This window comes from Prionailurus viverrinus, chromosome E3, assembly GCF_022837055.1.
Source record: "Prionailurus viverrinus isolate Anna chromosome E3, UM_Priviv_1.0, whole genome shotgun sequence".
Taxonomy (NCBI): Eukaryota; Metazoa; Chordata; class Mammalia; order Carnivora; family Felidae; genus Prionailurus; species Prionailurus viverrinus.
Window position 1 is genome coordinate 24,673,968 of NC_062576.1, and position 516,033 is coordinate 25,190,000.

General features: G+C 39.3%; 9 protein-coding genes and 2 long non-coding RNA genes across 23 annotated transcripts in view; 6 read left to right on the forward strand and 5 right to left on the reverse strand.

The window, feature by feature from the left end:
* Window positions 1–3,272: 3,272 nt before the first annotated feature.
* Window positions 3,273–18,189, forward strand: PDZD9 (PDZ domain containing 9). Of its 2 annotated transcripts, none has more exons than XM_047838055.1 (5): window positions 3,273–3,426; window positions 5,306–5,485; window positions 9,968–10,157; window positions 15,161–15,872; window positions 18,109–18,189. In XM_047838055.1, exons 1-4 carry the CDS (start codon window positions 3,396–3,398, stop codon window positions 15,552–15,554), a joined length of 795 nt encoding a protein of 264 aa, XP_047694011.1. In that variant the 5' UTR covers window positions 3,273–3,395; the 3' UTR covers window positions 15,555–15,872; window positions 18,109–18,189. The 2 variants fall into 2 exon arrangements, with proteins under 2 accessions (XP_047694011.1, XP_047694012.1); XM_047838056.1 differs by lacking the exon at window positions 3,273–3,426 and adding an exon at window positions 8,768–8,973 and having other exon boundaries at window positions 5,407–5,485.
* LOC125154204 (cytochrome b-c1 complex subunit 2, mitochondrial) lies at window positions 17,140–47,932 on the reverse strand. The gene is made up of 14 exons (XM_047838054.1): window positions 47,775–47,932; window positions 44,522–44,605; window positions 44,275–44,424; window positions 43,832–43,896; window positions 42,271–42,327; window positions 41,919–42,043; window positions 40,002–40,099; window positions 37,374–37,431; window positions 34,744–34,839; window positions 34,217–34,416; window positions 25,376–25,456; window positions 22,839–22,915; window positions 18,703–18,856; window positions 17,140–17,405 (listed from the first exon to the last, which is right to left on the reverse strand). The coding sequence occupies exons 1-14, from the start codon at window positions 47,805–47,807 to the stop codon at window positions 17,322–17,324; spliced, it is 1,362 nt and encodes a 453-aa protein (XP_047694010.1). The 5' UTR covers window positions 47,808–47,932; the 3' UTR covers window positions 17,140–17,321.
* A 48,062-nt stretch (window positions 47,933–95,994) lies between these two features.
* LOC125154209 (uncharacterized) lies at window positions 95,995–126,990 on the reverse strand. Its single transcript, XR_007147718.1, has 3 exons — window positions 126,862–126,990; window positions 96,619–96,695; window positions 95,995–96,067 (listed from the first exon to the last, which is right to left on the reverse strand). It is a non-coding gene; the product is annotated as an uncharacterized LOC125154209 (long non-coding RNA).
* Window positions 126,991–129,065: 2,075 nt separating this feature from the next.
* On the reverse strand, window positions 129,066–433,123 carry LOC125154203 (phospholipid-transporting ATPase ABCA3-like). Of its 4 annotated transcripts, XM_047838052.1 has the most exons (35): window positions 432,914–433,123; window positions 339,065–339,235; window positions 319,953–320,083; window positions 307,058–307,180; window positions 306,320–306,388; window positions 305,706–305,970; window positions 300,724–300,851; window positions 298,782–298,929; window positions 292,737–292,996; window positions 279,736–279,852; window positions 279,039–279,156; window positions 262,253–262,426; window positions 261,381–261,559; window positions 260,477–260,611; window positions 226,872–227,001; window positions 212,959–213,113; window positions 212,564–212,719; window positions 211,992–212,202; window positions 194,114–194,264; window positions 186,801–186,899; window positions 186,133–186,301; window positions 184,836–185,136; window positions 177,657–177,906; window positions 177,299–177,503; window positions 169,616–169,832; window positions 163,585–163,755; window positions 155,998–156,176; window positions 148,464–148,589; window positions 148,039–148,233; window positions 138,598–138,785; window positions 137,765–137,935; window positions 137,197–137,387; window positions 130,682–130,755; window positions 130,170–130,284; window positions 129,066–129,331 (listed from the first exon to the last, which is right to left on the reverse strand). In XM_047838052.1, exons 5-35 carry the CDS (start codon window positions 306,377–306,379, stop codon window positions 129,312–129,314), a joined length of 5,058 nt encoding a protein of 1,685 aa, XP_047694008.1. In that variant the 5' UTR covers window positions 306,380–306,388; window positions 307,058–307,180; window positions 319,953–320,083; window positions 339,065–339,235; window positions 432,914–433,123; the 3' UTR covers window positions 129,066–129,311. The 4 variants fall into 4 exon arrangements, with proteins under 4 accessions (XP_047694008.1, XP_047694006.1, XP_047694005.1 ...); XM_047838050.1 differs by lacking the exons at window positions 319,953–320,083; window positions 339,065–339,235; window positions 432,914–433,123 and adding an exon at window positions 317,467–317,542 and having other exon boundaries at window positions 129,066–129,328; window positions 130,153–130,284; XM_047838049.1 differs by lacking the exons at window positions 319,953–320,083; window positions 339,065–339,235; window positions 432,914–433,123 and adding an exon at window positions 317,030–317,158 and having other exon boundaries at window positions 129,066–129,328; window positions 130,153–130,284.
* LOC125154206 (lysine-rich coiled-coil protein 1-like) lies at window positions 145,450–146,612 on the forward strand. The gene is given in 2 exon segments (XM_047838057.1): window positions 145,450–146,112; window positions 146,115–146,612. Coding segments are annotated over 2 exon segments (774 nt in total). The 5' UTR covers window positions 145,450–145,644; the 3' UTR covers window positions 146,421–146,612.
* LOC125154210 (uncharacterized) lies at window positions 391,889–404,041 on the forward strand. Its single transcript, XR_007147719.1, has 3 exons — window positions 391,889–391,899; window positions 397,712–397,913; window positions 404,032–404,041. It is a non-coding gene; the product is annotated as an uncharacterized LOC125154210 (long non-coding RNA).
* Window positions 397,172–397,477, forward strand: LOC125154207 (non-histone chromosomal protein HMG-14-like). The gene has a single exon (XM_047838058.1). It carries the CDS (start codon window positions 397,172–397,174, stop codon window positions 397,475–397,477), a length of 306 nt encoding a protein of 101 aa, XP_047694014.1.
* A 5,493-nt stretch (window positions 433,124–438,616) lies between the features above and the next one.
* CRYM (crystallin mu) lies at window positions 438,617–454,136 on the forward strand. The gene is made up of 8 exons (XM_047838833.1): window positions 438,617–438,842; window positions 439,330–439,483; window positions 441,429–441,491; window positions 446,080–446,181; window positions 446,663–446,846; window positions 450,253–450,374; window positions 451,288–451,372; window positions 453,793–454,136. Exons 1-8 carry the CDS (start codon window positions 438,673–438,675, stop codon window positions 453,855–453,857), a joined length of 945 nt encoding a protein of 314 aa, XP_047694789.1. The 5' UTR covers window positions 438,617–438,672; the 3' UTR covers window positions 453,858–454,136.
* Window positions 454,137–461,386: 7,250 nt separating this feature from the next.
* Window positions 461,387–484,941, reverse strand: ANKS4B (ankyrin repeat and sterile alpha motif domain containing 4B). Of its 4 annotated transcripts, XM_047838162.1 has the most exons (4): window positions 484,280–484,346; window positions 475,670–476,135; window positions 472,006–472,375; window positions 461,387–463,468 (listed from the first exon to the last, which is right to left on the reverse strand). In XM_047838162.1, exons 3-4 carry the CDS (start codon window positions 472,167–472,169, stop codon window positions 462,379–462,381), a joined length of 1,254 nt encoding a protein of 417 aa, XP_047694118.1. In that variant the 5' UTR covers window positions 472,170–472,375; window positions 475,670–476,135; window positions 484,280–484,346; the 3' UTR covers window positions 461,387–462,378. The 4 variants fall into 4 exon arrangements, with proteins under 4 accessions (XP_047694118.1, XP_047694119.1, XP_047694120.1 ...); XM_047838163.1 differs by lacking the exon at window positions 475,670–476,135 and having other exon boundaries at window positions 484,280–484,941; XM_047838164.1 differs by lacking the exon at window positions 472,006–472,375 and having other exon boundaries at window positions 475,670–475,730; window positions 484,280–484,941.
* Window positions 484,942–486,200: 1,259 nt separating this feature from the next.
* ZP2 (zona pellucida glycoprotein 2) lies at window positions 486,201–498,384 on the forward strand. The gene is made up of 18 exons (XM_047838160.1): window positions 486,201–486,305; window positions 486,399–486,487; window positions 487,431–487,514; window positions 487,901–487,995; window positions 489,521–489,673; window positions 490,473–490,514; window positions 490,668–490,832; window positions 491,582–491,678; window positions 491,780–491,961; window positions 492,775–492,901; window positions 493,568–493,755; window positions 493,839–493,930; window positions 494,033–494,157; window positions 494,534–494,723; window positions 496,328–496,463; window positions 496,538–496,634; window positions 497,235–497,318; window positions 498,213–498,384. The coding sequence occupies exons 1-18, from the start codon at window positions 486,244–486,246 to the stop codon at window positions 498,356–498,358; spliced, it is 2,154 nt and encodes a 717-aa protein (XP_047694116.1). The 5' UTR covers window positions 486,201–486,243; the 3' UTR covers window positions 498,359–498,384.
* A 13,269-nt stretch (window positions 498,385–511,653) lies between these two features.
* Window positions 511,654–516,033, reverse strand: part of LDAF1 (lipid droplet assembly factor 1) — a 19,470-nt gene continuing 15,090 nt past the window's right edge. For all 6 annotated transcript variants that reach the window (XM_047838165.1, XM_047838167.1, XM_047838170.1 and 3 more), the window contains exon 5: window positions 511,654–513,371. In XM_047838165.1, coding sequence (XP_047694121.1) covers window positions 513,290–513,371 — 82 coding nt within the window. In that variant the 3' untranslated portion in view covers window positions 511,654–513,289. The remainder of the gene's footprint in view (window positions 513,372–516,033) is intronic.

Consider the following 516,033-nt stretch of genomic DNA (forward strand, 5'->3'; position numbering starts at 1 on the left):
CCCAGTCTAGATTTTAGTAGAGGCAAACCCTAGGGTTCATGAGAGGTGGTGTGGTGGAGCAAAAAGGATACAGAACTATATTCTAGTCCCCTCCCTTCTACTGACTTGAACTTGGGAAAGTCAGACATTCTGCTTCAGTGGGAGAAGCTCCCCATCTCCTCACTCTCCCTTAAGCAAAGCAACTGGGGCTATTTCATTCAGAGAGATGAGCCACAGGGATCCTTAAGGCAGAAAATCCTTGGGGACCCAGAAGGCCCCCAGAAGGGATCTATGCTGGCAGCCTTAAGCCATAAATAGCCATTCTGCGGCTGTTAAGGGGCTGTGAACACAGTGTGCTTTATCATGATGGATGGTAGGCCTTGGCCCAACAGAGGCTGAATCCAGATGGGACCTTGGTGAAAGCTGTGGAGGGGACTATATAATCACTCTTCTCTTTAAGGAGTATCTTTGGCCTGACAGGATAAAGAACACACTGCTTCCCCAGGGGGTCAAGTTCACCATGAAGGCCAAGAGTTTGGTGGCTGCACCATATACATGCACCTGGGGGTTCTGGGATTAGATAAAACCAAAGAGCTAAATCCAGAGGTTAACACTTTGTGCCTTGGGCTCAAATCTCCTTTTATCTCATGGATTGGGTTCCACTGGAGCTGACTCCAACCAGAGATTATGGATTAGCGTGCGGTCTTTATTAGGGAGTGCACTAAGGAGCAACTCCTTTGGGGGGAGGGAAGGCAGAGGGAGCAGTTTGGCTGTGATTCGGTTATTGGAGGCTTTGGCAGACCCCGTGAGCAACTCTGAAGTTGGGGTGGCCACTCAGAGTTGGGGAAAAGGGGCCAAGCCTTTATATCCCCACATGGACCAGTCATTGGAGTTGAGCTACCTCAGGAATGACCTTGGGTATGGCTGCTCTTCAGCCAAAGACAATTCCTTGAGAGGGCCGACAGCTGAGATCCATGAACCTACAACCTTCCCAGGAGCTGGGGACTAAGTCCTTCAGTCTTCAGGAGGACTGGGTAGCACAGGGCAACATTTGTCACAGTGCACCCATTGCACGCCGATCCACCTGCTTCTTTTCAGTTCTGAGAGCAGGACCCCGGTGAGCATCTTTTCCTGTGGGAATCTTATGAAAGGAAGGTTAGCAGGTCAAACCCCAGCTCCCCGTGTTGCTGCAGCTCATCTCCAGGCATAAGCGACATGCTCATCACCTCCCTCCTCTCCTGCCCATCCTAGATTCCTCTCACCTTTTGCTAGCACCTCTGGTGGTCTAGGTGTCTTATGTGGTGGGGTGGTTCGGACCTCCATCCCTGAGGAGTCTGAGCCACTTGTTGCCATGTATTTCTCAGGCTGTGGCTGCTTTTTTTGTCTGTTCACTGTCAAAATAGGGCAAGGGAGCACTAAGAGATACTCAGGTGGATCATGTGGGTGACAAACTGTTTCAATTTTCTCTGGTGAAAAATGGAACAATCTTAGTGCTTCCCTGTGCCCAAGGTGATGTATACACCTCCTCTACTGGGTATGGGGTCCTCATTATCACCTGGACAGCGGGGTCACCCAGCTCCGAAATTCCATCTTGGCATCTACTCTTGCAGACCATCCCTGGTGCTAGCTGCTGCAGGTTGGGTGGGCTTTCCAGGAAACACTCTTGAGCTGCAAGGAGTTTATTGGGGAGTGCTCTTGGAAGCCACGCCCATGAGGGGGCGAAGGGGAAGCAGCATTAGGCAAAGGGAGAAGTCAGGTGGCAGTGCAGCCACAGAAGGACCTCAGTAGACCCCACAGGAGCTCTGGAGCTGGGATTGCCCTCCAGGGTTGCTCGAGCTGGACTGAGGGAGCCAGATTTTTACCCCACAGTGACCAGTCACTGGATGTTAGCTGCCCTGGGAAGGTGTAATCTTGGGCAGGGAGCTCAGCTGGAAGCAGGGGTGGGGTGGAGGAGCAGGAATAAATCCTTCAGTCCCGAAGGGGGATCTGGGCAGCACAGGATGGCATCCACAACCGTTTGTATCCTGCAGTTCCACCCATTGGTGTGATCTTGGCATCTGCCCTGAAGAGAGTTTTCAGCCTGGGATGGAGGGAAGGCAGATGGACACCCTATGTGCCAGGCGCCGATAGGCTCCCCTCCCTGAACCTCCGATGCTGACATGCTTTAGTTCCACAAACTCTCACTGTCCCCCTACTAATAGGAAAACAGAGGAAAAGGATGCATTTTATGACAGAGTTAATTTGGTGTCTGCATAGACACCTTGCCAGACTGTTTGGAGGAGGAAACTGGTGATTGATCACAAGAAGCCACCTGCTGGAGACTCCTTGAGGTTGAGAGTAAGAAAATGGATGACTGTTCTTTCCCTTTGTCCCAGCCTCTGCAAGGTGGGATTTATTGAATGAAAATCTGCCCTGGTTTACTGTCTGGGTAGAGCCACAGAAACAGCCCGGTAAACTGGGTTTACCATGGAAATCTTTGCACAGTGTCTGACATCTAATAAGTGCTTGATAACTATTGAAGGCATGAATGTAAGGTGCATAGCTTCTCCATTTTATCGGAGTGGGAATGAGGACAGGACCTACCTCATCACATTGCTTTCTGTTTCTTCTAGAATATATTTTTGATAATTTACAGTTTTCTTAAATTATCCACTTGATCTGCTCGTTAAATCTAAGTTCCAAAAGGATAGGGCCCTTGTTTGTCTTGCCGACTGTTGTGTCCCCAGCATCAGCACAAACCACAGAGCGGGCTTCCAGTAAATATTTGTCCTATGAGCGAATGTGTGTGTGGGAGGAAAGAATTATTTTGGAAAAAAGAAGGAAGAATTAATTTCTCTCCTAATCGTGACTCATTTTTTTTTTTTTCCCCAAGCCACCCTTGGCCCCTCTTCTCATGCAAAACATTGATGAAAACAGTGCAGTTCCAAAACAGTTGGGACTATTGATGCAGCAATATTTAAAAATATCATTACTGGGAGTGCAGCAGGGGATTGTGTGATCTTATATGGGCTTCTAGTTAGGGTCTGCCTGGGCCCCACAATTTCACAGCTTTGCCACACCCGCCTCTGTGCTTCCTCCATCCTCCCCACTTCGGTTGTTTTCCAAGAATGGATGATGAACCCACTGTGAGCCAGACACTGTGCTGCTGAACGAGTTTGTTCTCCGCCAAAACTTTCACTCACTCCTTTTTCCAAGTCCGCTGAGGCCTTGTGACCCCACGGATGCCCCACGTCTGCCCCCTGGCGGCCATCCCGAGGGGCAGCGCCGGAAATCTCCTTGCCGCCCGGGGTCCCCCGGTCGCCAGCGGCCAGCCTGCTGTGCACCCCCTCCTCGCGGGTTCGAAACAGTTGGGAGTTGGACCCACTCCAGCTTCGGCTCCAGGAGGCGCCTCCTGAGCGGTCTGCCCTCCTGGGGCCATGGAGAAGGCCGCCCATAAAAGCAAAAAAGGTAACTGGGGAGTGGGGAGAGGGAGACGCCCTGGAGACAAAGCCTTCATTACTTTGCCTCCCCTGTAAAATGGGAACGTCACCCTCTTGGCCTGGGAGTTAGCCCCTCGCCATCATTTGTTTACCAAACTATAATTTACATACAGTAAGAGCCTCCCCCCCCCCCCGCCCATTTTTAGTGTATAGCTCTGAGTTTTGACCAATGAATGAATACCCACATATAACCACCACCACTATCAAGATGTGGAAGTTTCCCTCCCACACACGCTCCCTCCCCCGTCCCCAAATTACTTTGCTCCTCTTTGCCACCAGCCTGCACTTCAGTGGCTGCCACTCCTGATCTGTTTCTATCGTTTTGCCCTTTCCACGGAGAGTGTCATAAAAGTGGAATCGTGTGGTATGGAGTCTTTTGAGTCTGCCTTCTTTCCCTTAACCCTGCTGTCTTTTGAGACTGGGTCTCCTATAGATTATTTTATCCTAAGCACAATGAAGTAGCAAGCTGAGGTTGGAACTCAGACCTTGTCTGAGATGCCACTTCTCTGTATGCTCAGGAGCTAGAGGCTGAAGGAGGGTCTGACCTGCTCCAAATGGCTCCCAGAATCTTGAAAAATCTCCGAATGTGGTACCTTCTTTATACTGGGTTACTTTACTTTCTATAGAGTCTCTGCGGCTTGGGGGAAGGTGAGGTTGGAGACAGCAAGGACACTTGCTTACAGGGAAGGGTCATGAACCTGGGGGTGGGGGGACAAGGGGCACCCCTCCCTCAGCAGGCCTCTTGGGCCCCCCCCCCAAAACACCACAGTCACATGGATTTCGCAAAGGCCTGTCACTTGTCCTTCAGGAAGAGCTGCTGAAAACAAATGTCCCCAGAAACTTCCTGTGTACTGAAAATGAGTCTTCTGAGAAGCTTCCTCTTAGGAAAGTAACTTGTTTTAAATCACTCCATAGTCTTTGAAACTTTTCTTGTGAGAATCAGTTCTGGAGAAAACATACTTCGGCACCCTTCCACCACCACCCATTTTCCCGGATTTTCCTCCCAAATGATCTTTCGCTACCATTTCCACTGACATCGCCATGGCATGCTTGGGTGACTCCAGTAACACTTTGATTTCCCACATCCACTCTGGATCCCGCAGTCTGTGCCCCGCACAGCAGCCAGCCGGGTTCATTTGTTTGCTTTGTGTAAGAAAATACAAATGTTACAGGGTCCCGCTTAAACTGCTCCTAAGCTTTTCCAGTGAGGTAAGCCTGTGAAGCTGCACCAGTCGGCTGTGACTTTGCTCCTCATAAGTGCTCCAGTGCATCTCTGTTCTTTCCTTACAGCCTCAATCCAGTTTGCTCCCTCCCACCCTCCTTTGTCTCAAGATTTCCTGTTGGTCTTTTTGACCTTGATTCAAATTTTGCCTCCTGTATGAAGCCTGAACTGCCTTCCCCGCAGGATACCTTGGCCTCCTGGAAGTCCTCCTCAGAGCTCTCTGTATTTTTCCTTCATAGCATGTGTTACAGTTTGTTATTCAACATCTATTTATGTGACTGATTAGTATCTGTCTCTTCCATTAAGCTGCAGGATCCATAAGGGCAAGAAACTGCTATTTCTTAGCACACTGCCTGCATCAAGAAACATTTGTCAAGTGAATACATAATAACTGACATTAATTAAGCACTCAGCAGGTGCCAGGCACTGAGCAAAGCCCTCTGTCTCATTTATTCTCATAACAAGTCTCCAAGCTAGACACGTACTGTCCTCACTTTACTGATGAGGAAACTGAGAAATAAATAGGTTGAGGAACTGCCCCAGGGATCTGGCTTTAGAACCCCAGTGATACTGTCATGCTGCTGTCCAGGTGAAGGACTAAAAAATCTCCCCCTCTTTATATTAGGCAAAAACGTTGGCTTCAATGTCAAGTCATCCATACACAACTTGAGCAAAACTCAGCAGACCAAACTCACTGTGGGCAACCTGGGCTTAGGCCTGATCATCATCCAGAATGGGCCCTACCTCCAGATCACCCACCTCATCAGGACGGGGGCTGCAGCCACGGATGGAAAACTCCAGCCAGGTGACTGTGGTTCCCCGCCCCCCCCCCCCCCCTCCCATCTGCCTTCGGGGAGACCCTGGTTAATAGGTTTTAGTGTAACCATAATAATGATGATGACATTGTTTGAGAGCTTTTTGTGGGCCAGCCAGTTGCTAGCACTTTAATAACCCTCGCTGTTTTATTTTTTCACTGAATTCTTACAGTAAGTCTCTAGGTAGGAACTATTGTCATCCCCCTTTCACAGGGGAGGAAACTGAGGCACAGAGATTGAGTTCCTTGTCTAGGTTCACCCCGCTCTGGCAAGTGGGATGGTGTCATTCCAGAGTTTATGCCTCTCTGTGGACAAACTTTTCTTCTTCTAGGTAGGCAGTATTAATCATTGTTAATGTTTAGAAGCATGATCTCATTTCATCCTCCTGACAATCCCTGAGGTAGATTCTGCATTAAACCACCGTATAGATAAGGAGTCAGATATTTAGTAAATTGCCCATTGTCACACCAGGGATCAGGGATTTGAACCCTCTCTGTTAGACTTCAGAGCCCAAGGCCTTTGATCAACACTGCCCTGCCTCTCTTGTCTTTGGGAGAATGAATTTTCCATCCAGTTCAAGATGTGTTTTCCAGTGTCTGCTCCAGTTCTAGGGCTGTGCTCAGGAGTCAGGGAGGCACAATGGGATGGTAAGGTGGTGAGAAACAAGAATCATCCGGTTTTAGCTGGGCCTGAATTCAGTCAGGCCCAGGCTCTGTCACTTTCTAGTTCTGTGACCTTGGGCAGTCATTTAACCTTCTAGGCCTCAGTCACCTCATCTCTAAATTGGGATAAGAGCTACCTTCCTCAGACGTTGCTAGGATTTGGAGAGAGAAATTTTATGAAAGTGCTTTGAAAACGACACTTCTATGGAAATACTGGCAATCATTTCTCTTAGGCTGTTCTTAGAGAGTTTCCTGACTTGTGGCTTTTCTTTCTTTTTTTCTTTAAATAAAAAATGATTGTGGTACAGGAGCCCCAGTGGATTAAATTACTGATTTATAATGCTACTTCCTAGAATCGCCTTGGGAGCTTTTAAAACTGAGATGCCTAGGCTCCATCTCCCCAGAGGGTCTGATTCAATTGATAGGGGGCTGGGGACAGGGCAGTTCATGATTTAAAAGCTCCTCAGGTGATTCTAACTGCAGCTTGTGTTAGAAGCAGGGGATTAAAGAAGAAAATAGATAAATGATGCCATTATGAAAGTTTGCCCCCACCTTATAATCCAAAACATTCTCTCCAAATGTCAGTGCTTGGTGCTGGGGAAAAAAAGCACCAGGGAGACAGTTCCAGACCAAAAGAAGTCCAGCACAGGTTCCCATGAGCTTTTCCTCAGTTTCTCTGGGGTCAGGCAACAGAAGCTGATTCATAACCAGAGCACACACTCGCTGGAGTGGGACAGGAGTGTGCTTTTATGCACAGGAAACAGAACCTCATGGTGTGGCTATGGTTAGTGGGCTCCTGGAGGTCAGAGGCAGTCTTGAATTCATCTTTTAAATCCAGGATTTACCTTTAATGCTGGCACATATTATGTCTGTGCATTAGTAAATGAATAATAAATGTTTGTCACTGGCATTGTGCAAGGTGTTTCCACATCTATTATCTAATTTAGTCTTTACAAACTCCTGGAAGGTCGATAACACAATGTAGAGGGTTGGAGATGTAGTAACTTGGTCAATACACGGAGCTAAGTGGGGGGGCAGAGCTGGGACTTGAACCCATGTCTAGAGAGCCCACACTTTTGACTGGAAGTGGGATTTCAGTACCGGAGAGAGTCCAGAGTCCCAAATCTCTTCATGATGGGTCAGTCAGTTCTCTTCAGGCTCTTGGTTTCAAAGACCAGAATTCAGTCCTTTTAACAATGAATGAGATTTTCAGAGGTGATAGTCCCACAGACCTGCTATTTCTTCGACCCTGTTACCTCCCAGCCCCATTATTTCTCATCCACGTGTTTTACATTTTTCTCTTCTGGTGTTTCAAATTGGGTTTCATTTCCTATTGAATTTGCTAGTTTAGTTTAGTGTTTGTTTATTCTGGCTGAATTAAAATTCCTTTTGGCCAATATGGCTTTAAATAGACTGATATCTAGAGTCTTAAGAAATAGTGTAGCTTTGAAGGTAAATACAAGTCATATACTGCTCACATTCATTCAATAAGCGTTTCCTGAATGCCTACTGTGTGCAGGTGTCCTGCTAGGCATGAGGGCATAATGGTAAGCCAAACAGATGTGGTCTCTAGCCACCTGGAGCTTGTGGAACTCAGAGCCTTGTCGGGAGAGATGGATAAAAATAAATAAAAATCTATTTTTCAGTAGTGGCTTGGCTGCTGCAAAGTTGATTTAATATAGGTAATCGAGACAAGGTTTATAATAATGTGGTTCCTACAGCCCATTAAAACAGAAAAAAAAAGTGTAATGGGGTTGGTATTCATAAATACCAGATTGATGTTTCTTTATGAAGGGCAATGTTAATATCTATTGCCAGAGTAATCACACTCATACAATGACACCTTTGGTTTACAGTCAGGATGGTCAGGGAATTAAGCTGTTTATTTTCTGCCCTCTTGATAAAAAACATCCTTCAACAACGTAATTAAGCAGAATGCCAAGCCAGAGCTTTCAGCTATAAACGTTCCTTTTAACATCAGGCACGTAAACTCATCCAGTGAGGTGTTTGGTTTTGTTTTGCCATTGTAATTAACCTCTGTAGGATGAACAGCTGTTTCAGATGGCACACTCTGCAGGTGGCTGGGAGAAGCTTGTTTCATTCTGAAGCTAGCTGCAGATCCTAGGCTGGTTTTATCATCAGCTACTTTGTAAGACCAAAGCAGGTTTTTCTTCACCCTTCCAAGTATTCATTTTCTTCAGTACTTTTAAACTTAAGTTCTTTTTAAACTGAAGTTTCTGATAGGATCTAGCACCATGAAAGTTTGTCCTTGGAGCCTTCCTTTGAGATCAGCATTAATTCCCAACTACAGCACAGTGGGGTGTAGTATCACAGAAGGTACTGCATCCTCTCTCCTCCTTGGAGGTTAGGCTTCTGCTGTCTGGGAATGAAGGTAACTGAGGGGTCCCTAGCTTCTCACGCACAGAGAAATGAACACATCCTTTGGGACTTGATTGGAGTCCCTTTATCCAGTGTTAGTGATAAAGTCTCCATTACCATTTGGCAGGCTGTTAGTTCTAGTAAGATCTGAAGACTAAGATTTTACCTAATGTGAGCCCTTAAGAAGTAATTTCTTTGTATTCCTTCCTCTCTTGCTGAATATCCTTGTAGTAGTCAGGATTCTTCACTGCAAGCAATCGAAAACAGTGCCTGTGAAGGCACTGAACTTAGAACCTTGAGTCTGACAGAACTGCCAGAAAGGCTGGAGAACCAGGCTTGGAAAATGATGACAGAACGCGGGGCCATATATAACTACCCCTGGAAACCGGGTGCTTCCATCACCCAGCTGCATCTCCTGCCCAGGTTCAGTGACCCAGGTGGGAGTGCCCCGTGGCTGGATCTAGTTTACATGTCCATGCCCTAGGTGCTGGCGGCAGGGAGGTGGGCAAAGATATGCACTTAGGGGGTCCAGGGACTTGCTGTCAAGATGTGGTTTTCTTCCCACTTGCCAGGAGATCAGAAGCTCTATGGTTGACCATCACACTTCCCTTCCTGTCCAGCAATGCTCTAAAGTAGGAAGTCTAGCTTTCAAATCCCTTTATCCAACATACTCTCTCTATACACATCTTAAGCTTAAAGCATGCTAAATGTCCATTGTTTCATGCAGAATTACTTGCTCAACTAATACCGCACAAGGCAGAAAATTAAAATGAAGGGCTTTATGTTAAATTTTTTTTAACGTTTATTTATTTTTGAGACAGAGGGAGACAGAGCATGAACAGGGGAGGGTCAGAGGGAGAGGGAGACACAGAATCTGAAACAGGCTCCAGGCTCTGAGCCATCAGCACAGAGCCTGACGCGGGGCTTGAACTCACGAACTGCAAGATCATGACCTGAGCCGAAGTTGGACACTTAACCGACTGAGCCACCCAGGCGCCCCAGAAGGGCTTTATGTTAATAAAGTGGAGGGCACTGGAAATTGCCAGGCAGGTACAATAGCAAGTAGGTCATTTAGTCACTTAGTGTAAGTGGTTTTTTTTAATAATGACTATTCATTTTACTCGAAACAAACATTTTTAGAATCCTAAAGGATGGTTCAGATTATAAACGATTTTTAGCCTCTTTCACACCAAGGACTAAATAAATACCATAAAAACATGATATAATATCTTCTACACCGCTATTAAGAAACATCTTGCATGCATTCATTATGCGAAGGACACTCATGTCACCTAGTTGGTCACTTTTATTAAATAAAGGCTGGAGTCTGGTTGAACTCGTAAAATGGAATACCTCACAGTGCAGCCAGAAGTGGTATGAGCCCAATGACCAATTATCTTAATTTTACTGATAATTTCTTTCCTTCTTCAGGTGATGTTCTGATTAGTGTTGGCCATGCCAATGTGTTAGGATATACTCTTCGAGAATTTTTAAAACTTTTGCAACACATCACCATAGGAACAGTGCTACAAATCAAGATTTACCGAGATTTTATTGACATACCCCAAGAATGGCAAGAAATATATGATTTAATCCCTGAGACCAAATTCCCGGTAACACGGTAAGTCGTTCATTTTAGGAAAACTTTGTTGTGCTACTGTTCCCCAGAGCCTGTGAAGCATGTGGTCTTGGTGAAACCGCTGCAGTAATTTAGTGGGTTTTTAAATCCTTCTGGAGAAGTACAATCTGCAGGACCTAATGTGAGGCAGATTGATAGAGGCAAGAGCCTTGAATCTGGAGCTAAAAAAAAAAGAGAGAGAGAGAGAGAGAGAACCATCTAATGGGAGCTCGGCCTCCAAATCTACCTGCAATGTGTCCCTTTGTCCAGAGTCAGCCTCAAACGTGCTGTGGATCCCACGCCCTCATTTGTCTCCTGCACATTCAGCTTTTCTGTGGATCCTTCTCAATAACATGTAAGGCTTTTGGGGCCTCTGCCTCTTTACAAACCCCACCTCGACTCTGCTGCCCTCTCCCTGCCCCCGGCCACAGTCCTATCCCTTTGGCTCCAAACGTGCGTGACGAGCTGTATCAGATGTGGCCATTTCCCCAGGAGATGATTTCCCAGGCACTCTCCCCCAATCTCAGTCCAGGCTTTGCTGTCTTCACTTGTCCAAGAGGCCTCTTTGCAGGGCCACTCACAGCCCTCAGGTTGATTCCAGTAGACTCTTCTCCTGAGCAACATTCGACACTGTACAACTCCCACCCCCTCTTCTGTTGAAACGTCTTCCCCAGGCTTCAGCCTTGGAGTTCCCCAGCGCTCAATCTTTGGCTTCCTTCTCTCAATTTCCTGGACACCCTCACTGATGCCTGTGGTTTCCGTCCCTCTCCCTACAGGACTGATTTTCAAATTGTACGATCTTCAAACTTGTATATTTAAACCCTTTCTCTCTCCCACTTGGTGGCTTCATTTGGATGTATCACAAACCCCTCACACTCGTTATGCCTAAAGATCAAGAGCCAGCTAACTGCTTATCTCCTTGGGGTGGTCCTATCTTACTGGGGGAGCATTTGCCTAGTTGAACAAGTCAGAGATTTAGAGGCCATGCTAGATTTCTCCATCTCCCTTGTTTCCACCCCATATAATCACAAAACTTGTCATTTTATCTTCCGACTCTCTCTCACATTTGTCCATCTCTCTCTCTGGCCACTATCATCACCCCAGTCAGAGCCACTGTCTACTCTCTTCCCCTATTCATTTGCTACACAGAACAATCCTTTTACAGTGCAAATCTGAATGTGGCGTGTTCCCTGCTGAAAATCTTTTTAGACCTCCTGTTCTCAGGATAAATGCCCAAACCCTTACACTGGTCTATGCTACTGCATGTGGCTGGGGTCTGTATCCTGCAGCCTCACCACATACTGCTGTCCTCTTCCCTCTCTAGTCCACTTTGCCTCTCAGCTTCTTTGTCTTATGTTTCTTTGCCTCAGACTTTACACTTGCCCTTCTCTGTGTACAACATGCCTAGGACTCTGTCATTACTCACCGTTGAAGGCTCATGGTGCAAAATTTTTCCAAGGGGTCTTCAAGTTAGGAAGTGTTAAAACACTGTCTGGTCCATCTGTCATATGCTTTCAGAGAAACCTGTGTATCTCCTTCACAGCATTTATCCTAATTTCAATGAAGTAATCTGTACAATCTATTGTTTACTATGTTGCCCTGGGAGAACGTAAACTGAAGGCAAGGACTAAGTCTGCGTTGTTAGGCTAAATCTACCACAGGACTTTCACATGGCTGAGGGCTCATTTATTCAGAGTGAATGAAAATTAAAATCCAGCTTTGGGGGTGCCAGGGTGGCTCAGTCGGTTAAGCGGCTGACTTCGGCCCAGGTCATGATCTCGTGGGTCCGTGAGTTCAAGCCCCGCATCAGGCTCTGTGCTGACAGCTCAGAGCCTGGAGCCTGTTTCAGATTCTGTGTTTCCCTCTCTCTGACCCTCCCCTATTCATCCTTTGTCTCTCTCTGTCTTGAAAATAAATAAACGTTAAAAAAAAATTTTTTTTTAAAAATCCAGCTTTGAAGCTCAGGCAAATCGCTTAATCTCTGAGAGCTTGTTTATCTGTAACACAGGAGTACCAGAGACTCCTCTGAGGATCAGATATGTGAGGAAGTTCTGTAGAACATGAAGACACGTAGAACATGAGATCCTTCTCCTTCAGTGACAAGTTCAGTGCTCTGATGCAAGAGTGGTCCTTATTAATTTGACAGATTTCTGAGCACTAGTTGTTACAGCTGTGTATCTTTGGTTATTGGGATGGGCTCAGGGAAAGCTGGCTAGGAACTTTACTAAGGACTAAAAAATGGTCCACACTGGATAGACATTACTTCAGATATTCCAACTTTTGGTCCAAGGGACTGATATGGCCAACAGATGTGCTTTGCTAGTCTCCCACAGCATTTTAAAAAGCCGGAATAGCAGTGACTGTAGAGAGAAGGAAGGATACGGAGGGGCTTTTCCAAAGGCTAGCAAAGTGTTTGTAAGTTTTTTCATTTAACTAGGTTTCTTTTTTTCATTTTTCTGTATATTTCAAAATTGTTAAATAAAAAATATTTGCATTAGTTGCCAAATTTACATATCTAAGATTCCATGGAAATTATCTGCATCTCTGGTTTCTCCTAAAAAATTAGAAGATGGGCTTGTGTCCTCACATGGTGACAGTGGACCAGAGCTGGTACCAGCTGTCCCCTTAGATCAGACACAAATTAGGGACAAGTTTTTCCCCCAATAACCAAACCAATCGTGACAGTTAAAAATCATTAATGATAACAGTGAACACTTATTCATTGCTTACTATGTGGTGGACACTGCTTTACAAGTATTTTGCCATTTAATCCTCAGGTTAATTCTTTTTATTATCATGGTTACATAAGAAAACTGAGGCCAAGAGAGGTGTGTGTAAACTTGCCAGTGGTCACAGGACTAAGTGTGACTAGATCTGTCTCTAGAGCAACAATATCCAAGAACTTACTGCAATGGTGTAAATGTTCTTGATCTGTTCTGATGTGGTAGCCACGGTCTACATGTGGCTATTAAGAGCCTCAAATGTGAGGATTTGCAACTGAAGAATTTTAGGTTTTATTCAAGTTTAATCAATTCAAATTTAGCTGCCATACCTAGCTGGTGGGCCCTGTACTGGGGAGTGCAGCTCTCAAGGCTGAGTTCTTAATTACTTATTTATAGAACGACTATGTTGTTCACATTTTAATTGTTCAGAGTTTGAGATACAGAATTTTAAAATCTAAGAATGACAGACCGACCATTCAAAAGTAAGGAGGAAACACAGAAATAGCACAACTCAAGTATGAGACTAAAGCCCACAGGACTTAAGAACAATACCAACCACTTTCTAAATCCCTTTCTTAATTTGAAACAAAGTGCTTATATCTAAGGCACTTTAGTAATTTATGTGGAAAGGACAGAGAAGGAGCACAAAGGGAAAGAAAAGGCATGTTACACAAAGCTGGTATGATCTTTTTCAGGAGTAAATGGTACTGTGTGCCCATTGGAGAATATTCCACATAATGCTCTGGGCAGGTCCAGTGATAGAAAACTGTTTGTAACTAACTCTGACTTCTGCTCGTTTGCGGCTTTATAATCCTACTTCAGTTTAATAAGAATCTGACCCTACTACCTGTCCTTTATAGTTACCTAATACAGAGTTACAAAAGATATTCTTTGCAGTCTGAAGAAAAAAAAAAAAAGTAACCTGGATTTTGTTTTCATTCACATGCTGTTCAGGAAGTCCTAGGCATGTCTGAAGGCAACCTGTTCTAGTCCTGAGGTCTTCTGAACCTCCTTGCACAGCACTAAATCAAGGATGAAGGAAAATCACACAATAAGACTAGTGGCTCAGTTACTAACTGTTTATTTTAAGAGAGAAACTTTCGGAAAAGCTGTTTGCAGTTTTGGGAGCAAGTACAACGGTCACACCTGCAAGAATATTATTAGTGATCATGCAAGCCAAGTCTAAAAGATTGGGGGGTGGCGAAGAAAACAACTTCATATTTCCTATTAGCAGGACAGATGTACCAAAGGTCTATAATCACAAAGATCTTTGTTAAATGAATGTTAAAATCTAAGAACGGATATGCTGGGCAACAGCGCCAGGATGAGGGGGAGCAGGTAACAGCATTTGTTCAGGAAAGTAATGGCAGGCTCAGGTATGCAGACATTAGAAAAGTTCAAGAGAACTGTAGATGACAGCAGGCAAGCATTGGCCAAGTTTCAACAACCAAGAAAGCTAATAGTCGGGGATGTGAGGGTGATCTGGCTGCAACATCTGTCACTCCATTGATCACCAGGTGTCCCCTTCCTCCCTCACCCCTCCACATGCATCCCTTCTGAAGCTGCAAGCTCAGTTGAAGACGACTGGTTCTTCAGTCAAGGGTATATGAGTAGCTGCTTTCCTCTGCTAAAAACTTCCATACAACCTCTCAAGAAAGCTAATAGTTGGGGTAGGTAACAAAAAAAATCTTTAAAAGCTTTTGGACAGCAACAGAGAAGTGGAATAGTGAATGAGACACATCTGGATGTAGAGGGTGTTGTATAAATACACATTTGTAAACCCAAAAGAGAGGCAAATGATGGTTCTCAGGAGAAAAAAAGGCGGCTCAAAAATTTCCCGATGACTAGTGTACTTAGAGGTCCACTAGTTCCTGAATACCTTGGAAATCGGTAAGACACTGTTATTACTGACTCCATGTGACCCATGAGAAGAGTTCTGTGGAGGAGATGGCCAGGTTGACCTGTCATTCTGGAATGAAATTAACCCACACCTTAAAACCTGCTAATATTCTGGTCAGTAGTCTGACTTAAGTTATTTTCAAACTTTTGAAAGTGATGTGAAATAACTTAAGGCAGAATCTGATTTACATTTAGGAGTGGAAACAAATTTAAAGACAGTTTTGGAGAGAAAATCTTCAATAACACAGAAAGTGCTAAAGCTAAATTATATCCTTTCTTTGATGAACCAAAGCAGGTTACAAGACATCTTGTTAGGGGACAGTGAATATGCAGACATGAAGAATACATGTCTTTCACTATTTTTTTTTTTTTTTTCCATTTCAGCACAACAAAGAAAACTGAGCAGGCAAAAGACCCTTTGGCAAGCAGTGATGACAGTGAAGATGTAGTTTCAGATAAAAAACTTAAGTATTATAAATATTCAAGGTCCAGTGGGCATCACTCTGCAAGGAGACCAATGTCTATCTCCAGAGAATGGCATGGCTACAAAAAGAAGAACCGTACTATTAGTGTAGGAAAAGGGATTAATGCTGATGTGGTGATTCACAAAGATCCCAAGAGAGAAGTGAGGCCCCCTTCTCCATACTGGACAATGGTGAAGCGAGACAACCAAAGCTCTTCCTCATCCACAGCCTCCTCTACCTCAGATGCATTTTGGCTAGAAGACTTTGCCCAAGTTGAAAAGGGCAGGGGTCAACCTGTATCAAAAGTTGCTTAGGCAGCAGTCTGCAAACTGGTGATCACATGAGCATCTAATTTTTGTGCATTGCTATGCACAGGTTTGCTATACTTACAGGAGGAATATGTGCAGACTTACCCATTCTTTCACAAGTGCATTCTGATGCCGTCAGAGATATTCTTCAATGTGATAATCCAAAGACTTCCCTGGGGTCAGACAGGTCTCACCACCTTATTCTCAAAATAGCAACATCATTAACACACTCCCTTCTGAGAAGAACATCTCATCTTTTACAAAATGTGGCAGAGGAACCCAGGACCAGAATGTATGAACATAGAGAGAATTTCAATTTTTAAAGTAAGTGCCACATTTTTATTTAGACAGTTAGCTTCTCTTGTTTTGCAAACTTCAAATGCCCTACTTAAAATAAGTAAGAGATATATTTTCTGGCTAGTTGTGCACATAAAGTTCCACCCCCCCTCCCCCCCTTCAGCCCTAAGAAACAGAATGGGAACAGATGAGGAAGAGGGAAAAGATGAGAAACAAAACTCTGTCACACAGTGAAGATAAATCAGACATAAAATGATGCAGTGGGAATATAAGATATGACTAACAGGGAATTTAGATTTTTCAGAAATAACTATACTGCAAGAAAGGCAGTAAAGAAAGGGGGTAAAACTCAGACCATTTAATTGTTTTGACCCAAAAGGACAGATTTTTAAACTGGTTTTATCTTTATTTATTTATTTATTTATTTATTTATTTATTTATTTATTTTCAACGTTTTTATTTATTTTTGGGACAGAGAGAGACAGAGCATAAACGGGGGAGGGGCAGAGAGAGAGGGAGACACAGAATCGGAAACAGGCTCCAGGCTCTGAGCCATCAGCCCAGAGCCTGACTCGGGGCTCGAACTCACGAACCGCGAACTCACGGACCTGGCTGAAGTCGGACGCTTAACCGACTGCGCCACCTAGGCGCCCCTAAACTGGTTTTATCTTTAAAAGCCATCGATAGGGGCGCCTGGGTGGCGCAGTCGGTTAAGCGTCCGACTTCAGCCAGGTCACGATCTCGCGGTTCGCGAGTTCGAGCCCCGCGTCGGGCTCTGGGCTGATGGCTCAGAGCCTGGAGCCTGTTTCCGATCCTGTGTCTCCCTCTCTCTCTGCCCCTTCCCCGTTCATGCTCTGTCTCTCTCTGTCCCAAAAATAAATAAACGTTGAAAAAAAAAATTTAAAAAAAAAAAAATAAAAAAAATAAAAGCCATCGATAAAAGGAGTGCCTGAGTGGCTCAGCCAGTTAGGCGTCTGACTTCAGCTCAGGTCATGATCTCATGGTTCATGAGTTCAAGCCCCGCATCGGGCTCTGGGCTGACAGCTCAGAGCCTGGAGCCCGCTTCAGATTCTGTGTCTCCCTCTGTCTTCCCCTCCGCTGCTTGCACTCGGTCTCTTGCATTGTCTCAAAAATACATAAACACTAAAAAAAAAATTTTTAAAGCCATCGATAATAATCTTACAAGTTTCTGAGCTTCTGCACTTTTAGATTCCTGTTCTCCTTTGCAGCATCTAAAACAAAGACCTCAGCATATAATAAATACTTGATTAACTGATGGCCAAGACATGAGAAAAACATTTCAACAGAATGTTTTATTGACTTTAAGTCAGCTGGGAACAATTTATGTATTTATGCTTTAAGACATTTCACCTTACTGGGGAAAAAAAAAGATATATGTTTTATTAGAGATTTTTGACTTTCACGTGTTTGCTGCTCTGGGCTGAGAAAATGTTCAGCTCTTTCCTGTTTCAGAATTTACAACTCATCAACGAAAGGTGTGTGCCCCAGATTTCCACTTGCTGCCATTGACTTCCGGCCAGAAACAAACTTCTTTGCAGCCTTGAAGTAAACAAACAAATGACAGAAAAAATTAACAGAAATAAGAAAATGTATTATGCAGTAGATAAACTTACCTATTTTGTTATTTTAAGAGTTTATGGACAGGACATCCTGAGCCAGCAATTCTGTACTAGCCTCTTGTGAGATTAACTACAGGAGAGGGCTGGTACGTTATTTTAATTTGTGACAATGTAGGAAGCAAAGCTCTGCTGTCCCTTTGAATGTTCCCTCATTACACGTGACTGAGCAAGTGTGGTGCTCCAGACATGAGGGTAGCTGGTAAAAAGGGGGATAGGGACAACCTCACTGACATTGCAAAATAGGGCAGAGTCGGCCTCAGGCAGGGCAGTACTTTACTGTTTCTGTATTGCTATGGCAAATAGTCTGAGTCGATAAAAATACACCAACTGTCAACATAAAAGTCAAACTTTTATCTGTTTCCTTTATGCCACTATTTGAAGCAAAAAGGCTGGCCAATGAGGTCAGATGTACTACTGTGAGTAGCAGTCCCCCATGCTGTCTCAGGCATAGGGAGATCATGAAGAGGCAGCTGGGCTGGGACTCCCACAACAACAGTATAGTAAAGGAGAGCCATTTGGAAGGGTATGGAATGATGAACTTCGGGGCGAAGTGAAATCAAGTCAAAGTTACGACCTTAAAATACCGTTTCTTTTTTTTCTATCCTCATTGTCCCTACATTAAGGTGGAGCTGTTGGGGAGAAGATGGTGGAGACCTCTACAATGCAAGAGGAGTCGACATTTTTCATGTGGAAAAAATTGGGAAAACCCACTGATTGTGGATTTGTTCTGTAGTTCATATATTTGTTAGGCATAGTAGAGAGTACAAAAAGGTATAAGATACTGTCCTGGCCCTTAAAACAATTCAGTCTCACAATAATATATGTGAAAAAAAAAAAAAAAAAGCAATAGCAGAATGTCTCCTGAGAAGATGAACAAAAATCCTGAGATCCTGGATCGTGCGGGACTGGCACGACAGTTTATTTCTTGGAAGGAGAACAAACACCGAACTCAACTATTAGGTTGAATCACATGAAATTACCAGTAATTCAACTCTTCTTGACCTCTAAGAATTTAAAATGGTTTAACCTATTGGTAATTTAGTTGAATGAGGAAGATACATACACCCCAAGTTGATGAGCCATTTACAGACATGATGGTAATGAGCCCTCCTACCTCCACACCAGGCGGACAGGCACCAAACAGCAGGACAGTGACTTCTGAAATTGGGTCGAGGTCAAATTGTTTGATGTTAAATCATAAGTTTTCATTTGCTTACATTTACAACATCTGTGTCTGCTATGGAGTCAATCTGCTGAAGGACTGTGGCTGGTGGTGTGTATGAACCAGCAACCAGAGCCTGGGACCCGACTTCATCCAGGAACTCCTCAGAAGACTCCACTGACATTAGGTAGCCAGCTTTCAGCTTGTTCCTGTCCAGTAAAAAATATGTAACTAAGCAGAAGCCAGTCTTATAAGAGCGAGACAATTTTAAACTCAAACTCAAACATGTTTTGGTAAGTACACAAATTAACAGCTTTGAAATCTTACAGTGCTAAACAGCTGCGTTCTATTTCTTTAGTTCATCAATTATGTTATTATTTACATTACTATTTAGAAAGCTGTCAATATAAGATTATACTGAAAACCCAACAGACTGCCTTTTGATTTGAGACTAGAGCTTGTATCTCATTAAGACTATTTTATTTCTTTTTTTTTTTTTTTCAACGTTTATTTATTTTTGGGACAGAGAGAGACAGAGCATGAACGGGGGAGGGGCAGAGAGAGAGGGAGACACAGAATCGGAAACAGACTCCAGGCTCCGAGCCATCAGCCCAGAGCCTGACGCGGGGCTCGAACTCACAGACCGCGAGATCGTGACCTGGCTGAAGTCGGACGCTTAACCGACTGCGCCACCCAGGCGCCCCAAGACTATTTTATTTCTTAAAGTAGACTCCATGCCCAATGTAGGGCTGAAACTCATGACCCTGAGATCTGGAGTCGCAGGCTCCACCGAGTGAGCCAGCCAGGCACCCCTCATTAAGACTACTTTATTAAGACTACTTTATTTATTTTTTAAAAGTTTATTTTGAGAGAGAAAGGAGTGCAAGTGGGGGAGGAGCAGAGAGAGAGGGAGACAGAATCCCAAGCAGACTCTGCATGGTCAGTGCAGAGCTCAATGCAGGGTTCAAACTCACCAACCACGAGATCATGACTTGCTGAAGTCAGACACTTAGCTGACTGAGCCACCCGGGTGCCCCAAGACTAATTTTAATGTGAAGTTTTGATTAGTGAAGTAACTCTTGCCTCCTAATACTTTTCTGGTGATGATTTTAGGCACTTCTATTAAGGGAGAATATCTATGTGGGGTCTTAAGACACTGTTCACTTAGCAGAATACTGTGTGCTGATTCTCTATCTGCCCCCGCCCCCCAGGACCATTTCTACACTGAGATTTGTCTCAGTGAGGGTAGGGCATAATTGAGAAGGCAGGTGGGAAAGGTCATTATAGGTCCTACAGTCCTTGCAGCTTAAATATGGGCACAAAGTGTCAATACAAAATAAAACAAAATCCAATTCATAATTCTCTCAAAGAAACTGGTGGTTCAATTAAGACACTTAATTTAACTCTCAAACTATCCTCCTTTGGCACTCTGTACATGACTACCATTTAAACATAATTACAATTTAATTCAGCAGTTTTACCACAATGTCAGCTTAATTAAAGATTTTAACAGGGGTGCCTGGATGGCTCAGTTGGTTAAGTAAGTGTCCAACATTCAGCTCAGGTCATGATCTCATGGTTCACGGGTTCGAGCTCCACGTCGGGCTCTGTGCTGACAGCTCAGAGCCTGGAGCCTGCTTCTGAGTCTGTGTCTCCCTCTCTCTCTCCCCCACTCACACTCTGTCTCTCAAAAATAAACAAACATTAAAAAAAATTAAAAAAAAATGAACAAACTGATGGTTACTGAAGGGGAAGTGGGCAGGGGGATGGGTGAAACAGTTGATGGGGATTAAGGAGGGCACCTGTTGAATCACTAAATTATACTCCCAAAGCTAACATTATACTGCATGTTAACTGGAGTTTAAATAAAAACTTTAAAAAAAATTAGCTACAATAAACTTTACCAAGAGATTATCAGTTTGTCCCTTCAGCAATGCCTTACTTTCTCTCTTTCACTACAGAAAGACTAAGAACCTTACAAGAAAAATATCAACTGTATCAAAATGGCAGAAAACAAACACATTGACATTAAAAACTGAAATTCCATTTTCTACATGTTGCTGTACCTTATAAAAACTGTGGGGCACTTAAGGAAATACATTTTCTGAAATAAATTAGATTTGAAATCAATTTTTCTTCAGTAAATCCAGTGTTTCAGTTTATTCTCATCATATTTTGTTTCTAGTACAATCATGTAGAATTGCATCCTATCAATCAATCCCTGGTTCCATGTTTGTAATATTTAATAAACTGTACTTATTCAAGAGATGCAATTTTTTAGTGTTGTCAGTGTAACAGAAATACTACTACTAATGGGAACAGAAATGACCGAGAAGTTGTTCCCTCCTGGGTTGTAATTTGCCCTGTCATACTTCCTTGGTGGGTCATATTAAATGACCATGAAGACAGTTTGAGTTTTACGAGTCCCATTTTGAACTGTCCTAAATGGGTGGAATCAAATAAATGTTTTAAACTGCTGTATGAAAACACAAGCTGATTGTTCGAGACTCTCCCTGAAGATATTGAGGGGTGTTGCTGGCACTTTCAATGGGAATTTAAAAATCACCAAATAGGAGACAGGTATTTCCATCTTTTAATCAGATCCTCCTTTATCCGTGGGGCATTACTTTCCAAGACCCCCAGTGGATGCCTAAAACCACAGTACCAAACCCTACATATCCTATGCTTTTCTTATACTTACACACGTATATTTTTTATTTTTTTAGAAGGTGTTTTTTTTAAAGTTTGTTTATTTTGAGAGAATGCGAGTAGAGGAGGGGCAGAGAGAGAAGACAATCCCAAGTAGACTCTGTGCTATTAGTGTGGAGCCTGATGTGAGGCTCGAACTCATGAACTGTGAGATCATGACCTGAGCCAAAACCAAGAGTCATACACTTAACCAAATGAGCCACTCAGGTGCCCCTTAATTTATAAATCAGGCACACTGAGGGATTAACAGTAACTACTAATAAAAGAGAACAATTATAACAATATGCTATAATAAAAGTTATGTGAATATGGTCTGTCCCTCTCATTTAAAAATATTTTATTGTCCTGTACTCTCCTTTCTTCTTGTGATGATATGAGATGACAAAATGCCTGTGTGATGGGATGAAGTGAGGTGAGTGCCGTAGGTGTTGTGACATAATGTTCAACTACTTGTGATTTTCTGACAATAAGTCAGGAGGGGGATTATCTGGTTCTAGATGGTGGCTGACTGCAGGTAACTGGAAAGCTAAACCACGGATAAGGGGGCACTATTGTATTTTCTGGTCTATCAAATCAGTAAAGAGGTAAAAAAAAAAAAAAAAGAAATTGCTAATGGTTATGGTAGAATAGGCACTCTCATATACTGATAGTGTGATTATCACTGCTTCTGATTTTGTGTCTCCCTCTCTCTCTGCCCCTCCCCCGTTCATGCTCTGTCTCTCTCTCTGTCCCAAAAATAAATAAAAAACGTTGAAAAAAAAAAAAATTAAAAAAAAAATGTTTCAAACCCAAAGATATCTTTTATAGTTTATAATTTCCAACTGTAGGAAATGTCCAACAAGTATATTTTGATGCCCCAGTTAATACTGTTTGTAACACAGTTTTAGTAATCTGAATGGAAACATTATTTCTTAACATTATAATGTTAAGAAAAGGAGGGGGGGGCCTGGGTGGCTCAGTGGGTTAAGCGTCCGACTTCGGCTCAGTCGATCTCGCAGTTTGTGAGCTAGAGCCCTGCGTCGGGCTCCGTGCTGACAGCTCAGAGCCTGGAGCCTCCTTCGGATTCTGTGTCTCCTCCTCTCTCTGCCTCTGCCATGCTCATGCTCTGTCTCTCTCTGTCTCTCAATAATAAATAAACATTAAAAAAAAATTAAAAAAAAAAGGAGGAATCACTGGTAAAGAATTGAGAGATTGTTTTCAATGTTTTTGTTTCTTATTTTAAAAATTCTACAATAAACATGCTATTATATAAGTATATATACAATAACAACAATTATGTTTAAAAATGTATAAAAATGGGCAAGAAAATAAGCAAAACGTTAATAATTACATCTTTGGGTGGTAGATGTGGGTTGTTTCCCTTTCCTTTTAAATACTTTACCTTTCATTTCTTTTGTGCATGTCACAATATTGTTATAACTCAAAAAAATACAACTTTCAAATAACTGAAACACAAAACACACATTTAATATTGAAACTTACTTGGCAGCTAGGACATCTGTATTGGAAAGGTTTCCTTGGGCAATCATTTTTACTTGGTTATAGGCAGCCTTGATAACCTAGGACAGACAAGAAAAAGCTGGTCATTTTTGATCAGTGCCAAAGTGTCTTGAGCAGTCAAATGTTCCTCTACTGAGGCAGAAACACAAGATGAAACGTTAGTTCCAGGGAACTAGCACAGTGTCTATTTGGAATTCTTGTCACCATGTGATCCTCCTTCTTCTAGTGTTCCATAAAGCAGCTGTTTGTACAATTTATAGTATAGCCAAGTAGCCAAGCTTCTTAAAAAAGTGGCAGAGTGCAGAGGATGCCAGTGTGGTTCAGGAAAAGCAAACACAGAGATTTATAATTGCCTGTAGAGAATAAACACCTTTCAAATATCCCTAGACTCTTATTAAAGTGTCATGCAATTAATACTGCTATTCCTTACTATTCACTAAGAAGAAAGTAGTAATCCATGTACAGCTGATCTGTAAAGCCTGTCCATGCCTGGGATGCTGGAGTCAAGAAGGAATCAAGTTCCAGTGATGTGAGTGCATGTTCGGCAAATATTTGTTGGGTAAGTTCATAAACCTGGCCCATGATTTTCTCCATCCTGACCGTGGCACCATTCTGGGTTACTGACCGATCCCTAATCACCTACACTAGGACCTTCATTTCCCCTGTGTTTTAGCTATCCATTTCTACAGCCACACCCAGCATTTGGACATGACCTAAATTTGCTCTGTGAAATCCCCAGTTACAAGTCCCATGGCCTAAGCCTTTAATCACACTATCCCTTTCTTTCACTTTATCAAGATCTTTAGTTCCCTGATTTGTCCACTTTCAATCTATGAGGTCCTTTTGCTTCACTTCTCTGTCACAGTTACTCTTGCCAGTGTGCCCCACTCTCTTGCCATCTGCCCAGACTTCTAACCTGCCTCCTTTGCAGGCTCCCAATCTTGGATCACCCCTACTACCTGCCTCCTCCATTTCTCCATTAGGAATACTACTGAAGAAAGATTATGAAGTGACTGTAATATGCAACATATGTGTAATAAGGGAAATGCGTGACTACAGTATGAATTTGTGGTCTCCTATCTCAAGGAGCCATCTACACGACCACTGAGGCCCAGTCCATGCATCTAGCCACTCATTTGTCCCAAATCTCATTCTTTTCTTTAAACTCTCCTCCCTTATTCTTTTTAATTTTTTTTTAATGTATGTTTATTTTTGAGAGCGAGCGAGCAGAAAAGGGGCCAGAGGATCCAAAGTGGGCTCTGTGTGGGGTGTCTGGGTGGCTCAGTCAGTTAAGCGGCCAACTTCAGCTCAGGTCATGATCTCATGGTTCATGGGTTTCAGCCCTGCATGAGGCTCTGTCCTGACAGCTCAGAGCCTGGAGCCTGCTTCAGATTCTGTGTCTCCCTCTCTCTCTGCCCCTCTCCTGCCTGTGTGTGCGCTCTCGCGCTCTCTCAAAAATAAACAAACATTAAAAAAAAAATTTTTTTTTTTTTTTTTTTTTTAAAAACAAAGTGGGCTGTGTGCTGAGAGACGTGGGGCTCGAACTCATGAGCCATGAGATCATGACCTGAGCCAAAGTTGGACGCTTAAGTGACTGAGTGCCCAGGCGCCCTCTCCGTTCTTGTAAGACATGATGTCACCTCCTACCTCATCAGGAATGAACTTCTGCATCTTCTTGATATCCTCTTCTCCCAACATCAGTCTTTGTGTCCAAGGCTAAAATGTCCACTTGTACTCTACATCCCATCTGCTCCTGCTTTTTCAGATCCGATCCATTTATAATTTCCTATCTCCTATATATGCTCCAATCTTTCTTTACTTTCAGTGTGTAAACTCTTCCAAAACTACAACCTACTTCCCTGCAAGTCTGAGCTCCACTTGCCTATGCCTCTCATTTATTCTCATTTATTCTTTAACACTATAAATTTTAGCTCACTTCCAACACTCTGGTGAAAACTGATAATACTGCCAAATGATGTCCTAGTTTGCTATAACTACTAGAGCTCCCTGTGGTAACTAAATGGATGTTAACCCACAGTGGATCAAAATTATATTAATCATTCTCTCTTTTCTGGCCTCCAAAAATACCAGGTTCTCTTCTTTTTCTTCCTGTTTTCTTGGCCATTTTCCTTAGTTACTTGGTGGCACTTCCCTGAACTTGAGCTTCAGCTTTCTTTTCCTACAGTCTTTTACACACAACCCTCACTTCAATACAATCTCTATACTGAGGACTCCCAAATGTACATCTTGGCCTTGACCTCACCTGAGTTCTCAATACAGATGTCCAAGAGACAACTCAATGTCATTTGTCCAAACAGAGCCAAGAAAGAGGCACTTCTTCCCTCTTTCCTGCTAGCAAGAGTATACATTTTTAAGTTCCTTCCACTGCAGACACACTTCAATGGTACTACACTATATGGAGCTCTGGTAAGTCATGGCATTCACTCACTCACTATTTTTACTAAAAACATGTTAATGGAGGAGAAAAAAACTTGAGAGTTAGTGAGTCTGCAACTTACATCTCCAGCTGCAGCAGCCTGTGAAATGGTATAAATCCCAAAGAGTCCAGAATCCGAGTAACTGGCATTAAAAGCGGAAACCTGAAATATAGTGAAATTTTACTGTATGTCCTTTTACCAGATAATCAGGGCAAAATTTCCCAAATAGACAAAAACTTGGACCTTCACAGTATAAGCAAAATATATTAATATTTCATGTAACCAGTTCTGTTAATGACTGAAGTGTTTTGTATACAGGTTACTTCTTTCAAAACTATAATGGTTTTAACTTTTTTCACTTAAATCTAAAATGGATTATTCCTTTACTTTTTGCTGGGTACTTTCTAACCTTCTTTTGATGATTAAAGGTTAAACATTCATGTGTGAACATTATTATTACAGATGCGGTATGGCTGAGGGGTACAGACTGTGGGCTCTGGCATTAGACAAACTTGCTTTCTTCCTTCTGCTATTGTGACTTCTTTTTCATCAATTCACTTACACTTCTCCTACAGACTAAAGTCAAAGGACTGGGGGAAAATGTTTGCTTGGTGGATGTTATTTAGCTGTCCAAGGTAGCCAAAAGTTGAGCCTCTAGATAACAGGGGTATTGCTATCTGCACTCTGAGCAGAGGGGTAAGCTCCTTAAGGTGAACAAGAGTGCTTAGTATAGTGTTTCCCAGTGTTTATGCAGACAAATTACATAAGGATCACCTGAGCTGTTATTAAAAATACAGACTTTGAGGATAGAGGAAGACGGCGGCATAGGAGGACACTGGGCTCACCTCGTCCTGCTGATCGCTTAGATTCCACCCACATCTGCCTAAATAACCCAGAAAACCGCCAGAAGACTAGCAGAAGGGACTCTCCGGAGCTAAGTGTAGACAAGTGGCTCACAGAAGAGGGTAGGAAGGGTGGAGAGGCGGTGTGTGCTACACGGACTAGTGGGAGGGAGCTGGGGCGGTGGAGGGGCAGCCCATTGGGCAAGGGAGAGCCCCTGAAGTCTGGCTTGCAAAAGCAGAGGGGCCGGATTCCGTGAGTTCTGACAGCCAGCGAGACTTAACATTTGGAACGTTAAAAGTCAACAGCTCTGCTCTCAGAGAACGGGAATGGCGAGAAGACACTGGGAGGGAGAGTTGTTGAGCCCTGGAAGGACAGAGCTTGGTGGGGGAACAAAGGCTCTGGCAAGCACCATTTCCCTGTTCCATCCCCCAGCCCAAATTCCAAAGGGAACCAGTTCCCATCACCAAACTTGCTTGCACCGCGCAAATACCCAACGCTGTGCTTCTGTGTATCCATCCCTCTGATGGGCCTGCCTCCCTCCTGGTGCTGCAGGGCCCCTCCCGCAGGGGGCCACAGACGGCAGAGCTAAGCCAGCCCCTCCCGCCCCTGTACACCTTGCGGATCCACCCTAATACATCCTTGGCCAGATCCCATCAAAGCAGCACCAGAAGCCTGGCAGTGTGCAAGCAGCCCAGACAGGGACCACACCACTCCACAGAGAGGCCTGCCCCTGGAAGAGGGGAAGATAAGGTACACGCTGATCTGACTGTGGCCCCAGTGGTGGAATGGGGGCAGACATCTGGTCTGACTATGGCCCCGCCACCAACACAAGTTACTCCGGACAGCACAGGGGAAGTGCCCTGCAGTTTGAAGCCACCACAGGGACTACCCAAAATGACAAAACAGAAGAATTCTCCTCAAAAGAAACTCCAGGAAGTAGTGACAGCTAACGAATTGATCAAAAACGATTTAAGCAATATAACGGAACAAGAATTTAGAATAATGGTCATAAAATTAATCGCTGTGCTTGAAAAAAAAGCATACAGGACAGCAGAGAACCTATTGCTACAGAGACCAAGGGACTAAAAAAGAGTTATGAGGAACTAAAAAATGCTATATATGAGGTGCAAAATAAAACAGAGGCGGCCATAGCACGGACTGAGGAGGCAAAGGAGAGCATAGGTGAATTAGAAGATAAAATTATGGAAAAAGAGGAAGCTGAGAAAAAGAGATAAAAAAATCCAGGACTGTGAGGGGAGAATTAGAGAACTAAGTGATGCAATTAAACAGAACAATTATCTGTATCATAGGAATTCCAGAAGAAGAAAAGAGAAAGGGGCTGAAGGTGTACTTGAACAAATCATAGCTGAGAACTTCCCTGATCTGGGGAAGGAAACAGACATTGAAATCCAAGAGGCACAGAGAACTCCCTTCAGACGTAACTTGAATTGATCTTCCGCATGACATATCATAGTGAAACTGGCAAAATACAAGGATAAATAGAGAATTCTGAAAGCAGCTAGGGATACAAAAGCCCTAACTTACAAAGGCAGACACGTAAGGGTAGTATCAGACCTATCTACTGAAACTCGGCAGGTCAGAAAGGAATGGCAGGAAATCTTCAATGTGATGAATAGAAAAAAAATATGCAGCCAAGAATCCTTTATCCAGCAAGTCTGTCATTCGGAATAGAAGGAGAGATAAAGGTTTTCCCAAACAAACAAAAACTGAAGGAATTCATCACCACTAAACCAGCCCTACAAGAGATCCTAAGGGGGATTCTGTGAGTGAAATGTTGCAAGGACCACAAAGTACCAGAGACCTCACTACAAGCATAAAACATACAGACATCACAATGACTCTAAACCCATATCTTTCAATAATAACACTGAATGTAAATGTACTAAATGTGCCAACCAAAAGACACAGGGTATCAGAATGGATAAAAAAACAAGACCCATCTATTTGCTGTCTACAAGAGACTCATTTTAGACTTGAGGACACCTTCAGATTGAAAGTGAGGGGATGGAGAACTATCTGTCATGCTACTGGAAGTCAAAAGAAAGCTGGAGTAGACATACTTATATCAAACAAACTAGATTTTAAATTTAAGGCTGTAACAAGAGATGAAGAATGGCATTATATAATAATTACTGGGTCTTTCCATCAGGAAGAGCTAGAAATGTGTATGCACCGAGTACGGGAGCCCCCAAATATATAAAACAATTAATCACAAACATAAGCAACCTTATTGATAAGAATGTGGTAATTGCAGGGGACTTTAATACCCCACTTACAACAATGGATAGATCATCTAGACACAGGATCAATAAAGAAACAAGGACCCTAAATGATACATTGGATCAGATGAACTTGACAGATATATTTAGAATTCTGCATCCCAAAGCAACAGAATATACTTTCTTCTTGAGTGCACATGGAACACTCTCCAAGACAGATCACATACTGGGTCATAAAACAGCCCTTAAGTATAAAAGACTTGACATCATACCATGCACACTTTCAGACCACAATGCTATGAAACTTGAAGTCAACCACAGGAAAAAGTCTGGAAAACTTCCAAAAGCATGGAGATTAAAGAACACCCTACTAAAGAATCAATGGGTCAACCAGGCAATTAGAGAAGACATTAAAAAATATATGCAAACAAATGAAAATGAAAATACAACAATCCAAACGCTTTGGGATGCAGCAAAGGCAGTCCTGAGAGGAAAATACATTGCAATCCAGGCCTATCTCAAGAAACAAGAAAAATCCCAAATACAAAATCTAACAGCACACCTAAAGGAAATAGAAGCAGAACAGCAAAGATACCCCAAACCCAGCACAAGAAGAGAAATAATAAAGATCAGAGCAGAAATAGATAATACAGAATCTAAAAAAAACTGTAGAGCAGATCAATGAAACCAAGAGTTGGTTTTTTGAAAAAATAAACACAATTGATAAACCTCTAACCAGGCTTCTCAAAAAGAAAAGGGAGATGACCCAAATAGATAAAATCATGAATGAAAAAGGAATTATTACAACCAATCCCTCAGAAATACAAGCAATTATCAGGGAATACTATGAAAAATTATATGCCAACAAATTGGACAACCTGGAAGAAATGGACAAATTCCTAAGCACCCACACACTTCCAAAACTCAAACAGGAATAGAAAACTTGAACAGATCCACAATCAGCGAAGAAATTGAATCAGTTATCAAAAATCTCCCAACAAATAAGAGTCCTGGACCAGATGGCTTCCCTGTGGAATTCTACCAGACATTTAAAGCAGAGATAATACCTATCCTTCTCAAGCTGTTCCAAAAAATAGAAAGGGAAGGAAAACTTCCAGACTCATTCTATGAAGCCAGCAGTACTTTGATTCCCAAACCAGACAGAGACCCAGCAAAAAAAGAGAACTATAGACCAATATCCCTAATGAATATGGATGCAAAGATTCTCAATAAGCTACTAGCAAATCGAATTCAACAGCACATAAAAAGAATTATTCACCATGATCAACTGGGATTCATTCCTGGGATGCAGGGCTGGTTCAACATTGGCAAATCTATGTGATACATCACATTAATAAAAGAAAAGAACCATATGATCCTGTCAATCGATGCAGAAAAAGCATTTGACAAAATTCAGCATCCGTTCTTAATAAAACCCCTTGAGAAAGTTGGGATAGAAGGAACATACTTAAAGATCATAAAAACCATTTATGAAAAGCCCACAGCTAATATCTTCCTCAATGGGGAAAAACTGAGAGCTTTCCCCCTGAGATGAGGAACACGACAGGGATGTCCACTCTCACCATGGTGTTTAACATAGTGTTGGAAGTTCTAGCATCAGCAATCAGATGACAAAAGGAAATCAAAGGCATCAAAATTGGCAAAGATGAAGAAGTCAAGCTTTCTTTCACTTTTTGCAGATGACATGATATTACACATGGAAAACCCGATAGACTCCACCAAAAGTCTGCTAGAACTGACACATGAATTCAGCAAAGTCGCAGGGTACAAAATTAATGTAAAGAAATCAGTTGCATTCTTGTACACTAATAATGGAGCAACAGAAAGACAAATAAAGAAACTGATCCCATTCACAATTGCACCAAGCAGCATAAAATACCTAGGAATAAATCTAACCAAAGATGTAAAAGATCTGTATGTTGAAAAATATAGAAAGCTTATGAAGGAAACTGAAGAAGATACAAAGAAATGGAAAAACATTCCGTGCTCATGGCTTGGAAGAATAAATATTGTTAAAATGTCAATACTACCCAAAGCAATCTACACATTCAATGCAATCCCAATAAAAAATGCACCAGCATTCTTCTCGAAGCTAGAACAAGCAATCCTAAAATTTGTATGGAACCACAAAAGACCCCGAATAGCCAAAGTAATATTGAAGAAGACCAAAGCTGGAGGCATCACAATCCCAGACTTTAGCCTCCACTATAAAGCTGTAATCATCAAATCAGCACGGTATTGGCACAAAAACAGACACACAGACCAATGGAATAGAGACTCCAGAATTGGACCCACAAAAGTATGGCCAACTCATCTTTGACAAAGCAGGAAAGAATATCCAATGGAAAAAAGACAGTCTCTTTAACAAACGGTGCTGGGAGAACTGGACAGCCACATGCAGAAGAGTGAAACTAGACCACTTTCTTACACCATTCACAAAAATAAACTCAAAATGGATGAAGGACCTGAATATGAGACATGAAACCATCAAAACCCTAGAGGAGAAAGCAGGAAAAAACCTTTCTGATCTCAGCTGCAGCAATTTCTTACTTGACACATCCCCAAAGGCAAGGGATTAAAAGGAAAAATGAACTATTGGGACCTCATGAAGATAAAAAGCTTCTGCACAGCAAAGGAAACAATCAACAAAACTAAAACGCAACCAACAGAATGGGAAAAGATATTTGCAAATGACATACTGGACAAAGGGCTAGTAAAATCTGTAAAGAACTCACCAAACTCTACACCCGAAAAACAAATAATCCAGTGAAGAAATGGGCAGAAAACATGAATAGACACTTCTCTAAAGAAGACCTCCAGATGGCCAACAGGCACATGAAAAGATGCTCAATGTCGCTCCTCATCAGGGAAATACAAATCAAAACAACACTGAGATATCACCTCATGCAGTCAGAGTGGCTAAAATGAACAAATCAGGGGACTATAGTTGCTGGTGAGGATGTGGAGAAACAGGAACCCTCTTGCACTGTTGGTGGGAATGCAAACTAGTGCAGCCGCTCTGGAAAATAGTGTGGAGGTTCCTAAAAATAGATCTACCCTATGAGCCAGCAATAGCACTGCTAGGAATTTACCCAAGGGATACAGGAGTGCTGATGCATAGGGGCACTTGTACCCCAATGTTTATAGCAGCACTTTCAACAATAGCCAAATTATGGAAAGAGCCTAAATGTCCATCAACTGATGAATGGATAAAGAAGTTGTGGCTTATAAATACAATGGAATACTACCTGGCAATGAGAAAGAATGAAATATGGCCTTTTGTAGCAATGTGGATGGAATTGGACAGTGTTATGCTAAGTGAAATAAGTCATACAGAGAAAGACAGATACCATATGGTTTCACTCTTATGTGGATCCTGAGAAACTTAACAGAAGACCATGGGGGAGGGGAAGGGGAAAAAAAAAGTTAGGGAGGGAGCCAAACCATAAGAGACTATTAAAAACTGAGAATAAACTGAGGGTTGATGGGGGGTAGGAGGGAGGGGAAAGTGGGTGATGGGCATTGAGGAGGGCATCTGTTGGGATGAGCACTGGGTGTTATATGGAAGCCAATTTGACAATAAATTTCATATTAAAAAAAAAAAAAAAGACTTTCAGGTTTCTACAACAGATTCACTCACCCAGATCCCTGTAGATGCAATCTGGAAAGCCACATTTTAAAAATAATTCCAGATGACTCTTATGTATGTTAAAATTTGAGAACCACTGACTTGGCCAATATAAAGAAGAGATAATTTTTTTTTTTTAATTTAAAGTTTATTTTTGAGAGAGAGAGAGCATGGGTGCAAGTGGGGGAAAGGCAGACAGAGAGGTGGGCAGAGAAAATCCCAAGCAGGCTTCACACACATGGCACAGGCTCAAACACTGGGTTCAAACCCACAAACTGTGAGATCATGACCTGAGCCAAAATCAAGAGTCGGACACCAAAGTACTAAGTCACCCAGGCACCACAAGAAGAAATGCTCTTTAATTACCTGAAGTTTAATTACAATTTTGAGACTCTTATTCATACCCCAAATTTCTGGCCAAATGCTGAAGTAGGAATTTCTGTTAAATTATGTCACTGGATTAGAATTAAACTCCAGCCACCCAAAAGCATCATTAACATTCAATGGTGAAGAGTAAGTATGAAGAAAAAAACCCAGAATAGACCATGAATGAGGAGAGATGACATGTAGAAGAAATTTAAAAAGTAGCAGCTATAATTTAATTTAGAACTAATTTAAGATAATGGTTTTCAAACTGTGCTCCAGGGAACACCAAAGGTTTTGTACAGAAGATTCCAAGGCTTTCAATGTCAAGTGGGCATTCAAAAATTTTTTTTAAAGTGAAAATTTTTGTGTTGGGCATTGCAGTTGGGGAACTATATGGGATTAAAAAAAAAAAAAGGTTTAAAAACTATCATTTAAGAGAGAAAAACGCTCTGAAGGCCTGATATACAGGGAAATCATTTTAGATTTCTTTCTGAGTCAACAGGACTGCATATCATAAACTTTGTTCAAATCAAAAGCGTGGTTTATGGCCCACCACACACGCACTTTATATCTGCTTTGTGAATGAGTAGCCTAAAGGAAAACCATGTTGTCCAGGAGATAACAATCAGTGCTCAGAGTCCTGCGTTTCTTTACAGTAAAATTGTGATTCCTGCCTGAATGAGAATCTATAATCTTTAGAGCTTTCACAGGACGTAAAAAGTATATAACCCTGTAAAAACTGTTCATTCTCTGGAGCACTTTCTTCCCTGTGAAGAGCATGTTTCCTGGGCAGCTGTTGTAACTTGGAGCTCCAATAAAACTCTTTCTTACTTTCGGACTCTAAAAGGTTGGTTCATTTCGTGTTGACACCACTGATTTTAATTCCACTCTTAAGTGTCATATGGCCAAAGATTATCTACTTGTGCCATATACTGTTGTAAAATCACGACCAATATTTAGTCCTAAAATTCAATACATTTACTGCTTTTGTTGAAGGTCATGTGGGGTATTGCACTGGGCAAACAAGGGGTGCTCATTACATAACAGTTTGTTGGCTGACATTTTACATTCTCTTGATTTGAAGTATCATTATTTTGAAAGCTTTAGCACTTTGCTCACTGTTATAAAAGGTGTGTTTGAGAGGAACATGGCTTTTCGTTAAAATTAAATGTCATAATTTTTCTATTTTAATCTCAATCTGGAGCGGTGGGTCCATAAACTGTTTCTTAGTGTATATGTTGTACCTTTGGTTGGAAAGTGCAGTGAAATTCACAAAGTAGCCATAAGAACACAAGGGGACAGAAGAAAATCTAGAAAAAAGACTAATTAGAATCTAGGAAAATGTTTAATATCTAGAACTTCAAAGAACTGGGGCACCGGGGTGGCTCAGTTGGTTAAGCATCAGACTTCATTCAGCTCGGGTCATGAACTCATGGTCTGTGAGTTTGAGTCCCCCATCGGGCTCTGTGCTGACTGCTCAGAGCCTGCAGCCTGCTTCGGATTCTGTGTCTCCCTCTGTCTCTGCCCCTCCCCTGTGCGCTCGCGCTCTCTCTCTCTCTCTCTCTTTCAAAAAATAAACATTAAAAAAAAATAAAGGGAACTGAAGTGTGAATCTCTCACTTTTTAAGCATTTACTTCTTTCCACACTAGAATATAATTGAAAAGACAGTAAGTTTTTAGTTAGATCCTCTAAGGAACTAAACTCAAGCCTGGCTATCTCTTCAACTTTACAAAGATTTTATTTGAAGAGCAGATTAACAGGACTACATCATACACACTGACCCTTTAAAAACAAAAGGAGAGATACTGACTATTCAGACTCACATCAAATGGCTGGTGAACTCCCTTGGCAACGGCCTGGTACAGAGAGCTGGTAGCATTGCTGCCCCTCTTGACGTGTGGTCCAGCACCAAGGACATACTGGAGAACACTAAATGCATTTGCTTCTGCACTTCCTATTGTAGCACTTTCTGCTACAAGGGCAGCATGGACGAGGCTGTCTCCGTTCTGCTCTCGGATTTCACCTGGTGCCATGTAAGGAGAGAGTGACGAAGAAAGGGGCTTGTTTCCCACAGGTTTTATTCTGTATTCTCTACAACACAGTATTAACTCACTGAAATTAAACTTTCCTGTGGCCTGGTGCTCTTAGCATGTCATTCTGCTCTCCCCACAGCGCGCACGCACACATACACAACACGTTTAATACACAACTCCCAACCAATCTATTCCCTTCCTTCCACACGGAGTCTGTTTGGTGGTAAGTAATCAGGCCTATCCCACACCAATATGCTATTCTGATGTGGAACATCCTTCTGATAAATTAGTCCTAACAGAACAAAATGCTTACTTACCTCCACGATATCTGGCCTTTGTACTAGGTAAACCAAGCCCACCCCTCATGTTGAGAAACTGTTCAGCAACTTGCTTTAGAACAGGATGACTCACACCTATTTCAACAGAAACAAAACCAAGATAGAACCATCATTTCTAAAACACAATTGTAAAATACCTCTTTTAAATACATGATTGTACAATTCAAGTTTTTATAGAAAAAAACAGTAAAGAAAACAAGAGTACGCTCCCAAAATGCTACCCTCCCTGAGATGCCACTTATACTTTACTATATACTCATCTAGAACTTTTTACTACACATATATGAATATTATCATTTTCCTTTTTTTTAAATGGTGTTACTCTATTTATATTATTTCTAACTTGTCTTTTGTAATTTAGATCTAAGTGAGTGGTTTACAGCAAACATTTAATGGTTATAAAGAATTCCATTTAATGGATGTACCACCATTTATTTAATCAATCCCTTTTTGATGGACTGTTTCCAATAGTTGGCTATTAAAACAATATTGCAGGGGCGCCTGTGTGGCTCAGTCGGTTGGGCGTCCAACTTCAGCTCAGGTCATGATCTCCTGGCTTGTGAGTTTGAGCCCCATGTTGGGCTCTGTGCTGACAGCTCAGAGCCTGGAGCCTGCTTCTGATTCTGTCTCCCTCTCTCTCTGCTCCTCCCCTGTTCACTTTCTCCCTCTCTCAAAAATGAATAAACATTAAAAAAAAAACTTTTTAAAAACAATATTGCATTGTGCATCAAAGAACACTTTCAAGAGAGTGAAAAGAACCCACAGAATGGGGAAGAATGTTTGCAAATCACATATCTGATAAGGATTTAGTATCCAGAATATACAAAGACTCTTACAACTCAACGATAAAAAAAACCAAACAGCCCAACTAAAAAATGGGCAGAGGACCTGAATATGTATTTCCCCAAAGAAGATATACAAATGGCCCAAAAGCACAAAATCAGATGTTCAATGTGCTTGGTCATTAGGGAGATGCAAAACAAAACCACAATGAGACACCACTTCACACGCACAAGGACGGTCATAATCAAAAAGACAGATAATAATAAGTGTTGGTGAGAAAGTGTAGTTATTGGAACCCTTGTGCACTTGTTGGTGGAAACACTAAAATGGTTCAACTGCCACAGAAAACAGTCTGGCAGTTCCTCAGACGGTTAAACACTTACCATATGTCTTGGCAATTTTACTTCTAATAATATACCCCAAAGAATTAAAAACAGGCATATAACAAAAACTTATACATGAATATTTATATTTACAATAGCCAAAAGGTGAAAACAACTCAAATGTCCAAGTGATGAATGGATGAACAAAAAGTGATAATAGAATATTTTTTAGCTAGAAGAGGGAATGGAACATTGGTACATTGCAATAAGGATGGACTTTGAGAACACTATGTTAACTGAAAAAAAGCCAGCTACAAAAGGCTACATATTATGAGATTTTATTTATATGAAATGTCCAGACAAGTCAATTCTACAGAGACAGGAAGTAGATTAGCAGTTGTCAAAGGCGAGGAAGTAGAACAGGGGAGTGACTGCTAATAAATATAGCCTCTCTTGGGGATAATGACAATGTTCTGAAATTATGCAATGTTAATAGTCATAGTACTCTCTGAATATAATAAACCCCATGGAATCATACGCTTTAAAAAGGTGGATTTTATGGTATGTGAATGATACCTCTATTAAAGTGTTATTTATAAAACAAATGAACAAAAAACCCAATATTGCAAATAATATCCTTGTGCAACTGTTTTGTAAACTTAACCAACTGTTTTTGTATGATAAATGCTTAAAAATAAAATTGTTGGGTCTAAAGCTGTCAACATTTAGAATTTTAATATATTTAAAGAGACCTCCAAAAATGGACCAGTTTATGCTTCCACCAACAATTTTTAAGAGTGCCTATTTCTCCATACCTTGGTTAATACTGGGTGGTGTCAATCTTTTAATTTTTGCCAATGTCATGGGTTAGAAGCTTTTAACTACTAGTGAGGCTATTTTTTTTACAATAATTGGCCATACACACATATATACAAACATTTTCCCCATGACTTGTTTGTTCGTGCCCTTTGCCTATTTTCAATTATATTATACATCTTTAAAAACAAAAACAAAAATACTTTTAAAGCTCTTTGCTCAGAGACATTTGTCCTTTGTCAAAGATTTTTCAAATACTGTAATTTTTTTTACATAAATGTTGAATTCTGCTTTCTAAAACAAAACAACCTGAGAATTAAAATCCCATCACATAGTGCCTGAGGACTGTAAACATAAACAGAGGACTGAGTTATCAAATTTCATTCAATCATGTGCTCACATAATTAGTTACTGTTCTTTTAAAAAAAATTTTTGTTTTAATATTTATTTATTTTTGAGAAAGAGAGACAGAGTGCGAGTGGGGGAGAAATAGAGAGACACAGAATCTGAAGCAGGCTCCAGGGTCCGAGCTATGAGCACAAAGCCCAATGCGGGGCTGGAACTCATGAACCACGAGATCATGACCTGAGCTGAAGTCAGACGCTCAACCGACTGAGCCACCCAGGCGCCCCAATTAGTTACTGTTCTTAAGGAAACAAACTGACCTGCAAGCAATTCCCAACTTACCAAGTCCGATCAAAGCCATTCTCGCACTTGTAAAATGGTTCTGCACATAGTTATGTAACTGAGGAAGTTAAAAACATTTATGAGGTTATATAGGTAGAAATACAAAACACTAACAATTAAAACTGCAGCGCAAGAGAAAATAAAAACTCAGGCTTAAAGGCTGCTGTAGTGAACTAGACTACCTAGTGCTGAATTATACAGATTTAATTTTTTTTTAATATGGATTTAATTTTTAAAACTATTGCTGAAATTCAGAACTAGAACTTAACACGATGATGGTTACAGAACTATGAACATAATGAAAACTACTGAACTGTGCACTTTAAGTAGGTGAACTATACATTACATGAATTATATCTCAATAAATCTGTACTGAAAAAAAGGAATTAAAAAAGGCCTGAAAAAATCAGAGCACACACTGGCTTGAACTTGAAAAAAAATGAGACTAAGTTTATGATTTTTATTATAAGATGATTTTAGCAGATGTGCATCAGATTTCTTTTGTTTCTTTATAGACAGTAATAAGGTACCACTAACATTCTACCGTAGGGCTAACAGTTATATCACCATATCCCTCCTATATCCTTCACACTCATCTTTGAAGGGTTCCTTGTCAGGAGATTACAGTCTATATCAGGGTTTCCAACCTGGATAACAAAATTAGCTGGAGCTTAAAAAACAAAAACAAACACTGTCACTGTCTCTGACCCCCACCCCATTCCTAGGCCCACTCTACAAACTGATATACTAGATTCAATGTGGAATCAGAATCTTGATTTAAAACCAACCAACCATCTGCCCATCCAATGAATCCCCAGGTGATCTGAGATCAGTGAGATTTGCGAATCACTGGTTTATATTATTTAGACCTAACATACAAAAGTAGGGCTAAAACATACTCTCAACAGGCCCACTATTGCTCCCAAGGGACTGAAAATTGGCTCCTGGGGGCAAGAAAAACATTTTACTCCTTTCATATATAGAATACAAATATATATATGTATACATATATAAACACAGAGTGTATCTAGGATATTAAAAATTCTGGGTATAAGAAATTGGCTAAAAAAAGTTCCCTGGGAATGGGTCATAATGTTAAAAATCACTAGGCTAAGGTAATGAGACTGAATCAAGTTACCACAATTTATGCCCTAAAGCCAATGGTGCTTAAATCTCTGGAATCACCCTGGAAAGTCATATATATGTATTTTTTCTACTGAATGCTGCCATTGCTCAAGGTAGTCTACCACCAATTTCTTTAGGATTTCCTTTAAGGACACAATTAAAAATGCTAATAATTTTGAGATAACCATGGTTAACATCTTGCCCAGGAGACAGACAGACAGACACACACACACACACACACACACACACACACACACACACTTTATTTTCTAAAATTGGGACCCTACGGTATATCCTATTTGTAAATTGTCTTTTCTTCACTTGATAATATGCTATGGAATTTTTCCGTATCAATATTTTTGGATGACTGAATAAGTCCATTCTACAGATAACTAAGTGAGTTATTCAGTCCCAGAAAGTTGGGTATTTAACTTGTGTCTCATTTTTCACAATTATAAGCAATCTTACAGTTGACATTCTTGTAGATGTTTTGCTCTATATATTCTTTTAGTTATCTTAATAATATATTTTCACATGGGTGAAATTGATTTCTGAAAAATTTCAAAACTCACTGACGGCCAGTCTTATGAAAAATGCTTAGCATTTAAGTTGGATCATATCAGTTATAATTTTTTTTTAAAGTGCCATATGAATGGGAGGCATTAAACTGTTGATTGATAAGTGGATGGTTTTCTAACCAGGAGAAAAAAGAGTAAAGGGATAGAATATACAATTCAGTTTGCTCTAGTGGCTAACCAGAAATGAAAGAATAAAACCTTAATTTCCAAGTTATATATACTTTGCGAGTAATAGTTCCCAATTCTTCTCTTTCTTTTGCAAATTTTTCTCTTAATATCTTTTGATAAAAAAAATTTGGGGGGGGGGATGGAATAGGAAATTAAGATTATATATGCATATCTACACTTGCAGGTTTGATACTCAAGGTTTCAGTTTCACATTTTAGAAGTGAAGTTTTAGGTTATACATAAGGCTGTGACATGTGGCAAGTCTGTACTGCCAGCAAAGTGAGGCCAGTGTGCTGGAGGAGGCGAATGAGCTAGTAAGCAGGCTAACGAGGGATGGGAAGTGATACGGGTTCATTCCTATCTGCCTATTCAGAGGAGTTAAAGAAGACTTTTGGTCACAAGATTACTAAATTTAACATTTAAATACTGCTTTAAAAAGACACATATAAACAGAGAAAGGTCTAGAGGAAAATATATCTAGGCAGTAACATTCAGTGACTTTAGGTATGTGAAATGTTTTCTTTTTTACTTGTTCTGGATTTTTCTGAAATTCATATATTCCTTTTGTGATTCAAAACTTTAAGTTAAAAGCTGTAAAAATTGTTCAGATAGAATTTTAGTTAAAAAGCCAAGCTGATGGAAAAAAAAAAAGCCAGGAGGTGAATTTTTTAAATTTGAAGATGAAAAGAAAAATTAACAAACCTGAAATGGCAGTGAAAAGCAGCACACTGTAAAAGGTAATGTGTTTTATCAGTACCTCATCTGGTGTCACTTTTCCAATCCTATAATCAGGGCAATACAGGGAATTAGCCAAGGCATTTCGGTAAGCTGCAGCATGCAAATTTTCAATGACACCTGTAAAATAAGTAAAGAAGCACTTGTGGAAATACAATTCAAATAAAGTCAACATTTTCAGAACCTGGAAAGCAATGAGACTACAATTTTGGTCACCTTATGGCATTGAAGTGTTAAGATTAAGGCTTGAATTTTAAAATTCTGCCAGTTGAATGTGCTGAGAAAAGCAAGAAATTACGTGAAAGCAGCTTCTACATCACGGGGTCCACCTGATCACTTCTCTCATCTACCTGGTATCGTCTGGAAACTATAATGGTCTGGGTTTCAGCAAGTCTGAATTGAGTTATAGCTCTGCTACCAACATGCCATGTGATCTTGGATAAGTCATTTACCTGAATTTTACTCCGAGGCTAAGTAATGAGGAGTTGTCAGGTTAAAAAGAGGTATGAAAGTGCCAGTGTTAAGTCATCTTACTAGCTCTCGGAGGTCAAACTGCACTCCTCACTGGTGACTGGCACTGTTCTTACTTTCCTGCTTCAGTCAGGGTCTTTGAGGTATGTCCCTTTCATTTGCTCATTATTTGGGCAATTTCTCTATGCCAGGCACTGTGTTAGGTGCTGGAAATAGAGACATGAGTAAGACACAATGCCTGCCCTCAAAATGTTGAGAGGAAAAACTGTGAAAGCATGATGAAGCTGATGTCAGCAGGATGTGAAAAAAGCAGCAGGGGCACAAGGGAAGGGCAGTGGGAATCAGGAAGGAGCACCAGAAGTAAAATCCAGGATGAGTCTTACATAAAGAGTAGGTGTTTCCCAGGAGAATGATTAGGGAGTGGCATTTCAGGCAGAGAAAACAGACAAAAGCATCCAGTAGGATAACAGATTCAAAGGGGAAATGCAGTTGGGAGGGGAAGAAGATAGAACAAAAAGCGATGGAGGTAGGCAGGGGTCAGATGGTGAAAGTTATCACACATGCTAAGTTGAAGAGTTTGAACTTTATGCAACAGAGACTGAGAAGCCTTTAAACGGTTTTCATGAAGGATCGCTTGATGGCAATGTGGGAGATGGATGAAGATGTAGACCTGGGGGCAGACACCAGCCAGGAGACAGCAATAACTGTTCAGATAGAAAGGATGAAGGCTGGAACCTCACTGCTAACAGCAGGGAAGAAATAGAAAATTGTAGAAAAGATGACTTACAGGCCATCTATTTCTTTGGTGGAGGCCCAGAGTAATGAAGACCATACTCCTTTGTAAAACAGTATCACTAACATAGTATTAGCTAACATAAACCAAGCTCTCATACGTTCCAGACACTGACAGGCCTGCGTTCTAAGTGAAGCGCATCCCATGCTGAGCCCCTGCAGCTGGTCACCTGCTTAGACCCGAGTGGTCCACCTGCATGCTTCTGCTCCTGCCGAACCTGTGTGACTTCCAAGAGTCGGTGCTGCTTGTTTATGTATTTGTTTTGCTAGTCACACTTGTTGACAGTTATCATATAAACACAAAATACGAACACCAAAAAAGTTAAAAAAAAAAAAATCAGTTGCTTCCTTTGGAAACATCTAGTAAAGGTGAGTTGCCTAAGCAATAATAGCAGCACCAATTATGAACCGTTGCTCGGTTTGGTGTAAGCAAACTACTGAAAAAACACTGGATTCTAAATACTAAAACAGGGATTCTATAATTAATTTACATACCATCAAAGATGAAAAATAATCAACATAAATGTTTAGAAACAAAAGAACACAGTTAAGAAACTAGACAAATTTTGGAAAAGTTATTTATAAACTCAAGCAGAAGAAAATTTCAACAGCAATTTTTTTCCTCAAAAACCCAGTATCTTAGAAGCAACTGAATGTGATCTGAAAATATACTTACGAGCCTGTGGATTCTGAAAAGCCACAGCTTTGTCAATCCTTAGCTGAGACTGAAGGTCAGCTACTTCCCAACGACGAAATTCTGGGGCTGTGGTGACATTGAGCAGGAACTCCATTAGAATATCACTATAGAAGACATCAAGGTAAGAGTTTCAGGTCAAAAATTTAAAACCAAAGTCCATTCTACATAAATGTAATGCTCTCTATATTAAGTTTTAGGCCTTGTGGTAAGCATAGCGTTCTATAGTTTGTGACCAAAATCAGAGGTCATAACGCCACATTAAAAAGGACAAGAACTGAGCAGCTTAGGATTTCTTTAAAAGCAGATGGCCTCAGCACATGCAGATACTTACACATCATCTCGCAGACATTCCACAGTGTAGGCCATGTTTTCCCTGGTTGAAGTCACACTGAATCAGAAATAAATTACAATGAATTATCTAAATCAGAAAAATAAGGCTTCCTTATATCTTTGTTAAATCAACAAATTCCTCTGGAAAACTTATTCTGAAGTGTAAAAGCACACATATTCGTCAACTAAAGCTTGAAATATTTTAAAAAGTCTTTAAAGGGAGGAAATCTTGACATGTTACACATGGATGCACCTTGAAGACATTAAACTACGTGAAATCAGAAATCAGAAAGAATATCATGATTCTGCTTTCAGGAGGAACCTAGAGAACTCTAAACCATACAACATAGAATGGTCACTGTAAGGGGTGGCCAAAGACAGAAGGAGAGTTAGTGTTTAATAGCTAGAGAGTTTCAGTTGGGGAACAAAAAAAACATCCTGGAGATGTATAGTAGTGATGGTTTCCTAAAGCCACTTCATGCCAAAGACCTGTACACTTAAAGCAGTAAATTTTATGTATATTTTACCCTAACTAAAAAAAAAAATGGCAATTAAAGTTGAAGATCTCTTTGTACCCTTCTCTGGCTAACTCTTTCACTCCCTCTTTCCCACTCTAGAGACAAACACAATGGTAAGCACTATGTATTGTTTTTAAAACGATACCTTAAATATCTGTTGTTTCTCCACAAAACATTTAACTAGAATAATCTAGTTCATTCCTTAACTGCTGTATACTAGTCCCATATCACCATATACTTTATTTATCCATTTCCCTGAAGATGGCATTTAGATTGTTTCCAGTCTTTGTGCATGTGGATTAAAAACTTAGACTGTAAGGTATCTCATTTTCAGTATTACTAGATATTTGTTGATTCTTTCCTAAGTACTTGTATCAGTTTATTCCACTAACTGTAGAAGAGATTCTCTCTCTTAACACTGCCAACACCTTTTATAAATCTGACAGGTAACGGCATGACACTGTCAATTATAAGTAAAGATCAGTGTTTCTGGCTTCCTACTCTGGGAATAGACTATTCCTATCCTTTGTCCGTCCATTTCCTATTTTGCTTGTCCTCTCCTAATTTGTAGTTCTTTATTTTTCCAAATAATCATTTCCGTGTTTATGTTGCAAATATTTACTGCCAGTTACTTGAATTTTTACTTTAAGTCATAAAGATGTTTTACATTTTGATGTTGTCAAATTGATTAGCCTTCTTCTTGTGTCTTCACAAATCCTTAATCACCTTGATAAGATAGAAAAGTTCTCTTACAGTTGAGTATTTTCTGGTGTTCTCATCATTTCTTACTACTTATTTAAAAAAAAAATTTTTTTTTTTAACGTTTATTTATTTTTGAGACAGAGAGAGACAGAGCATGAACAGGGGAGGGGCAGAGAGAGAGGGAGACACAGAATCTGAAACAGGCTCCAGGCTCTGAGCTGTCAGCACAAAGCCTGACGCGGGGCTCAAACTCATGGACCGTGAGTCATGACCTGAGCCGAAGTCAGACGCTTAACTGACCAAGCCACCAGGTGCCCCTCTTATTACTTATTTTTAACATACCTTAATTTACCACCAACTGCTTCAATTCCACGGGTTATCTTGAAAGATGAAGCTCCTTTTGTAGTCTGGAAAAAGAAACAACAACCGTATTTAGTAATTTTTTACTGCCAAACATCACACTGTATCACAATCTAATGTCTGATTGTCATTAGACTCAAAAAGAACTTTACCTAAATAGCAGATCCTTTTAAAGTCTGCCAAAAGTACACTATAGTGTTTCTTTTCTTTTTTGTTTTACTTATGTATTTTTTTAAGTAGGCTTCACACCTAGCACAGAGCCCAACGTGGGGCTTGAACTCACAACTGAGATGAAGACCTGAGCTGAGATCAAGGGTTGGATGCTTAATCAACTGAGCCACCCAAGTGCTACCACTATACTTCTTTTCTTTAAGACCATGATACTATAGCATTTCTGAACAAAGTGAGGCAGTAAAGACGCTTACCAAACTGGATGCAAGACGAAGCAAATGAGAGGTTCCTAAGTTGTTGGAGTCCTCATATCTACTGCCTGCTTTAATGAACAAACCAATTCTTGATGCAGGAGCATAGTTTTCCAGAGAAGCAATCACTAAGCCATTTGGTAACTTGGTAAACTGTATTTAAAATAAAGTAAGATGTGATCAATGTTTTCATATTACCAAAGACAGTAAGGCATGTATGGGTTTCAATGAGCAACTCAGTGGGACTAACCTCAAGGTCCTGAGGAAGTGGAGGCACTCCTGCAGGGGCAGCTGTGGTCTTCACTTTGGGAGCAACTTTCAGGGAATAAAACCTCTAAACACAAAAAAGACAGGTTACCCAGATTTCTTTCAAGAACAATGTCTTATATTCTGGTGTGCCCAAGGAACAGGTGTCCAGTGATAAAATAACTTCATGGGAAGATTTGGCTGATTAACTTAGTATTACTGTCTCTTAAATCTCTATTTGTGTAGAGCCTGAAGGAATACCTAATTCTACGTGCTCATTTTTTTTAAATAAATTTTTTCACATTTATTTATTTTTGAGAGCGACAGAGCATAAGCAGGGGAGGGGCAGAGATAGAGGGAGACACAGAATCCAAAGCAGGCTCCAGGCTCTGCACTGTCAGCACAGAGCCTGATGCGGGGCTCAAACCCACTAGCTGTGAGATCATGACCGGAGCCGAAGTTGGATGCTTAACTGAATGAGCTACCCAGGCACCCCAATGCTCATTTTTTAAAATGTAAAGAACTACTGTATTTTCTTTTCCCTTTTAGCCATCTTTTTTCTTATAACCATCCTATTAAAGCTTCAGGTGGTTCTTCCTGGCTCTAATGCTTTGGAATTTTTTGAAAAGGTGTGGGACTGCCACATCCATTTTATTGATGTCAGCATTACTGTTTTCCTTATCTGCTCAGAGAATCTCATTTTAGCCTACTTCCCAAGGGAAGTGACTTCATCTCCATGATCATTTTAGTAACCTTTAAAAAAGAGTATACCAAGGAAAATTCCTCCAAGCCCCCGATATTTTCCACAGTATCTTTACTGTCTTGCGTGCTACAGTAGGACCACACAACGAAGGGTTTTATTACTTTGCCTAATATAAATTTTGATCATCCTGCAATTAACAATAGCTTCAGCTACAGCAGATTGTCAGTTTATTATATGCAGCCACTGGAAAGGTAAAAGGGTCCTCTTAAATGCTGGATAATGGATCCAAAATGCATAACTTTATTGTTTGTTTTTTTTTTTTTGTCAAATGATATACACTGCTATAATATTCATCCTTAGGTTCCTGAGGTTATCAGCAGAGATGTTATCCCAAAACCAAATGCACATACTGCTGGAGTTTCCTGAGGACTCCCATCAGAGGCTGCAATGCCCCTCCTCTATGATGTCCTGAAGGGCTGTTATATATTCAACATCAGGGCTGTACTAAGTTGGTTCCTAGTTTTCACTTGTTATTAGTACTTTTTAATTATAAATTACAATGAGCTTTGTTTTACTATCAATTTCGTTTGCTGGGTGTGGTACGTTTAATTCTACTTGTGATTTTGGTTTTCGATTTTCATAGCTGTTCAAGTATGAATAATCTATAGTTCCACTGTTAAGGGAGATTTAGGTGCTTTTCCCTCAAGAAACAGCTTTGTTGATTATGTACCGTCCTTAATTGGTCCCATTCAAATCAGTTGCAAAGAATTATCCTCGTAATTGTCATGCAATTACTAGATTATGTTAATACCCAAATATGTATAAACTTATTCTTCTGTAAAGTAAGTGATATAATTGGGAACATTAATTGTTTTCAAGTTTACTACAATTTGTTTACATTAGTCCTCTCCAGTTCTGTTACCTTTGAGTACTTTCATCTACTGGAAAGTGGGGATGGATGGAATGGAGGAGATTTTGGGGTGTTTTGCTAGTTTAACTAGGCTGCTCTCAGAGTTGTTAATTACTGGTTTGTCTAGGTGTGCCAGGAAGGGTAATTTAGGTGATATTGTAGTCTAAATGGCAGCCCTTTATATATCCACAGTATACCTATTTAAACATTAGGCACAGGGAAACTCCATTCCGTTTTTCTTCACCACTCTCTAGCAGGTTACTAAGTTATCTAGTAACCAGATTCTACCGGCATCTTGGGCTAATTTTTTGTTGTGGGGGAATGTTTTCGCGCACTGTAGGAATTTAGCAGCACTTCTGGCCTCTAGATGCCAGGTACGTTCCCCCAAAGGGTATTATAACCAAAAATGTATGCAGATACTACCAAGTATTCCCTGGCAGCAAACCTTGCCCGCCTGAGGTTTTTTTTTTTTTTTTTTTAAACGTTTATTTATTATTGAGAGACAGAGAGACACAGAGCATGAGCAGGGGAGGGGCCGAGAGATGGAGAGACACAGAATCTGAAGCAGGCTCCAGGCTCTGAGCCGTCAGCACAGAGCCCTACGCGGGGCTCCAACTCACGGACGAGAGATCATGACCTGAGCCAAACTGGGTGCTTAACCGACTGAGCCACCCAGGGGCCCCGCCCACCTGAGATTTTTTTTCTTTTTTTTAAATTTTTTTTAACGTTTATTTATTTTTGAGACAGAGAGAGACAGAGCATGAACGGGGGAGGGGCAGAGAGAGAGGGAGACACAGAATTGGAAGCAGGCTCCAGGCTCTGAGCCATCAGCCCAGAGCCCGACGCGGGGCTCGAACTCACGGACCGCGAGATCGTGACCTGAGCTGAAGTCAGAGGCTTAACCGACTGAGCCACCCAGGCGCCCCTGAGATTTTTAAAAGTGTTCCTCACTTCCCCTGATGATAACCTCCACTCCACAGTGATAGCACGCTGACATTTGAGGAGTCTTCCCCAAGTGACGACTGTTTTGTCTGGGTTGAATGAGAAGTCTTAAGTGGCTCCCGAGGGCTGACCCTGAGCTCCTCCTAGAATTCTCTAACATCAAGAAAAACACGTTATACTGCTGGGGCACCGTAATAAGTTTCAGGCACAGTGATAAGCACTGTACGGCAAATTTGCTTATTTTTTCCTTAACATTTTACTCATAAGCTCAACTTAACCGTTGGGGAAACTGATGCTCCGTGATACACTAAGAAGCAGGGGCCGGGGCTGACAGGGTAAGGGTGGAGGGCTAGGTACTCGCCGGCCTCCTTGCCCCCCAGGACTCGCTGTCTCCTCCCGCACGCCAAGTGCAGCAGTGACCTTCAGAGGTCTCTCCACCGAGTCACTTCACCTCCACTCTCAAGCTCTTTCCCTCTCCTTTTCAGGTTTTCCGGCGTTAGGTCTCTTCTGCTCGTAGCACGAGCTGGGCCTCCAATGCGCGACCCACTCAGCTTGCAGCCCACTTGGCCCGCAGAATTCGGCTGAAGGGCAGACGGAAGCCCAAGGCCCCGAAACTCCAAACCAAGCACCACCGGCCCGTATCACCTGACATGCTGACAAACTGCTCCCCAACCTTTCCCCAAGCCCACCGGCTGTGCTCACCGAAAAAGACCCGGCTCTGCTTAGCAGCTTCATGGCTCAAGATTGCTCTAATCCACGGTCGCAGCCGGTTAAAGGAAAGCAAGATGGTGGCCGACGACGGAGTTTCCCAGCTTCCCCCGCGACACTCTTTTCCCACGCTTTCTACGTAAGAGGACTCTCTATGCGGACAGCACTCTACTGCTCCCCGGAGGAGGTTGGGCCAGTCCAATTACTCTAAGACGCAGGATAGGCAGACGCATAATTTTGTAAGTAAATAATCAGAAGATTACTTATGTTACCACTTTTTGGGTTCTAGTCCTGGCCCAGATATCCACTCTGTAATCCTGTTCTACGTCTACGACATCCCATCACAAACCTCCCCCCCCCCGCACTTTGGATTCTCCCGATCCGGATTGTCCAATGAGAGAGCCCCCTTTCCCGGGATCCCACCCGCGGTCTCTGGATTTACCCTTGCTCTTGCGCTCCCGCACTTTTCTGCTCTCTTTCGGCCGGCTTTCGGAGAGACTTTCGTTATCTATTTGCTTTTTTGCAGAGACGGGCTTCGAGTCCGGACGTGACTGTCTCTTGCTTGGCAAAGTCCTCATTAGATCATTAGCTTTCTGAGAATAGAGGTCTTGTCCAATGAACTTGCTGCTCTAACTCCCAGAACAGGCGGGGGATACAAATGGGCTGAGTCCTGAAACCGAGGCAGTCCTCACAATTAAGGTCTCTGCTTTCATGAAATTTATATTCTAGGCCGAGGCTACGTAGAAAACAAAAATTTAACTACACTTTTCGTATGCGAAAAATTAAAATGTTTTGAATAGCAGGGCTGTGTGTTGGGGGTACTTCTGAGCTGAAACCTGCATACTAGGGAGTCCTGTGACTATCCAGGGGAAGAAAGTTCACCCCTCTTCAATGAGTATTAACTCATGACTCATGAAGTCACCTTCCATGGCTGTGCTAAAGATTGAGACGTGGTCCCCTGTCCTTCAGGAACTTACAGTCTCGTACTGTGCTATCGTAGCACGGTTGGGGGAAAACAACATTAACACCATTTAGAGTTAGAAATGCAGAATCTACATACTGAATCAATCTGCATTTTACAAGAATTGCACATTGAAATTTCAGAAGGGCTGGTGGTGCTTTAGACATTTACAAGGCATAGACGAACTTATGTCTAACTCTTTGGTCTGTAGCTAACTGGCTTCACGCCTACAACTGTCTAACAGGATTTCAGGTGACACCTGGTCATTAAGAATCTGATGCAGGAGTGGAGGGATGCCATGTGGAAGGAACTTTCATCACTCATAGCTTTGTCTTTCCCTGGTTACAGTTATTAATAACCCGTTTATTTGTTCAGAGGTCCAGTTCCTTGTCTGGAGCCCAAGAATGATTTGAGAGAACCTAGGTTATATTTCTGCTCAACTCCAGTTTAACATTAAGAGGTCGAAGAGAGCGAAAAGCATATATGCTGGCATCCAGCTCTTTAAGGATATCAAAAGGGAATTTTCAAGTCATTTTTTGTACAATGTAGCTGTTCAAATTAGCATACAATCATTTTCTTTATAAATAAAAATTTTCAACTTTCAAAAAATTAATCTAAGTCAAGGGTAAATGGGCATCTATTGTACTATTCCCTCAGCTTTTCTTTACATTTGAAATTTTTCAAAAAGTGGAAAATTATTTTTGGAATATTTATGTCAAACATTCTAATTTCTTCTATGTGCAGTGGCAATAAAATTTACTTGGGGACATGGAAAAAAAAAGTATCTGATGCAAACCCAATTTCTGTGCTTTCAGGGGGCACCCCTAACTCAGTCCATACCACACAGGAGAGTGACCCAAAGTGTGGGAGACTTAACACTATAGCGGTGCACGAGATAATTTTAAGTTTATAAATGAATATTGTTCCATTTCAACAGTTGTACATTTATTTTGGAAACTGATTATGGCAAGCAATACTAGTAATGAGTTTCCTCTTTAAATACATTATAAGAGAGTAAAAGTAGGTTTAAACAACATTGAGTAAATTAACTACTGGTAATAGTTATGGCAAAAATCATGAAAGTGCTATACCAATGAGTGAAATTGGGGAAACATTGCTCTGATCAAGTCACCCACCTGTTTAAAATTTTTCAATGATTCCCCATGTTTTTCAAGATAAAGTTCAAATTCATTAACATGGAATATAAACCTCTATTTCCAGTGCTTTTTAAGCATTACCCCCCAAATTAGCTGCACCCCTGAGAGTCCAGTCATTGGAATTTCATTCAACAGTTCAGGTTAGGTGGGACACACACACACACACACACACACACACACACACACACGCATACACACACCTATTTAGAATGTTCCCTTGTAATAAATATCACCCACACCTCAAAATTTAACTGTGACCCAAACAAAAAATTGTTAATATGCGGTAGGAATTGAAATATAATTCATGATATCACCTACATAAATAATATAATTCTAAGTTTATTCATATTTTGTACCACCGCAAATTTCCTATTGTTATACACTACAAAGTAGGACTGCCATCTTGTGGACAGATCTACCACTTCCACATCATATCAGTGTCCTACCCAATTCATTGACTGTTGCTTATGAGGGGAGGAAGGGTGTGTGTAACTGAGATGGGATACCATTGTTAACATGTGTGGTATTGGTAGGTAGTGTACATTTTCCACCTCATGCTTTTCTTCAGCTCCCAACCAGTTGTATAGCTAATTACATAATTATAGTGCTGGGGGAGGCTGGATCCTTGAGCTCCAATTCTCATTTTGCGTTGTCACTCCCTATACCTTTTGAATAATTAATGCTTGGAGGAGTAAGCCCCCCAAATGGAGGGAAGTAGTAAAAGAGTTGAGAATTGAAGACACAGAAAGAGAAAGCGGGTGACCAAGAGGATAAGAAATAAAGGAGAAAAAAGGGAGGGAAGAAGAGTGTTCTTTATCTAGATGAGGCTCCAGATTCCCTACATCTCCTTACTCATTACTTTTTAAATGTATTTTTAAAACCTCTTTTCCTCTTTTATAATGCCCATGGCCCAGACTAGCATAAAAACAAGGGTGTAGGTGACAGAAGACCTTGAAATTTCTCCAGGTTGCCTTACCAGCTCATGTCAGATTTCTGCCACAACTCTCGAATTTTACTGCAGAAGAAAATGAGGTCCTTGAAATTGTTTCTGCATAGGAGACACTGCAAGCCCTGGGAGAGGAAAGGAATAAGAAGATGGAAAACCAGAGGAGTACATTGCTGGAAAGCTTTGTTAGTTTTCTTAATATGGAGTCAAATCTGACCCGTGGAGCCCAACTTCCTGCCTTGAGCTGGAGTTGGGCGGGTGGGGAGGAACATCATAAGGTAGGAGGCTATGGGGAGGCAAAATAGACTCTAGGAACATGGTTTGATCTTGTACTTGGGAACATCATCTTGCCATATTAGAGCCAGAGGCATTAATCATGGCTCCTCCTAATCCATAATTTTGATTGTTGGCATTTCCTTCCCTGTTCCTCTCAGAATCCTACCCAAGCAAATAGCACTATAGCCTGGAGTTTATTCTCCCTTCTGGGAACTTTGCTGCCTTGTATTGATAATTGGTTGTTTATTCATGTTTCATTTTCCTTAACTAGATTAAAGAAAAAAACATTATTGGCATTTTCAGACAAATAGAAGTTAAAGGGATAGCACAATGAACTCCCATTTACCTATTGCCCATTTTCAACCAGAATCAACATTTTACCTTTCTTTGATTTTAAGCTCCTTAATGGAGAGAACTATGACTCATAAATGTTTAAGGTAGCTACCAATCATAACTGGGGAGGGGGATGGTTATGTAAAAAATTTTTAAATATGGAATGCTTCACTAATTTGTAGATCATCCCTAAGCAGGGGCCAAGGGCATGGTTATTTTTGACACCTCACTTTAGTGGTCAAGATCTGAAGTCAAAGCTGCTCTAGGTAATGTTTAATTCTCCCACTTTCTCTTGGATCCATGCATTTTATTAAACAGAAACATACAGCCCTTTTGTCTTAAAAACTCTGCTTTTCACATTTCTCTTAGTTGTATGTGGGATCCATGTAAGTGCTACGCGCCTTCTTGGTTGATGTCAGATGTGAAAGGGAGAATCCAAGGGAGATCACTTGTGTCATAAGATTGCAAAGACAAGGAAGGAAGGAACCTCAGGATTCACACCTTACTGAGAAAGAATATTCTGGAGTCAGCCTAGATGCCAGTGCTGTATTCTTATGATGTCCAGTTTCGACCTCATGATATCAAAAAACGTGAAATTCTGCAAGCAAGGTAGGCTGATCTATCTTCTCTGAAATTATTTTATGACTCAGGTAGCCCAAACTACTTTAGCAAGGAGGCCTTGACACTGGTAAGTTTGGGAAAGGAGAATATGTTTGTCATCTCTTCGGTATGGCTTTAGTGGAAGTCTTATTTGAGTGGTGACATCACTAAAGATATGTTGTTACCTGCTACTAATTCCCAAGAATAAAAATGACTTCTTAGGTGTTAAAATTGCAAGCCTTAACTTGTGAATCCCCTGGAAGCCTGCCCATTTTTTGCCCCAGAGCCAAATACATATCAGAATTAGGTGGAGTACTAGTTAAAATGCAGATTCCTGGGTTCTCCACCACTCTGACTGAATCAGACTCTACAGGGTTTGGAATCTAGGAGTTTTCATTTAAAATTTTTTAAAAAATGTTTTTATTTATTTTTGAGACAGAGAGAGACAGGGCATTAGCAGGGGAGGGGCAGTGAGGGGGAGACACAGAATCTGAAGCTGGCTCCAGGCTCTGAGCTGTCAGCACAGAGCCCAATGTGGGGCTCGAACTCACGAAGTGTGAGATCATGACCTAAGCTGAAGTCAGACGTTTAAACGACTGAGCCATCCAGGGGCCCCAAGGAATCTTCATTTTAAAGAAAAGCCCCCCAGGTGAATCTAGTGCCTAGTCATAAAGTCTGGGAACAGCTGGCTTAGCCTCTCTGCCCCTGTGTAGTAATTAGCATATAGCAGGAGTGCATGCCTTTAATGTTTATTTATTTTTGAAAGAGAGAAAGACAGAGTGTGAGCAGGTGAGGGGCAGAGAGAGAGGGAGACACAGAATCTGAAGCAGGCTCCAGGCTCTGAGCTGTCAGCACAGAGCCCACTGCGGGGCTTGAACCCACGCACTGTGAGATCATGACCTGAGCCAAAGTCAGTTGCTTAACTGACTGACTTACCCAGGTGCTCCAGGAGTATATGCCTTTAAATTTTTACTGTTTACACACAAAACACAAGGAGAGAAAACTTGCTATCACTTAAAAAATTTATTATTATTTTTTACTTTAAAGAGAGAGAGGGCACAAACAGTGGAGAAGGGCAGAGGGAGAGAAAGAGAGAATCTCAAGCAGGCTCCATGCTCAGCACAGCCCATTGTGGGGCTCGTGGGGCTTGATCCCATGACCTGGGATCATGATCTGAGCTGAAATCAAGAGTTGGACGCTCAATCGACTGAGCCACCCACACGCCCCTTGAGGTCATTTTAAACTCAGAAATTACAATCCTTTTGCTTTTACTGAATTCCTAGATTGTTAGATTCTCCTTGTTTAATTGTATTTATCTGTTCTTCCCTACCCATTGCTGTCCTATCTCTTGATGTGGAGATTTCACAGATGTCTGGGGATTCAAGTACCAAACTTAGACCCCTGGTTACTTTCCCTTCCTTTCCTGCCCTCCATCCTTCAACATTTCTGGTTTTTGTGTTTGTTTGATTTTCATTTAGTTTCAAAATATCTCCACATTTAGAAAGCTCTGAGGTAAGAACTAGAGTTACTACCTATGTTTCTATATCAAGCTTATAATTAATGTTACTCTTTCCACCTGTAAAACATTCTGGGCCAGGAGGCAGGACTACATTGATTGCAATACATTCTGGTCTATAAGCTACTATAATTAGGGTTACTACACAAACCGAGATAATTTTGAGAGTAAAAGGGAGAACTATAAATGTTTATATAATTTTGAGAGAGAGAGTGAGCACGTGAGCAGGGGAGGGGCAGAGAGACTGGGAGAGAGAGAATCCCAAGCAGGCTCAGCACTGTCAGCACAGAGCCCGACACAGGGCTTGAACCCACGGACTGAGATCATGAACTGTGCTCAAATCAAGAATCAGACGCTTACTGACTGAGCCACCCAGCTGCCCCAGGAAGAACTATTAGTAAGTAAACCAGGACAAAATAAATCTGGGACCATATGACCAGCAATTTCACTCTTAGACATACACTGAAGACAAATGAAAACATGTCCACAGACAGACTTGTGTGTGAATGTCCACAGCAGCATTAGTCATAATAGCCAAAAAGTGAAAACAACTCAAATATCCTTTAACTGGTGAATGAATAAATACAGGGTATATCCATACACTAGAGCAATAAAAAAATAACAAAATACTGATACTGCATGTATACAACATGGATGAACCTTGTGTAGGTAGAACACTAGTTTCTGGAATCTGAATACATTACATGGCAAAAGTGATTTTACAGATGTGATTAACTTAGGGATCTTGAGATGAGCTTATCATAGTGGACCCAATGCAATCACATGGGTACTTATAACAGGGCAATGGAAGCAAAGGTCAGAGTGAGAGTGGTGCTAAGAACCAAGGAATGCAGGTGGCCTCTACAAGCTGGACACACAAGGAATGGTTTCACCCCCAGAGTGCCCAGAAGGAACACAGCTTTGCTGATACTTGGATTTTAGCCCCACTAAGACTCATTTTGGACTTTTGGCCTCTAGTACTTTAAGATAATTTGCACTGTTTTAAGCCACTAAGTGTGTGGCAATTTGCAGCAATTAGAAACTAGTATAAACCTCAAAAACATACTAAATGAGGGGTGTCTGGGTGGCTCAGTTGGTTAAGCGTCTGCCTCTTGATTTCAGCTCAGGTCATGATCTCACGGTTTGTGAGATCCAGCCCTGTGTCCAGCTCTACGCTGATAGTGCGGAGCCTGCTTGGAATTCTTTCTGTCCCTCTCTCTTTGCCCCTTCCCTGCTTGTGCATTCTCTCTAAATAAATTAAATAGATAAACATTTTAAAAAGCCATACTAAATGAAATAAATCTGGCATACAGGATATTTATATGAAATGTCCAGAGAAGAGAAATCTATAGAGACAGAAAGTCCTAGGGGTTGCCTAGGACTGGGGGTGGGAACAGGGATCTTATCAGTGAGATCTTATTAGTGTGAGGAGAACAGCAAAGTGTTCTAAAACTGGATTGTAGTGATGGCTGAATTGCCTAAGAATCATTAATTAGTACACTTAAAAGAATTAATTATAGGATATGTGAATTACAACTAAAAAGTGGGCAGATAGTCACCCTAACAATAAGACAATGGTTCATCACAATCTCCCAGAAAACCTGTTAAAAAGATGCCTTGGTCCCACTCCTCTAGATGCTTATTCGTTGGGTTTGAGAAGGCCAGGGCACCTGCATGTTTAATAAGATCCCTAGATACAGCCTGACGCATACCATGGAATATTTCTCAACATGTGATTCGTATCATCTGCATCATAATCACCCCAGGTGCTTTGAGAAGCACAGAGGCCTGGTCCCAGTGCGGTTTTACTGAATTGGAATCTTTGGGAGTGGGGTCCATTATCTGCTGTTTTAATGAATTTAGTAACTGGTGCTCTCTGCAGCCAGCAATGTCCTTGTTTTTATCTTGTAGTAAACTTCCAAATGCTGTCCCACATGATAGAGACTTTGCTGATGTATTTGTCCCTCAGAAGTCAGAGGTTTCTTTTTTTTCTCCCTGTTGTATGAGCTGGGATAAAAATTATAGAGATGTTGCTCAATGATCTAAGCTCAAAACATGTGTTTGTCCTGTTAAGTCTCCCATACATCTGAAGGGCTATTTGTACACTGCTGTTCTTGCTTTAGAAGATAACTCATTAGGGAGCTTCTTTAAAAGTGATTATTTAATGTCCAAGGAACACTTTTTAAGAACTTTTTTCTTTCTTTTTAAAAAAATTTTTTTTAATGTTTATTTATTTTTGAGACAGAGAGAGACAGAGCATGAACAGGGGAGGGTAGAGAGAGATAGGGAGACACAGAATCTGAAACAGGCTCCAGGCTCCAAGCACAGAGCCTGACGCGGGGCTCGAACTCACGGACTGCGAGATCATGACCTGAGCCGAAGTCAGACGCTCAACTGACTGAGCCACCCAGGCGCCCCTAAGAACTTTTTTCAATGCTTATTTATTTTTGAGAGAGAGAGAGAGACAACGTGAGCGGGGGAGGGGCAGAGAGAGAGGGAGACACAGAATGTGAAGCAGGCTCCAGGCTCTGAGCTGTCAGCACACACCCCGATGCAGGCTTGACCTCATGAACCCTGAGATCATGACCTGAGCCAAAGTCAGACCCTCAACCGACTCGAGCCACCAGGGTGGCTGCAGATTGGTTGCACAACAATATGAATACACTTAACACTACTGAATTCTACACTTAGGAATGGTTAAGATGGTATATTTATGTTACGTGTTTTTTCTTTTACCACAATGAGGATAACACAATTCTTTTCTTTTTTTTTTTTAATTTTTTTTCTTCAACGTTTATTTATTTTTGGAACAGAGAGAGACAGAGCATGAACGGGGGAGGGGCAGAGAGAGAGGGAGACACAGAATCGGAAACAGGCTCCAGGCTCTGAGCCATCAGCCCAGAGCCTGATGCGGGGCTTGAACTCACGGACCGCGAGATCGTGACCTGGCTGAAGTCGGACACTTAACCGACTGCGCCACCCAGGCGCCCCAACACAATTCTTTTCTAGCACAGTGTTTTTACCATATGCACGTCAAAGCTAAGTTAAAAAAAAAAAAATCCTGGGATCCTTGCATTCTAGAAGGAACAATCCTTGAAAAAAAAATCAGAATTAACTTCTTACTGAAAATATGCACAGAACTCATATTTTTGATTCACAAGGATGAGGTGAGAAACCACTTTATGTTCATTTAAATATTATTTTTTGATTAGTTGTATTTTTAAAATATTTATTTACTTTTAACATTTATTTTTGAGAGAGAGAGAGAGAGAGAGAGAGAGAGAGAGAATCCCAAGCAGGCTCCACAATTTCAGTGCAGAACCTAATGCAGAGCTCAAACTCACGAACCATGAACCATGAGATCATGACCTGAGCCAAAATCAAGAGTTGGACGTTTAACTGACTGAGCCCCCCAGGTGCCCCATTTTTAAAATATTTAAACAAAAACACTTGATCCTTTTAAGTGGAGAAACAGCCTAAGAGAGTGACCCTAAGTGTGAAAGAGTGAAGGCACAGGTGGGGTATTCGTTTGCCAGAAGATTTTAGAGCTAATCAAAGAGAAATATTACTCTGATACAGAGCAAGAGTGGTCAAGAGCAGCCAAAGAGGGTTGAGAATGATTCCCAAGTGGGTGTTGAAATTAGAATTTAGAGAACAACTTAAAGAAATATAATTGTATTGAAATTATTAAGCAAATGTTAACTATTGGAAATTAATATATTTTTAAACATTTTTAAAGTTGATGTATTTTGAGAGAGAGAAAGAGAGAGAGTCGGGAGGGGCAGAAAGAGAGGGAGAGAGAGAGAGAGAATCCCAAGCAGGCTCTGCATTGTCAGCATAGAGCCTGATGTGGGGCTCAAACTCACCAACTGTGAGACCATGACCTGAGCCGAAGTCAGATGCTCAACCCACTGAGCCACCCAGATGCCCTGAAATAAATATTTTCTAAGTTGAAAATAGTTTGGAGATGGATAGTTATGTGTGATACACATTACAAGTGTATGAATTGTACACACATTATGAATGTATTGATACTACTGAATTGTACACTTAAAATGGTTAAGACAGTACATTTTATGATATGTGTATCTTGCCATCATAAAACAACCTGGAAAAAGTATCAGGAGCAGAAAAATTAATTTTGCTTAAAAAATATCCATTAATGGTATACCAACCATGCCTGAAGCAGTATACTATATAATGTGAAGTGTGGAAAGATGAGTAAGACTTTATATTTTAGTGGGACAGACAGAAATAACCAAGAGAATTAGGAGGTTCAAGAGAAGAGAAATTTAACTTTACAGTTTTAATATTTGCCACTTAAATACACCTGGATATTTTGTCATCACTTTAAAGCCAGGGATCTATGAGAAAGAACGAAATATGGCCCTTTGTAGCAACTGGAGAGTGTGATGCTAAGTGAAATAAGCCATACAGAGAAAGACAGATACCATATGTTTTCACTCTTATGTGGATCCTGAGAAACTTAAAAGAGACCCATGGGGGAGGGGAAGAAAAAAAAAAAGAGGTTAGAGTGGGAGAGAGCCAAAGTATAAGAGACTCTTAAAAACTGAGAACAAACTGAGGGTTGATGGGGGGTGGGAGGGAGGGGAGGGTGGGTGATGGGTATTGAGGAGGGCACCTTTTGGGATGAGCACTGGGTGTTGTATGGAAACCAATTTGACAATAAATTTCATATATTAAAAAAAAAAAGAACTTATCAAACTCAACACCCAAAAAGCAAATGATCCAATTAAAAAATGAGCAGAAGACATGAATAGACATTTTCCCAAAGAGGACATCCAGATGGCTAATAGACACGTGAAAAGGTGCTCATCATCACTGATAATCAGGAAAATACAAATCAAAACTACAGTCAGATATCACCTCACACAGGTCAGAATAGCTAAAATGAACAACATAAGAACAGGTGTTGGCAAAGATGTGGAGAAAGGGGAACACTCTTGCACTGTTGTATGGATTGCAAACTAGTTCTGCCTATTTGGAAAATTGTATGGAAGTTTTTCAAAAAGTTAAAAATAGAACTACCCTATGGTCCAGTAACTGCACCACTAGGTATTTACCCAAAGAATACAAAAATACTAATTCAAAGGGGTACATGCACCCCAATGCTTATAGCAGCATTATCTACAATAACCAAATTATGGAAACAGCCCGAATGTCCATCAAATGATGAATTTATAAAAAGGATGTGGTATAGATACAGATGTAGATATAGATACACAAACATACACACACACACTGGAATATTATGCACCACAAAAAAGTGAAATCTTGCCATTTGCAATGACATGGATGGAGCTGGGGGGTCTTATACTAAACAAAATAAGACAAGGAAAACATACTGTGTTATTTCACACATGTGGAATTTAATAAACAAAAATGAGCAAAGGGGAAAAAAGAGGCAAAACAAGAAGCAGACTCAACTATAAAGAACAAACTGAGGGCTACTCGAGGGGAGGTGGATGGGGGATGGGTTAAACAGGTGATGGGGATTAAGGAGTGCTGTGGTGAACACCAGATGTTGTATGGAAGTGGTGAATCACTGTATTGTATACCTAAAACTAATATTACACTGTGTGTTAACTAACTGGATTTTTTTTAAATACATTTTTTCTAAAAAAAAAAAAACAAAAACAAAAACTTGCAGGGCACTTGGGTGGCTCAGTCAGTTAAGCATCTGACTCTTGATTTCGGCTCAGGTCATAATCTCACTGCCATGAGATCAAGCCCTGCCTTGGGCTCCAGGCTGACCATGGAACCTCCTTGAGATTCTCTCCCTCTCCCTCTGATCTTCCCCCAACTTACTCTGTCCCTCTCCTCCCCCCCCCAAAAAAAAAGAAAGAAAGAAAAGAAAAAAATGAAAAAAAGTTGCTATAAAACATAATTTATGAAAAAAATTATTCTGATATCCAGTCATTGACATAAGGCTAAATATGATTATTTTATTCTCTCCTATAAATGTAAGTCATACATACTTTCTCCTTCCTAACATAGTATATTCGGGGGGAGGGGTTCTCGTATTTTTTCTTACTCTTCCTTACCAGAGTGTAATGCATACACTCTGACAGCAAAGATTAAGTTTGAAAACAATGAAGATAAATTAAAGAAGTTCAAAGAATTCATGGCAGCAACTTTCCCAGGTAATGTAGGCAGGGCTGCCTTTTGACGATTGTGTTAAGTTTTAATGTTGTTCTGCTTCATGTCCTCAATAATTAACTTTTTCCTGTGAGTTGTTTTTTATTGAGCTTTTCTATTAAGCTCCTTTTGGAATAATTTCTCTCTGATATTATGCATGATTATGCTAAGAAACTTTCTCAAAATAGCAGAGGCTCTCACCAGTCTATTTTAGGAATCAACCAGTAAGACAAACCTGTTTATATGTATTCATCTAGAATTAAATTATTAAGGTTAAGTCTATTTTTTACCCTTGATAATTTCTTAAGGTTTCCCCTTGACCATGTTTCTTCTGCCTTTCCCTGATCCCTGAGGCAGGCAATGCTTATGAAATGCAAGCTAGAACAGTAAACTCCCTTTATTCCTTTCAAGGAAATAATCTGGATGCATAACACATAAAAATCTATTTGCTTTTGTGGCTAAATTTAGTAAGTGCCTCTCTGTGCTCATGGTACACAGTCATTTACAGCTAGCTCTATTTACTTCTATTCCTACTCCTTTATTCTAATCATTAAGCAGAAACATGATAAAGAATTTTTAGTTCCTTAGTCTCCAGCTTGAGTGATCACTCTATCAACAGTGTGGTGGCCAGATAGTCAGGATACAAGATTAAAAGCATGGAGACTATAATGATGATAAAGCAATAAATAGTATTGGACTGCACTGAGAAAGTCAGTGTAAGAATAGAGAAGAGGGTAGCTCCTGGGTAGCTCAGTCAGTTAAGCCACTGACTCTTGATTTTGGCTGGGGTCATGATCTCGCAGTTCGTGGGTTTCAGCCCCATGGTGGGTTCCATGCTGACAGGGCAAAGCCTGCTTGGGATTCTCTCTCTCCACTGCCCCCCTCTCCCTCTTTATCTGACCCTCCCCACTCACACATGTACACCCTCTCTGTCTCAAAATAAAATTTTTTTTAAATCTTAAAAAAAAAAAAAGAATAGAGAGGAGGACATGATAGGAAATAGATACACACACATGTCTGTGTGTTCGATTAAAGAGGAAAAACCACTATGTGGGAAAGATCATTAGTTCAGGTATATATCAGGTATATATTTTTTTTTTTTTTAAATTTTTTTTTTTTTCAACGTTTATTTATTTTTGGGACAGAGAGAGACAGAGCATGAACGGGGGAGGGGCAGAGAGAGAGGGAGACACAGAATCTGAAACAGGCTCCAGGCTCCGAGCCATCAGCCCAGAGCCCGACGCGGGGCTCGAACTCACGGAGCGCGAGATCGTGACCTGGCTGAAGTCGGATGCTTAACCGACTGCGCCACCCAGGCGCCCCTCAGGTATATTAATTATACCTGGATATTCAGATAAATATGTCTGTTAGGCAGTTGAATATTCATTTAGTCATCATTCATATGATTTATGAACACTTATTGTATGCAGTGTTGAAGATACTGATTTAACCACACATCATATATACTGTTTTTCACATGTTATATTTCTTTCTTTTTTCCTTTTCTGGATATCCAGATTATCCAGAAAAGGAGAAAAGAAAGAAAATAGTTGCTCTTTCTATAGCATGGCAAATTATACTCTCAGAAAGGTTCTTCTATTAAGTAAAAATATATACTGGAAACATTAAGTAAAATTCCTTTTCACTTACTTTCTTAAACTCACAAAGAAAATGAGAACAATTCAAAGAACCAAAACAGAACAGAAAAAAAATCATGAAGCTGAAACTTGATAGAAAAATTTAAAAATGCAAAAGCTGGTTTTCCTGAAGAAAATTCCAATACCAGTATTGAGATAGGATGTGACTTTGGACTCACTTCAATGTTGCATAGATTAACCTAAGATATATCAATTGAAGATATATCAATAAAATCACCAAAGCCAAAAAACAAAGAAAACAAAGACAAAACAAAAACAAACAAAAAACAGAACAGAATATGTGAAGACTGGAGGACAACTACAAAAGGTGCAACATATGCATAATGGGAATACCAGAAGATAAAGAGAGAAAGGAACAGAAGAAATATTTGAAACCATAATGACCGAGGATCTCCCCAAATTAATGTCAACACCAAACCACAAATCAAGGAAGCTCAGAGAACACCAACAGGGTAAGTTCAAAACAACTACACCCAGGCATATCATTTTTCAACTACAGAAAATCACAGAAAAATAAAAAATCTTGAAAGAAATCAGAGGAGAAAGATACCTTACCTAGAGAGGAACAAAGATAACAATCACATCCAACTTCTCAAAAAATCATGCAAGCAAAACAGTGAAATGAAATATTTAAAGTGCTGAGAGAATAAAACCACCAACATAGAATTCTGTACCCTGAGAAATTACCTTTCAATGTGAGGGAGAAAGAAAGACTTTACCAGGCCAAAAAAAAAAAAAAAATATTGAAGTTGTTTTTGTTTTTGTTTTTTTTTACCAGTAGACCTGCCTTGCAAGATACATTAAAAGAAGTTATTTAGAGAGAAGGAAAATGATGCAGGTCAGAAAATCAGATCTACATAAACAAAGGAAGAGCATCAGAGAAGGAATAAGTAAAGATAAAAATGAAAACTTTTATTTTTCTTATTCTTAATTGACCTGAAAGATAAGTTTATTCAGAGTAATAATAGAGTGATGTCAGCAAATGACCAAATAGGAGTTTTCTACAGTCTTCTCCACAAAAAGACATCAATTTGAAAGTCATCCACATGTAAGAGTGGTGGAAGTAGAGTCCAGAAGAGAAGTTCCAGCACATCAGTGAGCAGAGAAGTCCAAGATTGGTCACACTGGTGAGAGTAAGAGAAACAATTTCACTTTACCAACATCACCCTGACTTCAAGGTGGCACACAGCTCAGTGCCAAGAGAAACCTTATTTGCACACATTTTCCCTCATGAGGGAAAGACTGAGTAAGTAAGCACCCGACTTCCCAAGTTTTGAGGAACACTGACAAACCCACCTTGTCTTGCTCCATCCAGGATACTGAGATGCACTGCATGACTGGGGCAGAGACAAGCTGGGAGAACAGGAGCAACTAAGTCTCTCAGAGGTCATCAAAGGGATTCAGATCCTACAAATTTTAATTGGATTATTCACTTGGGGGGGGAGTGGTATTGAGTTTTAAAAGTTCTTTATGTATTTTCGATACTACCCTTTATCAGATATGTCATTTGCAAACACCTTCTCCCATTCCATAGGTTGATTTTTAGTTTTATTATTTCCTTCTCTATGCAGAAGCTTTTTATTTTGATGAAATCCCAATTGTTTTGTTTTGTTGGTTTTTTTGTTTTGTTTTGTGTGTGTGTTTTGTTTGCTTTTGTTTCCCTTGCCTCAGGAGACATATCTATAAGGAAGTTGCTATGGCCAATGTCAAAGAGATTACTGCCTGTGTTCTCCCTTAGGATTTTTATGGTTTCAGGTCTCACATTTACGTATTTAGTCCATTTTGAACTTATTTTTGTGTATAGTATAAGAAAGTGGTTCAGTTTCATTCTTTTGCATGTTACTATCCAGTTTTTCCTAACACCATTTGTTGAAGAGACTGTCGTTTGCCCATTGGACATTCTTCCCTGCTTTATTGAAGATTAATTGAACATATTAGTTGAACATTCATTTCTGGATTTTCTATTCTATTTTCTATTCTATTCTATTGATCTATATGTCTGTTCTTGTTTGTTAAGAAACAAAACAAATGAGCAAAGGGGAAAAAAGAGAGAGAGGCAAACCAAGAAACAGACTCTTAACTATAGAGAACATACATAGTTACCAGAGGGGAGGTGGCTGGGGAGACGGATTAAATCGATGAGAGGGATTAAGGATATACTTGTTATAATGAGCACCGGGTGTTGTATGAAGTGTGGAATCACTATATTGTACACCTGAAATATTAATATTACACTGTATGTTAACTAACTTGAATTTAAAGAAAAACTTAAAAACATATACTAGCAAACGGAATTCAACAGTATATTAAAAGGATCATATATCTGGAATTCTCTCTCTCTCGCTCTCTCTCTCCCTTTCTCTGCCCCTCTCCTGCTCTCTCTTTCTCTCTCTCTCTCAAAATAAATAAATAAAATTTTTAAAAGGGTGGGTATCTTGGGTGGCTTAGTTGGTTAAGTGTCTGACTCTGGATTTCAGCTCATGGTTCATGAGTTCAAGCCCCACATTGGGCTCTGAGCTGACAGTGCAGAGCTTGCTTGGGATTCTCTTTCTTTCTCTCTCTCTCTCTCTCTCCCTCCCTCCCTCCCTCCCTCCCTCTCTCCCTCTCTCCCTCTCTCCCTCTCTCCCTCTCCCTCCCTCTCCTTCTCCCTTTCCTCCTCTCCCTTTCTCTGCCCCTCCCATGATTTCTCTCTCTCTCTCTCTCAAAATAAATAAGTAAACTTAAAAAAAAAAATAAAAGGACCATACATCATGAAGAAGGGGGACTTACTCCTGGGATGCAAGGATGGCTCAACATATGGAATGTGTGATATACCACATTAATAGAATGAAAGATAAAATTATACAATCATCTCAATGCAAAGAAAAGCACGACAAAATTCAACATCCTTTTATGACAAAAAGTCTCAAATTAATTATAGTAAGAATGTACCTCAACATAATAAAGGCCATATATGGTAACCTTAAAACTAATATCATAGTCAACAGTGAAAGGTCAAAAAAATTTCCTCTATAGGACACCTGGGTGGCTCAATCAGGTAAGCATCAAACTTGATTTTGGCTCAGGTCATGATCTCACAGTCGTTAGATTAAGTCCGCATCAGGCTCTGTGCTGGATGTGGAGCCTGCTTGAGGTTCTCTCTCCCTCTGCCCTAACCCCACTCATTTGCAGACACGCACTCTCTCTTAAAAAAAAAAAAAGCTTTTCCTCTATGATCATGGTTAAGACAAGGATGTCCACTCCCATCATCCTATTCAACATAGTACCAGGAGTCCTAGTCAGATAAATTAGGTAAGAAAAAGAAATAAAAGTCATCCAAATTGGAAAGTAAGAAGTAAAATATCCTTGTTCACAGCAACTTATCCTTTGAAAATACAAATAAAGTCCATAAATGTCTAGCCAGGATACATAAGAAAAAAAAAGACACAAATTACTAATATCAGAAATGAAATGGGGACATCACTACAAATCCCATGGACATTAAAAGGATAATCAAGCAATACTATGAATTAGTCTATGTCCATAAATGTGATAATGTAAATGAAATGGACCAATTCCTTGAAAGACACAATCTTCCAAAACGCACACAAAAAGAAATAACCTGAATAGGACTTTATCTATTAAAGAAATTGTCTCAATAATTGAACTTCCCAAACAGAAAGTACTAGACCCAGAGGGATTCTGGTGAATTCTACCAGACATTTAAGGAAGAAATTATACCAATTCTCTACAATCTTTCAGTGAATAGAAGCAAAGGGAATACCTCCTAACTTATTCAGCATTATCTTAATACCAAAGCCAGACAAATATAACACAACCAGTGTGATTTAGTCCATGGATACAAGGCTGATTTCAACAATCAAAAGAGAACAATGTAATCCAATACATAAACAGTCTAAAGAAGAAAAATCACATGATTATGTCAATAGATATATAAAAAGCATATGACAAACTCCAACCCTCATTTGTGGTTTTTTTTTTTTTTTTTTTAAATTTTTTTTTTTCAACGTTTATTTATTTTTGGGACAGAGAGAGATAGAGCATGAACGGGGGAGGGGCAGAGAGAGAGGGAGACACAGAATCGGAAACAGGCTCCAGGCTCTGAGCCATCAGCCCAGAGCCTGACGCGGGGCTCGAACTCCCGGACCGCGAGATCGTGACCTGGCTGAAGTCGGACGCTTAACCGACTGCGCCACCCAGGCGCCCCTCATTTGTGGTTTTTAAAACTTACAATATACTAATAATACAGAGGAAAGTCCTCAATGTGATAAAGAATATCTACAAAAAAACTACAGTTATTATCATACTTAAAATGTGAGAAACTTGAAGATTTCCTACTTAGGCCAGGAATAAGGCAAGGATGCCCTGTCTAACCACTGCTCTTCAACATTGCACTTGAGATCCCAGCTAATGCAAGAAGACAAAAAAAGGACATAAAAAAACAGATTAGAAAGGAAGGAATAAGTGGTGGTTTTTCACAGATGACATGATTGACTCAGAAAATCTGAAAGAACCCAAAACTCTGGGAATTAATAAGTGGTTAAATCATGGATGCAGGATACAAGGTTAATATACAGAAGTCAATGAATTTTCCATATGCTGCCAATGAACATGTAGAAGGTCCTTTTTAATAATTTTTTTAGTTTACTTATTTATTTTGAGAGAGGGAGAGCATGAGTAGTGGAGAAGAGTGAGAGGGAGAGAGAGAATTCCAAGAAGGCTGCATATTGTTAGCTCAGAGCCCAGTGAGAGAATTGATCCCACAACCCTGGGATCATGACCTGAGCCAATCAAGCACTGGGCGCTCAACCAGCTGAGCAAGCCAAGCTCCTTGAACAAGTAGAGTTTTAAATTGAAAACACAATACCATATACATTAGTACCCTCCAAAAAATGGTATGCATAGGTAGAAGGATCTATATGAGGAAAACTGCAAAATTCTGATGAAGGAAGCTGAAGAAAAACTAAATAAATGTAGAGATATGCCATGGTCATAGATAGAATAAGTAATTTTGTGGATATCAATAAATTGATTCTAAAGTTCATATGGAGTGGCAAAAGTTCCAAAATAGCCAACATGATATTGAAAAAAAAAAAGTTGGAGGACTGACAGTACCTGACTTCAAGGCTTAATATAAAGGTACTGAAATCAAGACAGTGTGGTACTGGGGGGGGGGGGGGGGGAGGGTGGGACAGATAAATAGATTAATGGAACAGAATAAAGAGCCCAGAAATATGAAGCCAACTGATCCTTGATAAAGGAGTAAAAACGATTCAATGGAGCAAAGGTAGTCTTTTAAGCAAATGATACTAGAACAACTGGATATCCACATGCAAAAAAAAATGAACCTAGACAAATACCTAACACTCTTAACAAAAATTAACTCAAAATATATTACTGGCCTAAATGTGGAATGTAAAACTATAAAAATCCTACAAAAAAAATTGGAGGAAATATAGATTACCTTGAACATGGCCATAACTTTTTATTTTTTCTTTTTTTTTTATATGAAATTTATTGACAAATTGGTTTCCATACAACACCCAGTGCTCATCCCAAAAGGTGCCCTCCTCAATACCCATCACCCACCCTCCCCTCCCTCCCACCCCCCATCAACCCTCAGTTTGTTCTCAGTTTTTAACAGTCTCTTATGCTTTGGCTCTCTCCCACTCTAACCTCTTTTTTTTTTTTTTTCCTTCCCTTCCCCCATGGGTTTCTGTTAAGTTTCTCAGGATCCACATAAGAGTGAAAACATATGGTATCTGTCTTTCTCTGTATGGCTTATTTCACTTAGCATCACACTCTCCAGTTCCATCCACATTGCTACAAAAGGCCATATTTCATTCTTTTTCATTGCCACATAGTATTCCATTGTGTATATAAACCACAATTTCTTTATCCATTCATCAGTTGATGGACATTTAGGCTCTTTCCATACTTTGGCTATTGTTGAGAGTGCTGCTATGAACATTGGGGTACAAGTGCCCCTATGCATCAGTACTCCTGTATCCCTTGGATAAATTCCTAGCAGTGCTATTGCTGGGTCATAGGGTAGGTCTATTTTTAATTTTCTGAGGAACCTCCACACTGCTTTCCAGAGTGGCTGCACCACTTTGCATTCCCACCAACAGTGCAAGAGGGTTCCCGTTTCTCCACATCCTCTCCAGCATCTATAGTCTCCTAATTTGTTCATTTTGGCCACTCTGACTGACGTGAGGTGATATCTGAGTGTGGTTTTGATTTGTATTTCCCTGATAAGGAGCGATGTTGAACATCTTTTCATGTGCCTATTGGCCATCTGGATGTCTTCTTTAGAGAAGTGTCTTTTCATGTTTTCTGCCCATTTCTTCACTGGGTTATTTGTTTTTCGGGTGTGGAGTTTGGTGAGCTCTTTATAGATTTTGGATACTAGCCCTTTGCCGATATGTCATTTGCAAATATCTTTTCCCATTCCGTTGGTTGCCTTTTAGTTTTGTTGGTTGTTTCCTTTGCTGTGCAGAAGCTTTTTATCTTCATAAGGTCCCAGTAATTCACTTTTGCTTTTAATTCCCTTGCCTTTGGGGATGTGTCGAGTAAGAGATTGCTACGGCTGAGGTCAGAGAGGTCTTTTCCTGCTTTCTCCTCTAAGGTTTTGATGGTTTCCTGTCTCACATTCATGTCCTTTATCCATTTTGAGTTTGTTTTTGTGAATGGTGTGAGAAAGTGGTCTAGTTTCAACCTTCTGCATGTTGCTGTCCACTTCTCCCAGCACCATTTGTTAAAGAGACTGTCTTTTTTCCATTGGATGTTCTTTCCTGCTTTGTCAAAGATGAGTTGGCCATACGTTTGTGGGTCTAGTTCTGGGGTTTCTATTCTATTCCATTGGTCTATGTGTCTATTTTTGTGCCAGAGTTTGATAAGTTCTTTAAAGATTTTGGATACTAAACCTTTATCAAATATGTCAATTGCAAATATCTTCTCCCATTCCATAGGTTGCCTTTTAGTTTTGTTGTTTCCTTTGCTGTGCAGAAGCTTTTTATTTTGATGAAGTCCGAATAGTTTACTCTTGTTTTTGTTTCCCTTGCCTCAGGAGACATATCTAGAAGGAAGTTGCTATGGCCAATATCAAAGAGATTACTGCCTGTATTCTCCCTAGGATTTTTATGGTTTCAGGCTTCATATTTAGGTCTTTAATCCATTTTGTATTTTTGTGTAGGGTGTAAGAAAGTGGTCCAGTTTCATTCTTTTGTGTGTTGCTGTTCATTTGTTGAAGAGACTTTTCTGATTGGATATTCTTTCCTGCTTTGTCAGAAATTAACTGACCATATAGTAGTGGGTTCAGAATAAATAATTTTTTAAATAAAAATATAAATTACCTTACCTATTCTGTGGATTGAACCATGGAAAGAGTGGATCAATAAGTGAAGAAATTGTTAAAAATCTCTCAGGAAAAATATGACAAGTTTAGACAACTTCACAAGCTAAGCTCCATCAAGAATCAAATAATTCCCTTATTACTTAAAAAATTTCAGAGTTCTCATTTTCAAATGGTCAGTGAGCACACACACTTGCATCTTCCCTTTCCTAAAATCCCTTTCAAATGTCATTAAAGATATGGGAAAAAGTATAAATCCATACCAACATGGAGAATGGAAGTGGAGGAAATAATGGGAACCAGATAACTTGAAATTTTCTTGACTTTTTGTAAGAAGGAAAGATGACAGTGGTGGTGGTCCATAAACCCAAGGAAAAAAAAATTGTGGCCCTAAGAGACAAAATCTCAGAGAAGCTTTAAATGAAATGCTGCTGTTGTGGTCTTGTGAAAAGGTATTTAGGATATTTAATAAAAGTGTTGTACAGCTTTATTTCTATCTTATACCACCCATACAAGCCTCCATTCTGTTCTTTAAACACATATGGTCCTTCCCTAATTTGAGGCATTTGTTCTTGCTCTTCCATCAGTCTGAAATATCATTCATCTAGCTCTTCACTGGCTAGTTAATCTCATTCTTTTAGTCATCAGATCCGATACCACTCTGCAGAGATGTCCTCTATATATGTTCTATTGGAAGTGGGCTAAGTTACTCTATCTTATTATCTCATTTATCCTGCTTATTGTTTTATTTCTACATAAAACTACTGTGTTTCATTTTTTCTCACCTGTCCCAGCCCTTAGAATATAAGTCCTTTGAAACCAGGAACCTGTCTTCTTCAGTATTATATCAGTATAGAAAGTACAGCAAGTAGTAAGAGTTCAAGAAGGAGAAAATAGAAGAGATGGAGGAAAAGTGATAAATGAAATGACAGATTATTTTCTAGCACTAAATGAGGACTAGAGACTTTGGGTTGAAATTGCCATCAAGTGAATTAAGGGGTGGGGGAATCCATCCCTGGATAGTTGATGGTAAAATTCCACAACACCAAAAGATAATGATAGAAGGTAGAAGTTTTCAGAGGAATAGACTATTTGCAATGAAAATAAAATCAGATAAACTAATCAGAGTCCTTTTAAGTAATATGGTTTAACATCAGAAAATCAATTAACTTTTATACTATATTAGAAGAATAAAGCACAAAACTTCCATATGATACTCAAAGACACAGAAAAAGCACTTTATCCCATTCATGACAAAAACTCTTGACAAACTAGAAATAGAATGGACCTCCCTCAAACTGATAGAGAATCTATGAAAAACTTACAGCTAGGGGCGCCTGGGTGGCGCAGTCGGTTAAGCGTCCGACTTCAGCCAGGTCACGATCTCGCGGGCCGTGAGTTCGAGCCCCGCGTCAGGCTCTGGGCTGATGGCTCAGAGCCTGGAGCCTGTTTCCGATTCTGTGTCTCCCTCTCTCTCTGCCCCTCCCCCGTTCATGCTCTGTCTCTCGCTGTCCCAAAAATAAATAAACGTTGAAAAAAAAAATTAAAAAAAAAACTTACAGCTAAAAATCATACTTAACGGATTGCCTTCCTCTTAAGACTGGGAACAAGGTGGGGCGCCTGGGTGGCGCAGTCGGTTAAGCGTCCGACTTCAGCCAGGTCACGATCTCGCAGTCTGTGAGTTCGAGCCCCGCATCAGGCTCTGGGCTGATGGCTCAGAGCCTGGAGCCTGTTTCTGATTCTGTGTCTCCCTCTCTCTGCCCCCTCCCCCATTCATGCTCTGTCTCTCTCTGTCCCAAAAATAAATAAACATTGAAAAAAAAAATTAAAAAAAAATAAATAAATGAAAAAAAAAAGACTGGGAACAAGGCAAGGATGTTTACTCCCATCACTACTCTTCAATATTGTACTGGAAGTTCTAGTCAGTAAAATAAAGATATAGAAAATAAAAAATAAAAGAAGGTTTGATTTTGAAAGGATGAAGCAAGGGTATTTACAAACAACATAATCCTCCATATAAATACATCTTAAGGAATACACAAGAAACTCCAGAAGTAATAAATGAGCTAATTAAGTGTACAGGATATAAGACCAAAAAGTCATAGTATTTTGAATATAAACAAAAAATCATTTGGATTTCTATATACTAGCAGGGAGCAGCAGAAAATAAAATTAAGAAAACAATTTCAAGGTTTCTTTGACTATTTGGAGTCTTTGGTGCATCCACACCAATTTTAGGATTGTTCAAGTTCTGTGACAAATGCTGGTGGTATTTTGATAGGGATTGCATTAAATGTGTAGACTGCTTTGGGTAGTATGGACATTTTAATAATATTTGTTCTTCCAATCCATGAGCATGGAATGTCTTTCCATTTCTTTGTGTCATCTTCAACTTCTTTCATCAGTGTTTTATAGCTTTCAGAGCACAGGTCTTTCACCTCTTTGGTTAGGTTTATGCCTAGTTTTCTTATTGTTTTCCTCCCAGTTGTAAATGGGATTGATTCCTTAATTTCTCTTTCTGCTGTTTCATTATTGGTATATAGAAATAAAATAAATTTCTGTATGTTGATTTTGTATCCTGTAACCTTACTGAATTCATATAAAAGTTCTAGAAGTTTTTGGTGGTCTTTTGGGGGTTTTCTATATAGAGTATCATGTCATTTGCAAATAGTGAAAGTTTTACTTCTTTGCAGATTTGGATGCCTTTTATTTCTTTTTGTTATCTGATTGCTGATGCTAGGACTTCTAGTACTATGTTGAATAAAAAAGGTAACAGTGGACATCCTTGTCTTCTTCCTGACCATCCTTCTCTTCTTCCTGATCATATTTTATCTTACAGACTAGAACTTCCAGTTTTTCCACATTGAGAATGATAGTAGCTGTGGGTTTTTTATATATGGCCTTTTTTATGTTGAGGTATATTATCTCTAACCCTACTTTGTTGAGGGTTTTTATCAAGAATGGATGTTGTACTTTGTCCAATGCCTTTTCTGCATCTATTGAAATGATCATATGATTCTTTTCTTTTATTAATGTGATGTATCATGTTGGTTGATTTTTGAATATTGAACCATCCTTACAACCCAGGAATAAATCCTACTCGATCATGGTGAATAATTTTTTCCCCACTTTTGAAAAAAAATGTTTATTTATTCATTTTAAGAGAAAGAGAGAAAGATGGGGGAGGGGCAGAAAGAGAGAGGGAGAGAGAGAATCCCAATCGAGCTCTGTGTTGTCTCTGTAGCACCTGATATGGGGCTCAGTCTCACGAACCATGAGATCATGACCTGAGCAGAAATCAAGATTTGGACACTTAACCAACTGAGCCACCTAAGTGCTCTTCCCTAAGTTTTTATTTAAATTCCAGCTAGTTAACATACAGTGCAATTGCACTACTAGGTATTTACCCAAAGGATACAAAAATACTGATTTGAAGGGATACGTGCACTCCAATGTTTACAGCAACATTATCAACAACAGTCAAATTATGGAAAGAGCCCAAATGTCTGTCGACTGATGAATGGATAAAGATGTGGTATGTATATACAATGGAATATTACTTACCATAAAAAATAATGAAGTCTTGCCATTTGCAGCAACGTGGATAGAGCTAGAGAGTCTTATGTTAAGTGAAATAAGTCAGTCAGTGAAAGACAAATACCATATGATTTCACACATATGTGGAGTTTAAGAAACAAAACAGATGAACATATGGGGGGAACAAAGAGAGAGAAGCAAACCATAAAACAGACTGTTAACTATAGAGAACAAGCTTATGGTTACCAGAGGGGTGAGTGGGGGCATGGATGACATAGGTGATGGGGATTAGGAATGCATTTGTTGTGATGAGCACCAGGTGTTGTATGGAAGTGTTCTCCTCTAGAATTTATTTTTATTTTTTTAAATTTATTTTACTTTAAAGAGAGAGAGCAAGCAGGGGAGAGGGGCGGGGGGGGGAGAGAGGGCGGGAGAATCTCAAGCAGGCTCTACACTGAGAACAAAGCTCAACACAGGGCTCAACTGCACAACCCTGGGATCATGATCTGAGCCAAAAACAAGAGTTGTTCGATCAGCTAACTAAGCCACCCAGGCGCCCCTCCTCTAGGACTTTTATATCTCACATTTAGGTCTTTAATCCATTTTATTTTTTTATTAAAAAAATTTTTTTTTTCAACGTTTATTTATTTTTGGGACAGAGAGAGACAGAGCATGAACGGGGGAGGGGCAGAGAGAGAGGGAGACACAGAATCCGAAACAGGCTCCAGGCTCTGAGCCATCAGCCCAGAGCCCGACGCAGGGCTCGAACTCACAGACCGCGAGATCGTGACCTGGCTGAAGTTGGACGCTTAACCGACTGCGCCACCCAGGCACCCCTAATCCATTTTAAATTTATTCTTGTGTTTGGTGTAAGAAAGTGGTCCAGTTTCATTCTTTTGCATGATGCTGTCCAGTTTCCCCAACACCATTTGTTAAAGAGACTTTTTCCCACGGATAATCTTTCCTGCTTTGTCAAAGTTGTCAAAGTTTCCTGCTTTGTCAAAGTTGTCAAAGTTGTCAAAGATTCATTGACCAGATAGTTGTGGTCCATTTCTGGGTTTTCTATTCTGTTCCACTGATCTATTTTGTGCCACTACCACTGTTTTGATTACGATAGCTTTGCAATATAACCTGAAGTCCAGAATTGTGATGCCTCCAACTTTGCTTTTTCAAGATTGCTTTGGATATTTGGGGTCTTGTGTTATTCCATACAAATTTTAAGATTGTTCTAGCTCTGTGATAAATACTGTTGATATTTTGATAGGGGTTGCATTAAATGGGCAGCCTGCTTTTGGTAGTATAGGTGTTTTAATAATATTTGTTCTTCCAATACATGAATATGGAATGTCTTTCCATTTCTGTGTCGTCAATTTCTTTCACCAGTGTTTTATAGTTTTCAGAGTACAGGTTTTGCACATCTTGGTTATATTTATTCTTAGCCAACTTATTGGTTTTGGTGCAGTCATAAATCTGATTGATTCCTTGATTTCTCTTTCTGCTACTTCATTATTAATGTATAGAAATGCAACAGATTTCTGTACATTGATTTTGTATCCTACAACTTTACTGAATTTGTGCATCAGATCTGTGCAGATTTGTGCAGTTTTCTTGTGGAGTCTTTCAGGTTTTCTATATATAGTATCAAGTCATCTGCCAATAGTGAGAGTTTTACTTCTTCCTTACTGATTTGGTAGCTTTTTATTTCTTTTGTTGTCTGATTGCTGTGGCTAGGACTTCCAGTACTATGTTGAATAAAGGTAGTAAGAGTGGACATCCCTGTCTTGTTCCTGACCATAGAGATAAAGCTTTCCATTTTTAACTATTTAGGATGATGTTAACTGTGAGGTTTTCATAGATGACCTTTATTATTTTGGGGTATGTTCTCTATAACCCTATTTTGTTGTTGTTGTTGTTGTTGTTGTTGTTTTTATCATGAATGATGTTGTACTTTGTCAAATGCTTTTTTTGCATCTACTGAAATGATCATATGGTTCTTATCTTTTTTCTTATTTGTGTGGTGTGTCACGTTGAACCACCTTGGCAACTCTGGAATAAATCTCACCTGATTGTGGTGAATGATTTTTTAAATATATTGTTGGATTCAGTTTGCTAGTATTTTGTTGAGGATTTTTGCATCTATGTTCATCAGGGATATTGGCCTGTAGTTCTCTTTTTTCGTGGTGCCTTCATCCAGTACTGGGTAATGCTGGTCTTATACAATGAGTTTGGAAGTTTTCCTTCCTCTTCTACTTTTTGGAATAGTTTGAGAAGAATGGGTATTAACTCCTCTTTAAATGTTTGGTAGAATTCCCCTGTGAAGCCTTCTGGCCCTGAACTTTTGTTTGTTGGGAATTTTTTGATTACTGATTCAATTTCTTTGTTGTTCACATTTTCCATTTCTTCCTGTTTCAATTTTGGTAATTTATACGTTTGTAGAAATTTATCCATTTCTTCCAGGTTGTCAAATTTGTTGGCATATAGTTTTTCATAATATTCTCTTAAGGTTGCTAGTATTTCTGTAGTTTTGGTTGTTATTTCTCCCCTCCCATTTGTGATTTTATTTATTTGAGTACTTTCTCTTTTTCTTCTTGATAAGTCTGGCTAGGGGTTTATCAATTTCATTAAAAACTTCAAGGAACCAGCTCCTGGTTTCATTGATCTATTCTGTTTTTTTCTTTTAGCTTCTATATAATTTATTTCTGTGCTAATATTTATCATTTCTTTCCTTCTGCTGCTATTAGGCTTGATTTGTCATTTTTTGTCCAGCTCCTTTAGATGTAAGGTTAGGTTGTTTGAGATTTTTCTTACTTCTTGAAGTAGGCCTATATTGCTGTATACTTCCCACTTAGGATTGCTTTTGTTGCATCCCAAAGGTTTTGAACTATCATGTTCTCATTTTCATTTCTTTCCATGCACTTTTTTTTATTTCATCTTTTATCTCCTGGTTGACCCATTCATTGTATAGTAGCAAGTTCTTTAACCTCCATGCATTTGTGGTCTTTCCAGATTTTTTTTTTTTTTGTGGTTGACTTCTAGTTTCATAATGTTGTGGTCAGAAAATATGAATGGTATAATTTCAGTCTTTTTGTATTTGTTGAGACCTGCTGTGACCTAATATGTGATCTATTCCAGAGAATGTTCATGTGCACTCATAAAGATTGTGTATTCTGCTGTTTTAGGATGGAATATTCTGAATATATCTGTTAAGTCCATCTGGTCCAATGTGTCATTAATTTTTTAAAATGTTTTTATTTATTTTTGAGAGAGAGACAGAGACAGAGTGAGAGCAGGGGAGGGGCAGAGAGGGAGACAGATCCGAAGCAGGCTCCAGGCTCTGAGCTGTCAGCACAGAGCCCAACGTGGGGCATGAACCTATGAACTACAAGATCGTGACTTGAGCCAAAGTTGGATGCTCAACCAACTGAGCCACCCAGGTGCCCCTCCAATGTGTCATTCAAAGCCATTGTTTCCTTGTTTATTTTCTGTTTAGATGATATGTCCATTGATATAATCAGGGTGTTATAGTCCCCTACTATTATTGTATTATCAATAAGTTCTTTTGTTATTGTTTTATATATTTGGGTGCTTTCAAATTTGGTACATAAATATTTAGAATTGTTATATCTTCTTGTTGGATTGTTCCCTTTATGATTATATAATGCCCTTTTTTGTCTCTTTTTATAGTTTTTAGTGTTTATTTTTGAGAGAGACAGAGAGAGAGAGAGAGAGAGAGAGCGAGAGCATGAGGGGGGAGACAGCATGAGTGGAGGAGGGGCAGAGAGAGAGGAAGACACAGCACTTGAAGCAGGCTCCAGGCTCTGGACTATCAGTGTTATGCCCAGAATTCGTGATCCCCAAAGACCACCAGGGAGCCTAGTCCGATGCAAAAGCAAAAGAGCCTTTATTCGAGCTAGCTCGAGCTCAATCCCCTACCTGCACTGACGCAGCGGTGAGATACTGGGGAGAGAGAGCGAGTTTCAAAAGGACAAAGGTTTTATTGGGGCCTAGGGGCAGTTGGTGAGGTAAAGGCTATGGCCTCAGCCGATTGGCTGGGGAAGGGTCCTAGTGCTGTTAGGCAGGTGAGGGGGGGGGTTACTCAAGGGGAGGAGGTGTGGTCAAGGTGAAGGACACAGAACAAGATGGAGTCAGCTGGTGTAGGCCCTCCCTTTCATTAGCACAGAGCCTGATGCAGAGTTTGAACTCACAAACTGCGAGATCATGACCTGAGCTGAAGTTGGACGCTTAACGGACTGAGCCACCTAGGCACCCTTAGTCTTTGTTTTAAAGTGTAGTGTATCTGATATAAGTATTGCTTCTCTGGCTTTCCTTTGATGTCCATTTGTGTAATAAATGTTTTTCCACCCCTCACTTTCAATCTGCAGGTGTCTTTAGGTCTAAAATGAGTCTCTTGTAGGCAGCATATAGATGGCTCTTGTTTTCTTTTTTTTTTTCTGTTTTTATTAAAATTTTTTTTAATGTTTATTTATTTTTGAGAGAGAGTGAGACAGGGTGTGAGCAGGGGAGGAACAGAGAGAGAGGGAGACACAGAATCTGAAGCAGGCTCCAGGCTCTGAGCTGTCAGCACAGAGCCCGACGCGGGGTTTAAACTCATGAACTGTGAGATCATGACCTGAGTGGAAGTCAGACACTTAACTGACTGAGCCACCCAGGTGCCCTTGTTATCTTTTTCTTTTTTTTTTAAATCAATTCTGACATCTTATGTCTTTGATTAGAACATTTAGTCCATTTACACTTAAATTACTGATAGATACATATTTATTGTCATTTTATTACTTGTTTTGTCATTGTTTCTGATCCCTTCTTGTCTTTGTCACTTTTGGTCTCTTCACTCCAAGAGTCCCCTTTAATATTTCTCATAGGGCTGGTTGAGTGGTTAAGAGCTCCTTTAGTTTTTGTTTGTCTGGTAAACTCTATGTTTCTCCTTCTATTCTGAATGATAGCCTTGCTAGATAGAGTATCTTGGCCACAGAGTTTTCCCTATCAGCACTTTGAATATATCATGGCACTCCTTCTGGATTGCAAAGTTTTCTGTTGCAAAACTCTTCTGCTAGCCTAATGGGCTTTCCTTTGTAAGTTAATGAGTTCCTTTGTCTTTCTGCTTTTAAGGTTTTTTCTTTATCACTATACTTTGTAAATTTAATTACAACATGTGTTGGTGTGGGTCGGCTTTTGTTGATTTTGTTGGAGTTTTCTGTGCCTCCTGGATCTGGATATCTGTTTCCTTCCCAAGATTACGGAAGTTTTCAGGTATTATTTCCTCTAACAAATTTTCTGCCCTCCTTTCTCTTCCTCTTCTGAGACTCCTATAATGTGAATGCTATTATGTTTGATGGAGTCATTGAGGTCTCTATTCTCATGTTGTATAATTCCCTTTTCTCCTTTTAGTTCAGCTTGATTACTATTACTGTGTCTTCTAGGTCACTAATTTTTCCTCTATTCTTCCATCCTGCTGTTCATTCCATCAAGCATGTTTTTCATTTCATTTCTTGTGCACTTTTTCTCTGCTGTTACTCCGTATCTCTGTGATAAGAGTCTCACTCATGTTTTCCACTCTTTTCTCAAGTCCAGTGAGTATCCTTATGATCACTGCTTTAAATTCTCTTTCAGGCATGTTTGTTATATCTGTTTCCTTTAGATCTGTGGCTGCGGCCTTGTCCTGTTCTTTTATTTGGGATAAATTTCTCTGTCCCTTCATTTTGTTGGCTTCTTGGTGTTTATTTCTCTGTGTTAAGAAAGTCATCTGTGTCTTCTTCTCTTGAAAATAGTCACTTTATGAAGAAGAGGTCCTGGAGTGCCTTGCAGTCCCTCGTTTGCCAGAACCTGGCACTTGATGAGAGTATCCTGTCTTGCTTACACCCTGTTGTATATGAGTCACTTTTCTCTTAGTGCAATTGTCTGCACAGACTCTTTGCATGTTGTGGGCTGTGCTTGCTCTCTGTGGTGTTAGTGGGACCCAGGGAGGCCAGCTGTGAGGGGGTATGCTAGCTGGAGAACTTGAGAGCAAATCAACAGGATTAGCAAAATTTCTGTTGGGCCACTAGTCCTATTCTGGATCCTCTGAAGTGCTGTGGCAGCTGGGGACTGTGTGCCAGGGCTTCCAGGTCAGAGGCTGGGCATGACTGGGCCTGACGTGCTGGCACCTGAGGGTATGTGGCATGTGTCAGTGGCTGGGGGCACATGGCTGGGTGCTGTGGTGGATGTGTGTGAAGTGCTGTGGAAACTGGGCACCCGGCACCTGGTCACATGCATGGCTTTAAAAAATTCTGCCTTGAGCCCAGGGCCTAGGCCAGGAGGCGTGGAGTGGGCTAATCCTCAGAACTTGTGGGCATGGTGCACTGCTAGCAGGTTTGGTAGGAAAAGTCTATGTAGCTCCTGACTCTCTCAGGTGGCTCTGTTTATGCTGGGCTGGAGGGGTAAAAAGAGTGCCTGCCAGATGCTTCATTTTTGAAGTCCTCCGACACCCTCCACAATCAACATTTACTGTCTCCCATTTGCCCCCAGCATTGGATAAACTGACATATTTATGTTGCCTGTTGGCTTTCCATGCAAGCTTCTGTCTTTAAGGACTGCGACTGAACTATCACTCACCATTCTGGCTCACCCAGTGCTTAGTCAACACACTTTTTAAAGTTCCAGGCTCCTGTTTCAGATTCTATGTCTCCCTCTTCCTCCGACCCTCCCCTGTTCATGCTGTCTCTCTCTCTCTCTGTCTCAAAAATAAATAAATATTAAAAAAAAAAAAAAAAGTTCCAGGCTCCAAGTACCACTGGTTTTGTAAACTCATGGAATTCAGCCCCTAGGGTTTTTAAAGCCAGATATTTAAATTAGCCTTTAGACTAGACATTAGATTAGTCTTCCCCATGTGAGGGCCACTTTCTCTGACCTTTCTACTGTTGCAGTTCCCTCCCTGTTGCAGGCAGTTTCCCTCTCCTGTTCTGACCTTCCTAACCTTTCAGATGCAGCTTCTTCTATTTAGTTGTGGAGTTTGTTCTGCCAGTCTTTGGATTGCTCTCTGGTTTGTTGATTTAGATGTGGACAGTGTCTAGTTGAAAATGTGGAACAGAGTCCTACTCCATCTACCTTCCACTTATTTTTCTCTCAGTCATGCTTTTCAACTACAAAATCTCCATTTATTTTTATTTACTAAAAATTTTTTTTAAAAAATCCTTATTTTTGAGAAGAGAGACAGAGTGTGAGCAGGGGATGAGCAGAGAGAGAGGGAGACATAGAATCCAAAGCAGGCTCTAGGCTCTGAGCTGTCAGCACAGAGTCTGACTCAGGGCTTGAACTCACGAACCGTGAGATCATGACCTGAGCCAAAGTCGGATGCTCAACTGACTGAGCCACCCAGGCGCCCCTGAAATCTCCATTTATTTTTTAAAAATTATTTGTTTCTTGGGACGCCTGGATGGCTCAGTTGGTTAAGTGTCTGACTCTTGATTTCAGCTCAGGTCATGATTTCACAATTTGTGAGATTAATCCCCACATTTGCACTGACAGTGTGGAGCCTGCTTGGGATTCTCTCTCCCCCTTCCCCACCCCTCGCTTTCTCCCTCTCTCTCAAAATAAATAAAATAAATAAACTTTAAAAATGATTTGCTTATTTATTAATATTCTCTTTGTGGAGACATAGTTATTATAATTTAATTCTTTAAACATATTTCCTTTAGTACTCTGAAACTATTTGTAATAACTTATTTAAAGTCTTTGTCTACTAAGTTTAATAACTGGCTTTTTTTCTCCCTGTGTATGGGTCATATGATACGTTTCTTCCTGTATTAGTTTTCTGGGGCTGTCATAAGGAAGTACCACAGAATGGGTGGCTTAAATAACACAAAATTTTTCCCCCACAGTTCTAGAGGCTAGAAGTCCAAGTCAAGGTGTCAGCAAGGTTTGTTTCTTCTGAAAGCTTTTTCTCCTTGGTTTGTAGATGGCTGTTTTCTCCCTGTCCTCACATGGTCTTTCCTCTGAGTATGCATGGCTGTGTCCTAATCCCCTTTTCTTTTCTTTTTATTTATTTATTTATTTTTTATTATTTTTTTAAATATATGAAATTTATTGTCAAATTGGTTTCCATACAACACCCAGTGCTCATCCCAAAAGGTGCCCTCCTCAATACCCATCACCCACCCTCCCCTCCCTCCCACCCCCCATTAACCCTCAGTTTGTTCTCAGTTTTTAACAGTCTCTTATGCTTTGGCTCTCTCCCACTCTAACCTCTTTTTTTCTTTTCTTCCCCTCCCCCATGGGTCTCTTTTAAGTTTCTCAGGATCCACATAAGAGTGAAAACATATGGTATCTGTCTTTCTCTGTATGGCTTATTTCACTTAGCATCACACTCTCCAGTTCCATCCACGTTGCTACAAAAGGCCATATTTCATTTTTTCTCATTGCCACGTAGTATTCCATTGTGTATATAAACCACAATTTCTTTATCCATTCATCAGTTGATGGACATTTAGGCTCTTTCCATACTTTGGCTATTGTTGAGAGTGCTGCTATGAACATTGGGGTACAAGTGCCCCTATGCATCAGTACTCCTGTATCCCTTGGATAAATTCCTAGCAGTGCTATTGCTGGGTCATAGGGTAGGCCTATTTTTAATTTTCTGAGGAACCGCCACACTGCTTTCCAGAGCGGCTGCACCAATTTGCATTCCCACCAACAGTGCAAGAGGGTTCCCGTTTCTCCACATCCTCTCCAGCATCTATAGTCTCCTGATTTGTTCATTTTGGGCACACTGACTGGAGTGAGGTGATACCTGAGTGTGGTTTTGATTTGTATTTGCCTGATAAGGAGCGACGCTGAACATCTTTTCATGTGCCTGTTGGCCATCCGGATGTCTTCTTTAGAGAAGTGTCTATTCATGTTTTCTGCCCATTTCTTCACTGGGTTATTTGTTTTTCAGTGTGGAGTTTGGTGAGCTCTTTATAGATTTTGGATACTAGCCCTTTGTCCGGTATGTCATTTGCAAATATCTTTTCCCATTCCGTTGGTTGCCTTTTAGCTTTGTTGGTTGTTTCCTTTGCTGTGCAGAAGCTTTTTATCTTCATAAGGTCCCAGTAATTCACTTTTGCTTTTAATTCCCTTGCCTTTGGGGATGTGTCGAGTAAGAGATTGCTACGGCTGAGGTCAGAGAGGTCTTTTCCTGCTTTTTCGTCTAAGGTTTTGATGGTTTCCTCTCTCACATTCAGGTGCTTCATCCATTTTGAGTTTATTTTTGTGAATGGTGTGAGAAAGTGGTCTAGTTTCAACCTTCTGCATGTTGCTGTCCAGTTCTCCCAGTACCATTTGTTAAAGAGACTGTCTTTTTTCTATTGGATGTTCTTTCCTGCTTTGTCAAAGATGAGTTGGCCATACTTTTGTGGGTCTAGTTCTGGGGTTTCTATTCTATTCCATTGGTCTATGTGTCTGTTTTTGTGCCCATACCATGCTGTCTTGATGATTATAGCTTTGTAGTAGAGGCTAAAGTCTGGGATTGTGATGCCTCCTGCTTTGGTCTTCTTCTTCAAAATTACTTTGGTTATTCGGGGCCTTTTGTGGTTCCATATGAATTTTAGGATTGCTTGTTCTAGTTTCGAGAAGAATGCTGGTGCAATTTTGATTGGGATTGCATTGAATGTGTAGATAGCTTTGGGTAGTATTGACATTTTGACAATATTTATTCTTCCAATCCATGAGCAGGGAATGTCTTTCCATTTCTTTTTTTTTTTTTAAATTTTTTTTTTTCAATGTTTATTTATTTTTGGGACAGAGAGAGACAGAACATGAATGGGGGAGGGGCAGAGAGAGAGGGAGACACAGAATCGGAAACAGGCTCCAGGCTCTGAGCCATCAGCCCAGAGCCTGACGCGGGGCTTGAACTCACAGACCGCGAGATCGTGACCTGGCTGAAGTCGGACGCTTAACCGACTGCGCCACCCAGGCGCCCCAATTTCCATTTCTTTAAATCTTCTTCAATTACCTTCATAAGCTTTCTGTAGCTTTCAGCATACAGATCCTTTACATCTTTGGTTAGATTTACCCCTAGGTATTTTATGCTTCTTGGTGCAATTGTGAACGGGATCAGTTTCTTTATTTGTCTTTCTGTTGCTTCATTGTTAGTGTATAAGAATGCAACTGATTTCTGTACATTGATTTTGTATCCTGCAACTTTGCTGAATTCATGTATCAGTTCTAGCAGACTTTTGGTGGAGTCTATCGGATTTTCCATGTATAATATCATGTCATCTGCAAAAAGCGAAAGCTTGACTTCATCTTTGCCAATTTTGATGCCTTTGATTTCCTTTTGTTGTCTGATTGCTGATGCTAGAACTTCCAGCACTATGTTAAACAACAGCGGTGAGAGTGGGCATCCCTGTCGTGTTCCTGATCTCAGGGAAAAAGCTCTCAGTTTTTCCCCGTTGAGGATGATGTTAGCTGTGGGATTTTCATAAATGGCTTTTATGATCTTTAAGTATGTTCCTTGTATCCCGACTTTCTCAAGGGTTTTTATTAAGAAAGTGTGCTGAATTTTGTCAAAGGCCTTTCTGCATCGATTGACAGGATCAGATGGTTCTTCTCTTTTTTTTTCGTTAATGTGATGTATCACGTTGATTGATTTGTGAATGTTGAACCAGCCCTGCATCCCAGGAATGAATCCCACTTGATCATGGTGAATAATTCTTTTTATATGCCGTTGAATTCGATTTGCTAGTATCTTATTGAGAATTTTTGCATCCATATTCATCAGGGATATTGGCTGGTAGTTCTCTTTTTTTACTGGGTCTCTGTCTGGTTTGGGAATCAAAGTAATACTGGCTTCATAGAATGAGTCTGGAAGTTTTCCTTCCCTTTCTATTTCTTGGAATAGCTTGAGAAGGATAGGTATTATCTCTGCTTTAAACGTCTGGTAGAACTCCCCTGGGAAGCCATCTGGTCCTGGACTCTTATTTGTTGGGAGATTTTTGATAACCGATTCAATTTCTTCGCTGGTTATGGGTCTGTTCAAGCTTTCTATTTCCTCCTGATTGAGTTTTGGAAGAGTGTGGGTGTTCAGGAATTTGTCCATTTCTTCCAGGTTGTCCAATTTGTTGGCATATAATTTTTCATAGTATTCCCTGATAATTGTTTGTATCTCTGAGGGATTGGTTGTAATAATTCCATTTTCATTCATGATTTTATCTATTTGGGACATCTCCCTTTTCTTTTTGAGAAGCCTGGCTAGAGGTTTGTCAATTTTGTTTATTTTTTCAAAAAACCAACTCTTGGTTTCGTTGATCTGCTCTACAGTTTTTTTAGATTCTATATTGTTTATTTCTGCTCTGATCTTTATTATTTCTCTTCTTCTGCTGGGTTTAGGCTGCCTTTGCTGTTCTGCTTCTATTTCCTTTAGGTGTGCTTTAGATTTTGTATTTGGGATTTTTCTTGTTTCTTGAGATAGGCCTGGATTGCAATGTATTTTCCTCTCAGGACTGCCTTCGCTGCGTCCCAAAGCATTTGGATTGTTGTATTTTCATTTTCGTTTGTTTCCATATATTTTTTAATTTCTTCTCTAATTGCCTGGTTGACCCACTCATTCTTTAGTAGGGTGTTCTTTAACCTCCATGCTTTTGGAGGTTTTCCAGACTTTTTCCTGTGGTTGATTTCAAGCTTCATAGCATTGTGGTCTGAAAGTATGCATGGTATGATTTCAATTCTTGTAAACTTATGAAGGGCTGTTTTGTGACCCAGTATATGATCTATCTTGGAGAATGTTCCATGTGCACTCGAGAAGAAAGTATATTCTGTTGCTTTGGGATGCAGAGTTCTAAATATATCTGTCAAGTCCATCTGATCCAATGTCTCATTCAGGGCCCTTGTTTCTTTATTGACCATGTGTCTAGATGATCTATCCATTTCTGTAAGTGGGGTGTTAAAGTCCCCTGCAATTACCACATTCTTCTCAATAAGGTTACTTATGTTTATGAGTAATTGTTTTATATATTTGGGGGCTCCGGTATTCGGCGCATAGACATTTATAATTGTTAGCTCTTCCTGATGGATAGACCCTGTAACTATTATATAATGCCCTTCTTCATCTCTTGTTACAGCCTTTAATTTAAAGTCTATTTTGTCTGATATAAGTATGGCTACTCCAGCTTTCTTTTGGCTTCCAGTAGCATGCTAAATAGTTCTCCATCCCCTCACTCTCAATCTAACGGTGTCCTCAGGTCTAAAATGAGTCTCCTGTAGACAGCAAATAGATGGGTCTTGTTTTTTTATCCATTCTGATACCCTATGTCTTTTGGTTGGCGCATTTAATCCATTTACATTCAGTGTTATTATAGAAAGATATGGGTTTAGAGTCATTGTGATGTCTGTATGTTTTATGCTTGTAGTGATGTCTCTGGTACTTTGTCTCACAGGGTCCCCCGTAGGATCTCTTGTAGGGCTGGTTTAGTGGTGACAAATTCCTTCAGTTTTTGTTTGTTTGGGAAGACCTTTATCTCTCCTTCTATTCTAAATGACAGACTTGCTGGATAAAGGATTCTCGGCTGCATATTTTTTCTGTCTAGCACCCTGAAAATCTCGTGCCAATTCTTTCTTTCTGGCCTGCCAAGTTTCCTTTTTAATGAATTTTTTTTTCAATGTTTATTTATTTTTGGGACAGAGAGAGACACAGAGCATGAGCGGGGGAGGGGCAGAGAGAGAGGGAGACACAGAATTGGAAACAGGCTCCAGGCTCTGAGCCATCAGCCCAGAGCCTGACGCGGGGCTCGAACTCACAGACCGCGAAATCGTGACCTGGCTGAAGTCGGACGCTTAACTGACTGCGCCACCCAGGCGCCCCTGGCCTGCCAAGTTTCAAAAGAGAGATCAGTCACGAGTCTTATGGGTCTCCCTTTATATGTGAGGGCACGTTTACCCCTTGCTGCTTTCAGAATTTTCTCTTTATCCTTGTATTTTGCCAGTTTCACTATGATATGTCGTGCAGAAGATCGATTCAAGTTACGTCTGAAGGGAGTTCTCTGTGCCTCTTGGATTTCAATGCCTTTTTCCTTCCCCAGTTCAGGGAAGTTCTCAGCTATTATTTCTTCAAGTACCCCTTCAGCACCTTTCCCTCTCTCTTCCTCCTCTGGGATACCAATTATGCATATATTATTTCTTTTTAGTGTATCACTTAGTTCTCTAATTTTCCCCTCATACTCCTGGATTTTTTTCTCTCTCTTTTTCTCAGCTTCCTCTTTTTCCATAACTTTAATCTTCTAGTTCACCTATTCTCTCCTCTGCCTCTTCAATCCGAGCCGCTGTGGTTTCCATTTTGTTTTGCATTTCGTTTAAAGCGTTTTTCAGCTCCTCGTGACTGTTCCTTAGTCCCTTGATCTCTGTAGCAAGAGATTCTCTGCTGTCCTGTATACTGTTTTCAAGCCCAGCAATTAATTTTATGACTATTATTCTAAATTCACTTTCTATTATTTAAATCCTTTTTTTTTTCAACGTTTATTTATTTTTGGGACAGAGAGAGACAGAGCATGAACGGGGGAGGGGCAGAGAGAGAGGGAGACACAGAATCAGAAACAGGCTCCAGGCTCTGAGCCATCAGCCCAGAGCCCGACGCGGGGCTCAAACTCCCGGACCGCGAGATCGTGACCTGGCTGAAGTCGGATGCTTAACCGACTGCGCCACCCAGGCGCCCCATTAAATCCTTTTTGATCAGCTCATTAGCTGTTGTTATTTCTTCTGAGGGGAATTCTTCCGCTTGGTCATTTTGGATAGTCCCTGGCGTGGTGAGGACCTGCAGGGCACTTCCCCTGTGCTGTGGTGTATAACTGGAGTTGGTGGGCGGGGCCGCAGTCCGACCTGATGTCTGCCCCCAGCCCACCGCTGGGGCCACAGTCAGACTGGTGTGTGCCTTCTCTTCCCCTCTCCTAGGGACGGGATTCACTGTGGGGTGGCGTGGCCCGTCAGGGCTGCTTGCACCCTGCCAGGCTTGTGATGCTGGGGATCTGGCGAGTTAGCTGGGGTGGGTAGGCAAGGTGCACAGGGGCAGGAGGGGCAGGCTTAGCTCACTTCTCCTTAGGTGATCCACTTCAGGAGGGGCCCTGTGGCAGTGGGAGGGAGTCAGATCCGCTGCCGGAGGTTTGGCTCCGCAGAAGCACAGAGTTGGGTGTTTGCGCGGAGTGAGCAAGTTCCCTGGCAGGAACTGGTTCTCTTTGGGATTTTGGCTAGGGGATGGGCGGGGGAGATGGCGCTCGTGAGCACCTTTGTTCCCCACCAAACTGAGCTCTGTCATCCGGGGGCTCAGCAGCTCTCCCTTCCTTTGTCCTCCAGCCTTCCCGCTTTCCGAGCAGAGCTGTTAACTTATGACCTCCCAGACGCTAAGTCGCGCTTGCTGTCGGAACACAGTCCGTCAGGCCCCTCCACTTTTGCAAGCCAGACTCGGGGGCTCTGCTTGGCCGGTGAGCCACCCCTCCGCCCCGGCTCTCTCCCGCCATTCCGTGGAGCACGCGCTGCCTCGCTGCCCTTCCTACCCTCTTCCGTGGGCCTCTCGTCTGTGCTTGGCTCCGGCGACTCCGTTCTGCTAATCCTCTGGCGGTTTTCTGGGTTATTTAGGCAGGTGTAGGTGGAATCTGAGTGATCAGCAGGACGCGCCGTGAGCCCAGCGTCCTCCTACGCTGCCATCTTCCCCAGGCCTCCCTTCTTTTCTTTTTTAAAGTTTATTTATTTTGAGACACAGAATGTATGGATACATGTGCATGCGTGAATGTGTGAGCAGGGAAGGGACAGAGAAAGGGAGAGAGAGAATCCCAAGCAGGCTCTGTGCTGACAGCACAGCCCCGATGCAGGGCTAGATCATTACGTGAGCTGAAATCATAGAGCTGGACGCTTAACTAACTGAGCCACCCAGGCACCTCCTAATCTTTTCTTATAAAGATACCAGTCATATTAGATTAGGTCCCACCCTAATGACCTAAGTAAGTTTAGCTTAATTACTTCTTTAAAGAACCTACATCCAACTATAGCCACATTCTGAGGCACTGGGGGTAGGCCTTCAATTTATAAATTTTGAAGGGACACAATTCAGCCCATAATTATCTTTCTGTTACTGTTGTTGTTGTGGAAACTAGACATTTAAGATAAATAGTTTAACTGAATTGAATTGGTATCTGAACTCCCCTCCCCATCCCTTGTTTGCTGTTCCTGTCTTTTTTTTTTCCCCCCTAACTTGTTGCTGTTCATTTGGTTAGTGACTTATGTGGACTAATTCTGTAGACTCTGTATCCTCTACCGGGTGCAGCCACTTATTTCTTTGACAGGCTTAAAAATAATCTGGCTTTTATTTTTAAAACTGGTTCTTAGAAGTCATCCCTGGGTCAGTATAATTTAGTAATCAGCTAAAAGAATTTTTTACATGCCTAGAGTCAGTAAGTCTTCCATTCTTTGTCAAAAGGATCTGTGAATGAAGGCACACCTTCAAATTTAAGACCCTTTACAGCCTCAACTTTTAATTTCTTGCTTGACAGGATCTCAACATCAACTAGAGGTTTCTGACTGGAGTCTTCTCTCCTAGGTCATTTCTGGTCATACTCACTACTATTCTGAGCCTTTAATATCCTCAGGAATGTCAGAACTTTTCAAAGTTCACCTTGGTTATCTAGCTTTCTAGGTGTTCCCTTCAAAATTAATTTCTGGCTAGGCTCTTATCTGGCTTAACTGAAATCACAGCCTTAGCCAAATGTAATGATGTTGCCAGCAGACTGCTATTGTTTTTATTAATGCCCTGGCCATAGGGCTTTTTCCAAAAATCGAAGTCCTGATTCAAATTCAATAGCAAAAATTGCCTGGGAATGGAGTTTTTCAGGGACCTGCTATTTTAGTCACGGTATTGACAGTGTCTAGGGATGGGGCTTTTAACACAGCTCTAAATGGATCAGTTCTTTTAATCAACTTCAAGACTTTTATAGCTACCATGAGCTGAGGAGGGAGTGTGATAGGGACAGTTCTAAGTTAAAATGCCACAGACCTTTACTACTGTTTTTATAGAGGTTTGGTACTTTTTTGTTTGTTTGTTTTGGTTTTGTTTTTGTTATTGTTTTTTAATAGACTGTTTTTAAGTTTGTTCTGTGCTTTTGGTTAATTTCCAGTGCTCTTAATTGGCTGATTTTAAAAAGTTGTTTTCCAAGTATTTTTGTTGCTTTTGTGGGAAAAGGAGTTTATTCCATCATACCAAAAAATTAAAATTTTCCATTTACTAACTTTTGGAGTAATGTGCTACATAGGAATAGATAACAAGCTACATAAAAGGGTTGCTTTTACTATTAAGAAAGATAATATAGAGTGTTTATTATGGTTTTTACCAAAGGTAAGCATTAAACAAATTAAGTATAATTATTTATACTACCTTCAAGAAATTAGCTCTGAGGAGCCAGTCTTCTAAATCTTCAGCCACCTGTTTTTAAAAGATGAATTCAGTGGCTTGAAGGATAACCTTCAGATGTTGGAATCAACATTTTACCTTGAGAGTTTAGAGAAACATTTCTGTATTTTGGTCAGAATAAAAATTCAGTGCTAAATTTCACAGGAATATAGTATTTTGGCCTTTTTACTCATCCTCTTAAAGGTATCTGAAAGACAACCTATAGCCAAAATGCCTCCATTAATTATTAACTTTTGTGGCCAGTTGTCTTGAAGCGTACTTTTCTTCGCATCTGATTTAGCTGCCTCTACGATACTGGTGATTAGTAGGGAAAGAAAGAAATGGGTAGCTAAATACCAACTAGTTAAGTCCCTTCTTTATAAATAACACAAATAGGTCTTCATATAGCAGCACTTTTTTTCCTATGGGTCTTACCTCTTACCTATGGTACTTCCCGAAATTCTTGATTCTTACGTTTTAGAAAAATCTTAAGATGATTTATGAGATTCAGAGCCAAATCAGAATTCCCTGAAATTGAGTAAGGCACAATTGTTCGACCATACTGACTCAAATCAAATTCTCTGGTGGGCAGGTCATAATGTGAGTTTGCAGTTATTAATAGATATGTAGTTAAAACCAAAATCACGGATATATGTAACAACATCAACTTCCAATTTTGCCAAGTGAATAGTGCTCTCTTTATAAACATGGAATGAAATTGCTGGTGGTAAAGTGAAAACTAAAGAGAGGAGAGAAACAGAGCATTACAATGGGTGGTAACCCAAGCAGGAAATTCATAGTGAAATCCATTAATACAAATGATTCAAATTTTTATCCCACTAGATATACATATGTAATACAAATGACTCTGTGTCCCTGGAAGCTAGATTCCTATAGGAATCAAGGCTTAGATGTAGAATCGGCTCTTCTTATCATTACTCCCAGAGACCTTCCTGTGGAATTCATACTTTCCATCATCACAATTCCATGCCCTGCTGCATTAAAGGCTTGTTTTCTGGGGTAGGAGAAACACTTAGAACTTTCACTAAGACTCATATGATTACCACCAATAATACTCAGCCGCTCACACCAGTGTACCAGCATATAAACAAGTTATTACATCAGAGTGAGCAGGGCTAGGGTTGCTGTTATACAATGAAAGCAGAGAGAGGTATTTCTGAAATGTGGGGGTTTCACTGGGGCACCTCTTGGTTTGCTTATTTTTCCACTGATAATAGTGAATATGCACTTTGCAACAACCATGGCCTGACAACTGAAGGGATCAAGAAGGGTATGGCTCAACTTAACAATGAAGCAAGGTAGACCATTTGAAGTGTTGGTCAAGAGTGACTAAAATTTAGAATGTAAATGTGTAAATATTTCCTTATATTAAAATCCCTCTGTTGAAATAGCTGCAGTAGGGTCTGTGCCCCCATGCAGATTGTGACTAACAGAAACAGGCACAGATTACAATGAAAGGACAGAAAAGGAAGGGATGGATGTGCAAGCTGAATGAGAGTTTGGATGGGAGTTCCCAGTAGCACTCCTATGGTAGAGGAAATCATATGACCAAAAACCCAGAAGCAAAAAAGTAACATGGTTCATATACAGAACTTCCAGCAGGTACGTAGTGCATACTATACAGTATACAAAGGAGTGGGAGAAATGGGATTGGAGCAATATCTAGGTACCAGGACAGATAGCCATATAAAGCACTCTGGACATGAGCCTAAGGCAATGGGAAGTTGCCAAAGTCTTTTAATTAGAACAGTGACATAATCATATCTGAGGTACAGATGAATCATTGTGGCACTTGTGGATAAATAAAAGATCCTGTCAAGAAAGTCTGCTAAGCTGGGAGAAAGCTAGTAGATACTAGAAGGTTTATGCTATACAAGAAGTCAGCAACAGAGATCAAAAAGTACGTTTAGAAAACCATTAAAACCAGACCAAGGAGCATGTTGTACATTAAATCTCTGGAATCTGTTCATCTTACATATTCTCATCACATACACAAAATGGTTATTTTGTGAGGTGACAAATATGTTAACTAACCTTACTGTGGTAATCATTTTCTAATATATATATGTGTGTTTCAACAGTCACATTGTACGTCTTAAACTTACACAACATTATATGTTAATTATTCCTCAATAAAGCTGGGGAAAAACAGACCAAACATCTAAGAAAATAACTGGGGGAACTTTGGTGCCTGGAATCTAGTACAAATATTTGAGGACACAAGCACAGTCATTTAGTAATGAGAATATAATTTGAAATGGCACTTAACACATGTTGAGCCAATGCGTATTATTGAGCCTAAATCCATTATCAGCATATGGATAATTTTGACTTAGTAAATGGAAGGAAGCTGGTACAGAAGCATGAAGTCATGGAAGGATGGAACATCCTGATTATCCTATCAGTGCATTTATTACTTTTGCCTTCTACTAACACACAACTGCATTCTAAACATAGAATTTGGCTCCATGTCTAGGTATTATAGACCATTTACTTCCATCACCTCCAGCATAGAATGTCTAATAAGATCTGCTAGGTAGACACCAACCTGAAAGCACTGTGTTTCGTTTTCCTTCCCATGGGCTGTACTATAATCAGATCCTTTCTCAGCGCCTGTGGTTGTCCTAGTTCTGATTCAATATGGCTGAACCTTAGAGTTTTTTCTACTGATTTATGAGAGAAATTAAAATCTGTTTCTTTCTTTTTTTTTAATGTTTTTTTTAAATGTTTATTTATTTTTGAGAGACAGATAGAGACAGAGTACAAGCGGGGGAAGGGCAGACAGCGAGGGAGACATAGAGTCCAACGCAGGCTCCAGGCTCTGGGCTGTCAGCACAGAGCCCGGTGTGGGGCTCAAACTCACGAGCCGTGAGATCATGACCTGAGCTGAAGTCGGACGCCCAACCACCTGAGCCACCCAGTGCCCCGTAAAACTCTGTTTCAATCAGAGAAAGAGGATTTTTTTCCCCATGCGTGGTTCCTTGTTAGTGAAAATGTATCTGCTCACCACTCTTTGCAGAACTAGAATGGATGCCTGAGAAGTCAAAATTTCCCATGAATGTGAGGCCTTCTGTGTGTAGTTTTTTCCTTATCATAGTGCAAGAGTTAATTAAGAGCATAGAAATTACTCAGATCTGGATTTATAATCTCGCTCTATTGTATACGGGTAGCTTGATCTTGGGAAAATTGGTTTCTTCATTTATAAAATAGGGTTAGTAATATCAAATCATTATAATCCTAGAAACTGGAAGTACAACTGCTAGAAAACTATGTATTTAGAAAACTCAAAATAAAACAATCTCACCTGAAGTGGCAGAGGATCACTGCTGCTTTTGAAGTTACAGTCGAAAATGATGGCGGCCAGTATTTTATGAGATCCAGAGTCATACTTAACATACTTCTCAAACTCCATTTCTGAAGCAAACCCTCGAAATGTAAAGAGGATAAATTGTTCAGGATAATGGAAATATCTGATAATTCCTCCTGAGGGGATAAAAGCTTATCCCAATATTTTAAATTTAAAAACACGGTTTTTCAAATACTGGTATCACAACTACTTAATAGATACTGGAGGTTCAAAATAATTTTAGGTATTTTATAAACCTTACTCCAATTTTAAATAATCATTATAAAATATATATAAATATAAATCATTAATCATAAGGGAAATGCAAACCAAAATCACAGTGAGATACCACTTCACAACCACTGAGGTAGTTACAACAAAAAAGACATAAGGTAACAAGTGCTGGTGACAGTATGGAAAAACTGGAACCTTCATACACTGCTGACCAGAATAGGAAATGGCATAGCAACTTTAGATAACAGTTTGGTAGCCCCCCAAAAAGTTAAACATAGTTACCACATGACATATTCATTCCACTCTTAGGTATATAGCCAAAAGAAATGAAAACATATGTCTACATAAAACTTAGAGATGAATGTTCACAGCATAATAGCCAAAAGGCAGAAACAACGCAAATGTCCATCAACTGATGAAGGATATACCAAGTGAATGCAGCATATCCATACAATGGGCTATAACCTGACAATGGAAAGGAATGAAGTATTGATACAAACCACAACATAGATGAACCTTGAAAACATTATGCTAAATGAAAAAAGCCAGGCACAATAGCCCACAATATCCATTTATATAAAATTTATACATATAAGATTTCTTTATAAACCATTTATATAAAAGGTTTATAATAGGCAAATCGATAAAGACAGAAAGTAGATTAGTGTTTTCCTAATCCTGGTGGGATAGGCTAAAGGTTACAGGATTTACTTTTGGTGATTACAATGCTCTAGTATTGATTGTGGTAATGGATGCACAACTCTGTGGATCCACTAAAAGCCACTGAATTGTATGTTTTAAATGGGTAAATGTATGGTATATGCCTTATATTTCAAAAAGCTGTGTCACAGTTTTCTTTTTTCTGTTTTTTTTTTTTTTTTTTTTTTTTTTTTTTTTAAGTAGGCTCCATGCCCAATCTGGGGCTTGAATTTACAATCCTGAAATCACGAGTCACGTGCTCTACCAATCCTGAGATCAAGAGTCATAGGCTCTACCAACTGAGCCAGCCAGGAGCCCAAAAAAACCTGTCTCAAAACAAGATAAATCAGGAGATGGAGATCACTTCAAATTGCACTTAAAAATACAACTCATATGATGGCTCAAAAGCTGTAGAGAGATAACAGAGGAAGGAGTCATAAAGACAGATCAGTAGAAATTATCTAATCTGAATGAGAGATGGAAAAAATGGGAAAAAACTTGAATAGATCCTTAATGACCTATGGGACAATACATCTTTGAGAAATAATTATTGAAAACTCTTCAAATTTCATGAAAGATAGAAACTTACAGATTCACAAGGCTCAGTGAACCCCTAACAGAATAAACCAAAAGAAATCCACACTCGGACATATAGTAATAATAGTTTTGACAAATAAAGACAGAAGATATCTTGAAAGCTGCCAGACAGAAATGATACAGTACCTATAAAAAAACAAGGATTCAAATGCAGATTCTTTTCAAAAACCAAGGAAGTCAGAAAAAAGTGGCAAATACCTTTTAAATGTTGAAAAGACTGTCAATCCAAAATTTTATACCAAATGAAAATAATCTTCAGGAATGAAGATTAATTAAAGACATTCTCAGATGAAGGAAAACAAAGAGAATTCAATGCTAGTAGACATGCTCTAAAAAATTGTTAAAGAAATTTCTTCTGAAAGAAGGAAAATGATAGAAGAAGGAAAATTGGAATTTCAAGAATAAAGTTACAAGCAAGAACTATGGTAAATATCTGGTTAAATAGTTTTCTCTTAAGTTTTTTAAAATATGTGTGTAAATTATAACACTTCCTGGTATAGTTTTCAACTTACATAGATGTGAAAACTACAAACTGAAGAGAGAAATATAAAGGGACCTATACACTGGTAAACATTTGCCATTACAATAAAGTAGTAAAATATTCTAAATTGACTGAAAAATTATGTATGCATAATTTTAACCCCAAGAGCAACCACTTATATTATATATTAGAAGTCCAATTTTTCATTTTTTCAGAAATGGTATCATGCCTAAGAATTCTTCAACTAATTCTTTATGAAGTTACAAAGGTTTTCTCCTATGCTCTCTCCTAAGTGTTTTATCATTTTACTTTTAGATCTGTAATCCATTTTGATGTATTTTCTGTTTAAGAGTGAGGTTTCACTGTTTTAGATACTGATGTCCAATTGTTCAGCACCATGTGTTGAAAAGATTATCCTTCCGCTATTGTAAAAAAATATTTTGGCAGATTTTTGGGTTCTCCACAGGTATATCTTGTTTTATTGCACTTTACAGCTACTGTGTTTCTTACAAATTGAAGGTTTGTGGCAACCCTGAGTCGAGCAAGTCTACTGGCACCATTTTTCCAACAGTATTTGCTCATTTCATGTCTATATGTCACATTTTGGTATTTCTTGCAATATTTCAAACTTTTTCATCATTATTTTATTTGTATGGTGATATGTGATCAGTGATTATGACTCGCTGAAAGCTCAGATGATGGTCAGCATTTTTTAGCACTAACAAGTATTTTTTTAAAGCATTTATTAATTTTTGAGAGAGAGACAGAGAGCGAGAGAGAGAGCAAGCACATGAGTGAGGAAGGGACAGAGAGGGAGATACAAAAACTGAAGCAGGCTCCAGGCTTTGAGCTGTCAGCACAGAGCCTGATGCAGGGGTCGAATTCATGAACTGTGAGATCATGACCTGAGCCGAAGTCGGATGCTTAACTGACTGAGCTACCTAGGCACTCCAGTAACAAGTATTTTTTAATTAAGATATGCAATGCTTTCTTAGACATAATGCTACTACACACTTAACAGGCTACAGTAGAGTGTAAACATAACTTTTTATATGTCCTAGGAAACCAAAACATTCATCTAACTAGCTTTACTGTGATATTTGCTTTACTTCAGTGGTTTGAAACTGAAACACAGTATCTCCCTGTGGTAGGCCTGTATTGTTTCATTGATTTATGTGTCTATCCTTCCACCAATACCACATTGTCTTTACAACTACAGTTATACTGCAAGTTTTTTTTTTAAATTTTTTTTTCAATGTTTATTTATTTTTGGGACAGAGAGAGACAGAACATGAACGGGGGAGGGGCAGAGAGAGAGGGAGACACAGAATTGGAAACCGGCTCCAGGCTCCGAGCCATCAGCCCAGAGCCCAACGCGGGGCTCAAACTCACGGACCGCGAGATCGTGACCTGGCTGAAGTCGGACGCTTAACCGACTGCGTCACCCAGGCGCCCCTATACTGCAACTTTTAAAAGAAGTGTGGGGCGCCTGGGTGGCTCAGTTGGTTGAGCATCTGAATCTGGATTTCAGCTTAGGCCATGATCTCATGGTTATGAGATTGAGCCCCGCATTGGGTTCTGCGTTGGGTGTGGAGCCTGCTTCATATTCCCTCCCCCTACCTCTCCTTTTACACTTCCTCCCACAAAATAAAAGAAAAATAGCAAGTGTGATTCCTCTGATTTTATTCTTTTTTTAAAATACAGCTTTATCTCCACTGAAAAGCAATTTAATAAGTTTTACAGAAAATTTTAATTTCTAACCTTTTACACTGATGTTCAGATTCCTCTTCACATTCTCAGCAATGTCGTTTACCAAATTAATATTAGAAGGCACATAAATCAATTCCCAGTCTCCAGGATTTATGAAGAAAGGAGGCAGAGTATTGATGGGCTGAGAAGTAAAATTGTAAGGTCCAACAGCCTTTATATTAATAATTGTACGGAATACCAAAATCTCGTTGGGAACACCAGTACTGATAAGACTTCCAATATTAAATTAAAGAAATGCCTCCTCTAGAAGAGGAACAAAAAGATGGTATTAATTAATCTGAGAATACACATTTAATGCAAATGGATAGCTCTATGATATCGAACGTCTGCCAATTTCACTCTGAAACAGCCAAGTGCTTCCTAGCCTATCTTGTGCTACCCCGTCTTCTCCCCTCCCAACTTTCTTTTTTTAAAAAAAATTTTTTTTTCAACGTTTATTTATTTTTGGGACAGAGAGAGACAGAGCATGAACGGGGGAGGGGCAGAGAGAGAGGCAGACACAGAATCGGAAACAGGCTCCAGGCTCCGAGCCATCAGCCCAGAGCCCGACGCGGGGCTCGAACTCACGGACCGCGAGATCGTGACCTGGCTGAAGTCGGACGCTTAACCGACTGCGCCACCCAGGTGCCCCTCCCCTCCCAACTTTCTAATAGGTCATACTAAACTATTGATTAACCAGTTTTATACATTTAGAAGAGCTTTGGAATTGCTTTTTTCAAAAGAATGTACACACATACCCCTCAACTGCAACAAACGGGAATTTATGAACATTTTATATGGATGCCTTCACCCACCTTTAAAGTGAAATTTTTCCAGAGGAGCACTGCAAATTGGTTGAATGTCAACAAGTCCACTCTTCCACAATTCAACTCTGGGGTTAGAGGAAAGGTTTTATAATGTTAAGTTACCTAATAATGTGGATATCAAGCAAATAATAGAATTACTTCTTTCTCCTAATTTTCCTTTCAATCAGCCTCAAATACTGATAGCAATTATGATTACATATTTGAATTAAAGAAAGTCATACCGTGTCTATTTTTCTATTAGTTTATTTGCCATATAATGAACATAATTAGAGTATAATTAAGATGTGGCTCCATTTCTCCAAATGGTTATATGCCTGTGGATATTAGGGCCAAATCCTAATTCTTCCATAGAATGATGCTGAGAATGGTTTCATGATATATATCCAAATAAAATACCTACATACACACACGCAACAAGGAAAATATCCATGAGTACACTTAATATAACTATTTGTAATACAGAAAACCTAAAAACCACCCCAAAATCAACAGTGGAATGGAAACTGCAATGTATGTGTACAACAGAATATTGCAAATCAATGATAGGTATTAACTGCAATTATGCACAGTCTAAACATCCCAACATAGTACTTACCAATGAAAAGCAAATTTGGGGTGCCCAGGTGGCTCAGTTGATTAAGTGTATGACTCTAGATTTTGGCTCAGGTCATGATCTCAGGGTCATGAGATAGAGCCACATGTCGGGCTCTTCACTAGGAATGGAGCCTGCTTAAGATTCTCTCTTCCTCTTTCCCTACCCCTTCCCCCCACCACCTTAAAAAAAAAAAAAAGAAAAGAAAAAAGAAAAAGAAAGAAAAGAGAAAAGCAAGTCGAAGAAGAATATGTTCATTAACTTCCCATTTAGCTCAAGTTCAAAAGGCAAAACTTCAGCACATAGTGATTAAGAATGTATTCATAGGAATTATACTGCAACAAGGAAAGGATTAATCCAAATTATCAGAATACCTACAGACTAGGTTTGGAGAGAGGTTTATAAGTGGCTCTAAATTCCTGTAAATGTTATTATTGAATACTATAAAAAATAAGTATTTCTTCATTATAGTTTAAATTTCTTATATAATAGTCTTCTCTATGTATTCATGTAGCAACATTAAGCAAACTTGGAAATAATGTTTTTAACCCACTTTCATTCATATTTAGGAACTGAGAGTCACACCTGCTTCCTAAAACAATACTGAAAATACACAACAGACTGTGGGAAATGTAAAGATAGCTCAAAAATATAGAAAGAAGAGCTAATTCATGGTGTCAGCTCTTGGTAGGCTTATCAGAACTGGCAACACTCAGTCAGGAACCAAAAGGATAAATTAGATTTCAACAGACAGAGGAGGGAAAATAATAAGAAGGAAGGTAGGATGGCATAAAACTACAAGGTATGTTCAGAGAATGGCTGAATTTTTTTGGCTTTCTGGTGGAAAAAGTCTCATAAATCACTACAATATACAGCATTTTCCCTCTTGGCTTTTTTTTTCTTCTTCTGGAGAGATGTATAATGCTAGAATATGAATTTTATAAATTGAACAATTATTAAAATAAGGTGCACATAAAGTCCTTGTATGGAATACATATGTAACACTATACCTGAAATTATACATTATGTACAATTTATTTACCTCTGCATGTATATGTAGAATTATACACTTATCATTAGATTTCCTGTATGCTGAAGATATAATCGCCATCTTAAGAACCAGATTGCTCCAGGTGCCTCCCACAGTCCGAGGCTCCCAGTGGGATGGCTCCCATAAACCTACCCTCCCAATCCACTCTGGCACCACCCAGCTCCCATCCAGAAGATTTCCAGTCCATTCTGATGCTAGCCAGCTCCATGGCACCAAGCTCCTGACAGGGTCTCAAAAGCCAGGCTCCTGTCTCACTCCAATGCTTACTAGTTCCATGACTGTGGTGGCTCCTGTGGCTCTAGCCTCCCAATTAGTCCCCATAAACCCAGGTTCCAGATAGGCACCTGTGAACTCAGGCTGCCAGCTAACCCCAGTACCTGATTGCCCTCCATGGACTTAAATTGCATCCTGGCTCCCACACATTCAGGTTTCTGGCTTACCTCACCACCAGACCAGCCGTGGGGACCCACGTTCCCATCCCACCTCAGGACCATATCAGCCCCCACAGATGCAACCTCCATGTTGCATACTGAGGTTATAGGCAGCCTCCTATAGTCCAGGTTCCCAGAAAACCCTAGGGTCAGGCCAGTACCTATGGCTTCAATCTCTAGGCTCACTCCTGTGAAACCAGGCTCCTGACCTGTCCCAGTATCAGACCAGTACCCGTGGACCTGTTGCTGGACCCACCAGGTGTTGCTGGAGCACCAGGTGCTCCAGGGTGCCAGATGGCTCCTGTAGACCTGGCTCTAGTACTACCCACACAGACCCAGGTCCCAAGGTCCATTACCACCACTCAAGTACCACACCTATCCCTATAGACCTAGGCACTAGACTGGCCCCCATGCACCCAAATACCAGGCCTTCACACCTGCTGCTCCAGATACTGGATCAGCCCACCGGCAGTAGCCCATTTGTGGGCAGCACCAGACTGCCCACCCAGAAACTCTGGACTGGCTAACTGGTGAAGGGCTTTTCCTGACAAACCCAGTCTACAAAGACTGGAAGATGTACCTACTTCCTGAAGTGCCAGACACAAGGCCATAAGGATTATGAAGAATCTAAGAAATGTGACCACCACCAAAGGAATATAAAACTCCAATGACTAACCCTTAAAAAATGGAGGTCTACAAAGTGTCTGACAAAGAATTCAGAATAACGCTCTTAAAGGACTTTAGCAAACTACAAGAAGCATGGAGTACAATGCTTTTATTTAGTACAACTAAATAAAAGTAGGAAAACACATCAACAAAATGAAAAGTTACAAAAAAAGTAAAAATTGAGATGAGTTAAGTAATATGGTAGAAGAGTAGGGGGACCCTAAGCTTGCCTGGTCCCTCAAACACAGTTAGATAAATATCAAATCATTCTGAACATTCAAGAAATTGATCTGAGGACTGAGAGCACAAACTGCACATCTACAGATGGAACAATGGCCACCTTTTGGAAGGTAGAAGCTGCAGAGAGTGGATTTGGGGGAGAAAAGAACTGTCGGTGCTGCAGAGGAGAAGGAGACCTGATCATGGAGAGAGGAGTGACACACACACACACACACACACACACACACAGGGAAGAGAAAGAGGGAGAGAGCGCGTGAAAGCACGTGCAGGGAATTACACAAGAAAAACTCATACCCAAAACCAATGACTGCAAATTTTTTTAGGCAGTGGAGCACAAAATCTGAAGTTTTAGAAGTCTGTGGCATTGCCAGGGTTGTGCCTGGTCAGCTTAGTGGCATTCTGGTAGGGAAGAAGGGCAGAGACCCAGGAGCAGGCAGCATGGTCTAAGGATCCCCTGGGTTGCATGGGGAGAAACAGTACCCCTTCTTGGAGTACATTTGGGAGTTTGTCATGGCTTCTCCAGGGACAAAAGAAGCTGTGGCACCAAAGTACTGCTCTGTTCACTAGCATAGGAATGAAGACACAGGCTGAGGGCAGCACCTTGGTGCTGGTTTTTTGCTGTGCTTTACCATAAACTGAACTGCTGCACAGTTGCATGTGCATTTTCTGGGACAAACTAACACTGGCCACAGCACAGAGAGACCCTCCCTCAGAGGAGCAGTGTGGGTATGTGCAACACAGATGCCTGAAATTTGGAGTTTGGAAACCCACTAAGACAAAAGACAGGAGTACTGGGCTGCATGGTAGGCAGACAGCTCAGTCACAGACATAGTGAAGGCAGGGATCTGACAGAAGCCAGGGACACAAAAGGGTGAATGTTTCCTCTTCTGTGAGGGCTTCCTGAAGAGTGGCAGGCACAGGCTCCCTGCTCTGGAGATAAGACAGTGGGGTGATGACACTTCCACCCTCTTTCTCCATCAGCCCTGACCAACTTCAGTGAGCAAAACAATGCCAAAACTGGAGTCCAGGGCCGCTTATACAAAGTCCCACACTCTTGCACCTTGCAGGTGCGTCTCCACTAGGGCAAGTCTGTCTGAGAATCAGTGCAGCAGACCCCTCCCCAGAGGACCAGCACAAACCCCTCCCATGCACTAAATCTATTGATCACAGAGTGCTGCAAAGCTTCAGCTCTAGGGGAAATAGGATCCCTCTAGCAGCTTCTGCTGCTGCTGCTGCTTCTTCTTCCTTTTCCTCTTCCTCTTCTTCTTCTTCTTCTTTTAATGATCTATCTTCCTTTATCAAGCAGACAAAAACACACTTAATTAAAACTTGCAACATAGTGGACAAGGTCCAAATACACCCACCTGCTTCTGAAGGCAAGGAAAAACTCTGCAAAGGACAGACCTGTGGGAAGGAGCAGTGAAAACACAACAGTAGAATGCACACTCCAAACACCTCCTGAAGCAGCAGACCCAAGTCAGTATAGGACTTCTTTTTTGTTTTTGTTTTTGGACCTCTTCTTAATATAGCCATTATCCTCAGGAGTAGGAATATAACAGGCTTTCCTAACAATCACACACAAAACTCAGGAGCAAGAATATAACAGGCTTTCCTAATAATCACACACAAAAAACTGAACTAGACACAATGACAAAATGGAAGAATTCACTCCCAAAAAACAAGTAGCAGCAGCCAGGGATTTCAATAAAGATATAGGTAAGATGTGTGAACCAGAATTTAAAACAATTATAAGGATACTAGCTGGGCTTAAGAAAATCACAGAAGACACTACAGAATCCATTACTGTAGAGATACAAGAACTAAAAACCATTCAGGCTGAAACAAAAAAAGCTATTAACTGAGACACAAAGCCAACTGGTGCAATGACAACAAGGATGGACAAAGCAGAGGACTAAACCAGTGATACAGAAGATAAAGTTATGAAAAATAATGAAGCTGAAAAGAATAGGGAAACAAAGGTATTGGATCATGAAGGCTGACTTAGGGAACTCAGTGATTTATTAAAATGGGATAACATTCATTTCCTAGGAATCCCAGAAGATGAAAAGACAGAAAAGAGGCAGAAGGTTTATGTGAGCAACTTATAGCTGCAAATTTCCCTAATATGGGAAAGGACACAGAAATCATAATCCAAGAAGCACAGGGAACCTGCATTAAATTCAACAAAAGCTGGCCATCGCCAAGACACATCATAGTCAAATTCACAAAACACACAGAAAAGGAAAGAATCATGAAAGCAGCAAGGGAACAAAAAATCCTTAATGTATAAGGAAGACAGATAAGATTCACAGCAGATTTGTCCACAGAAGCTTAGAGAGCCGGAAGGGAGTGGCAGGATATATTCAACACATTGAATGGGAAAAATATGCAGCCAAAAATACTTTATCAAGCAAGGCTGTCATTCAGAATGGAAGGCAAGATAAAAAGTCTCCCAGATAAACAAAAACTAAAGGAGTTCATGACCACTAAACCAGCCTTGCAAAAAATATTAAAGGGGGCTCTCTGAGTGGGGAAGAAAAGACCATAAGCAGCAAAGACTAGACAGGAATAGAGAACACCACCAGAAACACCAACTTTATAGGTAACACAATGGCACTAAACGCATGTCTTTCAGTAATCACTCTGAATGTAAATGAAGTAAATGTTCCAATCAAAAGACACAGGGTATTAGAATGGCTAAAAAAAACAAGACCCATCTTCTATATGCTGCCTACAAGAAACTCATTTTATATCTGAAGACACCTGCAGACTGGAAGTGACGGGATGAAGTACCATCTATCATGATAATGGAGATCAAAAGGAAGTCAGAGTAGCCATACTTCTATCACAAAAACCAGATTTTAAAACAAAGACTGTAACAAGAGATGAAGAAGGGCATTATATCATAATTAAGGGGCCCATGCATCAAGAAGATATAACAAGTATAAATATATATGCCCCCAACTTGATAGCACCCAAATATATAAATAAATTAACAATAAACATAAAGAAACTCACTGAAAATAATAATGGGAGATTTTTAATACCACTCACAGCAATGAATAGATCACCTTAAGCAAAAAATTAACAAGGAAACAATGGCTTGGCATGACACACTGTACTGGATGGACTTCACAGATATATTCAGAACATTTCTTCTAAAGCAGCAGAATACCATTCTTCTCAAGTACACATGGAACATTCTCCAGAATAGATCACATCCTGGGTCACAAATCAGACCTCAACAAGTACAAAAAGATCAACAACATACCATGCATATTTTCAGATCACGACACTATGAAACTTCAAGTCAACCACAAGAAAAAATTTGGAAAGACCACAAATACATAGAGGTTAAAGAACATCCTACAAAAGAATGAATGGGTTAACCAGGAAATTAGAGAAGAAATTTAAACATACATGGAAGCAAATGAAAATGAAAACACAACAATCCAAAACATTTGGGCTGCAGCAAAGGTAGTCCTAAGAGGGAAGGAGCAAGGAAAGTCTCCAAACACACAACCTAAACTTACACCTATAGGAGCTAGAAAAGGAACAGCAAATAAAGCCTAAAGCCAGCAGAATAAGGTAAATAATATACAATATAGCATAAATAAGTGATATAGAAGCAAAAAAAAAAACCCCACAACAAATAAACAAAAATCCCCAAAAACAGTAGAACAAAATGAAACAAAGAGCTGGTTCTTTGAAAGAATTAACAATATTGATAAACCCCTAGCCAGACTTATCAAAAAGAAAAGAGAAAGGACCCAAATAGATAAAGTCACAAATGAAAGAGGAGAAATCACAACCAACACCACAAACTACTATAAGAGATTACTATGAAAAATTATACACCAACAACTGGGCAATCTGGAAGAAATGGACAAATTCCTGGAAACTCACAAACTACCAAAACTAAAACAGGAAGAAATAGAAAATGTGAACAGACCCATAACCAGCAAAGAAACTGAATCTGTAATCAAAAATCTGCCAACAAACATAAGTCCAGGCAGGGCCAGATGGCTTCCCAGGGGAATTCTACCATGTATTTAAGAAGAGTTAATATCTATTCTTTTCAAATTGTTCCAAAAAAATTGAAACAGAAGGAAAACTTCCAAACTCCTATGAGGCCGGTATTACCTTGATTCAAAAACCAGACAAAGACCACACTAAAATGGAGAACTACAGGCCAATATTCCTGATGAAAAGTGATGCAAAAATCCTTAACAAGTTACTAGCAAATTGAAACTACAGTGTACTAAAAGAATTATTTACTATGATCAAGTGGGATATATTTTTGGGCTGCAGGGCTGGTTCAATATTCACAAATCAATCAATGTGATACACCACATTAATAAAAGAAAGGATAAGAAGCATACGATCTTCTTTTTTTAAGAGCTTATTTGTTAATTTTGATAGAGAGAGAAAGCTGGGAAGGGGCCAAGAGAAAGGGAGGGCAAGAGAATCCCAAGCAGGCTCTGCACCCTCAGTGCAGAGCCCAATGTGGGGCTCAGTTTCACAGACCATGAGATCATGACCTGAGCTGAAATTAAGAGTTGGATGCTTAACTGACTGAACCACCCAGGCATCCCATGATCCTCTTACCAGATGCAGAAAAAGCATTTCACAAAACACAGCATCCATTCTTGATAAAAACCCTCAACAAAGTAGGAATACATGGAACATACCTCAACACCATAAAAGCCATATACAAAAGACCCACAGATAATATTATCCTTGCTGAGGAAAAACAGAGCTTTTCCTTTATGGTCAGAACCAAAATGGGAAGTCCATACTCACCAATCCTAATTAACACAATACTGGAAGTCTTAGTCTCAGCAATCAGACAACAAAAGAAATAAAGGCATCCAAATAGGAAAGAAAGAAGTCAAATTTTTACTATCTGCAGACGACATCATACTCTATGCAGAAAACCCAAAAGTTGCCACCAAATATTACTCAAACTGATATATGAATTCATCAAAGTTCCAGATTATAAAATCAATGTACAGAAATCTGTTGCATTTCTATACAGCAGAAAGTGAATGAAGCAGCAGAAAGTGAAATCAAGGAGTCAATCCCACTTACAACTGCACCAAAAATAGTAAGATTCCTAGGAATAAACCTAACCAAAGAGGTAAAGGATCTGTACTTTAAAAACTTTAGAACACTTATGAAAGAAAATGGAAAGGACACAAAGAAATGGGAAAAAATTCCATGCTCATGAATTGGAGGAACAATGTCAAAATGTCTATACTATCCAAAGCAATCTACACATTTAATGCAACCCCTATCAAAATACCACTAGCATTTTCACAGAGTGAGAACAAACAATCCTAAACTATGTATGGAACCACTAAAGAATCTGAACTAGCAAAGCAATCATGAACAAGAAAAGCAAAACTAGAGGCATCGCGATTCCAGACTTCAAGCTATGCTCCAAAGCTGTAGTCATTAAGATAGTATGGTAGTGTCACAAAAACAGACACACAGATCAATGGAATAGAACAGAAAACCCAGAAATGGACTCACAACTATATGGTCAATTCATCTTCGACAAAGCAGGAAAGAATATCCATTGGAAAAAAAGACACTCTCTTCAACAAATGGTGTTGGGAAAACTGAATGGTGAAATGCAGAAAAATTAAACTGAACCACTTTCTATACCATACACAAAAATAAATTCAAAATGGATGAAAGACCTAAATGTGAAACAGAAACTATTAAAATCCTAGAGGAGAACACAGGCAGCAACCTCTTTTGACCTTGGAGGTAGCAACTTCTTACTAGATATGTCTCCAGAGGCAAGGGAACCAAAAACAAAAATGAACTAATGGGACTTCATCAAGAGAAAAAAGTTTCTGCCCAGTGAAGGCAACAACCAACAAAACTAAAAGGCATCCTATGGAATGGGAGAGACATTTCCAAATAACACAGCTGATAAGAGTTAGTATCCAAAATCTATAAAGAACTTACCAAACTCAACACCCAAAAAACAAATAACCCAGTTAAGACATGGAAACAAAGAAGACATGAAGAGGCCCTTTTCCAAAGAAGACATCCAGATGGCTAACACACAGAAAACAATGCTCACTATCACTTATCATTAGGGAAATAAAAATCAAAACCACAATGAGGCACTACCTCACACCTGTCAGAATTACATTAACAACATAAGAAACAACAGGTGTTACTGAAGACGCAGAGAAAGGGGAACCATCTTGCACTGCTGGTGGGAATGAAAACTGGTGTAGCCACTCTGGAGAAGAGTATGGAGGTTCCTCAAAAAACTAAAAATAGAACTACTCTACAATCAATAATTATTTTAAACATAAATGGACTAAATTCTCCAATCAAAAGACAAAGAATGGCTGTTGACTGGATAAAAAAATGAGACACACCTATGTATTGCCTATAAGAGACTCACTTAAGAAGGACAGACAGAATAAGATATTCCATGTTTCTTTGAAACAAAAAGAAAGCTGATGTAGCTCTACTTATAGTAGAGTCAAAACAGACTTTAAGGGTAACTGGCTGGCTCAGTCAGTAGAGCAAGTGACTTGACCTCAGAGTCATGACTTCAAGCCCCACACTGGGTATGGAGCCTATTTAAAAATAAATAATTAGGAGGGGGCCAACATGGTGGAGAAGTAGGGGGTTCCGAACCTCCCACATTTCTCAAACAAAGAAGTGTTGAAGCCAAAGGACTTTGAACCCCAAGAGTCTGGGAGGAAAAGAGACTGAGTTGCTGCCAGGGATACACCGGGACAATCTGATGGGCCAGAGGTGTGTGGCTGCGAACTGGGAGAGATTAAAGGAATGGAGGGGAGGGATCCTCTTCTGTGGACAGACAAAGGGAAGAGAAAGAGCAACTTGGGAAGCATAGGACTGTATCTGGACAAGAGGAAAACCTTGGACTGGGATGGGGAAAGATCCAATCTGTAACTGCTGGGCTTTCTCCAGACTGGGGCCGGCTGCCCTGTTCGTGCACCTGAAGAGGAGGGGAGTCAGCCTTTGGCTCGGTGGCTAGGTCAGGGGTGCAGTCTGCAGTAGGAAAAAGGGATCCCCTCCTGGAATGCTGCAGGACAGGACAAAGCCTGTCCAGGGATCACATATCAGGTGGAGTGGAGCTGCACTTCCCAGTACTGGGGCGTGCCGAGCGGGAGTCTGAATCCCACCCAGCAAGCGCCAGGGTGTGGGAGTTAGCAGAGTGAGACAGACCACCTCATCTGTACCTGTGGCACAATGAGGATGGCTCTAACGAGGTGATTTGAGACACTGGGTCTGTGGAAGGGAGACTGGGGAGGAGGGAGTCACCATTTTTATCCCCACCACCTCAGGGATCAGTCGGGGGCCTCAGGGATCAGTCAGTGGGGCCCACAGTGGAGGTGGAACCCACGTACACCAAACCATGCCCCTCTGTGCTGGGTAACTGGGTATCTACTGGGGTAGGAGAGATGCTGAGGAACCAGATGGCCTCCTCCTCTAGACTAGCACTGCTGCATGGCCTGGATTAATTCTTGGACAATTCTCATTATATAGATATATTCTTCCTTCTTTTTCTTCTTATCTCTTCCCTCTTCTAGTCTGGTTACTCTGGTTGTTGGTTTGTTTAAACAGACATATTTAATCCATTCTCTTGACACATGTTCTACACCTCCTTCTTTCCTTTCACTCTCTCTGGAATAATTAAGCTGTATAGTTTCTCTGTCTGTGAAACTTTATCTTCTTTTCTTTTCCCCCCTGCCTCCTTCTCTCTCTCTCTCTCTCTCTCTCTCTCTCTCTCTCTCTCTCTCTCTCTGGATTAGGCCATTTAGTCTCTCTGTTTGGTCAATGTTTACTTTTTCTTTTTCCCCAGCCCCTGTCCTTTCTCTCTTAGTATGTGCTCTTCCATCAGGACCGTCTCCAACCTGATCTTTACTTCTGGCTGGTGTTTGTGGTTTTTTTCTTTTTTTCTTATTTTTAAATTTGTGTGTTTGTGTGTTTTTGTTTTCTGTTTGTTTGTTTGTTTTCCTTTCCAGGGCTACTTCAAGGAAGAAATCAAAGCACACCTGGTGGAGGGTCCAAACAAATCACTGCCAGTAGGAAAATAAAATAACCAAAGTCACAACAGAGAGCAAGTAACACTCTCCAAAAAACACTGCTTGAAGGGCCAGACCCTGGACAGTGTATGACCGCCCCCCTTTAATACAGCAGTGCTTACAGGTGCAGAGCACATAACAAGCTTTTAAAATGCATAAGGGACAGAAAACTAGCCAAAATGACAAAACGGAAGAATTCTCCACAAAAGAAATTCCAGGAAGAAGTGACAGCTAAAGAACTGATCAAAAGAGATATAAGGAATATAACTGAACAAGAATTTAGAATAATAGTCATAAGATTAATCACTAGGCTTGAGAAAAGCACAGAAGACAGCAGAGAATCTATTGCTGCAGAGATCAAGGAACTAAAAAATAGTCATGATGAATTAAAAAATGCTATAAATGAGGTGCAAAATAAAATGGAGGTGGTCACAGCATGGACTGAAGAGGCAGTGGGGAGAAGAGGTGGATTAGAAAATAAAATTATGGAAAAAGAGGAAGCTGAGAAAAAGAGAGTGAAAAAATTCTGGATCATGAGGGGAGAATTAGAGAACGAAGGGATTCAATGAAACAGAACAATATCCGTATCATAGGAGTTCCAGAAGAAGAAGGAGAGAGAGAAAGGGGCTGAAGATGTACTTGAACAAATCATAGCTGAGAACTTCCCCAATCTGGGGAAAGAAACAGACACTGAAATCCAAGAGGCACAAGGGCGCTTGGGTGGCTCAGTCCATTAAACATCCAACTTCAGCTCAGGCCATGATCTCACAGTTTGTGAGTTCGAGCCCCGTGTTGGACTCTGGGCTGACAGCTCAGAGCCTGGAGCTTGCTTTGGATTCTGTGTCTCCCCTTCTCTCTCTGCCCCTCCCATGTTCATGCTCTGTCTCTTTCTGTTTCTCAATAATAAATGAACGTTAAAAAAAAGAAAAGACCTCCAAGAGGCACAGAGAACTTCCTTCAGATGCAACTTGAATCTATCTGCATACATATCATAGTCAAACTGGCAAAATACAAGGATAAAGAGAGATTTCTGAAAGCAGCTAGGGATAAATGGGCCTTAACATACAAAGGTAGACACATAAGGGTAGTAGCAGACTTATCTACTGAAACTTGGCAGACCAGAAAGGAATGACAGGAAATCTTCAATGTGATGAACAGGAAAAATATTCAGCCAAGAATCCTTTATCCAGCAAGTCTGTCATTCAGAGTAGATGGAGAGATAAAGGTTTTCCTAAGCAAAAACTGAAGGAATTCATCACCATTTAACCAGCCCTACAAGAGATCCTACGGGGGACTCTGTGAGTGAAATGTTGCAAGGACCACAAAGTACCAGAGACCTCACTACAAGCATGAAACCTACAGAGATCACAACGACTCTAAACCCATATCTTTCAATAACACTGAATGTAAATGGACTAAATGTGCCAATCAAAAGACATAGGGTATCAGAATGGATAAAAAACAAGACCCATCTATTTGCTGTCTATGAGAGACTTATTTTAGACCCGAGGACACCTTCAGATTGAAAGTGAGGGGATGGCAAACTATCCATCATGCTATTGGAAGTCAAAAGAAAGCTGGAGTAGCCATACTTATATCAGACAAACTAGACTTTAAATTAAAGGCAGTAACCTCTACTACAAAGCTGTAATAATCAAGACAGCATGGTATTGGCACAAAAACAGACACACAGACCAATGGAATAGAATAGAAACCCCAGAACTAGACCCACAAAAGTATGGCCAACTCATCTTTGACAACGCAGGAAAGAATATCCAATGTCTCTTTGACAAATGGTGCTGGGAGAACTGGACAGCAACATGCAGAAGAATGAAACTAGACCACTTTCTTACACCATTCACAAAAATAAACTCAAAATGGATAAAGGACCTGAATGTGAGACAGGAAACCATCAAAACCCTAGAGGAGAAAGCAGGAAATGACCTCTCTGACCTCAGCCGCAGCAATTTCTTACTTGACACATCCCCAAAGGCAAGGGAATTAAAAGCAAAAATGAACTATTGGGACCTCATGAAGATAAAAAGCTTCTGCACAGCAAAGGAAACAATCAACAAAACTAAAAGGCAACCAATGGAATGGGAAAAGATATTTGCAAATGACATACCGGACAAAGGGCTAGTATCCAAAATCTATAAAGAGCTCACCAAACTCCACACCCAAAAAACAAATAACCCAGTGAAGAAATGGGCAGAAAACATGAATAGACACTTCTCTAAAGAAGACCTCCAGGTGGCCAACAGGCACATGAAAAGATGCTCAACGTCGCTCCTCATCAGGGAAATACAAATCAAAACCACACTCAGATATCACCTCACGCCAGTCAGAGTAGCCAAAATGAACAAATCAGGAGACTATAGATGCTGGAGAGGATGTGGAGAAACAGGAACCCAATTGCACTGTTGGTGGGAATGCAAACTGGTACAGCCGCTCTGGAAAATAGTGTGGAGGTTCCTAAAAATAGACCTACCCTATGACCCAGCAATAGCACTGCTAGGAATTTACCCAAGGGATACAGGAGTACTGATGCATAGGGGCACTTGTACCCCAATGTTTACAGCAGCACTCTCAACAATAGCCAAATTATGGAAAGAGCCTAAATGTCCATCAACTGATAAATGGATAAAGAAATTGTGGTTTATATACACAATGGAGTACTACATGGCAATGAGAAAGAATCAACTATGGCCCTTTGTAGCAACGTGGATGGAACTGGAGAGTGTGATGCTAAGTGAAAGAAGCCATACAGAGAAAGACAGATACCATATGTTTTCACTCTTATCTGGATCCTGAGAACCTTCACAGAAACCCATGGGGGAGGGGAAGGAAAAAAAAAAGAGGTTAGAGTGGGAGAGAGCCAAAGCATAAGAGACTCTTAAAAACTGAGGACAAACTGAGGGTTGATGGGGGGGGGTGGGAGGGAGGGAAGGGTAGGGGGTGGGCATTGAAGAGGGCATCTTTTGGGATGAGCACTGGGTGTTGTATGGAAATCAATTTGACAATAAATTTCATATATTAAAAAAATAAATTAAAGGCTGTAACAAGAGATGAAGAAGGGCATTATATAATAATTATAAGGTCTATCCATCAGGAAGAGCTAACAATTATAAATGTCTATGCACCAAATTCAGCAGCACCCAAATATATAAAACAATTAATCACAAGCATAAGAAATCTTACTGGTAAGAATGTGGTAATTTCAGGGGACTTTAATACTCCACTTACAACAAGGGGCAGATCATCTAGACAGAAAATCATAAAGAAACAATGGTCCTGAATGATACACTAGACCAGATGGACTTGACAGATATATTTAAAACTTTCCACCCTAAAGCAGCAGAATATACTTTCCTCTTGAGTGCACAAGGAACATTCTCCAAGATAGATCACATGCTGGGTCATAAAACAGCCTTCAACAAATATAAAAGAATTAAGATCATACCATGCACACTTTCAGATCACAATGCTATGAAACTTGAAATCAACCATAGGAAAAAGTTTGGAAAATCTCCAAATGTATGGAGGTTAAAGCACACCCTACTAAAGAAGGAATGGGTCAACCAGGCAATTAGAGAAGAAATTAAAAAATATATGGAAACAAATGAAAATGAAAACACAACAATCCAAACCCTTTGGATGGAGCAAAGAGAGTCCTAACAGGAAAATACATTGCAATCCAGGCCTATCTCAGAACAAGAAAAATCCCAAATACAAAATCTAACAGTACACCTAAAGGAACTAGAAGCAGAACAGCAAGGAAGCCCCAAACCCAGCAGAAGAGAAATAACAAAGATCACAGCAGAAATAAACAATTTAGAATCCACCCCCCCCCAAAAAAAAACCCAACAGAACAGATCAATGAAACTAAGAGTTGGTTTTTTGAAAAAAATAAAAAAAATTGATAAACCTCTAGCCAGGATTCTCAAAAAGAAAACAGAGAGGACCCAAATAGATAAAATCACGAATGAAAATGGCTTTATTACAACCAATCACTCAGAAACACAGGCAATTATCAGGGAATATTAGGAAAAATTATATGCCAACAAACTGGACAACTCGGAAGAAATGGACAAATTCCTAAACACCCACACACTGCCAAAACTCAAAAGGAAGAAACAGAAAATTTGAACAGACCCATTAACTAGTGAAGAAATTGAATCTGTTATCAAAAATCTTCCAACAAGTCAGAGTCCTGGACCAGATGGCTTCCCTGGGGAATTCTACCAGACATTTAAAGCAGAGTTAATACCTATCCTTCTCAAGCTTTTCCAAAAAATAGAAAGGGAAGGCAAACTTCTGGACTCATTCTATGAAGTCAGAATTACTTTGATTCCTAAACCAGACAGAGACCCAGCAAAAAAAGAGAACTACAGGCCAATATCCCTGATGAATATGGATGCAAAAATCTCAATAAGACACTAGCAAATCAAATTCAACAGCATATAAAAAGAATTATTCACCATGAACAAGTGGGATTCATTCCTGGGCTGCATAGCTCGTTCAACATTCGCAATTCAATCAATGTGATACATCACATCAGTAATAGAAAAGAACCATATGATCCTGTCAATCGATGCAGAAAAAGCATTTGACAAAATTCAGCATCCTTTCTTAATAAAAACCCTCGAGAAAGTCGGGATAGAAGGAACATACTTAAACATCATAAAAGCCATTTATGAAAAGCCCATGGCTAACATCATCCTCAGTGGGGAAAAACTGAGCTTTTTCCCTGAGATCAGGAACACGACAGGGATGTCCACTCTCACCGCTGCTGTTTGACATAGTGTTGGAAGTGCTAGCATCAGCAATCCGACAACAAAAGGAAATCAAAGGCATCAAAATTGGCAAAGATGATGTCAAGCTTTCACTTTTTGCAGATGACATGATATTATACATGGAAAATCCGATAGACTCCACTGAAAGTCTACTAGAACTGATACATGGATTCAGCAAAGTCGCAGGATACAAAATCCATGTACAGAAATTGGTTGCGTTCTTATACACTAATAATGAAGCAACAGAAAGACAAATAAAGAAACTGATCCCATTCACACTTGCACCAAGAAGCATAAAATACCTAGGAATAAACCTAACTAACCTATGTGTTGGAAACTATAGAAAGCTTATGAAAGAAACTGAAGGAGACACAAAGAAATGAAAAAACATTCGGTGCTCGTGGATTGGAAGAATAAATATTGTTCAAATGTCAAGGGTACCCAAAGCAATCTACACATTCAATGCATTCCCAATCAAAATTGCACCAGCATTCTTCCCAAAGTTAGAACAAGCAATCCTAAAATTTGTATGGAACCACAAGAGACCCTGAATAGCCAAAGTAATAATTAAGAAGACCAAAGTGGGAGGCATCATAATCCCAGACCTTAGCCCCTACTACAAGGCTATAATCAACAAGACAGTTTGGTATTGGCACAAAAACAGACACATAGACCAGCGAAATAGAATAGAGAACCCAGAACTGGGCACACGAATGTATGGCCAACTCATCTTTGACACAGCAGGAAAGAATATGCAATGGAAGAAAGTCTCTTTAACAAATGGTGCTGGGAGGGAAGCTTGGGTGGCTCAGTCAGTTAAGCGTCCGACTTAGGCTCAGGTCATGATCTCACGGTTCATAAGTTCAAGCCCCACATCAGGCTCTGTTCTGACAGTGCAGAGCCTTGCACCTGCTTTGGATTCTGTCTCCCTCTCTCTCTCTGCCACTCCCCTGCTCATGCTCTGTCTCTCTCTCTCAAAAATAAATAAATATTAAAAAAAAATAAAACAAATGGTGCTGGGAGAACTGGACAGCAACATGAAGAAGAATGAAACTAGACCACTTTCTTACACCACATACAAAAATAAACTCAAAATGGATGAAAGACCTGAACGAAGACAGGAAACCATCAAAACCCTAGAGGAGAAAGCAGGCAACAATCTCTTTGACCTTAGCCACAGCAGTTTCTTACTTGACACATCTTCAAAGGCAAGGAAATTAAGAGCCAAAATGAACTATTGGACCTCATGAAGATAAAAAGCTTCTGCACTGCAAAGGAAACAATCAATAAAACTAAAAGGAAACCGATGGAATGGGAAAAGATATCTGCAAATGACATATTGGATAAAGGGCTAGTATCCAAAATCTGCAAAGAACTCACCATACCCCACACCTGAAAAACAAACAATCCAGTGAAGAAATGGGCAGAAGACATGAATAGACACTTTTCCAAAGAAGACATCCAAATGGCCAATAGACACATGAAGCAATGCTCAATGTTACTCCTCAGCAAGGAAATACAAATCAAAGCCACACTGAGATACCACCTCACACAGGTCAGAAAGACTAAAATGAACAAGTCAGGCAACTATAGATGCTGGAGAGGATGTGGAGAAATGGGAACCATCTTGCACTGTTGGTGGGAATGCAAACTGGTGCAGCCACTCTGGAAAACAGTGTGGAGGTTCTTCAAAAAATTAAAAACATAACTACCTTATGACCTAGCAATAGCACTGCTAGGAATTTACCCAAGGGATATATGAGTGCTGATGCATAGGGGCACATGTACCCCAATGTTTATAGAAGCACTTTCAACAATAGCCAAATTATGGAAAGAGCCCAAATGTCCATCAACTGATGAATGGATAAAGAAGATGCGGTTTATATATACAATGGAATACTACTTGGCAATGAGAAAGAAGGAAATCATGCCATTTGTAGCAATGTGGATGGAACTGGAGGGCATTATGCTAAGTGAAATAAGTCATACAAAGACAGATACCATATGTTTTCACTCATATGTGGATCGTGAGAAACTTAGCTGAAGACCACGGGGGAAGGTAAAGGGGAAAAAAAAAGTTACAAACAGGGAGGAAGGGAGACAAACCATAAGAGTCTCTTAAATATAGAGAACAAACTGAGGGTTAAGGGGGGTAGTGGAGAGGGGAATGAGGATGACGTGCATTGAGGAGGGCACTTGTTGGGATGAGCACTGGGTGTTGTATGAAAGCCAATTTGACAATAAATTATATTAAATAAATAAAAATAAAAAATAAATACACAATTAATTAATTTTTAAAACCATGTAAAAAAAGACTTTGAAATGAAAATATAATAAAATACAGAAGGCCACTACATTATGATCAAAGAGTCAATCCAGCAAGGAAATATGACATTTATATATATACACACCCATCAAAGAAGCACCAAAATACATAAAACAAATATTAACAGACCTAAAATGGGAAACTGACAGTAGTATATAGTAGGGGATTTTCACACCCCATGGATAGGTCATCCAGACAGAAAATCCGTAAGGTAACATCAGCCTTAAATAACACATTATACCTGATGGACTTAATATATATATATATATATATATATATGTATATATATATATATATATATTTATATATATGTATATATATGTATATATATATATATATAAAACATTCTATACAAAAGCAGAATATACATTCTTATCAAATGCACACAGAATATTCTCCAGAATTGATCACATATTAAACCAAAAAACTAGTCTCACTAATTCAAGAAAACTGAAATCTTATCAACCTTTTTTTCTAACACAATGATATAAAACTAAAGTCAATTACTAGAAACTAGAAAACTACAAATATGTGGAGATTAAACATGTTACTGATCAGCAACTAGTTCAGAGAAGAAATCAGGGGAGAAATTAAAAAAAAATGCAAACAATTATGATACACCAAAATCTATGATATACAGCAAAAGTGGTTTTAAAGGGAAGGTTTTTTTTGTTTGTTTGTTTTTTTTTTTTAGCAATTTAGCCCTATCTCAAGAAACAAGAGATGTATGAAATAAACAATCTAATTTTACAACTAAAAGAACTTGAAAAGTATAAACATAGACCAAAGTTACTAGAAAAGAAATAATAAGGATTATAATGGAAATAAATTAGGGACTAAAAAACAATAGAAAAGATTAATGAAACTAAGAGCTAGTCCTTTGACACAATAAACAAAACTGATAAAACTTTAGCTAGACTCACCAAGAAAAAGAGAGAGAGGGTGCAGATAGAATCACAAATGAAAGATGAGAATTTACAACTAATACCATAGAAATACAAAGGATCATGAGACCACTATTAAAATTATACATCAACAAACTGAACAACTTAGAAGGTCCTAGAAATTTATAATCTTCCAAGAGTGAAACATGAAGAAATAGGCAATTGTGAATAGACCAATTATTAGTAAAGGGAATGTAACAGTAATAAAAAACCTCCCAAAAAACAAAACTCTAGGAGTAGACAGCTTCACTGGTGAATACTAACAAACTATCAAAGAAGAATTAATACTTAACCTTCTCAAACTCCTTCAAAAAAAATGAAGAGGAGGAAACAATTCCAAACTCAGTTAAAAAGGCTAGCATTACTCTGTATCAAAACCAGACAATCACACCACAAAAAATAAAATCACAGGCCAGTATCCCTGATAAATACAGATGTAAAAATACTCAACAAAATATTAACAAACCAGGGGCGCCTGGGTGGCTCAGTCAGTTAAGTGTCCAACTTTGGCTCAGGTCATGATCTCACAGTTCATGAATTTGAGCCCCACATTGGGCTCTGTGCTGACAGCTCAGAGCCTGGAGCCTGCTTTGGATTCTGTGTCTCCTTCTCTCTCTGCCCCTGCCCAACTTGTGCTCTGTCTCTCTCTCCTTCAAAAATAAATAAAAGTAAAAAAATTTAAATTGTGCATTAAATACTGTTATCCCTTCTTAAAAAAAAATATATTAACAAATCAAATTCAATAATATATTAAAAGGATCAAATACCATGATCAAGTGGGATTTATTCCAGGGATGCAAGGATGGCTCAACATCTGCAAATCAATATGATATAGCATTAACAAAATAAAAGATAAAAATGATATGATCATCCCAACAGATGCAGAAAAGGCATCTGACAAAATTTAGCATCCATTTATGATAAAAATTCTCAACAAAGTAAAAACAGAGGAAACATACCTTAACATAATAAAGTCCATTTATGACTAACCCACAGCTAAAATCATATTAATGGTGAAAAGCTGAAAGCTAAGGTCAGGAACAAAACAAGGCTGTCCACTAGCCCCACTTTTATTCAGCATAGTCTTGCAATTCTTAGCCACAGCAATCAGACAAGAAAAAGAAATAAAAGGTATCCAAATTTGAAAGAAAGAAGTAAAACTGTTTGCCATATATAAAAAATCCTAAAGACCCTACTAAAACAGAATAAAGGAATTCAATAAAGTTGCAGGATACAAAATTAATATACACAAATATATGAATTTCTATACATTGACAATAAACAATAAGAGAAAAATTATGAAAATAATCCCATTTACAGCTGCACCAGAAAAAAATAATAAGATACCTAGGAATAAATTTAACCATGGAGGTGAAAGACCTGCATACTGAACTCTATAATACATTGTTGGAAACAAAATGGAGAAAACACAGATAAATGGAACGATTATTCCATGCTCATGGATTGTTAGAATTAAGAGTTAAAATTTCCATTTTACCAAAAGCAATCTACGGATTCAAAGTAATCCCTATCAAAATTCCAATGACATGTTTTTTATAAAACTAGAATAATTCTAAAATTTATATGGAACCACAAAGACCTTGAATAGCCAAAACAATTTTGAGAAAGAAGAACAAAGCTAACAGGTATCATGCTCTCTGATTTCAAAGTATACTTCCAAGCTATAATAATCAGAACAGTATGGTATTGGCATAAAAACAAAAAAATAAATCAATGGAAAATAATAGCAAGCTCCTTAATAAATCCATGCATACCTGGCAATTAACTTACAACAAAGGAGGTAAGAATATACAATGGCAAAAGGACAGTCTCTTCAGCAAATGATGTTGAGAAAACCGAATAGCTACACGCAAAAAAGTGCAATTGGATCACTATCTTACCCCATATGCAAAACAAACTCAAAATGGATGAAAGATTTGAATGTAAGACCTGCCTGAAACCATAAAACTCCTAGGAGAAAACAGGCAATAAGGCTCCTTCACAATGGTCCTACCAATATTTTTTTTGGATCTGACTCCAAAGGCCAACTGGATGTCTTCTTTGGAGAAATGTCTGTTCATGTATTCTGCACATTGTTTACTTGGGTTATTTGTTGTTTGGTTGTTGAGTTTTGTAAGTTCTTTATATATTTTGTATGCTAGCTCTTTATTGGGTCTGATGTCATTTGCAAGTATCTTCTGTAAAGTTACATACCAAGAATGAACTTGTAAAATATGTAAACTACGGATTTGGACATTTTGATGTGTTAATGGAGGTTGATCAGTTGTAATGATCTGATGAGTAGTAGTATGAGTATCAGTGAAATACAACATTAAACAAAAATAAGATACCTCAATACATACACTAGAATGACTGAGAAGGGACACTGTACAGGAAAGTTAACAAAGGCATGAAACTGAGATCCCTACCAAGGCATTCTTGCAAGAATGGACCCTGGCTAGCATATGAAAACTTGGATCTCAGGAGATTCCTACCCTTCTCCAACTGATAGGTGGCACTCACTGCACCTAAATCGTTTCTGCCCAAACAACGTGGTTTATGTTTGAAGGGTTTCAGAACAAAATATTCTCTGGGGGTTCTCTCCAAAATATTCCCCTTTTGGAGAGGGGTTCTCTCCAAAATATTCTGCTTTGGTATATTTATTATTTTGAATGAGGGAATTTGAGTAACAACAGATGCAAGAAGGGCTTTCTGACCTCCTCCCTTTATATCTAAAAACAGTCATAAAACTTTATATGAAAGTCTGATGAGTGGATTAAGAAGATATGGTATAAACATACAATGGAATATTACTCAGCCATCAAAAGAATGAAATCTTGCCATCTGCAACAATGTGGATGGAGTTAGAGTGTACTATACTCAGTGAAATACGTCAGTCAGAGAAAGATAAATACTGTATGATTTCACTCATATGTGGAATTTAAGAAGTAAAACAAATACACATAGGGGAAAGGAGAAAAATGGGAAACAAACCAAAAGAGAGACTCTTAACTACAGAGGACAAACTGAGGGTTGATGAAGGGGAGGTGGGTGAGGAATAGGTTAAATGGGTGATGGGCATTAGGAGGGCACCTGTTTTGAGCACTGGGTGTTATACTTAAATGATGAATTACTAAATTCTACTCCTGAAACCAATACTACATTATATATGTTAACTAAAATTTAAATAAAAATTTGGGGAAAAAATCTGAGAAATTGGAAAAAAACAAAACAGAACAGAACAAAAAACCAATTTCACATGAAGAAAGCACCCTCTCTGTACCAGAAAAAAAAAGAACATTTGCATGACCAGAACACTGAAGTTCACTCTGAAAAGGACCTGTACAAAAAACCCTACTAAAATAACCTTTACCTTCCATTGCTTCCCCCTATATATTTCTTAGTCACTTTCCCACAATTGACTATCTCTAGCCCAAATCCCTTTGTCTTATCACATTTCCACATATTTATCATTTCTTTGTTAAAAAAGTATATAACCTCTGAGTCCAAACTGATGCTTTAGGTCTTCATTTTCCTTATGAAGACCCCCATATGCATGTAAAAATGTTAAATAAAATGTGCATGCTTTTCTTCTGTTAGTCTGTCTTACATCCGTTTAATTCTCAGGCCTAGCCAAGGACTCTGACTGCAGAAGGAAGTCTTTTCTCTCCGACATGCTGAATACCTGCTTTCCTTCTGGGAGCCTGGAATTTTGGTACATGCGAGGCAAAGGGTACCTATATGATTGCTGTACAATCAAAAACTTGGGGGCTGAGTCTCTGATGGGCTTATATGGGCAGAAACATCACATGTGTCATATCATTCTTGCTGCTAAGGGAAGAGTGAGCTACATGTGTCCCCTCAGGGGGGAGAGTGAGCATAAAGAAAACTGCACATTCCTCTAGACTCCACCTGTGTCTTTTTCATTATGACCCAGCTGTATATCCTTCCTACATCACTGCAATAAATCTTAGCCATGAATATGACTGTATGATTAGTACTGTGAGTACTTCTAGCAAGTCTTTAAATATAGAGGTAGTCTTGGGGACCTCAAACTCAGGCACAAGAGAACTCTATGGGGTGATGGCAGTGTACCATGTTTTGATATGAATTTGTCAAGACAGACTGGATAGTACACTTAATATCTGAGCATTCCACCATATGTAAATTATAGTTCAATAAAATAAAAATGATTAAGAAGGCTAAAAAATTTATAAATGCCAAGTTACAACAGGCAAGTATTACAAGCAAGGAGCAGGCACAGTAGAAATCAGGCCAAAAGGCAAAGAAAAATTTATATTGCTGAAGTCTACAATTTATGAGAAAGAAACAATAATTTTATCTCTGCTCTCAGTAATACATAAAACCCAACTACAAGAAATGCCAAGAAATAAACACAGGCACACTAATGACAGGATAACTTAATAAAACAGTCCAAGAAAAGGCAAGTAGACAAAAAATAAGTGAGGGTATATAAGCCTTAGTAAATAAATCAGAAACTATTTAAACAGTGATGGAAGGAAACAAAGATAACAGGGGCACCTGGGTGGCTCAGTGGGTTGAGCTTCCAACTTCTGCTCAGGTCACCATCTTGCTGTTGGTGAGTCTGAGCCCTGCATTGGGCTCTGTGCTGACAGCTCAGAGCCTGGAACCTGCTTCAGATTCTTTGTCTCCCTCTCTCTGGCCCTCCTCCACTGATGCTCTGTCTCTCTGTGTCTCAAAAATAGATATAAAAAAAATTTTTTTAAAAGACAACATAAATGCTCATGTTAATAAAAAAATAGGTAAATTGAAAAAAACTACAATATTAAAATGGAAAATAGTAGGCTAAAGAAAATAACAAAAATAAGGAAAATTATGGGGTTAAAAAACTGAAGAACTTCAGAATTAAAAAAAAATCAAAATTGGTTCTATGAGGAAAAGGAAAGGAAAAACAACTAGCTAACCTGTTCAAGAAAAGGAGAAAAAAATACTATAAAAAGACAAGGAGGAAAACACATTTAAACAGAGGATTTTTTTTAAATCATAAGAGATTACATGTATAACTTTATGCAAATACATTTTAAAATCTATTTGAATGGAAAATTTCCTAGAAAAATACAATATACCAAAATTTATCCTTTTGGAGATATAAAACAGTCCAATTTTCATCGAAGAAACACAAATAGTATCAAAGAAATGCTCCATCATAGCATAGGGAAATTCTGTCAAACCTTCAAATATCAGACAATTCCAATACTACTTAAAATTTCAAGAGCATATAAAGTAAATGACCAAATTATTTTTAGAAAGCAAACCTATCTAACAAAGACTACTTCCCAAAAAACCCCACTAATTCCACTCACATATCAATGCAAAAATTCTGAATAGAATACTACCAAGCATAATTACATTAAAAAAAATTAACACTCTAAGCAGGTGGCATTTATTCCAGGAACAGAAGGGTGGTTCAATATTAGAAAATCTATCATGTAATTCACCATATTAATATATCTCGGGGGGGGGGGGGCGGAATCTTACAATCACCTCCTTGAAAAGGCCTCTGACAAAATTTAACTTTTGTTCCTGATTAAAACCACTAAAAACGAATAGGAATTCATGAATATGTTCTAACACAGTAAAATGTACACACGAAGAATGATGGCCAGTGTACTCACTACGGTTTCACAATGTATTAAGGATATTAGACAATGAAATCAGACAAGAGAAAACAAGAGTAAAACTATCAAGCAGATATAATTGCTTGACCTAAAAGAATCAGAGTGAAAAGCAAAAAATTAAATCTTCTTAAATTTTAATAGTATATAAAATTTTACTTAATTTGTAGTAATATATAAAATTAATGTAAAAACCAGTAACTTTCACATACACAGTTCTTATAAACAGAAAACTTATTACAAGGCATAAAAGAAGAGAACATTCCAGTTTATAACGGTAACAAAAAGACAAAATACTTAGAAACAAATATAACAACAAATGTGCGATTTTAAATGAGGAAAACTTTAAAACCCTCTTGTAAAACTCAGAAATTTATTTGAACAGTTGGAAAAATATTCCTTGTTCTTAAATAGGATGATATAAAATAAATATATCATTCTTCTCCCAAGTCAGTATGTATTTAATGTTGTCTCACTGAAAATAATAACCAGTAAGTTTCTTTTTCATTCTAAAGTTTATGTGGAAAGGTAAGAAAAAACAGCTAGGAAAACAGTGAAAAATAAGATTAATGAGGTGAAGTTTAGCTCTACCAGATGTTAAAACATTCTATAAAGTCTACTTAAAAATGGGTGGTACTAGTAAAATAATTGAAAGTCAGAAAAATGGAACAGAATAGAAATTCAAGAAATAAACCAAAACACATACAGAAATTCAGGATATGCTGTAAGTGACAATGAATTCACTGGGCAAAAGATGTATTTTTAATAAATGTTGCTAGAACAAAATAATACTCATTTGGAAAAGGTAAAATGTGGAAATGGGAAAAGTCTCCATGAAATCAAAATCCACTAGCAATACAAGTTTCACATTATAATATATATATAAAAAAAAGTAAGTGTTGTGCAGTAAATAGTAACGTGAGCCAAGTTAAAAGACAAATGACAAACTGAGGAAACTAGCAATGCATATGACAGGCAAAGGGCTCATGTCTCTAAAATATAGAGTTCTTCAAATGGAAGGGGGGAAATAAGCACCACAAAAATGGGGGGGGGGGGGGGGGAAGAAACAACCCTGTGTGGTATTGGTGAAGAGATAAAAACTACGATCAACGGCACAGAATAGGATCCAGAAATAGATTCACATAAATATGGTCAATTATTTCCCACAAATTACCAAAGGAATTCAATGGGTAAAGAAAAGACTTCAAACAATGGTGCTGGGACAACTGAATATGTGAATGGGAAAAAAAAAAATGAGCACTGTCCTTACCTCAAAAATGAACGCCAAATATATGACAGATCTAAATTAAAAGTCTAAAAATATAAAACTTTCCAAGGAAACAAGAAAATCCCATTAACCTGGTATATGAAGATTTCTTACTTAGGACACCCAAACTATGAGGCACAAAAGAAAATGTAACTGGATGTAAGCAATATAAAAAACTTTTACTCTTCAAAAGACATTGCTGAAAAAAACCAAAAAGCCAGCCAGAAAAAGGAAATATTCATAATACATGTAGCTGATAAAGATCTTCTATCTAGAATACATAAAAAATTCATATAAAATTTTAGGAACAGAAAACAGATCAGTACTCTAGTTATGGGCGGATGTGACAAAGGGGTACTGGGGAAAAGAGCCAGACACAAATGTACAGCCCACATGATTCCATTAAGATGGTACCCAGAATAGGCAAAATCCTATCAAGGGTTAGGGTGAGCAGGGTGAGTGGTGGTTGAAAACAAAGGGGCAGGAGGATATTTTCTGGTGTGATACAAATAGACTGTGTCTTCACAGAGGTATGCATTTTCAAAACCGATCAAATTGTCACTCAAAATCTGGGCATTCCATCTTATGTAAATTATACTTCAAGCGAAACACATTTTAAAGATCATTGTAGCTCCTATTCATTGAACACAAAGGGTAAAAAACCAAAAAGCAAAAAACCAATCTTTAGCTTTAAGAATGTGACAAGACACCTTCGACAGCCCTATAGTAGGGATAGTGTAATTTTCTTTTGGGTCTCAAACAACATGAAGCCTGGTGCACTGCGCATTATTTATATAAAGATTGCAATTCTCAATATAAGACTAACCTCACTCAAAATGGCCTGGCAGGTGTTCTGTTTATATGGCAATGGCATAACATCAACTTATAATTCATACAACCTTCTAACTCTGCAATAGTGCCATTCTTCAATTTTTCATTAGGAGGGAGGGCTTCACCTCAGGGTAAATATTACTCCTCACTGATTGATAAAAGACACTCAATATATGTCTGCTACATTAATAATAAAGGAGTTTATGCCAATCAAAGTCTTAAAGAGAAAAAAAAAAAACCTACAGAAACAAAGTTCCTAAAGCAAAACCATAGCAAAACAAAGATTCATACCAAAAAAAAAAAAAAAAAAAAAAAAGATCATTCACCAGAACACTGGAAATAGTAAGATAGAATGAAAACAGAATGATTGCATAAATAATGGCAATCCCTTCAGTGAAATTTTATTTCATCTGTTTTAAAGAGGATAAATTTCATGAGAGGATAATATATCATGAAAGGGGGAAAGATGAAAAACATTCTATGTGATATAAATGCTTTTTTTTAAAAAAAAATATATGTTAGTTTATGTATAAAGAAGAAAAATGACAGAATAAACAAATGTGTTGACAGTACTTGTCTCTCAGGCGGTGGAATATAGGAGATTTACACATTCTATAATTTGTTATGCCTTTAAGATTTGAATTCTACAGAATTCACCTGTACTATTGTTCTAATTGCTTCTTCAGATGTTGGGGGTAAAAATCTGTGAAGAAAGAACTACCTGATGTACTAGCTGACCCAAGAACTTTTTTCTCTTGCTCTTATAGTGAATAATATTTTGATATATTAACCATAAGTTTGCACTTTAGTACAATCTTAGTATTGAAGTACTACATTCCCAATTTTTCTTTTTTTTTGTCTCAAAGAAGAGTGAGGAACGCCTAAGCCTAAAAGGACAAAGTCTAATTTTTACCATTTATCCTTTCTAGGGTAACTCATGTGATTTGGAATCATACACAAAGAGGGAGTACAAAGCTTCTTAAAAACCTGTCATTCCACCTCCTTCACTACCTCCAAGACAGATTTGGGAGAACCTTCAGGAAGAAGAGTCTAAAAGAGCCTGGCCAGCAATCAGTTCACCCACAATATCCTGGCCCTAAATACTAATTTCACTACCACTCTTGTCCTCCAAAGCTGGATGTAACACTGGGGTGGGAGGGAAAAGAAGAGGACATAGAAGAGGCACAAACCTAGTATGTCTGAAAGTTTTAGGGCAGTCTATTGATGTGTGGGTTCCAAAAACACAATTAAATGGAGTTACTGAAAATTAAGCTTACATTGCTTACAGTGCTGATTTCTTAAAATGAGATTTTTAGTCACTATACTTACTTCATTTACTTTTCTTAAAAGTACTTAGCTGTTCTTTTTTTTTAATATATATAATGTTTTAAAATTTATTTTTGAGACAGAGAGAGACAGAGCATGAGCAGGGGAGGGACAAGAGAGAGGGAGACACAGAATCCGAAGCAGGCTCCAGACTCTGAGCTGTCAGCACAGAGCCCAACGTGGGGCTTGAACTCACAGACGGCGAGATCATGAACTGAGCCGAAGTTGGACACTCAACCGAGTGAGCCACCCAGGCGCCCCATGAGTTGTCCTGAGCGGAATACAGCAGCTTTCTTAACTCTGCTAATACAGAGGTATCTTTCCTTTTAAATCTTCTGCCTACTTTGCATACAATGAGGTGACCAAGATGGCCTGCCTGTTTACTCTGAGCTGGACCAACCTTTAGAAAGGCTCTTCTGGCTCTAGGTCCTAACCACCCTTTTCTTTGAACATGTGCTTTAGAAAACTTGTAATTATACATCCTTTCTCTGTTTAAAATACAGATAACCCTTTTTTACAAGCCTCTTTCCTGTTTTACAACCCCAAACTGCCTTTCTGAAGGACCTGGGAGTCATCCTTTGACACATAATCCTCAAGGAAAATAACACCCCTATTCCCAGTATCTGTGCGAGGGGAGGAGCTAGCTTTCAACAGGCACCAATCAGCAAACACAGATGGCCTCATCAGAGAACCACGTGGACAAACTCAGGAAGTTACTCAAGGTGTTCTCCTGGTCAACCTTCCCTCCAACTTTTCCAACTTTCCCACTGTCTCACCTCAGTCCACAAACACCTTCCCAACCTTTGTTTCAGCAGAGTTGAGCTCAGACTGAGTTCTGGCCTCTCTTCCCTGCTCTGGTAGCCTCACATAAAGTCTTCCTTGCCTGTTTTACTTCTTCCAGTGCAATTTTTGCTTTGACAGAAGAAAACTAAGACAACGTGAGCTTCCTGCAGCACTTAACTTCCATACCCCTTCTCTATTTATTGAACACTTACTGTGTTCTGTCAGTTGAAATAGTCTAGTCACCCTGAGAGATGGGTACGTGTAATATCCAGGTTCTTTCAGACAAGGAAACCCTGGCCTTGTGAAGTCAAAGTTTACCTTGGGTCATTGCTATAATCTGACTGTCTGGGTCCTCCCCTCCTCCCCAGATTCGTATGTTGAAATCCAAACCCGGATGTGATGGTATCAGGATGAGGGACATTGGGCACGTGATGAGGCCATGAGGATGGAGCCCCGATGAATGGGATTAGTGCCCATATTATAAGACAGGGCCCCAGAGAGCTCCCCTGTTCCCAGAAATCAGGCTCTCACCACACACTGAATCTCACGGACCTCTGAACTGAGACTTCCCGGCCTCCAGAACTGTGAGAAATACATTTGGGTGGCCCAGCCCACGGTAGGTATTCTATTACAGCAGCCCCAGCTGACTGGGACAGTCACACAGCAAGTCAATTCTGGACACCCCAGCCCTAGACCCAAAACACGTGCCTCCAGACCCCTGGCTTTCAAATACTGAAGGCAACCAAAATAAAATTCTGTTTGTTTAATGTGTTCCCATTAGCTTCTCTGTGTGTCTTGGGGTGCAGAGAAGTGTCTCCTACGTCATGTGCTTGTTTTGGCACTTTCTCCTCCCTGGGAAGTCCGGGATGCATTCCCCAGAGCAGGGGCACTTGGAGAGGAAAAGGAAGGGAGTGAGGTCCAGTGAGGGACATGCAAAACTACAGGATGGAGGGTCAACGCTGGGTGTGGCGGCGAGCGGCGAGCGACATTAGACAGCGAGGTACGGGGAATATTATAATATATATGTTACATACAACGGGCTTTGGAGGGGGCAGAAAGGGTTGTGGAGGGTTCCAGTGTATTGGGGCTTTTGGTGTTGGGGGGTTCGCCCTTTCCGGCTCTGCACTCAACAGTGCGGCCAGGGGGTGGGCCTCCGGGGAAGTCCAGGAAGCCCACCCTTCGCCTCCCCGGGGGAATCTGGGGAGAAGACACCACCAGGGCGGGGTGGTCCCGCACTCACCGCTCGGGCCTCGAAACCGCCACTGCTACACCTGCGCCTCCGCCGCTGAGGGACGCGGGTCACCGGGCGCGGCGCCTTCTCCCAACGCCTTCGCCAACCGCCCAGCTGCCTGCCGGCCCCGCGAGGAGGTCAGCGGCCACGGACCCTTCCTCGCACATGCGCGCACACACCTAGTCCCCCAGCCTGCCCCCTCCTCCCTGCAGCCCCGCCACCTGGCCCGCACGCGCCTCCCTGCCCCCTGCGCGCACTGGACCCTCCGCCCGGGACCCCTTAGAGTGTGGGGCCCCACCCAGCACTGCCCGAGGCCCCCAGACCCTGAGGGCCCTACGTCGGGGCCCGTGCGCTTGCCCCCAGGCTCTCTGCGTCTAGACCCCGGTGGACCACCCCACCACCCTCCAAGTCTCGCGGGCTCCCCTCTCCCTCAAGTGTCATGGTCACCTCAGCGGGCCAGTAGCTCGTGGCAGGAAGTTGGGAGAGATTCACTGGCCGCCCTCTAGGGTCTGTGGGCGGCAGCAGAGAACTTGCAGAGGTTCCCCCCACTCGGGGGCCCGCAAGCCTGCTGCAGGGGCCACTCGCAGCCCCCGACGTGGGGCGACTCTGGCGTAAGGCGCGCGGTCCAGCTCCCCAGCGAGTCCAGCTCCCCAGCGAGCGCCGCCCGCGCCTCGACACGTGGGCGCTCTGCGCGTTGTGACTCCCACGGCGTCCTCTCCACGCGCTTCCCCGACCCGCCAGCCACTCAGGGGGCCCCACGTCCCGACCTCTCTCCTGCTCCACAAATTCATCAGTGGTCGCTTCTCTTGGCGGACCCCACCCCAATACCCACCTTCGGTGTAGCTTAAGCGTTGCCAAGCAGGTTCTGAATTCTGCCAGAGGCTAATCTCTTCCCTACCCCGCCAGGGATCGGGGTCTGGCCTCTAGGCAGCAAATGGAATTGGGTTCTTGAGCTGTCAGGTTAAGCTTGGTCAGGAGAGGGTGCTGGCGGGACGCTACAGGACCAAAGGCTGCTGCTCCAGGTGCTGTGTTTTCTCTTGATTGTTGCTCTCCCCTTGCTGTCAGCAGCAGGTGTGGAGGACATTTCTGGGCATTCACCCTGTACCTCCCCCGACCCCCATTAACCGTGGATTCTCAGTGACTCCGGCAGGTGCCCCTGCCTAGCACCAGCCTGCCAACAACCACAGAGAAGAGTTTCCTGCTTGCTAGATCCAGCCACAGTTCCTTGCTGGCTAGCGGAGGCAGCCTGTAACTATGGGGTGTTTCCTGTTTGCTCAGCAGGTTTGGAACAGCCTTGACCCAGGGCCAAGAAACTTCTCCACCATCAAGTGAGCCCCAAGTTCACCTTCTCCAAGAATATCTGAATCCCAGCCTTGGGGAAGGGTCCTCTTCCAAGTTTGTTTCTTCCTTCGATATTTTCCCTCATCCATAGTGTATCCTTTGGAGTTCCCTGTATCTCCTATAGCTAACCCCCTGCTATAATTAATCATTCTTTTAACTTTCCCTGTTCAAATTGCTGTGTGGTTTCCTGACTCCAAGTGGGGATACTGACGAACGCTCCTGCTTACTTGCTGGGTGACCCTGGGTAAATCCCTTAACCCCTCTGCCTCTCCCATGTACAGTGAGGAAAATAGTAGCTGCAATACCTAGCCCAGAGTTTTGTAGTGGGATTAAATAATGCAATGCATGTAAAGTGCTTAGTAGAGGAACTGACATAATTTGTTCGTTTCTTGCTGGAAGGTAAGAGGTGAATTGGATCATAGGGACAGTGAAGAGACCACCACACTCAAGGAATTTTAAAAAGAGTCATTAATTATGCCAACTGTGAGACTAGATGCAAGTAAGACCTTAATAAAATGAGTTCCCCCTCCTCTTTTAAAGTTTGCCAGCCTGCAAATTTTGCGATTACTGAAATCACTGGTGATGTACGGCATGTATGGGAGTGGAACCCACAGAAAGTTATACCTAAAAACAATTAGCTTTTGGGGCGCCTGGGTGGCGCAGTCGGTTAAGCGTCCGACTTCAGCCAGGTCACGATCTCGCGGTCCGTGAGTTCGAGCCCCGCGTCGGGCTCTGGGATGATGGCTCGGAGCCTGGAGCATGTTTCCGATTCTGTGTCTCCCTCTCTCTCTGCCCCTCCCCCGTTCATGCTCTGTCTCTCTCTGTCCCAAAAATAAATAAACGTTGAAAAAAAAATTAAAAAAAAAAAACAATTAGCTTTTGGGCATAATTTTATTACTCACAAATATCCAACTAAGAATATATAAACCTTGAACAAACCATCCTAAAGTAGAGCAGCTTCATGGATTCTTTCTATCTTGCAAATGGACAACAATCATCTCTTGTCTGCTCATCTGCCCGTGAATCTTGAGAGTTACTAGATTTCTCACATGGCTTATGGGGGACTCCATGTGGCCAAACAAGAATCTGAGGAAGAGCTCTGTGTATTATTCTTCACTTCATTTCTTCTTCTTTTCTTCTTAATCAGAGGTGGGACAAGAATAGAAAAGAAAATAGTATTTTTTAAATAATGGTTTTGCTTTCTGTTCTTGGACTCTAAATGTTATGGTACAAAGATTCTCTTGCAAATGAAGAATCTTGGTTTGAGTTTTGGAAATAATAACCCAACACACCCCTACCCCTTAAAATTTGATACTGATTTTAATTAGATCCTTTCTGGTATAAAATTGTGTGTGGGTGCCTAGGTGGCTCAGTGAGTTAAGTCTCTGACTCTTGATTGTGGCTTGGGTCATGATTTCATGGTCGTGAGACTGAGACCCACATCTGATTCCGCACTGGGCATGGAGACTGCTTAAGATTCCCTCTCCCTCTCCCTTTGCCCTCAAAAAATAGTGTGTGTGTGTGTGTATCCATGGGAAAAATGGTTTGATACATGCTTAATGTTCCTCTTAACCACAACTCAAGTACTGAAACAATCCTTTTGCTTTTCAAGCTGTCCCATTTGACAGCACCATTTTTTTTGGATGTTTCTGTTTAAACATTCAGGATGCTCAAGAATATGTCCTTTTCCTACCCTGATTAATGCTGCTCTTTTGTATTTCTAGGAAAACATTTCACCAAATGTCTTTAGATCTGCACATGCTGGATACACAAGCCACCCATGTAAATTTACAGAAGAGTGACATATATATGTTATTCTTTGGAGGATTCTTTATTATGTAAATACATTTATGCCAAGATAAACACACCCATAGTAATGCCCCTCTATGTGTCCAGTAATAGACAGAGTAGTCTAAGGAAGACATAAGGGTCACTGTTTGGGAGTAAATCTCATGGTACCTTTTCTTGATAATCACCTTCTGTGTTCTCTGGGTTAGCAAAGATCAGGAAGACTTGTTCCAGTGTTATCTGACTGATGGAGTAGTCTTCTAAATTGAACTTCTCTTTAGCTTCCTCCAAAATACCAAACACCTTTAGCAACAACAGCAGTAAAAAAGTGCAGTTACCATTGCAGTCGTCCCCTCCAGCCTCCAACCCAGCTGAGCATCTCCTGCCCGTCCTCCAAGTCCTGCCAAGTTCATGTTGGAGGACAAAAGGGGAAGATGAGAAAATGAACAGATAATTGAGAATCTGCAAGGAAGCACTTCTCTGTCCCTATTATCTTGTTAGACATGACAAATAATGGGATTTAAGAAAGAAAAATCAATTAAACTCTAGGGGCCTTTGAAAAATAACATACTTTAGGGAATTTTTTTGCTCCTCATACAATGTCAGCCTCCCATTACATATGCTTGGATATCAGATACTTCCCCCATCAGAAGCACTTTCTTAACATGTAATGTTAGAAGAGCATGGTTTCTACATTCACCTTTCCCCAGCTGTTGTCCTTGCTGGGAATGTAGTAGTTTAGGATCCCTTGATTCTCATGCTTTAATACACTACCTAAGAAATGAAAGCAAGATAGATAATCTTAACAGATACCATTTTTAATTTCCAAAATATTGCTATATCAACTTCATTATACACAATTGTTAATACAAAAAAATGACATGGTCAAATAACCCACTCTCTTTGGTACACATGACATGGTTAATGCCTTTCAGATTTATTCCTGATGAATAGCCTTATTATGTGGAGTTCATAGCAATTACTAAAGGTATGCTTTCAGGTACAGTAAAGTTGTCAGCTCACATGCCGCATGTTCAAAACCTGAGCCTCCTCAAATTCTAATGTTACAACAAGACTTTATTCCTGAACATAGTGCTGAGAATATGATGAGCTGGCTGGATTTTCATTCTGGTTGTGTGGATATGTATGCATGTACAGTGTGCTTGGTGGGGAGGAGAGGAGGACCATGCCTCCTCACTATTCGCATGATCACATGCCCCATGAAAGACAAAATCATGCCTATAGATTACCAAAGTCAGCCTGTATGTTCTGTGTGTTCTTACCCACTGGTGGAATGACAGGGAAAAGGGTGGTATCCATTTCTAATGGGAACAAACATATTTACACTCATCAGTGCACATTTGCAGTTGATGAAAATTGGATTAACTGGGTTTAAAATGTTTTAAAGTAAAAAATACATGTTCATAATGGTGAGATTTTTTAATGCGAATTAAAAAAATTTTTTTAACAGTTTTTTAAAATTTATTTTTGAGACAGAGAGAGACAGAGCATGAATGGGGGAGGGGCAGAGAGAGAAGGAGACCTAGAATCGGAAGCAGGCTCCAGGCTCCGAGCCATCAGCCCAGAGCCCGACGAGGGGCTCGAACTCACGGACCGTGAGATGGTGACCCGAGCCGAAGTCGGACACTCAACCGACTGAGCCACCTAGGTGCCCCTTTAATGCGAATTTTAATGCATGTATTGTCTCCATGGTCATGTGCAGCTCTTTTTTGTGTGTGAAATATTTGAAACATGGAGTTTAATGAATTACTCAAAGCAAACACTGGTGAAATCATCTCATTTAGGCCAAGTAATAGTAACACAGAAACTCCCATGTGCCACTTCTCAGCCTCTTTCCCCCATAAAAAGTCACCAATACCTTCGTTGTTATTGTGGATATTTCCTTTCCTGAGTGTTTTTACCTGTGCATACACCTCTAAAAATTGAGGTAGAGTTTTCCTACCTTTGAAGCTTATGTGAATGGAATCATCTGATATATATTTTTTCTTTCTGCTTCTTTCACTAAATGTGAGATTCATTCATGTGGTTGCATATAGCTATAATTCATTTTCCTCTGTAAATAGTAATCCGGTATATGAATATTCCACAGTTTGTTTTCCATTAGGCTACTGATAGACATACAGGTTGTCTGACTATTGTGAATATTGCCGACTTAAGTATTATTTTACTTATCTCCTTGTTACAGGTGGATGCAAGTATCTAAAGTGTAGCTGTAGGTAGAATTGTTGGGCCATAGCTTTTTTAAAAACTGGAAAGAGTGTCATTCGCACTCTTCTTACAAGAAAGCTGGAAAAATTGCAAATAATGTTTTTTCTTGAACCCATCAGTTTTATGATAGGGCAAACTCAGAGCAACCTGTGTCTGGGGAGAGACAGGCATCTACAGAGAGGATTAGGGCCAGAGCATTTGTTTGTGCAAGGCAGACACTGCCAGATGATAGAAGCTGAATTTAAAAAATGTAATAAGTAGCTAAAGATCAAGTGTGGGACAGCAAGAGAATTAAGAAGCCCACTCTTTCATTTTTAACTTCTCTGATTTAGTTTTTTTTAGTAGTGCTTCTTACACACATTAGAGAACTGGATTTTGCTTATGAGCCAAGCTGAATTTTTTTTTTTCATTTCATGCAGGAGTTAAGTCTATTTATATATGCTGAAAGCAACAGTATGTTTAATTGTGGTCCTCCTATATAATTTTTAAAATTATATATACATATATACAGATAAATGCATAAATATAAATACAAATGTAAATATATAAAATACATGTGTGTATGTACTTCACCTTGTGGTTGGTTCTTTTTATTCTTACTGTTATATGGGTGATATATTTTGTTCTTACGGTTAACTTCATACTAATGTCTTTTCCTAATATCCATAAATAGTCCCTTCTTTTCAAGACAGTGGTATAAACATTCAGTGCTCACCAGTAGTTCCTATGCAGAAACTTCTCCAATCATTCCTTAGTCGATATGAAATTTTTGTTTGTATAGTCTTCAGGGAGAACCACTGGGGACAATATCTCCTGAATACCTATTTGTTTATAACTCTTTTTGAATTTTATTCTTGAAGATCATTTTGGCTGCATGTGAAAACTACAGGTTGTATGTTTCTTAGCATAAAATGTTTTATCACAAAGCCTGAGATCAATCTAATTTTCTTTCCCTTATAAACTTTCCTTCTTTCCCTTATCTTTTTACCTGGAATCCAAAGGTCAACCACCTTTATTATTAAAATACAATAGTTACATTGGAATACTCCTTGGTGTTGATGATATTGAGTCAATTTTTCAGGTTGTCCTTTTAGTAAGCAGGTTTGTCTCATCTTAGGAAATTTTCTTGAATGATAGTTTTTAGTATTTATTCCATTTTATGGCTTTCCTTTTCTTCTTTGTGGACTAATTTCATATTGTGTTGGATGGTCCTTGCCTTGCCTCTCTCTTACTTTCACATGCTTAACTATGTTTCTGTTTGATGGTTTTCTGTTTTTCTCCTTTCCAATACCGTTCCCTTGTGCTTTCTGTGTGGTTTATTTGCTCTTGATAGTTAACTATTTCTGAAATATTTACTTAAAGTATTCTCTCCAGTGAGGTCAGCTGTCTTTATATATCCCCTTGTTGTCTAGCCATCTAATCTTCTTGCCCTTTCAATTCTAATTTAGGATTTTCTTACATACTATCTATTCCCTTCTTAATTCTGTAAGCTCATATTGAAATATTAGATACTAGTTTCATCTACTTTGTAGCCTTACAGCTCTGCTGTTCTTTCAATCTCTGTAGGCTATTTTCTTTTATCCTCTTTTATGATATTTTTCTGTGGGATTCAATTTTAATCTTTTCAATCATTTATATTTAAATGAGGTTAATTTTCTTATAGCTTTAGTAGGTGTTTCCTATGTAGAAGGTAGGGTAGGACAGAATATTTTCTTAGCTTTAGAGTCCTCTTTTGAAGGGTTCCTTCTAAGAGTCTTCTGGGATTTATCAAGTAGACCTTCCTCTGGTACTCTCTGATATCTGCCTCCTGTGGGTCTCTCTCCACTCCAAGCTTAAATTTGAGATCCTTTCCTCCAGAAAGGATATCTGCTTGCTTCTACTTGGAATCAGAGGATGCTACTTTGATGAGGGAGCTTGGGGCAAGCTGAGGGCAAAATGTAGGCTGGCATCCCCTGCCCCCCCCCCCCCAACAAGTGGAATATGTGTGATATTCCTTGGACACTCCTGGTTACCCAAAAACAAAGGAAAGGGGTTTAAGTGCTTGCCACAGTAATATGGGAAACTAAGGTACATGAAAAATTAAGTTCCTTTACTGCTTGTAGCCCATTGACAAGTCCTTGAAACAGAGTGACCTCCTTCTAGGAGCTTAGCTGCCTTGATGATGACAGTTTGCTGGGGCAAAAGAGAACATTAGCTTAACAATATCCCAACCTTAAGGATCCTGAAAGTCTACTTCCTTTATCTCAACTGCCCCAAGATATATGCTGACAATCATACTCCAAGCTTACACCCCCCGATATACTTCTGAAGGGTCTCAAGACTGAGGTTTTGTTAAATGGTAATAAATGATGTTTCCCTAGCAACAGCTGGCCCCTCAAGGTCCTGGAAATTCCAAAATTCTTCCAGAGACTTACTCTATCCCTGACTCCCTCCCAACCTGAGGGTGTATAATGAGTTACCCATCAGGACTCCAGTGCAGCTCTTTCTGCCCATGGGTTCTGTCCCCATGCTTTAATGAAATCACCTTTTTGCACCAAAGATGTCTTCAAGAAGTTTTTCTTGGCCATTGGATCCAGACCCCATGAACCAAAACTTCATCATAACTGACCAACCCACTTGTGGCTGTCTCTGGATGAGCTTCCCAACCCTGACGAGGGTCCAGAGCTTCATCAATGATCCCAGTGCCAAGATGGCACTTGCTTCCACAATTCGCATTTTCTAACTGCTCACTGTTTCTTTTATTTGTTTTCTCCTTTTTTCTTATTTTCTGGTTGTTAAAATTTTTTCCCAATTTTGTTTGTAAGACAATTATTGTATTTAAGATGTATTTGTTTAAATTTTTACCAATTTCTAGGTTATTTCACCAGGAGCACTTTTCAGAATATATAAGCTAACATACTGTAGAAATCATCTTTGCCTTAAAAAAACCACATGGTCGGGGCGCCTGGGTGGCGCAGTCGGTTAAGCGTCCAACTTCAGCCAGGTCACGATCTCGCGGTCCGTGAGCTCGAGCCCCACGTCAGGCTCGGGGCTGACCGCTTGGAGCCTGGAGCCTGTTTCCGATTCTGTGTCTCCCTCTCTCTCTGCCCCTCCCCCGTTCATGCTCTGTCTCTCTCTGTCCCCCAAAAAATAAATAAACGTTGAAAAAAAAAATTAAAAAAAAAAACCAAAAAACCACATGGTCATTTAAATTTACTCAGGATTATGCAGAATCATTTACCCTAGATATCTCATTATTGTGGCAAATCCTCTTTAGAGTATACATTCTAGATGACTTTTGCTTGCAGTATTTATTTCTTCTTTTTAAAAATCAAAATTTAGGTAAAGATGCCATGTCAATTCCTTTTTGATTCTGTCATATTTGAATAGGTATTTGCTCTAGCATAATGTAAGAAAGAACAGGGCAACAACCACCTTACAGTTGAGAAAATGCCTCAAACCCACATTTCCATTAAAGCTCTTGTGTCCACGTCCTTGAAAATAGGTCTTGGGTCAGTGTTTAGTGTCCTTCCTTCAAGAAGAGCTAGGACAGCACACAGTAGTGAGGTTTTCTGGTCACATCTTCTCTCATGGTAATTTATCACATGAAATAGAAGTTTGATAGAATAGTACTCAAAAATATGTGAATGAATGCATTAAGTGAGTATTAAACTTCTTTCTTAATGGACGCATCCATCTGCATGTGTCCTATGCACATCATAATCACTATGGCCAACACTGAGGTAATTACTTTCCCATACATCTATTCTCCACATCTCCATTTCCATTCATTTCTTATCTATTTTATTTTTTTTAAGTTTACTTATTTATTTGGGGGGGGAGGGGCAGAGAGAGGAGGAGAGAGACAGAATGAGAGAGAGAGAGAGAGAGAGAGAGAGAGAGAGAGAGAGAATCCTAAGCAGGCTCCACACTGTCAGCACGGAGCCTGACACAGGCTTTGAATCCAGGAACTGTGAGATCATGACCTGAGCTGAAATCAAGGGTCGGATGCTTAACCGACTGAGCCACCCAGGCACCCTTCTTATCTATTTTCTGATATTTATTCCTACTGTGTAATCAATCATGCTCTTTTCCATTGCCTGAAAGATAAACTTATAACTCCTCAGCCTGACACACAGTGGGAACTTCTCTGATATTTTACTCACCCTCACAAAGTGGAGTAAGATGAAAAACCAGAATTATTAAAATCTTTTCCATGCCTCTGCTTTATGTTTAAGAAAGAGAGGTAAAGGGGCACCTGGATGGCTCAGTCAGTTAAGTGTCCAGCTTCAGCTCAGGTCATGATCTCATCGTTCATGAGTTTGAGCCCCGCATCGGGTTCTGGGCTGACAGCTCAGAGCCTGGAGCCTGCTTCAGATTCTGTGGTCTCCCTCTCTCTCTCTGCCCCTCCCCCATTCATGCTCTGTCTTTCTCTCTCAAAAAATAAATAAACATTAAAAAAAAAAAGAAAGAGAGGTAAAGGACAGAAGGAAATAGTTGCTGTCTCTGGTATTGTACCATATAGGCAGAGAGATGCTTGTTGCATTTAGCAGCAGAAGCAGAACTAATCTTGAGAGAAAAGAAAAACTTAGTGTTTCTTGTTTGCATTTCTATATCACATCCTGGCTGAGATATCAAAAGATTGGGATACATGCTTAGTTAGAATAAAAAGCCTTAAGACTTTGCAAAAGTAATATGTGAAAATGAGCATTGTACTTGAAAATATGACTTTAGTGGTATAATTTATATTGATAGCACAAATCCAAAACTGCCTTATTTCAATGATACAAGAGATTAGTGAGAACCTTTTTATATGTGTGTGAAAAAATATGTATCGTAATGCTAAAGTTATAGAAAGAAGGATCCCAAAAGGAATTCAGTATGGAAGGTCAATAAATAACAATATCCCACAGGAAACACTTACTGAAGACATAAAACATATGGATGATGAAACAATAAAACCATGATTTAACACATCTTTATAAAAGTTAGCCTAACCTAGTTTACCTGGGAATGTCATTGTGATGAAAAATTTTAAATCATTCAGTTTATCCTCTTGTGCATCAATCTTGACCTTGATCTTCAGGACGTAAATGTTGCCAAACTTGCTTTTGAGGTGCTGAGGGCTACCCAGGCACATGAACTTTCCCTCCACCATGATGGCCAGCCTGGTACAGAAGGCGTCACATTCCTCCATTCTAGCAAAACATGATACCATAAAAAGTTCTGGTTTTGGAGGACATTCTGTAGTTCAAACAGAGCCAGGATTTGTGACTCTATTTTCAATGTGAAATGGAATTTGGTAATCATAAAGATTATAGTTGGGAAGTGAAAAATTTTCAAACAATTAGTAGAGTACAAATCCTCAAACACCAGCATCTCTTAAACTTCCTGCTCTTTCCCCACTCTTAATTATTTAACTCAGTGAGTATTTTTGGCCACTCTATTCATTAGGATTAAGGAGTAACTCACATACACTAAAATTTATTGTCAATATTCCTAGCCCCAAATAATTCTTGCTTATAGTCAGTATAGTACTTGCCAACCCTCGTTCAAGCCTCCAAATGAGCCACACCTATGGGAAGTTATAATGATGGCTTTGCCACTTTCACGTGTCCATGTCACAGCATCCCAGAGCAGGCGTCGGGCTCCAGGGTCCATGCCAGTTGATGGCTCATCTAGCAAAATGACTGAGGTATTTCCCATTAGGGCAATAGCAGTACTCAGCCTACGTTTGGTTCCTCCACTTTATGGTCATAGAAGGAAAGAAAATTTAGAAGAAAGGGAGGTTATACAAAGTAGTTATTTATAGGAAATAGCACAAACATGTCAACAAATATTTAACATGAAATTGCGCAATGTTGATTAGTTTTACTTCAATAAGTTAGGTCCAGTACAGGTGTATATATCAAATAATTTTCATTTGAAATGTAGATGAGTGACTTCTATGTAACTGATTTTAGCCACATTATCAGTGACATTTATTTACTTGTGCTTAGGCTACCATGATTTCCCAAGTATATGAATCCCCCATAATTCAAAGGGCCTAGATTTCTTCTTTCTTGGGAGACAAAGAACTATTTGGACACTAGGACGAATAGTATACCTTTGTGATAATAGATAATATATTGAGGAAACATCTCTTTTGAGATTTAGAGGCTATAGTTCAAATTTAACCAGGATTTTAGTTTCATCTCTGCAAAAGAAAGACACGGAACTACACTGATTTATCTTAATTGCTATTATCTGATATTAGCAACTCATGAGATAGTTTCACAATTAGATAATACTGTTACAGAGGGACTTGGGTAGAGCTGTGCACATTTATTTCAAACATCAGAGACATAGGGAGGCATCTCAACATTATAACAGCTGCAACAAAAAGATCCTAATAATGAAATAACTCACCTGTAGGTTATGATAAGCTTGTCAGCATGGAGTTCCAGTTGCATTGAATTCAACCATCTATTCACATACAGCTGAATCTGGGGCTCAGAGATTCCCCATAACCTGGCATACATGATCATTATTTCCCGACCAGTCATGTATTCCAGCAATGCTTCAGACTGAGGACAATAGCCAACTCTCGATTTCACCTGATTAAGAGAATTGCCTTAATAAGGACCCAAGTCATCTATCCCACTGAGTGTCCCTGGATGAGACAGAAGACTACAGTCCTCCAGGCCATGTCTCTAAGAGTCCTACCAAGAATTTTTCTTTTCTAAATGCTACACAATGATGGCCACTGGATCTGTTGTAATAAGTTGGAATAAAAGATTCCTTAGTTCAGTTTTAATGATATTAGCAATGAAAAAGTTAGAAATAAAGTCTCAGAGCCCAGTGAATTTGGAATTTTAGAGTATGAAATACTCCCCTCATTAATAAGAAACTCTAATGGGCATGGCCACCATGGAAGTTTTTGCATTGCACAACCTGCACAGTCATGTCTAGATCTTGTTTCACAGTAAACTGAACCAGAAGCAAAGCCTTATCCCACTCTCACAAACAGAATGCAATGAATGTTCCTTTGCCAATTAACCAATCCTTTTATGGATTTGCATTCAGATGCAAATAGGTATTCAGAGGAAAAGATAATAAAATTTTATTTTATTTATTTTTATAATTGTTTTTTAAAAATATAATTTATTGTCAAATTGTTTTCCATACAACACCCAGTGCTCATCTCAACAAGTGCCCTCCTCAATGCCCATAACCCACTTTCCCCTCTCCCCCACCCCCATCAACCCTCAGTTCTCTGTATTTAAGAGTCTCTTATGGTTTGCCTCCCTCCCTCTCTGTTTGTACCTTCCCCCCCCCCCCCACCATGGTCTTCTGTTAAGTTTCTCAAGATCCACATGTAACATTATTTTATTAAAATTAATTAAAAATTAATTAATATTTAAAACAGTATTTCTAAATAATTAAAATTCATCCCTTTTCCTCTGAGATTTTATTAATTAATTTACAGTAATCCCAGACTATTTGCAGCCCTAGTCTCTTTGCAGAAATCAAAACAAACCCTTTCTTCTATTCTAGGTATAAAATTATTGTCCCATATTATTTTTGAAAGTAAATGATCTGCATACAACATAACCCAGTGAACAAAGAAAAAGATACCATGAATGCCATCAGTAGAAATAATACTTACCAGCAACATATTTTTAATGACTTCAAATATTGGTATTATCAGATCAGATGAGAAAATGATTGTGCTTATTATGTTTAAATTTTTAAAAAAATTAAGAATATATATATTTATTTTTTTTTTAATTTTTTTTTTCAACGTTTATTTATTTTTGGGACAGAGAGAGACAGAGCATGAATGGGGGAGGGGCAGTGAGAGAGGGAGACACAGAATCGGAAACAGACTCCAGGCTCCGAGCCATCAGCCCAGAGCCCGACGCGGGGCTCGAACTCACGGACCGCGAGATCGTGACCTGGTTGAAGTTGGACGCTTAACCGACTGCGCCACCCAGGCGCCCCAAGAATATATTAATGAAAAAAGTGAAGCTGGAGATATTACAATTCAAGATATCAAGTTATACTACAAAGCTATACAAATCAAAACAGTATGGTACTGACACAACAATAGACACATGATCAATGGAACAGGAAAGAAAGTCCAGAAACAAACCCATGATTATATGGACAATTAATCTTCAACAAAAGAGGCAAGAATATGTAATGGAATAAAAACAGTCTTGTCTCTTCAACAATTGATGATGGGAAAACTGGACAGCTACATGAAAAATAACGAAACTGAACTACTTTCTTTCACCATATACACACAAAAAAACTCAAAATGGGTTAAAGACCAAAATGTGAGACATGAAACCATAAAAGTCCTAGAAGAGAATATAGGCAGTAATTTCTCTGATATTCACCACTGAAGCATTTTTCTAGACATGTCTCCCAAGGCAAGGGAAATAAAAGCAAAAATAGACTATTGGGGCCACATCAAAATAGGAAGCTTCTGCATAGTGAAGTAAACAATCAGCAAAACTGAAAGACAACCTACTGAATGGGAGAATATATTTTCAAATGACATACTCAATAAAGGGTTAGTATCCAAAATATATAAAGAATGTATACAACTCAACCCCCCAAAATGAAATAATCCAATTAAAAAGTGGGAATAAGACATGAACAGACATTTCTCCAAAGAAGACATTCAGCTTTCCAACAGCCACATGAAAAGATGCTCAATATCACTTATCATCAAGGAAATGCAAATCAAAACTACATTGCGATATCGCCTCACACCTATCAGAATGGCTAAAACCAACAACCCAAGAAACAACAGGTGATGGTGGGGTGTGGAGGAAGGGAAACCCTCTTGCACTGTTTGTGGAAATGCAAAGTATGGAAAGAGCCCTTCGACTGATGAATGGATAAAGAAGATGTGGTATGTATATATACAATGGAATATTACTTGGCAATCAAAAAGAATGAAATCTTGCCATTTGTAGCAATGTGGATGGAACTAGAGTGTATTATGCTAAGCGAAATAAGTCAGTCAGGGAAAAACAAACGTCATACGATTTCACTCATATGTGGAATTTAAGATACAAAACAGATGAACATAGGGGAAGGGAAGCAAAAATAAGATAAAAACAGAGAGGGAGACAAGCTGTAAGACACTTAAATACAGAGAACTGAGGGTTGCTGGTGTAGTGTTGGGTGTGGAAATAGGCCAAATGGACAATGGGCAGTAGGGGGGCACTTGTGGGAATGGGCATTATATATATAAGTGATGAATAACTAAATTCTATTCTTGAAATCGTTATTACACTACGTGTTAATTAACTTGGATTTAAATAAAAAAAGAAAAAAAATGCTAAAAGCTTGTAGCAAACTAGACATAGAAATGAATTTTCTTAAACTGACAAAGGGTAGCCAAATGTAATATATAGTAGTAGAAATTTAGAAGTATTCCATGCAAAGGCAGGGGCAAAAAAAAGATATTTATTATCATTGCCAGTATTCAACATTGTACTGGTGGTCCCACTTTATGCAATAGCACAATAAATGAAGAATGACAATGGGAAAGGAAGAAAAACTCTCATTATTTTTAGATTATAAACCTACCTACATAGAAAAGCCAAGCTAATCTGTAGATAAACTGAAAACTAATTAGAGAATTAGTTCATATAGGTTTCTGGATAATAATATCAGCATATAAAAATTCAATAGCATTCCTGAATACTAGCAACTTATGTCAGAAAAAAAAGATCCCATAAACAGTATAAATAAAACCCACAATGTACAAATAATAATAAGGTGACAAAGGAGGAGGAGGAGGAGGCGTTGTTATAAGGAAATAAATAAAACTGTAAAGGAGTTTAGGGGTAGAATTACAAAACAATGCTAAAAAGAGTAAATCAGAAAAATGTCCACCTGGGAAGCTCTAAGCCCTTGTTTTCCATGGAAACCTCAAAAAACAATCAGAAACGGACTAAAATATCCTTATAGGAGCTCTGAAAAAACAGTTAAAGCCTACAGCAACCAAGTGAATATTTAATTAAGAAAAAGCCATCTTCAAAATAGTAAGACATTTGGTGGCATTTTTACTCATCCTTGCCCAAACCCTCCCTGCTACAGAACAGTCTTGGTCTGAGGAGGCAGCAGCCCAGTTCCCTATTACTTCTCCCAAATGAGAGGGAGTCGAGTAAATATAACCTGGCTGGGGACTGCCTGAAGATTGGTGTTTGTTTTGCTTGGGCAAAAAACTGGAGGGTACTGTTCATGAAAGCTGCAGGAGGACTATAGACCTGCAGACTCCTGGAAGAATACAAAAAGCCACATGAACAAGCAGACAAGATGCACGCACAGAAAAGACATAGAAAATCTATCATAAGCCTTCACCTAAAGCTGGTATCCAAATTCAGAACACACTCAGCTAAATAGTGAAGGACTGCCTCAGCACAGAGCCAGTCTGCAAAGACTAGGAGAGGTGGCTGCTTTGTCAACAGCCCAATTTTCAAAAAGACATACAAATAAACATGAATATAAGGCCCAAAGAACAGAATAAAATAAATTGGCAGAAACTGCTCCAGAAGTAGCACAGCTATGACTTACTTGATAAAGACTTCAAAATAATTGTCTTCGATATGCTGAAAGAACTAAAGGAAACTAAAGAAAAATTATGAAAATGATAAATGAACAAAAGGAGAATATCAACAAAGAGGAAGAAATAATTTTAAAAAAAGAGAAATTCTGGACCTGAAAAATATAATGAATGAATTTAAAAATTCACTACAAGTGTTCAAGAGGAGTTTGATCAGGAAGAAGAAAGAATCAGTGAACTTGAATATAGGAGACTTGAAATTATTAAGTATGGGTAGCAGAAAGAAAAAAGAAGGGGCTTATTCTACATCATCAAACACAGCAGCATATACACATGGGATTCCCAGGAGAAGAGAGACAGGAATGGGAGGAAAGGTTATTAGAAAAAACTTCTGAAGTTTAACAAAATATATGGATTTACAAATTCAAGACACTTACAGACTTCAAGTAGGAAAACCCTAAGATACCTACAATAAGACACATTTTAATCAAACTGTCAAAAGACTAAAACAAAGACGTAATCTTGAAAGCAGAAAGCAAGAGCAATTTATCATATATAAAGGATTCTCAATATGAACATCAGTAGACTTCTCAGCAGAAACTTCCGAGACTAGAAAGTAGTGGGATGATATATTTAAAGTAAGAAAAAACATCAACCAAGAATTCTATAGCAAGAATTGTGTCCTTCAAAAATAGAAAATAAGAAATTCCCTGATAAATAAAAGATAAGGGGGTTCATTACCAACGGATCTACCCTACAATAAATGCTAAAAACAATCCTTTACATGGACATTAAAGGACACTAGACAGTAAATTAAAGCCATATGAAGAGATAAAGATCTCTGGTAAAGCAAAGTCCTCTGACACATATAAAAACCAGAATTATTATACTTTTGATTTATGACTCAACTATTTATTTTATACAATATTTAAAAGGCAAATGCATAAAATAATTTTTAATGGTATACAAATTATAAAGATGCAATTTTTTACAACAATGACAAGGTGTGGACATGGGAACAGTGGTGTACAGAAATAGAGTTCTGTGTGTGATTGAAATTCAGTTGGTATCAATTCAAAATAGATTGTTACAACTTTACGATATTAGATGAAACCCCAATGGTAACCACAAAGAAAATATCTGTACAATATACACAAAAGTAAATAAGTGTATCAAAACATGTAACTACAAAAAAATCAACTAAACACAATGTAAAGCATTAATGAAGGAAATCAGGGGCAAAAAACATCAATAAGAGATATGGTAAACAACAAATGGAAAAAGTAAGTCTTTCTCTATCAGTAATTTCTCTAAATGTAATTCCCCAATCAAAAGGCATAGATTGGCAAAATGAATTTAAAAAAACAAACATGATCCAAATATATGTTATCTAGTCAGACTCACTTAGGTTTAAGGACACAAATAGGTTGACAGTAAAAGGATAGGAAAAAAAAATTCATGAAAATAGTGCCCAAAACAGCTGAATGGCTATACTATTATTAGAGAAAATAGACAAAGTCAATAACTGCTACAAGAACAAATACAGTATTATATATTGATAAAAGGATCAATTTACCATGAAAATATAGCAATTATACACATATATGCACCAAACATCAGAGCTCTAAAGTATATGAAGATAACAATAATAGATTTGAAGGGAGAAATAAACAAGTGAAAAATATGAGTTGGAGACTTCAGCACCCCACTTTTACTTATTTTCTTTAAATCTTATTATTGAAGTATGTTTGACATACAATATTATATTAGTTTTAGGTGTACAACATAGTGATTAAGTTCTATACATTATGCAGGGCTCACCATATGTATAGTTACCATCTGTCACTAGACAATATTATTATAATATTGTTGACTATATCCCCTATGCTATGTTTATCATCCTCATGACTTATTTATTTTATAACTGGAAGTTTGTACCTCTTAATCCCTTTCATTTATTTTGTCCATCCTTCTACCTGTTTCCCTCTTGAAAACCCCCAGTTTGTTCTCTGTATCTGGAGTCTGTTTCTGTTTCTGTTTGTTCATTTGTTTTTTTAGATTCCACGTATAAGTAAAATCCCATGGTATTTTTCTCTCTCTGTATAACTTATTTCACTTAGAATAATACCATCTATGTCCATCCATGTTGTTGCAAATGGCAAGATAACATTTTTTATGGCTAAGTGATATTCCATTGTATATACATCTTCTTTATCCCTTCATCTATCAATGGACACTTAGGTTACTTCTGTATCTTGACTACTGTAAATAATTCTGCAATAAACATAGGGGTGCATGCATATATCTTTTTGAATTAGTGTTTTTGTGTTCTTTGGGTAAATACTCAGTAGTGAAATTTCCAGATCATATGACATTTCCATTTCTATTTTTTTAAGAACCTCATCACTGCCTGCTGGGAATTTTGAAATCTCTGACCCCAAGGACCACCTGGAAGAACCCACTCACTTCCTTTTATCATGTATCACTTCTTTCTCTATTTCAATTTCTTCCCTTCAAGTGTAAATGTGGTCAAGTTATTTAATGTATAAAATATCTCCTATTTCATTCCCACAACTTTGAGTGAATGTTTCTCAAACTTCTCACAAGTGAACTTTCTTTGCTTCAAAACTGACTTTCTCAGCGCCTGTCCCTGCCTCTCTGCCACCTCCACCCCGGCCTATCCCCCGGCTGGCCAGCGGCGTTGGCGGGGAGGGGGACAGTAGTTGTAGACACCCGCCCCTGCCTCAGAGAAGCTTCCTGGTTGTTGCACAGTCTCACCATTTGGGGAAAGTCCATGCTAGAAAACTGAAGCAATTAATGGGGGAATATGATCAGATTTCTTCACCAAGTTCCCAGCCTGATAAAGAGAACCCCTTGTTGTCAACCTAATGAAGCATTCAAAGAAGACATATGACTCTTTTCAAGATGAACTTGAAGATTATATCAAAGTGCAGAAAGCCAGAGGCTTAGAGCCAAAGACTTGTTTCAGAAAGATGAGAGAGGACTGTTTGGAAACTTGTGGGTACAAAGAAGAGATTGATTACAGACCGAGGCATAGAATGTTTGATCACAGACTCTCATCTGAGACTGTCCGGACCTACCCGACATCATGCTCTATTTCACCCAAGGTGGAAAACCAGTTACCTCAGTGGCTACCAGCTCATGACAGCAGGCTAAGACTAGACTCTCTGAGCTACTGCCAGTTCACCAGGGACTGTTTCTCAGAAAAACCAGGACCCCTGAACCTTAGTCAGCAAGGGTATAACCGTCGCCCATACAGTGTGGAATCTGGAGTTTACAAGCGTCTCTCCTCAGAAAACAGTGCCAGCGCCCATCAAACCAGTCATAAACAGATACAAATCAGCAGGGGAAAAGGCACCCAGAGGAAGCCAGAGAAAAAGCAGAGGAGGAGCGGCCCAAGCATAGGAGGAAAAAAGGTTGTGAGGAAATAGATTTAGACAAACACAAGAACTTCCAAAGAAATGAAACACAAATGGAAACAGTCAGGGTCAGTACAGAAAAGCTTAAGAATTGAAAGGAGAAAAAAGGCCGAGATGTGGCCTCTAAGAAAGAGGAATGTAAGCGTAGAAAAGAGAAAAAGGAACAAGGTAAAGAGAGGACAGAGGAAGAAATTCTTTGGGACCAGTCTATCCTTGGATTTTGAAGATCCTGAGTTGGTTCTCCTGAGGTTAAATTGAAAAAATAGTTGAGGAGCTTGGTTTTATGATGTCCATGTTCATATCGATTTTTTCATGTGAACAGGTACTTTAATTTCTAACAACAGGCCAAGTGAACTGGAAGTATTTAATGTGGTTACTCTCCAGCACGGAAATTACTTTTCCTTATTTCCTGAAAGCATCCCTACATTTTTCTTCTATATAACGTAATTTTCCTTAATGAGAGTGGCACTGCTTTTACTCATCAAATTGCTATGATAGTAGAAGTATTTTTCCCTTGGGAGGTCACTGATTTTAAATTGAAGTATTAACGGGCTTTGCAGAATCTATTTCTTGATTAGGTTTGTTTTAGTTTTGGGTGGGATATTTTTATATTCATTAGTTTTCTCTTTGACACAATTTAGACTGATGTTTTTTTCCTTTGTTAGACCTAACTTGCAGTGTATTTTCTAGACTGCAAAGTGGAAAATGAAATACATTATAATAATAATAAGCTAAGGTTACATATAGTTTTAAAAGTTTCAAAGAGTCTTGATATAAAATCAGTTTATATTCTGGAAATATTTATAATAAAGTGTTCTAATTTCTGAAAAAAAAAACAACTAACTTTCTTCAAAGTATAATCCAAATTCTTAGCTTCACCTCTGTTACTAGAATACTATTCATCCTAGAGCATGCAGACTCCCACAACCCCATCTTCCTGATGTCATAATGACAATGTCCTGTGAACTAAAGAGGAAAGAAATGTACCATTCAGGCTCCCATTACTACCGCCCAACTGACCATAGTACAATAGTTCTTGCTAACTGCATCAGTGAAGTTCTAGTTGCTAAATCCAATATACAGGTGTCTGGGTGGCTCAGTCAGTTAAGTGTCTGCCTCTTGATTTCAGCTCACGGTTTGTGAGTTTGAGCCCCGCATCAGGCTCTGTGCTGACACCATGGAGCCTGCTTAGGATTTTCTATCTCCTCTCTCTGTCTCTCTGTCTCTCTCTCTCTTTCTCTCTCTCAAAATAAGTAAACTTAAAAAAATCCAATATGCACTATTCAGGCTTTACATTGCCTGAGACTTTCTGAAGTTTGAAACCTTTGACCATTTTCTTCTTGAATTTTTCCCCCACTTAGCTTTTCCCCAAGATTATTCACTCTTTCCCAGGTGGCATGTAAACCAATGACTGGCTGATTCAGAGATACAAAAGACAGCTATCTTGCTTTGATTTGGGACCACTTGGAAAGGCCATCCTGTTCCAGAACTCTAATGTGCATGAAGACCTCAATTATAAGTGAAGTGCACTTATATGTGAACTGCATCTTCTGCCCAGTCTTTCCTTCCTTACAGTACCTTGTCTGGCATATATTAGATGTACTATTGATAGAACTTGCCTTTTAATCTAACATTTTCAAAGAACACAAAAGATACTCATGTCTTAGATTCTGCTCTTGTTGCCTATCCTCAAAAATATATTTCTCTCTCCAGAATTTACTGAGCCAAGAGTATCAATATCAATGTCTCTCATGATGGCCATCTATTATCTTTACCATCTGCCCATTACCTGTACCTCAAGTCATCAAACTTCTTATATCTTAGACTGTAATAATGTCTTACGTTTTGGAGCCTTTTAGTGATGGTAAATTGCTCAAGGAACACATCTCCAGAGGTAACAGTCTCCTCTCCAGTCAAAATTTTGAAGGTAGTAGTTTTTCCAGCTCCATTGAATCCAAGCAATCCAAAGCACTCTCCCTTTTGGATTGTAACAGAGATATTTTTCACAGCCAGAATGACTGGATACTTAAAATATATCTAAAAAAAAAGCCAGAAAACACAATATAGTAAAGAATATTTGAAAATCAAATATAATAAATTTATCAGATCTCTATGGACCACTACTTCAGACAGTTTTACAAGAACTTTTCTATTACACTGAGAAAAATACTCATAGATTCTGACAAACCACAGTGTGTCCCAGACACCAATGACATGTTCTTAGGGATAAATGAAGCCAGCATATATTGGCCAGTGAATGATGTTACCTTTGTGAGTTCCTTAATAAGTACTGCAGAATTCAGCAACTCCCTAGGCTGCCCCAGGATTCTCTGTCTTTCATTTTGTACATCTTCATCATCGGATTCTCCAGATAGTTCCTTGGACACTTTTTCCTATATTTTCAAAACAAGAATCATAAAAGTAAATTCTATTTAGGTGTCTGGTCTAGAGTGGGTGGTTTCATGAAAGCTAAACTGGGGATAATCTCAAAGATGTTAACAAAGATTTATTTTAGTAATTCCATGAAGTCTTTGAATATCACCTCAGCATCGTGTACAAGTTGACTGAGTTTTGAATAATAAATAGTTTGTCGGGAGAATGATGGCAGAGATTAGAGAAGGAAAAGTCATCCATATAGTAGAAATATTGTGAATTAACATGCTACAATATGTACTTTAAATCTTTAAAAGAGAGAATTTATTTTTTTAAGTTTTTACTTAAATTCCAGTTAGTTAACATACAACGTAATATTAGTTTCAGGGACACAATATCGTGATTCAATACTTCCATACAGCATCTGGTGCTCATCACAACAAGTGCACACCTAAATCCCCATCACGTTTTTAACCCATCTCCACACTCCCCTCCCCTCTGGTAACCATCGGTTTGTTCTCTATAGTTAAGAGTTTGTTTCTTGGTTTGCCTCTTTCTCTCCCCCCGACCCCACTATGTTCACTTGTTTTGTTTCTTAATTCTACATGTCAATTAAATCATATGCTATTTTTTTAAAAGACAGAATTTCTTTTAAGCATTCAGAGAAGTGATTTTTATAACTTGGATCTTTAAGAAGGAAATCATCCCAAGAGGGATGGAAATTCTAAAAAACAGCCATGAATTCTAAATAATGAATAACTTTTTCCAAAATTAATCAGGAATAGAAGCAAGAAAATCAGCAAGGCTTAACTAGACTTCTCCTAAGAAATGCCTGGACCCTATGACCTATATTTGCAGGATAAATATTACAAGATAACATTGCTCTTTATTATTCTTGACTAGACCAAGTAGCTTTAGGAAACTGATATCAAGATGGTAGAACAGAAATTTGGCATAATTTTATAGACTGTTTTGTCCAATCAATTCAGAACATATTCATTTTTATTTACACAACTTTAAAAAATTAGGATTACATAGCATGTTGTTTTTTCCAGAACTGGACACCTCAGGAAAAAATGCAGCCACAACTGAGATCAATCAAGTGTGATTTATTACAAGTACAGCATGTTCAACAGTGAAAGCCTAAAGAAGAATAACTCTTTCTCTATGAGGGAAAGGAAAAAATCAGTAGGACTTCACCCTGAAATATTTTACAACTAACAGAATGTCAATTTGAGGAGATATGTGGACATGTGCCCTAGTGAAACTGGTGAAAATTATCTAAATAATAGTCATTTAAAGGTTCTGGAAATGATCCTAAGGGCATATAGCAAATTAAGAAAAATTTATTCAATAAATCTACTAAACTTGGTAAGAACAGGGAAATCCTGTGGCATTGGATCATAACCCACTCTCTCCCTCCCTTCCTATTGCTCAGAAAAGAACTTCACTTCAGGCAGGTGCAGCTATGAAAACAAAGCCTCCCCTTCCCTCACCTTTACAATTGAAGGCCAAGTAAATTCTGGGAGACACAGGATATCAGCATTTCTCATTTTGCAGAGGCTATGTTCCGGGTGAGTGTAAATGGGAATTTGGGGTTCCCTTCTCCCACCTATTCTCTACACAGGGAGTGGAGGATCCTCTACGTTGGGTGTAATGTGGACTCTAGTTCATTCTTAGGGCAGAGGCTTCATGCTGGGAGAGGTAAGCCAACAAGACCAGAGACCACTGTTCCCTACTGAGTACCCAGCTCCTGAAACAGTGATCTCACTCAAGAGAAAGAAGCATACCACTGTCTCTGTCTTTAACTTTGGAGCCATGGCTCAGAAATTTTACCCAGGGATAGAGTTAGGTTGTAAAACAGAGAGCTCATATATTCTCCCCCACAGAATTGCCTTCATTCAAAACAGGATAGAGAAGTTCAAGCCTAAAGATACTCTCAAAACAATGGTGGTTTTGTGTAAAGCAATTAAGAAATGACTGGTAGCTTCATTAGATATATAAATTAACCATAGGCTAGCTACTCTACTAGAAAGAAACAGGGAAAGAGACAGCCATGAAAAGCCCTCTTGGGTGAAACAAGTCTTGAATACTGACCTCAAGCTATTTCTGCAAAGAAGCTCAAATTTAATGGATGTATCAATAGAGCAATTTATGTGTTAGGAGAACACATTGTTGAAATAAAAAATCAGCCAGCAATTAGTGGAGCTTAACAGTTGGGTGTGGATATGGAAAGAGACAAAGAGAGACCTTAAAACTACAGTCATTCCAGGGTTACTGCCCCTATGCCCAGGTCTGCATCCTCTGAGGAATAATATCAGATGCTGCACACTACAAGGAAAATAGACTTCACAAAAACATCCCAGCCAGTCACTTAAACAAACTAGCAAATGACAAAAGTTCCCTAGGAAAGAACAATACCTAGAGAACCAATACACATTTAAAATATTCAGGGGTGCCTGGGTGGCTGAGTTGGTTGAGGGTCTGACTCATAATTTCAGCTCACGTCATGATCCCAGGGTTGTGGGATTGAGTCCCACATCAGGCTGCATGCTGAGTGTGGAGCTGTTTAAGATTCTCTCTCTCTCTCTCTCTCTCTCTCTGTCTCTGTCTCTCTCCCTCTTCATTCTCCCCACTCTCTCTCTTTATCTAAAATAAAAAAGACCTCTTTCTAAAATAAATAAGTAAACAAATAAATAAAATATCCAGAGTTCAGCAAAAATTATGAGATAAAAGAAACAGGAAACTGTGTTCCATACACAGGAAAAAGAGCAAGCAATAGGAACTGCCTATGAAAATGAAAATGACCAGATGCAAGATTTAACAGACAAAGACTTTTAAAGACTTTCAAAGTAGCCATTATAAATATTTTCAAAGGAAAGGAAACCATGCTTGAAGAAGTAAAGGGAAGTATTATGACAATGTTTTTTTCAAATCAAGATTAATGATAACAAGATAGAAATTAAAAAAAAGAATCAAGTGGAAGTTCTGGAGTTGAAAATTATAATAACTAAAATGAAAAACTCACTAGAAGGGCTCAATAGCAAATTTGAACTGGTAGAAAAATGAATTAGAAAACTTGTAGATAGACACAAAGAGGCACCTGAAGATGGAGAAAAAACCAATCAAGAAAAATAAACAAAGCCTCAGAGAAATGTGGGATACAATTTAGTGCATCAATATATGCATAATGGGAATGTCAAATGGAAAAGAGAGAAGTAAGAAAAATATTTAAAGAAATGGCTGAAACTCCCCAAATTTCATGGAAAACATTATATACATCCACCGCTTAGTGAATACCAACTACAATAAATACAAATATATCTGTACACAGAAAAATTGCTGAATGCCAAAGGCAAGGAGACAATCTTGAAATCACCAGGAGAAAAACATTTGTCACTTATAAGAGATTCCCAACAAGAGTAACACCTGACTAAAATCAACAGCACAAGAAACAACAGCTGTTGGCAAGCATGTGGATAAAAAGAAACTCTTGTGTACTCTTGGTTGGAATGCACAGTGGTGCAGCCATTGTGGAAAGCAGTATGGCGGTTCCTGAAAATGTTACCAATAGAACTACCCTATGATCCAACAATTGCACTACTGAGTATTTGCCCAAAGAATACAAAAACACTGATTCAAAGGGATACATACACAGCTACATTTATTGTAGCATTATTTACAATAGCCAAAATATGGAGAGATTAACTGAGGAATGGATAAAGAAGTTTTATATATGTTTATATAAAACATATATATTTATATATAAAGCTTTTATATATGTATGAACACACATATATATAATATTTATACATGTGTATATACATATAACTTTTATATATGTACATCTATATGGATAAATGGATAAAGAAGTTTTATATATATATATATATATATATATTACTCAGCTATAAAAAAGAAATGAATCTTGCCATTTGTAAAAATATGAATGAAGCTAGAGAGTATAATGCTAATTGTAATAACTCAGTCAGAAAAAGACAAATACCATATGATTTCACTGATATGTGGAATTTAAGAAACAAAATAAAGAAAGAGAGAAAGAAATGAAGAAGCTGACCAAGAAACTCTTAACTATAGAGAACAAACTGGTGGTTGTCAGAGGGGAGATTGGTGGAGGGTATGAGTGAAACAGGTGAAGGGGATTAAGAGTACACTTATCCTGCTAAAGATGCTTCTTTTTTTTTTAATTTTATTTTTTTAACGTTTATTTATTTTTGAGACAGGGAGAGACAGCATGAACGGGGGAGGGTCAGAGAGAGAGGGAGACACAGAATCCGAAACAGGCTCCAGGCTCTGAGCTGTCAGCACAGAGCCTGACGCAGGGCTCGAACTCACGGACTGCGAGATCATGACCTGAGCCGAAGTCGGAGGCTCAACCGACTGAGCCACCCAGGTGCCCCTAAAGATGCTTCAAGGTAGGGGGGCCTGGGTGGCTCAGTCAGTTAAGTGTCCAACTCTTGATTTCAGCTCAGGTCATGATCTCATAGTTTGTAGGGTTGGGCTCTGCACTCAAAGCGTGGGGACTGCTTGGGATTCTATCTCTCTGCCCCTCCCCACCTGCACACACAATCTTTCTATAAACAAACAAACATTAAAAAAATGTACACTTATGATAAGCACTGAGTAATGCATAGAATTTTTTGAATCACTCTATTGTGCACCTGAAACTAATAACATTTTATGTTAACTATACTGGAATTAAAATTTAAAACTTAGTAAAAATATGGGGCGCCTGGGTGGCTCAGTCGGTGGAGCGTATGACTTCGGCTCACGTCATGATCTCGTGGTCTGTGAGTTCAAGCCACTTGTGGGGCTCTGTGCTGACAGATCAGAGTCTGGAGCCTGCTTTGGATTCTGTGTCTCCCTCTCTGTCTGCTCCTCCCCCACTCATGCTCTGTCTCTCTCTCAAAAATAAATAAACATTAAAAATTTAAAACTTTAATAAACATAAATAAAATATAAACATGTACAGGCAAAATGCAGTAAAATGAATTGCTCGATATTCGTTACTTTGTTTTTTAAACACGGCAATACAACAAACAAGTATTTGGAAAAAAAAGTATCTAATCATGGAAAATGACATTGCCATTCCCTGACTTATCCTAAGTAAATAATTGTGACTAGAGTTATGTTAGAGGATACTCTTTTTAGTGGCATTATGCACAGCTGCTAGTATAGGTTGGAGTGGACAAGTTAAGAAGGGAGATATGCTGCTGTAAGACTGAGTCTAAGTCTGCTTCAATTCTGCCTTCAAAGTCTCATGTGAATCTCCTTTCGTAACAACTCTAAATTGGGATAATACAGGGAAGGGGATTCTGGAAAATAAGGTTCTGGCTTAGCTAAGTTGGCTTTATGCCTTAGTACATAATAGTCAAATTGGTGGAAACCAAAGATAATGAGAAACTCGTAAATAAAACAGCCAAAGAAAAACAGTGCATTACATAAAAGAGAAAGCAGTTTGAATGACTACCTCTTCGTATTTGAAATAAAAGAAACCAGAAGACAGTTAAATGATATTACATATAGAGTGCCCAGAAAAAAAAATGATCAACCCAGACTTCTAATGAAAGCAAAAATATACTCCACAAATAAAGATAAAGATATTTTCAGATAAAAGAAGACATAGCTCTTCTCTAGTTCTTAACTAAAATAAATGCTTAAGTAAGTGTTTGGTCTAAAGGAAAACCATAGCAGAGGGAAACTCATATATTCAGGAAAGAATGAACAGCACCAGAGATGCTAACTGTCTAGGTGAATATAAAATCATTTTTTTCTATTACTTACTTTGAAATACATGCTGTTTTAAGGCAAAATATAGTATTATTTTTCATGGTTAATTATATAATGACATATATAGATGTAAGACATACACCAACTATAGCATTAAAAACAGTGAGGGATAGAAACAGAAATTATGGTTTCACATTTTCTACATTTTACAATATTAACTCTAAACAGACTGTGAAAAAAGAACTATGTATTATTTTCTAAACCCCGCACCAATCATTAAACATAAGTATGGAAGTATAGCTAAAGAGTGAATTGAAAAATTAAAGTGGAATTCTAGATATATTCAAATAATCCAAGGAAAAGCAGAAATGGGAAAGCAGTGAAACAAAAATCTGAAGGGACAAACAGAAAACAAATAATATATGTATGTGGTAGGTGGAAATACAAACTTATCAATGAAGGGCTAAATGCTCATATTGAAAAGGCAGAGATTATCAGAATGGATAAAAAATTAGGATGTAACTATATGTTATTTACAGTCAGAATAAATACAGTGAAAATAAGTGTATGTAAAATGGCATACCATGAGAAAGTAAGTACAAGACTGAAGGTGCCATATTAATGTCATAGGAAATAGACTTTAAGACAAAAAAAAATAGGCTTAAAAAATGGTACCAGAGATATATGTCATTACCAGATATTCTAGAATTTAATTAATCAGAAAGACATAAAATAATAAATGTCTATTGGCTTAATGATAGAGATTCAAAATATACTTTTTAAAATGACTGAATTAAAGGGGAGAAATAAGCCTACAACTGGGATTGGAGATTTTACACTCTTCTTAGCAATTGAAAAATAAATCTGACAAAAATATATCAGCTAGAGACTAGGTATACAGCAATCCTATCAACCATCATAACCTAACTGATATTTACAGAACATTACAACTAACAAATGTACACATTTATTTCACATGTACATGGCACAATACCGATATTGGTCACATGCTGAGCCATATACAGCAATTATCAATGGTTTTTAAAAAAATTCACTACAGAGTATGTTTTTTAACCACAAAGGAATTAAACTAGGGATCAATAACAATATATCTAGAAACTTTCCAAATATTTTTGCATTTATTTACAGACTTTTAAAGTAATCCATGCATCAAAAAAGAAATCGCATAGGAAATTTAAAAAATACTTAAAACATTTGAATGATAACAAAAATGTACAAAATCAAATTTTTTCAGAGTACATCTAAAGGAGTGTTTGCAGGGAAATGTTTTGCTTTAAATGTTTGTGTTATTAAAGGAGAGAGACCTAAAACCTGTAATTTCAGTCTTTCCATAAAGAAGCTAGAAGGAGAGAAGTAAGCCAAAAGCAAGCAGCAGGAAGAAAAATTTTTAAATAAAGACCAAAAATATCAATGAAAGAGAAAATAGTCAACAATAAAGGAAATTAGTAAACACAAAATTTGGTGCTTTGAAACAATAAAAACAAATACAGTTTATTGTAGGTAAATTAAACCTCAATGAGTTTTATTTAAAAAAACATATTTCTGTGAACATAGATTTTCTTTTACCCTGAGATAGTCATATATAGATACATGCTTTTCAGGCTTAATGTTCCCTTTTCTTGGAGTTATTCTTAAGGATCATGCTTAATTACTTACCTTCCTGAATGTCTTATAGATACCAAAGTAAACATATTGACTGAGAAATGTTCTTAGCTTCCACAAAGTAGTGTCCAAAAAGAAAAGCAAGAGAAGGCAAATAAAGCCTGTGATACTCATTACAATCATGTACTTTCCAATCATTTTCTCTTCCAAAGAATAAACATTCTTCGCAGTATCTGAGGATGGTGGGGGTGGGGGGTGGGGTGGGGTGAAGAGAGAGATTAGTACAGAACATTGACACTATGAACAAGGCCTGAGAAAACAATAAATAAGAAATATAGGGTGGAATGAAACATTAGGCTACACTGAGACAAGTAAACTATTTGGAGTGTGAGAAGTGATTATCCTGCTACACTAATATTCAACAATGAATTCTGAAGGCTAATTTCATGAATATAATGTATGGTAATCAAGTAAGCTAAGCAGATGAATATTAATATATTTATTGATATGCTTATTATTACATGCCATGAAAAAATGCTCCAAGTCCTTTCAAAAGTGTGAAATCTTAAACCAATAATTAGAAGCCAGTATTAAAGTGCAAGTACTCTTGCAAAAGGTAACATTTTGCGTTTAAAAGGTAAAAATGACCATTAGTGATACTTCTTGAACTGTCTTGAGAAGTTGAGTAAAAAGTCCAGAATTTGTTATAAGAAAATTATATACTTTCCCTCCTTTAAAAAAAGTAAATCCTTTAGAATGGTTTTGGATTTACAGAAAAATTATAAAGACAATACAGAGAATTTCACACACTCTGCATGTGCTTTCCCTAATTATTAGCAACATACATTAGTATGGTATGTTACAATAATGAATAAATATTATCATTAATAAGTACCAAATATTACCATTAACTAAAGTCTCTGACATTTTCAGGATTCCTTTTTTTTCTAAAGTAGTGTTATTTTTTTTTCTTCTGTGAACCAGTCCAGAATTCTATATTATATTTAGTAGTCATGTTTCCTTTGGTTCCTCTTAGCTGTGACATTTTCTCATATTTTCTTTATTTTTTTTTTATGATATTGACAGTTTTGAGGAGTACTGGTGAGGAATTTTGTAGGACATCCCTCATTTGGGACCTGTTTAATGGTTTCTTTTTTTCTTCTTCGTTATTAGACTGGGATTATGGATTTGGGGGAGGAAACTCACAGAAGTAAAGGGATATTTTTATTGCAACAACAATAAAATGTACACACTACCAGTGTGACTTGTCACTGTTAATGTTGACCTTGATCACGTGGTTGAGATTGTGTTTGTCAGCTTTCTCTGCTGTAAAGTTACTCCTTCTCATCCCTTGTCTGTGCTCTCTATTCTCTGGAGGGAAGTCAAAATGTACATCCCACAAATATGGACTGGGAAGTTATCCTCTACCTCCTAGAGGTTGGAATATCTACATAAATTGATTGAAACTCTATGGAGAATTTTTCTTCTATCCATCATTATTTATTTAGTCATTTATTTATATCAAAACAGATTCATATTATCAATTTATACTTTCAGTTACAAATCCAATACTACCTTATTTTGTTGTTGAAATTGTTCCAGCTTTGCCTTTGAACACTTTTCTAAGTGTTTACGGTTGATGTATAGAAATGCAATTGAATGTTCTGTTTGTATTTATTTTGCAGTAATCAACCACAATATTAGGCTTATAAAGCCTAATAATTTATCAGGGGATCCTTTGAGATTCCTGCTTAGACCATCAAATCTAGTATTATTTTACCTTTTCTATTCCTCATACTTTAGAATTCTAAATAAAAAATACTTGATACATGCATATTATATGCTATATATACAGATTTAAAGCATAATATCATAATGGAATCTATGAACCCAGTCTCCAAATTAAGAGTTTATAAACGATTTTAAAATACTTAGATGCTCCTTCATATATTTCCATCTTCCACAGGTAACCACTATGATGAATTGTATTCTGCATTCCTATTTTATTTAAATACAAGTAGACCATTAAATATATATGAAATATGTAAATATATAAAGTTATATATGTAAGTAAATAAAATTTTGTTTAATTCTCAAATTTGAACTTTATAGAAATAGTATCATGCTCTATGTATTCTACGGGAGTGTCTTTTCCCTCTGTGTTATCATTGAAAAAATTTTTTTCAAACATAAAGTAAAATTGAAATAATAAAATAAAGACCATTCCCTCCACCTAGTATCAACTATGTTGATGTTTAGCCATATTTGCTTCGCTTCCCACATATCACCCCACTATATGTATATTTCTAACTAAGTTAACTCTGTGGCTTTTAAAATTTTATTTTCTAGTATGTGTTATTTTTGTCTTCTAGCCATACTAGCTTTTTATGAATGTTGGGTATCTCTGTTGTGAATTGGGAATTTTCATGAACCATCAAAACAATAATTTTATGGAGTAGTGATGATAAGTTTGGGCTGATTCCTTGGTTGCTTAGTTTATGAAAGGATTTTTGTTGGCAGAGTGAAATGTAATTTCTTTAATAAATGTCCTTCTGCTTGTGGTAGTGGTAGTGTGGTGGTAATGTGGATACAGTTTTCTGATTTCCTGATAACCTTCTGTTTCTGCAGTACTATCCATTATTGCTATATTTTCCTTCTTTTTGCACATCATCAAGCTTCTAAGGGATAATTCTGTCTTCTAGGTTGTTCTTCTCAAAAGTGATATCTTCCCAAGATGAGAATTTTATAAAAGTAATGAGAGATCAACTCACAAGTACAGGAAGTTCAGAAAATACAAACAAGGAAAATACAAACCTCCCAAACCCCACTGCGATCCATCCTTATCATGAAAGGGAGATAGGCTGACAATAAATGATTTAAGAACCCATCTTATGATGTTAGAAAATTAATCCCCCAAAATGGAAAATGTGGAAAATAATAAAGAGCTTAAATTGATAATTTAGGAAATAAACATGCAATAGGAAGAATCAACAAAAGTGAAAATTTGTTTTTTATTTCTTGTTTTGAGAGAGAAAGAGAGCGAGCAGGAGAGGGATAGAGAGGAAGAGAGAGAATCTTAAGCAGGCTTTACACTCAGCACAAAGTCAGGTGTGGGACTTGATCTCATGGCTGTGACATCATGACCTGAGCCGAAATCAAAAGTCAGACACTTAACTGACTGAGCTACCCCAGTGCCCCTGAAACATGTTTTTTGAAAAGACTAAAATAATTGATAAAACTTTGGTAAGATTTATCAAGAAACAATGTGGGTGGAAAAAATTCAGAATATCATAAGTGAAAATGATAAGTTCTATAGAATTCACAGGTGTTAAAAATACCAGAAGATATGGGGTGCCTGGGTGGCTCAGTTGGTTGAGCTCAGGTCATGATCTCGTGGTTCATGAGTTTGACCCCCACGTTGGCCTCTGTGCTGACAGCTCAGAACCTAGAGCCTGCTTCAGATTCTGTGTCTCTCTCTGCCCCTCCCCTGTTCATGTTCTGTCTCTCAAAAATGAATAAACATTAAAAAAAAAACCCAGAAGATATTATAAACAAATTTACTCCAATGATTTTGAAAATTTAGGTAAATGAAAGGATTCTACAAAAACTCTATTAATTCCTCTCCCCAAATTATTAATAGGACACCTAAATAATTCTATCCTTATTAAGGAAACATGATCAATAATCTCCATGTGTAATTATTCAGTCTATTTAATTTTTTATTATTTAACATTAGAAGATCCGTTTATGTAATTCAACAGAATATGTAATTCAGTAAAACAAAGAGAAAAATCATTTGCCCATCTCAACAGAAGCTTAAGAAAAACTGAACAGTTTTTTGTGATTTAAAAAAAAAAAGGTTTACTAAACACAGGATAGAAAAAAACAAAAACAAAAAACGTTTTTAATCCAAAAAGTAGGATCCCTTTGAATCTCAGTTCTGACTCATCAAAGCTGTGTGAAATAGGGCATATAGTCAGTATCAGTGAAGATGCTCTCTCTGAAATTGGAGTGAAACTGGATGTCGGCTATCACCACTTTGATTATATTTAAATTGTATGTCCTTAACAAAGCAGTAAAAGTAGTGTCCTTATTAGCAGCTGCTTTGAGTGTACCCATTGAAAATTAAAAATAATCTACTCATAAATTATTAAAGTTAATAAAATAATTTAGGGAGTTCTCTATACAAAAAATGAGCTCTTTAATTTTATTTCTCTATATCAGCAAAAAACAATGAAAAATGACTCTTCAAAAGTGATACCATTTATAATAACATCAAAAGATATGTAGGAATAAAGCTAACAACATATCTATAATACCTCTAAGCCAATAACAAATAAACAGTATTAAATAAAAATGCAGAAGGCATAAGTAAATAGATGGATGGCTAAAACTAAATAAGCAAAGGAATGTACCAAGTTCACAGACTGTAAAATCAAAATTGTAAAGGTATGAAATCTTTCAAAATTGTTCTATAGAATTAAGGCAATGTCAATAAAAGTCCTACAGATTCTGGGGTGCCTGCAAGTCTCAGTTAGTTAAGTGTCTGACTCTTGATTTCAGCTCAGGTCATGATTCCAGTGTCATGAGATCAAGCCCCATGATGGGCTCCACACTGGGTGTGGAGCCTGCTTAAGATTCCCTCTCTCCCTCTCCCTCTGTTCTTCCTCTGCTCGTGCATGCATCTTGAGTACACACATACTCTCTCTCTCTCTCAAAAAATAAATAAATAAAATAAATAAATAAATAAATAAATAAATAAATAAAATTTGTTTAAATCCTACTAGATTTGTTTTTTGGGTCTTAAAAAAAGGTAATTCTTTTTTTTAAACTTTATTTATTTATTTTCAAATAGAGAGAGAGAGCAAGAGAGAGAGAGTACAAGCAGGGGAGGACCAGAGAGAGAGGGAGAGAATCCCAAGCAGTCTCTGCACTGTCAATGATCATGAGATCATGACCTGAACCAAAATCAAGAGTTGGACACTTAACTGACTGAGCCACCCAGGTGCCTCCCCACCCTCAAAAAAGGTAATTCTTAAATGTATAAGGAATTGCAAAACAAATATCAAGACATAGCCAAGTTCCAATTTCAAAACTTACTACAAAGCTAAAGTCATCAAGATGGGGGTGATACTGAAACAAGGACAGACATACACATCAATGAAATACAATTGAGAGTTTAGAAATAAACCCATGCTTCTGAGGTCAACTGGTTTCAACAAGAGTGCCAAGTTAATTAAATGGGGAAATGAATAGTCTTTTTAACAAATGATGCTGAAACAACTGGATATCCATATGTACAAGAATCAAGTTGGAGCACTGTCTCACACTATATACAGAAATCAACTAAAAAAGGATCAACAACCTGAATGTAACAGCTAAAACTATAAACCTCTTAGGATAAAACATTGAATAAATCTCTGTGACCTCTGATTAAGCAATTGACACCTAAAGTATACAAAAAACAACAAAAAAACAGTGAATAAACTAGACTTCATCAAAATGAAATACTGCTGTGTATCAAAGGACACTAGCAAGAAAGTGAAAAGATAGCCCTCAGAATGGGAGAAAATATTTACAACCCACATATCAAAGAAGGGTCTACTTTACAGAATATATAAAGGCCAATTACCCAATTTCAAATGGGTTGAGAACTTGAATAGGCACTTTTATGAAAAAGATACACAAATGGACAACAGGCACATTAAAAGATGCTCAACATCACTGGTCATTGAATGCAAATTGATACAACAGTGTGATACAACTTCATACCTACTAGAAAGACTATAATAAAAAAAATGGAAAATAACAATTGTTGGAGAGGATATGGAGAAACTGGAACCTTTCTATTTTTCTGTACAAAATACTCCATGCTTCTATGGAGACTCAGTAATACTCGACTTTCCATGTCACTAGATTTTGCATGAAATGTTTCTCTTCCATTTTTTTCCCCCACCTCACCCCATCTGCTAAAGTTTATTGTCATACAGTTACAGTTTACTGATCTTCCCTTTGAGGTCATCAACTACTATTCTAGGTAGGATCTGGTTTGCTACTAAATATTCCTGCCTTTCTCATTCTGCCCACTCTCACCAAAGTAAGATACTTCCAAAATTACCTAATAAATGATACAGTGCCACTGTGGGAATTTCTTTCTTTCTTTCTTTCTTTCTTTCTTTCTTTCTTTCTTTCTTTCCTTCCTTCCTTCCTTCCTTCCTTCCTTCCTTCCTCCTTTCCTTTCCTTTCCTTTCCTTTCCTTTCCTTTCCTTTCCTTTCCTCTCCTCTCCTCTCCTCTCCTCTCCTCTCCTCTCCTCTCCTTCCCTTTCCCTTTCCCCTTCCCTTTCCCTTTCCCTTTCCTTTCCAGTAAGCTCCATGCCCAGCATGGTACCCAGTGCAGGGAGGGCTTGGACTCATGACCCTGAGATCAAGACCTGAGCTAATATGAGGAGCTGGATGCTTAACAAACTGAGCCACCCAGGCACCACCACCATGAGGACTTCTAAATGTTTATTCTTTCTGACAAGTCTGCAGTATTGTTCTCCTTTCTCTTACTCTCTTTTTCTGGCTCTTTTCTCTATCGTACTGCTCTTTATTACTCAAATCACCACATCCTGACCTTTACTTATTTATTTAAAAAAGTTGAGTTCCTCTATGTGCAGATACTATATTAGACACTGGAGAATGGGTTTTATCCATTCCTTCAAATAAGTTGTGGCCAAGTGAGTGTGGGTGCTTATGAGTGATGAAAATGCTGAGAGGTAACAAAAGTAAATATCACACAAATTCTTCCTATGGAGGTTTTTTTTTCTAAAGATGAAATGCATTATGCAATGAGGGAACATAAGCTGTGAATCTCAGTTCTGGACCACAAAAGCTATGTGGCCTAGGGCACAGTTTCCTCAGAATGAGTATAAAAACTGACAACTTGAGGTTGTGAAGATTTAACATAACATAGTTACTATGTGGTTGATTACTAGTAGCTCTTATTTTTATATCTGATGACTACTTGAAACTTAGCTTTGTTTTTGAGGTTTTATTATTACAAAGGCTTTCTCCCACTCTGATAAAATGACTTATGTACTGAATATGTGTCCTGACTCTCTCCTTTGAAATAAGGGCTGATTCCCCACTGTCTCATAGGCTAAGACTGAGACTAATTTTTTAGGCTTGAGGACTCCAAGGATACTGTGAAAATTAAAGGTAAGCCTCACTAAGATGGAGTCAGAAGGCCAACAGGCAGAACTCTCATACCCTGCCACTTGTCAATTACAAGAATTGTCAATTGTACACCCAACAGAAGAATCCTTAAAAAGAATCATTGATTACAGCCCCAACAACAACAAAAAAGCACACTGTATCTCCTGTAAGAAATTGACTACCCCCTGCAGCTCAGTCAATAAAAAACTGTCATCACCCTGAAGCCTTGCTTCTCTCCAATGGAATTTTGTTCAAACAATTCCTCCCAATTTCTCTCCTCCTCCTAAATAATGTTCCTCTCTAAAATAATAATGTTTGTGAGACTTGTCCATGATTTGCTGTAACTTGCTTTTCCTGTATTGCAATTCTCTCCCATTCCCCAATAAACCCATTTTTGCTGGAAAAATTACTGGCAGTCTTATGTTTAAGATTAATGATACTTACTTTCTTTACTACAATTTATGTAGACAGGAGGTTTGTTTCCAGAGCACCATTTCTTTATCTGGTAGAAAGTAAAATAGTCATCGATACACTTCGCAAGGTTGTAATTAGGAAAGAACAGTAATGAATTAAGTATGAAGGCTCTGGTGGCTTTTGACATCTTATGTTGAACTTCTAAAAAGATGATAAAATTAGATTTCATTATAGGAAATGAACTATCCCTAGGACAACAAATCTCCCAAGGATGATCAAAATAAACTTTGGGAATTAAAAACAATTATTACATTTGAAGAATACTAATTACTACCCAATAAGTTTCTTCCAGCCAATATCCAGTGACAGTTTGTGTTGATAATTGCAGAGTTCTGAAAAGTCTCTTTGGTGAAGTGGGTGTCTATGTGATAAGACTTATGGCACCTGATATGGAAAGGAAACCACTACTATTTTTTACATTTCTAATCCTAATTTATCAATTAAGGGAATAAAGTAGGGGTCAGAGATATAGGCTACAATTCAGCAGTGGGGAACAGATGAGGAAATTAAGACATGTTTGAGAGTAGAAAAATCTTCAAGGGAACCAGACTTCTGTCTCTCTAAAGAATGCATTTGATTTGAACAATTAGAGACTAAGTTCCTGGAGATATGAACATGCTTAATTTATGAAGTGACAATATGAAATTTTGATAATGAATTCAGTTTTTTAGAAAGAAGATAAAAGGCCAGTCTAAACAGAAACTTCATATAAGACATTTTGGGCAAAGAGAGATGGCCAAGAAGCAAATCTTCAAGTGCCCAACCCATAGTGATTCTGTCCAGTGTAGATTTTGAGTTGATAGAGACAAATAATTGATTCAGGATATTGGCTAATTGAGCAGATGCCAAAAATGGCACTAATTATATACACCACACTGTCTTTTTATGAATATGGAAGAACTCTATAGCTGCACCAATATACACATGTGGCTACTGAGCACTTGAAATGTGGATAGTGTGGCTATGGAATTAATTTTAAATTGTACTTAATTTCACAAATAAAGGATATAAAATATTATACTATATCCCTAAAAACGTGTGGAGGAGAGGAGAAAGGAATGGGTTCAAACTAAATAGCCATCACTTAAATATAGACTGCTATATGCAGAAGAGTTTATATAAAAACCTAATGGTAACCATATATCAAAAACCACTAATAAATATGCAAAGAATAAATAGAAAGAACTCCAAATATATCACTAAAGAAAATCAGCAAAACATGAGAGAAAGGCAAGAAGAGATCAGAGAAAAACTTGAGAAACAACCACAGAGCAAGTAACAAAATGGCAATAAAAACATATCTTTCAATAATTACTTTGAATGTAAATGGACTAAACATTCTCATCAAAAGACATAGGGTGAAAGAATGGATACGAAAAAGCAAGACCCATCTATATGGGTCCTACAGGAGACCCATTTTACACCTAAATTTAATTTACATCTGTAAATTAAAATAAGAAGGGATGGAGAAACATTTATCATGGAAATGGATGTCAAAAGAAAGCCAGAGTAGCAATACTTACTACCTTAGACTTAAAAACCAAGACACTGGGTGACAGAATGGATAAAAAAAACAATACCCATCTATATGCTGATACTTCTATCTGTTGAGTTCTTAATTTAAATTGTTATTAAATTTCATTTTTCAGGATTCTATTTGGATCTTTTTCAAGTCTACTTGTTCTCTCTCTTTCTCTCTCTCTATTATATGCATGTATAACATACATGTACATAAATAGTATATGCATATATGTTATTTTATTTATTACATATTCTATTATATATATTCCAGTATTTGCTTTTATACCTGAGACTCTATATTACAATTTAAATATATTAAACATACATATTTATGTATGTTAAATGCACATTATACATATTAATCATTTAAACATATATATTTATATTGTATGCCTATATATAACATACATGCATACATGTCCTATTATTTATTACATGTTCTGTTATTTGCTCATATTACTGAGACTCTTACAATTTAAATATTTTAAACATACATATTTTAATCTTTATTTATTTTTGAGAGAGAGACAGAGTGTGAGTAGGGTAGGAGCAGAGAGATAGGGAGACACAGAATCCGAAGTAGGCTCCAGGCTCCAAGCTGGCAGCACAGAACCCAACGTGGGGCCCAAACCCACGAACTGTGAGATCATGACCTGAGCTGAAGTTGGACGCTCAACTGACTGAGCCACCCAGGCACCCTGTAAACATACATATTTTATATCATTCAAAAGTCCCCAAATCTTAATTTTTCAGGTCTGATTGTGATTCTACAATTTGTGATTTCTGCTAGCACTTGCTCTTAAGAGCTTGTATTTTTTTCTCTTTCTTCTCTTTGTGCTTTTAATTTGATCTCAAGTTCTCTAGAAAATTTAACTATGGGAATACTTTGAAGTCTGGGAATTGTGTATACCTTTGCCACTCACCTAGGGCACACACAACCAACTGAGATTTAAATAAATTATCAAGTTATGTTTTTTAGCTTACATAGGTTCTATGACTTCAGGATACAAACCAATATGAACATTTGCATGTGTTTACAAATTGCAAAGGGAAATTGTTATTCCTCATTCCAGTGCAAAATTCAACCCTTACAAATTTCCTTTATGTGTCTTACTGTGGCTTTAGTTTTGTTCACTCTTTTTTAAAGTTTATTTATTTATTTTGAGAGGGAGAGAGAGAGAGAGCAGAGGAGGGGCAGAGAGAGAGAGAATCCCAAGCAGGCTCTGAACTGTCAGTGCAGAGCATGATGCAGGGCTCAATCTTAGGAACTATGAGATCATGACAGAGCCAAGATCAGGAGTCTGATGTTTAATGGACTGAAACACTCAGGTGCCCCTTGTTTACCCTTGAAGTGAGTAGCCCTTTGAACTTCCAATTTTAAATAGGAAGATATTAAACCTTTGTAGTACCTCTATGCTTTTTATTCTGACTTCTCTGATCCTCACTATTTATACAATGGAAAATAAATGTCACCAGATGCTGTCAATAACCTCAAGTCAAACCTACCTTCAATTATTGCTTTCATGTTATTGTTGGCCTCTGCCAATTCCATACTTTCTTTTCAGTTCATTATTTTTGGTACAGTATCATTCAGTGTTTGCTCTGCTGCTCAAAAGTGGAAGTCTCCTGTGACTTTCTAATTGCCAAATCTACTGGCTTCTGTTTTTAATCCCATTCTACTCTGCATTACTCTTTGCAACATATTCTTCCTAAAAAAAGCCTTACAAAACTTTTCTAAAGTAGTGATTTACTCCTATTATTACCCTGTAACAACTATTTCTCTCTAATTCCTTAAATGATCATTTCATTTTAGGTCTCACAAACTCAAATGATTTCAGGTGAGTCTTCCTCACATCACAAAACATGTGTCCAAACACCTGTCTTTGGACAAGTGTGCAAAAATATACAGACATTTGCTTTCCATGATTTGGGTATTCCTTTGTGAGAATGAGTGCTAAGGTATATCTATTAACACGTTCAGGTTTTTTTTTCATCTGCTATGCAGAAGCTTAAGTCTTACACATGTGAACTATTCATTCTCAAAGGAAGTTACAGGCAATTATTTTGTGACCAGTGAAGGACTAAGGGAACAAGACCAGTGTCTGTGGAGCAACAGCAGAGAGGGAGGATGTGGGGGAAGTGCTGAGGTCAGTTGAAATGTACATTAGAGGGTGAATCAACAACTTCATTTTTAACAATAACCATTTTAGTGAATATCTCCCTGAATCTCAAAATCAGAGAAGGAAAATGAGATACAAATTCAAGAATACTATAAAAAGCAGGCCTGGGAGGAAGAAAAACTGGCTTAGGTAATTGTATGTGTGTCAGAGGCGTACAGAGATTTTCTTTGGAAAACCTTGTTAGGGTGCTCACAAGCTTGTACCTTTTCATTGAATTAGGGAAGGACATCCACATGATAAAACCTCCTTCAACAAAACTGTCAGCCTCTCCCAAGAATTCAAGATTCCTCTACACTCTTCCCTCTCTTCACTTCACTACGAACTGCCCTAACATCAAGGAAGAACATTTTTGGGCACAAAAACAGACACTCAAATCAATGGAACAGAATAGAGAACCCAGAAATGGACCCACAAACGTATGGGCAACTAATCTTTGACAAAACAGGAAAGAACATCCAATGGAATAAAGAGAGTCTCTTCAGCAAGTGGTGCTGGGAAAACTGGACAGTGACATGCAGAAGAATGAACCTGGACCACTTTCTTACACCATACACAAAAATAAACTCAACATGGATGAAAGACCTAAATGTAAGACAGGAAGCCATCAAAATCCTTGAGGAGAAATCAGGCAAAAACCTCTTTGATCTTGGCCACAGCAACTTCTTACTCAACACGTCTCTGAGGCAAGGGAAACAAAAGCAAAAATGAACTACTGGGACCTCATCAAAATAAAATATTCTGCACAGAGAAGGAAACAATCAGCAAAACTAAAAGGCAACCAACAGAATGGGAGAAGATATTTGCAAACGACCTATCAGATAAAGGGTTAGTATCCAAAATCTATAAAGAACTTATCAAACTCAACATCCAAAAAGCAAATAATCCAGTGAGGAAATGGGCAAAAAACATGAATAGACACTTCTCCAAAAAAGACATCCAGATGGCCAACCGACACATGAAAAAATGCTCAACATCACTCATCATCAGGGAAATACAAATCAAACCCACAGTGAGATAGCACTTCACACCTATCAGAATGGGTAACATTAACAACTCAGGCAACAACAGATGTTGGCGAGGACACGGAGAAACATGATCTCTTTTGCATTGCTAGTGGGAATGCAAGCTGGTGCGGCCACTCTGGAAAACAGTATGGAGGTTCCTCAAAAAATTAAAAATAGAACTACCCTATGACCCAGCAATTGCACTACTAGGTATTTATCCAAGGGATACAGGTATGCTGTTTCAAAGGGGTACATGCACCCCAATGTTTATAGCAGCACTATCGACAATAGCCAAAGTATGGAAAGAGCCCAAATGTCCATCGATGGATGAATGGATAAAGAAAATGTGGTATATATATACAATGGAGTATTACTCGGCAATCAAAAAGAATGAAATCTTGCCATTTGCAACTACATGGATGGAACTAGAGGGTTCTAGCAAAATTAATCAGTCAGAGAAAGACAAATATCATATGGCTTCACTCATATGAGGACTTTAAGACACAGAACAGATGAACATAAGGGAAGGGAAGCAAAAACAATATAAAAACAGGGAGGGGGACAAAACAGAAGAGACTCAAATATGCAGAACAAACAGAGGGCTACTGGAGGGGTTGTGGGAGGAGGGATGGGCTAAATGGGTAAGGGGCATTAAGGAATCTACTCCTGAAATCATTGTTGCACTATATGATAAATAATTTGGGTGTAAATTGAAAAAATAAAATTAAAAAAAGGAAGAACATTTTTATTTATTTATTTATTTTAATATATGAAATTTATTGTCAAATTGGTTTCCATACAACACCCAGTGCTCATCTTTTTAAAGATAATAATGGCCTCCTATAGTTGAGACAGAATTTATTCCAACTTTCTGAGGCCTCCCCTTCAAAGAAGAAAGCTGCTTTTTTTGTGTTTTCTCTCTCTCTCTCTCTGACAAATGAGTCTCAGGACAAATGCTCCTAAAATTTACCATATCTGTTGCGAAACGGACTTTTTAGGTCATGTGATGGAGTTACTGGAGGTGGGGATAGAGAGGAGGAACACTGTCAAAGACCTGTAGGTCAGGTTCAGTCCTATCACTTCAGCATGAGGATCCCAGCTCTAACACAGTGCCCAGAATATCAGAGGCACTCAAAAATAATTTTATGGACTTAGATAAAGTACAGGATTTTCCCCAAACTGTGAACTTAATTGTCTACTAATGTCTTTAGTAGTAGTCCTATTTATTTATTTATTTATTTATTTATTTACTGCCTTCTGGGGAAAGAGAAATTTTGTGAAGCCCCTTACCCTTACCGAACTGAAGAGTGGCATCTATGAGGACACTGAAAATGCCTGAAAGGTAGTTGAATAGGACAAGCTTGATGTAGGCAGAAGTACTTTTAGTAAACAGAAAGCTCAGCAGGTACATGAGGGGAATGACAGACCAGCCATATAGCATGAAGATCAGCATTGTGTCCAGAAAATGGTAGTCTGTGATGTAAATATCCAGTTGGCAGAATTTGAATGCTCCCTGAAACACAGAAGACACAGAAATAAGGCAAAGTGAAGGGCAACTGCAAAAATAATGCAAGCCAGAATGTTTAGAGAAGGAGATAGCAAATCCCATCACTATTTAGCATGGAAGTATTCATTAATTACATCAGCCTCTAAAAAGGTCATTAGCCTAGGAGCATGAAGTAAGATACTTCTACGTCTGCTTCAGTAGAGGACAGCTCAATGAGCAGAACCAGTATAATTCCCTTTATTTTTTTCTACTTGGAATGATTTTTTAATTAACAAACAAAGTCAGTATACTTTCCCCCAAAAGTAGATTATTTCTCCAGAAAGCCTATTTCTCTAAAGATTGTTTATCTCTGGTTATATATACCTGATTCTATTCTATTCTCCCACTCCTATCACATCCACCCAAGCAACTCTGGGGCCTCTTTCTTCCATTTTTCTAATTGAAATTTAAAAACAGATACTGAAGCACAAAATTAGAGGTACCTAAACTGAATGGAAGATGGTGGTGGAGAGAAACCTGTAGTTGTTAAAGCAAAAAGATTTCTAGAAATCTGTATCTCGTTAGTTAGTAAATGCAGTTTCTCCACAAATGTCAGCATTGTTTCTTTGGGCAGTTACACAATTACATAGCAGGACAACCAAGGAGAAAATAATACAGTTAAGCTAAGAATAGTTATGCAATTGATTACTGATACTCTTGGTGGTGGTAGCAGTAGCAATCGAAAGGATTAGTAGGTTGTTTATTTAAATCCAGTATCTGTAGCTATGGTTGGTTTGTTTCTGAATGAGCATTCTGTAAACTTAAACAGAATAAATACAATGAGGTAGTCAAATAAAAGTTGGGGTGATCTAGAAATCTCTGTGTTTGGAGGCTTAAAATCCTTGAAAGTCACAAATCATAAGTTATCTCAAGGAAAAGTTAAATTCCTACTTGGATATGTAATATATTCTGTTCTTTGACAAGAAGACTGCATACTGTGAATATGTAGATTCTACCCAAATTGATCTATAAATAAACATGCACACAAGGTTTTTAAGTAAATATTTCAATCTCTTTATTATGAAATGTAACACATGCCCAGAATAATGCATAAAACATAAATGAATTATCACATTTTATTATCACAAAACATCGCGGGCAACTACACCATGCCAGTACCCAAAGAAATCAATCATGAACTCCTTCAACTCCTGTAAAAGTAACCACTATTCTGAAATTTATCAATACTTCCTTATATTTCTTAATAGTATGATATGCATGCATTCCTAAATACTAAAATATGTATTAACTGTATTTTGAAATTTTTATGATTGTAATTATACAATATATATTTTTTGAATTTGGATTCTTACACTCAGCATTATGTTTGTGTGATTCATTCATGTGATGAATGCAACCTTAGTTCACTCTTTATCATTGCTATAGAAGATTCCTTTGAGTTTTACTTTTGATCGATAATGGGTTGCTTCCAAAGTTTCATCACTGTAGTAGCTTTGTTAGGGCTGCCGTAACCAGATAATGTGGACTGGTGGCTTAGGCAACAGAAATTCATTTTCTCACAGTTCTAGAGGCTGGAAGTCCAAGATTAAAATGCCAGCAGGGTTAGTTTTTTATTTTATTTTCTCTTTTTTTATTATTTCTGAAAAATTTTATTCAAACATGTTTTTCTAGTTACAGAAACAGAACATGTTCAATGTAGAAAAACTAGAAAACGCACATATGCATAGGAAAATACAAAAATACTCAAAGTTCACAGCTCAAAGAACTTCACTATTAAAATGTGAACATCTATCACTTCAGACTATTTCAACTGCATACACTTATATATTTTTTCTTATAATGGACTAAATTTTTGATTACTTAATGCTTTTCATGAGAAAAATATACTTTTCTAGTAGCTTCTTAGTAGTTCAATATCATTCTTTTATATAAATGTATCACAATTTACTTAGGCAATTTTAAAAAGTTTTTATTTAAATTCCAGTTAACATACAGTGTAATATTTCAGGTGTATGATTTAGTGATTCAACACTTCATACAATACCTGGTGCTCATCACAAGTGCACTCCTTAACCTTCATCACTGATTTCACTCATCCCTCCACCCCCTTCCCCTCTGGTAATCATCGGTTTGTTCTCTATAGTTAAGAGTCTGTTTCTTAGTTTGCCTCTCTCTCTCTTTTTTTCCCCCATGGTCATTTGTTTTGTTTCTTAAATTCCACATATGAGTGAAATCATATGAGTGGTATCACATGTCTTTCTCTGACTTATTTCACTTAGGATAATACCCTCTAGCTCCATCCATGTGTTTGCAAATGGCAATATATCATTCTTTTGATGGCTGAATGATATTCCATAATATTACATTCCAAACACTTGGGCTGTTTCCATTATTTGGCTATTGTAGATAATGCTGCTACAAACACTGGGGTGCATGTACCCCTTTGAATCAGTATTTTTGTATCCTTTGGGTAAATACCTAGTAGTGCAATTGCTGGATTGTGGGGTAGTTCTATTTTTAACTTTTTGAGGAAACTCCATACTGTTTTCCAGAGTGGCTGCACCAATTTGCATCCCCAACAGTGAAGGAGGGTTTCCCTTTCCACACATCTTTGTCAACACCTGTTGTTCCTCATGTTGATTTTAGCCATTCTGACAGGTGTGAGGTGATATTTCATTGTAGTTTTGATTTGTTTCCCTGATATTGAGTGATATTGAACAACTTTGCCTGTATCTGTTGGCCATCTGTATGTTTTCCTTGGGAAATGATGTCTATTTATGTCTTCTGCCCATTTTTAAATTGGATTATTTGTTTTTTGGGTGTTGAGTTTAATACGTTCTTTATAGATTTTGGATACTAACCCTTTATCAGATATGCCATTTGCAAATGTCTTCTCCCATTCCATTGGTTGCCTTTTAGTTTTGTTGTATTGCTATATACTTCCCTCTTAGGACTGCTTTGTTGTACCCCAAAGGTTTTGGACTGTTGTGTTTTCATTTTTATTTGTTTCCATGTATTTCTTTTAATTTTTTCTTTGATTTTCCTGATTTACCCATTTATAGTTCAGTAGCATATTGTTTAACCTCCATGTATTTGTGGTCTTTCCAAATTTAATCTTGTGGTTGACTTCAAGTTTCATAGAGTTATAGTTAGAAAATATACACAGTATGATCTCAACCTTCTTACATTTGTTGAGGCCTGACTTGTGTCCTAGTATGTGATCTATTCTGGAGAATGTTCCATGTGCACTAGAAAAGCATGTGTATTCTGCTGTTTTAGGATAGAATATTCTGATTATATCTATTAGTCCATCTGGTCCAGTGTTATTCAAGGCCATTGTTTCCTTATTGATTTTCTGTTTAGTTCATCTGTCCATTGATGTCAGTGGGGTGTTAATATCCCCTATTATTATTGTCTTATTATCAATGAATTCCTTTATGCTTGTTGTTAATTGTTTTCTATATTTTGGTGCTTCCATGTTGGATGCATAAATATTTACTGTGGGAACAAGAACACCACAATGACCACAGGTGCATATTTGTTCAGGCTCCAAGATCTCTGAGAAAACTTGAGATTGTAAGGTTAAAAATAACCTAAAAGGACTTGAGTGAATTGCCCTTGGGAAATGTGGTCTGTTTTTTAGTACACAGATAGGGATGTTTTGCTTAAAGGAAGCCAGCTGTATATAGCACAGTGCGTTCACTCCCTTCTTTGTCTTCGCTTCTATCCTGAAGATTCTTATCAGAACATATGTATCTGCAAGACTGCTCTTGTATACAAGATAAGTATGATAGCTGAATCAGATGTATATTGTTGACATGCTTTGCTAAGCTTCTGTTGTTAATCATTGCTGATCTGTTTTTCCTGAAAACGTATATAAGATGTACAATAAACCTTGGTACCCCGGGCTGTTGGCTTGGGTCTCCTGTGCCTGGCTCTACTGTTGTCTTTTTTTCTCACTTCCTTCACCACCCCAAGTCCATGGCCTATTGAGGTCGACAATTTACAATTGTTAGATCTTCTTCTTTGTCTCCTTTATTATGATAGAGTGGCCTTCTTCATGTCTTGTTATAGTCTTTGGTTTTGTGTCTAGTTTGTTGGATATAAGTATTGCTACCCCAGCTTTCTTTTAAGATACATTTGCATAATAAGTGTTTCTTGAGCCCTTTACTTTCAATTTGCTGTTGTCTTTAGCTCTAAAATGAGTCTCTTGGGCACCTGGGTGGCTCAGTCATTAAGCATCTGACTTGGGCTCGGGTCACATCTCATGGTTCTTGAGTTTGAGTCCTACATCAGGTGAGCACGAGCCCCAATTCCAGTGAACTCAAGCCCTGCTTTGGCACAAAAAACACGTGCCCCACTTCAGGGGAGCCCCATTTTCTCTCTCTCTCTCTCCTTCTCTCTCTTCCTCCACCTCTCCTGGGATTCTCTCTCTCTCTCTGCCCCTCAATCACTCATTCCCTCTCTCTCTCTTTCTCTCTCTCTCTCTCTCAAAATAAAATAAAGTAAAATAAAATAAAATAAAATAAAATAAAATAGTCTCTGTAGACAGCATATAGATGGGTCTTTTTTTAAAATCCATTATGATATCCTGTATCTTTTGATTGGAGCATTTAGTCCATTTACATTCAGAATAATTATTGATAGATATGTATTTAATGCCATTTTATTATTTGTTCTATTGTTGTTTCTGGAGATTTTGTCCGGTCCTTTCTTGCCTTTGTCATTTTTGGTCTCTCCTTTCCACTTGAAGATTCCCTCTTAATATTTCTTGCAGGACTGGTTTAGTGGTACAAACTCCTTTAGTTTTTGTTTGGAAAACTCCATGTCTCTTTCTATGCTGAATGATAGGCTTCCTGGATAGAGTATCCTTGAATGCAGTTTTTCCTATTCAACATGTTGAATATATCATGCTACTCCCTTCTGTCTTGCCATGATTCTATTGAGAGACCTACAGCTAGCCTTATGGGTCTTCCCTTGTAAGTTAAGGACTTCTTTTGTCTTGATGCATTTAAGATTTTTTCTTTAGCACTTTATTTTGCAAATTTTATTATAATATATCTTGGTGTTGGTCTGCTTTTGTTGGGAATTCTCCGTGCCTCCTGGATTTCGATGTTTCTTTCCTCAGATTAGGGAAATTATTAGCTATTATTTCCTCAAATTTTCTGTACCCTTTTCTCTCTTCTTCTTCTGGGACTCCTATAATACAAATGTTATAACGTTTGATGGAGTCACTGAGTTCCCTAAGTCTATTCTTGTGTTCCATGATTCTTCTCTGTCTCTTTTGTTCAGTTTCATTATTTTCCATTATTTTGTCTTCTATATCACTTATTCATTCCTCTGCCTCTTCCACTCCACTGTTCACTGCATCAAGCTTGTTTCCAATCTCAGTTATTGCATTCTTTATTTCTGACAGATTCTTTTTTAACTTTTTTTATCTCTGTGGTAAGGGCCTCTCTGATGTCTTCCATTCTTTTCACAAGCCCACCAAGTATCCTTATAATTGTTGCTTTGAATTCTCCATCAGGCATGTTACTTATATCCGTTTCACTCAGATCTCTGGCTGTGGCCTTATCTCGTTCTTTCATTTGGGATGAATTCCTCCATCTTGGCATTTTTGTCCAAGTCTCCCCTGCCTTCTCTGTGTTAGAAAAGCCTGTAATGTTTTCTGTTCCTGAGAGTAAGTGGCTCTAGGAAGGAGGGGTCATATAGTGTCCAGAGTCTGGTGCCTTACTGTCTCTGGTGCATGTCGCATACACTCTGCATTGTGTTCTGGCTGCTCTATCCTTCAGACCAGTTGTCTGCAGAGGCTCTCCTTGCCTGCAGTGGGCAGTGTTTAGTCCTTGGCCAGAATGTGTTGAGTTTTAACTAGGTGTGCTCTAGTCTGCTTATTAAATTAGACCATACTACTTCTAGAAGACCTGCAGAACTCTCTGGTCGGGAGACATGGTGTGATGAGGGGTTTCTGCTGGTCTTCTGGGGAAGGGGACCACTGCACTGGGACTGAGTCATGCTTGACTGAGATGGGCCGTCCCGCCAAAGCACAGGGACATGGGACTTGTTGTAAGCAGGTTAGGAATCCTGTGGCAGTGCTGTGCTGCTTCCCTCAGGTGGCTGTGTGTTTATGATGAGGAGCAGGTGAATGAAATGGCACCAGCCAGCTCCTTTGTCCCCAGAGACATGTTTCTGTGAATGTTGCCCCTCAAAAAAGCACTACTGGAAGAGTGAATAAGTTCCCCACTCTGTGTCCCAGGTGTTTTTCAGATCGCTGTTTCCATGCTGTTTGCCTCTGAACTGTTCCTGCCTTCTTTCCAGGGAGCGGCACAGTGTCCTCTGAGCTCTATCCCAGCCAGCCTGCTGACCTTTAAAGTTCCAGGCTTTAGAGACATGGTGTGGGCAGGGGCTTGGCTGGTCTTCAAGGGGAAGGACTCTCTATGCTGTACTGACACAAGCTTGACTGAGAAGAGAAGTCTTGCCAGAGTACAGGGGTGTGGGGTTTGGTATCAGCAAGTTAGTCAGCCTTTGTCAGCACTGCACTTCTTCCAGGTGGCTCTGTATTTAAGCTAAGGGGTAGTGGAAGGAAATGGGGCCAGCCACCTCCTTTGTCCCTGGAGAGGCATCTCCATGAATGCTGCCTCTCAGGGATGCCCTCCAAGAAGAGCAAATAATCGCACCCCTGTGTGTCCCAGGCATTCTTCAGATTGCTTTTTCCACATCATCTGCCCCTAGGTTGTTTGCTGCCCTTCTCTCCAGAAGCAGGATAATGACTTCAGGGATCTAGCCCACCCAAGCCCCCTGACCTTTAAAACTCCAGGATTTAAGCCCTGGTGGTTGCAAGAACTCACAAAAATCATTCCCTCTCATTTTCCCAGCCAATGACCTTGGGGAAATGATTTCCTGTGCACTCCCCTGTGTGCTCTACTCTCTCTCAACCTTCTCCATTACCATGGCTCTCTCCCATCCACAGCACCTGTTATCTTTTTCTCCCCTAAACCATCTCCACACTTCCTACCTTCTATGATGTGGCTTCTTTTCTCCCTTTAGTTGTGGAGTTAGCTTTGTCAGTCTTTAAGTTGACTTCTGGAGTATTTAGAATGATTTGATAGTTATCTAGTTGTGTTCATGGAAGGAGATGAGCCTAGCATCATCCTACTCTGCCGCCATCTTAGGGTTGGTTTTTCTAAGATCTTTCTCCTTGGCTTGCAAGTGGCCACTTATTGGCTGTGTCCTCAATGGTCCCTACTATGTGCATGCACATTCCTTGTATCTCTTTGTATGTTCCAATATCCTCTTCTTATGAAGGATACCAGTCAGATTGGATTAGGACCTACCCTAACTACTTCATTTTAACTTAATCACCTCTTTGAAGGTCCTATCTACAAATACAGTTAAGTTACATAATTAGAGAATAGGAATTTTCCATGGGGTACAGAAGGAAAATGAGCCCTCAAGAAACTGTATCTAATACTTACTAGTAGTAAGCAGCAGGTAATAAAGAATATGATGAAATCCCACAGTAGAGCAGAAAGCCAGTACACAGGGACATAAACCCCACTCAAAAATTGGATGTGCTTTGCCTTAGTGATTTGTTCGGTCACTGTCAGGAGACAAAAGCCACTGATCAAAAGAGCCATGCCAAAATGTATATTTAAGGCCACGTGGAGTCCATTTGACAATCTACAGAATAAGGAACAAAAGTAGATATATCAGAAAATCAATACAGCAGAAACAAATTTCTAGCAATAGGTATTTTTAATTATCTAAATGTAATCATATAGCATAGGAGAGATGCATTTAAAATATCAAATTTTAATAAAAAGGATAACATACGTTGCACTTTGTTTTTTATGCCTAAGGTATGGCTGAGGCTTATTGGAGACTGTTAAAGAAGCATTAGAGCCAGCAATGGTCATGAGAAGAATGTTGTCTAATATCGACAGGGTCAGAGATGGTGAATGATATGCTTGATTGTTGAAGAGACCAGTAAGTATTATTTTATTTGTCTTCACTTCAATGGAAAATGCAACAATGCATAAGTGAATACAATCTTCATTTTCCATTAAGTATTTCAGTAGGTCACCTAGGATGAGGAAACGAAGTTGATCAGTTTATCCACAAAAGAGGTCATCTACAACATATGTTGGGGAAAGGAACAAATAATTTTACTTGGTTCTCATCCCTTTAAATTTTCTCATGATAATTATTTCAAACATTTGCCATTCTCCTCAAGCACTCTATTCCATCATTAAATTCCAAGCTCTCTCACTTCATAGCCTATAACCTAGATTCCTACTTCACTGAGAAAACACAGACACATGGTATAGACTTCCTTATCTATCTCAAAGAGATCCATAAGTATTTCCACTTGTAGATTTTATTGCTTAAGGCAAAAAAACCTTTCCTCTGTGAAAATAAAAGTGTGGATTAAAAAAATAAAAAGTCATCTGTTTGAAACTATAGATATCTAAAAATACAATCAACATTTGGGAACTAAGCCCCTAGAAGGAATATAAATGCATTGAAGCGAGCCAAAAATTCCATACCCTTTTTTCCTTTAAGGCATTTTAGATTTATAAATGACAGAATGCATTGGTAAATCTTCAAGCTTTCAGTGCGGCCCCTGAGGGCTATTCCATAATAGTAAGAGTGAGTAACATTATATCAGTTCTTATAAAAATTTCCACCCAGTCTCAAATTACTTAATTCATTGATTAGATTTAGATCTTCCCTTAACCTCACCATCTTTCAGAAGCTAAATTAAATCTCCTCTGGAGAAGACAATCTCAAGTAGAGTCATATCATTTTCATGTACAATATTTAAATTAAATTCAATTAAAAAATTCAATTAAAAATTCAATTAAAAAATTACTAAGTATAATAAAAAAACAGAACCAAGAAAAAGCACAGATAATAGAACTAGATCCACATATAAACTAAGTATTAGAGACAGAAAATTTATCAGAGAACTGGAGTCCACAGAAAGAATCAAATATTGATGTTAGAATTGAAAAAACACATCAATTAAAATTAAGAATTCAACATATATAGGGGCACCTGGGTGGCTTAGTCAGTTAAGCGTCTAACTTTGGCTCAGGTCTTGATCTTGTGGTTTGAGTTTGAGCCCTGCGTCAAGCTCTGTGCTAACAGCCCAGAGCCTGGGGTCTGCTTCAGACTCTGTGTCTCCATCTCTATCTGCCCCTCCCCCCCCTCAAAAATAAATAAACATTAAAAAGTTAAAAAAAATTCAACATATAACTCATAGCAGGTTGGATACAAATAGTTGACAGGAAACTGGAAGACAGGTTGATTAGAAAATACCCAGCTAAAAGCACAGTGAGAAAGAGAATGGGAAACAAGACATAAATTACCAATATTAGAAATGACACAGGGGAAATCAATACAGATCCTACAGATGTCAAAAGGGTAATAAAGGAATACTGTGAACAACTTTACACACAAAATTTGACAATTTAGATGAAACAGAATACTTCCTCTAAATGGATAAACTACAACAATTCTCCCAATGTGATATAGGTCATTTGAATAATTGTAATTATTAAGGAAATTTAACTCATAAATTAAAAATTCCTCCCAAAAGAAATCTCTAGGTCTAGATGTTTTCACTGGAAATTTCTACCAAATGTTTAAGGACGAATCAACACTAATTATACACAATGTCTTTCAGAAAATATAGGAGAAGGGAGTATTTTTGAATTCTTTTTATCAAGTTAGTATTGCTCTAATAGAAGAAAGACAGCACTAAAAAAAAAAAAAGGAAAATTACAGACAAATATTCTTCACAAATATAATGAAACACCCCTTAACAAAATATTAGCAATAAAATTTAGCATGAAAATAATTGCAACTCTGATCACGTGGGGTCTATTCCAGGGATCCAAGGCTGGTTCAACATTTAAAACTCAGTCAATGTTATCCACCATATTTTAGGCTGAAGAAAAATCATTAATAATCATATCGATCTATGCAGAAAAAACATCTGACAAAACTCAGTAATCAGTCATGAAAATACTCTGAAAAAGAAAGTTATAGAGCTGAACTTCCTCACTTTTATATAGAACATCTAGAAAATCTCTATAGCTAAAATTATACTTTTGATGAAAGACTGCCTACTATCCCCCTAAAACTGGGAACAAAGGAAAGAATGCCCACTCTCACCACTCTGATCCAACACTGTGCTAGAAATTCTACCCAGGGCAGTAAAGCATAAATAGTAAATAAAAGATATGCAGATCATAAAAGAAGAAATAAAACTGCTTTCATTTGCAGGTGACATGATTGTCTATATAGAAAATCCAAAGGAATTCACACACAAAAATTTGAAACTAATGCATGAATTCATCAAGTTTGCAAGATCCAAAATAACATACAAAAATCAATTGTTTTCTATACACTAGAATAAACATATAGACACCAAAATTAAAAATACAATACCATTTATATTTGCTAAAGAAATGAAATGTTTAGGTGTAAATTCAACAAAATACATACAGGACATGTACGATGAAAAGTATGCAACACTGATGAAAGAAAAAAGTTCTTCATGGAATTCTAAATAAATCAGTTATGTTCATGGATGGACTATCCAACACAGTAAAGATGTCACTTCTCCCCAAATTGAGACACAGATTTAATTAAATCTTGTCAAAATTCCAAAAATTTATTTTTGTATTTATAGACAAGCTTATTCTAACATTTAAATGGAGGGGGTTCAGGGTGGCTCTGAAGTCAGCTAAGTGTCTGTCTTCAGCTCAGGTCATGATCTCATGGTTCATGAGTTTGAGCCCTGCATTAGGCTCTGTGCTGACAGCTCAGAGCCTGGACCCTGCTTTAGATTCTGTGTCCTCCTCTCTCTCTGCCCCTCCCCTGCTTGCATTTTGTTTCTCTCTCTCTCAAAATGAACAAACATTAAAAAAATTTAATATTTAAATGGAAACAAGGGAACTAAGAAACTTTAGATAATAAGAAAAAAGTGGGAGGAATCAGCCTACCACATATCAAACGTAATAGTGATGAAGGAAGAGATACACAGGTTAATGGAATAGAAAAGGGAGCCCCCAAATAGGCTCACATGCACCCAAATGATTTTTGATAAATGTGTGAAAAATTAAATGGATATCATAGTTTAACAAATGTTATTGAAGCACTTGGACATCTACAAGTACAAAATTTATCCTTGACCCACATCTCACATGTATTAAGGTCAATGCCAAATGAATCATGACTTTAGATGTAAAGTGTAAAACTAAAAATTTCAGAAAACTATAAACATTTAAGATAAAATTTTCAGGATCTAGGGCTAGGCAATGAGTTTTTAAATTATTTTTTAAACATAATTTATGGCCAAATTGGCTAACATACAGTGTGTAAAGTGTGCTCTTGGTTTTTGGGGTAGATTCCTGTGGTTCATCACTTACATACAATACCCAGTACTCATCCCAACAAGTGCCCTCCTCAGTAGGCAATGAGTTTTAGACTTGACACCAAATACACAATCCATAAGAAAATGAATATGTGGGACTTCATCCAAATAAAAAACTTTTATCCTGCAGAACTCATTAAGATAATGAAAAGATAATAAACAGTACGAGAAAGAATATATAACTAACTCTCAAAACAACAGTAGAAAACAAAACAAAACACTATCCACTTAGAAAATGAGCAAAACACTTGAACACACATTTCACTGAACATGATACACAGATGTCAATAAGCATAAGAAAGGATGTCAAAGGCAAATTAAAACAACAATGAGAATCTTAAGGTTTGCCTCCCTCTCTGTTTTTATCTCATTTTTCTTTCCCTTCCCCTATGTTCATCTGTTTTGTTTCTTAATTTCCACATATGAGTGAAATACGATATCTGTCTTTCTCTGATCGACTTGTATTTCACTAAATGGGTGATGGGAATCAGGGAGGGCACTTGTGATGAGCACTGGGTATTGTATGTAAGTGATGAATTACTAAATTCTACTCCTGAAACCAATACTACACTATATGTTAACTAACCTGAAATAAAAAAACATAATGAAATACCACAACACATCTATCAGAATGGCTAAAATAAACATAAAAATAGTGACAACACAAATGCTGGGGAAGATGAGAGGAACTGGATCATTCATTCATTTTTCGTGGGAATGTAAAAAGATACGGCCATCCTGAAAAACAGTTTTGTAGTTTCTTCAAAAAACAAACATGCAACCATCATGAGTCAACAATTAAAATAAAATCCTAGGCATTTATCCCATAGAACTGAAGATGTAGGTTCACACAAAAATATGTACACAAAGTTTCATAACAGCTTTATTCATAAAAGACAAAAACTGGGGGGGGGGGCGGGGAACGAGGTGTCCTTCAATGGGTGAATGGTTAAACAAACTGTGGTACATCCCCATGATGGAACAGCTCATAGCATATGATGGAATGAACTATGGAGAGACACCACACCAGAGAATTATGCGGAGTGAAATGCCAATCCCAGAAGTTTACATATTATATGATTCCATTTTTATGTCTTGAAATGATTAAGCTATACAAGTGGAGAACAGATTAGTGATTGCCAGGGTAGATAGGGAATGAAGAGAGCAGCAGGAATGATCCTTGTGGTGATGGAATGTTCTGTATCAATGTCAGTATCCTGGTGGGGATATTGTACTATAGTTTTGCAAGATGTTACCCTTGGTACACAGAATCTCTCAGTATTATTTTGCACAACACTAAAATGACAATTATCTCAAAACAAAAAGTTAAAGTATCAAATTCAGTGCTAATGGTTCTTATTCTCCTCCACTTTTAAAGGGAAAACAAAATCTACTTTAGTCCTCTTCAGACATCTTTCAAACCTATCTTTCTTTCTTTCCTTCTTTCACAGCCTTAACCTCTCTTGCCTGGATTATCACAATTATATCCTAGCTGACTTCATTGACATTGGATCCCTCCCCTTTCGAATTATTCCCTCACATTTAATTCAGTTTGATAAGATTATATTTAATTACATGCTCATTATGTGCCAGGAATTGGGTTAGGTTCTAGAGATATAAAAGAAGTTCTGGCCTCTCCACAATTAGTTTCAGAGGCACATGAAAAATGTGCTATTGTAATTCAGTGAGATAAATTCCATAAAAGAGGCATTCACCTAAATTGTGGAAGAAGAGGAAATGTAAACTGTTGTTTGGGAGGGCAGATGGCATTTTTCAGTTATTATAAGCTCATATCCTTTCTAAAGCACATACTCACTTATTTTGTGGTTCTGCTTAAAAAGTTAGCAGTGATTTCCCCAGTGTTAATGTGTATACTATTTGAGAAGAAAGTTAGAGAGGAGAAATTATCTAGAAACAATTTCCTTGTTAGTAAACATTTTCTTATAGTTTGGGGAAAAGAGAGAGCAAGTTCTCGCTCTGTCTTTACCCTAAAATTTTCAGTTAAAAAAGGCATGCAGTTTGGAATAGAGAGAAACCATGTAAAATTAGTAGAGTTCACTTATAAAAGGTTCTGTGTCTAAGCTAATGAGAGTACAAGATAGAAAAGTACATGTAAGGTTCTTAAAAAACAAAGTAGGACTGGCTAAGCCTAAACATTATCTCTCTACGACTTGATAATTTCTAGCTAATGAACTTTAAAATAATAACACTAAATTGAGAATGCTTATCAGTGGGGCTACTGTATTATTCTATTGTATTTTTCAGTCTTATTATCAATATAATACAGCATATTTAGTCATTTTACTTTTTTAATGTAAGCAGTATGTCATAATTTTTTTTTAATTAAAAAAAAATTTTTTTTCAATGTTTATTTATTGGGACAGAGAGAGACAGAGCATGAATGGGGGAGGGTCAGAGAGAGAGGGAGACACAGAACCGGAAACAGGCTCCAGGCTCTGAGCCATCAGCCCAGAGCCTGACGCAGGGCTCGAACTCACGGACCGAGAGATCGTGACCTGGCTGAAGTCGGAGGCTTAACCGACTGCGCCACCCAGGAGCTCCTGTCATAATTTTTTAAAAATAATGATTTTATTCTTTATCCTCTGTCCTTATTGTATGACCTTGGTTAACAAAGGCTTACCTACTATTTGTAGTGGAGGAAGAATAGGGATGATTATTCGTAGTCAGCCAACCTATTACTTGTAGGTTGTAGAATCAGTATCAGTATGATGTTTATAAAGAACAATTAACATTTCTGAAATGCATTTTTACAACAGAACCTCAATGACAGAAAAAAAAAGAACCATACAAGCTTGCCAAAACTTCAGGCTATTTGGTAACTCAAGAACACTGTTCATCAGATCACAGTTAAAAAAAAAAAAAGTGCAGTCTCTGGGAGGAAATGATGACTTAAGAGAACAAACAGACTTTATGGTCAGAGAGGTAATGCAGTGCAGTGAGTGGTTAAGTTTGCAGATGTCATCAGAACAGATTAAAGTCTCTATTTATTACATGCCTGATACGGGGCAAATTACTGCTTCCTTAAATGCCAGTACCCTTCATTTAACTGATGTTATGAATAAAAATATCTACTATAGGGTGCCTGGGTGGCTCAGCTGGTTAAGCGTCTGACTTGAGCTCAGGTCATGATCTCACAGTTCATGGGCTCGAGTCCTGCTTTGGACTCTGTGATGACAGCTCAGAGCCTAGAGCCTGGAGCCTGCTTTGGATTCATTGTCTCCCTCCCTCTCTGCCTCTCCCACAGTCGCACTTTGCCTGTCTGTCTTTCAAAAATAAGTAAACATTAAAAAAACATTAAAAAAATAAATCAGGGTGATTGCTCAGATTAAATAACATGCAGGTAAAGTGCTTAGCTGAGTTCTTGTCAAAACCAAGGGCTCAGTAAATGTAAACTATTATTGCTAGTATCTTAAAAACAAATGTATTCAGAGGAACTAGCCCATTAAGTCTTTAGTTACACTGTAGCCAAATATACCATTAAGACCTTTGCAAATCATACAACCAGATCTTCATCTAAGAGCAGTCTTTTTTTACTTAAAGAGTCTTACCTTGCACTTCCTTAAGTGTGTGTTTGTCAGACTCTAGCATACTCCTAAGATGTTTTAGGAAAATCAGGGTCAAATTAGAATTCCCAGAAATAGATAAAGGCACTATTGTTTGACCATATTGATTCAAATCCATTTGTCTGGTCTTTTCATCATTATTATGTAAAAAATTTTCAGCCTTTGAGAGAAAAGTAAAGGAACCTAGAAGTGCCAGCATCTGTAGCAAAATCAATTTCCAATTCCTCCAACTGAACAGCGCCCTCTTTATGAACATGGCACAGAACTGCTGGTGGTAGAGGGAATACTAAAGAAGGAGGAAAAAAACACCGTGTTACAATATTCATGGACCCAAACAGATCATTCATGATGACATTCATTAAGATGAATGAACACTCTGGAATTTTATAATAGAAGACACATAAAATTTACCTACATAAATACTTGGAATCTAAGCATAGTGTGATACTACCTGAGAGTTTGATCAGTCTTTTCTTTATAAGGCAGGGGTCAACAAACTATGACCTATTTTTGTAAACCAAATTTTCCTGGAACACAGCTATACCCATTCATTTCTGTATTGTCTATGGTTGCTTTTTTGGAGTGACTGCAAGAGAGACCAAGTGGGCAACCTGCCTCAAATATCTATTATCCCTTTCTGCAAGTTTGCTAGCCACTGTTATAAGGTATTAAATATGGTGTTTAAGGTCTGGATTTTCATATAACACACTTAAAATCTCAACAGGATGATTTTCCCCAGACTCCTGACAGTCAAAATACAAACAAACAAACAAACAAACAAACAAACAGGTTCCTTATAGGAGGAAGAGATAATTAGAAGAAGAAGCAAAGAAATTCTGGGCAACTCACTTCCCATGGGAAGGGACTTCCCATGCTGAGGATCGCACTGATTAAGGAAAGATCCCTTATGCAGTATGAATACCCACAGCAAAAACTTAAAACACTGGGCATGCTTGATTACTAAAAACCATGCTCTTTCCAGTTCTCTTTAGCTTCAGTGAACTACCAAATTTCCGGGTTAGCAATTTGAGAGAAAAGAAAAGAATTCTAAGGCAGAAAAAAGAACTAAGGAATAGCAATGGTGAGAGTGACCTTTATCTAGACCTCATCACTTCTGCACTGGGAAATTAATTAGTTCGTGGTACAGACTGCTCCCTAACTGGTGGGGTGCAGTGGCTAAGAATGCCACACCATCTTTGTTCAAGTAGTAAATTACAGAAGATGTACCTCTTGTGCACCAATCAAATAAATATACATAAGGTTTCTTAGCAAAGGTGCTTACCCCAGTATTAAACATAATAGCAGGACTTTCGTTCATGGTGGAATGCTGTGCTCTCTCATTGCTTGACATATTCCTATTCTGGTTCTTAACTGCGACTCCACTCATCACAGAGGGAGGTGGAGTTTGGGTAGCTGGGATATCTACTTGTGAATCTTCCATATTATTGACTCTGCATAAAAATAGAACACAGCATTTAATTTCAATTCTATCCCATGTCTTATTTGAAGAATGTGAGTCACAACATTCAACTCAGAAGCCTCCTTGGTTTGCTTATTGACTTGGCAGGGGGCATTATATGGAGGCAACAGGGTAACTCGGGTAGAGTAGTGGTTCCCAAACACCAGTCACAGGACTGCTGCGAGACATAGTAAATCTAGGAAAACTAGTGCAAGGTATTGAATGCTTCATTAGGTTGAACTGATTCAAGTTAAAGATTAACATCTTAGTCATATTTTGAGTATATCAAAATATCTTCTCCTATTTTGAAATGATGGCAGTATTTTTTCAGTGTTGCTGTAGAACAAATCATGTCAGTTCCTTCCTCCTCGCACCTCTTAAATTTCTAATGTGTGACTCTGAGCCTGGTGAGTGTACAGAAGGGACCAAGATATGGTCCTCCCCCCACCCCCTGGCCATGGTTTTTATTTTCCCTATGTATCCTTGCTCACCTAAAAAATACTTCTTCCATGGTAGTAACAGAGGCACCAAAGCTAGCAATGCCTAACTCATACCGTCTCTTTTCCAGATCAGTAAACAGAGCTTCAAAGCTAGAATAAGAATTACAATAAAAGTAAGAAGGGGAAGGGAAATGGGGAAGGGGAGGAGTAAATGTTAGCACCAAATCAGAAGATTTTCCTACTTATATATTTTTATTTTGAACTGATTTCCCCCCAGCAGTGGGGAAAATGTAGCTCATTCTTCACTTCAATACTTATAATAGAACCCACAGACTGCTGCAGCAAATTGTTTCCCATTCTACTTAATTCTTGAAAACACGTAATTCTGGTGTTCTAAAACTACAAAAAGACTATATATGCTAATGACTCTAGGGCACATGAGTTAATTTATCATGCACATATACAGGCTATGGTTCTTATTCAGTAAGTTTAAAAAAAGGGCGGCGCCTGGGTAGCTCAGTCAGTTGATGTCTGACTCTTGGTTTTGGCTGAGGTCATAATTCCAGGGTTGTGGGATTGAGCCTGGCACCAGGCTCCACACTGACAGCACGGAGCCTCCTTGGGGTTCTCCCTTTCCCTCTCTCTCTGCCCCTTCCTCAATCATGCACTCTCTCACTGGAAATAAACTTAAAAAACAACAACAAAAAAACATATTCCAATTAGCAGGGGAAAAGTCACTCAAAAATAGAAAATGGAGTAGGTATAGTAAAAATTATATGCAGAGAAGAACATACAGTTTCAGTAATTAAGAAAAGCCATGGAAATTGAGCCAGATGCAATGTAGAGACATCAAGAGTGGGTTTAAAAAATTTTTTTAATGTTTATTTTTATTTTTGAGAGACAGGGAGAGAGAAAGGCAGGGGCAGAGAGAGAGAGGGAGACATAGAATCTGAAGCAGGCTCCAGACTCTGAGCTGTTAGCGCAGAGCCCAACATGGGGCTCGAACTCATGAACCTCAAGATCATGACCTAGGCCAAAGTCAGAAGCTCAACTGAGCCACCCAGGTGCCCCAGAGACATCAAGAGTTTTAAAGAATAGTTTTCCTGGGAAGATTTTACAGTACTTCATGTTTAAAAGATGATCTTTTCCAAAACACTCCAGGTCTCAAAACCATGGGATATATTCCCAATGAGGAGCAAGTGAAGTGTTTGCCTCTCTCAGTGTTGGAGGAACTCAAAATTCACTCTTTTGGAAGACAAAAATTTCCTCCATATTTAAACTTAAATTGTTTTCCATTCAATACATCTAGTTTTGCACATTGGTTCTAAACTTACACCCTTAGTTATATAGAACATGTATAATCTACCTACATGACAGCCTTCACATGTTTTAAGTCCATTTCTTCTGGGTGCTTCTTCCTTCCTAGTGCTTGACTTTTCAGCTAGGATTCACACATTTTCTTTTTTTTCTTTAATTTTAGTTAAGAAATTAATATGTATGCATCATAAAATATTTAGAGATGAATTATAAAAATATAAACATCATCACAATACCAGGCCCCAAAGACACCCACTGTTAATACACTATAATTTGGCATATTTATTTGTTTTTGTTTGCTTTGACTTTATACATCACAAAATTAAACTTGTACAATGCTTTAAATGCACAAATATAGCACTAACTGGAGACAAATACCCATTAACAGTTTAACAAATAAATTATGGTATGATATGATACAATAACATCTAAGTAAAATGTAGATTTTTCCTCAGTTATCTTAAAAATAGGAAATCCTAAAAGTCCTACCATAAACAGCTGACCAAAGATTCAGGTAAACAAAACAAGATTCAGAACACTATTACGATAGGGTTTCATTTCTGTAAAACTAATTATTATTATTGTATCTATGTCAGTATATGTATGCAATGTACAATATATTGTATTCATGTCAGTATATGCATGTAATGATCCTGAGAAGTATACACAGAAATCTTACCAGTGATTATGGGAGACATTCACTTTCTATTTCATACACTTCAGAACTAAATAAGCTTTTTGATTCTGTAGCTGAGCAAACTTTAGGCTCCTTAGTGATAATCAGTAAAGAAAAAAGATAATAGGTAAAAAAAATTATTGTATGAGCCAATCATAATGTGAAGAACATGTATTTTTCTCATTATATAAATTTTATTATGTATAATATATAAAATAGTATATATTTAACAAATATAATTATATACATTCTATATATTATACTTGAGATGAATACAAAAAATATAAAAAAGAAATAAAAGTGACCATCTTGAGTATAGCTGTTTTTCTCATATGTCTTGTTATTTATTATATACAATATATAATACATGTTATCTATAATACACATAAATATATATTTAATAAGTATATAGATAAAATTATAAAGATAATATATAGTCTACTTAAGAGGAGAATACAGAAAAATATAAAAACAGAAAAAATGTGACCATCTAGAGTATACTACTGTTGACATTTGATGTATTCTACCCATTACAAAGTTTTTTTCATTACGTATGTTTTTAAATAAAGATGGTTTTTTACTGAGGTATAACAAAGTGTACTACTTATGAACTAATTTTCACATATGTACATACCTGGATAACCACCCAGATAAGATAGAGAACATTTCCAGAACCCCACAGGGGGATTTCCCAATGCCCTTTCTTAATCAATAACTTCCTTCCCTGTGTCTATGTGTGCACACAACACCCCCCCCCCCCCCCCACCGACGTGCGCGCACACACACACCTAGGCATTTTATGGTAATTTTATTATTATTTTTTTAAAAAGATCTTATTTTGGGGGCACTTGGGTGGCTCCATTGGTTAAGCACCTGATTCTTGATAGTGGCTCAGGTCATCATCTTAGGGTTGTGGGGTTGAGCCCTGTATCGGGCTTTGCCTGCTTGGGATTCCCTCCCCTCTCTCTCTGCTCCTACCCGGCTTGTGCCTGCTTTCTCTCTCTCCTTCTCTAAATAAATATTAAAAAAGATTTTATTTTTAAGTCATCTCTACATCCAAGGTAGGGTTCAAACTTACAACCCTAAGATCAAGAGTCATATGGTCCACTGACTGAGCCAGCCAGGCACTCCTCTTATAGAGGTGATTTTAATTCTAGAATTCCATAACTAAAGATTTTTTTTCTTTTCTTGAACTTCATATAAATGGAATCCTACAGCCTATATATTTTTTCCTAATGTTTCCATGTCTGCGAGATTCATTCACATTGTATATACTAATAGTTTTTTCTTTTTATTGCTATATTCTTCCATTTTCCTGCTGACAGACATTTTGGAACTATTATGAATAGTGTCTACAAATATAAACACTCTTCTACGTCTCTTCTCAGGGACAAGTGTTTTTTTAGGTATATATTAGGAATAATTGCTGAGTCGTAGGATAAGCACATATTTAGCTTAGTAAACATAGCAATGTTTACTAAGTTTACATGTTAAGCAGTTTTACCATTTTATACTTCTATCAGCAATGAGATCCATTTACCATGTTTATATGCTATAATCTGCCTTTTTAGTTTTAGCCATTCCTGTGGGTGTGTAGTGGTAATGTACTGGTTGGTCTCTTTATTTTTTGCAGTTTTCTTCATAGTTCTGGGAAGAATTCTTGACACAGTGTTCTCCTTCAGGAGTTCTCTTTTCTGCCACAATTATTTGGTCAGTTTTTTACTAGTCAATCAAGAATTTCATATCATTTTATCCCATTTTCCCTCCTCCAAGTGTTCTCTTTAATTGTTCAAGTGTTCTCTTTAATTTGATTGAGACTATAAAGCAGAGAGTTTCTAAAGTTTTTCATTTTGGGAAATTATTTTCAAAGTAGGCATTTCTTATTATTTCTTAGATTGGTGCTTTTATTTCAAAATGCAGTATCTTTTCTACAGGCATTCTTTCCCTTTTCACCTTTATGAAAGAGATTGATGTTTATCCATCATGTGGAGGAAACATGTGGAGGGAATTCTGTCCAAGACTAAGATGAGTTTTTGCATGATTTAGTGATTTCTTAGTTCTCATTCTAGGTTTTGTTGTGTTTGATTGTTTTCTTTGTGAATCAACCATGGGATCATCAATGTCAATTTTTGAAGTTAAAAATTAGAATTGGATTGGCACATCTCCAGTTTTCTAACACAACAGGTGTCGATGGGAGAACATAAAGTTTGGAGATAAATGGCCTTGTGTTTGAATCCAATTGTATCACCATTTCTTTTTGACTTAATCTCTCTTGATTTACTATTAACTTAATCTTATTATTTGGTATAATCTTTCTAAATGTGAGACATCATATCTCTTATAAAAAGGTAAAATTAAGTACATTTGATTTTCTTCCCTTATTTGTTGCAAAGTTATTCCATCTGAACTAACATTTATTCCTCTGCAGTCACTTCATAGTGGTGTGCCTCATAAGCACTTTATCCTAGCTTGGAGACTTGAAGTTACTTACAGCTGTGAGAAGCACAATGAAAATTTCTCCCTCTTTGTTTGTTCTTATATTTTAAGTTGAAAGATCATTTACTTTGATCAAAAGATTGAATCAAAACAGGAGTTAAAATTTTTTCTTTCCTTGACCCCAGCACTGAAGCTTCTTTTCCTTCTTGATGATATTTTAGACTTTTCTTTTTCTCATTTCCATATCCTAACCTCAAAATCTTATGCCTTTAGGACAAGTTGAAGCCAGACTAGAGGAAGGTTTCAGAACACTTCAAAAGAAGCCTTGCCGAAGCATAACAATTATCTGGAGCTTTCATGTGCACATTTAATTTCCCTTCTATTTTTCCTGGTTAACTTGCTGGACCTTATCGCAAATACTAGCTCTTCTTCTGCTCTACCAAATAGATTCTTGTAACCCTCATATACCTTTCCAACTTTTCTGCTTAGGAGCCAGACTTGCTCAAGACACCCTAAATTAACATGAAATGAACTACTTTTTAAATTACCGTTGAATAACAGATTGGGGTGATAAAATTCCTCATGATATTCTGTAACAACTCTATTATTCTTGTTTATTGAATTTTAGCTGTCAGTCTATTTTCTCTATCTTTGGGATCTGTGGTAAAAATTTCATTTTTGAAGCTTCCAAACAATCTTGAGGTTATGTTACGGAAACTTGCTTTTCTATGTATCTTCCATTATTGGCCTGTGTCTAAAAATACCAGATCCTTCCTTCTTTCCTACCATGAAATTTACCATGATGTTGTACATTTTCCGTGAAATATCTGACTCTTTTTTCCTTCAACCAACATTTTCTTGATTATCAGAATTAGAAATAGAGAGTTAGTTTTTTTTTTATTTCCTCCACTTTTCTAAGACATATTTGTTGGCGACAATCCTCAGAGACCCATCAGGAAATCTGCTTTGAGGTAAATGAAATATTTGTTGCATGACTATCCTTGATTACTCTCTTTATTATGTTGTCCTGCTTAATTAAACCTTATATCAGGAATAACACACTTCCTCCTTTTAACTTGTAGGAGTTTCACAAAATTATACTTGTTTCTTTTTCTTCCTATTATCACCTGCTGGTTTCCCTTTATATTTATAGCCTCTTCAAAAAATTAAAAAAAAATGTTTATTTATTTTTGAGACAGAAAAAAAGAGTAAGAGCAGGACAGTCTCTAACTCATGAACTTTAAGCCTGTAAATATTCCCTGATACGTAGCACTATTATGAGACCCATCTTATGTCTCTGTGCCTTCGGAAGGCTGCATATCACTCCACTGCTACATTCTGAACTTAAGCTTCATTCCAACAAGTCTCAGCACTGTTTTACAGCAAGTTACAACACTGTTGCAAAGTTTCAAGAGTACTTTCCTTATGAGATACATTCAATGAATCAGAATACAAGTATATGCTGTTAACATTCTTTTTCTCTTCCTTATTGTTTATTCAGATTTGTGAATAAATCCGTATTAGAACAATATCTTGCAAACAGTTAGTGCTCAATTATTATTAGCTATGAAAATCTTAGCTGGAATGAAAGATCACTAAGAATTGTAACCATCATTTCTTTTTTTTTTCATATTATACTCTGAAAAAATAGATCCATAGGTATTTTTGTCTTAAAATTGTTTTTCCTATTTCATACTTTAAAACATCTCCCTGTTAGAAAAACACATTCTTCCCTAATTTCATGGCTTTCAGTTTATTCTGTAGTGAGTCCATCATTCTAAATCTGAATTTATTGCCCAGCAATGTATAATTAGTTGTTCACCTTCTGGATCTTCTTTCTTTTTCTGTTCTTGAAGCCCAAATGATTAGTAAGAATATGTGATAAACATCCTTTGCTTCCAAATATGAAGGTATGATAAAATATGGAGAAGATATTATCAATATGAATATGAAGATATGATACAATAAATAAGAATACATTTTATAAATATGAAACAAATACACAGAAAATATCATCTCCTTCAGAATATTTTCATTTCCAGTTTTAGACATTTTTTGAGAATGCCATTTGTGTCCACATGAATAAAGACAGGCAGATAGTGTGATAAGTTTAAAGAAGTGGTTTACCTTTACGTCTCCTTCAAGAGAGACTGTGCATTTCACACGGATCACAAATGTCACAATGGGCCAAAGCACTCATCTGGCTCCCAACTTTACTGAATGAGTCAACCACCATGCATCTTTGAGGTTACATATCTAGAATTTTATTTCTAATTCTCCATGGTATTTCATTCTCTTATTCCAGAATATGAATAGAATTTTAGTTCCATTCTGGTGCCTGATCACACTATACCATTCTGCTGATTCTCAAGAACTTTCAGATTTACTAGAAAAGAGGGCATTAAAGTCCTTCATATTCTTCTTGAATATGACAACTGGCTTTACTTTAGGAAATACTACATCAACTACTTACTTGTATATTACAAGAAGATAAAAATATACTCTGAAAGTCTCTGATAAGTACGCTTAGTTTCCATTTCCCTTTATTAGGATGGTTGTCTTAGGTACAGTTATTATTCTTTGTGATTCCCTTTGATGAAAAACTTGCTTAGCTAGTGTAGTCAAACTGCCTATTTACTCGAAGTTCTTGTCACCTTGACTTCAAGAGCCACCACTAAATTTTTATCTCATTATATTTCCATTCACTTCACTCACCAGACAAGTTTTACTCTACCAATACCATCCATTATAACCAATTAAAACCAGGAATCTATAGCCAAAAGCAGAATCCTTCTTTTCAGTGCAAGTGATAGCAATGACTGGAGTTTTGGTTTGTTAAATAAACTCTATTTGCTATGCCTAAAGAAACCAGAAAGAGCAATAATAACATCCGGTTATCTAAACATCAATCATTTTACATTCTTTGGACTCATACCTGTGTGTATACTCTTTGGGTAGAAGAAAAGATATTTCATTATTAACATTCTTCTCCAAAGTGGCTTCTGGTATATGATACTGAATAAATTTTAAGATTTCTTCAACATTGCAGTGAGCCTCCTTCACCATGACCATGTGGTATCCCACACCTGAGAAAATCCATTTAGAAGAATGAATAAAACAATTTTGTATTTCCAATATTCTTGTGAGACCACACTTGGCTTTCCATGGTTTGGGTGAGGTAGAATATAAGGCATGCTAATCATATGATTACAAGTCTAAGAAATCTAGTAAATACTTCTTTTGTAATTTCATTAATTTTCTTAGGGACTGAGAGAACAGAGATAGGGAAAAATCTCTGTTACATAGTCTCTTATTCTACTGACACTAAAATCTGAGAAAACAAGGTTAATATTCATTAAACAGATATACATTTGGTGCTTATTATATGTAAGGGAGTAAATTAATCAGATACAAGTCCTTTCCTTCAGAGATCTGAGAAACCTTTCCAAAGTAGTCTCCACCTCCACTACCTGCACTGCCTAGGCCCTCAAAGGTGCGGCTGGGGGTTGGGGGAAGGGTAAGGCAGTAAAAACAAACAAACAAACAAACAAACAAATGAACAAAAACGCCTTCAGGGCTCTTCAGAACTTTGTGAAAACATTGCAGTGGTACTCTGATAGCTCAGGACAGGACAAAAAAGCTAAGAAAAATACTTCTGAGGTACATCAGTCCTTTATTACAATGGGCCTTTAAAGGGTAGGAAGAGGGCAGCAGCATAGAGAGAAAACCTTTGAGGTAAAGAAAATAGTTTAGAAATGGAAAGCAAAGAGCATTTGTCAGATCTAAAAGCTGGGAACTGAATTATAGCTTCAAGAGATCCCCATGATCTCATTCATATACAGATCCCATCCTCTGCTAAGAGCAAAATCCTGATCCTATTACTAACACACTTGAAGACAGTGATAAAGAAAATCTAAATAAAGGTGTAATACATCCCAATATTTGCTCAAATACAGGTTATATTAACTCAGTCTTCCATAACAGTGGCCTAAGAGACCAGGGTATACCATTTACTGAGGATAATTATCAATTACTTTAGTCTCCACTATTATTTTATTCACAAATTGAATTATAAAAATGAAAAAAACATGCAAGGAAACTAGAAAATATAACACTAAATGGGATGGAAAAAATCAAGAGAAGCAGACACAGAAATGTTTTCCAATAAGAAAAAATGTATATCCAGAATATGGCTCTATTAAATGGGGATCTATATAACTTACCTGACAGAGAATTTAAAATAACATAATAAAGATGCTCACCAAGGTCAGGATACCAATGCATGAACAAAGTGAGAATTTCAACAAAGAAACAGAAAGCTTAAGCAGTACCGAAAAGAGGCTCCAAGGAGGAGCCAAGATGGCGAAACAGCATGGAAGTTTTTTGTGTGTCTCACATCCATGAAATACAGCCAAACCAATACTAAACCATCCTACACACCTAGGAAACTTATTGGAGGATTAGCACAACAGTCTGCACAACCTGAACTACAGAATTCATCAGGTACATGGCACAGAGAGGTGAATTTGGGGAGCAAGAAGCTGCTGAGGGTAGGGAACTGCTTTTGTGGGCAGAGAGAGGACAGAGACTGGGGAGGGGGGCAGAATATGGGAAAAGTACCCCTCCCCAAAAGCAGCTGGAGAGAAAGTGGAAAATTGGAAACAGCCACAGGGACTAAACTAAAAAGGAGAAAGGAGAAAGGAGAAGGTTTAAATTCCATTAGCACTGTAAACAAAGGGAGTGCAAAGGCTGCAACTCCTCAGCTCGATACCTGGTGGTGCTCTGGTGGGAAGGGCGAATCCCCAGGAAGAGAGTGGGGTCCAGGAAGTTCTCGAGCCACACAGGGAAAAGTGGTTCCACTGCTGGAAGGACATTTGGTAGAGACTGTTGAAGCCACCTGGTCCCAGCAGATCCCAGAAAACAGTCACATTCACTGGTGCTGGAACAAGGTCATTAAGTGTGAAGCCTGGTGCCAGATGTGTGTTTTGATTTTCCATAATCCCTGAAATGCTGCTGCTACACTATCTCGCAAACTTTTTCTGGGGTGGGCTGGCACCTGGCCACAGTCTTGGGACACCAGCAGCAGCAGGGTCCAGCAAGTGTTCCTAGGTGCAGCCGACATTTGGCCATTGCTCATTCGGCCACTGCTCGGTGAGACCCTCCTGCAGAGGGGCGGAACAGGTCAAAGCTGCAGTCCTTCAGAAGTAAGGGGCCGGGGAAAACAGCTGCATCTGAGACAAAACTCAGGAGAGAGGTACTGCCTGGGGCCTGGTCACAGAGAGTGAAAAAGCAGGGAGTGGATGAAAGCTGAAGATAGAGGATGGGTGCATCATTGCTGATCTGGGAAAACAGACTGGGTAGCTGGGTGGCGCCATTTTCACCACTCCTAGGCATGTGCATACGCACCTATGAGCACTGCAACAATCCACCCCAGTAGGCTTGCAGTGCCTTCTAGTGGAGAGCGGAGCTGTTACACTGAGCCCGGGCCAACTTTGCTCTTCAAGAACACAAGTCTATCCACCAGGTTAGTTTATGGACTATAAAGCGCTACAGAGACTGATTTCTAGGGGAAAACAAAGTAATTTCAGCCCTACTTCAATCTGTTAGCAGGTTCATCTATTCAATTTTCTTTCTTTCTTTTTTTCTTTTTCTCTTTTGCACTTCTTTTTCTTGAATACAGAAAGAGAAAAAATTCATTTTTATTTTTAATTTTTATTGAAAATATTTTTAATTTTTATTAAAAATATTTTTCTTAAATTTTTATTACTATATTTTTTACTTTTCTGTAAATTTTTTCAAATTCTATTTTACCCCCATCATCTCATTTTAGTCTACTTCAGTGTATTTTTTTCAAATTCTCAAATTATTTCCTTTTTTTTCTGCTCTGACCTTTTTTCTCTAATCTGTCAAACCACTTTCAACATCCAGACCAAAACACACCAAGGATCTAGCATCATCTATTTTATTTTTGTGTGTGTGTGTGTTTAATTTTTAATTTTAATATTTTTTTATTTCAATTTTTTATTTTCAATTTTTCTACCTCATTAATTCCTTTTCTCCCTTCAAAATGACAAAACAAAGGAATTCACCCCAAAAGAAAGAGCACAAAGAAACGACAGCCAGGGATTTAACCAACACAGACATAAGCAAGATGTGTGAACCAGGATTTAGAATCACGGTAATAAGAATACTAGCTGGAGTCAAAAATAGATTAGAATCCCTTTCTGCAGAGATAAAAGAAGTAAAAAATATCCAGAATGAAATTAAAAATGCTATAACTGAGCGGCAGCCATGGATGGATGCAGCGGCAGCAAGGATGGATGAGGCAGAACAGAGAATAAGTGATATAGAGGACAAACTTATAGAGAATAATGAAACAGAAAAAAAAGAGGGAGATTAAGGCAAAAGAGCATGATTTAAGAATTAGAGAAATCAGTGACTCATTAAAAAGGAACAAAATCAGAATCATAGGGGGTCCCAGAAGAGGAGAGAGAAATAGGGGTAGAAGGGTTATGTAAGCAAATCATAGCAGAAAACTTTCCTAACCTGGGGAAAGACACAGACATCAAAATCCAGGAATCACAGAGAACCCCCATTAGATTCAACAAAAATCAACCATCAACAAGGCATATCATAGTCAAATTCACAAAATACTCAGGCAAGGAGAGAATCGTGAAAGCAGCAAGGGAAAAAAAGTCCCTAACCTACAAGGGAAGACAGATCAGGTTTGTGGCAGACCTATCCACAGAAACTTGGCAGGCCAGAAAGGAGTGGCAGGATATATTCAATGTGCTGAAACAGAAAAATATGCAGCCAAGAATTCTTTATCCAACAAGGCTGTCATTCAAAATAGAAGGAGAGAGAGAAAAAGTTTCTCAGACAAACAAAAACTAAAGGAGTTTGTGACCACTAAACCAGCCCTGCAAGAAATTTTAAGGGGGACTCTCTGAGGGGAGAAAAGATGAAAATATACATATAAAAATAAATAAATACCAAAAGCAACAAAGATTAGAAAGGACCAGAAAACACCACCAGAAACTCCAACTCTACAAGCATCATAATGGCAATAAATTCATATCTTTCATTACTCACTCTAAATGTCAGTGGACTCAAGGCTCCAATCAAAAGACACAGAATAACAGAATGGATAAGAAAACAAGATCCATCTATATGCTGTTTACAAGAGACCCACTTTAGACCTAAAGACACCTTCAGATTGAAAATAAGGGGATGGAGAACCATCTATCATGCTAATGGTCAACAAAAGAAAGCTGGAGTAGCCATACATATATCAAACAATCTAGACTTTAAAATAAAGACTGTATCAAGACAAGCAGAAGGGCATTATATCATAATCATGGGGTCTATCCACCAAGAAGACCTAACAATTGCAAACATTTATGCGCAAAATGTGACAGTACCCAAATATATAAATCAATTAATCACAAACATAAAGAAACTCATCAATAGTAATACCATAATAGTAGGAGACTTCAACACCCCACTCTGAGCAATGGACAGATCATCTAATAAAAAAATCAACAAGGAAACAATGGCTTTGAATGAAACACTGACCAGATGAACTTAACAGATATATTCAGAACATTTCATCTTGAAGCAGCAGAATATACATTCTTCTCCAGTGCACATGGAATGTTCTCCAGAATAGACCATATACTGGGACAAAAATCAGCCCTAAGTAAGTACAAAAAGATCGAGATCATACCATGCATATTTTCAGATCACAATGCTATGAAACTCAAAATCAACCACAAGAAAAAGTTTGGAAAGGTAACAAATACTTGGAGACTGAAGAACACCTACTAAAGAATGAATGGGCTAACCAAGCTGTTAAAGAGCAAATTAAAAAGTATATAGAAGTCAATGAAAATGATAACACCACAACCCAAAACCTCTGGGATGCAGCAAAGGGGGTCGTAAGAGGAAAGTATACAGCAATCCAGGCCTTTCTAAAGAAGAAAGGGGATCTCAGATACACAACCTAACATTACACCATAAGGATCTGGAAAAAGAACAGCAAATAAAACCCCAAACCAGCAGAAGACAGGAAATAATAAAGATTAGAGCATAAATTAATGCTATCAAAACTAAAAACACAGTAGAACATATCAATGAAACCAGAACCTGGTTCTTTGAAAGAATTAACAAAATTGATAAACCAGTAGCCTGTTTGATCAAAAGAAAAAGGAAAGGCTCCAAATAAATAAAATCAAGAATGAAAGAGGAGAGATCACAACCAACACAACAGAAATAAAAACAATAATAAGAGAATATTATGAGCAATTATATGCCAACAAAATGGGCAATCTGGAAGAAATGGACAAATTCCTAGAAACATATACACTACCAAAGTGAAACAGGAAGAAATAGAAAATTTGAACAGACCCATAACCAGTAAGGAAATCGAATTAGTAATAAAAAAATCTGCCAAAAAATGAGTCCAGGGCCAGATGGCTTTCCAACGGAATTCTACCAAACATTTAAGGAAGAGTTAACACCTATTCTCTTGAAGCTGTTCCAAAAAATAGAACGGAAGGAAAACTTCCAAACTCTTTCTATGAAGGCAGCATTACCCTGATTCCAAAACCAGACAGAGACCCCCACTAAAAAGGAGAACTGTAGACAAGCTTCCCCGATGAACATGGACACAAAAATCCTCAACAAGACATTAGCCAACCAGATCCAACAATACATTAAAAAAATTATTCACCACGACCAAGTGGGATTTATAACTGGGATGTAGGGCTGGCTCAATATCCACAAAACAATTAACGTGATTGATCACATCAATAAAAGAAAGGACAAGAACCATATGATCCCCTCAATAGATGCAGAGAAAGCATTTGACAAAATACAGCATCCTTTCCTGATAAAAGTCCTCAAGAAAGTAGGGATAAAAGGGGCATACCTTAAGATCATAAAAGCTATATATGAATGACCCAATGCTAATATCATCCTCAATGGGGAAAAACTGAGAGCTTCCCCCTAAGGTCAGGAACAAGACAGGAATGTCCACTCTCATCACTGTTATTCAACATAGTATTGGAAGTCTTAGCCTCTGCAATGAGACAACACAAAGAAATAAAAGGCATCCAAATCGGCCAGGAGGAGATCAAACTTTCACTCTTCGCAGATGACATGATACTCTCTATGGAAAACCCAAAAGATTCCACCAAAAAACTGCTAGAAATGATCCATGAATTCAGCAAGGTTGCAGGATATCAACACACAGAAATTGATTGCATTCTTATACACCAACAATGAAGCGACAGAGATATCAAGGAATCGATCCCATTCACAGTTGTGCAAAAAACCATAAAATACTTAGGAATAAATCTAACCAAAGAGGTGAAAAAAACTATACAGTGAAAACTATAGAAAGCTTATGAAAGAAATTGAAGAAGACACAAAAAAATGGAAAAATATTCCATGTTTCTGGATAGGAAGAACAAATATTGCTAAAATGTCAATACTACCCAAAGCAATCTACATATTCAATGTAATCCCTATCAAAGTAACACCAGCATTCTTCACAGAGATAGAACAAATAATCCTAAAATTTATTTGTAACCAGAAAAGACCCTGAATAGTCAAAGTGATCTTGAAAAAGAAAACCAAAGCAGGAGGCATCACAATCCCAGACTTCAAGGTATACTACAAAGCTGTAATCATCAAGACAGTAAGGTACTGGCACAAAACAGACACTCATATAAATGGAACAGAATAGGGAACCCAGAAATGGACCCAAAAATGTATGGCTAACTAATCTTTGATGAAGCAGGAAAGAATATCCAATGGAATAAAGATAGTGTCTTCAGCAAGTGGTGCTGGGAAAACTGGACAGTGACATGCAGAAGAATGAACCTGGACCACTTTCTTACACAAGACACAAAAATAAACTCAACATGCATGAAAGACCTAAATGTAAGACAGGAAGCCATCAAAATCCTCGAGGAAAAATCAGGCAAAAACCTCTTTGATCTTGGCCACAGCAACTTCTTACTTAACACGTCTCCAGAGGCAAGGGAAACAAAAGCAAAAATGAACTACTGGGACCTCATCAAAATAAAATATTCTGCACAGCAAAGGAAACAATCAGCAAAACTAAAAGGCAACTGACAGAATGGGAGAAGATATTTGCAAGTGACCTATCAGATAAAGGGTTAGTATCCAAAATCTACAAAGAACTTATCAAACACAACACCCAAAAAACAAATAATCCAGTGACGAAATGGGCAAAAGACATGAATAGACACTTCTCCAAAAAGACATCCAGATGGCCAACCAACACATGAAAAAATGCTCAACATCACTCATCATCAGGGAAATATAAATCAAAACCACCATGAGATACCACCTCAGACCTGTCAGAATCGCTAACGTTAACAATTCAGGCAACAAGAGATGTTGGTGAGGATGCAGAGAAAGAGGATCTCTTTTGCATTGTTGGTGGGAATGCAAGCTGGTGCAGCCACTCTGGAAAACAGTATGGAGGTTCCTCAAAAACTAAAAATAGAACTACCCTACAACCCAGCAATTACACTACTAGGCATTTATCCACGGGAGAGAGGTGTGCTGTGTCGAAGGGACACATGCACCCCCATGCTTATGGTAGCACTATCAACAATAACCAAAGTATGGAAAGAACCCAAATGTCCATCATGGATGAATGCATAAAGATAAATGGTGTGTGTGTGTGTGTGTGTGTGTGTGTGTGTGTGTGTGTGTATATATATATATATATATATATATAATCCATATATATATCCATATAATGGATAGAGATGAATGGTACACACACACACACACACACACACACACACACACACACATAATGGAGTATTACTTGGCAATCAAAAAGAATGAAATCTTGCCAATTGCAACTATGTGGATGGAACTAGAGGGTATTATGCTAAGCAAAATTAGTCAGAGAAAGACAAATATCATATGGCTTCACTCATATGAGATCTTTAAGACAAAGAACAGATGAACATAAGGGAAGGGAAGCAAAAACAATATATAAACAGGGAGGGGGACAAAACATAAGAGACTTTTAAATATGAAGAACAAACAGAGGGCTACTGGAGGGGTTGTGGGAGGGGGGGATTGGCTAAATGGGTAAGGGGCATTAAGGAATCTACTCTTGAAATCACTGTTTCACTATATGCAAACTAATTTGGATGTAAATTAAAAAAAAAAAAGAAGTACGAAAAAGAAGTTGCAGAGCTGAAGAATACAGTAACTAAATTGAAAAATTCATTATACAGGTTCAAAAGTGGACTACATAAAGTGGACAAAAGGATGGCTGATCTCAAAGTCAAGTCATTAATTGTTCAAGTGAATTAATTAGTCAAGTGAATAATTTCACTCAGAGGAACAAAAGAAAACAAAAAAGAATGAAAAAGAGTAAATAAAGCCCAAGAGACTTATGGAATATCACTAAGTAGAGCAATAAATGCAATATAAGAGTCCCATATGGGGAGAAAGTGGGGGGAGTTAGAAAGTTTATTCAAAGAAATAATGGCTGAAAACTTCCGAACCAAGGAAAAGAAATGGACATTCCGGGTCACAAATGCAAAAGATCTATACTAGATGAATCCAAAGATATCTACAATAAAACACATTATAATCCAATAGTAAAAAGTCAAAGACAAAGAGAGGGTTTTGAAAAGCAAGTTGTCACATACAAGGGAACACACATGAGACTATTAGCTGATTTTTCAGCAGAAACCTGAAAAGATGGCTAGAAGGGAATGATGAGATATATTCAAAGTACTCAAAGAAAAAATTACCAAGAATACTATACATGGCAAAGTGTCTTTCAAAAATTAAGGAGCAAGATTTTACTAGACAAACGAAAGCTAAGAGAGTTTACTACCACTATATCGGCATTATAAGAAATGCTAAAGGTAGTTATTCAAATTGAAAAGAAAGGATGATTTAAAGAAAAGGAAAGAAAGGATGGTAAACAGTAATACAAAGTCATATGAAAGTATAAATCACACAGGTAGTGTTAAATATACAGACAAATACAGAATAATTTATATTGTAATGGTGGTGGGTAAATTACTTAAAGAAACTTGTTTTTAATCTTTCTTTATTTTGAGAGAGAGACAGAGTGTGAGCAGGGGTGGAGCTGACGGGAGGGAGACACAATCAGAAGCAGGCTCCAGGCACTGAGCTATCAGCATAGAGCCCAACGCGGGGCTCAAACTCACGAATTGTGAGATGATGACCTGAGCCGAAGTTGGATGCTTAACTGACTGACCCACCCAGGCACCCCTAAATTACTTTTAATTCTACTATAAAAGTTAAAAGATAAAAGCATTAAACACTATAACTAAAAAGTGTTATATTTTTACTAAAAAGTATAACTAAATAATAAGATACACAATATACAACACAAATAGATATAAACCTGATATCAATAACTAAAGTTTTATGAGGGGAGTAAAAAAAAACAGTTTTTTATATGCAATGGATGTTAAGTTGTTATCAGCTTATAATATACTGTTATATTTTATGTACATCCCATAATAACCACAAAGAAAATATGCCTAGAAATTACACAAAAGAAAAAGAAAGAAATCAAAACATATCAATACAAAAATTAGTAAAAAGGAAATGAAGACAGCAAGAGATGAAAAGAAGGACATAAGAACTTCAAGGCAAATGGGACGTGATTAGCCATAGTACTTCCTTATCAAAATCTGTGTTAAATAAAAACTGATTAAACTCTCCAATCAAAATACAGAGTAACTGAATACATAAAAAAAAAGATCCACTCCTACAAGAGAACACTGAGTTAAAAGCCTCTTGACATAGGTCTTGGCAATGATTTTTTTTGGATATGAAGTCAAAAGCACAGGAAACAAAATAAAAGAGTAGTTTGACTACACCAAACTAAAAACATTCTGAGAAGCAAAGGAAACAATCAACAAAATGGAAAGGCTACATACAGAATAAAGGAAAATGTTTGCAAACCAAAAATTTCTAGAAGAAAATACAGGCAGTAATCTGACATTGACTGTAGAAACATTTTTCTAGACAGGTCTCTGACAAGGAAAACAAAAGCAAAATTAAATTATTGAGATTACACCCAAACAAGCTTTTGCACAGGGAAGGAAACCATCAACAAAACAAAAACACAGCACATTGATTGGGAGAAGTTATTTGCAAATGATAACCAATAAGGGGTTAATATCCATGATATATACATATGTATATATATGTATATATACATATGTATATATATAGTTTTTATATATATAAATTATGCAACTCAACTCCAAAAAACAAATAATCCAATTAAAAAACAAATAATCCAATTAAAAACCAGACATTTCCCCAAAGAAGACATACAGAAGGCCAACGGACACATGAAAAGATGCTCAACATCACTTATCATCAGGGAAATGCAAATCAAAACCACAAGGAGAATCACCACATGCCTGTCAGAATGGCTAGAATCAGTAACACAAGAAACAACAGGTGATGGTGAGGATGTGGGAAAAAAAGAATCTGTTAGTGGGAATGGAAACTGGTGCTGCCACTGTGGAAAACAGTATGGAGGTTCCTCAACAAATTAAAAATAGAACTACTATATGATCCAGCAATTCCACTACTGGGTATTTACCCACAGAACACAAAAACAGTAATTCAAAAAGATACATGTACCTGTATGTTTCCTTTAGCATTATTTATCATAGCCAAGATATGGAAGCAACCCAAGTATCCATCCATTGATGAACAGATCAAGAAGATGTGGTAAATATATACAATGGAATATAACTTAGCCATAAAAAAAGGCTAAAAAAAAGCTAGAGAGGGAAGGAACCAAACCAGAAGAGACTCTTAAAAACTGAGGATAAACTGAGGGTTGATGGGGAAGGGGAAAGTGGGTGATGGGCACTGAGGAGGGCACCTGTTGGGATGAGCACTGGATGTTGTATGGAAACCAATTTGACAATAAATCTCATTAAAAAAGTGAAATCTTGCTATTTTTGACAACATGGATAGACCTAGAGAGTGTCATGCTTGGTGAAATAAATCAAAGACAATACCAAATAATTTCCCTTGCATGTAGAATCTACAAAACAAAACAAATAGACAAAACAAAACCAAGAGAGACTCATAAATATAAGAAAGAAACTGTCAGGGGGCGCCTGGGTGGCTCAGTCGGTTGAGCTTCTGACTTGGGCTCAGGTCATGATCTCACAGTGAGTTCGAGCCCCAAGTCAGGCTCTGTCCTGACAGCTCAGAGCCTGGAGCCTGCTTCGGAATCTGTGTCCCTCTCTTTGCCCCTCCCTCACTCATGCTCTGCCTCTCTCGGTCTCAGAAATAAATAAATATTTGGGGATTCTAGGGAAGATAGTGGCGTAGGAGGACGCTGGGCTCACCACGCATCCTGCTGATCACTTAGATTCCACCTACAACTGCCTAAATAACCCAGAAAACCACCAGAAGACTAGCAGAATGGAGTCTGTGGAGCCAAGTGTAGACGAGAGGCCCGCGGAAGAGGGTAGGAAGGGCGGAGAGGCGATGGCGCTGTACGGACTGGCGGGAGGGAGCCGGAGTGGAGGGGCAGTCCACTGGCCAAGCAGAGCCCCTGAGTATGGATTGCAAAAGCGGAGGGGCCAGCCGGAGTGTGTTCCGACAGCAAGTGGGATTTACTATCTGGGAGGTCATAAGTTAACAGCTCTGCTCGGAAAGCGGGAAGGCTGGAGGACAACAAGAGGGAGAGTTGCTGAGCCCCGGGACAACAGAGCTCAGTTTGGCGGGGAGCAAAGGCGCTTGCCAGCGCCATCTCCCTCGCCCATCCCCCAGCCAAAACCCCAAAGGGAACCAGTTCCTGCCAGAGAAATTCCTTGCACCCCGCAAACACCCAGCCCTGTGCTTCTGCAGAGCCACCCCTCCTGCAGCGGGTCTGACTCCCACCCGCTGCCACAGGGCCCCTCCTGAAGCGGATCACCTAAGGAGAAGCGAGCTAAGCCTACCCTTCCTGCCCCCATGCACCTTGCCTACCCACCTTAGCTAATAGGCCAGATGCCCAGCACCACGAGCCTGGTAGTGTGCAAGTAGCCCACATGGGCCATGCCACCCCACAGTGAATCCCGCCCCTAGGAGAGGGGAAGAGAAGGCACACACCAGTCTGACTGTGGCCCCAGCGGTGGGCTGGGGGCAGACATCAGGTCTGACTGCGACCCCGCCCACCAACTCCAGTTATACACCACAGCACAGGGGAAGTGCCCTGCAGGTCCGCACCACTCCAGGGACTATCCAAAATGACCAAACGGAAGAATTCACCTCAAAAGAATCTCCAGGAAATAACAACAGCTAATGAACTGATCAAAAAGGATTTAAATAATATAACACAAAGTGAATTTAGAATAATTGTCATAAAATTAATCGCTGGGCTTGAAAACAGTATAGAGGACAACAGAGAATCTCTTGCTACAGAGATCAAGGGACTAAGGCATAGTCAGGAGGAGATGAAAAATGCTATAACCGAGATGCAAAAAAATGGAAACGACCACAGCTCGGATTGAAGAGGCAGAGGAGAGAATAGGTGAACTAGAGGATAAAATTATGGAAAAAGAGGAAGCTGAGAAAAAGAGAGATAAAAAAATCCAGGAGTATGAGGGGAAAATTAGAGAACTAAGTGATGCACTAAAAAGAAATAATACACGCATAATTTGTATCCCAGAGGAGGAAGAGAGAGGGAAAGGTGCTAAAGTTGTACTTGAAGAAATAATAGCTGAGAACTTCCCTGAACTGGGGAAGGAAAAAGGCATTGAAATCCAAGAGGCACAGAGAACTCCCTTCAGACGTAACTTGAATCGATCTTCTGCATGACATATCATATGAAACTGGCAAAATACAAGGATAAAGAGAAATTCTGAAAGCAGCAAGGGATAAACGTGCCCTGACATATACAGGGACCTTATAAGACTCGTGACCAATCTCTCTTCTGAAACTTGGCAGGCCAGAAGGATTGGTAGAACTTCAATGTGATGAGCAGAAAAAATATGCAGCCGAGAATCCTTTATCCAGCAAGTCTGTCATTTAGAATAGAAGGAGAGATAAAGGTCTTCCCAAACAAACAAAAACTGAAGGAATTCGTCAGCACTAAACCAACCCTACAAGAGATCCTAAGGGGGATCCTGTGAGACAAGGTACCAGAAACATCGCTACAAGCATAAGACATACAGACATCACAATGACTCTAAACCCGTCTCTTTCTATAATAACACTGAATGTAAATGGACTAAATGCGCCAACCAAAAGACATAGGGTATCAGAATGGATAAAAAAAAACAAGACCCATTTATTTGCTGTCTACAAGAGACTCATTTTACACCTGAGGACGCCTTCAGATTGAGAGTGAGGGGATGGAGAACTATTTATCATGCTACTGGAAGCCAAAACAAAGCTGGAGTATCCATACTTATATCAGACAAACTAGACTTTAAATTAAAGGCTGTAACAAGAGATGAAGAAGGGCATTATATAATAATTACAGGGTCTATCCATCAGGAAGAGCTAACAATTAAAAATGTCTATGCACCAAATACGGGAACCCCCAAATATATAAAACAAATACTCATAAACATAAGCAACCTTATTGATAAGAATGTGGTAACCGCAGGGGACTTTAACACCCCACTTACAGAAATGGATAGATCATCTAGACACATGGTCAATAAAGAACAAGGGCCCTGAATGATACACTGGATCAGATGGAACTGACACATATATTTGGAACTCTGCATCCAGAAGCAACAGAATATACTTTCTTCTTGAGTGCACATGGAACATTCTCCAAGATAGATCACATACTGGGTCACAAAACAGCCCTTCATAAGTATACAAGAATTGAAATTATACCGTGCATACTTTCAGACCACAAAACGATGAAGCTTGAAATCAACCACAGGAAAAAGTCTGGAAAACCTCCAAAAGCATGGAGGTTAAAGAACACCCTACTAAAGAATGAGTGGGTCAACCAGGCAATTAGAGAAGACATTAAAAAATATATGGAAACAAACGAAAATGAAAATACAACAATCCAAATGCTTTGGGATGCAGCAAAGGCAGTCCTGAGAGGAAAAGACATTGCAATCCAGGCCTATCTCAAGAAACAAGAAAAATCCCAAATACAAAATCTAACAGCACACCTAAAGGAAATAGAAGCAGAACAGCAAAGGGAGCCTAAACCCAGCAGAAGAAGAGAAATAATAAAGATCAGAGCAGAAATAAACAATATAGAATCTAAAAAACTGTAGAGCAGATCAATGAAACCAAGAGTTGGTTTATGAAAAAAAAAACAAAAACAAAAACAAATTGACAAACCTCTAGCCAGGCTTCTCAAAAAGAAAAGGGAGATGACCCAAAAAGATAAAATCATGAATGAAAATGGAATTATTGCAACCAATCCCTCATAGATAAAAGCAATTATCAGGGAATACTAGGAAAAATTATATGCCAACAAACTGGACAACCTGGAAGAAATGGACAAATTCCTAAACACCCACACGCTTCCCAAACTCAATCAGGAGGAAATACAAAGCTTGAATAGACCCATAACCAGCGAAGAAATTGAATCGGTTATCAAAATCTCCCAACAAATAAGAGTCCAGGACCAGATGGCTTCCCAGGGGGTTCTACCAGACATTTAAAGCAGAGATAATACCTATCCTTCTCAAGCTGTTCCAAGAAATAGAAAGGGAAGGAAAACTTCCAGACTCATTCTATGAAGCCAGTATTACTTTGATTCCTAAACCAGACAGAGACCCAGTAAAAAAAGAGAACTACAGGCCAATATCCCTGATGAATATGGATGCAAAATTCTCAATAAGATACTAGCAAATCAAATTCAACAGCATATAAAAAGAATTATTCACCATGATCAAGTGGGATTCATTCCTGGGATGCAGGGCTGGTTCAACATTCGCAAATCAATCAACGTGATACATCACATTAATAAAAGAAAAGATAAGAACCATATGATCCTGTCAATCGATGCAGAAAGGCCTTTGACAAATTCAGCACCCTTTCTTAATAAAAACCCTTGACAAAGTCGGGATAGAAGGAACATACTTAAAGATCATAAAAGCCATTTATGAAAAGCCCACAGCTAACATCATCCTCAATGGGGAAAAACTGAGAGCTTTTCCCTGAGAGCAGGAACACGACAGGGATGCCCACTCTCACCGCTGTTGTTTAACATAGTGTTGGAAGTGCTAGCATCAGCAATCAGACAACAAAATGAAATCAAAGGCATCAAAATTGGCAAAGATGAAGTCAAGCTTTCACATTTTGCAGATGACATGATACTATACATGGAAAACCTGATAGACTCCACCAAAACTCTGCTAGAACTGATACATGAATTCAGCAAAGTTGCAGGACACAAAACCAATATACAGAAGTCAGTTGCATTCTCATACACTAACAATGAAGCAACAGAAAGACAAATAAAGGAACTTATCCCATTCACAATTGCACCAAGAAGCATAAAATACCTAGGAATAAACCTAACCAAAGATGTAACAGATCTGTATGCTGAAAACTATAGAAAGCTTATGAAGCTAATTGAAGAAGATTTAAAGAAATGGAAAGACATTCCCTGCTCATGGATTGGAAGAATAAATATTGTCATAATGTCAATACTACCCAAAGCTATCTACACATTCAATGCAATCCCAATCCAAATTGCACCAGCATTCTTCTCGAAAAGAACAAGCAATCCTAAAATTCATATGAAACCACAAAAGGCCCCAAATAGCCAAAGTAATTTTGAAGAAGACCAAAGCAGGAGGCATCACAATCCCGGACTTTAGCCTCTACTACAAAGCTGTAATCATCAAGACAGCATGGTATGGGCACAAAAACAGACACATAGACCAATGGAATAGAATAGAAACCCCAGAACTAGACCCACAAAAGTATGGCCAACTCATCTTTGACAAAGCAGGAAAGAACATCCAATGGAAAAAAAGACAGTCTTTTTAACAAATGGTGCTGGGAGAACTGGACAGCACATGCAGAAGGTTGAAACTAGACCACTTTCTCACACCATTCACAAAAATAAACTCAAAATGGATGAAGCACCTGAATGTGAGACAGGAAACCATCAACACCCTAGAGGAGAAAGCAGGAAAAGACCTCTCTGACCTCAGCCGTAGCAATCTCTTACTCGACACATCCCCAAAGGCAAGGCAATTAAAAGCAAAAATGAACTACTGGGACCTTATGAAGATAAAAAGCTTCTGCACAGCAAAGAAAACAACCAACAAAACTAAAAGGCAACCAACGGAATGGGAAAAGATATTTGCAAATGACATATCTGACAAAGGGCTAGTATCCAAAATCTATAAAGAGCTCACCAAACTCCACACCCAAAAAACAAATAATCCAGTGAAGAAATGGGCAGAAAACATGAATAGACACTTCTCTAAAGAAGACATCCGGATGGCCAACAGGCACATGAAAAGATGCTCAGCGTCGCTCCTTATCAGGGAAATACAAATCAAAACCACACTCAGATATCACCTCACGCCAGTCAGAGTGGCCAAGATGAACAAATCAGGAGACTATAGATGCTGGAGAGGATGTGGAGAAATGGGAACCCTCTTGCACTGTTGGTGGGAGTGCAAATTGGTGCAGCCACTCTGGAAAGCAGTGTGGAGGTTCCTCAGAAAATTAAAAATAGGCCTACCCTATGACCCAGCAATAGCAGTGCTAGGAATTTACCCAAGGGATACAGGAGTACTGATGCATAGGGGCACTTGTACCCCAATGTTTATAGCAGCACTCTCAACAATAGCCAAATTATGGAAAGAGCCTAAATGTCCATCAACTGATGAATGGATAAAGAAATTGTGGTTTATATACACAATGGAGTACTACGTGGCAATGAGAAAGAATGAAATATGGCCCTTTGTAGCAACGTGGATGGAACTGGAGAGTGTGATGCTAAGTGAAATAAGCCATACAGAGAAAGACAGATACCATATGTTTTCACTCTTATGTGGATCCTGAGAAACTTAACAGAAACCCATGGGGGAGGGGAAGGATAAAAAAAGAGGTTAGAGTGGGAGAGAGCCAAAGCATAAGAGACTCTTAAAAAGTGAGAACAAACTGAGGGTTGATGGGGGGTGGGAGGGAGGGGAGGGTGGGTGATGGGTATTGAGGAGGGCACCTTTTGGGATGAGCACTGGGTGTCGTATGGAAACCAATTTGACAATAAATTTCATATATTGAAAAAAAGAAAGAAAGAAAGAAATATTTTAAAAATAAAAAAAAAAAAAAGAAACTGTCAGTTACCAGAAGTAGAAGGGGTTGGAAGCCAAACAAATAAGTGAAGGGGATTAAGAGGAATAAACTTCTGGTTACCAAATAAATAGGTAATGAAGATATAATACACAGCATAGAGAATACATTCAATAATATTATAATAACTTTGTATGATTACAGATGGTAACTAGACTTATGGGGATCATTTTGTCATGTATAAAAATACTGAATCCCTATGATGTAAACCTGAAAATAACATGACACTGTATGTCAACTCTACTTCCATATTAACAATATGTAAACTATGACCATTACTTCAAAGAGCTCACTGTAGAGTTCCAAATAAAGGACAAAGGAAATAGAAGTTTTGGGGTGATAGACAAAAAACTAGGGAAATTATACTATAATATTATGAAGAAATCAATATCCATGAAGATTATGTTTGAAGAATATTAACATATCAATATCCAAAGAATAATGAAAGGGAAAGAGACCATATATTTTTTTCAGGAAAACTGAAGAGCCACAGCACCGCAGGGATCCTTTGACCATGATGGCTATGCGGTCACCCAAGATGTCAGCTTCATCCATGTAGTGGGTGGTCAATAAGATGGTATGATCCTCTTTATACTGCTGAAGGACATCCCAGGTGGCCCTCCTTGAGACTGGGTCCATTCCAGATGTTGGCTCATCAAGTATCACAACCTAAAGACCAGAAGAACAATTCCATAACCATTAAATACTATGTACTAGTGTCACTAGGGTCTTACCAATTATGGGGTTTATTCTGGTTTTGCTTTTTTAGTCACTTGTCCAATTAAGCTAAGATAACAAGTTTAGACTAAAACTGAATTACAAATGCTAGGATAATTCCAAACCTGAGACAGTTTGGTTACAAGGTTGACAATATGAATTCCATATGGGATTTCATATGTAAAGTTCCTTTAACAGTCTTAGATCTATATCAGCTCTCAGGTTTCTGTTGGCTGATTTTTTTAGACCAGCTTCAGTGTGGATCCTTTTTTTGTTTATGTGTGTTTTTTGTCATTGTTGTTGTTGTTTTTACCTGGGATCCCCCTATAAGTGCTATGATCACAGAGAGTCTGCGCTTCATTCCTCCACTCAGTGAAAATGAAACTGCATTATGCTTATCTAGCAGGTTAAAAGTAGACAACATATGATCAATTTCCACAAGACGTGTCTTTCGAGGTATTCCTTTTACCTACAAAGAGAAGCGAGACTTTACATGGTACTTCCAACTTTATCCTTAGAAACACCTTACACAAGCTGTTCTCTTATATCATCTGTATAGTGTCTTTTTCCCTTTGTCTGACTTTATGTTTAAAGGAGAATTCATCAAAAATAAGTTTTTGAACTTTCTAAGAATAAGGATATGGATAATTGGTAATGTGCCTGAAGTACACCAATAGAATGGGAAAAAGGAACATATTTTTGGCTTACCAAACAATAAAAATAAAGGTGTTCTGAGACGGTCAAGTAATCAAACAACAAGTTCTGTTGGGGACAGAAGCCCAAGCTTTTCCTGATCTGGACCATCTGCTTTGAGGTGTCATATCCGTTAACATAGGCCTTTCCACTGGTAGCAGGATAGAGACCTAGGATCAAGTAGAAGACATAACAAAACCTTAGCTTTCATGAGGGACATAACAAACTGTTCTTTAATACCTTAAATTTGAAATCTACATATGGAGATTGGAAGATGGCGGCACAGGAGGACACTGGGTTCCCGAGTCCTGCTGATCGCTTAGACTGCTTAGACCATATCTGCCTAAATAACCCAGAAAAGCATCAGAAGACTAGCAGAATGGATTCTCTGGAGCCAAGCATAGATAAGAGAGGTCCACAGAAGAGGGTAGGAAGGGCGGAGAGGCAGTGCATGCTACCTGGACTGGCGGGAGGGAGCCGGGGTGGTGGAGGGGCAGCCGTCCTGGCAAGGCAGAGCCCCTGAAGTCTGGCTTGCATAAGCGGATGGGTCGGACTGCGTGAGTTCTGACAGCCAGTGGGACTTAACATCTGGACTATTGTAAGTCAACAGCTCTGCTCTCAGAGAGCAGGGAGGGCGAGAGGGCACTGGGAGGGAGAGTTGCTGAGCCCCAGAAGAAAAAGCTCAGCTCAGCGGGGAACAAAGGCCATGGCCAGTGCCATATTCCTTTCCCATTCCCCAGCCAAAATCCCAAAGGGAACCAGTTCCCATCACCGAACTTGCTTGCATCGTGCAAACAACCAATGCTGTGCTTCTGTGGCTCCATTCCTCAAATGGGTCAGCCTCCCTCCCAGTGCTGCAGGGCCCCTCCCGCAGGAGACCACCGATGGCAAAGCAAGCTAAGCCTTCCCCTCCCACCCCTGTGCATCTTGCGGGCTACCCCTGCTAATACGCCAGATCCCATCAAAGCAGCACCACAAGCCTGGCGGTGTGCAAATAGCCCAGACAGGGGCCACACCACTACACAGTGAGCCCCGCCCCTAAGAGAGGGGAAGATAAGGTACACATCAGTCTGACTGTGGCCCCAGTGGTGGGCTGGGGACAGACATCAGGTCTGACTGTGGCCCCGCACACCAACACAAGTTACTCCAGACAGCACAGGGAAAGTGCCCTGCAGGTCCGTGCCACCCAGGACTATCCAAAATGATGAACGGAAGAACTTTCCTCAAAAGAAACTCCAGGAAGTAGTGACAGCTAACGAACTGATCAAAAACGATTTAAGCAATATAATGGAACAAGAATTTAGAATAATAGTCATAAAATTAATTGCTGGGCTTGAAAAAAGTATAGAGGACACTAGAAAATCTATTGCTACAGGGATCAAGGAACTAAGAAATATTCGGGAGGAGCTAAAAAATGCTATAAATGAGGTGCAAAATAAAATGGAGGCAACCACAGCTCAGATTGAAGAGGCAGAGGAGAATTAGAAGATAAAATTATGGAAAAAGAGGAAGCTGAGAAAAAGAGAGATAAAAAAAATCCAGGAGTAGGAGGGCAGAATTAGAGAACTAAGTGATGCAATCAAATGCAATGACATATGCATAATTGGGATTCCAGGGGAGGAAGAGAGAGGAAAAGGTGATGAAGGTGTACTTGAAGAAATCATAGCTGAGAACTTCCCTGATCTGGGGAAGGAAAAAGGCACTGAAATCCCAGAGGCACAGAGAACTCCCTTCAGACGTAACTTGGACCAATCTTCCCCACGACATATCATAGTGAAACTGGCAAAATACAAGGACAAAGAGAAAATTCTGAAAGCAGGTAGGGAGAAACAGGCCCTAAAATATAAAGGGAGACCGATAAGAATAGTGACAGACCTATCTACTGAAACGTGGCAGGCCAGAAAGGAATGGCAGGAAATCTTCAATGTGATGAACAGGAAAAATACGCAGCCAAGAATCCTTTACCCAGCAAGTCTGTCGTTTAGAATAGAAGGAGACATAAAGGTCTTCCCAAACAAACAAAAACTGAAGGAACTCATCATCACTAAACCAGCCCTACAGGAGATCCTAAGGGGGATTCTGTGAGTGAAATGTTGCAAGGACCACAAAGTACCAGAGACCTCACTACAAGCATGAAACCTGCAGACATCACAAAGACTCTAAACCCATATCTTTCTTCAATAACACTGAATGTAAATGGACTAAATGCTCCAACCAAAAGACATAGGGTATCAGAATGGATAAAAAAACAAGACCCATCTATTTGCTGTCTACAAGAGACTCATTTTAGACCTGAGGACGCCTTCAGATTGAAAGTGTGGGGATGGAGAATCATCTATAATGCTACTGGAAGTCAAAGAGCTGGAGTAGCCATACTTACACCAGACAAACTAGACTTTAAATTAAAGGCTGTAACAAGAGATGAAGAAGGGCATTATATAATAATTACAGGGTCTATCCATCAGGAAGAGCTAACAATTATACATGTCTATGCACCGAATACGGGAGCCCCCAAATATATAAAACAATTCATCACAAACACAAACAACATTATTGATAAAATGTGGTAATTGCAGGGGACTTTAAATTTCCACTTAGAGCAAGAGACAGATCATCTAGACACAGGATCAATAAAGAAACAAGGGCCCTGAATGATACATTGGATCAGACGGACTTGACACATATATTTAGAACTCTGCGTCCCAAAGCCACAGAATATACTTTCTTCTCGAGTGCACATGGGACATTCTCCAAGATAGATCACATACTGGGTCACAAAACAGCACTTCATAAGTATAAAAGACTTGACATCATACTATGCACACTTTCAGACCACAATGCTATGAAACTTCAAGTCAACCACAGGAAAAAGTCTGGAAAACCTCCAAAAGTATACAGGTTAAAGAACACCCTACTAAAGAATGAGTGGGTCAACCAGGCAATTAGAGAAGACATTAAAAAAATATATGCAAACAAATGAAAATGAAAATACAACAATCCAAATGCTTTGGGATGCAGCGAAGGCAGTCCTGAGAGGAAAAGACATTGCAATCCAGGCCTATCTCAAGAAACAAGAAAAATCCCAAATACAAAATCTAACAGCACACCTAAAGGAAATAGAAGCAGAACAGCAAAGATACCCCAAACCCAGCACAAGAAGAGAAATAATAAAGATCAGAGAAGAAATAGAGAATATAGAATCTAAAAAAAACCTGTAGAGCAAATCTATGAAACCAAGAGTTGGTTTTTTGAAAAAATAAACAAAATTGATAAACCTCTAGCCAGGCTTCTCAAATAGAAAAGGGAGATGACCCAAATAGATAAAATCATGAATGAAAATGGAATTATTACAACCAATCCCTCAGAGATACAAGCAATTATCAGGGAATACTAGGAAAAATTATATGCCAACAAATTGGACAACCTGGAAGAAATGGACAAATTCCTAAACACCCACACACTTCCCAAACTCAAACAGGAAGAAATACAAAACTTGAACAGACCCACAACCAGCGAAGAAATTGAATCAGTCATCAAAAATCTCCCAACAAAAAAGAGTACAGGACAAGATGGCTTCCCAGGGGAATTCTACCAGACATCTAGCAGAGATAAAACCTATCCTTTTCAAGTTTTTCCAAAAAATAGAAAGGGAGGGAAAACTTCCAGACTCATTCTATGAAGCCAGCATTTACTTTGATTCCTAAACCAGACAGACCTAGCAAGAAAAGAGAACTACAGGCCAATATCCCTGATGATTCTGGATGCAAAAATTCTCAATAAGACACTAGCAAATCAAATCACAAACATATAAGAAGAATTATTCACCATGATCAAGTGGGATTCACTCCTGGGCTGCAGGGCTCATTCAATGTGATACATCACATCAATAAAAGAAAAGAAAAGAACCATATGATCCTGTCAATCGATGCAGAAAACGCATTTGAAAAAATTCAGCATCCTTTCTTAATAAAAACCCTCGAGAAAGTCGGGATAGAAGGAACATACTTAAAGATAATAAAAGCCATTTATGAAAAGCCCACAGCTAATATCATCCTCAATGGGGAAACACTGATAGCTTTCCCCCTGAGATGAGGAACACGACAGGGATGTCTACTCTCACTGCTGTTGTTTAACATAATGTTGGAATGCTAGCATCAGCAATCAGACAACAAAAGGAAATCAAAGGCATCAAAATTGGCAAAGATGATGTCAAGCTTTCACTTTCTGAAAATGACATGATATTATATGTGGAAAACCTGATAGACTCCACCAAAAGTCTACTAGAACTGATACATGAATTCAGTAAAGTAGCAGGATACAAAATCAATGTACAGAATTCAGTTGCATTTTTTTCCCAATATATGAAATTTATTGTCAGATTGGTTTCCATACAACACCCAGTGCTCATCCCAAAAGGTGCCCTCCTCAATACCCATCACCCACCCCCCATCAACCCTCAGTTTGTTCTCAGTTTTTAAGAGTCTCTTATGCTTTGGCTCTCTCCAAACTAACCTCTTTTTTTTTCCTTCCCCTCCCCCATGGGTTTCTGTTAAGTTTCTCAGGATCCACATAAGAGTGAAAACATATGGTATCTGTCTTTCTCTGCTTATTTCACTTAGCATCACACTCTCCAGTTCCATCCATGTTGCTACAAAGGGCCATATTTCGTTCTTTCTCATTGCCACGTAGTACTCCATTGTGTATATAAACCACAATTTCTTTATCCATTCATCAGTTGATGGACATTTAGGCTCTTTCCATAATTTGGCTATTGTTGAGAGTGCTGCTATAAACATTGGGGTACAAGTGCCCCTATGCATCAGTACTCCTGTATCCCTTGGGTAAATTCCTAGCACTGCTATTGCTGGGTCATAGGGTAGGTCTATTTTTAATTTTCTGAGGAACCTCTGCACTGTTTTCCAGAGTGGCTGCACCAATTTGCACTCCCACCAACAGTGCAAGAGGGTTCCCATTTCTCCACATCCTCTCCAGCATCTATAGTCTCCTGATTTGTTCATCTTGGCCACTCTGACTGGCGTGAGATGATATCTGAGTGTGGTTTTGATTTGTATTTCCCTGATAAGGAGCGACGTTGAGCATCTTTTCATGTGCCTGTTGGCCATCCGGATATCTTCTTTAGAGAAGTGTCTATTCATGTTTTCTGCCCGTTTCTTCACTGGGTTATTTGTTTTTTGGGTGTGGAGTTTGGTGAGCTCTTTATAGATTTTGGATACTAGCCCTTTGTCTGATATGTCATTTGCAAATATCTTTTCCCATTCGGTTGGTTGCCTTTTAGTTTTGTTGGTTGTTTCCTTTGCTGTGCAGAAGCTTTTTATCTTCATAAGGTCCCAGTAGTTCATTTTTGCTTTTAATTGCCTTGCCTTTGGGGATGTGTCGGGTAAGAGATTGCTATGGCTGAGGTCAGAGAGGTCTTTTCCTGCTTTCTCCTCTAGGGTTTTGATGGTTTCCTGTCTCACATTCAGGTCCTTTATCCATTTTGAGTTTATTTTTGTGAATGGTGTGAGAAAGTGGTCTAGTTTCAACCTTCTGCATGTTGCTGTCCAGTTCTTGCAGCACTTTGTTAAAGAGACTGTCTTTTTTCCATTGGATGTTCTTTCCTGCTTTGTCAAAGATGAGTTGGCCATACTTTTGTGGGTCTAGTTCTGGGGTTTCTATTCTATTCCATTGGTCTATGTGTCTGTTTTCGTGCCCATACCATGCTGTCTTGATGATTACAGCTTTGTAGTAGAGGCTAAAGTCTGGGATTGTGATGCCTCCTGATTTGGTCTTCTTCAAAATTACTTTGGCTATTTGTGGCCTTTTGTGGTTTCATATGAATTTTAGGATCGCTTGTTCTAGTTTCGAGAAGAATGCTGGTGCAATTTTGATTGGGATTGCATTGAATGTGTAGATAGCTTTGGGTAGTATTGACATTTTGACAATATTTGTTCTTCTAATCCATGAGCAGGGAATGTCTTTCCATTTCTTTATATCTTCTTCAATTACCTTCCTAAGCTTTCTAAAGTTTTCAGCATACAGATCTTTTACATGTTTGCTTAGGTTTATCCCTAGGTATTTTATGCTTCTTGGTGCAATTGTGAATGGTATCAGTTTCTTTATTTGTCTTTCTGTTGCTTCATTATTAGTATATGAGAATGCAACTGATTTCTGTACCTTGATTTTGTATCCTGCAACTTTGCTGAATTCATGTATCAGTTCTAGCAGAGTTTTGGTGGAGTCTATCGGATTTTCCATGTATAGTATCATGTCATTTGCAGAAAGTGAAAGCTTGACTTCATCTTTGCCAATTTTGATGATTTGATTTCCTTTTGTTGTCTGATTGCTGGTGCTAGAACTTCCAACAGTATGTTAAACAACAGCGGTGAGAGTGGGCATCCCTGTCGTGTTCTTGATCTCAGGGAAAAGCTCTCAGTTTTTCCCCATTGAGGATGATGTTAGCTGTGGGCTTTTCATAAATGGCTTTTATGATCTTTAAGTATGTTCCTTCTATCCCGACTTTCTCAAGGGTTTTTATTAAGAAAGGGTGCTGAGCTTTGTCAAAGGCCTTTCTGCATCGATTGACAGGATCATATGGTTCTTATCTTTTCTTTTATTAATGTGATGTATCACATTGATTGATTTGCGAATGTTGAACCAGCCCTGCATCCCAGGAATGAGTCCCACTTGATCATGGTGAATAATTCTTTTTATATGCTGTTGAATTCGATTTGCTAGTATCTTATGGAGAATTTTGCATCCGCATTCATCAGGGATTTTGGCCTGTAGTTCTCTTTTTTTTACTGGGTCTCTGTCTGGTTTAGGAACCAAAGTAATACTGGCTTCATAGAATGAGTCTGGAAGTTTTCCTTCCCTTTCTGTTTTTTGGAACAGCTTGAGAAGGATAGGTATTATCTCTGCTTTCAACGTCTGGTAGAACTCCCGTGGGAAGCCATCTGGTCCTGGACTCTTATTTGTTGGGAGATTTTTGATAACTGATTCAATTTCTTCACTGGTTATAGGTCTGTTCAAGCTTTGTATTTCCTGCTGATTTAGTTTGGGAAGGGTGTGGGTGTTTAGGAATTTGTCCATTTCTTCCAGGTTGTCCAATTTGTTGGCATATAATTTTTCCTAGTATTCCCTGATAATTGCTTGTATCTATGAGGGATTGGTTGCAATAATTCCATTTTCATTCATGATTTTATCTATTTGGGTCATCTCCCTTTTCTTTTTGAGAGCCTGGCTAGAGGTTTATCAATTTTGTTTATTTTTTCAAAAAACCAACTGTTGGTTTTGTTGATCTGCTCTACAGTTTTTTAGATTCTATATTGTTTATTTCTTCTCTGATCTTTATTATTTCTCTTCTTCTGCTGGGTTTAGGCTGCCTTTGCTGCTCTGTTTCTATTTCCTTTAGGTGTGCTGTTAGATTTTGTATTTGGGATTTTTCTTGTTTCTTGAGAGAGGCCTGGATTGCAATGTCTTTTCCTCTCAGGACTGCCTTTGCTGCATCCCAAAGCATTTGGATTGTTGTATTTTCATTTTCGTTTGTTTCCATATATTTTTTAATTTCTTCTCTAATTGTGTGGTTGACCATTGGTTCTTTAGTAGGGTGTTCTTTAACCTCCATGCTTTTGGAGGTTTTCCAGACTTTTTCCTGTGGCTGATTTCAAGCTTCATAGCATTGTGGTCTGAAAGTATGCATGGTATAAAATCAATTCTTGTAAACTTATGAAGGACTGTTTTGTGACCCAGTATATAATCTATCTTGGAGAATGTCCCATGTGCACTCGAGAAGAAAGTATATTCTGTTGCTTTGGGATGCAGAGTTCTAAATATATCTGTCAAGTCTATCTGATCCAATGTATCATTCAGGGCCCTTGTGTCTTTATTGACCGTGTGTCTAGATGTTCTATCCATTTCTGTAAGTGGAGTGTTAAAGTCCCCTGCAATTACCACATTTTTATCAATAAGGTTGCTTATGTTTGTGAGTTAATTGTTTTATATATTTGCGGACTCCCATATTTGGTGCATAGACACTTATAATTGTTAGCTCTTCCTGATGGATAGACCCTGTAATTATTTTATAATGCCCATCTTCATCTCTTGTTACAGCCTTTAATTTAAAGTCTAGTTTGTCTGGTGTAAGTATGGCTACTCCAGCTCTTTGGACTTCCAGTAGCATTATAGATGATTCTCCATCCCCACACTTTCAATCTGAAGGTGTCCTCAGGTCTAAAATGAGTCTCTTGTAGACAGCAAATAGATGGATCTTGTTTTTCTATCCATCCTGATACCCTATGTCTTTTGGCGGCGCATTTAGTCCTTTTACATTCAGTGTTATTATAGAAAGAGATGGGTTTAGAGTCATTGTGATGTCTCTATGTTTTATGCTTGTAGCGATGTCTCTGGTACTTTGTCTCACAGGATCCCCCTTAGGATATCTTGTAGGGATGGTTTAGTGGTGACAAATTCCTTCAGTTTTTGTTTGTTTGGGAAGACCTTTATCTTTCCTTCTATTCTAAATGACAGACTTGCTGGATAAGGTTTCTCGGCTACAAATTTTTTCTGTTCAACACATTGAAGATCTCGTGCCAATCCTTTCTGGCCTGCCAAGTTTCAAAAGAGAGATCAGTCACGAGTCTTATAGGTCTCCCTGTATATGTTAGGGCACGTTTATCCCTTGTTGCTTTCAGAATTTTCTCTTTATCCTTGTATTTTGCCAGTTTCACTATGATATGTCGTGCAGAAGATCGATTCAAGTTACATCTGAAGGGAGTTCTCTGTGCCTCTTGGATTTCAATGCCTTTTTCCTTCCCCAGTTCAGGGAAGTTCTCAGCTATGATTTCTTCAAGTACACCTTCAGCACCTTTCCCTCTCTCTTCCTCCTCTGGAATACCAATTATGCGTATATTATTTCTTTTTAGTGTATCACTTAGTTCTCTAATTTTCCCCTCATGCTCCTGGATTTTTTTATCTCTCTTTTTCTCAGCTTCCTCTTTTTCCATAATTTTATCTTCTAGTTCACCTATTCTCTCATCTGCCTCTTCAGTCCGAGCTGTGGTCATTTCCATTTTATTTTGCATCTCGTTTAAAGCGTTTTTCAGCTCCTCCTGACTGTTCCTTAGTCCCTTGATCTCTGTAGCAAGAGATTCTCTGCTGTCCTCTATACTGTTTTCAAGCCCAGCGATTAATTTTATGACTATTATTCTAAATTCACTTTGTGTTATATTATTTAAATCCTTTTTGATCAGTTCATTAGCTGTTGTTATTTCCTGGAGATTCTTTTGAGGTGAATTCTTCCGTTTGGTCATTTTGGATAGTCCCTGGAGTGGTGCGGACCTGCAGGGCACTTCCCCTGTGCTGTGGTGTATAACTGGAGTTGGTGGGCGGGGTCGCAGTCAGACCTGATGTCTGCCCCCAGCCCACCGCTGGGGCCACAGTCAGGCTGGTGTGTGCCTTCTCTTCCCCTCTCCTAGGGGCGGGATTCACTGTGGGGTGGTGTGGCTCGTCTGGGCTACTTGCACCCTGCCAGGCTTGTGATGCTGGGGATCTGGCGTATTAGCTGGGGTGGGTAGGCAAGGTGCACGGGGGCAGGAGGGGCAGGCTTAGCTCGCTTCTCCTTAGGTGATCCACTTCAGGAGGGGCCCCTCTTCCATTGGCCTCTCATCTGCGCTTGGCTCCAGAGACTCCATTCTGCTAGTCTTCTGGCGGTTTTCTGGGTTGTTTAGGCAGGTGTAGGTGGAATCTAAGTGATCAGCAGGACACGTGGTGAGTCCAGCATCCTCCTCTGCTGCCATCTTCTGCCGGTCTCTCTCCAGCACTTTTTGTATATCATCCATTGCCTTCTGGCCTCCACTATTTCTAAAATTTTTTATAGCTTTTTTATTTATTTTGAGATAGACATAGCATGAGCAGTGCAGGGGCAAAGAGAGAGGGGGAGAGAGAGAATCCCAAGCAGGCTCTGCTCTGCCAGCACAGAACCCAAGGTGGACCTTGAACCCATGAAACATGAGATCATGACCTGAGCCAAAACCAAGGGTCACTTAACTGAGTCAACCAGGTCCCCTGTACTCCATTCTTTCTTTTATTTTTTAAAATTTATATCCAAATTAGTGTATAGTGCAACAATGATTTCAGGAGTAGATTCCTTAATGCCCCTTACCCATGTAGCCATCTCCCCTCCCACACCCCCTCCAGTAACCCTCTGTTTTTTCTCCATATTTATGAGTCTCTTATGCTTTGTTCCCCTCCCTGTTTTTATATTATTTTTCTTTCCCTTCCCTTATGTTCATCTGTCTTGTCTCTTAAAGTCCTCATATGAGTAAAATCATATGATATTTGTCTTTCTCTGACTAATTTCACTTAGCATAATATCGTCCAGTTCCATCCATGTAGTTGCAAATGGCAAGATTTCATTCTTTTTGATTGCTGAGCAATACTCCATTGTATATATATACCACATCTTCTTTATCCATTCATCCACCAATGGACATTTGGGCTCTTTCCATACTTTGGTTATTGTTGATAGTGCTGCTATAAACATTGGGGTACATTTGCCCTTATTCATCAGCACACCTGTATCCCATGGGTAAACACCTAGTAGTGAAATGGCTGGGTTGTAGGGTAGTTCTATTTTTAATTTTTTGAGGAAACTCCATACCGTTTTCCAGAGTAGCTGCACCAGCTTGCATTTCCACCAACAATGCAAAAGAGATCCTCTTTCTCTGCATCCTCGCCAACCTCTGTTGTTGCCTGGGTTGCTAATGTTAGCCATTCTGACAGGTGTGAGGTGGTATCTCATAGTGTTTTTGATTTGTATTTCCCTGATGATGAGTGATGTTGAGAATTTTTTCATGTATCGGTTGGCCATCTAGATGTCTTTTTTGCAGAAGTGTCTATTCATGTTTTTTGCCCATTTCGTCACTGGATTACTTGTGTTTTGCGTATTGGGTTTGATAAGTTCTTTATAGATTTTGGATACTAACCCTTTATCTGATATGTCATTTGCAAATATCTTCTCCCATTCTGTCAGTTGCCTTTTGGTTTTGCTGATTGTTTCCTTTGCTGTGCAGAAGCTTTTCATTTTGATGAGGTCCTAGTAGTTCATTTTTGTTTTTGTTTCCGTTGCCTCCAGAGACGTGTTGAGTAAGAAGTTGCTGTGGCCAAGATCAAAGAGGTTTTTGCCTGCTTTCTCCTCGAAGATTTTGATGCCTTCCTGTCTTACATTTAGGTCTTTCATGCATGTTGAGTTTATTTTTGTGTCTGGTGTAAGAAAGTGGTCCAGGTTCACTCTTCTGCATATCGGTGTCCAGTTTTCCCTGCACCACTTGCTGAAGAGACTGTCTTCATTATTTGTAATGAGAACTCAGCTTCTAGTCCTATTGGGGCACCACTTAATGTGACAAATAACTTTTGGCTTGCTGTTTTCAAGATACTCTCTTTCATAATTTTTAGTATAATATTTATGGGTGATTATCTCTTCACATTCATGCTATTTGAAGTTTGTGGAAATTGTGAGATGTGTAGATTAATGTTTTCAGCAAATTTGGCAAGTTTTAACCATTATTTTGTAGACTACTTTTTAGCTTTGTTCTCTTTCTCCTCTCCTACATTCTATTACATGTATTCTGGTGCATTTAAAGATATCACAACTTGATTCTTACAGCTTTGTACTAGAGGCTAAAGTCTGGGATTGTGATGCCTCCTGCTTTGGCATTCTTCAATATCACTTTGGCTGTTCAGGGTCTTTTGTGGTTCCATAAAAAGTGTAGGAGTGCTTGTCAAGACAGCATGGTATTGGCACAAAAAGAGACCCATAGACCAATGGAATAGAATAGAGACTCCAGAATTGGACCCACAAAAGTATGGCCAACTCATCTTTGACAAAGCAGGAAAGAATATCCAGTGGAAAAAAGACAGTCTCTTTAACAAATGGTGCAGGGAGAACTGGACAGCAGCATGCAGAAGAATGAAACTAGAACACTTTCTTACACCATTCAGAAAAACAAACTCAAAATGGATGAAGGACCTGAATGTGAGACAGGAAGCCATCAAAACCCTAGAGGAGAAAGCAGGAAAAAAAGCTCTCTGACCTCAGCCGCAGCAATTTCTTACTTGACACATCCCCAAAGGCAAGGGAATTAAAAGCAAAAATGAACTATTGGGACCTCATTGGGATAAAACCTTCTGCAATGCAAAGGACACAACCAACAAAACTAAAAGGCAACCAACGGAATGGGAAAAGATATTTGCAAATGACATATCGGACAAAGGGCTAGTATCCAAAATCTATAAAGAACTCACCAAACTCCACACCCCAAAAACAAATAATCCAGTGAAGAAATGGGCAGAAAACATGAATAGACACTTCTCTAAAGAAGACCTCCAGATGGCCAGCAGACACATGAAAAGATGTTCAATGTCACTCCTCATTAGGGAAATACAAACCAAAACCACACTCAGATACCACTTCATGCCAGTCAGAGTGGCTAAAATGAACAAATCAGGAGACTATAGATGCTGGAGAGGATGTGGAGAAATGGGAACCCTCTTGCACTGTTGGTGGGAATGCAAACTGGCATAGCCACTCTGGAAAACACTGTGGAAGTTCCTCAAAAAAAAAAAAAAAAAAAAAAAATCTACCCTATGACCCAGCAATAGCAGTGCTAGGAATTTACCCAAGGGATACAAGAGTGCTGATGCATAGGGGCACTTGTACCCCAATGTTTATAGCAGCACTTTCAACAATAGCCAAATTATGGGAAGAGCCTAAATGTCCATCAACTGATGAATGGATAAAGAGGTTGTGGTTTATATATACAATGGAATGCTACTTGGCAATGAGAAAGAATGAAATACGGCCTTTTGTACCAATGTGGGTGAAACTGGACAGTGTTATGCTAAGTGAAATAAGTCATACAGAAAAAGACAGATACCATATGTTTCATTCTTATGTGGATCCTGAGAAACTTAACAGAAGACCATGGGGGAAGAGAAGGAAAAAAAGTTAGAGAGGGAGGCAGGCAAACCTAAAGAGACTCCTAAAAACTGAGAATAAACTGAGGGTTGATGGTGGGTGTGAGGGAGGGGAAAGTGGGTGATGGGTATCAAGGAGGGCACCTGTTAGGATGAGCACTGGGTGTTGTATGGAAACCAATTTGAGAACACATTTCATAATAAAAAAAAAGATAAAGATATCAAAACTTCCTAGGAAACTGTTAATTTTACTCAATTCTTTTTGCTTTGTTGTATTCACATTTTATAATCTCCATCAATCTTTCTTCAAGTTCACTGGTTCTCTCTTGTGACAATTGATTAAATCTACTATTAAGCCCTTTTAATGAATTCTTCACTTTTGTTATTATACTTTTCAACTCCAGAATTCCCAACTGGCTCTTCTTTTCATAATTTCTACCTTTTTACTGATATTTTCTATTTGATCTTGTTTTCATACATTCCATTATTTCTTTAAAAATTATTTTTAATGTTTATTTCTGAGACAGAGAGAGACAGAGCATGAGTGGGGGAGGGGCAGAAAGAGAGGGCGACACAAAATCAGGCTCCAGGCTCTGAGCTGTCAGCACAGAGCCTGACGTGAGGTTCGAACTCACAGACCGCAAGATCATGACCTGAGCCGAACCCGGACTCTCAACCGACTGAGCCACCCAGGCGCCCCTATATTCCATTATTTCTTAAATCATGGTTTCCTTTAGTTCTTTGAACATTTTTTTTTTACAATGGTTACATTGTAAAATATTTGTAAAACCTGATATCTGGTATCTCTCACATGGAATTATTTACAACTTAAAAGAAAGTGAATTACTGAACAATTTTATGTATCATTGAACTGAGTAAATTGTAAACATCAAAGGGATACACAGAAGTCTTGCAAGTTTGATCTACAGTGTCTATGACACTCTGAAGAGACCTACCTGAGAGAATAGACAGAATAGTGGATTTTCCTGCTCCATTGTGTCCTAGAAGAACAGTAATCTGTCCCATATATAAATTCAAAGACAAGTCTTTTACAGCTATTTTGGTAGTATTTTGCATTCGGAATTCCTGTTGGGGAAAATACACAAATATTGACTTCATCTATCACTATCACTTTGAAAGAACAAACACTCAAATCAACTATTTATACAAGAAACCATACCACATAATCAATCTTGTAAGGAAAAAGAAATAAAAATTTAAGAAGGATGAAATTGTGATTGGAACAAATTAATTGGTGCCATAACACGAGTTGTAAAATTTCACAGTAAATATATAAACATCCCTCAGTAATATCCATTCATGCTTTGATTCAATTAACATCTTAAAACTGATAATGCCATAATCTTCTTAAGTTCATGCATTTGTCCTGGTTTGGACAACTGCCAACAGAAAACCTGGATGAAACATCTAAAACATAGATATTTTATAGGCATCTCAAATTTCTTCTTTTGTGTAGGTTAGCAGTGCTTCTGCTTAAGATGCAAAAATATGGAAAGAGCATCACTCTCACTCTAGAAAACAAGAAACTAAATAATCTAAAAAAATCTTAAGTTTTCTTGAACTCATCAGAGGAGTGATATTTCCAGGCAACCAATCAGCCTTAAATTTAAGAAAAGATAGACGCCTTCAAGGAGAGATGATATACAAACATCTGCTTGTCTGGAGAAAACACAGGCACTATGAAGCTAGTAAAAGGATTCTGGTCAATTTTTGATGAAAATAAAGTAAAAACACTTGAAGAAACAATATCTAAATTAAAAAGTTGGGATTCAAGCCCATTTCATTCAGACTTCAAACATCTATTCTTCCAATATAACTAACAGATGGTGAATAAAGCAAAACATCTTGTGTAACAAGAAAAAAAGGCTATTTCTCTTTTATTCCAAATGGCAGTAAAAGTTTTTTCCCTAGGTGTCCACCTTAATACCCATCACCCATTTAGCCCACCCCCCATTCACCTCCCTCCATCAACCCTCAGTTTGTTCTCTATCCTTAAGAGTCTCTTATTGCTTGCTTCCCTCTCTCTTTTTTTACCCCTTGCCATATGTTCATCTGCTGTTTCCTAGATTCCACATGAGTGAAATTATATGCTTTTTGTCTTTCTCTGACATATTTTTCTTAGCATAATACACTCTAGCTCCACCCACATTGTTGCAAATGTCAAGGTTTAATTCTTTTTGATGGCCGAGTAATATTCCAGCGTATGTGTGTTTGTGTGTGTGTGTACACACACACCACATCTTCTTTATCCATTCATCAGTTGATGGACATTTGGGTTCTTTCTATAGTTTGGTTATTACTGTTAATGCTGCTATAAACACCAGGGTGCATATACCCCTTGAAATCTGTATTTTTGTATTTTTTCTTTTATTTTTTTAATGTTTATTTATTTTTGAGAGAGAGACAGAGTGTGAGCTGGGGGAGGGGCAGAGAGAGGGAGACACAGAATCTGAAGGAGGCTCCGTCTCTGAGCTGTCCACACAGAGCCCGACGTGGGGATCGAACCCATGAATCACGAGATCATGACCTGAGCCGAAGTTGGACACCTAACCGACTGAGCCACCCAGGCACCCCTGTGTCTTTTTCAAACTTCAACCAAGCCAACCTCAAATTCTCCCTCAATGTCTTCAATATCCATAAATCTCTCCAACAACCACCCATTGTTCAAGGCACAAAACCAACAGCTACATTAGTGTCCTCCTTTTCCTTCAATTTCACAAGCAACCATTAAGCAAATCTTTTCAGCTCTAACCCCAAATACAGTAAAACATTGGTTTGTGAGTAACTTGTTCTGTGAATGTTCTGCAAGATGAGAAAATATTTCTAATAAATTTTAACTTGATAAATGAGAGATGTCTTGTAATACAAATAGTACATGATGCCAAACATCACATGATCACAACTGACCAATGGTTCTTTTCTCTCTCTCTCTCTCTCTCTCTCTCTCTCGCTTTCTTTCTCTCTGTGGTATTGTGAGTGATCATCTCCTATGCTCACATGCTCGATCTCAGGCCACAGTGTTTGGCAGAAGTCAGTGATTTTTTTCAGAATGTTGGAAGGTGCCCATAATGGGCACTAGTGTATTTTTTGTCACTTCAAAGCATGTATGGACAGTCTTTTGCTTTTTCATACAAGAGTAAGCTTAGGGATGCTTTGCTTCATTCTAGGTCAGGCTGCCTGCAGACATAGACACTTTTTTTCTGCTGCCTTACTGCCAGTTACATTAAATACAGTATATGACAAGAATTTATTAATACTGTATTGTAGTCAACATCTGTGCAAGCATATACAATGGGCCCCGTGCAGAAAAGGGTTGAAAAGAAAGGCAGTGAGAAGGAGATGATTATGGTGGAAGTTAAGAATGAAATCAAGAAGTACAAATGAGGTATGCAAGTGGCTGAAAGTGCAAGATTTTATAAGAAGTCTCTGTCTCTATTCTGTCTATAGAGGAGGAGGAGGACAAAAAGGTGCAGAAATTCCTCACTTCAAGTGAGATTAGGGGGATGTGTAAAATGTGGGAAACACTGCAAAATTTTGTAGAAAATCATCACCCGAATAAGGATGTAGCAGTGTGAAGGATGAATATGTTTAATGACAATGCAAAATCACCTTTACATGAAATCCTGAAAAGAAGGCAAAACCAAGTGTCATTGGATAGGTTCCTTGTTAAAGTTGCACAAAAAGAAAAAGATTCCACTGAGCCAATAGATAGCAGTGATTCCATTAGTGATAGTAAAAATCGTCCTACACAATAACCCTCCACTCTCTTGTCTCCCTCACACCAGCATGAAGGTTTTCAAAGGTAAGTGCAGCTTAATTTATTTTTCTGTATATTTTGTATTTTCCTTATTATTTTGTATTATATTACAGTATTGTAATCATTGTTATATGTGTATTTTTGGGTTGTGGAACGAATCATCTGAGTTTCCATTATTTAAGGGGAAATTCGCTTTGACATACAAGTGCTTTGGATTAAAAACATGTTTCCAAAATGAATTATACTTGCAAATGAATTTACTGTATGTTCTGAATCTCTACACTTCTATCTCCATATGATTTCAGTCATATGTGGAATTTAAGGAACAAATGAATACAGGGAGGAAAAAGAGAGGCAAACCAAGAATCAAACTCTTAAGTGTAGAGAACTGATGATTACAGGAGGGGAGGTAGGTGGGGCGATAGGTTAAATGGGTGATGGGTATTAAGGAGGGCACTTGTGATGAGCACCGGGTGTTGTATGTAAGTGATGAGTCACTAAATTCTATACCTGAAACCAATATTACGCTGTAAGTTAACTAACTGGAACTTAAACAAAAACTTGGAGAAAAAAATAATAAAGGCCTATAATTATTGTCCAACCTTTTAAAAATGGAATCCAAGTTTTATTGTGGCCTTCAAGGTCCCCTACATGATTTGTATTATGAGTATATTGCCAAATTCATTTCATGTCATTTGCTTTCTTCACTCCAACTTTTTTTTTCAATATATGAAATTTATTGTCAAATTGGTTTCCATACAACACCCAGTGCTCATCCCAAAAGGTGCCCTCCTCAATACCCATCACCCACCCTCCCCTCCCTTCCACCCCCCATCAACCCTCAGTTTGTTCTCAGTTTTTAAGAGTCTCTTATGTTTTGGTTTTCTCCCGCTCTAACCTCTTTTTTTTTTTTTTCTTCCCCTCCCCTCCTCCATGGTTCCTGTTAAGTTTCTCAGGATCCACATAAGAGTGAAAACATATGGTATCTGTCTTTCTCTGTATGGCCTACTTCACTTAGCATCACACTCTCCAGTTCCATCCACGTTGCTACAAAGGGCCATATTTCATTCTTTCTCATTGCCACGTAGTACTCCATTGTGTATATAAACCACAATTTCTTTATCCGTTCATCAGTTGATGGACATTTAGGCTTTGTCCATAATTTGGCTATTGTTGAGAGTGCTGCTATCAACATTGGGGTACAAGTGCCCCTATGCATCAGCACTCCTGTATCCCTTGGGTAAATTCCTAGCAGTGCTATTGCTGGGTCATAGGGTAGGTCTATTTTTAATTTTCTGAGGAACCTCCACACTGCTTTCCAGAGTGGCTGCACCAATTTGCATTGCCACCAACAGTGCAAGAGGGTTCCCGTTTCTCCACAACCTTGCCAGCATCTATACTCTCCTGATTTGTTCATTTTGGCCACTCTGACTGGCGTGAGGTGATATCTGAGTGTGGTTTTGATTTGTATTTCCCTGATAAGGAGCGACGTTGAGCATCTTTTCATGTGCCTGTTGACCATCCAGATGTCTTCTTTAGAGAAGTGTCTATTCATGTTTTCTGCCCATTTCTTCACTGGGTTATTTGTTTTTTGGGTGTGGAGTTTGGTGAGCTCTTTATAGATTTTGGATACTAGCCTTTTATCTGATATGTCCTTTGCAAATATCTTTTCCCATTGTGTTGGTTGCCTTTTAGTTTTGTTGGTTGTTTCCTTTGCTGTGCAGAAGCTTTTTATCTTCATAAGGTCCCAGTAATTCATTTTTGCTTTTAATTCCCTTGCCTTTGTGGATGTGTCAAGTAAGAGATTGCTACGGCTGAGGTCAGAGAGGTCTTTTCCTGCTTTCTCCTCTAGTGTTTTGATGGTTTCCTGTCTCACATTCAGGTCCTTAATCCATTTTGAGTTTATTTTTGTGAATGGTGTGAGAAAGTCTTCACTCCAACTTTAATCTCATCTGTGTTCCTCAACAAATGAAGATCTTTTCTATCTCAGGGCTTTGAATTTTCTGTCTGTTTGAATTATCTGTACCTAGTTTTTGTTTGTTTGTTTTTTAACTATCTACCCCATTCTCATCATTCTGATCTCAGCTTTAATGTCACTGTTACATGCTGGGTTCCCAGGAAGCACTCTTGATTGGAAGATTAGAATGTAGGAAGTTTATTAAAGATCAAGACCTGTAGAAGAAAAGGCTGGAAAGAAACTGGGCAGAGGATGAATACAAAATACAGTTAAGCAACTCTATGGCCTCAGAGAAGCTGTTAGGCTAGAATGGCTATTTAAAGTTATCCCAACTTGAGAGATAGGGTCTTCATGCCCTCTCATGGAATAGTCATTGGATTTAGGTTTCTCCAATGCAAGGAACAAGAGCTTAGGTGAGGATAGCTCTCCATTGCCAAAGATAATCCAAACAAGGTGACACTGAGCTGTCAGCTAAGGCTGTCATCTTTTTCACACTCTTTTCCACAGTTGGGAAAAAAGGTCTTTCATTCCAGAGAGTGGCATCTGGGTGTGCAGTATACTCTCCAGTCCACTCCTTGCATTAAATTCTCTTCCTTCATCAAGTTCTGGCAGCAGCTTCTTCAGGACTCTAGTGAAACGTTTCCTGAGGGGAACTTATATGAAAAACGTTAAGTGGGATCCCTGCCACTGGCCTTAACACTGCAGCTGACATTATCTTCATAATTTACTGTCTATTCTAGATTACTCTCATATTTGGCTAGCATTGTTGATAATCTTATGTGGGGTTGATCCAAACATTCTTCCTGAGGTTGCTATGCACTCCTCAGGCCATGACTGCTACATTTTTCCTTTTACTACCAAATTGGGTAGGAGAGTATAAAGACATACAAGGGGATCATGTGAGTGCTAAATATATTCCTCCCTCTTCTATGTAATAGCTATCAACTTTACTTCCTGGTGATTATAATCAATCACTCTTTGCAGAAATGTGATTCCTCTTCTTGTTGGTCTCTTGGCATAAAAGCTTCAAAGTGGCTTGGCAGTAACCAGTTTATAGTTCAAAGGATCTCTTGGTGCATCTTCCTTTTTGGGATCATGATCTCTCAGAGGCCATGGTTGGGATTACAGGAAGCACCAACTGCCCAAGTGGATCACTAGGAGTACTAGTAACTAGGACCACTTCTGCTTCTACCCCTTGGTTTCTAACCATGTCTCTTACCTGTTGGGGACAAAGAACCACATAATGGCTTTTGTTTTAGTGTGACTATTGCATCCTGAAGGATGGTGACTCATTTGTGCAAATTACCATCTTTACATGGTTGCCTCAAATATGCCTTCAGCAGGCTATTTCATCACTTCCTTCAGATGAGAGCTTCTGGATGTACGTATAGACCAGCACATCCCAGGGTTGTGAGCTCACTATGTACTTTCTTTGCTGTGAAGTAAGATTCTTTGATGTGACTGTATGTGGAATCCCATACTGGTGGACCAAACAATCAATAAGCTCTGAGATGTCATCTTGCGTGAGGTTCTACAGGCAAAAAAGTGCTTACAGTAAGTGTTGATTCCTATAAGATGAAATGAAGTGCCTTTCAGTGTGAAAGAGGCCCAAAGTACTCATCTAGACACCAAGCAGATGTCTGATCTCCTTTGGAATGGTCCTCAGAAGTGAGTTTTGTTGAGGACATGCTAGAAATGTGGCAAAAAGAATAGCAAGATTAACTATGGTAAGAGCCCATATTTTAGTTTTTCTTGTACTCCTGCCGCTATAGATTTCTATTCCTGTACCACTAGTATTATCACTGATGGCAGAGGCTACCTAATGTCACCTGAGTCAATTTGTCTACATGGTTATTTAGTACTTTCTTCCATGATATGTAGTCTCTAGTGGTTGTTAACATGCATTACAAATATCTTCCTACATTGTTCTCATTTTTATAGTTCCATCCATGTTCCTCTACCCTAGAATTTCTTGAACCTAATCTTCCAGTATTTCTCACTGTAAGCCCTTAATTTGCCAGATCATTAATCACTGCCCAGTTCAGTAGTCTTGGGCCAATTCAGTGACACAAAGTGGAGGACAAGGTGAAGAGCTGGAAGCTGTCTTTTGGGAGAATTTCCTCTCCTTTCCTCTTCCAAGGTTATTCCCATTAGGGCTCTAGTGCAGCTGCTAATCATTTATGAACCTCACCTATGTACCAAGCTGAACTACCTGTGAAGCCAACTCGGAACTTTTTCCTCCTGTGTGAATTGGTTAAAATGATAATTCTCTATGGCCATATGTGTGAGCTGAGGGAGAAGCACTGAACTGATAATCATGGATGACATGAAGATTTAGATTCCCTGCTCACACAGCTTGCTGATGTCCACTGGTTGTGCTCATGTTCAATCTTTGATATACCACTTTCATCTCATGATGGGGTAGCTGCCTGTCTCTAATGATATGGTGGTTCCAGCTCATGATGGAACCCAGCTCATCATGGCCACTTCTGGACCCAGTTACTTGGTGTCCTGTTATCAGTTACTTCATCTCCCCAACAGTGTGCCAGGAACTGTTGTTGAAAAACACAATTATCTATCAATTGCTGATGGCATGGCTTTGATACAGAACTCTACATGTCTGCACTGTTATTCTCCCATTCAGGTTTACGATAAAATCAACAGGATATACTTTCCCAGCATGACACCACTAATACCATAAAGTCTGATGGACTGGGATCACCAAGCAGCAGAAGTGCTTCTACTACAGCCTGGACCTGCTGTGGTGTCCTTTCCTGCTCTGGACTCTACTCAAAGTTGGCATCTTTTTGTGTCACTTGGTATAGGGGTAAAGACAGTATTCTCAGGTATAGAATATATTGACTTCAAAACCTGAAGTGGCCAGCAGGAACTATTTTCCTTTTTCATGGTGGGAGGTATAAAATATACTAACTTATCCTTTATTTTGGAAAGGAATACTGGCAGATACCAGATCACTAACTCCTAAAAATTTTACTGATGTAGTAAGCCCCTGAGTCTTTTTTAAATTTATTTTTAATATGAAATTTATTGTCAAATTGGTTTCCATACAACACCCAGTGCTCACCCCAACAGGTGCCCTCCTCAATGCCCAGCACCCACTTTCCCCTCCCTCCCACCCCCCATAAACCCTCAGTTTATTCTCAGTTTTTAGGAGTCTCTTATAATTTGCCTCCCTGCCTCTCTAACTTTTTTTCCTTCCCCTCCCCCATGGTCTGCTGTTAAGTTCCTCAGGATCCACATAAGAGTGAAAACATATGGTATCTGTCTTTTTCTGTATGACTTATTTCACTTAGCATAACACTGTCCAGTTCCACCCACGTTGCTACAAAAGGCCAGATTTCATTCTTTCTCATTGCCACGTACTAGTCCACTGTATATGTAAACTGCAACCTCTTTATCCATTCATCAGTTGATGGACATTTAGGCTCTTTCCATAATTTGGCTATTGTTGAAAGTGCTGCTATAAACATTGGGGTACAAGTGCCCCTATGCATCAGCACTCTTGTATCCCTTGGGTAAATTCCTAGCCGTGCTATTGCTGGGTCATAGGAAAGATCTATTTTTAATTTTTGGAGGAAACTACACACTGTTTTCCAGAGTGGCTGTACCAGTTTGCATTCCCACCAACAGTGCAAGAGGGTTCCCATTTCTCCACATCCTCTCCAGCATCTATAGTCTCCTGATTTGTTCATTTTAGCCACTCTTACTGGTGTGAAGTGATATCTGTCTTCATAGGCTTTATCTGTACCCTCCTCACAATACATATGTCTTACCAAGGCCTTCAAAATACTTGCCATTTCCTGCTTGTCTGGTCCAATCATCAATATAGTGGGCCAGAGTGATGCTCTGCAAAATGTATAGCTAATCCAGGTTCCTCCAGATTATATTATGACAGAGAGCTGAGAAGCCCTCCTGGACAAATAAATATATACTATTGTTGTCCATTTCAAATGAATACAAAAATCTCTGATCCCCATTTTGATGGTATTTGAAAAATAAATTTGCCAAATCAGTGGCCCTATATCAAGTTCTTAGGCTGTGTTAATCTCCTACCACAAGTCAAAGTTACCACATCTGACACAAAAGTGGCAAATAGGTGAACTATTTGTTTAAATTTGTGGTGGATTCACTGCCATTTTTCAGGTTTCCAAGGACCAGAGTGGAGAGTTAAATGGGTTTATGGGAACTGCAACTCATGCCTCTTTCATCCCTGCCACCTTTCCCAAGAATGTGATATTGCCTTTGATAACCATCTTATCCAGTGGAGATAGGCCGTTTCTAAGGATAGCTCTGCCCCAGAATCCAAGGAGTGAAGATAAGGGTTACACAAGCTACCAGGTATGTCATTTCTATTTATACATTTGGCAACCATAGAAATTCCCACTAGGTGATTGTGTGGTCCCAGTGTAAGTCATTAAAAGCTAAGATTAAAATTATTACCTAGCCTGCACATAGTCTTGCTCTAACAATAGGACCATGATGGTACTTTGAATCTCCAAGTATGGTTACCCAAGTAAATTGCTAGAAGTCCCTTTGTAGGACTTGGGCAATCATTATCATGTACATTTCCTGTGGTATTGTAGGGCATTTCTTCCTAGCCAATCCAGATCCTCCTTCAGTCAATGAGTGTAAGCTGTGAAAACGGGAAACGGTGGAGGAGACCATGAATTTATATCAGGTGCCTGTCTTAGCTTCTGACAATCCAACTTTTATTTCTTCTGGTAGCATAGGTTGTCAATATCCTCACTGGATGTCCTCCTATCTTGCCTCAAGAGTGTTGCGTTCTGATTACCATCATTTGTGGATCAGGTGTTCCAGACTCCATACTTGCCACTTTATTAGAAAAATTGTTCCTGCCTGTGTCGCCACCTATCCTTTATTATGTTGGAGTCATGTTACTCCATTGCTACCAGTGTGTCCATTTCTGTCAAGATATCTCCTACTGCTAGCCATGATCAGTGATGATCATGTTCCTCTCACTAGTATACTCCTTATTGTTTTGACTAGGCTCACATGCAAAAGCATAGTCATGTAGTAGATTCGTTGGGTGAGGTTGGCGCAGGGTCTTTCTGAGGCTACAATCAAGTAGCAACATGGGCTACAGTCATCTGAAGACTTGGCCAAGACCAGGGTATCCACTTCCAAGCAGGCCTACTCAAGTTTAGAAAGACTCAATTCTCGTCCATATGAGCAACTTGAATGATATGGTGGCTATCTTCAGAGCAAGCAATTTATGACCAAGGCAAAAGCCATGATGACTTCTATGATTCAGTCTTGGAAGTCCCATACTTCACTTGCACAGTATTATACAGGTCACAAGATTAGCCTATTCACTGCAGAAGAGGACTGCACAAAAATGTGAATATTAGTGAGAATTCCTGGGGATTCTCATCCCATGATGAGGTTTCCAACAACCATAGTCCACCCTCTGACTCCAATGATTCATTTTATTCTCTCATAAAGACAGCTTTACCTGCTCTCACTGCTACAAAAGCACCAAACCTTTATAGCATCAGCTCAAAGTCCGGGGTCTTGTCACCTAAATCAGGTCCAGGTGTTGATGAGCCCCTTGTGGTCTAGTTTCTGGAAATTACCTCCTGAGTACAATTATTCTAGATCTGAAGACCTGTGATCCAAAGAGACTTGATATGTATCCTCTTACACTCTCCCCACAAACACAACAAAAACTGGTGAGATATGCATAACTTAACCATTACACATACTCCCAGTGAAGTAAGTGGAAGGCAGGAAGTACAAATCAGTCAAATGAAATTGTGAAACCTACTACTGGGATTATTGGCAGTACTTTGCTTGGGTCTCAAGACCACAGAATGTTTCTCCAAGGCTTTTGGCTCCACTTTCTATTCTCTTGACTTCTCAATCATCCTTTCTTAATCATGAAAAGCATCCTATGGATGCAGTCAAGATTTTTCCAACATGCTATCTTGTTTTTTTATTTTTATAATTTTATTGACTTTTATAGCTTTGAAATATTGTTCCCCCAATGACAATAAATTTCATGAGTAATCATGAGTTGGCAGTACATACTATTAAGTCTTCTTTTTTTTTTTTTTAATTTACATCCAAGTTAGTTATCATATAGTACAACAATGATTTCAGGAACAGATTCCTTAATGCCCCTTACCCATTTAGCCCACCCCCCGTCCCACAACCCCTCCAGTAATCCTCTGTTCTCCATACTTAAGAGTCTATTGTGTTTTGTCTCCCTCCCTGTATTTATATTATCTTTGCTTCCCTTCCCTTATGTTTGTCTGTTTTGTATCTTAAAGTCCTCATATGAGTGAAGTCTTATGATATTTGTCTTTCTCTGACTAATTTCATTTAGCATAATACCCTCCAGTTCCATCCACATAGTTGCAAACGGCAAGATTTCATTCTTTTTGATTGCCAAATAATACTCCATTGTATACAAATACCATATCTTCTTTTTTTTTTTTAATTTTTTTTTCAACGTTTATTTATTTTTGGGACAGAGAGAGACAGAGCATGAACGGGGGAGGGTCAGAGAGAGAGGGAGACACAGAATCGGAAACAGGCTCCAGGCTCTGAGCCATCAGCCCAGAGCCCGACGCGGGGCTCGAACTCACGGACCGTGAGATCGTGACCTGGCTGAAGTTGGACGCTTAACCAACTGCGCCACCCAGGCACCCCAATATCTTCTTTATCCATTCATCCACTGATGGACATTTGGACTTTTCCCATACTTTGGCTATTGTCAATAGCACTGCTATAAACACTGGGGTGCATGTGCCACTTTGAAACAGCATGCCTGTATCCCTTGGATAAATACCTAGGAGTGCAATAGCTGGGTCGTAGGGTAGTTCTATTTTTAATTTTTTGAGGAACCTCCATACTGTTTTCCAGAGTGGCTACACAAGTTTTCATTCCCACTAGGAATGCAAAAGAGATCCTCTTTCTCCATATCCTCACCAACATGTGTTGTTGCCTGAGTTGCTAATGTTAGCCATTCTGACAGGAGTGAGGTAGTATCTCATGGTGGCTTTGACTTGTATTTCCCTGATGATGAGTGATGTTGAGAATTTTTTCATGTGTCGGTTGGCCATCTGGATGTCTTCTTTGGAGAAGTGTCTATTCATGTCTTTTGCCCATTTCGCCACTGGATTATTTGTTTTTTTGGGTGTGGAGTTTGATAAGTTCTTTACAGATTTTGGATACTAACCCTTTATCTGATATGTCACTTGCAAATATCTTCTCCCATTCTGTCGGTTGCCTTTGAGTTTTTCTGATTGTTTCCTTCGCTGTGTGGAAGCTTTTTATTTTGATGAGGTCCCAATAAGTTCATTTGTGCTTCAGTTTCCCTTGCCTTCAGAGACGTGTTGAGTAAGAAGTTGCTGCAGCCAAGGTCAAAGAGGTTTTTGTCTGCTTTCTCCTCAACGATTTTAATGGCTTCCTGTCTTACATTTAGGTCTTTCATCCATTTTATTTTTGTGTATGGTGTAAAAAAGTGGTCCAGGTTCATTCTTCTGCATGCCGCTGTCCAGTTTTCCCAGCACCACTTGCTGAAGAGACTGTCTTTATTCCATTGGATATTCTTTCCTGCTTTGTCAAAGATTAGTTGAACATACATTTGTGGGTCCATTTCTGGGTTCTCTATTCTGTTCCATTGATCTGAGTATCTGTTTTTGTGCCAGTACCGTACTGTCTTGATGATTTTGGCTTTGTAAAACAGCTCGAAGTCTGGAATTGTGATGCTTCCTGCTTTTTCTTTTCCAAGATTGCTTTGGCTGTTTCAGGTCTTTTGTGGTTCCAAACAAATTTTAGGATTGTGTGTTCTACCTCTGTGAAGAATGCTGGTGTTATTTTGATAGGTATTGCATTGACTATGTAGATCGCTTTGGGTAGTATTGACATTTTAACAATATTTGTTCTTCCTATCCAGAAACATGGAATATTTTTCCTTTTTGTGTGTGTCTTCCTCAATTTCTTTCATAAGTTTTCTATAGTTTTCAGTGTATAGATTTTTCACTTCTTTGGCTAGATTTATTCCTAGGTATTTTATGGGTTGGTGCAACTGTAAATGGGATTGATTCCTTGAATTCTTCTTCCATTGCTTCATTATTGGTGTATAGGAATGCAACTGATTTCTGTGCATTGATTTTATATCCTGCAACCTTGATGAATTCATGGATCAGTTCTAGCAGTTTTTTTGTGGAATCCTTTGGGTTTTCCATATAGAGTATCATGTCATCTGTGAAGAGTGAAAGTGTGACCTCCCCTGCCTGATTTGGATGCCTTTTATTTCTTTGTGTTGTCTGATTGCAGAGGCTAAAACTTCCAATACTATGTTGAATAACAGTGGCGAGAGTAGACATCCCTGTCTTGTTCCTGATCTTGGGTGGAAAGCCCTCAGTTTTTCCCCATGAGGATGATATTAGCATTGGGTCTTTCATATATGACCTTTATGATCTCGAGGTATGCTCCTCCTATCCCTACTTTCTTGAGGGCTTTTATCAAGAAAGGATGCTGTATTTTGTCAAATGCTTTCTCTGCATTTATTGAGAGGATCATTTGATTCTTGTCCTTTCTTTTATTGATGTGATGAATCACGTTAATTGTTTTGTGGATATTGAACCAGCCCTGCATCCCAGTTATAAATCCCACTTGGTCGTGGTGAATAATTTTTTTAATGTATTGTTGGATCCAGTTGGCTAATATCTTGTTGAGGATTTTTGCATCCATGTTCATCAGGGAAATTGGTCTATAGTTCTCCTTCTTAGTGGGGTCTCTGATTTTGGAATCAAGGTAATGCTGGCTTCATAAAAAGAGTTTGGGAGTTTTCCTTCCATTTCTATTTTTTGGAACAGCTTCAAGAGAATAGGTGTTAACTCTTCCTTAAATGTTTGGTAGAATTATCCTGGAAAGCCATCTGGCCATGGACTCTTGTTTTTTTGGGGAGATTTTTGATTATTAATTTAATTTCTTTACTGGTTCTGGGTCTGTTCAAATTTTCTATTTTTTCCTGTTTCAGTTTGGTTGTTTATATGTTTCTAGGAATTTGTCCATTTTTTCCAGATTGCCCATTTTATTGGCATATAATTGCTCATAATATTATCTTATTATTGTTTTTATTTCTGGTGTGTTGGTTGTGATCGCCCCTCTTTCATTGTCGATTTTAGTTACTTGGGTCCTTTACTTTTTCCTTTTGATCAAACTGGCTAGTGGTTTATCAATTTTGTGAATTCTTTCAAAGAACTAGCTTCTGGTTTCATTTATCTGTTCTACTGTTTCTTTCTTTTTTTTTTTTTTTTGGTTTTGATAGCATTGATTTCTTCTCTAATCTTTATTTTTTCTTGTCTTCTGCTGGTTTGGGGTTTTAGTTGTTGTTCTTTTTACATGTCTTTAAGGTGTAAGGTTAAGTTGTGTATCTGAGAACTTTCTTCCTTCTTTAGGAAGGCCTGGATTGCTATATGCTTCCCTCTTATAACCACCTTTGCTGAGTCCCAGAGGTTTTGGGCTGTGGTGCTTTCATTTTCATTGGCTTCCATGTACTTTTTAATTTCCTCATTAACTTCTTGGGTAGCCCATTCATTATTTAGTAGGACATTCTTTAGTATCCAAGTATTTGTTATCTTTCCAAATTTTTTCTTCGAGTTGTGGTCTGAAAATATGCACGGTATAATCTCGATCTTTTTGTACTTCTTGAGGGCTGATTTGTGTCCCAGTATGTGATCTATTCTGGAGAAAGTTCCATGTGCACTGGAGAAGAATGTATATTCCACTATTTAGCATGAAATGTTCTGAATATATCTGTTAAGTCCACCTGGTCCATTGTGTCATTCAAAGCCATTGTTTTCTTGTTGATTTTCTGTTTAAATGATCTGTCCATTGCTGTAAGTGGGGTGTGGAAGTCCCCTACTATTATGGTATTACTATCAATAAGTTTATGTTTGTGATTGATTCATATATTTGGTTGCTGCCACATTTGGAGCATTTTATTCCATTTATTGAAAGTCTGATATCTTCCACTTGTGTCTTCAGTACAGTCACTATCTTTATGTTCTATTGATCTTTGTGTCTACTTTTGTGCCAGTACCATACTGTTTTGATCACTACAGCTTTGTAGTATATCTTGAAATCTGGGATTTTGATACCTCCAGCTTTGTTCTTCCTTAGGATTGCTTTGGCTATTCAGGCTCTTTTTTTTAAATATGAAATTTATTGTCAAATTTGTTTCCATATAACACCCAGTGCTCATCCCAACAGGAGCCCTCCCCAACATCAATCACCCGCCCCCCTCCTTACCACCCCCCATAAACCCTCAGATTGTTCTCAGTTTCTGAGAGTCTCTTATGTTTTGGCTCCATCCCTCTCTAACCTTTCTTTTTTTTTTCCTTCCCCTCCCCATGGTCTTCTGTTAAGTTTCTCAGGATCCACATAAGAATGAAAACGTATGGTATCTGTCTTTCTCTGTATGACTTATTTCACTTAGCATAACACTCTCCAGTTCCACCCACGTTGCTACAAAAGGCCAGATTTCATTCTTTCTCATTGCCACGTACTAGTCCATTGTGTATATAAACCACAATTTCTTTATCCATTCATCAGTTGATGGGACATTTAGGCTTTTTCCATAATTTGGCTATTGTTGAGAGTGCTGCTATCAACATTGGGGTACAAGTGCCCCTATGCATCAGCACTCCTGTATCCCTTGGGTAAATTCCTACCAGTGCTATTGCTGGGTCATAGGGTAGGTCTATTTTTAATTTTTTAAGTAACCTACACACTGTTTTCCAGAGTGGTTGCACCAGTTTGCATTCCCACCAACAGTGCAAGAGGGTTCCCATTTCTCCACATCCTCTCCAGCATCTATAGTATCCTGATTTGTTCATTTTGGCCACTCTGACTGGCGGGAGGTGATATCTGAGTGTGCTTTTGATTTGTATTTCCCTGATGAGGAGCGACGTTGAGCATCTTTTCATGTGCCTGTTGGCCATCTGGAGATCTTCTTTAGAGAAGTGTCTATTCATGTTTTCTGCCCATTTCTTCACTGGATTATTTGTTTTTCAGGTGTAGAGTTTGGTGAGTTCTTTACAGATTTTACTAGCCCTTTGTCCAGTATGTCATTTGCAAGTATCTTTTCCCATTGTGTTGGTTGCCTTTTAGTTTTGTTGGTTGTTTCCTTTGCATTGCAGAAGCTTTTTATCTTCATGAGGTCCCAGTAGTCCATTTTTGCTTTTAATTCGCTAGCCTTTGGGGATGTGTTAAGTAAGAAATTGTTGCAGCTGAGGTGAGAGAGGTTTTTCCCTGCTTTCTCCTCTAGGGTTTTGATGGTTTCCTGTCTCACATTCAGGTCCTTCATCCATTTTGACTTTACTTTTGTGAATGGTGTAAGAAAGTGGTCTAGTTTCAACCTTCTGCATGTTGCTGTCCAATTTTCCCAGCATCATTTGTTAAAGAGACTGTCTTTTTTCCATTGGATATTCTTTCCTGCTTTGTCAAAGATGAGTTGGCCATACTTTTGTGGGTCCAATTCTGGAGTCTCTATTCCAATACATTGGTCTATGTGTCTGTTTTTGTGCCAATACCATGCTGTCTTGATGATTACAGCTTTGTAGTAGAGGCTAAAGTCTGGGATTGTGATGCCTCCTGCTTTGGTCTTCTTCAAAATTACTTTGGCTATTCGGGGTCTTTTGTGGTTCCATACAAATTTTAGGATTGCTTGTTCTAGCTTTGAGAAGAATGCTGGTGCAATTTTGATTGGGATTGCATTGAATGTGTAGATAGCTTTGGGTAGTATTGACATTTTGACAATATGTATTCTTCCAATCCATGAGCATGGAATGTTTTTCCATTTCTTTATATCTTCTTCAATTTCCTTCATAAGGTTTCTATAGTTTTCAGCATACAGATCTGTTACATCTTTGGTTAGATTTATCCCTAGGTATTATATGCTTCTTGGTGCAATTGTGAATGGGATCAGTTTCTTTATTTGTCTTTCTGTTGCTTCATTATTAGTGTATAAGAATGCAACCGATTTCTGTGCATTGATTTTGTATCCTGCAACTTTGCAGAATTCATGCATCAGTTCTAGTAGACTTTTGTCGGAGTCTATCAGGTTTTCCATGTATATCATGTCATCTGCAAAAAGTGAAAGCTTGACTTCATCTTTGCCAGTTTTGATGCCTTTGATTTCCTTTTGTTGTCCGATTGCTGATTGTTGTCTGATTTTGCTGTCTGATTGCTGATTCCAACACTATGTCAAACAACAGCGGTGAGAGTGGACATCCCTGTCGTGTTCCTGATCTCAGGGGGAAAGCTCTCAGTGTTTCCCCATTACGGATGATATTAGCTGTGGGCTTTTCATAAATGGCTTTTATGATGTTTAAGTATGTTCCTTCTATCCTGACTTTCTCGAGGGTTTTATTAAGAAAGAATGCTGAATGTTGTCAAAGGCTTTTTTCTGCATTGATTGACAGGATCATATGGTTCTTTTCTTTTATTTTATGATGTGATGTATCACACTGATTGCTTTGTGAATGTTGAACGAGGCCTTCAGCCCAGAAATGAATCCCACTTGATCATGGTGAATAATTCTTTTTATAAGCTGTTGAGTTCAATTTGCCAGTAACTTATTGAGAATTTTTGCATCCATAATCATCAGGGATATTGGCCTGTAGTTCTTTTTTTTTTCTGGGTCTCTATCTGGTTTAGGAATCAAAGTAATACTGGCTTCATAGAATGAGTCTGGAAGTTTTCCTTCCCTTTCTATTTCTTGGAACAGTTTGAGAAGGATAGGTATTATCTCTGCTTTAGATGTCTGGTGGAATTCCCCAGGGAAGCCATCTGGTCCTGGACTTTGATTTTTTGGGAGACTTTTGATAACTGATTCAATTTCTTTGCTGGTTATGGGTCTGTTCAAGTTTTCTTTTTTTTTTTCTGTTTTTTTTTAAATTTTTTTTTCAACATTTATTTATTTTTGGGACAGAGAGAGACAGAGCATGAACGGGGGAGGGGCAGAGAGAGAGGGAGACACAGAATTGGAAACAGGCTCCAGGCTCTGAGCCATCAGCCCAGAGCCTGACGCGGGGCTCGAACTCACGGGCCGCGAGATCGTGACCTGGCTGAAGTCGGACGCTTAACCGACTGCGCCACCCAGGCACCCCTGTTCAAGTTTTCTATTTCTTCCTGTTTGAGTTTTGGAAGTGTGTGGGTGCTTAGGAATTTGTCCATTTCTTCCAGGTTGTCCAATTTGTTGGCATATAATTTTTCCTAGTATTCCCTGATAATTGCTTGTATCTCTGAGGGATTGGTTGTAATAATTCCATTTTCATTCATGATTTTATCATTTGGGTCATCTCCCTTTTCTTTTTGAGAAGCCTGGCTAGAGGTTTATCAATTTTGTTTATTTTTTCAAAAAAACCAACTCTTGGTTCCATTGATCTGCTCTACAGTTTTTTTAGATTCTATATTGTCTATTTCTGCTCTGATATTTATTATTTCTCTTCTTCTGCTGGGTTTACGGTGTCTCTGCTGTTCTGTTTCTATTTCCTTTAGGTGTGCTGTTAGGTTTTGTATTTGGGATTTTTCTTGTTTCTTGAGATAGGCCTGGATTGCAATGTCTTTTCCTCTCAGGACTGCCTTTGCTGCATCCCAAAGCATTTGGATTGTTGTATTTTCATTTTCATTTGTTTCCATATATTTTTTAATGTCTTCTCTAATTGCCTGGTTGACCATTGGTTCTTTAGTAGGGTGTTCTTTAACCTCCATGCTTTTGGAGGTTTTCCAGACTTTTTCCTGTGGTTGACCTCAAGTTTCATAGCATTGTGGTCTGAAAGTGTGCATGGTATGATGTCACATCTTTTATACTTATGAAGGGCTGTTTTGTGACCCAGTATGTGATCTGGAGAAGGTTCCATGTGCACTTGAGAAGAAAGTATATTATGTTGCTTTGGGATGCAGGGTTCTAAATATATCTGTCAAGTCCATCTGATCCAATGTATCATTCAGGGCCCTTGTTTCTTTATTGATCCTGTGTCTAGATGATCTATCCCTTGTTGTAAGTGGAGCATTAAAGTACCCTGCAAGTACCACATTCTTATCAATAAGGTTGCTTATGTTGTGATTGTTTTATATATTTGGGGGCTCCCGTATTCGGCGCATAGACATTTATAATTGTTAGCTCTTCCTGATGGATAGACTCTGTAATTATTATATAATGCCCTTCTTCATCTCTTGTTACAGCCTTTAATTTAAAGTCTAGTTTGTCTGATATAAGTATGGATACTCCAGCTTTCTTTTGACTTCCAATAGCATGATAGATGGTTCTCCATCCCCTTACTTTCAATCTGAAGGTGTCCTCAGGTGTAAAATGAGTCTCTTGTAGACAGCAAATAGATGGGTCTTGTTTTTTTTTTTTTTTATCCATTGTGATACCCTATGTCTTTTGGTTGGAGCACTTAGTCCATTTACATTCAGTGTTATTACTGAAAGATATGGGTTTAGAGTCATTGTGATGTCTGTAGGTTTCATGCTTGTAGTGAGGTCTCTGGTACTTTGTGGTCCTTGCAACATTTCACTCACAGAATCCCCCTTAGGATCTCTTGTAGGGCTGGTTTAGTGGTGATGAATTCCTTCAGTTTTTGTTTGTTTGGGAAGACCGTTATGTCTCCTTCTATTCTGAATGACAGACTTGCTGGGTAAAGTATTCTCAGCTGCATATTTTTTCTGTTCATCACATTGAATATTTCCTGCCATTCCTTTCTGGCTTGCCAAGTTTCAGTAGATAGGTCTGTCACTAGTCTTATAGGTTTCCCTTTATATGTTAGGGCCTGTTTCTCCCTACCTGCTTTCAGAATTTTCTCTTTGTCCTTGTATTTTGCCAGTTTCACTATGATATGTCATGCAGAAGACCGATTCAAGTTACGTCTGAAGGGAGTTTTCTGTGCCTCTTGGATTTCAATGACTTTTTCTTTTCCCAGATGAGTGAAGTTCTCAGCTATGATTTGTTCAAGTACACCTTCAGCCCCTTTCTCTCTTCTTCTTCTGGAATTCCTATGATACAGATATTGTTCTGTTTGATTGCATCACTTAGTTCTCTAATTCTTCCCTCACACTCCTGGATTTTTTTTATCTGTTTCACCGCTTCCTTTTTTCCATAATTTTATCTTCTAATTCACCTATTCTCTCCTCTGCCTCTTCAATCCAAGCTGTGGTTGCCTCCATTTTTATTTTGCAGCTCATTTATAGCATTTTTTAGCTCCTCCCGAATATTTCTTAGTTCCTTGATCCCTGTAGCAATAGATTCTCTGGTGTCCTCTATACTTTTTTCAAGCCCAGCAATTAATTTTATGACCATTATTCTAAATTCACTTTCTGTTATATTGTTTAAATCATTTTTGATCAGTTCTTTAGCTGTTGCTACTTCCTGGAGTTTCTTTTGAGGAGAGTTCTTCTGTTCATCATTTTGGATACTCTCTGGGGTGGCGCAGAACTGCAAGGCACTTCCCCTGTGCTGTCTGGAGTAACTTGTGTTGGTGGGTGGGTCTACAGTCAGACCCGATGTCTGTCCCCAGCCCACCACTGGGGCCAGAGTCAGACTGCTGTGTACCTTATCTTCTCCTCTCTGAGGGGCAGGACTCACTGTGGAGTGGTGTGGCCCCTGTCTGGGCTACTTGCACACTGCCAGGCTTGTGGTGCTGCTTTGATGGGATCTGTTGTGTTGTCCGGGTGGATCCGCAAGGTGAACAGGGGTGGGAGGGGAAGGCTCAGCTTGCTTTGCCATCGGTGGTCCCCTGTGGGAGGGGCCCTGCAGCACTGGGAGGGAGGCTGACCCATCGGAGGGATGGATCCACAGAAGCACAGTGTTGGGTGTTGTCTGGTGCAAGCAGGTTAGGGGAACTTGTTCCCTTTGAGGTTTCAGCTGGCAGATGGGAGAGGGAGATGGTGCTGGCCAGGGTCTTTGTTCCCCGCTGACCTGAGCTTTGTCTTCCGGGGCTCAGCAGCTCTCCCTCCTGGTATCCTCTTGTCCTCCTGCTCTCTGAGCAGAGCTGTTGACATAACATTCCAGATGTTAAGTACTGCTGGCTGTCAGAACTCATGCAGTCCAGCCCCTCCGCTTTTGCAAGCCAGACTCAGGGATTCCACCTTGCCGGGTGGGCTGCCTCTCCACTGCCGTGGTTCCCTCCTGCCAGTCCGTGTAGCATGCACCGCCTCTCTGCCCTTCCTACCCTCTTCTGTTGGCCTCTTGTCTATGCTTGGCTCTGGAGAGTCCCTTCTGCTAGTCTTCTGGTGGTTTTCTGGGTTTTTAGGCAGGTGTGGGTGGAATTCAAGTGATCAGCAGGACGAGGTGAGCCCAGCCTCCTCCTACGCCACCATCTTCCAAAAATTATTCATGCACTTTTATGGTTCCATTCAAATTTCAGTATTATTTGTTATAGTTTTGTGAAAATGCTATTTGCATTTTGACAGGGATTGCATTGAGCCTGTAGATTGCTTTGGGTAATGTGGACATTTTGACAATATTAATTCTTCTAACCCATGAGCATGGAATATCTTTCCATTTGTTTGTGTTATTTTTAATTTCTTTCATCAGTATTTTATTTTTTTCAGAGATATTTACAACTAATATATCCTTTGACTGATCCTGATCCTTTGACTGATCCCTTTATCATTATGTACTGTATTGTTACAGTTTTTGTTTTAAAGTCTATTTTGTCAGACAGTATTGCTAGCCTGGATTTATTTTTCACATTCATTTGCATGGTCAATGTTTTTCCATCCCTTCACTTTCAGTCTGTACGCATTTTTAGATCTGATGTGGGTCTCTTGTAGGAAGCATTATAGATGGGTCTTGGGTTTTTCCCCCCATTTTGATACTCTGTGTCTTTTGAGTGACATGGATTATGAGCATTTAGTCCATTTACATTTAAAGTAATTATTGATAGGTATGTAACTACTGCCATTTAAAATTTTGTTTTCTATTTTTTATTTTTAGTTTTGCTTTGTTCCTTTCTTCTCTTGCTTTTTCTCTGGTCAATGTGTACCTATAGTGTTTTGTTTGGCTCTATTTTTGTGTGTATTTATCACAGGTTTTGGGTTTGTGGTTACCATGAGATTTATATATAACATCATAATACCAGTTCATATTAATTTGATGGTCATTTAAGTTCAAACACATTTAAAAAAAAAGAAAATTGCTTTTCTTTTTCCTTCTTTTCTGTCTTTAGTTTCTTATCCACATTCAAGTATATGTTGTCTTATTTTACATCTTTTTATTCATATTTTTCATATGCATAATTATGGCCACTTTTGGACTTAAAGAAGTCCCTTTAACATTTCTTGTGAGGTTAGTTTAGTGGTGATTAACTCCTTTATCTTTTGTTTGAGAACTCTATTATCTCTCTTTCAAATCTGAATGGTAATCTTGCTGGGTAGAGTATTCTTGGCTGTATGTTTTCTTTCTTTTTGGCACTTTCAATGTATCATACCATTGCCTTCTGGCTTACAAGATTTCTGCTGAAAAATAAGCTAGTAGTCTTATAGGTTTTCCCTTATAGGTAAATTTTTGTTTGTTTTTCTGATTTTAGGACTCTCTATCTTTAACCTTTGAAATTTTAATTATTATGTTCCATGGTGTAGACTTCCTTGTGTCCATCTTGTTTGGGACTCTCTGTACTTCTTGGACTTGGATGTCTATTTTCCTCCCTAGGTTATGGAAGTTTTCAGTTACTATTTCTTCAAATAAGTTTTCTACACTTCCTTCTTCTTCTTCTCCTTTGACCCTAAAATGTTTTTGGGATGCTAATGTTTGTGGGGAAATAGATTCTACTTACATAAATGGGTTAGAAAAAAGCTTAGGGTGGAAAGCCACCACCATAGGACAAAAGTGCCCAAGGATAGCTAGCGAGATACTGTAATGGGATCACAAGTAACTTGTTATATCACCTGCAGGAAATTACTTTCCATCTGATGCCAATATACTATTGTACTTTTATCACAAACTCCACTTGCCCCCAGCCCAGACCGTTTGCTTCCTACACAACTTAATGATTACTGTCTGATTCTTTTCTCCACATTCAACTGTGTAAGATATTATTTTCTTCACATTTACCACGTGGGTAATATCTTGTGGGATCAATAAATACAGAGATGAAACCACTGTTTGGGGCTCTTGTCTCCTCCCAGACATTAGCCTCTCTTGTTTTCATTTCTGCATCTGCTCTCTTGCTGGACAGGAGAGAACTCCAGACTCATAGTCTACAACAAATGTTTGTTTGCTTTATATTGCCCAGGAAATCTCTTAATCTATCCTTATTTTAAAACATTATTTTCTGTTCAGCTTTTGTGCTTTCCATTACTCTGTCTTCCAGATTACTAGTATGTTTTTCTGAATCCTCTAATCTGTTGATTCCCTCTAGTGTTTTTTTTAATTTTAGTTATTGTATTCTTCAGCTTTGATTGGTTATTTTTAATATTTTCTTCTCTTTATTGGAAGTCTGAGTTCTTCCATTGGTATCTTCAGTCCAGTCAGTATCTTTATGGCAATTACTTAAAATTTTTTTGTCACATAGATTGCTTATCTCTATTTCATTTAATTGTTTTACTGAGGTTTTGTCTTGTTCTTTCCTTTGGACGATAGTCCTTTATCTTCCCATTTTGCTTGACATTCTGTGTTTGTTTCTATGGATTAGATGAAATGGCTACTTCTCCTAAAGTTAAAGGAGTGGTCTTGTGTATGCTGACCCCCTATAGACTGTGTGCTTGTTGACTTTTAATGGCTGGTTGGAGCTGTGGCTGTACATGCTAGTTATATTTTGAACTGTGGCTTTTTACAGAGAATAAAGAAAAACTAAATAATTTTAAAAAGAAAAGAGATAAAAGATAAAGAAGATAAGAAAAAAGAGAAAAAAACAAAAAAATAACAAATTTTAGGATTATTTTTTCTAGCTCTGTGAAAAATTCTAGTGGTATTTTGATAGGGATTGTATTGAATGTGTTGCTTTGGGTAGTATAGATGCTTTAACAATTTGTCCTACCAATCCACGAGCATGGAATGTTATTCCATTTCTTTGTGTCTCTTCAGTTTCTTTCATTAGTGTTTTGTAGTTTTCAGAATACAGATCTTTTACCTCTTTGGTTAGGTTTATTCCTAGGTATCTTATGGTTTTTGGTGCAATTATAAATGGAATCGATTCCTTGGTTGCTATTTTTGCTGCTTCATATTTGGTGTAACAGATTGCTGTATGTTGATTTTGTATCATGTGACTTTATCGAATCATCCTATGACTTTGTGTATCAGTTCCAGCAATTTTTTTTAGTAGAATCTTTTGGGTTTTCAATATAGGGTATCATGTCATCTGCAAATAATGGAAGTTTGACTTCTTCCTTGCTGATTTGGATGCCCTTTATTTTTGTTGTCTGTTGAGGCAAGGACTTCCAGTTCTATGTTAAATAACAGTGGTGAGAGGGGACACCTGTCTTATTCCTTAGCTGTGGGTTTTTTTGTAGATAGCCTTTACTATGTTGAGGTATGTTCCCTCTATCCCTCCTTTGTTGAGGGTCTTTATCATGATTGGATGTTGTGCTTTGTCAAAAGCTTCTTTTCTGCATCTATTGAGAAGATCATATGGTTCTTATCAATTCTTTTATTAATGTGGTATATCACATTGATTGATTTGCAAATATTGAACCACCTTTGCAACCCAGGAATAAATCCCACTTGATTGTGATGAATTATTCTTTTAATGTTCTGTTGGATTCAATTTACTAATATTTTATTGAGAATTTCTACATCCATGTTTATCAGGGATATTGGCCTATAGTTCTCTTTTTCAGTGGAATATTTGTGCAGTTTTGGAATCAGGGTAACATTGGACTTCTTACACCATACACAAAAAATGGATGAAAGATCTAACTGTGAGACAGAAAACCACAAAAATCCTGCAGGGGAACACACCTCTTTGACATCGACCTCTTTGACATTGGCCATAGCAACTTCTTACTTGATATGTCTTATGAGGTAAGGGTAACAAAGCAAAAATAAACTTTTCATTGGGACCTCATCAAGATAAAAAGCTTCTGCACAGCGAAGGAAACAATAAACAAAACTAAAAGGCAACCTTCAGAATGATAGAAGATATTTGCAAATGACATATTTGATAAATAGTTAGTATCTAAAATCCATAAAGAACTTAACAAACTCAACACCCAAAAGACAAACAATTCAGGTAAGAAATGAGAAGAAGACTTGAATAGACATTTTTCCAAAGAAGACATCAAGGCAGCTAACAGACACATCAAAAGATGCTGAACATCACTCATCATTGGGAAATGCAAATCAAAACTACAATGAGATATCACCTCACACTAGCCAGACTGGATAAAACTAACAACACATGAAACACCAGGTATTGGAGAGGATGCAGAGAAAGAGGAACCCTCATGCATTGTTAGGAATGCAAACTGGTGCAGCCATTCTGCAAAACAGTATTTAAAAAGTTAAAAATAGAACTACCCTATGAGCCAGCAATTACACTACTATGTATTTACCCAAAGGATAGAAAAATACTCATTTGAAGGGATATATGTACCCCTATGTTTATAGCAGCATTATCAATAGCCAAATTATGGAAAGAGCCCAATGTCCATCGACTGATGAATGTATAAAGAAAGGTGGTGTGTGTATACACACACACACACACACACACACACACACGCAATAGAATATTACTCAGCCATCAAAAAGAATGATATCTTGCCATTTGCATTTAAGTGGATGGAGCTAGAGAGTATTATGCTAAGTGAAGTAAGTCAAAGAAAGACAAATACTACATGATTTCACTCATATGTGGAAATTAAGAAACAAAACACATGAACATAGGGGTGAGAAAAACAAGAGGCAAACCAGGAAACAGAGTTTTAACTATAGAGAACAAACTGAAGGTCCTGGAGGGGAGGTAGGTGGTAATGATGGGTTAATTCAGTGATAGGCATTAAGGAGGGCATTTGTTATGATAAGCACTGGCTGTTGTATATAAGTGATTAATCACTAATTCTATATCTGAAACTAATACTACACTGTATGTTAATGAGCTGGAATTTAAATAAAAACTTGAAAGAAAAAAAGATAAAAAATAAAAAATAAGACAAATTTTAATAAGTATAGAACGAAAATATTAAAAACTAACAACAACAAAACACAAAACTGCAGCTTGTTTTCTGTACCCCGGCACCACAGAACAGCTGGCATGGGCTTGTGGACCCTGGGCTCACTTAGGTTGCAAGCTCACCATGAGCCAAACCTTGCTCTGGTCTGGAGGTGGAGGTGGGTAAGAATGTTCCCAGAGTTCCTCAGCCCTTTTAAACCAAGGCTTTTTTTCCCCTATGCCCAGTGTGACTGGGGCTGGTGTGAGAGTTTCAGGATCCTGATCAGAGGGACTGAGGAGTTTATGTTCTCATCCCACCTTGGAAGCCTGGACCAGAGCAGAGTCGGGATATCATGGCAAGTGGGTTGGTCATCTCAATGTGATCTTGATGTGATGTAGCTCCTCCATTGCTTAGCACAATTCTAGTGTTGCCTCTTTTATAGGTAGTTGCCCTTTTAAACCGTGTGTGTGTGTGTGTGTGTGTGTGTGTGTGTGTGTGTTTTCCTGTGCCCAAGGACAGAAGGATCTATTGTTGGTCTCTCAGAACTATCCCGTCCCAGTGCTGTTCACAGAGTTGAGGGGGGGGGGGTTCCCTTTGTTACCATGTCTCTGCCTCTCTTGCTGTTCTCTTGCCATTCTCCCTGCCTTAGGCTGGGAGCTGTTTAGTAGCTGTTTAGTCAACCCTCAGTACTTCTTCAGGAAGAATTGTTCTATTAATAGGTATAATTGGTGTGTTCTGTGGAGGATGGAGTTTAGAGTCTTCTTATGTTACCATCTTGAACTGGAATTCCTTTATTCAACACTGTGGGTTCAACTTCGGACCATGTTTTTCTGATCTGGATTTTCTCTTTGATTAGATGCCACTTCAATTTCAACATCATCCATCATCAGGAGAGGCTAGGATTTCTCTAAACCAGTATCTGTCTCCTTTAAGTTTCATAATCCTTTCTTCTGTTTCTCTCTCTCCTCTCACATACACTACATTTTACTTAAGGCAACAAGAAGTCAGGCAGCTCCTTCACCAACTCACCTGAAAATATTTCATTTAACCATCTCATTAGTAACAGTTTCTGTTTCCCACATTACTGTTAAGTGATGGTGTTGACAGACTTTGTATCTTAAATAACAAGTACTTCTTTCCTCCCAGTTTTCAGTTAACAGTTCCTCACTTCCCTTTAGGCCTTCAAAGGCAACCATCTCCAAGATCACTAGGTTTCTGCTAACAGTCTACTGTAGGCCCTTTAGACTTCCAGTGTCCCCTCACTTCCCAATCCTAAAACTACTCCCACATTTATTGGTTTTTTGTTATGGCAGCATCCCATTTTCAGGTACCAATATCTATTTATCTATTGCTCAGTAATAAATTTTTTTTTTTATTTTTTTGAGAAGCCTGGCTAGAGGTTTGTCAATTTTGTTTATTTTTTCAAAAAACCAACTCTTGGTTTCGTTGATCTGCTCTACAGTTTTTTTAGTTTCTATATTGTTTATTTCTGCTCTGATCTTTATTATTTCTCTTCTTCTGCTAGGTTTAGGCTGCCTTTGCTGTTCTGCCTCTAGTTCCTTTAGGTGTGCTGTTAGAGTTTGTATTTGGGATTTTTCTTGTTTCTTGAGATAGGACTGGATGGCAATGTATTTTCCTCTCAGGACTGCCTTCGCTGCGTCCCAAAGCGTTTGGATTGTTGTATTTTCATTTTCGTTTGTTTCCATATATTTTTTAATTTCTTCTCTAATTGCCTGGTTGACCCACTCATTCGTTAGTAGGGTGTTCTTTAACCTCCATGCTTTTGGAGGTTTTCCAGACTTTTTTCTGTGGTTGATTTCAAGCTTCATAGCATTGTGGTCTGAAAGTAAGCATGGTATAATTTCAATTCTTGTAAACTTATGAAGGGCTGTTTTGTGACCCAGTATATGATCTATCTTGGAGAATGTTCCATGTGCACTCGAGAAGAAAGTATATTCTGTTGCTTTGGGATGCAGAGTTCTAAATATATCTGTCAAGTCCATCTGATCCAATGTGTCATTCAGGGCCCTTGTTTCTTTATTGACCGTGTGTCTAGATGATCTATCCATTTCTGTAAGTGGGGTGTTAAAGTCCCCTGCAATTACCACATTCTTATCAATAAGGTTGCTTATGTTTATGAGTAATTGTTTTATATATTTGGGGGCTCTGGTGTTCGGCGCATAGACATTTATAATTGTTAGCTCTTCCTGATGGATAGACCCTGTAACTATTATATAATGTCCTTCTTCATCTCTTGTTACAGCCTTTAATTTAAAGTCTAGTTTGTCTGATATAAGTATGGCTACTCCAGCTTTTTTTTGGCTTCCAGTAGCATGATAAATAGTTCTCCATCCCCTCACTCTCAATCTAAAGGTGTCCTCAGGTCTAAAATGAGTCTCTTGTAGACAGCAAATAGATGGGTCTTGTTTTTTTATCCATTCTGATACCCTATGTCTTTTGGTTGGCGCATTTAATCCATTTACATTCAGTGTTATTATAGAAAAATACGGGTTTAGAGTCATTGTGATGTCTGTATGTTTTATGCTTGTAGTGATGTCTCTGGGACTTTGTCTCACAGGGTCCCCCTTAGGATCTCTTGTAGGGCTGGTTTAGTGGTGACAAATTCCTTCAGTTTTTGTTTGTTCGGGAAGACCTTTATCTCTCCTTCTATTCTAAATGACAGACTTGCTGGATAAAGGATTCTCGGCTGCATATTTTTTCTGTCTAGCACCCTGAAAATCTCGTGCCAATTCTTTCTGGCCTGCCAAGTTTCAAAAGAGAGATCAGTCACGAGTCTTATAGGTCTCCCTTTATATGTGAGGGCACGTTTACCCCTTGCTGCTTTCAGAATTTTCTCTTTATCCTTGTATTTTGCCAGTTTCACTATGATATGTCGTGCAGAAGATCGATTCAAGTTACGTCTGAAGGGAGTTCTCTGTGCCTCTTGGATTTCAATGCCTTTTTCCTTCCCCAGTTCAGGGAAGTTCTCAGCTATTATTTCTTCAAGTACCCCTTCAGCACCTTTCCCTCTCTCTTCCTCCTCTGGGATACCAATTATGCGTATATTATTTCTCTTTAGTGCATCACTTAGTTCTCTAATTTTCCCCTCATACTCCTGGATTTTTTTATCTCTCTTTTTCTCAGCTTCCTCTTTTTCCATAACTTTATCTTCTAGTTCACCTATTCTCTCCTCTGCCTCTTCAAGCCGAGCTGTGGTGGTTTCCATTTTGTTATGCATTTCGTTTAAAGCATTTTTCAGCTCCTCGTGACTGTTCCTTAGTCCCTTGATCTCTGTAGCAAGAGATTCTCTGCTGTCCTGTATACTGTTTTCAAGCCCAGCGATTAATTTTATGACTATTATTCTAAATTCACTTTCTGTTATATTATTTAAATCCTTTTTGATCAGCTCATTAGCTGTTGTTATTTCCTGGAGATTCTTCTTTTTTTTTTTTTTTTTTTTTTTTTTTTTATGAAATTTATTGACAAATTGGTTTCCATACAACACCCAGTGCTCATCCCAAAAGGTGCCCTCCTCAATACCCATCACCCACCCTCTCCTCCCTCCCACCCCCCATCAACCCTCAGTTTGTTCTCAGTTTTTAAGTCTCTTATGCTTTGGCTCTCTCCCATTCTAACCTCTTTTTTTTTTTTTTTTTTCCTTCCCCTCCCCCATGGGTTCCTGTGAAGTTTCTCAGGATCCACATAAGAGTGAAACCATATGGTATCTGTCTTTCTCTGTATGGCTTATTTCACTTAGCATCACACTCTCCAGTTCCATCCACGTTGCTACGAAAGGCCATATTTCATTTTTTCTCATTGCCACGTAATATTCCATTGTGTATATAAACCACAATTTCTTTATCCATTCATCAGTTGATGGACATTTAGGCTCTTTCCATAATTTGGCTATTGTTGAGAGTGCTGCTATGAACATTGGGGTACAAGTGCCCCTATGCATCAGTGCTCCTGGAGATTCTTCTGAGGGGAATTCTTCCGCTTGGTCATTTTGGATAGTCCCTGGCGTGGTGAGGACCTGCAGGGCACTTCCCCTGTGCTGTGGTGTATAACTGGAGTTGGTGGGCGGGGCCGCAGTCAGACCTGATGTCTGCCCCCAGCCCACCGCTGGGGCCACAGTCAGGCTGGTGTGTGCCTTGTCTTCCCCTCTCCTAGGGGCGGGATTCACTGTGGGGTGGTGTGGCTCGTCTGGGCTACTTGCACCCTGCCAGGCTTGTGATGCTGGGGATCTGGCGTATTAGCTGGGGTGGGTAGGCAAGGTGCACGGGGGCAGGAGGGGCAGGCTTAGATCGCTTCTCCTTAGGTGATCCACTTCAGGAGGGGCCCTGTGGCATCGGGAGGGAGTCAGATCTGCTGCGGGAGGTTTGGCTCCGCAGAAGCGCAGAGTTGGGTGTTTGCGCGGAGCGAGCAAGTTCCCTGGCAGGAACCGGTTCTCTTTGGGATTTCGGCTGGGGGATGGGCGGGGGAGATGGCGCTGGCGAGCGCCTTTGTTCCCCACCAAACTGAGCTCTGTTGTCAGGGGGCTCAGCAGCTCTCCCTCCCTTTGTCCTCCAGCCTTCCCGCTTTCCGAGCAGAGCTGTTAACTTATGACCTCCCAGACGCTAAGTCGTGCTTGCTGTCGGAACACAGTCCGCCCGGCCCCTCCGCTTTTGCCAGCCAGACTCGGGGGCTCTGCTTGGCCGGCGAGCCGCCCCTCCGCCCCGGCTCCCTCCCGCCAGTCCGTGGAGCGCGCACCGCCTCGCCGCCCTTCCTACCCTCTTCCGCGGGCCTCTCGTCTGCGTTTGGCTCCGGCGACTCCGTTCTGCTAATCCTCTGTTGTTTTCTGGGTTATTTAGGCAGGTGTAGATGGAATCTAAGTGATCAGCAGGACGTGCGGTGAGCCCAGCGTCCTCCTAAGCCGCCATCTTGCCGAAAGTCCCTTTTTTTTTTTTTAATTTTTTTTTTCAACGTTTATTTATTTTTGGGACAGAGAGAGACAGCATGAACGGGGGAGGGGCAGAGAGAGAGGGAGACACAGAATCGGAAACAGGCTCCAGGCTCTGAGCCATCAGCCCAGAGCCTGACGCGGGGCTCGAACTCCCGGACCGCGAGATCGTGACCTGGCTGAAGTCGGACGCTCAACCGACTGCGCCACCCAGGCGCCCCTGCTCAGTAATAAATTACCCAAACTTAGTGACTTAAAACAATATTTATTTTTCCTCACAGTTTCTGGCCTCATAAACTCGGGACCTCTGGCTCAGGGTTTGTCTTGATTTTGCATTCAAAATGTTGACAAGAGCTACAGTCATCTGAAAGGCTCACTGGGAGTGGAAGACCCACTTTAAAAGTGACTCACTCAACTGGCTGGCAAGTTTGTTCTGGTTGTTGGAGGAAGGACTCAGTTAATCCCATGTGGGCCTCTCTTCAGTCATTTAGGCGACTGAGTATACTCACAGCATGGCAGTTGACTTAGCCAGAGTAAACAACCCAAGAGACCAAAGTGAAGCCTCAATGCATTTTATGACTTAGTCTTAGAAAGCAGTCATTTCTCTTCTGCAGTTCTTGACTGCTCATACAGGTCAGGCCTATTCAAAGGCATGAAAATCAGGAGATGTGTGTCACTGAGGATCATCTTTGAGGCTGTCTACTACCTTTTGTGATATAATCTATGTTATTTTCCTAGTGGCTAGAAGGAGTTGTCTTGTGGGGTGGATATTCAAGGAAGAGAGAATGAAATCCAAGCCCTAAACAGGGAGGAGTGAACCATTTCTTCAGGCGAAGGGTTCAGGAGAAAATGGGACTTGAGATTTTTGCATCCTAGATTTCCTATCCTATGTCTCCATAGTCCATTCTCTCCAAATCAATGCCTTAATCCTGGGAGAGTAGACTTTCCTAAATTAAAATTTTAACTTTTTCTAAAGCTTGCTATTCTTATGATTAAGTCTATGGCTTAGTTCTCAGCTTTTCTGCTCTTGGGTGCTGGAAATGAAAATCTCTTCATGTGCTTCCTGGAAGGCTGACTAGATTTCAGTTAGCCTCTGATGGTTAATCATAGACAGCCTTTAATTTTCTGTCTCCAGTCTATCAGTTCCCCCCAAAACAGCCACCCATCCCATGGTACCTATAATTATTTCACCCATATTTTTCACATGCTTGATACATGACACCAACTAATGGATTTCTTTCCCTGGAATACATCCCAGTTCAACCTATGGACACTGCACTGCTACCTTGTATCTCATCATCTGCTTTCTCAGTCCACTCAGGTACCAACTATCCCTAATTAAGTTCCCTGGGAACTTACATTCCCAGTGGGAAGTACACTCTAAGACAGAAGTTAGTATCCAGGAAGTTTACAAAAGATGTAAATTAGCATGGAGGAGTGTTCCTGAGATCAACATCTGAGTGAAGACAAGAAGGTTTGGGAGAGAGAATAGTTGGGCCAACTCCTCAAGGAAATGCATTTGATTCTGTGTGAGGTGACTCTGTTCAGGTGAGGTTATCGTTGGAGAGGGTGGCCAGTATCCACAGTGGCCATGTTTTCGGAGAGTTCAAATGAATAACTTACCCAAAGTGTTTTTCCTCCCCCACTTATTCTTTAATTACTGTATCATCACCCTATTTGTTTTCCCAATGGTATTGACTGTATGCTGTAATTACCCTGTTTGTTCACTTCTCAACCCACTTTCATTCATACTAGAATGTAAGCTCCTTGAGAGCATGGGTCTAATCTGGATTTTTCATCACTTATATCCCCAGTGTCAATAATGAATGAATGAATGAATGAATGGAGTGATACATAGAAGGACCTTGGTTCTTCTGGGCATTTTCATGAGAATCTGAGGGAGTCACATCAGAGTGGCTTCTCAGGGAAAATCTGGTAGGAAAATTATGAAGAGAGAAATAAGGGGGGCCAAGGTAACTACAGCTGGGGAAATTGTCACAGACCATGTGTTCCTTAGGCCAACACCCTCCAGCCCTAATCTATACTGATATCCACAAAAATGTTGGATGTGACTACATTTCCTGAGAAAACCAGGGAAAAGAGTGAGTTTTGCATTTTGGGTTAATGTAACCAAAACAGAGAAAGCATATAGCATACTGGAGGCAAAGGATACGACAAGAGTATACTCATCTCCAAAATTAGCTGAATTAGCATGGAGGGCTTTGGGTTTCCATAGGCTGTGGGGTTAAGAGTTCAAACCAAGCTTAGGTAGACCTTTGAGAGGCAACGGAATGCCAGCCCATACAGGTTACCTGAATACTACATGCCTACAGTTGGTGCAGATAAATTAAGAGATTAAAAGCCCTCCCTTGATGAACTCCTTGACAGGGGAAAGATTACATAATAGATAAATGCAAAGTATTTGTGAACAGAAATTAATGCTTATACACTCAACTCATTCATCTCCAATAGACTCTACTTTTTAAAATGAGAGAATTTGTGGAAGATAACATATAGCTTATAGAAAACCTGACTCTATTCTGGGGGAAGGAGAAAAAGATTTGACTTTTTATTATATACTGAAAAAAATTATTTTTTTTATGTTTCTCAAAGATCAAAAGGATGGCTGTGATCTTTTATTAGCATGTGATCTTTTTCTTGTATTTATAGTAATAATCATTTACAGTGAGCACTAAACTAAATTTCAGTCCTATCAAGAAGAAAAAATTTGAAACAATACCTTGCACAAATGTTTGATTTGGATACCTGCCACCAAATTAGTAGGTTCTGCTTCAAAATACTTGCTTTCATTTGTCTCATAAAATTGCCTTCTTTCCTTTTTTCCCTTAGATGCTTCCCCAAACCAGTAAGAGCGCTAAAAAAAAAAAAAAAAAAAAAAAAAGAGGGGAATGAATGTGACATTACTGCAATGGTATTGAAAAATGATTCATTATAAAATACTCTAGCCTGTTATCTTTTGTACTGAGATGGATTGATGAAATTTTTTTGTGATTAAATTTTGGAGCTAATTGGTTATAATTTGCATTCCCGGGCATAAAAGCAGACTACTCTATGAAAATTATAAGTGTCCAAGAGGGACAAAAGAAAATTACTCCAAAATGAGGTCATGGCAAAAATGATTGTATCATTTTTTTGTCATATCTTCTCTTAGCAGATAAGGAAAGGAATCAAGAAAAAGAATGAGCCATCATGCTATAGTTCTGACTCCAAGAGATCTGTGCTAACCAAGGATAAAAAGCAGTCCCCAGATGGGGGACTTAACTAAACTTCTTTTTTTTTTTTTTTTTACCACCCAAAGACCCATCCTATATTACTTTCTTTATGCCTGAGTTTAATCCTTTATGAAATACTTGCCTGTAAATGTGATGGATTACTCAGAGTTTGTAAAGTTTGAGGTAATAGGCCATGATCTACAGATTATTTATATTTATATATACTGGATGCTTTAAAGTGTAATAGGAAAAGGCCATGAATGGCTGGAGTAAGTAGAATGATTCTTTCACCTGATCTATTGGTTCAAGTATAGACAGTGCAAAATTAACTCATGGTGGCTTTTACAGAAATTACAATACATATTCATAAGGACTGTGGCCTTTCTCAGTAACACAAGCATTAGAACTCACCAGCAAGAAAAAGTTCCATGGCTTGGGCACACCATACTCCCCTGGAAAGACAGCTTCTATATACCAGGCCACAAGGCCATATAAGAAAGCATCAAATAAAAACATTCCCAGTACGTGGGCAAAGCCAAAGTTCTCCATTTGGGGTGGTGAGAAGATGTTGCTCCATTTAATTCCAATTTCTAAGAGACAACAGTTGACATTTAATTTAGGTGCCAACCGACACTAAAACAGTTATCCATCTGCATCATAATTAAAGAGTGAAGAGAAAAGGTGTTAATATTTTCTAGAAATTCCTACTATAGTCACTTTCTAATACCACTAGAATTTAGGATATTTGAGAAAGTAATCATTTAAGATGTTTTCTAGTGTGCCAGGAACAATCAGTTATGAGTGAAACCAAAACAAAATACATATACTAAAAACTCAGGAATATAAGCTTTAAGAAAAATAAGGAAGCCCCTATGGGTTAAGACACTGACTCCTTACTCTCAATCCCTCCTCATGCTAAATGTTCACTGGAAAATATAATTTTGGAAAACATAATCATTGAAAAGCAGAAATAAATGCTATCTACAGAAGAGAAGACTAGAAGAATTTTTGCATAGATATTGCACTGATGAAAAAAGGAAGACTGAAAGGTGCTAAAAGCAGACCTGTGCTGCTTCCTCTCCTAGCATCAAAGAGCAGCCAGGAACTCCAAATGGAGTAGCAGACTTGAATAAATTTATGCAGAGAATGTGGAGGAACTCAGGTGCTACAGGTGTGGTATGAAGTAATATCATTTTTTGAAGGACAGTTTAACAATATTAATCAACTTTAAAACTGTGAATATCTTATGAGAATACGGCCAAATTTACAAGGTAAATACTCACTCTCCATTTCTGCCTCGACTAGGAATTTAGTTCCCAGCCCCATTGCGATATTTGAGCTGAGACAGGAAGCCAGCTTCTGGGTGAATGTCATTTCTGCAAACTTTATAGAGACAGTAACAACTGGAAAGTAGGTAACGAGATAAATGAAACCTCCAACAGAAACGGCAAAATGTACTAGAAATAAAAAGGAAATTATAAGGTCAACTTAAGTAATATGCAAAAGCCTCAACTACAAATATTTTGTAGGATGTATGTAATGAAATAAGCACATTGAGAATAAAAATTTGTTTTGTTCACCATTGCTTCCTCAGCACGTTATATAATACTTGGCACTTCCTAAGTGCTCAAAAGTATTTTTTGAATGAAAAAAAGTCTGAAATTAAACATTTTAGTAACTGATTTTTCTGGAATTTGTCATTCTATATGTAGTACTATAAATATTATAGCTCTTAATAGAAATTTTACATATTTATTATCACTCAGCATAAAAAAATTATAAATGTAAATACTATTATTATGGTATCAGAAAATATCTAGATTCTATTTCCAGACACTATGAGATTCAGTCTATGTCATAATACTGGGGGAAAAGAAGTATACTTGAATAAACAGAAATACAAAGTTGGTCTTAAAAAGCCAGATATGGTTTAGAATATGAAGAGTTCCAAAAAAGTGACTCTGATAAAACACCAAAAAGAAAATCCCTGTTAAGAAACCAATTAACGGGGGCGCCTGGGTGGCGCAGTCGGTTAAGCGTCCGACTTCAGCCAGGTCACGATCTCGCGGTCCGTGAGTTCGAGCCCCGCGTCAGGCTCTGGGCTGATGGCTCAGAGCCTGGAGCCTGTTTCCGATTCTGTGTCTCCCTCTCTCTCTGCCCCTCCCCCGTTCATGCTCTGTCTCTCTCTGTCCCAAAAATAAATAAACGTTGAAAAAAAAAAAAAGAAACCAATTAACGTCATTGGGAAGAAAAATTTAGCATCTAAATAAAAATTGGATATTATGAAACACAACATATTATCCCACTATTAGGAATGGTTCTTGCTTTTCTTCTTTACCTCACTCCACATACCATATTCACCAACTAGAACAATTATGTTTTATGTACTCATCTTTATGTACATGTCTTATGTACTTGTACATCTTATGTACATGTCTGTTATTTTCTAAAATTAAAATTATAAAGAGAATAAGAGGGGACAAATAAGGGATAATAAAGGCAATATATCAGATGCACCTGATAAAAAAGAATCAAAGTATATACGGCAAAAAGTAACAGATTCTAGAATAAATATGCAAATTTACAACCATAGTAGAAATGTTAACCATCTTTCTCCAGATTAACAAACTTGGCCTAAATGAAAATACATGTCAACTACCCCAAACAACCTCATCATATATATTTTTTCAAACAGACTTGGAATATTAATTTAAAAAAACTAGACATTAACTAGGTCATAAAATAAATCCTAACAAATTTTAAAGGATTTAAATTAAATTGGGAATCAATAACCAGAAGATGACTAAAAAATCCAGTATGTTGAGAAATTAAGACACACATCTTTGAATAATTCTCAATTAAAGAAGGAAATTACAAAACATTTTAAAGTAATAGCTCAGGGGTGCCTGGGTGGCTCAGTTGGTTAAGCCTCCAACTGCGGCTCAGGTCATAATCTTGTGAGTTCAAGTTCCACATCAGGCTCTGTGGTGACAGCTCAGAGCCTGGAGCCTGCTTGGGATTCTCTCTTGCCTCTCCCCTTGCCTCTCCTTGCCTCTCCCCTGCTCATTTTCTCTCTCTCAAAAAATAAACACTAAAAAAATATTAAAAAAATAAAGTAACAACCAAAACAAGCTTACTTATCAAAATTTGTGTCATGCAAACCAGTACTAAGAGGGAAATGACTAGCCTTAAATTCATTTATTGAAAGAAATAAGACAAATATTCACTACCAAAAGCTTTAAAAAATGGCAATAAACACAAAGTTTATGGAACGTAAGGGTAAAGATAAAAGCAGAAATTAGAACAAAACTATAGGTAAGACAACCAACAAAGCCAAAAGCTGAATCTCTGTAGAGACTAATAATGCTAACAAACCTGTTATGAAACTGATCAAGAAAAAAGACAGAAGGCACAAATTACCAGTACAAAGAGTAAAAAAGGATATATCATGACAGATACTTACAGACATTAAAAACAGAAGAAACACATATTAAATTAATGATATTGCACCAATAAATTTCAAAACTAAAAGTATAAATTAAAGAAAACAGAACTTACCAAAATTGAAAGAACTAGAAAACCTGAATGTCCTACAGTCATTAAAGAAATTGAACCAATAATTAAAATCCTTCTCAGTGCTTTTTCAACAACTTCTAGCAGATATTCAAAGAGGAAATGATTAGGACACTGCACTGAAATTTCCAGAGAGATAGAGATACAGAAAAAGAGGATATCCTTCCTAAGTACTTTTATAAAACTACCATAACTTGGTATCAAAATCAAACAAAGGCAGTACAAAAAAGGAAATTATAGAGCAATTTCACTACTGAACATATAGGTAAAAATCTTAAACTAAATATTAGCAAAATTAATCCAGCCTGTATACAAAGGAAAACATATCTTGACAAATTTATTCTAAGAATATGAGATTGGTATGGGTATTGAGGAGGGCACCTTTTGGGATGAGCACTGGGTGTTGTATGGAAACCAATTTGACAATAAATTTCATATATTGAAAAAAAAAGAATATGAGATTTGTATAGCATTTAAAAATCAGCTTATATAATGCACATTAAGAAGAAATATATTTTTACCATCTAAATAAATGCAAATTAAAATGTTAAATAAAACTCAATATCCTTAGCTCAGATAAAATTATTAAACAGTAAATGAACAGAATCTTTTTAACCTGATAATTATATATCTATATACTTTAAAAGCTTCCAGTCACCTTATACCCTAAAAACTTGTGGACCCCAATTTTAAAGTGGATGTGTGTGTGGGGGGGGGGGGGTTCCCCATACCACCAAGCAAGTCTCCAGGACATTAGCTGGTGTCACTCAATTTTGACACTATTTATCCCAAGATAGCATCAGATTCCATAGTTTAAGGATTCAGTCCTACAGGGCCATTCCCCCTACCCTGACTTCAGATGCCAGTCACAAGCCCAGATTATTACCTTTGCTTCTGCTGACTGATTATAGATCAGAGGCTCCAAGGACCACTTCCTTAGGCTCAATTAATCTGCTAGAGCAGCTCACACAACTCAGAGAAACATGTTACTTACCAGACCATTAGTTTATTTCAAAACAATGCAACACAGGAACTGCCAGATGGAAAGATGCATAAGATAAGGTATAGCACAAAGGCATGGTGCTTCCTTGTCCTCTCCCATTCCACCACTCTCCCCAAATATTCAGATGTTCACCAAACTGGAAGCAATCCTAATCCATCCTTTTGGATTTTGATGGAGGCTTCACACATTAAATAGGCACAATTGATTAAATCATCAGTTATCAATGGATGACTGATTCAACCTCCAGGCCTTCTCCTGGATGCTGGAGGTCAAGGGAGTGAGACTGAGAGTTCCAATCTTCTAATCACATGGTTGGCTCCTGCAGCAACCATCCCCCATCCTTAGGTGCTTTCCAAAAGCCACCTCAATACGTAACAAAAGACATAAACAGCAGAAGTTTATGTCTCAGAGGTTCTCTGCTGTTCTCAACACTTCAAAAATTTCAAAGATTTTAAAATCTATGTGCCAGAAAAGGGGACCAAGACCAAATATATATATAAATATATAAATATATAAATATATATATATATATATATATATATATATATATATTATAAATCACAATGTCACATATCAAATGGTAAACTGTTAAAATGTTTCTTTTAGGCAGAGAACTCCAAAACTGTATTCTACTAAACAATGAGTAAACTGACAAATATAAGCTTGATTGGTTCAAGCTGTCAGAATCAGCTGATTTTTTAGAGGTCTGGAATGTTATTTTTAACACTTGTAAGCACCAGGGAAATGCTTAAATAAAGAAAAAAAGCTGACAACTTTCAGTAAAACAACATTATGGTGTTTTTTTCTTAACTGCCTACCATAACTGACTCCCCAGCTCAGTGCCAACCATGGGGATGGTGTCTACCTTCCTGATATGGCTTGCTGTTACCAGAGGGTGCAATACAGACTTGACTCTTAAAGAACTGTGCTTGACTCTTCTGATCTGCCTGACGGCTCCTTGAGGGATTCCGGAGGAAGTGGCTCAAGGACTTCACATTGTTTCACACCCCTCTGAACTTTCTCAGAGCAGAGTCAGCCTCCCAATCAGTGTTTTTTGAAAGCATTTAAAGGCAAACACACTTCCCACAGTTGACTGCTGCAAAGGATAACAATGAGAAAAGTAGCAGACACAACAAAAAGCCTGGGGAAAAAAAAGGTGTGAAGAAGAAACACAAGGAAGAATAAGGGCATTAAAAAACTTCCACATATAGTGGAGAATCTAGAAGGCCACTCACATGCTCAGGGTTGGACAATGTTCAAAACTGACCTGAGAAGACCCTACTCTTTAACCTTGAGCTGACCTTTAGGCTCTGCAAAAGTGAGAAGTGAAGACTAATGCTAAACATTGAAAGAGTGCCCAACAGAGAGCCAATCAGAGAGTATACTTTTTTTTTATGCTCTAGTTAAGGAAATCTGTCAAATTGCTGGCTGACTACTAAACCAACAGAGCACAGACTTCAGTGATTACACATCAAAATAATACAGTCTTTGCAAAAATAGTTTAGAAAACTCACTAAGTTAATAACTACAATCCACACAACCAACAATAAACCATGAAGTTGGGGGAGACATTTCTATAATTACCACATTACATTATTAATCAAAGACTTTAAATAGAGTGCTCTAAATATGCACAGATATCTAAAGGAGACTATTAACAAAGAGCTAAAGGAAATAACAAGAATCATATCCCATGAACCAGAAAATATCAATAAAGAGATTTAAATTATAAAAAGACATCAAACAGAAATTTGGGGGCTTAAACAGAAAACTGAAATGAAAATTTGATTAGAGGGGTTCAACAGTATATATGAGTAGGCAGAAGAAAAAAATCAGCAAACTGAAGATAAGACAACTGATATTATGTGATCTGAAGAGCAGAAAAAGAATAAGGAAAGATTAATTGAGCCTAAGAGACCTGTGGGACACCATGAAGGGTACCAGAAAGTGCATAATTGTGGAGTCATAGAAATTAAAGAGGGAGAGAAAGGGTCAGAGAAATTATATGAAGGAATAATGGCTGAAAAATTCCCAAATTTGATGAAAGACATAAATGTACAAATCCAAAAAGCTACACAAACTCCAAGTGGAATAAAATCAAAGGTATCAGCATTAAGACACATTAAAACAAAAATGAGGAAAGCCAAAGACCAAAAAAAAAAAAAAAAGAATCTTGAAAGCAGCAGAGAGAACTGTTTCATAATGTACCAGATTATAAACCAATTTTCCAGAAAGCTGCAGGCCAGAAGGAGGTAGAGTGACATTTTTAAAGCATTAAAAGTAAAAATAAACTGCTACGCAAGAATTCTGCACACACCAAAACTATCATTCAAGAATGAAGTAGATTAAGAAATTTCCAAATCAGGGCACCTGAGTGGCTAGTCGGTTAAGCTTCTGTCTTAATCTCAGGTTATGATCTTATGGTTTGTGGGTTTGAGCCCCGCATTAGTCTCCGTGCTGATAGCTCATACCCTGGAGCCTGCTGTGGTTTCTGTGTCTCCCTCTCTCTCTGCTCCTCCCCACTCATGCTCTGTCTCTCTCTCAAAAAAATGAATAAACATTAAAAAAAAAAAAGAAATTTCCAAATCAACAAAAATTGATGGAGTTTGTTGCTTGTACATGTGCCACAGAAGGATGAACAATCTGAATGAAGGGATACTGGATAGTCACTCAAAGCCATATAAAGAAATAGAAAACTCCAGTGAAGGTAACTGCATCGATAAATATGAAAATCAGAATTATGGTATTTTCTGGTTTATAACACCTCTTTTTTTTCCTATATGACTATAAATAAATTCATGTAAATAACTGTAAATATGTGTTAATAGGTATATAAATATAAAGATGCAGTTTGTGAAAATACCAACATAAAAGGTAGATGGAGACTGACAGGAGCAGAGCTTTTAATACTATTAAAGCTAAATTAGTATTAATTATAATTAAGTTGTTTAAAGTGTTCATTGTACTCTCCAAATTATCCCTTAAGAAAATAACTAGAAAATACATAAAAAAAATGATAAGGGAATCAAAATGGAGGATATAAGGAACAAAAAATGTATGATATATAAAATACAAATACCAAAATGGCAGATATAAGTCCTCCATTATCAGTAATTATTTTCAATATAAATGGATTAAACTCCAATTAAAAAGTGAAGGTAATAGAAGGGATTTTTTAAAAATGATCCAGGGGTGCCTGTGTGGCTCAGTCGTTAAGTGTCTGACTTCCGGCTCAGGTCATGATCTCACAGTTCCAGAGTTCAAGCCCCACCTTGGACTCTGTGCTGACAGCTCAGAGCCTAGAGCCTGCTTCAGATTCTGTGTCTCCTTGTCTCTCTGCCCCTATTAGGGTCATGCTCTGTCTCTGTCTCTCTCTCTCTCTCAAAAATAAATAAAACATAAAAAAATTTTTTAAGATCCAAAGATACAATTTTGTTAAAGTGAAAGAATGGAATAAGATATTTCATGTAAATAGTAACCAAAAGAGAGCTACAGTAACTCAACTAATATAGGATAAAATAGGCTTTAAGTAAAAGATTGTTACAAGACACAATCAGGGATATCATACACTTATGGAAGTGTCAATCAACCAAAAAGATGTAATAATTAAAAACATATATTCATCTAACAAGAGAATTCCAAGAACCAAAAAAAGACAACTGAAGGGAGAAATAGAAAGCTCTCTAATAATACTTAACAACTTCAATACCCAGCTTTCAATGATGGAGAGAACAATTAGACAGATGATCAAGAGAGGACTTAAACAACACAGTAAACTAACTTTACCTAAAAGACATACATAATACTCCATCCAAAAAGAGCAGAATATATATTATTCATTTTTAAAGAATGTTTATTTATTTTGAGACAGAGCGAGTGTGTGAGTGGGGGAGGGGCAGAGAGAGAGAGAGAGAGAGAGAGAGAGAGAGAGAGAGAGTGAGCGAGAGAGAGAATCCCAAGCAGGCTCCATGCTGTCAGTGCAGAGTCCCATAGTGGGCTTGACCTCATGAACCATGAAATCATGACCTGAGCCAAAATCAAGTCAGATGCTTAATAGGCTGAGTCAACCAAGCACCCCAGAATATATATTCTTAAGTGCACATGGAACATTCTCTAGGAAAGACTATATGTTAGACCACAAAACAAGTCTCAATAAATCTTTTAAAAAGGTTTAAATCACACAAACGATATTTTAGGACTGCAATGGAATGAAGCAAGAAATCAGGTGGAAAGTTACAAATGTGTACAAATTAAACCAAAAAATGTGTGAAAATTATAGAAAAAAAATCTCTTAAACAACCAATGTGTCAAAGAAGAAATTCAAGGAAAATTAGAAAATATTTAAGGATAAATGAAACAAAAATACAACATACCAAAACATAGGAGATACAACGAAAGCAGTGCTGTGGAAAATTTATAGCTGTAAAGACCTACATTAAAAAAAAAGAAATATCTCAAATCATAACCTAACTTTCCACCTTAAGGAAAAGGAGAAAGAAGAACAAGCTAAACCTAAAGCTAGCAGAAAAAAGGAAATAATAATGATTAAAGTAGAGACAAATAAAATAGAGAATAGGAAAACAATGAGCCAATTAAGAAAAACAGAAGTTTTTTTTCTTTGAAAAGGTCAACAAAATTAATAAACTTTTACATATACCTCCTAAAAAAGAGAATTACTAAAATCAGAAAGATGTACACTTTCACACCAACTTGAAAGTAATACAAATAAGAAATATTAATAATAACTGCATAGCAACAAACTACACAACCTTGATGCAATGGGCAAAATCTTTGACATGCAGATCCTGCCAATACTGACTCAAGAAGATATAGAAAATCTGAATAGACCTATAACAAGCAAAGATATTAAATTACTATAAAAAACTTTCCAATTGAAAAAACAAAGTACTATATAGCTTCACTGGTGAATTATATGAAAACTTAGAGAATAATTAACACCAATCCCCCTCAAACTTACCAAAATAAATAGAGAAGGAATGCTTCATAACTCACTCTGTGAGGAAAGCATAACCCCAGTAACAAAGTCAGAGAGAGACATCACAAGAAAATAAAATGTGAATAACAGATGCAAAAGTCATCAACAAAATCTAGTAAACTGAATACAGCAACATTTTTTTTAAGGTATATATTTTAATTCCAGTATGGTTAACAGACAGGGTTACATTAGTTTCAGGTTTACAATGCATTGATTCAACAATTTTATTTTATTTTTTTTTAATTTTTTTTTTCAACGTTTATTTTATTTTTGGGACAGAGAGAGACAGAGCATGAACGGGGGAGGGGCAGAGAGAGAGGGAGACACAGAATTGGAAACAAGTTCCAGGCTCCGAGCCATCAGCCCAGAGCCTCACGCGGGGCTCGAAGTCACGGACCGCGAGATCGTGGCCTGGCTGAAGTCGGACGCTTAACCGACTGCGCCACCCAGGCGCCCCGATTCAACAATTTTATACATTACGCAGTGCATCTCCCCTCTGGTGACCATCAGTTAGTTCTCTATAGTTAAGAGTCTGTTTCTGTCTCTGTCTCTGTCTCTCTCTGTCTCTCTTCCTTCCCTCCTCCCTCATTTTTTGTACTTTGTTTTATTTCCTAAATTCCACACGAGTGAAATCATATGGTATTTGTCTTTCTCTGACTGACTTATTTTGCTTAGCAAAATACTCTCTAGCTCCATCCATGTTGTTGCAAGTGGCCAAATTCTTTTTCACGGCCAAATTATATTCCATTGTATATATATGCCACATCTTTATCCATTCATCTATTGAAGGACACTTGGGCTGACTTCATAATTTAGCTATTGTAAATAATGCTACAATGAACACAGGGGTGCATGTGTCCCTGTGAATTCATATTTTTGTATTTTTTGGGTAAATACTTAGTAATGGAATTACTGGATCTTATGGTAGTTCCATTTTTAATTTTTTGAGGAACCTCCATACCATTTCCCACAGTAACTCCACCAGTTTTCATTCTTACCAATAGTACACGAGGATTCTTTTTTCTCCACATCCTTATCAACACTTTTATTCTTTGTGTTTTTTATTTTAGCCATTCTGACAGGTATGAGATGACATCTCATTGTAGTTTTGATTTGTATTTCCCTGATGATCAATGATGACCATCTTTTCATGTGTCTGTTGGCCATCTGGATGTCCTCTTTGTAAACATGTCTATTCATGTCTTCTGCCCATTTTTAATTGAATCATTAGTTTTTGGGGTGTTGAGTTTTTTAAGTTCTTTATATATTTGGGATACTAACCCTTTAACAGATATGTCATATGCCTTTTAGTTCTGTTGATTGTTTCCTTTTCTGTACGGAAGCTTTTTATTTTGATGTAGTCCCAGTAGTTAAATATCTTTGCTTTTATTTCCCTTGACTCAACAGACATATCTAGAAAAATGTTGCTATGGTCAATGTCAAAGAAATTATTGCTCATGCTCTCCTCTAGGATTTTTATGGTTCCAGGTCTCACATTTAGGTATTTAATGCATTTTGAGTTTATTTTTGTGTAGTATAAGAAAGTGGTACAGTTTAATTCTTTTGCATGTAGCTGTCCAGTTTTCCCAGCACCATTTGTTGGAAGATACTGTCTTTTTCCCATCAGATATTCTTTCCTCCTTTGTCAAATATTAACTTACCATATAATGGTGGGTTTATTTCTGAGTTTTCTATTCTGTTCTATGGATCTATGTGTCTATTTTTGTGCCAGTACCATATTGTTTTATTACAGTTTTGTAATATACTTCAAGTCTGGAACTGTGATACCTCCAGTTTTGCTTTTCTTTTACAAGACTGCTTTGGCTAATCATAGTCTGTTATGTTTCCATACAAATTTTAGGATTATTTGTTCTAGTTCTGTGAAAAATGCTGTTGGTATATTGACTGGAATTGCATTAAATCTGTAGATTGCTTTGGGTAGTATAAATATTTTAACAATATTTGTTCTTCCAATCCAAGAACATGGAATGTTTTTCCATTTCTTTGTATCATGTTCAATTTTTTTCATCAATGTTTTATAGTTTTCAGGATACAGGTCCTTCACCTCTGTGGTTAAGTTCATTCCTAGGTATTTTATTTTTGGTGCAATTGCAAATGGGATTATTTTCTTAATTTCTTTTTCTGCTGCTTTATTATTAGTGTATATAAATGCAATAGATATCTGTACATTGATTTTATATCCTGAGACTTTACTGAATTCATTTATCAGTTATAGTAGTTTGGTGGAGTCCTTATGGTTTTCTAAATATAGTACCATGCCATCTGCAAAGAGTGGAAGATTTCCTTCTTCCTTACCAATATAGTTGCATTCTATTTCTTTTTATTGTCTGATTACTATGGCTAGGACTTCCAGTACAATGTTGAATAGAAGTGCAGAGATTGGACATCCTTGTCTTTTTCCTGATCTTAAAGGGGAAAGCTTTCAATTTTCCTCCAGTGAGTATGATGTTGTGTGTTTTTCATCTAAGGCCTTATTATGTTGAGGTATGTTCCCTCCAGACCTACTTTATTGAGGGTTTTTACTATGAATGGATGTTGTACTTTGCCAAATGTACAGCAGCAAATTAAAAGGATTCTACACCATGACTAAGTAGGATTTGTCCCAGGAATGCAAAGATAGTTCAACAGAGAAAAATAAGTCCATGGAAACACACTACATTAATAGAAAGGAGGAAAAAAATCCATATAATCATCTTAAGTTGTGCAGATAACAGATTTGACAAAACTCAACATCATTTCACGAAAAAAACCCTCAAAAATTAGGAAAAGAAGGAAACTTCAACATGATAAACGAGATTATGAAAAATCCACAGCTAAGATCACACTTAATGGTTTAAGAATGAAAATTTTCCCTCAAGACTAGGAAGAAGGTAAGAGTTTCTGTTTTCACCGTATCTTTCTTTTTTTGTTTTTGTTTTTCAATTTAAATTTTAATTAGCTAGGATACAGTGTAATATTGGTTTCAGGGGTAGAATCTAGTGATTCGTCACTTACATACAACACCCAGTGCTCATCAGAACAAGTGCCTTCCTTAATACTCATCACTCATCTAGCCCATTGCCCACCCACATCCCTCCCATCAACCTTCAGTTTGTTCTCTATCATTAAGAGTCTCTTGTGCTTTTTTCCCCTTTATTCTCTCCCTGCCTTCCCATATGTTCATCTGTTTTGTTTCTTAAATTCCACATATGAGTGTTTTCACCATTTCTATTCACATAGCACTAGAAGTCCTAGCCACAGCAATTAGGCAAGAAAAAAAATTAAAGACATCCAAATTGGAGGGGAAGAAGTAAGCTTATTTCTATTTTTTCTATTGCAGATGACATGATCTTATATGCAGAAAGCCCTAAAGAATCTACAAAAAAATCTATTAAAACTAATGAACATATTCAGCAACAATGGAGGGTACAAGTTCAATACACAAAAATCAGCTGAGTTAAAACATTTTTTTAATGTTTTATATTTGAGAGAGAGAGAGAGAGAGAGAGAGAGAGAGAGAGAGAGAATGCAAGCAGGGGAGAGACAGAATCTGAAGCAGGCTCCAGGCTCTGAGCTGTCAGCACAGAGCCCGACACAGGTCTCAAACTCAGGAGCAGTGAGGGGCGCCTGGGTGGCGCAGTTGGTTAAGCGTCCGACTTCAGCCAGGTCACGATCTCACAGTCCGTGAGTTCGAGCCCCGCGTCGGGCTCTGGGCCGATGGTTCAGAGCCTGGAGCCTGTTTCCGATTCTGTGTCTCCCTCTCTCTCTGCCCCTCCGCCGTTCATGCTCTGTCTCTCTCTGTCACAAAAATAAATAAATGTTAAAAAAAAAATTAAAAAAAAAAAAAACAAAACTCAGGAGCAGTGAGATCATAACCTAAGCCAAAGTCGGATGTGTAACTGACTAAGCCACCCAGGCACGCCTCAGCTGAATTTTTAGACACCATCAATGAACAATCTGAAAATAAAATTAAAAAGGAATTCCATGTGTAATAGCAGAAAAAAATAAAATAGTTAGGAATAAATTAAACCAAGGGGTTGCAGAAGTGTACACTGAAAACAATAAAATATTCCTCAATTAAATTAAAGACTACCTAAATACATGGAAAGAAATGTCTTCATGAATTACAAGACAATATAGTTAAGATAAAAATACTCCCCAAAGTGATTTACAGAATGTGATCTTTTAAAAAAATCCCATTTGTCTTTTTTTTTTTTTTTTTTGCAGAAATAGAAAAGCCAAACCTAAAACTCATGTTGAATTGCACAGAACCCTACACAGGCAAAAAAACAAAAACAAAAACAAAATTGAAGGCTCACATTTCCCATTTTCAACACTTACTACAAAACCATAGTAATCTCAAAAGTGTGTTACTGATCTAAGGATAGATATAAACCCAGTGGAATACATCTGAGAATATGGAAATAAAGGACTTATGTCATATGTCATATATACACATGATTCTTGACAATGGTGACAAGAGCATCAATAAGGGAAAGAACAGTCCCTTCAATAAATGGTCCTTTGACAAACAGATAATCTAAATGCAAAAGGTATGAACTTCGACCTGGATTTCATACCATATATAAACACTAAAAGTGGATAAGAGGCATTAATATAACAGCTAAAACTATGAAATTCTCAGAAGAAAATGTACAGGTAAATCTTTATGACCCTAGGTTTAGCAAATGGGTTCTTTGACACACACAAGAGAAAAACAGGTAAAGTGGATTTCATGAAAATTAAGAATTTCTGTGCACCAGAGGATATTATTAAGAGAATCAAAAGGTATTTTGAAGATCATGTACCTGAAAGGGCTTAGTATCCAGAATATATAGAGAACTCTTACAACACACCAACCAAAATACAAGCAATCCAATTAAAAGATAGTCAAAGGACTTGAACACACAGTCTTCCAAAGAAGATATACAAATGACTAGCAAGCACATGAAAAGATGCTCAACACCATTACCGTTTAGGGAAGTGAAAATCAAAATCACAATGAGGTATCACTTTACACTCATTTGGATGGCTATAATAAAAAATGGAATGTATCAAGGAGTGGCAAGGATGTGGAGAAATTGTTACCTTCCTTTATTCTTGGTAGAAATGTAAAGTGTTGCAAAAACTATGGAAAACAGTTTAATGGTTCCTCAACAAAGTTGAGAATTAAATTACCACATGACCAAAAATTCTACTCTGAGGTTTATATTCAAAATAATTGAAAGCACATGCACAAACAATAATTTGTACCCACATGTTCATTGAAGCACTTTGGCTCACAAGAGTCAAAGGAGGAATCAATCCAAATGCCCATGAATGGATGACTAGATGAGCAATATGTTGTACATCCATTCAATGTAATATTACTCAGTCATAACAAGGAGTGAAGTACTGATAAATGCCACACAACAGATGAATCTTGAAAACATTGAGCTAAGTAAAAAAATTCAGACACAAAATGTCACATATTTGTATCATTACATTTATATGAGATATCCAGATAGGCAAATCCATAAAAACAGAAAGCAGATTAGTGGTTGCCAGGGGCTGAGGGGATGGTGGGATGGGAGTACTGCTTAACAGATATGTGGTTTCCATTTCAGGTGATAAAAATGTTTTGAAATTAAATAATAGTGATGGTATATTAGGAATATACTTTATGCTACCACAATGTATACTTATTTAATATAGCTAAAATGGTAAATTTTATGTTGTATGTATTTACTACTAATAAAAAACATTTCCATTTGCGACACCTGGGTGGCTCAGTCGGTTGAGCATCTGACTCTATATATCAGCTCAGGTCATGATTCCAGGGTTGTGGAATTGAGCCCCATGGCAGGCTCCACACTGAGCATGGACCCTGCCTGGAATTCTGTCTCTCCCTCTCCCTTGGTCACTCTCCCCCACTCATGGACGCTCTTTCTAAAATAAAACAACAAACAACAAAACCCCACTTCCATTTAATTTTAGGAAGAAGACAAAGATATCTACATTAATTCCTTTTATTATATATTAGAGAATCTAGCCTGTGCAGTAAGAGGTGAAAGAAAATAAGACAAAATGACTGAGGGAAAAAAAAAACCCACCTTATTTTCACGTTATAGGAATGTGCATATAGAAAATCCAAAGGAATGTATAGTTCTTAGAAATAATTTGAGAGTTTAATAAATTGTAAGGAAAGGCAACATTTAAATATTATCACAAGCAGGTGGATATATAACTTTGATAATATTTCATTTTTAATAATAAAGAATAAAAACACTCAGGAAGACAGTTATTAAATTTTTATAACAAAAATATAAAGCTAGAAAAAAGAATTTTAAAAGACCTAATCCTAATCTTGAAGAGGACGATTCAAAATTATAAAGATGTTAATTCTCCCCAAAATGATCTATAGATTTAATACACTTTGATTGATAATGCAAACAATATTTTTTTATGAAACATAACCTACTTATTCTAAAACGTATACAGAGTAGCAAAGGGCCAGGAATAGTCAAAGACATACTTGAAGAAAAAGAATGGACTGGATGTCTTTCCCTACCAGGTGATAAGATTTATTATGAAGCCATATTGACTAAAATGCTGTGAATATGCTTCAAACATAACGTATCAGTGAAAGGACCACCTCCATACAAATGCACACATGAGGGGGATCTTGACGTATAACAGAATAGGTACTGCAGAGCAGTGAGGAAAGGGTGAACTATTTATCACATGTTGCCAGACAACTGCTTATGCACTTGAGGGAAAAATCAATTTACCATATCATACCACACACAGAAGTATCAATCCCTATATAGAACACAGGAAGATAACTCTGTGCCTTGGAAAATTTTTTTTCACTGAAATATTTAGTATCACAAATTATGAAGAATGAGATTGGTAAAGGAAACCATTGGTTACATTAAAATTGCTATTAAAAGATAACATTAACAAAAAGCTAAAAGTTCCAAACTGGGACAAGTTTTGCAACACATTTGCAACTAACAAAAAGTCGGCAGTAGGAATATATAAATAACTCCTGAAAATCAATAATCATAATAGACAAGCACACACAAACAGATTTTATAGAAAAGGAAACACATGACTCATATTAATAACACTCAGCTTCATCAGTAAGTGGGAAAATGAAGGTTTGAACTGCCATAAGATAGTATTTCATGTCTCTAGTGTGGCACAAATTAAAGTTTGACAGTAAATTCTGGCAAGGATATGAGCAATAGGAATTCTCATATTCCTTTAGTGGGGCTGTAAAGGCACACAACCACTTTGGAAATGTTGGGCATGGGTAGTCATGCTGGGCATTTACAAACCTTGCTATGACCTAGCAATTCCTTTCCTAACTATATACCACAGTGAAAGTCTTATACATATATACCAAAAGACACGTACAAAAACCTTCTAAATATCTAGTCTGCCATAATTCCAGAAACAGAAAACAACAGGATTTGTTTTCTAACTATCTCTTTTTTCTCTTTGGTATATCACATTGTGCCTTATGTTGACACACCACTTTTCTTTACCTCCGGGTTGGCTGGTTTTGTTTTTTAATTTTGGCTGTTTATGGTCATACATACAATCATGTGCCTTGTGAGGAGCCATTAACTAACAATACTCATGATAATGTACTGAGAAAAATAAAAATAAAATGAAATAGAATTATTGGTCATGACTGCTATTGGTATGTGAGCCCTCAAAAAGGAAGGAAACAATTTTCACTTGCCTTTGTATATTAGACACCGTGCCAGCACAAAGATATGAACGATGCTTGCATCCATTGACTTGACTTCCTATTCCAATCTTCTAGTCTTTCAAAAGTGTTTAAAAACTAATCTCTACAGGAAGCATTCTTTGGTTTATCTCAACCTTAATATGAATTCGGAGGATTTCAATTCTTTTTTCGTGTGTATACTATGATCCATTAATTTTCATTGCTCTCTGCATGTCCTGTCAAATCTTTATTTGTGCATATGATATGCATGTCTCCAAGGTCAATGTCAGCTCTATGGGACACTATATTTCAAATTCACATCAAACACACAATAAAAATCTATTAATGAAGTACACAGACCCTTTATTTCAGGAAAGCAATTTTGTTGTTTTCTTCCTCTTCACATACCCCAGGATCATCATCGCATACTGACAGACTTTATTCCCTCTAGTAGAATATACAGAAGCCATCTCAATCATTACCATTCCTGCTGGATGGTTAAACAGATACCACATGTGAAGCCACAGGTAAAGGTTAAGAAGAATCCTCAAACATTATCTTATTTTGGTTCTTATCCTTTTTCACATGTATACTATACTATATTTTCACTACTCCTTTCATTTCTTTTGGAATCATTTCATGTACATATAATACTTGTCTTTTTAGCTAGAATGTAAACAGAAGCTACAGATGAGATGGCAAATGAAAGTCACAGGAGCTTCCAAATATAATCCCCACTGAGTCACTGACAATTTTTCCCAGGAGTTTTTGACTTACCTTTATTGAAGAATGTGCTAACCATAAAGCTGAAGAACATTGTGGCAATAGCAAAACATAGCAAAAAGACGAAGACAAGAGATGGGTCACTGTATTGGATAACTGGCACAGGTTCTATCTAGCAAAACAATCAGGAAACCAGTTGAGTCATACTCTAAATGGTGTCACAGCAAAACAATAGAAGAGAAATGAAACATCTTTAAATATTTTAAAAGTCCCAGTGAAACTAATGAAAAGCCTCAGGGAGATGAGTAAACAATTCATTAACTACAGAAGGTCCACACACCTAGACTTAAAGTTTAGTTTGCTGGAGGGGCGCCTGGGTGGCTCAGTCAGTTGAGCACCCAACTTTGGCTCAGGTCATGGTCTCACGGCTTGTGAGTTCGAGCCTTGTGTCAGGCTCTGTGCTGACAGCTCAGAGCCTAAATCCTGCTTCAGATTCTGTGTCTTCCTGTCTCTCTGCCCCTCCCCTGCTCATGCACTGTCTCTCTGTCTCTCTCTCAAAAATAATAAACATGTTTTTTAAATCTTAAAAAAAAAGTTTAGTTTGCTGAGAGACTAAGCAGCACTTGAATTTCCAGAGCGGAGTCACCAATAGGCACATGTTCACTTCCTGAATCCAACAGGACCACACCATATGTATCCGTTTTTACTCTCAGAGTTTAGCTATAGCCTGGACAGCGAAATAGACACTTGCCTTGGCAAAGAAAATAATGCACATAAAAAGGATGATAACTGAATACAAAGAGAGGAATGTGAAGAAATAGGCAGCCCAGAGCATCCAATTACTGAGTCCTATCATGAGCAGGTACTCCTGTGGGAGAATTAACACAAATCAACATCATGTAAAACAATATAATATACAAAATGCTTTCACAAATATTATCTAAATTTCCACCACAATCAAAATTGGTTAAATTAGAAATATTATCATGCCCAACTTATAGAGGAGATCAATGACTTGACTAAAATTACTCACCGAGTGTGTGGGAGCTCTGTGATGCTTATAAGCCCATAGGTGACCTCACCAATAATTTACATGATATTGTTCAGGCATGAAACACCCTTAATAAAACTATAAACTACTTACATTAATATCCCCTTTCTTTTTATTATGCCTTCTTCTAGTAGGGCATAATATATTTTAATTCAATGTAATATAAATATATTTTTAAAAATTTTTTTTTCAATGTTTATTTATTTTTGGGACAGAGAGAGACAGAGCATGAACGGGCAAGGAGCAGAGAGAGAGGGAGACACAGAATCGGAAACAGGCTCCAGCCTCTGAACCATCAGCCCAGAGCCCGACGCGGGGCTCGAACTCACGGACCGCGAGATCGTGACCTGGCTGAAGTCGGACGCTTAACCAACTGCGCCACCCAGGCGCCCCAATATAAATATATTTTATAAATGTAAACATGTAATGTAAATATATTTTAATTCAACTACAAAATATAAAAGCAAATGGACAAATTTTTGGTCAAATTGGCTAAAAAATGAGAGAAGACTCATATTACTAAAATCCAAATGAAACTGGGGACATTACTTCTGATTTTACAGAAATAAAAACAATCACTTAAAGCATACTATGAACAACTATATGCCAAAAAATTAGATAACCTATATAAAAGGCACAAGTTCCTAAAAACACACAATCTACCAAAAATGAATCATGAAGAAAGAGGAAATCTGAACAGATCAATAATGGGGAATAAGATTAGATCATTAATTAAAAACTTCCAACAAAGTACATCCCTGGAGCAGAAGGTTTTGCTGGTGAATTCTATCAAATGTTTCAAAAAGAATAAACAATAATCCTTCTCAAACTCTTCCAAACACTTGAAGAGGAGGAAACTCATTTTATAAGTCTAGGGGTCAGACAAATACACATGAAAAGAAACTACAGACCAATATCCCTTGTGAATATTGACACAAAATTTTTCAACAAAATAGTATCAAACCAGATTTAGCAGCATGTTGAAAGGATTATACACCATGACCAAGTAGGATTTATTCATGGAATGCAAGGAGAGTTAAACATAGAAAATCAACCAATATAATACGCCACATTAAGAGAAAACACATGATCATTTCAGTTGATGCAGAAATTCAAGACTGATAAAATATTCAACTAGAAATAGACGGGAACTTCCTCAACATAACAAAGGCCATATAAAAAAATGACAGCTAATATCATACTCTTTCACCTAAGATCAAGAGAAAATTAATGATATTAGCTTTCATTCCTATTCAACACAGTATTAGAAGTTCTAACCAGAGCAAATAAATATATAAATATATATATACACACACATATACATATATACATATATATGTATATGTGTGTGTGTGTGTGTGTATCATATGGCATCCAAATTGGAAAGGAAGGAGTACTCTGTTTGCAGATGAGATGATCTTACATGTAAACCCCACAGATTCCACACATTAAAAAAAGTCATAATTAATAAATGACTCATCAAAGTAGGAGAATACAAAGTCAACACACAAAAATCAGTAGAACTTCTATATACTATCAATGAGCAATCTGAAATGGAAATTAGGAAAACAATTCCATTTACAATAGCATCAAAAAGAATAAAACACATAAGAACAAACTTAACCAAGGATGCAAAAGACTTGTACAATCGAAACAATGAAAAGTGAAAGATCTCTACATTTTTGAAGCCAAAACACTCTCATAAAATTGGAAAAAAAATTAGAAAATTAGATAAAATTTGGGCACCTGGGTGACTCAGTCCATTAAGCACCTGACTCTTGATATCGGCTCAGGTCATGATCTCATGGTTGGTGACATCAAGCTCCACATGGAGCCCTGTGCTGACAGCACTGGCATTATCTACTAAAGTTAAATATGCATAATCTAACATTCAGCAAAAAATGTATAAAATATTCATAGTAGAATTACTTATGATACCCAAACTCCAAACACAGAAGGAAAATAGGTAAGTTTTGATAGTCATACTATGGAATCTTAAAACTCCTATAACTCAATGAATATGAATGAACTACAGCTACATATTTAGCTGTAAAGAATCACACAGACACAATATAGTGCATGATTCCATTTATATCAAGTTCAAAACAGACAAAACTAACTCATGATATTAGAAATCAGGTTACTGTATACTTTAGGGAAAATGTTTTGAGGAAAACACAATCAGACTTCTAGAGTGTTGGCAGTGTTTTATTTCTTACAGGATCATGATAATATGGGCATACTTTCTTTATTATAACCCATTCAATTCTACTACAATAGTTTGAATGTTAGTGTTTCCTCAAAATTCTTAAGTTGAAAACCTAGTCCCTTTGTAGACAAGTCAAGTAAGAAATTGCTGCGACTGAGGTCAGAGAAGTTTTTTCCTGCTTTCTCCTCTAGGGTGTTGATGGTTTCCTGTCTCACATTCAGGTCCTTCATCCATTTTGAGTTTATTTTTGTGAATGGTGTAAGAAAGTGGTCTAGTTTCATTCTTCTGTATGTTGCTGTCCAGTTCTCCCAGCACCATTTGTTAAAGAGACTGTCTTTTACAGATACCATATGGTTTCACTCTTATGTGGATCCTGAGAAACTTACCAGGAACCCATGGGTGAGGGGAAGGGAAAAAAAAAAAAAAAAAAAAAAGAGGTTAGAGTGGGAGACAGCCAAAGCATAAGAGACTGTTAAAAACCGAGAACTGAGGGTTGATGGAGGGTGGGAGGGAGGGGAGGGTGGGTGATGGGTATTGAGGAGGGCACCTTTTGGGATGAGCACTGGGTGTTGTATGGAAACCAATTTGTCAATAAATTTCATAAAAAATAAAAAAAAATAAAAAAAAATAAAAAAAATAAAAAAAATAAAAAAAAAAATAAAAAAAAAGACCACAAAAAAAAAAATAATAAAAATAAAGAGACTGTCTTTTTTCCACTGGATATTCTTTCCTGCTTTGTCAAAGATGAGTTGGCTATACTTTCGTGGGTCCAATTCTGGAGTCTCTATTCTATTCCATTGGTCTATGTGTCTGTTTTTGTGCCAATACCATGCTGTCTTGGTGATTACAGCTTTGTAGTAGAGGCTAAAGTCTGGGACTGTGATGTCTCCTGCTTTGGTCTTCTTCTTCAAAATTACTTTGGCAGCTTCTGGGAAGATGGCGGCGTAGGACGACGCTGGGCTCACCGCATCATGAGGATCACTTAGATTCCACCCACACCTACCTAAATAACCCAGAAAATCACCAGAAGACTAGCAGAATGGATTCTCCAGAGCCAAGCGTAGATGAGAGGCCCACGGAAGTGGGCAGGAAGGGCGGAGAGGCAGTGCCCGCTACAAGGACTGGCGGGAGGGAGCTGAGGTGGAGGGGCAGCTCGCCAGCCAAGCAGAGGCCCCGAGTCTGGCTTGCAAAAGTGGAGGGCTGGACGGAGTGTGTTCGGACAGCAAGCAGGACTTAACATCTGGAAGGTTATAAGTTAACAGATCTGCTCGTACAGCAGGAGGGCTGGAAGACAACAGGAGGGAGAGTTGCTGAGCCCCAAACGACAGAGCTCAGCTTGGCGGGGAACAAAGGTGCTTGCCAGCGCCATCTCCCTCGCCCATCCCCCAGCCAAAATCACAAAGGTAACCAGTTCTCATCACGAAACTTGCTTGCACCATGCAGACACCCAACCCAAGGCTGTCCTTCTGTGGATCCATCCCTCCGGCGGGCCTGACTGCCTCCCGGTGCTGCAGGGCCCCTCCTGAAGCAGATCTCCAAAGGAAAAGCAAGCTGAGCCTACCCCTCCCGCCCCTGTGCACCTTGCCTCCCCACCCCAGCTAATACGCCAGATCCCTAGCACCACAAGCCTGGCAGTGTGCAAGTAGCCCAGATGCGTCACACCACCCCACAGTGAATCCTGCCCCTAGGAGAGGGGAGGAGAAGGTACACACCAGTCTGACTGTGGACCCAGAGGTGGGCTGGGGGCAGACATCAGGTGTGAATGCAGTCCTGCCCACCAATGCCAGTTATTCAAGACAGCACAGGGGAAGTGCCCTGCAGTTCCGCACCACTCCAGGGACTATCCAAAAAGACGAAACGGAAGAATTCACCTCAAAAAAACCTCCAGGAAATAATGACAGCTAACGAACTGATCAAAAATGATATAAACAATATAACAGAAAGTGAATTTAGAATAATAGTCATAAAATTAATCGCTGGGCTTGAAAACAGAATAGAGGACAGCAGAGAATCTCTTGCTACAGAGACAAGGGACTAAGGAACAGCCAGGAGGAGGAGCTCAAAAATACTATTAATGAGCTGCACAATAAAATGGAGACAACCACAGCTTGGACAGAAGAGGCAGAGGAGAGAACAGGTGAACTAGAGGATAAAATTATGGAAAAAGAAGAAGCTGAGAAAAAGAGAGATTAAAAAAAACCAGGAGTGCGAGGGGAAAATTAGAGAACTAAGTGATGCACTAAAGAGAAATAATCTATGCATAATTGGTATTCCAAGGGGGAAGAGAGAGGGAAAGGTGATGAAGGTGTACTTGAAGAAATCATAACTGAGAACTTCCCTGATCTGGGGAAGGAAAAAGGCAATGAAATCCAAGAGGCACAGAGAACTCCCTTCAGACATAATTTGAATCGATCTTCTGCACGACATATCATAGTGAAACTGGCAAAATACAAGGATGAAGAGAAAATTCTGAAAGCAGCAAGGGATAAACATGCTCTAACATATAAAGGGAGACCTATAAGACTCGTGACCAATCACTCTATTGAAACTTGGCAGGCCAGAAAGGAATGGCAGGAGATCTTCAATGTGATGAACAGAAAAAAATACGCAGCCGAGAATCCTCTATCCAGCAAATCTGTCATTTAGAATAGAAGGAGAGATAAAGGTCTTCCCAAACAAACAAAAACTGAAGGAATTCGTCACCACTAAACCAGCCCTACAAGAGATCCTAAGGGGGATACTGTGAGACAAAGTAGCGGAGATATCGCTACAAGAATGAAACCTATGGACATCACAATGACTCTAAACCCATATCTTTCTATAATAACACTGAATGTAAATGGACTAAATGCGCCAACCAAAAGACAGGGTATCAGAATGGATAAAAAAAACAAGACCCATCTATTTGCTGTCTACAAGAGACTCATTTTAGTCCTGAGGACACTTTCAGATTGAAAGTGAAGGGATGGAGAACTAATTATCGTGCTACTGGAAGTCAAAAGAGAGCTGGAGTATCCATACTTATATCAGACAAACTAGACTTTAAATTAAAGGCTGTAACAAGAGATGAAGAAGGGCATTATACAATAATTACAGGGTCTATCCATCAAGAAGAACTAACAATTATAAATGTCTATGTGCCAAATAGGGGAGCCCCAAAATATATAAAACAATTCATCACAAACATAAGCAATGTTATTGACAAGAATGTGGTAATTGCAGGAGACTTTAATACCCCACTGACAACAATGGGTAGATCATCTAAACACATGGTCAATAAAGAAACAAGGGCCCTGAATGATACATTGGATCAGATGGACTTGACAGATATATTTAGAACTCTGCATCCCAAAGCAACAGAATATGCTTTCTTCTCGAGTGCACATGGAACATTCTCCAAGATATATCACATACTGGGTCACAAAACAGCCCTTCATAAGTATACAAGAATTGAGATCATACCATGCATACTTTCAGACCACAATGCGATGAAGCTTGAAATCAACCACAGGAAAAAGTCTGGAAAACCTCCAAAAGCGTGGAGGTTAAAGAACACCTTACTAAAGAATCAATGGGCCAACCAGGCAATTAGAGAAGAAATTAAAAAATATATGGAAACAAACGAAAATGAAAATATAACAATCCAAATGCTTTGGGATGCAGCAAAGGCAGTCCTGAGAGGAAAAGGCATTGCAATCCAGGCCTATCTCAAGAAACAAGAAAAATCCCAAATACAAAATCTAACAGCACACCTAAAGGAAATAGAAGCAGAACAGCAAAGGCAGCCTAAACCCAGCAGAAGAAGAGAAATAATAAAGATCAGAGCAGACATACACAATGTAGAATCTAAAAAACTGTAGAGCAGATCAATGAAACCAAGAGTTGGTTTTTTGAAAAAATAAACACAATTGATAAACTTATAGCCAGGCTTGTCATAAAGAAAAGGGAGATTACCCAAATAGATAAAATCAGGAATGAAAATGGAATTAGTACAACCAATCCCTCAGAGATACACGCAATTATCAGGGAATACTAGAAAAAATTATATGCCAACAAACTGGACAACCTGGAAGAAATGGACAAATTCCTAAACACCCACATGCTTCCAAAACTCAAACAGGAGGAAATAAAAAGCTTGAACAGACCCATAGCCAGCGAAGAAATTGAATCAGTTATCAAAAATCTCCCAACAAATAAGAGTCCAGGACAAGATGGCTTCCCAGGGGGGTTCTACCAGATGTTGAAAGCAGAGATAATACCTATCCTTCTCAAGCTATTCCAAAAACAGAAAGAGAAGGAAAACTTCCAGACTCATTCTATGAAGCCAGTATTACTTTGATTCCTAAACCAGACAGAGACCCAGTAAAAAAAGAGAACTACAGGCCAAAATCCCTGATGAATATGGATGTAAAAATTCTCAATATGATACTAGCAAATCGAATTCAACAGCTTATAAAAAGAATTATTCACCATGATCAAGTGTGATTCATCCCTGGGATGCAGGGCTGGTTCAACATTTGCAAATCAATCAACGTGATATATCACATTAATAAAAGAAAAGAAAAGAAAAGAAACATATGATCCTGTCAATCGATGCAGAAAAAGCATTTGACAAATTTCAGCATCCTTTCTTAATAAAAACCCTCGAGAAAGTCAGGATAGAAGGAACATACTGAAACATTATGAAAGCCAATTATAAAAAGCCCACAGCTAATATCATCCTCAATGGGGAAACACTGAGAGCTTCCCCCTGAGATCAGAAACACGACAGGGATGTCCACTCTCACTGCTGCTGTGTAACATAGTGATGGAAGTGCTAGCATCAGCAATCAGACAACAAAAGGAAATCAAAGGCATCAAAATTGGCAAAGATGAAGTCAAGCTTTCACTTTTTGCAAATGACATGATATTATACATGGAGAACCCGAGAGACTCCACCAAAAGTCTGCTCGAACTGATACATGAATTCAGCAAAGTTGCAGGATACAAAATCAATGTACAGAAGTCAGTTGCATTCTTATACACTAACAATGAAGCAACAGAAAGACAAAGAAACTGATCCCATTCAAAATTGCACCAAGAAGCATAAAATACCTAGGGATAAACCTAACGAAAGATGTAAAAGATCTGTATGCTGAAAACTATAGAAAGCTTGGGAAGGAAATTGAAGAAGATATAAAGAAATGGAAAAACATTCCGTGCTCATGGATTGGAAGAATAAATATTGTCAAAATGTCAATACTACCCAAGGCAATCTACACATTCAATGCAATCCCAATCCAAATTGCACCAGCATTCTTCTTGAAGCTAGAACAAGCAATCCTAAAATTCATATGGAACCACAAAAGGCCCCAAATAGCCAAAGTAATTTTGTAGAAGAAGACCAAAGCAGGAGACATCACAATCCCAGACTTTAGCCTCTACTACAAAGCTATAATCATCAAGACAGCATGGTATGGGCACAAAAACAGACACATAGACCAATGGAATAGAATAGAAACCCCAGAACTAGACACACAAACGTATGGCCAACTCATCTTTGACAAAGCAGGAAAGAACATCCAATGGAAAAAAGTCTCTTTAACAAATGGTGCTGGGAGAACTGGACAGCAACATGCAGAAGGTTGAAACTAGACCACTTTCTCACACCATTCACAAAAATAAACTCAAAATTGATAAAGGACCTGAATGTGAGACAGGAAACCATCAAAACCCTAGAGGAGAAAGCAGGAAAAAGCCTCTCTGACCTCAGCTGTAGGAATTTCTTACTTGACACATCCCCAAAGTCAAGGGAATTAAAAGCAAAAATGAACTACTGGGACCTCATGAAGATAAAAAGCTTCTGCACAGCAAAGGAAACAACCAACAAAACTAAAAGGCAACCAACGGAATGGGAAAAGATACTTGCAAATGATATATCAGACAAAGGGCTAGTATTCAAAATCCATAAAGAACTCACCAAACTCCACACCCGAAAAACAAATAATCCAGTGAAGAAATAGGCAGAAAACATGAATAGACACTTCTCTAAAGAAGACATCCGGATGGCCAACAGGCACATGAAAAGATGCTCAACGTCGCTCCTTATCAGGGAAATACAAATCAAAACCACACTCAGATATCACCTCATGCCAGTCAGAGTGGCCAAGATGAACAAATCAGGAGACTATAGATGCTGGAGAGGATGTGGAGAAATGGGAACCCTCTTGCACTGTTGGTGGGAATGGAAATTGGTGCAGCCACTCTGGATAACAGTGTGGAGGTTCCTCAAAAAATTAAAAATAGACCTACCCTATGACCCAGCAATAGCACTGCTAGGAATTTACCCAAGGGATACAGGAGTACTGGTGCATAGGGGCACTTGTACCCCAATGTTGATAGCAGCACTCTCAACAATAGCCAAATTGTGGAAAAAGCCTAAATGTCCATCAACTGATGAATGGATAAAGAAATTGTGGTTTATATACACAATGGAGTACCATGTGGCAATGAGAAAGACTGAAATATGGCCCTTTGTAGCAACGTGGATGGAACTCGAGAATGTGATGCTAAGTGAAATAAGCCATACAGAGAAAGACAGATACCATATGTTTTCACTCTTATGTGGATCCTGAGAACCTTCACAGAAACCCATGGGGTAGGGGAAGGAAAAAAAAATAAGGTTAACGTGGGAGAGAGCCAAAACATGAGACTCTTAAAAGTGAGAACTGAGGGTTGATGGGGGGGTGGGAGGGAAGGAAGGGTAGGTGATGAGTACTGAAGAGGGTATCTTTTGGGATTAGCACTAGGTGTGGCATGGAAACCAATTTGACAATAAATTTCATATATTAAAAAAATTACTTTGGCTATTCAGGGCCTTTTGTGATTCCATACAAATTTTAGGATTGCTTGTTCTAGCTTTGAGAAGAGTGTTGGCGCAATTTTGATTGGGATTCCATTGAATGTGTTAATTTCTTTGGGTACCATTGACATTTTCACAGTATTTATTCTTCCAATCCATGAGCATGGAATGTTTTTCCATTTCTTTGTATCTTCTTCAATTTCCTTCATAAGCTTTCTATAGTTTTCAGCATACAGATATTTTACATCTTTCGTTAGGTTTATTCCTAGGTATTTTATGCTTCTTGGTGCAATTGTGAATGGGATCAGTTTCTTTATTTGTCTTTCTGTTGCTTCATTATTAGTGTACAAGAATGCAACTGCTATCTGTACATTAATTTTGTACCTTGCAACTTTGCTGAATTCATGTATCAGTTCTAGTAGACTTTCGGTGGAGTCTATTGGGTTTTCCATGTATATCATGTCATTTGCAAAAAGTGAAAGCTTGACTTCATCTTTGCCAATTTTGATGCCTTGATTTCCTTTTGTTGTCTGATTGCTGATGCTAGAACTTCTAATACTATGTTAAACAACGTGGTAAGAGTGGACATCCCTGTCGTGTTTCTGATCTCAGGGGAAAGCTCTCAGTTATTCCCCATTGAGGATGATTATTAGCTTTGGGCTTTTCATAAATAGCTTTTATGTTTAAGTATGTTCCTTCTATCCCAACTTTCTCGAGGGTTTTTATTAAGAAAGGATGCTGAATTTTGTCAAATGCTACATCTCCAAAGGCAAGGGAATTAAAAGCAAAAGTGAACTATTGGGACCTCATGAAGATGAAAAGCTTCTGCACTGCAAAGGAAACAATCAACAAAACTAAATGGCAACCAATGGAATAAAAGATATTTGCAAATGACTTATCAGACAAAGGGCTAGTATTCAAAATCCATAAAGAACTCACCAAACTCCACACCCAAAAAACAAATAACCTAGTGAAGAAATGGGCAGAAGACATGAATAGATACTTCTCTAAAGAAGACCTCCAGATGGCCAAGAGGCACATGAAAAGATGCTCAATGTCACTCCTCATCAGGGAAATACAAATCAAAACCACACTCAGGTATCACCTCACACCAGTCAGAGTGGCCAAAATGAACAAATCAGACTATAGATGCTGGCGAGGATGTGGAGAAACGGGAACCCTCTTGCACTGTTGGTGGGAATGCAAACTGATGCAGCCACTCTGGAAAACAGTGTGAAGGTTCCTCAAAACATTAAAAATAGACCTACCGTATGACCCAGCAACAACACTCCTAGGAATTTACCCAAGGGATACAGGAGTGTGAAGAATAAGGGCACTTGTACCCCAATGTTTATAGCAGCACTTTCAAAAATAGCCAAATTATGGAATGAGCCTAAATGTCCATCAACTGATAAATGGAATTAAGAAATTATGGTTTATATACACAATGGAATATACATGACAGTGAGAAAGAATGAAATCTGGCCTTTTGTAGCAACATGGATGGAACTGGAGAGTGTTATGCTAAGTGAAATAAGTCATACAGAGAAAGACAGATACGTTATGTTTTCACTTTAAGGTGGATCCTGAGAAACTTAACAGAGGACCATGGAGGAGGGAAAGGGGAAAAAAAGTTAGAGAGAGGGAAGGAGGCAAACCATAAGAGACTCTTGAAAACTGAGAACAAACTGAGGGTTGATGGGGGGTGGGAGGGATGGGAGGGTGGGTGATGGGTATTGAGGAGGGCACCTTTTGGGATGAGCACTGGGTGTTGTATGGAAACCAATTCGACAATAAATTTCATATTAAAAAAATAAACACACCTACCAATTTTTTTTTCAAAATAAACAAAAAAAGAAACCAGTTTGACAATAAATTTCCTATTAAAAAAAAAAACCAAAACCTAGTCCCCTCTCTAAGGGCACTTTGAGGTGGGGCCATTGAGAAATGATTAGGTGATGAAGGATGAGCCCTCATGCATCAGAATAGTGCCAATATAAAGCAGACCCTGGAGAGCTTGCATTCCTTCTGTCCCAGGAGGAGACAGTGATGAGGTGCCATCTATGAACCAGAACCACAGAGTGGGTTCTCATCAGACATTCTGAATCTGCTGGCACATTGATCTTGGACTTTTCCGGCTCCGGAAACGAGAGAAGTAAATTTCTATTGCTTATAAGGAATAGTGTTTGATATTTTTGTTATAGTAGCCTGAAGGGATTAAAACACATACACTTAGGACTTGTGTATTTTTTTGTTTGTATGTTATACTTCAATGAAAATTTTTAAAAAATGAAATATAAATAAATCACAATGTTGACATTTATGTACCATGTTCTGGGGACTCAAAGAAAAAACTTTAAATTATCACTGAGAATTAAAAAGAGACCATCAACAAGGAGATAGCAGCACAACATTTGGGACAAGTAAGTTAACTGTGTGTACACCAACCAGAAAAGAGGAAAGCATTACAGTCAGAGGAAACATAAGCATAAAGGAAGTTTCAAAAAAGCCATTCGTTTGATGGATGGATAAGGAGATGTGTGACAAGAGCCCTGAGTGAGAAGAGCTGGATGGGGAGAAACAACATGAGCCTGATACATGAAGTGTTGTGGCCACTAAGAAAGGAAAGAGAGAAAATGATATGATTCAAGATTACACAAGGAGATAAGTGACATGGAGATGGCCGATGTGAACAGTCACATCTAACAGCTACTGAGTATTCAACTATGCGCCTGGCAATCTATCAAACACTCAACATGCATTTCCTCCTTTATGCCTCACAACAGCTGGTCCAGGTGACTAGATAGTGATAATTTTTCACACAATATCTAGTTGTATATCATGACAGTCCTGCAAATTAGTTTTAATCAATTTATATCTGAGAAAAAAGGCTAGAAAAGTTATATGACATGTCACAGTTAATAAACAACAGAGATAGGATTTAAATCTATGATTTATCAGTTCCTGAAACAAATTAGGCAATAAATCAACCATATGTGTATGTATATGTGTATGTGTGTGTGTGTGTGTATACATATAAGTTATATAAGTCATCTCACCCTCTATATTTATATTATACATTTATATATATTATATAAAATTATTTTATATTATGTATTTTATATATTTATATATATTATACACATTACTGGCTAAATGACTAGAGTTTGAACTGCAAAGCATGTGGCCATAACACAACATGCTCTCTGACCAAGAAACAGAAATTCTGAAGGGAACTATGAGAGGTCATTTAGAAAAAAAATTCAGATATCAGAAAATGGAAAAACTAATCACACAATCATAGAATCTTGACATTTAATTGTATCCGAATTCATCAAGACAATTCCACAGCCCAGTTGATTATTTCTTTGTAACTCACCTTATTCCAGAGAGATTTAGAGCATTTGGCATTTAAATTCTATCTGTAATTATCTTCTGAAACTAAAACTAAAGATCAATCCAATAATTCCAATAAAAAAAAATTCTAGAAAACTGCGAAGAGAAGTAAGTGTTCACTTTTGGCTGCTACCAAAACATAACCATCCACCAGTGCTGAGTGGTCAGAAATAATCCAACCCTCCACAAAAATTTATGCTACAAACCCAACTTTTTCTACAGAAATTCTATCTACCACAAGAAAAGGAAAGTTACCTTCAATCGGTTTTCCTTTTCCCACACAATAGCCTGAATGAGGGTAAGATGATTCATAGAGAAAATAAATAAGATTACTAAAGGGATGAAAATACCAAAAAAGGTATAGAAGTAATCATGAGAATATGCTGGATATGGAAATCTCTGAACAAATACAGTGACTTCTCGGAATAGCTTTTGTGTAGCCTTGTGATTATAGTATTTCATGATGGCAATATCCACGGCATGCTGCATAGCCAGGAACCCTTCAGTGATGTACCCTAAGTGAGAAAACAAGGATTGCTAAGTACAACAGAACAAGTAACAGCTGAGCTGAACAAAGAAAAAGGTAACTGAAGTATGTCAAAGACAAACAACAAAGTTAATTATTGTAAAGAGGCCCTTGTTATAGTCTTAAATTTCCCAGAGCAGCTATTATGGTTTCCCCACACAAACAGATAATAAATACTTTTTATTATTTAAAAAATACGAATATGGTTGACACACAATGTTACATTGGTTTCAGGTCTACAGCATAGTGATTTGACAAGTTTATACGTTATGCTATGCTTACAAGCGCAGATACCATCTGTCACCATAAAATACTATTACACTACAATTCACTATACTCCTTATATTGTGCCTTTATTCTCATGACCTATTTACTCCTTAAATGGAAGCCTGTATCTCCCATTCCCCTTCACCCATTTTTTCCTATCCCTCCCTCCTCTGGCAACCATCAGTTTGTTCTTTGTATTTATAGGTCTGATTTTGCTTTTTGCTTATTCATTTGTTTAAGATTCTTTTTAAAAGGATCCTGAGGCACCTGGGCGGTTCGATGGGTTAAGCATTCAACTCTTGATTTCGGCTCAGGTCATGATCTCACGTTTGTGGGTTTAAGCCCCATGTTGAGCTCAACGCTGACAGTGTAGAGCCTACTTGGATATTCTCTCTCTCTCTCTCTCTCTCTCTCTCTCTCTCTCTCTCCCCATCTCTCTCTGCCTCTACCCTTCTTGCTCACTCATATGCTCACACACTCTCTCCAAAAAAAAAAAAATTAAAAAATAATAAAAGGATCCTAATTCCCAGCTTCCCAGAAAGTAAATGTATGAAATTACAGAACTGCTTTCTGGAATTTCAATCAACTGAATGAGAATTACTGTATAGGTATAGATTTTAATTCAGTACTCTTGACATTTGAAAAATTAAGTGAAGTTCATACTGTGAGCTGATATCCACTAAGGCAGTAATACTCAGTGTGGTCTTTAGATCTGTGGTAGTATGCAAAAGCTTCTTGCCGTCATATAACTTTAGTATGAAAATAAGCAAACACTTAAAAAACTTATTAAAATTTGGCATTGCTGTGACATCTGAAACTGATTTTTCTATTAATCTATACAAATTCTTTATAGATTTTGAATGTGATTATGTGTAACATTTTCTCCCCTCTGGATCTTTCCTTACTATATATTTTTTTAATGTTCATTTTTTTTTTTTGAGAGAGAGAGAGGGAGAGAGAGAGAGCAGGGGAAGGGCAGAAAGGGGGAGACAGAGAATCTGAAGCAGGCTCTGTGCAGCGAGTGCAGAGCCCAATGCGGGGCTGAACTCACAAACTGTGAGATCATGACCTGAGCCAAAATGAAGAGTTGGACGCTTAACCAATTGAGCCACCCAGGCACCCCTTGCCTTACTATTTTTTTTCTAATGTTTATTTAGTTTTGAGAGAGAGAGTGAGACAGAGTGTGAGCGGGAGAGGGCCAGAGAGAGGGAGACACAGAATCAGAAGCAGGCTGCAGGCTCTGAGCTGTCAGCACAGAGCCCCACACGGGGTTAGAACCACTAACCGTGAGAACATGACCTGAGCTGAAGTCGGACGCCCAACCAACTGAGCCACCCAGGTGCCCCGCCTTACTATTTTTAATAGTGTATTTCACATAAGCAGAAGTATTTAATTTTAATGAAGTCAATTTATCCATTTTTTCCCCTTTTATGGTAATACTTTTTCTGTCTTAATGAATCATTGCTAGCCCCAAATTCATGAAGATATTCTCATAAATTTTGTTGTGGAAGATTTATGATTTTAGCTTTTTGCATTTAGGTTTATGATTATCTCGTTAATTAACTAATTTTGTGTAGATATGAGTTAGTGATCAAGATTCATTCTTTCCATATAAATGCAATGTTATTCCATCACAATTTGTTCAAAAGATTTCATTTCCCCAGTGAATTATATTGGCATCTTTGTGGAAAATCAAATGTCTATTTCCAGATACCTCATTCTTTTTATTAATGTATTTCTTCATCCTTAAACCTATACAGTTTTGTCTTATGTACATTTGTACTAAGTCTTAAATGTTCTTTAACACTGGCATTCCTTTCCAAGATTTTTTTACTAAGCTAGACCCTTTGCATTTCCTTATAAATTTTAGGATAGCTTGCCAATTTTTTCAAAAAAGGCTGCTGGGATTTTGACTGTCACTATATTGCTATCATAGATCAATTTAGGGAGGATCTACATCCTAACAATTTTGAGTCATCCAACCAATGAGATTTAGATATCATTTGTTTAGGTGTTTAAATTATCTCTCAGAAATGTTTTGTTATTTTTGGTGTAGATTTATAATTTATTTTTGTAGACTGGCTTTCTATCTTGGGTATTTGCTAAATTAATACATTGTATGTAATACTTTTTGTGGATATCTTCAGAATTTCCTGCACACGTGATTCTGTCAACTTCAAACAAAGGTAATTTCACTCTTTCCTTTCCAAAATCTATACCTTTTATTTCATTTCCTTTTTCTGATACAAGCTAGGACATCCAGTAATATGCTGAATAGAACTGATGAGAGCAAACAACTTTACTTTATTCCTGATTACTAGGGGAGAAATGTTCAATATTTCACTAGGAAGATAACAAATTTCTCACACATGTACTTGATCAGATTCAGAAACTTCACTGTTTTTGTTTTGTTTTGCTTTGTTTGAGAAAGAGGGAGAGACAGCATGCATGCACATGAGTGCATAAGCAGGGGAGGGGCAGAGGGAGAGAGAAAGAATCTCAAAGCAGGCTCCATGCCCAGCGTGGAGCCCAAAGTGGGGCTCAAAGCAGGGATGGATCTCACCACCATGAGATCATGACCTGAGCCAAAATCAAGAGTTAGATGCTTAACAGAGCCACAACCGGCGGGGGGGTGGGGGGGGGGGGTGGGTGGCGGCCAGAAACTTCACTTGTATTGCTACTTTGGTTTGGAGAGTTTTTAAAATATACCTCTATATTTGGGGAAAAAATGTAGTCTTACAGAAAAGTTGCAAAAATAATAGAGACAGTCCCATATACCATGCATTCTCAACAGAGGGTTATACAACTTCAATTAGACCATAGCACACAGAGCAGATCTGTAGTGTACCTGTAGTATTAAAATTTCATGAGAACACTTAGGGAGAAAATATCCAAAATGATTCTCTAGAAGGGCAATGATGAAAAAAAGATTGAGAAATATTGCTTACACACTGCACCCAGATTCCCAAATATCGTATCTTACTATCATGGTAAATCTGTCATAACTAAGAAATTGACAATGGCACAATACAATTTCTAATTTATACAAACTTTGGATTCATGAGTTTCTCACCAATGTCATTTTTTTTCTGTTGCAGAACCCCCATCCAAGATACTACATTGTATTTAGGTGCCATGTCTCCATAGTCTCCTTTGATCTATGAAACTTTATCATCCTTTCTTGTTTTTTAAAACCTTGAGAGTTTTCAAGAATACTGGGCATGTATTTTGGAGAATTATCTACAATTTGGGTTTGCATGATGTTTTTTTACTAATAGACTAGAATTAAAAGTTTTAGAGAAAGATACCACAGAAGTAAAGTGGCCTCTTCATCAAATTGTATCAGGGAATATTTGCTATCAACATGACATCAAAGTACTCATAAAATTATTTTAAATTCCTTGGCTACTAATTCCAATATCTAGCTTCTCAGTTGACTTATTTATAATGACTCTTTTTTTCTTTTAATTTTAGGTAACATTTTCCTGCTTCTTTGCATGTCCTATAATTTTGGATCTCATGCCAGAAATTGTGATTAAAGGAAGAGTGGACACTAAAGTGTATAATCATTTGTTCTGTTTTCTTAAAGATGCTAGCTCCTTCCTTTGTCATGCAGCTAGAGGAAGGAGCTGACCATTTAAATTCCAAGAGTTCAGCTGAGTTGGGCTGAACCTGGGCCTCAACTTAACTTACAGATTGCCTCCTATTCCTTGCCACTACAACCAGCAGTGCCAGGAACTCTCTATGGATCATTAAAAAGAGTTTCTTAGGGTTTCTACCCAGGAACATATTATTAATTTGGCTACTACTATGGTGTGAATGTTCACGTCTCCCCAAATCCATATGTAGAAATCCTAACCCCTAAGGGTAATGGTATTAGAAGGTGGGATCTGTGAGATGTGTTTTAATCATGACAGTGCAGCCCTCATAAGTGGGATTAGTGCCTTATAAAAGAGGCTCCAGAGATCTCCTTAGTCCTTTCCACCAATTGAGGACATAGTGAGAAAGCACAAGTGAGAAACTTAGGAAGGGGGCCCCTCACCAGAACATGACCATGCTGGAGCCTTCATCTTGAACTTCACAGCCTCCAGAACTGTGAGCAAGAAATTTCTGTTGTTTATAAGCTGCCCAATATGTGGTATGTATTTTGTTACAGCAGCCTAAGTGAGCTAATACAGCTGCCACTGCCAGACCGCTCCCCAGAAGGGCTGTATCAGTTTGTGTGGCCTCCCTTCTGCAGTGCATTTACATACCCCTGGCAACCCTTAGCATTATCCAACTAACCCTTATAAAATCATACCCCAGGCGAAGTTCATAATGCATGCAGTATGTATGGTGGAAAAGACATAAGATTCCTTGTTAAATTTTATGATGGGAAAAAGTTTAAAATATTTATTAAAGAAAATAATAACAAAATAATAAAGAAAATAAAGAAATAAAGAAAATAATAACATGCAAAACAATCCCACCACCTAACAGAGTAAAAGTTTTCATATTTGGAAATTTGTCCCAGCTTTGTGCTGATAAATATGCAGTTTACACAGTTATCATTTCAAAATACAGTTCTGAACTCTGCTTTTTCAGAAGATTTAATGATGGCTATTTTTAATGACTGTACAATGTTCAGTAAAATTAAATTTTATACTTTTGTTATTCATTTACCATATTTAAGATGCAGGTTATTTCAAATTTTTATGAATTATGGTGAATTGGTTATAGCTTGTTTTTCTTGTTGGATAATTTCCTCAAGGTAAATGTGCATTATTGTTAATAAAAACAAAGCCCCACTTAAAGATGTTTTAACGGTAGTTTGTATAATATATTTTAAATTAATAGAACTATATTAGAAACTGTTTATCAACCCAACAGAGTAGCATACAGTTATAATGGATCAGACCGTGTCAGTACCCAGGAACATGTATGTTAAAGTAATTAAAATCCAAATTTCACAAGTGAACCTACATGAAAAAATGAGGATATACAATGACCAGGAAAAGATAAAAATACATTGTTCCAATATATAGAAGTTTTATATAGGTTTTTGGACACTGAAAATTTTAAATAAAGAAATCACCAGTAGAATTTAAGAAACACAACAGATGAACATGGGGGAAGGGAAGGGAGAAAAGATAAAAACAGAGAGGGAGGCTAACTATAAAAGACTCTTAAACGCAGAGAACAAACTGGGTTGCTGGAGGGAAGTAGATGGGGGGGATGGGTTAAATGGGTGATGGGCATTAAGGAGGGCACCTTTAGGAATGACCACTGGGTGCCATATGTAAGAGAGGAATCACAAGATTCTACTCCTGAAACCAAGACTACACTGTATGTTAACTAATTTGAATTTAAATTTAAAAAAAAAAAGAAGAAATCACCAGCACAGTAAGTTAAAAATTAACAATTTTCATCACAAGGTTAAAGAAATACAGGTGTAAACATGTGATGCCTTAAGAGCCTTACTTATATGACTAGGATATAAAAATAAGTATGATTAAAGATCTGCTTACCAGGACTCCCCCCATGGGAACTACGTTCACTTCTGGGTCCCAAAGAAGGAAAAGTTGGAAAGAGAACACCTGTTTCCCAGCCTTCTGTTCGGACAAAACCCATATACTTGTTCCTCTGAAAACTACTAAAACGCAGATAATATTTTACCTACAGGGAACAAAAAGAAATGATACCTGTAAACAAAGGACAATTAAGGAAGAATGAGAAACAAAAGGAAGTTAAAGAAAAATCGCATGTGTGTGATTCTGAGGCAGACTGTTGAGCACTAAGTGGATTCCGAACGTTAGGCAGTGGAGCAGACTTGTCATATGGCTATTGTGGGTTTGCGGTAAACAAACACGGTGGCAACTTGCACACCAGTGCCAATGTCTTTTCCCCAAAATAGACAGCTGGCATGCATACTGAAATGAAACACACCAAAAGATGCTGCTAATTTCTCTTCCCATTACATCAGCCAAGTGTTTTGAGAGGAAAATCCCTTCCTCCCCTAAAAGTGATTGTAACATAAGAAAGAATCCCACATGAGGACAGAGGAGAAATGTGATAAAATATAAATGTGGAATACTGCATAATTTCATTATTAAATGAAAAGATAATACTAATTCTAGAGAACTAAATAAACCTCAAGGTAGAGCATGCTGGGTCTAAGTAGCTTTACAAACAGAAAATGGTCCAGCAGTTGCCTAGAGTCAAGGGTCAGACCAGAGAAATCAGTAACATCAGGAGGAGCAGGCCGATGTCATCAATCTAGGTAAATATTAATATACTCAGTTATCAAGCCGAGAGCTTCAGACACTTACTGCAGGTTCAAGGACTAAGACATAGAACCTATTCCTCAAGGAGCTCAAATTCTAGTTGAGATGACATATATATTTACTTTACAGCAAATTCAATGATAGTAACATGTAAGGAGCATTTATGGGAGTATGGAGGAGGACAGAGGTGGGTGTGGTTAGGAGAGACTGTACAGCAAGTCACAGTAGCAATGTTAAAGGTAAGAGAGTGAGCCAAGTGGCAGGGACAGTGGGGAGATTGTCCAAGGAAAAACAGGTGAAGTTTGAAACTGTACCAAAAACACTCTAACCAGTCTGTATATACACTGATGAGCCTACATCAGCACCAGCTCATACCAAATTAGTAACTTGAGGGAATTTTACATACATGAAAGGAGTGAAAGAGTGAGGGAAAAGAATGAAAACGTACCTCCAACTCTACTTACAACCCAGTGGTTTTCCTTACTTTTTCCTTCCATTGAGAACCAGCAGTTATCTTAAATGCAGAATTATAGCTCCATGCGTACATCTATACTATATTTTGATTATTTCCTTCAACACCAAGGACACCAAGTTCAAAGCACAGTCCTTGTCTCTCCTTCTTGGAGGTTGTTATCAGAATCTTCCTCAGAGTCTGCCTATGTCCTAATTCTGATTCCACTTGGCTAAACCTTGGCACTGTTTTCTAGATTTAGATTCTGGTGAAAAACTATGAGAGTCAAACAAAAGAAAGAGGAACAATTTTCATGCTGTGTTCCATGCTGGTGAAGATGCAGCTGCTTTTAACACCTCAGGTCTTTTGAGCTCAGAAATCTGCATTCACTTCACCATCATGTACAGAGCTGGGAAAGAGCTGTATCAGATACAGTGGGAAAGGTAATATCCTTGGTGGTCAATGTCTCCTATGACTCTGATTTATAAGGAGAAAATCTAGTACATGGTAAATTTAATTCTTTCCCCACCAACATAAATCTCTGGCTAAATAAATGCACATACGCAGAAATTAGTTAGATTTGGATTTAAATCCCTGCTCAACTATGTACAAGCAGTATGATCTTGGGTAAGTTGCAGTCCCCCCACTTAATAAATGAAATAATTATGCCTCTACTTCATTAAACCTCAGAAACTGGAAGCACACTTATGAAGTTTCTACATAAAACCTTCTTACCTTAAGTGGTAGGGGATCATCACTATTTTGGAATTCATGGTCAAAAATAATAGCAACCAACACTTTTTTAGAGTTATTCTCTTGTTTAACATACTGTTCAAAATCTCGTTCTGAAGAAAAGCCTTGAACTGTAGAAAGAAAAATAAATCTAATGTGTGAGTTGCCCACATACAGGCAAATGTATCTGAGTGCCTTTTCTATCTATAAGATGGAAAAATGCTGTACACGGATGAAAGATTATCAACATATAAATTTTAAAACACTGTTGCTCAGGGGTACCTTGGTGGCTCAGTCGGTTAAGAGTCCAACCTCGGCTTAGGTCATGATCTCATGGTTTGTGAGTTCAAGCCCCGCATCGGGCTCTGTGCTGACAGCTCAGAGCCTGGGGCCTACTTCAGGTTCTGTGTCTCCCTCTTTCTCTCTCCCTCCCATACTTGTGCTGTCTCTCAAAAATAAGTAAATATATATTTTTTAAAGTAAATTTAAAACAGTGTTCAAACATCGGCACAACAAACTAATGGGTATTAGGAGTGCATGAAAATCTTTAGGAGTTTTAAAAGTTTGACCACAAGTTTAAAGTATAATTAAAAAAATAAAGTATAATGAATCATTATAATAAACACATACTGAAATAAAGCAAGGAAGAGGGATACTTCCAAAGTGTTTTGAAATTTTCATTTTAGAAGGAAATAACAAAATTGATCCACGAAATCTATTCAAAGTCGTGTACGATGAGAATCTCTAATATCTGAATAAAAACTACTTAGAAGTTGAAGAATGAAACAACCTCACAATTTTAATATTGGAGGTGATTATGTGTGATAATCATTATTTTTGGTAGTTTGGAAATGCCAAGTGTGCATACTTTTCTCAAGGTGGGCACAGCTGGAATATAAATTCCAAAGCTGGAAGCAGGATGTCAGGGACTGGAATCAGGTTTGCACCCACGCGAGGTGACCAGGAGCAGGACAAAACAAAATCCTCAGAGAGTTTAAATGATCAGAGCTGGAAAAACAAAGTCCACCAAATTAAACAAAACAAAATAAAACATAGGAACACAGCTGGAAATTTCAGAATATTATCCTGAAAGTACACTGTGGACAAGGTGAAGTGCGTACAAACAAACAGGTAGTCAGGTACACTTTGGGGCATGTAGCCTCTGCTTCTGCATCTGAACTTAACCACTGTCATCATCTCACCTGTGCATTCTTTACGTCCCAGGGAATCTTCCATCTGCCTTAACCATGGAATGTTGTGGGAATAACCACAATTCTTTGTAACTGCCTGGCCAACGTGGTAAGGGACTGAGGAGGGATCTACCAGTTTGTCAGTCTGTTTTCAATAATTTATCTGGGCTTCAAGGAAGGTGTTACCTGCTCAAGCAGGGGTATGTGAAAAGACTGAGAGAGATAAAGGGAGATAGTGAGAGATTTTTTTAAACGTTTATTTTATTTTTTAGAGAGAGAGAGAGAGCTAGAGAGAGAGAGAGAGAGAGAGCGGGGGAGGGAGAGAGAGAGGGGCAGACACAGAATCCAAAGCAGGCTGCAGGCTCCGAGCTGTCCGCACAGAGCCCCACACTGGGCTCGAAATCACAAACCCCAAGATCAAGACCTGAGCCTCAGGAGTTAACTTACTGAGCCACCCATGTGCCCTGAAAGTGAGAGATTTATGAGTGCTTAATGAGGCTAAAACATGTGTTTGTGTGGATTTCTCAAAAATAGAACTGGAGGGAAATTTATTTATTATTTATTGATTTTCATTTATTATCTGGGGTGGCTTTATTTTTTCCCCAGCTTTATTGAAGTACATGACACATAAAAGCTGTGTATTTAAGCTGTAAAACATGATAATGTGATATATGTATACACTGTGAAATGACTGTAACAATCAAGCTAATTAATATCTCCACCACGACACAGTTACCACTTACTTTATTTAAAAAATTTTCTGCCCAGAGTGATTTAGGTGTTACTGACAAAATAAAATTGTATATATGTAGGTTGTGTAATGTGATTTTAAGGTATAACATTATGTTTTAATATATGCATAGACTGTGAATTGATTACCAAAATCAGGTTAATTAACTCATCTATCACCTTTTGTAGTCACCATCCTCTTTTATGAGAAGAACACTGCAAGATCTACTGCCGGAATAAATTTTATGTACACTATATAGTGTTATTGACTATAGTCACCATGTACGTTAGATTTTCAGGACTTATTCATCTTTATAACTGAAAGTTCATACACCCTGACCAAAATCTCCCCATTTTCCCCACCCACCCCCACTCCAGAAACCATGACTCTACTCTCTGTTTCTGTGAGCTCAGTATTTTTAGATAACACATATAAGTGAGATTATAAAGCATTTGTCTTTCTGTGTCTGGCTTTTTTCACTTAGCATAATGTTCTCCAAACATAATACATATTGTTACAAGACAGGATCTCCTTCTTTTTTTGTGATGGAACAATCACGTTTTCCTTATGCACTGATCTGCTGATGGACACTATGGTTGCTTCTATACCTTGGTTGAATGTAAATAATGCTGCAATGAATAATTATGGACTTACAAACCTTGAAAAAGGGAAATGCATAGGGTGAGTGCCATATTCACCCTGGTACTTTCCCTGAACGCATTTGCAGAAAACTGTAGACTTACTGAGCTGAAGAAAAGAGATGAGAGCTCAGGCTGCCAAAATGGCTGGAACTTGAGAGGTAAACTTGCAAAGAGAGGAGAAGAGCATAGAAGTGAAAATCAGCTTGTAAATTCCTCTGAAGTCAGCAGCCAACTCCTGAACTGAGAATGTATAGGCTAAGACTCTTTGAGACCAAGGAGATAACAGCAGGTGGCAGGCTAAAATGCTGAGCAGGGATTTCATCAGGTACACAGTGCTGATGAAATAGAGGATATTAGCGTTCAAGCCCCACAAAGGTCGAGGAGCCTTCATAAATACTCCAGGCTTCCAGCTGACACCCTAGAAGAGCCATGCCCTAGAACACAGGATATGCTGCAAGAGTAAAGACAAAACTGAAACAGAGCCGCCCTTATGAAGCCTAAAACCAGACTTTGATGGAATCAAGTTACTCTGTCAGTACTCTAACACCAACCAGAAGAAAAGTTAACCCTCAGGAGCCTCTGATGTTTTTTATCCACAACACCTGTCATTTTATAAAAATATACAAAATATGCTATAAAACAGAACTCAATGACTTAAAGAGAAAAAAATATATACAAGTAATCTAGATACCACAATTTTCCAGTTAAGGACTTAAAAAAAATTTTTTTTCAACGTTTATTTATTTTTGGGACAGAGAGAGACAGAGCATGAACGGGGGAGGGGCAGAGAGAGAGGGAGACACAGAATTGGAAACAGGCTCCAGGCTCTGAGCCATCAGCCCAGAGCCCGACGTGGGGCTCGAACTCACGGACCGCGAGATCGTGACCTGGCTGAAGTCGGACGCTTAACCGACTGCGCCACCCAGGCGCCCCTCCAGTTAAGGACTTTAAAAGTAACTACGGTTAATATAGTTAAAAAAAAAGAGAACACTTCTCTGGTTACCTGAAACCTATTAAAAACAGGACAAGCGGAAATTCCAGAACAGAGAAATATTTTTAGAAACAATTCAACAGAGAGATCACATGAGCTAATAGTTTCAAAACATATAAGCATAAAGAAATTTGAACATTGTATATAATGTTAAAGTAGATGTTTTATGTCTATATATTTATATATAAAACACCTATTTCATACTAACAACACCAAGCTGGAAATGTAATACCTCTGTCAATAACTGACAGAATAAGCGTACAAAAACCAGTAAGAATACATATTTGAAAAGCATTATGATTAACTAACTTGACAACTTCGCCTGGGTAGCATTTATAAAACACTACACGCAAAACCCGCAAAACACATGGTCTTTACAAATGTACATGGTACATTTTTCAAAATACACCATAAAGTGGGCATAAACAATTCTCAAAATTTCAAAGAACTGAAATCAAATATATTCTGATTCAAGGAAATTAAAATAGAAATGGAAAAAAAAAACGAGAAAGAGAACAACAAATTCCAAATGTTTTTAAGTAAAGTAATACATTTCTAAGAATCCCATGCATCAAAGATGAAATCAGAATGGAAATCAGGCAATATTCTGGGTAACCCAAAGTAGCTTCTAAGAGACTACGTTTATCGGGATATTTGTATTATATACTTCAAAGCTTATTGGGGATTTTGCATTCTTCTGCTTCACTGATGTTTTAAATAAGATATGTTTTGAGATGGCATCTGGTCTCAAGTTCCCTCAAATCCCTTGAGAGTCAAAAACAGGCTGAAAAAATATACTAGTGAATAAATGTATGTATGTAAAAGGAAGGGGCACTAGAGGTATGCTCACCAAACTTTTGACAGTGTTTCTTTCTGGGGGAAAAGGAGAGAAATTGAGTTGAGAAGGTGGTGTAAGCTTACTGTGGGGCTTTTAAGATAATTCTATGTAGTTTAAGTCTTCTCTAAAGCATCTATATATGACTTGCACATTTTTATATGAACAATGTTTGAAATAACTGACCACAGAGCACGCATCCAGAATGAGGGCTCATGCTTATGCTGTGCCTGTGTGTACCTTTGGTGCACATCATATACCTCCAGGGTTATACTTACCAGGCTTAAGAAGCACAACCAGAAACCAGGACGACTTAGTATCAAAGAATTGGATAATAATCCAAAATAATATAAATTGATCATCTAATTTTTAAATATTACTATGTTTTGGGCTCTAGGAGAAAGTATTTTTTTATGAATTTAACTCTCAAGTTTAACAAAGTCTGTAATATTATATCTAGGAGGGTACTCTCTGGTTATGAGGATATATCCTATAATGCTTTAGCTGGGAGAACAATGCCTGGCTAAAAGATTACATATGTGTCTTTACTGAAACCCAGTTTAATAATATATTTTTTCAAAAAACTTTAATTTCTAACCTGTGAAATTATAGTGTAAATCCCTCTTCACATAGTCAACAATGCTCTTCACCACAACACTTTTGGAAGGCACGAAAGCCAATTCCCATGGACCAGGAAAAAACATGGGCATTCCAAGAAATGCAGGTAACTTATCAATAGGTTGAAGAGAGTAATTGAAAGGCCCATACTTCTTTATAGTCAAAATCTTGCGTGTTAACAGAAGCGTACCAGCAAACAGTAACGTCAAGGTGAATTCTACAAATAACGCCACCAATCGCCGCCTCTAGGAGATGGAAAAAAAAAAAAAGATTATGTTAATGTCCTGTAAGTTCATTACCTCTGCAAATGCCTAATTCTTTTTTATTAAAAGACACTTCTTAAAAGAAGATATATAGATGGCAAAGAAGAACTCTATAGTAGCAATAGTTTCCTGGACTATCTGTTTTCTCCATTCTTCATGTCATTCTGCTATTATTTCACTCTGTGAGGACTCTTCACATTTGGAAGAGATACCCCCAGCTGTAGGACTGCGAAAAATTTAACAGTATAAATTGAAATGTGATCAGGCTGTAAGAATTTTCACACTGTGGTCTCTTAGCTGTTGCAAAACTCCTATAGATAGCTCAACTTACCTTTAAAATAAAATTCTTCCACAGAAGAGCCATAAATTGGTAAACCCATGAGAAATCCATTCTTCAATTCTAAGGAGGGAGTAAAGATTTTTACTTAGATTTTAATTGTTTAATGTTTTAATCAAACTCAAAGGAGGACAATAAGAAACAATAAGCACTTGAAATATTAGAGAAGCTGTTTATCCCTAAATCCCTACTCAGTATCTACCAGGTTTCTAATATGTATAAAACTTCAAGCACAAAACAAAGATCAGTATGTTATTGATGCAAGCTTCCAGGTAAATTTGTCCAGTACCTTTCCCAATGATTACTAAGAAACTATACAAGAGATAATAAATAATCACCATCAGCAAAAAGACAAAATGGTATGTGAAAATCACATCATAGCTATAAGCCCAAAATGCCACTCAACAAGTAACAAGACTGAAAGTACTTCCATTAACAACACTGCTAATAGGAGAAGATTCATTTTTATATTTAATGAATATTTGCTGAACATCTATTACGTGACATATTAAGTCACTTAGGTGTATAATGGGAAACATAACAAAGGTTTTTATTTGTTATTTTATTAATAGGTTATTAATAACCCAGGATCTGAAATCAGACTATCTAGGTTGGTTCTCAGCTCTACCACTATCTGTGTGATCTTGAACACTTGACTTAAATTCTTGGAGCTACCAGAGAGAGAGCTACAATTCAGGGCCAGGAAGGGGAGACATTATTTTAGGACCTCACCTTATAAATAAAGATGAATGTGAAAGAAACTGGCCAGGGCCTGTGCAGGGACTGCACAATTTCAAATAATTTTAATCCTTGATACCAGATGAAGGTATCCTATATTGCAAATGCCTGTGGTACCTAGAACAAAAAAAATAAATAAATCCTCTCTGAAGAAAACTAATATTATCCTGGAGACTCAGCTATTTCTCCAAACAATTTTTCTGAATATAACATCTGGCACTCCTGACATCTGGGGTGGAATTATCAGGAGCAAAATTTAAAATAAGTATGCTTACTATTTTCAAGGCAAAAAACATAGAAGGTTTAGAAATTCCACAAAAGGGCATTAGATTAGGATCTCAAAGGATGGAGGAAGCAGTGGTCCTAGACCTAAGCATAAAGCTAACCTATAAAACTAGTAGAAAACATATAGAAGAATATCTTTGTGGCCTTGTGGATACAGAGATTTCTTAAAGTAAATGAAAAAAACTACAAGCCATAAAAAAGATCTTCAACAAAATCTAAAATTTTTGCTCCTCAAAGAATACCATCATGAAAATAGGAAAGAAAGCCATAAAAGGGGAAAATATTTCTAACATATTTATCTGACAAAAGACATATATAAGCATTGCTATAAGCCAATAATAAAAATATAACAACCCAAATTTTTAAAGTGGGAAATACACTCAAAAAGACATTTAAGCTAGAACAAACAATGTTAAAATTTGTATGGAACCACAAAAGACCCTGGATAGCCAAAGTAATGTTGAAAAAACTGAAGGCATCATAATTCTGGATGTTAGCCTGTTTACAAGGCTGTAATCATCAAGGCAATATGGTATTGGCACAAAAATAGACACACAGACCAATGGAATAGAATACAGAACCCAGAAATGGGCCCACAAATGTATGACCAACTAATCTTTGACAAAGCAGGATAAAGCATCCGATGGACAAAAGACAGTCTCTTTAGCAAATGGTGCCAGAGAACTAGACAACAACATGCAGAAGAATGAAACTGGACCACTTTCTTACACAATACACAAAAATAAATTCAAAATAGATGAAAGACCTAAATGTGAGACAGGAAACCACCAAAATCCTATAAGAGAAAAGAGGCAGCAACCTCTTTGACCAGCCACAGCAACTTCTTACTTGACAGGTCTCTGGAGGCAAGGGAAATAAAAATAAAATTGACTGTTGGGACCTCATCAAGATAAAAAGCTGCACAGTGAAGGAAAAAAAATCAATGAAACTAAAAGACAACCTTCAAAATGAGAGCAGATATTTGCAAAAGAAGATATACTGGATAAAATATCAAAAATCTATAAACATCAAACTCAACATCCAAAAAAAAAAATTCAGTGAAGAAATGGGCAGAAGGCATGAATAAACACTTTTACAAAGATATCCAGATGGCTAACAGACACATGAAAAGACGCTCAACATCACTCATCATTGGAGAAATACAAATGAGATACCACCTTATACTTGTTAGAATGGCTAAATTTAACAACTTGGGAAAATAACAGATGTTGGCCAGGATGTGGAGAAAGGGGAACCCTCTTACACTGTTGGTGGGAATGCAAACTGTGCAGCACTCTGGAAAACAGCATGGAGGTTCCTCAAAAAATTAAAAAAGAACTACCCAATGACCCAACAATTGCAGTAGTAGGTATTTACCAAAAGATACAAAAATTCTGATTTGAAGGGCACAGGCACCCCAATGTTTATAGCAATGCTATCAACAATAGCTAAATTATGGAAAGAGCCCAAATGTCCATTAACTGATGAATGGATAAAGAAAATGTGGCATGTGTATACACACACACAGTATGGAATATTAGTTGGCAATTAAAAAGAATGAAATCTTGCCATTTTCAACAACGTGGATGGACCTACTTTGCTAAGCAAATTAAGTCAGTCAGAGAAAAATTATATGATATCACTCATATGTGGAATTTAAGAAACAAAACATGTAAACATCAGGAAGGGGAGGAAAAATAAAATAAAAGAAAGGAAGGCAAACCATAAGAGACTCTTAAATAGGACAAACTTAGGGCTGCTAGATGGGAGGTTGGTGGGGCAATGGGCCAAATGGGTGATGGGCATTAAGGAGGGCACTCGGACGAACAGTAGGTGTCATATGTAAGTGATAAATCACTAGGTTCTACTCCTGAAAACAATAGTATACTTTATGCTAACTTGAAATAAGTTTTTTAAAAAGAATAAAGCTGCTATAAAGATCTAATTAATGAATAAGAGGTACGGTTTCCGGAGGAAGATGGCAGGGTAGGAGGACGATGGACTCACCGCCTCCTGCTGACCACTTAGATTCCACCCACATCTGCCTAAATAACCCAGAAAACTGCCAGAAGACTGGCAGAATGGACTCTCCAGAGCCAAGCATAGACGAGAGGCCCACAGAAGAGGGTAGGAAGGGCGGAGAGGTGATGCGCACTACATGCACTGGTGGGAGGGAGCCGGGGCGGTGGAGGGGCAGCCTGCCCAGCAAGGCAGAGCCCCTCAGTCTGGCTTGAAAAAGCAGAGGGGCCGGACGGAGTGTGTTCTGACAGCCAACGGGACTTAACATCTGGAATATTATAAGTCAACAGCTCTGCTCTGAGAGCGGGAGGGCTAGAGGACAAAGGGAGGGAAAGCTGTTGAGCCTCGGAGGACAGAGCTCAGCTTGGCGGGGAACAAAGGCTCTTACCAGCGCCATCTCCCTTGCCCACTCCCCAGCCAAAATCCCTAAGGGAACTAGTTCCCGTCAAAGAACTTGCTGGCACCAAGCAAACAACCAATGCTGTGCTTCTGCAGATCCATCCCTCCGACGGGGCCGCCTCCCTCCCAGTGCCGCAGGGCCCCTCCTGAAGCTGACCACCAAAGGCAAAACAAGCTGAGTCTGCTCCTCCCGCCCCTGTGCACCTTCAGGATCCATCCCAGCTAATACGCCAGATCCCATCGAAGCAGCACCAGAAGGCTGGCAGTATGGAAGTAGCCCAGACAGGGGCCATACCACTCCACAGTGAGTCCTGCCCCTGGGAGAGGGTAAGATAAGGTACACACCAGTCTGACTGTGGCCCCAGCGGTGGGCTGGGGGCAGACATCAGGTCTGACTGTGGCCCCACCCACCAATGCAAGTTACTCCAGACAGCACAGAGGAAGAGTCCTGCAGTTCCACGCCACTCCAGGGACTATCCAAAATGACGAAATGGAAGAATTCTCCTCAAAAGAAACTCCAGGAAGTAGCAACAGCTAACAAACTGATCAAAAACGACTTAAGCAATGTTAGAGAAAATGATTTAAAATAATAGTCATAAAATTAATCGCTGGGCTTGAAAAAAGTGTAGAGGACACCAGAGAATCTATTACTACAGAGACTAAGGGACTAAGAAACAGTCAGGAGAGCTAAAAAATGCTATTAATGAGTTGCAAAATAAAATGGAGATGACCACAGCTCGGATTGAAGAGGCAGAGGAGAAAATAGGTGAATTAGAAGATAGAATTATGGAAAGAGAGGAAGCTGAGAAAAAGAGAGATAAAAAAATCCAGGAGTATGAGGGGAGAATTAGAAAACTAAGTGATGCAATCGAATGCAACAACATATGCATAATTGGGATTCCAGGGGAGGAAGAGAGAAAGAAAGGGGATGAAAGTGTACTTGAAGAAATCATAGCTGAGAACTTCCCTGATCTGGGGAAGGAAAAAGGCATTGAAATCCAAGAGGCACAGAGAACTCCCTTCAGACGTAACTTGAATTGATCTTCCTCAGGACATATCATAGTGAAACTGGCAAAATACAAGGATAAAGAGAACATTCTGAAAGCAGCTAGGGATAAACATGCTCTGACATATAAAGGGAGACCAATAAGACTAGTGACAGATTTATCTACTGAAACTTGGCAGCCCAGAAGGGAATGGCAGGAAATCCTCAATGTGATGAACAGAAAAAATATGCAGCCAAAAATCCTCTATCCCGCAAATCTGTCATTCAGAATAGAAGGAGAGATAAAGGTCTTCCCAAACAAACAAAAACTGAAGGAACTTGTCACCACTACACCAGTCCTACGAGAGATCCTAAGGGGGATCCTGTGAGACAAGGTACCAGAGACATCACTACAAGCATGAAACCTACAGACATCACGATGACTCTAAACCCGTATCTTTCAGTAATAACACTGAATGTAAATGGACTAAATGCTCCAACCAAAAGACATAGGGTAAATGATAAAAGAACAAGGGTAAATGGATAACATAGGGTAAATGGATAAAAGAACAAGACCCATCTATTTGCTGTCTACAAGAGACTCATTTTAGACCCGAGCACACCTTCATATTGAAAATGAGGGGATGGAGAACTATTTACCATGCTACTGGAAGTCAAAAGAAAGCTGGAGTAGCCATACTTATGTCAGACAAACTAGACTTTAAATTAAAGGCTGTAACAAGAGATGAAGAAGGGCATTATATAATAATTACAGGGTCTATCCATCAGGAAGAGCTAACAATTATAAAAGTCTATGTGCCGAATACGGGAGCCCCCAAATATACAAAGCAATTAATCACAAACATAAGCAACCTTATTGATAAGAATGTGGTAATTGTGGCGAATTTAATACCTCACTTACAACAATGGATAGATCATCTAGACACACGGTCAATAAAGAAACAAGGGCCCTGAATGATACATTGGACCAGATGGACTTGACAGATATAGTTAGAACTCTGCATCCCAAAGCAACAGAATATACTTTCTTCTCGAGTGTACATGGACATTCTCCAAGATAGATCACATACTGGGTCACAAAACAGCCCTTCATAGTATACAAGAATTCAGATCATACCATGCATACTTTAGGACCACAATGCTGTGAAACTTGAAGTCACCCACAGGAAAAAGTCTGGAAAACCACCAAAAGCATGGAGGTTAAAGAACACCCTACTAAAGAACCAATGGTCAACCAGGCAATTAGAGAAGAAATTTAAAAATATATGGAAACAAATGAAAATGAAAATACAACAATCCAAATGCTTTGGGATGCAGCAAAGGCAGTCCTGAGAGGAAAGTACATTGCAATCCAGGCCTATCTCAAGAAACAAGAAAAATCCCAAATACAAAATCTAACAGCACATCTAAAGGAAATAGAAGCAGAACAGCAAAGGCAGCCTAAACCCAGCAGAAGAAGAGAAATAATAAAGATCAGAGCAGAAATAAACAATGTAGAATCTAAAAAAACTGTAGAACAGATCAACGAAACCAAGAGTTGGTTTTTTGAAAAAATAAACAAAATTGATAAACCTCTAGCCAGGCTTCTCAAAAAGCAAAGGGAGATGACCCAAATAGATAAAATCAGGAATGAAAATGGAATTAGTACAACCAATCCCTCAGAGATACAAGCAATTATCAGGGAATACTATGAAAAATTACATGCCAAAAAACTGGACAACCTGGAAGAAATAGACAAATTCCTAAACACCCACACACTTCCCAAACTCCATCAGGAGGAAACAGAAAGCTTGAACAGACCCATATCCAGTGAAGAAATTGAATCAGTTATCAAAAATCTCCCAACAAGTAAGAGCCCAGGAACAGATAGCTTCCCAGGAGAGTTCTACCAGACGTTGAAAGCAGAGATAATACCAATCCTTCTCAAGCTATTCCAAAAAACAGAAAGGGAAGGAAAACTTCCAGACTCATTCTATGAAGCCAGTATTACTTTGATTCCTAAACCAGACAGAGACCCAGTAAAAAAAGAGAACTACAGGCCAATATCCCTGATGAATATGGATGCAAAAATTCTCAATAAGATACTAGCAAATCGAATTCAACAGCTTATAAAAAGAATTATTCACCATGATCAAGTGGGATTCATTCCTGGGCTGCAGGGCTGGTTCAACATTCGCAAATCAATCAACATGATACACCACATTAACAAAAGAAAAGATAAGAACCATATGATCCTGTCAATCGATGCAGAAAAAGCATTTGACAAATTTCAGCATCCTTTCTTAATAAAAACCCTCGAGAAAGTTGGGATAGAAGGAACATACTTAAACATCATAAAAGCCATTTATGAAAAGCCCACAGCTAATATCATCCTCAATGGGGAAAAACTGAAAGCTTTTTCCCTGAGATCAGGAACACGACAGGGATGTCCACTCTCACCGCTGCTGTGTAACACAGTGTTGGAAATACTAGCATCAGCAATCAGACAACAAAAGGAAATCAAAGGCATCAAAATTGGCAAAGATGAAGTCAAGCTTTCACTTTTTGCAGATGACATGATATTATACATGGAAAATCCGATAGACTCCACCAAAAGTCAGCTACAACTGATACATGAATTCAGCAAAGTCACGGGATACAAAATCAATATATAGAAATCAGCTGCATTCTTATACACTAATAATGAAGCAACAGAAAGACAAATAAAGAAACTGATCCCATTCACAATTGCACCAAGAAGCATAAAATACCTAGGGATAAATCTAAACAAAATGTACAAAATCTGTATGCTGAAAACTATAGAAAGCTTAGGAAGGAAATTGAAGAAGATATAAAGAAATGGAAAAACATTCCATGCTCATGGATTGGAAGAATAAATATTGTCAAAATGTCAATACTACCCAAAGGTATCTACACATTCAATGCAATCCCAATCCAAATTGCACCAGCATTCTTCTAGAAACTAGAACAAGCGATCCTAAAATTCATACGGAACCACAAAAGGCCCCGAATAGCCAAAGTAATTTTGAAGAAGAAGACCAAAGCAGGAGGCATCACAATCCCAGACTTTAGCCTCTACTACAAAGCTGTCATCATCAAGACAGCATGGTATGGGCACAAAAACAGACACATAGATCAGTGGAATAGAATAGAAACCCCAGAACTAGACCCACAAACGTATGGCCAACTCATCTTTGACAAAGCAGGAAAGAATATCCAATGGAAAAAAGACAGTCTCTTTAACAAACGGTACTGGGAGAACTGGACAGCAACATGCAGAAGAGTGAAACTAGACCACTTTCTTACACCATTCACAAAAATAAACTCAAAATGGATAAAGGACCTAAATGTGAGACAGGAAACCATCAAAACCCTAGAGGAGAAAGCAGGAAAAGACCTCTCTGACCTCAGCCGCAGCAATTTCTTACTTGACACATCCCCAAAGTCAAGGGAATTAAAAGCAAAAATGAACTACTGGGACCTCATGAAGATAAAAAACTTCTGCACAGCAAAGAAAACAACCAACAAAACTAAAAGGCAACCAATGGAATGGGAAAAGATATTTGCAAATGACAATATCCGACAAAGGGCTAGTATCCAAAATCTATAAAGAGCTCATCAAACTCCACACCCAAAAAACATATAATCCAGTGAAGAAATGGGCAGAAAACATGAATAGACACTTCTCTAAAGAAGACATCCGGATGGCCAACAGGCACATGAAAAGATGCTCAACATCGCCTCTCATCAGGGAAATACAAATCAAAACCACACTCAGATATCACCTCACGCCAGTCAGAGTGGCCAAAATGAACAAATCAGGAGAGTATAGATGCTGGCAAGGTTGTGGAGAAACGGGAACCCTCTTGCACTGTTGGTGGCAATGCAAATTGGTGCAGCCACTCTGGAAAACAGTGTGTAGGTTCCTCAAAAAATTAAAAATAGACCTACCCTATGACCCAGCAGTAGCACTGCTAGGAATTTACCCAGGGTTACAGGAGTACTGATGCATAGGGGCACTTGTACCCCAATGTTTACAGCAACACTCTCAACAATAGCCAAATTATGGAAAGAGCCTAAATGTCCATCAACTGATGAATGGATAAAGAAATTGTGGTTTATATACACAATGGAGTACTACGTGGCAATGAGAAAGAATGAATTATGGTCCTTTGTAGCAACGTGGATGGAACTGGAGACTGTGATGCTAAGTGAAATAAGCCATACAGAGAAAGACAGATACCATATGTTTTCACTCTTATGTGGATCTTGAGAAACTGAACAGAAGACCATGGGGGAGGGGAAGGAAAAAAAAGTGGTTAGTTTGGAGAGAGCCAAAGCATAAGAGACTCTTAAAAACTGAGAACTGAGGGTTGATGTGGGGTGGGGGGTGGGGGGGTGATGGTATTGAGGAGGGCACCTTTTGGGATCAGCACTGGGTGTTGTATGGAAACCAATTTGACAATAAATTTCATATAAAAAAAAGAAAAAGAGGTACAAATATCCGGTTACCAAAGGAAAAAAAAAAGATCTAATTAATTAATTAAAAACCCAGAGGTTTCCTTCCTTTTATTCTTCTGCTTACTTTGCATACAATGAGGTGACCAAGATGGCCTGCCTGTTACTCAGAGCTGGACCAACCTTTAGAAAGGCTCTTCTGGCTCTAGGTCCTAACCACCCTTTTCTTTGAACATGTGCTTTAGAAAACTTGTAATTACACATCCTTTCTCTGTTTAAAATACAGACAACCCTTTTTTACAAGCCTCTTTCCTGTTTTACACCCCCAAACTGTCTTTCTGAAGGACCTGGGAGTCATCCTTTGACACGTAATCCTCAAGGAAGATAACACCCCTATTCCCAGTCTCTGTGCGAGGTGGGGAGCTAGCTTCCAACAGGCACCAATCAGCAAACACAGATGGCCTCATCAGAGAACCACATGGACAAACTCAGGAAGTTACTCAAGGTGTTCTCCTGGTCAACCTTCCCTCCAACTTTTCCAACTTTCCCACTGTCTCACCTCAGTCCACAAACACCTTCCCAACCTTTGTTTCAGCAGAGTTGAGCTCAGACTGAGTTCTGGCCTCTCTTCCCTGCTCTGGTAGCCTCGAATAAAGTCTTCCTTGCCTGTTTTACTTCTTCCAGTGCAATTTTTGCTTTGACAGAAGAAAACTAAGACAACGTGAGCTTCCTGCAGCACTTAACTTCCATACCCCTTCTCTATTTATTGAACACTTACTGTGTTCTGTCAGTTGAAATAGTCTAGTCACCCTGAGAGATGGGTACGTGTAATATCCAGGTTCTTTCAGACAAGGAAACCCAGGCCTTGTGAAGTCAAAGTTTACCTTGGGTCATTGCTATAATCTGACTGTCTGGGTCCTCCCCTCCTCCCCAGATTCGTATGTTGAAATCCAAACCCGGATGTGATGGTATCAGGATGAGGGACATTGGGCACGAGATGAGGCCATGAGGATGGAGCCCCGATGAATGGGATTAGTGCCCATATTATAAGACAGGGCCCCAGAGAGCTCCCCTGCTCCCAGAAATCAGGCTCTCACCACACACTGAATCTCACGGACCTCTGAGCTGAGACTTCCCGGCCTCCAGAACTGTGAGAAATACATTTGGGTGGCCCAGCCCACGGTAGGTATTCTATTACAGCAGCCCCAGCTGACTGGGACAGTCACACAGCAAGTCAATTCTGGACACCCCAGCCCTAGACCCAAAACACGTGCCTCCAGACCCCTGGCTTTCAAATACTGAAGGCAACCAAAATAAAATTCTGTTTGTTTAATGTGTTCCCATTAGCTTCTCTGTGTGTCTTGGGGTGCAGAGAAGTGTCTCCTACGTCATGTGCTTGTTTTGGCACTTTCTCCTCCCTGGGAAGTCCGGGATGCATTCCCCAGAGCAGGGGCACTTGGAGAGGAAAAGGAAGGGAGTGAGGTCCAGTGAGGGACATGCAAAACTACAGGATGGAGGGTCAACGCTGGGTGTGGCGGCGAGCGACATTAGACAGCGAGGTACGGGGAATATTATAATATATATGTTACATACAACGGGCTTTGGAGGGGGCAGAAAGGGTTGTGGAGGGTTCCAGTGTATTGGGGCTTTTGGTGTTGGGGGGTTCGCCCTTTCCGGCTCTGCACTCAACAGTGCGGCCAGGGGGTGGGCCTCCGGGGAAGTCCAGGAAGCCCACCCTTCGCCTCCCCGGGGGAATCTGGGGAGAAGACACCACCAGGGCGGGGTGGTCCCGCACTCACCGCTTGGGCCTCGAAACCGCCACTGCTATACCTGCGCCTCCGCCGCTGAGGGACGCGGGTCACCGGGCGCGGCGCCTTCTCCCAACGCCTTCGCCAACCGCCCAGCTGCCTGCCGGCCCCGCGAGGAGGTCAGCGGCCACGGACCCTTCCTCGCGCATGCGCGCACGCACCTACTCCCCAGCCTGCCCCCTCCTCCCTGCAGCCCCGCCACCTGGCCCGCACGCGCCTCCCTGCCCCCTGCGCGCACTGGACCCTCCGCCCGGGACCCCTTAGAGTGTGGGGCCCCACCCAGCACTGTCCGAGGCCCCCAGACCCTGAGGGCCCTACGTCGGGGCCCGTGCGCTTGCCCCCAGGCTCTCTGCGTCTAGACCCCGGTGGACCACCCCACCACCCTCCAACTCTCGCGGGCTCCCCTCTCCCTCAAGTGTCATGGTCACCTCAGCGGGCCAGTAGCTCGTGGCAGGAAGTTGGGAGAGATTCACTGGCCGCCCTCTAGGGTCTGTGGGCGGCAGCAGAGAACTTGCAGAGGTTCCCCCCACTCGGGGGCCCGCAAGCCTGCTGCGGGGGCCACTCGCAGCCCCCGACGTGGGGCGACTGTGGCGTAAGGCGCGCGGTCCTCCAGTCCAGCTCCCCAGCGAGCGCCGCCCGCGCCTCGACACGTGGGCGCTCAGCGCGTTGTGACTCCCACGGCGTCCTCTCCACGCGCTTCCCCGACCCGCCAGCCACTCAGGGGGCCCCACGTCCCGACCTCTCTCCTGCTCCACAGATTAGTCAGTGGTCGCTTCTCTTGGCGGACCCCACCCCAATACCCAACCTTCGGTGTAGCTTAAGCGTTGCCAGGCAGGTTCTGAATTCTGCCAGAGGCAAATCTCTTCCCTACCCCGCCAGGGATCGGGGTCTGGCCTCCAGGCAGCAAATGGAATTGGGTTCTTGAACTGTCAGGTTAAGCTTGGTCAGGAGAGGGTGCTGGCGGGACGCTACAGGACCAAAGGCTGCTGCTCCAGGTTCAGGTGTTTTCTCTTGATTGTTGCTCTCCCCTTGCTGCCAGCAGCAGGTGTGGAGGACATTTCTGGGCATTCACCCTGTACCTCCCCCGACCCCCATTAACCGTGGATTCTCAGTGACTCCGGCAGGTGCCCCTGCCTAGCACCAGCCTGCCAACAACCACAGAGAAGAGTTTCCTGCTTGCTAGATCCAGCCACAGTTCCTTGCTGGCTAGCCGAGGCAGCCTGTAACTATGGGGTGTTTCTTGCTTGCTCAGCAGGTGTGGAACAGCCTTGACCCAGGGCCAAGAAACTTCTCCACCATCAAGTAAGCCCCAAGTGCACTTTCTCCAAGACCTGAATCTCAGCCTTGGGGAAGGGTCCTCTCCCATGGTATTTGGGTATTTTCTTCAGCCATAGTCTATTCTTGAGAGTTCTTTGTACCTCCTTACAGCTATCGCCCTATTATAGTTACTAATTCTTTTAACTTTCCCTGTTCAAATTGCTGTGTGGTTTCCTGGCTCCTAATAGGGACACTGACAGGTGTTCCTGCTTGCTTGCTGGGTGACCCTGGGTAAATCCCTTAACCCCTCTGAGGCTCCATGTACAATGAGGATAATAGCAGCAGAGTTTTGTAGTAGTATTAAATGATGTAATACATGTAAAGTGCTTAGTAGAGGAAGTGACACAATTTTTTGTTTGTTTGTTTATTGCTGGAAGATTAAAGGTGGGTTGAGAAATAGGCAGAGTCAGTGAAAAAGACTACCTGACTAAAGGAATTTTTTAAAGGGATCATTAATAAAGACTACTGGGAGATGAGATGCAACTAAGAGCTTAATCAAGTGAGGTTCCTCTCCCTTCTTAAAGATGGCCAGCCTGGGAAACAACTTTTGCAATAACTGAAATCACATGTCAGAGATCTATGGGTGGTATTGGTTGGAAACCACAGAAAGTTATTTTACAACTAAAAACAATAAAACAGAATATCACTTTATTACTCACAGTATCCAAATGAGGATATGAAAACCTTTATCCCCAAACAACCCAAATGAGGACATAAAAACCTTTGTCCGCAAACAACCCCAAAATAGAACAGCTTCAGTGACTCTTTCCATCTTGTAATTTCAGGAGAATCATCCTCCCTTCTGCTCATCTGCCCAAGAATCTAGAGAACTGATTCGCTTTCTCTCTCTCTCCCTCTCTCCCTCTCTCTCTGTTTAAGGGGGACTCCATGTGCCCAAACAAGAATCAGAACTCTGTTTCCTCTACACCTTATTTGTCCTTTGTTCCTCCTTAATCAGAGAGTTGGGCAAGGGTAGGAAAATAAACACACTATTTTTAAAGAATGTTTTTGCTTCCTTTCTTGGACTCTAAATGTTCTTGATGCAAAGATTCTTTTACAAATGTAGACAAATGTGGAATCTTGGTTTGAATTTTGAAAAATAATCCAATCACCATAAACTTTGATACTGATTTTAATTACTCTTTTTGTTATAAAACTGGTGTGTGTGTGTATCTATGGGAAAGATGATTTTTTGACCCAGGCTTTATGATCCTCTTATGTTTAATTCAGCTGCTAAAACATAAAGCTTTTGCTCTTCATGTTGTCCCATGTGGCAGCTCTATCATAATTGGAGGTTTCTGTTCAGACATTCAAAATACTCAGGAATAAGTCCTTGTTCTCACCCTGATAAATGCTGCTCCTTCATGTTTCTAGCATAGAAAACAGTTTTACCAAATGTCTTTAGATATGTATAGGCCATGTAAACCTACAAAAAAAAAAGTGACAAATAGTCTCCTTAGGGGGAATATTTATTACATAAATATATATACACTAAGATGTACACATACAGATATGCCCCTCTATGTATCCAGGCTTAGTAAAGAGTACTACAGAAGACATAGTAAATGTCACTAGTTAGAAGTGAGTCTCATTGTACCTTTTTTTTCAATCAACTCCAATGTTCTCTGAGTTAGCAAAGGTCAGGAAGACGTGTTCCAGCGTTATCTGAGTGAGGGGGTAGTCTTCTAAGTCGAATTTCACTTTAGCTTTCTCCAAAACATCAAACATCTTTATCAACAACAACAAAAAAGTACAGTTAACATTGCAGCCATCCCCTCCAGTGCCCAACCCAGATGAGCCTCTCTATCATTTCTTCCAACTCCTACCAAGTTATTGTTGGAAGACAAAAAGCACAGAAAGGGGAGATGAGAAAGTGACAGAAAAAATAATTGATAATCTGTGAGGAAGCAGTTCCCTGTCCCCATTTTTTTGAGAGGGACAAAAAATGGGATTTAAAGGTAGAAATCTGAAGCAATTAAACTCTAGGAACCACTGAAAAGCAACCTAAGGTCTCTGCTAATTCTATAATATCAGGTTCCCATTCCACATGAGAGTCCCAAATATTTCCCATCATTAGGACTTTCTTAACATGTAATATTAGAAGAACATAGTTTCAACATTCGCCTTTGCCCAGGCATTGTTCTTGCTGGGAATGTAGTAGTTAAGGAGCCCTTGATGTTCGTGTTTTAATTCCCTACCTAGGAAAAGAAAGACAGATAAATAATCTTACAGATTTAATTTTCAAGTTCTAAAATATTGCCACACCAACTTGATTATACACAATAGAGGGATGAATAGAGGTCTCAAATAAAAGAAGGACATAATCCAAAGGCCAACATTTAGTATACGTAACACAGTTAATTATTTCAGCAGGCTTCAGTCACCCAAAAATTATTACTTCATATGTACAATGTAAAACCTGAACCTTCTGAAATTTTTGTTACTACAAACCAAGTTTTGAGAACATGAACTGAAAGGATTTTCATTCTGGTTGTATGAGTATGCATGCATGTACACTATGTTTGCTGAGGAGTGCAGCAGGACAAGGATTTCTATTCTCACATGAAATAGGAAATCACACATATGAATCCCCAAAGTCAGGCCGCGTGTTATTTCTTTTACAGGTGAATAAGAACCCACTGGTGGAATGAGAGGGAAGGTCAGGGGGCATCCATTTCAAATTAAGAACAAATAGATGTGTGTATTCTTAACACTGCATATTTGCAAACTATTACTAATTAAATTCATCGGGCTTAAAATTGTTTTTAAAATATATGTTAAAGTAATTAAAGAAGTCATGAGACTGAGGTGGGTCTAATTCCTTGGTAGGCTACATAAGTAAATCAAAACCCAAGCCAGAGTAAATGCACTCAAATCTAAGAAAATGAAACTCAAGAAAAGATAGCCACAAATAACCAGCTAGTTTTTCTCAAATAAGGCAACTGCTTAATCAAATATTTTCTTGATTATCCACAGGTTTTTTCTGTGTAAACCTCTCCCTTAGCTTCTGTTTGTGGAATCCTCCTCATGACCTTTAGTTTGGAGCTGCCCAATTAGAATTGATATATGTTCTAATGAACTCTTGAAAATCGTAATATGCACCAGTTTATCTTTTAACAGTTCTGGTGATAGAACTGGATCCAAAAGAGCCCCCCAGTGGCCCTGGGAGCAAAGATCAAACAGGCATAGGTACTCACTGAGCCCTTTGCACTCATTTACTTTCACACTGTGCCTGAAAGTCTGTGTATGTTCCTATTGGATATCTGAGCTCCTCAGTATTGTGTCACGAGCTCTCCGACTTCATTTGACCTTTTCTTTTACCAGACTGAGTCTGGAGTTGAACAAGGTCTGACTTAAACATTATTAGTTCTCTGTCTTCAACCAAACTGGGTCCAGGGTTGGACTGGATCCAACTAAAACTGAACTGAGTTCAGTGTGGGGCCTTAGGTAGGTTTAAATTTTGTTTTAAGGAATGGAGAGGAAAAAAATTAGTTCCTCTGAGCCCAAAGAGTCCGGGAGTTCTCCATCTGGGACTCCAAATGTATAAAAATTATGGGTCCATGTTTTTTATCCATTCTGCCAATCTCTTTTGGTTGGATAGTTTAATAAAGTTTAAATCTTTTCTGGCCTTCCTTTCTAGAGGACAGCTCTGCCAGGTGTATTATTCTTGGTTGACAGATATTTTTTTTCCAATATTTTGAATATATAATCTCACTTTCTCTTAGTCTGCAAAGCTTCTTTTAAGGAATCTTATAGGGGATTCCCTTGTGTGACAATCACTTTTGCGTTTTCAAAATTATCTTTTGCTTTTGACATTTGAGAAATGTATTAAAATGTGTTTCTCAACGTTTTTCTAATTCAACTATTTGGGGTCCCTTGGGCCCCAGGAATATGTACATCAATATCCCTCCCCAAGTTTGGAATGTTTTCTGCCATTATTTTTTTAAGTAGACTTTCTATTTCTTTTTCTCTTCTCTTCTGGAATTCCCATAATGCCTATAATTGTTTCTATTACAGTGTCCCCTAAGTCCTGTAGGATTTTTTCCCATTTTTTATCATTCTTTTTTGCATCTCTGACTGGGTAATTTCAAATGACATACCTCATATTTCACTGATTGTTTCTTCTGCTTGGTTGAGTCTGTTGCTGAAGCTCTCTATTGAATTCTCCAGTTCAGTCATTGTATTTTTCAACTCTAGGATTTGTTTGATGGTGTCAATTTCTGTATTTTTCATTTTGTTCATGCAACTAATTTTGCTTAGCTGTCTTTCTGTATGTTTTTGTTGTTCACTAAGCCTCTTTAAAAGGATTATTCTAAATTCTTTGTCAGATATTTCACAGATCTCTCTTTAGGGTCGATTGTTGAAGATTTATTAGTTTCTTTTGGTGGCATCATGTTTACCTGATTCTCTGTGGTCCTTGTGTTTGTACCTGCACATTTGAATGAATAGTCTCCTAGACTTTACAGGTTTACTTTATCAGGGACAGATCTTCATCCATCAACTTGAGGTACTATACTGTTTTTACGTGGTAGCTTCCAAGGGCAGAGAGTGCTTGTTATCAGGGTCTTGGTTTGGTTGGGTTGAACACTTGTGCTCTAAGGTGAGGGGAAGGGCAGTGGCTGTCTGTGTTCCATCGTTTGATTGGCCTGCCCATTGAGCTCTGTGTTCAAGCAGGGCTACTGGGTAGGCTTCCTGATTGGGCAGGACTACTGGCTGTGCTCCACGGTCTAGCAGTGCCATTAACTGGGTTCTGTACCCCTAGAAGGGTGGCGCCACTGTTTGGACTCCACAATTCTTCAGGGCCAGGGACTAAGCCCCATTGCTCTTATCTAGGGGAGGCCTCAGGCTGTGCTCTCTAACAGGTTGATGCTACCATCTGATCTCTGTGTTCTGGTGGAGCCACAAGCAGGGCCTAACAGTCAGATAAGGCCTAGACTGTGCTCTAAAATTATGCAGGGGCATGACTGTTTCCCAAACTTGGGCAAGACTGAAGGCTGGCCTTTATAATCTAGTAAGCTACTGGCTGTGCTTCATTGTTGGGATCCAAATAAGGCAGATGGCCCACTGAGTTCACTGGTCAGATAGGGCCACTGGTTCAGCTTTGCAGCTGGGCAGAGCTACTGGCTGGAATCTCTGATTAGGCACCGATGAAAGTATAGCTGTAGGGTAGTCTCCATGGCTTCCTGGCTTCCTAGTTGGGCAAGACTGGAAGCTATGCTTAGCAGTTGGTCAGGACTTTGCATTTACTTCTCTGGCTAGCAGAGCTGTAGAATGGGCTCCATATCTGGCACAGCTTTTGGCTGGGGACTGAAATCAGGCAGAAGTACCCTCCTGCTCCCAGGCCAGATGTAGTACCAGCTCAGCTCTGCAGACAGGCACAGCCACAGCCACAGAGTGGAATCTCTGCTCCAATGCCAGTACAAGTAGGAATGTGGTCTGCCAAGATCTGGATGCTGCTTGCTTTAAGCACCACCTACCTTCTCTGTTCCTATGCGATCCACAATGGTAAAAGCCCCATAGATTCCTCAGTGATCCTTGGAAGGTGGCACCCAAGTGAGAATTCATTGGCATTAATGATTTGAGGTAAGTTTTTTGGGGGGTGTCTCATTGCCTTTTCAATTAGGTTTTGTTTTAGTTTAGGAAATTTTCCTGAAAATTTTTAGTATTTATTCTATTATGTGACATTTTTTCTTTGTGGACTACTTTTATGATTGTGCTGTATTAATCATACAATTCAATCATTAATTCATTCAAATGTGCACTGTCTCTCAAGTGCTTGTTTATATTTTTGTTTGGTGTTTTCCTCTTTTTCTCCATTCCAATCCCCATTTCCCTTGAACTTCCTACACTATTTGTTCCTGATACCTAATTATTTCTGACATGTTTACTTTTTAAAAATATTTTATTTATTTTTGAGAGAGAGAGGGAGCATGAGCAGGGGAAGGGCAGACAGAGAGGGAGACACAGACTCCGAAGCAGACTCCAGGCTCTGAGCTGTCAGCACAGAGCCTGTTGTGGGGCTTGAACCTGTGAACCATGAGAACATGCCCTAGCTGAAGTTGGACACTTAACCAACTGAGGCACTCAGGCACCCCTGAAATGTTTACTTAAAAAAAAGATGTCAGTTGTCTTTCCATATCTCTTTGTTGTCTAGTCATCTAATTTCTTAGCCCTTCCTAATGTGATTTAATATTTTCTTTCATGGAACCATTTACTCTAAATATTTCTCATTCCTCTGGTAGGCCCATTATAGATGTGAATATTCCAGTGGTGCCTGGTGGCTCAGTTGGTTGAGTATCTGACTTTGGCTCAGGTCATGATCTCATGGATTGTGAGTTCGATCCCCAAGTTTGGCTCTGTGCTGACAGCTCAGAGTCTGGAGCCTGCTTTGGATCTTGTGTCTCCCTCTCTCTCTGCCCCTCCCCCACTCACAATCTGTCTCTGTCTCTGTCTCTCAAAAATGAATAAATGTTTAAAAATTTTTTAAAAAAGAAGTGGATATTCCAGCTGCCTTTGCTTGTAATATTTATTCCAACTTTTTAAAAGTCAATATTTATATAAGGGTTCCATGTCAGTTTCTTTTGGATTATATCATATTTGAATAGCTTTTTGTTCAAAATAATGCGAGGAACAACAGGGCAACAGCCACCTTACAAGTGCCTCAAACAAGAAAGTGCCTCAAACCCATATTCCCATTAAAGTTCTTGTGTCCACATCCTTGGGGATAGGTCTTGTGTCAGTGTTTAGTGTTCCTCCTTCAAGTAGAGCAAGTTTCTAGGACAGCACACAGTAAGGTTTTCTGGTGGCAGCTTTTCTTTGTGGTGATTTAGGGACCACATCAAATAGACCTCTGATACAAGTACTACTCAGAAACATTTACCAAATGAATGCATAAGTGAAAATTGAACTTCTTAATGGACTATGAAGTCCTGACACACAGTGGAAACTTCTGTGATATTTTGTACAGCATAGCGGGGTGAAAACTAAGGTGAAAAATCAGAATTATTAAGTCTTTCTAGGTCCATGCTTTATATTTAGGAAAGAGAAATAAAGGGTAGAAAAAAATAGTTGCTTTCTCTGGTATTGTACCATATAGTCAGAGAGATGTTTATTGAATTTAGCTTGTAGAAGCATGCTACTCTTGAAAGGAGAGAAAGGCTTACTGATTTTTATTTGAATCTCAATTCCATATCCTGGCTCTTACAGAAAGAGACAAGAGTTACATTATTAGTGCAAGGAAAAAACCTTAAAAGATCTTATAGACTGAACTGTATCTTCCCAAATTCATATGCTGAAGTCCTAACCCCGAATGTGATTGTATTTGGACAAAGGGCCTTTATGGAGGTAATTAATACTAATAGAGATTATAAGAATGGGGCCTCAATCCACTCTTAACTAGTGTCCTTATTAGAAGTGGAAGAGACACCAGAGTTAAGGTGCACACAGAGCTAAGGCTGGATGAGGACAAAGGAAGAAGGCAGCCATCAGCAGCCAAAGAAAGAGGCCTCAGAGGAAACCAGACTTGCTAAAACCTTGATATTGGACTTCTAGCCAGAGAACTATGAAAAAATAAATTTCTGTAGTTTAAGTCACACAGTGTATGGTATTTTATTATAGCAGCCCTAGCAGACTTAGATTATATGTGCAAATGATTGACAATTATGCTAAAATATATGATTTTACATATATAAATATATGGACAGCCTATTCTACAACAGACCTACTAGTTAATATACAGAAGGTTGGTGAGTACTATTGACCTTTGAACAATGTGAGGATTAGTGTATAACTTTCAACTCCCCCCAAATTTTACTACTAATAGCCTACTGTTTTTTTCCAGTATATGAAATTTATTGTCAAATTGGTTTCCAGACAACACCCAGTGCTCATCCCAAAAGGTGCCTTCCTCAATACCCATCACCCACCCTCCTCTCCCTCCCACCCCCCATCAATCCTCAGTTCGTTCTCAGTTTTTAAGAGTCTCTTATGCTTTGGCTCTCTCCCAATCTAACCTCTTTTTTTTTCCCTTCACCTCCCCCATGGTTTTCTGTTAAGTTTCTCAGGATCCACATAAGAGTGAAAACATATGGTATCTGTCTTTCTCTGTATGGCTTATTTCACTTAGCATCACACTCTCCTGTTCCATCCACGTTGCTACAAAGGGCCATATTTCATTCTTTCTCATTGCCACGTAGTACTCCGTTGTGTATATAAACCACAATTTCTTTATCCATTCATCAGTTGATGGACATTTAGGCTCTTTCCATAATTTGGCTATTGTTGAGAGTGTTGCTGTAAACATTGGGGTACAAGTGCCCCTATGCATCAGTACTCCTGTATCCGTTGGGTAAATTCCTACCAGTGCTACTGCTGGGTCATAGGGTAGGTCTATTTTTAATTTTTTGAGGAACCTACACACTGTTTTCCAGAGTGGCTGCACCAGTTTGCATTCCCACCAACAGTGCAATAGGATTCCCATTTCTCCACATCCTCTCCAGCATCTATAGTCTCCTGATTTGTTCATTTTGGCCACTCTGACTGGCGTGAGGTGATATCTGAGTGTGGTTTTGATTTGTATTTCCCTGATGAGGAGCGACGTTGAGCATCTTTTCATGTGCCTGTTGGCCATCCGGATGTCTTCTTTAGAGAAGTGTCTATTCATGTTTTCTGCCCATTTCTTCACTGGGTTATTTGTTTTTCGGATATGGAGTTTGGTGAGCTCTTTATAGATTTTGGATACTAGGCCTTTGTCCGATATGTCATTTGCAAATATCTTTTCCCATTCCGTTGGTTGCCTTTTAGTTTTGTTGATTGTTTCCTTTGCAGTGCAGAAGTTTTTTACCTTCACTAGGTCCCAGTAGTTCATTTTTGCTTTTAATTTCCGTGCCTTTGGGGATGTGTCAAGTAAGAAATTGCTATGGCCGAGGTCAGAGAGGTCATTTCCTGCTTTCTCCTCTAGGGTTTTGATGGTTTCCTGTCTCACAGTCAGGACCTTTATCCATTTTGAGTTTATTTCTGTGAATGGTGTGAGAAAGTGGTCTAGTTTCAACCTTCTGCATGTTGCTGTCCAGTTCTCCCAGCACCATTTGTTAAAGAGACTGTCTTTTTTCCATTGGATGTTCTTTCCTGCTTTGTCAAAGATGAGTTGGCCATACGTTTGTGGGTCTAGTTCTGGGGTTTCTATTCTATTCCATTGGTCTATGTGTCTGTTTTTGTGCCCATACCATGCTGTCTTGATGATGACAGCTTTGTAGCAGAGGCTAAAGTCTGGGGTTGTGATGCCTCCTGCTTTGGTCTTCTTCAAAATTACTTTGGCTATTCGGGGCCTTTTGTGGTTCCATATGAATTTTAGGATTGCTTGTTCTAGTTTTGAGAAGAATGCTGGTGCAATTTTGATTGGGATTGTATTGAATGTGTAGATAGCTTTGGGTAGTATTGACATTTTAACAATATTTATTCTCCCAATCCATGAGCATGGAATGTTTTTCCATTTCTTTATATATTCTTCAATTTACTTCCTAAGCTTTCTATAGTTTTCAGCATACAGATTCTGTACATTTTGGTTAGATTTATCCCTAGGTATTTTATGCTTCTTGGTGCAATTGTGAATGGGATCAGTTTCTTTATTTGTCTTTCTGTTGCTTCATTATTAGTGTATAAGAATGCGACTGATTTCTGTACATTGATTTTGTATCCTGCAACTCTGTTGAATTCATGTATCAGTTCTAGCAGACTTTCAGTGGAGTCTATCGGATTTTCCATGTATAATATCATGTCATCTGCAAAAAGTGAAAGCTTGACTTCATCTTTGCCAATTTTGATGCTTTGATTTCCTTTTGTTGTCTGATTGCTGATGCTAGCACGTCCAACACTATGTTAAACAACAGCGGTGAGAGTGGACATCCCTGTCGTGTTCCTGATCTCAGGGAAAAAGCTCTCAGTTTTTCCCCATTGAGGATGATGTTAGCTGTGGGCTTTTCATAAATGGCTTTTATGATGTTTAAGTATGTTCCTTCTATCCCGACGTTCTGAAGGGTTTTTATTAAGAAAGGGTGCTGAGCTTTGTCAAATGCCTTTTCTGCATCGATTGACAGGATCATATGGTTCTTATCTTTTCTTTTATTAATTTGATGTATCACGTTGATTGATTTGCGAATGCTGAACCAACCCTGCAACCCAGGAATGAATCCCATTTGATCGTGGTGAATAATTCTTTTTATAAGCTGTTGAATTCGATTTGCTAGTATCTTATTGAGAATTTTTGCATCCATATTCATCAGGGATATTGGCCTGTAGTTCTCTTTTTTTACTGGGTCTCTGTCTGGTTTAGGAATCAAAGTAATACTGGCTTCATAGAATGAGTCTGGAAGTTTTCCTTCCCTTTCTGTTTTTTTGGAATAGCTTGAGAAGGATAGGTATTATCTCTGCTTTCAACGTCTGGTAGAACTCCCCTGGGAAGCCATCTGGGCCTGGACTCATTTGTTGGGAGATTTTTGATAACTGATTCAATTTCTTCGCTGGTTATGGGTCTGTTCAAGCTTTCTATTTCCTCCTGATTGAGTTTGGGAAGTGTGTGGGTGTTTAGGAATTTGTCCATTTCTTCCAGGTTGTCCAGTTTGTTGGCATGTAATTTTTTTTAGTATTCCCTGATAATTGCTTGTATCTCTGAGGGATTGGTTGTACTAATTCCATTATCATTCCTGATTTTATCTATTTGGGTCATCTCCCTTTGCTTTTTGAGAAGCCTGGCTAGAGGTTTATCAATTTTGTTTATTTTTTCAAAAAACCAACTCTTGGTTTCGTTGATCTGCTCTACAGTTTTTTTAGATTCTACATTGTTTATTTCTGCTCTGATCTTTATTATTTCTCTTCTTCTGCTGGGTTTAGGCTGCCTTTGCTGCTCTGCTTCTGTTTCCTTTAGGTGTGCTGTTAGATTTTGTATTTGGGATTTTTCTTGTTTCTTGAGATAGGCCTGGATTGCAATGTACTTTCCTCTCAGGACTGCCTTTGCTGCATCCCAAAGCATTTGGATTGTTGTATTTTCATTTTCGTTTGTTTCCATATATTTTTTAATTTCTTCTCTAATTGCCTGGTTGACCATTGGTTCTTTAGTAGGGTGTTCTTTAACCTGCATGCTTTTGGTGGTTTTCCAGACTTTTTCCTGTGGGTGACTTCAAGTTTCACAGCATTGTGGTCCTAAAGTATGCATGGTATGATCTGAATTCTTGTATACTTATGAAGGGCTGTTTTGTGACCCAGTATGTGATCTATCTTGGAGAATGTCCATGTACACTCGAAAAGAAAGTATATTCTGTTGCTTTGGGATGCAGAGTTCTAAATATATCTGTCAAGTCCATCTGATCCAATGTCTCATTCAGGGCCCTTGTTTCTTTATTGACCGTGTGTCTAGATGATCTGTCCATTTCTGTAAGTGGAGTGTTAAAGTCCCCTGCAATTACCACATTCTTCTCAATAAGGTTGCTTATGTTTATGAGTAATTGTTTTATATATTTGGGGGCTTTCGTATTCGGGGCATAGACATTTATAATTGTTAGCTCTTCCTGATGGATAGACCCTGTAATTATTTTATAATGCCCTTCTTCATCTCTTGTTACAGCCTTTATTTTTTTTTTTATTTTTTTTTTCTGAAATTTATTGACAAATTGGTTTCCATACAACACCCGGTGCTCATCCCAAAAGGTGCCCTCCTCAATTCCCATCACCCACCCTCTCCTCCCTCCCACCCCCCATCAACCCTCAGTTTGTTCTCAGTTTTTAACAGTCTCTTATGCTTTGTCTCTCTCCCATTCTAACCTCTTTTTTTTTTTCCTTCCCCTCCCCCATGGGTTCCTGTTAAGTTTCTCAGGATCCACATAAGAGTGAAACCATATGGTATCTGTCTTTCTCTGTATGGCTTATTTCACTTAGCATCACACTCTCCAGTTCCATCCACGTTGCTACAAAAGGCCATATTTCATTTTTTCTCATTGCCACGTAATATTCCATTGTGTATATAAACCACAATTTCTTTATCCATTCATCAGTTGATGGACATTTAGGCTCTTTCCATAATTTGGCTATTGTTGAGAGTGCTGCTATGAACATTGGGGTACAAGTGGCCCTATGCATCAGTGCTCCTGTATCCCTTGGATAAATTCCTAGCAGTGCTATTGCTGGGTCATAGGGTAGGTCTATTTTTAATTTTCTGAGGAACCTCCACACTGCTTTCCAGAGCGGCTGCACCAATTTGCATTCCCACCAACAGTGCAAGAGTGTTCCCGTTTCTCCACATCCTCTCCAGCATCTATAGTCTCCTGATTTGTTCATTTTGGCCACTCTGACTGGCGTGAGGTGATACCTGAGTGTGGTTTTGATTTGTATTTCCCTGGTAAGGAGCGACGCTGAACATCTTTTCATGTGCCTGTTGGCCATCCGGATGTCTTCTTTAGAGAAGTGTCTATTCATGTTTTCTGCCCATTTCTTCACTGGGTTATTTGTTTTTTGGGTGTGGAGTTTGGTGAGCTCTTTATAGATTTTGGATACTAGCCCTTTGTCCGATATGTCATTTGCAAATATCTTCTCCCATTCTGTTGGTTGCCTTTTAGTTTTGTTGGTTGTTTCCTTTGCTGTGCAGAAGCTTTTTATCTTCATAAGGTCCCAGTAATTCACTTTTGCTTTTAATTCCTTTGCCTTTGGGGATGTGTCGAGTAAGAGATTGCTACGGCTGAGGTCAGAGAGGTCTTTTCCTGCTTTCTCCTCTAAGGTTTTGATGGTTTCCTGTCTCACATTTAGGTCCTTTATCCATTTTGAGTTTATTTTTGTGAATGGTGTGAGAAAGTGGTCTAGTTTCAACCTTCTGCATGTTGCTGTCCAGTTCTCCCAGCACCATTTGTTAAAGAGGCTGTCTTTTTTCCATTGGATGTTCTTTCCTGCTTTGTCAAAGATGAGTTGGCCATACGTTTGTGGGTCTAGTTCTGGGGTTTCTATTCTATTCCATTGGTCTATGTGTCTGTTTTGGTGCCAATACCATGCTGTCTTGATGATGACAGCTTTGTAGTAGAGGCTAAAGTCTGGGATTGTGATGCCTCCTGCTTTGGTCTTCTTCTTCAAAATTACTTTGGCTATTCGGGGCCTTTTGTGGTTCCATATGAATTTTAGGATTGCTTGTTCTAGTTTTGAGAAGAATGCTGGTGCAATTTTGATTGGGATTGCATTGAATGTGTAGATAGCTTTGGGTAGTATTGACATTTTGACAATATTTATTTTTCCAATCCATGAGCAGGGAATGTCTTTCCATTTCTTTAAATCTTCTTCAATTTCCTTCATAAGCTTTCTATAGTTTTCAGCATACAGATCCTTTACATCTTTGGTTAGATTTATTCCTAGGTATTTTATGCTTCTTGGTGCAATTGTGAATGGGATCAGTTTCTTTATTTGTCTTTCTGTTGCTTCATTGTTAGTGTATAAGAATGCAACTGATTTCTGTACATTGATTTTGTATCCTGCAACTTTGCTGAATTCCTGTATCAGTTCTAGCAGACTTTTGGTGGAGTCTATCGGATTTTCCATGTATAGTATCATGTCATCTGCAAAAAGCGAAAGCTTGACTTCATCTTTGCCAAGTTTGATGCCTTTGATTTCCTTTTGTTGTCTGATTGCTGAGGCTAGAACTTCCAGCACTATGTTAAACAGCAGCGGTGAGTGGGCATCCTTGTCGTGTTCCTGATCTCAGGGAAAAAGCTTTCAGTTTTTCCCCGTTGAGGATGATGTTAGCTGTGGGCTTTTCATAAATGGCTTTTATGATCTTTAAGTATGTTCCTTCTATCCTGACTTTCTCAAGGGTTTTTATTAAGAAAGGGTGCTGGATTTTGTCGAAGGCCTTTTCTGCATCGATTGACAGGATCATATGGTTCTTCTCTCTTTTTTTGTTAATGTGATGTATCACGTTGATTGATTTGCGAATGTTGAACCAGCCCTGCATCCCAGGAATGAATCCCACTTGATCATGGTGAATAATTCTTTTTATATGCAGTTGAATTCGATTTGCTAGTATCTTATTGAGAATTTTTGCATCCATATTCATCAGGGATATTGGCCTGTAGTTCTCTTTTTTTACTGGGTCTCTGTCTGGTTTAGGAATCAAAGTAATACTGGCTTCATAGAATGAGTCTGGAAGTTTTCCTTCCCTTTCTATTTCTTGGAATAGCTTGAGAAGGATAGGTATTATCTCTGCTTTAAACGTCTGGTAGAACTCCCCTGGGAAGCCATCTGGTCCTGGACTCTTATTTGTTGGGAGATTTTTGATAACCGATTCAATTTCTTCGCTGGTTATGGGTCTATTCAAGCTTTCTATTTCCTCCTGATTGAGTTTTGGAAGCGTGTGGGTGTTCAGGAATTTGTCCATTTCTTCCAGGTTGTCCAATTTGTTGGAATATAAGTTTTCATAGTATTCCCTGATAATTGTTTGTATCTCTGAGGGATTGGTTGTAATAATTCCATTTTCATTCATGATTTTATCTATTTGGGTCATCTCCCTTTTCTTTTTGAGAAGCCTGGCTAGAGGTTTGTCAATTTTGTTTATTTTTTCAAAAAACCAACTCTTGGTTTCGTTGATCTGCTCTACAGTTTTTTTAGATTCTACATTGTTCATGTCTGCTCTGATCTTTATTATTTCTCTTCTTCTGCTGGGCTTAGGCTGCCTTTGCTGTTCTGCTTCTAGTTCCTTTAGGTGTGCTGTTAGATTTTGTATTTGGGATTTTTCTTGTTTCTTGAGATAGGCCTGGATTGCAATGTATTTTCCTCTCAGGACTGCCTTTGCTGCGTCCCAAAGCGTTTGGATTGTTGTATTTTCATTTTCGTTTGTTTCCATATATTTTTTAATTTCTTCTCTAATTGCCTGGTTGACCCACTCATTCGTTAGTAGGGTGTTCTTTAACCTCCATGCTTTTGGAAGTTTTCCAGACTTTTTTCTGTGGTTGATTTCAAGCTTCATAGCATTGTGGTCTGAAAGTAAGCATGGTATAATTTCAATTCTTGTAAACTTATGAAGGGCTGTTTTGTGACCCAGTATATGATCTATCTTGGAGAATGTTCCATGTGCACTTGAGAAGAAAGTATATTCTGTTGCTTTGGGATGCAGAGTTCTAAATATATCTGTCAAGTCCATCTGATCCAATGTGTCATTCAGGGCCCTTGTTTCTTTATTGACCGTGTGTCTAGATGATCTATCCATTTCTGTAAGTGGGGTGTTAAAGTCCCCTGCAATTACCACATTCTTATCGATAAGGTTGCTTATGTTTATGAGTAATTGTTTTATATATTTGGGGGCTCCGGTATTCGGCGCATAGACATTTATAATTGTTAGCTCTTCCTGATGGATAGACCCTGTAACTATTATATAATGTCCTTCTTCATCTCTTGTTACAGCCTTTAATTTAAAGTCTAGTTTGTCTGATATAAGTATGGCTACTCCAGCTTTCTTTTGGCTTCCAGTCGCATGATAAATAGTTCTCCATCCCCTCACTCTCAATCTAAAGGTGTCCTCAGGTCTAAAATGAGTCTCTTGTAGACAGCAAATAGATGGGTCTTGTTTTCTTATCCATTCTGATACCCTATGTCTTTTGGTTGGCGCATTTAATCCATTTACATTCAGTGTTATTATAGAAAGATACGGGTTTAGAGTCATTGTGATGTCTGTATGTTTTATGCTTATAGTGATGTCTCTGGGACTTTGTCTCACAGGGTCCCCCTTAGGATCTCTTGTAGGGCTGGTTTAGTGGTGACAAATTCCTTCAGTTTTTGTTTGTTTGGGAAGACCTTTATCTCTCCTTCTATTCTAAATGACAGACTTGCTGGATAAAGGATTCTTGGCTGCATATTTTTTCTGTCTAGCACCCTGAAAATCTCGTGCCAATTCTTTCTGGCCTGCCAAGTTTCAAAAGAGAGATCAGTCACGAGTCTTATAGGTCTCCCTTTATATGTGAGGGCACGTTTACCCCTTGCTGCTTTCAGAATTTTCTCTTTATCCTTGTATTTTGTCAGTTTCACTATGATATGTCGTGCAGAAGATCGATTCAAGTTACGTCTGAAGGGAGTTCTCTGTGCCTCTTGGATTTCAATGCCTTTTTCCTTCCCCAGTTCAGGGAAGTTCTCAGCTATTATTTCTTCAAGTACCCCTTCAGCACCTTTCCCTCTCTCTTCCTCCTCTGGGATACCAATTATGCGTATATTATTTCTTTTTAGTGTATCACTTAGTTCTCTAATTTTCCCCTCATACTCCTGGATTTTTTTATCTCTCTTTTTCTCAGCTTCCTCTTTTTCCATAACTTTATCTTCTAGTTCACCTATTCTTTCTTCTGCCTCTTCAAGCCGGGCTGTGGTGGTTTCCATTTTGTTATGCATTTCATTTAAAGCGTTTTTCAGCTCCTCGTGACTGTTCCTTAGTCCCTTGATCTCTGTAGCAAGAGATTCTCTGCTGTCCTGTATACTGTTTTCAAGCCCAGCGATTAATTTTATGACTATTATTCTAAATTCACTTTCTGTTATATTATTTAAATCCTTTTTGATCAGCTCATTAGCTGTTGTTATTTCCTGGAGATTCTTCTGAGGGGAGTTCTTCCGCTTGGTCATTTTGGATAGTCCCTGGCGTGGTGAGGACCTGCAGGGCACTTCCCCTGTGCTGTGGTGTATAACTGGAGTTGGTGGGCGGGGCCGCAGTCAGACCTGATGTCTGCCCCCAGCCCACCGCTGGGGCCACAGTCAGACTGGTGTGTGCCTTCTCTTCCCCTCTCCTAGGGGTGGGATTCACTGTGAGGTGGTGTGGCTCGTCTGGGCTACTTGCACCCTGCCAGGCTTGTGATGCTGGGGATCTGGCGTATTAGCTGGGGTGGGTAGGCAAGGTGCTCGGGGGCAGGAGGGGCAGGCTTAGATCGCTTCTCCTTAGGTGATCCACTTCAGGAGGGGCCCTGTGGCAGCGGGAGGGAGTCAGATCCGCTGCCGGAGGTTTGGCTCCGCCGAAGCGCAGAGTTGGGTGTTTGCGCGGAGTGAGCAAGTTCCCTGGCAGGAACCGGTTCCCTTTGGGATTTCGGCTGGGGGATGGGCAGGGGAAATGGCGCTGGCGAGCGCCTTTGTTCCCCACCAAACTGAGCTCTGTTGTCAGGGGGCTCAGCAGCTCTCCCTCCCTTTGTCCTCCAGCCTTCCCGCTTTCTGAGCAGAGCTGTTAATTTATGACCTCCCAGACGCTAAGTCGCGCTTGCTGTCGGAACACAGCCCACCCGGCCCCTCCGCTTTTGCAAGCCAGACTCAGGGGCTCTGCTTGGCCTGCGAGCCGCCCCTCCGCCCCGGCTCCCTCCCGCCAGTCCGTGGAGCGCGCACCGCCTCGCCGCCCTTCCTACCCTCTTCCGTGGGCCTCTCGTCTGCATTTGGCTCCGGCGACTCCGTTCTGCTAATCCTCTGGTGGTTTTCTGGGTTATTTAGGCAGGTGTAGATGGAATCTAAGTGATCAGCAGGACGTGCGGTGAGCCCAGCGTCCTCCTAAGCCGCCATCTTGCCGCAATCCTTGTTACAGCCTTTAATTTAAAGTCTAGTTTGTCTGACATAAGTATGGCTACTCCAGCTTTCTTTTGACTTCCAGTGGCATGATAAATAGTTCTCCATCCCCTTGCTCTCACTCTGAAGGTGTTCTCAGGTCTAAAATGAGTCTCTTGTAGACAGCAAATAGATGGGTCTTGTTTTTTTATCCATTCTGATACCCTATGTCTTTTGGTTGGCGCATTTAGTCCATTTACATTCAGTGTTATTATAGAAAGATATGGGTTTAAAGTCATTGTGATGTCTGTAGGTTTTATGGTTGTAGCGATGTCTCTGGTACTTTCTCTCACAGGATCCCCCTTAGGATCTCTTGTAGGGCTGGTTTAGTGGTGACGAATTCCTTCAGTTTTTCTTTGTTTGGGAAGACCTTTATCTCTCCTTCTATTCTAAATGACAGACTTGCTGGATAAAGGATTCTTGGCTGCATATTTTTTCTGTTCATCACATTGAAGATTTCCTGCCATTCCTTTCTGGCCTGCCAACTTTTAGGAGATCAGTCATGAGTCTTATAGGTCTCCCTTTATATGTTAGAGCACGTTTATCCCTTGCTGCTTTCAGAATGTTCTCTTTATCCTTGTATTTTGCCAGTTTCACTATGATATGTCATGCAGAAGATTGATTCAAGTTACATCTGAAGGGAGTTCTCTGTGCCTCTTGGATTTCAATGTCTTTTTCCTTTCCTAGATCAGGGAAGTTCTCAGCTATTATTTCTTCAAGTACACTTTCATCACCTTTCCTTCTCTCTTCCTCCTCTGGAATACCAATTATGCATAGATTATTTCTCTTTAGTGCATCACTTAGTTTTCTAATTCTCCCCTCATACTCCTGGATTTTTTTATCTTTTTCTCAGCTTCCTCTTTTTCCATAATTTTATCTTGTAGTTCACCTATTCTCTCTTCTGCCTTTTCAATCCGAGCCGTGGTTGTCTCCATTTTATTTTGCAGCTTGTTTATACCATTATTTAGCTCCTCCTGACTATTCCTTAGTCCCTTGATCTCTGTAGCAATAGATTCTCTGCTGTCCTCTATACTGTTTTCAAGCCCAGCGATTAATTTTATTACTATTATTCTAAATTCACTTTCTGTTATACTGTTTAAATCCCTTTTGATCAGTTCTTTAGCTGTTGTTATTTCCTGGAGATTCTTTGGGGGTGAATTCTTCCGTTTCATCATTTTGGATAGTCCCAGGAGTAGTGCGGCCCTGCAGGGCACTTCCCCTGTGCTGTCTTGAATAACTGGAGTTGGTGGGTGGGGCCACAGTCAGACCTGATGTCTGCCCCCAGCCCACCACTGGGGCCACAGTCAGACTGGTGTGTGCCTTCTCTTCCCCTCTCCTAGGGGCAGGATTCACTGTGGGTTGGCGGCCCGTCTGGGCTACTTGCACACTGCCGGGCTTGTGGTGCTGGGGATCTGGTGTATTAGCTGAGGTAGATAGGCAAGGTGCATGGGGGCGGGAGGGGCAGGCTCAGCTCGCTTCTCCTTTGGTGATCTGCTTCGGGAAGGGCCCTGTGGCAGCGGGAGGGAGTCAGACCCGCCGCTGGAGGGGTGGATCCGCAGAAGCACAGCGTTGGGTGTTTTCGCGGTGCAATCAAGTTCCCTGGCAGGAACTGGTTCCCTTTGGGATTTTGGTTGAGGCATGGGTGAGGGATATGGCGCTGGCAAGCACCTTTGTTCCCCACCAAACTGAACTCTGTCGTCCCGGGGCTCAGCAACTCTCCCTCCCATTGTCCTCCAGCCCTCCCGTTCTCCAAGCAGAGCTGATAGCTTATAACCTTCCAGACGTTAAGTCCTGCTTGCTGTCAGAACACACTCCATCTGGCTCCTCCGCTTTTGCCAGCCAGATTCGGGGGCTCTGCTTGGCCAGCGGGCTGCCCCTCTGCCCTGGCTCCCTCCCACCAGTCCCTATACCGCACGCCGCTTCTCTGCCCTTCCTACCCTCTTCCGTGGGCCTCTCATCTGCACTTGGCTCCAGAGAGTCCATTCTGCTAGTCTTCTGGCAGTTTTCTGGGTTATTTAGGCAGGTGTAGGTGGAATCTGAGTGATCAGCAGGACGCGGTGAGCCCAGAGTCCTCCTACGCGGCCATCTTCCCCAGGTCCTCCACTAATAGACTACTGTTGACCAGAACCCTTACTGATAACATAGTAAATTAACATATGTTTTGTATGTTATATGTATTATATGTTGTATTATTACAATAAAGTAAGCTAGAGAAAAGAAAATGTTATTAAGAAAACTATAAGCAAGAAAAAATACACTTATAGTACTATACTGTACTTACTGAAAAGAAAATCCATGTATAAGTTGACCCATGCCATTCAAACCCATGTTGTTCAAGGGTCAACTGTACTTCTGTGTTTTTTTTGTGTGTGAAAAGTTCTTAACACAACTGGATACAATAGTTTTATAAGAACAAACATTCAAAAGGATCTCAATGTGGAGTATCAATAAATATCAATCACTCACAAGAAACAGTTATTGGAGACACACACCATATGGATGGTGAGAACAACTAATATGATTTAACACATGTCTAACAAAGTTAGCCTAGCCAACTTAATTTTCCTGGGAAAAATGCTGCAATATATTGTTTAAAATTCTCTAATTTATTCTCATCTGTATCAATCTTGACCTTAGCCTTCAGTATGTAAATACTGCTGCACTTGTTCTTGAGATGCTGAGGGCTGCCCAGGCACATGAATTTTCCCTTCACCATGATGGCCAGCCTGGTACAGAGGGCATCACATTCCTCCATACTAGCAAAACAAGACACCAGAATGATGTAAGGCTGAAAAGATCTCTATTGGAAGCTATCCTGTAGTTCAAATTTTCAGTATTTTGTGACTCTAAAATTGGAAGGTGCATTTCCCATCATTAATATCATGGGAAATGGAGATATTTTCAAGTTCAAGGTAGTTGAGGACTAAATTCTCAAATGGAACAGATCCTAAACTTTCTGCTTTCTCCTCTCAGTGAGAATTCTTGGCCATTCCACTCACTAGGATTCAGGAGGAGCTCATGCTTAGGCAAGTTCACTGTCCAATATTGCAAGCTCCAAATAATGCCCTCCCATAGCCCTGAAAACACTTCTAATCCTTAATCAAGCTTCCTGAAAAAACACACCTGTGAGAGGTAATGAGGATGACTTTGCCACTTTCACGTGTCTTTGTCACTGTGTTCCAAAGCAGATGCCGGGCCTCTGCGTCCATGCTAGTTGATGGCTCATCCAGGAAGATAGCCGAGGGCTTTCCGATTAGGGCAATGGCACTGCTGAGTCTACATTTGTTTCCTCCACTTCATGGTCAAGGAAGGAGACAGAAAGCAGAAGCAGAGATGGCTATACATTATAGTAACTTAATACATAAAACATCTACTTAATACATATCAACATTTACAGAAAATAATTTGCCTATTTCCAAAATGCTGAGTCAGGGAACAAGCAGAGATACTAAAAATACTGATTACATGTGGCTCAACCAAGGCTCCAGACCCAAAACCAGATGATTTGAAATGTAGAAGGGTAACTTTTACTTACAAAATCAATTTAGCCACATTATCAGTGAAATTTGTATTATTATTCTTGAGGTTCATTGGGATTCCTAGATATATAAACTACATAGTGGCCAGGCCAATGCAAAGAATCTTACGCTGTGTTTATTTGAGAGACAAAGAACTATATAGAGAGACAGGTAGAAAAATGGTCTCTTTTGTAATTCAATGGCTACAATTTTAATAGCACCAGGATTTTTAGTTTCATCTCTGCAAAGGGGAGATATGATACTGTCTAGGTCTGCTTTACTGCTGGCATCTAAACACTGCCAGGGCATTAGATCACTTCATAGTCATTGCCTCTGTTTGTCAATGGAACTCTGGTTAAACCGTGGGCACCCATTTCAAAGAGCAGAAACACAGGAGGCTCATCAATATTAGCTGCAATGAGAGCACCAGTACAATACCTCACCTGTAAGTGTAAATAAACTTGTCAGCATAGGGTTCCAGATTCAGTGATTGCAATGATTTATTCACATATGGTTTAATCTTCTTCTCAGGAACCCCCCAACAACATGGCATACATGACCATTATTTCCCGACCAGTCATGTAATCCAGCAAGGCATCAAACTGTGGACAATAGCCAATTTTTTACCTCACCTGCAATAAGAAATAACAATGAACACAACTCAACTATCTTACTGAGCATCTGGTAAATATGGATAATATAGAAGACCTGTAGTTCTCCAGCCCATGTGTCTAAAAAGGTTAGAACCCACAGTTTTTCCAAAGAATTTCTCCAGTGATTATGGAATCATTACATCTAGAGGGTATTGTCACGTGCTGGATCTACAACTGTGCAAAACTATGGATTTTTCTGTCATGATGTTATTTCCCTATAAAGGGCCATAATTAATCTGTTAAACACATGGAAAATAATTACAAAATAGCAGTGTACCGATTTACATAAGTATATTCACCTGAACAAGCTGAATGAGCTAGAAAGTGGTTAGCCTACCATTGGCTCAACCTTTACTCACTGTAAACCTAAAGGAAAATGTGATGACCCTGAAAAGTAAAAGAGATCTAAACCACTAGTTTGATGTACAGTGTTAATAACTGGATGGATATTTTTGAAATTTGGGACTTTATTTTCTCTAATAAGTCTTCATTGGTTTAGTCTCAAGGGATGCTATGATATCATAAGCAAAGACTGTCAAAGAAGGGGGTTTGGACAATAACATCTAGGTTCGGCTCAGTGACATCCTACTTTTTGATAGTGGTAGTAGATAGATGTGCAGTAACTGGGGCCTTCCATAGCTCTATTATATGCAATATGACATTATGACCATCGTTTAAGATGTAGGTGAGTAGAACTGGGATCCTAGTTATTATTGCAGTCATATATTGATGATAAAGATAATGTATTATAAAAATTATCTAATATTCAGACAAAATAGCTGACTAAAACCTAAGTTAAAACCAATAATAAAAATAATGAATATTTTAAAAACTTGTTTATTTTACAAATTTTAAAACTAATCTCTAAGCCTACACTCATAATTCAGGTATTTTAGAGAACCCAATACATCTTGCAAACTATTTTGAACAACAAATACTGTGATGCATTGAGAAGCCCACTAAACAATTAAGAAGTTAACTCAAAACAATATAAAAAGTATACAGATTCAGGGGATTCTGGGAAGATGGCAGAGTAGGAAGCATCAATTTATCTCCCCACCTAGACAACAATTACACAGGCAGAAGCTGTCTAATAGAATATTTTGGAACTCTGGAGTCTACTACAAGCTTGGAAATTCCAGAGGCAGGTATGGACTATAAATTGTAGTTAGTTTTAATTAGCTTTTAGCACACTAGCACCTACCATCCTCTATTCCCAGCACTATGATAGTATCTGAGGACATGTTTCTGGAGCAGCTTGCATAGAGCTAGGTGGAGCAGGGTGGGCAAAAGGGATCCTGTCTTCCAAATATTGGGCACCTTGTACTCTGACTACTTATTTCTGCTCCTGATCAGAGAGATGCAAAAAAACCGGAAAGTAGAGCCCATTCAAAGGAATAAAATAAATCAATAGACACTGTCCCTAAGACCTGATGATAGATCTGTTACACAAAGACTTTAAAATGACTTTCTTTTCCTTCCTCCCTGCCTCCCTCCCTCCCTTCCTTCCCTTTTTTCTTTTCTTTTTTCTTTTCTTTTTCTTTCTTCTCTTTCTTTCTTCTCTTTCTTTCTTTCTTCTCTTACTCCTCTCTCTCTCTCTCTCTTCCTTGTTAGTTAACATATAGTGTAGGTGTGGCTTCAGGAGTAGAACCCAGTGATTCATCACTTAACATATAACACCCAGTGCTCATCCCAATAAGTTCCCTCCTTAATGCCCATCACCAATTTCCCCCACCCCAACAACCCTGTTTGTTCTCTATTTAAGAGTCTCTTACGGCTTGTCTCCCTCTCTGTTTTTACCTTATTTTTCCTTCCTTTCCCCCATGGTCATCTGTTATGTTTCTCACATTCCACATGAGTGAAATCATGTGGAATCTGTCTTTCTCTGACTTAATTCACATAGCATAATATCCTCTAGTTCCATCCACATAGTTGCAAATGGCAAGATTTCATTCTTTTTCATTGCCGAGTAGGATTCCATTGTGCATATAAATCACATCTTCTTAATCTGTTCATTAGTTGATGGAAATTTGGGCTCTTTCCATAATTTGGGTATTGTTGATAGTGCAGCTATAAACATTGTGCACGTGCCCTTCAAATAAGCACTCATATATCCTTTGGATAAATTCCTAGTAGTGCAATTGTGGGGTCATAGGGTAATTCTATTTCTAATTTTTTGAGGAACCTCCACACTGTCTTCCAGAGTAGCTGAACCAGTTTGCATTTCCACCAACAGTGCAAGAGTGTTCCCCTTCCTCCATGTCCTCACCAACATGTATTGTTGCCTGAGTTGTTAATTTTAGCCTCTCTGCCTGGTTTGAGGTGGTATCTCCTTGTGGTTTTGATTTGTATTTCCCTGATAATGAGTGATGTTGAGCATCTTTTCATATGTCTGTTTGCCATCTGGATGTCTTCTTTGGAGAAGTGTCTATTTATGTCTTCTGCCCATTTCTTCACTAGTTTTTTTTTTTCGGATGTTGAGTTTGATAAGTTCATTATAGATTTTGGATACTAACCCTTTATCTGATATGTCATTTGTAAATATCTTCTCCCATTCTGTCAGGTGACTTTTAGTTTCATTGATTGTTTCCTTTGCTGTGGAGAAGATTTTCATCTTGATGACATTCCAATAGTTCATTTTTGCTCTTATTTCCCTTGCCTCCAGAGACATGTCAAGTAAGATGCTACAGCTGAGGTCAAAGAGGTTACTGCCTGTTTTCTCCTGTAGGATTTTGATGGTTTCCTGTCTCACATTTAGGTCTCTCATCCATTTTGAATTTATCTTTGTATGTAGTGTAAGAAAGTGGTCCAGTTTCATTCTTCTGCATGTTGCTGTCAAGTTCTTCCAGAACCATTTGCTAAGGAGACTGTCTTTTTTCAATCGGATACTTTCTCTGGCTTAGTCCAAGATTAGTTGGCCATATATTTGTGGGTCCATTTCTGAGTTCTCTATTCCATTGGTCTATTTGTCTGTTTTTATCCCAATACCATAATGTCTTCATGATTGCAACTTTGTAGTAGAGGCCAAGATTGTGATACTTCCAGCTTTGGTTTTCTTTTTTAACATTACTTTGGATATTCACGGTCTTTGTGGTTCCATACAAGTTTTAGGATTGTTTGTTCTAGCTATGTGAAGAATGCTGGTGGTCTTTTGATTGGGATTACATTGAGTGTGTAGATTCCTTTGGGTAGTATTGACATTTTAACAACATTTGTTTTTCCAATCCATGAGCATGTAATCTTTTTCCATTTCTTTTTGTCTCCTTCAATTTCTTTCATATGATTTCTATAGTTTTCAGTGTACATATCTTTTATCTCTTTGGTTAGGCTTATTCCTAGGTATTTTATGGTTTTTGATTCAATTGTAAATGGGACTGATTCCCTGGTATCTCTTTCTGTTGCTTCATTATTGGGATATAGAAATGCAACTGATTTCTCTACATTGATTTTATATCCCGAGATTTTACTGAATTCCTGTATCAGCTCTAGCGGTTTTTGTTGGTCTTTCAGGTTTTCGATGTGGAGTATCATGTCATCTGCAAAGAATGAAAGTTTGACTTCTTCTTTGCCAATTTGTATGCCTTTTCTTTTTGTTGTCTGATTGCTGAGGCTAGGACTTCCAACACTATGTTAAACAACACTGGTGAGAGTGGATATCCCTGTCATGTTCCTGATCTCAGGGGGAAAGCTCTCAGTTTTTCTCCAATGAGGATGATATTAGCTGTGGGCATTTCATATATGGCTTTTATGATGTTATGTTCCTTCTATCACAAATTTCTTGAGGGTTTTTATTAAGAAATAATGCTGTATTTTGTCAAATGCTTTTCCTGTATCTATTAATAGGATCATGGGGCGCCTGGGTGGCTCAGTCAGTTGAGCATCTGACTTCCGTTCAGGTCATGATCTCGCAGTCTGTGGGTTCGAGCCCCACATCGGGCTCTGTGTTGACAGCTTGGAGCCTGGAGCCTGCTTCGGATTCTGTGTCTCCCTCTCTCTCTGCCCCTAACCCACTCGCATTCTGTCTGTCTCTGTCAAAAATAAATAAACATTAAAAAAAATTTTTTTTAAATCTCTGTCAGACAAGGAGTTTGTATTAACAGGATCATATGGTTCTTATCCTTTCTTTTATTAATGTGATGTATCACATTGATTGATTTGCAAATATTGAACCAGCAGCCCAGGAATGAATCCCACTTGATCACGATGAATAATTCTTCTTATATGCTATTGAATTTGATTTGCTAGTATCTTGTTGAGAATTTTTGCATCCGCGTTCATCAGGGATATTGGCCTGCAGTTCTCTTTTTTTGTTTGGTCTCTGTCTGGTTTGGGAATCAAAGTAATGCTGGCTTCATAGAATGAGTCCAGAAGTTTTCCTTCCATTTCTATTTTTTGGAATAGCTTGAGGAGGATAGGTATTAACTCTGCTTTAAATGTCTGGTAGAATTCTCCAGGGAAGCCATCTGGTTCAGGACTCTGATTTGTTCAGAGATTTTTTATAACAGATTCAATTTCTTCACTAGTTATGGGTCTGTTCAAATTTTCTGTTTCTTCCTTTTGAGGTTTGTAGTGTGTGGGTGTTTAGGAATTTGTCCATTTCTCCCAGGTTGTCCAGTTTGTTGGCATATAATTTTTCCTAGTATTCCCTGATAATTGCTTGTATTTCTGAGGGATTGGTTGTAATAAATCCATTTTCATTCATGATTTTATCTATGTGGGTCGTCTCTTTTCTTTTTGAGAAGCCTGGCTAAAGGTTTATCAATTTTATTTTTTTTTTCAAAAAACCAACTCTTAGTTTCATTGATCTGTTCTGTTTTTTGGATTCTATATCATTTATTTCTGCTCTAATCTTTATTATTTCCCTTCTTTAGCTGTCTTTGGGCTTTATTTGCTGCTGGTTTTCTAATTCCTGTAGTTGTAAGGTTACTTGGGACATTTCTTGCTTCTTCATACAGGCCTGCATTGCAATGCATTTTCCTCTTAGGACTGCCTTTGCTGCTTCCCAAAGGATTTGGACTATTTTGTTTTCATTTTCATTTTCTTCCATATATTTTTAAATTTCTTCTTTAATTTCCTGGTTAACCTGTTCATTCTTTAATAGGATGTTCTTTAACTTCCATGTAGTTGGAGGCTTTCCAAATTTTTACTTGTCATTGATTTTAAGTTTCATAGTGTTGTGAGCTGAAAATATGCATGGTATGATCTCAATCTTTTTATACTTGTTGAAGGCTGTTTTGTGACACATTATGTGATCTATTTTGGAGAATGTTCCATGTGCACTCAAGAAGAATGTGTGTTCGGGGCGCCTGGGTGGCGCAGTCGGTTAAGCGTCCGACTTCAGCCAGGTCACGATCTCGCGGTCCGTGAGTTCGAGCCCCGCGTCAGGCTCTGGGCTGATGGCTCAGAGCCTGGAGCCTGTTTCAGATTCTGTGTCTCCCTCTCTCTCTGCCCCTCCCCCGTTCAGGCTCTGTCTCTCTCTGTCCCAAAAATAAAAATAAAACGTTGAAAAAAAATTAAAAAAAAAAGAAGAATGTGTGTTCTGCTGCTTTAGGATGAAAAGGTCTGAATATATCAGTTAAGTCCATCTATTCCAATGTGTCATTCAGAGTCGTTGTTTCCTCATTCATCTTCTGCTTAGATGATCTGTCCATTGTTGTAAGTGCAGTGTTAAATTCCCCTACAATCACGCTATTATTATCAATAACTTTGGTTATGTTTATTATTAATTGATTTATATATTTGGGTGCTTTCACACTGGGGGCATAAACATTTACAATTGTTAGCTCTTCTTGGTGGACAGACCCCTTTAATTGTGATATAATGCCCTTCTTCATCTCTTGTTACATTCTTTGTTTTAAAATCTAGTTTGTCTGATATAAGTATGGCTACTTTGGCTTCCTTCTGACATCCAGTAGCATGATAGATGTTTCTCCATCCTCTCATTTTCCATCTATAGGTGTCCTCAGGTCTAAAATGAGTCTCTTGTAGGCAGCATAGAGATGGATCTTGGGGTTTTTTTGTGTTTTTTTTTTATCCACTCTGATACCCTATGTCTTTTGATGGGGGCATTTAGTCCACTTACATTCAGAGTGATTACTGAAAGATATGGATTCAATGCCATTGTGTTATCTGTAGGTTTTGTTGTTTGTGGTGATGTCTCAGTCCTTTGCAGTCTTTACTGTTTTCCACTCAGTGTCTCCCATAGAATCTCCTGCAGGGCTGGTTTAGTGATCATGAACTGCTTTAGCTTTTGTTTGGGAAACTCTGCATCTCTCCTACTATATTGAATGACAGCCTTGCTTGATAAAGGATTTTTGGATGCATATTTTTCCTACTCAGCTCATTGAATATTTCCTGCCATTCCTTTCTCACCTGCCAAGTTTCAATCGACAGGTTTGCTACTACCCTCATGTGCCTACCCTTGTAGGATAAGAACCATTTGTCCCTAGCTGCTTTCAGAATTCTCTCCTTATGTTTGTATTTTGCTAGTTTCGCTATGATATGTCATGGTGTTGACCTGTTTTTGTTGATTTTGAAGGGAGTTCTTTGTGCTCTTGGACTTGGATGCCTGTTTCCTTTCACATAATAGGGAAGTTCTCAGCTATAATGTGTTCAAATATAGCCCCTTTCTCTCGCTCTTCTTTTTCTGGAACTCCTATGATATGAACTTTGTTTCATTTTATGGAATCACTTAGCTCTCTAATTCTCCCTTCATGATCTAGCCATTTTCTTTCCCCCCTTTTTTTCAGCTTCATCATTATTTTCTATAATTTTATCTTCTATTTCACCTACTCTTTCTCTGCTTCTTCCACCTTGCTGTCACTGTATCTAGTTTAGTTTGCATCTCATTTATAGCATTTCTTAATTCATTGTGACTATTTCTTAGGTTTTTAATCTTGGCAGTAATAGATTCTCTGCTGTCTTCTATGCTTTTCTCAAGCCCAGCTATTTGTTATGACTGTTATTCTAAATTCTTGTTCAGATATATTGTTTATATTTGTTTTGAGAATTTCTCCGGCTGTGATTTCTTCCTGAATTTTCTTTTGAGGAGAGTTCTTCCATTTCATAATTTTGGCAAGGTTTCTGTCTTTTACATGTTTTAATAGCTCATTATGTCTCCTTCACTTGCAACTACTACTATATTAAAAAGGGGTCATACACTGTTCAGGGCCTGGCACTTCAGAAAAGTGTTTTTGGAGTGTGTTGTGTGCACTCTGTTATTGTGTCTTGGCTCCTCTATCCCATTGGTCAGTCCTCTGCAAGGCTCCTCCTTGCTTGTAGTGATGGAATGTTGGGACTTCAACCCTGGTGCTTTGAATTGTTTGTTGAAGTAACCCCGGAAGAAAAAGGAAAGGGAGGGGGAGTCTGATCCCATACAAAGGGAAAAATGAAAGGGGAGAAAAGAAGACCAGGCAGAGAGCCAAAAGAACTATAAGACTTTATCTAGAGAGAAAGAAAGGAAAATAAAGAATAAAATAGGTAAAATGTATGAAAAGAATAGAGTCAAAATGCCTGATTAAACAAACAAAACAGAAAAAATTGTATGTATAGATTTATATGTATATATATATATACCTATATGTATATCTATATATATAGATATATATGGAGTAAATTAACCAAAAACAAATCAGAAACTATAAGCCTGATTCCAAAAGAAAAGAAGGCAGAAAGAAAAAGAAAAAGGAAAAGAAAGAAAAGAGAAGAACAAACAGACAGACAAATAGACAAAACAAAAAACAGGTGTACTTGAAAAAATCATAGCTGAACACTTCCCCAGTATGGGGAAGGAAACAGACATTGAAATCCAAGAGGCACAGAGAACTTCCTTCATATGTAACTTGAATCACTCGTCTGCATACATATCATAGTGAAACTGGCAAAATACAAGGACAAAGAGAGAATTCTGAAAGGAGCTAGGGATAAATGGGCCTTAACATACAAAGGTAAACACATAAGGGTAGTAGCAGACCTATCTACTGAAAATTGGCAGTCCAGAAAGGAATGGCAGGAAATCTTCAATGTGATGAATAGGAAAAATATGAAGCCAAGAATCCTTTATCCAGCAAGCCTGTAATTCAGAATAGAAGGAGATATAAAGATTTTCCCCAACAAACAAAAAATGAAGGAATTCATCCCCACTAAATCAGCCCTACAAGGGGGATTCTGTGAGTGAAATGTTGCAGGGACCACAGAGTACCAGAGGCATCACCACAACCATGAAACCTACAGACATCATAATGACTCTAAACCCATATATTTCAATAATAACACTGAATGTAAATGGACTAAATGCTCCAACCTTAAGACATAGGATATCAGAATGGATAAAAAAAACAAGAACCATCTATTTGCTGTCTACAAGAGATCCACTACAAGGTGTCTGAGGACACCTTCAGATTGAAAATGAGGGGATAGAGAACTATCTATCATGCTACTGGAAGTCAAAAGAAAGCCGGAGTAGCCATACTTATATCAGACAAACTAGACATTAAATTAAAGGCTGTAACAAGAGATGAAGAAGGGCATTATATAATAATTATGGGGCCTATCTATCAGGAAGAGAAATGGATGTCTATACACTGAATTTGGAAGCACCCAAATATATAAAACAATCACAAACATAAGCAACCTTATTAGTAAGAATGTAGTCATTTTAGGGGACTTTAATACTCCACTTACAACAGTGGATAGATCATCTAGACAGCAAATCAGTAAAGAAACAATGGCCCTGAATGATACACTGGACCAGATGGACTTGAAAGATACTTTTTGAACTGTACATCCTAAAAGCAGCAGAATATACTTTCTTCTCGAGTGCACACAGAACATTCTCCATAATAGATCACATACTGGGTCACAGAACAGCCCTCAGTAAATATAAAAGAATTGAGATCATACCATGCAAACTTTTAGATCACAATGCTATGAAGCTTGAAATCAACCACAGGAAAAAGTCTGGAAAACCTCCAAAAGCGTGGAGGTTAAAGAACATCCTACTAAAAAACAAATGGGTCAACCAGGCAATTAGAGAAGAAATTTAAAAATATATGGAAACAAACAAAAATGAAAATACAACAATTCAAACGCTTTGGGATGCAGTGAAGGCAGTCCCGAGAGGAAAATACATTGCAATCCAGGCCTATCTCAAGAAACAAGAAAAATCCCAAATACAAAATCTAAGAGCACACCTAAAGGAACTAGAAGAACAGAAAAGACACCCAAAACCCAGCAGAAGAGAAATAATAAAGATCAGAGCAGAAACAGACAATATAGAATTTAAAAAGCTGTACAGCAGATCAATGAAACCAAGAGTTGGTTTTTGAAAAAATAAACAAAATTGATAAACTTCTAGCCAGACTTCTCAAAAAGAAAACAGAGACGACCCACATAGATAAAATCATGAATGAAACTGGATTTATTACAGCCAATCCTTCAGAAATACAAACAATTATCAGGGAATACTAGGAAAAATTATATTCCAACAAACTGGACAACCTGGAAAAAATGGACAAATTCCTAAACACCCACATACTACCAAACCTCAAAAGGAAAGAAATAGAAAATTTGAATAGACCTAAAGCTAGTGAAGAAATTGAATCATTTATCAAAAATCTCTGAGCAAATCAGAGTCCTGGACCAGATGGCTTCCCTGGGGAAGTCTACCAGACATTTAAAGCAGAGTTAATACCTATCCTCCTCAAGCTGTTCCAAAAAATAGAAATGCAAGGCAAATTCCAGACTCATTCTATGAAGCCAGCATTCCCTTGATTCCCAAACCAGACAGAGACCAAACAAAAAAAGAGAACACCAGGCCAATATCCCTGACGAATATGGATGCAAAAATTCTCAACAAGATACTAGCAAATCAAATTCAACAGCTTATAAAAAGATTTATTCATCATAATCAGGTGGGATTCATTCCTGGGCTGCAAGGCTAGTTCAATATTTGCAAATCAATCAGTGTGATACATCACATTAATAAAAGAAAGGATAAGAACCATATGATCCTGCCAATAGATGCAGAAAAAGGATTTGACAAAATAAAGCATCCTTTCTTAATAAAAAACTCTCAAGATGGGAATGCAAGCTGGTGGAGCCACTCTGGAAAACAGTATAGAGGTTACTCAAAAAAACTAAAAATAGAACTACCCTACAACCCACCAATTGCACTACTAGGCATTTATCCAAGGGATACAGGTGTGCTGTTTTGAAGGGACACGTGCACCCCCATGTTTATAGCAGCACTATCGACAGTCGCCAAAGTATGTAAAGAGCGCAAATGTCCATCCATGGATGAATGGATAAAGAAGATGTGGTATATATATACAGTGGAGTATTACTCGGCAATCAAAAAGAATGAAATCTTGCCATTTGCAACTACATGGATGGAACTGGAGAGTATTACACTAAGTGAAATTAGTCAGAGAAAGACAAAAATCATATCACCTCACTCATATGAGTACTTGAAGAGACAAAACAGATGAACGTAAGGGAAGGGAAACAAATATAAAAACAGGGAGGGGGACAAAACAGAAGAGACTTATAAATATGGAGAAAAACTGAGGATTTCTGTAGGGGTGGTGGGAGGGGGGATGGGCTAAATGGGTAAGGGACATTAAGGAATCTACTCCTGAAATCATTGTTGCACTCTATGCTAACTAATTTGGAGGTAAATCTTAAAAACAAAAAACAAAAAACAACTCTCAAGAAAGTCGGGACAGAAGGAATATAGTTAAACATCATGAAAGCCATTTATGAAAAGCCCACAAATAATATCTTCCTCAGTAGGGAAACACTGAGAGCTTTCCCCCTGAGATCAGGAACACGACAGAGATGTCCACTCTCACCACTGTTGCTTAACATAGTGTTGGAAGTCCTAGCCTCAGCAATCAGATAACAAAAGGAAATCAAAGGCATCAAAATTGGCCAAGATGAAGTCAAACTTTCAAACTTTTGCAGATGACATGGTATTATACATGGAAAACCCAACAGACTCCACCAAAAGTCTACTAGAACTGATACATGAATTCAGCAAAGTCACAGGGTACAAAATCAGTGTACAGAATTTTGTTGCATTTTTATACACCAATAATGAAGCAACAAAAAGAGAAATAAAGAAACTGATCCCATTTACAAATGCACAAAGAACCATAAAATACCTAGGAATAAACCTAACCAAACAGTAAAAGACCTGTATGCTGAAAACTATAGAAAGCTTATGAAGGAAATTGAAGAAGACACAAGGAAATGGAAAGACATTCCATACTCATGGATTGGAAAAATAAATACTGTAAAAATGTCAGTGGTACCCAAAGCAATGTACACATTCAATGCAATCCTAACCAAAATTGCACCAGCATTCTTCTTAAAGCCAGAACAAACAATCCTAAAATTTGTATGGAACCACAAAAGACCCTGAATAGCCAAAGTAATATTGAAGAAGAAAACCAAGGCAGAAGGCATCACCATCACAGTCCCAGTTTTAGCCCTTACTACAAAGCTGTAATCATCAAGACAGTATGGTATTGTCACAAAAACAGACACATAGACCAATGGAATAGAATAGAGTCTCCATAATTGGACCCACGAAAGTATAGCCAACTCATCTTTGACAAAGCAGGAAAGAATATCCAGTGGAAAAAAGACAGTCTCTTTAACAAATGGTGCTGGGAGAACTGGACAGCAACATACAGAAGAATGAAAGTAGACCACTTTCTTATACCATTCACAAAAATAAACTCAAAATGGATGAAGGACCTGAATGTGAGACAGGAAACCATCAAAACCCTAGAGGACAAAGCAGGCAACAACCTCCCTGATCTCAGCCGCAGCAATTTCTTACTCAACACATCTCCAAAGGAAGGGAATTAAAAGCAAAAATGAACTATTGGAACTTCATCAAGATAAAAAGCCTCTGCACTGCAAAGGAAACAATCAACAAAACTAAAGGGCAACCGGCAGAATGGGAAAAGACATTTACAAATGACATATTGGATAAAGGGCTAGTATCCAAAATCTATAAAGAGCTCACCAAACACCACACCCGAAAAAAAAAATCCAGTGACGAAATGAGGCAGAAGACATGAATAGACACTTTTACAAAGAAGACATCCAGATGGCCAACAGACACATGAAACAATGCTCAATGTCACTCATCATCAGGGAAATACATATCAAAGCTACACTGAGATGTCACCTCATGCCAGTCAGAGTCTAAAATGAACAAATCAGGAGATGCTGGCGAGGATGTGGAGAAATGGGAACCATCTTGCACTGTTGGTGGGAAAGCAAATTGGTGCAGCCGCTCTAGAAAACAGTGTGCATGTTCCTCAAAAAATTAAAAATAGAACTATCCTATGACCCAGCAATAGCACTGCTAGGAATTTACCCAAGGGACACAGGACTGCTGATGCATAGAGGCGCATGTACCCCAATGTTTATAGCAGCACTTTCAACAATAGCCAAATTATGGAAAGAGCCTAAATGTCCATCAACTGACAAACAGATAAAGAAGATGTGGTTTCTATATACAATGGAATACTACTTGGCAATGAGAAAGAATGAAATCTGTCCATTTGTAGCAATGTGGATGGAATTGGAGGGTATTATGCTAAGTGAAATAAGTCAGTCAGAGAAAGACAGATACCATATATTTTCACTCATATGTGGATCTTGAGAAACTTAACAGAAGACCATGGGGGAGGGGAAGGAGGAAAAAAATAAGTTACAAACAGAGAGGGAGGGAGGCAAACCATAAGAGACTCTTAAATACAGAGAACAACCTGAGGGTTGGGGGAGAGGGGAAAGTGGGTGGTGGGCATTGAGAAGGGCACTTGTTGGTATGAGCACTGGGTATTGTATGGAAGCCAATTTGACAATAAATTATATTTTTAAAAATCTTGAAAAAGAAAAAAATAAAAATGTCATTGTATATAAAAAAAAGAAGATGTGGTATATATATACAATGGAGTATTACTCAGCAATCAAAAAGAATGAAATCTTGCCATCTGCAACTATGTGGATGGAACTAGAGGGTATTATGCTAATAAGCAAAATTAGAGAAAGACAAATATGTGACTTCAGTCATATGTGACTTTAAGACACAAAACAGATGAACAGAATGGAAGGGAAGCAAAAATAATATAAAAGCAGGGCAGAGGACAAAAATAAGAGATTCTTAAATACGGAGAACAGAGGGTTACTGGAGGGGTCATGAGAAGAGAGATGTGTTAAATAGGTAAGGGGCATTAAGGAATCTACTCCTGAAATCACTGTTGCACTATATGCTAACTAACTTGGATGTAAATTTAAAAAATAAATTAAATTTAAAAAAAGAAGAAGAAGAGAGTCTTGGGGCACCTGGATGGCTCAGTCAGTTAAGCATCCATCCTTGGGTTAGGTCATGATCTCATGGTTCATGAGTTCAAGCCCTGCGTTGGGCCCTGTGCTGACAGCTAAGAGCCTGGAGCCTGCTTCGGATTTTGGGTCTCCCTCTCTCTCTGCCCCTCCTCCACTCACACTCTGTCTCTCTTTTTCTCAAAAATAAATAAACTTTAAAATCATTGAAAAATTTTTAAAAAAGAGGGTCTTGGCATTGACCAATGAGAACATTGTACTATGAAGAAGTGTGATGCACTTAAAATACAGAAACAAATACTAATTTTTAAACTTTATAATAAATGATTTACACTTTAGGAAGAGCATGAATAAATAAACAACTGTGTATATCACTTAAATAACAATGATGTTAATGTCAAGAGGGTACACAGAAACAGAAGCTTCAGAGCTTCATGCACAGTATCTGTGATCAGGGTGACCCTGAAAACTTACTTGTGAGAACTGATAAGGTGGTAGTCTTTCCTGCCCCATTATGTCCTAGAATAACAGTGATTTGCCCTTCATATACACTGAAGGATAAGTCTTGTACTGCTAAAATGGTAGTGTTGTGCGTTGTGAATTCTTGTGAAAAGAACACAACAAAGTTTGTATCTATTACTATTGCTTATAAAGAACAGGCATATCTATCAATCATCTAGAGAAGAACAAATGAGAGAACATTAATCTGAAAAAGAGGGGAAAAAAGCATAGAAGAGATAAAACTGAAAAAGAAACAATCTTTAAAGGCAATATATGCAGGGACCTTGAAAATAGGTCTACAAAACTCCTACTGAACCATCTCATCTAGTCCTGCTTCATTCCAGTTACTGCCTTGAGGCTGCTCCAGTCAATGTCTTCTCCTAAGTTCCAGAAATTCACACTGGAAACCCATTATACTAGGTTTTCCTTGAGGCACTCCCAACACTACTCATTATCACCTCTGAAAATGTACTCCTTGTGCCACATTCCTTACCTGAGTGAGTTGCACCATTACCCATGTAGATGTACAAAGACAGAAACCTGGGACTGACTTACCTTAGACACTTCCCTCTGCCTTATGTACTAAAACTCATCAGTCACTAGTCACTGATAACCAATCCATTTATTCAATAAATATTTATTGATGGCCTACTATGCAACATACATTGTGTAAAGTACTATGAATACATTTATGAACAAGACCAATGCAGCTCCTGCTCTCATGAGAGAAAAATTCCAGTAGGAGAAACACACAAAAAGCAAAAACTTGTCAGTGATTATCGATTGGAATAAACATTGGTAGATGGTGCTACTTAATATAAGATGGTCAAGTAAAGTTCCTCGAAGTCATAACGTCTTTAAGCTACAATCTGAAATTTAATATGCTCAAGAAACTAATAAAAATAGTCTCTTCAACAGGTAAAGATTTTGGAAATTAAAAGCCTCATTCTCACTATGACAAAAAAAAGCTGAGGAAACAGCAGTAATTCTTAGATCCAGTGGAGTTGAGATCACAGAACAAACCAACACCTCAAAAACTGGGATGCTAGAAAATACACGGAATCACAGCTTACTGGGAGCAGAAGCCAATGGAGCCAGTACTGGTAAGACCACTGACATAGTGATGGACAAATTCCTGGTGGCTAAGTGTGGGCTAGCACGAAAGTTAAAAACTCCCGGAGAACAAGTTTCAAGAGGTCTGCAGACTTTCTTGAGTTTACCTTCTAGCAGCCTCACCATGTTCTCATGGTACAGATTAGAGAAAAACATCCTCAGGTTTCCCAGAAGGGAAAATGGGGGCAAAATAAACAACTTTTCAATATGCCCAACTGTTCTGTTCTTAGCAACAATGGCCTATCCTCAAGGGAAGCTCCTTTATCAGAGCCTTGCAGACTTATGAGAAAGTGAAATACCCAACTTCATAACCTTCCAGTCTCAAATAAGGAGGTGCAGGAGAACTGGGGAACTCTGCGGAAGCTCTGAGACCAGGGGCACAGGCCTACTAAAATACTAACACCTAGTCAGAGGATTATAGAACACTTTTCCTCTCTGTACATCTCACCACCTCAATAGTAGGGCTCATATATAATAATGGGTCTAGAGCAGAAAGAACCACAAGACTCAGACTATTTAAGGAGTCTTTAGGAAAACCCAAAGATAAAGGGGGCAAGAAAAAACAAGGACACTAGAGGAAACTAAAGCCTCTGATGCTTACAAAACTAAAGAGTAAACACAGTCTAATTCCTCGCCAGACAAAAATGAAACCTCACATTAAGGAATAATTACACCAGTTATATTAACCAATCTGCCATGTCTGGCTTTTAGTAAAAAATTTAAAGGCAAGGGAAAACACAGTCTGAATGGACTGAAAGGAATAGACAGATACAGACATTGCACAGATTTTGAAATTATCAGGCTGGTAATATAACTGTTTGGAGCACCTGGGTAGCTCAGTCGGTTAAGCATCCGACTTTGGCTCTGGTCTTGATCTCACGGCTTGTGAGTTCAAGCCCTATGTCAGGCTCTGTGCTGACAGCTCAGAGCCTGGAGCCTTCTTGGATTCTGTGCTCCCTCTCTCCCTGCCTTCCCCCACTCATGCTGTCTCTCTCTTTCCTTAAAAAACAAACATAAAAATAATAATAATTATAATTACATAAATTAATAATAACTATGTTTAATATGCTAAGATCTCAAACAGACAATATGAAGAACAAATGTGTAATGTAAGCAGAGTGATGGACACCCTAACAAAGAATCAAAAGGAAATATTAGAAAGTAAAAACGTCGTGACAAATGAAAAATATTTTTGATGAGCTCACCAATGGACTGGACATGGTTTAGGAAAGAATAAGTAAGCTTGAAGATACATTAATAGAAACATCTTAAACCGAAATAAAAAGAAAAGAGAATGGAAATGACCAGAATAGAATATTCAAGAGCTCTAGGAAAAACACACAAGGTGTAGCAAGCATACATGGAATGCTAGAAGGAGAATAAAAAGAAAAAGGAGCAGAAGAAATACCTGAAGTAATACTGACTGAGAATTTTCCAAACTAATGGTAAACATCAAACTACAGATCTACAGGTAAACTACATCAAACTAGGTAACTCAGAGAACACTAAGCAGAACTAATGTCAGAACTAATGTCAGCAGAACTAATGTCAGAACACTAAGCAGAACCCAGACCTAGACATACCATGTTTAAACTGCAGAAAACCAGGTAACAAAAATCTTGAAAAATAAAAAGATTTTGAAAGTAGCAGTGATTAGGTGGGGAAAAGCTTACCTATTGATGAATATGGATAAAATTACACTAGGCTATTCTTTAGATGGGCAGAAAAAGGGGGGGGGGATAAAACAAGCAACAAAGAACAAATGTAACATATGTAAAACAGTTATAATTCTGTAGATACTTACTGAATTATTGTAATAATTGCTTTACAGATAATGGACTAAATGCACCAATTAAAAGAGACTTGACAAAGTAGATACTTAAAAAAATTTTTAATGTTTATTTATTTTTGAAAGAGAGACAGAACACAAGCAAGGGAGGGGCAGAGAGACGGAGAAACAGAATCCAAAACAGGCTCCAGGCTCTGAGCTGTCAGCACAGAGCCTGGCATGGACCCTGAAGTCAGGAACAGCAAAATCATGACCTGAGCCCAGATTGGACACTTAACCAACTGAGCACCCAGGTGTTCCCAACAAAGTAGATGTTTTTTTTTTTAATTTTTTTTCAACGTTTATTTATTTTTGGGACAGAGAGAGACAGAGCATGAACGGGCGAGGGACAGAGAGAGAGGGAGACACAGAATCGGAAACAGGCTCCAGGCTCTGAGCCATCAGCCCAGAGCCCGACGCGGGGCTCGAACTCACGGACCGCGAGATCGTGACCTGGCTGAAGTCGGACGCTCAACCGACTGCACCACCCAGGCGCCCCAAAAGTAGATGTTTTAAAAGATGCAACTATATATTGCCTACAACAAATCCACTTAAAATACAAAGATACAGATAGATTTAAAGTAAAGGGATGGAAAAAGATATATGATGCTGCACTAATAAAAAAAAAAAAATCTGGAGTAGCTATATTAATTTCAGACAAAACAGACTTCAGAACAAGGAAAATTACCAGGGATAAAAAAAGGCATTATCAGAATGTTGTCAGCAAGATAACAGAATAAAAGGTCCTCAACTCTATCCCCTCACATAAACAGATTTAGCAACTACCCATGAACAAGAATGGCACTGTGAGATTTCTAGAGTCTGGGGGTAAGGTAATAGCACCCAGTGGAGCACAGAAACTGAAAGAAAGAGAAACACACTGCCCACTCACTCTGCCCACAATGCCTCTCCTCCAAGCCAACACAGAAAGGCATAAAGAAGGATCCTTTCATCCTAATTTCTCCAGTGGCATAAAGGGAAAAAGAGGTAGACACCCAACTTCCCAGATTTCTGTCTTTCCAACTTCTGTCTTACCTCACATGGGATGCCAGGGGAACTAATACAGCTAGACCACCAGGCAAGAGCTGGGACCAAAGAGAAGGAGTAAAAGCTCTCAGGTGGCAGTAGTGGTGGATCTCAGTGGAAGCTCTGTGATTCCCATCAGACATCCCTGCCTGGCCACAAAATCTCCACTGGTGGATCCTCCTGAAAATAGAGGCCCACCAGCCAATCCTGTAAAACAACAGAGTCCCACCAGCAATCTTATGGGAATGCAGAGGCCAGGTAGGCCTCCATGACCAAAAAGCCCCATCAGCCAGCCCCAGTAAACTATAGTTCCACTACACTGCAGAGTACTAGCAATGGGCCCTGCCTGACCCTGCAGTTCTCATACAGTGGTACACCCCATGGGCCCCAACAGTAGGTCACATTTGGCCATGGGCCCCACAAGCAGGCCCACCCCAAATTCCAGGCTAGGCTGACTGGCAAATATCTTTTCTTGACAAATGCAGTCCATAAAGAATGCAAGAGGTAACTACTTCTTAAATGTGCAGACACAAATTCAAAGTTACATGGATCATGAAGGTTCAAGGAAGCATGACACTACTAAATGAAACTAATAAAGCTCTAGTAACGAAACCTAAAGAAATAGAGATTATGAATGCCTGACAAAAAACTCAAAATAATCATACTTAAAGAAAGAAGCTCAGTGAACTACAGAACAAGAGAGACAAATGAACAAAAACAATACATAAACAGATGAGAAGTTCAACAAAGAGAGAAGCCATGAAAAAATGAACAAAAATCCTACAGCTGAAGAATACAGTGACTGAATTGAAAAAAAAAAAAATCAATAGACAACTTTAACAGCAGACTCAATCAAGCTGAAGAAAGGCTTAGTGAACTCCAATATAGGTCATTTGAAATTATCCAGTCAAATGAGCAAAAAGAAAAAAAAATGAATGAAAAATAATGAAGAAATACTATAAGACAGATAAGACACCATGAAAAGAAACAACATATTCATTAAGAGAGTCATACAAGTAGAAGGTACAGAGAAAGGGTCAGAAAGCTTCTTTGAAGAAATAGTGGCTGAAAAATTTCCAGATCTGGGGATAGAAATGAACATCCAGATTCATGAAGCTTAAAAATGCCCAAATAGGTTGAACCAAAGAAGTCTACATAAAGACACATTATAATTACATTGTCAAAAGTCAAGTCAAAGACAAACAGAATTTTCAAATCTCCAAAAGAAAACTAACTCATCATATACAAGGGAACCCCCATAAAACTGTCAGTGGATTTCTTACCAGAAATCCTGCAGGCCGAAAGACAGCAGGGAAATATATTCAAAGTACTCAAGGAAAAAAAAACACCCTCCAAACCAACAAATCTCTACCTAGTAAAACTGTCTTTTAAAAATAAAGGCGAGGAGGGGCGCCTGGGTGGCTCAGTCGGTTGGGTGACTGACTTCGGCTGGGGTCATGATCTCACGGTTCGTGGGTTTGAGTCCCACATCGGGCTCTGTGCTGACAGCTCAGAGCCTGGAGCCTGCTTCCAATTCTGTGTCTCCCTCTCTCTGCACCTCCCCTGCTCGTGCTCTGTCTCTTTCTGACTCTGAAAAAATAAATAAATGTTAATTTAAAATTTTTTAAAAAAATAAAGGAGAGGTAAAGATTTTCCCTGTTAAACAAAGTAGCAGGAGCAAATTCATCACCAGTAGACCTGCCTTGCAAGAGGTGATAAAGGAAATTCTTCACATTGAGATGAACTGATGTTAAAGAGCAACACAAAAGCATAAGAAAATAAATCTCACTGGTAAAGGTAAATATATAGACAAACACAGAATATAATAATACTGTAATGGTGGTGCATAATCACTTTTAAATACAGTATAAAAGTACACAAACACAAAAATATTAAGAGTAACTCTAATTGCAAAGTTTGTTAGTGGATAGACAATAGAGAAAGAAGTACACACTGACATTAATAACAAAGTATGAGGAGGGAGTAAAAGTGTAGAACTGTTGGATGTAATTGAGATGAAGATGTTACCAGTTTAAAATAGATGTCATAATAATAAGGCTCAATGCAGCTTCATGGTAAGAACAAACAAGAATTTGTAATAGGCACACAAAAGATAAACAACCAAAGCATATAAAAAAATAAGAAAGATCTCAAATAAACAACTGTGTACCTCAAGAAATGAGAAAAAGAAGAAACAGCACAAAGCAGAAGGAAGGAAATAATAAAGATCAGAGCAGAACTCAAATAAAGAATAGAAAACCAGTGGGTGGCTCAGTCGGTTAGGCATCTGACTTCAGCTCAGGTCATGATCTCACAGTTCGTGAGTTCCAGTCCCACGTTGGCCTCCGTGGTGACAGCTCAGAGCCTGGAACCTGCTTCAGATTCTGTGTCTCCCTCTCTCTCTGCCCCTTCCCTGCTCACCCTCTGTCTCTCTCTCTCTGAAATAAATAAACACTACAAAAGTTTTTTTAAAAAAGAAAAAAAGAAAAAGAAAACCAGTAGAAAAAACAACACTGAGAACTCATTTACACAAAATCAATAAATCCTCAGGTAGACAAAGAAAAAAAGAGAGAAGACTCAAATAAAATCAGAAATGAAAAAGTAAACATTACAACCAATGCAATAGAAATTTTAAAAGATTATAATGTGCTATTATGAATAATTACATCCCCCCAAAAAACTGGATAAATGGATAAATTTCTAGCACCATAAAACCTACTGAGATTGAACCAAGAAATAGAAAAATATAAACAAATAAATATATTGAAACAGTAATCAAAAACTTTCCAAGAAAGAAAAGCCCGGATCTAGATGACTTCACAGGTGAATTCTACCAAACATTCAAAAAAGAATTAAAATGAATCCTTCCAAAACTCTTGCAAAAATACTGAAGTAGAAGGAATATTTCCAAATTCATTTCATGAGGTTAGCATCACTCTAATACCAAAACCAAAGACAACACACACAAAAAAGAAAACTACAGGCCAATATCTCTGATGAACATAAATACAAAAATCCTTAGTAATATACTAGCAAACCTAATTTAACAACACATCAAAAAGATTTCACACCATGACCGAGTGGAATTTATCCAAGTAGAATTTTATACCATGATTAAGTGGATACAAGTTCAGTTCAACATGTGCAACTCAATCAATATGATACATTATATTAACAAAATGAAAGATAAAAAGCACATAATTATCTCACTAGATGCAAAAAAGCATTTAACAAAGCTCAACATCCATTTATGGTAAAAACCTTTTAATAAAACATGTGTAAGAGGAAATCTCAACACAATAAAGTCCACTTATGAAAAACCACAGATAACACCATACTCAAGAGTCAGAAACTAAGAGCTTTTCCTCAAAGATCTGGTACAAGGCAAAGTCACTTCTATTCATGTGGTAGTGAAAGTACCGGCAAGCACCACCAGACAAGAGAAAGAAGTAAAAGGCATCCAAACAGGAAAGGAAGAAGTAAAATTATCTGTTTACAGATGACATGATCCTCCTTAAAAACCCTAAACTCCAGCAAGCAAACAAATAAAACCCTGGTTACAACTAATAAACAAATTCAGTAGAGTTACAGGGTATAATATCAACATACAAAAATCAGTTGTTTCTTTACACCAACAACAATGTAGCTGAAAAGAAAATCAAGAAAACAATCCCACTTATGATGGCATCAGTAAGTACAAAATACTTCAGAATAAGGTTAACAAAGGATGTGAAAGACTTAAACTCTGAAAACTATAAGTGATGAGAGAAATTGAAGAAGATACAGATAAGTGAGAAGATAATCCATGTTCATGGATTGGAAGAATTAATATTTTTAAATATTTATACTACCCAGGGCATCTGGGTGGTTCAGTCAGTTAAGCATCCTACTCTTGGTTTCAATTCAGGTCATGATCTCATGGTTTCCTGGGTTCAAGCCCGATGTTAGGCTCTGTGCTGGCAGTGCAGAGTCTGTTTGGGATTCTCTGTCTCCCTCTCTCTTTGCCCCTCCCCTACTTGTGCTGCCTCTGTCTCTCTCAAAATACATAAATAAACTTAAAAAAAAATCCTTAAGGGGGCGCCTCGGTGACTCAGTTGGTTAAGCGTCAGACTTCGGCTCAGGTCATGATCTCACAGTTTGTGAGTTCGACCCTGCATCGGGCTCTGTGCTGACAGCTCAGAGCCTGGAGCCTGCTTTGGATCCTGTGTCTCCTTCTCTCTCTGCCCCTCCCCCACTTGTGCTCTGTTTCTCTCTGTCTATAAAAAATAAATAAATGTAAAAAATTTTTTTTATCCTTAAAAAAATATTTATACTACCCAAAGCAATATACAGATTCAATGTACCCCTATCAAAATTCCAATGGCATTTTTCACAGAAATAGAAAACAAAATTCTAAAACTCATATGGATCTACAAAAGACCTTGAGGAGCCAAAGCAAACTTGAGAAAAAATAACAGAGTTGAAGGCATAATACTTCTAATTTCAAATTATATTACAAAGATATAGTAATCAAAACAATATGGTACTGGCCTAAAAACATACATAGAATAGAATATGGTACAGAATAGAGAGCCAAGAAATGAACCCATGTATATAATAGCCAACTAATTTTTTTTTTAATTTTTTTTTTCAACATTTATTTATTTTTGGGACAGAGAGAGACAGAGCATGAACGGGGGAGGGGCAGAGAGAGAGGGAGACACAGAATCGGAAACAGGCTCCAGGCTCTGAGCCATCAGCCCAGAGCCTGACGCGGGGCTTGAACTCACGGACCGCGAGATCATGACCTGGCTGAAGTCGGACGCTTAACCGACTGCGCCACCCAGGCGCCCCAATAGCCAACTAATTTTTAACAGAGATGCTAAGAATATACAATGGGGGAAGGATTGTCTCTTCAGTAAATGGTATTCTGATAACTGGATATTCACATGCAAAAAATGACATTGGACCCTTATCTCACACTATATACAAAAGTAAACTCAAAACAGATTAAGAACTTAAATGTAAGACCTGAAATAAAAATACTCCTAGAGGAAAACACAGAGAAAAAGCTTCTTGACATTGGTCTATGCAATGATTTTTTAAAAATATAACACCAAAATCACAAGGAACAAAACAAAAATAAGCAAATGGGAGTGTGTAAAATTTAAAGCCCTCTGCTCAGCAAAGGAAACAATAAAGTGAGAAGACAACCCATGGAAAGGGAGAATATACATGAAAACTACCTATTTGATAAAAGGTTAATTTCCAAAATATGTAAGAAACTCATAGAACTCAATATTATAAACTTTTATTTAAAAATGGGTAAAGGAGAGCCACCTGGGGTGACTCAGTCAGTTAAGTGTCCGACTTCAATTCAGGTCACGATCTCGTAGTCCATGAGTTTGAGTCCCATGTCAGGCTCTGTGCTGACAGCTCAGAGTCCAGACCTGGCTTCAGATTTTGTGTCTCCCTCTCTCTCTGCACCTCCCCCCCAACCTCTCTCTCTCTCTCAAAAGTAAATAAACATTAAAAAAATTTTTTAATGGATAAAGGAACTGAACCCATTTTTCCAAGGAAGATACACAAATAAGCAACAGGTATAAAAAAAGGCACTAAATTTCACTAATCATGAGAGAAATATAAATCAAAACTACAATGACATAAAACCTCACAGCTATTAAAATAGCCATTATCAGAAAGATAAAAGATACATGTCGGCAAAGATGTGGAAAAAAAGGGAATCTTTATACATCACTGACTAGAATGTAAATATGTACAGTCCTTATGGAAAATAGTATGGAGGTTCAAAAATTAATACTAGAACTGCCTTATGATTTAGCAACCTCACTGGATCTATAACCAAAGGAAATGAAATCAGATCTCAATGAGATATTTGCATTCCTGTGTTTATTTCAGGATTATTCAAAAGAGCCAAAATATGGAAATGACCTAAGTGTCCACAGATGAATGGATAAAGAAAATGTGGTGTCCGTATACAATGGAATATTATTCAGCCTTGATAAAGAAGTAAATCCTTCCACTTGTGACCACATGGATGAGCTTGGAGGACATTATGATAAGTGAAATAAGCCAGATGCAGAAAGACAAATAATGTGTGATCTCACTTATATGTGGAATCTAAAACAGTCAAACCTACGGAAACAGAAAACAGAATGACGGTTGCTAGAGTTGGGGGGGAGAAGGAAATTGGGAAACCTTTGCCAAGGGGGTAAAAAGTTTTAGGTATATAAGATGAATAAGTTCTTTAAATTTATGTACAACAATTATGACTATAGTTAACAATATGGCATACTTGAAACTTGATAAGAGTAGATCTTAAGTGTTCTCACCACAATAAAAAAGTTAATGGTAACTATGTGAGGTTATGAAAATGTTAAATAACCTATTACAGTGAAATATTCAGAATGTACACATAAATCACATAATCAAGTTGTACTCCTTAAATATATGTAATCTTAAATTGTCAACTATACCTCAGTAAAGTTGCAGAAAAAAATAAAGTTTATATGAAAAAAAAAAAAGACCCAGAATAGCCAACAAGATACTGAAGAAAAACAGCAAAGTTGGAGGACTAACACTCACATTTCAAGACTTAGTATAAAACTACAGTATTGAAGGGGTGCCTAGGTGGCTCAGTCAATTAAGCATCCAACTTCGGTTCAGGTCATGACATCATGGTTTTTGGGTTCGAGCCCTGCATCAGGCTCTGTGCTGACAGACTGGAACCTGGAGCCTGCTTCAGATTCTGTGTCTCCCTCTCTCTCTGACCCTCCCCTGCTTATGCTCTGTCTCTCTCTGTCTCTCAAAAATAAATAAATTAAAAAAATTTTTTTTAAAAACTACAGTATTTGGAACAGTGTGATATTACAAAAATATAAATATATACATTAATGGAACAGAATACCGAGTCTATAAATAGACCCAGACAAATATAGATGAGTGATAGTTGACAAAGTATGAAAGGCAACTCAATGAAGAATAGCCTTTTACAAATGGTTGCTGGAGCAACTGGACATCCATATGCAAAATAAAAAATCCAGACACAAACGTTACACCTTTCACACACACACACACAAGCAAAAACACACATATTCAAAATGAATTGCAGCCCTAAATGTAAAGCCCACAAAGCTATTCCTAGAAGAAAACGTAAGAGAAAATCTAGATGTCTTTGGAGTTTAGTGGTAAGTTTTAGATACAAACCAAAAACAAGATCCGTCAAATAAAAATTGATAAACTGGACTTTGTTAATATTAAAATATGTTAAGACAATGAAAAGACAAGCCACAGACTGGGAGAAAATAATCCCAAAACACACAGTCGATAAAGAACTTATAACCAAAATATATAAAACATATAGGGAACTCTTAAAACTCAAGATTAAAAAAACAACCCAATTTGAAAATAATCAAAAGATCAGAAAAGATATCTTACCAAAGAACACAGACAGATAGCAAATAGGCATACGAAAAGATACTCAACATTGTCATTAAGAAATCGCAAAATTAAAACAAAAATGGGATATTACCAGAAGCCTATTACAATGACTACAATTTTTTTAAATGTCAACATCAAATGAGGAGGAGGAGGCAGAGCAATATAACTCTTATTCATTGCTGGTCAGAATGCAAAATGGTGCAGCCTCTTGGAAAAGAATCTGGCAGTTTCTTAGAAAGCTAAATATAGTCTTACCACACAAGGCAATAATTGTGTTGTTAGGTATTTCCCAATTGATTTGACAATTTATCACAACCTTCCTGAAAATGTTACAGCAGCTTTGTTCATAATTGCCAAAACTGGAATCATTCAAAAAAAAGGATGTATAAACAAAGTGTGTTACATCCACACAATCAATGACAAAAACAAATGAGGCCATGAAAAGACATGTGGGAACCTTATGTGTATACTGCAAAATAAAAGAAGCGTTTTTGAAAACGTTATATATGTGTATGGTTCCAATTACATAACCTTCTGAAAAAGGTAAAATTATACATACAGTACAAAGATGAGCAGTTGCCAGGGTTTGAGGCAGGAGGGAGAAATCAACTGTGAAGTACAAGGCATTTGGGAGTCAGTAAAACTATACACTGTATGATACTGTAATGGTGAATACATGTCATTATGCACTTGTCAAAAGTGTAATGTTTTCTCCTTTTCTTGATAGGTTTTCTTAGGGTTTATTCATTCTATTGATCTCTCCAAGAGCCAACTTGTAACTTTTTTATTTTTCTCTATTTTCTATCTGCTATTTCTTTGATTCCTATTTTTTTTCTTTATATTGTCTTCCTTCTTTCTTTGGACTTGATTTGCTCTTTTTTTATTTATTGAAATGAAACTTTAATGATTAATGATTTTCTACTATATGCATTTAGATACACGTCTTTATCTAAAATGGTGTGAGCTGGGGCGCCTGGGTGGCGCAGTCGGTTAAGCGTCCGACTTCAGCCAGGTCACGATCTCGCGGTCCGTGAGTTCGAGCCCCGCGTCAGGCTCTGGGCTGATGGCTCAGAGCCTGGAGCCTGTTTCCGATTCTGTGTCTCCCTCTCTCTCTGCCCCTCCCCCGTTCATGCTCTCTCTCTCTCTCTGTCCCAAAAATAAATAAAAGTTGAAAAAAAATTTAAAAAATAAAAAAATAAAAAAATAAAATAAAATGGTGTGAGCTGAAACTTGTAAGTTTTTAGGTGCCATGTTTCACTATTATGCACTTCAAAATACTTTCTAATTTTTATTTTGCTTTCTTCTTTGACCAAACATTGGGGGATTTTCTAATTATTTTTTGCTTATTCTGTCCTAGTTAATTTCCACTTTGGCCAACAACGATACTCTGATTTCAATTTATGTTGAGATGTGCCTTATGGCTGGCATTTGATCTCTTTTTCAAATGTTTCACATGCACTTGGGCATAATTTTTGACACTTACTGAATGAAATGTGTCAACTGGGTCATTTTGGTTAATCGTTTTTCAAATCTTCATATCCTTACTGGTTATTCTATTTCTCTGCTGACATTATCAATATTTTTCTCTTTTTGTCTATATTTTTAATAATCATAGTTCTTTTAAAATCTTTCTCTGCTAACTCCAATACCTAGATCATCTATGTGTCTGCTTCTATAATATATTCTTACTCTTGGTTACCAGTTACTGTTTTATGCCTCTTCACATGCCTAGTAATTTATTTATTTGTACCATGCATTTTGCATAAAAGAACCATCGAGACTCCAACTATCTCCCACTAAAGAGTGACCCCTTTCCTTGATTAAACAGATACAGAAAAGTGGTTTTCACTTCCACCTAATATGGGATTCAGCAGGGTGAAGGAAAGGTTGCAAATTTAGAAAGACTTGGTCCATCCCAGATTATTCCTGTTCTTTGGACATGGTCCTCTTAAGCTTCTGATGGAACATGTTCCAGGTCTATATATTTTCAGTCCAAAGAGACTAAAGGAGATTCTGTTCTGTTTTACATTTAGCTCTTTATCCTCCTGCTTGTTACAAATATGGCAGATGTGTAGGAGGTGAGCCCTTCCTCTAGTGTCACTTTGTTTTCTGAAATTCACATGTTCACTGTGTTCATGCTGCCTTTTAGAATCCTTGATCTAGTTGCGTAGAATCCCACATGAAGTTCTATAAATAAGCAAATGTTCCATATGTAAAGGTGACCATATGTTTGGACTCCCTCAATCTTCTAAAATGTCATGCCAGCTAAATGGGACCATCAAAAAGATTACCTATCTCTTACCTCCAGTGGAGTTTTTGTATGGGGACCTGATTCTCAGCCCATAGTTAGAATCAGCAAATGGCTATAAGGAAGAAAATAGCCAGCATTTCTAAGTTCTGTTTAGAAGGGTTGCTTATCCTTGAGAACTAATAATAACCTAGTCCTCATTGCTTCTACAGCTATCTGATAAGTATAATTTATCCAGCATCTTCTACCTTTTGTAGTTTGAGTGTTGAGATGCCAAGACCTTCTCTATCCAACTTGGAAGCAGAAGTGCCCCTAAGTAATATTTGTTTACATTTCCTTTAAAATAGAGATTTTTCTGCCTGGTTCACAACTATACCCCAATACGATCAGTTCCTAGAACATGATAGATGCTAAGAAACTAGGTTTTGAACTTGAATTAATAAATAAATGGCTTATGGAAGGTCTTTGGCTCTGGTGAACACTCATGAGTCTGCAAATGCTCTACCATTGAGCTATACCCCCTACTCATAAGTCTGGATATGCAAGTATAGGGGAAAGATCTGGGAAGAGGTGAACCACAATACACAGTAGAGAAAACTCTCAAGGACAATCTTAGAGAAAAAGCAAAAACAAGATAGATTAAAAGAGACGTGAGTGAATAAAGGCAGGGATATGGCCACAGCTCAAGCATTCTGCGATATAACCCCATCAAGCTCCAGACTATATTAAAGGTTAAAAACACACACAAAATTGTTGATGTGAGTGGATTTCCTAAGAAAACCAGAGAAAAAGCTGAGTTTTACATCTGGATTGATGTGGTCAAAAAGGAATCAAAATGCAATATGCTGGAGGCAAAGAAAACTAGAAGAGCATAAATAATCCCCCTTTCCAACACATGTAAATAATTAGCAGAAACTGTGAAGAGAAATTTAATTTTCACAAGTTGTGAAAATAGAGGTTCAGGTTAAGCTGAACTATCTCGTTCAGGGGCAAGAGAATGCAGGTAGACATATGAGTTATTCAAATAATACATGCCTGCAATTGGTCCAAAAAACTGATATATCTAGGAACACCTCCTCACCAAATGTTTGGACAAAGGAGAATTCAGCCAAATAGTCTAATGAATAATTGGTAGAACAAGTAAAACCCAACTGTAAAGATAAATTAATATGTACACATCAAATCATCACAGTTCCTACTAGGCGTATAGTGCAAGTACTATAAAAAAAAAAACAAACCACCATTATCATAATACAAACCTGGGTTCTATTCTGAAGAAAGGAGAGAAAGAAACACATGGATTTTTATTTTATTTCCATGTATTTCATTTTTATTTTGTCAAATAATATGCTGAATACAACTTTTATTAACATCTTATGGAGGGGGTGAGGGTAGGGCCATGGCCAGTGAAAATATTTACTATGCACTGTAAATTAACTTTCAGCTGCATCAGGCAAAAGAGACCTATAAAACAGTACCTTGTACAGATATTGGATACTGATACCAGGCACTAAACCAACAGGGTCATCTTCAAAATAAACATTTCTAATTACATCACTAATTTGACTATCTTCTTCCTTCATAATGTTTGAAGCTTTACCAAACCAGTAGGGTTTCTAAGAAAAGACCAAAACCATAATAATCATGATGTCAATGAAACATGAAATGCTATTAACACTTCGGCTCATTTCACTTTGGTTTCAAGATAGGCTGAAGCAGATAAATTGAAACAAAATTTGGAAGCAAACTGCCTAGAATTTGAATTTCTACACAATAAGCACAAAACATGTTACTTAAAAGCTCATTGTTCAAGAAGAGAAACAAAATAAAATGCACTTTAAAATGGCTCAGTGAAAAGCATTCTATCACTCTAAGTCAGATCTCTTTATTCGGCCATGTGGTATCAGACAGATCCCTAGAGATTCTTAACACACTTGCAATGGGTCTGTGAGTTCAAAATTCTTTCTCACAAAAATACTTTAAAAAACACATTATTTGCCTTTTTAATGTGTTGATATTTTCACTGGTGGTGTAAAAGCAATGTTGGGTAAAATGGATGGTGCTTTAACACAAATCAAATTAGTAGCATAGAAGTGTACTAAGCAATCACTATCTTCTTTACCACTAGACACAGTAAGTAAGTTAGTTAGTTAATAAATAAGTCTGTCTCACTTAATTAGGTCTTTGATGAAAAGGTAAAATTAACTTATTAAGTCTCATTCCTTGAATACTATTTTTTAATATTTTGTGTGATGAAATGGGAAATATACATAAAGCAATTCTTTAGTGAATGAAAATATAATAGAAGCCCCGAGAAAAATTACTTGTGTCATTGTTTGAGTTGTGAACTAGTCACTTTTTTCAAGAGGTACCCCTTTTATGTGAAAGAATGAAAGACATGAAAATTACGGTTGCTCAGACTTGGATATCTAGTAGACATTTTCTAGAAAATTATCATTTGATGTTGTATGAAATGATGTTATCTCAAGGAAAAGAGCTGACAGTATCTGTTGCTGATGATAAAATCTGAACTTTCAAGTGAAAATTAGAATTGTGAAAAACTGATATCCACTGTTGTGTGACAGATTTCCAATACTTAAAAACTACTATGTAGACATATTGATATTAATAGATGTGACGCTTTGATAATGTAAGATGAAATATGTCACCCCTTGGAAGATATGTATCAGTGAACCAATATTTTTCAAATAATCAAAATATGAGTTACAAATTTATGAATGGTTAAAGATCTATTCAAATTGCAACATATACCAATGAATATTATTATAAAACATAAGAAATGTTCATTAATGTGTTTTCAGATTCCAAACTTCAACTAACCACTAGAAAATTATCATTAGTCGAGTTTTGGTGAAGTACCAAAGAAGAATACCCAAATTTGTTTAACAGGTTACTAAAATACTCCTTTTTCAACTAGATATCTGCATAAGGCTATATTTTCTCCATATATCTTAAGCAAAACAACTTAATACAAAAGATTAAATGCAGAGCCAGATACACACTCTCCAATGAGAATTATATTTGCTACTAAGCAAATATAAAAGATATATGAAAAAATGTAGGGGCACCTGGGTGGCTTAGTTGGTTAAGCATCTAACTTTAGCTTGGCTCAGGTCATGATCTTGTGGTCTGTGAGTTTGAGCCCCACGTCAGGCTCTGTGCTGACAGCTCAGAGCCTGGAGCCTGCTTCAGATTCTGTGTCTCCCTCTCTCTCCCTGCCCCTCCCCACTTCCTCTCTCAAAAATAAATAAACATTAAAAAATTTAAAAAAGTAAAAATGTAAAACAGGTCACTCTTCTCACTAATGTTTTTAAATTTTGAAAATAGTTATTTTTCACCAAAATGTTGACCTCACCATGTAATAGGTTTACTAGTGATATATTTAAATAAGTTGATAAATGTTTTTTCAATTTCTCAGTTTTAATTTCCAAATAAGGTTAATATTGATAGATAAAACATATTAACCAAGGCTCTTTGGGGTGCTCAATAATTTTTAAGGGTATAAAGGAGTTCTGAGACTAAAGAGTTTGGGAACCACTTGATTTGAATTACAGAATGATAAAGAAGGGGACTGAAAATAGAGGCTAAGATACAGATTCTCCCCACATTTCTATGGCTTTGATACTGAGTAATCTGGACTAACAGTGGAAAAAAGCAGATGCTGATAGACCAAATATGGGACATAATTCATCCCCCTTTCACTAGAATCTAAGAACCCCACCACATTGGGGCGCTTGGGTGGCTTAGTCGGTTAAGCTTCCGACCTCGGCTCAGGTCACGATCTTGTGGTCCGTGAGTTCGAGCCCCGCATTGGGCTCTGTGCTGACTGCTCAGAGCCTGGAGCCTGTTTTAGATTCTGTGTCTCCCTCTCTCGCTGACCCTCCCCCGTTCATGCTCTGTCTCTCTCTGTCTCAAAAATAAATAAACGTTAAAAAAAATTAAAAAAAAAGAACCCCACCACATATTCATTGATGGAGATTTTTTTTTTCTGTAGAAAGCCATCTGATTCTATTATACATGTTACAAAGTTAACTTGTAAAGGCTTTAGTTCAGAAAGGATAAAAACTGTATTAGTACCATAAGACTGGAGCACCTTAGGGAGGGTTTCAAGGTAATAATGTTCACTGTTTGACAAACTAAGTACATAAGAACTTAAGACAAACTAAGAACATAAGAAGCATTAGAACTTACCTGCAAAAAGAAATACCACGGCTTGGGCACACCATACTTCCCTGGAAAGACAGAATCTATATACCAGGCCATAAGCCAAACAAGAGAGCATCAAATAAAAGCATTCCCATAATATGGGCAAAAAGAAAGTCATCACTGGGGACAGGAAGTTATCCCACTTGACACCAAACTCTGAAACATAACAGAAGACAGTTACTTGAGATGCCCAGCTGTGACTAGAACAAAGTTATCCAGCTGCTTCATAATTAAAAAAATGCATTGGTATTCTCTGGAGACAGGTACTATCTATTTGCTATATGCCAATACTTTAAAATTTCGGGCTGTCCAAGAGGATAATGAAATAAGCAATGATACAGTGGGCCTCTTCCTACAGCCAAACTCAACTAAGACTTAGTGACTGAAACAAAAATAAACAATCACAAAAAGTCCATAAAATAAGCTTTAAAGCCATAAACAGGCCTACTGGTTGGGATGGTGGCCCTATTCCTCCATTCTCTTTCATGTGAATCTCCAACGAAATAATCAACCAGATATACAAATTTGGAAATACATTCATAAATATAAAAATAAAGTTTGGCTTCTAGTTTCTGGTCTGGCATGTAAGGAGCTTAGGAATCACCCCCATCCTAACAAAAAGTAAAAGGATGAACTGAAAAATCAACCATTCTTCTTAGATCCATCAGACACGTGAGGTCACAGGGCAAACCTCTGCCTCCACAGCTGGAGGGACAGGCAGATAACAGAATTTAATGAAACAGAAACCCTGAGCAGAAACATCCAAGGGAACCAGAACTGGGGTAGGAAAACCTGAACAGTGATTGATGAATTGCCGAGGCCCAGGGTGGGCCAGGCTGAGAGTTAAAAACTCCAGGGGATCAAGTCATGGAGGGTTCCCCAACTGTGAGTTTCATCTGTAGGAGCCTGCCAGTTCCTCGCAGTTAATTATCAGAGAAAAATCCCCTCATGCTTTTAAGAGGGAGAGGCAAAAAAGGAGCCACTTGGAAATGTGCCTGAGCATTCCTTTTTTTTTTTTTTAAGATTATTTATTTTGAGAGAGAGAGAGAGAGAGAGAGAGAGAGAGAGAGAGAATGAGTGGGAGAGGGGCACAGAGAGAGAGAATCCCAAGCAGGCTCTGACAGCACAGAGCCCAACACAGGACTCGATCCCACTAACCCTAAGATCATGACCTGAGCCAAGACCAAGAGTCTCGGCTAACTGACTGAGCCTCTCAGGCACCAACCCCCCCCCCCCCCCCCCGCCGGAATTCCATTCTTAACCAGGCCTTCCTTCGTGAGAAACGATTTTATCAGAGCCTAACTTGCCTAGGGGAAGGGAAATACCTAACTCTAGCCCCTCTAGCTTTCCTGTCCCATCTAAGCAGGGGAAAAACTATGCACCTGACCTCTACATCAGGAAAGGCCTATTTACTGCGGTTCCTTTTACCCAGTACCTCATATCCACCTTTTAACAAAAACTTACAAGGCATACTGAAGGGCAAAGAACACAGTTTGAAGAGAATGACCAAGCATAGAATCAGACTTCAATTTGACAATGATGTTGGGATTATCAGGCCAGGAATTTTTTAAAAACAGTGATTAACACTGTAAGTGCTTTAATGGAAGAGGCATACCACACATAAGAGCAGATGGATAACCTATGCGGAGAGATGGAAATTCTAAGAAAGAATAAAAAGAAATGCCAGAGTCCTTGGTGAGCTACAGAGGAGGTTGTGGCAGGAACACCGATGGAGAGGAAGGCAGGAGAGGAAGAGCCTGGGAAGCCACAGCTGGCTACAGCCTATGAAGTAACAGAGGAAAGTTCCAGTCATGGTGCTGGGAAATGCCCAGCTGAAGGGAAAGCTGCAGACTTCCAAACAAAGCCTGTACAGACCTCCAAGTCTGGGCATGGGAGTCAGATAACAAAGAAAGAAAGCATTCACCATATTCATCCGACTTGGATCAAGTATGCCCAAACAAAAGAAACTTTCAATTCTTGCTCCAGAGACCCTGTCAGTGGCAGAAGGGATACACCAACATCAGCAGAACCAAACTCCTTCAAGAAAGGATAGCAGGGTTTCCTGATAACCAAAAGCTATGGAAGTGAAATATAAAATCTCTTCTTGGAAAGGTCCATGACCAGGGCACCTGGGTGGCTCAGTCGGTTAAGCGACCGACTTTAGCTCAGGTCATGATCTCACCATTCGTGAGTTCAAGCCCCGCGTCGGGCTCTTTGCTGACAGCTTGGAGCCTGGAGCCTGCTTCGGATTCTGTGTTTCCCTCTCTCTCTGCTCTCCTCTGCTCGTGCTCTGTCTCTCAATAATAAATAAACGTTAAAAAAAAAATTAAAAAAAAAAAAAGGAAAGATCCATGACCAAGATAATTAAAATGACCTGTTATGAAACCAGGGTGTGAGGAGGGTATAAAGTTAAAAGGAGCAGTTTCCTGTGTACAAGACTATCTTTTATCTCTGGGGCCACTTTTTAAAGTTTGAATGCTACACAGATATGTAAGAGTTTTGAAACTAGAGGTGATAAATGTTTTATATACAGATTTCAAGACATTTGCTAATTTTACAGTTTCACATGATTCATTTACAAAGGTTACATATTATAAAGAGAACAGAAATGGTACCTTTTTAAGAATTGTTTTTTGGTTTGTTTTTTTTTTAAGACACAACTACTAGCACACTGAGTGGAAAGCAAAAAGTTACTATTTAAAGTGCAAGCAATTACTCCTTAATGTAACCCCCTCATTACCTAAACTGTCTGGCTCCCAGGAACTACCTTATAAGGAAAGAATACTGTATTGAGAGGAAAATGTTACTGAATTATCGGCTAAGAGTAAATTCGGTAAATTCTGATAATATTAAAATAAAGCTTTTTTTTTTCCTTATGGGCATTTGTTTTCTTTTAAGTCATCATAAACTAGGTATTGCCTTGCTTTAAGTGGCTAGAGATGCTTAGCCCTTTAAAAAATATATTTTAGGGGTGCCTGGGTGGCTTAGTCAGTTAAGCGTCTGACTTTTGCTTTTGGCTCAGGTCAGGATTTCACACTTTGTGAGATCGAGCCCTGTGTCAGGCTCTGCACTCACAGCATGGAGTGCTTGGGATTCTCTTCGTCCTCTCTCTCTGCTCCTCCCCCTGCTCACATGTACTCCCTCCCTCTCTCTAAATAAACACTTTAAAAAATAAACACATAAAATATATGTAAATATATGTGTAAATATGTAAATATATTGTGTAAATTACTGAGTATTTGAAAGAGCTCACTTCATCTTAATGGGTCATGTCTACCTTCATTAGTCTTCAAATAATAACCATTTGCTACCAAAGTAAATCAGTATTTTGAATATGCTTTTCTTGGTTTTAATTAATTATTAGCTAGTAACGCTACTTTATCAGCTAGAAATGTTCTAAGCATTTCTATCAGAACTTAAAGCAAATCATAAGGAAACTGTTTCTTTAAAAATTTTTTTTGAACAAATCAGGAGACTATGGATGCTGGAGAAGATGTGGAGAAACGGGAACCCTCTTGCACTGTTGGTGTAAATGCAAATTGGTGCAGCCACTCTGGAAAACAGTGCAGAGGTTCCTCAGAAAATTAAAAATAGACCTACCCTATGACCCAGCAATAGCACTGCTAGGAATTTACCCAAGGGATACAGGAGTACTGATGCATAGGGGCACTTGTACCCCAATGTTCATAGCAGCACTCTCAACAATAGCCAAATTATGGAAAGAGCCTAAATGTCCATCAACTGATGAACGGATAAAGAAATTGTGGTTTATATACACAATGGAGTACTACGTGGCAATGAGAAAGAATGAAATATGGCCCTTTGTAGCAACGTGGATGGAACTGGAGAGTGTGATGCTAAGTGAAATAAGCCATACAGAGAAAGACAGATACCATATGGTTTCACTCTTATGTGGATCCTGAGAAACTTAACAGAAACCCATGGGGGAGGGGAAGCAAAAAAAAAAAAAAAGAGGTTAGAGTGGGAGAGAGCCAAAGCATAAGAGACTGTTAAAAACTGAGAACAAACTGAGGGTTGATGGTGGGTGGGAGGGAGGGGAGGGGATGATGGGTATTGAGGAGGGCACCTTTTGGGATGAGCACTGGGTGTTGTATGGAAACCAATTTGACAATAAATTTCATATATTAAAAAAAAAAAGAAATTGTGGTTTATATACACAATGGAGTACTACGTGGCAATAAGAAAGAATGAAGTATGGTCCTTTGTAGCAACGTGGATGGAACTGGAGAATGTGATGCTAAGTGAAATAAGCCATACAGAGAAAGACAGATACCATATGTTTTCACTCTTATGTGGATCCTGAGAAACTTAACAGAAACTCATGGGGGAGGGGAAGGGGAAAAAAAAAAAAAAAGGAGGTTAGAGTGGGAGAGAGCCAAAGCACAAGAGACTCTTGAAAACTTAGAACAAACTGAGGGTTGATGGTGGGTGGGAGGGAGGGGAGGATGGGTGATGGGTATTAGGAGGGCACCTTTTGGGATGAGCACTGGGTGTTGTATGGAAACCAATTTGACAATAAACTTCATATATTGAAAAAAAATAAAATAAAAAAATAGGCAAAGGACTCGAATAGATATTTCTTCAAAGACATTGTACAAATGTCCAAGAAGCACATGAAAAGATGCTTAATATCATTAGTCCTTAGAGAACTAAAAACCAAAACAACAATAACATGCCACTTCATACCCACTAGGATGAGAATATGTTTTTTTAGGGGCGTCTGGGTGGCTCAGTTGGTTAAGTGTCCAACTCTTGATCTCAGCTCAGAATATTTTTTTTACAAAAGGAGGAGAAAATACAACTTCAAATGAAGAGAAACATGAATTATTTAAAAAAAAAGAACACACATATGTTATGTAGCAAAGGTGAAGGGTTTTTCATATGTAATTAGGAATCCCTAATCAGTTGACAACAGCATAAAGAAGTGAACTACTGATACAAGGAAGAGCATGGATGAAAAACAGATGCCTTAGGCTAAGTGGAAAAAGCCAGTGTCAAAACTATACAATTCCATTTGCATGATTCCAGAAAAGGCAAAACTACCAAGATGAACAGATCAGTGACTGCTAGGTATAGGGGTTGAAGAGAAGGGGCAACGCAAAGGAATTTTTTTGTTATGAGGAAATGGTTCTGCATCCTGGCTGCCATAGAGATTAAATTAATATATACATGTGTTCAAACACAGAAGTGTACTCCCTCCAGATGGGCAATCTTACTGTAAGAATATTAAATTTAATATTTTAAAGGGCCCAGATAAAAGATAATAAAGGAATATGAAGGATAACTTTATCTCAACAGTTTTGACCACTTACATATAATGGACAAATTCTATAAAAGACACAAGGTACTAAAGCTTACTCACGGAAAATAGATAATCTGAACATTTCCACATCAATTGAAGAATTAAATTTGTAGTCAAAATCCTACTCCAGGCCCACTTCTGATAACTTACCCTTATGCTACATATCCAATAACACAAAAATACATACATATAATTCATTTAAGTTTTACTTTGATTGAAAAATACTGTAAAGGTCCTAAATGCTCATAGATGGAAGATAGGTTGAACAAACTTCCATATCCACACAAGGTATCTTTAAAAACTAATGAAGATGTATCTGTAAGCTCACAGGGAATGATTTCCAAAATATGTTAGCTTAAAAAGCACATTGTAAAGTAGTGTGCAGTACACTAACATTTTTATAAGAAACTAAGGAAAATAATATAGAAAATTGTTAATTTTTTAGAAAATAAAATACAAAAGATAAAACAGAATTAATTAAGATACTACCTACCAGGGTGAGATGGACTGGTAAGAGGAGGGAATCATTCTTTTTTTTTTTTTTTAATGTTTACTTATTTTTGAGAGAGAGAGACAGACAGACAGAATGTAAACAGGCAAGGGGCAGAGAGAGAGGGAGACACAGAAACTGAAGCAGGTTCCAGCCTCCAAGCTGTCAGCCCAGAGCCCAATGTGGGGCTTGAACCCACAGCCTGGAAGATCATGATCTGAGCTGAAGTTGGCCACTTAACCGACTGAGCCACCCAGGCACCCCAGGAGGGAACTATTCTTATCTAACTATGCTTTTTCTATAGTTTGTACACAATTTCTAAAAATAGTGTTAATGTTTTACATACTGAGCAATTTATATTAAATTTACAATGGTGGTGGGATGAAAAATGGGGTATAAAGAAAAACAAATGTTACCTACTTACATTTCAAGAGAATAACTACAGTGAACGTAAAATGAAATACTAACCCAAGTAATTTTTAACACAGTACTTTGACTACAAAGCCTCAGGCTAAATGTAGAATTACAATGACCACACTTAACATGTTTCTTGTTTACAGTGGTATGAATGAGAAATTCTGTCACTATTTTCTGAGTATTGCAAAACTGAACAAATGTGTAATTATATTGATAATGATTGGGGGGGGCACATTTCCCATGGTTGAAAAGGGAGGTAAATATATATAACAGGGGAAAGCTAGGAAGAACTCTTGATATTAGATAGGTATTAGATGCAATAGCATGAACTCATAGATGTTAAAATATGAATATTAACCAGGGTATTTTAATTTTGCCACCACTGACATTTGAGCCTGGGTAATTCTGTTTCAGGGGCTGTCTTGTCCTTTGTAGGATATTTAGTAGCATCTCCGGCTGCTACACACTAGGGATCAGTCACAGTCCTCCATCAGACACGATAATCAAAAACCAAAAATATCTCCAGACATTGCCAATATCCTCTAGGTGGTAAAATTGCCCCCCACATGAGAGCAGAGATATAAAGACACATAGATACGTACATACATACATACGTACGTACATACATATCTGCATGCATATATGTATACATACAGTGTGTGTGTGTGTGCGTGTGTGTGTATGGATGGATAGATAGATAGAGATACCACTTTTATAATAAAAAAATACTACAATCCAGAAAAAATATTTAAGAAACACTACAATATCTCTCACCCACTGTCCCACCCATTCCATTGGCAAACTCAGATCACATGTTTTTCTTCCCGGGAATCAAATCATCGAAGTCAATTTTACTAAAGGAAAGACTCACGTTTCATTTCCATTTTGCATATATATTCAATCCCCAAAGCTACTGCAATATTTGACAAGAGACAGAAAGACAGCTTCTCCGCGAGGCTCAAACGTCGATACATTACAGTCACAAATATATATGGAAAGAAAGTGAGAAAATAGAGGAAACCTCCAATAGAAATAGCCAAGGTAGCTAAAAAGTAAGAAGGAAAATAGAGTTAGCTCACATAAACCACAAAATATTGACACAGAAATATCCTCATTTTATTACAAAAAAGCTCTAAAATGGAAACCCTACAAAAGAAGGGAAACTGTTTTGGTCACCACTGTATCACAGCATCCAGAACAGTGTTCAACACAGACAGGTGCTCAATAAATAGTTTTGCTTGGAAGAATTAATGAATGATATGAGGAATAAACTTTCCCTTCTTATGCTATGATTGCGGGTATTTACTTATCTAAAAAAGGACCTACCCTTATGGTTATAAAAACTTTTTCATTTTTATTCATGAGTACTCAGCCTAACAATCTCTAGATGTACACTACCACTAATCACATCATATGAATACACCTACACTGTTTCCATTTATTTTGGAATTTTGATAGATGAAAACTAAAAACATTGACAGTGGTTTTAGATATACCTCCGGTCGTATTTATGACACTTTGAATACTTATTTATAATATTTTATAATGCAGTTCATTCAAAAGACAGGGAAGAAAGTCAGTGTAATAGAGAAGCATTTGGATTAGGATGTTACGTATCATGGGGACTACATTATTTCAGAACCAACTCTTTTAATGACAAATCTAGACAAATATGTTTATTTATTTGTTTATTTATAAGTATATTTATTAAGAATTACTTTTTAAGTATGTTAAGAAGCTACCGGGAAAGGACAATTTATAGGACCAAAATCAAGGTAAGAAGAGAAGTCAAGAGAGAGAAGTCTAGAATTTGTTGCTAATTTTCACCTTGAAGCAGTTGTAAAATCTGAACTATGGCTTAGAGTCTGAGAAAATGAGCTGAGTTTTTGACAGTGTCAAGGGCTTACAGAAATTAAGACATGCTAAAGAAGAGCCATCATTAATACCTCAAACTTTTACTTAGAGCCCTGAAAGCCTCCATCTAAAGTATAGGTGCACCAGAAACAGATCATTTTCAATCATCTCAAATCCTTAATGGATTATGATCTATCCCCTAATCTAGGGGTGCTAGAGCCCCGAACCTAAATGACTGACAGATTTCAAAGTAAATCCTCTGTGCAGGGAAAAAAAAGTCATGCAAAGACTCAAATAATTTATATAATTTTTATATGCAATGTTTTACATTAAATTAGAAGTTACTAAGAATACCAGTAATTTTCTAAGAGTATTACTTTAGAATAGGCTGAATGGTGTCCACCCACCCTAATTCACATGTTGAAGCCCGTCCGTATGGAAATGCTGAATCACTATATTGCACACCTGAAACTAATAGAACACTGTATGTTAACTGTACTGGAATTTTAAATTTAATTAATTAAATTAAAATTAAATTAAAGGAAAGGGAAAAAAAAGGCCAGGAATGTAGTGAAACAAGAACCCTTATTCACTGTTGGTGGGGCTAAATATAAAATTATATAGCCACACTGGAAAAAATTGGGGGAAATTCTTATATAAACTAAATATAAATTTACCTCACAATCCAACAATTCCATTTCCAGGAGAAGTGAAAACATATATCCACACAAAGACTTGTGTGTAAAGAGCCATAGCAGCGTTATTCACAATGATTAAAAAAAAAAACAAAACCTGTGAACAATTTAAATGTCCATCAACTCTTAGATGGATAAATAAATAAAATGCATATTCATATAAGGAAATAATATTCAGCAATTAACAAAAAGGAAATACTGGTACGTGCTGGAACATGAATGGATTTCAAAATCACTATGTTAAGTAAAAGAAGCTAGCCTACATATCTGAGAAGAAGAAAAGACTACATATTTTATCCATCTACACCAAATGTCTAGATAAGCCAAATTTATGTAGAAAGAAAGCAGAAAAGTTACTGCCTTGTCCCAGAGAGGTAAGAATGAGGACTGAGTGAAAATTAGCTCAAAGGAAATTTTGGGAGTGGTGAAAAATTTCTAAACTGAGATTTGGTTATGGTTGCATAACTTGATAAATATACTAGTGGGTGGGTTTTATGGTATGTATATTATACTTTTATGAAGCTATGGTCAAAAAAAGATGTGGTCAAAAGGTGCAAACAGACACTTTGTAGAGAAAAAACACACATGGTTCATATTAACCTAAAAATTTGATCAGAATCAATAATTACCAGGAAATTACAAATTAAAAGTATTATGAGATACCTTTCACACCTCAAAATACGATACAAATTTTAAAAGCCTGAAACAATAGGAATACTTACCGACTGCTAGAAGGAATGTGAAATTCTACCACTTTGGAAACAGTTTGACATAACCTAGTAAGGTATCACGTTCACCCGAATAAAACAATTCCACTCCTAATTATGCACCCCAGAAAAAATATTGTACATCTCTACCAGCTGACATATATAAGAATGTTCACATCAATATTATTCATAACAATAACTAACTAGAAACAACCCAAATACCTATCAAGTCTAAAACTGATAACTGCACAACAGAACACTGTATAGCAGTAAAAATAAAATAATAACCAGATAAAGCTAAAAGCATAACACCATGCTGTATCAAAATTACACAGTGTAATTTCACTAAGAAAACTAAGCAATACATTAGCCAGTGATAGATACTAAGTGGAAAAGCTGTAAACAAAAGTCAATCAGAATAGTGGTTATTATCAGAAAGGGGTACCTAAAGTATTTCTTAGGTACTAGCAATTTCTGTTTTCAGTCTCTGGGTGAGCACTGGGTGTTCATTTTATTATTATGTACACTGTATATACACTCTTGCATTTATTGTCCACTTCATGCCATGAAAAAAACTTAAAGGACTTACAATTTAAAAAAAGATATGGAAAACCATCTGTGGAAAAATAATAGAATGATACCAATTCATATATAGATCATTTCCTACACAATATGTGTAGTTTCATTTAGTCAAAAAAGGCAACTAAAATAGGAATCACAAAAAAACAAACCACCAAAAAACTTCAGATATGTGGGGTAGATGGCTAGAGGGATAAAGAAGCATTCTAGCCAAAGTATGGAAAGAGCCCAAATGTCCATCGATGGATGAATGGATAAAGAAGATGTGATATCTATATACAATGGAGTACTACTCGGCAATCAAAAAGAACAAAATCTTGCCATTTGCAACTATGTGGATGGAACTGGAGGGTATTATGCTAAGTGAAATTAGTCAGTCAGAGAAAGACAAAAATCATATGACTTCACTCATCTGACGACTTTAAGAGACAAAACAGATGAATATAAGGGAAGGCAAACAAAAATAAAATAATATAAAAACAGGGAGGGGGACAAAACAGAAGAAACTCATAAATATGGAGAACAAACTGAGGGTTATGGGAGGGGTTGTGGGAGGGGGGATGGGCTAATGGGTAAGGGGCACCAAGGAATCTACTCCTGAAATCATTGTTGCACTATATGCTAATTTGGATGTAAATTTAAAAATAAAAATTAAAATAAATTAAAATAAATTTAAAAATCTTTAAAAAAAAAAGCATTCTATAACTTCCAAAATATAAAATTTTACATAATTTACCAATCTTCAGGGGTTTTATATCATGGTTACATTCACTGATGTCCCTCTCACATAAGCCACAATCTTAATATCTTGGTGAGGGGGGATCCTGGGAAGATGGCGGCGTAGGAGGACGCTAGGCTCACCGCGTCCTGCTGATCACTCAGATTCCACCTACACCTGCCTAAATAACCCAGAAAACTGCCAGAAGACTAGCAGAATGGCTTCTCCAGAGCCAAGAGCAGAGGAGAGGACAACGGAAGAGGGTAGGAAGGGCGGAGAGGCTGTGCGCTCTACAGGGACTAGCGGGAGGGACCAGGACAGAGGGGCAGCCCACCGGCCAAGCAGAGGCTCCAAGTCTGGCTGGCAAAAGTGGAGGGGCCAGAGGGAGTGTGTTCTGACGGCAAGCGGGACTTAACATCTGACAGCAAGCGGGACTTAACAGCTCTGCTCGGAGAACGGGAGGGCTGGAGGACAACGGGAGGGAGAGTTGTTGAGCCCTGGACGACAGAGCTCAGCTTGGCGGGGAACAAAGGCGCTCGCTAGTGCCATCTCCCTCGCCCATGCCCCAGCCAAAATCCCAAAGGCAACCAGTTCCTGCCAGGGAACTTGCTCGCACCGCACAAACACCCAACGCTGTGCTTCTGCGAATCCATCCTTCCAGCGGGTCTGACCCCTCCCGGTGCCGCAGGGCCCCTCCCAAAGCGGATCTCGGAAGGAAAAGCGAGCTGAGCCTACCTCTCCCGCCCCTGTGCACCTTGCCAATCCACCCCAGCTAATTCGCCAGATCCCCAGCACCACAAGCCTGGCAGTGTGCAGGTAGCCCAGATGGGTCACGCCACCCCACAGTGAATCCCGCCCCTAGGAGAGGGGAAGAGAAGGCACACACCAGTCTGACTGTGGCCCCCATTGGTGGGCTGGGGACAGACATCAGTTCTGACTGCGGCCCGCCCACCAACGCAAGTTATTCAAGATAGCACAGGGGAAGTGCCCCTCAGTCCCGCACCACTCCAGGGACTATCCAAAATGACGAAACAGAAGAATTCCCCTCAGAAAAACGTCCATGAAATAACAACAGCTAACGAACTGATTAATATCTTGGTGAATTTAGGCAAAGCAAGAACTTGTTGTTCCTTCTGTGTGGCACCTTTGTTTTTCATTCACGCACACAGCAACTGTGGCTCTTTAAGGTCTCACCTTTATTTGAGGTGTCCTCTTAAATAGTCCACCTCTGGCAGGTTCTCCAGACTTACCTTAGCTCCCCGAATTGCTGTTGGAGGAGAACACTGAAATCTCTGGTGTTCGACAGAAAATCCCAACACAAAAGCTAGCTTTGGCTTTCAATCACCTCCCGCCTAATTTTTGGACTTTGTGCCACCTCAGCAATATTTATAAACACAAGGGATTAAAAAAAACATTTTATCAGTATCATAGTTGTTTTGGCCAAGTGTCCCTCCTTGGCATTTGTGCACTTTACCCTGCTCTTCAGCGTATCACCTCCAGCTGACTCTGACAAAATGATTTCCTGCACTCATGGTTTTACTATAGGGTAGGCAATAGGTATGACTCTCTACTTTGTAAGAACTAATTAACTGGTAGCAGTGTTATTGCTGAAAACAATAAAAAAGCCCTATGAAATGTAAATTTTACCATAAAGCAATTTGTGCTGTAAATGACTGAGAGAAGGTAATACTCTAATTAATCAGCAAATATGAAAGATATAAAAGTAAAAAAATGGTGAATATTTGTTGCATGAAAAATATACTTATTTTTTAATAAATAATAACAGAAAATGGCCACTGGAGAAGTAATTGTATGAATTCCCTAACTTAAGCTAGTGTGAATTTATCTGGTCCCACATCTCTCTCATATGTGAGAACAGAAAGGGCATGAAGTTGTTTCTCATCTGCTTTTTGCAAATTCAACATGGTTCCAGGCATGTGATGAGTGATCCAAAGACTTCAACAAGTGGGTGAGTAAATGAATGAGTATTTCCACATGACCCTATTTTAGTTGACACACTCTTGTCACATGAGATCCTATGTTGGTTTTTATCCTCTTTTTACAGGCATCCTAATGCTGTATTGATTTTCTCTGATCTTTGCTCTTCCTTTCAAATCATTTCACATGCATATGGTATCTGTCCTTTTTATTAGAATGCAATAAGCAGAGACTGGATATGAGGGGGCAACTGATGTTTAGAAGGAGCTCCCAGGGGCACCTGGGTGGCTCAGTCAGTTGAGCGTCCAACTTCGACTCAGGTCATGATCTCACAGTTCGTGAGTTCGAGCCCCAAGTCGGGCTCTGTGCTGACAGCTCAGAGCCTGGAGCCTGCTTCAGATTCTGTGTCCACCTCTCTCTCCGCCCCACCCCTGCTTGTGCTCTGTCTCTCTGTTTCAAAAATGAATAAACATAAGAAAAAAAAGAAGGAGCTTCCAAATGAAATCCTCTTTAGAGTCAACCGAAATGCTGAGAATTTCATGGGAGGAGTGTTAGACTCACTTCTATTGAAGAACGTGGAAATCAGAAAGCCGAAGGCTAACGAGGTGACAGTAAAACACAGGAAAAAGACGAAGACAAGAAATGGGTCACCGTACTGAAGGACTACATCAGGTACGATCTAACAAAACAACCAGGAAGCCAGTTTAGTCATACCATAAGAGGTGTCGCAGAAAAACAAGGGTTAGAAAATAACCCTTAACACTGTAGCCCTAGTGAAACAGGTCACTGTTCAGAGAGATACAAAGTTCATTAAATAACTCCTTTATTGTGGAAGAGCTGCCCATCTAGGTGGTTTTGTGGGCTGATAAACTGAATTTCCGAGGGGACTCAATGAAAAACGTATGCATTCTTCTACAACCTAAATCCCACTCAGTCCAGACCCACAGCTATTTTATTCCTTTCGAAGTTAAGCTGCAGCATGCTACATTCAAATAGATACTTGCCTGGACAAATAAAATCACTCACAGGAAACAGACAATAATTAAAAATATCAAAAAGAATGAGACGAAATAGGAAGCCGAGAGCATATTTCTACTGAGCCCTATCATGAGCTGGTACTCCTGTAGGAGAGTTAACACAAACCAAATGTCATGACAAACAATTCATAGTTTTCAAAATGCATTCAAAAACATTATCTGACTTGACGCCCACAAAAACTTACATAGGTTAAGTATTATCATCTCTATTTTACAGAGAAATCAAGTCTCAGAATAGTCAAGTGACCTGATCAAAATCATCCACCTAATGAGTTGGCAGTGCGATTCCAACTCAGAATTCTGAGTCCAGATCTTTTCCCCAATAACTTACCAGATGCAGTTCTAACATAACAAACGATTAAAAATTTAAAACACAAAAAATAAGACCGCCTTTCTTTTTATTATGTTCTACTTCCAGGAAGTATTAGAGGAAGGCAAATAAGCTTTAATTCAATTATAGATTAAAGCAGGGAGGGGCAAACTACAGCCCATGGGCCAAATCCAGTCTACCTCATACTTTTATAAATAAAGCTTTATTGGCACACAGCCATGCTCATTCGTTTCGTATGGTCTGTGGCTGCTTTCATCCCAAACAGAGTTATAGTTGTAATACAGCCTGCAAAACCTAAAATATATATTATCAGGTTTTTCTTACAGGTAAAGTTTGCCAATCTTTAATCTACATAAACCCCTCTAATTTTACAGATCACAAAGTCAGACTCAAAGAGGGTGAGTTGCTTCTACAAAGTTGCACCGAAAGACCTCCCTGTTCTGTGCTCTTCCAACTCCATCCTGCTGCCTCGGCGTGTTTTGGAGGCCTTTTTTTTTTTTTTTAATTTTTTTTAACATTTATTCATTTTCAAGAGAGAGAGAGAAAGATGGAGCTCAAGCAGGGATGGACAGAGAGAGAGGGAGACAGAATCCAAAGCAGGCTCCAGGCTCCAAGAGGTCAGCACAGAGCCTGATGCTGGGCTTGAACCCACAAACTGTGAGATCATCACCTGAGCCGAAGTTGGGTGCTCAACCCACTGAGCCACCCAGGCGCCCCTAGAGGCCATTTTTCCCTGGTACAAGCACAGATTGGAGACAAGACTCCCTGGGTTTGGATCCTCCCTCTGCCACCTACCAGCAATATAACCGTGAGAAAACTTGACCTCTCTGTGCCTCAAAGTCCTCATCTGTAAATGCTAAGATCCAAATAATATAATGGGCAAATTCACAGAGTTTTAATAGTGAGATTCATGAACTATAATATATCATATATGCAAAATATATAAAGAACCTGTAAAATTCAACACACCCAAAAAACAAATAGTCCAATTAAAAACTGGGCACAAGACATGAACAGACATTTCTCCAAAGAAGACATTCAGATGGCCAACAGACACACGAAAAGATGCTCATCATAACTCATCCTCAGAGAAACACAAATCAAAACTACAGTGAGGTATCCCCTCACACATGTCAGAATGGCCAAAATCAAAAACACAAGAAACAAAAGGTATTGGCAAGGATGTGGATAAAAAACAAACCCGCATGCACTGTTGGTGAGAATGCAAACTGGTGCAGCCACTGTGGAAAACAGTATGGAGGTTCCTCAAAAAGTGAAAAATAGAACTAACTACCCTATGATCCAGCATTTACCCAAAGAATACAAAAATACTAATTCAAAGGGATACATGCACCTGATGTTTAGGGCAGTATTATCTACAATAGCCACATTATGAAAATAGCCCAAATGTCCACTGACTGATAATGAATGGATAAAGAAGATGTGGTATATACATATATACAACGGAAACAATGGAACAGTACTCAGCCATAAAAAAGAATGATATAGATGGAGCTATAGAGTAAAATGCTAAGTGAAGTAGGTCAGAGAAAGACAAATACCATATGATTTCACTCATATGTGGAATTTAAGAAACAAAACAAATAAACAATAGGAAAAAAATGAGAGAGAGAGAGACAAATCAAGAAACAGACTCTTTTATAGAGAACAAAATGATGATTTCAGAGGGGTGAGTGATGGGGCTTAAGGAGTGCACTTATCATGATTAGCACTGGGTGGTGCACAGAAGTGCTGGATTACTATATTGTACATTTGAAACTAATATTACCCTGTATGTTAACTAACTAGACTTAAAATAAAAACTTAAAAAAAGTTACAAAATCATTTTAATTTAAAAGGATAATAAAAAAAGTCAAATTAGTGGTGCTAGTTTCCAGAAGCTTTTCAAAGTAGATGTTTTATTATTAAAGTATTATATTTCAATTATTATACTTCAATATTAAATTCTGTGACTTTAGTGTCCTCTGTCTAGCACAAAGGAAGTGCTTAAAATTGTGTGTTGAATAAACAAATAAATGTGAGGGTACCTGGTTATTTGATTGCTTCCAATATCCTTACAGATGGATTCAGGTACATTTTATTATGCAAAGGAACCAAATAAGGAAATAAAGTGTTAATTTAAAGTCTGCAGAACCTGGGCACTTGGGTGGCTCAGTCGGCTAAGTGTCCAACTTCTTAGCTCAGGTCTTGATCTCAGGATTGCGAGTTCAGTCCTGCTCTGTGCTGGGTATGAAGGCTACTAAAAAAAAAAAAAAGACTGCAAAACCATGAAATAACAGATTTACTAAGGATCAGTGACAAACTCAGTCTTTTAAAGCAAATTTCAATGAAAAATCAAAGAGAAAGTTTACAATGAACTTAAGTAACCTACAAAGGACACTAAAACTCCCAAGAGGCCAAACTTGTATGTAGAGATGTGTGATGTCCACATGCAAACACTTGTAGAGATAAAGAAAAAGACAAACATAGACTAACTTGCTGAAAGATTTCTGGGTCAGGGGCCCAGGCATGTTTTCCTTGTCTTTTTTTTTTTTTTAACCTGCATTATTTGTGTAATAGACATTGATATTTTAAAAGAAAATCACTTGGGGGCGCCTGGGTGGCGCAGTCAGTTAAGCGTCCGACTTCAGCCAGGTCACGATCTCGCAGTCCAGGAGTTCGAGCCCCGCGTCAGGCTCTGGGCTGATGGCTCAGAGCCTGGAGCCTGTTTCTGATTCTGTGTCTCCCTCTCTCTCTGCCCCTCCCCCGTTCATGCTCTGTCTCTCTCTGTCCCAAAAATAAAAATAAAAACGTTGAAAAAAAAAATTAAAAAAAAAAAAAATAAATAAAATAAATAAATAAATAAATAAAAGAAAATCACTTGGAACTCTGTGCCTATATCTTCAATGAGTGATGAATGAAGCTAAGGCAGCAACCCAGCCAAGATGCAAGGTAACTCTGTCTTAAATAAGAGGGCATGGTCTCCATAGTTCTTTCATACAAAATTTCTAATACAAAACAAAAATTAAGAGAAATGGAAGGCTTCACCTTCTGGCTGAGATGGGGCAAATGGGACCAAATGTACTCTCTAACTAGAAACAACTAAAAAAAAAAAAAGACGTATGTACAATGAATATTACTCAGCCATAAAAAAGAAGGAATCCTACCATGTGCAATAATACAAATGTGGCTTCAGGGTTATAGTCAGGGAAATAAGTCAGACATATATGGAAAAAAGACACATGGAATATTATTCAGCCATAAAAAGGAAAGACATTTTGCGATCTGTAACAACAGGGATGGACCTTGAGGATGCTACACTTAGAGAAATAAGTCAGACACTTTAGGATATCACTTACATGCAAAATCTAAAAAAAACAATAGCAATAAAAACCCAACTCATAGATACACAAAACAGATTGGCAGTTACTACAGGCAGAGGTAGGGGAAGGTGCTCAAAAGGTAAACATTTCCAGTTATAAGATAAATAAATCCTGGGGATATAATGTACATCATGATGATTAGAGTTAACAATACAATACGTGTATTTGAAAGCTGCTAAGAGAGTAGACCTTAAAAGTTCTCCTTACACACATACATACACAAATTTTAACTATGTATAGTGATGGATATTAACTAAACTTATTACAATCATTTTGCAATACACAGATATATATATCAAATTATTATGTATATATATGTATATATGTATAATATAACCTAAAACTCATATGCTTTATATGTCAATTATATCTCAACTAAAAAATAAAATTTTTTAAAGGAAAGAAACACAGTGAAAAATGGATTCTTAAGACATGGGAGACCAGGCAATAAATAAAGGCCAATAATCCCTTAGAGAAGAGGAAAACAAAAGAGATGAGCCCTGTGATCAAGCACTCACTTAGCAAGTTGCTAATTAGTTGCCTAGCTAACTGGAGTGAGAGCCCAGCAATGTTCCTGAGAGCAGAAGACAGCTGGGAATCCATGGAGGACAAGGTGGCTGGAGTTTGCAGTGTTAAATAAAAGCAGAGAGATAATCATAGAGGGAGTGCTCCAGGGATCTTTGAAAGGTACTCCCAGAGTCTTCAGGTTAGTACTTGTCAGTACATATGTGTGAAGAATGGGGTCAAGGCCATGAAAAGAACAACTTTTAAGGATTAGGACAAATACCTACAGCTCACAGATGGCTACGAATAGTTCCTGTCCCACCATTCAGAGTTTAAAACTATGTAATTGAAAACCATATAATTATAGGTCATAGGTAGAATATTTACAAGGATTTTGTATTAAGAGGGGGCCAAATTTAGCCCTAGACTTGGGTTTCCCAGCCTCAGCACTATTGAGAACATACTCAATGCAAAGCAGTATCCTAAGTGCTTCATATATAACAGGATTTCTCACTTTCAGCACTATTTACATTTTGGATTAATTTTTAATCCCTATTTAAAAAAAATCTCATTCATTATAGGATATTTAACAGTGACCCTAAACTACCTACAAGGTGTCAGGAGCAATGACTATTTACAGGTGTATAACTATCCCCGGACATTACCAAATATCCTACAGGAGGAAAACTGCCTCCAGTTGAGAACTACTGTCTTAGAATAAATGCCACTCTGGTCACACTTAACAAAAATTAAAAAGCAAGACCCCAAAGGATAATACTGTTTCCAGATTATCTGACATGTTTTCAAAATAAAACTGAGGAATACAGGAATACAGAAATACCCAAGACCCAACAAATTAAAATTCACAATGCTTGGCATTCAATAAAAAATTACTAGATGTGATGGACAGTCTCTAAGGTGATCCCTATCATCTCTGCCTTCTGGTGTTCACAGTCCTGTGTGGTTCCTTCCCATTGAGTATGGCTGGGTCATGTAACTCATTTTAACCAGTAATGTAGTGACGGTGATGAAATGTCACTTCTGTGATTATGTTACATTGATCATGGCATTGGTCTCACTCTGAGATTCTCTCCTCTTATTCAATTTGATGATGTTGTAAGGCCATTTTAGAAGTTCCATAAGGCAAGTGGCTGAGGGCAGCCTCTGGCCAACAGTGAGAAAGAAACAAAATTGGGGCATCTGGGTGGCTCAGTTGGTTAAGCATCCAACTCTTGATTTTGGCTCAGGTCATGAGCTCATAATTTGTGACACCAAACCCCACATCTGGCTCTGTGCTGACAGCATGAAGCCTGCTTGGAATTCTCTCACTCCCTCTCTCTCTCTCTGCCCCTCTCCCACTCTCACATACATATGTGTACTCTCTCAAAATAGATAAATAAACATTAAAAAAAGAAAGAAATGACTCAGTTCAACAACCATAACAAACTGAAATATGCCAAAAACTACAAGAGTTTAGAAGAGATTCTTCCCCTATTTGAGACTCAAATGAGACCAAAACCCTGGATAACATCCTGATTGCAGCCTTGCAGAAAACTCAGCTAAGCCATGCCTGAATCCAACACACAGAAAGTGTGAACTAATAAATGTATGGTATTATAAGCTACTAAGTTGTGGTAATATTATTACATAGTAGTAAATAAATAATATATGAGGTATGCAAAAAAGGAGACACATAACTCAGCGAGAAGAAAAGCCAATCATCAAAACTGACACACAAATGTGCAATTACAGAACCAATGGACACGGACATTAAAGCTTATTATAAATGCATTCCATCTACTCAGTAAGCTAAAGGAAAATGGTACATGTTCAGCAGACACATGGAAAATATAAAGTATCTGAGACAAAAAATACACTAGATTGGATTAACATCAGATTAGATATTGCAGAAAATATTAATGAACTTGAAGACATAGTACTATAGACGAACCAAAATAAAACACAAAAGGCCTGAAAAAAAAAATGAATAAAGTATCAATAAGACAAATTCAGGTAGCCTAATGGAGGTCCCTGAGAGAGTGGAGGGAGACAGAGGGCATAAGAGACATGTCAAAATATAAAGGCCAAATTTTTTTCAAAATTCTGACCAACCATAAAACCACAGATATAAGAAGATCCATGAAATCCAAGCGCAAGAAACATGAAGAAAACTATACCAAAGCATATCATAGTCAAATTGCTCAAAACAGGAAATCTTTAAACCAGCCTCCAAAAATGACACATTATGTACAGAGTGGGGGAAAGCCCATCTAAGTAGAAACATGGGAAGCCACATAACAATGGAACAGATATTTAAGTGTTAAAAGAAAAACTTCTTACTTTAGAATTCTTAGGGCACCTGGGTGGCTCAGTTGGTTAAGCATCTAACTTCAGCTCAGCTCATGATCTCATAGTTCATGAGTTGAAGTCCCACATCAGGCTCTGTGCTGACAGCTCAGACCCTGGAGCCTGCTTTGAATTCTGTGCCTCCCTTTCCCTCTGACCCTCCCCTGCTCATGCTCATATTCTCATTCTCTCTCTCATTTTCTCTAAGATAAGTAAACATTAAAAAAAAATTCAACACAACATAAATACCTTTCAAAAGAAAAGCAAAATAAAGACCTTGCCAAATATGTAAAAGCTGAAAGAATAAAATCAACAGAACAGCACTACAAATAATGTTAAAGAAAAACATTCAGGTAGAAGGAAAATGATATAAGATGGATCTGTATCTACACAAGGAATAAAGAGAACAAAAAGTGAGAAGTACGTTGGAAAAATATAAAACTTTTTTTCTTATTATTTAAATCTCTTTAGAAACGTAATTTACTTTGGGGAACATGGGTGACTCAGTCAGTTGAGCATCCTGACAGCTCAGAGCCTGGAGCCTGCTTCAGATTCTGTGTCTCCCATTCTCTCTGTCCCTCCGAGCTCGTGCTCTGTCTCTATCTCTCAAAAATAAATAAAAACATTTAAAAAAAGAACTGTAATTTACTTTTAAAAGCAAAATAATACCAATATATTGTAAAGAAGTAAAATGTATGACAAAATGGCAAACATGCATGCTATAAACCCTAAAGCAACCATGAAATCAACACAACTAATAGTTATGGCCAATAAGACAATACAGTAAGTTCAAGTGAATGATAAAAAATACTATATCAACAGAATGCCTGGGTGGCTCAGTTGGTTAAGCGTCCAACTTCAGCGCAGGTCATGATCTCAAGGTTTGTGTTTTCGAGCCCCACATCGGGCTCTGTGCTGACAGCTCAGAGTCTGGAGCCTGCTTCGGATTCTGTGTCTCCCTTTCTCTCTGTGGGTCCCCTGCATGCTCTCTCTCTTTCAAAAATAAATAAACATTTAAAAAAAATTTTTTTAAAAGAAATAATTAAAAAACACAGGAATAGTAAAGTCACATGATACAAAATTAATATACAGAAATTTGTCAAATTTCTATACACTAATTATGAAGCACCAGAAAAAGAAATTAAGAAAATAGTCCCATTTGCAGTTGCACCAAAAACAATAAAATACCTGGGAATAAACTTAACTGAAGAAATAACAGACCTGTACTCTGAAAACTATAAAATATCAATGAAAGAAACTGAACATGACACAAATGGAAAGATATTCCATGTTCACAAATTAGAAGAACAAATGTTAAAATACCCATACTACCAAAGCAATCTCCACATTTAATGTAATCTCTATCAAAATACCAACAGCATTTTTCACAGAATTAGAACAAACAATCCTAGAATTTATATGGAACCACAAAAGACACCAAAAAGCCAAAGTAATCTTGTAAAAGAAAAAAACTGGAGTTATCACAACTCCAGATTTCAAGTTATACTACAAAGCTGTAGTGATCAAAATGCTATGGTTTTGGCACAAAAAACAAACACCTAGATCAATGGAACAGAATGGAAAATCCAGAAAAGAACCCCCAACTATATGGTCAATTAATCTTCTACAAAGGAGGAAAGGATATGCAAAAAAGTCTCTTCAACAAACGGTGTTGGGAAAACTGGACAGCAACATGTAAAAGAATGAAACTGCACAACTTTCTTATAACAAACACAAAAATAAATTCAAAATAAATCAAAGGCCTAAATGTGAGACAGGAAACCATCAAGACCCTAGAGAACACAGGCAGTAACCTCTTTGACATGGGCCATAGCAACATTTTTCTAGATATATCTCTGAGGCAAGGGAACAAAAGGAAAAATAAACTATTAGGACTACATAAAAAAAAAAAAAAAAAGCTTCCACACAGCAAAGGAAATAAACAACTAAGACAACCTACTGAATGGGAGAAGATATTTGTAAATGATATATCTGATAAGGGGCTAATATCACAAAATATATTAAGAATTTAAACAACAGCCAAAAAATAAAATAATCCAATTTAAAAATTAAGGCCCTAAATAGACATTTTCCCAAAGAAGACATACAGATAGTCAACAGACATATGAAAATATGTTCAACATCACTAATCATCAGGGAAATGCAAATAAAAACCACAATGAGATTATCAACCTTACACCTGTCAGAATGGCTAGAATCGAAAAGATAAGAAATAATAAGAGTTAGTGAGGATGTGAAGAAAAAGGAACCCTCTTGCACTGTTGGTGGGAATGCAAATTTGTGTAGCCACTGTGGAAAGCAGTATGGAATTTCCTCAAAAAAATAAAAACAGAATTACCATCTGATATGATCTAGTAATTCCACTACTGGATATTACCCCCCAAAAATGAAAACACTAACTGGAAAAGATATGTGCATTCCTAAGTTTATTGCAGCATTACTTGTATTACTTGTAATAGCCAAAATATGTTAGCAACCCACATGTCTATCAATAGATGAATGGATAAGGAAGATGTGGCATTACTCAGCCATAATAAACAATGAGGTCTTGTCATTTGTAAGGATGTGTATTCTAAATATAAAGAGATTGGCTACATACTAAAATGGAAAATTATCAACGGAAAAAGGGATTCATAACATAATATTCAAAATATTCACGATACAACCCCAAACTACTCAGTAAACCAAGATTAGGAAAATGTAAACTCGAAAAAAAAAAAAAAAGAAAATCCCCAGATGCCAAATCAAGATGACATAGATAATAGAATTATCTAATAATAAAGACTTTAAAGCAGCTATTACTTTAAAAAATGCTCTAATAACAATCGATCATCAACACTGACCACCTAATAATCAATAATCATAGACAGAGATTTTTAACATACTTCCCTCCATAACTGATACAAATGACATAAAAACACATGTTAAAGATATGAACAACACAGAGCACCTGACAGGCTCGGTCACTACAGCATGTGATTTTTGATCTCCAGTTGTGAGTTCAAGTCCCACAATGGGTGTAGAGATTATTTAAAAGAATAATAATAATAAACTTCTTAAAAAAGATATGAACAACATTACTAACAAAGTTGTTGTAACGTGCCCAGAAAATTGCACCCATTGAACACACAGTACACATTGTTTTTCAGTGCAAATGTGAATGGAGAACATTTGTTAAAATTGACCGTAGTTGGGCGCCTGGGTGGCTCAGTTGGTTGGGCGTCTAACTTCAGCTCAGCTCATGATCTCATGGCTTGTAGGTTTGAGCCCCACATCAGGCTCTGTGCTGACACTCAGAGCCTGGAGCCTGCTTCAGATTCTGTGTCTCCCTCTCTCTCTCTGCTCCTCCCCCACTCATGCTCTGTCTCTCTCTGTCTCCCAAAAATAAAATAAAACATTAAAAAAATAAAATAAAATAAAATTGACTGTAGTCAAGCCCACAGAGCTAGTGTCATTTCAAAAGACTGAACTCATTGGTTAGATTTATTCCTAGGTATTTTATGGTTTTGGGTGGAATTATAAATGGGATCGATTTTTTTATTTTTCTTTCTGCTGCTTTATTATTGTTGTATAGAAATCAACAGATTTCTGCGCATTGATTTTATATCCTGAGACTTTGCTGAATTCATGTATCAGTTCTAGTAATTTTTTGGTAGAGTCTTTAGGGTTTTCCACATAGAATACCTAGCCAAAAAGATAAAAGATCTATACTCTGAAACTATAGCACACTTATGAAAGAAATTGAAGTAGACAAAAGAAATGGAAAAACATCCCATACTCATGAATTGGGAGAGCAAATATTGTTAAAATGTCAATATTATCCAAAGGAATCCACACGTTCAATCAATCCCTATCAAAATAACATCAACATTTTTAACAGAGCTGGAACAAACAATTCTAAAATTTGTATGGAACCAGAAAAGACACCAAATAGCTATAGTGATGTTGAAAAAGAAAAGCAAAGCTGGAGGCATCACAATTCTGGACTAGACTTCAAGCTGTATTAGAAAGCTGTAATCGTCAAGACAGTATGGTACTGGAACAAAAACAGACAGATCAATAGAATAGAATGGAGGATCCAAAAGAGAACTCACAACTATATGGTCAACTCATCTTCAACAAAGCAAGAAAGAAAAATGGAAAAAAAAACAACAAATGGTGTTAGGAAATCTGGATGGAGACATGCAGAAGAATGAAACTGGACCACTTTGTTATACCACACACAAAAATAAATTCAAAATGTGTGAAAGACCTAAATGTCAGACAGGAAACCATCAAAATCCTAGAGGAGAAAATAGGCAGCAACCTCTTTGACCTCCGCTGCAGCAACTTCTTACTAGACATGTCACTGGAGGCAAGAAAAACAAAAGCAAACATGAACTATTGGGAGTTCATCAAGACAAAAAGCTTCTGCACAGCAAAGGAAACAATCAGCAAAACTAAAAGGCAACCGAGGGAACGGGAAAAGATATGTGCAAATGATATATCAGATAAAGAGTTAGTATACAAAATATATAACGAACTTATCAAACTCAACACCTAAAAAATAATTGAGTTAAGAAATGGGCAGAAGACATGAAGAGACACTTCTCGAAAGACATCCAGATGGCTAACAGACACATGAAAAAATGCTCAATCTCACTCAACATCAGAGAAATGCAAATCAAAACTACAATGAGATACCACCTCACACCTGTCAGAATGGCTAAAATTAACAACAGAGGAAACAACAGATGTTGGACAGGATGTGGAGAAAGGGGAATCCTCTTACACTGTTGGTAGGAATGCAGACGGGTACAGCTACGCTGCAAAACAGTGTGGACATTTCTCAGAAAGTTAAAGATAGAACTACCCAGTGCGTCACAGCAGCTCCGGCAGTGGGAGGAGCAGATGTGGACAGGCAGCCCAGCTTCGGGAAGGCTCTCGGAGTCCAGCAGCCTGCAGGCACCCAGCATGCACTCGCCCCACCCCACGATGCCCAAAAGGAAGGTCAGCTCCACCAACGGGGTGGAGAAGAAGGAGCCCAATGGAAGGGCAGCGAGGTTGTCAGCTAAATCTGCTCCTGCAAAATTGGAAATGAAATCCAAAAAGGCGACAGGAAAGGATAAATCTTCAGACAAGAAAGTGCAAACAAAGGGGGAAGGCAAAGCAAAGAGAAAACAGGCTGAAGTGGCTAACCAAGAGACAAAAGAAGACTTACCTGCAGAAAATGGAGAAACTAAAAATGAGGAGAGCCCATCCTCTGATGAAGCAGGAGAGAAGGAAGCCAAATCTGATTAATATCATATCCCATGTCTTATCAGTGTTCCCTGTCTCCCTCCTTGTACAATCCAGAGGAATATTGTTATCAACTATTTTGTAAATGCAAGTTTTTTAGTAGCTCTAGAAACAAGAAGGAGGGAACCCCACCTCACCTCATTTTTTTAAGTGTAAATGCTTTTTTTAAAGAAGTGAAATAATTTGCTAGTTATTTTTTTGTACAACCAGAAAATAGTGGGATATTGAATATGAGAGGATTTGACTGTCTTGGGTGTCAGCTTAACATTCCATAGATGGGGTAGTTTTTACATCCTATAATACCAAGCATACTAAATGGCAATTTGGAGTCAGTCGTGCATTTAATATGTCTTGAACATTTTAAATTACTTCTATTCCCATGTTGTTTTTGGTAGAATTGTTTCCTAAAGAAAACCACCTCTTGATCTTGGCTCTCCCCGTCAGAATCTGATGCATTCTGTAGCATCTTTGTCATGGTAGTCCAGTTTCCTAATACCTTTGTTAACGTGCTGTAAAAGATTGAAAATTTGAGTATGTAGTGTATATGATACTAAATTGTGAATTAATGGGACTTAACGCTCTAATGGCATAACAACATTTGAAGATATTGATACTTGATATACTGTTAAGGAAAATTTGCCTCCAAATTTAAGCTGGAAGGTCAGTGGAATAACTTTTAGAAAAGAATCACAACTGGGGCCGCTGGGTGGCTCAGTCAGTTAAGTGTCCAACTTCAGCTCAGGTCATGATTTCATGGTTCGTGGGTTCAAGCCCCACATTGGGCTCTGCACTGATAGCTCAGAGCCTGGGGTCTGCTTCAGATTCCGTGTCTCCCTGTTTCTCTGCCCCTCCCTCACTCACACTCTGTCTCTTTCTCTCTCTCTCGGAAATAAACAAACATCAAAAAAATTTTTTTAAAAAGGAAAAGAATCACAACTACATGATTTTTTAGATTTTCAGTAATACATTAAGAGTTCTATACAAATTGAATTTGTCTATATTGATCCTCAGAACAACCAATAAAAACTCAATTATGAAAGAATTTCTTGAAGCACACATACACAAGATAGAACTACCCTATGACCTACCCTATGACCTACCCTATGACCCTATGAACCCAAAAGGGTTCCCTTTCAAACCCTCTAGCCAAAATGAAGAATGGTACAAAATGAACCATTTGGGGTGGAGGGAAAAGGGTTTAATGTGAAGTAAGATTAAGGAGAAATGGTAATAAGGGAAACCAATGAGAGGATTTCTGAAATAGCTGGATGGTGAAAAATCACTAAGAGTTTGCACTGGAAAAGGACATTTCTACACATGGTGAGAAAGAAACAGAATTTAGAAAACAGATAACTAATATCGACAGCTACATAATTTTTCCTACTAACAACCAGTATCTCTTTAATCATTGCCACAACCCAATGTGATAGGAATATTTTTACCACCATTTTACAGGCGAGGCACAGAGAAGTTAAGAAACTTACCTAATAGTTATAGAGGCAGGAAATGGCAACATTCTTAACACTAAACATACTATACTATACTATACTATACTATACTATACTATACTATACTGATAAGATTGAAGTTTCAAGCCTGGGTGATTTGGGGGAGGATAATTTCATTAGCATATCTAGACAACCCAGGAGGAGAGACAATCCCTTGCCTCTTAAAAGAATGATGTTTCTCTCTATACCATTCTGTCTTCATTAAACCCAAGCATCATTGTCACTTCAGGAAATACATCATATTTCCTCACCCCAATACAACTTGGTAAGTAGCAACATCAAAATACCTTAAGAACAGCCTGATACATGGGAAAGAAAGTCGTTTAAAGAAGTGTGTACAAACTTCCAAAATATGAAGTTAATTATGTACATATCCCATTTCCATTGATTTCTACCACCCAAATATTTATTAAACTCTTCCTTGTCTGTTCCTTTATACTAAACCACTTTGACTCAGACCCTCCTTGCTTTTCTCCTGGTCTGTTACAATTACCTCACAACTGGTTCCACACCCTCAGTCTTGATGTCATAGTCAAACTTTGTGTCAGCAAACTATAGCCTATTGGCCAAATCCAGCCCACAGACTACTTTTGTACATCCTGTGAGCTAAGAATGGCTTTTACATTTCTAGGTGGTAGAAAGAAAGAAAGAAAGAAAGAAAGAAAGAAAGAAAGCAAGCAAGCAACAGAGATACATGTGGCCCACAAGCCTAAAACATTCACTACTTTTGTGCTTTCCAAAAAATGCTTGCCAACCCTTAATCTAAGCTGTCCTCCACATTCCTTTCCAGAGTCCTTCTTCTGTCAATGCACTGATAGGAACATGGTTAGGATACAGATAGTCTCAAAGCCAATCCTCCCATGCTGTCTCCCCAGTGAACTCCAGTTGTCCTCCATTGCTCAGACCAAGCATCACACCCTCAGTACTTTAAGAACAACTTTGCCCACACCCCTAGGTTCTTATCATATTAGAAAAGTAGCTCAGTTTATTAGTATTTCCTCAACTAAACCTTTAGGAATTCCATCCTCCCTTTTTAACTGCCATTTGTTGAGTGTTTCCTACAGGTCAGAGATAGACCTAGATAGATAATTCTTAAAATAACATGTCACTTAATCTCCCTGATAGCCTAGAAATTTGGTATTATCTTCAATTTACGTCTGAAGAAATAGGCTATGATCACAGGATTAATACTTGGCAGAGTCAAGATTTAAAGCCAAGATTTATGAAACTCCCTGATAAAGTGTAGGTAACTAATAAATAAGTGAACCAATCAGTGGATAGATGGATGAATCAACAGCTTTCTCTCTGACTTTAGAGCCACTGTTCTTAACCAATGGTCTTAATTTGACTTAATATTGAAAAGCATCTCAAATCTTGGAATTGAGGTTCATCTTCAATTAGTCTAATTCAAGAGCTCATATGATTATTTCCTTGTTGCCCATTTTACTCCAAAGAAGACTCAGGACATTTAATATATGACCTCCTTCCATAACATTCTTGTCAAATAGTCATTTAGTCAATAAAGCTACAGGCCAAATCAAGAATTTAGATAAAAGCAGAACATCAGAAAATTGAAAAATGACAAAGTGTATACTCCACCCAGTCTATATTTGTATACTTCTATCACAATGTAACTATTCACCATTGAATATATATTCAGTATATAATTGAATGTATCATATATTCAATATAATATATTCATATCTATTCACCATTCATACATGAATATGCAATATTCACATTTTGCAATATGTCAAATTATTGCAACACAAATGTATTCCACATGCCCAAAATGTTACAAAGAAAGTGACATTACCTTTAATCTGTTTTCCTTTTCCATAACAATGGTCCTGAGGAGGGTAAGTTCAGTTAGAGAAAATATAAGTAAAATTATCAAAGGGAAGACAATTATAAAAAACCACAAAAAACTATCATAAAAATAAACAGGGGATGGAAACCTCTTAACAAAAATGAGGAAATCATTGAACAAAACATATGCAGATCTGCTGTTATGGTACATCATGATGGCAATATCCAGGGCATGCTGCAGAGCCAGGAACCCTTCCATGATGTACCCTATATGAGAAAGCAAAGATGGTCAAGTTCAGCATACCAAGAAACAGCCAGGCAAACAAACAAGGCAATTTGGGTAATCCAAAGCTTTTAACTCAAAGAACAAAACAACTTCCTAAAACCTGTAGCGACTTGGGACACAAACAGATAATAAATAACATGGAATTGTATCACCATCTTCCCAAAACTAAAATACTGCATGAAAATGGTACAGTTGCTTTATGTGATTTTATCAGCCAAAATAAATGAGAATTTGATACCAGACATAATTCAATACCAGATATCCCAGACATGTAAATAGAAGTAAAAGCTCAAAACAAGAAGTGATACAATCCCATTTACAATAGCATCATAAAGAATAAAATACAGAGGAATAAACTTAACTGAGGAGGTGAAAGACTTATAGACTGAAAGCTAAAAAACAATGCTGAAAGAAATTAAAGATGACACAAGTAAATGTAAAGACATTCCTTGTTCCTGGATTGGAAAACTTACTGTTGTTAAAATAGCCATACTACCTAGAATGACCTACAGATTCAATGCAATCTCTATCAAAATCCCAGTGCACTTGTGATGAGCACTAGGTGTGTTTAAAAGTGTTGAATCACCAAACTGTACACCCAAAACTAATATTATACTGTATGTTAACTAACTGGAATTTAAATAAAACTTTTTTTAAAAACCCCAGTGGCATCTTTTGCAGAAACAGAAAAATGGTCTTAAAATCCACATGAAATTTCAAAGAACCTCAAATAGTCTAAATGATCTTTAGGAAAGAGAACACTTGCTCTTGTGAGCTGGAGGCCTCACAATTCCTGGTTTCAAAATATATTGCAAAGTTACAGTAATCAAAATAGTATGGTACAGTAGCAGCATGAAGACACCATAGAGGGGCACCTGGTGGCTCAGTCAGTTAAGCATCCAACTCTTGCTTTTGGTTCAGGTTTGTGGGATCAAGCCCTGCATCGGCCACTGTCATTGCAGATCCTGCTTTGGATTCTCCCCCTCAAATAAATAAATAAACATTAAAAAAAAAAAAAGACAGACATAGAGACCAACGTAACAGACAGCCCAAAGTAAAATTCTCACATATCTGGTCAAATGACCTTCAACAAGGGCACTAGGAGAGAGGACACACTCTTCAAAACGAATGTTACTGGATAAACTGGATATCCACATGCAAAATAATGAGGCTGGATCCTTATCTTATACTATATACAAAAGTTAAATCAAAATAGATTAAAGACCTAAACATAATACCTGAAGCTATAAAACTCTAGAAGAAAACATACGGCAAAATCTTTGTGACATTAGATTTGACAGTGATTTACTGGATATGATACCAAAAGCATAGGTGACAAAAGCAGAAGACAGACAAATGAAATGACTTCAAACTGAAAAGTTTGTGCACAGTGAAGGAAACAATCAACAGTGAAAGAGCAATCTATGGAATGGGAGGAAATATTCACAAACCATATAACTGATAGAGGGTTAATATCCAGAATATATAAAGAACTTCTCTAACTCAACAACAAAAATAAGCCTATTAAAAAAATGGGCAAAGGACTTGAATAGACATTTCTCCAAAGAAAACACAGATGGTCACAACACACCAGAAAAAGCATTCAATTTCAATTTCACTAATCATCAGGGAAACGCATATCCAAAGCAAAATGAGATACCACTGCACAACTGTTAGGATGGCCACTACCAAAAAAACCCAGAAAAGAACAAGTGTTAGTGAGGATGTAAAGAAATTGGAATCCTTGTGCACTGTTGGTAGGGATATAAAATGGTGCACAGTACAGAGGTTTCTCAAAATACTAAAATAACAATCATATGATCCAGCAATCCCACTTCTTAGCATATATCCAAAAGAATTGAAAAAAGATCTCAAAGAAATCATTTACATACTCATGTTTACTACAGCATTATTCATAATAGCCAAGAGGTGAAAGCAACCCTCCACAAATGAATGGATAAACAAAATGTAGTATACTATTCAGCCTTTAAAAAAGAGCAATTCTGTCATATGCTACAACATAGAGGCATCCTGATGACACTAGTCACAAAAAGACAAGTAATGCGTGATTCCATTTACATTAGGAATCTGATGTAGATACAAAGAAATAGAAAGTAGTATCTTGGTTTGCAAGGGACGGAAGGAGAGGAAAATTAGGAATTGTTTAATGGGTAGCATTTCAGGTTTGCAACATTAAAAGTTTTAGAAATGTGTTGCACAATGTGCCTATAATTAACAATGTTGTATTATGTACTTAAAAAGTTAAGAAAGTGAGAGCAGCTGGGTGGCTCAGTTGGTTAAGCATCTGATTCCTGAAGCCCAGGTGCCATCTCCTGGTTCATGAGTTTGACCCCTGCGTTTGGGCTCTGCAATGACAGAGCGAAGCCTGCTTCAGACTCTCTCTCTCCCTCTCTCTCTGCCCCTCCCCCATGCTCGATCTCACTCTCTCTCTCTCAAAATAAATATTTTTAAAAAATATATCACTTTTAAATTTCACTGAACTAATTCTGATCTAACTTCACTACTTCTGACCACCTATCCTCAGCTGATTTAATCGGCTAAAGTCTTAATAATTAATATCACAGAATCTTAGTGTAAGGGACCTAAAAGGTCACCTAGTCCAAACATTCGTTTTCAGAAGAAGAAACTTGACAAAGAAGAAACCCTGAGTATTTAGGATCATAAAGCTACTGATTAACACAGTCTGAACAAAAAAACACCAAGTCACCTAACTCCCAGTCACCACACTCTAATGAAAGAGTATCCCTTCATATCAACTTTTCTTTTTTGACTCCCAGGTTTCATTTTTTTTTCAACATATGAAGTTTATTGTCAAATTGGTTTCCATACAACACCCAGTGCTCATCCCAAAAGGTGCCCTCCTCAATACCCATCACCTACCCTTCCCTCCCTCCCACCCCCCATCAACCCTCAGTTTGTTCTCACTTTTTAAGAGTCTCTTATGCTTTGGCTCTCTCCCACTCTAACTTCTTTTTTTTTTTTCTTCCTTCCCCTCCCCCATGGGTTTCTGTTAACTTTCTCAGGATCCACATAAGAGTGAAACCATATGGTATCTGTCTTTCTCTGTATGGCTTATTTCACTTAGCATAACACCATCCATTCCATCAATGTTGCTACAAAGGGCCATATTTCATTGTTTTTCATTGCCACGTAGTATTCCATTGTGTATATAAACCACAATTTCTTTATCCATTCATCAGTTGATGGACATTTAGGCTCTTTCCATAATTGGGCTATTGTTGAGAGTGCTGATGTAAACATTAGGGTACAAGTGCCCCTATGCATCAGTACTCCTGTGTCCCTTGGGTAAATTCCTAGCAGTGCTACTGCTGGATCATAGGGTAGGTCTATTTTTCATTTTCTGAGGAACCTCCACACTGCTTTCCAGAGTGGCTGCACCAATTTGCATTCCCACCAACAGTGAAAGGGGGTTCCCGTTTCTCCATATCCTCTCCAGTATCTATAGTCTCCTGATTTGTTCATTTTGGCCACTCTGACTGGCGTGAGGTGATATCTGAGTGTGGTTTGATTTGTATTTCCCTGGTAAGGAGTGATGTTGAGCATCTTTTCATGTGCCTGTTGGCCATCCGGATGTCTTCTTTAGAGAAGTGTCTATTCATGTTTTCTGCCCGTTTCTTCACTGGATTATTTGTTTTTTGGGTGTGGAGTTTGGTGAGCTCTTCATAGATTTTGGATACTAGCCCTTTGTCTGATATGTCATTTACGAATATCTTTTCCCATTCCATTGGTTGCCTTTTAGTTTTGTTGGTTGTTTCTTTTGCTGTGCAGAAGCTTTTTATCTTCATAACGTCCCAGTAGTTCATTTTCCTTTTAATTCCCTTGCCTTTGGGGATGTGTCAAGTAATAAATTGCTATGGCTGATGTCAGAGAGTTCTTTTCCTGCTTTCTCCTCTAGGGTTTTGATGGTTTCCTGTCTCACATTCAGGTCCTTTATCCATTTTGAGTTTATTTTTGTGAATGATGTGAGAAAGCGGTCTAGTTTCAATCTTCTGCATGTTGCTGTCCAGTTCTCCCAGAACCATTTGTTAGAGACTGTCTTTTTTCTATTGGATGTTCTTTCCTGCTCTGTCAAAGATTAGTTGGCCATACATTTGTGGGTCTAGTTCTGGGGTTTCTATTCTATTCCATTGGTCTATGTGTCTGTTTTTGTGCCCATACCATGCTGTCTTGATGATGACAGCTTTGTAGTAGAGGCTAAAGTCTGGGATTGTGATGCCTCCTGCTTCGGTCTTCTTCTTCAAAATTACTTTGGCTATTCGGGGCCTTTTGTGGTTCCATATGAATTTTAGGATCGCTTGTTCTAGTTTCGAGAAGAATGCTGGTGCAATTTTTATTGGGATTGCATTGAATGTGTAGATAGCTTTGGGTAGTATTGACATTTTGACACTATTTATTCTTCCAATCCATGAGCAGGGAATGTCTTTCCATTTCTTTATATCTTCTTCAATTACCTTCATAAGCTTTCTATAGTTTTCAGCACACAGATCTTTTACATCTTTGGTTAGATTTATCCCTACGTATGTATGTTTGCTGGTGCAATTGTGAATGGGATCAGTTTATTTGTCTTTCTGTTCCTTCATTATTAGTGTATAAGAATGCAACTGATTTCTGTACATTGATTTTGTATTCTGCAACTTTGCTGAATTCATGTCTCACTTCTAGCAGACTTTTGGTGGAGTCTATCGGATTTTCCAAGTATAATATCGTGTCATTTGCAAAAAGTGAACGCTTGACTTCATCTTTGCCAATTTTGATGCTTTGATTTCCTTTTGTTGTCTGATTGCTGATGCTAGCACGTCCAACACTATGTTAAACAATAGCGGTGAGAGTGGACATCCCTGTCGTGTTCCTGATCTCAGGGAAAAAGCTCTCAGTTTTTCCCCATTGAGGATGATGTGGGCTTTTCATAAATGGCTTTTATGATCTTTAAGTATGTTCCTTGTATCCCGACTTTCTCGAGGATTTTTATTAAGAAAGATGCTGAATTTTGTCATATGCTTTTTCTGCATCGATTGGCAGGATCATATGGTTCTTATCTTTTCTTTTATTAATGTGATGTATCACGTTGATTGATTTGCGAATGTTGAACCAGCCCTGCATCCCAGGATGAATCCCACTTGATCATGGTGAATAATTCTCTTTACATGCTGTTGAATTTGATTTGCTAGTATTTTATTGAGAATTTTTGCATCCATATTCATCAGGGATATTGGCCTGTATTTCTCTGTTTTTACTTGGGTCTCTGTCTGGTTTAGGAATCAAAGTAATACTGGCTTCATAGAATGAGTCTGGAAGTTTTCCTTCCCTTTCTATTTTTTGGAATAGCTTGAGAAGGATAGGTATTATCTCTGCTTTAAATGTCTGGTAGAACTCCCCTGGGAAGCCATCTGGTCCTGGACTCTTATTTGTTGGGAGATTTTTGATCACTGATTCAATTTCTTTGCTGGTTATGGGTCTGTTCAAGCTTTCTATTTCCTCCTGATTGAGTTTTGGAAGCGTGTGTGTGTTTAGGAATTTGTCCATTTCTTCCAGGTTGTCCAGTTTGTTGGCATATAATTTTTCCTAGTATTCTCTGATAATTGCTTGTATTTCTGAGGGATTGGTTGTAATAATTCCATTTTCATTCATGATTTTATCTATTTGGGTCATCTCCCTTTGCTTTTTGAGAAGCCTGGCTAGAGGTTTATCAATTGTGTTTATTTTTTCAAAAAACCAACTCTTGGTTTCATTGATCTGCTCTACAGTTTTTTAGATTCTATATTGTTTATTTCTGCTCTGATCTTTATTATTTCTCTTCTTCTGCTGGGTTTAGGCTGTCTTTGCCGTTCTGCTTCTATTTCCTTTAGGTGTGCTTTAGATTTTGTATTTGGGATTTTTCTTGTTTCTTGAGATAGGCCTGGATTGCAATGTATTTTCCTCTCAGGACTGCCTTCGCTGCATCCCAAAGCATTTGGATTGTTGTATTTTCATTTTCGTTTGTTTCCATATATTTTTTAATGTCTTCTCTAATTGCCTGGGTGACCCACTCATTCTTTAGTAGGGTGTTCTTTAACCTCCATGCTTTTGGAGGTTTTCCAGACTTTTTCCTCTGGTTGATTTCAAGCTTCATAGCATTGTGGTCTGAAAGTATGCATGGTATGATCTCAATTCTCATATACTTATGAAGGGCTGTTTTGTGACCCGGTATGTGATCTATCTTGGAGAATGTTCCATGTGCACTCTAGAAGAAAGTATATTCTGTTGCTTTGGGATGCAGAGTTCTAAATATATCTGTCAAGTCCATCTGATCCAATGTATCATTCAGGGCCCTTGTTTCTTTATGGACCGTGTGTCTAGATGATCTATCCATTTCCGCAAGGGGGGTGTTAAAGTCCCCTGCAATTACCACATTCTTATCAATAAGGTTGCTTATGTTTGTGATGAATTATTTTATATATTTGGGGGCTCCCGTATTCGGTGCATAGACATTTATAATTGTTAGCTCTTCCTGATGGATAGACCCTGTGATTATTATATAATGCCCACCTTCATCTCTTGTTACAACCTTTAATCTAAAGTCTACTTTGTCTGATATAAGTATGGCTACTCCAGCTTTATTTTGACTTCCAGTAGCATGATAAATAGTTCTCCATCTCCTCGCTCTCAATCTGAAGGTGTCCTCAGGTCTAAAATGAGTCTCTTGTAGACAGAAAATAGATGGGTCTTGTTTTTCTTTATCTATTCTGATACCCTATGTCTTTTGGTTGGCACATTTAGTCCATTTATGTTGAGTGTTATTAAAGAAAGATATGGATTTAGAGTCATTGTGATGTCTGTAGGTCTCATGCTTGTAGTGATGTCTCTGGTACTTTGTCTTACAAGATCCCCCTTAGGATCTTTTGTAGGGCTGGTGTAGTGGTGACTAATTCCTTCAGTTTTTGTTTGTTTGAGAAGACCTTTTTCTCTCCTTCTATTCTAAATGACAGAGTTGCTGGATAAAGTATTCTTGGCTGCATATTTTTTCTGTTCATCATATTGAAGATCTCCTTCCATTCCTTTCTGGCCTGTCAAGTTTCAGTAGACAGATCAGTCACGAGTCTTATAGGTCTCCCTTTATATGTTAGAGCACGTTTGTCCCTAGCTGCTTTGAGAATGTTCTCTTTATCCTTGTAGTTTGCCAGTTTCACTATGATATGTCTTGCAGATCAATTCAAGTTACGTCTGAAGGGAGTTCTCTGTGCCTCTTGGATTTCAATGCCTTTTTCCTTCCCCAGATCAGGGAAGTTCTCAGCTATGATTTCTTCAAGTACACCTTCAGCACCTTTCCCTCTCTCTTCCTCCTCTGGAATACCAATTATGCGTAGATTATTTCTCTTTAGTGCATCACTTAGTTCTCTAATTTTCCCTCATACTCCTGGATTTTTTTTCTCTTTTTCTCAGCTTCCTCTTTTTCCATGATTTTATCTTCCAGTTCACCTATTCTCTCCTCCGCCTCTTCAATCCGAGCTGTGGTTGTCTCCATTTTATTTTGCAGCTCATTAATAGCATTTTTTAGCTCCTCCTGGCTGTTCCTTAATCCCTTGATCTCTGTAGCAATAGATTCTCTGCTGTCCTTTATACTGTTTTCAAGCCCAGCGACTAATTTTATGACTATTATTCTAAATTCACTTTGTTATATTGTTTAAATCCTTTTTGATCAGTTCGTTAGCTGTCGTTATTTCCTGGACGTTTTTTTGAGGGGAATTCTTCCATTTCGTCATTTTGGATAGTCCCTGGAGTGGTGTGGAACTGCAAGGCACTTCCCTGTGCTGTCTTGAATAACTGGAGTTGGTGGGCGGGGCCGCAGTCAGACCTGATGTCTGCCCCCAGCCCACCCCTGGGGCCACAGTCAGACTGGTGTGTGCCTTCTCTTCCCCTCTCCTAGGGGCGGGATTCACTGTGGGGTGGCATGGCCTGTCTGGGCTACTTGCACACTGCCAGGCTTGTGGTTCTGTGGATCTGGCATATTAGCTGCGGTGGATGGGCAAGGTGCACGGGGTGGGAGGGGCAGGCTCAGCTCGCTTATCCTTCAGAGATCTGCTTTGGAGGGGCCCTGCGGCACTGGGAGGGAGTCAGACCCACTGGAGGGATATATCCGCAGAAGCACAGCGTTGGGTGTTTGTGTGGTGCAAGCAAGTTTCCTGGCAGGAACTGGTTCCCTTTGGGATTTTGGCTGGGGGATGAGCGAGGGAGAAGGCGCTCGTGAGCGCCTTTGTTCCCTGCCAAGCTGCGCTCTGTCATCCCTGGCTCAACAACTCTCCTTCCCGTTGTCCTCCAGCCCTCCCATTCTCCAAGCAGAGCTGTTAGCTTATAACCTTCCAGATGTTAAGTCCTGCTTGCTGTCAGAACACACTCCATCTGGCCCCTCCACTTTTGCCAGCCAGACTCGGGGGCTCTGCTTTGCTGGTGGGCCGCCCCTCCACCCCGGCTCCCTCCCACCAGTCCGTGTAGCGCGAACCGCCTCTCCGCTCTTCCTACCGTCTTCCGTGGGCCTCTCGTCTACGCTTGACTCTGGAGAGTCCGTTCTGCCAGTCTTCTGGTGGTTTTCTGGGTTATTTAGGCAGGTGTAGGTGTAATCTAAGTGATCAGCAGGATGCAGTGAGCCCAGCATCCTCCTACTCCGCCATCTTCCTTCTGGTACCTTGAGTTCAAATCCTAACTCTCTCACAAGCTATATAATTTTCAGCAAAATAATTAGTCTATAGCTGCTTATCATCTGTAAAATCAGAAAAATCACAATATTTACCTTATAAGGTGTTCCCTGGGGTGATCTGCTACTATGGAGAGGGTGGCTAAAAGGCTATGTACTTTTCAGAAATTGTGATAAAATACACATAACATAAAATTTGCCATTTTAACCATTTTTACGTATTTCATGGCCTCATAGGTCTTTCAGAATCCAAAGTAGACTTCGAGATATGCTAAGGGGAGAGAAGGATGTGGCGTCCATTGCATCAGTACTAAGAGGTGTCGCATCCTTTCAGTGAGTGAATCAGAAAGAGTAACCAGGGGGGGCGCCTGGGTGGCGCAGTCGGTTAAGCGTCCGACTTCAGCCAGGTCACGATCTCGCTGTCCGTGAGTTCGAGCCCCGCGTCGGGCTCTGGGCTGATGGCTCAGAGCCTGGAGCCTGTTTCCGATTCTGTGTCTCCCTCTCTCTCTGCCCCTCCCCCGTTCATGCTCTGTCTCTCTCTGTCCCAAAAATAAATAAACGTTGAAAAAAAAAATTTAAAAAAAAAAAAAAAAAAAAAGAAAGAGTAACCAGGGAATGCAGCAAGGAAGAGCATCACAAGTACTTCTGAACTTTCAGTGGCAAGCACTCATAGTAACACGGTTTCTGGCCAGGAGACCACAATGAAGGGTGCATACAACACCCAGTGCTCATCCCAGCAAGTGCCCTCCTCAATGCCCATCATTGATATTCCCCACTCCCCAACCCTCAGTTTGTTCTCTGTATTTAAGAGTCTCTTATGGTTTGCTTCCCACTCTGTTACTTATTTTTCCTTCCCTTCCCCTACGGTCTTCTGTTAAGTTTTTCAAATTCCACATGTGAGTAAAAACATATGATATCTGTCTTTCTCTGACTGACTTATTCTACTTAGCATAATACCCTCTAGTTCCATCCATGTTGTTGCAAATGGCAAGATTTTATTCTTTTTCATTGCCAAGTAATATTGCACTGTATATATATATATATATATATATATATATATTACACACACACACACACACACACACACACACACACACCACGTCTTCTTTATCCATTCATCAGTTCATGGACATTTGGGCTCTTTCCATAATTTAGCTATTGTTGATACAGCTGCTACATTGGGGTGCACATACCCCTTCAAATCAGCGTTTTATATTCTTAGAATAAATTCCTAGTAGTGCTATTGCGGGGTCGTAGAGTAGTTCTATTTTTAATTTTTTGACAAATCTCCATACTATTTTTCAGAGTGGCTGCACCAGTTTGCATTCCCACCAACAGTGCAAGACAGTTCCCCTTTCTCCACATCTTCACCAACATCTGTTGTTTCCTGAGTTGTTAATTTTAGCCACTCTGACCAGTGTGAGGTGGTATCTAAAAGTGGTTTGATTTGTATTTCCCTGATGATGAGTGATACTGAACATCTTTTATGTGTCTGTTTGCCATCTGGATGTCTTCTTTGGAAAAGTGTCTATTCATGTCTTCTGCCCATTTCTTCACTGGGTTATTTGTTTTTCAGGTGTTGAGTTCAGTAAGTTCTTTATAGATTTTTATCCATTTACTCAATATGTCATTTGCAAACATCTCCCATTCTGTCAGTTGCCTTTTAGTTTTGTTGATTGTTTCCTTTGCTGTGCAGAAACTTTTTACTTTCATGAGGTACCAATAGTTTGTTGACATGACCAATAGTTTGACCAATAGTTCAGAGACATGTCAAGTAAGAAGTTGCTGCAGCTGGATCAAAGAGGTTGTTGCCTGTTTTCTCCTTGAGGACTTTGATGGTTTCCTGTCTCACATTTAGGTCTTTAATCCATTTTGAATTTATTTTTGTGTATGGTGTAAGTAAGTGGTCCAGGTTCATTCTTCTGCATGTTGCTATCCTGTTCTCCCAGCACCATTTGCTAAAAAGACCGTCTTTTTTCCATTGGATACTCTTTTGTGCTTTGTTGCAGATTAGTTGGCCATATATTTGTGGGTCTATTTCTGGGTTCTCTATTCTGTTCCACTGGTCTATGTGTCTATTTTTGTGCCATGCTATACTGTCTTGATGATTCCAACTTTGTAATACAGGCTAAAGTCTGGGATTCTGATGCCTCCAGCTTTGGTTTTCTTTTTCAACATTACTTTGGCTATTCGAGGTCTTCTGTGCTTCCATACAAATTTTAGGATCGTTTGTTCTAACTCTGTGAAGAATGCTAGTGCTATGTTGATTGGGCTTGAACTGAATGCGTAGATTGCTTTGGGTAGTATTGACATTTTAACGATATTTATTCTTCTAATCCATGAGCATGGAATGATTTTCCATTTCTTTGTGTCCCCTTCAATTTCTTTCATAAGCTTTCCATAGTTTTCAGCGTACAGATCTTTTACCTCTTTGATTACATTTATTCCTAGGTATTTTATAGTTCTTGATGCAATTGTAAATGGGATCGATAACTTGATATTTCTTTCTGTTGCTTCATTATTGGTGCATAGAAATGCAACTGATTTCTGTACATTGATTTTATCTCCTGTGGTTTTGTGAATTCATGGATCAGTTCTAGCAGTTTTTTGGTTGAGTCTTTTGGGTTTTCCATGTAGAGCATCATGTCATCTGCAAAAAGTGAAAGTTTGACTTCTTCTTTGCCAATTTAGATAATTTTTACTTCTTTTTGTTGCCTGGTTGGTGAGGCTAGGACTTCCAACACTATGTTAAACAACAGTGGTGAGAGTGGGCATCCCTGTTGTGTTCCCAATCTCAGGTGGAAAGCTCTCAGTTTTTCCCCATTGAGGATGATATTAGTTGTGGGCGTTTCATGTATGGCTTTTATGATGTTAAGTTATGTTTCTTCTATCCCAAATTTCTTGAGGGTTTTTATTAAGAGGGGATGCTGTATTTTGTCAAATGCTTTTACTGCATCTACTAATAGGATCATATGGTTCTTATCCTCTCTTCTATTAATGTGATGTATCATGGTGATTGATTCATGAATATTAAGCCAGGCTTGCAGCCCACGAAGGAATCCCACTTGATCATGGTGAGTAATTATTTTAGTGTACTGTTGAATTCCATTAGCCAGTATCTTGTTGAGAATTTTTCATCCATATACATCAGGGATAATGGCCTTTAATTCTCCTCTTTAGGGAGGTCTTTGGTTTTAGAATCAAGGTAATGCTGGCTTCATAGTCTGCATCTGGCAGCTTTCCTTCTTTTTCTATTTTTTTTTTTTTTTTGGAACAGTCTGAGAAGACAAGGTATTAACTCTGCTTTAAGTGTCTGGTAGAATTCCCCCGGGAAGCCATCTGGCCCAGGACTTTTATTTGTTGAGAGATTTGTGATAACTGATTCAATTTCTTCACTGATTATGGGTTTGTTCAAATTTTCTATTTCTTCCTGTTTCAGTTTTGGTAGTGTGTGAGTGTCTAGGAATTTGTCCATGTTTTCCAGATTTCCAGTTTGTTGGCATATAATTTTTCATAGTATTCTCTAATAATTGTTTGCATTTCTGTGGGTGTTGGTATGATCTCTCCTCTTTCATTGTGATTCTATTTGGGTCCTCTATCCTTTTTGAGAAGTCTGGCTAGGGGGTTATCAATTTTGTTTATTCTTTCAACAAACCAGTTCTTTGATTCATTGATCTGTTCTACTGGTTTTTTTGGATTCTGTATTGTTTATTTCTGCTCTAATATTTATTATTTCTCTTCCTCTGCTGGCTTTGGGTTTTATTTGCTGCTGTCTCTCTAGTTCCTTTAGCTATGAGGTTATGTTCTAAATTTGGGACCTTTCCTGCTTCTTGAGATAGGCTGGAACTGCAATGTATTATCCTCTTAGGACTGCCTTTGCTGCACCCCAACGGGTTTAGACTGCCATGTTTCCATTTTTATTTGCTTCCATGTGTTTTTTTAATTTCTTCGTTAAAAATGAAAGGGGCAGGGGGAAAAAAAAAAAGACCAGGCAGAAAATCAAAGGAATTACAAGGCTTAATCCTAAGAGAGACAGAGGAAAATAAATAAAAAGGAGATACAGAAAAGGTGTAAAAAGAATAAAAATACCTGATTAAACAATCAGAAGAAAGAAAGAAAGAAAGAAGAAAGAAAGAAACAAAGAAAGATGTAGATAGATAATAGGAATTGACCAAAAATCAAAACAGAAACTATAAGCCTGATTCCAAAGGAAAGGAAAGGAAAAAAAAAAAAAAAGAGGCCGGCAAAAGGAAAAAGAAGGGAAAAGTGAAATAATAATAATAATAATAATAATAATAATAATAATAATAATTTAAAAAACAGACTAACACACAAAACCATAGAATAGTTCTCTGTTAGTGCCTGGGACCAGTGGCTGTGCTGGTCTGGAGGAGAGGCCATCTGGTTCAGTCAGTGCCAGTCCCGCTCCAGTTGATAAGCAGTTACCAGGCACAGAGGGGCAGAGTTTGGTATAAGCTGGTCCCACCTCAACTAGGGGCTGCTGTTCTGTTCTATGAAGCCCCATTGTGTTGGTGATGGAGAGAAAAATGGCGACACCCCAAACTCTCCTCCCTGGACTGGGTACATCAAACCACGCTGTTCAGGCCATCCTCACAAAGTAGCATGGGGGCAAGCCAGCCAGCTTGTCCTGCTCCACAGTCTCCTGTGCCTCCTAGGCACTCGGCTGTGATTCAAAACCCAATGTCTTAAAGGATCCTGCTCTGCACAAACCTGGTTCTGGGGTAATGCCACTCCGCCCAGCCCACAAAGGGCCTCTGGATGGCGCCTGCAGGGTTTTTATCCTTGGGAGGGCAATCAATCCTCTTCCCACAGTACTCAAGGGAGGGGACTGCTCTCTCCCAGTGTGCCCCTGAGATCACTACCACACAGAGTGCTGGCTCCCCTCCCCACCAGGCACGCGCACATGGCAGGCTCCAGTCCAGAGAAAGTCGCACACCCCTGAAAACTCTGATCTTTATCTCCTAAGGCTGTTTACAAAGTAGAATCTGGCTCTCTCCGTATTTTTCGTTCCCAGTCCATGGTCCGGAGAGGTTTTTCTCTTGTCCAAGTACAATACCACACTTCCACAGCCTCTCTAGTTTCTCCACAGAAGGGGTCCCCTCTCTTCTGAGCATATGCCTCCTGTTTTATCTCTCCCAATTCGCCAACACGCACATCTGTCCTGCCAAGCTGTCTCTTTCCACCTGTGGAGATTTTTCTGTCATTCTGCAGCCTGTATTCCTGGGTATTCCAAGTGTTTGGAACTCAATACAGGTGTGTTTGAGGAAGGAGGGAAATTCGGGTCCCCCTACTTCTCCGCCATTTTAGCTGCTCCCAGTATGCTAATCACTTTGATTACTAAGCTGAAAAGTCTAATATCCAGGAAGATTCAGAGAGAACAGCAAAGTTTTAAAAAACTGACCTGACTGTGACAGCATGGATAGACCCAGAGGGTATTATGCTAAGTGAACTATGTCAGACAGAGAAACACAAATACCATATGATTTCACTTGTATGAAGAATTGAAAAAACCAAACAAACAAAGCAAAAACAGGCCCATAACTATGGAGAATAAACTGGTAGTTGCCAGAAGGAAGATGGGTGGGGAAATGGACAAAAATGGTTGAGGAGGAGTGAGAGGTACTGGCTTCCAATTATGGAATGAATAAGTCACAGGAAGTAAAGGTACAGCATAGGAAACACGGTCTGTGGTACTCTAATAGTGTTGTACACTGACAGGTATAGCTATGCTTATAGTGACCATAATATATAGAGCTGTCAAATCACTGTATTGTACACCTGAAAACTAATGTAACATTGTGTGTTAATTATACTTCGATAATAAATAAATAAATAAATAAGACTTGCATAATACCCCTACGTCTTGCAGTACAGTTTAGCATTTCCTAGAAAACAGTACTTATGTTGTTCCTGTGCCTGAAACCACTATCAATTTCTCAAATAATAACAAATTAAAAAAAAACTGAACTGATATTGCAACCACAGCCCACAGAGGTAGGTTGGAACTTGTGGCTTAAACGTAAGCAAGTAGGGTTGCCAGATAAAATACAGGATGCTCAGTTAAATCTGAATTTCAGAGAAGTAACAAATATTTAAGAGGAACACACTTATACTAAAATATTAGCCATACTTTATTTGAAATTCAAATTTAACTGGACACTCTGTATTTTATTTGCTACATCTGGCAACCCTATGACAAGGCCAATTACCTGCTAAACAAAAATATCAATATTCCCCATATGATTTAAAACAGGACCCAGAGTCTCAGAGTTCAATACACAAATGTCCAGAATATAATCCAAAATTACTCAGCATATAAGATACCACAAGTCTCAGGTTGCACAGGAGGAAACAATCAATAGATACCAATGGTGATAGATATTGGAATTACATGAAAAAAACAAAAACACTTTAAAGCAGCTACTATTATATATTCAAGAGAATAATCACAGTCTTGAAACAAAATTTAAAATATAGCAAGTATGAGGGGCTCCTGGGTGGCTCAGTTGGTTGAGCATCCAACTCTTGGTTTTGGCTCATGTCATTATCTCATCGTTCATGAATTTGAGCCCTGCATCAGACTCTGCGCTGACAGTGGGGAGCCTGCTTGGGATTCTCTCATTCCCTCCCTCTCTGCCCCTCCCTGCTCGCTCTCTCTCTCTCTCTCTCTCTCTGTCAAGATAAATAAACTTTAAAAAATAAAAATAAATTAAAAAAAGAAAGTATGAGCAAAGAAATAGAAGATATGAGAAAAAAACAAAGGGAAATTTTAGAATTGAAAGTAACCAAATTAAAACATTCACTGGATAGACTCAAGAGCAGAATGAAGATGATGGAGGAAAGAGTCAGCAAACTTGAAGAAAGATCAATAGAAATTATCCAATATGAACAAAACAGGGGAGGAGGAAATTTTTAAAAAATGAACACCACCTCCAGATTATGTGGGACAACAAATATAAAGTCTAACATACAATTCATCAGAGTCTCAGAAGACAGGACTCAGAGTGTGACGCTGAAAAAATATTTAAAGAAATAAAGGTCGTAAACTTCCAAATGTGGCAAAAGACACAAACGTACAGGTATCAAAAGTTGAGCAAACCCGAATGAGATAAACTGAAGAAATGTATGTAGACACATCATAATCAAACTCAAAAATTTAAAACAAATAAAAACTCCTGAAGAAAAGCCAGAGGAAAACAACACATTACTTATGAGGAGACAAAGAGTTGAAAAATCACAGATTGACATTAGAGGGGTGAGAAGGAAGTGACCAACATTTTTTAAATGCAGAAAGAAAACAACTATTAACGTATAATTGGATATTTAGCAAAGAATTTCTTCAGAAATGCAAGTTTGAAATAAAGACATTCACAAGTGAAGGAAAACTAAGTGGCTCCATTGACAGCTAGTCTGATCTATAAAAATTATTAAAGTAAGCTTTTCAGACAGAAGGGAAATGAGAACAGAAGAAAACTTGGAACATAAGAAGTAAAGAAAGAGGAACATACATGGTAAACATCTGGACACATAAAACAAGGTATTCTTCTCTTCCTGAGTTCATTAGAATAGTTCTTGATTGTTGAAAACAAAGAACATGAGTTGAAGAAGTTTTCAATAAATGGAGATGTATGAGATAAATACAATATGAAGACACAAGAGACAAATACAGTACACAGGGGAAAAAGTAAGAGGACTAATATGGTCATAAAACTTCTGCATTTCAATTTATTGATAAAATAATGATTCTAAATAGACTACAAGTTAAAACCATTTTGCAAACTATAGTGCAACAACTAAAAAGTTACACAAAATTGTAATAGACAAAATGAAATAGAAAAGACATTAGACAGTAAATTAAGTTCACATGGAGAAACCAGTGAATTAAATGATTAAAATATAAATATAAAGTCAGTATTAATGGTCTGTAACTCATTTTTCCCTATATGACTTAAAAGCAATTGCCTAAAAAATATATGAATTCATATTTATTTGGAAAACAAAGTATAAAGATGCAATCTGTGATAATAAGAAAATAAAGGGAGCAGAGGTAAATAGGAGCAAAGTATTTGTATACTACTAAAATTAAGTATTAATTCAGCTAGATTATTATAAACTAAAATATTAAATATAATCCAGAGGGCAACCACTAGAAAAATTAGTAAGAAATATATTGTAGAAGAAACAAGAATCAAAATGGTACACTAGAGAGTATCTTACAAAAAAGAAGACAGTAATAGAGTCACGAATAACAAAAATAAGACATCAAGAAAACAAAGAGAAAAATGTCTGAAGTCTTACTTTATAATCAATTACACTGAATGTAAATGGATTGAACTCCCCATTTAAAAGGCTAACACTGGTAGAATAGATATAAAAGCCTGATTCAACTAAATGCTCTCAACAAGAGTCTCATTTTAGATCCAAAGACGCACATTAGTTGAAAGTTAAAGAACAGGAAAAGATATTCTATGTAAACAGTAAGCAAAAGAAGAGCAGGAATGACTGTACTAATAAAAGACAAAATAGACTTTAAGACAAAAATTGTTAAAAGAGACAAAGAAGTACATAATATACAGATTAAAAGGTCAACTCATCAAGAAGATATAAAGTTACAAACATATAAGAACCTAACAACAGAGCCCCTAAAATACGTAAAGCAAAAGATGAATTAAGTGAGAAATAGCTCAAAAAGAATAGTTGGAAACTTCAATGCCCCACTTTCAGTTAGTGAATACAACAACAAAGGCAGAAGATCAGTAAGGAAACGGAAGTTATAAACAACACTATCAACCACCTTAAACTAGCATATATAGAAAAATCTACCCAACAATAACAGAATACATATTTTCTCAAGTTCACAAGGAACATTCTCTAAAACAGACCATTACACAAAATAATAAATTGTAAAAGACTGAAATCATACAAAGTATTTTGCATGAACACAAGGAATAATATTAGAAATCAGTAGAAGGAATCCTGGAAAATTCACGAATATGTGGAAAGTAAACAATACACCCTTAAAAAACCAACGGATTAAAGAAGAAATTACAAGGAAAATTAGAAAATACTTTGAGATGAGTGAAATCAGAAATAAAACATAATAAAACTTATGCAATGCAGTTAAAGCGGTTTAACTATAAACTCACACATTTCAAATCAATGATGATTTTAAATCAATAACCTAGCCTTCTAACTTAGAAAAGGGAGAAAACTAAAACCACAGATAATAGAAGGCAAGAAATTATAAATATCAAAGTGGAAATAAATAAAATAGAGAATATAAAAACAATAAAATCAAGGAAACCAAACGTTGTTTGCTTAACAACAACAGTGACAAATCTTCATCTTGACTGCCCAGAAATAAGAGAAAAGACTCATATTACTAAAACAAGGAAAGAAAGTAATAATACTACAACCAATCTTATAGAAATAAAAAGGGTTATAAAAAAATACTATGAACAATTACAGGCAACAAATTTGATAACCTAGAGGAAATGACAAATTCCTAGAAACACACAAACTACCAAACCAACTCAAGAACAAGTAGAAAATATAAACAGACTTATAATAAAACATTGAATCAGTAATCAAAACCCTGCTAGCAAAGAAAAGGCCAGGATCAAATGACTTCAATGGTGAATTCTAGCAAACATCTAAAAAATGATTTACATCAATCCTTCTGTTTGCTTTTCCAAACAACCAATTCTCCAATTCTTTCATACCCCAAATGGGTGTTCAACAATTCAGTTCAGTTCTGACACTAATTACCCAGAGTTAGCACAAAGCCTGCAGGTTAAAGGCTCAGTCTGAGAAGACTACCTGCCCCTACTTTAGATGCTAGCATCAAATAGGTTCCTCATGTAGGCTAACTACATATTCAGGGTTTCCCCCAATCCTCAACTTCACTAATTTACTAGAATGATTCCTGGAATGCAGGAATAGGCTATACTTAAAATTACAGTTTCTTACAAATGAAGAGCCACATGAAGAGGTACATAGGGCAAGGGGTTGGAGGCACAGTGTTTACATGACCTCTCCAGCATGCCACACTGCCAGCACACTGATGAACTTCACCAAGTCAGAAGTTCTCCAAATATCATTGTTCAAGAGTTTTATTGAGGACTCATTGAGTAAAAATTGATTAAATCAATGTCTGCTGATTAACTTACTCATCCATTGGCTAAGGATGAAGGAAAAAACCCACATGATCTCAATTGATACAGAAAAAGCACATGACAAAATCCAACATCCTTTCATGACAAAAATATCCAATAAAGTAGGAACAGAAAGGAACTTCCTCAACAAGACAAAGAGTATTTATTGAATACTGTTAATATTGCCATGGTCATGTCTAAATCACTTATAACTCTAGCATAAGGGTTAAAACACAAAAGTATTAAAAATAACTATAGCTACAGGACACCTGGGTGGCTCAGTCAGTTAAGCATCTGACTCTTGATTTCAGCTCAAGTCACGATCTCACAGCTCCTGAGTTTGAGCCCTACATCGGGCTCTACGCTATTTTGGAACCTGCTTGGGATTCTCTCTCCCTCTCTCTCATGCACTCTGTTTCTCTCTCTCAAAAGAAATAAACTTTAAAAAAAAATAAAAAATAGAAATAACTATAGCTACAATAATTTGTTACTGGATGCACAATACAAAAAGATGTAAACTGTGACATCAAAAACACAAAAGGTGGAGGGGATAGCATGAAAATGTACAGTTTTGTATGCATTCAAAATTCAGTTGTTGCCAGCTTAAAATAGACTGTCATAAGACATTTTATGTGAGTCACGTGTTAACAATAAAACAAAAAACTAGAATAGATACATAAAAGGTAAAAAGGAAGGAATCAGGGGCACCTGGGTGGCTCAGTCAGTTAAGCATCAGACTTCAGCTCAAGTCATGATCTCACGGTTCAAGAGTTCAAGCCCCGCATCGGGCTCTGTGCTGACGGCTCAGAGCCTAGAGCCTGCTTTGGATCCTGTGTCTCCCTCTCTCTCTACCCCTCCCTCTCTCACACTCGGTTTCTCTCTCTCTCCAAAATAAATAAACATAAGAAAATTTATTTTTTAAAAAAAGAGCCTACATCTAGGAAAAAAAGGAAGGAATCAAAGCATACCACTACAAAAAGTTATCAAATCATAAAGGAAGAGAGCAAGAGAGGGAGAGAGGATCAAAGGAACCACAAAAGAGAAAAAAAATAATAAAATGACAAGAGTAAATCCATTCTTCTAAATTATTTTAAGGGTGCCTGGGTGGCTCAGTTGGTTAAGGCTTCAACTTAGGTTCAGGTCATGGTCTCATGGTTTGTGAGTTCGAGCCTGGCATTGGGTTCTCTACTGTGGGCTAGCAGGGTTCAGAGCCTCATCTCCCTCTCTCTGCCCCCTCCCTTCCACCAAGCACCCTGTGCTCTCTCTCTCTCTCTCTTTAAAGTAAATAAACATTAAATTAAAAAAAAAAAGACTCACTTCAGCCTTAAGAATAAACATAGGCTCAAACTGAGGGGTAGAAAAACATATTCCATGCAAATGGACCCACAAGAGGGCAGAGGTAGCTATCTTTACAGCACACAAATTAGACTTTATGTGGAAGACTGTAACAAAAGACAAAGAAGGGCATTGTATAATGATAAAGTGATCAATTAAGAGGATATAACAATTGTAAATATTTGTGCACCAAACATCAGAGCATCTAAATGTATAAAGCAAAAATCAGAAGAACTGAAAAAAAGAAATGGTCAGCAATACAATAATAGAAGGGATTTCAATACCCCACTTCCAACAATGGACATATCATCCAGAAAGAAAATGAACAAGGAAACACAGGACTTAAACTGCACATTAGACCAGATGGACCTAACAGACATATGCAGAATATTCCACCCAACAGCAGCAGAATACACATTCTTCTCAGAGCATTCTCAGGGACAGATATATGTTAGGCCACACAACAAATCTTAAGTTTAAGAATAATGAAATCATATCAATCATCTATTCCAACTGTAATGATATGAAACTAGAAAGCCATAACAAGAGGAAAACAGGAAAATTCAGTGGAAAATTTTTAAATAGGTGAAAACTAAACAACATGCTCCTTAAGTATCAATGGGTCAAAGAAGAAATGAAAAGGGAAATTTAAAAAAATCTGGCAACAAATTAAAATGGAAACACAACACATCAAAATTTATAGGATACAACAAAAGCAGCTTTAATAGGGAAGTTTATAGCACTGAATGCCTACATTAAGAGAGAAAAAAAAAGGAAATGACATTACCAAGACAGCAAAGTAGGAGACCCCAGCCTCTCCATGCCCCCACAGACATCAATAATTAGACAGCTATCCATGAATAAAAATAGCTCTGGGAGAGAAGTGGAGTCCACTTAAGAAACTTGAGGAGTGTAATGGAACAAAAAACTGGAGAATAACTACAGAAAAAGGAAAGGAAGAACAGATTCACTTTTGTCTCATCATCCCAATCCCCCATATTGGCACTGCTCACTACCAAGAGGCAGCACCCCATCTAGAAGGAGTTCCTCCTGCATGGAAAGGGAGATCAAGTTAAGCAACAGGTTCCCCCAGTCTTTTGTGTACCACACAAAGGACCTGATTCTGCTTCACCCCATCCAGAGACCAGCAAAGCTGACACACAGAGATGGCTAGGAACAAGGAAGAAGGGCAGGGACTACAGGATCAGCCACACAGTAGGAGCAACCCTGGTTCTCAGGGACCTGTTCTGCAAAGGACCTCAGCACCTTTCATCATTGAAGAAAACATTGGCCAGCACAGCCACTGCAGATGCCCTGCAGATTTCACTAGTTTTAATGCCACAGGTATTTGCATTGTAGACACCAGATGCCTCTCAGGCTCCCTATCCCCACCAGATCCCAGGATCCACACTAGTAGCCAGTCCAGGCTTCTTCAGCTGCTCAAGTACATGATGCCAACCTGACCTCCCATGACTGACCCTCACCACCATGTGTATACTTGAGGCTAGCCCTTCCAACCGTGCACCTGCCTGCCACTAGCCTCACTTCCCATCACCAGCCTCTGCTGAAGTGGCCTATGGCCACATAAGTGCCATGTCAACAGCCAAGGCCCCTACAGTTGCTTATGGGCCCAGATTTGGCCCTATCTCCAGGCACTGGCCAGCACCACTGGGTTCACCTGCAGCTAGCCCCTCCAGGCTGTGCACCTGAACATTCCTATCCTGTGGAGACACTATAGCCACAGTAATGCACACCGACAGCCAGGACCCCCAGAGCTTCTTGTGGCCCAGCTCCAACCTTGTCTCCTGTCACTGGCTTGCACCACTGGGCTTACCTGAAGCTAGCCCCACCAGCTGTACACTTGAACACAACAACCAGACTCCTATCACCAGCCTCTGCTGTTGTAAGTCCTTGGCATGAGATCCTAGCCACAGAAGGCATGCCAACAGTCAGGGCACCTGGAGCTGATAATGCATCCTTAGTTGGTTCTGGTCCCCACCACTAAGTGTGTGTGTGTCTGCAGCCATCCCCTGCCACTACACCGGCACCAGCAGCTGGCCCCCAAAGCCAAGGGTGTACACATCACAGGCTCCACTCATCAATGCTGCCTGCCCTTGTCCATAGCCTCAGACCTGGAAGTGCCTCTGAGGACCCCAGCAGTCCTTGCAGCCATTATGAACCCCCATGGTGCTCACCAAAGACCACCTAGTTGTCAATGTTGTGGACTCCAGCAGTGCTGACCTCCAATGCTGTGGACCTCCAAAAAGACATTCTGTCCCCACAGAGCCAGAGGAGGCATATGCCCCTGCAGCTGGCACCCTGCAACACTAGACCCACTGTCACAACACACTCCAGCATGCTCCCAGCAACAAGTCAAGGTCTTTCATTATCAAAGTCAGCCCACAAAGTCTGGAAAAGATGACTGTCTCTTCCAATGTGCAGCCTCATAAGCAAGGCTACTAGAATCACAAAGAATAGGAGTAACACGACACCACCAAAGGAACACAGTAAACGTTTGGCAACTGACCCCAAACTAAATTGCCCAAGAAAGAATTCAAAATAAATGTTCTAAAGATGCTCAAAGACTTCAAGAGAATACAGATAAGCAATTTAATGAAATCAGAAAAAGCAACCTCACTCACAATAGTATCAAAAATAATAAAACACTGGAAATAAATTTAAATAAGGAAATAAAAGATAAATCCACTGAAAACTATAAGGCATTGATGAAAGAAACTGATACACAAATAAATGGAAAGCCTTCCTGAATTCATGGATTGAAAGTGTTATTAATATGCCCATACTACCTAAAGCCCATGTATAGATTCTATGTAATCTCAAGGTTGCCAAGGGCTGAGAGGTGGGGAGAAGTAGGGAGGGATTGGTAAAATAGTACAAACTTTCAGTTATAAGATGAACAAATTTTGAGGATCTAATGTATAATCTGACTATAGTTGATAATACTGTATTGTATCATTGAAGTTTGCTAAGAGAGTGTTCTTAGTGTTCTCTTTTAACACAAAAGGGCAACTAGGTCAGATGACTGATGTATTAATTAACTTGAATGAGGGAATTCTTTCACATCGTATACGTATACCAAATCATCAGGTTGTACACTTTAAATACACTACAATTTGGGGTGCCTGGGTGGCTCATTTGGTTGTGTCCTACTCTTGATCTCAGCTCAGGTCTTAATCTCAGGGCCCACACTGGGCTCCACAATGGGCATGAAGTATATTTAAGAAAAAAAAAACCCTACAATTCTACAGCTTTACAATTTAAAACTGGGAAAAAGAAGAAATTAAAGAACATCTAAATAAATGAAAAGACATCCCATGTTCATGAACTCAAAGTACTCCCCAAATTGATGGCAGTACTCCCCAAATTGAACTACAGAATCAATCAATCCCCAACTGCTTTTTGTAGAAATGAATACATGGATTCTAAAATTCATATGGAAGGGCAAGGAACCCTGGATAGCCAATCTTGAAAGAGAACAAAGTTTGAGGGCTCACACTTACTAATTTCAATACTTTCTACAAAGTGACAATAATCAAAATAGTATGGTACTGGCATAAGCACAGATATATAAAACAAGGGAACAGAGTTGAGAGTCTAGCAATAAACCCATTCATCTATGTTCAACTGATTTGCAGCAAGGGTCTCACGTTCATTCAAGAGGAAATAACAGTCTTTTGAACATACAGTGGTTAAGCAACCAACATACAAAAATTAATTCAAATGGATTAAACAGCCAAATGTAAGAGCTAAAACAATAAACTCCAAAAAAAAAATTGGAGTAAATCTTCACAATCTGGATTTAGCAATGCAATCTTAGGATACCAGATAAAGGTACAGATAAATTCTACTTCATCAGAATAAAACTATTGAGTACTGAAGGGTACTAAAAGACAACTCATGAATGGAATGAAAATATTTTCAAATTATATATCTGATAAGGGTTTCATATACTGAATATTTATAAAGCACTCTTACACCTCAACAACAAAATGACAAACCAATTAAATAATGAGCAAAAGGATCTAAATAGGCATTTCTCCAAAGAAATTACACAAATGGCCAAGGAGGGCATAAAAAGATGCTCAACATCACGAGTCATTACAGAAATGCAAATCGGGACTACCATGAGATACCACTAGAATGGCTATTCAACACACACACACACACACACACACACTTTTTAACAGAAAAAAAAAAAAACCAAGTGTTGGCAAGAACTTGAAAACCTGGAACCCTCACACACTGCTGGTGGGCATGTGAAATGGGACAGCTGCTGTGAAAAAGTCTGGCAGTTCCTCAAAAAGTTAAACATACAGGGGTGCCTGGATGGCTCTATTGGTGGAGCATACGACTCGATCTTGGGAGTCAGGAATTCAAGCCCCACCTTAGACGTAGAGATTACTTAAATACACACACACACAAAAAAATGTTTTTTGAAGCTAAACATATAATTACCATGTGACCCTGCAATTCCACTTCTAGGTATATACCCAACAGACTACAAAACATGTCCATGCAAAAATATGTACACTAATGTTCATAGTAGCATTATTGGTAATAGTCAAAAAGTAGAAACCCAAAAGTTCATCAACTAATGAACAGACAAACAAAATGTGGTATATCCAAAAACTGACTGAGGTACTGATAAACACCCAAGAACCTTGAAAACGGTTTTTTTTGACCGGAAGATGGCAGTGTAGGAGGATGCTGGTCTCACCTCGTCCTGCTGATCACTTAGATCCACCCACATCTGCCTAAATAACCCAGAAAAACACTGGAAGACTGGCAGAACAGAGTCTCCGGAGCCAAGTGTAGACGAGAGGCCCATGGAAGAGGGTAGGAAGGGCAGAGAGGTGGTGCGCCCTACACGGATTGGCGGGAGGGAGCCGGGGGGCTGGAGGGGCAGCCCGCCCTGCAGGCAGAGCCCCTGAAGTCTGGCTTGCAAAAGCAGAGGGGCTGGACTCCGTGAGTTCTGAAAGCCAGCGGGACTTAACATCTGGAATTTTAAAAGTCAACAGCTCTGCTCTCAAAGAGTGGGGAGGGCGAGAGGGCACCAGGAGGGAGAGTTGCTGAGCCCTGGAAGGCAGAGTTCAGCTTGGCGGGGAACAAAGGCGCTGGCCAGTGCCAGATCCCTTTCCCATCCCCCAGCTGAAATCCCAAAGACAACCTGTTCCTGTCACCAAACTTGCTTGCACCACACAAACTCTGTGCTTCTGTGGATACATCTCTCTGACAGGTCTGCCTCCCTCCCAGTGCTGCAGGGCCCCTCCCACAGGGGGCCACCAATGGCAAAGCAAACTCAGCCTGCACCTCCCGCCCCTGTGCACCTTGTGGATCCACCCTGACTAACACGCCAGATCCCAGCAGTGTAGCACGATGAGCCTGGCAGTGTGCAAGTAGCCCAGACAGGGGCCATACCACTCCACAGTGAGTCCTGCCACTGGGAGAGGGGAAGATAAGGCACACACCAGTCTGACTATGGCCCCAGCGGTGGGCTGGGGACAGACATCCGGTCTGGCTGCAGCCCCGCCCACCAACACAAGTTACTCCAGACAGCACAGGGGAAGTGCCCTTAAGTTTGGAGCCACTGCAGAGACTACCCAAAATGACGAAATGGAAGAACTTTCCTCAAAATAAACTCAAGGAAGTAGTGACAGCTAACGAATTGATCAAAAACAATTTAAGCAATACAATGGAACAAGAATTTAGAATAATAGTCATAAAATTAATTGCTGGGCTTGAAAAAATTATAGAGGACAGCAGAGAATCTATTGCTACAGAGATCAAGGGACTAAGCAATAGTCATGAGGAGCTAAACAACGCTATAAATGAAGTGGAAAATAAAATGGAGGTGACCACAGCTAGGATTGAAGAGGCGGAGGAGAGAATAGGTGAGTTGGAAGATAAAATTATGGAAAAAGAGGAAGCTGAGAAAAAGAGATAAAAAATTCCAGGAGTATGAGGGGAGAATTAGAGAACTAAGTGATACAATCAAATGCTACAATATCGGTATAATAGGAATTCCAGAAGAGGAAGAGCAAGAGAAAGGGGCTGAAGGTGTACTTGAACAAATCATAGCTGAGAACTTCCCTAATCTGGGGAAAGAAAAAGGCATTGAAATCCAAGAGGCACAGAGAACCCCCTTCAGACGTAACTAGAATCAATCTTCTGCACGACATATCATAGTGAAACTGGCAAAATAAAAAGGATAAAGAGAAAATTCTGAAAGCAGCTAGGGATAAACAGGCCTTAACTTACAAACGGAGACCCATAAGACTAGTGGCAGACCTATCTACTGAAACTTGGCAGGCCAGAAAGGAAAGGCAGGAAATCTTCAATGTGATGAACAGAAAAAATATGCAGCCGAGAATCCTTTATCCAGCAAGTCTGTCATTCAGAATAGAAGGAAAGATAAAGGTCTTCCCAAACAAAAACTGAAGGAATTCATCACCACTAAACCAGCCTTACAAGAGATCGTAAGGGGGATTCTGTGAGTACAATGTTGCAAGGACCACAAAGTACCAGAGACCTCACTACAAGCATGAAACCTACAGACATCACAATGACTCTAAACCCATATCTTTCAATAATAACACTGAATGTAAATGGACTAAATGCTCCAACCAAAAGACATAGGGTATCACAGTGGATAAAAAAAACAAGACCCATCTATTTTCTGTCTACAAGAGACTCATTTTAGACCTGAGGACACCTTCAGATTGAAAGTGAGGGGATGCAGAATTATCTACCATGCTACTAGAAGTCAAAAGAAAGCTGGAGTATCCACTTATATCAGACAAACTAGACTTTACATTAAAGGCTGTAACAAGATATGAAGAAGGGCATTATATAATAATTACAGACTCTATCCATCAGGAAGAGCTAACAAGTATAAATGTCTAGGTGCCAAATACGGGAGCCCCCAAATATATAAAACATTCATCACAAACATAAGCAACCTTATTGATAAGAATGTGGTATATGCAGAGAACTTTAATACTCCACTTATGGCAAGGGATAGATCATCTAGACACAGGATCAATAAAGAAACAAGGCCCTGCATCTTTTGGGATGAGCACTCGGTGTTGTATGGAAATCGATTTGACAATAAATTTCATATATTAAAAAAAAAAAAAGAAAGAAACAAGCACCCTGAATGATACATTGGATCAGATAGACTTCACAGATATATTTAAACTCTGCATCCCAAAGCAACAAAATATACTTTCTTCTCGAGTGCACATGGAACATTCTCCAAGATAGATCACATACTGGGTCACAAAACAGCGCTTCATAAGTATGAAAGAATTGACATCATACCATGCACACTTTCAGACCACAATGCTATGAAGCTTGAAATCAACCACAGGAAAAAGTCTGGAAAACCTCCAAAAGCATGGAGGTTAAAGAACACCCTACTAAAGAATGAGTGGGTCACCCAGGCAATTAGAGAAGACATTAAAAAATATATGGAAACAAATGAAAATAAAAACACAACAATCCAAATGCTTTGGGATGCAGCGAAGGCAGTCCTGAGAGGAAAATACATTGCAATCCAGGCCTATCTCAAGAGACAAGAAAAATCCCAAATACAAAATCTAAAGCACACCTAAAGGAAATAGAAGCAGAACGGCAAAGACAGCCCAAACCCAGCAGAAGAAGAGAAATAATAAAGATCAGAGCAGAAATAGACAATATAGAATCTAAAAAATCGGTAGAGCAAATCAATGAAACCAAGAGTTAGTTTTTTGAAAAAATAAACAAATTTGATAAACCTCTAGCCAGGCTTGTCAAAAAGAAAACAGAGATGACCCAAATAGATAAAATCATGAATGAAAATGGAATTATTACAACCAATCCCTCAGAAATACAAGCAATTATCAGGGAATACTAGGAAAAATTATATGCCAACAAACTGGACAACCTGGAAGAAATGGACAAATTCCTAAGCACCCACATACTTCCAAAACTCAAACAGGAAGAAATAGAAAACTTGAACAGACCCACAACTAGCGAAGAAATTGAATCTGTTATCAAAAATCTTCCAACAAGTCAGAGTCCTGGACCAGATGGCTTCCCTGGGGAATACTACCAGACATTTAAAGCAGAGATAACACCTATCCTTCTCAAGCTGTTCCAAAAAATAGAAAGGGAAGGAAAACTTCCAGACTCATTCTATGAGGTCAGCATTACTTTGATTCCTAAACCAGACAGAGACCCAGCAAAAAAATAGAACTACAGGCCAATATCCCTGATGATTATGGATGCAAAAATTCTCCCTAAGATACTTGCAAATCAAATTCAACAGCATATAAAAAGAATTATTCACCATTATATCACCACCCATGATCAAGTGGATTCATTCCTGGGCTGCAGGGCTGGTTCAACATTCGCAAATCAATCAGTGTGATACATCACATCAATAAAAGAAAAGATAAGAACCATATGATCCTGTCAATCAATGCAGAAAAAGCATTTGACAAAATTCAGCATCATTTCTTAATAAAAACCCTCGCGAAAATTGGGATAGAAGGAACATACTTAAAGATCATAAAAGCCATTTATGAAAAGCCCACAGCTAATATCATCCTCAATGGGGAAAAACTGAGAGCTTTTTCCCTGAGATCAGGAACACGAAAGGGATGTCCACTCTCACTGCTGTTGTTTGACATAGGGTTGGAAGTGCTAGCATCAGCAATCAGACAACAAAAGGAAATCAAAGCATCAAAGTTGGCAAAGATGAAGTCAAGCTTTCACTTTTTGCAGATGACATGATACTATACATGGAAAATCCGATAGACTCCACCAAAAGTCTGCTAACTGATACATGAATTCAGCAAAGTCGCAGGATACAAAATCAACGTACAGAAATCAGTTGCATTTTTATACACTAATAATGAGGCAACAGAAGGAGAAATAAAGAAACTGATCCCATTCACAATTGCACCAAGAAGCATAAAAAACCTAGGAAAAAAGCCTAACCAAAGATGTAAAAGATCTGTATGCTGGAAACTATAGAAAGCTTATGAAGGAAACTGAAGAAGATACAAAGAAATGGAAAAACATTCCATGCTCATGGATTGGAAGAATAAATACTGTGAAAATGTCATTACTACCCAAAACTATCTACACATTCAATGCAATCCCAATAAAAATTGCACCAGCATTCTTCTCGAAGCTAGAATAAGCAATCCTAAAATTTGTATGGAACCACAAAAGACCCTGAATAGCCAAAGTAATATTGAAGAAGAAGACCAAAGCAGGAGGCATCACAATCCCAGACTTTAGCCTCTACTACAAAGCTGTCATCATCAAGACAGCATGGTATTGGCACAAAAACAGACACACAGACCAATGGAATAGAATAGAAACCCCAGAACTAGACCCACAAAAGTATGGCCAACTAATCTTTGACAGAGCAGGAAAGAATATCCAATGGAAAAAAGACAGTCTCTTTAATAAATGGTGCTGGGAGAACTGGACAGCAACATGCAGAAGGTTGAAACTAGACCAGTTTCTTACACCATTCACAAAAATAAACTCAAAATGGATGAAGGACCTGAATGTGAGACAGGAAACCATCAAAACCCTAGAGGAGAAAGCAGGAAAAAACCTCTCTGACCTCAGCCACAGCAATTTCTTACTTGACACAAATCCAAAGGCAAGGGAATTAAAAGCAAAAATGAACTATTGGGACCTCATCAAGATAAAAATCTTCTGCACTGCAAAGGAAACAATCAACAAAACTAAAAGGCAACCAATGGAATGGGAAAAGATATTTGTAAATGACATATTGGACAAAGGGCTAGTATCCAAAATCTATAAAGAGCTCACCAAACTCCACACCCAAAAAACAAATAATCCAGTGAATGGGCAGAAAACATGAATAGACACTTCTCTAAAGAAGACATCCAGATGGCCAACAGGCACATGAAAAGATGCTCAACGTCGCTCCTCATCAGGGAAACACAAATCAAAACCATACTCAGATACCACCTCACCCCAGAGTGGCTAAAATGAACAAATCAGGAGACTATAGATGCTGGTGAGCATGTGGAGAAATGGGAACCCTCCTGCACTGTTGCTGGGAATGCAAACTGGTGCAGCCGCTCTGGAAAACAGTGTGGAGGTTCCTCAAAACATTAAAAATAGATCTACTCTATGACTCAGCAATAGCACTGCTAGGATTTTACCCAAGGGATACAGGAGTGCTGATGCATAGGGGCACTTGTACCCCAATGTTTATAACAGCACTTTCGACAATAGTCAAATGATGGAAAGAGCCTAAATGTCCATCAACTGATGAATGGATAAAGAAATTGTGGTTTATATACACAATGGACTAGTACGTAACAATGAGAAAGAATGAAATATGGCCTTTTTTAGCAATGTGGATTAAACTGGAGAGTGGTATCCTAAGTGAAATAAGTCATACAGAAAAAGACAGATACCATATGTTTTCACTCTTATGTGGATCCTGAGAAACTTAACAGAAGACCATGGGGGAGGAGAAGGGGGAAAAAAAAGTTAGGGAGGGAGCCAAACCATAAGAGACTCTTAAAAACTGAGAACAAACTGAGGGTTGATGGGAGGTGGGAGGGAGGGGAGGGTGGGTGATGGGCATTGAGGAGGGCACCTGTTTGGATGAGCACTGGGTCTTGTATGGAAACCAATTTGACAATAAATTTCATTAAAAAAAAAAAAAAAGAACCTTGAAAACATTATCGTCAGTAAAAGAAGCCAAACATAAAAGCCCACACATTATATGACTCTATTCATGTGAAATGCCCAGAATTGGCTAATCCATAGAGATAGAAAGGTTAGTGGTTGCCAGGGACTGTAGGTAAGAGGGAATAGCAAGTGACAGCTCAGTGAGTATAGAGTTTAAGAATGATAAATAATGTTCTTAAAAAAACAAAAACAAAAATATTCTGGAATTAGGTAGTGGTAATGGCGGCACAACACTGTGAATATAATAAAAGCCACAGAGGTCTAATACTTCAAAATGGTAGAAATGGGGGCACCTGGGTGACTCAGCAGGTTAGGCCTCCAACTCTTGATTTTGGCTCAAGTCATGACCTCAGAGTTCATGGGATCAGCCTAGGTGCTGAAAGTGGGGAGCTTGTTTGGGATTCTCTCTCTCTCCTTCTCTCTGCCCCTCCCCCCACTCTTGGGCATCTCAAAATAAACAAACTTAAAAAAAAAAACCAGAAAGAAAAACCTTATGAGATAGGTAAGATCATATTCCTACATTATAGCTTAGATTCACAAAGGTCAACTCACTTCCCTAACGTCAAATTAAAACCAAAGCTGGGGCACTTCCCCAAACCTTCCTTCTAATCATTAAGCTACAACCAAAATAAAAAATAAAATAAAAACAGTTAAATTCAAACCTACGTCTCCAATGGGTTTTTGAGTTTGTATTCGTTTTGGGGAGTGCAGATACAGGTTTTCCAGGAGGAGCGCCAACAAGGGGGTGGAACTCCGGAAGAGTCCAGGAGCACCCTCCGCCACAGCCAGGGAACTTGGGGAGAATGACCCCAAGGAGGGAAGACCGGACGGGAGGACCCCAAGGCAGAGAACTGGGACACTCACCACACAGGCATCCAAAGCGCCACACCTGCCCATCTGCCGCCACCTCCCACGCTCAGGTGCACGCGCGAGTTCCGCCTGCGACACGATGTCGGAACGCCCTACCCAACCGCCCCGCGGCGGGCTTACCGCCCCCGGATCTCTCTGACCTCTCCAAGGCGCGCTACCCGGCGGGCGGGAGAACCCAGAGCGCGCCGCTGGGGCCCCATCACCGCCCACCCGCCAAGCGCCCTCCGGTGGCGGTTCCCCAGCCTGCCCCTCCCCACCGTGCACCCGGCGCCTACAAGCCCAGCCCAACTTCCGACTTCGAGGGTGGGTCTCTGCTTCCTTCTCCTGGCACCTCCCCAACTAGAAAAGGAGGAGGGAAGTGAGATGCTCGCCTTGGCTGCAACGTTTAAGGGGAAGCCAGCTGAGTAATCAAGATCAATATTTTTGATTAATTTTTAGTTTTCAAAATAAAAAAAATCAAATATAAAAGTGCCGTGAGGTGCGAGGGTAATCCTGACCCTGTTTTTATTTAAAACTTTGGTATTTTGTTCATGGTGGATTTTTTTCTTCTTGGTGTTTTAATTTTTTTCAATATTGCACTTAAAACAATTTTTTAAAAGTCTTTTAAAAGTAGTGTGTATTTTGAGTTCTGAATATGTCTCTTAAATTTGGCGCTTGAAGTGAGTACCTTAGCCACTGTGTTTGCCTCATCCTAGTGACAGCTCTGCCCTGTCATCACCTTCAGCATGGTAGTGGCAGAAAATCTAGAGAAGTACAAGTGGCCACCTCCTGGGGTGGGGGAGGCGGAAGCTAGCAGAGAACTTCCAGAATTCCAGAAGCAGGTTTGCCTTGCCCCTGGACAAAGCCTCAGGGGAGGACAGGGACTGGGCAGTGACACCAGTGACGTCTTTACCAGTCCCTGCATTGCTACGTTTATTAATATTCTTTCTATTAAGTCATTACTACTAAGAGGACTTTCATTATTTTAATAATAATAAAATAAAAACATCAATAGCACTTAATACTAACATAATACAGTCAAACCTCGGATTGTGAGTAACTTCCTCGAGTGTTCAGCAAGAGGAGCACACATTTCTAATAAATTTTAACTGTACCTGATGCGGAATGTCACGTGATCATAACTGAGCCAATGGTTCTTCTCCCCTTTCCCCCATCTCTGCGGCATTGTGGGTGATTGTCTCCCATGCCCGGATGCCCGGTCTCAGGCTGTGGTGTTTGACAGAAATCGGTGATTTTTCAGAACATTGGAAGGTGCCCACAACTGACACTAGTGTATCTTTTGTCCCTTCAAAGCACCTATGGATGGTCCTTTGCCTTTCCACACAAGAGTAAGCTTAGGAATGCTTTGCTTCATTCTAGGTCAGGCTGCCTGCAGACACAGACCCTTTCTTCCGCTGTCTTATTACCAGTTACATTAAATACAGTCTATGACAAGAATTTATTAATACTGTACTGTAGCCAACATCCATTAGCGATAGTGAAACTCATCCTACACAAAAACCCTCCTCTCTCTTGTCTCCCTCACACCAGCCACGAAGGTTTTTAAAGGTAAGTTCAGGTTAATTTGTTTATTTTTCTTTATATTTTGTATTTTCTTTATTATCTTGTATTATATTACAGTATTGTGATCATCTTATATGAATATTTTGGGGTTGTGGAATGAATCCTCTGAGTTTTATTTATTTCTTCTGGGGGAAATTCGCTTTGATACATAAGTGCTTTGTATTACAAGCATGTTTCTGGAATAAATTATGATCACAAACAAAGGTTTTACTGTACTTATTAAGAATACTCATGAAACACTAACCTGCTAAACACAACAAAATGATTTCATTTATGCCTCTGGGAGACACAAATTCTGGGAGGTTGGTTCTAATATTATCTGATTTTACAATTGAGGAAACAGCATCAAGGTGGTAAAGTCTCTTGTACATCCAGTATGTACAAGTAGTAAAAACCGGATCCAAATCCAAACTAGCTGATCTCAGAGCCTTTTCTTGGGAATCACTAATGGAGAAGCTCCTAATCCTCTACCTGAGAATGATTTGGTGGTGATTTCATCAAAAAAGGCATTAGAACACCAGTAAAAGCCTTAGAGACAAATTGGGATATTAGGACACCTGTTAATAATGCATCACACTGATGAGTTAAACTAACATTTATGTAGTTGACCCATAAGCATTAGGTTTTTGAAGTATGCAGGTCCACTTCAGATTTTTTTTTTTTGGTAAATACAGTCCAGCACTATAAATGTATTTTCTCTTCCTTATGATTTTCTTAATAGCATTTTCTTTTCTCCAGCTTACTTTATTGTAAGAATACAGTATATAATACAACATACAAATTATATGTTAATTGGTATGCTTATGTTATCAGTAAGGCTTTTCTGGTCAATAGTAGTTAAGTTTTGGAGAGGAAAAAGTTATATGTGGATTTTTGACTGTGTGTGAGGGGGTGTGTTGGTGCCCCTAACCCCTATGTTGTTCAAGGGTAGATTGTAATCATTTTCATAAATCCCTAAATGTATATGAAACTCTTAACAACCATTCCGGATGGAAGCTCTTTGTAAACTAGGCATAAAAGGGTGTTTATTTCTATGTCACCCCAAAACATGCCATATCCCTCACTGTCTCAGCCAACTTCAGTGACACCCTCCCCCCGCCACTCCCCCCGAATATTTGGGGCAGGGAAGGGTTTATTGAACAACTGGATGGCCTTTCAGTCCACACCTGCAAAACCAGCTTCTAATCTAGATTCTAGATCATGTTCTACAGGTGGACATCAGACTTGTGGTAGTCAGTCGGAATTCAGGACCAACCAGCCTCCCTAAAACCACTATTCCTACACAGTCTGGGTGGGAGGAAGAAGGCTGCCCTACCCTTCTATGAGGACTTCTTCCAAAGGTGGTCACAGGCTCCTAAGCTCAAACAAGACCTTCCTGTCTGACAAGTCAAATTTTACTAAGGACCTGGGTGATGTTACCCAAACTCATAAAAGGAAGATGACCTGGAGTAATTCACAGACCCTGTCTTTTAAATAGTTACACAGTTATTTTGATGCAAATTAAAAATGATTAAAAAAGAACATTAATCTCCAATCATATGCTAATTTTGCTTCTACTGAAGCTAAAGAAGGTACTATAATTTTTAACAAAATATATTAAGTAAACAACAAAAGAGATGTCAGAAGGTATTAGAGCCTCCACAGAACCTGCCAGTTGGACTCCTGGCATATGTGATCACCTAAGAATCCACTTCTACCTGCCAGGTTGTATAACTCCTGACCACAGTCAGAGGTATTGCATAACTTCCATTATGAAAAGGTTCTGCAACCTTGGAACCAGTTAGTACCCTGTGTCACTGGCCCCAACAGAATTAATTCAACCAAGATCAATTTTCCCAGTGGTACTTGACTGAAGACCTGAATGATGATACACAAAGCTTTATAAGGAAGATGATTCGAGGCAATTTACAGACTAGTCTTATTCCTACAGGATTTTCTAGAAATGAATACAGGAGCTTTGTATTTTAACCAAGGCTCAGTTATTTAATTAACAATGGAAGGGGGAAAATCTGCCTCTCCCATTTCATATCTCTTTTAGTTAGTATTTGGTTTTGCTTTTTTTATCCTCAAGAATAACAGACCAATTCCTTATTTTCTTTATACCTCTACATTTTTTAAAACTCAATAAATATTACAGAATAATAACAACACAATTTATGGCCCATAAGCATTTCTGTATTCCCAGCAGCCCTGGGCATCCATTTCTAAGAATAGTAAACTGAACAAACAAAATTGTGTAATTGAAATCAGCTTTTCCCAACCACCACAGTATCTTCTCATTTTTTGATGATAGAAGAGGTTCATTTATTATGTGGCTACTCTGTGCTAAATACATAATATACAATTTATTTCATCGGTAAACATATTGACATTTCCCCATATACTACCTTTTATTATGATATGACTATTCCCTAAGAAATGCCCTGCACAGCTCACAACCCAAATATCAGGGAAGTAACAACAGAAGCACTCGAGCCCCCTGACCTGTCTCCCAGACTGCACATTTGCTCATCTGTTTCATCCTATACATTGGCACAAGAATCATCTTTTTAAATGGTCAGTTATTTGGAGCATGTTATTTCTTTCCAAAGAATCGCACTTCTTAGCCTCCTGATTCCAAGAGGCATTTCCAGTTTTATTTTCTGGTGCTCCTGGACATCAGCCCCCACCCCCTCCACAGTCACACCCCTGTTCCAACCCAACTCTGTCTGGCAGAACACTATTATTCCCAAGGACTAGACAATATCTTTTCCAGCCATGGACTTCACCTGGCCTGAAATGCCCTCTTCCTCTCTTTCTGCCTGTGTAGCTTAATTGTAAGGATTGGAGTTCTGGAGGGGTGCCTGGGTGGCTCAGTCAGTTAAGCGTCTCAGGTCATGATCTCGCAGTTCGTGGGTTTGAGCCCCATATCAGGCTGTGCTGACAGCTCAGAGCCTGGAGTCTGCTTCAGATTTGGTCTCCTGCTCTCTCTGCCCCTCCCCTGCTCACCCTCTGTGTGTGTGTCTCTCTCTCAAAAAATAAATAAACATTAAAAAAAGAAAAAAAAAAAAGGATTAGAGTCCCGGAGACAGACTTCAAAGGCAGATCCCAACTCCTCTGCTGATGTGCTGAGTGACTGTGGACAAAGCCCTTCATCCCTCAGGGCCTCAACTGGAGAGCCCGGCTAAAAACACGTACCTACCATAGAGGTTGTATAATTCGATGAGGTGATGCACCTAAAATGCATGGTGCATTACCTGGTACATAGTAAAGTTAACACTGTTGTTGTTTTACCATTATTAACTTTATTTTTTGGCTTGATTTATCCCCCCCTTCATAAAACCTTTATCTAAACAGTCGACATCAAAATAATCTCTTTTCTTTGCATTATCAAAAACGTTTATTTTTCCTATCTCTGATATGGCAGCTACAATTTACCGCCCTGCATTTTGGTTACCTTCCTGTTGCACATATTGTCTTATTTCCTCCTCTCAAGAATAAGCTCCTTGAAGAAAAGGTGCATTCTTAGGCATTTTGGCTCTATGTGTCACTCACTGAGGCCATTATATCTTGTCCTGGGGACTTCCACCTCTTTAAAAGGTGAAGGTTAGGTGAGTTAGTCAACCTAGAAGAAAATTCTGCACTTAAAACAATCAGCAGTGTGGGATCTGGAGGTGGGAGTGAGAGTGGGAGGGAGGTTGGGATAAGAGACTCCAGAAAGGGGCAGAATTGAAAAGAAAACGTTTTTTAAATAACTATCTTCTTTCATCTAAGATCTCCCAGCAGCAGGTAACAATTAAAAAAAAAAAAGGAGCCCTGCCACCGTTTGACCCCTATCTCCCCGCTCTCCTCTTTCCGGGAGAGGACGACAGGTGGGGAAGAACGAGGGTGGGCGCGACTAAGCCCTTTGCAATGACTACAGCTAATTATAGGAATTGTGGAAGTGGACCCAAGAATACTGAACTCCCAGCCCACCCACTGCCTCAACTGCGATCCTAGAGAATTCCTTGCTGGAGGGGACCCAGCTCTGCCCCTGGGTTGGGGGTGGGGGGAGGCGTGGGAGACAGGCGGAGGGCGGAGACCAGCGTTGCCCCGCCCCCCAGCTAGGCGGTGACCAGTAGGCGGCACCGCGGCGCCCAGCTTTCATTTAGGGAGCAGCCTCGGGAACACCGTGCGCTGTGCCCCAGCTGAAATCGAAGGCCCGCGGCGAGATGAGCCGGGCGCCGGCGTTTCTGAGCGCCGCCGAGGTGCTGGAGCACCTCCGCAGCTCCAGCCTCCTCATCCCGCCTTTGGAGGCGGCTCTGGCCAACTTCTCCAGCGGCCCCGACGGAGGCGTCATGCAGCCGGTCCGCACCGTGGTGCCGGTGGCCAAGCACAGGGGGTGAGTGAGAAAGGCGGGGGCCAGGTGCTGGAGAAACTGGAAACGGGGAAGGGAAGGCACGCGAAGGGAAGCAGCGGGAGAAAGGAATAGAGGGCTCGTCTAAATCATTGCGAGTAACAGTTGCCACCTAATATTTGCGCTAACACAGTACCAAGTGGGCGCCTTACAGGCGTTATCTTGTTTAATTCAACACATTCTCCATATAGGTAGGTATTGATGCAAGCATTTTACTGATGGGGAAAACTGAGACTTAGGTTAACTTACCCAAGGTTACACAGGTAGTTAGTAGCAGAACTAGGATAGTTTTTCTCATCCAGAGGCCGACTCTTATACTCCGCATACTGCCTAAAGGAAGGACAGCGGAAATGGGGGGAAGGAGGGACAGTAGGGCAGTGACAGAGGAAAGAGAAAGGAACGTACACTGGGACTTGATAGGGCACCCCAGCATTGCTTGGAAGGGGTTGAAGTTATCCCTCTCTCCTTGCAGCTTCCTGGGGGTCATGCCTGCCTACAGTGCTGCAGAAGACGCCCTGACCACCAAGTTGGTCACCTTCTACGAGGGCCACAGCACCATCTCCATGGTGCCCTCCCACCAGGCCACTGTGCTGCTCTTTGAGCCCAGCAATGGCTCCCTTCTGGCGGTGAGCAACTCCCTGCCTGGGATGAAGTGGGGGCCCCTGGGCCCAGAGCTAGCCTGGAAATTAGTTCTCTGAGAGAGCTGGGTGGAGATTTGATGGGGACCACACGTGCCCCTCTCTGACTAATGATGTCTCTGGATACCAGCAACAATGAAGGGTGTCTGTGACTGTGTATCTGTTTCCAGGACTTCCTGAGGATGCACAATCCAGCACCAGAGTGCACCTGCTACTTGAAGTGTGTGACAGTGTGGAAGTAATAATCTCATCATTCTTGTAGATGCTCTTGCCCTGTCCCAGTTACTCCAATATACAGCTCATCAAACTCAGTAGCCAAGGAAACATTTATTTAGTGACTTCTCTAGTGGAAGAAAAGGAGTGTCCTATAATCCCTGGGACGCTTTTCTGAGAGATACACAGTCACTGGTTTGAACGGTTCATGGTAGTACCAAAATACAGCAGTAGCTCATTCATTGAGCACTTTGTATGTATCAGGCATGGAGGACTCGACTTGTATTAACTCTCCTAATACCTAGAAGCACTCTGTGAGGTAAGTAATATCATTAGCCCCCTTTTGCAGATGAGGAAGCTGAGTCACAGAGCAACTATGCCCATCTTACGCAGGTTTACCTAACTAAATAAGTGGCATGGCTGGACTGCAGACCTACTCAGTGTAAGTCCAGGGTCTATACTCTCTGGAGACTGTGTCTACTGCCTTCCTAACTGCCACTTACTGAGCACTTACCATGTGCCAGAGCAGAGAATTTGATCTCATTCAATTGTGGCAACATTCCTCTGTGGGAGTTTTTCTTGCACACCCCACTCCCAATTTCTGTTGAGGACTCTGAACCTCAGAGTAGTGGAGCCACTTTGCTGGAGGTCACACAGCTGCTTAGCCAAAGGCCCAGGAATCATTGCTAGGCCTGCCTGATGATGGAGTTTGTACGAACTTGTACTCTGAACCCATGTGCTCTGTGCCCTCCAAGCTGGCTCTGAGACCAGGCAGTTGAGTTGTTAGCTGGGTCAGTCTCCTTCATTCCACCCATACTTCTGGATCTTTAAATCCTCTCTCCTGAATTTCTGGCTCCCCAAGGAACCTGGCTGTACATCACTCCTCTGGGGAGACTGTGTAGCCCTACCCAACCTATACTCATTCTGAGGAGATGACATTCATACCACTACCAATGGTGGTTCCCCCAGAAAGTGGGACCGGCTCAGGCTTTTAAACTAAATGACAAGACCTTAGATCCTTCCTGAATCTGCTCAGTAGTAAGTGATTCACTTCCTTGTGTATAAAATGAGAATACTGATACTACCTGGGGAGCAACTAAGATGAATAACTTAAAAACAGGAGAATAACACAAAGGATGGTGGTTATTTTTAGCCAAACATAATTCAGAATCCCCTGGGGAGCTTTTGAAAACAAGGGTGTCTGGGTGCCTCCCTTAGAGAGATTCCCTGGGCATCTGTATCTTCACAAAGCTCCCCACATGTGTGGTAAGAGTTAAGAGCCAGGTAGAATTTCAGTTAAGAGGTAGAATTTCATGGCCCTTGCACAGATGTCATATGACTTACTCTAATTCCTCAAATTGTTCCTTCATCTGGTGTTTTGAGAGACCCAGGGAAAGAAAATAAAATGGGCAATTCTTGAAGGCTCATCATGTGCTAGATATTTACATTTATGTGAGTGCTTTAATCCTCACCAAAGTCTTCTGAATGGTTGGCATTGTCTTTGTTTTTACAGGTGAGCCAAATGGTACTTAGAGATTAAGATATTTCTTCAAAGGTGCATTTCTCATAAGCGGAAAAATTAGCTCCAGATCTGACAGCAAGCCTGTGCTCTTTGTAGGATACTGTGATACTTCCTGACGCTGCTCTTTTTGAGCTGTTTCTTTCTGCTTAAGTCGTGGCTAGGGTTGCCCCTCGCTCACTGCCTCTCCTTTCCTCCAAGGTCATGGATGGAAATGTCATCACCGCAAAGAGAACAGCTGCAGTATCTGCCATCGCCACTAAGGTAAGATTAGTGCCAGCCTGTGTTGTTGGGGTTTGCTGGAGAGCGGGGTTGGGTGCCTCAAGCTTGGAAGCCTAAGGGAGAAGTGAGGGACTTACTTCGGTATTCCTTTGGACATAACTGGAACTCCATAAGCCAAAAATGGGGTGTCAGATGAGCACAGGGATTCATGAAACTATTAACTACCACTTAATGAGCACCACCAGCTTCCGGGGACCCTACATACCTTATTCCTTATCTTCACATCAACCTTGCAAAGGAGATAGGATGATCTCCATTTGCCACATTTAGGGAATGTGGCTCAGAGAGGTTATGTGAGTTGCCCAAGATCACACAGCTACTGAGAAGCAGAGCAAGAATTTAAAATTTGACTTCTATGACCCCCAGGACTGCTTTGTTGCCCCCTGCCCCCGTACTACACTGCTCCTGGTAAATCAGGGTAGTTGCTGCATAGGCCAAAGCCAATCCTGCACAAGAAGCAGAGGGGGAGATGAAGAGATCCAAGTGCACTCACGTATTCATTCAGCTAGTACCGCCTGAGATCCTACTATATGTTGGGCACTGTTCTAAACATCAGGGATATGGCAGTGAACAAAACAGAGAGTGGCACATGGGGGTTTAAGACAATACACAAGATGAAAAGTGAAACACACAGTTTGGTTTGCTAAGAAAATAATTAACCAACAACAAACTCCTTTTGAGTTAATAACATGCTAGGATTTGCTTTTAAAAAAAACCCACTACCGACAAAAAACAGATAGTGTGCTGCTTGAAAATAAAGCAGAATCGAGAATACTGGGGAGGGGTGACCTTCTGAATTACCCACGGAAGATCTCATTCACCAAGAAGGTGACATTTGAGTAAAAACTGAAGGAAGTAAGTGGGGGAAGGGGCACTCTTCAGGCGAAAGGGAAAGCAAGTGAAGGGGGTGGTGATGTTCCTGAGCACTGTCAGGGCATCCTACAATAAAAGCAGTATCTTCAGAGGTTAGCGTTACGGAGAAGAGGCTTGGAAAGCTGGGTGTCTTTCACGTGAGATGGGAATGTATACGGTTTGCTGAGCTGGTTTAGGAGTTTATGAGGAATGAGCATAAAGAGGTATGGGGTCTGGGGAGCAGCAGAGACCAGGTGTTCAGATTGTGAGCGTGTTAAGGTCTTCTAAACACAAGATGGGGAGGGAAGAACGTAAGGATTAACCTGAGAATTGTGTAGGAAGGGGGCAGATCACACACCTGGATGAAATGGTTTTTTGAAGCATCTCCAGACCCAACTCAGACTGAAATAGTCAAGGGACTCCTTGAGATATATATACTCACTGGTACAATTACTGCCTTTCATTTATTTGTAAAGGACTCTGGTCTTTTTCAGAAGAACTTCCAACCCATTGTCTTGATGTATCTTTCGGTTTCTGTGAGGGAGGGAGAACAAGTATTATTGGCCTCATTTCGTCCTAGAGATGGAGACTAGGACTTCCTGAAGTCATATAAGCCATGTAGCTATGGGATCTTCTGAGCTACCTGGTCTTCATGGCCCAGGTCTGTGGTTTCCAACTCAAGACATGCAGCAGCCATCACCTGGGGAATGTCTTTAAAAATTCAGATCCCCAAAACACAGATTTGAAATCACTAAGGGTGGGGCCCAAGAAAATGGTTGTTGTGTTGTCGTTTTTTTTTTTTTAATAGTCTCTGGTTACTTCTGATGATCAACCAGGTTTGAAAACCAAAATCTTGTAGACCCAGCTCCCAGTTACACCGTGCTTTTTTTTTTTTTTTTTTGCATTGATAAAAATCTGCACTCCCATAAGAGTTGAGAATCATTGAGCTGATGCTTCAGAGTTTAGGCTGCAACTTCCCAGCTTTATGCCCAGCGGTGCAGATGGGTTATTTCAATAAGGAACTAAAGGTCTATTATACTTTTTTTTGCCATGGAAGAGAGAGTGTTTTCTTTTCCACCACTTCTCATTCATTTAGGGCTTTGGGGAGGAGGATGAGAAGTATAAGAGGTTCTCGGGTTTGTCAGTCACTGCAACTTCTTTGCATTTGGATTGCATATACCCTGAGTTGTGGATTCTGACATGCTTTTTCAAGGTGACAGTACATATCAGAGTTTATCCCTGGCATGCATTTATTTGGCAAATAATTGAGTGCCCACTAGAGGCCAGGCCCAGTGCTCAGTCTGGGGCATAGAATGGTAAATAAAACCAGATACAGTACCTGCCATGGAACACAAGAGTCCATTTGGGGAAACAGATATTAACCCAAAGATCACACCAATACCTGTGAAACTATTACCTAGACAAATACATCGAGTGCAAGAGGTGAAGTGCAATGAGAGTGTGTAACAGGAGGTCTGTGGGATTTGGAAAGGCTCTTCTGGTGGAAGGGATATCTGAGGAGAGATATGAAGGATAGGAGGAGTTACTTGTGAAGGACAGAGAGAAAAATATTCCATGCATAGGAAAGAACCTGTACAAAGGCCCTGTGGTTGATGGTAGCACACATGCTTGGGAATTTGCAAAGAAGCCGGTGTGGCTGAAGGACAGGAATTGCAGAGGAACATGGCCTGAGAGGGGGCTGGAGAGATGGCAGGGCTACATCTAGTGCTGTTCATTAGCAAATGCAGATGACACACACACTTCCAAGCTCTTTAAGTAAGAAACCTAGCAGATTCATATACATGTTTTTAATTATTTGCATGCTATGGGAAAAAGAATGAAGTACCACTAATCCTGCTATGATTTAATACATCTTATAAATGTTATGCTATTTAGGAAAAGAGATGTCTATTGTAACATTATTACCAAGGCAACAAATTATCAAGTAAGACAATCAATCAGAATTAGAGATTTAGTTTCACAAGTTGAAGGTTTGTTTTACAGGACACTGCAATGATTTCTAAAGCCCAAGTGTACTTCAAAGAATAGATTCATGTTAACTAAGAACAGGAAAAAAATTGATTTAGTAAAGGAAAAATCACCTAATTCTCCTTGTTGGATAAGAGCATAACATTGCTTGTTTTGTTGATATTGTAATTTTGAAAACTTCCCAAGTCAGATACTTTGAACTATATTTTATGGCACAAAATGGTATCTCTCCTTCTGTAGCTACAGGAGAGATGAACATCTGCTACTATTTCTGTGACTCCTTTTCGCTAGTAATTAATAATTAAAGAGACTTTCGCTTTTAGGATTACATTCCAGAAATTCAATAATTAATATTGAAGAAAGAACAGACTCATATTTTACTGAATGGAATACAGAAAAGGCAGAAGAGGTTCTTTCTTTCTTTCTCTCTCTCTCTCTCTCTCCCCCTCCCTTCCTCTCTCTCTCTCTCTCTCTCTCTCTCTCTCTCTCTTTTAAGTAGGCTTCATGTCTAGCATGGAGCCCAGTGTGGGGCTTGAACTCACAACCCTGAGATCAAGACCTGAACTGAGATCAAGAGTCGAATGCTCAACTGACTGAGACACCCAGGCACCCCACAAGAGGCTCTTATTTAATATGGATGGTGTGCCAGTAGGTCTCAACCCCGAATGATTTTTGCCTCCTGTCCCAGGGACATTTAGCAATATCTGGAGACATTGTTGGTTTTGTCACAACTAGGGGAAGTAGGAGATGCTACAAGTATCAAATGGATAGAGGCCAGCGATGCTGCTAAACATCCTATAATACACAGGAGAGCCCATCCACCCATTTCTGCTGACAAAGAATTATCCAGCCCAAATGTCAGTCATGCTGAGGTTCAGGAACCCTGCTTTACTTCCTACACATAATAGGAGATTTGTGCCAAATCTGTGCAAATGAGACTGTCTCTGCCCTCATGGGCTTACAGATCAGTACAAGGAAATAAATCTGTAAAGAAATAAGTGCTGTGAAGGGATGACTTCTATCAGGGAGGTCAGGAAGATTTCACCTTAGAGATGATACTTGATATGAGTTGATCATAGAGCCCCACTCCCAAACACAGACACATGTACATCCTTAGCAGGTGCCACAAATGCCAGGTCTACATTCCTCTTTAAAGGAAGATGGAGGCTGAGAAAGGATCAGCAGTGGGCTTCGAAAATATAACGGAGAGCCTTGAGTTGCAAGGAAGGGCCCATGGATTCCAGGTAGCTCTTAGAAGTAACTCAGGGCTCTGAGAAGTGGGTGTGGCCTATCATGTCCCCAAGATGGGGTGGCACAGGAGAAAGAATGTGGTCTTTGGAGAATGAAGGGTGTGGTTTTTGGAGCCCCACTGTGCCATTTAATAGTTGTAGGACCCTGCAAGTTACTTAACCTCTCTGGACTCCAATTTCTTCATCTAGAAGAGGAGGATAAAAATAGGAGTGCCTTGCTTACAGGGTGATTGCCTGGACTAAATGAGACCATGAGGGTAAAGCATTGGCATATATTAGGGGCTCCCTGAAGGCTCCTTCCTCCCCTCCACACTCTGCAGAGGAGAAACTGAAACACGAAATATCATCTCCTTCATTGCCCAAGAGATAATGAGGGAGCTAAAGATAGGGCCAAAGACACCTGATACTCACACTGTGTTTGTTCTTCACCTGGCTGCTCTGTCTCCCTTGACCTTTGCCACCTGGTTTCTCTCAAATAGTTTTTGAAACCACCCAGCAGTGAAGTGTTGTGCATCCTTGGAGCTGGGGTCCAGGCCTATAGCCACTACGAGGTCTTCACAGAACAGTTCTCCTTCAAAGAGGTAAGTCCAGGGAAGGCTACGGGAGAAGAGGAGAGGGAGCGATCATGACCTTTATCTATACTCCTTCACTGCAACATGGGCAATTCTGAAATAGTTAGGTCAAGAGTCTGATCTAGACCATTCTTGTTTCTTTTAATGTTTGTTTATTTGTTCATGAGAGAGAAAGAGAGAATGCCTGCGTGCCTGCGTGCTAACAGGGGAGGGGCAGAGAGAAAGAGGGAGACAGAGAATCCCAAGCAGGCCCCACACTGTCGGCACAGAGCCCGATGTGGGCTCGATCCCACGAACCGTGAGATCATGACCTGAGCTGAAATCAAGAGTTGGACGCTTAACCAACAGAGCCACCCAGGCACACCCATAGGGGATGATTTAAATCCCCTTACCCCAGAGTGGCTCAACTTTCCCCTGGCACCAATGAAACATAATAAAACATAAACAAACAATCATGGCACCAATGTCCCTCTTGTTACCCCCAATGAAGGTGAGGATATGGAACCGCACCAAAGAACATGCAGAGAAGTTTGCAGACACAGTTCAAGGAGAGGTACAGGTCTGTTCATCGGTCCAGGAGGCGGTGACAGGTGCAGATGTGATCATCACAGTCACCATGGCAACAGAGCCCATTTTGTTTGGTGAATGGGTGAAGCCGGGGGCTCACATCAATGGTAAGCAGAGTGGCTCCCGGAGCCGTGGGTAGATGGTGGCCATAGTTGTCCCTGGGCTGAACCAAGTGGCTGCATCTGCAGAGCTATTTTCCTCATGCAAACGACCAAGCTTTTTAAGGCCCTCAGGAACATGTGATCCCTGAAAAACAATATTCACTCAAAACTTTGAAACAAAAATCCTGAACCAGAAGCTTATACATTTAAGTTCTATAAAATGTAACATTTTGGCAAGTGATCAGTCACAGCTAAGTTCTTAAATGTAATGGAATTTAAATTACAAAAGTCAAATGATTCCTTCTTTCTTAAAAATACTTAGAATTACCCCCTGAAAAAGTTTTTTTTTTAATTATAGCACAAAAGACATTTAATATGACATGTGGATGCTATTTAATATGTGTGATAGGATGGGTGGGACTCCAACCATAAGAGTTCCTGGGGCTTCTGAGGATTCTCAAATGACTCTGGAGGTTATAGCAAGAGCTGGTCTCTGTCGAATATTTACTGTTGCAGGTGCTGTTCTAAATTCTTTATTTGTATTACATCATTCAATCCTTACAACAACCTTATGAGGTAGGAGATATTCTTATCATTACCTTCATTTTATAGGTGGGTAAACCAAGGCATAGAGAGATTAAGTGACTTGCCCAAAGTCAGAGGTTCTTAGTGGTAAAGCTGGGATCTGAACTGAGGCAATCTACCATCAGAGCACAAGCTCTTCAATTTTACTACTCTCTATGATCTTCCAAAAAGAAGACTGGAATCTGGTGAGCAAGGAGGGCAAATACTAGGGGTTTAAACACGTTTTCAGTGCCCTCTGTTCTGATGACAACCACCTGGCGTGAACTCAGAAGCTAAGAATTCTGTACACATTGGCAGAGAGCAGGCAGAAGCCCAGTGTCATGGTTGCGCATCCAATCACAAATGTATCCTGAATCCCTACCATGTGACAGGCACTATTCTAGATGCTGGGGAGGCCAAAATAAGCCAGCACTCGGGGACATTTGCTTTCCTGATGCTTACATTCAGGTGAAAGGAAATCGACAACAAACAGGTAAGCAAATAGATGGACTGGATGGTTCCAGCTAAAGAGAAGTTCTGTGAAGGAAACCAGTGTGTGGCTTGTCTGAGGAATGGGCCAACGCGAAGTGAAGGTCTCAGCTTGTGTGGGACTGGTGTTATGATGTGAGTCCAGAGGGTAGGCAGGCAAGAGATGGGTCAGTTCTGGCTTTGTGACAGTAAGACCATTTCTGGAAGGACTCGGGAAATCAAAAGAAACCAGTTCTTGGTAAGATGGACAAGAGCTGAATGTTCAGCCAGACCGACTTGATTTTTTTTCTTTTTCAGCTTAAAGCAGTACATATGTATTATCTTGCAGTTTCTGTGGTGTTGGGGGTCTGGGCATGGGTTAGCTGGGGCCTCTGCTCACACAAGGAGGAAGTCAAGGTGTTGTCTGAGCTGCGGTCTCATCTAGAGCTCAGAGCCCTCTTCCAGGGCTAGGTGGTTGTGCAGATGCTTCACATTGTTAAGAGAGGAATACTGGTTTCCTGGGGGCTGTTCTCAGCTCCTGGAGGCTGTCCACATTCCTTGTATGGCTGTTTCATCCTCAAAGCCAACAACAGAGAATCTCTCTCACACTGTGACTCTCCAGGAAGTGCTGCCTAAATCTTGAGTCCAGGCATCCCTTCTATTTCCCTAGCCCAAAGACAAAATTGGCTTAGGCGTTTACAGAGGCATCAAATATATTTCAGAAAAGTATGTTACAAGTGTGGTTGACAGGGAGACACCAACAACAGATTTAACTTACTTTACAGCTTGGCTAAGAGGCCTGATTTCACCCCCGCCCTGCACCCTCTCCCCGCTGCCCCAGCTGGGGTCTGACCCTCACCCATTCTTGCTCCACTGGAGCAAGGCCAGGGCCCAGACTGAGTGAGACCCCTCCCTTCACTGCCTGGCCCACCTCCATCTGCCCAAGTGGCCTCACAGGACCCTTTGAAAACTCCCCCTGCTCAGAAGAACTGGGGCAGGAGAGGGTTGGGGAGAGGGGATGCAAGTGCAATGAGAAGAGGTGGCTTGAGAAGCTAGGGTTTTTCCCACCAGCTTATGATTTATTTACGAGCTTCATTTAGTTAGTGCTTTTGTTCTACAGAACTCCCCACACAAATGCCCTTCAAGAAGGACATTTTTACACCAATCTCTTTGAAAATTAGAGTAGGGGACAACAGCAGGAGAGGGAACAAGTAGAGAAAAATGGACACAATGTGGGAAGGCACATAAATGCTGCCTTATGTGGGTGCAAGGCTTTATAACGGTTTCCAAAGACTAGCTGGCCATGGGCTGGATCCAGCCGGCAGATGTGTTTTGTTTGGACCATAGTGTGCTCTAAAAATCAAGAAATAACACATGCAAATAGATTTCCTGCTTCTCTTTAAAAAAATAATAAAAGGAAAAAGGGGAGAATATCTAACAGTGGCCCTGCATTCTCACATGGCCACAATTAGCTGGAGATGAATGGTGGCTGCCCTCTTTACAAGGGCCAGCTTTCTTCTGTGTACCGAGGGCTCCACCATTTCCAATCCAGCCCCTCTGACCAGCTTTGCTCATGTTCCTTACCTGCCTGGCCTTTTGGACTTTTGGTGGCAGCCTCTGTGTTATCCTACGTGCCGGTGCCAGGAGGCATGATTCCTTGGATTCATCATTATGCTGCTGGGCTCACTGCAAAGGATGTGATATCTCGGTGCCAGGATGGAGCCAGTTTCCTCTCTACTGGGGCTTCTCCGTGAGCCTGGCACTGGGCTCCTTTGTCATGAGTGAAGAGAGAAATGGTTGGGGGTGAGGAGTGGGAAGGATTCAGAACCAAGCAGATTGATAGAAGATGGAGGAGTGTAGGGTGTGAATAAGCTGTAAGTGATGTCTCTGTTCCCAGAATTTTATAAAGAGGTCACTGCCCCTAATAAACAAACAGAAAAGGCATCAAAGGGCCCCAGGAGCACATCTTAGATACACAACCATGGCCAACACCTTCGGTTCTTTGAGCCTCCTTTGTGCACCTTGTAAATGGAAATCAGACATGAAGCGTACTTGTGAGGATTATAAATAAAATGTGCGAAACATCCCACAGATAGCAGGCAGCCAATAAATGAATGCTAAGTTGCCTCAAAATCTCTTAGAAAGATCTTGGTATGAAAGGCAAAAAAAAAAAAAAAAAAAAGACAGGCATTATTCTTATTGATGAGTGTTCAGTCTTGCTGATTGGGGGGGCTGGCATTGGGAAATGAGGCATCCCAAATCTGAGTGTTCCCCTGTGTTCTGTGTCACCTCCTTTTCCCCACCCCTCCTCCACTTTTTGGCACGTGTAGTGTCCCTTGCCTCTATTTCTGGGTTCAGGGTCCGTTTTGCTGTCTCTTAGCCATTGGAGCGAGCAGACCTGACTGGAGAGAGCTGGACGACGAGCTGATGAAACAGGCTGTGCTGTATGTGGATTCCCAAGAGGCTGCCCTGAAAGAGTCTGGAGATGTCCTCCTGTCAGGGGTAAGCCTCTCCTCCTGGTGGGCTGCTGTCCAGCTGGCCTCACCTGGATGCCAGGGTTTCATTAACCTTCCCTGCCGTTTGGACTGTTCCAGACCTCAGTCACTCCTACCTCTTTGTGGGTGACAGCCCCTAAACATCTTTCAACCCTTTCTAATTCCCTTCTGGAATAATGTGGCCATTATGTTAATGACATGTGTTTTCCTGTCCCCTTTGCCTGGAGAGCGGCTTGATGGATTTTTCCCATCGGACTGAGCTGTCCTATGAAGCAGTAAGATTGGGAGATAAGTGGCTGGCAACCTTCCCAATGTGGCCAACAAAGTAAGACTGGGGTTGGCCACGTTCTGGCCTTATTCTTCTGTAATCAGAACATAGGAGCAAGAAGAGGGCTGCCAAAATGAGCGTTAAGATAAGAATATGCTTATTTCCTCACTGACAGACTGTCTTGGCTGGACATTCTCCTGGCTACAAACTTGTATCTCTGCATTCATGGTATATCACAAAGGCAGATATTATGCAAAAAAAATATATAAATATATATGTGTGTGTGTATAATTATATTATGATTATATATTATACAATAATTGTAATTATTATATTATATGTTATATATAATACATATGTGTTATATATAATTATAATATTATATATAACATATAACACATATTATATATGTTATATATAATACATATGTGTTATATGTAATAATTATAATTATATTATATATATACATATGTAACACATATATATATATTATATATATATCCTTTTTTTAATGGGGGGAGCCAGTTTACAAACGGTCTTTTTGTCAAGAACCTCATCCAGTTCTGGGTGCTCTCCCTGCCCCTGTTTCAGAAGCTGGCCAGAGCAGACACTGGCTCCCTGGCCCCCGGGTCAGTGTGTGTTCATTTCACAGGCTGAGATCTTTGCTGAGCTGGGAGAAGTGGTGAGGGGAGTCAAGCCAGCGCACTGCAACAAGACCACGGTGTTCAAGTCTTTAGGTAAGGACTGTTGCTCCCAGGGCACACTCCAGCCAGAACACAAGGTCAGGCTTGCCCTTTGGTGCAAAGGGGAATGAGTCACTGGACTCTGTATTTGAGTCATGAAATCTGTCATTTGAGTCAATTATTTATGTGTGTTAGCACAGTAGGTAGTAAGCCCATGAATTCTGGAACTGGGTGGTCCTGGGTGGGATTCCCTTCTCTGCCATTCCCTGGATATGCGTCCTTGGGCAAGTGACCTCACTCCATCTGAGCCACGGTATCTTCACTACCAGTTCCCTTCAGTGTTTATGAGAATTAAGTGACATGTGTATGTGTGTAAAATGATTTGTATACAGCAAGTGTCAGCAGGAAATCATTTGGACTTAGATCTAAATGAAAGTCAGAAGAAGGTATCCTTCAGAGGTGGGGGTAAGGATGTTTAAAGACAGGGAGCTTGGGGCGCCTGGGTGGCTCAGTCAGTTGAGCGTCTGACTTTGACTCAGGTCATGATCTCACAGTTCATGGGTTCAAGCCCTGCGTCAGGCTCTGTGCTGACAGCTCAGAACCTGGAGCCTGCTTCAGATTCTGTGCGTGTGTGTCTCTCTCTCTGCCCCTTCCCTGCTTGTGCTCTGTCTCTCTCTATCTCTCAAAAGTAAACAAATGTTGGGGCACCTGGGTGGCGCAGTCGGTTAAGTGTCTGACTTCAGCCAGGTCACGATCTCGCGGTCCGTGAGTTCAAGCCCCGCGTCGAGCCCCGCGTCGAGCCCCGCGTCGAGCCCCGCGTCGGGCTCTGGGCTGACGGCTCAGAGCCTGGAGGCTGTTTCCGAGTCTGTGTCTCCCTCTCTCTGCCCCTCCGCCATTCATGCTCTGTCTCTCTCTGTCCCAAAAATAAATAAACGTTGAAAAAAAAATTTATAAAAAAAAAAAAAAGTAAACAAATGTTAAAAAAAATTGTTTTTAAGACAGGGAGCTTAAGGGAAATGGCAGGGAGACCTACCAGAAGAGACCCACCCAGGAAGTACAGCCTGAGACCCCTTTTTGTCCTTCCTTCCCTACCCTCCTACTTGCTGATTTGATAGGGACTTCCATGGGGACCCCCATTACCGACAGAAGCCCAACAAAGGATGGGCTCCCAGTGGCCAGTCTGCCCCTCAGCCCAGCAACTTTACTCCCCACTCGGAGTTAAGGAAGTCGACGCACATGATAACAGAGCTGATAGCTGATACACCTAAAATATTGAAATACTCCCAAACTGATTGATAAATAGTTATTGCCCTGAGCCCCCAAGAATGTCTTCCACCCTTCTCCCAAGATCTTGCCTATTTCCTATGATCAAGAACCCAAAGCTTTAATGCTTGGCAGAACATTAAGAGTACTCTGGCCACCTAGCATCCATGCCAATGGGTCAGTATCCGTACCTTGCTGCCTTTTAAATATATTTTCAAAATCTCTCATGCACAGGGAGACAGGAAAAAGCAGTGTAAACTTTACCCAGAGCTTGGTTCAAAGACATCACACTGATCCAGTTGTGATGGAAAATTTCAGAGTTCAGTGATCAGAGGTCAGCAACCCCTTCAGCAGACCATACTGCAGAAATCTGCTGTGCCCTTCTGAGAAATTTTTGTTTTCTTGCTTTGGGGATTGGTTTATTGGCACAGCTTTCCATCTAGCAGGTGCATATTAAACACCTATTATGTATCAGACTCTGTACTGGATGTAGTGGTGACTACAAAAATTAGTAAAAATCAGGATATTTTAAAGGATATGTCCTTTAAAAACACATACCCACTTGAGGTTAAGCTTCATATCCAAAACAATAAGATAAGTGGGGTTGCTGAAGGATGCAGGGTTTGGACTAGACCAAGGGTCTGCAAACTATAGCCTGTGGGCCATACTCGGCCCACCTCCTGTTTCTGTCCTGCCTTCAAGCTGGGAATAGTTTCTAATCAAATGACTAGAAAACAAAAAAGAAGAAGAATATTTTGTGACGGATGAAAATCACATGAAATTCAAACTTCAGTGTCCATAAAGAAAGTTTTACTGGAACATGGCCAGGGTCATTTGCTTACCTATCATGTATGACAGCTTTTGCCCCACAATGGCAGAGTTGATTGCAACAGAGACCATAGGGCTTGCAAAGCCTAAATATTGACCATCCGGCTGTTCACAGAAAGTTTTCAGCACACTAAATTAAACTTTGAAGGACATTTAAAATGTGTTTGGTGGGCATTTCTTGCTTAGCATCTTTTCCCTGCTTCACCCTGTCCTTCCCAGACCTTCCAAGCCTAAATGCACCTCTGGATATGAGTACGTTTTTACCCCAATGGGCATGGTTAGCAGCACAGACAGTGAGTCAGAAAACTGCCAGTCACAGGGCCTGGACTGTTCCTGGGAATGGTGTTCTGACAAAAAGTGAACCACATTTCTGCTCCTTCCAGGAATGGCGGTGGAAGACCTGGTTGCAGCCAAACTAGTGTATGATTCCTGGTCATCTGGCAAATGAAATGAAGGAACTTTGTGTGGAGGTAGATGCAACAGCTCAAGAGATGTTGTTACCAGCTCCCTTGCAATTTCTAGATCAAATGAGGGAACCCGAGGTACAGTGAGCTATAGTTTTGAGCTTATCGTGTCTTACCTTAAATAATGAGATCCCCATTTGTGTGTGTAGTTGGAAAGCAAAACTAGGTGGCCATTTCTTCTGTTACACCAGATTATAGTGATGCTCTGTTTCCCCCCGTATTTCACTGGATTTTGTAATTCCTTGAAATAAAGCATTTTCCAAGTCTGCCATTCTCACTGTGGTCCTTTCTGTCCCCCACGGAAGAGGAAGTGAGGAAAGCAGGTGCTCCCATTCACTCCCTGGGGGAGTTCCAATGACCATAATTAAATTTATTTAAATTATTTAAATTAGTATACAATTCCTGTAATAAAATTCACCAGTTTAAAGTATACAATTCAATGGTTTTTAGCATGTTCACAGGGTGCAACCGTCCACTGTCTGATTCCAGAACATTTCATCACTCCCCAAATGAAACCTGGTACACATTAGCAGTCACTCCACTTTTCCCCTTTTTCCCAGTCTCTGCCAACGACTGATCTGCTTTCTATCTTTACGGACTTGCCTCTCCTGGACATTTCATATAAATGGAATCATGCTTTATGTAGACTTGTTTCTGGCTTCTCATTATTTAAATTTCAAGGAACAATGGAGCTTCTATATTGGTCAGGACTTCTTTGGTCACAAGTGGTAGAGACCACAACTCAAACTACCCTAGGCAGAATGATTGAAAGAACGAATGAGGAATGGAATATATTGGCTCTTACAATTCAGAAGTACACAGGTAACTGCTCACAGCTACAGCTGTATCCAGGGCTCCAAGTATCCATAGGACCCAGTCTTGCTCTCTCCATCCCTCAGCTCTGTTTTCTTCAGTGTTGGCTCCATTACCGAGTAACTTTTCCCCTGGCTGTCCTCTTCGGCAACGCTAGCAGAAATGGAGATTATCCCACAATTCGAAGGACCATCTAGGTGATGTGCCCATTTCTGTGCCTAACACTGTAGCTAAATGAGATGGAATACTCTGGCACAGTCCAGTGCCATGTGCCTGTCCCTGAAACAAACACATCCTCCCACTATTCTGATGCTGCTATTATCCGGGCCTGGGTCACATGCCCCCATTGAAGTCCAGAGTGGAATTAGTCCACCTGACCACATGAGCTAACAGAAGAGAAGGGGGCTCTTAGCATAAAGAGGGAGGAATGGGTATTGGGTGGACAAATCTACAGATGTCACTAAAGTATCAGTGTTGAGAGGTTCATTAGGAATTATCTAGTCCAACCTCCTCGTCTTCCAGATGAGGAAACTGAGGTGTGTTTTCCCTAGCTCCCCCAATTCACTAGCAGAGTTATGTTGCTCTTGTCCTGCCAAAGACCCCTCCCCCATCCGAATCCACTCCCACTCCTAGTCTGGCTATGAGATAAGTCAACAGCAAAGAAAAACATTTTCTATTGCTTTGTTTTCCTACACAAACTCCTAACAGTTCTTCATGCTATAGAATGAATCCACAAGTTCACCCCTACTCACCTCCCCTCTGGTAACCATTAGTTTGTTCTCTGTAGGTAAGAATCTGTTTTCTGGTTTTTTTTTTTCCTTTGTTCATTTGTTTCTTAAATTCTACATAGGAGTGAAATCATATGGGTTAGCCACAAGTTTATCATGTTTGCCAGGCTGTCTGGATAGGGGCCTTTGCACTGGAATAAAATATCGATGTGATCTGCTTTTGCACATCTCAAGTGACGATGAAGTCCTTCTGGGGAACTTAATGGTCACAACCCTAAGGGATGTGTAGAGAAGGATGTGTGATAATGGGATTATTCAAAGTACCTCAATTACAGTAATTTCTCTGACATTGGCCATAGCAACTTCTTTCTAGATATGTCTCCTGAGGCAAGGGAAAGAGAAGCAAGAATAAACTATTGAGAGTACATAAAAATAAAAAGCTTCCGGGGCACCTGGGTGGCTCAGTCAATTAAGCGTCTGACTTCTGTTCAGGTCATGATCTCTCAGTTCATGAGTTTGAGCCCCACCTCAGGCTGTGTACTGCAGCTCAGAGCCTGGAGCCTGCTTCCAATTCTGTGTCTCCCTCTCTTTCTATCTATGCCTCCCCTACTCACACTCTCTCTCTCTCAAAAATAAATAATAAAAAATTTTAATAAAAAGCTTCTGCACAGCAAAGGAAACAACCAACAAAACTAAAAGACAACCTACTGAATAGGGAAGACATTGCAAATGACATATCCAATAAAGGGTTAGTATCCAAAATATAGAAAGAATTTATACAACTCAACAACCGAAAAACAATACAATTAAAAAATGGGCAGAAAACATGAACAGACATTTTTCCAATGATGACATAGATGGATAACAGACACATGAAAAGATGCTCAACATCATCAATCATCACAGAAATACAAATCAAAATCACAATGAGATATCACCTCACACCTGTCAGAATGTCTAAAATAAAAAACACAAAAAACAATAAGTGTTGGCAAGGATGCAGAGAAAAAGGAACTATCGTGTACTGTCGGTGGGAACACAAACTGGTGCAGCCACTGTGGAAAAGAATATGGAGGTTCCTCAAAAGATTTAAAAATAGAACTACTACATGATCCAGTAATACCACTACTGGGTATTGACCCAAAGAAAACAAAAACACTAATTCAAAAAGATATATGTACCCCTGTGTTTATTGCAGCATTATTTAGAATAGCCAAATTATGGAAGCAGCTCAAGTGTCCATCAATAGATGAATGGAGACTATATATCTATGAATATTACTCAGCCATTAAAAAGAATGAAATCTTGCCATTTGCAACAACATGAATGGATCTATAGCATATTATGCTAAGTGAAATAAGTCAGAGAATGACAAATACCATATGACTTCAGTCATATGTAGAATTTAAGAAACAAATGAACAAAGAAAAAAAAAAGAATCAAAAAACAGACTCTTGCCTACAGAGAACAAACTAATGGTTACCAGAGGGGAGGTGAGTAGAATGGGTGAACGAGGTGAAGGAGATTAAGAGTATATTTATCATGATGAGCACTGAGTAATGTACACAATTGTTTAATCCCTATATTGTATACCTGAAACTAATATAACACTGTACGTTAACTATATTGGAATTTAAAATTTTTTAAGTGCCTGAAATAATTCATAGATTTCTTCTTTTGATCTTTCCATAAGAGCCCATACAATAACTGTTTTAGGCCACCAAGACACAATAGAAAAGAAACAGTCATTGTAAAGGGAATTAAGAGATACAAACTTTGAGTTATAAAATAAATTGTGGGGATTAAAAGTACAGCATAGGGAATATAGTCAATAATATTGTAGTAATGTATGGTGACAGATGGTAACTATACTTATCATGGTTGAGCATTTCATAAAGTATATAATTATTGAACCACTATGTTGTACACCTGAAACTAATATTGTATGTCCACTATACTTCAATTTTTTAAAAAAGCAGTATTTACCCCCAAAAGCACAGTCTAGGAAAAGAGATGTAAAAAGATGATTACGGTACCATGCTTCAGTGTTACAGGAACATATAGTCAGGGTCCCGGCAGGAACAGGGGTGACTGAAGAGAATTCAATGAAGGGACTTTAAGAAAGGAGAGGGGAGAGTTACAGGAAGCAGAGGGGACAGTGAAGCATGCCAAGGCCAGCCACAGTAGGAAGCTGCCACCACCACTTGCTGAGTTGGCATGAGCAGTTAGGGAACCCAGCAAGCACTGGAGCTAGGGCAGACAGGGGCTGTGGGCTTGGATGAAGGGAGGCAGCCGCAGCCCCACAAGGAAATGAGAGGTGGAGTAAATGTCTCAGCCCCTCTCTCCTCCCACTCTCTGGTCTCTTGATGGTGCCTCCCACTGGCCAAACCCAATCAGAAGTCCAGGGAGAGTCCATGGAGGTCACCAATGGGACACAGAGGAAGGTGGAGAATAGCAGAGAGAGGTTCTGGAGGTTAAACAGAAGATGGCCTGCACAGCTACAGGGTCCAACCCAGACTAGCGGCAGGCAGAGAGGGTGAGTCTCCCAAGAGAGTTGGCTACATGGAGGAAGGGTTTCCCAGGAGGAGGGATGATGGTGTGCGGGGGCACAGGCATAGGAGAGGCACACTATATTCAGGAAGCTACAGGAAACCTGGTGTGGCTGCAATTAGGAGAGAGAGAGAGGAAGGGCCAGAGATGAGATCAGAGGCTTGTTAAGTATGCCATTCTCAAAAGAGGAAGTATAGATAGAGCCCTGGGTTTCTCGGTCTATGCATTATCAACATTTGGGTTCAGATTATTCTTTGTTGTAGGAGGCTGTCCTATGCATGGTAGGATGTTTAGCATTCCTTGTTTCTAGCCACTAGATACCTGTATCAACCCCTGGCCCCCAACTCACGATAATGAAAAATGCCTGTAGACATTGCCAGAGGTCCCTGGGGCAAAATTATCCCAGTTAAGAATCACCGACTTGGGAGAAGATGGGTTTAGTTCTGGGCATATTGAGTTTGAGGTACCTGTGAGACATTCAAGGGGAGACGTCAGATAAGCACTCGGGCTTATGGATTTGGAGCTCAAAACAATGGTCTGGGTTGGTTACTCAGATTTTGGAATTGCAAGCATACAATTGATGTGTATAGCCTGACGGCCTGAGATATAAGCACGATATGTGTTTGACACACCAAACTCCTTCAGTGAAATGTTCTTTTATTTCTCACTGACTTTTATGTTAGACTACAAAGAGAGGGAGACAGAGAGAGAACCAAGGGCATTAGGGAGTTTGATAGCACTGGATAAGCATCTAGTTTAAGGGATGGAGGTCTGAATACAGTGAGTATTTAAACTCATCCAGGCTCATAATCCTCCAGTCTGTCTCTAGACAAGGCATTTATACTGCTCTAGCTTCCTCCCTTAGGCCTCTCTTGTTTCATTTAGTTTGAAACATCTAGAATTCTTATAACAGTTATAACCTTCTATAATATGGTATAAGACTTTTTTACAGCAATGTGGCATGATGGAGAGGCTGTATCCTTCATGGTAAGTTGGGAGAACATTCACATACTGATTCTGTGAATAATTCATAAGAGGCCAAGAGCCCACAAGAAGAGCATAAAGGTGCCTGGTGAGATCCCCAATAGCAAATGTCTCCCCAAAAGAGGTGAGAGTTGTCCAACGTGACTGATGACTACAACTATGTTACACTTGAGGCAGAAAATGGATTGAGAATGGTTTGTGCAATGGGGAGAAAGTTTTTCCTTTCAGAGTCACTCCTTTTGACGTCACATAACCCACCCTGACCCTTAGATGCCATGTGAGACACTACATTCAGTGAAACTCCTAGAAATCAACAGCCCAGCATAATTTGCATCTTGCCTCCAGCCTAGGCCTCCCATCTAGTTATGCAACAATAAATAGTGACCATCTGCTATATGACAGACCAGAATTTGGTGCAAGGGATATGTCAGTGAACATAGGACAGAGAAAACTCCCTGTCTCCAAGGAGCTTACATTGTAAGGCAGAACCTGGCTTCTCCAATAGGGAAGTAGGCGTAGCAGAGTTCTCAGTAGTGGGAAACTTTTAATTCAACTTCTTTGCTCCCTGATATATAAGACCGAAGGTAATTCTGTTTCGTTCATATATTTTGATCTAATTTTTGTGATAATTGCAGACATGGTATCTACCCTTTAAACGGAACAACAGGAGATGTTCAGAGAATGGTAGATGAGCCAATGGAGCCTACAAGCTGGGTTACCTTAATAAAAATAAAATTCAGCTGTTGGAAAAAATGCAACTCTGACAACCCATTGTGGCCTCACAGAGGTTTATGATGATTCACGTGATAACAGAAAGGGATTAGGTTTGGTCCCTTCTTTTTAATCCAGCAATTTTGGATGGCATTTTCATGTGACATTTTACAATCCACATGTCCTTCAAAATCATATCCCCTTCTCTCATCGCAAAATTGACATGAAGTCCAAGGGGATGGTCATGGTGAGAGCTTCCAGTTCTACTGGACAAACAAACATCCTCTTTCCTGTATTTTCTGAGTCAAATGCTGCCCCTCCAGTAGAAAGAAGAATTCTCCAGCATGGAGAATTCCAGCTGGAAATGAGGAACTCCCACGAAGCACTTTGCTTGAGATCCTTTAAGGCGGAGAGTTCCACTAATATTTCCACTGACCTGCCTTTTCTCATTCTCCCAAAGAGGTATCTTTCCACGTCCATAAGGTGATATTCTATCCAGGCAGCAATGCAGGTTTCCAGCTCACAATTCTTTGTACCAACTCACACAGCCTCTCATTTGCTACAATGTATCGCCAGCCTTTCTATACTACTTTTACCTCTGTCAGTCATGTACAAAGTACTGCTGGAACTCATCCTTTTTGTTAACAGCAGCACTTCCTCCCCGCCCCCCAACCCCTGTGACTTATACTTCTCATATATCCTAGGAACCAGTGTCTCATTAGGCAGATTCTGGAGAATAAGTGGAGAGAGGATCCTGGCATCGACAATAATGAAGTACTAATACACGCAGGCTCAGACACAACAAACTTTATCTGGTTTCTTTTATGTGCCAAATGCTTTTGTGCACACTTTTTGAAAGCAAATACAGCTTCAGTCTATTCCAGACCAACAAAATGCAGTATTTGTAAACATGATCATCCCCTAGTGCAACATATTTATTCCATGACTGACAATCTTTCTGAATCTATCCATTGAGGAAGAATGAGCCAATTGTTCATCAGATTTACACATCTGTATCCTCCTGAAGCTTATCGTCTCCATGGGTGCCTCTTGAAATAACCCAAACAGATGTGCATGAGGAACCATGCTGAACATGAACAGCTGTTTCTGTATTATACACACAGTCAATAGTAAATTCCACTTGATGTAAGTCTGGCTATAAAAATCCAAGGAAGCTTAGCTGTTCAGTAGGGTTTCAATCGGAATTGGGATGGCCATTCAAAAATGTCAGCTGCAATTCTGCCAGTTTATATCATAGAACTTACACATATTCAGACATGTGGCCATGGTGACAGACAAGAATAAATAAAAGATATGTACATAATAGGGGCTCTTGGGTGGCTCAGTCGGTTAAGCATCGGACTTCAGCTCAGGTCATGATCTCACAGATCATGGGTTTGAGCCCTGCATCGGGCTCTGTGCTGACGGCTCAGAGCTTGGAGCCTGCTTCAGATTCTGTCTCCCTCTTTCTCTGCCCCTCCCCCTCTCATGTTCTATCTCTCTGCCTCTCAAAAATAAAAAAAGTAATAAAAAATTTTTTAAACCACATAAAAAAGATATGTACATGCACATAAAAATGTAAAATTTCCTTTTATAGTCAACTTTTCCCTACAAATGACCTAGATTTCCCCCCCTTCTTTTAAGTTTCAGAAGGCACTTACCTTGAGAAAAATCATGAAACAGTCCAGACTTTTTCTCGGCATCCTTATTTTCTCTCCACTCCTTAGTCTTGGTCTGCTAAGACTGCCATAACAAAATACCACAGACTGGGTGGTTTAAACAACAGAAATTTATTTTCTTACAGCTCTGAAGACTGGAAGTGCAAGATCAAAGTAATGGAAGGTTTGGTTTCTCCTGAAGCATCTGTCTTTGGCTTGCAGATGACTGTTTTCTTGCTGTGTCCCCATGTGGCCTCTTCTGTGTGTGTGTGTGCAACCCTGAGTGTCTCTTCTTATAAGGACACCATCCATCTGTGTCCCTTATGACATCATTTAACTTTAATCACCTCCCTAATGGTCTGATCTCCAAATACAGTTATGTTGAGGCATAAAGCTTCAACATACAAATTTTAGGGAGATATGATTCATATTACATCAGGTACCTGGTATTCTATTTCTTTCTTCCCTCTCCCTACATGCTGCTCTGCCTCTGTTCCCAGGCCGGAATATTATAAACCCATTTCCATTACTTATAAACATGTAAACATCTGTTGAGGGGTTAAACACATTTAAGTTGGACATGAAGCCTCAGGCCAACGGAAGAACTCAAATCTCTTCCAACAGACAAAGTCATAGAGCTCAGGACAGAACTGGAGTTGGAATCCCCAGGCTCTAAGGATGAGAAAGTAAGCAGCACGCTTGTGTGACAAGAGATTATAATTTTTAAGTTCAGACTTGGAAAATTAAAGAGATTTTCCCTTGTCTGCCATTCATTTAACCCTTTCTATATTCAAAAATATCAAAAAGATAATTGGAGAGAAAATTGCATTCTTGTATTCCCAGATCTCTTTGAGTTGGTCACTGGTGGTTTTTTTGGACAGGTACAGAATATTTCTCAGACTACAGTCTGGGCCTCTTTCTTAGGAGCGCATTTCAAAAACCCTAGGAACTATTCCCAGTGGCCTGGCATTGGGCATACAGAGGGTGTTGCCTGGAGGGTTTCCAGTGGGCCATAGCATTGCCCCATTGCTGCAGGTTCACCCTGTGGACCCAATAGTCCATCAGAGGCTGGTGTCAATCAGTTGCCCAGGCTGTTGTAGCACCTGCTTCCTTCCATTTATAGCATTAAGAACTTTCTTCCTGGGACCAAGCTGCATTTGTATACTCTGAAGATCCTCATCAGAGCAAAGTAACAGAGCTTCTAGATCAATCTGCTCTCTCATGAAAATGGGAAGGAATTCTTCCAGGTGGTGGGACTGCAAAAATACTTCCAGAGGAGTAGCATCAACCACATCTTCCTCCCACTCCACTTCATCCTCATCCCAAGGCAAATCATCTTCATGGCTGTTTTCCACTCCCTCTTTGTTAGCCTCAGCTTCCTCAGCCTCTGCTGCTCCTTGTCTCTGAAGCAATTCACTGTGCATCTGAAATCCCAACACCCTCTTGCTGTCTGAGAGGTCTTCGGGACTTAATATTCTGTTCCTTCTAAAAACAATATTGCCTAGACCCGGACGGTTAAGAATGGACTCGTGCTGCACACCTCCGTCCTCCTTTGTTGAGAAATGGAGCTTCTCTTTGAAGTCCTGGGAGAATGTGTCTTCCTCCTCTTCTCTGAACACTTCCATCACATTCCTCTGCCCACTTCTGCTCTCCTTCCCTACCAGCTCTTCTGTATCTTTGTTCTTCTTGAACTTTATCTTGAAGGTGTCTTTAAGGCCCTTAGTTGCTGACCCAAATGTACCAGAAGCAGAAGCATTTGAAAGGGATGACCTGGAGAAAGTAGCCTTGGAAGAAGAAAGAGTCCCAGATTCCTCCTTGCTATAGGTGCGAGCCATCTTATGTTGGTGCTTCTCTTGGAGCCTCTCGCACTCTTTGATCTGCCTCCTGGCATTCTTCTGAGCCTGCTCCTTCAGCCTGGTAACTTTCTTGGGGCTCATGATGTTCTGGGCAGTGGCAGCCTTATCCAGGAGAGCAACACATTCATTCTGCTCTCTGCTAGCAGCAGCATCCAGTGGAGACTGTAAGTTGTTGTCCAGGGCAAAGATGTTGGCACCAAAGTTGACCAGGAATGAAACACAGTGGGTATGACCATTGGAGGCTGCATAATGCAAGGGAGTATTTCCCCAGATGTCACATCTATTAGGGTCCCCTCTAGAAAAAATATCAAAAATACACATAATTTATGTTTCTTAGAACATGAGGTCCAAAATAAATAAATAAATAAATAAATAAATAAATAAATAAATAAAACCAAGATGAACAAAATACATGTTAATCCTGCCTTGGCATTGGTTATAACTTGTGAAAGTCTAAACACATAGAGAAATCAACATGGCCAGAAACAGAAAGAGCCCATCTCTACCCTTTGCTTCCTTTTTAGAAGAAAAGCTTTCCAAGAAACATCCCCCTCCCCCCAAAAAAGCCACTTTCATGTCTCATTGTTCCCAATTGGGTCACATGTCTATAGGAAGAGAAATAGAACTACTATAACTTAGGCTAATTAAAAATTTTCCCTGAAGCTAGGGATAAGATTACCCAGTGGCATGCTTGTAAATGTTTAACAACTGGCTTACCCAGGAAAAAGATCAAAGCTCTGATTTATGGCATGTGCCAATTTTTGTGTTGTACATACACCCATCATGGCAAAATTCAAGCTACTAATGTGATATTACTGGACACAGTTTGGAAGAGATGTACAGTAACACACTGTTATAAATTATTCCCACCATATATGTAGATATTGCAGATGTGCAAAATCTTAAGAACATAGTTAATAGTAAAATGCACCAGGGGCGCCTGGGTGGCGCAGTCGGTTAAGCGTCCGACTTCAGCCAGGTCACGATCTTGCGGTCCGTGAGTTCGAGCCCCACGTCAGGCTCTGGGCTGATGGCTCGGAGCCTGGAGCCTGTTTCCGATTCTGTGTCTCCCTCTCTCTGCCCCTCCCCCGTTCATGCTCTGTCTCTCTCTGTCCCAAAAATAAATAAACGTTGAAAAAAAATTAAAAAAAATGCACTAAATAATTAGGAAGTGAGAAGTTTTGAGTATTTAGAAAAATAATTTATTAACTGATAGGTTAAATAACCTTATTTTTAATAATGACTCTGTTTAACAGACTGAAACTTCCTGAAAATTTAGCAATCATCTCTCATGAGCTGGTAAGAGCTCATTCCCACTCTAACAGTGTTACCACACTGGAGTCACATGTAGGAAAATAAAGAACTGAACAGAACTGAGTTCCCACCAGCAAGAAAGAAGAGGAGAATGGATATTGTGTAGGTACCAAACAGTATCTACTACAACCATTATTCATACAAAGGGTAGAACATATCCATTGATTCCCCAACTTACTTCCATGTAATTACAGTGTCATATATGCGATCAGTTCTGCAATGGCTTATGGTGTAATTGGGGGTACTATCAGATGGGATTAAGGCCAGAGACCCCATGCCAGCATAGAAACAGTCATGCGGTAGGTGCTCAGTAAAGATTTGTGGGATGAATTAATGCCTACTGGAATCTTGCCCCAGGCCACAACCCCACTCCCCCTATGAGATTGTGAGTTACTGGCAGTCATGTTGTTTAATATGGCTCTGGCCCCAAGCCCAAGCCATTGATGAGAACTCTGATAATACAGGTACTAAGAGGCATTCTTCCCTCACCCTAGACTAGACCCCCAAACGAGGATCCCTCTAAACTTTCCCCAGTCTGGACCCATGGAAGGACAGGAGACAGGTTCCGAGAAGGCCTCTTGACATTCTTGGTGAGTAGGATGTGGAAACAGGAGAGACAATCCATGCACTTGCAACTGCCACATCAATGCCCTGTGACCCTTCCTCTGTTGCTTGCTACTCAAAGTTTGGTTCCTGGATCAGTAGTAGCAGCTGCAGCTGCAGCTGCTAGTTTGCTAGAAATGTGGAATCTTGGACTCCAGCCCAGAATTCCTGAATCAGAATCCGAAGTTTAACAAGATCCCAAGGTGATAGGTAAGTTCCCTGCAGATTGAGAAGAGCTGCACTAGTTAACGGAGCCTAACCAATGTCCAGTAATTTGATGAATCGAATTTGTAACTCCTCCATGGAAAGCCTTGGTCTCCTCAGGCTTTTCAGTTGTGAAGGTTTATACTTTCAACACCATCACCACCACCCACCATCACCATCTCCTTCTTAAAGAAAGACCAGGATAATTATCAGAGGGGTAAAATAAGGCTCAGAATGGTTAACTGATTTAAGCCTGTTACACAGGCAGCATACTTTGGATCAGGCTTGCCTCCAGGCCTAACGGTCTCCAGCACAATATAGTCTTATGTTAACAGACCTCAAGTTTTTCTACTTTACCAGCTATGAGGCCTCAAGCTTAACTCACTGAGGACTCAGTGTCCTCATCTGAATGAGTATGAGAATAATTTTCATGGAGTTGCTATGTGAATAAGTTAACATAAAGCCTTAGAAAAGTGCTTGGTCCATAGTGAATACTCAATAAACATTACCTATTATCATTTCCCTTTTCCCTAAACTCATAATCCCTAATTTCATATATTTATTTTCCCCACAGCATTATAATAGCTCTTGTGACTTTTGTTAAATGTTTATTTATTTTGAGAGAGAGAGCACAGGGGAGGGACGGAGGGAGAGAGAGAATCCTAAACGGGCTTTGCATTCAGAGTGGAGCCCGACATGAGGCTCCATCTCGTGACCATGAGCTCATGACCTGAGCCAAAATCAAGAGTCAGATGCTTAACTGACTGAGCCACCCAGGCGCCCTAGCTCTTGCGACTTTTTAACACTTACAGTCGTACTTAATTTGCCCAATATTTATGTCCCAACTCCCTAATGAGATAATATGCCTCAGAGGGTCAAACCTGTGTCTTTTTGTCCTTTGTATCACATCTCCTAGCAGAAGTCTCAGACTCAACTTAAAGAAACCAAGCAGGTCATTTAAGCAGCTGAATGGAGCCAAGCTTGTTCTTTCAACAAAGTCATAGTTGAGTGTGAACTTCAATGAGAAAGCATAGCTGTCGCTCAGCAGCAGCTGATTGCCACCTTGAATAAAAGCAGGCACAATTTGGCCAGGGCTTCCATTTTCCACATAAAGCCAGACATCCAGGATTTCATGTGGAATTTTTTGAATTTCAAACGTTGGCTCCAATTTAAAAGAAAAATACAGTGGAATCCAAATAAAACAGAGTTTTGGACTGGATCCAGCCCATACTCTGGCAGTTAGTAACCTCCTTCTGAGCAGAGAACAGCATGAACAGATGCACATATGGGTGATGTTAAACATGGCATATCTGAGGAACCAGGAGTATATTTCGGTTGACCAGAGTGCATGGAGATGGGGCAAGGGAAATCAGTGCAAAGAGGAAAGTAAGAAAATGAAATTTAATCTAAGGAAAGCAAATATTAAATAAGACCATTCTGTCGGGCTGCTACTTCCAAGAGGTCTGCTCAGTATGCCTGATTTAATTGTTTTGGATCAAAGAAAACCTCTTTCAGTCTTAGTGCAGTTGTGTATCTTAGGGGGGCACAGTGCCTCACCCCCAAAGATGTCGTTTTACATTTTATTTATTTTAACCAAGCACCATATTCAAAAGACTCCTTAAGTACTCTAGATATCAAAGAGGGATTGTAAAAACATCCAAGATGGTACTACAAACATAAACAAAAACATACTGGTTAAATTTGCTTGAAACTATTGGGTTGTATAAGTTAAAAAAGAAATTATTGAGAGGAGTGAGCTATGGTGGGGATGTTCAGGGTCTTAAGGAGTTTAGGTTAAATCTACATGCTTTGGAACTTAAAGGAACTTAAATGACCCTTTCAAGATGGAAGGAAGAACATCAAGAAAACCTTGAGATGACCCCAAATATGTGTCTTGTTCTAAGAAAATTTCAAATGCAAAATTCCAAATTTATAGATGAAACTGTAAGATGATTTAAAAGTCCCTAGTGTATTTAAGTTATTTCCACTTATAAAAATTCTATTTAAAAGCAACTTTCTTGGGTGCCTGGGTGGCTGAGTTGGTTAAGCATCTGACTCTTCATGATCTCACAGTTTGTGAGTTCGAGCCCCAAGTCGGGCTCTGTGCTGACAGCTTGGAGCCTGGAACCTGCTTCAGATTCTGTGTCTCCCTCTCTCTGCCCCTCACCTGTTCACACTCTGTCTCTCTCAAATAAATAAATATTAAAAAAATTTTTTTTCAAAGCATCTGACTCTTAATTTTGGCTCAGGCCATGATCCCACAGTTCTTGAGTTCGAGCCCTGCATCAGGTTCTGTGCTACAGCTCAGAGCCTGGAGTCTGCTTCAAATTCTGTGTCTCCCTCTTTCTCTGCCCTTCCCCCAGCTCCCTCTCTGTCTCTATCTCTCTCTCTCTCTCTCAAAAATTAAATTTTTTTTAATGTTTATTTTATTTTAAGGCAACTTTCTGGGGCGCCAGGGTGGCTCAGTTGGTTAAGCAACCAACTTCAGCTCAGGTCATGATCTCGCAATTTGTGAGTTGAAGACTCGCGACAAGCTCTGTGCTGACAGCTTGGAGCTGGAGCCTGCTTCAGATTCTGTGTCTCCCTCTCCTCTTCGTGCTCTGTCTCTCAAAAATAAATAAAAACTTTAAAAAAATTTTTTAAATGAAGCAACTTTCCAAATTTGTGTATAACTTAAAATATTTTCTAATGACAAATTTCATGGAGACCTTATATTTTTTTAATGTTTATTTATTTCTGAGAGAGAGAGACAGAGCATGAGCAGGACAGGGGCAGAGAGAGAGGTAGACACAGAATCCAAAGCAGGCTCCAGGCTCTGAGCCATCAGCACAGAGCCTGACACAGGGCTCGAACTCATGAACTGTGAGATCATGACCTGAGCTGACGCCGGATACCCAACTGACTGAGCCACCCAGGCGACCCTCATGGAGTACTTCTAAATTCAATCTTTGTCTTTCAGTCTTTGGTGTCTTTCATACTTCTTAATAGAATCATTACACATACCTGCCCAGATATTCACAAACTGGTCCCCCTCGTTTGATTATCCGAATCCAATATTGATGCTATAGTGTTTGCCTAGGCTAAATTCAGTCTTGGGTTGGTTTCTTTTCCTATTTCTTTTTTCCAAAAGAGAAACTCACTGAAGAGATTTTAAAATAATCCCCATTTTGCTCTTGCTTTTTTGTAGGTCAGTGCATTTGGGCAGTAATTTTTAAAACCAGATTGGTATTATAGTCACTAAATGGGCAACTTGCTTATATTAACTTACTCTGAGCATCTGGTCCACATCATTTTTTCTCTTTTGAAGTTAATTTGTTTTTTGTGAAGCTGTTCTCAGAAAAAAAAAAATCAGTCTTTCAAAAATGTTTTTCTACATAAGAAGGAATATTTGGACTTACTAATAATCAAAGAAATATAAATGAAAACAATGTACTACCATTTTCTTGCCCATCAGATAGGCAAGGATTAAAAAGAACAGTAATACTCAGTTTTGGCAGGAGTATGGGAAAATGAACAATGCTGGAGGAATCATAAAGTAGTTCAAATTTCCTGGCACATTATGTGCCAAAAGCTTTTAAAACATAGCACCCTCTTGAATCAATAACTCTGCCTTTAAGAATTTATCCTAAGGAAATATTAGACCCTTGTGTAAAGATGAGTAAGCAAGGGTGTTCATCCCAACTTGTTAATAAAAGTTGAAAGACTGGATTCAAATTTAAGTGTTATGAACAAGCAACTGGTTAAATAAATTATGATGAAACCGTAAAAACAGAATACCATATACTCATTAAAAACCAGTGACATGATGGGGCGCCTGGGTGGCTCAGTCGGTTGAGGGTCCGACTTCGGTTCAGGTCATGATCTCACACTCCGTGGGTTCGAGATGCATGTCGGGCTCTGTGCTGATGGCTCAGAGCCTGGACTCTGCTTCAGATTCTGTATCTCCCCGCCCCCCCGTCTCTGCCCCTCCCCTGCTCATGCTCTGTCTCTCTCTGTCTCAAAAATAAATAAAAATAGTAAAAAAAAATTTTTTTAAACAGTGGCATGGGATGCCTGGGTGGCACAGTTAGCTGACTGTCCAACTCTTGATTTCAGCTCAGTTCATGATCCCAGGATCATGGGATCAAGCCCCACATCAGGCTCTGTGCTGAGCCTGCTTAAGATTCTCTCTCTCTCTCTCTCTCTCTCTCTCTCTGTCTCTTTATTTCCCTCTCCATCTGCCCCTCTCCCCATTCTTCTAAATCCAATCTCTGTCTTTTAGTCCTTGGTGTCTTTCATACTTCTTGATAGAACCATTACACATATCTGCCCAGGTGTTCACAAACTGGTTCCCCTCATTTGATTAGCTGAATCCAATATTGATGCTATAGTGTTTGCCTGGGCTAAATTCAGGCAAATTCTCTCTCTCTCTAATTAACAAAACAAAACAAAACAAAACAAAACAAAACACCAGTGGTATAGATTTCTACTTCAAAGAGCAAATAAAAACTGAAAGTGAAAATGATCCATAATCTATTGTTAAATAATTAGAAGCAGGTGTCAAAACAGTTTGTATAATATGACTGCCTTTTTTCATGGGGAAAAATGTATGTGTATGTACATGTTCTCAAAGGAAAAAGTCTGGAAGGATACAAGCCCAAATGTCAATGACTGTGAAAATTGGTTTGATTTTTACTTTATTAAATTTATCTTTGTAATATGATGTAAAATTTTGCAATAAGTATCCTCGAAGAATCAGGGAGGAAGATAGGTTAGCAAGTGAAACAAAACAAAAAAAATTCACATACACTTTGAAGGCAAAATGAAATTTTGTATAATTGGAGCCATCTTCCAAGTGTAGGAGAACATATGTAATTATTGCTTTTCATCTTTAAATTTTGAAAAGAAAGGAACACAATTTTTAACAAAGCCAGAGTTTGGGTATTAATAATTACCACATGATCCACTGTCAGTGATCAATGACTGATTAACTTCTAAATTCAATTTTTAATTTATTTCCCTTTTTAACTCCCTTAAGTATAACTGGCAATTGATCTCTCACAGTTCCTGAAAATTGGCTGTGGTCAATATGGGAGCCTAAGAAAACCTGTACAAGATATTTTTTTCAGCCTATGTACTCCATGGCAACTTAACACAACGGTGGAACATGGGGTCTTACCTTCCTCTTCCTCTACTCACCAAAACATCCAGTCAACTGTAATTGATCCTACACCCAAACTGCCACTCCAATCCATCCCTGTCTCCCCATTGCCATTGCCACTGCCCTAGTCCAGTTCATCTCTCATCTCAACCATTAAAATAGCCCTTGAACATTTTCTGTGACTGCTACACAGCTGCCTGAACAAGTTTTATAAACACAAATCTACCAGGTGGCTACCCTGCTTAAACCTGACAATGACTTCCCATGCCGTTAGGATAAAGTTCAACTCCCAAACAGAGTTTACAAGGCTCTTGTGATCTGGTCGTTTCTTATAACTTGGCCTCTCCCCATTAAAGCTGCATCCAGCCATACTCAACTTCAGTGCCTAGAATGCAAAGTGCTCTCACTTGGGAAACATTCTTCCTTCCATCTTCTGGCCAGCTTCTTCTCACCTTTCAAGTTACAGCTTCAATGATCCAGAAAGCCTATCCTTACTCTATGGTTTGGGATAGATGCCTGTGTTATTTATGTAGTGCCCTTTCTTTCCCCCCTTTATAACCAATATCATCTATGACTTATTTAATTTCTGTCTTCCTCTCTCAAATCTGATCACCATGAGGAGAGGAATTGGGTCTCTCTTGTTGATCAGAGCATCCCCAGTGGCCAATAAAATGGCTGGTACATTGCAAATATGTAAAAGTAAATATTTACTGAATTGAAATTGATTCACTTAGCTCCTTTATTAATGTGTTCTTTTTTCCTTTCTTTACTGCCATCAGGTTATAGTTGCCAACACTGCCTAGCCCTTCTGGTAACATGCAGAAGAAAAGAGATAGGTAATTCCTGCATTAGAATTTGGGGGAAGTGTGTGTGCATGTGTATATATCTGACAGCTAGAGAGATAAGACAGGCTGAAGGTCCCTTATAAAGCCAACTATTTCATCTAAGAATCATGGCTTGCATTACGGTTGTGTATTAATAAAAGGCTGTGGATTTTAATGGAATAGATAAAAAAAAAAAACAACGCATCATTTGTTCCAATCAAAGTTAACATCTTAAAGTCAAGTAAAACAGTGATTTCTTTTTAAGAGCCAACCATTTAAATTTCATGGAAAAGTTTGTTTGTTTGTTTGTTTGTTTTAAAGTAGGCTTCAGACCTAGCATGGAGCCCAATGTGGGGCTTGAATTCATGACCCTGAGATCAAGACCTGACCTGACATCAAGAGTCAGATGCTTAACTGACTGAGCCACTTAGGTGCCCTTATGTAAAAGATTTTTAAAGACACAAAATTAAAATATCCTACCCCCCATCCCCCTGCCCCGAGCAGATAACAAAGCCTTAGAGTTCAGGATCTTTCTATGTGTGGCTCATAAGGGATGAGCCATCCCCATGGTACCAGTTCTTAATGTGAAAAGAGCATCTCTAGGCAGTTTTCTCTTTTTCTCTAAAAAGACATTTAGACAATCCATAAAGAACAAAGTATTTTCACTGACTTCCTTGTCTCTTGCTGCTGTCTGTAAATTCCTACCATAAACACTGTTTACAGTAGAAACCATCAGGTTGAACTTACCCTCTGCTGCAGATTATTTCTAGGGCTTCCAAATTCCCATGGTAAGCTGCCAGGAGTGTGGGAGTCATGCCATCTTCATCAGAAAGATTCAGATCTCTCTTGGTAGCCTCTTTCAAAAGTTCTAAGTAGCTATCACTAGCAGCTTGGTGGTAGCGAGTGGACATTTTTCCTGGCCACCTAAGCCCAGCCAGATATTGCTCTCCAGGCAGATCAGGTTGTTGGTGAAGTAGCCTTCCTGCAAAGCTGGTTAATCAGTAACAAGGAAGAGTGTCACCTCAGGACAAAGGTCATTCCAGCCTCCTCCATGGAAGGCAGCCAGAAAGGTTCACAGCACTGAACTTGGACCTTTCCTTTCTGGCATGGCCATGACCTGGAATAGTAAGGAATGCGGGGTTCATCTTGAGTGTTTTAAGCCACATTTAATTTTTTCTGTCCATTAGCATGTCTTTAATGTAGTATTGGTCATCTAGGCACAGAATGTACAAAATAATTTCCAAACAATTCAGAACTAGTCTAGTTGACTGGGGAGGTCTACTTTAGAAACTATTTTATTGAGGTATAATTTATACACTATGAAATTCACCCCTTTTAAGTGTGTAATTCAATGACAGTAAATTTACACAGTGGTTCAAGCATCACCACAATCCAATTTTAGAACGTATCTATCACCCTCAAAATATCCCTCATACTCTTTTGTAGTTAATCCCCATTTCCCCTCCCAACCCCAGGAAACTACTAATCTGCTTTCTGCCTCTATAGATTTGCTTTTTAAGGGCATTTAATATAAATGGAATCATAAAATATATAGTCTTTGTGTTTAGGGTTTTTTTTTAGCCTCACATAATTTTCTGAGGTACATTCATTTTTCAGTATATAACAGTACTTCCTTTTTATTGCTGAATAATATTCTACTATAGAAATATACCAAATGTTCATGAATCGTCCAATAGCTGATTGACATTTAGATTGTTTCCCCTTTTTGTTTTTATGAATAATGCTTCTAAGAACATTCACACGCAAGTCTGTGTGGACATATATCTTTATGTCTCTTGGGTTTATAGCAAAGAGTGGAATGGCTGGGTTACATGATGATTTATATTTAACTTTTTCAGAAATTGCCAGTGTTTTTCAAAGGCACTGTACTGTTATACATTTCTACCAGCAATGATTGGTGATAATTTCTCCATATCTTTGCAGCCTTTGTTGCCTTTTTGCTTATAGCCATCCTTAGCGGATGTGAAGTGGTATCATTATGGTTCTAATTTGCATTTCCTAATGATTAATGATGTTGAGCACGTTTTCATGTGCTTATTAGCCATTCTTACATCTTATATTTATTAAATTGTTTGCCCATTTTTCTCACTGGGTTATTATCTTATTATTGAGTTATAAGAGTTCTTTATATATATTGAACAAAAATCCTTTATCAGATCTATTTTGAACTGAATGAAAATGAAGACACAACATCTCAGAATTTTAAAACAGAGCTTGGCCCAAATGTCCATCAGCTGATGAATGGATTAAGAAGATGTGGTATATATGAGGTGCCTGGGTGGCTCAGTTGGTTAAGTGTCTGACTTCAGCTCAGGTCATGATCTCACCGTCCATGAGTTCGAGCCCCATGTCAGGCTCTGTGCTGACAGCTTAGAGCCTGGAGCCTGCTTTGGATTTTGTGTCCCCTCCCTCTCTCTCTGCTCCTCACCTACTCACACTCTGTCTCATTCTCTCAAAAATAATAAACATTAAAAAAAAGATGTTATATATATATATGTATATATATATGTATATATATATATATATATATATATATATATATATATGTATACACACACACAGTGGAATACTACTCAGCAATGAAAAAGAATGATATCTTGCCATTTGCAACAGTGTGGATGGAACTGGAGGGTATTATGCTAAGTGAAATAAGTCAGTCAAAAAAAACCAGATATCACATGATTTCACTCATATGTGGAATCTGAGAAACCTAACAGATGATCATAGGGGAAAGGAAGGAAAAATAAGATAAAAACAGAGAGTAAGGCAAACCATAAGAGACTCTTAAATAAAGAGAATAAACTGAGGGCTGATGGGGGTCAGGGGTGGGGAAAATGGGTGATGGGCATTAAGGATAGGACTGGTTGGGATGAGCCCTGGGTGTTATATGTAAGTGATGAATCACTGGATTTTACTCCAAGACTACACTGTATGTTAACTTGAGAATAAATAAAATAAAAATAAAAAAATGTAAAAATTAAATAATACAGAGCTTGGGGGAGAAATTAGCAGTTTTTAATGCCTGTATTAAAAAAAGAGAAATATCTCAAATCAATAACTTAAACTCCCACCTTAAGGAAAGGAGGAAAACATGGAAAAATTAGTGCAAATAAAGAACAAAATGTAAGACCAAAAACATGGTCCAAATATCTCTGTAAAACAAATAAGTGTAAATGGACAAAATTCACCAGTTGGAAGACCCAGCTATATCTTATTCACAACAGACACAGCTAAAATATAAAATTGCAGAAAGATTGAAAGCAAAAAATGGAAAAGTTTTATAAGAAAATACTGACAAAAAATGGTATATCTATATTTATATCAGACAAAATATAGCTTAAGCCAAAAAATTACTAGGGATAAAGAGAGATGATGAAAGGAACAATTCATCAACAAAATATAATAATCCTAAGCTTGTGTGTACCTAATAACATAGCCCCCAAATAGAGAAAACAAAAAATAATAGAACTGGAACAGAAAGAGCAAATCCACAATCACAGTAGGAGATTTTGATTCACTCTCTTAATATTATATATATAATGATAATGTTAATTCACCCTCTGTATATCACTCACACACACACACACACACACACACACACACACATATGTATTAGGTTATAGATTAGTAAAAATATAAAATATTTGAACACAATTAAAAGCTTGACTTAACAATCCTATGTATAACTCTATACTCAATAGAAAAAGCATGTTCTTTTCAAGTACACAGAAATATTTATAAAAATTGCCCACCTAGAATGCAAATTGGTGCAGCCACTCTGGAAAACAGTGCAGAGGTTCCTCAAAAAATTAAAAATAGACCTACCCTATGACCTAGCAATAGCACTGCTAGGAATTTACCCAAGGGATACAGGACTACTGATGTATAGGGACACTTGTACCCCAATGTTTATAGCAGCACTCTCAACAATAGCCAAATTGTGGAAAGAGCCTAAATGTCCATCAACTGATGAATGGATAAAGAAATTGTGGTTTATATACACAATGGAATACTACGTGGCAATGAGAAAGAATGAAATATGGCCCTTTGTAGCAACATGGATGGAACTGGAGAGTGTGATGACAAGTGAAATAAGCCATACAGAGAAAGACAGATACCATATTGTTTCCCTCTTATGTGGATCCTGAGAAACTTAACAGAAACCCATGGGGGAGGGGAAGAAAAAAAAAAAAAGAGATTAGAGTGGAAGAGAGCCAAAGCTCTCTTTGAGCCAAAGCATAAGAGACTCTTAAAAACTGAGAACAAACTGAGGGTTGATGGGGGGTGGGAGATGGGTATCGAGGAGGGCACCTTTTGGGATGAGCACTGGGTGTTGTATGGAAACCAATTTGACAATAAACTTCATATATGGAAAAAAAAAATTGCCCACCTAATAAAACCAGTGCAGGCCTCAATAAGTATCAAATGATAGATTTCATGCAGACCATGTCCTGTGAAGACACAGCAATAAAATTAGAACCCCTCACCCAATACAACTGATAAACTGTATAGATATTCTCTTGAAGTATATATTTTACATAGTTTTTATCATCAAATACATAACTTTTTGCATTGTCTTTTCCTCTCTTTAATCCACCGTAAGTATTTCCCATATTGTTACAAAACCTTTAATATGTTTGGATACTAGTCCATGGAATTGAGGTGAGGAAGATCTATTTTCAAAGTCTATAACTCTTTATTCTTCTTATCTCTTTTTGTCTAAGCCTTTATTACAAGATAAATTATCTGTGAACTTAGAGAAAGTACAAAGCTTTCATCTGCAAGTTTCTCACGATAATTAGCTCCAAGAGTCAATGTTTGTTCCTTTTTCTGGTTTCTATGAGAACCAGTAGAAGCTGTAGAAGCAACGGACACTATTATTTATTTGTAAGGAGGGAAAAAGAATTTTTTTAAGACTGCAGAGAGTGAAATATTCAAACGTGATTATGGATACTTTGAGAACAACTAATTTTTTCATGAGCTACTTTAATTTAGACACAATTACATTCATTAATATATTCTAAAATAGAAAATCATATATAATCTGACAGAGGGCTTCTCAAAGATCGATTAATTATAGCGTATATAATTATAAACTATATTATTAGCTTATAGAAAGCTAAGTGCCAATCAAACGAGGAGTCTGTTACAAGATGAAGATGATAAAGATAATGTGATAATGATGGGGAGAAGGAGAATGATAAAGATAAGGATGGAAACAAAGATAAAGGAGGACAGAGCCTTCTTCATATTGGAAGAAGGGTTAGAAATGGAGGAGAAGGAAGAGTTTCTCAACTCCAGTAGCACTCATGACTTGGACTTAAACTCTCCTGTGAAATGGTAAGACACCTGAGCTGTTTGTTTTAATATTTTTAAATGGTATTTAAATATCCTGGCACCCTTTGGCATTTCCTTGGGAAAACCCCTTCCTTAAAAGAAGAGTGTGTTGGGAAGGTGAGGTGAAGCAGAAACAGACCCTGAACTTGAAGATCCTCCTTACACCATTCTCTCAAGAGGAGATTGACAGAGAGGGTTGAAATTAGACCTAGAAGACCTGAAGTCCATATATTCTGGAAGAACTTACTGCATCTATTTGAGTTTCCATTTCTTTGTGAATAAAATTGGAGGATATTGCTCATGATCATATTATCATCTAAACTTATAGTAGTAAAGGTGAAATGATACAAAATTCCTTTCAAACTGTGAAGTATGGTTTTACAAACTGGAAGAGCCAAGAAACCATGTGATTGTGGCTAAGAGTGCAGTTAGAGAGAGAGAGCTCTAAAACTTAGTAATTGGTCTCTTTTCTTATTTTCTACTGTACTTCTCAAAGTACAAAGGAGAGACACAACTGGTAGGAGATGGTAAGGGCAGAGATTAATGAAAATACCTAAGACAGATCTGCATATAATTTAGGCACTAACTGCTCATCAGGAGTCTAGATAATTATGGGGCAATTGTGGCTTTTGACTGTATGTTTTGACAGTATTGGCCTTGTGGAAATAAGTATTTGAATCTGTCCCAACAGTATGCTATTGGACTCTTTGAAGGTCAGAAAAGAATATCTTCCCTACACACTGGTTGATAGACTTTAAGGGTCAGATTTAAATGTCCATTTAAATATCCAGAGTAAGTCAGGTGCTCATCACCTTCCTGTGTAACCAACCCTGTCCTGCTCCCACCTCCCTATACACCTGCAATATTAGAATAACTTTAGAAACTCTTGCTAGTGACTTCTATGTCCCTCTGCTGCCACTTAGGTTCAGAGGGGGTAGGCTTTATTTTCTCCTTTGTTTTCTTAAAAACTCATTTATTACCTGACACCCCATGCATTTAACCATTTCACTTTGAGAGTCCCTTAGACCCAAACACCACTTCTTTCTGCCAATGACCCAGAAAAAACAGGGTTAATTGGCACCCCCAGGGGCAACACTTAGAAATATTCTCCCCCTAAAGGGTCTCCTCCTCCCCACAAAGCAATGGCATTGTCCATTCTTCATTGCTGTGTTTATAATTTTGCAGCCTCTCCTGCCACCTGACAGCTTGATGTTGTAAACAACTGTCCCATCTACCATGGAGTCTAATCCTGGATGAAAGGAAGTAGTAGCCCTTGGATGGAGAATTTACCTAGGACTCTGACCTATCTATAAAACAGAGTCTTGTGTGTTCCTTTGCCCAGAGAGAGAGATGGAAGGAACAAAGATTAGTGGTAGTTGATACCTCCAGTCTACCCCCAAGAAAAACCAATGCCAACAAAGTGGAAACCCAACTTCTTCCTTGTTCTGAAAAACCATTCACTGCTAATTGGGAAAGAAATTCAATGTGAAGCCCAGAAACACTTATTTTTATTAACGAGATTGCCCCCTAAACCCAAGAGACCTGGTTTTCAAAAGCAGCCTGTATTTGTTCTCCAAAGCTATTTACGCCTAATTATAGAGGAAATTCACTTGTATGGTAGGGAAGCACATTTTTACCTAATAAGGAAAAAGAAAAGATCCAAGCAGAACGTTGCTTTTAACAAGATTGTTTCATCTAATGAGCATCTTATTATGAATTTTAATGAAAATAAAAGGATTAACAGAAAGTAAAAAAAATTATAAAGGATTACAGAAGTCCTATTGTTACATGAAACTTATAGGAAGTAAGCAAAGACAGAATAGGCGTCATTAACACATTACTGTATGTGCTGGACTTGGGTTTGTGACAAACAAACCATTTGAGGTAAAGACATTTTTAAGTCCATTACTCAGAAAATGTCACTTAGTTATTTATGTACGTTTTCCTCTTGAGCACAGCAACAAAACTCTTCAACCTATTTGATGTGGATTTTTCCTCTTCAAAAGAGATTCAACAACCCTGCTTCTCATTTAAACACATATATCACTCAAAATACAGAGAAACTTTCTTTCCCACATTGAAGGTCACTGGTGTTGTTTTTCTTAGAAACATTGTTAAATACAAACATGAGGCAATGAAAGGAACCACTGTCTGCCCTTTTGTTTTTTTCTTCTCTAAATGAAAACATTTATGAAAATATTTAGGTGGGTAAGTTGACTATTGAAATTATAATGTCCCTGAAGTATTGATTGGGCTTAATTTATTCACATAAGTTTCAAGCCATTCAAAGCCCTATTTTTCTGCCAAAAACACAGACAGAGCTGTTATTGTACCATCTGGTTTGCATGAAGAATCTCTTGGCATCTCTTAACTGCATATTTTATAAATGCTAAATCCCAGATGGCATTACATTGTAACAGTGGAGAGTTTTATAAAGGTTTCCAAAAACAAATTCTTTAAAATGTGAATACTGGATAGTCTAAGCAGGGGCTACGAATTTAAATTCTGCACTTGAATCAACTGGCTTTGTTATCTAGACAAATTTCCTTTTTCTTTTGCCCTTACTCCTTTTTAATTATTATTGGCTCTGTGAATTGAAGATTTCAATCAATAAGATCATATGACCAAGTCCTCACTCAAAGCTTAAATTCGTATAAAAGTTGTAAGAACAATGATCACTGGAAAACCTGTATTAGCTGCCATTTTGTTTCAAGATAGAATTTACCACAAAGGAGGGATGTTACGGTACCTGTTAGCAGATCATCAAATACCATCAAAACCATTCACCACTCTTAAAGCTGATAGTTGGACTGGAAACTATGCAACTGTGAGCAGCATGCATTATGTTGAAACAAAGCCCTAGTATGGTAATAGCTAAGAACACAGATTCTTAAGTCAGAGACTGACAGACACTAACCCAGAAATTAAATCCCACCATTAATTTGGGCAGATTACTTCTGAGCTTCAATTTCCTCACCAGTAAAATGAAGAGAAAACCCCACAGAGTTATTGCAAGTAATATTATTCACAGGGCTGATGCAAGTAATTAGTTACTTCACACAATGTATGGTCTGTAGGCAGTACTCAATGAATGTAAATTAGTAGTAGTCCCACTGGAAGTAGAAGCTGAAGTCAAGCAGAAGTAGCAGTACTACTAGTAGAAAGGAAGGAACTCTTGGGGCGCCTGGGTGGCTCAGTTGGTTGGGTATCCGACTTCGGCTTAGGTCATGACCTCACAGTTGGTGGGTTCAAGCCCCACGTTGGGCTCTGTGCTGGCATCTTGGAGCCTGGAGCCTGCTTCTGATTCTGTGTGTTTCTCTCTCTGCCCCTCCCCTGCTCACACTCTGTCTCTCAAAAATAAATAAAAATGTTTAAAAAAAATTTTTTAATTAAAAAAAGAAAGGAAGGAACTCTCTCCATTCTTTAGATCAATCATAAATGTATAATTACTGCATTTTCTTAAACCTTCTCTTTCCTTTGCATTTTTCTTCTCCGTAACAACAAGGAACTAGCTTTTTGTTTTGTTTTGTTTTTTGGGTTTTTGGGTTTTTTTGGTCCTATCCTTCATCATGGTTCAGTAAAAAGAGTATATATTTTATAGTCACACAGAGTTGTCTTTCAATCTGAGAATGTGTATTTGTCTTCTAGGGTTGCCCCAAAAAGTACCTCAAACTCGGTGGCTTAATCAGCAGAATTTTTTTCTTACAGTTCTGGAAGTCAGAAGTCCAAGATCAAAGTGTCAGCAGGGTTGGTTCCTTCTGAGGGCTATGAGGGAAGGATCTTTTTTGGGGCCTCTCTCCTTAGCTTATAGATGGCCATCTTCTTCTGTGTCTTCATATTGTCTTCCCTCTGTATACATCTCTGTCCAACTTTCCTCTTCTCTTACAGACACTAGTCATATTGCATTAGGGCCCACCCTAAAGATCTCATTTTAAGTTAAGCTAGAGGATCTATCTCTAAGTACAAGGCCTTTTGAGAACTGGGCTCAGAACTGGCATAGTGCCAGTTCTACCACATTCTGTTGGCCAAACCAGCCAGACTCAAGGGGGAAGTGAAGACACAGGAAGAAACTGACCTCGAAGCACACTGCAAGGGATGGGAATACAGGGAGGGGTAGAAGATTGTGACTTTTACAACAAATCTTCACATCAGCTTCAGAACTTTAATATTTAACATATATTCTATCAACTAAAAGTAATGTGCTGCATTGCCAAGAAAACCTTTTCTCTATTTCTGTGGTAACCACTGCACTCTTTACTAGCTATGGAGTAATCTGTATTAATACTTTTATATAAATGGGTTTTTATTTAGAACTTCTGAGCCTTCTCTGTCATCCATTTACCTAAGCTTCCCTATCTTTATATTTACAGATCAATGAAGTCTTGTATGCTTTTGTTCTAGTTCTTTCTGAGCCCATGACTATCAAGAGGCTTATTCAACTTGGATCTGTCTAAAGATCCCAAGGGGAAAATGATATTAATATTGTATAGTTACACTGTTAAAGGAATTACCATATGATGTTAAAGAACATTCTCATTGACATAATCTATCTTGTTTTCCTAAGTTAAATTCATATTTGACATTTGAAAGCTATTTTAAGCTATATTAGCATAGCTGGTAGAAGTTTCTAGATTTCTTATTTATCTTATACTGCTAAATTCTAATTAATGCCATCTTGTACTTCTAAAGCTAACTGATCTGCAAGAGAAACAGAGTTTTAAAACACCTCCTCATGCACACACACACACACACACACACACACACACACACACACAGGGGGAGAGAGAGAGAAAGGGAAAATCATAATGAATTAGAAAGAGCTTGGGAATGGACATCAGGACCTGATTCCTTACTGGATCTCTGCTGCTAACTTTCTGTAAGATCTTGAGCAAGTTACTAAACCTCTTAGGTGTAATTTCTTCATTTTACATTAGGGAGATGGACTTTGGAAGCCTCACGTACCAAATCCACTCACTTGGGTGCTATACCTTTATATCATGAAGTTTGAACCCATGGGCCTTTGATTGTATACCTTCTATTGATCACTTAAATACCACTCAGATTTACTGTTACTTCTGTTTGCACTTTAAAATTATTTTAATTGGTTATTTTGTCACCAAGACAACTCAATCAATACAGAAAAAAAATAGAGTCAGTAAAACAGGAGTTCCCCACCTCCATATTCCTATGGATGATATTGTGCATATATTTATAACCAGTAGTAGAAGAAGAGCACAGACAAACCAGAACCAACAATTGTTGTAAATGGCCAGCATAGCTGGACTGGGCTTGACTGCCTGTATATCTGCATGGTCTCTTCCCCTGGGTAACACAATTAGCTCTCTGGAAATACTTTCCTGGACTTTTTTTCCATAAGAGAGAGAGCACGCACATGGAAGCAGGGGAGAAGGGCGGAGGGAGAAAGAGAGGGAGAGGGGGAGAGAGAGAGAGAGAGAGAGAGAGAGAGAGAGAGAGAGAGAGAATCTTAAGCAGATTCCATGCTCAGCGAGGAGCCTGATGCAGGGCTCGAACCCATGGTCCTGGGATCATGACCTGAGCTGAAATCAAGAGTCAGATACTCAACCAACTGAGCCATCCAGGCACCCCATCCTTCCTGTACTTTCAATTCAAATATACATTTATATACACAGACACAAAAATGTATAGACATAAACAGGTTTTTTTTTCTTTTTTTAAGTACAATATAAAAACATTAATTATACAACTCCAAAACTCCAATTTTATTGTGGTCATCTTTAATATTACCATCCATAGATCCACATGAATCCAGATGCATTTCAGAATTAGAAGATATTCATACTTACCTAACAATCTGATGATGACATTTAGGTTGTCTTTTAATATGTTTATATTGTAGAAAATAAGACAGCAAGCAAGCTTGGAATTTAAGAATTGTAAATTGTTGCGATGCCTGGGTGGCTCAGTTGGTTAAGCGTCCAACTCTTGATTTTGGCTCGGGTCATGGTCTCACATGCTTCTTGGTATCAAGCTCCACGTCAGGGTCTAGGCAGTGTGGAGCCTGCTTGGGATTCTCTCTCTGCCCCTCCTCCACCCTCCTCTCAAAATAAATATGTAAACATAAAAGAAAAAGAACTGTAAACTGTTATTTATAAGAACTGTATTTCAGAAGGAGGGCACATGCTCAAATGAGGCAACAATGCCTTGTTATGCATAACAACTTAAAACTCCCTTCAAGAAATGCCTGGTGATGAGCAAGTAAGAAGTGACCTCAGGACCATCAGGTAGAGACCCACTCAGAGAGTAGAGGGAATACCTTGTAGTCATTAGCACAAAGAGTGCTAATGAAATTAGTCGCGAAGGAAGATGGCGAAGCAGGAGGACTTAGATTCCACCCACACCTGCCTAAATAACCCAGAAAACCGCCAGAAGACTAGCAGAACGGATTCTCTGGGGCCAAGTGTAGATGAGAGGCCCACGGAAGAGGGTAGAAGGGCAGAGAGGCGGTGAGCGCTACACGGAGAGCTGGGGTGGAAGGGCAGCCCGCCGGCAAAGCAGAGCCCCCGAGTCTGGCTTGCAAAAGCGGAGGGGCCGGACAGAGTGTGTTCTGACAGCCAAGCGGGACTTAACATCTGGAAGGTTATAAGTTAACAGCTCTGCTCAGAGAGAGGGAGGGCTGGAGAACAACAGGAGGGAGAGATGTTGAGCCCTGGACGACAGAGCTCAGCTTGGTGGGGAACAAAGGCGCTCGCCAGCGCCATCTCCCTCGCCCATCCCCCAGCCAAAATCCCAAAGGGAACCAGTTCCTGCCAGAGAACTTGCTTGCAAACACCCAACACTGTCTGCGGATCCATCCCTCCAGCGGCGGGTCTGACTCCCTCCAGCTGCCGCAGGGCCCCTCCCGAAGCGGATCACTGAATCGGATGGAAAGAGCCTAAATGTCCATCAACTGATGAATGGATAAAGAAATTGTGGTTTATATACACAATGGAATACTACTTGGCAATGAGAAAGAATGAAATATGGCCTTTTGTAGCAATGTGAATTAAACTGGAGAGTGGTAGCCTAAGTGAAATAAGTCATACAGAGAAAGACAGATACATATGTTTTCATTCATGTGGATCCTGAGAAACTTAACGGAAGACGATGGGGGAGGAGAAGGGGAAAAAAAAAGTTAGGGAGGTAGCCAAACCACAAGAGACTCTTAAAAACTGAGAATAAACTGAGGGTTGATGGGGGGGTGGGAGGGAAGGGAAAGTGGATGATGGGCATTGAGGAGGGCACCTGTTTGGATTAGCACTGGGTGTTGTATGGAAACCAATTTGACAATAAATTTCATATATTAAAAAAATAAATAAGGGGCGCCTGGGTGGCTCAGTTGGTTAAGCGGCCGACTTTGGCTCAGGTCATGATCTCGCGGTCGGTGAGTTCGAGCCCCGCATCGGGCTCTGTGCTGACAGCTCAGAGCCTGGAGCCGGTTTCAGATTCTGTGTCTCCCTCTCTCTGACCCTCCCCCGTTCATGCTCTGTCTCTCTCTGTCTCAAAAATAAATAAACGTTAAAAAAAAAAAATTAAAAATAAATAAATAAATAAATAAATAACATTGAAAAGAAAAAAAGTATACCCTAAAAATAAATAAAGAAATAATAAAGAAATAAAAGAAATTAGTCTTTGGTGTACTCACCACCTTTACCAGTTCTCACAGTGGTCCTCCTCTCCATGCCTCCTGCTCAGGGCTTTTGTGCTGCCCCTTAGTCTCCCAGAACCCCGATTTTGGGGCTGGGATCAAATCTGTCCTTTCCAAGGCAAGACCTCCTACTTTGGAGAAAAGGCACAATATTGGTAGAGAAGCGAAACTGGGGGTGGGGCCTGGGAAAGTGGAGTGACACATCAGTCTCTGAACCTTGCTTCCACACTGCATCCTCTACGGCCTTCCCATCACAGTCTTAACAATCATGGTAGGAAATTACCTTCACATTTGCAGAAAAGTTGTCACTTTTTGGAAAATATGCTTCAGAGAAAAGGAGTAACTATTGCTACCATGCCTCTGCTTGGAATCTAAATCTTCTCACTGTCTCTAATCCCAGAAACCTGCTTATCCTGGCTTTTGTTCCCTCTCCCCAATTCCATATAACATAATGGGTTAATTCCCATTGAAGAAGTTGACCACTAACAATCACTCATTTTCGTGCCTTCCCTCCAAGTATGTGCCAAATTTTCCCCATCATAAGATTCACCTGTGGTGCTTGTTAAATAGTACATTAACTCAGGACCCTCCCCTGGAGAGCCCAATTCAGCAGCTTTTGGGTGAGAGGTTGGAATGTGTGCTATTAATGAGAGCCCCATGTAATCCTTTGATCAAGAAAGTTGGGGAAACACTGCTCTAACCTACAGTGGTATTTCAGACACCTGTAACAGGGAGTGGAGATTACCCCTCAAGTTACACTACAAAGACAACACCATAAATCAATAATTACAAGTGCCACCCCACCACTTGCACAGAATTTAACATGGCTGCAGAAATCTAGGTATCTCAAATTGCAGTAAGAGATGCTGAAAATATCTTGATTGGGCCTTACAAAATCTGAGTCCTCAACCTGGCTCTGACACTCAGTTGTTAATAGGTTGGGCAAAGTTGCTTTGCCTCAATTTCCCCATGTGTAAACTCCCAACTGGTATGCACTATGACATTATTATTTAGAACGTTACTCTCTTTGACCCAGAATTTCTACTTACCAAGGGTTAGCCAGGGGAATATACAAGAATGTCCATCGTATTATGGTTTATGATGATGAAAAATTAGAAGTCTTTGTAATGTCCATCATTAGGAATAAAGGCTGATTTATCTAGACATTAAATACTATGCAATCTTAAAAATGGTAATGGAGATCTTTATGTTTGATATATAAAATGCCCATGTCATGTAAAGTGGTAAAATCAGGTTACAAAACATTACCTAAACTTTGATCCCAGGTTATTGGTTTTTGTGTGTGGTGTTTGTACAAAAAGCCCATAAAGCTATATATCTAAATATTAGCAGTGGCAAGATTACAGGTGACTTTTTCCTTTTCTCTATATCCTTCTGTAATTGTCTGAATTTTTGCAGTTAATTTAAATTTTTATACGTGGGGGAAATAATATATCATCATTTTTTGTAAAGGTACTTCATGCACATTGCCAGGGTAGTGATAACAGCCAGGAAACTAGGGGTTACTTAAAGGAAAGGTTTGTTACTTGAAGATGGTATGAACAAGAGATGTTCTTTCTTCAATAAAATCCACCACCCTCTTTCACTCTACACTGGAGTTGTATTTTTCCCAAAAAATACTAATTTTGCCCAGTGTTATGGAGAAAAACACCAATTCATTTACCTGGAGCCAATTTTAGTGACGTCTGGTTTCATGGCTGGCCCACAGAGAAGCTGGTAGAATAACCCAAAGGCAAATGTCAGGAAGGGCAGAATTATGCTTCCTTCAGGCCTTCCAGAAAGTCCTTCCTGTCCCAAATCCCTCCTCTCAGGTGAGAAAGCTGGAGAAAACTCAGGTGTCTCCAATGGGGAGAGGGCGGGGTCATGTTCTATGTTCTGCTATAAAAAAAGCACAGAACAACCCATCCCTCTATCTGGTTGATTTGGTGATACATTTGGCCATGGCCTCCAGACAGAAAGAAGATAGTGGGAGTCCTTCAAGCTGGTTTAGTGCAGATTGGAGGTGAGTAATTCTGGCAGCAGAGTAGGGACAGACACAATGGCCTTGTTTGCTGAAGCTCTTTCCTCCTTAACTCTCTTCCCAATCTCCTTCTAGCACCTACAGGTCACTTTTTGTACTCTTTATCCTCGTGACTTCAGTGAATTCCATAGGTGTTTTGCAGTTGGTGAATCCTGTCTTCCCAGGTATGTCTGTTGGGTGAGGGGAAATGCCCTTAGCATCTTTCAAACAGGTTGCAGCTAGATGGCCAGGGAACGTTAACATGGGCCACAATCTCCACTCACCCGGTTTCTTAGTTTGATCAAGTCAGTAGATTTTGCTATTACTTACCCATGACTTGGTATACTAGCTAAAGAAAAGATGTTGCAAAATACCTACACTAGTTTTTATTCCCTTACTGCCTCAAGCTTTATGGTACCCCCAAAACAGCAGAACACAACACTAAATCCCCATCTTTAAGTGTAGTCCTTTTCAAACACAAGCTTATGCTTAAGGCAAGCATCAACATGACAGACAAAATTGGAGCTTCTCTGCTTATGAGTTTTTTAAACTTTCACGTGGGCAAGAGGATGTAAAATAGCATATTATAGGTAGAATTTAGCCTTTAAAAAGTGTTCTTGGGCTTATGTAGGGTGAAGTTTTTAAGTTTAAATACTCTCTACGCTTAACACGGGATTCAAACTGAGGACCCTAAGATCAAGAGTCTTGCATGCTCTTCTGACTGAGCCAGCCAGGCACCCCATGTTGGGCATTTTTTAAACTTCAAGTTGAAAAGTCTTTAGATAGAACATTTGTTCTCCAGCTTTTCACAGACCTACCATCCCCACCTCTGTCAGCATCATTGTCAAGGTTCTAGCCTGGTCCCTGTTCTGGGGCCTCTTCTGGGCTTAACTTTGGAGAGTTCCAGAAAGCCCCAGGCATTTAACTGACAACTTCCCTACAGTTGGTAACTTGCATTTTAGTTATGTCTTTGCCACCAATCTGTGAGCTCCCTGAAGGTAGGGATCAAAGTTTGCCTCTTGCAAGTGGTATTCTTCCCTGATGCCTGTTGGAGAGGTGACTCCATAAGTTTAGGAATTCTGCCTCCTGCAGCTCAAGGAGGCCCCAAACTTTTCCTTTCCTCTTCAGGTACTGTCACTTGCTATGAAACTAGAATGGCAGTGGAATTTCCAAGTGATTTTGGCACCAAAAAATGGCATACATCTGTGGTGGGTAGGTAATGTGTATATTCTTATCTTAGTCTTAGTAGAAAACTCTTAGTTCAAGGCTAGCCCTATTTTTGAGGTGAGCAGAGTATGCAAACTTTAGAGTAACTGACACCCAATTCCCATGATGCCACAGGGGTCCCTGATTTGCATGATGCCAGTAATAGTGAGAGACCTCATCTTGCTTTAGAAACCTGTCTTATCTCAGAATTTCCTGAGAAATCTTTAGTAGCAAACCACAGCATCTTTTAAAGCTTGGGTCCTATCACCCATCTGGGACAATAAAAAGTAAAATGATGGAGCTTAGAAATGGATTGATATTCTTGGCTATGTAGCTTTGGTTTACTTTGTTACTGTAATGTACTTCTTGGCCATTTGCTCTGGCTTCTATAGATCCCTTTAGTTTTGAATTGTTGAACTGCACTTACATCTTGGATCCAGAAAAGCTCACCTTAAAGGCCCCATATGAGACCTGTACCAGAAGAACGGTAAGTAATAGTTTTGAGTATTTAGCTTTAGAGTAGAGCAGTTACTCTCAATCAAGGGTGGTTGGTGGTGGTGGTTGGTTGGTTGGTTTTTTGGTTGGTTTTTGTTACTGTTTTTGGGGGTTGGGGGGAGTTGTTTAGTTTTGTCTTCCAAGAGGACATTGTGCAATGTTTGGAGACCTTTTGAAGACCTTACTGGCTGTCACAACTGGTGTAGGGGGCTGTCTGCCACTGGCATCCAGCAGGTACAAGCCACAGTTGCTGCTAAAAAGCCTACATTGCACAGGGTGGCTCCCTTTAACATGGAATTACCAGTCCTGAAATGTCAATAATGCTGAAAATGAAAAACCCTGAAGTTAGGGCCTTGGTATGAGTTCTGGCTTTGCCACTCTCGAGTTGTGATCTTGAGCAAGTAAGCTAACCTTTCTAAGCCTTGGCTTGCTCATTGCAAAAGGGGGATTATGGTACCTTTTCTACAGGGAACCTAAAAATTAATAAGATACAGATGAAGAACTTGGCATAGCAGTAAGATACAACAAATGTTTAAAATGAGATACTCTGATCAGTAACCTCCATGGGCAACTGAAGGCTATTTTGGTGCTGGCAAAGAGAACTGCTATGCTATAAAAACAGGTGTTGGAAGGCAAGCAGCAGCTGAGCCATAGGGTTTTCTCTATTGCCAAGCAACAGTACTGCCCAATCAAGGTTATTGGGAGCAGTAAAGGAAACCTGTCAAGTAGCCAAGAATCACTTGGGGAACTTTGTATACACTTAGTTCATTGATCTAAGTTGATGACTTAGGTCTAAGGTACATTTTAGAAATCTGCATACTTAACTGGCTACTTGATCTAACTCTGCAGTGAAAACCTCCAGTAATTAATTTTTCCTTTCGGAGATGGCCTTTGCCAACTTTCAGAGAGGATAGAGTTTGCTTTAGACCAAGGGTCTGCCAACTACAAACTGTGGATGGCCACATTGAGCCCATGATGTGCATGTATGCATGTGTGTGATAGTCCTTGAGCTAAGGATGGTTTTTAAAGACTTAAAAAGTACATGTTAGAAATCGTATGTGGCCTTAAAATCCTAAAATACTTATTAATAGTTAATAGAAAAAAGGTGGCTGTCCTTTTCTTGAGACTGAGTTCCCTAAACGAGGGGAAAATACCAAAGATGGCCCTGTCTAGCACCCAAACAATGACTGATAAATACGTGCTCAATATTTGTTTGACTTGGGCAGAGGTGCCAAATTAGCTGGAACCATGATATTCAAAGGTAAATGTCAAATCAAAACCTTAACTCTAATCCCTGAAGCTCAATAAACTACTTTCTGCCAAGACAGGAGTCTTACCTAGGATATTTGAAAGCACTAGCTATAGCCTATCTTTGTATAGGAATGGTTACTTTCCAGAACCTGTGGTACTAGTAACCTCAAGAGTCTGGCCATTCAGCTGGATCCAATGGTCTTCTGGAATCACCTTTCCCACCAAGGTACCAGCACTTACTGTTGTTACTATGCCTTTGCACACAGCTTGGCCAGCACCGGATGATCATCAGACTCAAGGACCACAATGCTGCTTCAAGACATAACAGTTTGATGTATCAGATCAACTGTCCAGTTATGCAAGCAGAAGAAACCCATGAGCATGCAGGATCCACTATCTGCACAAAGGATTCCATGTCTGTGAGTGAAGCAGACTGATGGCTTCTCATGGTTACTGCAGGGGAAATGGGGTGGTCTACACAGAGCTGGTGTTAGGAACAGGATCAGGATTACAATCTGGTATTCACCACTAATTGATGATGTGGCTTTGGATTCATTTCTTGACCATATTGAGTCTTAGTTTCCAAGTCTTAAGCAGGAGACAATAGTACTTAACTCAAAGGATGGCCCTGAGAATTAATGAGAGGGTATATACAGTGCTCAGCACATCATACCTGGCAGTAGAAAGGATTACATTGGTAGCTGCAATCACATTAAAAAACATGAGACAAATTGAATGCCCATGATGTGCCAGGTTCTGTGCCAGATGCTAAGATACAGTAAAAAAGCAAAATAGCCCAATCTCCTAATCTGGGATTTTATAGTCTGACATAACTAATATCAACAATGGGAAAATAAATTCATCCTTGATTATAACAATGATAAAAAGGCATGACTTGACTGAATGCTTGATTTCTGTGGACAAAGGGAAAAAATGAGCATCTAAGAACTTAGTGTCCCAGTTTAAAACTGGAGGAGAGTTGTGATGTTGGAATTGCTTTTTGTCATCGGAAGCCTAGAGATGAAATGATGTCTAAGGGCACAGCTAGTTTTCATGACTGGACTTGGGCCTCTTCTTACCCCACAACCAGACCTCTTGGTAGAAGTACACAGCAGTTGCTCTGGGTGTTCTATACATATTGACAGGTGGCATGATTTCAGAAACCTTCTCTGCCAAATCAAAGCCTCACATCATGGTTTCTTTACTTTTTCTTTCTAGTTTACCTTTAATGTCATTCCCGGCCTGGCTGATGAAAATACGGTATGAAAGTCACCTGTTAAATTACAGACCTAAGTAACCTTTAGTTCTATAGTAGAAGTGACCTAACTTCAATCTTGATTAAAATATTAAGTAGACAAATAGTCTTGGAGTTAAGGTGAGCACCAGCCCTCTAAATCAAACTTGTATCTTTAGGATACCAAGAATCCGATGGGATGGAGCATTGAGGTTGGTGATGGTACAAAAGCCAAAACTCTGACTCTTCAGGATGTCTTGAGACAAGGATACAATATCCTGTTTGATAACCACAAGATCACCTTCCAGGTGTCATTCAATGCCACTGGAGTGACTCACTACATGGTAGGTATGAATCTTCTTGTACCACTACCAAAAGACAGACCAATATTCTAAGTCTAAGTGTGGTCTCAACCATGTCTTCAAAATAACTGAGAATACAATTGATTGAACAGGTATCTTAATGCCTCCCATGTGCTAGGCGCTGCACTGAGTATGAAAGATAAAAGGGTGAACAAAACAGATGTGTTCTTCCCATAGATCTATCTAGATCTACTCTATGTGATCTAGGGTACCATGAAGGTCTTTGAGCAATTAAGATGTTGTTGTTATACATCATAGGACAATGATTGCTTGTAGAAATTGGTGCTTTGAGGGCCAACAATGAAGACATGAAGTTAAATGAGTTAATATGTGAAAGTAATTTAAACAGGTCCTAGCAGATAAGCGCTTAAATGTCAGCCATTTTAACAAGAACAGTCCTGTTACACATAGAATATAAACAGATTGCTGAGTTTTACAAACATTTCCTCTGAATGCTGTTAAGATAAAACCAGCTTTTGTTCACATCTGCCTACGAGTGACGTATAGGTCCTACCAGTAGACAATACTGACTGGCCATAGGTTAGGAGACATAAGATTTAAAAACTAGAACATCTGATAAATAGTCATTGGACAAACTGCTTAAATTCTAGTTGGGCCAAAATAGTGCCCAATACTTGAGTATATGTTTGCCCTGATGACTCCTAGAGCATTTGTAAGAAATTCAAGTAAACCAATGTTGGAAAAATATTCTCTCCCCACCCCACCCTCAGCAAGGTAACAGTCACCTCTACATGGTGCCTCTGAAGTTGATACATGAATCTCTTGGGCAGAAGATCATCTTAACAACACGAGTGCTTTGTATGTCAGGTAAGGCCCTGACATAAAGGAAGGGGCAACTCCAGTTGTGGGAGACACTGTTCTAGGGGCTTAAAGCTGATCATGGGCATTGTGTTGGCCATTCCTTCTAGATGCTGTGACCTGTAACGCCACACATGTGACTCTGACCATACCAGAGTTTCCTGGGAAGTTAAAATCTGTGAGCTCTGAAAATAGGAACTTTGCTGTAAGCCAGCTGCACAACAATGGGATTGATAAAGAAGAGTCAAGTGGCTTGACATTGCACTTCAGCAAAACTCTTCTCAAAATGGAAGTATGTTCCTATCATGAACAGCTAGGCTTAAAGAAAGCCAGACTTGAAGCACAGTCGTTAAATAACTCTGATACAGCTCATGACTGGTCCATAAACTGTCAGTAGAATAGATGAAAAATCGAAGGCCTCATTTGATCACTTGGCCGAAGCGAATTCTCCAGTAACTGAAATTTACTCTGAAACATACAGCCTCCTAAACCGCTGCAATGGAAGTATTCCTGTGTGGGGTTTTTTGTTTGTTTCATTGTGTGTGTGTGTGTGTGTGTGTGTGTGTGTGTGTGTGTGTGTGTAACTCAGCTCATCGAACTGATTATAAGTTGTTACTGATGACCCTCCTATGCCCTACTAAAAGCGGGACAGTTTGATCCAAACAAAAGTGTCCTGAACTGTTAACTTGGAGGCCAGTCTTGACTGATGGAATTGCCAGGGACACCATAGAGTAATCTTAGGTTGGGGTAGTGTGTTTCTCAATAACATCTGACAACATTTGTAGAATGCTTGATTAATCAGACCTAGCTTGGCAGAGCACTCCACTCTTTGGAATTTGATCTGTAAATTCAGGCTTCAGTGAAAAGTACAAAGAGCATGCAGAGCTGGGTATTTCAGGGCATGAGTTTAAAGCAATAAATTTCCTGCCTAGGAAAGCATCCTGATCTGGAGAAGTGATAGGATCTTGCTTGTTGTGGTTTGAAGGGAATCCAGATTAATTCTAGAGTGTGCCCTACAGGTATTCAGTGTACTTCCTTCCTGCTTCACTGGGACTGTTCTGGGCCCCCAAGGCTGTGGCTAATTGATATTCCTCTCTCCTTGCAGTTCTCTGAAAAATGCCTACCCTATCAGTTCTACTTAGCTTCACTCAAGCTGACCTTTGCCTTTAATCAAGAGACTATATCCACGGTGCTTTATCCTGAGTGTGTCTGTGAGTCACCAGTTTCTATAGGTAAAAACATTTCCAAGAAAAATGGTTTTTTACATTATTTCTCCCTTAGCCTTTCTGTAGGTCAGAATGGGTACAGAAGTTCTGACTCTGTATTGCTTCTACTGAGGAAACTGATGAGATCAGAAATCTCAGTATAGCTACTAAAACAGCATCCTAAGTAGATAAGCTCTCCAAAAGACAGTGATAGGTACCTGTATGTATAAGTGATCCATGTTTAAGTAGCCTGGATATATTGTGGTTTAGGAGCCTGAGCCCACCATCTAAATACGATTGATCCAAACCTGTAATTATAAGGGCTACAAAAGTTGAAAGGACTTCCCCCAAATGCTGATAAGTGGCTCAAAAACAGGGAGTAGGTATTTCTTCAGTATTGCCTCTGCCCCTGTGCTTCTCTTGTTTACTAACATGTATCCAGTCCAGACAATAAGAAAACTAGCTCCTGCGTCCACTACCCTCCATCCTTGCCCTCCCCAAACCACTCAGGATTTGTGAGTCTTGAAATAAGGGACATGATGATACAAGGCATTACACTTTAAGCCATAATCTGATCCATGAATAACTTCAGCCCCTCAAGGGTTTCTCCTAGATCTCCTCATCCGCACTTCAGTGTTGGTAAATACCATTCACCTGGCAGACAAACTACTTTAAACTCTGACCACCATCTAGTTACAGGTGACCTGTGTACTCAGGATGGGTTTATGGACATAAAGGTCTACAGTCACCAGACAAAACCAGCTCTCAACTTAGAAACCCTAAGGGTGGGAGACTCATCCTGCCAACCTACCTTCCAGGCTGCATCTCAAGGGCTGATACTGTTTCACATACCCCTGAATGGATGCGGGACAAGACATAAGGTTAGTGCTGGCAGACTATGGAATGCTAGGGCTTGACCTCGAGGTCACTTGTTTGTAGCTTCTAACCTTTATCCAACTTTAAGTTCAAGGAAGGCAAAGTCGTCTATGAAAATGAAATACATGCTGTCTGGGCGGATCTTCCTCCAAGCACAATTTCTAGAGATAGTGAATTCAGGTATGATTAAATTGCTACTTGTTAAGCTCCAGATGAAATTCAAGCAGGATCCTAACCTAAAATTCTTCTGTACCACCTTGCCCCTCCCCTAATGTCTTACAGAATGACAGTGCAGTGCCATTACAGCAAGGGTGACATGCTAATAAATACCAGAGTCCAAAGTCTTCCTCCTCCAGAGGCCTCAGTGAGGCCAGGTCCACTTGCCTTAATCCTGCAAACCTACCCAGGTGAGATGTTACAACCTAAAAAATCTGCTTGGGGCACTTATGTGGCTCAGTTGGTTAAGTGTTCAACTTTGGCTCAGGTCATGATCTCACAGTTACTGAGTTCCAGCCCTGCTCTGCTTATAGTGCAGAACCTGCTTTGGATTCTGTCTCCCTCTATCTACTCCTCCCTTGCTCACCTCCTCTCTCTCTCTTTTTTTTTTTTTTTTGAGAAAAACACTGAAAAATTAAAAAAAAAACCTGCTGAAATCCTTTGAGGTAAATCTTCGCTAACCTGAACTTTGTGATGATGCCAGACTAATGGAACATTAGTGATGCTTTAGCTCCTATTGCAACCATCAACCATTTGAATACTGAAGAGGTCTCAATTCCATTTCAGATAAATCCTACCTCCAACCTTACAGGGAGAAGGAGTACCCTGTGGTGAAATACCTCCGCCAACCAATTTATTTGGAAGTGAGAGTCCTAAATAGGTCTGACCCCAACATCAAGCTGGTCTTAGATGACTGCTGGGCAACACCCACGATGGACCCAGCCTCCGTCCCCCAGTGGAATATTATCATGGATGGGTAGGTATTCTCTATAGATAAGGTAGCTCAGCTAATCAAAACACCAGTGAAGAGACTCCTGGCTGGCTCAGTACAGCATGTGACTTTTGATCTCAGGATTGTGTGTGAGCCCCGTGTTGGGTGTAGAGATTACTTTAAAAAATTTTAGGGAAAAAAAAGACCAGTGAGAAGATAAAACCCTCTAGGGTTTCAGAAGAGCACTAGGTCACAAAAGTGCTGATTTTGGTACTCATTAGTAACCAGTCATTGGTCCAATAGGATGATAAACTTTGCTCTTAACCTTGAATCTAAAAGAATGGGTTCGGGGCGCCTGGGTGGCGCAGTCGGTTAAGCGTCCGACTTCAGCCAGGTCACGATCTCGCGGTCCGTGGGTTCGAGCCCCGCATCAGGCTCTGGGCTGATGGCTCAGAGCCTGGAGCCTATTTCAGATTCTGTGTCTCCCTCTCTCTCTGCCCCTCCCCTGTTCATGCTCTGTCTCTGTCCCAAAAATAAATAAACGTTGAAAAAAAAATTAAAAAAAAAAAAAAAAAGAATGGGTTCCTCTCCAAGGATGCCAGGCTCTAATACTTTTGATCTAGAGAGAAGAGATTGCCAGTTCCTATTCACCCATGTTCCAAGCAAGGTGCTAGGTACTCAACATGCATTAGTTGAACCTCCTCACGCTATGAAAAGACACTAGCCACCCCACTTCATGATAAAACCCAAGCTGGCTGCTTAAATGACTAGCCAAAATAAGATGTAGTAAATAGTGGGATTTAAATGCCTATCTGACTTGATCCATAATGCTCTGAAGCTGTGACTAGACACATGTGAATTGGTGGCTGTCCTCCCAGCTCTGCCCTCAAGGGTCTTCATCTGTATAGAAACCATAGATTACCTTCCTTGAAGCCCTTATAGTCTGTTCCTAAGCTCTTAAACTCCAGGTACACTCTTGGTCCAGGACTACATGTAGCCCATCTAACATAAGATTTTCTCTACAGCTACCAACCTCTTGTATCATCAGAGGTAAAATAGCAGTAGTTCTTTACTATTCTTTTAGTTTTTTATTTATTTTTGAGAGAGGAGAGAGAAGTAAGGGGGGATGGGCAGAGAGAGACCCAGAATCCAAAGCAGGCCCCAGGCTCTGAGTTGCCAGCACAGAGCCTGATGTGGGGCTCAAACTCCTGGACTAGGGGATCATGACCTGAGCCAAAGTTGGTTGCTCAACCAAGTGAGCCACTCCGACACCCCAATTCTCTACTTTCCTTGTCCCTGATCTATATTAACTGCCTGGGATAAAATAAGTACTCAGATGAGTATGGAAGGATTAAGCCAATGTCCGATGAAAACACACCTATAAAACTGGAGGTTCTTGATAAGTTGAGCTGGCAAACAAATAGGTACTTAAATTTTATTAATGCATGTTCGAAAAACAACTAGCATATACAACTCATGACTTAATATTTGTGGAGACGCCATGTCAGAAGTATAGTAAACAAAATGTACAGGTAGAAGGTAGAACAATTCTGAAGGTGTTTGAATACACATAGCTGAATATGGGCAGATGTTGAGTTAAACTTCAGGAAAAATGAAGCTGATAGTCTTTGCTGATGTGTGCCTCCTAGCTGTGAATACACCCTGGACAACCACAGAACCACCTTCCATCCAGTTGGCTCCTCTGTGACCTATCCTTCTCACTATCGGAGGTTTGATGTGAAGACCTTTGCCTTTGTATCAGAGGCCCAAGTGCTTTCTAGTCTGGTAAGTGATTAAGTCACCTGGGACAGGTCAAAAGTGAGTGCATCAGTTCCACTTAACTCTTCCTTTATCCCCAGGTCTACTTCCACTGCAGTGTCTTAATCTGCAGTCGACTGTCTGCTGACTCCCCTCTGTGTTCCGTGACTTGCCCTGTGTCATTCAGACACAGGAGAGGTAATAACTTGAAGTCCTTGTTGCCATGAGTTGTCAAAGCAAGACTGGTCTTTATAGAACTAGAAACTAAGAATAAGGCTTTGGGGTGCTCGGATGGCTCAGTTGCTAGAGCATGGAATTCTTGATCTCAGGAATGTGAGTTTGAGACCCAAGTGTGGTGAAGAGTTGACATGAAAAAAAAAGTTAAAAAAAAAAAAAAAAAAAGGAGGGGGGTTGATTGAGACTGTTCATTCAGTAGCAAGAAACCTTCTTAGCCCAGTCTGCCCTGCCAATAGAGTAAGACTGAGATGACCAGTTCTTGATAAGACTATGGGCAAATTTGGTTTTATACATGGACTGGAGCCTGATGTTTTGCAAACATGACTCCCAAAAGTTACTATGCTGGAGTCCAGGTTGACTCGGAACTTAATCTTTGATTATTCTTAGAGATTTTATCCTATTCTTACTCTAAGGTGTATGTCCTCTCCTGCAAAGGTGGGGAAAACCCACATAGAGCAGGGGACTCGATGGAGATGTGCTCAAAAAAGTCCATCAACACCCCTCTCTACTCCTCGCTATTCCAGAGGTCAGACAGACACAAATTCCAATTTCTCCCTCCAGCCACAGGCACCACTGAAGAGGAGAAAATGATAGTGAGTCTTCCAGGACCCATCCTCCTGCTGTCAGATAGCTCTTCACTCAGAGGTATGGAGCTAAAGCTTAGGGCACTTCCTGAACTCAAGTTCATACCTTTTATGTTGAATTTAACCATAAATGAGTAATACATGATTATAGTAATTCTAAGCAGTGAAAGAATCTCTCTCTAAGGAAGAGAAAGGAGTATCTCTTCCTAGCTATACTTGATTAAGTCTCTTGTGTACTCTTCCAAAAATCCCCCTTAAAAAAAAATCTCCCTTTAACACAAGTGGAATCATACTTTCTACCTGCTTTCTATGATTTTACACTTAAACACTTAAATCTGTACAGAGAGCACCTCACAGCTAACAGCTACATAGTACTGCATGCATACAGCTGTAGTTTAGCCACAGTCCTCAATCAAGGACCTGTAGGTTACTTTGAGCTCTGTCAATAATGTCACAGTAGAATACTCTTAAATCTTTGCCAATGAAACAAATTCAGGATATCTTTCTAGAAGTGGAACTATGAGATCAGAATGAATGTGACTTACCACTGCCAAATTTGAGTCTGTACTAGATGGTGTTCCTGGTCATATCCCATATCCTCATCACAAATGGTCTTAATTTTAGGCTTACAATTGGAAATTGCAAGTTTTGTTAGGGACTTAAGACAGTGTAAGAAATTGTGCATTCGAGGTCATCTCTATGAATGCCAGAATGTTGGTTAGACTGGAACAGTAAGATTGTTTCCAGGTGTCAGCCCATCGGATTTTAGGTTAATTAAAGTTAGTAGGAAGTAGGAGCAGCAGTTGGCTCAAAGAGTAAGACTAAATACTCTATTGCAAGCTTCCCAAAGGAGACATTAGAGGCTTAATTTAACTTCTCTGGGGAGCCTAAGGCTTGAACTTAAGCCTTTAGATTTGAAATGATCTTAAGACCTGAATGTCTGCTTTCTTCCCAGATGTGGTGGACTCAAAAGGGTATGGGGCTGCCGGATATGTTGCTTTTAAGACTGTGGTAGCTGTGGCTGCCTTAGCAGGCCTTGTGGCAACGCTAGGCTTCATCACCTACCTGCGCAAGAACAGAACCATGATGTTAAATCGCTAAGGATTTTCAAATAAAATGGTTGAAGTAAGCTACTTGGTTTTTACCTCATTAACCTTACATGGAGTGTTCTCTTATAGTCATGCTTTAATGGTAACTGTAGGACCTTTCCACAACCCCAATGGTTTTTAGTCTGTGTGGATGTGAATAAGGAAATGTGTGACTTCAGTGCTTACTGTCAACGCAGCTTTGACGTCCTTAACCAAAAGGTAGAGCGAGAGAATTAAACAGTGGCTCTTGACTACAGAGACAAGTCTTAAACTCCTCCATTCATCTATGCAAGACTAAAAGACAAGAAATCACCCCTAGTCACTGGCATGATTTTCTTTGTCTAGATGGGCAGGGAAACCATGTGTTCCCAAGGAATTAATTGGATTTATCTAGTGTTCTGATCCAACATTGCCTAATGGAAATTATTCCTTGAAAATTTACCTGAGAACTTGAGGTATTGAGTCACATTCTTCCCTGTATTCCTCATGCAATTCAAGACCAGCAATCTCCCTTGGAGGGATAAAATTAGAAGGTTCTAGTTTATTTAAGTGCAATTACAACATTTCTAGTCTCATTAAGACTCCACAGCTGAACACCAGCCCCTTAGCTGAGCTGGAGAGTGGCTTTCCCCACTACCAACACATGATTATTGATTCTTCCTGAGCCTTTTTTCCCTCAGGGTCCCCTAGCTTCTGCTACACTGCAATAAAATCAGTATGACTAGTGTTTGCTTCACACTGAAGCTCTAACAGACCATCTTCAAGATAACTAATGGAGAATATAAGCGAGTTCATTTCTATAACTAGAAAAAGCCTAGGTCTAAATGAGAACTTGTTTTGGAAAAAAGTCATAAAGCTTTTAAATGTCTGAACAGGGGTGTGCCTGGGTGGTTCAGACAACTGGGCATCTGGCTCTTCATTTTGGCTCAAGTCATGATCCCACAGTGGTGGGATTGAGGCCTGAGTTGGGCTATGCACCGGGCATGTAGCCAGCTTAAGATTCTCTCCCTCTTCCTCTGGTCAGCCCCTACTTACATGTGTGTTCTCTCAAAAGAAAAATTAAATATCTGTACATGGCAGGGAGGTGAAAACAGTGTTTTGTGGACTTCTTCAACCCTCAATTGGGAAATGTCATAATCTGGTTTTGTTAAGTGTTGTTTCCTCAAGAAGGCTATGTATAATGTAGGTCTTATATATTGGAAGGAGGAATCCAATATTAATTTCCATTCATTAGATATAGATGGTAGAACTCACCCCTGGTGTGGGGAAGGAAACCCCACACCATTATAGGAAATGTCTTGTCTGTCTAGAGTAACAGAGGTTAAAAATTCAAGGTATCTCATCAAAGCCATTCTTTAAATACTGCTTGATAAGAGAATACGGCCTTAACCTACTAATGACAAATGGTGTTAGAGTCCAACTTTTCTGTGACTATCCTGTTACATATTAGAACCAGAAATCTTGCATATGCTGTACTTTTTAAAATGGCACTTAAGGGGCGCCTGGGTGGCGCAGTCGGTTAAGCGTCTGACTTCAGCCAGGTCACGATCTCACGGTCCGTGAGTTCGAGCCCCGCGTCGGGCTCTGGGCTGATGGCTCAGAGCCTGGAGCCTGTTTCCGATTCTGTGTCTCCCTCTCTCTGCCCCTCCCCTGTTCATGCTCTGTCTCTCTCTGTCCCAAAAATAAAAATAAACGTTAAAATGGCACTTAAGAGTTGGCCACTTAAGTGGCTTCCTGATCTCCCCGAGTCTATATGGACTGGGCAGATGTGGTAAGGGTCCTGACAAGGGGCTATTATGCAATAGGGTCCAATCACATGGGTCCCTATAAAAAGAGTACATAGATCAGAATCACATCATGTCCCAAAGGGAGAAATCAGAATGACATGGGCTACAAGCCATGGAATGCAGGCAGCCTATATTAGGTGGGGCATGGCAAGCAAATATATTCTCTCCTAGAATACAGCCCTGCTGCCCCATTTTGGACTTCTGAATTCAAGTTGCAAAATAACCTGTGTTTTAAACCACTCAGTTTGTATTAATTTCTTAAAACAGCAATAGGAAACAAATATAACCTCTAATGAGTCCCTACAGCCAACACTTTGCTAGAAATGCATACATTTTACAGAAGAGCAACTTGAACCCTAGTGTAGCTTGTCCAGGATATCACTGTGTCTTGATCATGAAGCTGGAGCTTCTCATCCCCAGATTGGTCTGTTTGTGTAGAGTCAGGATCAAGGTGACCTGGGCTCCAGGGTGCTGCCACAGACTTGTTTCTGACGTTTGCCACAAATGCTTGGGCAGAACTCAGAAAAGCTAACCGGCTGTGGAACAGCTGCTAGGATGAATACTTGTTGCCATGGTAACCTGGAACAAGTGTAAGAGTGATTGAAGAAAGTCATGTTCTCAACTTTGGGTGGTACGCATCCTGCCATATGTGGGGGAAGCAGCCTAGCTGTGTGGGGAGTGAGCTCAAATCCCAAGAGGCTGCTCCTTCACCCAGTGTCTGCAATCTACCTTATCCAGTAAGCAAAAGCTGTAATTGTGACACAGGTCTCAGGAGGTAGATGAAGGGCATGTGGGATTCTGACACTCAGCCCAACAGTTCCATGGGTGGAGGTTACAGGGGTTGGTAATGGACCTATGAGCCTTGGGAAGTCTCCTCTAACATTGAACTTTTCTTTCCTGCCATTCTGCTGACTTGGGTGGTTTTATGAAATTTGTAGGGTTCTAGAATAAGGGCTAGAATAAGTTTTGTGTTCTAGTTCTGTCTCTCTCTTGCTGCATGACTTTGGGCAGATGGAACACAATCTCTGAGTATACTTCCACATCTGTAAAATGGGAATAAAACTTACTTGGGGGCATCTGGCTGGTTTTGTTAGTAGAGCACATGACTCTTGATCTTGGGGTTGTAGGTCCCAGCCCCACACTGGGCACAGAGATTACTTAAAATCTTAAACAAAGCCTACTTAGAAAGCACGTGAGCATTCAATAAGATAGTCAATCATCAAGTTCTTGTGTATGTGCTGCCCAGTCAGCATTGGAGCCATCTAAGTAAAACCTCGGAGATAAAATTATAAGCAACTGAAGGTAGGATATAACTATGTACTAGGTAACAGGCAGTTAATCAGGCATATATTTTGAAAAATAAACATGTCCTGACCCCACTTACTAAACTGGAATCTTTAAGGAGGGGTGTCTAAGCATGTTTAGGCTCTGTGGGAGGCCAAAGAATGGCCCTCAAATATCCATGTCCTAATTTCAGAAACATGTGAAATGTTACCTTCCATGGGAAAAGAGGATTTTGAGTACATGATTAATTTCGGGGTCCTGGATAGGGAAATTATCTGAATTATCCCCGTGGGCCCTAACTTCAATCACAAGGATCCCTGTAAGAGAGAAACAGGGTGAGATCTGACCACAGGAGGACAAGGCAATGTGACGAAGGCAGCAGAGACTGGAATGATGCACAGTGAGCACAAGGGAGGAGCTACCAGCCAAGGAAAACAAGTGGACACCAGAAGCTAAAGGAGTCCAGGAAAAGGACTCTCCCCTAGAGCCTCCAGAAGGAAATAGCCTCACTGGCATGCATCTTGACTTCAGCCTAGTGAAACTGATTTCAAATTTCTGACCTCCAAAATAAATCGGTTATTTTTAAGCCCCTGAGCTTGTGGTAATTTGTTACAGCAGCAAAAGGAAACTAAAGCAGAGCTGCTCCTGTGAGTCTGACATACACCCCTGGGTAAGAATCGCTGTGTTAAACAAAGCGATTGGTGGCAAACTTTGTCATAGACGTGTTACAAACACACATGGTTGCTCCTATATAGAGTCGAAGAACATGGGAACAGTTTATCATCTCAAGGACTTGGCAAATTCAAGTAGCAACCAGCCTCGTTTCTAAACCATAGTATATCCTGGTGAAATAGAAGAATTGCAGAGAACAGAAGTCCATCCTGATGTGGGAATTTAAGTTGTAACCCGTTGAGTTACCAGAATGCGAATTTCCTTTTATGGTTGCCACTACTGGGTCAATAAGCAGAAAATACATAGAGTTACATTGCTTCTGGCTTGAAGGTGGTGGTGCATGGAGAGGCAAGCCACTTCACTGTGGGCAGGAGGGCAGGACAGGGGGGTCAGCAGAAGGTAGTGTTATGTAACCAGGCTGGAACGCTGGTGGAAACACCAAGCAGCACTTGGAGATTTTGGTGGATTGGAGATTTATTTAACACCGGCGGGCGCAGAGAAGACCGTTTCTCCAAAGATCTGAGCACTGAATGCAAGTGGGGAGGGTAATTTATAGTTGTCAGCTTCCACATCTGTGGGGGTTTTCACACGCGCAGCAAACAAAGGAAGAAGAACCCGGAGGAGGGAGTCTCTAAACTAGAGACCAGAGTTTGTTTTAGCGCCATCAGCCATTTTGGCATACTTTATTCACTTCTCCAACAGTAGAACATGCAGTGTCCATGGTCTTGGTCATAGCAGCTTCCACCTGATGAGTCAATGGACTCCAGTGTGTATAGGGTGGGCTACTGGGTGGCAGGAGTAACGACTTCTTCTCTTGAGAGTAGATTTCCCTGCCAGAGGTTAGCATTTTGGCTCAGCTTCTTGGTCCTGACCTTTGATCACAGGGCACCTGAAGAACTTTATTTTGTGAATAAACACAACTACAACAGTCATGAGTGCACTGGAACAGACAGTGTAGTGTTGGGTGCTTAATCAGAAAGGGTTTTCTTCCCCCTTTCTTTTACTGTAATACTGTGATTTATAATAAATACATATTTCGTCTTTGTCCAGGTCTAGCACAGAGCTCCTGAAACCCTGGGAATCTCCTAAGTGAAGAGGGCAATCAAGGAGTCTTTTGTAATGTTAATAGACGACTTAAGGAAAGCCCCTAGATAACTAGGGAAGGGGATTTGTTGCCAGGGACACCAACCTCAAATAGACTGTAGAGACCTTCAGTCCCACCCCCTTGATGGGGAGAGAGCACAGAGGTTGAATCAGTCACCAGTGGTCAGGGACTTAACCAATCATGACTGTAAAATCCAAACTGGTGGGGATTTGAGAAGAGTGATGCTTTCAGAGAGGATATGGAAGTTCCTTGTCCTTTCTCCATGCCTCTGCATCAATTCCATCTGGCTATTCCTGAATTACATCCTTTAATAATAAACCAGTAATCTAGTAAGTACACTGTTTCTCTGAGTTCTATGAGACACTCTGGCAAACTCATCAAACCCAAGGAGGGTCTCATCAGAACCTCCTATCTGTAGCCAGTCCATTAGGAGGAGCACAGGTGACAACCTGTACTTGTGACTGGCACCTGAAGCAGGGTGGGCTGGGGTGGAGTCAGTCTTATAAGACCTAGACCTTAACCTGTGTGTGGGATCTGATGCCACAGTGACATCAGATAAGTCACAGAATTCAGTTAAATTGTAGGACACGAGATGATGTCAGAATTGCTTGGTGGTATGGGAAACCCCCCACCCCCACCCCGCCCTGACATACACATTGGAGTTGGTCCCAGAATCCTCCTTCTTCTCTCCCCACTCCCTTCTTCCCTAATAAGAGAAATCTGACCTTGTTCTGGAATGGGGTAGTATATCCCCCAGGGGATATACCCAGATTGGGCTAAATAATGAAGATAAAGTCTCATTCCTCTTGCAGATCAGCTACCAGCAAGCATATGATTCTGTTTAATCACATTTATTGAGGGATATTGGAAGGGGGCTTCTGTCTTTTGCTTCTTTGTTTAAAAAAAAAAAAGTTATGTAATTCTAGTCCCTTTTCTTCCTGCCTGTGGATGTGGTTGTGTGACACTGTGATTCCTTGAGCTGTGGCAGCCATCTTGTGACCATGAGGAAATAAACCTAATGACGCTATCTGAGAATGATGGAGTAAAAACAGAAAACCTAAATTCCTGACTACTTCATTGTGTTTCCTCAATCAACCCTGGAGTCACTTGCATCTTTTAAAAAGAAAACCACAGGCCCCAAAATGGAATAACTTATGCTAGGCCAAGTTACCAAAACAGAGTTTAATACCTAATCTAATTGCAGTTTCAACCTACCCCAGAAATGTAGTCGTAACTGGTAAATCAGGAATTTTCTAATCAGCACCAATGGGCCCTCTCCATTCCCCAAAATAAGATGAGATCATCTTTATCTGTGTAAGACCTCCTGCTCTTCCCCTAAGGGAGAGTGACCTTGCCTAAAACAACTTTTTTCTTTTGCTAATAACTTCTTTGCCCTACCCTCTTTCCTATAAAAACCTTCCACTTTGTACAGCTCCTCAGAGATGTACTCTACTTGCTAGATGAAATTCATGAATTGCTTCATAAAACCAATGTGAGAAGTGAGATGATTCATTTTCAAACATACCAAATAAAAGCTGTGCTGTCTAGTTAACCATAGGTTTACAACCTATTGGAAATATGTACAAGCTGCCCACACACACCCCTCCCCCACCCCTTGCAACAATGGAGTCCCCAACGCTTGGACACTTCACTTCCTGGTTATTCCTCCCCTCTCCATTTCCCCAGGCTTATTTTTTGTGGGCTCTGCAATGAGCATGTGCCAAAGAACTGAGTCTCTGGGTCACCTCAAGGAGTGTACATTTGTTCCAATCAGACTACATGGCCATAGGTGACTTCCAGGTAAGGCTGTCACCTCTGTAGTACTCAGCCAATGAGGAACCAGGGGAGTAACTTGCACGCTAGAAGATAAATTGCATGCTATAACTGCCCCGAGTTGTGCCTGTCCTCAGATACCTGCTCTTGCAAGAACTTTGATTGAAGCCTTGCTCACTGTGCTCCAAGTCTCCTAGTCCCTCCTTTGATTGGGCCAGTGGATTTATTTCTCACAACCAATTAGATCTTCAAATTTACTCAGCTGAAATTTTAACAATCTTTGACGTTGAGTGAGATTCTAAGGATTCCTATTTTTAAAGGGAGGCAGTTTGTTTCTTGTAGGTAAAAAGCACTCAAAATGATTCAGGATTAAAGAACCTTTATTTTTAGGAGAATGACTATAGGTATAATTTGCATCTGTAAGAACACCCCAAGTTATATGTAAGCTGTCCTTTGGATTAATAGCCAAATTTGTATAAATCACAAAGAAGAACACCTTCTGTTACATTTATTTTGTTTTGGCTCCCACAAGGCCCAAGAGGACCAGAGTCTTGTTCTGTTCATCTTTGAATTCCCACTGGTCCTCACGTGGGGAAGTGGTTGACCAAAAATATAATACAAAGAAGTTTGATTCTATGAAAATTAGTAACAGGAAACATCACTAAAATGGAGTCAGAAAGTTTTGGCATGGGGAGTTCCCATGCCCTACCACTCCAAATCAATTGCAGACACAACAGAAGAGATGAATTTTACTGTGAATATGGAACCACTCTACTCTTCCAGGTGGAAGTAGAGATGTTTTCCTCATTTCCTGCCCCCCCTCGCCCCCACCAGGCAACAGTTCAACCAATGAGAAGCCACTATACTTCAAACTCCCAGTTTCCTCCAATGGACTTTTAGTTCATAACAGCCTTCCCAATTTACCCCTTCTCTCCTTAAAAAGAGCATTCCTCAGGGCACCTGGGTGGCTCAGTCCATTGAGCTGTCCCTCTCTTGATTTTGACACAGGTCATGATCTCACGGTTGTGGGATCGACCCTGCTCTGCACTGGGCATGCAGCCTGCTTGGGATTCTCTCTCCCTCTGCCTCCGCTTGCATGCTCATGCATACGTGCTCTCTCTCTCTCTCTGAAAAAAGAGGGGGGGGGGCACCTGGGTGGCTCAGTCAGTTAAGTATCCAACTTCAGCTCAGGTCATGATCTCATAGCTGGTGGGTTCAAGCCCCACACTGGGCTCTGTGCTGACAGCTCAGAACCTGGAGCCTGCTTCAGATTCTGTGTTTCCCTCTCTCTCTGCCCCTCCCCAGCTTGCACTCTCTCTCTCTCAAAAACAAACATTAAAAAAAAAAAAAAAAAAAAAAAGCATGCCTCTCCCTTGTAACCTGGACTTACCTACAGTTTTGCTGTTTGTCCCCAATTGCAATTCTCTTTTATTCACAAATAAACCCATCTTTTTCTGGTAAAATAACTGGCAGTATCTATGAGGTTACCAATTCAAAGCAGACAGTATGGTCTCTTCTCTTCCATACTTAGGAATGGATCCTCCTCCCTTAATTCTGTTAGGGTCACAGGGGCAGGGAAGATGCCAGGAAGCAAGCATGGATGCAGGAAACATGGGTTCTAGCCCTGGTACTGCAGACTTACAGTGTCTGGCCTCAGGTGTGCATCTTCAGGAGAGGACTGAAGAGGCAATCTATTTATTACCTTGTTACCCAAGGTGTGTGGTCTGTGCAAGGCTTCCCCTGGGAGCTGGTAAGCAACGCATAAACTCAGGTCCTGCTCCAGACCTAAGGATTCAGAATCTGCCCTGTAGCAGGACTCCTTGTTACGAATGCACATTAACAATGCACATTAATGGATGCAAGTTAACATTTGATGTGTGAGTCAAAATCTTCCAGTTAGCGCTACTCCCTGCTGGCCCAGCTTCGTATTGCCTGAACGTGAGCTCCCTCTTCTGGCTCAGAAATTAAGCGCTTTCTTTAGGAAACACTTCTGATCCATTTGTTTTTTTTTTTAAGGGTTTCAAATGGGGCTTGAAGCTCCAGCACCTAAACAGGCGCATAAGGGCTGTTTTTTTAAGGGTATCAAATGCGGCTTGAAGCTAGCTCCAGCACCTAAACAGGGGCATAGCATATGTATAGGACCTTGAGTCTCCTCCCGCATTTTGGAAACTTGAACAATGTCTACAGCCAGCCTTGTCATTTCTGCTTTTTTTTTGGTAATATTTATTTATTTATTTATTTATTTATTTATTTATTTATTTATTTATTTATTTATTTAAAAAAATTTTTTTGACGTTTTATTCACTTTTGAGACAGGGAGAGACAGAGCATGAACAGGGGAGGGTCAGAGAGAGGGAGACACAGAATCTGAAACAGGCTCCAGGCTCTGAGCTGTCAGCACAGAGCCCGAGGTGGGGCTCGAACTCACAGACTGCGAGATCATGACCTGAGCTGAAGTCAGACGCTTAACCGACTGAACCACCCAGGCGCCCCAATTTTTATTTATTTTTGAGAGAGAATGAGAGAAAGGCAGACAGAGAGAGGGAGACCCAGAATCCAAAGCATGCTTCAGGCTCCCAGCTGTCAGCACAGAGCCCAACGCAGGGCTCGAACCCATGAACTGTGAGATCATGACCTGAGCTGAAGTTGGAGCTTAACCGACTGAGCCACCCAGGTGCCCCATGTCATTTCTGCTTTAACAACAAAGCAGGGAGAGATGAACAAACAGTGCCTGACCTGGCAGGCTGGTGATGGGGTAGTCACCAGCCAGCCGTGAGACCTCTGGCAAACTGTTGCCCAGTTTCCTCTTCTGCCAGCTGATGAATATGGCATGAAGTTGGAACAGAGTGACCTTGCAAAACTGTTGTGAAAGGTCAAAAATAGTAATCGATGTGAAAGGTCTTTGAAAACCTGAAATGTTTGTTTCACAAACATGAAGGTGTTTTCTTGATGCCATTACTGTAACTGGCTGCTCTAGCACAGACCTGGCCAACTCCAGCCTCTGATCCCAGACGAGCTGTGCCTTGCTTGGCCTAATGCTCTTAATTCTCATTATTTGTCTACATCAAGATTTCTCAACCTTGGCACCAACATTTGGGCCCAGATAATCTTTTTGTAAGGAGGTGTCATATGCACTGTAGGATGGTTAGCAGCATCCCTGGCCTCAACCCACCAGATGCCAGCCTCACCCCCTCTTCCAAACACACACACAGTCATGACAATCAAAAATGCCTCCAGATGCTGCCAGACGGGAACAGGCTATAGATCCAGACTTCTTGATCTTTCTAGTCAATGGAAAATGTTGTTCAGGGGCTTCTGTGTATAAGGTTATAGGTTACCCAAAGTGAATAGACAGACTTTGTTTCCATCCCCAGAGCACTGGTGGAGAGGAGGCACATAAGCAGGGTGGGAGGAAGGACAAATGCAAGAGAATAGCACCAAACAAGAGACAATTTCATTGAGCAAGGGTATAATTGTTCCACTGTGTTGTAGCACTTTTATAATCTAGAGATCACTTGCCTCCACCTCCCAAAGATTCTGGGTGGGTAGCATTCTCACTACAGACTGAGGAAGTCAACACACAGAGGTTGTCACTTGCTCACCATGCCTGGTCCACAAGGGCTGTACATATAAAGACAGTGCACACAGCAAGACATGACTTCAATTTAAGCTGGACTGTGGAAGGTGGAAATGTTTCAAAAAGGGAGGTTTGGAAAGGGGATGCTCAACACCACTGATTTTCAACTTTTCTGCCACACACATGATGGATAATATCAACCCTGACGACATACCCAAGAGGCACACCAAATTTGTATGTAATCCCTACCCCCTTCCTTTCCTTCAGGAAGGCAAAGAAAGCACTTTAATAATTTGTAATTGTCACAGCTCTTACCAATCACTCAGAGTGTGTGTGTGTGTGTGTGTGTGTGTGTGCACGCATGTGCATGCACGCATAATTTAATCACTCAGGATATGTGTATGCATGCACGCACAGGGGTTCTGGGGGATGCCATGGCATAGGTAAGGTTACTCTCAAATTCTACGTCCTCTCTCTAGCTCCACCTTTTCTCTCCTGCTCAAGGAAGCACAGCAGAACCTCATGAAAGTACCGTTAGTCATTCTCAACCTTCTTGGGACAACTCACACCTGATCTGCCTTTGCCAGAATGCCGCAACTTCTGGGCTCAATCTCCCTTTTTTTCCTCTCTTTTCCAACTTCTATTTAAATTCTAGTTAGTTAACATACAGTGCAATATTGGTTGCAGGAGTAGAATTCAGGGATTCATCACTTACCTACGACACCCTGTTCTACACGGAGCAGACTGCAGAAGCTGCACACAAGTGGTAGTTGAAATGGTTACTTCAATGGGGACAATTTTAGGGGAAGCCAGTCGCTCACATTCCATTTCATGAAACCGGCGATTTCTGGAGTTCAGTGACACGGCAGCAAAGGATGTGGGTACGGTCGCAGATGGCATCTATTAGGGCATGGGTCCAAATTTCAGAAGGCCTCAAAGGCAGGTTGGAGGAGTGGATATTGAACAGTACACGGGTTACACAGGTGGGTTTTGTAGTCAGGCAGACTGGGCTTGAATCCCACTTGTTTCTGTGTGCCCTTAAAACAGTTTAACCACTCAGTCTTTTGGCTTCTTCATCTCTAAAATGGGTGGTAGTGAGGATGGATTGAAAACGTGTATTGATTTGTAGAGGTTTCAAGATCGCACCCAACATGTGCAAAAACAGAGACATACTGATAAATTAACATTCTGGCTGTATAAAGTCACAGCTTTCATGCTCTGAGGATAAATTACCTTTCCAAATGAGCCGCACATTGAATTATATCTAAAAAGCAGGCACCTTTTGAATAATGGGTGAGTCCTAACATTCCTCCAAGCTTGGCTAACAACAGGCCTCTTACATGTTCCTGTTGCACTGTTTTAAATGATGGTGCACCGTGCATTTTGACAACTGTGCCTTATGGGCCCGTTCTATGGCAGGCACTCTGCTAGGTTCTGTACGTTATTTTACTTTGTTTGATTGGCAAAGGCCTTGGGCTCCAGGCAATATTATGGGGAGCCTGAATTGCAAAGCTATGATTAGATGCTACATTTCTTGGCAGAATTAGTGAGTCAGTTCTGCTCTAAACCTTAGTTTCATTTCTAAACTCCAGAGGCTGATGCATACAAAAAATGAGAAGCCAGCAGGGGCAGCTTGTGATGGGTCTCACTCAAGTGTAGTGGGAAAGCACCTTGTACTTGCAGAGTTTGAAGTAAGGATGTTTATATAATTGGAAATGTGTTTTAAAATGATCTCTTGGCTACTCCTAGGAGACCATCTCATAAGATGTCTGTGTAAAGCTCTCAGCACTGAAAATACTCCCAAACATTATATCCTCAGCCCAGACCTACACTCTAAGCCAACAGTCTACTTGATTCATCCTATTGGTGTTAAAGGCGTATCTGACTTAATATAAGCAAAGCAGATTTTGAATATTCACCCAGTCCCCACCTCAGAAAAATAGTGTCTCTGTCTACCCACCAGCTCAAGTTAAAAAAATTTAGGTACCATCCTTATGTCCCCCTTTCCTTCATCATCTACATGCAATCAACCACCAGATGCTGCCAGCTCTCCAAGGGAGGCAGGTCTCCATTACTTCCATCCCAGTATGGTGCCACAACCATCCTCTGCTCTGGGCCTCTGGAGACCTAAATGGCTTTCAGCTCCCAACCCACTGCCTATAGAGTGATCTTTTAACATCCATGTCTATGTCCCTCTAAACTTTATGGTCTTCCCTTTACTCATTGGTGTAAATTTCTTACTATATGGACCAGTGCACGATGGACTCCTATCTCTTTCATCTACCCTTTGCTTACCAGGCCCAGCCACACTGACATTTCGATTTTTCCAGTCTCTGGGCCTTTGTGTCCCTGTGCCTTCTGCTGGGAACACGCAGCCCCAGCTCATGGCATGGCAGTAACTTCTCATTCTTGGTTCAGAGAAGAAATCCCTGCTTGCTATGACTAAACTGGCCTCCCACAGTTATTTATCACCCTTTACTTTCATTGATATGCTTGCCACAATCTAATACTTTGTCTGCTTGTTGTAGCAGGTAGACTCTAAGGTAGAGCCCATGATCCCAACCTGTGGTACACATGCCTTTGTGCGATCCCATCCTTTCAAGTGTGGTTGGGACCTGTGATTGCTTCTAACCCACAGAATACAGTGAAAGTGACAAGATGTACGTGATTATGCTACATAAGAATGTAATGTCTGCCTTGCTAAGAGACTCTCTCTCTCAGTGGCTTTGAAGAAGCAAGCTGCCAGGTGTGAAGTTCCATATAGACTGCAGGGAACTGGATGCTGCCAGTGACCATGTGGGCTTGGATGTGAATCCTTCCCCAGGTGAGCCTCAAATGAGAACCTAGCCCTGGCAACACTGTGTTTGTATTCTTTCAAAGGACCCAGCTGAGCCAGGACTCCTAACACACTGAAAATGTGAGTTAACATATGCTCTTTTAAGTCTATAGTTTGTGGTAAACTGCTATACAGCAACATTTAATACACTTGTTAAACAACTCCTGTGTTAGAAAGTGAACTTCAGGACTGGGGACCTTTTCATTTTTCCATTACTGGAGCCTCAGAACCCAGCTGGGTAGATACCATCGACAGAAAATAGCAGACCCTTGCATGAAGAAAAGAAACATTTAATAAATACCAACTGTTAATACTGGCAAGAAAGGGCACCTCTTGTTCTCAAGTAGAGGTAAAACCACCTTTAGGGACAGGCATGACAGTCAAGGGATTCAGAAGTTTCCAGATGAAGGCCTTTATGCCCTATCACAAGTAGCAGGCTTATTATTTTAGTTTGTCTGCCCAGTAAATATTTCCTCTCCTTCTCATATTCTTTTGGGAGTATGCACACCATCCTATGTGAAACCAGTGGACCTGACCTAAACCATCCCTGGTTCCCATGAACCTATGTCCCAGCCCTGCCCTATCAGCAGAGTCTAACCTCCTGGCCACTGTGATTGGTTCAGGGTTGCTCACATGACCCAAGTCTGTCCAATCAGAGCCAAGCCCAGAACATCTGCTTGTACTGTTGGAAAAGAGCAGCTTTCTTACCAGTGCAGAGGGCTGACTGTAGGGTTGATGTAAAGCCAGAGTTGCTGGCCCAGGTAAGGAGGGCCTGACTGGAAAAGGAGCTCACACGGAGGAAAGTAGGGCTGAGGGCTGAGAGAGATGCCTCAAAGCACCACTGGATCCGGCAGTACCTGAAAATCTAACCCCTGGCTTTTTAGTTGAGTGAAATGAACTTCCCCCTTCTGCGCCCCACTTTTTAAAGCCACTTTGGGTGGAGTGTCTATCACAAACCCTATTACCTGGGATCTGACATGAAATCAACAGAGAAGGAATAAGCAGGTATGATGTCTTGGGGGTGAAATAAAGAGTTAAGAAGCTCGTCTAGATAAATATTTAATAAAATGCCACAGCAGACCACTGAAGTAGAAATCCCATGGGATTTTAAAAGTTTGTGTAATCCTTTGGCATTTCCATAGGACTTTTTACAGATGTGGCTTAACAAGTTCCTGAAAACAATACAAAAGTGTCAAGTGCAAGTATTTTAGAAAGTAACAGCACTTAACAGTACTCAACATGGGAACTAAGCCTTTAGACTTTTTCAAAAGTGCCCTTGGCCATAAAGTTAACTTTGGACTGTATTTTCCAGCTTTGTCTGAGAGGCCATAATTACCAAATTTTGCTAGTTTTTCTGATACAAAGCTAATAAGGCAGAAGAATTTGTTCTGTTTTCAATCACTTTTGCCACCTCGTTTCAAGGAAGTGAAGAAATAAACAGCTTCCTCATTTCAGAAAGAAAGAAAAAAAGAAAGGAAGCAAGGAAGGAAGGGGAGGGAGGGAAGGAAGATAGAAGAAAAAAAAAGAAGCCATAGTTGCCCCAGTTGGGCCCTTGGACACAAGATTGGAGTCTTTGGGGTCAAGCTGCTGGCTGTAAGGAGTGGGGCCAAAGTCAAGACCGCACACTGGAGAGGAGTGAAAGGTGGGAGGAGCTGCCAAGCCACTGCAATTTTCAGCTAATTCTCACATGAGGGTGGGTCAGCCAACAGAACCACAGGGACTCAAGAGCAACTGATCACCAAGTGGCCTCAAGTTGCCCCCGCAGGATCCTACAAATAAGAGAAAAGGCTAGAGGACACATACAGGGAGTGTTTGACCACCCAGCCCCCATCTGAGTCAATCCTAAGGGTTGAGTATGATCCACAGACTTCGAGAAGTGCTTGCAAAAAGCTCTGGCTCCGCTCAGCTGATCATTCCTGGTAGAGCCCCTCTAAGTCTGCGGACTTCATAGCAAGCTGACAGTCGCCACCGGAGTTTTGTTGTGTTAACAGTCTGTTTGGTAACAAGAGGAAATGGTTAGCCCTACGGCCTCTTTATTTATTTTTTATTTTTTAAAATGTTTATTTTTGAGAAAGAGAGACAGAGCATGAGTAGGGCAGGGGCAGAGAGAGACACACACAGAATGTGAAGCAGGCTCCAGGCTCTGAGCTGTCAGCACAGAGCCCGACGCAGGACTAAAACTCACCAACAGTGAGATCATGACCTGAGCTGAAATTGGATGCTTTAACCAACTAAACCACCCAGCCACCCCATGTTTATTTATTTTTTAATGCTTATTTATTTTTGAGAAAGGAAGAGAGAGATAGAACATGAGTGGGGGAGGGGCAGAGACAGAGGGAGACAGAAAATCTGAAGCAAGTTCCAGGCTCTGAGCTGTCAGCACAGAGCCCGATGCGGGACTCAAACTCAGAAACAGTGAGATCATGACCTGAGCCGAAGTTGGATGCTTAACTGACTAAACCACTTGCCACCCCATGTTTATTTGTTTTTCAATGCTTATTTATTTTTGTGAGAGACAGAGAGAAAGAGAAAGAAAGAGAGAGAGAGAGAGAGAGAGAGAGAGAACATGGGTGGGGGAGGGGCAGAGAGAGAGGGAGGCACAGAATCTGAAGCAGGCTCCAGGCTCTGAGCTGTCAGCACAGAGCCCGACGCGGGGCTTGAACCTATGACCCATGGGATCATGACCTGAGCCAAAGTCAGAGGCTTAACCAACTGAGCTACCCAGGCATAGGGCCTCTTTAAAGAGTTTTAATGCTGAGCATGCACAAAACTGAATACAGGACTTTCTTTGTTGGTTTGTTTTTAGCTGCTTCTTGAAACACCAGATTTGAGGCTTTACCATTTACAGATGGAAATTGAGGGCACAAGAGGTTAAAATGACAGAGTTAGGGGTAGGGATTATGGCCTTTCCCCCTATTCTAATTTGGACACTGCATTTTCTCAGTGTATTGTTCACATTCTCGCAATAATCCAGTGATTGTTGGAGTAGCCCTATTTTACCAGTGAAAGAAAACTGAGAACAGAGAAGTTAAGCAGCTTGTTCAAGATCACACAGCTAAAAAATGGCAGAGCTGGGATTGAGACCCATATCTTCTGATTCCAATTAATCCGCTGTTTCTTGACATCTTCAAAAGAAGAGAGGTAGGGGGCAAAAAGAAAGACAAATAGGTCTTTTTTAGCCCCTGTGATGGCAAGTTTCTGAGGGGAGTGAGAGTGGAGATAGCATTATCGATATTAAGTGCATCTATAGGTTATCTTTGAATTTCAAATAACTTTGCCAACATGGACACCCCAGTGCGGAAAACTGTGGCATACACAAGAGTTTGGCTGACCAACACAGCTGAGAAAACAGCACTCCATCTCACAGCCTCCTTGCCAGCTTAGAACAGCCAACTGACACAATTCTAGCCAAGGAAGTCAGCTTGGGCAGGATGGGGAGAGGTCCTAGGAAAAACTGCACTTACTTGATAAAAATGGTCAGACTCAAGTGGTGAGGGAGGTCTCATTTTTTTTTTCTCCCTTCATCCTGCCTTGAATGTTCTTGGTGTAGCCAGAGCCACAACATCTTTCTTGTGGCCATGAGGTCACAAACCAATGGGCTAAGCATGGCAACACCAAAATACATAAGGTGGCTGGTATGTAGATGGCACCATGCAGTTAATCCATTTTCTTAAGGACATCTTACAGTTTTATTCCCTTGTTTCTTTTTCAAAAATTTTAGCTGCATATTATCTTTTGTTTTAAGGTCAAGATCCCATTTGCATCATGGAATAAAGTGAACAGTTCCTCTTTCTTCCCCCTATGCTTTGGAACATTCAGTAAGAGTTTCTTGAGTTTAAGAATTCACTAGTGCAAGGGTTTTCAGGTGACAACTATTTTCATAGTAATATAATATGCTCAATGCCTTTGTTGCTCTCATTCTCCACAAAGGAACAGTGGAGTGTTTTTTTTTTAAGCTTATTTTTGAGAAAGAGAGAGAAAGCATAAGTGGGGAAGAGGGAGAAAGAAAGGGAGACAGAGGATCCAAAGGGGGCTCTGTGCTGACAGCAGAGAGCTCGATGCGGGGCTTGAACTCACAAACCGCAAGATCATGATCTGAGCCTAAATCAGAAGCTTGACTGACTGAGCCACTCAAGTGCCCCAACAGTGGAGTTTTCACAGTATATGTGGAACATCTGCATGACTCCATGAACCAATATTCTCCAAATGAGCAATGCATGAAGTTAAAAAACACGCACCATAGAAGATCTAATAAAAGTGCAAGACAGACCAGTAGATTTTAATATAATGAACTACAAAAAGTCACATTTCAGTTAACCTTTGTGAAACCACGTATTGAGTTTTGGTGTACTATCAAAGAACATCCACAGTCATCTGAAAAAGCTTTTCCTCTCTTTGTCAGTCACACATTTGTGAGGCGGGGTCTGCAAAACCTAGCTGACCTCTATTAAGGAGACCTTAAAGATCTTTGTAACATGTAAAACAATGCCACTTACTCATTTCATTTTGTAATGGGAAAATGTTACTTATAAAGATGTTATTTACATCAACTGATAAAACTGCTCTTTTTAAAGGAATAAATACTTTTTGCATTTGTTAATTTCTACTACAGTAATTATTGGTACATTTAAACCACATGAACAAAAACTTGGGG

Bases quoted from the DNA above. Each gene is read 5' to 3' on its own strand.
- PDZD9 (XM_047838055.1), top strand. From the start codon at position 3,396: ATGGAGAAGGCCGCCCATAAAAGCAAAAAAG. The intron at 5,486-9,967 runs GTGACTGTGGTT...TTCCTTCTTCAG, and splicing joins GGATGGAAAACTCCAGCCAG to GTGATGTTCTGATTAGTGTT. The intron at 10,158-15,160 runs GTAAGTCGTTCA...TTTCCATTTCAG, and splicing joins ACCAAATTCCCGGTAACACG to CACAACAAAGAAAACTGAGC.
- LOC125154204 (XM_047838054.1), bottom strand. From the start codon at position 47,807: ATGAAGCTGCTAAGCAGAGCCGGGTCTTTTTCG. The intron at 43,897-44,274 runs GTAAGCGTCTTT...TTCTTTTTCCAG, and splicing joins TTCGTCTTGCATCCAGTTTG to ACTACAAAAGGAGCTTCATC. The intron at 25,457-34,216 runs GTGAGTCTGAAT...ACTATATTTCAG, and splicing joins GAGTTCACCAGCCATTTGAT to GTTTCCGCTTTTAATGCCAG.
- LOC125154203 (XM_047838050.1), bottom strand. From the start codon at position 306,379: ATGGATTTCTCATGGGTTTACCAATTTATGGCTCTTCTGTGGAAGAAT. The intron at 212,720-212,958 runs GTAAGCCAAAAA...TTCTCTTTGTAG, and splicing joins ACCTTTATTTTTATTGTTTG to GTAAAAGGAATACCTCGAAA. The intron at 163,756-169,615 runs GTAAGGGTAAGG...TCATCTTTTTAG, and splicing joins AGATGCCACTCTTCAGTTCG to AAGTTCAACATAAGATGTCA.
- LOC125154207 (XM_047838058.1), top strand. From the start codon at position 397,172: ATGCCCAAAAGGAAGGTCAGCTCCACCAACGGGGTGGAGAAGAAGGAG.
- CRYM (XM_047838833.1), top strand. From the start codon at position 438,673: ATGAGCCGGGCGCCGGCGTTTCTGAGCGCCGCCGAGGTGCTGGAGCAC. The intron at 446,182-446,662 runs GTAAGTCCAGGG...CCCCCAATGAAG, and splicing joins AACAGTTCTCCTTCAAAGAG to GTGAGGATATGGAACCGCAC. The intron at 446,847-450,252 runs GTAAGCAGAGTG...GCTGTCTCTTAG, and splicing joins GCCGGGGGCTCACATCAATG to CCATTGGAGCGAGCAGACCT.
- ANKS4B (XM_047838163.1), bottom strand. From the start codon at position 472,169: ATGTCCACTCGCTACCACCAAGCTGCTAGTGATAGCTACTTAGAACTT. The intron at 463,469-472,005 runs GTAAGTTCAACC...TATTTTTTCTAG, and splicing joins GAAATAATCTGCAGCAGAGG to AGGGGACCCTAATAGATGTG.
- ZP2 (XM_047838160.1), top strand. From the start codon at position 486,244: ATGGCCTCCAGACAGAAAGAAGATAGTGGGAGTCCTTCAAGCTGGTTT. The intron at 487,996-489,520 runs GTAAGTAATAGT...CTTTGCACACAG, and splicing joins AGACCTGTACCAGAAGAACG to CTTGGCCAGCACCGGATGAT. The intron at 496,464-496,537 runs GTAAGTGATTAA...CTTTATCCCCAG, and splicing joins CCCAAGTGCTTTCTAGTCTG to GTCTACTTCCACTGCAGTGT.